At 40.5% G+C, this 459339-nt stretch overlaps 40 protein-coding genes and 3 non-coding genes across 72 annotated transcripts; 24 read left to right on the top strand and 19 right to left on the bottom strand.

Moving 5' to 3' along the window:
• Positions 1-15347: 15347 nt before the first annotated feature.
• On the bottom strand, positions 15348-19441 carry LOC135940298 (pre-mRNA splicing regulator USH1G-like). The gene is made up of 4 exons (XM_065485134.1): positions 19224-19441; positions 17139-17776; positions 15890-16070; positions 15348-15831 (listed from the first exon to the last, which is right to left on the bottom strand). Exons 1-4 carry the CDS (start codon positions 19403-19405, stop codon positions 15477-15479), a joined length of 1356 nt encoding a protein of 451 aa, XP_065341206.1. The 5' UTR covers positions 19406-19441; the 3' UTR covers positions 15348-15476.
• Positions 19442-22151: 2710 nt separating this feature from the next.
• Positions 22152-30161, top strand: Sans (SAM_USH1G_HARP domain-containing protein Sans). The gene is made up of 7 exons (XM_065483348.1): positions 22152-22282; positions 26895-27038; positions 28619-28922; positions 28981-29208; positions 29259-29473; positions 29532-29686; positions 29803-30161. The coding sequence occupies exons 1-7, from the start codon at positions 22260-22262 to the stop codon at positions 30042-30044; spliced, it is 1311 nt and encodes a 436-aa protein (XP_065339420.1). The 5' UTR covers positions 22152-22259; the 3' UTR covers positions 30045-30161.
• A 31-nt stretch (positions 30162-30192) lies between these two features.
• On the bottom strand, positions 30193-34553 carry LOC135939140 (HUWE1-associated protein modifying stress responses). Of its 2 annotated transcripts, XM_065483350.1 has the most exons (5): positions 34257-34553; positions 34129-34200; positions 33191-33460; positions 31457-31651; positions 30193-30953 (listed from the first exon to the last, which is right to left on the bottom strand). In XM_065483350.1, exons 1-4 carry the CDS (start codon positions 34435-34437, stop codon positions 31497-31499), a joined length of 678 nt encoding a protein of 225 aa, XP_065339422.1. In that variant the 5' UTR covers positions 34438-34553; the 3' UTR covers positions 30193-30953; positions 31457-31496. The 2 variants fall into 2 exon arrangements, with proteins under 2 accessions (XP_065339422.1, XP_065339421.1); XM_065483349.1 differs by having other exon boundaries at positions 30193-31651.
• A 425-nt stretch (positions 34554-34978) lies between these two features.
• LOC135941548 (homeobox protein TGIF2LX-like) lies at positions 34979-43691 on the top strand. The gene is made up of 3 exons (XM_065487166.1): positions 34979-35369; positions 41234-41454; positions 41954-43691. The coding sequence occupies exons 1-3, from the start codon at positions 35348-35350 to the stop codon at positions 42428-42430; spliced, it is 720 nt and encodes a 239-aa protein (XP_065343238.1). The 5' UTR covers positions 34979-35347; the 3' UTR covers positions 42431-43691.
• On the bottom strand, positions 43678-48293 carry mei-9 (DNA repair endonuclease XPF mei-9). The gene is made up of 5 exons (XM_065487163.1): positions 48159-48293; positions 46752-47240; positions 45597-46113; positions 44970-45476; positions 43678-44445 (listed from the first exon to the last, which is right to left on the bottom strand). Exons 1-5 carry the CDS (start codon positions 48164-48166, stop codon positions 43834-43836), a joined length of 2133 nt encoding a protein of 710 aa, XP_065343235.1. The 5' UTR covers positions 48167-48293; the 3' UTR covers positions 43678-43833.
• Positions 48174-48739, bottom strand: LOC135938384 (UPF0669 protein v1g209471-like). Its single transcript, XM_065482004.1, has 2 exons — positions 48389-48739; positions 48174-48320 (listed from the first exon to the last, which is right to left on the bottom strand). The coding sequence occupies exons 1-2, from the start codon at positions 48737-48739 to the stop codon at positions 48174-48176; spliced, it is 498 nt and encodes a 165-aa protein (XP_065338076.1).
• A 421-nt stretch (positions 48740-49160) lies between these two features.
• On the top strand, positions 49161-52464 carry Mlh1 (DNA mismatch repair ATPase Mlh1). The gene is made up of 6 exons (XM_065487164.1): positions 49161-49364; positions 49433-49696; positions 49773-50138; positions 50197-50647; positions 51700-52227; positions 52300-52464. The coding sequence occupies exons 1-6, from the start codon at positions 49252-49254 to the stop codon at positions 52462-52464; spliced, it is 1887 nt and encodes a 628-aa protein (XP_065343236.1). The 5' UTR covers positions 49161-49251.
• Positions 52465-53414, bottom strand: LOC135941549 (uncharacterized). The gene is made up of 3 exons (XM_065487167.1): positions 53142-53414; positions 52927-53078; positions 52465-52874 (listed from the first exon to the last, which is right to left on the bottom strand). Exons 1-3 carry the CDS (start codon positions 53319-53321, stop codon positions 52604-52606), a joined length of 603 nt encoding a protein of 200 aa, XP_065343239.1. The 5' UTR covers positions 53322-53414; the 3' UTR covers positions 52465-52603.
• A 189-nt stretch (positions 53415-53603) lies between these two features.
• Positions 53604-55061, top strand: RpL14 (ribosomal protein L14). The gene is made up of 4 exons (XM_065487168.1): positions 53604-53703; positions 54211-54312; positions 54494-54688; positions 54818-55061. Exons 1-4 carry the CDS (start codon positions 53701-53703, stop codon positions 55022-55024), a joined length of 507 nt encoding a protein of 168 aa, XP_065343240.1. The 5' UTR covers positions 53604-53700; the 3' UTR covers positions 55025-55061.
• cn (Kynurenine 3-monooxygenase cn) lies at positions 55052-59899 on the bottom strand. The gene is made up of 9 exons (XM_065487165.1): positions 59715-59899; positions 58354-58423; positions 58040-58230; positions 57931-57979; positions 57609-57696; positions 56627-57140; positions 55636-55776; positions 55422-55583; positions 55052-55362 (listed from the first exon to the last, which is right to left on the bottom strand). Exons 1-9 carry the CDS (start codon positions 59787-59789, stop codon positions 55282-55284), a joined length of 1371 nt encoding a protein of 456 aa, XP_065343237.1. The 5' UTR covers positions 59790-59899; the 3' UTR covers positions 55052-55281.
• A 2353-nt stretch (positions 59900-62252) lies between these two features.
• On the top strand, positions 62253-84134 carry Cad99C (cadherin-99C). Of its 2 annotated transcripts, XM_065485949.1 has the most exons (17): positions 62253-62472; positions 73161-73220; positions 74116-74184; positions 75470-75648; positions 75704-75826; positions 75886-76137; positions 78440-79003; positions 79063-79200; positions 79268-79582; positions 79734-80141; positions 80206-80550; positions 80611-81051; positions 81120-81387; positions 81449-81597; positions 81651-82498; positions 82942-83038; positions 83369-84134. In XM_065485949.1, exons 2-17 carry the CDS (start codon positions 73169-73171, stop codon positions 83657-83659), a joined length of 4539 nt encoding a protein of 1512 aa, XP_065342021.1. In that variant the 5' UTR covers positions 62253-62472; positions 73161-73168; the 3' UTR covers positions 83660-84134. The 2 variants fall into 2 exon arrangements, with proteins under 2 accessions (XP_065342021.1, XP_065342022.1); XM_065485950.1 differs by lacking the exons at positions 62253-62472; positions 73161-73220; positions 74116-74184; ... (1 more) ...; positions 75704-75826; positions 75886-76137 and adding an exon at positions 76343-76476.
• On the bottom strand, positions 84118-95810 carry cno (canoe). 2 transcript variants are annotated; one of them, XM_065485946.1, is made up of 14 exons: positions 95461-95810; positions 95234-95386; positions 93816-94370; positions 93545-93665; positions 92113-92256; positions 88896-89406; positions 88284-88629; positions 87321-88219; positions 86952-87070; positions 86820-86897; positions 86674-86767; positions 85268-86504; positions 85100-85203; positions 84118-84607 (listed from the first exon to the last, which is right to left on the bottom strand). In XM_065485946.1, exons 1-14 carry the CDS (start codon positions 95551-95553, stop codon positions 84415-84417), a joined length of 4647 nt encoding a protein of 1548 aa, XP_065342018.1. In that variant the 5' UTR covers positions 95554-95810; the 3' UTR covers positions 84118-84414. The 2 variants fall into 2 exon arrangements, with proteins under 2 accessions (XP_065342018.1, XP_065342020.1); XM_065485948.1 differs by lacking the exons at positions 93545-93665; positions 93816-94370; positions 95234-95386; positions 95461-95810 and adding an exon at positions 92334-92411.
• Positions 95811-96646: 836 nt separating this feature from the next.
• Prp5 (pre-mRNA processing factor 5) lies at positions 96647-101375 on the top strand. The gene is made up of 16 exons (XM_065483740.1): positions 96647-96733; positions 96832-96898; positions 96975-97121; positions 97185-97350; positions 97407-97521; positions 97646-98043; positions 98098-98283; positions 98337-98613; positions 98672-98872; positions 99246-99721; positions 99891-100157; positions 100217-100328; positions 100381-100500; positions 100552-100742; positions 100804-100980; positions 101042-101375. The coding sequence occupies exons 2-16, from the start codon at positions 96882-96884 to the stop codon at positions 101282-101284; spliced, it is 3093 nt and encodes a 1030-aa protein (XP_065339812.1). The 5' UTR covers positions 96647-96733; positions 96832-96881; the 3' UTR covers positions 101285-101375.
• A 16-nt stretch (positions 101376-101391) lies between these two features.
• LOC135939401 (dynein regulatory complex protein 9) lies at positions 101392-102552 on the bottom strand. Its single transcript, XM_065483741.1, has 5 exons — positions 102417-102552; positions 102121-102361; positions 101854-102060; positions 101662-101793; positions 101392-101612 (listed from the first exon to the last, which is right to left on the bottom strand). The coding sequence occupies exons 1-5, from the start codon at positions 102437-102439 to the stop codon at positions 101418-101420; spliced, it is 798 nt and encodes a 265-aa protein (XP_065339813.1). The 5' UTR covers positions 102440-102552; the 3' UTR covers positions 101392-101417.
• A 1216-nt stretch (positions 102553-103768) lies between these two features.
• On the top strand, positions 103769-139123 carry LOC135939234 (uncharacterized). Its single transcript, XM_065483508.1, has 9 exons — positions 103769-104016; positions 116257-116379; positions 129637-129739; positions 131002-131129; positions 133620-133859; positions 134212-134481; positions 134589-134889; positions 135870-136375; positions 137407-139123. The coding sequence occupies exons 1-9, from the start codon at positions 103894-103896 to the stop codon at positions 137815-137817; spliced, it is 2205 nt and encodes a 734-aa protein (XP_065339580.1). The 5' UTR covers positions 103769-103893; the 3' UTR covers positions 137818-139123.
• A 471-nt stretch (positions 139124-139594) lies between these two features.
• On the top strand, positions 139595-142157 carry RpS4 (ribosomal protein S4). The gene is made up of 6 exons (XM_065484908.1): positions 139595-139701; positions 140598-140856; positions 141043-141140; positions 141378-141549; positions 141789-141918; positions 141977-142157. The coding sequence occupies exons 1-6, from the start codon at positions 139699-139701 to the stop codon at positions 142098-142100; spliced, it is 786 nt and encodes a 261-aa protein (XP_065340980.1). The 5' UTR covers positions 139595-139698; the 3' UTR covers positions 142101-142157.
• A 1482-nt stretch (positions 142158-143639) lies between these two features.
• LOC135938972 (melanization protease 1-like) lies at positions 143640-148083 on the top strand. The gene is made up of 8 exons (XM_065483055.1): positions 143640-143799; positions 144911-145253; positions 145705-146126; positions 146247-146331; positions 146926-147116; positions 147168-147272; positions 147331-147407; positions 147486-148083. The coding sequence occupies exons 1-8, from the start codon at positions 143751-143753 to the stop codon at positions 147747-147749; spliced, it is 1536 nt and encodes a 511-aa protein (XP_065339127.1). The 5' UTR covers positions 143640-143750; the 3' UTR covers positions 147750-148083.
• On the bottom strand, positions 147168-150962 carry LOC135938971 (protein FAM161A-like). Of its 2 annotated transcripts, none has more exons than XM_065483053.1 (9): positions 150493-150962; positions 150231-150435; positions 149940-150178; positions 149305-149862; positions 148935-149052; positions 148728-148879; positions 148402-148663; positions 148264-148347; positions 147168-148213 (listed from the first exon to the last, which is right to left on the bottom strand). In XM_065483053.1, the coding sequence occupies exons 1-9, from the start codon at positions 150960-150962 to the stop codon at positions 148106-148108; spliced, it is 2196 nt and encodes a 731-aa protein (XP_065339125.1). In that variant the 3' UTR covers positions 147168-148105. The 2 variants fall into 2 exon arrangements, with proteins under 2 accessions (XP_065339125.1, XP_065339126.1); XM_065483054.1 differs by having other exon boundaries at positions 148402-148660.
• Positions 150963-151063: 101 nt separating this feature from the next.
• Hyccin (hyccin) lies at positions 151064-154548 on the bottom strand. Of its 2 annotated transcripts, XM_065483057.1 has the most exons (9): positions 154416-154548; positions 154063-154249; positions 153872-154006; positions 153686-153811; positions 153417-153634; positions 153219-153359; positions 153039-153163; positions 152862-152978; positions 151064-151595 (listed from the first exon to the last, which is right to left on the bottom strand). In XM_065483057.1, exons 2-9 carry the CDS (start codon positions 154222-154224, stop codon positions 151294-151296), a joined length of 1326 nt encoding a protein of 441 aa, XP_065339129.1. In that variant the 5' UTR covers positions 154225-154249; positions 154416-154548; the 3' UTR covers positions 151064-151293. The 2 variants fall into 2 exon arrangements, with proteins under 2 accessions (XP_065339129.1, XP_065339128.1); XM_065483056.1 differs by having other exon boundaries at positions 152862-153163.
• Positions 154549-155130: 582 nt separating this feature from the next.
• On the bottom strand, positions 155131-158635 carry LOC135940726 (uncharacterized). Of its 2 annotated transcripts, none has more exons than XM_065485748.1 (9): positions 158456-158635; positions 158182-158382; positions 157546-158112; positions 156513-156726; positions 156269-156457; positions 156094-156213; positions 155944-156036; positions 155751-155876; positions 155131-155693 (listed from the first exon to the last, which is right to left on the bottom strand). In XM_065485748.1, exons 2-9 carry the CDS (start codon positions 158332-158334, stop codon positions 155443-155445), a joined length of 1713 nt encoding a protein of 570 aa, XP_065341820.1. In that variant the 5' UTR covers positions 158335-158382; positions 158456-158635; the 3' UTR covers positions 155131-155442. The 2 variants fall into 2 exon arrangements, with proteins under 2 accessions (XP_065341820.1, XP_065341818.1); XM_065485746.1 differs by having other exon boundaries at positions 158182-158373.
• A 1519-nt stretch (positions 158636-160154) lies between these two features.
• LOC135939862 (intraflagellar transport protein 74 homolog) lies at positions 160155-163702 on the bottom strand. The gene is made up of 10 exons (XM_065484461.1): positions 163306-163702; positions 162945-163044; positions 162665-162853; positions 162421-162617; positions 162177-162353; positions 161898-162125; positions 161511-161710; positions 161014-161137; positions 160736-160960; positions 160155-160525 (listed from the first exon to the last, which is right to left on the bottom strand). The coding sequence occupies exons 1-10, from the start codon at positions 163528-163530 to the stop codon at positions 160316-160318; spliced, it is 1875 nt and encodes a 624-aa protein (XP_065340533.1). The 5' UTR covers positions 163531-163702; the 3' UTR covers positions 160155-160315.
• On the top strand, positions 163651-166097 carry ArfGAP1 (ADP-ribosylation factor GTPase-activating protein 1). 3 transcript variants are annotated; one of them, XM_065484464.1, is made up of 10 exons: positions 163651-163808; positions 163939-164106; positions 164161-164274; positions 164362-164417; positions 164481-164615; positions 164783-164897; positions 164951-165073; positions 165171-165230; positions 165391-165545; positions 165612-166097. In XM_065484464.1, the coding sequence occupies exons 1-10, from the start codon at positions 163749-163751 to the stop codon at positions 165745-165747; spliced, it is 1122 nt and encodes a 373-aa protein (XP_065340536.1). In that variant the 5' UTR covers positions 163651-163748; the 3' UTR covers positions 165748-166097. The 3 variants fall into 3 exon arrangements, with proteins under 3 accessions (XP_065340536.1, XP_065340535.1, XP_065340534.1); XM_065484462.1 differs by having other exon boundaries at positions 163652-163808; positions 164362-164615; XM_065484463.1 differs by lacking the exon at positions 165171-165230 and having other exon boundaries at positions 164362-164615.
• A 1244-nt stretch (positions 166098-167341) lies between these two features.
• LOC135938528 (mucin-2-like) lies at positions 167342-170476 on the top strand. The gene is made up of 11 exons (XM_065482204.1): positions 167342-167490; positions 167552-167694; positions 168009-168080; positions 168144-168278; positions 168365-168520; positions 168578-168670; positions 169119-169430; positions 169661-169870; positions 169960-170064; positions 170120-170215; positions 170271-170476. Exons 1-11 carry the CDS (start codon positions 167476-167478, stop codon positions 170323-170325), a joined length of 1392 nt encoding a protein of 463 aa, XP_065338276.1. The 5' UTR covers positions 167342-167475; the 3' UTR covers positions 170326-170476.
• Positions 170477-170544: 68 nt separating this feature from the next.
• On the bottom strand, positions 170545-198931 carry LOC135938529 (nucleolar protein 58). Its single transcript, XM_065482205.1, has 6 exons — positions 198655-198931; positions 175806-175868; positions 174640-174931; positions 174398-174549; positions 173961-174163; positions 170545-173703 (listed from the first exon to the last, which is right to left on the bottom strand). The coding sequence occupies exons 1-6, from the start codon at positions 198817-198819 to the stop codon at positions 173406-173408; spliced, it is 1173 nt and encodes a 390-aa protein (XP_065338277.1). The 5' UTR covers positions 198820-198931; the 3' UTR covers positions 170545-173405.
• A 3740-nt stretch (positions 198932-202671) lies between these two features.
• LOC135941349 (inhibitor of Bruton tyrosine kinase) lies at positions 202672-209351 on the bottom strand. The gene is made up of 18 exons (XM_065486765.1): positions 209084-209351; positions 208245-208814; positions 207820-208041; positions 207550-207753; positions 207046-207294; positions 206848-206993; positions 206475-206618; positions 206289-206416; positions 206133-206236; positions 205956-206078; positions 205695-205906; positions 205396-205644; positions 205147-205342; positions 204753-205063; positions 204513-204700; positions 204102-204456; positions 203786-204049; positions 202672-203277 (listed from the first exon to the last, which is right to left on the bottom strand). The coding sequence occupies exons 2-18, from the start codon at positions 208575-208577 to the stop codon at positions 203001-203003; spliced, it is 3705 nt and encodes a 1234-aa protein (XP_065342837.1). The 5' UTR covers positions 208578-208814; positions 209084-209351; the 3' UTR covers positions 202672-203000.
• A 247-nt stretch (positions 209352-209598) lies between these two features.
• Gdap2 (ganglioside induced differentiation associated protein 2) lies at positions 209599-231695 on the top strand. 8 transcript variants are annotated; one of them, XM_065486775.1, is made up of 12 exons: positions 209599-209767; positions 222533-222721; positions 222781-222923; positions 223751-223883; positions 225446-225555; positions 226619-226855; positions 227993-228161; positions 228395-228548; positions 228603-228742; positions 229274-229328; positions 229497-229640; positions 230284-231695. In XM_065486775.1, the coding sequence occupies exons 2-12, from the start codon at positions 222537-222539 to the stop codon at positions 230323-230325; spliced, it is 1512 nt and encodes a 503-aa protein (XP_065342847.1). In that variant the 5' UTR covers positions 209599-209767; positions 222533-222536; the 3' UTR covers positions 230326-231695. The 8 variants fall into 8 exon arrangements, with proteins under 8 accessions (XP_065342847.1, XP_065342841.1, XP_065342840.1 ...); XM_065486769.1 differs by lacking the exon at positions 209599-209767 and adding an exon at positions 218684-218805; XM_065486768.1 differs by lacking the exon at positions 209599-209767 and adding an exon at positions 221034-221225.
• Positions 231696-236460: 4765 nt separating this feature from the next.
• Cad89D (cadherin-89D) lies at positions 236461-282212 on the top strand. 2 transcript variants are annotated; one of them, XM_065482202.1, is made up of 22 exons: positions 236461-236617; positions 257478-257550; positions 262994-263124; positions 266447-266599; positions 266656-266767; positions 268214-268419; positions 271599-271730; positions 272376-272759; positions 272901-273200; positions 273475-273910; positions 274147-275278; positions 275457-275844; positions 275908-276319; positions 276642-276929; positions 277644-277792; positions 277884-278105; positions 278221-278309; positions 278564-278650; positions 278903-278971; positions 279152-279358; positions 279599-279910; positions 281554-282212. In XM_065482202.1, exons 2-22 carry the CDS (start codon positions 257490-257492, stop codon positions 281789-281791), a joined length of 5508 nt encoding a protein of 1835 aa, XP_065338274.1. In that variant the 5' UTR covers positions 236461-236617; positions 257478-257489; the 3' UTR covers positions 281792-282212. The 2 variants fall into 2 exon arrangements, with proteins under 2 accessions (XP_065338274.1, XP_065338275.1); XM_065482203.1 differs by lacking the exon at positions 236461-236617 and adding an exon at positions 251987-252193.
• Positions 282213-290291: 8079 nt separating this feature from the next.
• LOC135939932 (neuropeptide SIFamide receptor-like) lies at positions 290292-309281 on the top strand. Its single transcript, XM_065484544.1, has 4 exons — positions 290292-290730; positions 303163-303262; positions 304533-305004; positions 305824-309281. Exons 1-4 carry the CDS (start codon positions 290415-290417, stop codon positions 306280-306282), a joined length of 1347 nt encoding a protein of 448 aa, XP_065340616.1. The 5' UTR covers positions 290292-290414; the 3' UTR covers positions 306283-309281.
• A 6083-nt stretch (positions 309282-315364) lies between these two features.
• LOC135941147 (glutathione S-transferase 1-like) lies at positions 315365-317918 on the top strand. Of its 2 annotated transcripts, none has more exons than XM_065486445.1 (6): positions 315365-315523; positions 316650-316803; positions 317051-317109; positions 317234-317375; positions 317438-317602; positions 317658-317918. In XM_065486445.1, exons 2-6 carry the CDS (start codon positions 316663-316665, stop codon positions 317799-317801), a joined length of 651 nt encoding a protein of 216 aa, XP_065342517.1. In that variant the 5' UTR covers positions 315365-315523; positions 316650-316662; the 3' UTR covers positions 317802-317918. The 2 variants fall into 2 exon arrangements, with proteins under 2 accessions (XP_065342517.1, XP_065342518.1); XM_065486446.1 differs by having other exon boundaries at positions 315369-315523; positions 316655-316803.
• A 68-nt stretch (positions 317919-317986) lies between these two features.
• Positions 317987-323962, bottom strand: LOC135941145 (lysosomal alpha-glucosidase-like). Its single transcript, XM_065486440.1, has 17 exons — positions 323028-323962; positions 322141-322329; positions 321936-322084; positions 321702-321876; positions 321562-321652; positions 321269-321507; positions 321111-321215; positions 320918-321055; positions 320749-320865; positions 320492-320694; positions 320298-320431; positions 320090-320241; positions 319664-319897; positions 319414-319604; positions 319267-319355; positions 319014-319210; positions 317987-318954 (listed from the first exon to the last, which is right to left on the bottom strand). Exons 1-17 carry the CDS (start codon positions 323661-323663, stop codon positions 318892-318894), a joined length of 3102 nt encoding a protein of 1033 aa, XP_065342512.1. The 5' UTR covers positions 323664-323962; the 3' UTR covers positions 317987-318891.
• A 167-nt stretch (positions 323963-324129) lies between these two features.
• On the top strand, positions 324130-325665 carry LOC135941149 (UPF0389 protein GA21628). 3 transcript variants are annotated; one of them, XM_065486447.1, is made up of 4 exons: positions 324130-324277; positions 324777-324934; positions 325141-325234; positions 325314-325665. In XM_065486447.1, exons 1-4 carry the CDS (start codon positions 324270-324272, stop codon positions 325510-325512), a joined length of 459 nt encoding a protein of 152 aa, XP_065342519.1. In that variant the 5' UTR covers positions 324130-324269; the 3' UTR covers positions 325513-325665. The 3 variants fall into 3 exon arrangements, with proteins under 3 accessions (XP_065342519.1, XP_065342521.1, XP_065342520.1); XM_065486449.1 differs by lacking the exon at positions 324130-324277 and adding an exon at positions 324385-324531; XM_065486448.1 differs by lacking the exon at positions 324130-324277 and adding an exon at positions 324546-324687.
• A 2-nt stretch (positions 325666-325667) lies between these two features.
• Positions 325668-331093, bottom strand: LOC135941146 (uncharacterized). 4 transcript variants are annotated; one of them, XM_065486442.1, is made up of 17 exons: positions 330997-331093; positions 330345-330452; positions 330087-330292; positions 329892-330035; positions 329519-329664; positions 329275-329462; positions 328957-329084; positions 328623-328897; positions 328293-328552; positions 328096-328242; positions 327528-327951; positions 327215-327474; positions 326980-327166; positions 326165-326311; positions 326078-326108; positions 325934-326019; positions 325668-325873 (listed from the first exon to the last, which is right to left on the bottom strand). In XM_065486442.1, exons 2-17 carry the CDS (start codon positions 330396-330398, stop codon positions 325713-325715), a joined length of 2844 nt encoding a protein of 947 aa, XP_065342514.1. In that variant the 5' UTR covers positions 330399-330452; positions 330997-331093; the 3' UTR covers positions 325668-325712. The 4 variants fall into 4 exon arrangements, with proteins under 4 accessions (XP_065342514.1, XP_065342513.1, XP_065342515.1 ...); XM_065486441.1 differs by lacking the exon at positions 330997-331093 and adding an exon at positions 330840-330990; XM_065486443.1 differs by lacking the exon at positions 330997-331093 and adding an exon at positions 330840-330990 and having other exon boundaries at positions 328096-328239.
• A 495-nt stretch (positions 331094-331588) lies between these two features.
• Positions 331589-334420, top strand: LOC135939886 (akirin-2-like). Of its 2 annotated transcripts, XM_065484491.1 has the most exons (5): positions 331589-331760; positions 331814-331992; positions 332399-332592; positions 332937-333099; positions 333155-334420. In XM_065484491.1, the coding sequence occupies exons 2-5, from the start codon at positions 331818-331820 to the stop codon at positions 333163-333165; spliced, it is 543 nt and encodes a 180-aa protein (XP_065340563.1). In that variant the 5' UTR covers positions 331589-331760; positions 331814-331817; the 3' UTR covers positions 333166-334420. The 2 variants fall into 2 exon arrangements, with proteins under 2 accessions (XP_065340563.1, XP_065340562.1); XM_065484490.1 differs by having other exon boundaries at positions 331590-331992.
• Positions 334421-336193: 1773 nt separating this feature from the next.
• Positions 336194-366655, top strand: LOC135940853 (protein FAM13A). 3 transcript variants are annotated; one of them, XM_065485940.1, is made up of 14 exons: positions 336194-336348; positions 344589-345111; positions 345267-345444; positions 345539-345748; positions 345809-346091; positions 361027-361161; positions 361743-361857; positions 362065-362361; positions 362427-362567; positions 362626-362932; positions 362996-363102; positions 363164-363379; positions 363536-363714; positions 363851-366655. In XM_065485940.1, the coding sequence occupies exons 2-14, from the start codon at positions 345076-345078 to the stop codon at positions 364083-364085; spliced, it is 2439 nt and encodes an 812-aa protein (XP_065342012.1). In that variant the 5' UTR covers positions 336194-336348; positions 344589-345075; the 3' UTR covers positions 364086-366655. The 3 variants fall into 3 exon arrangements, with proteins under 3 accessions (XP_065342012.1, XP_065342013.1, XP_065342014.1); XM_065485941.1 differs by lacking the exon at positions 336194-336348 and adding an exon at positions 341132-341221; XM_065485942.1 differs by lacking the exon at positions 336194-336348 and adding an exon at positions 343983-344090.
• A 481-nt stretch (positions 366656-367136) lies between these two features.
• On the top strand, positions 367137-370967 carry Nup75 (nuclear pore complex protein Nup75). Its single transcript, XM_065485944.1, has 9 exons — positions 367137-367259; positions 367508-367853; positions 367906-368048; positions 368104-368708; positions 369809-369918; positions 369973-370190; positions 370251-370469; positions 370520-370619; positions 370676-370967. Exons 2-9 carry the CDS (start codon positions 367513-367515, stop codon positions 370917-370919), a joined length of 1980 nt encoding a protein of 659 aa, XP_065342016.1. The 5' UTR covers positions 367137-367259; positions 367508-367512; the 3' UTR covers positions 370920-370967.
• A 738-nt stretch (positions 370968-371705) lies between these two features.
• On the top strand, positions 371706-373447 carry LOC135938383 (uncharacterized). The gene is made up of 6 exons (XM_065482003.1): positions 371706-371991; positions 372469-372661; positions 372715-372814; positions 372873-372986; positions 373056-373226; positions 373287-373447. The coding sequence occupies exons 1-6, from the start codon at positions 371706-371708 to the stop codon at positions 373338-373340; spliced, it is 918 nt and encodes a 305-aa protein (XP_065338075.1). The 3' UTR covers positions 373341-373447.
• Positions 373448-385176: 11729 nt separating this feature from the next.
• Ets65A (DNA-binding protein D-ETS-3) lies at positions 385177-435117 on the top strand. Of its 5 annotated transcripts, XM_065483313.1 has the most exons (10): positions 385178-385644; positions 388408-388851; positions 394028-394102; positions 395301-395387; positions 416468-416518; positions 426394-426468; positions 427705-427752; positions 428228-428417; positions 431436-431647; positions 433960-435117. In XM_065483313.1, the coding sequence occupies exons 2-10, from the start codon at positions 388413-388415 to the stop codon at positions 434091-434093; spliced, it is 1311 nt and encodes a 436-aa protein (XP_065339385.1). In that variant the 5' UTR covers positions 385178-385644; positions 388408-388412; the 3' UTR covers positions 434094-435117. The 5 variants fall into 5 exon arrangements, with proteins under 5 accessions (XP_065339386.1, XP_065339387.1, XP_065339385.1 ...); XM_065483314.1 differs by lacking the exon at positions 394028-394102 and having other exon boundaries at positions 385177-385644; XM_065483315.1 differs by lacking the exon at positions 426394-426468 and having other exon boundaries at positions 385177-385644.
• Positions 421421-421491, top strand: TRNAG-GCC (transfer RNA glycine (anticodon GCC)). Its single transcript has one exon. It is a non-coding gene; the product is annotated as a tRNA-Gly (tRNA).
• On the bottom strand, positions 421848-421918 carry TRNAG-GCC (transfer RNA glycine (anticodon GCC)). The gene has a single exon. It is a non-coding gene; the product is annotated as a tRNA-Gly (tRNA).
• TRNAG-GCC (transfer RNA glycine (anticodon GCC)) lies at positions 425845-425915 on the top strand. The gene has a single exon. It is a non-coding gene; the product is annotated as a tRNA-Gly (tRNA).
• Positions 435113-438263, bottom strand: Bem46 (abhydrolase domain containing 13-like protein Bem46). Its single transcript, XM_065483318.1, has 5 exons — positions 437823-438263; positions 437538-437769; positions 437285-437478; positions 437064-437224; positions 435113-436123 (listed from the first exon to the last, which is right to left on the bottom strand). The coding sequence occupies exons 1-5, from the start codon at positions 437986-437988 to the stop codon at positions 435827-435829; spliced, it is 1050 nt and encodes a 349-aa protein (XP_065339390.1). The 5' UTR covers positions 437989-438263; the 3' UTR covers positions 435113-435826.
• A 632-nt stretch (positions 438264-438895) lies between these two features.
• Positions 438896-440168, bottom strand: LOC135939118 (proteasome subunit beta type-2-like). The gene is made up of 4 exons (XM_065483319.1): positions 439994-440168; positions 439613-439806; positions 439344-439506; positions 438896-439162 (listed from the first exon to the last, which is right to left on the bottom strand). Exons 1-4 carry the CDS (start codon positions 440082-440084, stop codon positions 438984-438986), a joined length of 627 nt encoding a protein of 208 aa, XP_065339391.1. The 5' UTR covers positions 440085-440168; the 3' UTR covers positions 438896-438983.
• Positions 440169-440385: 217 nt separating this feature from the next.
• RpL13 (ribosomal protein L13) lies at positions 440386-442879 on the top strand. The gene is made up of 4 exons (XM_065484932.1): positions 440386-440482; positions 440854-441126; positions 441768-442079; positions 442738-442879. Exons 2-4 carry the CDS (start codon positions 440881-440883, stop codon positions 442828-442830), a joined length of 651 nt encoding a protein of 216 aa, XP_065341004.1. The 5' UTR covers positions 440386-440482; positions 440854-440880; the 3' UTR covers positions 442831-442879.
• The last annotated feature ends 16460 nt before the right edge of the window (positions 442880-459339 follow it).

The raw sequence follows: 459339 nt of genomic DNA, 5'->3' as shown, positions 1-459339 counted from the left end.
AGATTGCACTAAAAATACTAAACTTCGCAAAAAAATATATATTTTAAACTTATTCACCCAGTCAAAAGACTTTTGACCACCTGAAAGACTGAAAAACTGATTTTTAATAGAAACCATAGAAATAAGCATATTTCAGGAAATCTGATTGCTGGCTTTTTTCGGATCATAAAATTAGGGAAAGTTATTTGAAAATTAAATTACATCGTTACCCTTTTTATTCCCAAAAACACCTTTATTGCCAGAAAAACCTAACAAAAATCGATTGAATTAATGGTGTAAGGTTTGACTATAAATAACCTCTTATTGGTTCAACAAAAACGATACATTAGATATTTTGGTAGAAAAATCCTTTTAGAGATTGCTGTAAAATGCGAGGAAGAATTCATCTACCATAATAGGTAGTACATAATTTTTTATTTAATAGAAATGAATGAAGCCCCTTTACCTTTTCTATTTTGTTTATTACCCCATTTGACGCAAAGTAATGGCGTCTGAGCGAGATACGGTCGTGTTTATCTAATTGAGAAATCAAGCTCCAACCTCACCGAAACATAACAATTATCTAGGGAAATGGCAACTGAAGGAGCTGCTCGGGTTGGCGCAGTCACGATTTTTGAGGACGTTCTCGGTTCTCGGCGGAATGATTCAGCGAAAGAGAGCTGAACGCACGCGACGGCCGCCGCCGGACGTGCGAGGTGCACCCATGGCGCGAGCCAGCGAGCGAAACACATTCGGCGCAAAATGAGATGCAAATCGGTGATATTGGCGGATAATAATGTGTCAGGCAAACGCGGCCGCGGCGACTAACTAACCAGTTCTGGATTTCCGCCGCCGCCACCGCGTGCTCTATTAGCAATTATATATCAGCAGGCGGAATATCAGGTTTTGAGCCTGCCTGCAGGTACACACACACACACACACACTCGTCAGGTACACCCACATCACCCTGACCTTTGCCAACCAACCAGTCAAACTCGAAGTGAGCTCTCTTTCTCGCACTAATCACGGCACAATACACCCGCCAGTTCAACGCACGGACCCTTTCTCACACTCGCCGCTTGTTTATTAAATGCATTCTCGGACGCTCGCTCGCTCGCGCATTTGAATACGCACGCTTCGTGGGCATTTGTTTGTGCTTTGTTGTGCACATGCACTCGGCGACAGGTTGGTGCACACGCAATCGCGACGACGCGCACAAATAAAAATAGCAGCTTCGCTAATCGAATGCAACGTCCGAGATTATGATTATCTCACGCAAGTCGGCAAATGACGTGACGCTATTTCGGCTTTGCAGGAAAAAGGAATGATAGAAAAAACGATGTCACACGTCACTCAGCATTGGCATGCCGAATTTTGACTGCAAATTTATTGTTTGCTGAATTCGCTGTATTTAATGATTCCAATTTTTTCCTATGTTAATTTCCAGCCATGCGCGTGTTCGTGAAGATAATGCGGAAACCACATCTAGCGTAGCAACTGAAAAACTGCTTTGGACGGCTAATCTTAAACAGGTAAAAATAGAAAATTAATGGTTTTAAAGATAAATCCAGATTAAGATTAGTTTTTATTTTGCTAGGCCAAGGGATTATAATTACAAGAGACATTTACGTCAAAATTTCCTCTAAGGATAGCACAAAAATCGCAGACACAAAATTCGTCTAAGTCATAATATTAGTGATGCATATTTTTGCTGCTTATTTTTTTGGGTAAATTTTTAATCGCAAAATTATCAATCCTCTTGCAAATTTTTTAAAATTCCGCTGAAAGTGTAACTGACCTGAAATTTAAGTTAGTATAAGTTTTTCAAACTATATATAGGAAAATGCTGGCCTGCATGCATATGCATAACCTCACCCTAGACTTTATCTAATCATTATCTTTGTTTCGAAATCATTGCAATTAAGATAGTTGCTAAAATCCTACTTCAACTGTTCTGCAAGCTTAGCATCATTAATATTTTTCTAATCCTTGGCCAAAGTGGCGAGCTCTCTATTAGTGATGCTGAATGGTAGCGTTTTTCCATTCCCGATAAACAATGAGGACACACAAAAGCCCACCTTATCTCCAAATGAGGTGCTCTTCGCGATCATGTTCGGCTTTTTGGCTGATGATACTACTAATAATAAATAAGATCGTTAAAAAAGGTAGCGCATTGTGACAAGACCCCCTTTTAGTCCCTTCTTCCTCGTGTTATATTTCTTGCTGCGAGGCGCTGCGAGGGTAATTCAAAAGAATTGTATCCCAGACATATTATACTTCCTATAATTAATCAAAGAAACCAACTAGATAACTGAAGTGAAACTTAAAACCAACATTATATGGACAAAATTTCGTTTGTATTACAAATTGACAAATTTGGTGGATTGAATTAGAAAAAAGTGGTTTTCTTTGCGAGCGTTCTGGGGAAATTTCCTGAAAAACTAATGTTCGCAAAGTACGTTGAAAGAATAACTCATTTAATGCTAGATTTTACCACTGTGAACTCAAATATATCATCGCATTGTAGCGTTGTAAAGGTTAATTGGCATGAGACTAGGTTTAACACGTAATTATTCAAAGAGAAAATAATTTATTTATATGTTTTGTATTATTATTGTTTTATGAATCGGATGGCAGAAGCGAACCCTTGAAAATTTCATCGGATTTATTTAACAATTTTCCACGGAAAATCAATATAATTATCTAGTGAAGTTTTCAAGGGTTCACTGCGGTCATCCGATTCAGTTCCACGATTTAACGGTTTCGAACATTTTGAACAATAATAATACAAAAAATAAAAATAAATTATTATCTCTCTGAATAATTACGAGTTCAACCTAGTCTCAAGCCAATTAACCTTTACAACGTTACAGCATAACCCGTTTTAGAGAGAGCATTACACATGGATTTTCATTACACAGAGAATTCCGAAAAGTGTCCCTGGTGCATGCCATTCTTCGCTACTTTTGCTTAATGGACTCTGATCTTTGTAAAAATGTTTAATTTTATTCATATAAGGATAATAATTATTATAAAAAAATGAAGGAAGCAAATTAAATCTTATATTGGGGCAAATACAAAATAATTTCATATTCATTGATTTCATCAGGTACTAAGAATTAAAAAACTTCCTGATGTTTCGAACGTAATTTTAATACAAAGTTCAATTTTCCTATCTCAGAGTCGTCAGATCGTTGGTGACTCATTCTGATTATCTTTTCCCGAAAGCCAGGATTTAGCAGTATTGAATATCAATTACAAGGGGACTGGGGCCAGCGATGACGTCGGGTGGCGCATTCTCCAACCTTTTTTCAACAGATTACTGTTTAGATTCACCGCACAGAGGCTGAAAAGGAATTGGGGGTGTTGGTGTCTGTTGAATCGAATTCAAAGCCGGCGGCACGTACCCACATTGAGCACATCGCATAATAATGTATTGAATTATGGGTGCATGCACTCTTCGCGGTATTTATTTTCTCAGGCCCTCATTTTCTGAGGCTGCACCACAAAAACCACGGTCGAGATGATGTGAGCGATATCGAGTGTCGCTGGCGTGCACACACAAAAAACAAGCGAGGAGAAAGAGGAACACGGCTCGGAGACACTTTGATAAATAACCAACCGCACCGATAGCCAGCCAGCTCATATACGTACTAAATTTATTTTACTCTCGCCGCGCCGCGCGGCTTTTGTCCACGAAATGGACCATTAAATTGAGTCCGTTTCCAGCAGCGGCATCAATCACGCAAATTAACTGAATTCCTTGAATCGATGATTGAATGATAAGAAAATTTCTGGAGGGATCGCCCGATAAGATCTGGCGACGCATATTTTGCATGTCTGCTTTTAGCAGGAAACGAACTTCACATTTTTGCCGTCGCTGATTGAACGATTTTATTGTCATGTTCGTTTTTTGTGTGTGATAAGCGTGATTAAGTGCGGGCAACTGGTAGGCGAGTCTCATCGTTCCATCTAACTTTAAATTTGGGCTTAATGTTGGAAGTTTGATTTGAATACAGTGCTATTTTAGTTATGCCAAACTGTACGCGCTAAAAATTTCAGATCAGCAGAGCAGCAATGCCTCAACAGACCCCTCCCCCATCCAAGAGGATGATGACAACAGAAAATAGATTGGAGTTTTCAATAAAATTAAATTTCAAATAAAATATTAGCTCACAGAAATATTCAAAAGGGGTAATATCATGAAATACTAAATAATATTTTGTTTATTTAAAATTTCCGACTTTATTATCAACGAAAGCAGAACCTATTTTTAAACCAAGACCTTATCATTAGTAAATTAAAAAACGCCGAACTGCAAACAATAATTTACATAATTATATAGCCTCGTTTTGCATTGTAAAACTGCACAAAGGAAACAAAGTGTGGAGGTCATTTTAGCCTTCCTTCTTTGGGCGAATTTCAGACATTCAGCGTGAAATACGATCGCTTGAATAGAGGAGTCACCGCGGTAAGATATTCATCACGTTACCTTCGGAGGAGGCGGCAGGGGGGCGGCGCTGTCGTGCATGGAGGGGCCTCCATCCTATCGGTGACAATCTGGAGGGAACTCTTCCACTAGCTTATTTGCAAACAAATTAAAGCGCCTCTGCTGGTTCTGCGCCTGCTGAAACATTTTATGCTGGATCAGTTTCGTAAATTTTACCAAATTTTTGTACGCAAATAAATATTAAATAAACGGGAAAAACCTCGTTTTCATTTTTGTTACAAGTTTGTAGGATCACACAGGTGGTGCTAATTCGATCCCAGTAATCGAAAGCACGTGCAGTTTCCTTGAAATAATTGTTGCCATGCACGGTGAGTGCGGAGATGGAAGTTGGCGACGTGCCTGGACACATTTCAACACTTCAATCCTCGTTATCGGAGAATTCCTTTTGTCTGGATGGATGGCTCGAGATCGACGTTGAATTAAAGTGGACAAAGCTGCAATTTGTTGGATGTGAACTGCGAATCTCTCTCACAGGCTCTCGCTGTCATTTTGAGCGACTGATTGTCAGAAACACTTCTGCGCGTCCGATTCCGCATTATGAATTCAGCCGGTGTCGCGCAGAATGGCCGCGGCGGCCTTTTTTGCGCCAATTGTCACAACCAATGAGTGACCAAAAATGGCCAGCCCGAGTCAAACCACGCACAACGCACGCAATTATTCATTGGCGCGCGCAAAAACGCCGTCCGCGCCGCGCTCAAAATGCCGACTCGTTCGAAAATGCACCAAAGCCGCGCCTGCGACGATAGCAAATAATTGGCCCCTTGTGCGATTGTCTCTCTCTCGCTCGCGCGCCCGAGCGGCTTTTTGCGCTCAAATCGTGAAAACACTCTGCCCTCGACAAGCAGGCGAAAAGCGCGTGTTGTATATTGAAAGTTATGGGGTGACGCAATATTTAGATGATAATACGCAGATAAGCGGCCAGATTTATTGGGCCTGGCCGCGGCCGGCGCGCTCAGCATTGTGCATTGTTCTTATTGTTGTGCTATTCAAGTCACCGCCAGATATTTATCAAACTCGCATCTCCGCCGCTAATACACGAGTGAGCTCCCGCATTCAAATTTCACTCCTCTGAATCCGTTGCTTCGTGCGAGCGCGTCGTCCCATTATTCTCAACTATAGGCCTTCGTACTTACTCGGCGCGGGCACAATAAAAGCGGCGATTCGACGCGTCCGTCCGCATTTAAATTTGAATTGTGCGAGCTTGTGCTACACTGCTTTCACGTCATTATTGGACAAATGTGCCTTTTACGCTCGGGAAATTGACGCGACCGTTCTTTTCGCCACCAGATCCAAATTTGGCCCGAAAGTGCTGCATGGTCTTACTTAACGTTGAAGCTTTCATTGCTTATGAAGAAAATAGAATAAACTCCTAATAAATGTCAAATTTAATTGAAATGTTTTTATTATACGACACAATAAGTTGAAACTATTGAATTACAGTCATTATTATGGCCTGTAGGGAGTTTGTAAATTGTTATGGCAATAAAGGAATCGGATATTCCTAATGGAATTTGAAAAATACTCATTCGTTCTTGCGGAATCCAGTAAATAAATAATCCTGAATAAATAGAATACGTATACATGACAAAATATGACGGTTCAGAGGAAGAAATTGGCATAAGGTCAAGTAAACTCAACGAAATTTAGATTCAAAATAATTTAACTGCAGATCTCAGCAGAGCGACTATGTCCCATACCATACATCCCCACATCCAAAACGATAACAAAATTGCAAAAAATTATTTCGAAACAGGGAAAACTCAGTCTATTAGTTCAGAATTCTGCAACAAAAACAGCTGACTTAACGTTTTGTTTGATTGCACTTGAATTCTCGTTCATTCACAGATTCGGTGACTAAATTTACATCGGGATTCAATCTTTACCGGCAAATTTCGTCAGAAAAAATTACCAAAATGTATGTTTTTTACGGGGCAATTTTCGAAAAACTCAGTAACTCATCTCCCCGTGGTGTAATTAAAATAATAAGGTGAGATTTGAATTCCTTATCTCGCCAAGCCCGGTAGAACTAACACCAAATTTGATGTCCAGTCAAGGTCAAAGGTTACTACTGTTATTTTAGTTCCCATGGCATGTGTGTGAAATTAACAGTAGCAACTTGAAATTAACAACGGTGAATTGGTGTTAATTCAATCGGTCTTGGCGATAACAGGAATTCAAAGTTCACCTTACTTTTTAAATTGCATCACTGGGAGGTTTTAAAGTTTTCAAAAACTGTACCGCAAAACCAGATTAAATTAATATTTATGACACAATCTATTGGCTAAGACTGTAGTAAATTTCGTTAAGTTAGCTTGACCTCATGCCAATTTGTCCTTCCACCCGTGGCATTTCGTCACGAATACAAGAGAAACAGCGAATTTCAGAAATGCTAATTTTAAACAGTGATCGGTGTCAACTCAGCAAAAGTGCTTCTTGCACAGGGAGGGAAATTCGGTCACGTATAGCAGTCCTTGAGATCGGATGGCAGATTGTTCTAGCCTCTATTTGCTCGGCCAGTAATAAAAGAATTAAGCATTATAGCGATCAAGAACAGAATTGATTCTCATTATTGTTTTTTGTTTTAATTTTAATCAACCCCAACTGTTTTGAAATCTTACAAAAATGGGTGGTTTAAACCAAAAAAAGCTCTAAGGAAATTGTACCCTTTCTTTTTTGCCTTCAGTTTTAGGGAGGAAACAATTTAGAATTGGAACTGAAGTTGAAAAATATGCAAACTTCTTAATTAAAAAAAGTTTGGCAAGAAAATATCGCCGCAGTTAGTTTAACGGACTTAACGAGTACCTGTGCTCTGTGCTGCGTAGTCATGTTGGATTAGTTTCAGACGCTAACGAATACAACTTGGAGCGCTCAAATTATCCTACGAAGACTGGCCAGGTACAGCAGAGCTTCATTTTTTACCCGCGTAATTAACATCCCACACCAAAGGCTTATTAGCGTGGCTCTGCAGCTAAAGAGTTCCCCATAATGTGTAATGGTCAGCAGATTAAAACAATGTTGCTGCAAAAGTTTTTATGGTGACCTTTGTACAGTATATACACGCATCAATCTCTAGTTCTTTAAACCTTTCACGAATTTTTTATTTACATATTTTTCCGAGGCTCTTAACAGATACACTCTGGTCCAGTGGTGAAGTGACAGGCGTGGCATAAACAATATTACTGTTAATGATGTCAAGATTTTAACCATCAGGATTTCAAGTTGAAATTCCAGCGTTGATCCGTTTGCACTTAACGTCCATCAAATATTTTATGCTACCCACTACCAGATAGATAGCTTACTTATAAATCCTTTAATTCCTGTGATTTTTCAGTCACGTAGGTGACCATTTCTGCGATGAAATGGCATAATTGTCACAGATTTCCACGCGTCCAACACTCCACCTTAATAGCGATCGCATCCCGCACCTTCGGGCTGCACGGAGGTGTGAAATCGATGTGTGTGGGGGAAGAATTGGCCGCGCCGTGACAAGCCCACTTCAAATTGAGTCGGATCAATAAAAAATGCTTCTTAATGGAGTTTCGGCATTTGCATATTGAGCCGTCTCTCATCTTTATTAACCGCGTGCTCTTTGCAGCAACTCGCGCGCGCACCGCTCTCTACGACGCGCTGATTAGCCCGAGCAAAAGTTAACGAGTCGGTCCGCCTCCTTAAAAACTTTTAATACACTTTAATCATCGTCGCGTCCGTTGGATTTTAATTTGCTGCCGCCGCCGCCGCACTGTGAATACGTATTAAAGCAAAAGGTTGTTCAACCTCCAACCCGAGGCGCAGGAGAGCAGCGTGTGTGTACGTATGTGTAATGAAAAGAAAAAGCTGCTGCTGCTTAGATTAAAGGAGGAGAAGTGTAACACATACACACGCGGGGCATTTTATATTTATGGCCTCGTGATCCCACAAAAGTGATGGCACCTCGCAATTTATTTTATTTTATCGCTGCTTTTGCGCCAAAACGCTCGCTCGCCGTGCAAAAAGAGTTGGATATATAGACTACAACTGCGTACAAGTGAATAAAGGAGACGCCTCCATACATCCCAAAAGAATAAAAAGTGTATCTTATGGTTCAGATATTGGTTTTTACGAACGGTAGATTAGATTGATTTGCCTCTCTTTGAGTACACCAGTTGAATGTCCCGATGTGAGGGCTCATCAATTTCAAACGAACTTATAAATAATAAATATTAAATATGGAATTTTAATAATCCTTAAAAAATTAACATGAAGCTTAAAATTCCACATTTATCATTTATGAATGTGGAAGTTCAAACTCCGTGTTATTTTTTTAAGGATTATGAAAAATGGCAGAGCACAAGCAAATATATATGTAATATTTATTTTAAATACAAAATAATTGAAATTATAAAATTATAAATTTCCAGGAAAATTAATTTTTATTTTAATTAAAAAAAGTTGTAAAAATGTTAGATATGTAATTTTACTTGATGTATTATAAAATTATTTAAATGACAAATTAAAAAAATAATAATTTTGATACTTTTTTATTAATACACTACGTATAAAGCAACTACTTAATCTAAACTACAATAAAAAATTCCAATATTTTAAATAACCAAAAGTTTGTTATGTTACCATCTAGCGCAAAAAGTATCTGAGAAAATTATTGGTTTAATAATGTTCCTTAAACATTTAATCAAAACTATTCTGAAATATTGTTGTTTCACGGACAGGTTTGTGTTGCTGGAGAATGCCTTCCGCAGAAAGAACGGGAAATTCAAATTTATTTTTTTATTAGATTCAAAATGAGACTGCAGATCAACAGGGCTACTATTTCCCAGCACAAATCCTTCATTTACTAGAAATGGCAGGAAAGTGATTAAAATTTTCTAATTAATTTTTTTAATGCAATTGATTTTACAATGACTACCGCCAAAAGCAAACATCATGCATGGGAAGCTGACAGATTGAAAAAATAAAATTAATATCATTCGCTCTTATACCGTAGAGCAGCTGTTTCGGCACCATAGACCTCATCAGCAGTACTTTACCTTCAAAATGAAATTAATATTCACAGTATAAGCTGCAGAGAATTGTAAAAGAACAGTACCTCAAGAAATATTGAATTGACTCTCTTTTAAACAATTATGTTCAAACTGATATTATTTTGTCTGGATATGGCAATGTATGGGGCAAAATAGCCCTGCAGAACCATAATAAAGATTACTTTGAAACTAAATCAGCGATCGTTGAAAAAGTACGCCCATATACACACACACTCATTTCAGAGTGCAAACGAAGAGAGAAACGAAGCAATGAAATTGATAATTTTCCCACCTGCTTTTCTTTCTATTTGATTATTAATTCCGTTTTTTTACTTTTTTCATCAAAAATATAACTTTTAACAATGGTAATTTATCAACATGATACAATTTCAAAATACCACTGAATGTTGATAATAATCATAGGAATTTTGACATATAGATTTTTCTAGCATTGGTTACACGAATCATCCTTTTAAACACATTTCAAGTGCAAAATATGTTAAATTTTGAACTTTTTTAGGGCCTTGTGACCTGGTATAATGCGGAACTAATGCAAAAAGGACTGATGGCTTTTAATCATCTCCAGTTGGGGCCGAATAAGGCGCCCCGAATCCTCAAATGCACGCCTCCAGCCCTGCGCGCGGCGGCGGCAATCACTCCTAAATATGGAGTATAGCTTTGCTCTGGTCTGCGCGCCGTCGGTGTACAGTTACAAATAAAAAGGCAGCCAGCCCGCGGATTTTATTTCTACTCGTTGCTCTGACCCCCTCGTAAATTCTTCAAATGGCCAAGTTTGCATCTCTGCGAGTGAGAACGTGTGAGAAACGAGCTCGCGTTTCTAAATAACATCTATCTTTTTATATATCTGTGTGTGTGTATATTTCTTTCCTACTTCTGCGCGCGCGGCGAGTGATTTCGTTTCGCCGATATGGTGCAATGCAATCGAATATCACCGTACGTGTTTATGACGCGCGCATGTGTGCCTTTTATTATTCCACACTGGCAGTCCGCTGTCTGTCACACCGTCATGTGAAACCGAGATGAATTTATGCCTGATCATTGTGGAAATTATTCTTGATCGTCCGATCATCTCCTTATTCCCAGGTTGAGTAATATTTATTTCATCTGTTCTGTGCAATTATGAAACTGCTCTACACGCAGGAATTTGCCCGCTACGATCATTATTAATGAGTATTATTTATTCGAGTTGCCAAAGAGGGTGATGCTGCATAGTTACATAGCTTCTTGGGCTGTGCAAAGTGAGTCATTAGGATTTCCTGAAAGGAAACAAGCGTGGAATGAATGATTCCAATTACCACTATTTCTCTCTGCGACACCGAGCAATTTCAGCTAAGTGCGTGCGTAACTAGCACTAGTTCATTATTTACGGAAGGGGACTGTTTTATAACATGCCATTTAAATCTACGTTTGTTTTCCTGGGGTAATTATGGATCAAATCACAGTCTTAACAAGGTTATGTATTTAAACCTTAAGGGATTCACAATTTAGAACTAGAAATTTGATATTTTTTGTAATTGGTCTAAACTAAAGGGTGCAACAATTAAAATAAAAAATTGTAAATTGATATTCAATTAAAAAAGCTATACAGGAAAATTGTGAAAATCATGTTTACCTTTTCATGAAATAATCCCTGAAATTTGGAACGAGCTAAAATTTTCCCAGTTTGCCATTTTAATTTGCAAGAAAATCTGCTCAAAAGTTTGCATGAAATATATTGAAAATCTATGTTGAAAATCAGGAATTTTTTTTCGCAAGAAGAAATTTACTTCAAATTTCTTACACCGTTGGATTAATCGTAATAAGGGGAATCGAAATCAAGTCAAAAATTCACAGACAAATTTGGCAAAAATCTGAAATTGAACTGATTCTAATATTACGCATTGCAGAGATGAACTGTTTCTAAATACCGCAAAAAAAATTAATGTACCATTTTTCAACAGCGAACAAAGCAAAATGTTCTTGACTGTTTTTCTGAATAGCTCCACTTTTTAAAAAGGCGTAAATCATGCACTTCAAGAGCCTTTCATGTATTTTCAAAAGCTGCCATTCTTCATTATTTAATCTATTCCACCTAAACAAGTTCGGATATAAGGCTTAGATTCTTAATGGGTTGTTGTTGTTTTCCATTTATCTGAAGAACGTGCGAAACATTAATTATGTTTCTATTGTCCCGTGTCTATAGACTGATAACGATTCTTGGATGATATCTTATGCTTTTACAAGGCACACATTTATTTCAAAGATTTTATTTTCTAACCACATTTCAATCGTAAACTGTAATTGTTTTCTTTGTCAGTTACTTAATGTTCTCCTCTACGCAATAATTGCTTTGGAATTGTTCAAACGCGTTTGAAATAATGCTTTCTAATGCACAACGCACTAATTAAGGTCGAGCATAATTTTCGCATAACGCGGAAAATCAAGGTTTTCAGCACAATGCTGATATTTCCCAAGCAGCTGGCAATAAATAAAGCCGCGAGAATTCGCGCACAAATGCAACGGGTGTGAAGTGTGAAGGTTTCCGAGACTACCATCGCTTTGGCGAATCTGGCCACGACACAGACTATTTTGCATATACGCACGGCGGGCTGGGTGTATTCAGAAAACACCTTTTAATCGCCCCACACGGCGCTAGGCTGAAATCAACAACATAATTATCATCATAAAAGACAAGGCCACCTCACTGACTGCGGCTGCTGTGACTAACTGCACAGAATAATATGTATAATAATATGCAAGCAAACGCATAGTGGAAAGACACTCGCGTTTCGCGTTTTGCAACGCTACTCACTTCCATGATCGGCTTCTAGCCATCTATTAAAAAGAACTCACGTATGCATACGCGCTCGGTTCGGAATGGGCTAGTCGCGCATACTCGCCTCCATAAATTACAGTAGAGGCCGTTATTGGAGCTCAATTTGTCTGCGTATTAATGCACCATTCGTACGTACATATTATCGTGTACACTTCTGCACTGCACTAATGGCCGCTGCAACTTCTTTCGTTTTCTCGCTTATTTATTTATTCCGCGTCCATCCGTCCATAGAGTGGCGCAATCTCGGCAGCCGCGGCTTATCCTCGGAGTGCATGCATTCGCAGATCCATCATTATTGCCGAGCTGCTCTCTCGCGCGAGATGCAGCCTGGCATTTGCCCACTTTTATTTATGGCTCCGCTCGCAATGCGCTCTCGTGACTGAGCGAAATGACCCCTACAGCAGCTGCAGAAATCTCGACTTTAAAATATTATGACATTCACAACGCATACGTCAATCGCAGATGCGATTGAAAAGTCGGACGATTTATGATTGTGATGAATAGGTTAACTCGTATGGGTATACTATTACGTTTAAATCTGCAATTCATTGTAATTTCTCTCCGTGTCGTTAAGCAGGGAAGTTTGCTCAAAGTAATACAATTTTGCAGATTTAATATGTAGGCTGACACCCATCGTAGCAGATGAGAAATGAATCCAGTCGCAACTCTGTGGATAACGAGTTTCATAGTTGCACGGGGATAGGCTACCCGCACAACCTCCGTATCCACGAGGTTGCATAACCAGGTATCCACACCAAGTTTGGATGAGTAGGTGTTAGATGAAGACAACCGACTTTTTAAACCGCCGTCCATCGTGGGAGCATCAAATAATCACGATTCATAAAGTTTAATTGGTATATAACAAAAAATAGAGATGCTTGTAATTATTTTATTTTTGTAAAGACAAGTTTCCACTGCACATGATCAAATTTTCAACTGACGCCTGGAAGTCAGAGAGAGTCAGATTCACTGCTGTTTCCAGACTTAATATTAGCTATTATAGCATTGGCATGGATCGCAAGATGTGCTCATTTTGCTGTTTTTATATTTTATTTTATCTGAACCTGATAAAATTTGACTGAATATTTATTAAATCGTTTACAATGGAAATCAAAGTTGCAGAAAGTTAAATTATACCATATTAGCAAAACGTTACAATCCTTTTCCGTTTTACCAATTATTTCTCATTTTTTTAACCTCTGCCCAGTACTTCCCGTGGGCTATGAGCTCACCGGGTCCCAATAACACCACCGAACGGATAACATGTGGCCCGAGTGGCCGCAGAGAGGAGCTTAGACCCAACCGTGGCCACCTTTTCGCCTCCCCGCATCGAAGTCTTTTGATTGAGAATTTCGAGTCACTAAATTAACCCCCAACTTCATCTCTGACATTGGGCAGACAGTTTTAGAGCTGTTTTGGTGATTCAATTAAATTTTTGTTGCTCAACATTTTCCACAAAGCTCAGGAAGAAAACAATCACAAATTGCTCTAATCTGCGCTGGTTGATTATAATATGGGTGGGTGGCTGAGAGAGAAATATTGAAGAGAATATTATCATGCCACTCAGACAGGCCTAATTAGTAGTCCTTGACCTGCAAAAAAAATCACGCCACAGATGTAACTGCTAGATATATTAATCATTGCAGGTCACTAAAAAGATCGACTGTAAACATTGTTGAGCACAATCAAAAAGAGAATGAGGGGACCTGAAATCTCGTTTTGAGCTCTACGTGCGCAAAACTCCCTGTTGCAAACATTAACAAGCCCAAAATTAAATTCTATCCTTCATTTGAAGTTATTTTATTGAGTGAAATTCTAGCTCTTATTTCTAATTACTCTGCAACGAAGGATATTGTATTTTCCCATTTGAGAATGAATGTTAATAGGCGAAAATTAGAAAAATACACAAGCAGGAAATAAAATGAAAGTGAGAAAAAATTAAATACAAATCAAATCAAAAAATGACATCAGGAAAACATGTTGCGGTCACTTTAAACTCCTCGTTTATCAGTGGGCGTGATAAGGCCAAAAAAATATTAATTTAATCTTGAAAACATTTAAGTTTTGACCGTGCTTCGAACTCAAAAATCCGTAGTTCAATAAGCTGCAGAAAAACAGAATTTAAATGACTAAAAATCCACTGCCTTCTAAACAATCCAAACTAAAAGCTGTTTAGATGCAACAACCGTGTGTTTGAACGGACTGCGAGACTCCCATGTGTGTTTTACTGAATTATTGTGCCGTGGGTGTGACTTAATCGACATGAGTGGCCCTTGATGCGTGCATTAAATGTCTATTGTGCTTTCGTGTGTCGCCCACTGGCGAATATCTTATTGGCGTAAAAGCAGCGGCCGCTTCAAAGGCATCACTTGGCTTATGTATGTGTGTTTTAAGGTGCTCCATTGCGAGCGGAGCGTGTGTGTGTGTGTGTGTGTGTGTGTGTGTGTGTGTGTGTGTGTGTGTGTGTGTGTGTGTGTGTGAGCGGGCGCGCGATAAGAATGTTACTTTTATCGTCCAGAGCTAATAAACGTCAATCAGAGCTGACCACTCAGAATGGCAATTACAGGTGTCAACTGAAAATTTAATGGATGAGCTATATAGTTCGTTGAATACGGATTTCATCTGCAGATATTGTCATCGAATCCATGCAGTTGGCTTTTTGTTATATTTAATCTGCGGAGAAATTGGAATTTCAAAACGGATGCGTCTTATCTGATTGGCTTACAGTGTGCGAACAGTGTGCATTACAAGCGAGCACTTGTAATGCATTAACGTTTATTAAAGATGTGAATTCGTCTTCTTAAAAGCTTTAGATAATATTAAATTTGTAATCACGAAGCTGGCACCAGAGATGCAGAATTATCAGCGCCGCTAATGAAAGAGGTGATCGAATTACTGCGCAACGCCGCGTTATCTGCTGTTTTTGTTAATTGTGCAGAGTGCTGGAAATCGCCGAGTTCGAAAGTCCACCACAGGGTATAGCGTAATGAAACTTATCAATAAATCACTTTGTTATAGTTGAATGATATTCTTTATTTATCAGAATGTGCTGCCGCGTAATACAAAACTTAACAACAACTAAAGAGTAAAGGTAAAGGTACTGAACTAAAACTAAACTAAACACAAGCACAGGTCATAAACGGGTGTCTACAGGAACCGACCGTTCTTCGATTTCCTCGTTGCGAAGGGCGATCGCCCTGAGCAGCTTCTTGCGCGGCCCCGTCACCAGGCCGGCGATCTGCAGGTCGTCTTCGTTGGCCAGGAGGAGGGCTTCCAGGTCGTCCTTGAACGTGGGTGCGAGCAGGGGAGCCAAGTGGCCCAGGCCCCAAGCCACCAGGAAGGACACCAGGGGCGATTTCTCCTCGTCGTAGTCGAACTGGCTATCAGTGGTGGATGACTCGTCTTTACCCGCAGAGTCGGTTACGTCACCAACGGGGATCTTGAAAGCCCAGTTGGAGTCTGCACTCTCCATGCCGGTTAAGGAGTGTCTGCGAAAATTCGAGATAAGCATTTCGCTCTGACGTAACGTTTTTCGGCGAGACTCACCGGAATGCGACGGTGCCGAAGCCCGGCCTGTTGAACAGGCTGGACCGTCTGCGTTCAGGGTGGATGACTTCCTCGTCGGTTTCGGTGTCTGAATCCGAGGCAATCACGCTGACCATTCCAATTTGGTTTCTCTGAGCAAGTTCGAAGGCGTCTGTCACTGAGTCTGTTGTCATGGATGAACCTGCAATATCAAATTCAGGTTTCGGGATTCAGCGAAAGATTTATTTTTGAAAGACAATCGTAATTTGTCTCTGCAATTGAGCTCTTTAGATTTGGGGGTTTAAGATGATCAGAAAAATCTGTTCATCTGATATTTTATTGGGCATTGAATGACCACAAATAACAATCTTTTGAGCCAAAAACCGTGTAAAATCATCTAAATTGCATGCGAATGCTCCTAATCAAGTATAAGATGCTCAAAATGATCCTCATTTTCAGTGTTCTCAAAGAATTGCTACCAAAACAAATTATGATGGTGTTTGATATAGTTATGTAAGTTCTAAAAAGATGAAGTGACTCATTGGAAAGAACGTTATTTGGCGTATTGATTGTGAGTAAAACCCCATCTAAATTGGATTGGAAACCGTCTGAAAATATACAATAACAACTCAAGAGGCTGCTAGTTCTGTATTTTACAATTCATTAATTTCTCTGTGAGATAATATGATTTAAGCTTTAGAACATTGTTCTAATAGGAATAAGCGTTAGTTGAATATCGTTTTTAAAAAGATTTTAATGTTTTGGTGGCGTATATTATTTGTTTTGCTTTTAAATCATTGAATTTTTACATAAAATAGTTCTGTGCAAATCCGTATAATCCAGACTTTTTGGGCCAATAAATCTACTATGTTACATCACTAAAAATCGACTTAATAAAAAACTGCGGACCTAAAAGCTATGAACCCCTGTCAAATATATGTAACTTTCTCAAGCAATCGCAATTTTCACCTTGCACTGTGGCTCGTACTGAGAATCATTGTCTGCATTATCTGATCTGCCTGATACCGGGTAAAATTAAGAAGCATTTGGGATTCTCTAAATCTAAAAACAAATTAACATTCTTATGTTTTGGCAGAATATATTTTTGGACCAGTAAATTTTATTTTTAAAAATCGTCTTTTTTCCCAGAGAAGCCCAAATTTAATATTGGCCATTTAAATTTAATTTATATTTTTCTTATGATTAGGCTCATAAAAATAAAGTAATATCTAAATTCTAGAGATGAGATCTCTGTAAAGGCATTTCACACCTGTGCTCTGCGCAGAGGCACGTCTCGAACCGAGGAGTCCAGAGAAGAGCACCTCCGTGCTGGGGGCGAGGCCAGAAATGGGTCTGATGGTCCTGCTGCCGTCGGTGCCGACGGAGCCGACGCCGAAGTTGAAGCTCCTGGCCACGGAGGACACGTTGGACTCGGCCGACGCCCGCCGCTTGTTGGAGTTGCCCGCGTTGCGCACGGCCGCCCACAGGGACGAGTTGCTGGTGGAGACGCTGGACGAGTGCAGCGACGTCGCGTCGTCGAAGGCCGAGTGGGCGCTGCGCTCGAGCAGACTGCGCCGCTCCTCGAGCTGCTGTCGCTTCACCTCGTCCGTGATGCGCTGGAAGGCGAGAAGCTTCTTCTCGGAGCGCTCCTTGGCCCGCTGCCGCTTGTGCTCGCAGCGCTTCGGGTCCAGCGCCAGCTCGCGGGCCATCGTCGCGTCCAGCAGCCGCAGGGACGACTCGCCCTTGGGGTGCGCGGCCGCCATGTCCCGGGGTGTGCGTCGGTCGATGTTCAACGACCACACGTCGGCGCCCATCGCGCAGATGAACGCCACGCACTTGGTGTTGGCGTTCGCGGCCGCCAAGTGCAGCGGCGTGTTCCCCAGCATGTCGTATTTGTTCAAAGCTCCGCTGCAAAAGCATCAATCAAATCTTAGATTAAATTAAAAATTCATTTGCAAAGTTGTGGTTAACGGAAGAATATTATTTGCTTTTAAAGATTTCAAAATTGGGTAAATTTGAAATATTCAGCATATGGTTTTTTGTTTCATTGAATTTAAAATCTGCACTATTTTGGAAGTTATAATTAATTTGGCTGATTTCACTGATCAAAAGTCAAATTCTAAGAATTTTATTTTTATCTCTTCTTGCTCTGTAATACGTGCACATACGATAAAATAATTTTAAAGGACTGTCATTAATTAGATTTTTTCATCGTTGTTGATAAAATATTAAGTGCTTAATTTTTTATCACCTTATTGTGATAGAGTGACAAGTATTAATTGGAACAAAGAGTTAATTAGAATGTAAACTTTTTTAAGTATGGTAGTAATTAATTTCTTTGTGAACGTAAGACCATTTCATTGCTACCATTTTTCACAGAGATGACGGACTATTCACAAAACTTAAGCTGAGATTGAATGAACAAATGATTTAATTTAAAAAAAATGACTAAAAGCTTGGGCTGATTTAATTTCCTCAGTCTCCAAGCTTTAAAAGTGAATTTCAGTGCTACCGTCTATGGGGATTTGGGGGATTTGAAAAATTCTTGAATTCTAAGCAGTTTCATTATCTTTTTACAAGCTTTTTTCTAACTTAAATGTGTAAGTTTTTTATGTTCGCTACTTGGGAAATGAGTGCTTTAGTATAAATTAAAATTTGGGCGGAAAATCGAAAAAACCTCATGTTAAAGAAATGCATGTAGCAGGGCTGTGAATATTACACAGGTTTTAGGCAAACTTTTTGAACATTTCCAAACTTTCTTAGAGCAAAATATTATACTTATTCGGTTTTCATCACGTTATTGGCAGAATTCACAAGATTTTACGCTTTTAAATGCATTTTAACATAAAAAATATCATCTTCATCGACGTTTTAAGGAATTTATAGAGCTCGAGGTAAAAATAACTTAGATCTATTATTTTTTCAGACAAATATCTGCCCAAAATTTCGAAAACGCAAATTCGACAAATGTAAATCAATCACTAAATAAGATCTAAGAACGAGCAGCTCGATTTGTTGTGTATATGTTCTAATTATTATTTTTTAACCCTTGAATTAAAATTTACACTTCTGACCCTAAAAAATCAGAATTTTACCATTGAAACACGATTAATTATTTTTCAGGTAAGAAAGAGCTGATTTAATTTAAGTTAATTGAAAAAATTGTATGATTCGAGTTCAATTGACGTACCCATTAATGATTGTAATGATTGGAAAGGTAAAAAATAGTCGATCGTCTAAATTTCATAGTTGCACGAGTTTTTCTACGAATAAAAAAAACATAGCTAAGTTTAAGTAACTTGGAAATTTAATTCTTAAAAGTCTGTTTTAGGCGTTTTAAGTTAAATTTGTTTACCCTTTGCTGACGAGCAGCCTGAGGACTTGGCTGTGTCCAGAAAAAGCTGCCCACATGGTTGGCGTCATGCCGAGGTCGTCCTTCTGGTTGGCGTCTTTGGAGGACGCCTGCTTGACCATGTCGAAGAGGCCGTCGCGGGCCGCACGGTGGTACCGCGTGCTGACTACCGTGGTCGCTGGCATGATTGTGCTTGCACGTTTGTCAATCCACCCACAATAAGTAGCTCCGGATGCGATCGTGATAAGAGCATCAGCTCGGTTACTTATCTATCTCCCCTGAGCGCCCCCTCGTCTGCGCATGATAATTATCGCGGTGAATTTCGCCAAGTACCTCACACACTCGCCGCGCGTAATGCTTCTGTGCGCATTCATTACCTCAATTATTGTAGATTATTTTAATCGCACAATGCATTATAGCTATCGAGCACTCGTCGGCAGGTTAATAAAAAAACAAACTACCCGATATAGACTGCATGGCATTCATCTTTGGTTTTCTGAAAGTTTCCGACCTTGCTTCCGAGTGGAAGATAATTAAAAATACACATGAAGAGCTTTTTGAGCGTCATCAATTTTTCTTCGCAGTTTTTCAGGAATGATAAGAAAATGTTTTTTGCTACTGCACTTTCTGATTATTTTCAGAGAGTAAAAATCTAAAAATAAACAAGAATAAAAAATGAATCAATTTGTGCTTTGCTGTCGTTGTTTAATTTCATCCAAGTTAATGCACCACGTGGTCAAAAAAAATCATGTTGAGATGAGAACAGGCTAGCGGCATACATATAAATCAGACCGAAATCATTGCAATGCGCCCGATTGAACATAAATTATTTCCTTTGCGAAGAAAACAAACTGTGTGTCTTGATAATAAAGCCCCTATTTAAAATTTAGATTAAATAAATTCATGGCTAACCAGCTCTGTAAGGCCTCTGAAATTGGCCCAGAAGGTCATGGTGGTTAAAATTAGTAGGGAGCCAGCATGTTTTGTTGATAGACAAATGTGTTCACGAGACACGCTTGTCACAATTTTCACTAAGTTATTTGTTAGCAACGTGACTAATTACTCCTGCGCGAGTGAGGACTGTGAATGCAACTCTGTGATAAATCAAGTAATTTCTAAAATTTCCTAGACATTGATAAGAATTTTACCCTGTCTCAAGCCGCAAAGACAAAAACGAGCAGGGAACTTTGATAACATGTGAGAGGAGGCAACTGGAATTCCTGTATAAATATCTTAAATCACAAGTATTTATCATTTTGAGAGTCACTAGTTACGATACATGTCGGGCATTGAAATTACCGGACGTGTGCTATCACTCATAATCTTCCACACAACGTACAATTTAAGAATCAAGTTTTATCAACGGCATGCGTGCTGCCCTGAAGCACTTTTTCTATAAAAAAAATTAATGAAGTTACAGTAAGGACTTGAAGCTCTGTAAAAAATCCCACGTGCCTTTTAATTCTAAAACGAAATCAAATCACCTTCCAGTAAAAATTTTGTAGTTTAGTGTATCGTGTGTTAGTTAATAAATCCATCTTAATGTTCAAATTACAACTTCTTTTGAAATAGCCCCCTGCAAGTCCACACAACATTTTAAATAATCGACTTCATATTTGCTCGTAAATTTCAATTAAATTTATTGATGTAGCTGTTGACAGAGAAAAGTCTTTTTAATCTCCTTGATAAGCCTATCTCTGGAGATGCGATTAATATAAGGTAAGTTGTGATGAATACAAGAAAAAAAAATTCTCGTAATAATTTGTCATCTTAAATAGACCTGTAAAATAAAAAACGGTTAAAAAAGGTAATTTTTACTTTTAAAAAACACCATAATGAAAGCTAAACAAATTAAACAGTTGACAAAAGAACAGATCGCCACTTCCAAGTTCCGGTAAAAGTTTTATCACAGTATATATCGATTCAAGCAATTTAGCATTACATCTTTTTTTAAATCGGTGGAGAATTCAAAGCTGAACAAATTTAACTTATAAATTTTCAAAAAACGAAAGTACAACAGAGATCTTGTCCAAGTGAAATTGATATTTACAGGTAGAAAAAGCAATGATCTTTTAAAAAACTTTCATTTTGGCAATTTTCCATTTTTAAATTTAACTAAACACTAAAATACTAGCTGCCTATTTAACTCAAAATCAGTATAACAATAAGAAAATGATATCAGACCCCAGCCTGCACCTAAGAAAAACACGTTTGACTTTCGTGTGTTGAATGAGTGGAACGATATATTATGCCACCCGCACGGAAACACTGCTCGGCGGCACAGTTTTCATCCCTCTGCAAGGCGTTCGGTATAGCAAAAAGAGCAAAAAATAGCAAAATATTGAAAACATTATCTTACTCATCAGGGCTCACTATTGCTGTGCCTTCGTGCTCTTAGTTAACTTGTTTAACATAAAGCTCTCAGCTACGTTACAAATTGACTACCGATTTTGAAAATAAAGATGCATTGAATAATATCATTGATAATTATTTAAAAATTTCGCTTTGAAATAATAATATAAGCCTGAAACCTTTTCAGCGGATATAAAACATACATTATTGCTTGTCTGGATGTACTAATTTACTCTGGAGTTGCCCTGTCCCTTCATAACCACAATTAAGTTAATTTGAAACTAATTAGCCACTGCTCCCAAGCAACAACATTTTAATAAGAATTAAAACAACGGGAGAAATATTTCGAAACATTATTCAAGACATCTATTGAGTAGATAAGTTTTGCATATTGTCCCTCATTATCTTTGACACTTAATCTCGCTGCTTCAACTAATAAAACTGTCGTTTCTCCATCTGACAGCGCCGCATAATTATCGCACCGACTCAATTCGCAACTAGAGCACTGGATGGTGCGAGTGGAGATGGCGCTTGACTGTCGGCGGCCGCCGCGGTCGCTCTCGTTCCGGCTGAGCGGACACCCTCGCGGGGGCGCCACCTGCGTGGGAGTTACCCAGGTGTGACTGAGCCATCCGCCGCGCAGCAATTGAGCAGTGAGCGCGGCGAGACCGACTAAACACCACAGCCATGGCGACGGACCGCTTTCACAGGTCAGTATACCATCAGCTTTAAATGTAGAGCATTTTTAGTGTGTTAACTTTTTTCTCTAGCTCTCTTTTTACACTTGTTTTATAGCCCTAAATAGTTTTTATAGACCTTACTAGTTATTTTTATTTTTTATTTTAAATTTGGTGGTGCTTGGTTGCGATGGCAACAAAAATTTCTATCGGTGCACGGTGTTCGGAGTGAGGCAATAGAGTTGCTGTCGTTGCACTTTTTATCAATGATCATCTAGTTGCGTTACAAAACCCGTTTTTTACAATATTTGCTAGAAATAATGATTTAATTTAGCAAAAGTAGTTTTACAACTTGAAAATTTTGACTATACTATAGCTATTTTAACTTTGATTATGAATTAATTTGAATGTGGAACAGTTGTTATATATTATTAATTATATTACAACTCATCCATAATGTGAATGGTTATAATAATTATCGTATTAGATTTTCCGTGTTTGTACAGAAAGTTTTGCTCAACCAGATATCAGATTTACGCAACAAATTTTCATTATATATATTATAGATTTATTGATAACAATAGAGTACAAGAAAATTAACTGCTTGGACCCATCAATTGATTGTCATTGGCTCACAGACTTGCGACAAGCTGTAATTGGTTTCATTTTATCATATCGCTGTGGCAGCGGCGATCGCTACTAATTTCCGACAAAGGGTTGAATTTTTTACTGTAGAGATTTTGCAACACTCGAATTTGTGTCATTGTAAACAGTTGCTGGCAATCGCCGCTGCTACAGATATCTTTGGAAAAGAGTAAAATAATTCTTTATGCCAAATTGAAATTTTAAATCATAGAAATGAGAGAAGAAAATTTACGGTAACTACACACACACAATCTCAAATCCAATTGTGAATCATATTGAGATAACACAGATGCGTTTTATTATAGATTTGCACACTCTAATTACGCATCCGCGGCTACAAAATAATTTTTAACACCTCTTATACATTATTGCTATACCTCTAGAATCAGTTCAATGCACAGCTTTCTGATTAATTGCTTTGCGCGTGCATCAACAAATCAATTACGCGTGAATGGAAATTGAATCGTTATACTTTCTATCAATTCTCTTGGTTAATGCGCGAACCAGAAAAATTTGTATGCGTCCATTAGCTCATTACCGGACTTAAGTGCTATATTTTCCCATGACATTCTTTCTGCAATATCTAAGGTGATAACAGTGAACTGATACATGAGATAAAAATGCGCTATTTCTTAAAGTTAATAATCGTTTATACAACCTACATTAAGCCTTAGTGCACACGAACCAGTTAAATATAATTAATCATACGTCCTCTTAGCTAGGTAAATGAAATGGGCAGCCAGGTGAATCTAATGCGCTGTGTTTGCCGAGTAAAAGCGCAATTATGCTCAAACGAGTGTGCAACTGTTCATTTTAGTGCACCGCTATGGCCTCGGTTTGACTAAATCTGTTGTCTTTTTTGGCATCAGACTCGATCACGGAACAAAAAGTCAACGGAGCGAGTCGCACGAGTGCGAGAGGAGGAAGTGATTTTTCATTATTTGCCTCTCGACCAGTCCCACACATCTGTTCGTGTTTCGTGATTTTGGTCATTATTTGTGCACTTTTACCGTTTTGACACAGACTGATGGTTCTCGACCAGTATGATTTAGGTTTAGATACACTTTCCTGACGTTGCATGATCTGAATTTTTTATACGCAGTATTTTATGAGGCTTATCTCGAAGGAGAGTTTCGCAAAATGTTGTGAAAAATGAAGCGTTTCTCGCAGTTTCGGATTAAAAGGCGATTGATCAATTTTCACATATTATTGACGTACTACAGAAATGAAGGAGCGTTGTTGAGAGATAGCGCGGTTTTATTAGCAGCATAATCCATCTTTATTGATTCCATTAAAAATAAACGAGGCGAATGGGCGTCGACGGTTGTGTACAAATAAAAGTGTTTGCTAATTATCCCACACGTACCGTCTGGTTAATCAATATCGCAGCAAAGCAATTCGTCATTATGACTTTAATATGAACATTTCTCTTATCTTGCGTGCGTCATCGAGACGAGCCGCGCATAGTGCGATTGGCATCTCGGATAAGTTTAAAAAATTGTACTTTTATCATGCGCTAAACACAATTTCAAAGGTTTCTCGTTGAGGAGCTGACTCAATCACTCAATCGTGCCCCTCACTTAGAGCAATTTGATACCAAGGGAGAACAAAAGAAAAGAGTGCGCCAATGGCACGTCACCATGCGATTTTTGTTAAATTGACGCTGACGAAACAGAATAGAAGCAGACGCAATTTGCTGCATTGCAACAAGGATGGGAATATTATTGCTGAGTTTCCTTTTCGATATTTTCAGCAGAGTGTGAGTTAAAAATGAGAGGATAAAGCTTGATAATATAATAAATTGCGCAATTTGCATATAGGTGAGCATATACTTGCCAGGAAACAATGACTCCTAATTGATAAAAACGCAAATTTGATTTGAAAACAAATCTCAATGACACTAATTTTGTTTTTGTGCTTGATAATTTTTGATTAAACGTCTGTGAGACAAAACGCATCAGAGTTAGGTCTCAAAAGTACAGTCCCTTGCTAGAACGTTGAAAAGAATTTTGGCAAATAGATTTTTCTAATACTAAAACTGATAATATATCTCTGGATTGTTTACATTTCTATCAAAGTCGATCTGTCAAGTAGCACACACTAGAAATCACCCTTCAGTTTTTGCTGCAGTAAAGTGGAATCAAAAGTCAACTATTGATTGATTGACTAACCTGCTCTTCTAAAATGCGTGATTCAGTCGCCTCCTCTATCATTTTGCTCCATTTAATTCAGTCAAATCCTGTATCTGTGTGATTTAACGAGAGTAATTTTAGTCATTCGAGTAGGCATAAACAATTTTTGTTGACGATTCCGTTAGAGACAATAACAGTTTTCATTCGAGTCAAGTTGCTTGTGTGAGAAAATGATATTGATATATCATTGGCCTAGGTGAAAAAGCTGTACGATTTGCGGTGAGTCTGGCGGATAATTGAACAGACCGTAGTGGCGGGCGCGAGACTGGGCTGCATGTGGGTCATCTTCGCGCTGGGATTCAATCAGGTGCATCAATCGCGTTTGACGCTCCAGATTTCTCTTATGCAACCCGAATTGATGCGTTCGGACAGTTTGTTACTGCACACAGCGCCACGATTTCTCTTCCTCTACAAAAATTACAAAAGCAAGATTTGGACTCTCGTGTGACTGAGTGAGCAGACAATCGACCCTGTCTAATTGCTTCATTTGAACTTCTGACGCGGAGATGCACTTGAAACTAACTCTCCGCGGCCAATTGCCGTCTAAGATAACGACCACCTCCTGGCAGTTGCATGCAGCTCCCGAGAGTTCCGTCACGCTTTTCGGTCATGTAGGCGGCTGCAGAATATAAAAATAATCAAAGTCAAAAGTTTGGCGGCCACGTCAAGGCAAATTGCAACACGTCCTCCCGAACATGTGGGACTGAAAAGTGCAATATTTGTGTGTGCACTGAGTAAGAGAAAAATTACAGAGCGCCTCTCTCTATATAATAAAATGTGAACTTGAGCAGCGACCATAATTAGCCCTGCTATGACTCTCACAGCTCACATTTCCGGTTTACGAAAACATTTCAGTGGTTTTTGTTAAAGAAAAATAGTTATTATCTCTTAAAAACCCGTCTTTTTATAAATTTAAAAGAAATAGAGATAAACTTATTAAAAAAGGTTTAAAGATCTTTTCTGTTTAGCTCTCTCGTCATGCTCATTGGTTTGATTATAGATTGCATCAAACCCTTTGGGCAATTTTTCTTTTAGCTTACAATGCAAATTTTTTTAATCTACGCGAACAGGAAGCAGTTGAATTTGCATTTGGCCGTGCATGCAGCGACGAATAATCGTGAACGCACTAATGGGTCCACGTCCACGGTCCACGTGCATGCATGAGCAGCACGCAGGGTACAATATCGGCGTAAATTCAGCAACTACGGGAGAGAGGCAATGAACTTGGTTTGAAAATTACAAACAGACCGTGAATAAAATGATACATCGACCTGGTCGATTGCGTTCAACGTGCTGACGGCGATCGGCGAGCAAAAGTAACTTTTGCTTTCGCGCTGAGAGAAATTACGAAAATATTAATGCAACGATTAGCAATGATATCTAAAAAGGACGAATCACCTCCCAATCAGCGATATGTGAGAGAAATTAATATTTTTTCATACACAGTTCCCGGAATTCGTCATTACTTTCATTTATACTACTGATAGCTTCGCGAAAATGGTGCACTAAGTGTACGCAGAAAGTTTTCAATGCCACTCTAGTGCGATAGTTGATTGCTTTCCAACCGAACCAAAATTAGGTTAACTGATAAAACTCAATTATTCAATTGACGCTATTGACACATATGTCACTGATACACGTTAGAGGCTGAAATCATTTAATTTTTTTTAAAAAAATACGTAATGGTATTAATTGTTATTGCAATGTTAACCAAAACGGACTGGACTTTAAAATGTTTGCTAAAGATCAAATTTCTTCGTATTTTAATTCTTTTCACATCCTAATTTTCTCGATTTTCTGCATTTTAGAGCGGCGAGAGACTCGTTGTTGGACGTGTTAAAAGAAGCGACCCGCAGGGACTGCAATCTGAAGGACGAGGACGGCATGACGCCGACCCTATGGGCTGCTTTCGAAGGCAATTTGGACGCCCTGCGGCTTCTGGTCGGAAGAGGGTGAGTTTATCGCTGTGGCTAGCCAGCCGAAAACAAAATCGATTAGAAAAAAAGTCGCCTTTTCCTGTCTGGACCGGAAGCAGATAAAGCCATCCCCAGGGGGGAACACACGAAAAAATACCTGCGCGCCGAACAGACTCGGTCCAAATGACCGGAAGGAACAGCACAGCGTCATGCCGGCTCTGATTTTTATGCTGCACACTATATCTGCTTTTTAAAATCAAACGAAAATTTTCAAATTGATGCTCCATTTTAGATATTATTAAATCAAACCAAGTAATGTTATTTTAGCTCTCAAAGTCCTTTAAAATCATATAACATTGCAACTAATCGGTCTTTATTTAAAGAGAGTCCACCATGGGTAGCTAGTTTAACTTTGATTTAAAAAACAAAAGCCTCGTTTCGCATAGCAATATTTTTTTCATTTTGGGACTTATAGAAGTTACAAAAAAGGATCTTCCTTGCTACAGACATTTTTATGGTCGGTTTTTAGTTTATCAATTTCATTAAACAGGAATACGGCACGAAATCAGCGAATTTGCACATGAATTGATACGTTTATGATGTTGGATCTCTTGAGAACGTATCAGTCAGTTGAATTACATACAAAAAGCATCAAGACAGGCTGATTTTTTATACGAGCGAGTAATATTGGTTTCTTGGGTAATTGCAGCAATTAAAACAGACCATCAAACTCAATTTTAAAGTGATCCACAGGGAGCGAGATAAATTGCAACATAAATGTATATTTTTCTAGGGAATCATTCGTCATTATTCATACTTCATGCTGTTTTTAATTGCATTTGCTAATTATCTCGATGAACTCATCTCTCTTCAATTTTTTACAAACAAAATAACAAGCTTGAAAATGCTTGCTGTGAATAATAATGTAGTGCGGTGAACGTAGCAAAATTGCATTCGAGTGAGGCAATCCTCGGCAAGGATGAAATCAAGAGTTTGCTGCTCCTTCCCTTTTGTTATTGCTGTCTCGCAAAAGAGCATGTTCACGTCGGAGCTGCTTTTGTGGGTGCTGCTCGCCCGATTTTCTCACCGGCGCTCTGATTCAGCGACAGGATAATAATTGCTATCAGTGTGGAAATGAGATCAACACATTTTGCGTCTGCACCTCGCCGATTTAATTTCACTCGAGCGCGGCGGTGAAAATGAGTCGCAGATTCAAGGCGAGAGTACTATGCGCGTGAATTAAAAGTGAATTTACTTATCACTTTCCTCAATTTCGAAATTACTATATTAGACTTGATGTTTACTTTTCTCATTGACGCTTAATTGAAAATAAACGAGGATTCAAATTCACTTTTACTGCACGGTTTTTAAACATCGTTTCCAAAAACAATGAAATTGTAGGTTGTGAAGATGAGCTTCCAGTCCCTTATGTCGGCGAAACCGCGACTTTTGCCTGCTTTTATATCTTATCACGCCGCTCCAAGAATTTATTGACTCGATAGATAACTCTGCGAGCGTTAATCTCAAAGCTTGAACGTGACAATGGCCTAATTTATTTATCCCCGTGTCGCATATATTCCAAGGTTTTCTAAATAATTGTATACTTTTGCTTAAAGGGGCGATCCTGATAAAGCTGACCACTTTGGAAACACAGCACTGCACCTATCGTCAGCCAGGGGACACCTCAACTGCGTCACCTTCTTGGCCAACTTCGGCGTCAACCTCTGGGCCCTGGACATCGACTTCCACTCGGCCAAAGAACTGGCCGCCATGAACAACAGAGACGAAGTTTTGCGCTTTCTTGACTCTGCAGTGACCGCTGAAGAGGTGGCCAAGCCAAAAGTGGCTAAAGCTAAAAGAGATAAGGCCCTGAAAGAGGCGGAAAAGAGACTAAAAGACCTTGAAAAACAACACAAAAAGGTGGAATCAACTTTATTTATTTTTAAAAATAAAAAACTGAACAATCGCACTTATTTAGGCTGATCGTCTGGCTGAAAAAGAGCAGCGCCGGCTGAAAAAAGAGAGGCAAAAAATGGACGTGCCAGACACGACCATGCCACATCGTCCGTCACATGTCTTGGCTGCGCTCAAAAAGGCCAAAGGGGTGGATTCCGCCAAGTTTTCTGATATCGTCCAGGGTGCTGGACAGAAGAAAAACGTCGTTGGCGCGCAGAAGAAGATCCAAAGCAAAACAGCTGACTTTAAAGTATTTTTCTGTATCCCAAAATGATTCCCATAACCAAAATTATCTTTCAGATAACGGACGAGGGCGATGGGCGCCAAAGAACCGTGCGAAGTTTGAGTGGTCTGCGTAGAGATTCCGAGGTCATGTATGTCGGTGCCTATGACAAAAAGGGAGGGATCAACTCTTCCAACAGAACCTTATCTGAACCAGAGTTTCTGCACAATGACGCTCTTTCCGAGCCATCGTCAATTTTTGACAGACCTGGCTTTGGATCAGTGGCGTTCAGGTAATTTTCGACACATAACGTGTTTGTCCTTAAGTTAAAATATTGAATTCTGCCCCAGAAATTCAATCACCGCGACCCTAAACGCTATGCCCTCAGTCCGAGAGGGATCAAACGGTGATGTGAGGAACCGCCGGAATTCATTAGGCAGCGCAGGAAGCTCAGGATCAAGGGGAAGACGACAGGTTCCGTGGGATGATGAAGACGTAGAGAGTGGTAAATTAATTCCCACATTTAGCGTCCGAGCGACTACCAAAATTATCACACATCTTTTCTTTTCTTAGCGTTAGGGTAGTTAAAAAAAATCAAACTTTAATGAACCATTTCCACAGATGACGAAGACGATGCTGAATGGTCTCCCCTGCAACTATTTCTTCTTGCTCACGGACTAGGTGAACATGTGCAAACGTTCATAAATGAGCAGATCGATTTGGAAGCTCTCATGCTGCTGACTGACCACGATTTGGTTGCTCTGGGCCTACCCCTGGGTCCCCGGAGAAAACTTTTGAAGGCTTTGGAAGACAGAAGGCAAGCCTTGGATGAGCCAGGAGAAGTTGAGGACAGTCAGTTATAAAAATTTCTAGGTCTAGGCCCATCTTGTGTATAATTAAGTGTATATTACATAAATTATGGATGAATTCCATAATATTGTACAAAATAAACGAGCGCTGTTGATATTTTTAAATTATTATAGGATGGTGTTTTCTTTTAATTGAAAATCATTTGTATAGCATTTCATAATATTTAATAAATTCAATCGCACTTTCTAGGGTAAAGGATAATTTCTCAAGCTTTACATCCCAGGCTTCCCAATAAGCTAATGATAAGCTCATGTTGCACTTGAACTCTGTTCGTTGAGCTCAAATTTTTCTTCAAACAGTCTGCATTGCAATTTAACATGCAGTAATACACAGCACGATCTAAATTCTTTTATACTGCCAAATTGTTCCAGACAGTGAAAATAAAATAAAATAAAAATTAACATTAATGACTAATTTTTATCAAAAACCCCACAAATCACATGAAATACCAAGAAATCCCAGGACAAGTTAAACTTGTCAGCATTGTTGACGAGCTTTGCAAAATCGGAGGATAAGCAACTGAACAATATCACAGCCTACTGGAAATTCTGTGAACAGTTTGGAACAAATTATAACACAACAATTTTGCAATTAACTAACCAATTAAATATGTTTGTCCTAAGCGACCATGATATTTACATAACAATGATTAAAAATCATATATATGTTGGGACTTTCCATCTGTATTAGCAGTTTGTTAATGAATTGAAATGGAGAAACAGTTTCTGTAAACGCATAAAGAAGGAAAAGCTTCAGTATACCATGTTAGAGTGCAAAAGCCAAAAACATGTTTATACAAACCTCTCCTCTTTTTTATTTACAAATATTTTAGCGCGTTTATCACTTGTATTTGAACAAAAATTCCTGCTAATTTCCAATACTTTGATGAAAATTTGTCCTATCTGAAAAAATATTAATAATAGAAAAGTGAAGACAAACTCAAAACAGGATTCACAAATCGCTTTCAGGCGGCTTTTACGCGAAAACCATATTGCATGAGTTGAATTTTGGTGTCCTATATTGAATCAATAAGCAGCAGCTTAAATTATAAAACACACTTGGCCATTACAAAACTAGTGTTATTTACAGTGTTTGCTGATTTGAAACATCAAAATTTTGATTGCAAATCAAATATGATGCAGTGTCCACTAAAACGTACATCACTAATTTAATGCTCACCTTATGCCTTAGAGAAAAATATCGATCAAATTTTTAGATGCTTTAAATGCTTAAATTACAATGAAAAAACGGTGGTTTCCCCGTATATGTGACCAAGCAATTCGCGGGTTTTGATTCCAAATAAAGAGGCGGTAGCTTATGAGAACAAAATCAATGAAAACAAGACGCCTGTGCCACGGCACCGTCTCGAAAAAAAGTCATTTTGATACTTTTAACTTAGACTTACCAGCCATTCATTCAATCAGACAAGCAACCTAGCAAATAGTTCACATGTAGCGGCACCGCTTGTGCGTCGGCGAGTCCATGTTGACGTCGTGCGAGGGACTTGTGGCTGCTGGTCGCTTGCAGTGGCGGGCGAACTCGCTGCTGATGAATGAGTTGAGCTCATGAAGGCCCTGTGTGGGAGATGGGCGGCGGCGAGCTGCAAAATCAAAACACCGTTGAAAACCAGAAAAATGAAAACTTGGAAAGCGAATGCATCTTGAGCACCAACACACTTTAGATAAATTATTAAGATCTGAGGTGGCAGTAAATTTGCCTTTTTTTAAATCGCTTTCAGAAATTATCAGGTAGCAAATAGGATATCTCCTCTGAGTTTATTGCTGTGCCAATAATTTTGAACCAGTTCATGTCTAGAATGAAAAATTCTTCAATTTTTTTACTCATGGACAAAAATAGCCCTTTTCTTTGATCCTCAACTCAAAAGACAAAATAAATTATTATATTATATTGTTAAGAAATTTGAATTGAACGGAAAGCTAAGATCACACGCAATGTTAATCTTGTGCACAATGGTCTAGCAGCTGAATTGTACTTAACCTTACTGCAGAATCAAGACAAAGCAATGATTCATAACTTTTGGTACATTTATAAATATTTTAGCTTAACGATGTGTTTTAAATTCACCCCTTTCCGTAATAAATAAGTTATAAATTATATACTATTTTCTTCTAATATTCTAGGGACTAAAATACCCAGGCTGCAGGCTTTAGTTTCAATGTTCTGAACTACGAACAGGAATTTTTTTTCCTGACTGAAATAGCCAAAATTGGTTTATTTATAAAGATAAAAATTATCAACCATTAATGCGAATTTTTTCAAGGTCTGAGGGGTTTAAGGCCTTGATATTTTGTCGCTGAGGCATGAAAATTCTTGGCAGATTGACGAAACGTGTTGCTCGTGGGATTTAAAATCGCAGTTTCATATAATAGCTCTGAAGTTGCTAATTTGTAATAGAAAAATGTAATAGGTAGATGTTATGAATTAACAGCCCTATAACTGGCATCAAGACAATAAAAATTGAGTGAAACTTGATGTGCTCAGTTATAAATCTGAATGAATCAATAACCATTCCAATTTTAGCTTGGTAAAAAATATTTGAAAACAAAAATGCGTGGTGTTAAATAACAAAAATTTAATTAAATAAAAAAAGGATAATAGGGCCTTCAACTCTTTAGGTCATGGATATAGAATTATTAGATATTAGAATGGATATAACCATTCTAGATTAAAATTTGGATCATAAAAATTTGATCAATTAATTCAAGGTAGCCATTAGCGACATTTTTTAATTTTATTTAAGTAATGACTGATCTACTGTAAAAATCGTAAAAATCATGAAAAGGCTGGAAAACAATGTGCAGCCTGGAATTTAGTTTACTGCCTTCAACTTAATTCTCAACAACAGTTCAAAATTAAAAAATGAAAGACGCGTTTGCAACAAAATTTTAATGAAATTGTGGCGATTCCTTAATTCCTATCAAAAATTCGATTTATAGAACTTTAAAACCTTTACAATATTTACAATTCATTAGGATAGTAGAGATTTGGATCCGAAAATGCTGTTACCCGACTGTAACCACCATTGATATTTTTATGGAGGAGTACGGTAACATAACAGGATTTCAGACCTATTGTCGATTTCCGATCTTTCCTTCAAGAGAAATTCTTGAGTTGCTACCTGACAGAGCTTCAATGAAGGTGTTAAGGTTGTCCTCGTGAGTGCTGGGCATAACAGGCTGGCCTTCATGCAGTATCTTGGGCCTTGGGGAGGATCTAGGGGAGGATCTGTGGGGGCGAGGCAGGGGGCGGCCAGCCAGGTAGGCGATCAGTTCTTCCCTGCGGATGTTGTGGCGACGGCGACTGGCCCAGCTCAGGACTTCCTTGTTGCGCTTCTGGAGGCCAGCTTGCAAGCCAATATCACTCATTCGACGGATGCACTCGTTAGAATCTGCAATATTGATTTTAAATTAGCTCTTGTGCTACAAAAAGTGAGTAATAGCTAAAGGCTTCATAAATAACTATAATATATCCAGTTTTTGGCGCTATAATCAAGCTTCCGCAGTGAACTTTAGGTGCTGGGCAAATCAGAATTATTATTGTATTGGATTCAGAGAAATGTTTTTAAATAATTAGGTTCATTAAATACTTAGAGACAAAAACGTTTTTTAACGAGACTGAATAGATCTGGCATGGCCATGTGTGCGCGAAGATGAATAGCTTAGTTAAGGAGTGCTTACAAACAGTGATGTCATCAAAAGACAAAACCTAATATGAAAACAGTTCAACTGACCATGAAATACTACTAAAATTTACAATTGTATTTCAATTTGTGAGCCTTATACTTCTCCAATGTCAAATTCTTCTAGCTAACTTTCAAAATTCAACGATAAAATAGCAATGCCCAATTGTAAACAATTAATTTTCTACGTCAGGAAGAAAATTTATCGCAAAACACGGACTAGATGCAAAAACGTGTTCTGAAAACCGAAGTTTTGGTATGTAAGCGGGTTTAAGGGTCAAGCCCATGCCCAGTGACACACAGTTTGCAACGATTAATACGACGATTCATACAATCATACATGCAAACATCCACTGCTTGCTTGAATGTACGTATACCTTTGAAGAGAGTCGTGACGGTTCCAGCGGCCGTCTGAAAAGGTAGCCAAAGCTCCGATCCATGGCATCGCTCTGCAAGAAAACAGTCATCAGTTAAGGATTCCTGTGATTGAGTCACAGGCTCAAACCTCGGTAAAGGTGGGCAATCGCTGCAGCAGAGTTGTGGAATCCGAGCCATAAGCGCTGGGTGACAGCATCACGTTCGAGACTCAGTTGGTGCTCAAGGTCCGGCTGCGCTTCGATCTGAGCAGAGCATTGACGTTCCAAGTACTTCAAGCCTTCTTGGTCTTCATCTTTGTCGTCGCTCATTCTTGCTAGAGGGGGCAATAATTCGAATAAGTCCTCGATTGAGACGCAGATCGTAAACTCAGGCTGCGGCCATGACACAAGTCGATCTTTCACAGTCCCCACCAAACCAAAACAAGTGACTGAAAATTGTTCACCTTATGCCAACTAGATGACGCTAGACCCGCTATCTTTGAACTACCCGAACTTCCTTGCAAGCATTTGAGTTGGAATTGGGATTTGACCGCGAAATGCCAATCGGTAAAAATTTGGCTGTTCAATGTTTCGTAATCGGAAAACGCTTTTAAATCTTAAATAATTGTTGCTAGTTCACCAATAATATTTTGAATGGCTCGCTTCTTAATTTTTGTAGATATGTACGTAATAGTAATACATATTATTGTACACAGAGAAGTTTAGTATAATTATTGAGATTCCAGGTTTATTTTTATTGTCAGTTGGTTTTGGTTATGTTGGTAGTCTTACAGGCAGCCTCTAAACCGAAGAGCAATGCGGTCCCCATGCTTGCTCCTAACAACTGTCAAAGGCAGTGGAAAGCAGATCTGCCATTCACTAGAACGCAAGCCGCGAGCACGCACCTACCCTCTGCCTTAGCCAGCCACTCGCTCACTCTTCTGCTTGTGCCACAGCCTGCACCAGTGTGACTGTCACGTTCACAAGTTGTCATCGGCTTGCAAGACAGATTTTTTCGGCATTAACGGCGTCGGCTGTCGGCTCCTCTCGCACTCGTCGCGCTGCTAAGCTACTGCCATTACTTATTTTAAAATTCCTAAAGTTTTCGATTTTTTAATTCCACGAAAAAAGAAAATTATTTGAAAATCTAAGTACGTACACGTGGTACCTCCGCGAACGAGAGAGAGTGAGTTGGTCGCCGTTTCTTTCCCGTTTACTCTTCACGTCTTAATCGGAAAATATGGGGAAGACAAGGAATAAGCGTGAGTACATATACATACATAATTTTCTTATTTTTCAGTCAACATAAAACGCTAAAAACTATCATTATGGAAAAGTGCCAGTTTTCGCCTTACAATGTTTTAGGTACATATATTATGTATTATAGGGACAACAGATTTGATGCGCGTAAAAGTGTAATCGGTAAAGTCGGCGAGAACTGTAGCTTTTCGAGCTTTTCCATACTTGATTCGATTATGTATGGAAAAGTCACAGTTTTCGCCACCCTACTTTAACACGGGATTCTCATAAGAACTGGCGAGATGTGTAATTATTGGTTACAAGAGTATGAAGATATCTCGTTTTTCTTTATCCAAATCTGAGGATTAAACAGTTTATTAATATAAAATTTTTATATTAAAAAATAAAAATGAAAATTATTATGTTGGGATAAATAATTCATGCTTCTTTGTTCTTTTCATTTTTGGAAAGTTTGATCCGAAATAACTGCCTGACACAGTCATATTTGTAATAACGTTACAACATTAATAACGCAACAAAAATTTCACTGCTTGCAGCATAATAGGATTTATTTAGATCTTTTATTGGACTTATTTGTTCCACTCTCCACATGTGTATGTGGTCCACCTGTCAAATATCTTGCGGCCTCTGCTGCAGCTACAGCGATTCCTCTGGTATGAAACATGCGCTCGCTAGTGTCTCTTGCTCTCCTTTACCTCTCCGTGTCACTTCAATTTCAATCCAATCAGCAAAGATATACCCCGCTGAGGCAAAACGCATTCATTCTCCGCTTATACGATTTATTTCCACGGCCAAAAGAAGGGGGCAGCACATTCGCGCGTTTATAATCCCTTATGTTGGAAAATTCCGAAAATTCCACCGCCGATCTGCGGGTACGCCATCTTTGAAGCTAAATGAAAGACCCAACGTGGTGTACCTCCCGCCTATTGAAAGAAGGCAGATTGTGGCCTCTGCGCTACACAGCCAACTTGCTTTGGCATTTCATATTTTAGGCAGCGCTGTTGTCGGTCACGTGGAGAGCGGCGTGTTTTTTTTTCGTCTGCCGGGAGTACCGCAGCAGCTCTTTGTGTACACAAGCGCTCGCACACGTCAAAATTAGAGCCTGCAGCGCGACCATAGTGTCAAACTCAAAACGCAACTTCTTATTAGCCCAGTGGCGGCCGCAAAATAAAAGAAAAGCCGCATCACGTTCTCGGTCTGACCTTTCGGATGACCCCCTGAACTTAAGCAATCGCTAAGGGTTTGCAGACACTGCAATTTAATTTCGGATGAGCTGAAAAGAGTGACGCACGCGAGGAGCCAAATGCCAAATTATCAAAGAAATCGAATCGAGACCATAATTAGCCTAGACTTTATCGGTCATTTCTAGTATGGTTATAAATATTTCATAATATTAGATTGTTGGAATTTTTGATTACATTTTTCCGGTTTGAAATTGATCAGAAAATTCGTGCAGCGTCCATTATTTAATATTAATTAGTCTGGAAACTAAAAGCAGGGATGTATCCTTGAAAGAGCTGAATTATTGTCCTTTGAAATTTCCACATTTAAGATTTTTCCATTTCACATGTGTACTACTAAACTTGTGTTTGTCATTGCCGCGGGCTCTGACTGAGTAAAGTTTAGCCTGATAATAATAAAATTGGAAGCACTTCTACTTCTCCTTTGCTTCTCTGGAGCCATGTGATAAGGTCTACTTTTCGTTCTTTTCGCTCTTCGGCCGATAGCGATAGCATACTTACTCTGAGATTATGCAAACATTGCGAGGACAAACAACCGTCTCTCACACCACTATATTTTTTTATTTTTTTCGATACAAGGATTGTACTCAATCCAGCTCAAATTTATTGCAACGATCGATGTTTTTTCCTTCAATCTCTATTTTACAATTTTCTAAACAGCACGCTCATTCTGTGATGAGCAATTAATTTGTTTTAATATATCAATATCTGACGCTTTTAAAATTACGCTTTCCAATTTGAAACTCAATTAAGCATGGCCTTGCCAGCATGCTTGCATCGTCGACAATAATTTATTCGCATGACTTCTCGCTCATCTTGAAAAAAAAACTGCCCTCTCATTCTGATGCAAGAAGCTTTCGTAGTTTGAAGTTTTCGATCCACGAGTTGAATCTTATGCTAGAAATTCTCTGGGCTCTATTAAGCAATACACTCCCTTGAAACCTAATTTCAAAATTTCATCAGAGGATAGTCTCAGAAAGAGCACAAAAGGGATTAAGTAATAAGGCGGGGTGTTTTTCTTTCGAAATATAAATGACAGTTCCTTCTTTGCAAATAGTCACATGCGTTACGCAAGGAAGGGGAGAGTATTTCTAAGGGGAGATTATTTCGACAGGTCGGTAAACATAAACAACACTGCATTCTGTTGGACAGGAAAAAATTCATCTTTTGTCAAAAAAAAATAATAAATAAAAATAACAAAGAAAAAACAGTCCTGACAATACCAGCAAAGAAGGTTCTTTGCAGCAATCTTTGGAAATCCTTACAATGGAAATTCGTCGCTTGATGACAGGTTGAAAAAGATCTATTGAAAAGGTTCAAAAGTTTCACTGTCCACTGAACAAAAGAGTAACACGGCCATTTTTCATTTCTTATTGAAGGTCTGTGTAAGAAGAAAATGATAAATATGGTAACCCCCCAACAGCTACTTTAGGAATTTTGTTTTGGAGTATCTGCGTATCGGGGGATTTGTACTGCGTTCATTACGGGAGCGTTTCCTTTAATTTTCCTGCTAGTATTTCACTAAAATGGTAATCTATCCCGAGCACATCAGCGCGGAGCTGATCCATTTATTAATTAAATTAAAAAAATTACCTGCGTTTTTTTGCCGGTTTATTTATGGTAAGTTGAAATGCTGGAAATTTACTTCGAATGTAACGTCTTAATTACGCTCAACTAGTTTCGCTTTACTCCTTCAGTTGTTGTGTTTAAATTTTCTATTTACCCCTGGTCACACAGGGATGATTTATCATTGCACAAGTATTGAGTTCATTTACTATTGATTTTCCTTCGATTTAATTACCTATTTTATTGCACTATTTATAGCGAAATTTATTTTATACTTGCTAAAATAGCATAGGTATGTTACAAACTCTCCCACAACAAACCAATAAAGAATAAGTAGCAAACAACATTACAAGAAACAACTTGTTAAAATAAGAAACTAGTGAACGAGTCAGCTGCGAAAATAATAAACGGGCTGGCGCACGTGACTCCTGACAAAATCGGCGGCGTTCGTCTGCTCACCTCCGCGCCTTGTGCATTAACAAAAATAAAATACACATCTTTATACTCCGTTGGGAGAGGGGCTGGTTTCGACTCCATTGGAAGACCTCTTGTTGGCCGCTTCATTTTGACACTATTTATAGTGCAGGGCCGATTTTAGCCCTCGCCAGCCTTCTCGCGTTTGGTGTTTGGCTTGCGTTACACGGCTCACCTCCTCCATTAGGACCCCTCGCTAGGTGCATGACATTTTATTCTTTGTATTAAACAACCACACTGCAATTAGAGGGAAGACCCTCGCTGTTCACGGTCGTACGTCTCTTTGCCGACACCGGGAGCGCAACCCGCATTTTCAATTCGCCAAGCAGAAATAGACCTCTAAGCGCTTTGTTCGATTGGACGCATATAATAATTGAAGTCCACTGTGATTTTACAAAATATCGAATGATACTCATCTATGAGATAACAATGACCAGCCCGTTTGCACGAATTACTAAGGCATTCTCAGGAGTGTCCATCCTATGGGTGATGTTTGAACATTTCTGGGAAATGAAACTGGCTGCCCAATGCCCGAGATGGCAAAAGGTGGTTAGTTAGGTGACTTGAAATGCTCAAAAAGCTCAACGGACTGGGAGGCGCACCGGCGCCGACTCGCCAGCCGCCACTTGCTGGGTTTTGCGCCTTTACAGCGGATTTAGGGACAAATTGCTGGCGTTTCAATAAAAAACCTCGATGCGAGGGGGCAAAGAGATGGTCATAGGGCCCAAGCTCCTCTGCAGACCATCGGGCTCCATGCTATCCGCTCGGTGGTATTATTGGGACATGGTGAGCTCTCAGCCTACGTGATTATGCTGAGAAGCGGTTAAAAAGTCGTAAAAATACCTATCAGGTACCTTAAGCATGGGCAAATAAATCATGTTGGATAATCAGCATTTGCAATAGCGGTGTTTTTGCTCTCTTGTTTTTAGCGGCCAAGAGAGTCGAGATTAATCTTGCAATCTAAAATTTTACAAAACAGTAACATTTTGTGTAGGATGAGTTCTGCCATAATTGACATTATACATTTTAATTTAATTCATCGCCCACCTGTTTTGTGCTTTAGTCTCTTCTTGACGCTCTTGGTTTGGTTAAGTGAAATGTAGCTCTATAAATGAATCAGTCGCATTTTAATGCTTTTATTTGCAACCCACACTAGATTGAACTGTTGTACTTTAGCAAGACTTAATTTTCATGGCCTGTTGAAGAGAATTGAGAGTTGTGACAGTTGACTTAGTCTTTAATTTAATTTTCGCACATCTTGGTAAATTTCCGTGTTTATATTCACACAATCATGAAAAGGCCCCTCAGTTTGTACTCTTTATCTCATTTCCCTTCTTGGCACTGGCTGCAGGCCTTTAGCCACCACTTTATCAATGAGTCTCGTCGCTACTGCTTAAATGGCTTCGGTACACAACAGCACGTTGACCAGTAAATCTGCAATCTGCATCAATATAACTAAAGCAGCAAGAGGCGCTCGCTGCTGCGATTATTGTTATGAATATAACGAACTTCTATCAAAGGTCACTCGGCAGTAAACAAGCCTCCAGCAGAGAATATAGTAAAAGTGAGTGGCGTCAAGTAGCCAACTTCCACCGCATCACTATTTGTTTGACGCAACAAACGAGCCCCTTTTTAAATTATCTAATTGTAAACATTCTATTTATTGTTATAATGTTTTAACATACATGTCACTGCGCTCTGCGCTAAGCAACACAATATCGGCTTATGTTTGTTTATGAATGAAACTACTTTAGTTTAATACATCATAATATATCAAATTGATATAAACAAAATACACCTAAAAATTGTATCACTAGAATTATTTTCAAACCTTCTGACTCTATTAATATCGTTGACCGTGTTTCACGCTTGAACAGTGCATAATCTAGCAGGCACGATAGTTACCTTGAAAATGACACCCAAAGTCACTTCCTGCTTCCAAAAGGCGCTCCATTCTCTGATCATCGCTTACTGCTTCATGCTCCCGATATTGTTTTAAACGTTGATATAGATTATCAACTGCACGCGACAGCTATTTTTCCGCGCGTTCATTTATACGCGCCACAATGATCATCCGGCGGGAATAAATCACTTCCTTCCTGTCCGTGGCGTTTATCCGAAAATTCTTCAAAAAATTAAAAACAAAATACTGTAACATCTTATGTAACTGCGCTGATTTTTGTCATTGTAGAAACGCTGGTGAATTATGTATGCAGGTTAAAATTCACGGCGCTGAGGTGACAACGCCGGAAATAGAAATGCTGAATGCAGCGTCAGGGTTCACACGTGGGAATGTCAAAAAGGCGCACACCTGATTCAAACTCCGGAAATTTTATCTATATAGAGCTCTGTTTTCACTCTATGACCGTGTGAGCAATCGTAAAAAATACAAAATTTTGTCATACAGAGTTTGCGAATAGAATTAAAAAAACAATTAAGTATTTGCCTTTTGAATTATTGACTGCCAATTTCATTAGAATAAGCTAAAATATTTAAGCTTAATTTTTTTTGTACATATGTATTAATAGGTATTACCTAACTATTTGATAAATTAACTTATCAAATTTTTTTATCAATTGTTTCAGAAACGACACGTGCTGGCGCTTCTAAGAAGGAGTCGGTGAGCCCAAGCTCTGTGCAGGTGCCCATTGAGGACGCTGTCCGGACAGTCAAACGCCGCAGCAACCTTCCCAAGGACGCCATCATCGTGATGAACAACTGGCTAAGGCAAAACCTTAAGCACGCCTACCCAACGGACGCCATGAAGGAGCATATGGCCAAGTCGACCGGACTGACTCTCGTTCAGGTATGTTTGCCATACAATTCTTTTTTTATGCATTTTAACTTGGTCAATATTCCACTTTCAATGATAAATGTCATGTAAAATAATTTTAAGATGCCTATAATACAAGCTTTATGCTCCTGAGTAGTATTATGCTACAGTCCTCCAAGCTCCTATAATTAACTGTTACCAGGAAATGTCAGCACTAAAAAAATTTGCATAATGAAAAATATTTCAGTTGAATTCAAACAATGCAGCTTCCTCAGTGATACCAAGATGTTTATTTTTTGTATTTCTTCGGAAATTTCAAGCTAGAAATTCTGAAAAACCGCTTATGTGCTAAATACAGGAAGCTTAATTTAATTTCAACTGAAAAATTTGTGTGCTTCGACTTTAGTAGCATTTCTGTCAACCATTGATTGTAAATCTTTGGGCTTTTTACTCTTGAATGAAACAACAATCTCCAAATTTAAAAAAAATGATAATCAATTTGATGAAAACCTAAAAAATTTTGTTTATCAAGGTTTCGAATTGGTTTATTAACGCCCGGAGGCGCTACCTGGCTCAGCTAATTGCGGAAGCTGGCTTAGATGAGTCTGAGACCCACAAAATCCGGCGGCGAGGCAAGAACCAGCTCAGGGAGCCGGCGAAGCCAGTGACTGACCGGAAGCTACCGGCCAAGTTCAGGACGACTTCTACATCGTCAACCGGATCTGACAGTGGGTGCATGGAGAACACCCACCCCATTGTCATGTGGCACAGTTCTGCGGAAAGTGTGCCCAGCTCAAAGCCCCTGATTCCTACCAAGAACAATGGCTCCAAAGGGTTTGGTATGGGATGCCCCGAGTTGAGCCACCCGTTTATGATGCGGCCCACTGACAAGTTAATTCTGCACGCTCATGAGTTGCTCAAAGAGGAGGACAAGAAAAGCATGTTCTATGACATGCAGTTGCTGTCTACAGTGGCTATGGTCGTGAGAGCTCACAGCAATAATGCTTAAAATTGAGCCTTGTCTAGTGCAGAGACAAAATCGTAGTGTATTTAATATAGTTTTACCTTGTACAGTCTTATAAAATTTCAAGCCTTTTGGTTTAGCACAACTCGCAGCTCAGCGTAGCTAAACTTAAACGTTCAAAGCGTTTATATTAACTAAACTTAAAAGTGCCATTATCAGAAACCGAAGACTTCCAAGCTTGAAGACAAGCGACAATAAATATCGCAAAGAGCGACATTGTATATATTTTACCATAATTTACTCCTTAACAAGTAAAGTGAGGTGTCTCAATACGCTTAAATGGTTGATATATATATAAGTCGCAAATTTAGCTCTAAACACGGCGACAACGTTGTACATTTTTATGTAAGTAATCGTGCTGGAACAATAAGCTCGCAATAAGATCAAAAGCTAAAACGCTTCAAACAACAAAATCATTTTTTACGCATTTAAGGGGTTCATAAGTGGTGAATTTTTAATCTTTGACATAAGTGCCTATATTTATGTTCAGACTGGAAAAGCCCGTTATACCACCGCTGCACCCAATCATGTGCTCCTTAGGTGCATTTGTCGCGTGGTTGATTTTAAATAAACCTAATATACATCTCATGGCCATTTTGTGCACGCTTGTAATCAATAAAACTAACAATTGTAGTATTTTATTGTCAAATGTAAATTTCATCATTATTGAACCCCTTTGTCATTTTGATTAAGAGCTTTTTGTACCTTAATAAGAATGATCTTTTATCCCAGCAAGAAAAGTGGTGTCCGTGCATTTTTGTTAAAGTCGTGACTGTGACGACTCCTAAATTTCTTAAATATGGTTACACCATACTATTGCAAAGAAATATAGTCTGACGATGCACTTTTCTGCATCTAGTTTGTTGTAGACAGCAATAATATAGTACATTGTATAGCATTTTATTTGCTCAACTCGAAATATGGTTGTGCAGTCCACATGTTAATTTTAAGTGTTGCCTGCTCTTTAACCTTTTGCATCCGGATATTTTATATATGTGTACCACCATAGTCGTTTTTACCAGGTTTATCGGCTAACTGCAAAATCAAAACCCAAACACTTAAATTTGAGAAAGATGCCAAATATACTTTTTGTAGACATATCAATTGAGCTACCTGATGAATTCTGTACTGGTTTTCCAAAATGTGAAGATACAGCACACATACCTACAAATTGTTGAAACTGATCAGAATTGACGTCAGAGAGATGTGTTATAAAAATGACGATTAAACTGTTTTAGTGTATAAATTCACTTTTATTACTTGATCACCCCACGAACATAAAAGTTCATTAAGCAAATAATTGAGTTAGAACTTTTGCATTTATATCTTATAATAAGTAGAAGACAATAACAGTCCAAGTGAGTAATGGGAACGTTTAAGTTTCCCCTTCAGGTCTTTTTGGAAGGCCATTTTCTTTTCAAAGGTTGCTTCTTGGGTTTGACGTAGCTTGCTTGCAAATTTGGGCTCAAGGCTTTGTGCAGCGCTGAGTGCAAACTTTGTCCTGCGGCAGCTGTGCCGGTCAATTCAGCCAGTTTGGCTGCATCCATGGTAAACAACTGGACCAAAGAACCTCCCCGACTCAACACGGAACGCAGATTCTTCGAGTGCACCCCTGGTAGGCATGAGACGAATTCCCGCATGGTTGTGTCAAATTGTTCGTGCAGCAGAGGTGTGTCGTAGCGGTGCGAGGCTGCAGCGTGCTCGAGGCTGGGCTCATCATGACCGGCTTTCAGTTCGACTAGCATTTCAGCTGACGCGTGAGGGCTTGGTGACCAGATGATGCGGAGCCGAGGAAAGAGCAGGGTTAGCAGCTGAAGGCGCTGCATGGGTAGCCGAGTCACGTCTTTCCCCTCAAATTCGATCAGCAGCACAGGCCTTTTGTAGTTTCGCTGCATCGCTGTGGCTTGCTTGTGCAACCGGCCGCTGTTCAGCGAGCCAATGAGATCAGAAACACTTTTTCGCTCCACACACAGGTCTCTTGTGACTATGTAATCTCCAACCTGAAATCAGATAAAATAGGAGTAATCAAAATAAGCAGATGCTTCAATTTAAATAAAATGGTAGCCACAGCATGTTCCCAGAAAAATAGAAACCTAATTTCAATAATATTTTGGTACACATCGTGTTAAACAAGTTTAAATTGGAGGTCTCAGCCAGCCGCTGGGGATAAAGGGTCTAAAATTAAATAGTGGAGGGAAAAATGTCTTGCAGCCCCTCAAGCAGTTAAGCACTATCAAACTTCAAGTTTAAAATATATTGTCAGCCGCCCTAGCCGACGGTGAAAATGGCCAGCCACCGCCAGGAAAAAAATAAGCTAGGCCGGTCCTGCCATCCGTAGCCTTTAATCTCGCGGCTGAGACCTCTAGTTTAAATACATCATGCATATAAAATAAATACTCTCTCTCTCTCTCTCTCTCTCTCTTCCCTCCCCATTTGAATTGCAATTTGATTATTTACTAAATTTACTTTGAATATTAAAAATAAGTTTCCAAATATTATGCTATCGGACTAAATATTCACCCACCTTCAGAGTAATCGGCTCAACTCTGACTTCCTTTTGATGCAGCAAATTGGGAAGCTCCGATCTGAATTCTCTGACATCAACTAACACAATGCCGTGTTTAGCTGACTCAACTCCGACGTCAACACTGACTTCTCCAGCCCCTAATGAGGCTTTTTCTCGGACTAGAGCCTCAAAGGCATCCTTTTCTCGACGCAAGGCTGTCAGGTAGAGTTGCTCCTCAACCGACCCTCCAAACACGACAAAGTATACTCTCAAGCGGGGCTCAGGGTTTCGGGCTTGGAACACCTCCAGCTGACGAACGGCGACCACGTTGGCATCATATAGGATTATTATTCTAGGGCTGAAGGCAGCCAGAAGCGGCTCCAACGGAGACACCAGCGGCTCCAGGAACACAAGACAGTTGTTCTTCTTAAAGAAGGTTTGATCATCTTCAGAACTTGCCTCATCTTTGGTCAGGTAACGCATCAATTGACGGCACGTTCTTCGCTCCTCGGCAAGTATCAGGATCTGAAAAGGGAAATGCAAATAATAAAAACAATTTTAAATTGGATGATTGATTATTTATTGAACTAGTGCAATTTATCAATGGCAAAGCAGATTTAAAGTCAAATTTTGAAACTTGCTAACCTTATTTTCACCATCATCTTTGGCCTCCTCCTCAAGCACATCAGCAAGTGCACTCCACTTGGGACAGATTTCTTTTTCATTTCCGTCCCTTCCCTTGGCCAAAACAAACAGCGACTCGGCGGCTGGGAGCAGTAGCCACCCGCTACTCCGTTGGGCGTATTCTGCGGTACGCAAAGGCGCCAGTTGCGCGAGGAAAGAGGCGCTGTCCGACTGACACAAACTCCTGAGCAGGGTGCGTAGGGTTTTGGCGTCGGCAATTAGCTGTCTACTTTTGGGGCCCAGCTGGTGCCACACAGGGTCGAGCAGGCGCTGCAGGGTGCGAGGGGAAGCCAGCGCTTCCTCCACGTTGAGTTCATCCAGCAGACCGGGATTCAGGCGGCGCAGCTCGCGGACGCAGTAAGAGAGCAGCTCGAGAAGAGCCGTTTGGATTTTCAGCATGCTTTGGGTCATCGTGACGTGCAGTTCCACCACCTCAGGAGTGACGCCACTCAGGGCACTTACAACGACAGAATGAAACCTGAAATTCACAAGGAATAAATCAAATTAATTTATCCAAACGGGAGTACTAGTTTTGATTGAAATTGGAAGTGTTGGAAAAAATTATTTTGATTAATTCTCGCAAAAACAACATTATTTAGGTTTTTTAGGTTTTTAATCCATGCACAAATTTTCAAACGGTTATTTTTATATGATCGATGGAGTTGATAACTTGATTCTAGGTGAATGTTTGTGGGGATGAAAAATTAATAAGAGCAGTTTAAAAACATTAAATCAAAGGAAAAAAAGAGCATAACTGTATTTTCACTTTCTTTAAATTGGGAAAATTCCAAAGAAAATAATATAAAATTAAAAAATGTAAGGTACTAGTTACAAAAATGAAACTTTATCAGCTTAGAAAATTTTAAGACATTATCTTAAACTGTTAATGAACTACTGGCTGATTTCCTGCAAGTAAAAATTAGGTATTTTTCCGGAGTAAAAATGGCCCTTCGATCGATTTGTCTTGTCAAGAAGGGTGTACTTAAAAATATCACGATTTAATGAAACCTGGCTTTAAAATTCGATTTTAAATAACTCTAGTTTGAAAGAGACTGCTCAAAACCAAGCGGAATTGAGATGAAGGAGCATAAGACAAGCTAACAGCCTAATTATTACCTAGGCCACAGAAGCAGATTATCACAGAAGATTGTGCGCATGACTTTACGCACATTGTGCGACGAGAAGCGGCTTGGGGCATCACTGACCGCGCAAATAAAGCCAGTGGGGTTGCGTTGGCGGAAGAGGCGCAAGGCAAATGCCTCTTGCGCAAGGATGGCGTGCGCGCGGAGCATCACCACGCCGGTCACGCTGGCCAGGGGCACGCGGTCCCGCAGTGCGTCGACGACGAGCACCCTGGCGGTGACGAAGACGACGCCACCCTCATCGTAGCTGCACTTCTGGGTTGAGGGGGGCACGCCGAGCGCGTTGGCAAGGCGAAGCTCCTGCTCGCTGCCAGTGCCCACCACCAGCACTAAGTTGCGCGGATCCAGGTAGGCGCGCAGCAGCGACTCCATCACGCGCTCTATGTCCAGTCCGGCGGCGCTGATGAGCAGGCAGTTGACGCCCACCATATCAAGCAACAACTGCCGCTCATATTCCAGCATCCTAGAGGGTAAAATAAATATCATGTTAGTCTTTCTCATTTAATGCATTATTTGCTCTGATAATACAACTAATTTAATTAACTTTAATTAGTTTTCAGCCTAATCATAGATGATTTAGAATAAAACTTTCACTAATTAAACGCACTACTCTATTCCACCAAAGAAATAACTATATTTGCACTGTAAAACGTTAATGATGCTTTTACACCAGTAGTTTTCGTTTTTTTAGTATGTTGAAATTTACAAATACAAATAGATTTAACTATGGCTACACCCATAGGCAAATGAATATAGAATTGGCGGCTCTTGAATTCATCGCAAAGGAAATAATGTCATACGCTTTCTTACTTTAAAGCTCGCTGTTTGAGAGTGTAGCTGTTATAAAATCTATTTATAAAAGAAATCAACATAGTTGTTTATTTTCCTTTTTCGTGCATGGTAATGTTGAAAATGGATATAGAATGGAAGCTAATTAAAACAGTGAACGTTCAAACATGCAATTAAAAGTCTAAATATATATGACTCTAAAAAACATATTACTCAGTTTATAGCCAATCATTTTCAATTATTTCTGCCCTATAATATTATTGTGGAGTGTCAAACAGAGACAAAAGAAGAGACTAGAGAAAATTAAGCAATTCCCATTTTAGATCTACGCGCTCCTTTAGAATCTTGGCAATCATAGTGAAAACACCCTTGCTTGCAGTCAACTTTGCCAAAAATGTGTCGCAAATTAATAGACAGTCGATAACATTGGTGCGCAATTAGCAAAACATGATTTTAATTTTGTACACATCTTATTGTTAGACAAGTTCAATAAATAAACAAAGTCATAACTAAACATAATTATTAGGCTCAAGTATTCGCCATGTCCTATTTTAATTTTACCACGGTCAACATTTTAGAGGTAGTATAATACCTTGTCATTTTTATGCTAGAGCAGTAAGCCTTCAAGCAAGAGTTCAGCGACCGAGACAATGATCCCCCAAAGCAAGCTCTGCTCCTCCTGATGTCCGTTTGTTTCCTGCGGTTCGTAGGACACTCGTGGATCGTCTCCCAGTTCACTCCTCTCCAGCAACACCTTCAATGAAAATAATTTGTAACAATAAAACCATTTATTAACTCTGAATAATTAATAAGGGGCCGAACCTCCAACAAATACTCGCAGGACCTGTGCGAAGGGTGTCCGTACACTCCAACACCGACTGGCCGCTTGAAAGCCTCTGGAATGTCCACTCGGTCTAGTCCGCAGGTGTTGCTGTGTAGACAGTACGTGTGCGGTTCGTAGGTAGGCTTCGAGTTGTGTTGAGAAACGTAAAGGTCGCAGTCACCGCGGTTGGAATGCAGAATCAGCGAGATAGGGCCTTCGTACATCAAACTGTAGTAGGTGAAGTTACCGCGGCCGACCTCGCCGGACACGGAGTGCAGGCGAATCTCGCCTTTAGCGTTGTCGAATAATAAAACAACTGCAACCAAGAAGACCAGCCAGACCTGCTGCATCTCGACCTAATCACTCCAAATTGAACTTGCCACCAAGCGAAGTCGGAGTCCAATGTCCAATGACGAATCCAAACAAAAACAAAGAGCGCGCAGAGAAAATAGCAAGAGAGCCCAGCACTCGCAGCTCGCAGCTGTAGCTGTGCAGAACCGCAGGGCGCAGTGCCGCACTTAAAAGCGAAGAGCGGGCCGATCGCAGCTGCAAGAGCAAGCAACAAACCACAAGTTCACCCGGAAAGTAGGCGGGGCTTCGAATTTGAACTCTTAACTGGTACAAGACAGCTGGTTAAGCCATCTTTATACACGGCTCCACCAATCACACCTCTCGATTTGAATTTCGCGGAGTAGTAAAATGTTGATTTTGCGTATGTACATCAAAACAAATCCAAACCCATGTGACTGAGACTACTTGTGACACTGCTAAAGCGCGGGACTTGAGAGACAAAAATTTGAGATCAAGAAATTCGCAAACATCCTCAAAATATCCAAAATATCATTGACTTCCAATCTTCATTATGAGTGAATTGGGAGTTATTAGAAAATTGGATGAAGTTGTCATCAACAGGATTGCCGCTGGAGAGGTAATCCAGCGTCCCTCAAACGCCCTGAAAGAAATGATGGAAAATAGGTGGCTATTCATCTGATTTATCTTTTTTTCCTTGAAATACAACTGCAAATCCTTTGCATTTTAAACAGCTTAGATGCCAAGGCTACCAGCGTTCAGGTTGTCGTTAAAGACGGTGGAATCAAGAGTCTGCAAATTTTGGACAATGGCACCGGCATTAGGCTCAAAGACATGGACATTATCTGCGAGAGATTCACCACTAGCAAACTAAAGAAATTTGAAGATCTGGCCACAGTAGGAACGTATGGCTTTCGTGGAGAGGCTCTTGCCAGCATCAGCCATGTAGCTCACGTCACAATCACCACAAAAACAGCAGATGCCAAGTGTGCTTACAGGTATACAATCGTGATAGTTTAGTTTTATGAATTACTAAAATTATGTTAAATGAAAAATTGTATCGATTTCTATCAGGGCTACGTATGTTGATGGAAAAATCCAAGGACAGCCCAAACCATGTGCTGCAAACCAGGGTACAAAAATCCTAGTCGAAGATCTCTTTTACAACTGTAAAACTAGAAGAGAGGCATTGAAGCCAAATGAGGAGTTCAGCAGAATCTGCGATCTTGTTGGAAAATACTCAATCCAAAATTCCCTGACAGCTTTCAATTTAAAAAAGTTGGGTGACAGCACAGCAGAAATTAACACCCCAGTCAAATCTAGCGCTAAAAATAATATTCAACTCATTTATGGGTCTGAAATTGCTAAAGAGCTGTTTGACTTGGGATTTGAAGATAAGGACCTCAACTTACAAGTAACAGGTCACGCAACCAACGGAAGGTATACTACATAACTGTCACTAAAGCAAAACCGTCTTGAAATGTGCAATTTCTTCCAGGTACAAAGGCCCTCGTCTTGAAATGATCATTTTCATCAATGGTCGGCTTGTCGAGTGCCCCAGCATTAAGAAGCAGGTGGAGCTCGTGTACTCTGAATACCTGCCTGCAAAATCTTACCCTTTTGTCTACCTGAGCGTTGAGATGCCCCAGCGTTTTGTTGATGTCAACGTCCACCCCACCAAGGAGTCTGTCGAGTTCTTCAACGAAAGAGCCATCATTGAAAGGATCGGGTCGGAGCTCAAGGAAAAGTTGAGCGCCAACCATAAATCCAAAAGCCATGGAGTGGCCGTTGAATCAAGCAAATCTGTGCAGCCCATGGTGATTGAGCAGAAGCCTAACAAAGCGGCAAATCCCAAAACTACCACAGGCCCAAAGAGAAACAGTGTCTCGCTTGACAGCGTGAAAGAACTGAGGAAACAAATTGACGAGCAGCTGGATCAAAATGTTCAGGTAATTGTATACCATTTTTGTTATCCTCCTTAAGCATCGCAAGTAATGCTCTTTACTGAACCAGAAAATTTTGTAATCAAGATACAATATAGAATTAAAATTTAATAATATAATTATACTTCTTACTTCCTGATAAAAGTAATTATATAGCAGAACAATACCAAAAATTCCTTACCAGATGAATATTATTACTTTTTTCTTGTTTTGACTTTTATTTTTTCAACTCTTACAAATAAGTATTTAGTATCTTTGATATTTTTTTTATTAAAATTTTGAAAATATTTTAACTTGTATCAAATGAAAGTGATTTTTTTTAAATATCTACTTCTATTTTGTACTCTGTCAGGGTTACGATTAAGTTTTTAAAAATGACTGATATTTGTCAATGAATTATCTCAGTCGGCCATTATTTTAGCAAAGTATTCATCCAATAATCCAAAAAGTACTCATATTATGTAGCTAAATTAAATTTATTTTTGGACTGCTTTGTTTCTAGAATTTTTCATAAATGCATTTAGAATTATTTATTTAAAAATAATAGACAATTTCAATTAAAAATATGACGAGAAGTTGGGGGAAAGTGAAAATATCTTGAAATTTTCTAAAATTAAGTTTGATCCATTAAAAACTGTAGGAATGGCTGACTTGAAGGTCTTGAAGTTTGAAAAACATTAAAAAAACACGTTAGCTCAAATAATTTTTAAAGTATATAATTTTCAACAAAAGGTATTTGTTTTGGAGCAATACCTAAAAATGTTAATTTACACAGACGTTTTCAATCAGTCGAGGTCCGGAGGCTATCTTGGAACAAAACAAAAATTTCAGGGAAAATATCATACGGTATATAAACTAGTCAGGAAATACACCCTAATAATTGCAAGTTATACTCAAAGATTTAAAATTTTTCTGGTCACAACTACAAAATTTGCTTTCCTTTGACCGCCATTTATATATTTTTGTATTCACCTTAATCTTCAATATTCATCATGATTTTAGTTGATTCGATTCAGTTTTTCAGCACCTTAAAAATTTTACTGAATTTTTTGTTTCAGGAGATTTTCAGCACTCACTCTTACGTTGGAGGTGACTGGCAAAAAGGAGTGATTTTTATCCAGCACTCAACTAAACTGTGCATGGTCCAGACGCAAGAAGTGTGTTCCGAGTTTTTCTACCAGCTGCTTATCAATCGCTTTGGGGACTTCGGCCAATTAAGTTTCAAAGAACCTTTGGACTTGGCTTCGGCAGCTTTGGAAGCTCTTCAATTGGAAGAGTGCGGTTGGGAAGAGAGTCACGGCCCAAAGGAAGAACTCGCCACCGCAATATCAGCATTTCTCACGCAAAAACGAGCAATGCTTGAGGATTATTTCAACATTGTGATCAACGAGGAAGGCAAAATGCTGGCGTTTCCCTTGCTGCTGGAAAATTATGTCCCAGATTTTGGAGAACTTCCCATGCTGATTGTGAGGCTTGCTACCGATGTGGAATGGGACGCAGAAAAGGAGTGCTTCAGTGGAGTGTGCCGAGAAGTTGCTTCATTTTATGCACACCCAGAACTCCGTTTGGACTCGACAAACGAAAAGGTGAAAGCTTGCATTAGATACCATTAAAACCAATTTGTACTGAAAATAAGACAACAATGTTCTGAATTATAGGACCGTGATGATCATGCAACAAATGAATTCAACACTGTAATGGAAAACAGCGTTTTACGAGCAATGAGAACCGAATTTCTGCCACCCAAGTCCATTTTGGAGAGACGCCTCTTGTTGCAGGTTGCGAGAGTGGAAGACTTGTATCCAATTTTTGAAAGATGCTGAATATAATATATATTTTTGTTTAATAATTTAATTTGTAAATAAAATATACACAAAGAAATAATGCTATTATGATAACATATTAATTTAACACAACAATGGGCACAAATTTTCCACCACCACCCTGTATTGTCAATGTCACTCAAACAGGCAGTGTTCGACCTATGGAGCTAGTGCAGAGTTGGAACAGGAATTTAATTCCATTGTGGCCGCTTGGTACGTACGACAGGAGGAACCAGACCAGGGCCACCACTTGCAGGACGGCACACAAGCATGTTATCGGGGTGCTTTGGACTACCATTGAAAAATAGATTGTTGCCAGGAGAGATGCCACATAGCAGGCGGAAAAAGGCAGCCGTTCCTTTGCAGTCATGTGTTGCCAGTGAGCAGTCACGCCCCACAGAAAGGAAAAGCTGAAAAGCAAATTATAATTTAATTTCACTGTGTCAAAACAAAATATCCTACCTAATCATAGAGAATAAACTGCCCATGGTGAACAGCAGAGCAAATTTTCTCGCTTTGAGAACCAGCACCGGCAAGTAGAGCAGAGACAGTCCAAAGCACAGCATCCCCATTCCCAGGCAACAGGCGAACCCAATTATCCTTTGGAGGCGAGACTGCAAAATTATTATTTATGTAAATTATATTGTTTAACAAAATACACGAGATATTTAAATTACCATAGAAGGAAAACAGTAAGATGCCGTGCTCTGGTCAGGTGCTGATGATGAATCCTTCGAAAACCAGGAAGAGGGCTTCGAAAGAACGTCTGGGAGACTGGGCATCTCAATTTTTAGCGACGATGAGGATGACTCCTTTGAAAGGAGATACTCCTGGAGGTCTTGTTTCAGCTCCGCCATTTCCACAAATTTTTCAAGCAAACTCCTCAACTTAAAGTAGCATACTGTCACGACTAACAATAAGACTTCCTACAAACAGCTCACTCAAACCATGTCGCGTAATAGTAGTAGTCAATGTCAACACAAAATTTAAATTTTCGCGCCAATAATTTAAAAACAGGTCACAATAATGTTTCCCACAAATAAAGTATTTTAAAGTTACCTTATTCTTGCAAAATTAATTTTTTACAAACTCAAATTAATATAATTTTTTTGCACACATTCACTTAGCTATTGAATAAGTTACTTTCAAAGTCATGGTGTGCATCAAGAAAACTAGAGCAGTGTTTGTCGTCAGCCTGGTACGTTTGGTCGGCCATTATTCTTGACGTCTAGCGACATGGTGAGTACGCGCCGGGCGCTGTAATTTTGAGAAATTATTCTAATATTGAGCGTATTTTCTGGAAAAAACATCCGTAAACAACTACTTAATAGTCTTTGCTTATAATTCGGCTTAAAAATGCTGCCCTCCTAAATATTTTATCTGCCTGTAAACATTACACCGCGTTGCCACGTGGTTTACTGTAGAAAGCATGCCGATCTGGATTAATAACGCTCACAATTTAGAGTAATTTTTACCTAAATTGTTATAAAAAATGCGAGTGAATTCATTCGGATTTGTACTGTGGAAACTAAATTCAACCTTTGCGTCTAACCTGGTTCCTAAGTCCATGGTGCGGTCTTTTAAACATTGGTGTCTTTTAGCATCTTGAATTCCGAGCTAAAGGTGAAATTGAATTGCATGACTGAAATTTAGCGATATATTTTAATTAAAAGTTAGCTATATTTCATTGTAAATCACGTTTTATATGTTAATAGCTCAATGAAATATATATTATGTTTGTTACAGCCATTCCAAAGGTTCGTTGAGCCAGGCCGAGTGGCGTACATCGCCGAAGGCATTCACAGTGGCAAATTATGCACCATTGTGGATGTTATTGACCAAACCAGGGTAAGTATCTATGTGTAATTATTATTTTAACATACTTCGTGGTCCATTATGATGATACTAAAAAATAGGAATTGCCGTCTGATCGTACATGATTATATATTTGCGTCACTGAATTATGTTCTTTCAACCACATTGTATGAAGTTATGCAAGCATAAATTGACAATGAATGTTTCATTGCAGGCTCTGGTTGATGGACCCGAGTCCGGCGTGCCCCGGACAGCTGTGCGCTTCAAGCAGATGCATCTGACGAAGTTCAAGTTTCCCCTGACCTACACCTCGCCCACCAGAATTGTCCGCAAGTCCTGGAAGGAAGCCCAGATCAGTGAAAAGTGGGCTGAGAGCAGTTGGGCCCATAAAATTGACGCCAGGAAGAGGGTGCGAATTGATTGTTTCTCTTTCTCTATTGTTTTGATCGAAATTTAATTGGCAGCAGCCAGAGCTAACTTGGAAATATGTTAAAACTGCGTTGAAAAGAATTTTGGCTGATAATTTCCTTATTTGCAGAGATCGGAGCTTACTGATTTCGACCGCTTCAAGCTTGGCCGTGCGCGCCAGACTCGCAATCGCATTATCACTAGAGTGTACCAGAAGCTGAAGACAAAGGCTGCGCGCTCAGGCCGTACTTTCCCTGCCAGGAAACGCAGCAAGAAGACCGCCAACCCTAAGAATGCTGCGGCCAAGGCTGCCGCCAAGGGCAAGGGAAAGAAGTAAGCTTGTATGTTAAATAAAAAACGCCTATCTCTTAAAACTGTCAAATTTCATTTCAAATAATTCAATACTGCTCAGGAAAAAACAGAATGAATAGTATCAATAGACAAAACTTAATTTCTAGTGAATGGTCAGGATAGTTATATTTTATTTGGTCCCGCTAAAGGAAAAGGCAGTGAAATTTACAAATATGTAGAAATAATGGTCGGTCTGAGAGGTTCCAGTTTCTCATGTATTTTGGGTATTTCAAGGCACTGATCTCAATGAGTTGCGTTATAATAGAAAAAGGCTGCGAACGCCACCAGTGAAGCTGCCATCAAGGTTAAGGCTCGGTCTAGGATCTGTAAAATCGTCGTTTGTTAATAGGATAATTATGCTGGGTTTGCTTTGTATGTCGGACCTTGTCCTGCCATTCTTTGTTCTTGATGCATTGCGCGTATGGCATGTGAGAGAAGGTGACTGATGTGTAGAGTGGAATCCAAAGGTTGGGCATCAGTGAGTGCAGTAGGCTGTCCACCTTCTTTCTGATCAGGAAAGATTTCCTGTTCACCAAGTCGCGCATCTAGTTTGAGAGTGCCGTTAAACCTGTCTTTGTCTTAAATTTTGCGTCTCACTTCAACGTAGTTGTACATTGCCAAGCCACAGATTGCCTCTGCGTCAGGTCTTCGCGTTGTAGAAAACTCTTTTAGTGCAGGGCCCACGTCAAATTTGTGTTTCAGGAGCACTGCATCAAGCAGTCGGCAGTCCTCAAAGCCCTACAGTAGTAAATTTTAGAGTCAATAGCTGGAATTCGCAGGGTGATGGGGGGTTTTAAATTCTGGGTTTCCATTAGTTAATTGGGTTGTGTTTGCAAATGTGGGTCAACCTATTTAACAAGGGAACTTTTGACGTTTTGGTAATCATATGGTAACACTGAAAATATTATAACATTTGACTATTATTTGTTACATCCAGACTAAAACCTCCTAGCTTCAGTTTTAACACAAAAAATAGGCAACTAAAAAAGTTAATAAAGTAAACCGAAAAAATCTGAATTTTTTTCTAAACAATAATAATGAAGCTATGCGACCCAGTAGTTTGCTCAGATATTTTAAAACGTCATCTCGGATCGTAAGTGAGCCCATTTAGCAAATTGAGCAATAGTTTAAAATTTATGAAGTTTACTGGAGAGTCAAAAAACGATCTATGGATCAATTTGCCTTGTTGAGAAGAGTCAGTAGTTAAAATATAGTAATTTCGCCAAAAACTAAAACGTCAAATCCTTAAGGGTTACCTTGTTAGCAGTGAGGCACTGTCGTTGTCATAATCAAATCTCTAATTATAATATCATGAAAATCATAATTCGAATAAAATAATAGAACAGTAATGTGAGAAATGAAAATTGTAGAAGAGTTCAAATCTAAATATACTGTATTTCCCTGCGCCTCGTGAGAGTAGGCAAAGATAGTATTTAAATTTTCACTTATCTCTATCAAGAATTTTCTTAATCCAGTTATTAAATTATTTTAATTTTGCAATGATCAATTTTTTTCCTACAAATTTAAAAAAAAAGATAAAGATAGTTTTACTATTAATTTATCTCCCATCTAATAAATAATTACGTACCGCGTTCATGCCCTGGCCGTAGAAGGGCACCATAGCGTGGGCAGCGTCCCCGATGATGAGGGCAGTGTCACCGATGTTGTACGGTCCACACTTGACCGACACGAGAGGCGATGGCTTGCACGCGAAGAAGTCAGACACGAGTTTTTCCTCCCCGATGAGAGGCACAGCGTCCGGGAAGTGCTCTTTGAAGAACGCGAGCAGGCGTTGCGGCGTGTCCAGCTTGCCAAACTCGTCGAAGGGCATGAACAGGGTCACGGTCCAGGAGGCGTCCTGATTCGGCAGGGCAATCATCATGAAACGGCCGCGCGGCCAGATGTGCAGGTAGTTCTTGGGCATGGCGTGCGTGCCGTCTGACAGGGCTGGAATGCAGAGCTCCAGGTAGCCGTGGGGGATGTAGGTTTGGCTGAAGTCGAACAGAGGCTGCTTCATCATTTGCTTGCGCACTGAGGAAAAGGCGCCGTCTGCGCCAACCACCAGTTGCGCCTCCACTTGCTCAATCTCTTTGCTTGGCTGCCTGCAAAGGTGGATTTTTTTAATCTCGCTGCAAAACTGGAATTATCTTTAGTTAAAAATCTGCTACAAAACGTATCAGTAAAAATAGATCTTTGAAATAATTATTATTTTCATCAGTTTTTCTCCCATAGTAAGTAAATGAAGAAAATTTAGTGTATCATAGACTTCTTTTGTTAAATTTCCTGTTTAATTTTTAATTTCCTTTATTTGTATTACACAGCGGTACAAAAATCTCAATAAAGCCAAATTGCGTTTTGTGGTTTGAGTCCAAAACTGAAACCCGTGTTGTTTTATTCATTTCAACGTTGCATAATTTGTGAATATGCAATTCGTTCTAAGGAAATTACTGTTTGCTCCGCGGTTAAGATGCAAACACTCAGTTCTATAAAATAATCAAATTTGGCGCTGTTCGCTAGTAATAAATATTTAAATGCGTCAGACAGAGTGAAAAATATGAAAACGAACAAACCTTTCGAACGTCATCTGCCCTTGTTTCAAATCCGCCGAAACAAGTTTTTGGTTGAAGTGGCAATGCACATTGGGGTATTTCTCCGCCGCTGAAATTAATTTGTATTAAAGATCATTGAATGAATATAAACAGTATTATTGCGAGCAGGTGTTAATTCCGTAAAAAGATTAAAATTAATTAGCCTTATTCGTTTAATTTTTAATGGGGATTAAGAGTGACGTGACTCTGGACACGCAAAGGAGAGACATCCTTGAAATCGATGCCTCGCGTGGTCACGTGAAAACCATTGCATTGCGGCCTGGAACTCGCGGTGTCGGATTACCTGTTAACAAAGACTCGTTCAGGAATCTCCTGCCCACGGAGTAGATGCACTGTCAACCAGGAAAATTGTGGTCAAAAAGTGTCGGCGCGGGCGCCAATGGAAAACGCACCTGGTCCTTCTTTCCGTACGGGATGGACCTGGTGGAGCCGTCCAGCTCATGAATCATACGCGCGTACATGGGAATGCCGTGCCGCTGCACCAACTGCTCCTCCAGACCCACCTCCTTCAGGGCCGCCCTGCCACGCACAGAAAGGGCCAGGTTGATGGAGCGGCCAGGGACGTGCTCCAAGTCACGGATGTCTGACAATTTTTGTGTTATTTTGTTCAAAACAAGGGGAGGCAAACTACATTTTTACGTGCATTTTATATAAATCATCTCTCTATACCAAGTACATAAATGATTTTTAATAAAAGTATAATAACCTGGACGTAGCTCGTACAAGTGCACCTCGTGACCTCTCTTCGCAAAGTAACACGCGCTTAGAGTTCCCACCTGCAATTGATATTCGAGATTCAGATTATTCATGCATTATTTAAATACATGAAATGCGTGTTTAATAAGAGATCATTAATTGAAATTTGAACTTTTCATTTTCGCACGAAAGTCTTTAGCGCGTTTTTAGGTGGTGGTGGTGGTGCTACGTGATGTTGTGCACACGATTTTTTTTCATTTGCATGCACGTATTCTTATTGCTGTGTGTAATTTTGAATGCGTGTTCGTAGCACAACTAATCGGTGGTAAAAAATCGCCTTGTTGAGAAGGGAGAAATCCGAGACGCAGACGAGTTTTAGAGGTTTCGCATTATGTTCCCCAGCGTCGTCGGTTGGCGGACGTGTGATGGGTGAGACGGTATAAAAACTCCATTGCTTGCCATGCAAAATGAAAGTGGCTTGGTGACACGTTGACCAGCACGCAAAATCGCTTTGTTTTAATTTCGTTCTAAAACAGTGAAAATACAATTTTCCAGTTTAAAAAAAAATAAATATGTCACAAAAAATTGCAGAGCACAAGGTTGAAAACTTTTAAATAAAAAAATTTGCTAATTCATCTGAAAATACGTGGAATTCTAAAATTTCCAGTTATTACCTGGACGCTGGGAAACAACTTAAGGCCGCTGAAGGCTATTTTTGAATCTCGTTGGACAACCGATTTCTCTTTGATTCTTGCCGTGGATTAACAACCTTCACTTTTATTATTGGAATCATTATTTTGAAGGGAGCCTCTGGTTTAAAATTGTAAACGAATAATATTTTACTGTATATTGCTAAAATATTATGAGTTCCGTTAGGGAACAAAACTGATGGCGTAGTTTGTATAATTTTAATATCTTCTGAGCGATCCAATGTTATCTTTAATTGTTATAAATGTAAATGTTATGATGACCTCCGATCAATGCCATTGAGTCAGATCACATCTACTTAAAAATAAATTGACGTCTGATTCGCTGACTGCAAATAATATTTCAATCTAATATATCTAGTGTTATCTGCTACATAAGCGCTCAAATATGTATTATTAGCTTTTTTTCTTATTTTATAATTTCATAAATCAACCACAAAAGGCCTGAGCATTATCTATTTCTGGAAAAAAATGGTGAGGATTTGATAATAATTCACTTTATCATGGCATTTTTTTCTATGCTCCAGTTATTTTTTTCGCAGAAAGAGTTAACATGCAGTTATTGCATGCCGACATTTGTTATGTAACATTTATGGTGGTTGGGATCTGAATTTCTTTTATAAACATGACGAAAATTAAAATAAATTTATCGTTTGGATCTTACCAGGCCTCCTCCGACGATGGCAACTTTGATTTTTGGGAAGCCGTCGCAACCATTGGCACCTGTGATCGTTTCCATGTTTTCAGAGAGACGTGAGACACTCGACTGGTGTATATTTCAGAGCTGGGTAAGCTCTTAAGACACGGAGGACGCATGCGTGCTTGTCCTCAGGGTGGATGCACGGCCAACGCTCTCCCTCTCTCGTCCAAGACAAGATAAAATATATATGTATTAATTCCACGACGCACATCATCAACGGTGGTCACGTGCTTCGTTTTATTTATTCCTTCTCCGTTACACAACACCTCTCGTTAGCCCAGCAACACGAGCTATTTTTAGCAAACCTGAACCTACGACCATGGTATATTTGGCACAATACTATTAAGTTTATTTTTGAACATGCACCTTTCTACTGTGGCGAAAAAGGACAAGTGACTTTTTTTAAAAAGGGACAAATACAGGCCAAGTTCATCTCATGAACGATTTTGTGCTGATTAAATCGGTGTTATATACAGAAAAATGATTGTATTTTTAGATCCAACCCGCCGTTTCCACTTGCCCTTATGTTTTTATAAAAAAATGCTGCGCCTTTGCAGGTTGAAAAGGGTTAAAGTTAATTTATTATATTTTTAAAATTTGAATCTAAAACACTCGAAAAATGCTCCAAGGTTTATTAAAAATGTCTAGTCTCCCCCAGTGCGAATAAAATTTATTTGTGTACCACGCTAAGAAACTTGCGTGGCGCATCTGCGGTCAGTGCGAACGCAGGTTTTAATCATTATTATTATTATAAAACACGTCTGCTTTGCATGCAGCAGGGAGCTCCCCCACCATTCTACTAACTTTATTAATTTCGATGCACTCGCTGAATCCACAGCCGTCTTGCTTCTTTCAATACAGTATTCACAGTACACACGTCCGGTCACTGGCTCAATTTTTCGAATCTTCTTTGTTGGCCCTCAATTATTCTAGAAAAAGCGCTTCGTGCGATTTTTAATAGCTCTAAAGCGTATTGTCAAGTTTTCAGTTTAATACTAAAATGAAACCGTCCACATGAATCAATTTAAAGAAGTTTGAGTATATACTATTAAATAGCTTGGATTCTGTGAATTACTTTATGTCTCTCAGCGTATAAGCTCCTCTGTCGAAATCCATCTGTCCAGTGGCTCCAGAGCAATGCTAACGACGCGGGGACTAAGATTATGTCAGTTAAAATGCCGCTGGTATCTCTCCTATTTAAAGCTGGTCCTGAGCTGAATATATATATGGCTATAGAAAATTCCGATGCTTTTTCGGTGCCATAACGTACTCTGTCGGCAGACGGTTCTGTGATCACATAACACGGAGGAAAAGAGTAATATTTAGTAGCTGTATAGTAAATAATCATATTCAAATAATTGTACGTTTAAGTTGTTAGTTCGCATTTCAAGCAGTAAGCATCATACATTTGCGATTCGAAATATTTTGGCAATGATCAGACTGGTACGCTTTGCCAGAGTAATTTGGGATATATCTGCGGTGTAAGTACGAAAGCGAAATCTAGCTAGAGGTCTCACTGACAGCCAGCCGCGCTGCGCCGCACCAGCCGCCGGTCACAAAATCGAAGATACAAAAAGTGCCAGAGTAAAATTTGGCCACCAGCCTTTATTTCTGTTAAAATTTACTTTAAAAAATTGTTGGCCTCACCAGTCAGTCTTTAAATTCGGCTGAGAATTTTTATTATGGCTGTTATGCAAAAAGGGTTAATCGTCAATATAAAAAAAGACTTTCTCGGTACGGACTAAAAGTAGGAATCTTATTTCTCTATGTGAATCGTGTCTACTCATTGAGATTTTTATTTGTCCTCCTATGTATTGTCATATAAATGAATTGATTTAAGGAGAGAAATATCTTTAAAATCTACTAATTGTTATTTTTATTTTTATATTCTTTATTAAATAATTTGAATATTAATTTATAATTTATATCCGTAGTTTTAACGCAACAGTCAATAGTATGGTAAATTGAATATATTTGTGCATGAATTTTAAAATGTAATCCACTTTCAAAAAGTTAGATTGATATCTACTTAGAAAATAAAAGGATCATATTCACGTGCAAAAAATATTATCATATTGACGATGAAGAAATACACGGACTTGTCCTCGTCGGTTGAGATTTTTTTAACATCAGAAATACCTCCTTTGAACGAAATTTTCAATAATTCAAATTAATTTCTGATTTATACCTCACGTAATTTACAAATTCATCGATCAACATTCTTAGTTTTTTTATATTAAGCTTGCTTGTAGATTTATTTGTTAGACCAATTTTACTGCAGAGTCTGTGTGCGGGCGAGCGTGCAGAAGATGATCATAAAAGTGCACTATAATTATCAAAATTATCCTGCTGTTATTTGCGGTGAGTGCGTCCATGCCCGCGCCTCTGAGCCCGAGCACCGAAAACGAGTTCGTTCAGCTCGAGCAGTTTGCGTCCTGACCGAGGGGCAGCGCCACAGTGCGCCCAACGCGCAACCTGCCGTGTCTCTCTCTCCCCCTCGCCCTGGCCGCAGGTTGCTCACAGTCGAGCGATCGAGCCGAGCCGTCGGTACGCCAGTTGAGTTAAGGTTGCGATTCGCTTTGAGTGTGTCAGGCAACGTGCTTTCGGATCGGCCAGGGCTCGAGCAGCAGCGGCGGCCGAATCCTCGAGAGGCCGAAGACTATTCAGGGCCGACGCACGGACCCTCGGACGATGGAAACCTGAGAAGTGAGACCAAAATCAGGTGAGCAAGAAAACAACCGGGGTCGGCGGGGGCGGGTCAAGTGAAAGGAAAGCGAATGTATTTATATATACACGTATGAGTTTATGATCTTTTCTGGCCAAGAACAACACGTACAAAATTTATCAATCAAGAAGAGAATGCGAGAACATTCCTTTGAATAGGAATTTTCCTATTCTAAATCATTTATGAGTCGCATATTGTATGATGCAAAGCGCCATTTAAAACGACACCGGCATTTCCTTGTTTAGCCTGTGAGATTATTCATCTCTATTCGTCTGATGGAGCATCTCCGCCGGTCAGTTTTATTTCTTAATTGTTGCGCCCGCGTGCGTCTCGCTCGGCGAGCAATTCTGCACGCTTAGCTGGGCAGCCAGACAAACAGACGCACGCATTATTAATTTTCGGAGGTGGTTGTTGATGTGGATGCTGGTGTTAAGAGTGAAAATCCACCTCGCAGGTGAGGTCAGTCAGGGGGCCAAAGTGGCAACGCCGCGCGTCAGGTGCACTTCTTCTCTGCCTTACTCACACACACGCTCAGCGCTCGGCTCCGATCCTCCGATGCTAATAACGGTAACACACGGGCATAAATGATAAAATCCCTCGCTGCCGCCGCCGCCGCCGCCACCGAAGGTGTCCTGCTCTCTCGTTCTCAACTCATTCATACTCACACGCCTCCGCGCTTTTTGCGCTCCGCAGCCGTTTTTGCTCGTTTTTCGCGCTTGGACTGCTGCTCCGTCAGGCTCTTTTGAACCTTCAAGATTCACTCTCGCGATTTTACAAGTGGAAACACGCCGTCGATAAGCAATTAAGCTTCATTTTACGCACAATCGGCTTTGCAAATCTCCAGACTGCATGGCTGATTCAGTCTGCGTGTGCACTCATTGTTGCACCCATTGATAATGCTCGTGGGAATTCGCGGAGAGTTGTAACTGTGATTTCGTTAAATTGTCGCACTCGTCTGGTGGGGCTGACAATAGGAAAAAGGATGTCGTGAGTGTAATGGCTTGTACAAAGTGGTCTTGGAATAAAACATGCGATTACGTATCAAGGAAGTTAAGCGTAATGAGAAAAATGAATTCATTCGCTTTTTAAATTGCAGTTGAGATCAGCTTTGAAAGTTGATTTATTTTAAACTTATTTTTCAACCTTGGCTCAAATTATTTTTATTAATTGTTTGAATCGCCGCTTTTTATTTATTCAGTTCAGTAAAATAACTTTATTTTAGTGGGTTATTCATGTTGAAAGTTGAAGTATTTTGTTTAGTTTAGTTTACTTTATTTGTATATACACACAGCACTACAGAACGTGGAGCTTCTCAATTCCTATTCGCTCATTTACAAATTAGTCGAAATTAACAATATAAAAGTAATATAGTGTTTACATTTCAAAATGTTTGTGTAGCATGCATAATGTTCATGTTTCACTACACAACCCTGCAATAAACATACATCATTGTGAAAATTTTGTGAAATTTTAAAACTGAAAGTCTGATAGTAATTGATTGTGAGTTCCTGACCGCAGTCATGAAGTTTCAGAGCCATATTTCGGCACTTGCCCTCTTATGCAATATGCAATATTGGTCAAGCTTGGAGATAAGGCGCATGTGTGGTTTTCTTTAAAACACTGTATAAATATGCTCGCCGCTCTCCTCGTCCAGGGCCATCGTCCACTCATCAATCGTACCTGTGAGTAGGGTTCTCTTTCCCGTAAATCCATGCAAGCAATTTGGAATTATTTTCTTTTCGTCTAAAAATTTGACCATTTCATCTCGGACAAATCTCTCGAGCGTTTTTCCCATCGACGATGCAGGGAATATTAACGCGTAAATGTTGTACACCAAATTAATTTCATTGACGCAGTGAGGAAAGGTGCAATTATTGCTTCCGGGTCGCTTTAATTCTTAGATTTTGCAAATACAATGAAGATTTTTTACATGTTTCCTCCATCTATATCATATCAACACCATTTAAAGCAAATTGCTAGGGTTGTTTTTAATCTAGGAGCATTATTTATTCTTTTAGATCGGATTTCTCTCTAATTTTCATATCAATCGAAATTTATCTTTGCCTGCCGTGTAATCGCACGCACTGCATTTCACTTTCAACAAAATTTATCACTAGATTTCTCCTATTACCATTGATTACCGAGCAGGGTATCAGTTGATTTACATTCCCGCACCGTTGTGTCACCAAGCGAGTCGCTCGCTGGACAAGCGAACCCGACTCACGAAATTCGTCATCCAGCTGCTGGTCCGTCGGGTGTGTAATTTAAAACCAGATTCGATTTCACGTGCGATCCTAAACGAGAAAATATACCCTGTTTGTCCCATTGAGGGCCGCCTCAATGGAAATTAATGCATTGGAGCATGCTGGAAATCAAATCGACGCCCATTGTGCGGCTCCACTCATCGAATCCGCGCGTAAAAAACGAATTTGTTTTCCAACAAAGTCCAGTCTGTTGATAAATGCATGTTTGCCTGGTGTCCGCCGTGCATTTCACGGTCTAATCACACTTCCTAGTCACCCAGTTTGTCGGAATTCCTGTTAGTTGCTCGCTTTTACCAATTTCACTCTCTATCTGCCCTTATCGTCAAAAAGCGCGGCCTGGCGCTCTCGTTTTCGCGGCACCGCTGATCCCAATTCTCGCTTCGGCTTTTGTTTTGTCGCACGCCCCAATTAACCACCTTCCGCTTCGATTGTCTGTGTATTCGTTTTAATTTTACCGATTCACTTTCGGCGGCACTCATCACCATTGTTAATTAGGGTCGGCACGGAAGAATTATTTTGATAAACGCATATGGGACCCCAAACTTTTATAATCTGATTGTTGTGTGCCAAGTGCGTAGAAACTCTCAAATCATAGACGCGTAAATTTAATTTAGTTTTTGATTTTCACTGCAGCAATCCTGCTAATTGAAGTGCAGGATTAATTGATACAGGAGAGCAATTGGAAAATATTTGAATTTTTGGATGTAATAAGATCGATAATAAACAATTTGCTCTCCAATTTCCAACAGTCGAAATGGAGCTTGCTACAGTAAAAATTCAAATAAAATTTAAATTTCATAAAACATTTTTTACTGCACGTGACCACATTTTCTTGGGAGATTTCAATTCCTTTCGTCAAAATCTATTAAACACTGTATGAAACATTTTTTGGATACTCTTTTTGTTTCGAAATAAAATCAGATTTCAAGTAGGGAGACAATCCTTGAAAAGCATGCTAACTTTGCAGCCACTTTTCCAAAAAGTTTACAGTTCTATACTTAGTTCAATTTTGGCTTCAACTGAAATCTAAAGGGATGAGTTCATGCATTGGCAACAAGTATTTTCCAGGCTTTTGCAGTTTCAATCCTCTTTAATTTTATCAAAATTGTGTCTTGTTGGTCACAAATCTAAAAGCTTACTTTTCGCTCCATAAAATCATACTTTTTAAAAATAAACGCATGCGATCGTTGCTTAGTTTACCTAAGCGATTAGAGGCTTGACCAATACTTCTTGGGTGAGTTTTGAAATTTCCTAAGGCTGTCGTAAGGAAAAATGTAATCCCCCAAAGAAAATCAATGTGACATTGAGGTCACAGATGTACGCATCTCTTCTGTTACGGTGTATGTAGAGACAAATAAACTTAAAGACCTATCAAAACAAGGCACAAAAATTTCTTCCCCATTTATATCTGACAGGTTTTCCCCCATCTTAACAAATATTTACAACATATGTGCTATGCGTATTCTTGCCTAAATATCAAGCAACATTTGAGCAAAAAAAATAAAACGAAAAATACAAAAGTTATCAGCGCACTGATTGAGCTGGGGTTAAATTAAAAAATCAATCACTCCTGCATGCAGGTCGGCTTCAACGAAATTAGCCGTCAAAAGAAATTATCAGGTCGGCAGACAGACAGACAGAAACAATTTTTCGCACCTCGTCTGTCCAAACTTATGCATAATCAGGTTTCCTCGCTCTTGAGCAGACGTCAGTCACGCCTTGTAGGTTTCATTGACTTTTGACTTGCAAAACAACAAGTGTCCTTTTTGATTTCTCTCTCTCTCTCTCTCTCTCTCTCTCTCTCTCTCTCTCTCTCTCTCTCTCTCTCTCTCTCTCTCTCTCTCTCTCTCTCGGCCAAGGACTGGTTTAGAAAGCATCTCTCTTTCCCGCAGCCGCGCCTGGGTAAAAAGCCAGCTCCTCGTACGCTGTGTACTCTCAAGAGAGAGAGAGAGAGAGAGAGAACACGTATCGAACAAATGCGCGTTTCCACTTCTTTCATGTACAGAGGCGGAGGTAGGAGTCATCGCCGGTCGGGCAACAGGTGCAGCATCCAGCCTCGCAGGCCACGCTGTGCTCATCGCGCTGCGCATTTTAATTGCGAATAAAGCAGCAGTCAAATGGGCACTGTTTATTACACACAAACGCCGCGTTTGCTACGCCCAAATCTGCATCTCTTTGAAATTAATTAGTGCGAGTATTTTACTGCCGATCGCTATCTGTCGTCCTCGTCTCTCTTTTTATGTCTCACTCGCACCATCGTGTGAGAGATAGCTTCTCTGATCTGCGCGGATCACGTAATGTTTTCTTCTCTCAGAATAGGCATCATTTGAGGATTAAGAGCATTAAGAGAGTCGTTTGCAAAGCGCGGCGAAATATGTGCTCATTAGGTACATAATACGTCTTTAAACAACAGCTATGCCAAACTTTAGTGGAGAAAACGCGACAAAAAAGCCCATTCATGTGACAAAAAGTGTACAAAAACGTTACCACTTTTTACCTAGGAAAACATTTAATAGAAGTGTGAACAGCGCAACATCAGTAGGCGATTGTTCACCTTTGTTAACATTTCTACCACCTATCACGCTCCCCTGACAATATAATGAGCACAGCAAGCGTCCTCTGCTGCTAACTAGGGAAATAAACGGTACAATAATGTTAGTGGCACACATTTTTTTAAATGTAGCTTTTTGGTGAAATGGTATTTTAAAATATCCAAGAAAAAAATTCTCTTTTACCTTACAGTTTCTAAAAACACAGTTTAACACTGAAACTACAGACAGGGAATAAAAATCAGCGGTCACTTCATGTTTGCTTTGCTGCTTGGGACAAAATTTTAGCTCTCTTATTCGGTCAGGGATATGGTAGAAGTTGAAACGTTTATATCCATTTATCAAAATTTTGCACCCACAGTCATGATTTGCGCAGGAGTGATGATGAGGTCTCGTTTCGATTCTGCAGCAATATATATTTTTGTTTGAATATAGCACACATTAATTAATTTGAATTAATAATTATTTAATTATAATTAATACCATTTCATTTAAGGGAACAGCGCTTCGGTATAATTCATGTCATAGTAGGTATATAGAATATCTAATTTTACAGTAAATTGAATGATTTATACAGTATAGAAGCAAACGTGTCTTAAAGCTTTCTTTTGGTAGAATATTTTGCGGCTTTTCTGCAATATCGTAGTATATGGCTTCGCTTGCCGTTTCCTTAATTCCACAGCCGCATTTGGACTTTCCATCACGCACTGTGGACGTTTTTGCGCTCGATTAGCGCCACTAGGCTGACGCCGAAACAAATCTCGCAATCGTGCCTGACAATGCACTCGTCGAAATTCACAAAGAAGCTGCAATTAGATCCCCGTATTTTTTCTTCCTAAACAATGCACCAAATGAGTGCGCTTCATGATGTGTCGCGGCTTTTTGTGCCAGCAGCTTTCTGGGAGTGACCTCGTTTTCGTGTCGGGGTCAGAGTTCCCACATTGTCTCTCTCTCGCTCTCTGGAAGGCGAGACCCTGATCCTGCATGTGTCACGATATAATACAGGCGCACCAGCGAGGCCCTTTTCCCCTCGAATTCCTTTCGACTTAAGATTTCCCTCAAGGATGGTCTCACAAAAAGTTCATTTGCTGGAAGGATCGTTGTTTGAAAACCGTACTTAATTATCATTTTGAATTAGCGTCTCGGATTAAAATGCATCTTTTGTGCTCGTTTGACGCTCACGAGGTCGTGCATCGGTGTATAGTTTCAGTGTCTTTTCTCCTCTCCCGTTTCAGGATTTAACATCTATACATAAATTAAGAATCATAAATCCAAATTCTCATAGCTCAATTCTTTATGAAGAGTCGATAAGATATTTTATAATTTACAACTTAACTCCAATCGAAGAAACGGATGAAATTAAAAAAAAATAGACTAATTGACTCGACAATATGGAGAAAAGTTCGTTGGGTCTTTAAACCGTGCAATATAAGACCTAGTTTTTCTTATATATTGCTTTCAATGGGCGGATGTTTTGGATAATTGCTTTTTGCATTTTAACAGAAGCAGGTTTCATATAATATTCCATGCTTTTTATCCATTTTATTGAACTAGTTTTCCGGTACAATGGTTCCACTCATCAACTAGCTGCGGTTTTGCACAATGGAGAGTTTATAACGTTCACGAAGCACATTTTGCAACCTCGCATTCGCGTACTAACGCACCGTTTTATAATTTACCTTCGCAAGTGCCACTCTCAGTCTCAGCAAGTTTCTCGATCTATAGCTCAAATGGCGGAAAATACAAAGGTACCTTATACATCCCGGATTTATTACCCCTAACCGGACAAATCAACGGTTATTAGAACGGACTATTTAAATTTACAAATGCGTGCAAAAGGGTGGTGCTATAAGTTGCTGAAATAAATTGATCAACCCTCTGTGTGTATTCCACACGATGTCACCTCATTCATTCACCTCTCACCCTAAATGAAAGGGTCAGATGACGTGCTATATCGATAAGCTTTTATGATCTACTTTCCATTTCCCCAAACTTGTCAGCACTGACAACTTCACAAAAAGATAACACATTTTTGTCGTCATGTTAGGAACTGGGCCTCCAATTGTGGTTTGAACATTTCTTGCAAGTCATGACGTTTTTTGAAACACGTGGTTTTTACTATTATAGAAAATAGCAGTTCCATTTAAGAGAGATATTCCCGGGTAAAAAATAATATCCAGAAAAATTTATTAAACACGCTTCAGAAATGCGTGGCTCCAGAAGGGATAAAAGCAGGGAGAGGGATGAAATCACACTACACTATAAATAGAGTTTGTGTTGCAAGCGACGAGCATTTCTGATTTTAGGAGCGTTATTGCATGTCCACTAGATAAGAGAAGTTTCGCTTCTTATCAAAAACGTTTTTGCCTCCTATTGCTATCGTTGCAAAAACTCACATTTTTTTTAAAAAAAAGTTAATTATTAAGCACGTAACATATTGGCATCTAATTTAACTCTTTCCAACGTTCTTTGATTTTGTTACATTATTGATAGGCGTGGGTTACCAATCGTGTGAACTATTTTTTAATTCAAAACCAAGGAGACGCACCGCAAAACTTTGACAGTTATGAGTATGAGAGCTTCAATGGTGAAGCTAATCCCACGGAAAACAGTATCGTTTTCCGCTTTCCCGGGTCTCGGCAAGTCAACAGATGAATTCGAGCCGTAAGCGCAGAAGTTGGTTTGCGGTCTGTCGTCGATTCGGGGCGAGCAGAGCAAAGGTCTCGGGTTGCCTGTCGGACGTGACGACTGCGGCATTAGCGCCGAATAAACCGCGCGTCGCAGTCTCCGAATTTCCCCTGGTGCTCGGCTAGCAAAGAGCAGAGTAAAGCGCAGAGAGCAGCTCGAGGACATGGGAACGAGCCGCGCGCGGAGAGCGAGTTCGTGCGAAAACACCGCCGAGAGTGATTACGGCGGCCCGATAAAAAAAGCTAATGCGCTGCATTTACATGGTCGCGCGAGTGCGTTCGTATCTCTCTCCGGCGAACCCTTTCACTTTCTCGCCGCGCGCGCGGCACATTGATATGGAGCAATCGACACAAGAGTAGCCAGCTCAATCGATTTCGGCGCTTGCATCAGGAAGTCAGGCACTTGCTCTCGCGCGGCACGGGACAATTGCTCCTGTGCGAAAAACGACTCGGGCGAGATGCAAACGTGCCAATGGGTTTATTACTGCCGCGCAGCACGCGAGATATGCTACACTGAAAGTGGACTGATTGTGCCACTCTATCGAGCGTACAATTCAATTACTTATTTTTACAGCGGCTAATGAGCCTTTCAGAATAGCATAGTATACTCTCTGATTGCTAAATTTAAAAAGCAGTATTTTCATACACCGCTGAGCAGGTTTTTTTCTAATTTAAACGCCCAGGTTCACAACGTTGTTTTGCAAATAAATTACATCGCGTATAGTGCTAATTTCACACAGTTTGTTTTGATAACTTGAATGAAAAGAATGTTTCGTAAAAAGTAACAAAAGACAGCAACTCGATGTATTTTATATAGGGCACCTGATGTAACGAAAAAATGCTGAGGTTACACTTAATCGCATAGCTTTCGTCGAAAACCTCGCCTCAGGGTAAATAAGTAAAGTATGATTAACATGCCGGGGTTAAACAGAGAAACGCGTATTTCAAGAGTAAAAATTTAGCTGGAAGATCCCACGCAAACATAGTATGGTTATGCTGTGGCCATATAATCGTTAATTAAGCACAGACAGTACAACAAAATAATTATCCCAGCAGAATTTGTTTTTCCAAGGTCTTCCAAGATCCACCGTGGAGCTGCACGAATTGAGCTCCGGCTGTAACAATCGCAAAACGTTAGATTTGTGCAACCCAAGACAGAGATTAGTTTAAACACCGATAAAAGCTTATTTTATGGTGCTAAAATTGCCGACTAATTGTCGGTTGAAAATTGAGCTCTGCGCTTTGGCGGGAAGATGTCGGTTTTAGCACGCGCGTTGGCTAATTGAGCGAAAATGAGCTTAGCCGCGGCGTCATTAACATGTTGAGGAGGATGAAATGCACAAAAAGATGCTCAACGTGCTGATTGGGGCAGAATCTCCCGAGCTTTCCATTTCGCGGAATTGTGCCACGGTCTCTGCGTTGGGCTCAAACCCCGCGGGAGTCAGCACCTCTCGCAGAATACGCTTTTATTCTTGTCCTCCGGCTCTTGTGCATAAAATTTCATGGAAGTTAGAGTGTTTCCATGACTCTTTCGATTTGCCCTCGACAAACAGCTACGATTTGTTATTGCTATTTTCGCCAACAGAGAGAAATTGTTTCTATAGAAGGGAATTTCCGACCATTATATTTTGTAAAATTCTAGACTCAGCATAATCGTGTTTCTTTATTGCTGCGTCAAGTGCAGATCGAGCATATTCGGAATTTGCCGTTTAACTTGGCAGTCCCTGCCGGCCACTACATATCAAAGCCGAAATCTGCTCACACCTGGCTCATGCTCATATACAAACGTGATAAAAATCACAGTCATTTATTAAAAATTTCAAAATGTGACGTGCATCGAACGCTGCATCTTAAACATAAAATTCTTACTGAGACGCTGATTATTTCACTCCTAAGACGGATTGAAATAAATTGATATAAAGTGTTTCAAGAGCAGCAGACACGTTGGGCGCAGTTCTTGAAACGCGCTCATCAGATGAGTCTGACGCTCTCTCACGGAACCAGTTTCCACGGTGTAAATTTCATTTTTATTTTTAAGATCACTGAAAGAGAAACACGACCGGCCAACGTACGCGCAGGCAGACGCACAGGTGACACACCACGGCCGGGATTGTTAATGAGCGAAAAGCGCTTGCTTCAGTCGGAAAAAGGGTGTGTTAGCAAGTAGTTCAAAATTTATTATGCCCTGTCAGCTCGGTGTCTAGCGAGGGTCGGTCGTTTTTCATATTAACGTACTTCTGTGCAGAATTGATGACTTCATATTATTTTTTATAGCTACATTAGACCATTTAAATTGCTGAAATAATAAAGAATCGTTAAAAATTATTGCTCTGTGGTTAAATTTTATTGGGTATTAAAGAAACATCCATCACACTTTCGGCGAACAACAAAATTTCTCTGGAAATAAGAAAAACACGAGCTCTATTTAGCATGCAAAGCGCGATGAACCGCTCATTTGTACTCAGTCACTGAAGTCTAGTAGAAATTCGACAGTCACAATTACCATATTAAAAAGTGAACAATGCGCATCAGTAAATCATCAAACAAACAATCGCTTGGCACGTCAGAGACACCGAATCGAACCGCTCTCATTAATTTAAAATCGGACTGCACACCTTGAGGCCGCGTCGTCGACGGTGGCGTGCACGAAAAGTTGCCCATTCCGAGTACAATTCCGCAGAAGAGGCCTGCAAGACGTGCCAAGTGGACCTCGGGCGGTATTAGCATGATTTTGCTTATAAAAATTCGCTTCTCCCGCGATTGGAGCGGAGTCAAATGGCCGCGAGGCGAACGGCATTTCAATTTATTTCGGAATTTGTGCCATTCGGCGCGCGAGCAATTCGGAGGAGGCCTTTTGTGTGGCTGTGTACTACTTGGGTGCTGGCCGCCTAAACTCTTCCTGGGTCACACCTCGATACCTGGCTAACATTAGAATGAGATATTACGAATTTCACGCCCAGCACGCGCGCCTGAAATTTCGTCTGCGCGCCGATGCGATTTGCGCTGCTAATGAGTCCCCCGCGGCCAAACGAAATCTTAGCCCGTAATTTTCCTGTGACAGACTCTCTCGAATTACTCAGCAACTCAATTTTCCACTCCGCAGGGCGCAAATCGGCTAATACCCTCGTCCCGCGACGATTGCCTATCGCTCTGATTGATTTTCAAAATCGAAATCTTTGTTTCAGAGAGCAGCATGTGGTGGAGGACTTGGACGCTGATGCTCTTGGCCCTCGCGGCCCACACAAGTAAGTTATATATATATGCTTTCGACTCCGCTAGTCCACGCTCTTGAGAACATTGGACACACTCCAAGCTGCGGCGTATTGGCTAATTGAATGGCATTTCCAATCAGTCGCCATTTGTTCCAGTTTGCGTGATCGACTGGTTTTACAATTAGCTTTCCACCTTTCACTCAATAAGATCAACTTATTTGAAAGGGATGATGGTCACAAATAACAGTTTTATTTATTTTTAAAAATGTGTTGAATAGGAAAATTAAATCTCAAGGTGGAGTTTAATATCTTCCACGATTTAACTGCCAGGAAATTGAAACGTAATCGAAAAATTAATTGAAAACTAGAGAGACTAACAATAGAATTGGAAAATGTTGAAAATATTAAATTTTTCCTTTTCAACATCTAAAAAATTACATTTCTAACCTAATACAAAAATCCCTTGCGGTTAAATTGGAATTTTAATATCAATTCAACAGTTTTATTTTTTTTTTCAAATTTTCATAGAAAGGTAATTACATTGGATGAAAAGTAATGAATTTAAAATTATCATCATTAGCATATATATGTATAACAATGAGTATTTTAAACAGAGAAAGCTAATTAGGCATGATTCGTTAATTGCCATAGAAGGACCCCTTTGGTTATCACTTGTCAATCAATTTTCACTCCCATTCAGACCCTGAGATAAAAAAATTCTCCAATCATTTTTACCTTTGTCTCCAGTCTTAAGAAAGTATCTCGCCCCTTATTTCTTTAATTTAATGAATCACACCTGGTGCGTGGACACCAAAGTGACAAATTAATTGTCACACGTAAGTCGAGGTCTACCACGACCACCACAATGCAAATTACTGAAACAAGAACAGAGTTGTTAAGTTTGCGTGGCAACTACTTTTGTCAACAGGCGGACTGTGCGAGGTCGAAAGTGGCCACACGAGCATTATCTTGGACGTTGAAGAAAGCCGAGGAGATGGTAAGTAAAATATATTAAATTAATTCATCTCGGTTGTAAAGATAATGAAATTGTCGGTTTAAATTAGTTCATTACTCTCTTGAGTTGAAATTACTCTAATTCAACCACAGCCTTAATTGAGTTTTTTTCTTACGTGCCCTGGATAACCCTGAAAGTACGTAAGAGATGAGATTATATAGTCCCCTTATTCCCATCTTTTAATGCTTCCTGCGTGTCGAGAAATGGTCAATTTTACAGCAGTTCCTCTCATTTCTGTTGCCGTCGCGGGGGAGATTAATTTAATTCTGTGAGAAAGACGCCGTTTAATTTCGCTCCGATTTTCCCACCGCGATACCGGCGTGAACTTTAATAATAATTGCACTGGAGGCCCAGTGATGAGAGTGTTCGGCTTCGAACACAATTCGTATTATTGTTGATTGCTCGGCGCGGGCTCAATGGAGACACAACACACACGCGGCGCTTTTTATTCATTGCGCGCGCCTCGGTGCAGTGACCCGCTTTTTGCCTTTCTAATGAGAACACACGTTACGCAGATACGGCCGGTCGGGGCATGTTTATTAATTGCTCAAAGTATGCTGCAGGTGGGCCACCGATGAAAGCGCTGCCGGCGCACAATTTTGTCGTTTGTAAGCAATTAAAGCGAGCGAGCTGTTTTGTTATTATTGTGACGCGCCAACCAGACAGACGCGCAGCACGAGGAAATGGCAAATTATGTGAATTGTGAATAGTGTGCTCAAAACAAACCATTTCACGAGCCGCCGCTTCGCCACTTCTATAATTGCCAAAGTCAATTAATCAGCAGTTTCGTTTAGTTCCCATTTGCTTTCACGTTGTTTGACCTTTGGAGCAGAGGAAATTGTGTTATGTCGAAAACAATTTGATCTTGTAAACAATGAATGAATAGTAAACTTTTTTGATCTCATTTCAAATGGAAGATAATTAAAAAGGAAATTAAATGGCCTATGCATTTTTGCTTTTAATAATGCGAGTGGTTAGAGGAGAGGTTATTTTGCTGCTACATTTTAATCAGGTGGTGCAGCGAGTTGTTTGCTATAATAATTATTGCTTCGAAAGCCCATGAATAGACTTTTTAGTAATGAAAAGTCTATATTTAAATGAAGAGCAAAAAATTGAATAATTTAGTGAATGAACGGATTTTTTATTTTCTCTTCAAAATATTTCATGATGCAAAGAGCAGAATTCCTTCAAAAGATATGGGATGAAATTTTGAGCACGTGTTTTTAAAACTCTTATTTAATACGGCCGGTCCACTTAATTTTTGCAGGAATCGATCAATCTCTATCGCCCGCTGAACTTCCGGTCGTCGGGGACCTCGGAACTCAAATTGCGCTTGATGCCATTCACCCACCCAACTTGCGATACTTCGATCTAGATGGCAAAAGGGTCAAACTGACGAGACCCATTGACCGCGAGTCGATAAACGCCACTCACTTGATTTTTCAGGTAAGCACCCTAGAATTATTCTCCTGTTGTAATTAACATGAGGCTTTTTCGACAGCTGGTTTGTATCGATTTGCAAACCCAAAAGAAGAAAAACATCCCAATCATCATCCGGGTGTCCGACATCAACGACAATGCACCCCAGTTTCTCTACACGCCCTACCAGGTCACAGTCAGTGAGGTGAGTTTCGTCATACCAAGTGTCGCGGCTGACATTGATTTTCTGTTTTTCGTTCGCAGCTGGTGCCTCTTGAAAAGGAGATTTTCACAGTTAAAGCCACAGACGGCGATTCCGGGGTGAACGGCATGATCGAGTACTCGGTGGTGCCAGGTGGACCAGAGGTGACCACCATCGCCCGGGAGACCAGCGGCCGGGTCGCCGACGGGTTCGGCTACTTCAAAATTCCGGTGCCGCGCATGGGCAACGTCGTGGTCAACCAGAGCCTCAACTACGAACGCACCACGAAATACTTGGTCACGATAAAGGCTACTGTGAGTACAGCCGCAATTTTGTTACACACTTGAAAGAATTGCATTTGGAGCACGAAGAGTCAATTTTCCGCATTCGTTTAAATGGTCCAAGCGACGCTCTTTTCCGCATAGAGTGAAAAACAATTAGTAGATAAGTCAGACAAGGCCGTTATGCTAACACGCTGAGGTGATGGAAGGGCACGCGGACCCTTGGAATGGTCGTTAGTGGTCGCTGGCAGTTGGCCAAAAGGCGTGGGCGTACGCATGATTTTCTCGGCGGCAGTGCTTGCGGCCTTCCTGGCGGCCGCCGCGGCCAACCACATCGTAATCCAACGAATTCCACCCAGGACCACCACCACTGTGAGACACTTTTAGTCGTCCATGTTTTATCCATCCCGTTTTAAAAGTTTTCAATAATATTTTTATAAAGAAATTGAAATATATTTTATCACCAATCGTCAGAAAAAAACGGAGAGCTGTTGCGGAAACTTTTTGGACGGGCAGGCCAGTAAGATTATTTCATAGTGAGTTGTTTGATTCCACTGTCAGCTTTATTATTTGTATTTTAGCGAATAATTTTAAAAAAGGTTCATAATGAAAAAGATTTTAAAATTGGAAAAATTCCCTAGATTGAAGTGGAAATTTCCCATTTGTTTGTATGTATAGTCAGGACGTGAAATTTAAAAATTGTGCAAGTAGATACAAACCAGTGTTCCAAATTCCAATTGATTCTGTGATTGTTATGCTTGCACAATTTTTTAAATTCTAGTCCTGACCGTACAAGCAAATAAATTGGAAATTTCCACTTCCATCTTGTGATTTTATTTTTTAATTTTAAATCTTTTTTATTCCTAATCGGTGAAAGCAAAATCCCATAACCTTCCGCACGAACGAGTAAAATCGGAATATTTAGTTTCAAAATTTAAGTTTATTATGGGCTGACAGGGCAACTCTGCCCCAAATCAGCACACATCCATAAAGTTAACATCAATTAACAGGTTCATATATTTAAAAAAAAATTGAGCTACTCATCCAGATTATGTTCGTAAGGGTGTTGCCATAAAATATATTTTTAAATGTAATGAAATATTTGAATATATATGGTAAAATCCGAGTGTAAAACAGAATAAATAATGAACTAGTGGAGAAGATAGTAAACGCAGAAGCTTAAAATTTATGTCACGAGCTGCACATCAAAAGGGAGAGTCTTTTTAGGGCCGGGCCAGGGTTGAACAACCTACTATTGCTGCGTCCGAGTATTTTCCCAAATCAACTCGCAGAAAATATACGTTGTGTTTGCTGCGAATTTGATAAGATTCGGCTAACCTTGCAATTTCATAACTAGCCTTGAGCCTGACTGGAAGAATGCGGTGCGCGAAACAATCGAATACTGTGCTTTTCGTGTTTTTACGCTTGGGAGATTTCTGTGGTTAGCTTTTCTAGATGAGTTTATAGTGTAGAAATCATCAGATTGATCAAATCACAACTGACCAGGCTGCAATAGACAAAAGCGCTTAAGTGAGGAATATTCTCGTATCGTCAGCGTTTGCATCAAGACAGCCGTTTAGCTGGTATTTAGCGGAAAATTAGAGCTGGCGGGATGTACACATTGCTGTGTGAGTGAAGATAGTGAGTAGCATGCGTGAAAAACAAACCGTGACTGATAACATGGTGTGAATTATTCACGCCAAATTAATGAACATTGCAAACTATCTTTTCACTTAGTCGACACCGCAGACACCTCTGCTAATTGCTGTCACTACACTTCTGGAATAGAAAATCCGAGGCGCGTGCTTGGCATTGGTTCAAATTACAACTACGTTTTAATATGCAGTCAAGTTCAAATCCAGAACAAACTTTAAAACTTGATATTTTTCTGGGATCACTATGTTGACTGAATACACGATAGCGCGATAAGAATTATTGCGTTTTTCACTTTCTCAGAATTGCAGGCCACAATCAAACAGTCGTAAATTGCCACAGCTAATTTCAGGAAAAAACAGAATGTGTTTACTTTAAGTTTAAGTTAACTTGAACAACGGCGGTTAAAAATTTTCAACATTTTCTTTTGCAGGCAGAATTAAATTGAAATAACGGTTTTATCCTCATTTAGCTTAAAATTTGTCTGCTACATTTCCTTATTTCGACAAGTCTTGGCAACATTGTAGCACCTTATTTCATGTCAAACAATGTTAAACATTAATAAACAATCTAAAATCAACCTGTTTCACGGAGAGCTAAAGCTAAGACTGCGGCTTCTTATTATTTTAACAATAGAATAAAAGTAAATAAATTCATTCACGGGTCAAATTCTTTTTCGCAGGACCGAGCCCGAAATGCTTCCGAACGACTTTCTACGACAACGATAATGACTGTGCAGATTCAGGACGAAGATGACCAAGACCCGAGCTTCGTGTACCGCGGCTGCACCCTGATGGACGGCGCGTGCGTCCACCCTGAGTACTTCGCCAGCGTGTCAAGCGGCGTGCTGTCGGGCGTGCTATCCGTTCGCCCTGAGCGAATCCACGCGGTCGACATGGATTCGCTCGGGCGCGCCGTGCAGTATTCCTTCGTGAAGGGCACGCCGCCCAACTTCCGGCAGTACTTTGACATCGATCCACGCACCGGCGCCGTCAAGCAAACTAGACCCGTGGACACGTCGGTGGCTAAGAAGTTCGACCTGATGATCAAGGCCGAGGAGGACTCGGAAATCAAACGCAGCGCCACGGCCAAGCTGATCATCACGGTCAACCCCATCGACAGCAACCCTCCTGTGATCAAGGCATCCGCCCTAGAAGGGGTTGTAGCTGAAAACGCACCCGTTGGCACGCCGGTGCTGGACCTCACCAGCAAGATGATCGTTCTCACTGTCCACGATCCTGATTTGGTAAATTTTGCTATACTTTTTTTTAATTAATTGGTATATAATATAATTTTACTTTTTAGGGACCTGGTGATCCGAAGCCCTCCTACACCTACGAGCTGACCACAACGTTTTTCAGGGTGGAGCCAGACGGGCGGCTGGTCGTTAACGAAGAGGGCCTCGACAGGGACCCACCTAGTCCAGGGCGTTTCCGTTTCCAGGTAAGTGCCGCCGTGCAATTTATCATATCTCGCTGTTTTCTGACGCGTGAATGGCCTGCTGATAAAGGTTGTCGCGAGGGAAAAAGGCGGAACTGCTGCGTCTGCCCCACTTTCCCTGATGGTGACCCTGAAGGACGTCAACGACAACTCGCCTCGTCTGCCGAATCTGCCGCCAGTGACGGTTGAGGCCGGAGACGCGTCGAGGCGTATCATCAAAGTCAACGCCACTGACAAGGACGAGGGCGAAAACGCCGAAATCACTTACTCGATCTATCACGTGTCCAACAACGGTGGACGCAAGTTTAGAATCGACCCTGCCCTTGGAGTCATCGAGTCCTTTGGCAGACTCACTGCAGGAGAGCAGTACAGCATCACAGTTCAGGTAAATTAAATTTAAAATTCAATTCAGAGAAAGCAGTTTTTATGCCAGATAAATTATTTCATTTTATTTTGCAATATTTATACTCATCCATTATTTGGACAGATTTGTACTCTTTAGGGAAAATCCAGTAATGCAAATTAAAAAATTCTAGGCTACAGACAAGGGCGGTCGCTCGAGCCAGGGCATAGTCGAAGTGACTGTGATCCCCGGCCCCAACACACACGCACCCCGTTTCTCTCAAGCCGTGTACAAGGCTGAGGTGAGCGAAGGCGCTGCCCTGAACGCCACCGTCCTCACCGTCACAGCCAACGACCCTGAAGATGACCCTGTCAGCTATAGCATTGTTTCGGGCAACGAGCTGCGTCAGTTCACCATCAATTCTCAAACCGGCGTCATCTCAGTGATCAGGCGACTGGACAGGGAAGACCTGACCAGGTACCTGCTGACGGTCAAGGCGGAGGACTCAGGAGGGTTGATGTCCACAGCCAACGTGGACATCACGGTTTCCGACTTGAACGATAAAAATCCAGAGTTTGTGGACTTGCCTTATGAGTTTAAGGTAAAAACGGGTGTTTATGTTATTTTTATCACAAATTAGTAAAAAAATGATTATTTTAATATAGGTCAAAGAAGGCGAGGCGGGGATCACTGTCGGCAAAGTCAAAGCGGTGGATGCTGACGAAGGTCCAAATGCTGTCGTTTACTATTCGGTGCCACCAGACGTATCCTTCAGCATTGACGCAATGAGCGGCGAAATCCGAACCAAAACCTCTCTGGACTACGAGAAACAACGCACGCACATTTTTGTAGTCACTGCGACAGATGGTGGCCAAGAGCCAAGGCTGGCTACAGCATCTGTAACCGTGCAAGTTGAGGACACGAATGACGAACTGCCCATTTTTGAGCAGACCATGTACGAAGCCATCGTCCCAGAAAATATGCCTGAGTTCATGGTCATCCAAGTAAAGGTAAAAATACTCGTGATCGGCGCCTATTTTGAGCACCAACTTTATATCTCTTTTTTGTAGGCCGAGGACTTGGATTCTAATCAGCAGATAACTTACACCATCCGCCAGGGACCAAGCGACCTGTTCATGATCGACCCACAGACCGGAGTCATCAGGACGACGCGAGGCCTCGACTACGAGTCTGCAGCCGAGCACCAGCTCGTGGTCGGCACTTTGGAGAACCCCAACACCGGGCCAGGAGCTGAAACCAGAGTCAACATCAAAGTGGAAGACCGAAACGACAACGCTCCAGTCTTCACGGTGCTGCCTCCCAGCCCTGTGTCCGTCGAAGCTGAGGTGTCGATCGGTTATTCGGTCGCCAAAGTGACGGCCATCGACAGCGACGGAACAGCGCCCAATAACGAAGTGCGATACACCTTGATCGGACGCGGCAAGGCTACCAAATACTTCTCCGTGGACGCAACCAGCGGACAGATTACCGTCAGGGATGACCTGACAAAAGTAAGAAAATATAAACACTATAAATATCATAGGCGCATTTTAAAACTAATTATCGATTTAATTTTCAGGAGACTGACACAGAATACGAGCTAGATTTAGAGGCCAGAGATGGTGGACAGCCTTCGTTGTCCTCGAGTATCGCCCTGTTTGTCCGTGTCCATCACGAAAAATCAGCCACAGCTGATGGCAGCCTTGGCTTTCCTGACGACACCTACACGGTGGAGGTTGCGGAAAATGCTCCGCTGGGAGATATGATCAAGGAGCTAACAATCATCAACTCCATGACGCATCCTAATGCACCATTGCGGTGCCGAGTGGAAACGACACAATTACCAAGTGATTATTAATGAAGAAAATGTTTGTCCAAATTTTAATTTTTTATTTATTAACTTTGCAGATATGTTCGTTGCCCAAATCACGCCTAATAAAACGTGCTTGGTCACACTGAACTCAAGCCTGGACTACGAGGAGAGTAAAGAGTTAAAGTTCAAAGTTGTCCTGGAGACAGCTAGCGGACTGCTCAATCCTCAGAAGTCATCGACCACCGTAATATATTTAATTAGTCCCCCATGATCAGATCGTGATGCCTTCTTTCGCAGATCAAAGTCAAGGTCCAGGATGTGAACGACAACGTGCCGACCTTCATCTACCCAACTCAGCCAGCGCCGCGCTCCCTCTACATGGGAGCTGTGTCCCGCGAGGCCGAGGTCTTCACGCCGATCCTGCAGGTGTCGGCCAAAGACAAGGACAGTGGCCCATTCGGGGAGCTGCGCTACAGCATCCCTAAAGGTCAGTCAGCCGGCGCCTCGTTCTTCCTCGACCCCAGCTCGGGCCTGTTGCGCACCAACGGTTCCATGGCCAACCTGCGGGGGCCGCTCAGGTTCGATGTGGAGGTCCGCGACAACCCTGAGTCCAAGAACGAGTCCAACACGGCCAGGGCCACCGTGGTCGTGGACATCCTGGAGCCGCCGCACCGCATGGTGCTGGTGCTGGCCGACGCGCGGCCCGAACGCGTCAAGACGGCCGAGTCGAGCCTCGTGAACGCCATCGAGACGCACACCGGGCTGGCCGTGGGCGTCGAACGCGTCACGGCACACTCGTACCTGCAGGCCAACGGCAGCCTGAGCGTCGACGACGCGGCTACAGACGTGTGGTTCTACGTGCAGGACCCTGAAACCGGAGCCCTGCTGCCGCGCAACTCGTCGCGCGTGCAGCGCCACGTGCTTGGACGCAACGCCACCGCGTCGCTCAAGCTGGCCGTCTCGTCCGCCTTGCAGGCCACGGCCTCCGAGGTGCGCGAGCCGCTCGAGCAGCCCAGGCCCAAGGTGGTGGCCGCTGTTGCACCGGCCTCCTGGGACATCTTCCCCTACGCCATGGTTGCCATCGCGTGCATCGTCCTCGTGCTCAGCGTGGTCGGCATCGCCTACTTGTGCGTCTCCTGGCACAGGTGAGAATTTTTTGCCAGTTTTGATTTTTTGGTTGGGATTAAAAATGGCAGTTTTAAAAAGTTATGTAACTTTTATAATTAAAAATGTCTGATTTCATTCAAAAATTAATTTATCAAGCAAAGTTCCCCCTAATATTAAAGTTAAACAAAATTTAAATATGGAAAACAAAAAATATAGTGTAAACATTTTAGCAAACATTGAAATTTGTTAATAAATGTTCTAAATATGCTTTTTAGAAAAAAAGAAAGTTCACCACTTTCTTTTTTCTTAAATTTACCTTTCTATCCCACAAAAAAAACTCAACTGTGTTTTATCAGTGCTTTTCTAACGTTTTGTTACTTTTTGAAAGTCTTAAACGAAACTCGCCAAGTTGATCAGATAGTGTCATCAAATTTAGTAAGGAGACACACTTGATATTTACGACGATCGTTCCTGATTGCAGGTATAAAACGTACAAAGAAAGGATGCAGCGTATGTACGTTGTTCCCAGATTTGATCCAGTCTATGTCGAGCCAAGTCTAAAAGAGTACGAAACTCAGGTAAGAGTTCTCAAGGATTTTATATGTTGTGAAAAATATCAAGTTTACAGGGGTAGTTTTCACCCTATAACGCACCAATGGCCTTCTCCTTCTTCTTTAAGTAGTCGAGGACATCTTAATTATTCTATTTTTATTAGATGTCATCATTTAATTCATGATGTATTTATTTAGGTCTAGTCACATCTTGCAATTATCCAAGTTGAGAAAAAGAGTCTAGATCTAGTAATTTAAATATTTGGCTCCTATTCAATTACAATAACATCTACCATCATGGGAATATTTTTTAGTTTAAAATTTAATTCCTCTAAATGAACTGATTTTTTTTCACAGGTTTTACAAATGAGCGTGCCAATCGACGACTCTGACAGCTTTAACGACCTGCAGTTGGACTTTGACGCTCAAAAGAACCACGCGTTTTCGCTGGACAACGTGAGCTACATAACCAAGAGCACGGGACAGCACAGCCCAACCAGCTCGGAGGCGGCAACCACGGCCAGGGCGTCCGAGCTTGGTGCCAATATGGTGTACGCAACCAACAACGATAACGTCACGTTTCGCGACAACAAAAACTACCAGAGTTCGTTCTCGCGCCACCTGGCGGAGACCACCACTGAACTGTGAAAGACTGACGCTCAATTATTACGTTTTACCTAACAAGAGTAGATGTGGACGACTGCTGCAGTTTTAGTTTGATACCGCAAGCTGAATGCGTGTGTGACGTTGTTATCTCAGACGACAGGCACTTGGGGACGTTAGAAAACTGCTTTTAAAAATATCCTTAGGGTTTAAACTGATCAAAATTGATTTTGTTCTATCGCACAACTAAATTATTTTGATCTCTAAAATGCAACGCAAACTTATGCTTTCCGAGCACCTTCTTTTTAGAATTGTTTTAAAATTGTGAAAAGTGCCTGTTGTTGTCCATCTGCCAGTGCCAATCGTGAGCATCAAAATGTGTTTATATTTTACTTAAGGAACATTATCGAGAAATGAACTGAATGTATGCATTGAATCGTGAAATGCAATTATGTAACAACTGTGTAAAAAATGTATTAATCATCGAATAAAAGGCCATCGAGTATTATTGCTAAATAAACTGCAGATTGTTTATTTATTTGTTAAGTATATGTAGATATATATCTCAACCGAGTGATTGGTGTTGCCTGGTTCCAAATTCTCGACATAAGTTGCTCCCAATACCTGCCCAATACTATACGTACTTTACAAAATATCTCCATTCTCTCTCTCTCTCTCTCTCTTAAAAGTCTCAAACTTTTGATATGCTCGATCACCATGGAATACTTCATCGTTGGTTACATAATGTATAATAGTTTTATCAAAATAGATTCAAACTGTCTATCAAACTAATTGGAATGTCACGGCACCTGGGGGCCTTCGATGTCTCGCTGAGCCCGGGAGTTGCTAACCCTGTTTTTGAACGGCGCGTACTCGCCACTCTCCATGGCGAACATCTTCATTTTCTCCTTAAACGACAACTTTTCCGGGACGGGCCGACTAGCCATCTGCTTCTGCTGTTGCTGCGCTGCCAGACGCTGGATGCGCGGATCACTGCAAAAAGAGAAAGTTGTAAATGAATGAACCTGAAGATTTAGGACAATAAAGCATTAATGCTATAGGGTTGGAAATTTTATCTGATTGAGTTGGCGCTAATCAACTAAAACGATATAGATGACATCAATGCATTAAAAACCAACAGTTGAAATTGTTTGTGCTTCATTCAAATAGTCTTGTTTCAGATGGTGCTAGAAACAACTCAAAGTCAGTTTGGAAATCTGTTCTTTTAAAGAATGAGCAGAGAGCGAGATTCATAAACATTTGGCATAGTTATAAAGATTTTCTTCATAGTAATGTTAAAATCCACGTAGGAATATGAAAACCAGTAAAACTGGCTACAGATTATTGAGCCCAAAACCATCAATAAACATAACATCCATAATTTAACTTTAATCCAGTGAACATTTTCATTACAAATTCATTTTTCTAACAACATTTAAAGACAGAACTGTCAAAAGTGGTGGAAAGTATAAAGAATAGACATACTTGTAAACTTCCTGTGCACCAATGACGCCTGGCGTGTTGCCTGCTGCAGAAATGTCGGCGCTAGATGGATGCATCAAAAGCATTTCAGCCTCATTGATGAAACTCTAAATAAAATATTCACAAATAAATCCAGGGGAGTTTAATTTTAATCAAAGAATGTCTCCTTACACTTGGATCTTCGTTCTGGTACAAATCACTTGAGTCCGTGTCGTAGTAGGAGGACCTGTGAGGAGACTCCTCTTTGTAGTCAGCTGGCAAGTGGCCTTGCTGTGCCATCACAGCGTAGGATGAGTTCCTCTCCGGGGGCGGAGGAATTGCCACCTCCCTCGGGGGCGACGAGGACGGAAGAGGCGGCGGCAATGTGGGCGTAGAGGGCGATTCCTTCCTTGGCGGCTCTGGCTGGTCCATGGAAAAGGACACGGCGCGTCGCGGCACTTCATCGTGTCTGCGGCTCTTTGGCTCATCAACAAACGTGACAGACCTGGGCATGGACTCGGCAGGAGGCGGACCGGTAGGATGGTCAGGGCCTCTGATTATCTCAGACTGAGCTCGCATGATGTCGCCTGGACGCATCATCTCAGGCATCCGCGGCACGTCCTGGGGCCTCTCCACCGGTCTGGAATTCTCGTATGACCTGTCCATCGACCTGTTCATCTCGTGGGACCTGTCCATCAGCCTGTTCATCTCATGGGACCTGTCCATCGGCCTGTTCATTTCTTGGGGCCGTTCCATCGGCCTGTTCATCTCTTGGGGCCGTTCCATCGGCCTGTTCATCTCTTGTGGCCGTTCCATCGGCCTGTTCATCTCTTGTGGCCGTTCCATCGACCTGTTAATCTCATGGGACCTTTCCATTGACCTATTCATCTCCTGGGATCGCTCCAAGGGTGGCCTCTGCGGTTCTTGCGGTCTGTCAAGCGACCGAGACATCTCATGCGACCGCTCCATGGCTCTAGACATTTCCTGTGAGCGGCTCAGTTCAGCGAGGCGCATGTTCTCCTGAGACCTGATCAGGTCCATCGGACGCGGCATCTCCTGCGACCTTGACATGTCTGTCAGACGGGACACTTCAGCTGAGCGGGCCATTTCGTGAGCCCTCATCAGGTCGGCAGACCGGTACATCTCTTGCGCTCTGATCATGTCAGACGATTTTGACATGTCCTGGGATCTCATCAGGTCAGACGGCCGTCCCATGTCGTGATGCCGCATCATCTCCTGCGACCTCGACATTTCGTGTTGCCGCATCATTTCTTGAGATCTTGACATTTCATGCGGCGGCCGCGACATTTCTGGTCGCTGCTGCATCTCTGGCCGGTAGGGTGGTTCTGATCGATACGGCATCTCTGGCGCGCGAGGATCCTCCCGCTGCCAATTTTGTCTCAGACTATCCAAAATACTGTTGCTAGAACTATTTAAGATTGAATTAGCACGTAATCAGGAAATAAGATTATCAATTGAATGCAGATTTAAATACTATAATAGATGTTCTTAATAATTATGGGATATGCCTCATTCAATATTGATGTGAAAAAATACTGAATGGAAATAATCCTGGACAAAAGAATTAATTATCTTACTTAGATCGATGGTTTGTCGCTATAGCATCATGGGAGAAACTCACTGATGTCGGTATTGCTTTTTGAGTGGCCACTGGCGGTCCAGGCTTATCACCTGCGCAAATCAAGATATGTATTTTATGCTAAGATTTAAAATACTCTCTTACTGTTTAAAGATGGAACTGACTTCGAGCTCTGCATTGGTGGACGCCTCGGTTCATTGGACTCGGATTGCTGACTTGGGCCTAGCGCACATTTTATTTATAAAGAAATATCGCAATGGACATGCTACTACTTACTTCTGCCCAAGTCCGGTGAAGGTTGACTTAAGAGTGTGGCCAATCCATGGCAAATAGCACCTTGCTTGGCAATTTCTAAGGTAACAACTGGACCAGTTTTAACCAAAAACTCAGCCGCCCTGAATTGAAAAAACCTCATTAGCATAAAATTATGCATCCTGATGAGAGCTAACAGCTATATTGGTATTTGTCACGAAAAAGATCTACAGATCTTAGATTAAAAAAATATGTTTCCTATGGAATAATGAATCCCTATTCAGTGAATTTTTTTTATGGAAAAACAAGCTGGGCTTATCACTGGTGTTGGCTCACCAAGGCACCAGATCATAATATCGCAGTTATTTTATCAGGTTTGTTTACAACACATACCTCTCCTGGGTTATGCCGACCAGGGAGTGTCCGTCAACTTTCAGCAGTTGGTCTCCAGCCTTGAGGCGGCCATCAGCGTCAGCTGCCCCTCCTGGGACCACCGTTTTCACATATATGCCCAGCCTGTCCAGACCTGCTCCTTTAGCAGCAACTATGCTCAGTCCAAGTCCGCTGGCTGCCTTGTTGAGCTGAACTACAGCTCTTTCTGGTTGTGGGCAGTGCCTGCCAGGTTGCTTCTCCATGTAAACGGTCCAGACTCCCTGCGATGGGGGCTGAATCGTGAAACGACACAGGTTGGCCTGTTGCAGGGCGCTCAGGAGATCAATCAAGCCGACTGGCATGCCCTTCACGATGTCGCAGCTGTAGCCGTCCTCTGGCAGAAGGAACGGCAGCTGCAGTTCTGGCTGCTCCTCCAGGCGCACCTCTCGCCCATCAGCCCTAATAAGCTCATCGGCGACGCTCTCAGCAACTCGCACGACGTTTTCAACCAACTCTTGGGGCACCTCTGGTTCATTCTGGGCGCGCCAGTAGCGCTTCAGCAGAGCCGCCAGTTGCAGCGAGTTGAGTTTAAAGCAGGTGGAGCTAAGGGTGGCGAGCTGATCGGCTGTGTATTTGGGCGCCTGCAGCAGGTAGGCGGCTTGCAGCACCCTCGAAAGGTGGCAGTCGGCGGCCAACTCCAGGCCCTGCTTCTCGGCCCACAGCTCAACATGGCGCAGGCGGTGCTGGATTCGATTGCCCCACCTGCGGCAGCAGAAGCGGTTGTCTGGGCCGCAAACCAAAGTGTTGAAAATCCACATGTTCAGCACGTGGAAGAGCTGAGAGAACAGCTGAATGGTAAGAGCGGCGTTTACCCTGCAGCGGCGCATCAGAGCCATCGCACTCATAAGTGTGACAATAATCTGGATAAATCCATTATTAATTTAAATAATCGATTATTTTTAGCAGAGATTTGGCAATACTTACAGCTGCGGCGGCATTTTCGTTGTCATCGCTGTCAAGCCAGAAAGAAGGCATGCTCGCTCCTAGTTCGGTCTCAACAATGGCCACCATGTTGCTAAATGCGCCGTGAACTGTCTCTGCCAAAATGTCTTGGGCGTCAAGTGTGAAAGCGGAAATGTGTCGGTCAGCTTTTAAAAAGTGCAGCAGCTCGCTGGCATTGGCCATCCAGAAGGTGAGAGATTCAGCCTCACTTGGTCTATCTGTCACGACTTGTTGAATTAACATAGCAACTTGCTCCAAAAGTATGCTTAGTCTCTGAGCTCTCTCAGTAGGTGTTAAATCTGGACGGTAGTGCGTAGAGGCCCGATATCTGAATTGAAACAGATCATTATTTGTGATTTAAGATAGTGAATACTGGTTTCCTGTAAAACTTTAAGTGAACGCATGAATTTTTAATGCGAGAGGCACAAAAATAATCACTATCCAATGCAAAATATCATTATATTTAACGCATCATATTATTAGCCAAAATCCAAAAGCAAAAATTTTTATTTAAACCGTGATAAATTGGAGGATTTTAAAGGCAGTTTAATTTACTAACACCGCTATGTTTCAATTTTCTTCTTTCTTACATACCTGGTGACCAAGTAAAGGGCATAAGTTGGTGCCAACTTGAAGTGCACTGATGATGTGTCAAGTGAGCCAATGAGCGCCTCCAAAAGCGTGTCTTTAACTTCCTCCCTGAACTCCAGGACTGCCGGGAGGATGGCGTCACCTTTAGTAGTTGCCGCCTCTGTGGTCTCCACATGCCCAGCCACGTCAAAAGTTGTCTCAAACGTTTTGTCTGGAGAATCGCGGCGCAATGGAGCGGCCGTTGGGTCGACATAGCGGAATAAGTGGTGCCGTCCGATGCGGACGGTGCAGCCGTGCTGGAGAATCGTTGTTTCCCAAATTCGTTGCTCGTTTACATATGTTTCTGCCTCTCGGCTGCACGGGGTAACTGTGACCAGGCCACCGCTGGAGGCGAACACGCAGTGCCGGGGTTGCACGTCCGCCCCAAACACTTGCAAACCCAAACCCTGCTCCGAACCGGCCTCAGTCACTTCGTACATCAGAGTGTGACGCTGGTTAAATGCGCTATCTGAAACTGAAATACAAAGTAAAGCGTTAGCTTGGTTGAAATATTGACTCAAGAAAAATATTATTTTTACTCAATCACGAGCCATTTTGGAATTTTATCGAATTAATTTTTTTGAAAGGCTATAGTGTAACATGCTTTTATATAAAGTTATTTGGGCGGAAGAGAAAAAAACAAGCTTACGTCTCGCTTACAGGCATGTCTGGATGTTGCTTTTAGGATTTTATGGGATAAATTTTAAATTAAAAGTAGTACCAGGCTTTTGATATTATAAACGAGCTTGCCATTTAGCTGCATTTTTAATGACTTTGCGGGTTGTGCAAAACACGCTTTGCCCATTTATAATGTCTGCATGTCTGATAGGTGTTTGGCTGCTAACAGTCGTTTGATCCCCAAGAGAGTATGTCACTTTTGAATTTTTAACAAGCATGCAGCAAATTCGCAGAGTTCTGTTCGCACCGACTGTGTATATGTTATAGGCCAGAAGTGGGTAGTAGATGTTTGCACGAAGGCCACAAAAAGAGCTGCTCTCGCTTATTTTCTCTGCGCTCGAAGTTTCACCAAGACAAAGAAGCCGGGGCACAATTAACTTTTAACAACTTCTCGACTACGCACTTCTTGCGGCAGCGCAGGCAAATTCAATAACCGCATAAAGTTTCGCGAGCTGCTTGAAGGCACCGACCGCGTCTTTCATAAAGCGCGCCGCGAAAGCCTTGACGGTTTTTTTCGCCGTGTGTGCAATGCTTTTCTTCGGCGACGTTATTTGAGGCTGGCTGGCTGGGTGGAAAGACAAACAGAGCAGAGATAAGGGCGCAAAAAGGAAGTTCGGGCGGCGTGAGAATCATCGTCGTCAACCCCCGGGGAGTCGACTCGTTGGCTGCCAGTGTTTGCTCGCGCGCGTCGCACAAAGTGAAAAGTCAGTCAGGCAGGCAGTCAGTCAGGTGCTTTTTACGAGTTAAATTCGCCCGTAAAAGCAGACATAAAGCGCAGGAAAGCTGATAGGGGCGGCGCATATCAGGTATTCGGTACAAGGCTCCATTTCAGCGGCATGAACTGAGTGTTGCGATAATGAATCTATGAAATCAAGACGGAATGAACCCATTTCTTCCTGCGATCGATTTGCCTGAGTGCTCGGCTCGTTGAAAGAGCCAAAAGCAATTGGCAGCGAGCGCTCGTAAAAAGCAGACTGCGACGGAAAATAACACTTTTCCCTGCTTGATGGAGTGTTTTCCATCTACCTGAACGGCAAGAGGCTTGATTGAAGTGTACAGGGCAGATAAAAATTGGGTCGCTCTATAACGAGACCAGACGTTCCCCAGTAAGCCTCTTAATTATACTTTTATCGAAGCTGTTTTTGTCGCAGACAATAGAAAACTCGTTCCTACGGTTGGCATTGCTGGCAAATTTCTCAGCGGAAAAGAAGTTAAAAATCATTCCTCTATTAAATGTTAGCTAAGAACAAAAACCTACAAATCAATTGTTTTTCAAGGTGATAAGTTTTTAAAGGATTTCATTCAATATAAGCTAACTGACATGATCACCTAAAAAAGTTACTTTTTTTCTTTCCCTTGGTCCGAGAATCGCATGATACAGATAAAGTGTGGAAGAAGGGGAATGGTAAGCAAGTGTCGCAAGTCTCAGGAGAGCCTTTCAAACACATCAATATAAGCGAGGGCTGGATAACATCAGACTTTTTATTATCATATATGACGAAATGCGCCGTTCCAATGAGCGTGAAGCAAGGGGAACACAATAGGAGGTAAACATGCAGAAATCTTGTAAATAGGTTATTTAAGTTACTTCTCAAAAATAAAAATTTCTTTAGTAACGTGTTGAGAGATATTTTGGTTGAATTCATTGACCTTGATCTTCATTGATATATTATGTTACGCTAAGAGAATATTATCACGCATATAAGACAAAACGACTGAAGTCAAATCTTTAACTTGGCAGTCTGTAGATATCATCTTAATGGCACGAATATGCTAATCGATCTGAATTTTCTGATACCATCTTGCCAGATGATTTATGGCCATCCTTCCTCAGCGCGAGTAGATTGATATAATATCAAGAAAACACGCTAGTTAGGAATTTTGCGAGCTAAAAGAAGATAAAACCCAAACAAAACGAACGCTTCTCGCGTGTTTGCTGCTATGTTGCAATTTGCAAGTGGGAAACGAGAAAATCTTCCTCGAGTAGAGAGCATTCATCAACTAACCAGGAGTGTTGTGGCAAGTGCGAGCTGAAAGGAACAAAACAAATGCCAAAAGGCCGTTTATCTGCACGGCACACTTCAGCAGCATGTACTTGACATTTCAAAAGAAAACCTTTGTCCAATTTGCACTCTGCGGCCAGCATAGAACTACAAAATGCACGCCTAGCAGCCGCAAGCCACATCAAACCGGGGGAGAACAATGAAAAATGGAAAAGCCAATTAAAGCGAAACACTCGAGGGTCGTTCGCGTAACGAGGCTCGAAAAAAGCAAGATAACAACCCACTTCAGCGGCTCGGGGAAATGCCATAAAAAATTCAGGGACTCTTCATGAAAATTTGAGGCAAAATCGATATTTTTCCGAGTGACGTGCAACATGTCACTCCTCCACTTGACCTGGAAATGTTGGTTTGTGTCACGTCTGAAGACGCTCTCCAAAATAACAACCGTCGCACTGCGTCCCAGTTCGCTTTAAGGGATCAAAATGTCAAAAAACACCCACCGTGTCTGAGCTCCAGCAGGAAGGGCGCCGATTCGTCCGGCTGCTGTTCTTTTGCGTGGCTGCTGGCCGTCTGCTGCAGTTTCTTCTTGCGCTTCCGCGTCTGCATGTCGGCCGGCCGTCGTCGGATGTGGAACATGATCGAACCTGCAACACACACATCCAACGGGCAAAATTAGTTAGGTACGTCTTGAGCGGGCCCAGTGGCGGGCCGGGATGCCTACGCCTGATCCCCCAGTCAAGCATGTTGATATTGAACTGGCTGCCTGGCCGGCTGAGCCAACGCCAGGTCATTGGCGGGCATGCGCCCCGCTGCCGCGATGCGCGCACCGCCGAGCTTGTCTTCTTGCATTATTCGCCGTCCCATTACGACTCCATTATCTCTGATTAATTCATGCGTTGGGTGTTGGGTGGCTGGGAGGGTGGCGAGTGGGCGGCCGGCCAGAGGGTGCATCCCGCCTGATCAATCGGCGCCCCCCCGAGGGCGTCGTAAACCATTAGGCGGATTATTCTGAGCCGCTCGCACACGACGCGAGCTGAATGCGAATTGCGCATTTTCACCGGCACCGATTTTTACAAGCCTTCGAGTTTGGGATGGATTAGAACAAATGGCCGTAAGAGAAAGAGGGAAGCGAAGGCACGCCATGCTCACTTTTTTATCTAGCTGATAGCAATTATTTACAGCCTACTGATTCGGCATATTGGCATTACTAGTTCATTATTCTGGAAATAGTTCGCCCTTTCTGAAAAGCGCATCGCATGAATTGTTAATGCTAATGGTTTCCTGTCGTTAAGAAAGGGATGGGCTCAGAAACTTTACCTTGGTTGATAGTTGCTGCGGCTTTCATGAACTAGAATAGCAGCAAACCAAAGATATTTGATGCTTGCTGGCATTAAGGACCAGTCAAGTTCGTGGAAGGTAACAGCCACTGACGGTTTTGAAAAATAATGAGTTTCGAGATTTTCAATAGGCGCGCGTTGAAATAACTTTTAAGTTTACCGCTAGCTTTGCAGCCTTTTGCTCGTCTTAATTTAAATGTATGACAATTTGCGATTTGGATGAGAATAAACAACAATTTGGTTTTTGGCTTCAGGAGTTTGCATAAACTGGTAGTTACCAAACTCTAAAAAGAGATATATTCATATTGCGATGCCATACTGGTTGCTACTTCCCGCACACTCTCTATGAACTAATAATTTAGTAAACTATAGATACTGTTCAATTACTGGATTCTAATGTCTGGGGTGGTCATGTTATTCCCAGTGTTCTGTATCTAGCTGCTGAATTTGTATTTTCGAGATAAATTTAATAAGGTCTAAATCAATGCAATGATTTAACAACTTGTCAACTAAAGAGTAATAATAGAGAACAATTTTTATGTTGTAAATCGTTGACGTAAGGAACTTTAGTTTAAAATGATTGAATAAACCTCACCTTTACTTGGAGGGCAGTTCATTAAAATCGCCAGAGGGCAGTCATCATCTTCCAAAATATATTCCATATTGTTCGGAGGGTGGTTGTTGTTTTCTTTTACATCTTCATTCTTCTTAAACACCTGAAGCAAAATACAAATAATTTTTAGAACAGATTAAAAAAATCTGGACAGGTTTCTATCTTCGCCTGCTTTTTTCAAACTACAAAATTTTAGTACTTAACACAACGGATTGGTTAAATTGATTGCATAACAGGAAAGAGTATCACTCACCTGAGTTAGGCAATAGTTATTAGGATCCTCGTGAATTAGGCCATATTTTTCAAGCATCTGCTTCACAACAATCTGAGCATTGTCATTGACAGACAAAAGCAAAGTCTTATAAGGCACGTCCTTGCAAAGGGACTCTCCATAAATTTTCAGTGTGCCTCCAGTGTCAGGTCCACCATCTTTGCTACGGAATTGCTGCAGTTTTCGCTCCAGTTTCTGCTGCCGCCGTCTCCGCATTACCGCTTCTGGATTTGATATTGACCGGGTGAAGCTCGTTTCAGGCAATTCGGTGTACAATTTTTCAGCAACGTTGGCATTCTGGTCCTTGTTTTGTTGGACCTGGTCACGCTTCTTGCTTTTCTTCCCAGACGGTTTTCTCTTGAAGGAACTTTCCTCAAAACTTGGCTGAACAGAAACTTCGTTGCGTCTGCGAAGGAGAAAGCGACCTTCGAGGTCATCTTTATGCCAATTTAGCTGCACCATGAGTGGCCGTTGTTCAGCATCCAGGCGCTTTTCAACACCGTTTTCATGGATTTCGTAGAGGGCAAATTCAGGTACCTGTAACGACCACGCAAATAGTCAAGTTAAGATTTTCCAGTGTAGTATTAGTGCAGTTGCCTCTTTTCTGTGTTTTACCAGTACCTTTTGTGGGTTAGGAGATTAAAGTGTTTGTTTTAAGCGATTCCGTGCGTCAAGAGATTAATCGTGTTATTTATTGATTCTGCAATTTTTTTCTAGCTTCACTATTTGCCTATTTATGCTATTATGTTGTTTTATCTTTTAATATTTATTTTTTTTGTGTTACTGGTTTAAATTACACACGAATGTTCTCTTTATAAAAAAGCGAATTTTTCACTTTTGATGCCCACCATTAGATAGTTCTAGTTATTTTTCCTCATTGTTAGCCCATAAAACACTCATGCAATTATTTCACATTTTAAGCTCTTAAAATTATTTTACCATGACATTATGGAACCATGTGACCAACAATTTTATTATTTAAGTCAAGGATTATGTCAAAGCACATTTTCAGTCACACACATAACTATCTCAATTGAGTTGCAATTTAGAGAATGAGCTCACGTCTAGAGAAGCGGGATTTATGAATCACCCAGCCAATCATAGTATGACTAGCAGATTTTGTAAGTCTTCACCAGATAGAATTACACTTGCCAAAGCTCGAAACCCTTTGAAACGAAAGTTACCCTTACTGTGCGTTAAAGAAATAATATTTAACAGCCAAACATTGAAAAAATTGGTGATAAAATGGGAATTTGAAATATTTTGAGCAATTTAATGAACAAGGAAAACGAATGCGAAAATAGCAGCGTTTCAGTTATTACTGATTTCTATGGGAATAAGTACCTAAAATTTGTTAAAACTAGGGTGCAAGTCGATTTTGAGCTTAATTTGCAACCAACCTCAAGCATTCTCATGTCAGGACGGAATTTTTCGATGAGCGTTTCTATGACGGCCTGTGTGGTGGCCGTGGAGGACACGCGTATGCACTTGGTGGCCACCTTCTGGCCGGCATCCTGGAAGTAGAACCGCATCACGCCGTGGAACTCTAAATTCTGCAAACAGAGTGAGCGGCAAGTTGATACAAGAAGTCGAGGAATGTGGTGGAGAAACAGGGCGTGTTACGTACCTCATTAGGTTGAGAAAGGGCGAACAGGTCGAGGCGGTTGCTGTTCCATTGCTGGATCACCTGAGCCAAAGACTCTTGCTCCGGGGACGTCATTTTCCTGTCCCGTGGCGAGTCCTTAAGTCTCTAGATCACAGGAAAAAACTAGAGATGCGCGTACACGGCATTTAATGTCAATTTTAGCTGCTAAACAGTGCCATAACAACAACACCGCGTCGAATCAACTGTCGCCCATGAAACTACGGCTACGGCGTCAAGTTGACCAACTTAATAGAAGAAAGACAGGAGAAAACACTTGTTCGCATGAGACAGGAAATCACGGAGGTAACGAGAACGAGGTAGCCAGAGGTAGCGTCATCTACATCCAACACATTCCATTCTACACACACAAAATCCCACTGGGAGGCGCTTCATAGAGCCGCAGGTGTGTGTGCAACGGAGCTACATAATTGGTCGTGATACTCAAGATAATTGAATACATAAAAACCAATAAAAACCCTCGATAATTTTTAAACTGCTTTTTTTATGATATCAAAGAAAATTTTAAACGGTATATTAAGATTGTATACATTTTACTTATAGATATCAGGCATTAAATGATTCGCAAAATTTTCATAAATGAAGAAAGGGGTGCTGCGATTTTAATCCTAGGTCTTCTGGCTTCTACTTAGTACAAACATACCAACTAAACCTTAAATAATGATTTTTTGACGTTTCACGTTTCTACACTGATGTACAAATAAAATCATTTCCTTGTGTGTATTAAACAATTTTATTAAAAAAAATATTGCCCAAGATAGGTTACGTACACAGGCGTACACGGATTACACAAAAATGTATTATAAAAATATATTTTGCAATATTTTCTCGCTGTCACAAATTTAAATCCTCTTGGTTGGTTTTTCTGTGCTTCTTACATTATTTGAATCTCAAATGAAGAAATGGAAAGCGAAACGCAATAATTTACAAATAATGATGTAACAAGTATTTTAGCATTTTGAAATTTAAGCCCACGGAAACAAACATTTTTACAGCTCTAATTGTAAACCACAATTGACTCTACAATAAAGCTACATCACCGGCATCTTTTTCAATTTTGAATTTTTGGTGTCTCAATCGAGTTTCCAAAACTCCTAACAGATGGCGCTATCGTTCGGAACCCGTTCTGACCCGTTCCTCGTTCAACAAAAACACAAACACGGCAACCTCTATGTCTATGTTGAGATCCGGCGTTTGTTGATATAAATTCAACAACTTTTAATCAACTTTCCTCAAGGTATTCCAAATACAAAATCAAATATTAACAGTAACATACTTTATCTGCACATTATGAACTCTTTGTTTATTTACGTGACTGACAGATTGATTTTGTAGTTTTGTGCAACGATTCGCTTCAATTTCCAGAGCAGCGAGTGGAAAGAAAAATGACTCGTGGATCGCGGTGAGCATAGTTTGAATGGAAAATCCCATTATTTTGTTATATCATAATTAATTTCACTTAAAACACATAATTGCAGACGCTCCAGGAGCAGAAGTGCAACAACCCCTGAAAAGAAAAGATCAAAGCGCTCAAGGAGCCGCAGTAAAGATCGTGATAAAATTTCTCGCAGCAGTCGTCACCGTAGAAGTCGTTCTAGGGAGGAAAGACACCGCAATGATAGAAAGTAAGATTCAATTTATTGGCTCACCTTGTTATCAATCAAAATAAATAAATATATTTAATACAGAGAGAGCAAGAGAGAAAGGTCCTCCAGATCAAAAAGGTCCAGGTCTAGAGATAGGAATCGGTCTAGGTCACGAGGAAGAGACCACAAAAGGTCCAGATCCAGGGACAGAGCTAGAGACTCTAAAACCGAAAGTAAAGAACCTGTTGTGGACCCACAAGTTTCGAAGGTTGGTTTGTAAAGTTATCAATAATTCAGTCCATGAAAGAATTTGTAATATTGCAGGAAGAGGAGCAGAAACAACTGGAAATCGAAATGTTGAAAAGGAGGGAACGCATTGAGAAGTGGAGAGCTGAGCGCAAAAAGAAAGAACTCGAGGACAGGCCTGACTTTTCTAAATGTAGATATTTCATATTTGTTATTGACACTAAGTTTTATTGGAAACCTTTTAGGTAGCCCCTATTAATCACAAATTCTCCTTAGAGAAGACCTTAAGTAATCACCATATTTTTTTATATTTTCAGCAAACATGGTATTGCCTTCTAAAAAGTGGACCCTTGAAGATGACAGCGATGAGGAAGAAGATAGAAACAAAGTGAAACATGAAGATGAAGAAGAGGAAACTGAGAAGAAGAATGGTGAAGCTATTATGGACACGGAGGTCGAAGAGAAGAAAGATGAAGAGGAAGCGCCAGTTGTTAAACAGGAAGAGGAGGAAGATGACGTTGATCCTCTTGACGCATATATGATGACCGTCCAGGAGGAGGTGTGTAAAATTAACAAAATTGACAAAGTGCAGGACTCAAAGGAGAAACAAAACTCAGCGCAATCGGGTGTGGTCATCATGTCGGGAACGGCAAAGAAAAAAGACAGCAGTAAGAGCAAAGGCGAGCTCATAGAGCAAAACCAAGACGGCTTGGAGGTCAGCTAAGATTTCATCTAATTTTGTTCTAGTTTAACCTTATTTTTTCACCAGTATTCCTCGGAGGAGGAGACAGAAAATCTTCAAGAAACTGCTGCTGGTTTGGCAGTGAAGCAAAAGAAGGAGTTGGCAAAGGTTGATCATTCCAAGGAGTCCTACAAACCGTTTAGGAAGAATTTTTACGTTGAAGTTCCTGAAATTACAAAAATGTCGCAAGAAGAAGTTGACGCGTACAAAGAGGCCAGTCCAATTATCTTATTAAGTTGCGTGCATTGCTAATTTTTTTAATATAGGTGTTGGAAGGTATTCGTGTCAAAGGCAAAGGCTGCCCTAGACCCATTAAAACGTGGGCTCAATGTGGAGTAAGCAAAAAGGTGCTTGACGTTCTGAAGAAGCAAAATTTCGAAAAGCCCACCCCCATCCAGGCGCAGGCAATACCAGCCGTCATGTCAGGAAGGGATTTGATCGGCATTGCCAAAACTGGCAGTGGAAAAACTGTTGCTTTCCTGCTGCCCATGTTTCGGCACATCCTTGATCAACCACCACTTGAAGATAATGATGGTCCAATAGGCAAGTCCTTCATAACCAATGTAACCTGTGCATTAACCTTAATTCTCATAATATATAGCGATAATAATGACGCCGACGCGAGAGCTGTGCATGCAAATTGGAAAAGACATCAAGAAATTCAGCAAATATTTGGGTTTGAGGGCAGTTTGCGTGTATGGCGGCACTGGTATTTCTGAGCAGATAGCAGAACTGAAAAGAGGCGCCGAGGTCATTGTCTGCACACCTGGCAGAATGATTGACATGCTCGCAGCTAATAATGGTAAGCTTTTTTCAATCTCAAAAGAAGGATTTCACTTAATAGTATATTCTTACTCATTTATATCACGTTAATTATCAGAAAAATGATAATGTTTTAACCAAAATAGCTCTCAACTTTCCTGCTAGGTTATTAAAACACGCTTGTGGTGCTTCATGGTTGTGAATTTCTTAGGGATGAGATTTGTTTTTAATATTTTCTTAAAAATAATCCCCTTAATATTTACAAAATGTTTTAGTTAGTTTTTTACAATATTAAGATTGTCTCTTAAATGAAAATTCAGAACTCTATCTTGAAAGCTTTTTTCTTAGAAATTAACTTTAGTCATCAATGTTTATAAGAAGAGCAATAACAGTTTTGAACATTTTTTAATTAGGTCGAGTAACTAACTTACGCCGCGTTACCTACATCGTCTTGGATGAAGCTGACCGGATGTTTGACATGGGCTTTGAACCTCAAGTGATGCGCATCATGGACAACGTGCGGCCAGACAGGCAGACGGTGATGTTCAGTGCCACATTCCCAAGGCAAATGGAGGCTCTGGCAAGGCGCATCCTGACCAAGCCCATTGAGGTGCAGGTCGGCGGCCGCAGCGTTGTCTGCAAGGAAGTGGAGCAACACGTGGTGGTGCTCGATGAGGATCAGAAATTCCTTAAGCTGCTCGAGCTGCTGGGACTGTTCCAGAACCGTGGCAGCACGATTGTGTTTGTGGACAAGCAGGAAAACGCGGACATCCTGCTCAAGGACCTCATGAAGGCTGGATACAATTGCATGTCGCTACACGGAGGAATTGACCAGTTTGACAGAGACAGCACCATTGTGGATTTCAAAAATGGAAAAGTCAAGTTGTTGGTGAGTAACCCTTTTTTAAGACTGAAATATATTTTACTGGTTCTTAAACTGGTTAATTTAGTAAAATTTGAAAAAAAAGATTCTATCCTGACGTAAAAGATTTTTGTTTCCTTTTTAAAATTAACTTTTATGATTTGAATGCTGAATTTTCAATTTATTTGCTTCCCAGATTGCGACTTCTGTTGCTGCTCGCGGCCTTGATGTTAAGCAATTGATCCTTGTTGTAAACTATGATTGTCCAAACCACTATGAAGACTATGTGCACAGATGTGGACGCACAGGCAGGGCTGGTAAAAAGGGCTTTGCCTACACTTTCCTCACGCCGGACCAGGAGAGGTACTCTGGTGAAATTGTCCGCGCATTTGAGCTCTCTGGCGTCGCAGTTCCTGAGGCCTTGCAGAAAATATTTGACCTGTACAAAGCCAAAGCCGCAGCGGTGCGTATTTTCAATTATATTCTGAATAACTTCATTATAGCAACTAACTTAATTTGCAGGAAGGAAAGAAGGTGCACACTGGGGGTGGTTTTAGCGGCAAAGGCTTCAAGTTTGATGATAATGAAGCACAAGCCATCAATGAGAAGAAAAAACTGCAAAAGGCTGCACTTGGTGAGTATCACTTTCTTCGATCAAAATCTTAAACTTTTTAATCTCTCTGTAGGTCTACAAGATTCTGACGATGAAGATGTTCTCAATGATATTGATCAACAAATTGAAACAATGTTAGCACCAAAGAGGACCATCAAAGAAATCAAGGCACCTGCTCTAGGAGCAATTGGCAGTATGATTAAAATTTAAATTTTTTTTTAATCTTTATCCATTCTCGCTTTAGTTAATTTGGCCGCAACTCAAGCTGCAGCGGCTGTCAGTGCTGCGGCAACTGCTGACAAACTGGAATTGGCAAAAAGACTTGCTTCCCGAATCAACATGGCCAAAAATCTTGGCGCTGAGCATAAGGTGGCCTCTCAAATGACCGCAGAGGCAATTATGAAGGGAAGCAGTGGTTTACATCCTCTTATAACTGTGAGTTCTCATAAATTATGTCTCAAGATCGAGACCAATGGAATATATTTTTTTGTTGCAGGCAAAAACTGTGGCAGAGCAACTTGCAGCAAAGCTCAACACCAAACTTAATTACCAGCCCAAAGAGGATGAAGAGAAAATTGACGAGTTTGGGGATCAAGAAATCTTCCGCAAGTATGAGGAAGAGTTGGAGATCAATGACTTTCCCCAACAGGCTAGATGGAGAGTCACTTCAAAGGTACAATACAACAAGCACTAGGAAACATATTATTCTGACGTGGGAACTTGTCCAATTTCAGGAGGCTCTGGCTCAGATCAGTGAGTACTCGGAAGCTGGCATCACAGTTCGAGGAACGTTCACACCAGTGGGTAAGCCACCTCCTGACGGCGAGAGAAAGCTCTACCTGGCCATTGAGAGCACAAGTGAACTTGCTGTTTCCAAGGCCAAAGCTGAGATCACGCGGTTAATCAAAGAGGAGCTCATTAAACTCCAAAGCACTTCTCACCAACTCGTCAACAAGTCTCGCTACAAAGTTTTATAAGTTTTTCGCAACCACAATTCTGCAAGCAAGACTTCTGTGTGACTTTGCATTTGAATTATACAAGTAATTAAAAAAGTTATTTTGAAATTGATTATTTTCATTTTTTTCACAAAATAAAACTAAAAAAAGGGAGTTATTTCTTCTTTGCTCCCTTGGGCGGGCTCTTTTTCTTTTTGTAAGCGCCGAGGCCCCGCCGCACCATGGTTCCTCTCCACCATGCTTGCACGATGGTTGCCATCGCGTTCTCATAGCGCAGTTTCTCCAAAGCCACCTGCCTCTCGTGGCAAAACTGTTGCCACTCTCTCAACTCTTTTTTGTGCTCCACATACTATTAAAAATAATTCATTTTTAGTCCAAACAAAATGAAAAAAACTTACCACTTCAGCCAAGTGCTTGAGCTCGCTTAAATTTTGCTCCCTTTTTTCTCTCTCCCTCCTCAACTGCTCATTTTTGTCCTCGACGTCCTTCAAGTACTTTGCGTCCCAATCTGATTTCATATTTTCGATTTTCTGACGGGCCAAAAAGAAATATATTTTAATTTCTTGATCCCTTTGGGTTAGTTTTATTACCTTTATTACTTTCTCCAGCGCTATTTGCAGTTCGGTATGCACTCTCAGTTCATTAGACGTTTCTTCATTGACAATGTCGAGTTGTTCTTCAAGAATTTTCTCCTCTCTTTGCAGAGCTAGGCAAACTTGGTCAGATCGAGCTTCTTCCCAGTTAGCCAGAAATGCCAACTGCACTTTAGTATCGTTCTTTACTTTAGCAACTTTGTCCTGCACAAAGGCATAAACTTTAACTGGCTGCTATAAAATTTGCATATATAATATACTAACTTGCAACACTGCCAATTTTTGCAAGTTTTGACTCAATTCTTCTTGAGTTCGCAACTTGGAACTAGCCAACTCTCGTTTGAGCCCCGGCGCGGTTAGTCCATACTCGGCTAATTCCGTTAACAATTTCCTTTCTTCTTTGTGCTCCTGGGTATATTGAATCACTTTGTCGTTCAAGAAGTTGAACGTCCGAGTTTCTTTCAGTTCCAACAAGCTACCCTTCAAGATGTGTTCTAAAAGGGCTCTGTCCAACATTTCAATTACATAATATTTATTTTCCTATTTAAGGGTTTATTTACCTTTCTCTCTGCAGTTTGACCATGTTTGGATTTTTCACCTTGATTCGAGCAGCTGCCGATTTGTGAGGCGTTTCTTTCCCAAATCTAAATAAAAAAAATAATTTAAATTATTATTTTTTAAATAATAAAATATTAAATGTGTACAAAACGATTAGCTTGCCTCTCTTCTAAGGACTGATATCCCCTGTCTTCAGCTGGTACTACAGGCGTTGGTAATGTGTTACCGATGATTTCCAGTTTAATTATGCACTCAGTCAATACTGATATTGCCAGTCGAGTCTCGGTTTCATTTAGAATTGGATTTTCTTCTGGTTCTGAATCCTCCATTTTTACTTCCATCAATCGTCTGAACTTCTTAGCAACCAAAATAAAATACAAGTTTCGTAACCATGGTGAATTGACCGATAGCACGAAGAATTTAAATTCGTCACTAACAGTAAGAAGCGTCTGACTACGTCTAAGCCAGTAAGGAGGTGCATCACTCCCGTTAATTGCGTTGAGTGATAAGATTTATTTTTTTATAACAAAAGGCGTTTTATTGTTTTTAAAGATGCGAGCTTCAAAATAGCCATAATAATAGTTATTACAAATTAAAAAAAACATCAGGAGATGATTCAAATTCAGAAGTTAATGTAATTCGGTTATATTTCAATTGGCTTCAATGCTTTTACAAGGTGACCCTAGGTTACATTAAGAAATGATAAAAAAAGCTAGATAATTCTAAAAGTCTAATAATATTTTCCTGAATCCAAGTAAATTCCTGCATTCTAAAGCAAAATCGTGCCAGTTTCCCCGCTTGCTTCAAACTTACAAATAATCATAATTAAATTTTCGAAAAAAAAATCAAATTTGGGATTCTTTCATTTGTTTAGTTTGGCAAACATAGGTGAAATAAAATTTAAAAAAAGAAGTCCTTTCTTCTATACCTGCAATACCAATTTGTTTGTTTTTAATTTCCCTGATTCAATTATTTAGGCCCAGCCTTTCATTTCTATAGATATATATTTCTGATCAGAAGGCGAATGTGATTGGTCGAAGCTTTTTAGTTTTGATCTCTTAACTTGTTTGCCATTTACCTATTAATTTTAAAAAGATTTAAAATGACAAAAACATTCTTTTCTTAACTCTAACATTCTGCCAACCTCCCCCTGTGCCTTAATTGATTTAGTAGACCAAAGTTTAAGAGTGAAATAATTTTTGGAAAAGGGGCTTGCAAAATATTTGCAACCTTTTTCGCTCGGACTACGCTAGATGTCGGCGGCACGAGGTGCGAATGAGAAGTCGGCTGCTGCTCGCGGTGTGTGTGGGAGGTGCGCGAGCTGCGCGCCGCGGCCGGCACGGCTCTGGGCATGGGTGAGAGCGCACTCGGCGGTCGGTGCTCAGTGTGCTGCCCGGGAGCGAGCGAGGTCGGAGGTCAGGCACAGCGGCGGCGACACGCGAGACGATGCCAGCTGCTCGCAGCCACTGACCAAAAGACATGAACTCGCCCAAGATCACCGACAAGATCTGCCGCAGCCTGAGCAGGAAGCACCACCAGAGCAGCACCACGTCCATCAGCAGGAAGGGCGCCGGCAGCGATGGCGACATCTCCTCGTCGCAGGTCAGTTTTTTCATTTCCATATTAATATATCCAGTAGGGAATTTGTTGTGAAAGGGGGAATCTTTGTAGCTTCACTCTACTCCTCCGTGAAATTATTTGAATTTTAATGACTGGATTTTTACCTCCATTCGAGTCGATTGGAAAAGTATTTGTTTTAATTTACGGCTCATTCTCACAGTCAGTGCGGTGACCGGCGAGAGATAAAATTTTGTTTTCTGCATTTTTTGTTTGCTGTTGATTTCTGGTCAATTTAGCCTTGCTTGCGGCGTATTATTTTCGACAAGATATTTTTGCAATTTAAAAGCCAAGCGAAATATCGACACCCTTGTCACCTTCTAAATTTATAAATAGTTTCAAACGATATGAATTAAATATTAAAATAAATTAACTTTATTTTCGATTTTAGAATCATTTTAAAGGATGAGTAAAGTTATAATTGATTAAAAGCTATGGCGTTGCGCAATAAAAGCTCACGCATCCGAACTCTAAATTGCTCTGACTGAGCAATAAATCGCCCTCCAACTTGGTGACAAGAACAGCAAGCGCGAACACAACGACAGAAAACAGGCTAAGTAAAAAATTGCAAAAAATGAGCCGGAATAAGAGCCATTTAACTTAGTGAGGCACACGTACATTAATCTCTCCCAGGCACACAACAGATTATAAGTCAAAGCAATCTCCAAAGTTTCCCACAGTTGACAAGAGCGGCAAGACTCAACGAGATCCCATTGCCTGCGCGTGAAAGCTGCTGCTGCAACGACTGCAGCGAGCGACTGGCCTGGTGCCGTTTAATCCTTTGATACATAATACAGCCGGCCTCTCTAACTCCACATTATTACACCATATTCAGTAGACGACAATGTATATAGGAGTGCGGCACACACACATACACACTCACTCGCGCGCACCTATGTAAAATTTTGCTGCATAGTCATGAGCTTAGTGAGCCAAACTAGCTCACATGCATTATTATTGTTCCATTATTAATAATTAGCAACACAATATGCCGCTGTGAGAAAAGTTTCGCTTGCGCTTCCTCGCGAAAGGTAATTATAAGCGGGCCACGCACCGCAGCATTTTCGCCTTGCATCCAGCTGACTGCTCGCTGCTTCTATCTCGTCTTGCTCCTCGTTTGGGATGTGAAAAACAGTAGGACAATCCAAAAGCTCTGACCTTCTTATCTAGATTGCCTTAATTGAGTTTCTATATGGCAGTTTGTCTTGGTAGTAAATTTATTTCGATTTCAGCCGGCTTCCAATGAATCTAGCAAACTTTTTATCTCCAGAAAAGGCACAGATTTGATCAATATTTTTGCCATCTTGGTTACAAGCGTTTTGCTTAGCTCTGCCTTTCCAGGAATGTGCGATACCCAAAGCTAGAAATCGTATTTTTTCGTTTTAAAAAACTCCGAGCATCTTTATGGGATAGACTGATTTAAATATTATTTGATAAAAATTTGTCTGATAAGTCAAACTCTATTTTTCACTTCCCTGCGCCTAGCATTGCTCTTTCACCTTGCCATTCTGTTTGGGTAAATTCCTCGAGGTTGCCACCCCAAAAGAAGCCAGGCTGCCACTTTACCTTGTTAAATTTGCAAAGGCCGCCTAGCTGCCGCAAATTTGGCGCGGTGAGCGAGGGAAGGAGGAAAAAGCGGCGTGTGCTGCAGAATTTCCATTCCAAACAAGCCAGTTGATAATGCAAGTAGAATAACAAAAGGTGTACGAACGGCAGGAAAATTGGAGCGGCTTTTAAGGCCTTCCCGGGTTGAGAAATATGATCTGTGTCTTACGATCTTAATCCGCTTTTCCTTGAGAACAAAACAACCAAAATAAACCAGAGATAACATTCAGCTCCTTATAAAAACTATGGCATGATGTTTTTATAGATAAGAAAAGTGACTGTTTTATTACTTAGGTGCTTTATTTATTTCCGGATTTGAGAAGTTATGATGCGAAGTAAATTGCTCTTCCTCAAAAGGAAGTTTCGTTAACTGTGGGGAGCGAACTCGTGGCTTTATAACAGTCTTTTTTCTTCAAGTTACTTCTGCAGTTTTACCTCAAATCTGTAAGAAAAAATTGATTCTACAATGGCAAACAAGTAGAAATTCAAGGCTTCTAAAATAAAAAATAATAACACGCATTTTCGTACTGTACAACAGTTGTTTTGGCCTTGCAGGCCTCATCAGCAAAACTTTGCCTCCAAAATAAAATTCATGCCACAGTGTGAGATGCAGAGAATTTGAATCAGTGATCGTTGAAAATATCCGCCTGCACTCATCACTGACTCCAAACGAAATAACGAAATTGAGATCTCCGCAACTCAAATCTCCCTGCGATAGAAAAATTTCCTCTTACAAAAATTAAAAATAATTCCAAAAATATTTTCCTTGAAATTTTGGCACAGAATATTTTTTTCTTACAATTGTCTTACTGTTTTTATTTGAACCCAGAAATTTGAGATAAAAATGAACCGCTTCCTTCGCAAAATAGAAGTACGCTGTAATTTTCCACCCTGACGTCAACCCCTCGCCCACTCAGTTTCGAGTTTAGGGCTTTGCGAACCTAACACGCCACCAAGTTATTTATTGCTTTTCGCGTGTGTGGTGCAGCACGATTCCACCCTATCCGTCGAGAATCGGAGTTAGATGAACCCTGCACAATAATTCGAGCAGAGAGAACGACATCCCTCTCGTAGCCGTAGCCGAAGAGGTGCTCGGTCTGCGCGCAGGAAAAATATATACCTATCGGCGTATTACTTTTCCTGAGCCGGCATCAAAGCAATATAAACTGCAACGAATACACGGAGCGCCAGTCAGCAGGGCATATTTATTTTACGCCAGGCGTAAACACCAGCGGGGTCAATGGCAAAGGCCGTGCTCGCTCGCTCGACAGGGGTGCCGCCGGTGCCGGGCCCGATCAGGCCTATAGGTAAATATTGCACTTGGGAAGCGGCCGCTTTTTTTCCCGCAGCCCCCTCCACCCCTGGGGAGCAAATTTACACTCGGAAAGCGGCAAGACAGTGAACGGACCGGACAGCCGACGGTATTTTCCAACGATGTGGGGGCTTTGGACGGCTTCAAAGCTGCTTATGTTGCTTCGGTTTCCAGGATATCGTGTATGCGTCTGACTGGGTGTGGTTGAGTGGGCGATTCCGAACTCATACTTGCTGGGCCGGGAAATTGAGAAATAAGTTGGAAAGCACTCGCGGCGCTATAGAGGAGCGGTGAAAGTTTCGGGAAATATTTATGACTCTGCGTCAGATGGGATAAGTTTGGGGACAAAATATTTAGACCGTATTTTCCTGCGATATTTAGGAAATCGTTTAATGAACAAAAATCCTCAATTCTATGCTGATTAAAAATGTATTGTGGTTTATTTTATTCATTATTGATCTCTTGCTCTAAAAATGGAATTAGAGAAAAAATTATTAAGCTGCCAAAAATGGTTACAGCAAAATTTAAAATGGTCAGCTGTTGGCTTTCTGAAACTGTGATTGATTCAGTGAGTAAAATTTTCCTCGCACGCTGAAATTTAATGGGTCGAAATCAGCCACGAAAGAATGGCATAAATATACATCAAACCGTTCATGGCTCATTTCGGCTTTGATCTCCAGATTAAATGCTGCCACCTTTCCAAAATGTGACAGCTATTCAAATTTCTTGTCTCGTTTTCAAACCATTAGACTTTGTCCTGTAAAAAACATTCTGGTTGGCTTGAGAATTGATCACATTTTCACGTTTAGAATTTTATAGAGATTATTAATCATGATTCAGATCATCTCTGAAGTTTTGTTAAAAGCTCAGTTGAAATTCTGATCCTCATTTCATATTTAAGGAAAGAAATAAATGCTGCCAAGCAGGTAAGGCGAAATTGAAATCTCCAAGTTTGAACAATGGAGTAGACTGAGAACCATTTGTTACTGCTAGAAGGCAACTAATGCGCGCTAATTAAGCTGTACGTGTGTCTGGCTGCATGAATTATGGGCCTTCGGAGGGAGCACCTGCGTGGCGGCCGCGCGAGCTCGCCTCGTCATTAATGCTGCAAACACGAAAAACAATCGCGAGAGCTCTTTTCCAGGGCACCAGCTGAGGCTCGCGCGTTGTCCAAATATTATACACACGGCGGTAATGAGGTCTCGCGAGCGACCTGCATTGTATGTTTGTTTACACGGTCTTATTTTTTGCTGTTCATATAGCAACGCCTCTCTTCAACACGCACCTGTCCATCGCGGTGACAATTAAGCGCTGCGAATTCTATTTCAGCACATGCAATACAAAAATTATGGTCTTTGTCGCCTTTGTATAAGCTTTCTTGTTGATGTGAGTCTTACAAATGTTTATTTTTACTCTTAAAAAATATGCTCGACATATATCTTCATTGATGAATTATAAATCAAGGTTGAAAACAATGAGAAAAAGCAAATTCTAGTGAACAAAAATGTTCCAAATCCTATTGGACGGGATTTGCCACTTCGATAGACTGTCTTTTTTCAGTTGAAGCTCTTAAATTCTAAACCAGGGAAATTTTCCCAGTAATGTGTACCAAGAGAACCATTGTTATCTAAATATTTCATCTTGTAGAGATTAATTATTTAGGAAAGGAAATGGAATCGGATTTTCAGATTGTTTTTGAAATTCTGGAAGGACAAAATACCAGACAAGACAGGATTTTATTGTGCGCTATAATGGCTTTCCAAAAAATGGATTGCAAGATGAAAAACTGAATTAACTATAAAATTAACATTTATTTTTAACCTCTCTAAGAAAGAATAAGTGCAAAAGAAATACATATAAATTGAAAAACATTCGCCCAATACCCTACTTAAAAGGTTAAACGTTTAATAATAATAGATATATAGGATTTAGAAAAACTGGAAAATTTTGGAAATAAGAATATATATGTTTTTCTGGAACAAAAGACAAGAATTAAAAAACCTTCCTGGGTGCTCTATCGAAAAATAACAAAGCCACTCCTTATGTCAGTCAAGGTTTTTTATTGTTATTATTTTTAGTAGTTTTTCGTTGTTGTGTTCAAGTAGAACACTCCAACCAAACAAATAATGCATATGAATGAAATTGTGTTAGTTTATTCAAAGCACACCTTGGCCTTGAATCAGCAATTCCTCGCGTGCCACGTTGGTTGTGAATGTGTAGGAGAGCATTATAGCAATTTTGGCATTCCTCCCGAGCTCGTCTAACTGTAAGCTATAGGCTGGCGATACGTTTATCTCGAGACTCTGCCATTGAGCGAAAACAGCAATTACAGGCCCACCGCGCATAATATTGCACTTGAGCTGATGAAAAGCGTCGGAGCGAGAGGTGCATGCATTCGCCGTTTGTCACGACGAGTGGTGCAGTCGAAGCGGCAGCCCTCGCGACGAGAGCGAAAAGCTGCATTCAAGTGCCTGGCGACGACGGCAGCCAGAAAACTAGTTCAAGTGAGACACATACAGTGTGCGAGATAATGACAGTTCAAAGCTGCAACCATTACAGCTCGACGGGGCTCTTTCCTTTGACGTATACAGCCCGCGACGCAAACGGAGAACGCGGCGGTGCAGTGGGGTGTGCGCAATGCCGCGTTCAACAGAAAATTGCATTTTAGTTGCCGTCCCTTGGGTGCACGTGCCCTATATATAAGGACAAAAGTGGTGCAGTATAAAAGGTGTATTACTCGCACCACAGTTGACATCGCGTTGCGAGTGACGGAAAATTGTGATAAATTGTTCTTCCAGCTGTGATTACTTCTTGATGACTTTTTTTATCGGTTCATCTCTTTCGAGATAGGCGACCCCTGATAGCGAACAACTCGGGGAAATTCCTTGTCCCAATAACATGGACGCACACGGGCCTCATTTTAGGACGCCCAGTCTAACAAAGGACCAGTTCGAGTTGCTGTCCCCGCACCGGGGTCTTTTATCGAAACACTATAGACATGCGTCCCGTGAAATTAATTCACCCATATTCTGCGAATTAGGCAAATCAGGATCAAACCAGCAAGTAGTGAGTCGGAGAGCTTCCGCAATTATCCCAAATCCAAATGGACTCGTCACTGGAATGCAGGAGAGAATAATGTAGCCGCAAATCAGCCCGCACTCGATCCCAAACATCGCTCTAATCCTCACATTGCAACTTCCACGCAAAGCATGCGTTTAACAGAGCGAGTCAATGGCTTGGTTGTGACGATTAGATTAAACACGATTGACTGTTTTTTTTCGGAGTCCTTCATCAACTTTAGGGCAAAAATTTAACACGAATTTTAAAATGAAAAAAAAAACTTAGTCAGTGCCTTCTGCAATGTAAGGGGCATGACCCAATTCCGACCAAAAATCTAAAATTTAGGGTTCTTGAGTCCCACTAGAAACCGTCAAAATCTCTCCAAACTTAATTAGTAATTAGCTCCATGTAAATTTTTTTCCTTTTTAATTGGTTTCCACTCTGAAGACCAAAAAAGTAGTTCTAAAAATTCAAACAATTTTGTGGCAAGTTCAAACATTATTTTTGAGCTGATGATTATTGAGAGGGAAAGTCAAAATTACAGGGAGGGCAAGTGACGAGATCCCGTCACTCGTATCCTCTTTTCGATTTTATTCAGAAATGTGTAAAACCGGACGTTTCTGACGGTCGCTGATTCAGCAGAATTCTCTGAAGTTAATACTGCGTTTTGTTTTGGACGTAAAGCACTGCTGATGAGGCCTGCGTTATCGAAACAGCCACGTACAGTACCAGAACGTGTCATTTGATTTTCCCCCTTAAAATTTTCGCTAATGGCTTAACATCCAGATTGAAATATCCACACAAATTAAATCCATTAAGTTTATCAAATTTAAAGATTGTTAACCTGTGTGTGTATTTTTTCTTTGTTTTAATTATTTTAAGTTTTCGGCTCAAAGTACAGAATATGGCAAAACAAAACATACATTTTTCAGGTTTATTTAATTTTGTTTTAGTTTGGTGTTTTTTAGTCGAATAAAGTTTATAATTGGAATTATTGTTTATCAATTAAAACGGTTTGCCGAGTCTACAAAAATTTTAATTGGTCAATGCAAATCGGTCCAAAAAATAATATATGTTATGAAGTAAAAACTTTTGGAGATATGATTTTGTAATTTTAATATTGCTTGGGGACGGGAAAACTCTTTAAAATCATCAAATTTGACTTTGAAAACATTATCCCATGCAATGGTGGTTAGTTTAGGGACTCGAAACTCTCAAATATAGGTCAATGGGCTGGGAGGCGCACCGGCGCTGACTCGCCACCAGCTGGTTTTTGCACTTTTCCAGCGGCTTTAGAGACAAATGTCTGGCGTTTTCGTTCCGAGGAGGGCCCAAGCTCCTCTAAGGCCACGCGAGCCTCACGGGTATGGGACTCGGTGAGCTAATAGCCAACGGATGTGCTGATAAACGGAGGAAATAAAATAAATAATAAATAAAATGTGACCAAGAGCAATAATTCTAATTAGTTACGATGACTAGCGTCCTTCCAATACGGTTCTCTTTTAAACAGTACAGGAAGAAACGTTTCTTGAAATAGAACTATTGATTTAACGTCCAATCTGTGTAGCAAATTCCTGCTGTAATGATTTTCAGAACAAATGCCGTTTCAAGCAAATAAATCCATGATTACATTGACATTCAAATCCTCCGTTTAAATCAAGCATGGACTCTTTTCCATAAACTGAATGGAGACAAATGGGTCCGATTTGCAAAAATAATCAGCTCGCCAATGTTTACAAAAAGGACAAAGAAGCAAATCCTGCGGTCGTAAAAAACGTGGGGGAAGCCGTTTTATGTCGTCTGCCGGCAGCATTCAATAAAATTCGTGCGGCAACCTCAAAAAGGCAAATTTTCCCCTATTCCGGCGAAATTTACGATTCATCCCCCTGATTGAATGCCGTCGTCGCTCGAGCGACATCGACGCGAAGGAGCATTTTCCGGCGGGCAGCACGCGAAATCCACTCAAAATTCGTCCTTCCCTCTGTCTGCGGGAGCTTATGCCTTTGCAAACAGGCAAATTTATATGCGGCCCTTCACTTGGGCAATCGATAAGGGGGGCAGCTTTTTGCGTCGGCTGCGAACCGGCGTAAATATTTTATGCGGTGCGCCCGCAGAGAATCATCGCGCGTATTATTCATCCACGTAATCCAGTTTGAGCGAACGAGCCGACGGCGTTCCACTCGCACGCACCCGCCGTTTGTCTGCGTGCGGAATGGATTCGCGTGGCGGGCCATGCTCCAGCCAGCCTGCCAGTCAGCCAGTCGGGAAAAGTCCCATTATTTGATGTAACGCGAACGGAAAGCGAACGCCGCCTGCGTTTAACCGAGCAAAAGCCTCCCAGATTGCCTATGCACATTGCAAATCAAGCGTTCATTGAATATAATAAATGGACATCGGACTTCTCTGCAAACTCATTTCCGTTCAATGGTTGCAATCGTGTACCCGCACACTGATAACTTATTTGATTGGTGCAATTATGAAGCGTAGGATTTATTGATATGTCATTCAATCGGAGTTACGAAATCATTGTTAAGTAAATGTGATTAACGTAGAATTGTAAAAAAACTGTCGATTGCCAAGTTTTCTAATCACCCTGATTAAAACGGAATAATAATGCGAAAACCAAAAAATCTTGGTTTTATTTGGATTAAAAATTTCCCTTATAACTTATTTAATTGGAAATTTCTTTGAGCATTTAACTTCATCCTCTTCTCTTAAGTTAAGTTATTTTCGGGTCCATTTTATTTTCCTACGAATGGAAGGCTCATAAAATTTAGAACATTTTGAGTGCCAGGAATTTATTTCCTCTAGAAATTTCAACATAAATAAATTTTCTATGAGGTAAACTAAAAGATTTGAGACCCTGTAACTTTTCTCTCTTTGTGACTTTTTTATAAATACAAATGGCTTTACTAAAGTTGTTTTTTCTGTCAGGATGAGCAGCTAAGTATAAAAATTAAAGAAAAACGTTCTTGTGCTGCACAGAAACCGTGTCGGCCCCTCAGGCCGTTTTAAACGCGAACAGTATAATTTCCTTTTATCCATTTTGCTCTCCAGCTTGTCTGCTCATCCTGGTTAACTATTTTAGAGTAATAAATGCAAAAGAAAAGTTTCTAATGTAATGTCATGGGTCGGAGGACAAATTTGGCACGAGGTCAAGCAAACTCAACGAAATTTACACCAGAAATCAGTCATTACTAGAAGATTATTGCGTCATAACAATTTTGGAAAACTTTGAGAGCTCAGTATCTCATTTTCCCTTGGTGCAATTTAAAAAATAAGGTGTGCTTTGGATTCTTCTCGCCGAGCCTGATCGAACTAACACAAAATTTTATGGCCTAGGTCAAAGGTAATTACTGAAGATTTTGAAATCTTTTTTAAATTTTGGAAATGAGCTCAGGATTTTTGAATTTTGAAAATGTGCATAAAAGATGTCCCAAAACATGTGTGTAAACATTTGTGAATATCAGGGTCGTGTTCTTTTTAGATTTAGAGAATTTACACTTCAAAACTTGAAAAAACACGTATTTTTAACTTTTTGCAAATGTTGATAGCTCCAAATCTTGGGTTCAGATAATCAGAATTGCAAAAACCTGCACACCGTTAGACTCGTATTGACCTCTCCCAGCTAGCTGAAGGGTTTAGAGGGTGTTTTTTAAGGGGTTTGAAATATAGCGATTTGGGGAGTGGAGGGTAAGCATTTGTTGAAATTGCTCCATGAACATTTCGTTTTCTGTTAAAAATTTCAAAAACGAAAATTCTTTAAGCAATCGCACAATTTGACTAAAGGACTCTCATTGGAAAATAAATAAATAATTAATTAAAAGGCGATAAAAAAGGCAATATTGCCATAAATGCCGTTTCAACCATGTCTTTTTTCATTTTGTATAGAATAATTCAGGATTCAATTATTGTTCAAATGGACTTATCGATCCAACTAAACTTGTTTGTTAGCAGCGTAGCACTGTGGTAAAAAATATAAACCATCCGAAACAAAAACAAACCATTTGCGTTTTTTACTGTTGCGAAGCATGAAACAGCAGACAAGTTTTTTGTATGCGACAGAAAAGTGCAAAATTACACGGGGAACTGTTCTCGGCGGTAACATCAGTTCGAAATGATAACACAATATCTGCCAGCAACAGCACTCGCTCTCCACACACGGTCCTAAATTGCCTCACACACGTTTAGGAGCAGACATAAAAAAGACGAAATACAAGCCTGCTGTATCTTTGCTGCGTCTCTGTTCGCCCGCTTCGCAAGAGTCTATTTACGCAGGCCGCGGCGTTTTGCGAGCGAGCGAGCGGGCAAAAGGCGCTGAAATTTATTCGCACGTTCCGCCACCAAACGAACGACAAAAAGCGACGCAGTCTCTTCGCTCGGTGCAAGTGGCGGGCCGGCGAAAAAACTGCTCCATCACTGTGCACGCGTCTGTTAGCAGGCAAGAGTAAATTTTGTCGTGTTGACTCGCCGCCGGAGAAGCATCTTTTGTGGGAAAATATTTAATGGAACGTGACGGGGCTGCGAAACTCAAATATCTCTTTCATTCCTCAAGGGCCGTGAGGTCGTGGGTCGGTTGGAGTAATTTTAACGGCTTGAAACAAGATAAAAATTTGCCTGGCCATGTTCACACTGCGAAATTGAAATAAATGATCGATCTGACCCTTGACGATCGCAGAATTTCTGGTGCGGAGCCAAAATGCCAGTCGCGAGCTCGTCAGCGAAAAATTTGGCCACTCAATAGCAGTCATCTCTCTTTTTCCCCTTTATTATTTATCCGCACGTGCATTTCAATTTGCGTTCGAGTGTTGCTGATGCTGCTTTTCATCCCGGCTCTTTATCTCATCGACGTTTCGATATTGGTTCCAATGAGAGGATTTTTTCTCTCTTAAAAGCCAATTTGTTCGAAGACGAGAGAGATCGAATCCGCTTTTCAACCAGACGAGCACATCTCCCGCAAATTGGTGCCACTGGCAGTTTCCATCTGCCGATTGAAAAATGATGACTTAATGTACTGAAATGAAATATCACAGTAGCTTTTGCGCCAGCTTCCATACCAACTCATTTAGTTTGCGCCACTCACTTTTTCAATATTACGACCGGAATCGATGTAATCATTCATAATTACGCATATGAATATTTTATTCCGAAGAAATAACGTTGGTTAACCAGGTCTAATAATATTGCAATGAAATAGAAAACCTTTTTTTAAGTAAAAAGAGCAGACTGACGAAAATTTAGTCTTTTTAAGTCATGAAAAATTATTATTATTATTTTTTGTAATTAGCGGTTGTAAATTGATTTTCTTAATACTTTCGTTTATTATACTGCTGGAAGCAAATTTAATTTGTGCATTTGTGAGTTTCAATGGGAAATGGAACCACTCTGTGTGTTTTTAGTTTTTTAGCAAAGAATTTTGACGAATATTGAGACAAAAGATTGAGTAAATGAATCACACTTTAATCGGAGCCCACCCGTGGCTGTAACACAACTGTAAATACAGCCAGGGTCACTATTTCAAATGGATAGGTCACACAACTGCACTATAAATAATTCCTACTGTACATATTTTGTAGCCATTATAGAATCAATTTTCATTAAACTAAATAATTCTTTAACTTAAATTTTTGTATATCATTAGAAGTTTTAAATATTGATCACAAACTCTTAATAATTTTAAGTATTTTTGATATTAGAAAAGCATTCGAATAAATAGATGATCTTTATTGGTTCAATCAAACGAAAGTTCCTTCTTTGCCTCCTTTTGCTTCTACCAATAAAGTGCAAATCAAAGAGAAAAAGATTTCCCTCACAAGGGAAAGGAAATTCTGTGCAATTCCCCAGCATGCTCTTGTGAATGCTGCCTGTCATTACGGAGAAAGAGTGTGAAAAGCAGCCTGCAGAGCTGCTTCCTCAGATTTAATGATGCAGATCTCCATTCAGAGCGTGTTGTGATGCTTGCGAAAGAAAAAGGGTCGAATCCGCGCCAACGAGCAGACTGCATAAAGAGTGTGTAACGCACATCAATACAAACGCCGGCAGTTTTTGCTGCGAGTGCGGCTCCGTATCTTGCCCTCGGTGTAGGCACAAAAGCAGTAAAATCAATTTCGCCTGCCATATATTGGATGCGGCATTGCGAATTGTTTTCGCTGCTCGCCGGCCCATTGTGAGCGGCAGACGGAGCAGAGCGTTCCCCAGCCAGCCCCACATTCCGCGCACTTAATGAGCCAATTAATATCTGTTCGCAGGGCTCCATTCTGGAGAGGGTGAAAAATGACAGGGTCAACCCGTCGAGGTCGGAGGAGGAGCGCCACCACCGCAGGACCATCATTGTCGAGAGGAAGAATGGCACTTTCGGCTTCACGCTGCAGGTAGGCCCGCGCTCCATTTATTCAATTTACCTCCTCTTTCTCGCTTTTGTTTCTTTAGAACGGTTTCAGTTGAATATCAACTGGTAATTGTGTATCCACCAGTGAATGTCAAGTAAAGCCAACTTTTCCAGTAGACTCTATAAAAATATATATTTTTATTTCACTTGGCGGCTGAATTTTTAAGTGCTTTTGATGAGCCAAAAGGCCTGAGGCCCATTTTCCAGCATTTTCCATTTTTAGAATTTACGAGTGGTTGGCGCAATAAAGCCAAAGTATGGGCAGCTGCACATGTGATCCAATATTGATGTGGGCTTAGCGCGGAAAAGCGTGGAAAGGCCAATATTTTCGTTTGTGCTTGAAATTTGTTACATGAAGTCTCATCAATGGAATGGTGGCAACAAAAAACCGTCTCTATATATATATCACATATTTTCATATCCAACTTTAAAAAACGATCAAAAATTAAATAAGCCTAATTTCATTAAGGAATAAAAATATGGAAATTTGTAATAATTTTTGAAATATATTCCTCATTTGCAGAAGTATTAAAATTTGAAAAAAAAAAACAGATCGAGTTGGAACTTCAGTAAATCTGATAATTATTCAAGAATGATCCCCCGATCTTTCATCATGCGCAGCTTAGCCAGCTCGACACTTCATCTGTCAATTTCGCACATGTTTCCCTTTCTTACAGTCATCCTTGTGGCAAATCTTTTCCCCTTAGCCCTCTTTTCACTAATTTCTGATTAATTATAAGACAATAAACAATCTCTAAAATACCATACAGATGAAATAAATAAATAAAGTAATTTTACACTATTTAAGTAAAATTCCTGCAGATAAAAATAAAAAAATATTCCTGATTTGCCCATCATTAAAATTTTTACTTGACCTTGGTTATATAAAATGCGCCAGTTTGAATCCTGCAATTTTATAACTTAAAAACCCATTTTGTTTTATCTTTTATACCATATTATATGAACCAAATCCTATTGCCTCAAATCGGCCTAGAATTAATACGTCAAAAAAGGTTGATCATAAAACAAAGTGACAAGTTCCTTTCTCAAACACTTGGAAAGGAGCCACAATTCCGACTGATCCTTTTTCTCTCTCAATGATAAAATCGCCGCATAATATTATAAGTCAACCCGCAGGGTAAAATTGCGCATCCCCTGCATATCTCTGCCTTGGCTGAAGGCTGGATGCGGCTGGCAGTTAGTTAAGTGCACCTGCTTGTGCCAATTTGCATAAATCCAGCCACCCACGCGGATGGATGCAGCAGCTGACCCAAATCGGAGCAAAAAGCACCACCTCCGCGTTCCCCCGTGATTCCTGTCACACGCAACTTTGGCCTCGCTGCGAACTGGGTCGCAGGTGCATCTTGGGGCAGCGGAGCAGGGTGTGTGTTGCAAGCACCCTCGTCAGCAGCCGTGCAGCATCCTGGGCTGCTGCTGCTACTGCGGCACAGGACTGACCCCGATACACAACCTACATTTAATCATAGCAACACTTCGTACAAAGCTCATTCGCGCGCTGCGGGCTGCGTTTGTTTGCCGGGCTAATGGAATTATGGCGCCGCTGTACCCCGCATGTTACATTCGCGGTAAATGGCTTATGCTATGTATTTATAGCGCGCGGACATTCGCGATGGATTCTCTTCATTTGCATTTTCCGCACGCCGCGTCACATTAGCTTTATTGATCTCATTGGCGTTTCAGTTTTTACGCCCGCCCGCTCGCTCATCAGACCCTTTTTTGCGATGATGCCCGGCGCCGTGCGTTTTATGAAGGGTGCAGTCGTAAAAATTAATTAGATGCGCCGGAAGACGAGGCCATTTCCCAATCCTTTTGTCCGTGAGCTTTTTTGCGTCTGCACACAGGATTAATGCGTCTGTACTGTGCTTTTCAAAAGAATTATTAGCATTTTTTCTGACTCTTAAATAAATTTAAATTATAACCATGCGTTGTGGAATTTTAGAAGATAAAAAATACGGCTTTTAAAAACATTCATTCCCGTACTTCTCTAAAATATTTTTCAAAAGAAAATCTTAACTGTAAAATCCCAAATGAGATGAAAGGCTAAATCCAAAGGATATAAAAAAGCTGAGAGTCAAGTCAAGCCTCGCCCAACACTATATACAGCAACGTTCAAACATCAAGGCGTAATGTTGACAAGCAGGGTGTAAATATAAATTGCTGAAAAGATTCCGCTTGCCATCAGTTAATCAATGCTGCGAAAATCGAGCATCAAAGGCCCAGCAATTTCCCATGGTTCGCACGCACTAAAATAAATCACTCCTGCCAATGTGAACCGTGCGAGCTTTGGAGAAAAACTCACCAAAGGTGATCCATTATGCCAACCCAATTTAGAAATTAATCAATCTCCTCGCTGAAAAAAAATGGAGTCGCCTTCAACGATATTGGATTGAATTGGCTCGATTAATTGTAACTGGATAAAATCATTTCCACAGCAATGTTGTGTCTATTTCGCCGGCGAACTTGGTATTGATCTGTTTTTCCCCATAGCTTTTAGGCAGAAAACAATACCGTATTTTCCTTGAAAAACAAATAATAAAAACGTTGAACCACAGTTTTTGTTATCTGAATTTTATTTTAAAAAAACCTATGTCTGTGTTAGCCCGCCTACCATTTTGTCATCAAAGCGCTTTCCGAACGTGAAACCCAAAGTCTAATTGACCGGTGTAGTCGGTCTGACTGAGTCGTTTCATGTGTCGCTTTAATTCGGGCAATCAGCAAATCACCAGGGGTCGCTTAGACCTGTCCTACGCCCAACAAAAGTGGTATAATTCGGCTAAATGAGCCGACCGCGCGCCGATCCACCCCTGGACACGAACAACAAACGACAATTAGCGGTAGCCTGCCTGCCTTTCCGCCTTGTGGTCAATTTCGCAGTCGTAAACCCAGATATTGCGGTTGGAAATCAGGGTCCAGTCCGCCCACGCAAGGTAAAATGCCCCGTGCTTTCGAGACCGACGGCAAACACGCACGTGTGGGGCAAGAGCTACTGGGTAGGGATTTCTAGCAGATTTGCTCCGAAATTCCACTATCGAATGTTAATTATATAATACTTAAACATATGCTTAACATTTGAGGGCTAATTTAGACACACACGTTTTATGAAATCCAATTTTAGAGTTGACATGGGACATGATAATAATTTTTGCGAATGAAATAATATTTGTAATTTTTCTAAATCACGAATTTCCTAATTACACAAGATGTTATGATTCCTAAATAACTTTGGGTTATATTTAATCAATTTTCCAATGTTGGAAATAACTTAAAAATCATGCAGGATATATTTTTACAGTAAGAAAGAAGTTTCTGATTCAGACACAGACAAAAAAGACCGAAATCGCTTCCCATGCTCAATTCAAACAATATAAGTTGGCGGAGTTCCCAAGCCAGATTATGTTGGTGGTTTCGCGTGTAAAAATGCAAATATTAATCGCACTCGGTTGCGGCCTCCACCGCAGGGCGCTCTAATTAACGAGTGGGCCGTTCGTCTGCGTGGCCAGACAATCGATCGCATAGCGGAGAGCCAGCTAATGCTAATTAAAGACCCGCGTGCCGATGGGCAAATTAATGAAGAGGCTCCGTGTTTAATTGGAGCTCCAAGTGACACACAGATTCCGCCTCTCAGCACTCGGATTGTGCGGAGTGGATAATTCGCGACAGTTCCGACCGATTGCAGCGCATCCATCGAACGCATGAATATGGAAATGCAATTGGACGTAATTTGAATATTGGGTTGTCGGAGCGCATTCGCTATTGAGGGCTCTGAAGCCAATCAGCGCTTAATCGATCAAATTTGCATGGTCGTTGTTTTTATAATCAAAGAAGATGGAATCCAATTCCATTAATTTCGCATAAGTTACAAAGAATCTTAGAATTTATATGATTAAATTTTGAGTTAATTGAAAAGGAATGTAAGTAATCACGATGCCAACAACTCACTTCGAATGAAGATTTCTGATTTAATGAATGAATATTCAGATAAAGTTTTTAGCTTGGATTAAAACTTTACCACTACTGTAAAAGTTCATGAATAAAATTATCCCTGAGTAGAGAGTGATACAATAGGAGTGGTCAGTTAGTTATTGACTTGCCCTAGTTTCCATGCAAAACTAATGAAGGGAGCTGCATGAATTGGAGAAAATTAAATATTGATTTCCATAAGAGCCAAATAGTGGCAGTTTTAGCGGGAATTTGAATTATTTCCCTTCATATCTGCGTGAATTAAGTGTCAGCTGAAAAATTCACCAGAAATTATTTATTGATTTTCGTTAATTCATCATCAAAATCACATTCACAATATGTTTTAAATCATGGAGGTATTCGAAATTCTTCCTGGCCATATTATACCTGGGATAATCTGTTTATCTTACAATTTTTACCGAGTTATTATAGTCGTCAAAAATGGGAAAATGCGAAAATCTGAATTACTGTGCCACAGAGCAATTTCACTGTCGGCTAATTAAAAAAGAATTCAACAGAAGCACTCGAATGGAACTGCAAAACCGAGAGAGCAAGCACATTTATGTTCCTTTTGTCTGGTACAGCAGCGGTCTCTCTCTTCTCTCTCTCTCCATTCTATTACTGTGTGTAAAACCGAGAGCAAAATGCTGCGAATTCCTTCTGGCCAGCAGCGTCATTCTTCAAAAAGAACGAGCAGCCGGGGAACACGGCACGTCAGCAGAGAATCCGCCCTTGGACACCATGAGGTACACCAGCTCGGTGTGCGAAAACATTTTGTGGGCAGATAAAACAAATTTGGCACCGGTCCACGACACACAGCAGCCCGTCGTTTTCACTTAACACACTCGACGCGCACTGCAGCCCGCCGCAGATACGAATAAATTTCCGTTCTCCGTTTTCGGGGCGCAATAATGCTGTTTTGCTGTTTAATTTGCGTTTTCAGCCGAGTTTATTGCCGCTGCTGCCGCGTTTTCATTTCCCCGGTCGCCAGTCTCGCAGCTCCGAGTCGTAATTCTGCCCGCGTGCTGCTTACAAACTTGATTAATTTGTGCGCAAATTTGCCCGTTTGCCGCCGGTGAGAGTGTGTGCCCTTGCTCGTCGTTTTTCGCCGCCGTTCCGCCCGCGAGCTAGGCAACTGCTCTCGATGCAGGAAGAGGGGTCTTTTCCATTTGCGACGGAAATGAGAGTTTGTGCTGTTTGCCTTTTTTTTTATCAACATTCTTGTTTTGGCATCCTCCTCCCTCGGTGGGGCTGCAGCCGAATCGCGATTTGGTGCATGAAGTCTGACATCCGGCCTCCACCACACCGCTCATTTTTAATGCACTTGGACAGGCGGCGAATTACAAATTTTTTATCTAAATTTTCTTGTTGGGTAAAATTAGAACGGGAGATGAAAATGGAAGTTTTGACTTGGGGTGAAATTGACGGAAGACAAAAATAAACCTATTTAGATTATGGAATGCGGGGTTTCTTCTGCTTTTTCCCCAAGAGCAGATAATTCTGCATGATATGTTTTATTTAATGGAATATATATTAACATTGCGTTTTAGCCACATGGTTATGTGCATCCACCACAATGAGCCTTGAAAATAATAAATAATATCTGAATGGAATAGTCCACATGGATGCAACGGAAAGAACAAAAAATGGTTACGAAGAAAATGAAATATTACCTGAACAGAAAATCAAATCAATGACACTTTCTCCATGAGTAGAAACATGGTGCTTTCGAGAGGTACACAATATAAAACAAATTGAGATCACTTTTTAAGTTGCAAATTGTAGGATAAGCTCTTTCGCAGAATATTCTGTTAGGCGAAAAAATGTTGTATTTTACAAACTAAAACGACTTCTGGGAGCTTTGTGCTTTTATTAGCACAAGCCTCTGTTTGGATTTTGTCTTTTTGCACTGCAAACAAGCTAAAATCAGTGGCCGGAGAGCAGTATGTATTGTTACGCCCTTGCTCAGTTTTCCGAGTGCGCACGTTGCCGAAAAAACGAACTTTGCAACCATGTAGCAGTTAGGGCACGAGATGGAAACAAAAGATAAATCACTCGCAACGAAAGTTCTGCACTACACAAAGCGTGCGTGCGTGTGTACACTATTCGTCTCACTCCCACGCCTCATAAAAAGTCGGCCGCATTATATATTTTATGCAAATGCAAACCTCGTTACCACATTCTGTCGGTTCGTCCGGCGGCGACAAGGGAGAGCAAAGGGTGCTTTCTGCTTGATTTATACCTGGCCGACCAGAAAGTGGCCGGGCGGCAGCAGAGCGCGTGGAAAGGTGCATTAAAACGGCCGTAATGAGCCTGCGTGCATGCTTTCTGCTTCTCTCTCCCTGTTTAATCACACCCTGCGAGCATTAATCATGTTTGAAAACTTCCCCGGGACAGTGTGCCAGGGATAATAAAATTTATCCATGACCAACGAGGAGAGCTTAATGTTTGCGAGGAAGGTCGATAAGCGGAGGTGAGGGTCTGCTCCCATGAATCTTGAACAGCGCCAGATTGTTCCATTCACTTTCTTGCGAAAGTCCTTCAAAACTTACAAGGACAGATATATAATTTGGCACCCGTTCATTCAATCAAGGAAACGTCCTTTCAAAGTATGTACATGACTGGAGTGGTCTTGAGTGGAACTGTTTGAAATAATGAATGTAACTTAACGTGTTCGTGTTTATTCTTGCTATAGAAAGTAATTAAATTCAAACACCTTTCAAGAAGAGGCAATTTGATCTAGCAGAAGTGAAGCAAATACGATTTATATCATAAGATACGTCTCCGCAAAGATATCAAACAAAACTTCATGATCAAATAAACAAAAATCTGGGAATTTTTGCACAGGACGGGAAACGTTTGCAACCATAGCCAACTACTATCTGGGAAAAAAATTTATTGCCAAAGATAGTTACAAATCTCGGAGTTTTAAGTTCCACAGGGGTGGATTTTCATGGTTAATCTCATTTTAGTTGGGTAGTAAAATATGATTATGACGATATTGCGGGATTGTTAAATATTCCTAGGAACGAGAATTCAGCTAAAAAAATGGGATATGTATTATTGCGTTTTTTATCTGCTTGAGACTATAAAAATATTCTGATTTTTTTTTTCATTTTAACTTAAGAGCTGAAAGCGAATAAATGACCTCGAATTGTTCAAAATTTTAAATCTAGAAGAGCTTAAAAAATTCGATTGATTTAAATACCCATCAAGTCTAATAGGGATGTGCGATTTTGAACATGGGGACCCCAACTGTCTTTCCCTGCGTGTTGTGCGATGAAAAAATAAAAAATTTGTCCAATCTTCAGGATTGCCCATAAATTTTAGAAATTCCTCTTTATGACGTCCCATATATATGAGCCTCTTCCACATCTTAATAAGCTCCCTTGGTTACCCAATCCCCGTTGTCTGCGGGAATAACCACCCTTTTCACCCTAAAAATGAAAAGTCGTCCCTGATGAGTTCCCAGCAATAAGAAAAGAGTATAAGCGAGTTGATGGGCATTCATTTAATATTAAAGCCTAACTCAAAGAGGAACAGCAGCAACTTTCCTCAAAAAAGAAGCCGGCTCATTGAAACATTTCAAAAAGCGGAACTACAAAGTAACGAACTAATCACAAACTGATTATCTGCTGTGGAGTATCGATTCTGCGGCGGCTCTTTCATGCGAGTAATTGAAATTTTGCGGCTGCAGTGCTAATGTAATCAAAACAGCCCACAGTAAATTTATTTGAAATGCACTGCTGTATTGTTTCACCGCTCAAAGGCATCAAAGGGAAAGCTAGAACTTTCCAACACGAGACCATTTCGCTGATGCACAAAAATAAATACCTGCCAGTCCGGGCCCACTTCCAACCTGCATGCATTTCGTTCGCCCTGCTCTCGCTTGTTGCCTCCGACCCTTTCTCGAGGGGGAAATGCAAAGAATGAAAGCAGTGCCATTACGATATTGCACTCTTTAGCGCACAAGGCGGCCCGAACCCTCCGAGTTCTCAAATTCCCGATAATGAGAAGCATGCAATGCATGCCGGTTGGACGGAGCGCGCGGTGCTAATGTGAATAATGCTCTCCTCCGCCGTGTCGTCTCGAGTGCACCGCAAAAGGACCGCAGAACTTCCTTTCCTTCTCAGGGGCCACTTTTTTGTGTCCATTATTGTCATCCCTTACGGTTGTTATTAATGCACACAGCACCCTGTAGCACACTCGAGGCGCAGACAAGTGCTTGGCTGTGTGTGTGTTTTCTTTTAAAAGTATGCACCGCCAGCTGTGCCCCTCCTGAAGGAGCGTGTTGCGCGCCCCAAAAATCGATCCCGCGATATTATTATGGCACGTTTTTCGCAAGCGGAGTCACGTTTCATGCACTTGAATATATTTGAAAAATGGAGTATAACTCACTCTCAAAATAATTATCTTACAAAAATTTGTAATAACTTATTTTGTGATTTTCATCTGGATATATATGGGGGAAGTTTTTCCTAAGTGAAGAACATTTTTAAAGCTTGAGCTTTCTTCCAAATAAGTGATAAAGGACTCGAGCTTAACATCTCAAGTGAATCCAAAAAGAAATACCCAGGTAGACATAAACAATATAAATATTTAAAAAGAAATCCTGCTGTTTACTGTCAAACAAAAATAAATGTCTTGTGACAATATATTTTCACTAATATGGATAAATAGTTTTTTAAATTGTGGTGAAGATTCAAGTTCGAGTAACAAAATCTGTTCTGTAATCGTTCCCCAAGCACGATTTTTGAAGCATCAGCTGGCATTTGGCTTTACCCCCCCCCCCCCCCTATCGAGCGAAGAGAAGCAATTATGCCTGGCGAAATTAAGACTTTTTCCACACGAATCGATTCAGGGGGCCGCACTAATCGGCCGGCGAATAAATTGGAGCCGGGAGTCGTCGAGACACGCCGCCGCTCGCACCGTGCATGTGAGTGAGTCAGTTTGTTCCGTTCTCCAGCTGGGTCGATACTCGGTGTCTCGGCCCACCCCACACGTAGCTGGCGCGCGCCGTGCAATTTCCACCCCCGTTCGCCACACCACTTGCTTTTATTCAACGCCAGCCAGCCATCATCTTAATCTGCCAGGTGTATGTGTACATGCACGCGGCGTAAACACGGAAGCAGTCTGCGCTGCTTTTAATGACACGGCTTGGGACTTTTCGGTCCTCCCCGTCGCCGGGCTTTTGTGAGTAACGTTTTTGCCGTCGCCGAGCAGGTCAGACGGAAGGTAATTTTTTCCGGGGCTAATTGGCGCAGCTGCAAACTGCACACGCCGGATTAGCGAAATGGCGAGTGGATGAAAAGATCCGAAGGTGGATTTGCAGAGAAAAGTGCCTCGCCCGCCGCGGAGGGAAATTCGTGCGAACGCGAAACTTTGGCGGGCGTGTCTATTCAAGCTAGTCGAGCTAGACGGAAATTTCCTCTTTGTGAGAAAATTGCCGGTTGAATGATATTGGTATTAGTACGTAATTGCAAAAGTTCTCTCTACTTTACGAAAGTTTTGCGGCGGCGGATTTTTATCCATAGATCGTCGTTAATATTGTTTGAAGCATACGCTTATCGGAATTTTCGCTAAAGCGAATATTTTTTGCTCTCTGTGCGCTGAACATGATGTTTCAGCGTTATTTTATTCCGAAACTCTCGGCACCCCAAAGAAAGCGAGTGGTTTAACTGCTCGCAGGCTTTTGCGGAAAGTTGTGTTGAGCACGCAACTCTGTTGTCGTCGACAGACTTTTATGTTTGTAGTTTTCACGTTGCAAAATCGAACAAAGAGGGGAGCGCATAAACAATGCACGGAGCATAATTGAAACCAACAGCGCACGCATTATACGTCACTTTTTGCCGTACAAACTTTGCCCACGCACGACAATACTCGAGTGAGCAACTTTTTGTCTGCGCCAGATTACTGCTGGAGAGCGAACGACATTATCTCGGCACGTGCATGGTCTCTTTTCAGGAAATTTCATTCAAGTCGCGAGCGCTCTATGTAGTTTTGTTTTTGCTGCATGCGAATTCGCCAGCGATCGCTATTGTCAACACGAGGAGAGAAAGAGAGAGAGAGAGAGAGAGAGAGAGAGAGAGAGAGAGAGAACGGCAGTTTGTTTAACAGACTCATCCACACAATACTGTGTGTTTAGATGGAATTCACCGCGCTCGATATTCCACTTGGCGTGCCGCGATCAGAACGGGGGCGGTGCAATTCTTTGAACTCGTTTTAGATCAGCTCATTTATTTTTAGATCATAATATCGAATAACATAATTGCTAATGAGTGCACGCAATTAGATCGACCCCATTCTTGAGGCAATTTGCAATATTCTAGGTTAAACTGTCATTAGCTTGCTATTATTGGACGCTAATTTAGCAGCTGAAAAGTTTCGCAAATAGTCAGGAACTTTCTTCTTCCGAACAATGCTCTCTTTGCTTCTTTGTTTGACTTAAGACGAAGAGTTTCGAAAGTAGGCAATCCGCCGAGCATCGACGCTGCTGGCGTTGCATAACCTTTAACTCGTCCACGTGTGCAGCTGCAGCCAGCGTCTCTGCAATGAGCTCAAGCCACCCGCATTCAATTTCCCGACAGCTCCAGTTTGAAAATGCAAATCAAGCCGGATGGCGAGAGAAGGATGAGATGGGGAGTGATGGCCGGTCGTCAAGAAGACTGCTGGCGTCGGGCTTTCTTGAACGCCGTCGGCCGTTTTCGGATAATCTCTCGCTGGCAGTGTGGCGCACGTCACGTCTCCCGAGCATGTAACTTAGGTTGGCCCTGCTTTCGGCAATCTCGTATACGAACACATTTAATTATTGACGCAGCGGCGGCACCAGCCCAACGTGGCCATTAAACTTGAATCAAATGCGACTGGAGAAAATTCCTGGACGCGGAATAATGGCCGGCTCATAATTTATTTCGCCGGCGACGAGCTCGAGCAGGCGGGCGGGCAGGCAGGCAGCAACCTTGTTCAAATTCATTTTTTAGCCCCGCAGCAGCTCGAGTACACGTCAAGTCGATTTATGGCACGTTTGACGACGGGCCAAGACGACAAAGGCGCGGCGACAAGGGGCTGCTCTGTGGCTGTCTGCGTGTTTTCATTTCTCCCCGTCTGCCCAGCTAGGCAATACTCCTCCCTAAAAAGAAAAGTTGTGTGCCGCTTCACTCACTTCTCATTTCGAGGATAGAGAAAATATCTTCATTCTGCACAAAGAAAACTGCTATTCGTCTTAGGCAAGACTGATATGATGGAGGCTTGCTTCAAGAATAGCCCCCAGTAAATTTATCTGATAACACAAATAAATAAAATCGATCTGTCTCGGTTTTTGGAGATTAAAAGACAGGTGCTGACGGCCAAAAAATAAATATAGTGGTATTGGAAAAATAAAAATATTCTGAAATTTTCTCTTACTGATCATAAAACGTCCAACTATAACAGAGCAATAAAGATGACTTTAATTCGCTTCATGGAAATTTCCGGCATTTAAATGAATAGTAATTTGACAGCTAAAAATCTGAATTGAATATCGGAGTGTCATTTAAGTTGTTGACAATGGCCGCCGCGTTAGCGAACAAGCTCTTCACAAAGAGAGGAACCAGTACATCGTTAATCGTAACGTCGTCAGTGTAAAGCCTTTAAAAGATTAGTACACGTCACTTCTGTCACCCTCCTGTACGTTGGTCCTTGCCGACTGTTTGGTATAAATGACATGGGCAAAAAAAATTAAATTTTGAGAGGTCTCTGCTGCGTAATTTTAGGCTGAACCGGCTGTAGCCTAATTTTGGCTTTTAAAAGGTTTGAGGCTTTACGGCCTGAAGGGCCAGAGGTTGATTTTTTTTCTCCGGCACTATTGGATCCACTAACGGGGTGGTTGATTAAATAAATCCAATTTCTGTCACTCAGATTTTTTTAAACCAGATTTTCATCTTTTAAGAGCTATAGGAGCGTGAAACAATATCATTGGGACTCTCAATGGCTTCCGGTAGTCGAGCTGCTTCTTTCTTCACACACTGCATGAAAAGAAAGACATAACTCCGCAAGACGAATCGGCACACGTGCCAATTAAAAGGCTCCAAGCCGAAGCGGAGGAATGAAAACGTCAGTTAGTTGTGGGGCTGCTCAAAGGAGGAAAGTTTCCTTCATTAGCAAGCGGCTCGAGCACTCACAACTGCAAAAGAGCGTCTGCGTCGCCTTGTTGTGAGCTAACTCGTTTATGCAGGCATGAAAGGAGAAGATGCAGGGCACGAAAAATACAGCAAAACATAATAAATCTCTCAGTCGGCGCAACTTTTGCTCTGGCAACTGAGCGAAGCGCAGAAAGAAATCTCTGGTACGCTTCTTTTTCGCGCTCCAGCTCATTTTTATTGTTTCTGGAGCGTTCCTCTTGAGGAAAATGATTATAGCGGGCTACGGACGGGAAAATGGGATGGAAATGATATGTAAGTGAGGACGAGCAGCTTTCGGAGGCTGGTCCGCCGGTGTGCGCTCGCTGCTGCGTCTCACATGTTCACCCAGTTATTGATTTGCTATCTGCCGTGTCGGTGCAAAGCTTTTGATTCTGCCCTCGCCTACCTTCTCGTCTCCTCGCTGCTCTTTCTCTCATTACACTTGCAGAAAGACGTATTGCGTTGCGCGTACGATTTTTTTTCGCCGTCTTAACCCTTTCACTCGGCACCCTTCGGGAGTACATGGAAACATAAGAACGTGGCCGGGCGCACATGCTTTTTGTCTCGCGCCGCGGGCGCTTTGGGTAAAATCAATGTGACGCAGACCGCTTCCGCCCGACGAATTCGCGCCGAGAGATTTTTCCTTTGTGCTGCTGCGTGGAAACGCCATCGATTGCTGTTAACTGTTTCCGCAGACAGGCAGTTTGGGCCGCATAAATCGCTACTTCGCACCGCTTTTCCCGATAGCGGGAGATATTTTCCCATCATTGTCTTGGCATGAAAGAATGAAAGTTATCCAACTGGCGCATGTCCAGGATGTTTTTTTAAGTCTTGCTGGTGTGATTAGAAAAGTTTCATCTTATCGAAACTCTGCAGATTTAATTCAATTGAGGGATTGTTATCTGCGTATATATGCAGAATTCGAGAAGTGTCTGAAGAACATTCTACTCTCCTGCTCTCCGAGAAAAGCAATAAGACCGAACAATCCAGTCTCAAATGGAAAGAGACGACCCTTTTCCTTTTCGCGTCGGCCACTCTGCCGCTGACACGGTTGCAAATCAATTTATTTCATCTCTTGATTCTTACCTGTGTGTCCCCAGAGCTACGGCATCCACTACAAGAGGGAACAAGAGGTCGAGGTGATAACTTACGTTGACTTCGTCGACTACGATGGACCTGCCTTTCGCGCTGGAATGAGAGAAGGTATGTTCACAAAAATAGCGGAGTTTTGATGCTCGACTGGCTCAACCCTTGAGCTGCAAAGTTTTTCAATTAACGCTGTTATATCCAATCGATTTGCTTCAGCGAGTATGAGCCCCATATTCTCGGCTTTTCATTCAATTAGGGGATCACTCCACTCTCGGGCTACGTTTTGGCCGAGCTTTTTCACGTGTGCCGTTTGTTTGCTTTTCATCCCACTGTTTCGCTCGAGCTGCGATGATTTCCACCATTTCGTATAATTATGTTAGTTCAGCCAACGTTTTACACGCGTGGAAAGCATAACAGATTTTTGCGGAAGATTGTTCAGTAAGTGGTTCAACATTATACCAGTTTTTGTGTTATTTCAAAAATTCACTCCTTGCAAGTGTTCATGACAGTTTTAGCAAAAAATATAAATTATTTTTCGTTCATCTGTGGGGGTCAAGGGAAAGAGGGAAACAATCGAAACTTCCCAGGTATTTTTTTTAGTACAACACAAGTTTAATTATTCCTTCATTGTAGAACTCGTTGCGAAGGAGGTTAAGATAAGATTAAGTTTACAACTGCATCTTTGTTTCATGATTAAAAAATTATTGCAGATTATCAATTTAAAAAAATCTCATTGGTTTAAAATTGCAGACTAAACGGTGATTAATATAACTAGCCCCAAGCTGAAATTAGCAGCCTTTTTTTTGCATCGAGGTAAAATTTCTGATTCTGATTTTTGTAACAGAATAACACTCGTCATATTTAATTATTATTCATTTAATGCCTATATAGAATAACATATATCTTTTTAGAAATAAAGAATATTATAAAAATAATTACGACTTTTCAAAATTTAACACTGAAAAAGTCAGCTTTCCCAAAATCGGAGCATCAGCACTGTTTCTTGAGGAGCAAAAGCCCAAGTTCCAAGCCATCCAAGTTGTTTCAGCGAACTTCCCTCTTCAATAATTTGTCCCTTAACTGTCAAAACTCTGGGGCAGTCCGCTGGGAGCAGCAGAACTTGGTGGAGCGGGCGTAATAATAGACCGCGCGGCGTAAAGAGGAAAGAATTAATGTTATCGCCTGGGCGTCTGTTCTCTCAATTTTCTCTTTGCCGTTGCGCATGCATGCTCGCCGTGCCGAACGCGATTATTGAAACCTGTTGCCCCGCATTCACAAGGGCTGTCTCTGGAGGGAGCAAGCTCTAGTCTGCTTCTACTCTGCCGACGTGGGCCCGCTGCGCACACTTGTCGTATTAATTATTTTCCCTGCTCCAGGGGATGTGATTTTATCCATCAACGGCGTCGATATGGAGAAAGCGGACCACAAAACACTCGTCTCGTTCATCAAAAGCTGTGATTTGCGCATGCGAATGGTTGTGCAATTTGAAGACTGCGTACGAAAGGTAAGTCGAGAGGGTTGTTTCCCCCTGCCTTTGTGTCGGCGCCGGCGTGTGCACACGCAAACTCGCATTTCACATCGCGAGCACACACACACACACACACACACACACACACACACACACGCGACGGCTGCTTTATTGTTTTTTATATACGCAATCAATATCACGCGAGGGCCACCACACGAGCGGGGCTGCTTCCTGGGGAGGATTAGTTATGGCGTGGGCGGCAATATTTGCCCTTGGCAACGAATTTATGGCCGTGCCAGAGAGCACTTTGCAGATTGCCTGCGAATTTCCGAAGCTTATGTTGCAATCTAATTCAAGAGCGGCCAACGCCACTTGATGCTGCCTTAATTGATGTATCCAAATTAAAAATGGGCTCCACCCTAAGTGCCTCCTACTAAATTAATGATGAAGCTTCGATCGTGTTTGAGGTTGCACTTGCTGGCTGGCTGGAAACTTTGAAAATCACGGTCACTCGCATTATTATCATCATATATATTGTAATCTGTAATATGATATTTACATTTTTGGTTCCTAAATCTTGAAACTTCAAAAATAGAATCAAAGTGCAATTTGTCAAGTTAGAGCTCTAGACATTTTTTTAATGAAATATTATTTAATCTTTAAAAAAAAATCGTGACACATTCTAAAAGCTCTTTCACTCGAAACTTTCGTTTTTCCTTTTTATATTCTTCTCATGCTAAAAATGTATATAGCATTACAATAAGGGCTGAATATCAGGTAGTTTTAAACATTATACTATTTTTCCTTAATAGTCTGTTTCACACGGTTTTGGCTGCGAAGCAAAATTCATGCGCTTTATTCCAAAGGATTTTTGCAGATTTAGACAATTGCGGACAATTTTTGTAGTTTGAAATTGTTTTAAGCCTTGTTCAAATGGCAAGCAATCGCATTGGAAACGCAGAAGTCGATAGTCCAATTTCACAGCCTTGCACGTATATACCCATTACTTATAATTAGAAACATTTACCATCGTGTAGAGAAAGAGTTGAATAGCGTTCTGTTAATTTATATAACAAAAGTGAGGAGTGGCTATTCGAGTTCATTATTCTTTCTCTCGCTAGCTCTGTTCGAAAAATATATGTGTGTCACCATATGAATGCAATAGACATCCAATTAGCCGTGGAGGGCAGGATAAAGCCGTGAACAGAGAGTCGTCATGGAAACGCCACTGGGCCGTCATTCTCAGACAAAATAAGTCGCTGTGTAAATGGAACATCAATAATTAAGGCCGCATCACATCACACAGAATGAAAGAGTCGCGCGCGCGGCTCCATAATGCAAATAAGCGCGATCCGGACGTTGCCTCTCGATTAATTTTTTATGCGCAAAAGCCAAAAGTTTGCCGGCCGCCGCGACAAAAACTTTTCATCTCTGTCGCGCTCGCTCATCCCCTGCTTGCCAGAGTGTTAAAAAGTGCGAGCGTGACGCTTTTGCGTCTCGAATGAATTCTAATAAATCCCACTGGGAGGCTCCGCCCGAATAATTGAATTTTGACAAGCCCGTATTGTCTCCGTTTCGACTGAGGTGAAATTCTGCTGACTCTGCTTTTAATCCGCGGCTGTTTGAAATTCAGATTCAGCGGTTCCCTAAATTAATTTGCCACTGCCTTAAAAAGGGCTTTAATTGGACTTGCGGCTTGCCCATTTTGAGGCATAAAAAAGTTGGCATCCCGAAATGGCAAGATTATTAACAATAATTCCACCCGAAATGACTCAGCGTCGGTCGGTCGGCCGGCGTTTGGCATGCAGGACATGGTATGGCACTTTAGAGCGCCTAATTATGCCGTACACGCGAAATGCTGACATGTGACCTTGCGAATTCCTCGTCGCGCAGACCCAACGCCGTCGTCCGCTCTTCCCGTCGACACCGCATGGTGCAACTATCTCCCTTTCCAAAGCATTTACATTTAAAATTCCTGCGTCAGCAGAGTTAAAAATGCTTTTAACACACGGTGTTCACTTGCGAATGTGTGGTCGAAACAAAAGCGCAAGAGGCTTACACGGTGGTCAGACACCAAGTTGACTGACCACGCTTGCTTGGTTTTACAAAGAATACATGATGCGTTTCAAAAGCGTTTGTTAGTTGACGGACTCGTACAACACAAAATGCTTTTTATTCGATTTTTATCTTAACATGTAGCCCCCTTGTAGAATTTGAAAGTTTGGACAAGTAGCGTTCACACTTTAAAAGCCTTGTTTTGCTTGAAGGTCACTAGCCTAAGTTTTTCCTGTAGTGATGCAATCAATAGCTTAGAGAAATATTAAAAAAGCCAAAATATTCTTTAAAAAATCTACTTTGTTCAATAAAAGGAAAATTAGACTAAATTCAATCTTTGTTTATTTTATTCTGAAATAAAATATTTATTTAAGTGATTGTTATAAATGTTCTGAATCTGTATCTCTAAAAAACCTTAGCGCTGACAATGAGTAATATCTGAAACCTTATTAAATGTCTGAAACTCGTCAGGTTGAGCTGCACATGCGGTACATCACCCTGCAGAGGTTGCTGACCGAGCGGACGGCTGAGTTGGAGCGGTTGACTCTGAAGGAGCGCGAGCTGATGGCCGGCAAGTGGAAGAGCCACAGTCTGCCGGCGAGGAAGAAAGCTTCAGCGGCCACGCACGTGGGGGCGGCCACCACCCTGCTGCACGCAGACCCCTGGCCCACGCAAAGCTCCGATGACCTATCTAGAGCAGCTCAGTATCAAGTACGTATATTCAAATCACATTCCACTCGACTTGGCTGATTCACAATCTGCTCGAGCGAGATTGTATTGATTTGTGGTAATGACATTCCGATAAATCAGAAAATAATAAGCGCATAGCGCGCTCTGATGGTCTGATTATTTTTCCATTCCACTGGATCCTACTGGAAAAGTCTGATAGGAGAAAATTCAATAAGGGGCGTTGTTGGATGACAGTTTTTTTTGAATGAATGTGTTCATGACAAGGAGCAGAGCGTTTGTGCAACAGAGCCATTTTTCGTAGCTTGAAATACGTGCTCTGCTTTAGTTATCTGACTTTTGCAAAGAGAAGAAATATTTGTATTGTTCGTTTCAGTATGCAATGGATGGCGGCTGTCGATATCTCTTACCAGCTCGGGCCAAATATGTGCCTCCGGCCAGCTGCAGCGGTAGCGTCGAGTACCTCGACTGGCCCAGCTCGAACTCGATGACCAGCGTCGTGGTGACGGAACCTGCTGGCAGGGTGCAAGCCACCACAGCCTACGAAGTGTATTATCGTCAGCCGGGAGGGTTCTACTTGGTCCCTGCGCCGCACCAGGCTCACCTTCCAGAGCCCATTTACTACCAACTGCAGCCCCCGTCTCAGGTAATGAGAAAATAATTCATCAAATAATCAGAGTGGAAAATCCGTTTGAGGTGTTATTTAATTCGCGGCAGGCGTCGGTCTCTAATTAAAAATTCGCACTTTGACAGCTAAGTGGCTCGGCAAGTAGTTCGCAAGAGGTGTTGGATGGCGCCGAAAGGAGGAACTCGAACAACGAGGCGCAGGATGACGGAGGCTCAAACAGTTCCAAGAACAACTCGTGCAACCCTTGTGTGAAGCACAGTAAAGACTGCTCGACCGACACGTATGACCTAACCAGCCCCTGTTGCGACCCGCGCTGCGTCTCCTACAGTGGCAGCTCAAAGAGGAAGTCCAAGAAGAACAAGAAGGACGAAAATGGCCAACAGCATGGGAAGCCGCCCAAGCCGCCTAAATCCAAAGACTCAAAAGGTATTTAGCAATCAAATTTCCATTAAAATATATTCATTCTATTTTCATCGTTTTCCCAGGGATATTCTGAATTTGAATTCTTTACACTTATATGGTTGAGATTCTATATTAATTGCTACTAAAATAAGGGCATGCCATAAAAATGGTGCAAGCAAGACTTTTTAATTTAAAATTGTGTGAAAAACCAGAAGAACGAAAATTTTGTATGGATTGGCTAGAGTTATTTGGAAGTTGACGAGCATTTTTTGAAACCAAAATAATTGAATAGCATTTTCTAGAGCTATTCTTTAGAAAATCTAATTAATTTTGAATTTATGCAATATGCAAGATGTGTGGAATTGAACTCTCTGGCCACACTTAATGTGGTGCAAAAACTCAATTTTTTCATAATTATTTGGGGTGCGCGAAAAGGTTGATGAGGGGATTGGAGGTATGCCCAAAGCCATAATTATATAAACCCTTTAGTTACCGAGAGAGGTCGAGATGAGAATCAAGGTTTGCGGTTTTTGAAAATCTGACGCTTAGAAGCCAAGATCTGATTTCCAACGTTTTGCATAAACCAGAAACCACAAATTTGTGATTTTATCGGACTCTTTAAAAAAATAATTAATACAAACGTAGGGCAATAACTTTTAATCCTTAATTTTCGAATTTGAGCTTCCTTTAAGAAAAAATATTGGCCTTTTATTTGATTTGCCCTCTTAGGTGTCAACAAAGAAGTTATTTTCGCTTTTCAGAACAAGTTCAACAGTGTTCTTCTATTTCTGCTCCGTTACAAGCTAACCTGGACCAATAAAAATAAAAATAACTAAATATTCAAAATTGAAGTTTAATCCACAAAAATAGGAAATCAAGTCGTTTCTTAGCGGTTTTTACGTTTAATAAAAAATAATATGTAGCACAAATTTCAGGCCCTTTTCAGATATTTTTTCTCTGTAATTTCAATTTTAAAAAATGTCCTGCTTAACTGAATTTTCCAGGCTGGAGAGAAAAACTGTACAAAGTGCCTCTGGTGGGCCACGCTGTGCTGTCGGTGACCCAGTTCAATCCAGTGCCAAAGAAGCCGCTGCCGACCTCGGTGAGCATGCCGTCCCAGCCGGTGCCCGGGCAGCCACTGTCGGAGGCGTGCACCGCGCGCAAGTACAGCGTGGCGCCGGCCAGCCACTGCAGCCTGCACTCGTGCGCGTCCAGCGAGCTGAGCAGCGCCGACGACACTACCATCACCTCATACGCCACCTCGGTCAGCACGGACACGCTCTACTGGGACCAACAGCTGGCCAACGCCTCGCTCAAGAAGCCGCACAAGTCGCCGAACCAGCGCGGCCCGCACCACGAGCATCCCAGCACCCCGCCCGCGGGCGGCCCCTACAAGCCCAAGTCGTGGGACAACCTAACCACCAAGGCCTTCGGTGGCTACGGATTCGGCTATGGCTACTCGGACGTCGCCAGTCAGCAGCAGGCTGCCAGGAACAAGGCAGCTCAGAAGGTGGGTTTCCAACGGTTCAAAAATATAATATGGATAAATTATGTTTGATGGAATATGAATATATTAATAGTTGCATATAGTAGCCTTGCAAAAAGGATAAAAACTCAATGTTGAACGAGCTGAAATTTTTGGCTTATGAATGGATGCAGCCTAAGCATATTAATAGGTTTTAAATATTTTCAATCATATATTTAAGTTAATGTATTTAATGAACACCAATCAAATGCTAGAAAAATGATTTTTTGTAATTTTTTATAGTTGTAAGAAAATCTTTTTTTCGTCCTCATAATTATCGCGCTCACAGATAAAAATACATTTATTTCAATTTGTAAAAGGTATTTCTAACTTGATTAATATTTTCTGCCGAAAAATCCTTTAAATAATTTACCAATTCTCATGGTCATTCCTTTTCCCTTAGAACAAGGTTCTCAACAATTTTTCCTGGTGGAAATTATTGATGTTTCAAAATTTTTAATAGTTTTATTTAATTTATGGTTTTGAAAAATATTAAAACAGACCCATTTAACTTATTTTGAACAATTTTGAAAAAGTTAAATGATTTAAAAAATATTCAACAGTAGTTGAAATATTTACTTAATTATTTATTGCGTAAATGAAAATGAATTACGATGAATGCCTCTTTTCTCTGCAAAAAGTAAATTGAACAATATTTCAGTAGTTCTTATATTGGTGAGAATAAATCCTTTGGTCTAGAAATTCAATTGTAAATATTTTGGAAAAGATATTCAACCATATATTTTAGTTAATTTTAACGGTTTTAAAATTATTTAAGAAATTCCTAATTTCATATTCCAGCTGCCTTGAAAATTTGTTTGTTGTAAACTTTTTTGGCGTTAATTTAATTAAGAGGGTTCTGATTTTTAAACTAATATTATGCCATTATTGCTGTTACGGAAAAATCTTCTAGTTAATGGAAATCACTTAACATAGTTTCCGAAACATTCGACCAAGTATTTTTTGTGCCTCAAATTCTACAAAATGATAATAAATATGATCTGTTTGTTCCGTAGGCTGCGTACAAGAGCGCCCTTCAGCAGCAGTACGAGCAGCAGCAGTACAACATGCTGCAGCGGCTGCAGGGCACGGCCTACATGGTGCAGCAACGGCCATCGACGCCTTCGCAGGCTCCTGGGGCAAAGTCGACGGAGAGCCTGATTTCAGTCACCTCTGGAGGTGGCACTTTCGAGTCGAGCCTGAGCTGCGAGTGTCTGGAGGCGGCGGCCGTCGGCTCGCCGGTGCAGGAGCACTCGCACTTCATCAGCAACGCGGCCCAGAGGAAGTCGATAGACAGCATCTTTTACAACTCGCAGCCGGTGGTGGGCGGCACGCCGCCGGTGCTCAGCCGCAATAGCAGCGTCGAAAGAACCAACGAAGCTAGGACGTCGTTGCTGGTGGAAAAATCAGAAGTCACGCGTTTATGAAGACAAGCCGGCTAGCCAGCAATTTTTAACCAAAGCTTTTTCTTTGATCTCCAAATAGTTAATTTAGGAGTGTTTTATTCCCCAAAAAAGAAAATATTATGCTCCAACGATGAAGTAATTATGATTGTCAGAGCAAGAAAACTAATTACGTGTGAATGATAATGCGAACTGATCAAAATAATGCAAGCCAATTGGGTGTAAATGATGAAACAACTCAAGAACATCTCTTTATTTAAAACAATTTTATTATTTTCATCTACTCAGCGCAGAAATATGTACTCAAGAGTTTTAATGCGTGTCCATACACATCAACAGTTCAATATTTTATTTTAAAAATGGTTGCTGAGATTGATTGCTCATGTCAGGTGGTAGAAAAGTTACCGCAACAGTTTTCATAAGGTAAGATTTTGTAACTTGAGTAATCCTTTTTTAAATTTTTATAATATATTGTAAACTTTTGTATTTCTACACATTACAAGAGAATAAAAAAGCACGCGTAGTTAAAATTTTAATCACATAATTTAAAAAAAAGTTAACTTATTATCTCAATTTTTCCTTTTCCATCTTAACACTCTCTAGATAAAAATTAATTGATAAAATCAGGTAAAAATTTTCAACTTAAAACGCGAAAGAAAGTTGATCAAAATTGTCGATTGGAATGTCGTAATGTGATGTTGACCAAAAAACTGAAAATGTTGATAAAATGATATAAAAAATTTCATATCAAAGGAAGATACCGAAGATAGAAATTATTAAATTTAAATTGAATCGAAACATGATGAATAATATAATGGTAAACTAATTAAAATGATGTCTGTGATGTTTTATAGTTATGTCATGTCAATCCCGTCAAAAAATATAAAGCGCATTTTGTGAATTGTTACTTGAGTGCAGTTTAGTAGAATAGTTTTCATTTCAATGATCATAATTGCCAAATCTTTAAAATGATGAGTAACAAATAAAATATTGAAAAGTTCGCTAACAAAACATTATAAATTAGCAGTAATTATTATTTAAAATTCGCAAGCAACAATCTCGTTCGATGTCAATCATTGTCTGTTATGGTTATTGGCGCGCTTTGTTCTGCTTTGCATATATGATACCAGGATATTTTTAGAATATTGAGTGTGTCAATTTAATTTCATTTTTTTTTTTTATTAAAATGGAGTGGATTATCCTTGTCTTTCCAGTCCTCGTCAAAGCTATGAGTTATAATTGGAATCATCAACAATTTATTGTTTGCGATTGTTCCATAAAAACTGTTGTAGGACTCAGCAGTGGAATTAAAAATTGAACTGAAAATTAAGCGTGTTTTTTATTTATCTTGTTCGTATAATTAACAGCGTAAGAGTATTCTGCAATTTAAAATAAATATGCTCAATTTATCTATTTTTGAACTGAACTAAAACACAATCCACTTCTGCTAATTACATAGTAATAAAATATTGTTTTGCTATATCTGATCCTAATTTAATCAATCGAGAATTTTTAAATATTTAAATGACATAAAATTCAATCGGTTATATGACTTCACACGATTTAAGTAAGCAAAATCGTAACAGATTTTTATTTTCTCGATATAGAAGGAATAAAATGGGCACAGACATAGTAGACACAGCCCTTGAAGAATTTGTCTGTTGATATGAATGAAATATTTAAACTTTAAAATGAATGCGAATCCGGCGAATCCTATAGTGCGATGACCCCCAAGAGCTTTCCTTCATTATTTTCCTAAACTTTACTTCGCGGTACTTAGCTTCCCGCCAGCTGGGTCTTGAAAAATCGCTGCGCCACTGTTTGCGCCGCGCAGCGCGTGCGCTTTGACGAGCAGGCGGTCTCTCTCGTGTTTCGTGTTGAACCTTCTCCGGCGAGTACACGGCAATGGTGAGTGCCACAGCTATTTTCTCCTGAAAATCTTCCATCATCGATGAAACTGATTGAATATTTGCGCATTAGCCTTCTGCAATACATTCTCTTGTGTTCTTTGCTCCAATTTATGCACATATCGGCTCACTTTTTGTTTTAAGTTCAGGCATAAACGATCTTAGAAATGTATGACAAGCACGCCTTGCTTCTCTCTACGTAAACAATTTGGTTGGAATATTTTGCTTACTTCCCTTCTATTTTTGGGACCTCTCTAAATTGCTTGAAATGAGAAATTATATGCAGACAAAGATTTAATAATCCTAATTCTTAAATTAAATCTAAACATTTTGTGAAAAGGGATGTTTTGCATGGAGTCTGTTGGTTTAGCGTTGCTTCACGAAACACATGTGTCTAGTTCTCATTTTAACTGTTGATCAAGAAGCATCAACCTTCCCAAAAGCGCCACCAATTGCTAAATTGCACTTGGAGGTCGTCAACGGGAAGGAAAGAAATAAGTCAGTTTTAAGGTGAGGTTACAGTGCCTAATTATCATTGCATTCCTCAATCCAAGCTGAAACAACGGGATTTATGGCTTTGGCTTTGATGCGCTTTAGAAATATTACTTTTGATTAAATTTTAACTTAAGAAAGTGACAAAGAGGCCTTTATTTACTTATTTTGGGGTTTGGGGTGTCAATGGAGAAAATTGCAGTGGTTGCATCCATTCAATTTTTACCCAACAGCAAAGCGCATCATACGCTTAAAAATTAATGCACACATCTTTCTCTTGCTATTCATTCAGTTTCATTGGTGATTTTTGAACCAATTGAGCCCATAGCTTTCAAAGCATGGATTTGTCTTTACCTCGAACATGTTACACATGACTTTTGTTGATTGAATGTATTAAATTTTCAGGCTCGTGGACCTAAAAAGCACTTGAAGCGTTTAAACGCGCCGAAGGCATGGATGCTGGACAAGCTGGGTGGCGTGTACGCCCCCAGGCCCAGCACCGGCCCCCACAAGTTGCGCGAGTCGCTTCCTCTTGTTATTTTCTTGAGGAATAGGCTCAAATACGCGCTCACCAACTGCGAGGTGACCAAGATCGTCATGCAGAGGCACATCAAGGTCGATGGAAAGGTCCGCACCGACCCCAACTACCCTGCTGGCTTCATGGGTGAGCATCAGCTTAAAGTTTGTCCATCGATAATTGTTTATTAGCGATGTAAATTCTATTAGATTGAGATTGGTTAATGATCAAGTGCGATTTGTTAAATAATTCTTAAACGTCTTAATTGTAAATGTTAGTACGGGTAAAAATCTAAATTTCAACTCCATTCTGACTTCTTTTGTTATTTTACAGATGTGGTCACCATTGAAAAGACTGGCGAATATTTCCGCCTCATCTATGACGTGAAGGGCCGTTTCACGATCCACCGCATCACTTCCGAGGAAGCTAAGGTATTATTAAAATTTGTGATTTAAGATTAGACCCTTCCCAAAAGCGCCACCAATTGCTAAATTGCACTTGGAGGTCGTCAACGGGAAGGAAAGAAATAAGTCAGTTTTAAGGTGAGGTTACAGTGCCTAATTATCATTGCATTCCTCAATCCAAGCTGAAACATTCGTTTCCACACCACCAAATTTTAGTATGAAATATCAAAATGTATCACGCTAATTCAAAAATTTATTTTTCAGTACAAGCTGTGCAAGGTGAAGAGGGTGCAGACCGGCCCCAAAGGCATTCCCTACCTGGTGACTCATGATGGCCGCACCATCAGATACCCGGACCCTATCATTAAGGTCAACGACACCATTCAGCTTGAAATCGCCAACTCTAAGATCATGGACAGCATCAAGTTTGACTCTGGTAATGCTCCAATCTTGAAAATATTTACCATTGATGGGCTTTTATCGAAGCTCGTCGGGATTCCATGCAGTCCCAATGAGTCAAAGTAAAGCCAACAGAAAGCAAGCCTTCCATGGTCGTCATTTTGATGTTGTTTCACTGTGGCATTACCCAGGCGGGATACATTTTTAAACAAAAACATATCTCTTGCTCTCACTAATAGTGTGTACTTGTATTGATTTTCATTATTTCTCTCGCAGGCAACCTTTGCATGATCACTGGAGGCCGTAACTTGGGACGTGTGGGTACCATCATCAACCGTGAAAGGCATCCTGGATCCTTCGACATTGTTCACGTCAAGGATTCTCAGGGACACACTTTTGCCACCCGGTAAGAAATTGAAAGTGGAGCTTATCAGGGCACCCTGCTGACATTTTGTCTTTTTCAGTATGAAGAACGTTTTTGTTATTGGCAAGGGAACGAAGGCGTACGTGTCACTGCCTAAGGGCAAGGGTGTCAAGCTCAGCATTGCTGAGGAGCGTGACAAACGGCTTGCAGCGAAAACATCATAAACAATGCCTTCCCTTTGTTTGTAAGCCTATGTCAATAAAGCTGAGTATCACTCACAATTTCCTTCTATTCATCCTGAGAACCATCTAATCAAGGAGTTAAGATTAAGAAAAACCAGATCGATATGAATCTTATTGGAAAGATTTGGTCAGGCAAAATATTTGACTAAATCGGTGGATTTAACTGCTAGACTTGAATACAAATCGCCCTGGTAGTTGGCCACTTTGAATTTTGACACCGCAGTAGGCTGGTTTTGACATTTTTGGCTTTTCGATCTCCGCCTGGTTTGACCTAACTCACTGCGGCTTAACATGAAAAAAATTTGTCGATGAATGAGGCCGTGATCATATAGGGCATGGTGAGGTGCATTGAATAATTAAATTAAAAAGAAAAGTTAGCCAAGTATTAATACTTGGTTTTGCTCTCGATTGATTTTTATAGGACTATCATTTGAATTTTATGAAAATTAATTGCAAATAGTACAGGGTGTTTTATCACTGAGGAATCCAATGAATATTTCAATGTTAATTATTAACACCAAGATAGGCTGCTGTATGTATATAAAATTGATAAATTATACTTATTGGGAAACATATTTTTCTCTAAAAATTGCCCAAATCCTTTTTAAATCGAGTGTAGAGAACAACAGTCTATTTCTAATTAGCAATTTTTAGACTATGGTACTGTTTTTGTTAGCCCTTGTGAGCTTTCTTGAAATAAATCGTAACTCTTGGTGTAAAAAATGGGACAGCAACAAATTAAATGACAATTTCTTCACTACGCGTGCTTTATTAAATTAATTTGTCAATAATATCTGCTAATGAAATTTGCAGACTAAACTTGCAAGTAAACCTACAACAGATGCATGTTGGCTTTGATGTTTCGATTTCATTATTTAATTTAATTTCTTTATTTGTATTACCATAATAGGCCATAATTATATTGTATGCATTTCCTTTGTGGGAGTATGTAAATGTTGGCCCTAACTAACTTATAATTTTTACAAGAAGCTTAAATTCACTAACATCAACTTAGAGGTTTAAGCTATAAAGATTCTATAATAATATGAATAACAATTCAATCCTCCAGTTAATTTCAATAATCATGCTCGATTATTGGCGCGCCTTTCAACTCACGTAAATTGGGCGGCAATGAAATAATTAAAAAGGTGCACATTTAACAACCCACTTCTTTGTAAGCATTTTTGGGTCAAGCAAGGAGCAGTGTGACCAAAACGTGTTTGCCGCCCCTCATCCTTGACCCTGTTTTACAAATTTGATTAATATTTTTCACTCACTTCGCCCAAAAAATACTCTTGAATCTTAGAAAATGAGTTTGGGTATCTGTCAGGGAAAGATAGGGTGGTCCATTGCGGGCTATTCCATCGACTTTGAACTTGAAATTGGATCAGTTAATTCGGTGGCATGTGTGTGCGTCCGATAAGGCGCCGCAAAATTGAAGTATTAATTAAAAGCAAGAGTGGTTGGCAGCCGGGAACCTGCTCCGCCTGCGGCTGTTGTCGGCTCTCTGTGGCCGTGGCGTTCCTCTCACACAGTCTCAGTCAGAGCAGCCAGCTATAGCGTCGCTCACTCGCAGTTAGAAATTGCCTTCCGTGTTTCTCGGACTGCTACGGGCCCTAACCGAGCCCCAAAATGCTGGGACCCTGCTTGTTTCTTGGATTCGCGGTATTTGCCCACGTCGGTAAGCGTCATGACTCAAAATTGGTGCCCGAATTACGATCTTTTGACGAGCACGTTTTTATTGTTGCGAATTGCAAACTCCGCCTTTCATCGCAATGCGCAGCGCTTGGAAAGCGAGTTTCTAATTCGGGAAATGTCGCTTATTAAATGGGCAAGGCTGTTATTTTTACTTATATTCATTTGAATTACCACCATAGTTTGTTTTGAATTGTTCTAGAAATATGGATATTTTAATCATCTTTTAAATTTATCTGAAATATGCTGCAATAATATCAGTCAATTAGATTTAAACCAGTCATTTCTATTTTTAGCTACTATATTAAATCGAGGCATTATGTTGATCATGCCGTCACAACATAAATGCTTCCGGCAAATCCGTAAAAACTTGCTTTAGCAAAAGAATAAGTCAAACATATAAATTTGATAACAAAACAAATTTTAATTTCAGTATAATTATTATATAATCTTTTTATACGTAATATCTTTAACATTTTAACTCTTATAAGCTTCATACTGTCAGGAGCACAAAATTCATACGCGTATGAAAACTTCCAGTGTAACGAAATTTGCAATTTCATATTAAGTTAAATATCAATATCATGCAATTTTATTTAAAGAGCATATTGAAACACACCTCCGTAAAAAGTTTGGCGTGGCATCCGTTAAAAAAAAATATATGGGTTCAATGTGTCCAATGTTTATTATTTGTATAAATCAATATATTATAATCAAAATTGCAGCTTGCATGAAGATGATATTATGATAAAAATATCTCTCTTCCCTGTCCAGGCTTCGATACATTTTTATAACAATTTATTCCAACAAACTATAAAAGTAAAATTGTCCCCAAAAATCACTATACAATTTTTCCATCTTTGAAATCAGATGATATCTCCATTTTAGATTTTACCGTTTATAGATGGGCTTGTATTTCAAAATAGTTTGTAGCGCGAATTCCTCTCCTCTAAAAGCGAGAGCATCTCATCCTTTTGTGAAAAAATGTAAATTGTTGCCTAAGCTCCGCACGTTGGCAAAAATGTCACGCAACACCGGTTCGAGCAAAGGTCAAGGCTCATGAGGCTCATCTCTCTGTTTTCTTTCCGAAATTGCAGCCGCTCAGGGCAGTTGCCCAGGCGGAAGGCCTTGCGTCCAAGCCAACGTGTGCACGCGTCAGATGAACGCGGCTGGACAGTTCGTCAACCTCACAGCGCTGCCTCAATGCGGCTTCACTGGCAGCAGGCCGCTGGTCTGCTGTCCGGCCGAGACCAACGTGCCGCTCGGCGCTTTGCCTTCCACGACGCAGCGACCCTACGTGACCGCCTCCAACAACCAGCCTCCCTCGTCCGCCACCAGTGCGCGGCCAACCACCGCCTACCCCAGGCCGCAGAGCGCTACCACAACGCGTATGCCGACCACTAGTTCGCAAACCACGACGAGCAGGAGGCCAGCCCCTGTGTGAGTTACCCTTTTTTTGTGGTTCAGACGTAGAGCAATATTTACATTATTGCGACCACGGGATCATGATCCCACCCTCTGCCCTTTGCAATTATTGCGGCTAACGAGAGTTATTTCACTTCTTAATATAAAATATTTTTTTTTTAAGGAGAATTTTATTATTTATAATCTTTTTCGAAGTCTCCTTTGGCTCGCATTTTTGCAATGGGAGATATTTGAGCATTTCTGGGATCTACTAATTGGCTGCCCAATTTCAGAGATGACAAAAGGTAGTTAATATAGTTTCAGTAACTCGAAGTGCTCAAATAGCTTGGGCTTCCTCGAACCGGCGTTCGCAATTTTATTGGGACACGGATTTTTCGCGGGTTGTTCACTCTCATTTCAAAAGAGATAATCCGATAAAAATGCTGGGAAGTAAAATATTTAATATAAAAAAGATGACGCTTCACAGGACAGGGTCGCACGTTGGAGCCCACGCGTTGTTGTCTCCAGCGCCAAACAATAAATCACCGGCGATATACCTTCGAGAAAACGTTACCGACGTGCGCATCTCTGATCGCGAGCAGCCGGTGGTTTCATTCGGCAGCACCAGCAACCTGCCACCGTCGTCCAGTTTGTACCCTGGGTCAAACCTGGTGAACTCTGCACACAGCGGTCCTATCAATTTCCCCCAGAAAAACGTTGTGCAATCCATCACTCAACCCATTATCACGCAGCCCAAAGATTTGATGCGCCACCCCAACATCAAGCTGCTGCCAGTGGACCGATGCGGTCGCAACGCCGACGAAAGCACCGAACGCATCCACGGCACCGTGGAGACAGCTTCCCTTGGCGAGTACCCCTGGGTGGCACAGCTTGGAGAGCTTAGACCAGGTATTTTTTATTATTATTCTGACATTCCTGCGTGGCTAAGCTTTTATTTCCAGAAAATTAGCGGGCCCTTTATTCATTTACTAAGAAATATTTCCAAGTTTGGTTTTTATTTGTCCACAGGAAAAAATTTCAGAATGATGTGTGGTGGCTCAGTGATTAACAAGAGATACATCCTCACCGCAGGCCAGTGTATCAGACAGGAGCTGTAAGTTGCATTTTTTCCAGCACTAACTTATTATTTGAAGTAAGTCAGTTTTATACAATTTTCCTAGAAGTGTAAATGACTGCGTTCGTGTATATATAGTAATAATTGCCAATTGCATCACGCGTGCAAAACGTCTTCGTCGCTACACATTCTTGTTTTGCGAAACAACGCAATAATTATATACTGAAATCGGGTTGCCAGATGATTACTCCTCTCATTCTCGCACTGCATTCGCTATACTATCACCACGTTTTATTTTTATTTCGGAGCTGGTGCCCTTACGTGATATTGTTTTTTCTAAAGTGCTATGAAATAAAATGTAATGCTTGAAAAAGTATTGCGCGCAATCCGCTGGAGATTGTAAAGTGTATTCACTGGATCGATTGAAAAACTCGTGCGACTCATCTCATATATTGTAAAGTAACTGTTCATTGTTTTTTCCATGCGGCTGAGTGAGAGGAAAATAGCTGTTAATGCATATAAAGCTGCAGTGTGCACGGAAGAGCAAAGTGGCTGCTGTATAGCTACTAAACATATCATATATGCTTTTCCGCTTTTTCCAGCTTCTAAATTGGCTCTCTATATTTTTTTAAGGACATATGCGAGACTCGGCGAATACGACATTGACACCGATCCGGACTGCGCTGGACAAGATGACTGCGCAGAACCTACCCAAATTATCAAGATTTCTGAAAAAATCAGGCACGAGCGCTACGACAAGCCTTATTCACAAAACGATATTGGGCTTGTCAGGCTGGAAAGGTCTTTGCCTCATCACTTTTCTTGTAAGTCAACCATATAAATTACTTTCATTAAAAGTAAAGCGTTTCCCTTAGCATATATCCGCCCTATTTGCATCCCCTTGAAACAAGAAGTTGATGTTGTGAATAACTATTCAAGGATAAAGCTGAGAACTATTGGATGGGGTCTCACACACTCAGGTTAGCGCTTAACCATATAATTGATTTGTATCACAATTCGTCACATTTATTTTTGCAGTGAGCAAACCCCATTCGCCCATTTTGCTGGAGGCTGAGCTCAACTTGGTTACAAACAGAGACTGTGGTAGTTTGCAGGTATATAGACATGCAAACCCCTCGAACTTTTGAGCTCTTTGTGCAGACACTAACGTGTATTAACTTTTATTATTCAAGGTGAAACCACTGCACAGTAAAATCGCAGATACACAGATCTGCGCGAATTCAACTTACCAGAGCTCAACCGCGTGCCAAGGTGACACCGGTGGACCGCTGATGCTTCTGACGCTCGGATACGGCGCTCTGACTGAGATACCCGTCTACATGCAGTTGGGAATCGTGTCGCACGGCCCAGACGAGTGTGGTTTGAATGCGCCGCCAGCCATAGCCACAAGGGTCTCCTCATTTGCTGAGTGGATCCTGGATAACATTCGGGATTAACAAGTACCAGCAAGGACTACATTATAATACTGTTGATTAGTGCGCTAGAGAGGTTTGGGTTGTGATTCATCTCACCAATAATTTATTCATAGGCCGATTAATAATTGCTCACGACCGTCGTGTACAAAGTACAACGGAAATTAGACAGTCTTCCCTATTGAGATAAAAATGAATTGCTAGTTTTTAATTCATTTGATTTTATTTTATTATTGTGTGTTGAATTGAGAGGTTCATTGAAAGCATCACAAGACATTTTTGTATTTAACTCCATTTACATCATGCAGCATAATATTGTAGTTTTTAAGTTTACAAATACAAAACAGACAACAAATTACGATTTGGCTAGTTTACATTTTTTAATGTTCCAGCTCTTCTTCTATTTCTTCGCAATCCCTTCTATTTTCTTCGTCTTTGCCCTCAAATTCTGGTTCGTCATCTTTTTTCTCATCCTCAGGGGAAAAGCTCTGTGATAATATTGTATTGGACTAGTATTTATATTTTAGTTATAACTTACTATTCTATGCTTTCGCAGTTCATGTTGTTTCCGGCGCTGACCTTCCTTAGCTTTTGCCTCCAATAATTTGTAACGCAGCCCCTCCTGAATAAAAAAAAACAAAATATTAAATTCCAGAGCTATCAAATTTCAAATTACCTGCTGTTGCCTTTCAAAGAGCGTTGGAATTTCAAGAACCCGGTTCATCATGCTGCCCATGTGTCGAGCGTGCTCGTCCCTTCTGCTTCTCTCCTCCTCTCTGCGCACCTCTGTCCTCAGAGCCAAATCCCTTCTGGCGCTGACGTTGGCCATTCTCCTCCACGCCGGCCGCCGACGCATCACCTTTGCTCTGGTCTTCACTTCTTCCAGCTGTCGAGCTTCTTCCAGGCGGAGGGCCGCCTCGCGCTCTGCACGCCGCCTGCTAGAAGATATAGTGGACACCTCATATTACCACAGTTGTTGGCAGTGATGACAGCATTTTTCACCTGCAAGACTCTATCCTTAGTACAGCAGCCAGGTTGTTCCTGATGGGAGATGCTCGTCGGGCCGAAGACACTCTGCTGGCAGTGCGACTGTTCGAGGTGCTGGCGTAAGGAGACCTGTACTTCCTGGGGTTGTGCTCTTCAACAGCTGAACTCTTTAACCAAATGCACTGCTAGTTTAGTATCTCATTAAGTATCGAGGAACCCAACCGCTCTTGATAATCTCGTCTCAGGGCTCAAGGACCTGCATCTGTTGTACTTCTGCATCGAGCTGGGAAGACAAGATTGCGCTAACAGTTCTTCTGCTCGGACTTGCTTCCTCAGTTGTCTAAATTGACAGAAAAATCGATCATTTTTCCCAAAATCATAAAATTTTTTAAGTAAGGCATTTTGAGCACTACAATTAATTTTAAAAAATACAGAAAAATCTTAAAGTCATCTGCTGGACTGAAAATTTTTTTTGTTCATTTCAACGCGCGCTGGTTATTTTCTTTAAATCAATAGTTGTTTCATTGATTTTCATAAAACTCTTGTGTTGAACTTTAACGCCATTTAAGGATGCAAAACAATTAATTTCAACCTCAAGTATTCCTCCTCTTGTCGCCTGATTTCTGCCTCAATGCCATATATCTGCCAAGGCATTGGCGTCGCCTTAAACACACTTCTGCATGGACGCTCGTGCTCAAGCTCCCTCAATTCAGGCAGTGACTTCCAGTTCTTCCGCAGAGGACTAACGCTCCTTCTCGGCGAAAGGTCAAAGCTGAAGGGTTTCACTTTGGCCAATAACCTGGCCTTACTCTTCCGCTTTTGTCTTTCGCGGCGCTTCTCCTGCTCAAGCAAAATCGCGTGGTACATTGGTAATCGAGAGGTAAGAGGCACTTCATAGCCTTTGACAGGGGACGGAGTTCTCCTGGAGGTTGGAGGGCTTGCTGGGGACAGCAGTAGGTCGCGCCGTAGTTGCTGGTACAGGTGCTCTTCCTCCTCCCTTTTGGTCATTCGAAACGGTTTTGGCACCGTGAACTGAGGCTCGCGCCAAGCCACATTCTTTGTGCGCGCTCTTTCTGCAGCTTGTTTTATTATTTCATCCTCGGATTCCGACAGGAGCTCAAAGGAGTCTTGCCAGGCGCACCTGCTGATGCTGATTAAGATTTTAAGATATCAATTAATGAGGTGAAAGTTTCTTAAAAATATAAACAACTTTTTTTTTAAATTTACCTCTGCCTACTGGAGGGGTTTTTGGCCCTTCGCCTTCCTTTTGGGGGGCGCTTTTTGTTAGTTCTCTGAGGGGAAGAGAGTGGTGACGAAATAGTTGAACTGAAAACCTCATCAGTGGCTTTGCAATTCGCCATCTGGCCCCAAGCGATTTTCGCCCACGGGCTGCCTGTGCGCAAAGATGAACTTGAAGCACTGTACGGAGTTGCCGCTCTGCTTGTGTTGATTGGGCATTTACTTCCCTTTACATTTGCAAAATTAATGACAGAAAAATCACTATTATGTTTTAAATACCTGCAGGCCATCTTTCCAATTTGCTGACACGCTTTTGTTCGAGTTTGGATCCCTCATCGAACTGATATAATTACGTTGCAAGAAGCGCAGTTCTCTGACCCGCGCGTAGAAGTCTTTGTCGTCCAAGTGATTGAGATCATTGTAGTCGGGAATAGATTCATAAAACTTTAATACGGGCGCGAGCCCTGCCAATAAATCAGTGGACCTAGTCAAGCAATTATAATTATAGCCTCTTTTGATTAGCACCAAATAAAAGCGTTACTTATCAGCACTGGGCGGTCTGGTGATCCGAGCGGAAGATGCTCTAGAACGGGGGCAGCTTGCGGAGGACGTTCTGGACATGATTTTAGACGACCTGGAGTGGCCTCTGGCAGGAGAGGGCGAGTCAGACATCAGAGAAGGTCGCTCGTAGCCGGGCGAAGGCATTTTGGTGCCAGGGTGCACTGGCACTTTTAGGCACGAATGGTAAAAGCTGGCCCTGGAGGCAGCCATCCCACAGTGCCAGCCGTTGCCACAGCGACGTTGAAAAACAGTTTTCTTTTGGGATGTTGGGATCCTCTTTTCCGCAGAACGCACACACGTTGCAGCAGTGGGAAATAAGCAGAGTCTCACAATCAATAACGCATTATGTGATAGAACCCAGTTAGCAGGATTCGTTAGGGGGGCTTTGCAAACTATTGATTTTCTCTTTGAGGCTCTGGCATGCAAGGAATTAATAAACTGCTGAAGCATTTCATTTCATTGCATGGCAGACTATAAAAAGTTTGTACAGCACGGGAGACCAGAGGAACTAATTCAAAAGTGGAGCATGATGGAGACATTTAGAGTCAACGTTTGGCTTTAATCGATCAACATGTTTATTTTATTAGATTTGAACAGAGTTAACAATTTTTAAATCTCGCCTACAGTGAAATTAGAACATAGGTTAGGAAACATGAACAACTATTATTGCAGTTGTAAGACGGGAGCAATAACTTGAGATCTTTCAGGTTCACAAGAAGTATTAAATTTAGAATTAGGCCATCTAACTACGTAACATTTAAAACAGCAAGGAATTTTTAAGTTACACCAGACTATCTCTCATATTTTTCATGTCGAACGCCTCTCCTCCATCCTGGGAGTCAGAGTCAGGCGAAAACATCACTTCATCGCTCTGCTCCTCGATCTCGACCTTCTTCTTGTTCGCCTTGGGCGCTTTGGCATCTGAAGACGTCCTTTTCTTTACAAGGCTGGGTAACTTTGGCATCGGGACTTTAATGCCGCTACTCTCTTTCGCTTTTGGCTTCCCTTCGGGATTTTCTTCGGAAATAGATTCTAAATTTTTAGCCTCGCCATCATCCTTTTTGTCTTGAATTGGAATGTCGTCTGCAAAACACACCGTTTATATACTAACTGTCTCGAACGTTGCCAAGTGTTAACACAGCTATTTCACTTTGCCAAGGCAGGCCAGTCAGGGAAAAGTTAGTGTTAGTTAGAAATGAGAAGCTTCGCGACATTATTGACATTAAACCTTTAAACGATGCCCAAACGATATTAGTCGCAAAATGAAAATGCATCTAATCCTTGATAGTAAGCGATTTGTGTAATTCAGATTATGAATGAAAAATATGTAAATAATCTTCATTAATGAACGAAATGGAACAAGGAACTGCCTGGCAAGAGGATTTCCAATGGGGCACTATCTCCTATAGGGGGTTGCAATGTATTTACAGAAAGTGTTTTTCGTGGGGTAAGCCGAACTGTGACTAACAATGTTGGTTCGCAACGTATACGAGATGCAAATTTGTCTAAAAATCCTAAAAATCGCCAAAAGCTTTACACGAGCTAGTCAACTGCATAAGCTGCTTGCCATGCTCACTGCCTTTACTGAAAGAGCTTACGTTTCTGGTGCTAGATCCCATCTACTAGCTTTGATGCGACTACCCTAAGTGTTTGATCAATTTCATTCGAGGACTTAAGAGGTGTATTAAATGAAACAGTGTCGTGAATTTCGTCCTTGCAGATTGGAGAAATCCACAGGCTGAAGTATGGGGGCTAATACATTTATCTCAAAACAACCGGGAATTATGCCATTAATAAGGGTAAATTTTTAATTTAATTGTGCAGAGTGGTTTCTTGGTGTAAAGTTTCTCAACAAAAATGCTATAGACTTAAATTGAAAATATAATTTCAAGTCCTCTGAATGTGAGTGATCTGTGCATATTTTTGGTGTAGAAAAATTCTTACGGCGTACATTTTTCACTGAACTGGCCCTTTTGCAAGCGATTTCCACAACGAGCCAATCATTAGCAGCCCCTCAGACAGTCTCCTCGACCCCCTCCCAATGCCTGCCTCAGGCGACAACTGATTTCGGGGCTCAACTCCGCTGCGGCGCCTCTCGTCAACATTACTTTCGACCGTCCATTCAAACTCGGCCTCGGGCGGCGCCTCAATGTCATCTGGCCAAACAGTCAGTGCCCTGTTAGAAGCCACCCCCTAGCTTGCTACCCCCGCTAATGCCAAAGAATACGTCAAGCAGTGACTAGGTCTAATTTTCAAAACCTGGCTGCTTGCTCCAAATTGTTCAAGTCACTCAAAACAATATGTTGTAGTTCAGTGTGAGCAAGAGTTTAGCAAGCAATCCAAGCTTACCTGGCAACTTTTTCGTGCGGAACGAGGCGTTCGTGATCAAAGACTTGTGTGCCGTAGCCGTGTTGCCGCTCAGTACCGGACTTATATTTGCCGACACAGCAGTTTCCCCCATGGGAACTGAGAATAATGTATAGATTATAATTCTATGATGAGGCAAGTTAGAAATAATAGTCTTACCTGTAGATTGGAGCAGGTTCTTTAATGCAGTGGTGACTAGCAAGACGTCAGTAAGGAGTTCGTGAGACGCTCGAAAGTGCACATCATCTAGACTTTGCGTTGCCAGACTTGAGTATGGAGTGTACCTGATTGATCCATTTTATTAAATCAAGCAACTTTAAAATCAAAAGTTTTCCTTACAGTGCATGGTGAATTGCAGTGAGAAGCTCCAACAAAAATTCAGAGTTCACTGGTATTCTAGGTAAGGTAGGTGGAACCAAAGTTGAGTCGTAAGACGAGCGTTGGTGTGAGGATTGCTTGCTGAAGCCCTGGGTGACCAACCTATGTGATCATTCCAATCATTAGGAAAAAGTCTTAAATTGTGAGATCAATTCTAGCCTGGAAACCGCTTTGCAAAGAAACTCGGAGGCAAAATCAGGAATGATGGACAGTTGACTGTTGTACAGAAACATAAGAGCCGAAATCACAGGCAGCCTGTTTTGGGCAATAAGTTTCTCTTCAGGTTGATAAGGTCCCTTTTGCACCAGGTGGGTATTGCATTCTTCCAACCTTCGCAGTGCACTCTCCGTCAAACTTGCTGGTGCCAAACTCATGGGCTAAACAATTCATGTTAAGTATTTATATTTGCATCTATAAATTTAGTATACTTCATGATAAACTGAGGCCTGGGCAAGTGATGGCATTCGAAAATTAAAAACCCTGGGTTTTCCTGATTTATCAAGAAGCTCTTGATTGTACATGCCGAGTAAGAGTGTTTCGACGGTAGGGCAGCTCTGTAAAAATGAAATTATTTTTAAGCAAATAATAATATAACTGACGGACGATAAGAATACCTGCTTATCACCATGAGCTACGCAATTCAAACAAACAAAAACGAGTGACGGCAGAAACTGCAAAGTGTAACTTTGTAAACTTCGGTTTTGGCTCTGGTAAAAGCTGTACAGCTGCCCAACAACTGGCTCGATGCACTGGAAATCAAATTAATCTAAATTCTATTATGATTGAAATTTTAATATGTACATACCTCAGCATATTTAATCCGGTCTTCGAGAACTCTGAAAATTGCTGTTGCAGTGTCCTCTCTTTCGGAAAGATTTCTCGCAAAGCTAGTGTAATCCTCTTGGCTGATGTGTTGGCATTCATGCAGCCAGCTTTTAATTACCGACTCTGTGTCTGTGCTCTTCATTTTTGTGGCTATGCAGTGTCTTGACCTGAAAAAATTCACGCCATTAGGTATTAGGGGTATTAGCAAAAAAAAAATGCTATCAAATCAATACTGCACGCGTGACCAGCAAGATGCTCTGAGCTCGTCCCGTTGAAATTTAAAATGCTAGCCCCGCGCACTGTCAGGTTAAGTTCTAAAATATCATTACATACCCATTCAGTCGTGTTTACCAGAAATAACAACCAGCACCAGCAGCGAACCGTCACTTCATTACTATTATGTATTATCGCTTTTCTGTCAAATCAGATGTGCGAAGGCGACATCGAAAGTGGGAGGGGTCCGTACTCCATTCATTCTGACATGCGCGTTGCCGGCATTCCTCCAGACCCGCGCGGTACGCAGAGCGTGGGAACGACACGTGTCGTGCTGATAAAAAGGCAGCGTGAACTGGAACGTTCATTTTCACCTTGGGGGTTTGATTTTCTTACTAAATTTAATGCAAAAAAAATACATTATAAGATGTTATCTGAAACACTTCCACTTTAAAAAAGATTGATTCTGCAAAAGCCAGGAAAATCCTTTTTACTAATGCATGAAATCAACCCATTGAATCAGTTGAATCCAACATTGATCACTTTTAAGTAAGCAAGCTGTTAATTTTTGAATGGTTAACATGCTTTTCAAATGGTAAGGACTGTCTCCCCCTTAAAATGGGATTTTATTTCAAAACAAAGAGATTATAAGTGTCATGACACAGTTGAATAGAACTTCTCAACAAGAGGAATCAAAATCTGCCAAGAATATGTCGCCTGCAAGCACTTAAAATGTTAGAAATTTTTATACTGTTGCAAGGCCTTAAATCAACTGCCATAAATTGAAGAACAAATTGTTTCTGCTAATTGCATCCATCAATTAAAATTTTATAAATAATGCTTTTAATAGGTTCCGTTTTATTTCCATGCATACAACAATTTGTTGAGTGAACATAGGTTTGAATTATTATTGCAGTTAGCTTCATTCAATACAAAATGTACAGTTCAATTTCTTTTAATTACTTGACAGCAGTTTAATTCACGCTGTCATTTAGTGCAACAACATCTTTGAGAAAATTTCTCAAACCAGTGTAAACTGGGACTTTAATTTAATTGTGTTGAGATAATAGAGAACTGTAATTGTCAAATATTAAAATTTAAAATTACCATTCATGAAATACAAGAGAAAACCAAGAAAGAAGTGCAGTTACGCATCAACGGAGTTATTTGGATAGGCCAGGTCCTTGTCAAAGTCTGCGTTTGAATTGAAGATCATTTCATCAATCAATGGATTCAGCGATCCATATTGCTGGCTCAAGATACTGTAGCAATTATTGTCATCTTGGTCGGCCAAGTCAAGTGAGTCAAAAGGTTCCTCAATAGCGTTACCACTTGGCCCAGCATCTTCCTTGTCAATTCCACTGAACAGCACCACTTCATTAGCAGGGTAGTCTGTTTCTGAAACCAGAATAGACTTTAGTATCTTAACAAAAAAAGTTTGAACTGAAATCTTACCATCAGAATTAGGCACAGTTTCCAAGCAGTTCAAATCATATGAGATGTGGCGAACGGTGGAATCGATGGAAGTGGTTTCTCCAGTCTCCAAGGAAAAGGTGACTTCCTGAATAATCTGCTCCACTTCTGCAACATAAATGACAAAAATAACAAAATATTCATCCAGATTAGCTAGTGTTTTCATGCTTCATACCACATCTGTTGTGTGCTTGACGCTGGGTGGAGTATTCAGGCGAAGACGCTCCGGCAAACCAATTAGGGTCATTTGTTAAAAGGTTTCTGTCCTCTGTTAAAATGGCAAGGATTTACTAGACCAGTCAAAAGGTGATAGTGAAATGTTTACGTTCAAACGCCAGCACAACTGCTCGTTCGGCTATGGCTTCTTCTTCACGCATCACTACATCCGATTCCTCTACTGGCAAAAGTGCCACATCATAGCGACCCTCAATGGCTGGTGGAGTTTCTGCAAAACGATTTGATTTATGTTCCCTGTAAAAATTTAGTACTGCATTCCATACGTTCAGCTGAGAGGGGAAACAACTCGACATCAGCAATGGCTTTGCGCTCTTCTTTCAGAGCAGACCAACTGTTTTTGTTTTTGACTTGAGCGAAAAACCAGGAGTTGGTGGAGTAAGGTGGTTCAAACATAGTTAAGGCACCCCTGGAGCAGCCTTTCTCTGGGACAAAATGTTCAACCTCAAAGTTGCCTGAAATTTACCTAAATGTAATATTTAGGCCCCAAAAGCAAAAACAGACTGTTACCAGATGAGTTACTGTTGGAAGATCCTGCATATTGCACTAATTCTCTTCCAGTCACAGCTACAGTTGTGCAAGCAGGAGTACTTGATTCTTCCATGACAGCATGCTGGGAAAGAGCTGTGCAAGGCTCTTCTTCTGGCAATGGACTTTCAACGTCTGAGTGCGAGTCGAGTGGCTGCACGTCTGTCATACAGTCCTCATCCTCGCTTTCGCTGATCTGTGTTGAATAAAATTGTAGTAATTTGAGACACCCTGGCATTCATGATTGAGATCTAGTGCAAAAAGGCTGGAGCAAACCAGGTATTAAGCACGCAGTATCATAATATTGTTTATTAAGTACAGGTGTAGACAGTACGCAGAAATATTTCAGTGATTAAATAACGTTTAATTAAATGCAGATTGAGTGTGTTATTATGAACTATGGTTTTTCAGCATAGAAATTCCAAGATCAATTTAACAATAATATGAATTAAAATTTAATATTCTTTGTATTTAAAGACTTAAGCTGTTCTTGGTAAAAAAGGCCTATTCACACTAGAGCATCCATCGGGCTGGGATTTATTCAGGTACCCGGGAATACTTGGATCCAGAGCAGAAGTATTTAAGCGGTTATATGAGTGAAGGGAGCCAGTGAAGGGAGCCAGGGAAGAATAGACAAAACAATTAGATTTTTTAATTTTGCGTGCGTGCTGTTTACTTTGCGCGCCTCACATAGCAAGAGAAATATAGTTGTTTTTAATTTAAAATTTGACACCTTTAACTCCTTTTCCAGGCATTTAAATAAAATGACATCAAGCGAGCAGAGATTCGCGGGAAATTGTTTTCACGAATATAAAAGAAAATTTTCCTGGGACCAGGCCAAACCCAGAAAATATTTTTCGTGAAAAGCTTAACTAGGGACCAAAAATATTCCTGATGGAAGCTACGTACAAAAATGATGAGTGCGGAAAAAGTTGAAAGTTGAATTGAAATGATTCTCAACAAGGATAAATTCTTTATCGTATTAAATCGATTATTCTCTTTCTCCCATACTAACCTCAACATAGGCATCAAAATTCTTCTTTTTTATTGTCCTTTTGGGGCGCTGAAACTTGCGGTTTCGAAGTTTGAGGCAATCAGCAATGCCCTCGGCAGCCACCTGTTTCGGACGTCCGCGTGGTCGTTTTGGAATCTTAATCTTAAGTTTAAGGCTAGGACAGAAGTCCTCACTCTCGTCACAATCGTCTCTATCAGAAGTCGCGGTCAGGCGCCGCTGCTTTGGGGTTGGGTTGCATGGGCTTCTCCTATCAAAAGCCCTGAATTCCATCTTGTCAAATTTTTCGGCCGCTTTTGGATCGTGAGTGGTCCACATCTGGATTTCAGACTCTTTCAAATTTTTGAGGACAGTCATCGATCCAGCATGAGTTTCATGAATCACTCTTTGAAGAAAAGCGAGTTTGATAGCTCGGTTGTTGAAGTATTCTTGTGTTCTTTTATCCATATGATTCCAAATAGGAATTTCAGCTTCTTGACGCTTGTCTTTGGGTAGTGCTGCGAGTTTGATGCCACGAGCATGAAGGAACAACCTATACCCGTTTGGTGGCATTTTGGCGAAATTGAACCTCTGTTTTGATAAACGAATTAATTCCCAGGTATCAATTTATTGAATGATATCATATGAACAAAAATTTACCTGAGCAGTGAACAAGGGGCTGTAGCGTTTGCACAGCTCTGAAATCTCTGAGTGTGCATCAGCTTTTTGCAGCTCAAAAAGCTCTTTGATGATTTCTTCAACCTTAATTGACATCAAATTGTCCCTCTTCACCGCCGGTTTAGGCTTCACCATTTTCGCGGTTTTCCGATTCGCTGCGCAACAAGTGAAAAACTGGAAAAACTATTAAAAGAATTTCATATTATGACATAATAATATGAAAGCTTCATCGCTCGCAGGAAATTCCGATAATTACCTTAGCACTTGTAACCAATTCTGATGGTTTAACTCAATTATGGATGCGAAAAAGATTTTGGAAATGGCGGATCCAAAGCGTCGTTGTCCTTTCAAACTTTCTGGCCCTCTACCGCCCTGCCGCTGTCGCTGTAGCGGTGCACTATTCTGTTTTGAGTTAGTTGCTACTGTTGCTAGTGCGGAGGAATGAGGAATCCCCGCGCTAGATCACAGTCGTTTTTTCCCTCCCTTCCCTTGTTTGCCCACCTATTCCTCCAAACTCCTGTAGAATGCGCGTGCAGATCTTAGCAGGTTCTCACAAGTCTCGCAATGTATGATTCAACATAAAACGCAATTACTTGCTATCTCTCCACCTCTACCAAGTCATGGTGTTTAACCATGAGCTCCAACTCAACTCGCCCCAACCTCCCACTTCCAACGTTCCAACTGGGAAAAAATTGTTCCAGTGCCAATCGCTAAAACGCCTTACAAACGGCTAAAACTATGTATTGTACATAATAATTCATTGTCTTTACAAATTATTGTTGGGGTCGCCTCATCTGTTTACTGTTTTCATGGAACTCTTCCACATTCTTTCTCCCTCCCCAGTCTCCCTGCTCCATTGTTCTTATGAAAATGAAAGCAAAGCCTAACCATTGTATAAAAATACATATATTTATAAGGGAGCAGGCGGGCTTCATAAAATTTTGTTTTTCTCAACTTTATAATTTTGAGACTTAAAGGGTACGCAGCGGTATTTATCGTGGTAAAAACCCACACCTCGTCGCAAAACAAACAAGCGGCATGTGATGGCTGTGAACTGTGATTCATTGATTAATTAACTAACATTAATTAACTCCTGGAATTGACGAATCAATTTGGATTTGTGTTCCTGAAGAAAGAACTACAATTTTTGTGAAGCTGCGAAGCGAAATAAGGGCTGGTAGGGCTGCCCAGGCGATCTGACTGCAAAAAGCAACCGCCAATAACATCAGAATGCCCCAGCTCTAGGTTTATTACATTGTGAGTATATTATTTTATTTTCTTTAATGCCAGTTTTGGCACATTTTATTGCAAATTTTGCATCATCACAAATTGTAGCTCACTTAATTTAATATGATTTCATGCATGGTTTTATGTATAAATTTAGCAAGATTTATCGTCACCATGCGATGAAATGTTTGAATGAACTCGTTTCAAACTATTCACAATCCGCATCACTTATTGGATTTTTAGAGGTTGATGATGTAATTTATTTAACTGTTCAATGACATCTCCAGTCTGGACCGACGGATGAGTGTGCGTATCCGGGCATTATTGGCTTTTGATTATCTTTTTGGGCTGCTAATTGGCAATGTTAACTGGCTGCCGACTGCCAGGGATGGCACAAGGAGGTAAATAAATACAGCGGCTCAAAACGCTCAAGGGGTTTAAAAACGCACCATCGCGCCGAATCATCACTTCTGGCTTCTGCAATAGCTTATATTTCCGTCAACGCCAAGAATGATCCGTCCTCCATGTCTAACAGTTCAGAAATATCATGTTTATCGTTAGAAACTATGTCATCGTCTTTTAAATAGGAAGAATACATCAAAATTCAATCAGCTAGGCCATAAAACATGCTAACAATCTGAACGATAAAAATATTACACTGCGAAAATGAGAATAATGAGAGCAGAGCGCATGGCTGGGGCAGGATAAGAGACTGAAACTCGTCCTCATAGAGGTGTCTCCAACACAATACGCTAATGTATTGTTTATTAATTTATTTTCAGTCTATCAGAGGTAAAAGCACTCTAAATATTTTGGTAAAAGATATATAAGACTTAAATTATTGTAATTTCTAGAAGACACAAATTTAAAAAATATCCACGTAAATATATTAATTATTTGGCCTTATTTGCGCCGTTTTAAGGAACTGATTGTACTGTTCCACCATATTCATTGCCCTGTCTTTGATAGATTTATAATCTGACTGCGTTTGGTGTGCCGTGATGTAGTCGGTCAATGCCTGATTGTTTTGCGCTGCTTGGCTCCACTTGTGCTCTAGATGATTTAACTGGGTCCACACATCGTTCTCTAATAGTGCTTTCTGAAATCAATTTTTGCAAATAATAAATGAATATAAACACACAACGCTATCACTTAACTGGACGAGACCAACACTATTAAATTTACTGTATTAAGTAGGCTCCAAGTTTGATTGGCCTGTTCTAACTAAATCGGTTTAAAACCTTGGCTTTAGACAGTCAGTCTCGAAACTCCCTTATTTTGTTCCAATTTTGTGACAACTGTGATTTACCTCCAAGGAAATATATTTTTCTCTGGCGCTCTTTAAGAGCAGCTGCTTTTCTTGCATCTCTTTTTGGGCCTGATTCTTCTGAATCTCCAACTGCTTCTTACGCTCCTCCTCCTTTCCCCTCAACCCTGGCAGGTCAGACAACCTCAGTTGCTCGGTCTCCATTTCCTTCATCTTGGACCGCAAATTATCTGTTTCTCTCGTCACCTTTTCCTCCAACTCCAACACCTTTTGTGAGGAATCAATGAGTTAAAATTATTGGTTTGTTCAGCACTTCTTACTCTGGTCATTTGTGACTTGAGGTGCGCCTCCTGTTGGTTTAACCCTTGCGTAGTGAATTTAGCCTTTTCAACTTCGCCCTCCTTCAATCCAAGCTGCTCCTTTAACTCACCGTAGGCCTCAAGACTGAAATTCAAATTAAAAAATAAATTTGTTCGTCCTAAAATTCCCTTAAAATTATTTTTTTCTTCCAGCCCGTGGAAAATTGAAATCGGTGCAATTTTTGGAATATATTTAAATTTTCATGAAATAGTACGATTTATTAAATCATACAGACACCCCAAGTTAGGCTAGATAAAATTTGCTTACAAAATCCCGGACTTTTTACCCAGCTACTAGCCAATGGTAAATACCATCAAATTGAAAGTGGTATTTACTTACCACTTTTGGCGTAAATCACCATTTGGCAAAAATCTTCCAACATTTTGTCAATATATATGAGCACAAAGTTACCTACATATTTCTTTTAAGGACGTTGAATTATTTCCTTGAAACGCACCTTGGCAAATTTTGTGTTTTTTCCAACAGGGCTGAATAAGCTTGGAGTGCGGTGACGACCTCTTTCTCCAATTCGTTTCGTCTCGCTTGTTCTTGTTGCATTGCCAGCTCAAACCCAGACAGAAATTCCTCGATGGCTGCCTCTTTCTTCTTCAGTTCTGAGTACTGCGACGTCCGGTCGGAGTTGTTTTGTTCCAGTGCCTTGCAAGGGAGACAATATCTCTTTTTATAAGCGTAAGAAATAGGTAAGAATTTTTGCACGTTAATTTAATTTATGTCTCAAAATAGGTGTCCAATAATTTTATTTCTCAACGCGCCTGCCGTGTTCATGATCACGCTGTGCCGCTACACGTGCATTCAGAGCGGGATGCATTATTGTTACACCTACCTGTGTTGCTTGCGAGATGCTGTTCTGCAGGACGAGGATGGCTTGTTTTTCTCTCTCGCTCTGTGCATCCAAAGCGGCAAGCTCTGCGTTGTGTGACTTAACAGCTGCCAGCAAAGAGTCCCTTTGCTGGCCTGGTGATTGTCGGTTGCGCTCCTCCTCGGCTAAAGCGTCCCTGCGGACAGTTAGATCGTGCAGACGTCGTTGCAGCCGCAGCGACTCCTTGTGGATCTACGATTTTTGAGCATTTTACATCCGGACTCTTTCGATTTTGTTGCAAACCTCGGATTGCGCTATTTTCTCTTCTAATTCTTTCATTTCGGCGTTCATGGCGTCTAATTGTGACTGCAGCTCGTCTGCCTTGGCGTCTAGTTTAGTTGTATTTAGCTGCAGTCTAGCGAATTTTTCTTGACCTGCCATGTCCAGTTGCAAGACCAATTTTTCAGTTATGTGCTGCTCCTGTGCTCCATACAAAAAGGAGTATTGAAATACGGCTACAAAAATTATTTTTCTCGCACCAACCGACCTGTTTTAGTTTTTCCTTCAGTTCGTTGGACTCATCCTCAAGGGTTTGCTTCTTGGCAAACAGGGACTCCACCTCTTTAGAAATTTTTTCGCTTTCGTGCGCTACATCTGCGATTTCCAAATTCACGTCCGACACTTCAGCTCCCGTGTTTAGTCTGTCCACTAGCAAGTTATAGTCCGAGAGTTGCTCTTGCAAACCTATCAAAAACTTAAAACATCAATCAACAATTGAACTTGGTGCGTACCAGTCAACTCCTCTGCTAATTCTCGGACCCTTTTCTCAAACACCTGAGAGGCAGCCTTTTCCGCTTTTATTTCTTCGCTCTGGCCTTTCAGCTTTGAAATCTCGCTTGTTAGCTCTCCCATAGCAGATCTTATAAGACCCATGAAATATGACCGATCCTGAACCTGCCGATGGGAAACTCCAGCAGCGCCTGTTTGTATTTTACAAATTTAAAACTATTCAAGTGTGACACGACGCAAGTCTCAAGATTGGTAATTTTTCAAGTCGCTTCAGTTTAATACCTGTTCCAATGGGCTTAAGCCCTGTTCCCTTAATGACAGTTGTCGAGGGTGGTCTTACAATTCCTGTCATAGGCCGGTCTGTTGGAACGGCAGACATCTGCTATTGGTGTATATTTTGAACATTAGAACTACGAACGATTTTATTTGTAAATTAATCTGAGTGAGAGGAGATTGATTGATAATTGGGATAGTTGTTAAAAAAATAATTATGATACGCGGCTAAATAACGTTCAAACATTTTTGATCGATTCACTATTCAGTTAAGACTAGCTTTGGCTCATTTGCTTTGTCTTACTTATTTCGTGTGATGAAAAATCAATATTCGTGGTTGATCTTACATAAAATAAAACAAATGTCTTACTCTGTCTGACTCTTTTGCTCCTCTTCTAGAAATCGGCCTAGAAAACACGTCCTCACTATTAGTCGCTGACATCGCTGCTGATCCCCTCCGCATGGCGTCAGGAATACTCGGTCTATCCTCGGCCAAACTCCTTGTGAGCGGTCGTTCCTCACGTGTCCAACGCGTTCGAGGCCTCTCGTCGGCGCCCACTCTCGAAACGGGTCTGCTGATATTTCTCTGCGACATAGCATGAGAAGTGTAATTTATTCCTCGATTGGATTTGAATTTTATCAGCCCCAAGTATATATTATTATTATTATGGTGTGTCACCCGTACCCATGGCGACGCCGCATTCCATTATTCCACACCTCCTTCGCGCCAAATCCATTCAAAACGAGGCCAGTTTGACGTCATCAGCGCTGCAGCAGGTTGATGATTACGTCCCAGCTGCTGTGTTGGTTGACATGGCAAGTCCTCGCACTCGGAAGGTGCTTCAAGACCTTAAAATCAGGGATGCAAATGGGGTAGGTCCCTTTGAATCAGCTCATTGGATTCATCAAATTATTTTTTACGATTTAAGCTTTTGCAGTTATTTATTGACTTGCGTTTAAGTGATAAAAATATTGGTGTTATCGTTGGGCTTTTTCTATGCAGAAATGCTTTGAGTGCGGGACGTACAACCCCCAGTGGGTGTCTGTGACCTATGGGATTTGGATATGCCTCGAGTGCTCTGGCAAGCACCGAGGACTTGGCGTCCACCTTTCGTTTGTGCGTTCCATCAGCATGGACAAGTGGAAGGACAGTGAACTGGAGAAGATGAAGGTCTTATCAACATCCGACCTGTGAGCGTTCTTGTGCACTTTTATCATTTCGTAGGTGGGAGGAAATCAGAGGGCGAGAGAGTTTTTCGACACTCAAGATGATTGGGACGAAACCCTGAGCATCCAGCAGAAGTATAATACAAAAGCAGCGGCCCTTTATCGTGACAAGGTGCGTGTGTTGGAACTGGGTCATGCTCGCTATGAGTGCAAAATTTCATTTAAAAACTCGACCTGATAACGACTTTGGCCTTTCCAGATCTCCACCTTGGCGCAGGGGCTTCCATGGGATGAGGCCAGTTCTCCAGCCCAAAAGTACAGTAGCGGCATTGTCAATTCAAGCTCGCAGCGATCTCTAAAGCAAAGCTCTGAGTCTAGTGGTTACAACAGCTACCAGAGTGATTTCTCTGGTGGGTACCAAGGAGCAGAACAGAACTATCAATCGCCGGAATTCCAAGACCAGAAACAAGCATTTTTCAACCGAAGGCAAGAGGAAAACGCCTCAAGGCCAGAGTACGTTTGCTCTCAACTGTAAATAATTACAAATCGCGTGGAAAATCTTTTTCTTAAAACTGAGCAGTGTTGCTGCATTCCATAAACTTTGTGTATGTTTAACTGTAGACGTTTTTAGTTTCGAAGTCGTCTCGATCTTATGCTTTAGAGTTTTATCTATTTTTCAGTCACTTGCCACCATCTCAAGGTGGAAAATACTCAGGGTTTGGTTACACCATGGATCCACCACCAAGAAGCTCATCACAAGAATTTTTTGGCAGTGCCATGGGCTCTCTAGCTTCTGTAAGAACTTAAATCCTTGCTCAGTCTTTTGATTGAATGTTCTGGTGCCTCAGGGGTGGTCCGTATTTTCATCATCTGCTTCCAAAGTGGCCAGTAAAGCTACAGAAAATGCCTTAAAGATAGGGTCAGTGGCGACTCAGAAGGTGTCTGAAATCGGTGCTACGGTTGGTGAAAAGGTAATAACAACAAGGAGTTTAAATTCCCTGCACAATGCTGTTTTTATCACTCCATTTTGTTTCGTCATTTTTTAATTTGTTTTGCTTTCAAATGTAGGTCAAGGAAGGTAAACTGCTTGAAGACGTAGGCTCGCAAGTTACCACCTTAGCTTCCAAGGTTGGATTGCAGTTATTTTATTTTGAACATTTTTTTTATTTCTTTCCATCTGCTTGAGTAAAAATTCATTTTCGCTCACTTTATGGAAATTAAATGCAAATTACAAGTTATATCAAAGCCATGTGTACCAAGCAATTTAAAATTTTTTTATCATTATCAGATGGGCGAGCTAGGTAAAAAAGGTTGGACCGACATTGGCCGAGTTCTTTCCCCCAATTCAGAGCAGCCGCCTAGCAATTTTGACCCTTATCAGAACTCCACATCATCTCCAACGTCGCCACGCAATGAAAAATCTTCCCTCACCGAAGGGGGCAGGTAAGACAGGATTGTTTTTTTTGCAAATAATGTCATCAATAATTCTGAACAACTTCATGTTTGCAGCACTCGAAAATACGAAGAAGAGCAGGGCTGGGATGACTGGGGCGAGTCCCCGGTAAAGTCAAACGGCGTGACAAGTGGGTCCAAGAGTAAACCCGGAGATGACTGGGGCAACAAATGGGATGATGCCGGCTGGTAGTGAGCTGCATCCCTGAATGTTCACGTTTTGCAGCGGCCAACTGATTACAGAGCTACATTATTTAAAATTAATACTTGTGATGAAATTCGCTGGTTGAAGCAAGTTTTTGACATTAAGGAAATAGTTTAATCTGGTTTTGATTTGAATTATTTGTTATGCTGACTCTTTGCTTGAGTCGCATTGCAATCTCTCTACGGTGTTATCAAATCGAAAATAATTATTACATATTCTCCGCTCCATTCCTCTCTTTCTCTTCGTCCGAAGGTCCAAAAGTGACTTATACCTATAGTGAATGTATTGAAAATGTCAAAAATTATAAACAATTAAAAAATTTCTGAGCGCACACTAAATTCAGATTGTGTTTTATTCACATCTTTGCTATTCTTGGCAAGTGACACCATTTACTTGATCTACCGCTCGGCACACGCCTGTCATCATTTGCTAATCAGTAATATTTACTTTGCAGAAAGATTTTGTGACGGCATTGTGTTAATTGTCTCAGGCCGTGGCCGAAGTCAAGTGTTAATTGACTTTGGGATTCACATTCTCAGAACTGAAGCGCAGATAGAGAAATTGCTGGAAAACGCGGCTATATTTCGCAACTGTACAAGATCCATCCAAATAAATTTTAATCTAATTATATAGCGCGTTGAATCTTTAAAAACGTCTCCATCCTAGTGGAAGAAAAGATCGGATATTTCCTTGTCGAAAAAGTCGATTTTTCATTAATGCCATCTAGATTTGCCTGTCAACCGCAGCCCTATTTCATGGAAAAATAAAATCTGATTTTGATCATACTATAAATTAACTAAAGGCAAAATATAATATTTAAAAAAAATGATGAACAGTAAAGTACTAATATCATAGTTCAAAATCGCTTTGCTGGTGGGTGAGTGACGACCTTTAGAACGAGATTTCTGATTGAACGTCTGATTTTTCTTTCATGAACAAATCCCCCAGTTCTACCTTTAATTTGATCTCATCTACATTAATCAATTTAACTGATCATTGATCCACACAGCACAAAATTTTCCTCAAAATCAGCAATTAATTTAATAATTAGAAAAATATTATATTTTAACAAGTGTGGTGCTTGCTGAAATCCGTGATGTGAATGATGGAAGGGTAATTTCTATCAAATTAACCACTATATAGCACACACAGGGTGAATATGTTTTGTGGAAGCCTGAAAATGTTGTGAATAATCGTTATTATTTTTGCAATAGATATAGCATGAAATATTAAATTAAACACAGGCGAACCAATTATTCAAATTTTTATTTCACGTTCTAATCTCAGATATAGTTGTAAATTCATGACATAAAAAAGTTAAATCTTAATTTCAGACTGTAAACCATAGTTTGAATTTGTTTTTAAGTCCTGCTGAGGTAGAAATGCATTAATAACAGAAATTGGTAAATATGGAAATCTTTTTCATGGATAGAAGCTAAATGTGTTAAATGTTGAGCCTCCATTCATTCAGCTCAACATCGAATCGGTTGCTGCTCTGACACGTTGAAGTGCGACCAAAAACGCAGATTTCGCTTAAACAAACAAGAGACCATGTCTGCATGCGGGGTCAGTTGCCTTCGCGTCGCCCTCACCGACTAAGCGTGACTAAGAGGTGCGCGAATTGGCGCTAATTGCTCTAATTGGTGCGCCAGGCAAGGACGGCCTATAAAAGCGGCCGCACCGCCGCTCAGCCAGCATCTTTCTGCGAACTTAGACATGGCTCACACCAAGGTACGCAGCAATAGTCTCTTGAGCTCTTGATGGACCTCACTTGACACTGTTTGCGTTTCAGATTGCGGTAGGTTTGTTGCTGGCCTGTGCCATCTGTGCCCACGCCTTCCCTGCAGATAATGTGCCTACCTCGAGGCCCTCCTTCGGAGCTGGCTCCTCGTCTTTTGAGCCTGTGAAGCCCCTCGGTGGATCGTCAGGACCAGGGTGAGTGTTAACTATACTTTATTCTTTAAATTTTTGGTAAACGTTTAGTAGAATTAAGATAGGAAAAAATATGCTAGCTGATTTTTTGTACACGTTTTGGCGTTTAATTATTAATCGTCTTTAAAAATTGATTTTGCTTCAATCGTGATATAATTTTACTCTGCAATTTATCTGCCATCTGCCCTGATGTTCATTAAAATTTTGACAAAAATCTGGTATCTTAGGAAAATTATTTGAAATTAATACATTTTTCACACGATTTTACTCAATAATTTCTCCGTAACATCTTTCGAATATATTTTTGTTCCTTCCAGCAGCTCTGCTGGAGTGTTCATTCCTCAAGGAAACCCCAACTTCCTTACTGGAACTACCGCTGGACGTTTCATGTAAGGATAACCGTTGCATTTTCCCGCGCGCACCTTTTACCCTTGTGGTGAATTTATTTTCAGTCGCGATGACCAAGAGGCCGCTGCTCGCTCTCCCCTGAGTGGCACCACCGTGCTTCCCTCTTCCACCCGTAATACCCGTGAGGTTACCAACTCGCCTGTGAAGCCTCTTGCGGTTGCCTCCACCCTGCCACCAAGGTACAGGTTTTGGTACAAAATTAATTCTAGTGATAAGTTTTGGACTCGGTTAATAAAAGTACTATTCTATTTGATTGCTGCTTCAGGCGCGATAATCGTGATGTCACCTCTCCGAGGCCTGTTGTCCTGCCTGGCTCTCTGGCTTCTTCCTCTGTCTCCACGTCTGCTCCCAAGAACAAGCGTGAGGAAGCTACCACCGCCAAGCTACCCATTGTCTCCAGCACCGTTGCTCATCGTGAATTGTACTGCCAATGAAGGGGTTGAAGTTCAATTTATTTATAGTTTTTTTTATTTGATAGGCGCGAAGCCACCACCGCCAAGGTCATCGCCACTGGCTCTCCCAGTCTTGGAGCTAAGCCCCTGGTCCCCTCCACCGCTGCCCCTAAGAACAAGTAAGTGGACACAACATTTAAATTTAAAACCTAACTTGAGCATGCGTCAAAATAAGTTTCCTTAAAAATGGGGCGCCTAATGACGCGTATTTATAGGAAATGATTCATGTCCTGCAAAGTAATTGGTTGCTTTTGATGTCAGGCAACATCATTCGAGTGAGGGAGTCGTCGATGTGGATGATTATGTATACTAGAGAGCCTTATTGAATTTAGCAAACATGTATAAAGAATTCCACCGCCACGCAATCATAATACACTTAACCATGCTGAAAATATGTAAAATGAGTACTGTTAAATTGCAATTAATTCAAAATAAATCTCAATCAAATAGAAAACAAATTTTTAAATTAAAATATAATTAAATAAAAATCTAAAGCACCCACCAAAGGTAAACACTGAATATTTAATTGTCGCTTGCAAACCTGACTGTAATATTAAACGCAACTAGGCGTGAGTCCTCCACCACCATCGTCGCCCCAATTCAGCCTCTCTACAACGGACCGTCCACCACCGAGGCTAAGCCTTTCTTGAGCATCTCGCACAAGAACAAGCGCCAGGCCCCACTTTCTCTTGACTCTGGTTCCGGAGAGGAAGCTGATGACGACAACGGCAACCGCCAACTGTTCCAGCAACGGCCCACCCTCATCCCAAGGCCGAGCAACCGCCCCAACCTTTTCCGCAGGACCACCACTACCACCCCCAGCAGCGACTCCACCACCACTAGGGCTACCCGCACCACCACCGAAGCCTCCAAATTCAAGTAATTTTTCTGATATTTTGTTTCTATTTAGTTTAAAACGGATTTATTGCTTCAAAAGCCTTTGCGTATTCCAAAAAGAATTCATAAAAATAAGCAATTAGAATCGAGGCGTTAAGTGCAGTTTGATCAACTAACTTTAAGTTTCATAATTTTCTTCTAATTCCTCTGTAGATATAGCTCATCACATATAAAAATATTTTCATGAAAATTGTCATATTTCTCATTCTCAGGCGTGATACATCTTCCACCACATCCAAGTCTCTCCCAGATGTGTACTCTAGCTCAAGCGTGAGGCCCATTGTAAAGCGCCAGGATGATGATGATGACTCCAACCGCCAGCTGTTAAACCGTCCTACCGTGTTCCAAAGACCCCTCCGCAGAACCACCCCTGCTACCAATAAGGCTACTGAGGGCACCAAAGCCACCACCACCAGATTCAGGTCAGTAATTTCTCATAACTGCCCTGTTCTCCCGCCAAACTGTTTTCTGCGAAGTTTGCAATGTGGTCAATTCTCTTTATTGCTTTCAGGCGTGATGTTTTCGGCACCACTGAGAGTTTCAGGCCCTACACCGTTGAGTCCTTCAGTGGATCAGAGTCGCTTCCCGGTCAAAGCACCTACTTTACTGGCACCAAGTAAACAACAAAATTTACCCGTGGCTTTGGCTTATTGTATTGCTTTTCGTTGCAGTGTGAACGGCCAGCGCCCTGATGGCCAGCAGTTTGCAGGCTCCTCCATCGCCAGCACCTCCTTTGGCACCATCCCCCATCAGGCGCAATACAACAAGTAAGTACGATTTACTTTATTTCATTTTTTTACCAAATGGAACCTTAACTCTCAGGCGCCAAGCTGATGACGATGATTCGTCCAGTGGTGAAAACAGCCAGGAGCAATAAACTACGGTTTTCACCAACACCCACCGCGATTTTTCTGAAGAAACAGAAAATGTATCAACGGAAAACTGTATTTTTATACAATTCCTAACTTGATGAAAGAGAGGAGATAAATAAATTTTTACTTCTTTTGCAAGTTAAGATCCCAATGAAACTCCTGGAATTTTATTTAAAACATACATATATGATAACCAAAGACCCTAAAAAAATGAAAAGCGGTTTTGATATTTTTCTTTTTACTTTATTCTGCAATCATGTCATCTACAACTTCATGTATTTGGCACGTTATGCATTATAGCACCGTCTTTACTATTATGATTCATTAGTGTTACATGAGATACAGTTTTTGTTTCGAAACTATTTTCGCTGGCATGGAGCATTCACTCTAATGCATTCTTTTCCTTGCATGCACTCTCATGATAATTAATTCGTAGGCAACGTAGCATGATGTTACACAATTTGTATATAACAACTCAACGAGTTCATTTAACTAGATGCCGAGCGGTCGAAGCATCCAAGTTTATTATTTATCGATTTTATCAAAAAATATAACCGCAAACTGGCTGTTAATGCATGAGTGGTGCTAAAAAGCAAACTCGGGACCTATAGTGTTTCATTAAAAATGAAAAATCCCAATAGAACAATTTGCTAGTGAGCCATCTGGAGGCAGGGGGGGTCGATATTTCCTTATTCTTTTTAGATCATGAGAGTGTAAAAATAAGGAAGACTTAAACGCCTCTTGTTTTTCTTGAAAATGCGCAACGTGTGGGGTTGCATTGTTAGATTTTTGGAATGGTGGAAGACAAAAAGCACGAAAATGCTGCAAGCGAATCAAAGGAAACTAGGAACATGAAAAGGTTATCAGAGTAAAACTATAAATCCTCCTTTTCTCTCTCACGTCTCGTTATTTCGTGAATTTACGCAGAGATATGTTGAGAGAGGAATTCAGTCACGCTTTCAATTGCTCGATCGCCCACACAACACCACTGCGACAGCAAATAGTCGTGGGAATTTTGAATTAGGACGAGAGGGACGCGTTCACGACAATCAATCAATTACTTTGGGAGGGATAATATTATTATCTCTTTTCCTATAGTCTTGAGTACTTAACAATATAATATATCGCACGAGCTAACTGTAAACTACAAATATATGTTGGTGGTGTATTTATATGTGGAATTTTTCTCTATCTTATTCTAACATGAGTAATTTTATTGCCGAACGACAGTTACTTTCTTTCTTTACACGTTGAATAATTCTTATACATTTTTGCTCGAGCTATTTTTCTGAAAGATTCGTAGAGGAAAAACAGATTTCACTACGCTGTCCTACGGAAATTATCATAGGTTTTTCTCCTACGGGATAGAGAGAAAGAGACGATATTTTAATCGAGAAAAACGGACGTCAGAACTTTTTAACGCTATATACGCATACTTTGAGTGGAATTTTGTTTTTATTGCGTCTTGAGCATTCTAAATTTACGCATGCTGGTAGACTGCATTTTAAATTCATTTCATGATCTCTATAACCCTTCCGGTCTTTCCTAAATTTAAACGATCATAGCGACATCACTGCTCGATTCAAATTTAAAAAAAATGAGAGCAAACTCACGGAAACTCGATTGGATTATAATTTAAGTAAATGAAAAACTTTTTAAAAAGGCGTGTAATTTCAACAGAACATAATCATAAGAATGTTTGCACCTAGTTAGAGACATCAAATATAGCTCTTAAACTGATGACTATAATACACACATTGCGTATTTTACTCTGACATTGACCTCTCTCTAAAACAGTGATTTCCCATGAAAATTCTAATAATCATCATATCGTTTTCTGCATTGAATTGTACGCGTTTTAATCTCCGTTCGCACAACAAAGCCCTAATTTCGTAATTTTCTACCAGGGAGACACCAGAACTGCTCTTCTACTATACAGGGATTTTCTCGGACATAACTACTACAGAGTAAAACAGCCTGTGATGTTTCTGCTTCCTTCGCAAAATTGGAAATCAAAATCGTTCTCGTTTCATCCTATTAACAAACTTTAAACGCACGACGCTCACCTACGGCGTTACAAAGTTTAAGGACTCCAACAATTTACAGTTTATTATTACTCTAATTATTTCATTTTAGAAAATCAAAATATATTGGCAACTTTTATATTCTCATACTTTAAATACTTTCGTTTGAGTTTCAAATGTTTCTTCTCTTAAATTTTAAAATACTCAGCAGCTTTCTGCGATGTATAAAATTAAGCTACTAGGGTAAAAACCACGTAGCCTACCGTAAATTTTCTGATACTTCTTTCATATACGAGTTTCTCTTTTTGATTATTTGTGTACATTTAGGGATATGACGTAGTTTAGCATTTTTAATCCTCGTTCTAGAATCCGGTATGCGCGCTTTATTAAATCTGTTGATCCTGCTTATCTTTTCGCTCGCTGCTTACAGTTAGTGACTTTTTTCACTTTTTCATACACATAATTTAACCGTGTACGTGGGGATCTGCTCAAATCTGCTGACGCTGTGTGCGCATGTTTCTTGCTGAGATTGTGTGTGTAGAAAAATTGACTATAAAATTTGCCGCAAGCACATTATCATTAGTATTCATGTGTGTAATTATAATCTGCCGTCCTCCTTCATTATTCACTACGTGTGTAATTATGGAACCCACCGCTACGCAGAATGGGGCCTTGCTCAGCATTTTATTGCTCTTGTGGCTGCGAAATAATATTAAATTTACGCACTCTGTCTCCCTAGCTTGTTTTTCGCGCGCGCGGGCGCAGAATTAAATGTGTCAAATTCGACCGGCTGGAGTCGTGCGGTATGTGCACCAATCTGAAAACGCAGTTTGAGCAAAGGGGCGACTCTTTCAAGCGTCTCACTATGAAAACCGAAATTCTTCCAGAGGACGCGTTTCTCAAACCAGCGCTGATTATCTGCCGGGCGAGAAAAAAGGGTGAACGCGCGACGCAGGATGACATAAACACGGGTGTGGGAGGGGGAGGGGGTGATACACATCTAAAAACCTACTCGACTTATAGCAAAAGGGTTTCGAGGCAGAGGATTGCATTTTCAAGGCTCAGTCGGTACTAGCAGCAGCCGCTTCTTTGGTGCTTTTGCCTTTGCTCTTGTTGTGCTCCTTCTCTTCCTTTTCTTTCCTCTTGTTCTCCTTCTCCTCTTTCCTTTTATTTTCCTTCTCCTCCTTCCTCTTGTTCTCCTTTTCCTCCTTCTCCTTCCGCTTCAACTCTTTTTCCTCCTTTCTCTTATTTGGGTCCTTCGGTTTTGCCCCTTTCGCCGGCGATCTTGACCTGAAGTACGACGATGATTTCTTCGCAGGCGCGGGGTTTTCCAGTTGGGTGACAATTTTTTGTGCGCACCTGGGAAAAACAGCCAATTTTAACCAAGAACAAAAATTCCGCTATTGGATGCGATAGACAAATTATTATGTTGGGTATGCAACCTGCGCAGCACGAAAGCGCAAATAAATATCTTCGTGGCTGCTGTCATGAATGAAGCCTCTCGCGTGACTAAATTTGGGACCATGTCAATTTGAATGAGCTGACGAGTGAGTGACCCTCCGGGTTCCAATAAAATTGCAAAAAACATCCCGAAGAGTTGTGAGAATTGAACGCACCTGATTCTCGTGGACGTTGAAGGCCTCTCCTTTCCGCTCGACTTTTCTCTGCTGGCTCTGAATTCTCGCTGGAATTCCTGAATGGGTGGCAGGCGTCCTCCCGTTGAGGTCGACCCTGCCGACGAGCTCGCCACACTGTTCAGGGAAGAGGGCCCTGAAGAGGAGTTCGCCGCCGACGGGTCTTTGTACTCTTGCAGTCGCATCTGCAAAACAGCGCAGATATTCATTAGCGGAGAAAGTTAATTGCTCATTCTTACTATCCGAGTCTTGCCATCAGTTTTAATTATGAAGAGGGGAGATTAAGCATTAGGCAGGAAAACGCAATTTCATTCGGCCCGGGAAATAAGTCAATATTTTCCCAGCAGATGAGTGCAGAGAGCCGCGCTCAGCAGAATTGAGATGACGGATGCCAGATACAGAGAGAAAATCAAACTCACTTTCATTTGGTGCGTTTGGGACCGTTTTAGGGAGGCGCCCGCTGGCTGTCGGTAAACATATTGTCGCCCACTGCTGCTCGAAGAAGTGGAGGCTTTGCTGGAGCGAGTCGAGCTGACGCTGCTGTTGGTCGCGGAACTCACGGAAGACATTCCTGGAGGAAAGGAATATTTAAATGATGCAACAAACACACCTAGAGAATCTGACGACATCTTTTAAAAGTGTGTAATAGTGTTTTATTTACCTGAGAGTGAAGAAGTTCCCGAAGACATGGAGTAGAGCGAGGCGGAGGCGGGCACTTCCCACTTACCACCCACCCCCATGCAGTACTGTGAGGCAGACGTGGGCAGCGTGACTCCACCGGTGACCCCCTGCTTGAGCCGCAGGATCTTGGACCTGCAGATGACGCATCGGAGGGGCAGAAGCCGCTGCGACACGGCCATCTGAATCGTCTTGACAAAGCACTTGCGGCAGACCACTCGGTGGCCACACGGGAATGTTTGCATTGTGGCGCGCGCGTTCACGCAGATCACGCACTGAAACAAAAATCATTATTCAAGCTTGGCAATGAGAGACGATCGGAATTATTTGTTTCTCTACGTCCTATTTATTTTTAGACACGAAATGAGCTCACATGAATCACGCAATTTTTATACTGTTGTGCTGCATTTGAAATTATCACCTTTGGAGCCCCTCGAAAAACAACTCAAATTTTTATTTCTGCTGATTTATTGTCTTGTTCGCTCACAAGGCGTACAGCAGTTTTCAAATAAAAATATATTTCTACAGCAAAAAGTGAGTCTGACTAAATAACAAAAATTTTTATTTTTGAAGCATTGGAAATTTCTTTTTTTTCACACATTTTCCTTTTAAAAATATGCATGGAATAATTTTCAGCGCGTCTTTGAAGTATGTCGTTTACACCGAAAGAGTTGCTTTCAAAAGAAATGATGTCTTTTCCTCTCCGTTATAATTTCACGCTCGAAACCATTTTTTAAATTCGTCATCTTGTTTGAATGCTCGTGCCAAAGAGATATGGATCCTCTCAGCCTGACACTCCACAATCGCACAATTTTTACTGGAGGCGCACGCGAAATCTTGTGTGCAGTAAAGGAGCATTGAAAGCAGCGAGTAAACCTAAAAAGAGCATCAAAGTAATATCTCCAAGTGAGCGAAGAGTGGCTGCGAGCGAGGACGTGGCGTGTACGCCGCATTGCACCAGCCCAGCCAGCCTCTCAGCCCGTCGCGCGTTCGTCCTCTCGTCGGCTGTGCACATTTCTCCATTTGTAATTTCACTGTGTGCGACATTTCGTTTCTATACACATTTTTTCGTTCGGCTGCACACGCGCCAAGTTTTCCTTCATCAGAGAGCCGGCGGCGCAAAAAAAAAAAGATTAAAACTGGGCTCACCTCGTCCTCCTGAGAAGTCGCTATTTCGGGTTCGTTCTCCTCCAGCTTGCACAACAGCTTGTCCTGAAACACAATTACCAGCACCACTTTAGATCAGAGTGCTTCGAGATCACATATATGCATGGTGTTCTACATCGGGATGCTATTCTCATTTGAATTGCCGCTTTGATCTTCCTTGGGATTTGTCGCGCGTGAAAAGCGGGTCCGCTTTCGTTTCTGCCTCGCAAGAACCGCCGTCGGCGACAAGTTTTTGCCTTTGATTCACGGCTCTGCGGATATGCAAATCTGATTCGCGGTGGATTTGACCAAGCGTAAAATGCGCTGATGCCGGGCTCGAGTTATCAGCGCCGCTTTAATGCTATGCTAATTTATTCTCGTCATTTCCCTCCTTTTCGCTGCAAAACGCAAAAAAATGCGGTTGCTGGCGGGCGCATTTTTTTCTTAGCAAAATTTTAAGCGTGGGCAGATTTATGGGCGCATGATGGTCGAAAAGCGTTCGTTTGGAAAAATAAATAATAAGCTGTATGGGCCGTTAATAGCGGATGCGTTGGCAAAAACGCCCTGCGCTGCTCGAGAGATTTACGGCTACAGATACTCGCGGTTGGAATCATCGATGCGCGCGTACTCGCCAAATTATTGTTTTTGTGCGCGCTCACTAGACATTTGCGGTTGGTGCAAAGATTATTTGTGAGAGATCTTATTGTTCCAGCACAACAATAGTTAAACGTATTGTATACAATGACAGACAAATCCACACAAGGTTGCTATAATAAATGTGTTTCTCAACAATTTCTATATGCTTAAATTAATAAGGGCTGAATATTTAAGAGGTTTAAAATTTTTTAGCTTCCAATCTTAAATAATCTTAATAATCTAACGAAGGAGTGTCTAAATCGCATCGAATTATTGATGTCGAAAAACATAAATCAACACCGAGAACGCAAAGTTATGAGTAAGTTAAATTAAGCTCAAAAAGCCACCCCCGGGGCAGGAGATGAGTTCCATTCCCCTATCGCAGGGCCTCTGAAAAATCTTAATTAACCATAAAATCTGCTCGAAAACTGGGCCAAAGTAGGCCAATTTTAGGGTATCTTTGGCTTCAGGGTAAAAAATTAAAACCCCTTGAAAAAGAGACGAAAAATAATTTTAGGTTTATTTTGATATGTTATTCTACATTAAATGGGGCACATTTTGGCATTTTAAAAGATACGTGGGGAATATTTTTAACTAAACAGTCCCTTGACCTCCAAGCACAATTATTGAGAACACACCTATTGTCAGTAAGCAAGTGTTTTTGCTTATTTCGCAATTTAGTAGGTTAAAAAGTGACTGAAAATGTGTCAGCTTAGGATTGATGGTTAAAAGGGGAATATTAGCATTTGGAATCCCAAGCTAAATTTAAAATTTGCAATTCGACTTGTAATGAGCGATCAAAACAAATAAATAGTCAGGCCCCCGTCGTTGGCCAGTGCAGAAATCACACGAACATCCAACCCTTCGGGGGTCCTTCGCACGTCCCTCGGGGGCGCGGCCGCAGCCAATGCTTTGGGTCGGTGAGTGCCGCCTCTTGCAAGCACCGTCGACGCGGGAGATCAATACAACCCTTTACGGCCGTCTGCATTAGCTGGAGAGCCGCTCGGCCAGCTGCACCCAAGGGGCCCTTTCTTTCCCCTGTAGTCTTTAGCCGCCCCCTGGTTAGCGTCAAGTGGTCCGCACGACACGTGTTTCTGGCCGATCTCGGCGATAGTTTCGAGAGTGAACGCCGAACTTTCTGTTAATTAAAGGCTTCCGCGACAATGAGCGGGCATTGTTGCAAAGTCCCGGTCAAGAAGGTCCCGTTTCGTCCTGAGCCTAGCAGACATCGCAGGCGAAAAGTCGTAAAAACATGGTGCGCGTTATAAAGTAGCGCAGTTTCGGTTTCAGTGACAGAGTGTTTTTACGACTCGTTGAATAATGAAAATCCTTCTAGTTGCCAGCTCTTTGGCCAACTTTTCGGCTGGACTAATAGCCCAAATGAAAAGCGCGCCGAACGTAAATCAGAAGCCGCGATTCGCAATCAGCCCGAGCGACGGAATCGCAAGAAAGTTTGTGCACGAAATAGATAGAATGCGTTTTTTCACTCGTAAACCCTGGAGATAAGAATATAGCAAGTTTACAGCGGGGGAAATGAATTTCAGAACGACTCCGCCGGCGTGGTGCGTTGCTCATACAAATGAGTGGCTAAAGAAACAAACAGCCGGCAACTTTTTATATCCGCCGGACGGCAACTTTTGCCGCTATGCTGCGAGAACAAATGTGGAGCTGGCAAACGATCACTCCCAGCGGATGCGTAAAAAACTGAAATTTTAATTAGCGAGAGAGGCGTACATGCGTGAATGAAGCGCACGATTTTTTTTACGACGTGAGTTAAATGAAAATAACACTGCATTAATGCATGCTGGCAGTGTGTGTGTGTAACAGCTGGATAACAAAGAGAACGCGGGGTGGCTGTCCTTTTTAGATTTTTCAATTTGGGGCCAATGCTCATGTCAAGTGTTCTCATCTGCACGGACATTTCACTATCTGAAAACAATGCCTCTTTGATGTCTCACGGTTGAGCCACTTCATTCTGCCCATTTTGCTCTCAAAGAGAAGCAATTATGTGGCCCGAAAGCAATTATTCTGGACACAGAATGCAACCGGGCGGAGAGCCGTGCGGGGCGGGTTGCATAAGCCGCTTTCCTTGCAGGCGCTCTTTCTCTCTCCCATGCTGACCGACAGCTCCACTGCGTTGAGTAGGAAATGAGGTGGAAGCTAAAAATTGCTTCATTTTCGTGCGCCTTTGTCTTCACTTCTCGCTCAAGCTGGGCGGGCGTGCCACGATTGGACTCGCAGGTCGTCAATCAAAGCGCCCCACTCGCACGCCAGATCTGATACTATCTGCCGAGGGGAAATTAAAAATTGAATAATCAGGAAGGGCATCACGTCGGCCGCATGGTGGATCAATTTGGACGTTGAGGGAACGTCTCTTATTGCCTTGGGACAGCTGTTTCGACGCGGTTAGAAGGGAAAGCTTCGATATTTAATCAGATATGAATTTTGACGCGCACAATGCCACAAAAAAGTGTCAGCAGTTTTCAAAGTTTTTGTTAGCTTCAGCGTTGCCGTTTTTAGAGCTAAACGAAAAGTTTGTTTACAAATTTATTTTTGTTTTACCCGTAATGTATGTTTATGATGACTAGTGTTAACAACTGTTGTTTTTTCCAAGATAAGTTTTCATCAGAGTGAAATGTCGAGATTTTTTTCGAAAAATGGTTGTTAGATATTTTTCTGTGGCAAAATAGCCGGTTTAAGACGATTTTTTTCAGTTGATTTATTTGACGTAGTTCATTCCTATGTTGATGAATGTTGGATTTTAACTGATTTAATTTATCAGTAGCAGCACAAGAGTTTAATGCTTTAAATATAACATTTTTAAAGTATGAATTATGTAATTGTACTTTATTTATTTAAATAACCTTTTTCATATTTTGTCTAGTAAAATCAAATAGTATGATTTACGCTTATTTGATGATAGTCTAAAGATGATTTGACGCTAAGAGTTTAATTTTATTTGTAAGAATTGAACTGCGAAATTCTATAAATATGATATACAGTAAAGCCTTGATGAAATGAATAGCACGTTTAATGGCAATAAATCAACTGGAGCCAAATTTTGACTCAGACTTAACGAAATTCTTTCTCTTGTGTTCACCAAAGAGCAGAAAAAATGAGTTTGTGTCTGCAAACAATGGGGGCGACGTAACGACAATAAACCCGTCGTCTTCTGCTCTTTCAAAATGATTTATCACCTCCCGAAAAAGCATCTTTCTGAACTCGTAAATTCACTGCTTTCCTTCTCGCGCATTCTTAGCAACACAAAACGTCCCGTGACTCACACAGAACAGCAGCGTGTGCATGTAATTTTCCGAGTCAGGTGGTGAGCACAAAAGACAGACGCCGGCGAATTAAAGAGAGAACGGGCGGGCGGGCGGGCGAGAGCAACCGGCGCTCAATCGCGCTCTCAAATGGCCCTGTACTGCGAAACAAGATTTTTAATTAAACGCCACCAAGCAGCCACTCAAGTATGTATGAGAGTTCTCTCTCTCTCTCTCTCTCTCTCTCTCTCTCTCTCTCTCTCTCTCCGCACCGTTAATTACTCGTGTTTTTTTTTCACCGCGCTCTCCGCATCAATTATTTGAGCGAAAAATAACGAGGTCGGATGCGGCCGTGCGGAAGCGCGGAAAATAATAACGAAAACCTTGCCGGCTCTGCCTGCCATCGATTGTGCTCTCGGCGAAAACACACATACGGTTTAATAATATGCAGTCTGATAAATGGGTTAATGAACGGGAAGCCGGCACAGAGGGCTTTCCTCCCTTTGCTCAGCGCAGCATATATTACATTTGGGCGCTGTTACTGTGCACTTTGTTGCGGACAAATGTGTTTGTGTGTAATTTAAATGTGTGTGTGTACGGTTCCAATCAGCACCGACCGCTTTATAAATTTTATTTCGCATTTAAAAATTAATCCACGTGTTTTAGTGTGATTTATGCCAGATAAATATTTTCTATTAAAGCAACATGGTGGAAAAATTATTAAGCTTCACAAATGTTAATAATACATTTTTTCAAAGATCATATTAGCGCATTAATTCATTGTAAAGTCTGTTTTATCGATTGAATGATCCCGCATCATTTGGGAGCAGCTGTCAACACCCGCACACTGAAGTGCATCAAAGCCAAAGATAATTATGAAGCCGCAAACAAACAAAATATTGATCAACAGCAGCCACTTGTGTGTGATGACGATAAAAAGTAACACGATGCGTGGCGGCAGCAACATGACAAAAATGCTCCACGCAACATCAATAAAATTTGCCTTCCAAATGATGTGAGAAAGACAGCAGAATTAGCATTTCGCTGGCGAATTAGAGCGTGCGAATGCGCCATATTCGACAACGCTCGGGGGCAATTAATCGCGAAATTAATTCACTGTGTCGTATCCCCCTCTCGCCCGCCGCACGAGGCTTTCGGGCAGTCGGTTTTTTGCAATCCCAGCGGGAGGCGAGGAGGCTGCTGCTGCTTTTTATTTGCTCCTCGGTGACGTCATTCAGGGACCGTTCGAGCGGACGGGCGGCCGAGCAGCCGAGATGGAGACTCACTTCACGGCCCAAATTCCCACCGGCTGAGAACTATTTTCGCCTCTCTCACCTGAGTGGACCGACGTCGGCCGCTTTGCAGTTTCATGTAGAAGCAAATAATTACCCTCTTGGGCCGTGAGTGGTCCCTAAAATATGCTATAGCATAAATGCACGCGTGTTTAACAACTAAGTAAGAGCATCTTCCCCACTTGAATGTGCAGAATGTAAGGAATAATAACAACTTTAGTCACTCCACTCAAAGCAAGTTTGTAACTCGTTTAAATTTTTGCCGGGATGACGAGGCTAATGGACATCTTGTATCGAATTTTTTCTCGAAAAATAACAAACTTTAATCTATTAGAGACTGTAAAAAACATTCCAGCATGTAGAAAGAACAATTATTGTTCCTTGAATGTTGCTGAATCCCACTTTTTAGTTGTGAATTTAAATTATTTGATTGATGCCAGTCAAAAATTGAAAATCATTTAACTCATGTGTTTAAAAAGTTGTCAGAAAGACAAATGTTACTAAGATAGTCGTTATATTTTGGCAATTTTCTCGATAATTTTAAGTAATTTACCATTTTTACGGGGCAGATTCAGTTTTCTCTCAACCTTATTACAGGATTATATTCCTATTTACCAAGTTGGGAGACAGTTTTCATGATTGGTTTAGTATAAAACATTTGCAGCTAGTGACTTTGGTTGAAATTAAATCCTAAATGGATTGGTTTATATAATAAAAACAAGGATTTTTTAGTTTCACTGCACATTGCTTTTTAATCAAAAATATCAAGCATGACTATAGACCGGCAGCACTTCGATTTGGTCTGACCCAGAAAAGTAAGACATGTTTTATCCCGGGACATTTATATAGCGGTGGCAAGATGCGTCTGCTTTTTACGGTGCACAGCTTCATATCGGTGACCTTTTCATGCTATTGCATTTTTGGTATGACACATTTAGAGCGGAGCAAACAAAGTACACCGCAATATCGACGTTCGTCGGTTAGCATTTTCGGAGCGCGCACGTATTGAAACAAAGGGCAGACTGGCTTACGCTGAACTAGCATAGTGAAGGCACTTTTTCAGAGCGTGCGTGATCCTTCTTTACGGCGCAATGTATCTTCGGGAATGAAAAACGTCGTTCGTGTACATGGGTAAGCCGTGTGTTTTCGCGTTCGCGCGGCGACGAGAGGATGCAAATCTGGCGTCAACTCCATTCCATCACATCAAGCCAGGTGGAATGTGCGTGGGTGGACCGAGCAGTCAGTCACACGTACGCCAAGAATGATGATGTACGCGCGCGATATGAAAATATTTGCATTTACACAGTGCGAACGCGAACGTAGTTGTGATAGGACCGAGTGCGCCCTCTCTTTCTCCTCTCGCACTGCTGCTGGCAGAGGTTTGCGCGAAAATCGATTCGCGGTGTGTTCGCTGGCGGCACTAACTGGGACCCTTGACACATTCACACACCAACAAGTACCACTCTGCTGGTGCGTCCCAATTATTTGTGTCTCAAAATGCCAGTCTTGTCAAGTCTCTCACTCCAGTCTGGCCACGAATCGACTTTCGCTTACGGGTCTGTTTGTTGAGCTCCCTGTTTTTTGTCCTAACATAGCACAGAATTATAAAAGGACGTGGGTGTTAAAAATACAAAATAAATTCAGAATAATTGGAATACTGCGTAAGCGGACAAGCGCTGAGCAAGGATAATCTTGCCGATACATCGAGACGTCATCAGTGTTCAAGCTGAGAAGGAGTAGGGAGAAGCAATGATTTTTGGACCACGTCGATTGTTCGGTTTGATTAAATAAAACAATAAAAGCTGGACAGCAATCACGGTTTATATACGCATCCTTTTCTTTGAACCCTAAGCAGGAACGTCACAAATTTACTTTGCGCAGCGCATGTCTGCTAACGAGGAGGCCGATTCCAAAGATTCCGACGACGCTCTGATTTTTAAAGTAAGCTGAATTTTTTGACATCTAAATTTTTTACACCAAAACCACAAAAATATATCATTCTTTTTTTCCAGTTGGAAAATCCAACGTCAGCTTAATAATGCAATAAGATGGTCCACATTCAGACATTTCCAAGTAAGAAAACAATTCCTGGCATGTATGATGCTGGCATTTTTCCAATTCGCCAAAAGGGTGAATTCTCCGAAACAACAAATAAAAAAACAACATGATTAGCGTCTAAACCGTCCAAGACGATGTGCAGGAGAATTTCGAAATTCGGCGTGCTCGAGATATTGCAAAAAATATGGCTGTCGTTTTTGTCGCTATGCGCCATTCTGGAAGACGACGTGTGTCTGTCCATCGCACCGCAGAGATGACAAGCCAAAAAGTAGAAAAATTGGATTATTCGCGCGCCATTTGTTTGCTAACACTTTGGTGGAAATTGAGATATTTGCCCAGCTCTCTGGCTTGTCAACTGTGCGAGTTCGAAACACCTCAAAATGCGACAGCGATGCGAATCCTGTCGTTCGAGATAAATTTTGTGCGATATGGAGGCTTGAGTGCTCATCAAATTGAGTGCAAGTATTACGAATGCGAGTGGAGGAGGAAGGCACTAAAAGGATAGTAAAAGCTTTTCATGCTCAAAATTCTCAAGTGTACGAAAGATGGCTTCAAGCCTACTCTTAATTTTTATTTAAATTAATGTGTTTGTGGTAGTTCAATCAGTTCAACAATATTTAACATAATTTAAAGTGACATTTCCTGGCGGCAAATAGAAGTATACCCTAACGGAGAAAATTCCGGGGGGCTCCTCGCCAGTAATCAGCAGTGGTTCCTGAAGTGAAAGAGCGCCAATGAAGGGTGATAATTGAATCCGCACTCTAGCGCAAAATATTCGATCTCCTGGCAAAAGGCACACACACTTGGGATGGGATGAACGGGAGCTCCTTGTCGCACGCGTAATCAAATTGGTCGGGAGAACAGCAGCAGGCGGATTCAATTTGGACGCTGCAGAATTTGCGAGAACGTAGCTTTCATCAGAAATTGTGTGACGCGCGCGGGGGTAATTTTGTTTGCTGCTGACTGGCTAATTAAAAGCCGCCTTGTTGCCGCGTGCAATTCGCACACGCCTGATTAACCAACTTACGCCTAGCTGTTGCTGCACTGTAGCTACCCTGGCTGCTGCCGCGCTGGCTAATGGCTTTCGTTGTGTTTTAATGAATTCGACGAGAGTTAATTATTCACTCTCGATACCGAGATAATGCATGCGTGCTGCAAAATTGTGCCAGCTCAGCGTCCCTTTCAGAATCTTTCCCAGAACGTTGCGTTGACCAGCGATTTTTGCACCCTTGAATAATTCATGCTGGCGGCTTATCGGTCCGAGCAGTTGGTTATATTTATTCTGCACGCGAAATGTGCTCTGAAAGCAGCCTTCATAAATGCATCGTGGTGAAAGACGTACGTGGCCCAATTTGGCTGAATGGGAGGGAAGCTTTGAAAAGTTTTCTTCCTAAAAAATCAAGCTCCCCTCAATTTACGGAGGGTTTGAAAGGCCAATCTTCCTCTGAATCTTTGAAGGACAATCTGTTTAGAAAAAACCTTGGTAGATTTGGCAATTAAATACCTTAAAACTGCGTTCGTTAGGTCCCAGTTATAAATGTTTTAGCCATCAAGAGACGAGAAAAGTTGTGACGCATTACATACATACATGTGTAATTCGCGTTTGGACGGCATGAAAATGAATTAAGTCGGATGGCATGGGCGAGCGCGTACAACCGCTCGTTTTCGCGGGGCAGATATCAGAGCCAACGTCACATGACAGAATGCTGCAGCACGTGAAGGTCGCACACGCGGCCGGGAAATTCCCCTGGAGCTGCGATGACGCGTGTATCATGCGCCGCACTGTTCGCGGAAGCCCTTCACAATTCAAATCTGCGTTTGTTGTTATATGAAATGCAATTCCGCCTTGGTGCTGGAAAAATGATAACAACAACTTCGCAGGAAGCCGGCCAATATTAATTATTGCGAAACGCCTCTTCCCCATGTGTGTTACATGCTTTGATTACAATCCCAGTCGAGTTATTCAACGCGAAATAAAGTCACTTTTGAGCTTTCCCTTTTGTTTTCAAACCCACCCTTCTATCACGCTGCGCAAGTCAATATTATCACTCTCTTTCCAAGCTTCCGCATGACGTCGCGGGTAGATTTATTACCCTTGAATATTGGAATCGATATCACTTAAGGGTAGCAGTTTTATTATTACAAAAGGAACTCCTCCCAATAAACTATCAATTGAGTATGCTGCGCGCTCGCCAACAGTTTCAGCAGCGACGGGCCCGTGAAAAAGAGAGGCTCTGTAATTTTTTACCCAGGCGTGGGTGGCCAATTATTCACTAACACCGCACTACCTTATCATCGACCTGTAAAGGGAGAGTCCCGCTGACCTGCAATAAATCTATCCAGCTATATAGAACGGCGAAAATCGTGGCAGAGCCTGATTGTAGATGAGATTTTTATATTGCTTTGGCCGGGAATAAAAATGTGATGGTCAACGAGCGTGTTGCTCTCAAAAAAGGCAAAGGTTAAAATTTCAACTGCTTAAAAATAATATCATATTTATTCGTTTATCTGTTAAAAGCTTCAGTGTAAAGCCGGATCTATACATTTAGAATAATTTAAGTAGATGAGCTTTACAGGTCAACAATTAAGAACATTTTGCATTGTTGTCTTTAGCAAGTGGTTCATGGAGTCTGTTGTTCGTAGAATTTAGCAGCAGTTAACCTCTAAAATGTGCAATAATGAGATCAGGACCAAATAACAGTAGTTAAATTTTAGATTTTGCTGAATTTCTTGCAAAAAAGACAGTTTTAAATTATTTTGATCCCTTTCATCGCGATCTATTCAACGGTGTGCAAATTTTAAGGTAAGTGTCCCTTCTGTGGAAATATATCCTTTTCCCCAATTTTCAGAGAGTAAACTATGTAAAGGTAAAAAGGATTTTCACTCTTTTGCCGTAAATCTTTACAAGGAAAACTAGCAAATCGTATTTGGATGACAGCAAATATAGACACCTTAAATAACTTTCAAAGAAAGATATTTCAGTTTGAGTCAGGATCTTATATAGATAGAAAAATAAGATTAAGTCTGATCGAGGAATTTCTTCATACAAAGAGAACCTCAAAATCACTGCTAGATTAATTGATGCAATCACATTTATTCCTTTTTTTTATCAAAACCTATTTGTAGATTTCTCAGGTGTGTAGGTAAAAACTCGGTGTAATCGGGCTGAAAGGCTTTAAAACGTGTCTTGTTGTTGTTGTGCTAGTAAAAAACACATCTTGATTGCAGGCGCCAGTCCGCAGTACGGTAGGAAAGCAGAGGTTTATTAGCGCGATTTTACGAACCTCTCCAATTGGCCGGTTTGCCGGTCCGTCTCTATATCTGTGCCGCCTTGGAGGCGTCGTAAAGCGAGGGCCGGAAGCATAAAAATTACCTGCTACTATCGCGGATAGCAGCTCGACGGAAGTGGCAATTTTTCGCCGGCCGCTTGGCTTTGACAGTCTGCTCGCTTAAGTGTCTGGTAAATAGCGATGCGATAGCGAATTGGCGACACGGCGGACAGAGGAATTTCGTGACAGCTTGCCGACATGCGATCTCCCGCGCGACCCCTTTTATTGCCCGCTCGGAGATTAGCGCGGATTTCCGCCTGCGACTTTATTTTTGACGTCCCAACTGTGCCTCCGGCGGCGCGTTCGACCCACGCCGCCAGCCACTTTTCCTTCTTGTAAATGCATATTGTGTTCATCCAGCGAGCGAACGCCTCCATTCCACCCACGCACCGCTCGAAATTGGCCTTCGTATTGGCCGCTTTTGATTTTCATAGAGCCGTCGTCCTACTCAATTGCTCATTTCCATACCGGGCCCGAAGAACGTAATTTCGCTGATGAAGTTATACAATTTTCCCCATCCGTGACGCAAGGCGGAGGAAAGCGTAACACGGAAAATGTATTTGAGAGGCGATGCGATAATATTCGGAGAGCAGGGAGGAAAGCCCCTAATTCAATTCTGGTCTTTGTGCGACGCACGCGACGAAAGGATTTTGCGTTGCGCCGTGAGAATTTTTTAATGGTGGTCGTAGATCACATTCGTCGTGAATGAAAGAAATGCTGATTTTCACGCTTTTTCATGTGACTGCATAAGATAAATGGCCCCATTCAAATGCATTAACCAAAGCAGTGAAAATTGATCAAAAGTTCTAACACTTGAGTTGGTAAGCCAAGTAGAAGAGTTAAAGTAGCGGAAAGTGTGGGGTATTGATTTTCCACTCTATTCGTTTGCCTGCACGAATTTATGTTAATTTTAGTTCAAATATGTCGGTGCTAATAGTTTTGCCTTCTCACCTTATTATAAATTTTTGTTTTCTTTATCATCTATCTGCACTCCCTTGTAACTTTCAAACAAAACAGTTGATGTTAACTATTAGCAAATTGTTTGTTCATCTAATGAGTGACTTCTACAAAAATTAACCCTCCATATTCACTTATATAATTTTTAATCGCGCATAGTTGTCTAAATTCTAATTTATATAATCCAGAGGCCATCGTACAAATCTGCATGCAAAGTAATTAATTCCATTGATATTAATTCTGGAATTCCATACCCGGAAACTGATGCTGTGATTTAGGGATTTTAAAATTAATTTTAGAGTTGCTGCTTGGGTCAACTAAAATGGAATAAGGGTTTCTTTATTGCTTGACACAGGATTTTGAGACACGCACTCATCCTGATTTTCGTAATTTGATTTTTGTAGAAAAGTTGCCTGTCAATCCAACACGAGGGAAGACTGTGTTCGGCAATTATGTGTTTAAAAAATTATTTTCTACGTTTTCTCCCAAGAATACTCTAAGGGTTCTACATTTTGACAAGAAGTGATCAGTCCTGATTGGATTGAAATTTTCCGATTTGACCATTTTCGTAATTAACGAATCTTCAAAGTTGTTCAAAAATAAATAAATTTGTTCACTCGATACGTAGATCCAACATTTAAATCCTGTGTTTTTATACGCATTTGTGTCTGATATTGATATCGCCTCTCGTGACCAGCAAAACGCGCCCACCTATTCAAATATTCAATTAGCAACTGGCTAATTCATCCGGAATTCGGCCCTACCAAGCTTAATCAACGCTTTCTGTTGAATCACCATTGTAGTGCCGCCGTAATCAAGGCTCGCATCACACGTCCCGGGCAACACAAAACAGTCTTGCTATGGCCGCCGACGGGTCGAGTGCGGCCGGGAGCACACGTTGCTCCCTCTCGTCATCAGAGGCGATGCATAAATCATGCAGCTCGATGGTGCCAATTATGCGAGCGTCGAACGCTGATGTATAATAATACAAGTAAATGCAAACGTGCCTGCCTCTCCGGTGCCGTGTGTGTGAGTGTGTGTGTGTACGTGGCCGGCGAGCCGGCAAGAGCGACAATGCGCGTGTCATCGCATGTCGCGTACAAATTCGTACCCCGCATTGCAGCAGCCAACACAATACAATTCACACAGCATCCTGCAGTGAGGCACTTTTCTCTCTCACTCTATGGGCCCGCGGATGAGCACGGTGCGGGTCAAGGGCGCGTGCTTGATGTGCACATCAAAGGCCAGTGACCGCTCGTCGCCCACTCGCGGCCCATTATGCTCTCGCGCGCGATACTATAAGACGAGGAGGCGGCATTCTTCTTCTCGCTCGACAATGACAATGACGGCCACTTCGTTTCCGGACGCCCGAGTGCTCGCAATTATCCTCCGCGCGCTCGCGTCATATCTTTGCTTTTCGTCCCCGCTTTCGCCCGCTGTCTGCTTGTGTTCTCTGTCGCTTTTTGGCCGGCTACTAATTGAGTTTCGATGCGTATTGTCAGCAGAACAAAAAGCCCACACGTTGCTGATTGATTTTAGAAAACGGTGTAGCAGAACAGACTGGCTTTTTGTTCCTGTTAGAGTGCGGGCGTGTGTTACAATGGCGTTTGATTTATTGAAAACATTTGTTGCAGAGAGCGATAAACTTTCCAACTAAAAGATTGATTGGCTGATTGGCGGACGGGACATTTTTGGCTTCCTTCTCTCTTTTTCTGCCATTAAAAACTCTGCAAAAAAAGTAGCAGAATTTATTTTATTTTTACAGGACAGTTTCTTTTATTTAAAACTTATTACGTCATGCAATTTTTAACTCAAAATGAAATATATTTTGAGGAAACATTGAATTATTGCGGTGCTTCGAAAATAAACAGTGGTTCAGATGATTTTGCTCTTTGCAAAAATATTGTTTGTGGCAAGAATAAACAACAACAGCTCATTCTCAGAGCGGCGTGTGATGGGATTTGCTTATAAAGAAAAAATATTTACTTATAAACTTTGGAAGCTTTAAGATCGTGTTTCAAGGCAACTTATCCCTGCGGAATAGGACCAACCATATTTATAAATTAAATCTAACCATATGATATTTTCTCTTTATATATAAAGTTTAAAAACGTTTAGTTTTTGTGATAACCACATTCTAACAATAAAAATACACCTGCACAAGACTTGATTAACTTTTGGAGACCAAATTTTTGAATAAACCAAGCTGCAATAATAGTGAAAAACGCTGCATTTAACAATAGAAGGTACCAATGATTTGGGGTGATTGACAAGGAGAGGTGTGAACCTAGCTTATTACTCCAAATAATAACTTAACTGTTTGTGATTCAGAGCTTTCTGGGTGCTCCTAAGGAGCTGAACGAATGCAAACTATGTTTTGATAAATGGCACGGGACTGCCATTTCAGCTTATGAGTTTAGATCTCTTAGCATGTGATCCTTTCCTTCGGCATTTCCTTTTTATACCCGAAATAATTATTTCACCACTTGAGTTTTGAAGGAAAAAGACTCACGAAGAAAATGGTAGTATGTATGGTCCCTGGTAGTACAATGATGTGTATATAAAATGTACTCAAAAGATGAAATTCATGCAACGAGAGGCTTTATTATACCTTCTTCGAATAAAATATGCTTTTCATCTGAGTTCTATTTCCAACATTCTTTGCAGAAGAAACCGTGAAAATTGAAAGGATATGCAACGTGCTTCGCGTAGCAGATGCGCAGGATGCCTTTTTTCCTTTCCACATAGTCTGCACCCAATACATAGAAGCATTATTGTACAGTGGGCAAAAAATGCGAGTGGGTGGGCATTTTGCACACTATGCAGCATGTATAGCGAGTGGCGTGAAAGGTTAGAGGTAAAATTGGGTCGCGGCGAGCTTGCCAAAATTCCCTACAAGCTGCTCCACGTGGAAAGGTCGAGAAGAGGAGGAATGAAGTCGCGGCTCGTCGTGAAATAATAAAGGCGCTCGCAGTTGCGCAGCCCAATACCGCCCTCGGCACCCTGCGAGTGCAGTGAGTGAGTCTGTGTGCTTTTCCGCTTTTCATTCGCATTTGGTTCGGGGAAAAATCGAGCAGCAGAGGCAGGGCCGGCTAAAAATAGCCGCGGCTGCCATCTCCGTCTCTCTCGCGCGCTCAGGGCCACTTTGCCCGCTAATCAATCAATACGCCGCGCGCGCGGAAAATCACGCCGGCGTCACTCTGCCATGCAGCAGCCGTCACTCAGGTTTCGGTTCGCTGTACTCGCGGCGTAAAATTAGCATGCCCGTCTGAGTCTGCCGGCAGAAATAACTTGTAGCAGCAACAATGATCGCTCGCTGACAGCCCTTCTTTCGGCTGAAAAAGCCGAGCTTGTCTTCACCAGAATCACGGTCTGGCAATCACTTCTCGGAATCTCCTCGAGTAATAAATCCCAAAAATACAACAGAGGGTAGTGTTCGCCTTCCATTCTCTTGCTATAGCTATTAATGGAACTAAAGCCCCCAAAATGCACGAATCCCACTTGGAAAAGATGCTTGCTGAGACCAAATTTTTCCTCGATGTTTGCTGCGTAGTGGAAATTTAATAACACACTTCATCCCCGTTCATTTCAGAGCTATTTAACTAAACTCTAATGATATAAAAGGAATGTACAATTTTACAGCCATAAAAATTATTTATAAAGATTTTGAGAAGAATATTATTCATTAGTGTCATTTTTACGTAATAATTACAAGCCCTTATGGTCATTGAGCTCCAACAAGATCAACTAAAGTGAAACCATTGGAGTGAGACGGCGGGCTGAGAAGATTTATTACGACACAGTGCCAAGTTATGCCAGTTATGCAAACATAACGCTTGAAGAAACCTCCGAACTATCAGCACTTCTACTTCTTAACAGTCTGGGCTTTGTCCTCCTGGGCAGGGTGCAACATTAATTTTACTGGTACAGCTAGCCGCACTTTTTGGAAAAAAATCACAGCTGTTTTAAAAATTGTAACCAAGCTTGATTGCATGCTTCGCGTGATTTTGCAATATGAGAATCAGAGCGATGTTTGGGGATTAAATGAAGGCTTACATGCGCCTACGTTTGACTCCCTTATTTGCATTTGGATTTGGGAGGATTGCGAAAGCGTTCGGACTCGCTACTTGCTGCTTTGCACCTTTCCAGAATGCGAGAATATTTCACGAGACGAATGGCAGGAACACGAGCTGGTCCTTTCCTGGACTAGACTTTCTCCAATGAGGCCCGTCTGCCTGCATGCCATTCGTTCGCGAGTTGTTCGCTATCAGGAGGGTCATCCATCTCGTTAGAGGTGCACCGATAAATGAAAAACCGGTCCAGCTTCACAATCTCGCGGTGGAAGCCTGCTTATAAAAACAATTTTTTGTGTTCTGCATAAGATTTTGTCATAGTTTCTATTACATCTTGCCAATACTTTATCATAAAATTAGGAAAAGAGTTGATAGTGCAGAAAATATCATCTCCCCAGCAGTTTTTTTATTGTAGAGAATATAGTTGCTTATTTATAAAATTGGCAAAGTCTGCTCTCACTTATTACGTACTTGCATTCTGTTCTTTGCCAAATTGTGAGGGTAAACACCAATAAATGTTTTTGCCACAAAAGCGTATATTAAAATCCTTTTCATCCCCTGCAATGTCATCCAAAGCTTGAGCGGCGACGCAAATGCCACTTTTTCAAAAGGCAAACACAGATCAAGTTGCGCGAGCGATTGCAGCTCTCGTTTCGCGGCCGATCGTGAGTGAGTGGGTTCTCTCATCGTGCAGCCGCCAACCCTTATCTCTCGCTACAAGTACCTGCGTCACCTTGTGTCAATATTAAAGCCCTTTTTCGCGCCGGCTGCATTGACACCCGCATATGCACACGGTGTACAGGTGTGTTGGAGCACTACACCCGCCCGCGCCGTGTGTACATACACACTCGACGGATGCTCGGCCCGGCTACTTCCGCAGCACACCAAGGCGCGCGCGGTAAACACACGACAAAAGGCACGGCTTTGTACACATTAAACGCCTGACCTACATTTAAGATGGCCGTGGTGAGGGATGCGCACCGGGGTTGCTTTCAAAATTGAAATTCACGAGCTTTTTATCAGTGCCGGTGTTTATGAAGAACATTTACACTCTGTGCTTTTATATTTTTGTGTGTATTGACTGTTTATGTGACAGCAAAATGTTATATCTTGATTATTTACAAATTAAACACCTAGCTGCATTAAGTATGACTGATTAACGGAATGACGTTAGTTAGTTGGTTAGTTTTTACTCAATGGAGATATTTTAATAGTCCTCATTTTTAGGGAAGTGATCAAAAGTTATTTTACGGTGAGTTGAAATATTATTGAAGGTTAAATTCAAAATATTTAACTTTCGAAGAGGATTGCTACTGCAAAACCACGGCTTCCAATGCATATATTATTTTACTTATTCCTATAGATTCAGTTAAAGCCAAAATTGACTCAGACAGAACTGTACGTATGTGAGGAAAGTTGCTGCAAAGTTTGCATGCTTTTCAAAGGGTAAGCACTGTATTCCTTCTTGAAATCTTAATTTATTTCATATTTATCAAGGAGTTCCCCCAAAAGTCTACGACTCAGATGGATAGATAATGTCGATAGGAGTCAAATCTGCCCAAAAATATGGTCAAATTTAAGAACATTTCATTTTTAATTGTAGCAATGGCCTCCTTTGATTATTGAACATATTTGTTAACTCTTAACTACAAAAAATTGATCTATTTTCTAAGATTATTCAAACAGCTGTTTATTTTAGCAAAAAATTCTAAAAATTGCAATTTTTTCCCTGTGTCAATCCATTTTAAATCGGTGTAAATTAAACTTTTAAAATTGTGTATATATATTGTAATACTTTACACGAAAAAAGCAAAAGAGGAGGCCTAAATCTGTTCGAAAAGAATAAATCCGGTATTCCCATCAACAAACGATAGCAAGTAATTTAATTTCACTTTAAATGTCTTCCTTGAGTCTAAATACTGCTTCTTTACATTAGTGGAATATTTTGTTGAAATACCTGATGCGAAAATTGTTTAGAATTAGTTAGCTACTTATTGGGTCAGTCTGATAAGGCAAATCAATTTTTTTCTCTTTATACATGAAAACTATTTTTAAAGTTTTTTAAGATTTATATCTCTTCACAATAGCGTTCACTTCATTCCACTCTTTTTACTTCATTCATACACGAGTGCAATAAAAGGCAGTTCCTCTGGCAGTAAATCGGCCAGAAATAACGAGTCCGTTGTTAAAGTCAAATCAAAGCAAAAATGCTAATGCAGCTGCCAGCCGACGGGCCGGCAGGCCAGGGGTGTACGACTTGAGCTGAGGCCAATATACGTGAGACACGCGCACGTCTGTGCCGGCCTGAGCGACTTTATTTAAATTCCCGACGTCGAGAGGCGAAAGGGGGGTTCGCTGGGCTGGTCGGTGGCGTGTCAGGCCCGTTGATTATTGCCCGCATCTCACCTGACGCACCCCCCGACATTATGCAAGCCCGCCGCACAACAAAGGCCTTTTATTTGTTGCCGGGCGAGTGCGTAAAATTGAAAGGTAGCAGACCGCTGATGACCGAGTAAATAGAGGAGAAAAATGGGGCCACGCTAGGGGGTAAATCAAATCCCGCCGGTTGGTTTTGTGCGTGGCCACGTGAAAAACGCGAGCATTTATCCAAGTGGAGTGACAGGAAAATCAAAGCTCTGATTGTTTGTTAGTTGCTTTTTACTGAGAATGAATTGGACGCGTATTGCTTTTGCCGGTGAGGAGAAAAACGGTCTAGTTTATTTAGGTTACCACTGGATCTGACAGCAGCAGAGCTGAATTGTAGTTTTTAGATTTAGAATCTAAATCTTTTGTTGTCTGTTTCAATCGCACTTAATTAATGGTGTGTTTAAATCTGCTGCGTGTGATGTGCGGGAAGTCGGCCCTGATGCAGATGTTGTGGAGTTAATTGAACTGCGCACACGCATTGGGACCTAGACCGTATCAATAGCTCTTACGAGTATTCAGCATCTCGTCTCGAAATAATGTGCTGGGTGCCATTGCAAAGTAACGTGACGCAACTGCTGATCAGTCTGCGTCCCTGCTCCGCTGAAAGGGTTATTAGCCTGCGACACGCTGTGAATGACTGAACAACTCTTCCACATTCATCATCAACCTGCAGTGCGTATTCCAATCGAATGTACAGCGTTGAAATTTCCCAAATTAGAAAGCGGTTGAAATAGATGCAGATTATTCCACCCAAACTACGCAAATTCGCTGCTTTCGCGGCCATTAATGAAAACAAATGTCCCTAAAAAGCGTAATGACCCCGGACGCAAAGTTCTCGGCTCCCCGGCTAAACTTTTGCACATTATCCGACGAAAGAGGGCGGCACCCATCTCATTTTCCCAGCAAACAAGCTTTTCGGCCTGGCGAAGATGCCTTTGCATTATTAGATAATAAACAGCTCTTTAAGAATTATGCAAGCGCGGCTACGGTGTGCGTTAAAAGCTTCTCTCGGCCCCTGCCTGCACGCACGCGGCAGGCCGGAAAGTTGGCAGGTTCTTGAGCACGCGGCGATTTCAGTGAGTCGACAACAAATTTCCTTGACAGCCGCCGCCGCCGCCGCCACCGCGGAGGCAGTTTAGCAGGCGTCAAAGCGCTCGCTCGGGTATGCAAGCCGCGCTCCTTTGCCAAATTAGAGGCCGCAGCCAGCACGGCCACCTTGTCGTTTATCTCCTTAGCAGAAATTGCTCCAAGACGCGCGAACCACAATTCGCACACACACACGCGCGCGCGGCAACACTTATAAATCACACGCAAGACGGGCTCGAGATAAAAGTAAAATATTCTTTTGAGCCGAGTCTGGGGAGTTTATCAACAAAAGCCAGCAGCATGGCGCAAGCGACTCGGCCAAATTTTCATACATACCAAAAGTCATTTGTAGTTTTGCTTAAATTTATGGTGTGCTTTTATGACATTATTTTAGCTTTCCTTTTACTCCAAGTATGGTAGTTGTGCTGCTGTAGTGATGTATGGTCCAGATGTTTGGAATTTCTCGAATTCTTGCTGTGTGCTTTTGTCAAATTTATCTTTCACCAGAGGGGTGAAATGGCTGCTGACGCAACGAAGCACACAACATACTATCCGAGCATAGTTTACGCCACGCTAAGTCTTCAACCTGTTTTCCTCGATGTGATATTTAAGCCTCAAATATTACCAACCCATGTTTTAACGTTTGTTTTGATTCCTAGGATTGAGGTGTATTTGAAAATTACGTGTTAATGAAATGACATTTCGCGATTTGTTTAATCCTGCTGCTGTCCAGTACGTGAACGTGTTAGAGCTCTTTTTTATCTTGAATATTGCTGCTGTCAGAGTTTGAAAAATACCCTGTCAAGACAATTACATTTAACATCAATCCAAATAAATCCCCTTCAACCCTAGCAAAGTCTAAAATTACGACGGTTGGAGCTTGGCAGCATGTTGTTTGAAACGTGAAAGGTGGGAGTTTGGGATAGATTTTATTTAATTCTAAAGAGTTTCTAGCAGATAAAATGCTTCTGGAAGTGCAAGCAACACACGATGTTTTGCGTTACATGCAGCAAATGCATGGGGTGGAAACGGGATGAGGGTTTATCAACCTCAAACCCCTTTGGCTATCTAGGGAAGGTTTACACAAGTCGAATTATGTGCACTTTTTGCAATTCTGATAGCTAGAACCTGAAATATTGGCGGCGGCAATATTTGCAAAAATGAAACTTTTGATTTTGGCTAACTTTGTCATCAATTAATTATAATAGCCGGAATTACAAAATCTGCACACCTTTGGACTCGTCTTGACCTCCCCTGAGGAGCTGAAGGGTTCTGGGAGATTATCTACCAACCCGAATTGGTATATTTTCCAGCTCCGTAGTAAAAAGGTGTTGTAGTAGTAATAATACGATGAATGAAACAACGAATGGATAATTATTAGTCTATATAGTAAAGTATAATCCAAACTTGACTTTGTCATCCAGAAAATAAGCCATTAGATTTCCAAATCCCCATTTTCCTAACATATGTCATTCTTTCTGTTTTGATTCCATTTGAATCACTTTACATTCATCGCATAAATTTTAAATGACCAAAATAATGCGTGATCACATATTCGATTTCAAATTTCAATTGCCGAAAATCAAATGAATAAATTATTAACATTCTCGTAAATTCTGCAATAAAGCGAATAAATCCCTTTGACCTTTGATTCCATATAATGGCAAAATGCAATTATTGTACGATCCTAAACCGACATAAGCACTGTTTTAATCGGAGAAATAAACTGCAAAATCAGTTCATTATTCGCAGTATGACTGTAGTTTAGTTTCGATCAGTAAGAGTTGGCGATTCGTGCCATTTGAGCCCCCCATTCGCCTGCTCTTTATCTGCAGCTGCATCGGAATCAATTCGCTCTATGGCGACGTGTGTGTGTGTCCTCCATACTGCGCAAAGAGTGTATAATATACTCGGAGAGTGAGTCACACGACATTTATTACTCTGTACGAAATGCAAAGGAGCACACGGCGGGCCGCCCATATCGTCCGTGCCGCATGGCTGGAAACCCTAGCAATGCGCATGGAGCTGCCGGAGAAGAATAAATAATATCCAGTCTGGCCGCCAAATAGCATCACGTGATGCGGCCAAAGAGAAGACTGCCTTATTGACGTGGAATCAATTCACCACAGCAAGTGCATGTCAACACCAACCCTTGCAGCGTAGTTCTGATTCAAGGAAGGGTTGCCTTTGTGCCCGCCCGCACCGCGCACCGCACACACGCCGCATGGAAAATCCAATCGCGGCTGGCAGACTGCTGTTGTTGTTGTTTAGTCGCCGATGTGACAGAGATATTCCTCCAAAGGACCCGCGATCAAATGGAACGCCGCTCTCGCTGTGACTGTGACGTAAATGCGACAAAGCGAGCAGAGATTTCCGTGTTTTTGACAGCATATGACTTATTGTCGTGCTATGGTTTGCAGCGCGAGAAAATTGGAAAATTTCGATCAGTAGCGAGGTTGGCCCGATATTTATTGGGGTTTCGTGGTCAAAATTGATCAGATTGCTATTTACTCGCGATTTTCGACAAAGCAAATGTTTGTCTCGGTCTTCCTGCAAGATTGATTGCAGGCAACCCCTTCCTATTAGGACACCAGATCCATACGTCAGTGGGTATAATGCGCTTCAAGTAAACACTGTGTATAGGAAAATTGAGTGAACGCGTGCCGATAGGTTGAAGGGGGATTGATAGGCAGCTTTGAAAAATTCCCACTTTATTCGTCGTCATGTTCATCAACTTGAAATAAGTTAATTCATATAGGGGTTAATACTTTATATAATAATTTCTATTTATTCCATACATCTGTAAAAGGGGTTGGAGATAAGTCTTAAATATTATTGTAGGAATGGTTTTGCGAGTGACCCTCTCAAATTTCATACTAAATTAATTGTTTATTATCACTGCTATCAGCTTGCAGTCATCCTAAATTATAATAAAATTTCGACTTTTGCCCGAGGTAAAGTATTATGAGATGACAAAAAAAAAAGGAAACAAAAATGGTCATTGCATATTTTTGCGATTCTTGTTTATGCTTAGATTTAAAAATTTAAATGAAATCAGAGGATTATAATTACAAGTACAAGCAAGTACATTTAATCACAAATATTCATTACACTTTACTTATTTTCTTATGCAATTTGATACACATAAGATGATAAAACTACAAGAACAGTTGATTATTTCTAACATGATATTTAATAGTAACAGATGTAGCAGTTCTGTTATACCAGATTTTTTGTTTAAATAGTTTTCTTATGTTTTGTTTATAGTTTCTTATGCAAAAAAGCTGCAATCAGTTATACAAATTTTTAGGACTTTTAACTTACAAGATGCAGCGCTATTATCTTTTCCTACGATACATTTTTTGAAAATACCTTCGAAAAATTGTACGCACTTATAAACTCTTGCAACTAAAGCAAATTTAAAAGGAGAGCACTTGTAGATGAGTGGGAAAAGAAATTTTAAATTAAAGCCTTATTAGTGCACGGAGTGTTTAAGCTCAAGTAGTTTTAAGACTTCTTGAGTGAAGTTTAGCGCAGACGTGGTAGACGTTCAAGTCATTATCATTTGTTTGAAATATCAAAGTGTCGTAGGAAAACCTCAACGTCAATGACGTGTCTGATTAAACGGAAAAAAATGACTGGAAATCTTATCAATACTGCGACAAACACCAAGGAGTTTCAACCACGGCACCGAACGGACGGAAAAAATGAAAAACCAGTAATAAACTCACGATTTTGTGATTGAGGTGCGCGAGCTCTCGTTCGGTGACCTTTCTGCGGGTCTGCTCCTGCTGCTGGCGTTTGTACTGGTTGTACTTGTAGAAGAGGTACATGCCAGGCAGGGCAAGCACCACGAAGGGCTTGATGAGGGCCGAGGTGGCCAGGTTGCGAGGCATCCTGCTGGTTCGCAGGCACGCCGCAACTGCCGACGAGAGAGGCCCCGGCGCCTTACTGCTGCTGATGCCCGTCTACACCCCACTGGCCAGGCCTGTCGCGTACACCAGTCTACTCTACTGATCGCACTGCCCGCGACATCGCCGCCTCCCGCCCTGTCTGCGCACGCCCCTGCCGCCGGGGTGGTTCCGCGCGAGCTGCGTGCCCGCCCGGTGCCCTCTCGTCAGCTTCCCTCTCGCGTATTTCTCTGCAAAAAGCCGACCTTTTCTAGCTGCTCACACACACTCTCTCACTCACTCTTACATGCACGCCTAGCTCGCAGACTCTCGTCTGACTTCGCGCGTCAAATCTAGTTCTGCACACACGTGCATAAATAACCAATTTGCAGATTGCTTTGAGCTTTGGTGGTCAAATCTCTTGACCACTTGACCACGCACTGATTATATGTGACGCCAATTTGCTGTATAATGCAGGGAACTGAGGAATGGGAAGTAACATCATTGTGCTTCTTTATTACGAGTCAATGCGGATATCTTAAAAATTGTTCTAAAAGTTGTAGGAAAAACAATATAGGAAAATTAATGAAAGGGAGAGAAATCCACGCAGAGAGAAACTATAACTGTTAATTCTTTTTAGTGACGAAGAAAAATTATGCTGATATTGTTTCCAAACGCATTTAATTGATTGTAGTTAAAATCCCAGACCTTCGGAAACTCAAACTTCTCATACTTATTACATCTGCAGCAGCAAAATCTGATGCAACGATTATTTCATTTAATTTAAGAAAACTAAATATCTAAATCATGCGCAGATTTATATAACTCATGACACGTTTTTTTCCTGTTCAATAACAGTGCTACAAAATTTTACATCGGATTTCTCGGTTCTAACACGGCGCGCACGTCTGTAGATAGAGTGCTTATTTAACACAATTGGTTGAAGCATGTTGTCTGCTGCGCTATAGCTATACTGCTGTGTACTCTTTCGCTGCCATTGGCAAGATAAAAGTCACGATCACTTTGCTATATCTAATATTGATCTCGTTTTTGCTCGTGAGCACTGGGGTTTTGCCGGCCGAAATGTGTACATACTCACATGCACAGACCCGTGTACGCACGAGTCACGATAACCTGAGTGTAACACTACATACCTCCAAGGCGATGGATAACAACGTCACAATGTCCGATAAATTTCCCTCCAAATACTTCTAAACTAATCTTCAAGGTTGTCGTCTGTCCGAAGAGAATAAACGCGCATGTTGATAGGTGATAAGATAAAGTTGACCTCTCTGGGATGCGTTATTTCCGAAATTATCCCATGAAAAGGATCAATGAATGAGTCGCGCAGGAATGATATTACCTAAAAGCTGCGGCACGTTTCCATCGATAAACATTTGTAATTCAAAGTAAGGCTGGCCCGATAAAATCTACTTCGTCTCGATTTCTTTGCCGCATGATGCAGGTAGTACTTAGACGAAAGCTTCATCGATAAATCAATTCATGTAGCGTTATTTTTGGTATTCTTGCTGTTCCCATTGAGTAAAAGTTCCACAACCCAATTTTTGACCATTTTTACTAATAAAGTATTTTTTAGTTTCTTATAATTGTCTTTGGTTTGTGGACGTGTGAAATGATCTTTTAACATACTTTATACCGAGAGTAAGTATAATAATGTCGAAACCCCCACTGGCATTGAAATTGAGAGCGAAAAATCTGCAGCAGCTTAAAAGCTTCCGCTCCAGCAAGCTGCAGAGAGCATAAAAAGGAGAGCAGAAGCAGGACAAAACGGTTAATAAGCCAATGGTGTGCAGTCGCTCCCACTCGGTGGCATAGTAGTGGCACCGCGACCAAAACAAGGGATGATAAAATCAGGGGTCGGTGACGTCAGCGGAGCGGCGGAGTGACGTCACCACTGCACGTCACGGCCGGCGCCGAACAGATCAATATTGGAGCGAGAGGAGCTGCTGGGAGCAGCCAGAGGCTGCATCTCGCTCGCATCTCGTTGATTGCATTCTCTTTGGCAAATGAGCCGGCTCGCTCGCTCTTGATTGCCCCGCTCACAATCGCTCCATCCTGCTGGAAATGCGCGAGACTCCGCGATGCTCACTCATGCTTGCTCTGCTCCGCAGGTTGCGTCTCAATTTTCTCTAGCCGCCCCGCGCGCACCCGCCGGCCTGTGTTATTGTCGCGAAATTCGGCAAGAAAATAGTGCACGCCGCCGGCGAACATCGGCTCGCGCAATCAATAGTCTGCACAGATGCTGCCGAGTTACAAATGGAACATTTGTGCTGGAAATTTTTATGAAGCAGAAATTTTATTACAGCGTTAGCCTTAAAAAATTTAAAAGCTTTCTCTCTTTTACTTCTTCATAGAAAAAATTTTTAAACGAAGAATTCCAATTTTACTCTCAGTACTATTTTTTTTATCCTTGTCCGTCCGAGGACCGGGAAGGGCGCGCACTGCACTAGCACGAATGCTGAAACCCGGGTCCCAATAACACCGCGAACGGATAACATGGGCGCACCAGGCCGCACAGGGACCCAGCCCACTCAAGGGCCACTTGCCTCCGCACCGAGGACTGCATTGAAACGCTAGACATTCGTCCCGTGAAGCCAAATCACGCATGCTGGAAAGGTGCAAACCAGCAAGTAGCGAGTCGGCGCCGGTGCGCCTCGTAATATTTAAGATGGAATTAAACTGAAAATACCCAACGAGAAGAAAATTTCATTATAGTTTCATTTTCTTATGAGAAAAAAATTATAATGGGTTTCGGTGGAAATACCTTTGAATAAAATTGCTCATCAGGTCAACGATTGACACGTCTGATAAAATAGCATACATTTATCTTAGGCAGCAATCGATTCAAGGCTGAGACGCTTCCTTTCTCATCAGCATCATCGAACCAGTGCAGAATTTGCATGCATGAATATTAATGGGCTTGATGAATATTCCAACTTCGGCAAATGTCAAGTGTAACGTGAAGCTAAACATTGCATCAGCACAGGGGTATGGAAATATAAACTTGCGCTCTTGAGAGCCGGCCGGTTGCTCTGCCCAAGTTCTCCCTCCACTTCCTTTATTAGTCTTTTGCAAAACTTGCATATATCCAAACGCTCTCGTCGGCCGAAAGTCGTACGATCAATAGGACCATTAAGACCAGCAAGCTCGCACATTTTCGGGAAATTTAAAAATAAAAACGTGCCGAACACGCAGCTAAAACTGCACTTATGCTTTTATGCGTGCTCTTTTTGTTTGTAAAAACTTTTCCACTCGACATAATAGCTTTGCATACGTCTTGGACCGTTTCAATCAGGGAAGAAATTTATGTAACAAAAAGTTTCTCTCCCTCGCTGATAATCTTGAAAGTTTTCACTGCTTAGCCAATAACATTCCCCTCCATTAAATTTGGGAGACGAGCCGTGGCTGTCAGAAAGTTTTATTGTCTGTTTGCGAGATAGGTGCGCAGATATCTCTCGGTGTGTACAAAAATCCCACTTGGGCTATGCTGAACGGCACGTAAGCGAATATCCAAAAATAAAGTATAGCAGGCAGCCATCCTTGGAGCATGACTGTGCGTGTTTGGAAAATTGCAAACTCGCATGTCGTTGTGTGTAAAATCTTGTTAGCGGCGGGCAGGCTTTTAGGGGAGGAAATCCCGCGCAGACGAAGTTCAGAGCGCCTGCAGCTCGCAGCTGCAGGCAACCTGCTTGACACCGGTGCTAAGCGTGATCCATACATTCTTCCATTAATTTCACAGCGGTACCATTTATCTCGATCAAAATTAATAAACAGCATAAATATGCATATTAAGGATTACTTCCTATGTGAATAATTAGCAATAAAATATTCAAGGCATTGTGCTTTGTTTCGCATTTATTAGACACCCATATTATACTACGTACACCACCAATGTACAATTTAACACAGCGTAACAAATGAAAACAAAAATTCAAAAATATTAAAGTTTTAAACATAATAATTTGTGGGTAATAAGACAGTCCTCTTTGAAACAAAGTGGTGAAATTTTGATTATAAAAAATATTTGGATGTGATAATGTATGGGGATAATCATCAGCTCTGCTTGAAGGAAGTCACCATGGACCTTATAATATCAAAGGCGGCCAAAAATCTTGGCTAAATTAAGGACTTACATCAAGGGCTAGCTACAGACAACGGTTCAACGTTTAACGTGTGGATGACACCCAGGTTGGAGTGGCAACAGCGCCAGAATCCACTCTGCGGACTGTGATCCTCTCATATTTATTATCTCCAGCAGAGTAGAAAGCCATTAGCTCCTGAATGGCCTGATCTTCTATTTGGGTGAGGTGCAGAGGTTTAGCCATTGCCTTCCGCAGGTTTTCCTTCTGCTGCTTTTGGTCCTTCACAATGGCTGACAAATTAGCTTCTCCTGGACTGACAGAGAGACACCAGGCTCCTGGAGGACTTTGTGGCGAGGAAATGCTGAAAAATAATATTTTTTGCTTTTAACTTAACTTCATTTTTTTCTGTAAAATTTAAAATGCATAAAAAACATTGAGAGTTAAAAAATTTTAATGGCATTTTGAGCTGCAAAGACAGATAGTACACACTTCAAACTAGAGGATATATTTAACTTTTTCAACCTCTGCTCAACACATCCCGAATAACACTGCTAAACTGATAATGCAGGGCCCGAAAGGCTGCAGAGAAGCTTGGGCCCAATAGTGGCCATCTTTTCGCCTCCCCACAAAGAGGTTTTTTATTGAAACACCAGACATTTGTCCCTAAAACCACTGGAAAGATGCAAAAACCAGCAGGTTGGTGCCAGTGCACCACCCAGCCTACTGAGCTACTTGAACATTATAAGTTTCTAAATTAGCCACCCAGAATGCTCATTTGCATTAAGGATGCCTTAAAAACGCGAGCCAATGGGCTGATAATCATGTCCTAACAATAAGTTTACTGCATTTTAACATAACTCAAAATTCACCTTGGATTTCTCTGGCGACTTGAGGATGGAATGGAAATAGCGCCTTGGACATGCTCCTCTACTGAAGATCTACTAGAAACCGCTAGCTTCTCTTGTTTCATTATATCATCGAGACCAGGACTTGCTGGACTTGCAAACTGCTTGTTCCAAGGAGAAACTGGCGTGGTCACCTCAGCTTTAGGAGACGTCTGTTCCTTGTTTGACTCAGATAAAAGCCTCTTCCGCTGTTTTTGTGACAGCTTTTTAATGTTAGGTTTGAACTCGCTGCAACAAATAAAATTTAGAGGCTTTACAAAGTAATCATGGGTTATCCAACCTGGCCTTGGGTTTGTTTCCATTCAAATCTAAATTGCTCAAGGAAGTCTGTAGAATTGGAAACATGGTGTTCCAAGCTTTTTTCACTCCAGGTTTTTTGACCTCAGGAGTTGGCTGCAGCTCCTCCACTGCCCCTGCTGGCTCCACTAGGTTTAATGTTATAATCTCATCGATCAAAGCCAAGTCATCCTCTAATATCTGCACGTCCTTGTCCAGATCTGCTGAACCATCCGACGCATTGGAACTGACCGAGTCCTTCCGCATCCTCTGCAGCTGACCTTCCCCTGAGCTGATTCTTCGCAGCCGGTGCTTTTTGGGTTTTGGTTTCTGCTTTTTGATTTCAAAACTATCTCCATCTGGAAAATTCGTGTTACATTATTCTTAACAAGGCAAATTCCTAAAAATTAATTACCATCAATTTCATTTATCCTAGAATGGTCATCCAAGAGCGTGGGAAAATGAGACAGGACAAACTGCAGATCATCGCTAGTCGGGCCGTTTGCGTAGGGGGTTATGATTCTCCTGCACATCACTGGATTGGTCTCTCTGTGGTATTTGGAGAGCTCCTCGAGCACCTGCCATTCCACATCATCCAGACCCCTGATTATAATTCTATTAGTCGTTGCTTAAGACAAAATCAGAATTAACTTGCCTTGATTCAATGAGGGCTGGCAAGTTGAATGAAATGTACTGCATGCAGCTGAGTTTTAGCTGGGCGGCGTTGTAGGTAAAAGCGAGTTGGAGTAGCTCAGAGGCATTTTTCAGAGTGAGAGATGCGACCAGAGCACACTCACAAGCTTCTTTGAGCCGCTCAATAAACATTTGATCAGCCACCACAAGCATAGTTCGTGCCAGCTCTGCGTCGGAGAATACCTTGGGAGCCTCATCATAGTACAGAAAATCCAAAAGAACATCCAGAACTGCGGTTGGAAGAGCCATCTTGAGGGTCGAGCTTCTGTTTGACTACGACAAAAATCCAGGTATTTAGAGGTTTATAATACTTAGAAAAATATGATGGAGGTATTAACGAGGAGAAAATTACATACCTCAACCCATCCATGGGAAAACATGCTATGGAAGTATTCCAGACGAGCAGCCAACACGCTTCTGTGCGCCTTAATCTCATCGCCTTCGATGCTCAAAACAGTTGCATCACATGAGAGTTTCATATTTCCTCTGTCAAAGCTCAGAGGCTGCGGTGTGTACAGGTCATGGCCATTTTTCAGAAGCACCATACCATTTCTATAATTTATTTCTTAGACTTCTTGTAATCTAGATTTAATTTGAATTTTTACTTGAATTGGTATCCATCCAGGGCTTTGCTCAGATTTGGCAATCCAAATGCCCTGGCAGTGGCTGCCAAGCTCTTGAGAGGATCGTCCTCTGCCTTTTTATTTGTAGCAGACTTGTTCTTTTTCTTCTTGCTGACCCCAGGTTGAGTCTTGTAAGCCTCAAAAGCAGAAACTTTTCTTGGATCATATCCCAACTCAGGTGATGATTTGACATCAGTCTTTTTCTTTGCACTAGCGTTCTCATAATTGATCCTTGAATTTAACATCGATTATTTATGTCGCAGCAAAGCATAAAGATTTACTTAATATCGCACTGGCCTGGTGTTAGCAGGCTACATTTGTTGGTGTAAATAAACTGAAGAATTTGCTCAAATATCTCAGGGGCTAGGTTCGGGATTGGAATTTCAGGGACTTCATCGCTTTCGGCGAGTGCTCTCTCCTGAATGAGAGCGTAAAGTGGTTCACTCCGTGCACCTATTATGCACTGATGTGCGGGGAATCTTCGGGATCCAACCTGATTCATTCAAATGAAATAATCCCATCAGGGTATTTTGTTGTTTTACCATAAACACGACATCATGGATTGAATCCTCTTCACATGCTTCATCCAGCAAGATTTTCATTTGTTCACCCATTTCACTTGATTCCATCTGTGGCACCTCAAAAAGAGCAGTTTTCGGATGGGCCTGGCAAAAATTAAAATTGTACTCTGATCCTTAATCAGCATGGACATCAATTACTTGAATAACCGTAAAGTTTCGGCCCCTAGGGTCACAGCTCACAGAAATTGCTCTGTGGATGTTAGGCAAGCGTTTGACTTTCACAACTTCACATTCGACATCACCTAAAGAATGATGCATTGAGTACAATCTTCAGTTTGAATAAAAACAAAATACCCTCAAATTTCTTCTTTTGCTTGAAGAACCCTTCAAAAGCCTCTTTGTCAGAGGTGGTGAACAGAAAATGCTGGTTAGTTAATGCAACATCTGTCACAATCAACTGCCGCTTTAGTTGCAAGGAGCACCTGGTAGCGATTATGATAAATGATTGAATAAATAATTAATCGCTTTAATCCGCCATACCTTGACATTTGATGTGTGGATTGCTGCCAAATGAAAACCTTCCCAGTGTTGTTCAAAGCACAGACTCTGAGCTCTTCACTGTTTTGCTCCACATTTGCATCAATATGTCCGCCATACACTGCCACCTTCACAACTCCCAGCATTCTGTGGAGGTGATTAGCACATTATCGTTTTTTTTAATAAATCGATTAATTTAGTATCATAATAATGATGAGTTTTGATTTATAAATTAGCAGAAAGGTTTTCAACAACTATACAAGCCTCATCAAGAAAACTCAAATGATTTAAAGGTCCCATTTAATACAAATCCATTTTAAACAACTCAAAACTCTCTTTGAAATTAAATTTTAATTAGTATTTTCTGTTTCTTTACCTGTAGGCAATTTTCTTGCACTTGTACTCATGGATGAGACAAATTATGCCCTTCTTCAGCGCCACAACAAGTGCGGCGTCACTGGATGCAACATGTAAAATGCAGTTATCCTCATCCTGCTTGAACTGCAAGGCTGGTGCCATAATCTTAACAATGATCGGTGAAACCTCCAGTCACTGAATAAAAGTATAGACTCACCAGCTTGGGAGTCATTACAGTTGGCTCTCTGTCAAGTTTTGGGTGACCCAGCTGCCCAGCATTCAATCCACAAGTGGCGATTCCCTTATTCGACCAGATAACGGAGTGGAACCTGCCAGCACACACTCCAAGAACCTTCTGAATAGGCAAGGTCTTCATGCCCAAGCACCTCGGAGACAGCAGGTGTTTAGGAGGAGGGTTTCCATTTAGGCCCAATTGATGGTACTCATTGGATCCGCAGGTGAAAACCTTTAAAACAGAAATGGACGCATTTCCTGGGATGAGAATTCTGAACAAAAAATTTTAACATTATTCATTTAAGAAGTCATCATATTACTTATGCCTACTAGTTTTTGCCCTCACCCACCAGCAGAGAAAGTTTGTGCCGTGAAATGAGGCGAAACTAGTAAGAATAAATTAAACAACTTTTTCAACGAGAAAAGTCTAAATTGAACTTCCACATATGAACCGTTGAGTGCCACCCTCAATGATATTAAGACTTACGTTGCCATTTTCCATTAGCAGAACCGTGTGGTCAAGACCGACGGCAACCTGGCTGCAAATGTCGCCAGCAGTCAACTTCATCTGCTGAGGAAATAGCGATGGCTTCTCAGAATCCTGGCCTAGGCGGCCGCCCTGACCGTGACCGCAGGAATACACTTTGCCAGCCTCACTTACAAACACTGAGTGATACATATTCATGGACACCTAATCAAAATTGACATTTAAATACCCTTTCTTCAAATTAAATCACACTAAAACGGTTGAAGTTACATGTTTGACATTGATGCTGCTGCGGCGGAAATGCTCCACCAGATCAGGAACGGTTCTGCTCTGCTGATTTCCAATTCCAAGGTTGAAGTTGGCATTGGTGCCCCAAACATAAGCCTCACAAGGACTGGACTTGTTGTACTCCACAATTGGAGGTCTACTTTTCATGGCCAGGTCCAAAGGGGTCATATCTTCCTTGTCAAACATGGCAGGGTTGGCTCCCATCTAATTTAAATTCATTTTTGTTATAAAAACATAGCTAATAACATAGTTGTTCACTGTGATTATGATAATGAGGTAAATATTCAGCCCACTAAAATTATAATTATTTGAAGTATTAAAAAATTACAAATGATTAAACTGGTTAGACTCAAAAAACACTAACTAATGATTCCAAATTTTTAATTTAGCAACGCCCCCTTAAATACCTGTATGAGAGCGACTGCAACATGTATCTGCCCATAAAAGAGACTCCTGTGAAGTGGAGTGTAGCCAGACTCGAGGTCTCTGAGGTTGATGGCAGCCTCTTTCTGCTTCACCAGCCACTCGACCACCCGGCGCCGGCCCTTGGAGGCGGCCACGTGAAGGGCCGTGCGCCCCTCGGCGTCCACCACCTGTCCCGGCCGCCAGCACAGCCACTTCATGTAGGCCACGGCCTCCTCTTCAGTGCCCCTCACCACGGCCGCAATGACGCTGGATGCATGGCCCAGAGATCGGCAGCGCCGAGTACACTCTGGACCCGCCACTTCAGCAGCAGCCATCGCACACGACTTTTATAAAGTTTGCAAATTCTTCAGCTCAAATTCACCAAAGGTGGTAGTTAGCTAATTCATTTTTGAGCCATTTGTGCGAAACATAATATTTAAAAGTTAGCACTTTGCTAATAAATTACGTAATATTTAGAGATAACAGTCTTTGGCACAGCAGGAAGTAAAACCACCCCAGCAAGGGGTGGAAGCGGTGCCTGTTTAGAGAGCCATAACACGGTGACAGTGGGCCTGAAACATACATTTCCATTGCATCATATTAAAGCATGTGATGACATTAACGGGAAGAACAAAATAATATTATTGGTGGGACGGCTAAATTTAAGGTTTCTGATGTTGATGTTCAGACAGAACATGGGTTTAACTGTATTTCTACTGACCAGGGTCACTTTTTTAGCAAATCACTGAGCTAATTTTTAGTTTACAGGAATAAAAATTCACACAGCGATGAAATTAGATACCTTAAATTTCAACAGAAAAAGTGAGAAACCAAAATTAACCTTATCTACGAGCGACAACTGTGGTGACCGAAATCGGCTTCGAAAAGAGCGACAAACACGAAGACACTGGAGTTCACTTCCACATCACCGAACATAGTAATTGATGGTTATTAATTACAAAGCGAAAAACAGTGCTGGCAGGAACTGTATGTTATCCTGTAACCTCGAAGATGGTGGTGAAAGTAAATTTGTCGATGCCAAAAAACAACAAAAAAGTTGAGTGTTGTTTAGAGTGACGGTAAGCAGTGTGCGATACCATAAGCAGACAGTAGACGAGGACGAGACAACATGAGTGAGTTCTCTCACCTGTAATCACCGGTTTTATTCAAAAGTGAGGAAATCTCTATACACATGATCTGCACAAAAATATTAAAAATTAACACTGCAGCACAAAAAATTATCCATTTGAATTTTAATGAAATCAGCTGGAAGAGAAATGGATAAAATAAAAATTATTTCTCCATTGGAACTGATTTGAACATCAGAATACCGGTTAAAAATAGGACAGAGAACAGCTGACATTGATAGTCAGCGCCACGATCGCAGGACGGGCGCAATCGCACACTCGAGTTTCACTCCAGTCAAAAAACCCACGGAGATAGGAGCTGCAGATATTCACCAGCACTCCGACTTGCCGCTGATCTTGAAGTTTTTTAGTCATCAGCAGGCGCTAGCAGATTATGAGTAAGTTTAATATTTGAGTTTTAAATCATTAAGGCCGGTCCTATTGGAATCAGAGTGAATTTTTTGGAAGAATTATGCGAAAGCTGGATAATGTGCTAGGCGAATTGTATTACGGGCTCCGGTGCTCTTCCCTCCCACGCCCCCGCATGCAGAGAGCTCCGGATAAAGTGCGTGTCATTGGGTGTTCAAAGTTGGGCTCTGACACCAACCCTTTGTCATTTTAAACTGTGTGGAGACTAAACCCCTTCTTCTAGCGAAATTTCTTGTCTATACAGAAAGGGAAAACCCAATTATAATTTTTAGTAAATAAATTAATTGAATTTTATAAATTTCATGCCAGGTGAAGTGAGAGGGCCATTGACCCCTGGTGCACATCCGTCAACAATATAATGCTTTACAAAAGTGCATTTTTTTGTGGTGAAAATTCGTTTTAAATTCTATTGAACCGAATTCTCTTGCTGCGAATTTTAACTTTGGCAGTCGCAAAACAAGACACGTTAAGTTTTTATTTTACGTCTCTGACGAAATCTTTCGACTTATATCTACGTGATCCATAAAAAAGTATCCATTTTTTACTTCTTGAAGCAATTTTCCGGTTGAATCGGTTGAGCATTTACCCAGAAAAATGCACTTTCAAAAGGCGTGCACAACCGGTGTATTGTTTAATGAGTCAAGAAAGAAATCTATAATCTAATACACGATTTGTTTTTATTTACCCGAACGCAACAGCATGAATGAGTAATGAAAGTGCAATTGCGTCACTGCCAGAGCGCCTCGCTCTTTCCGCGCCGCGTGCGTCATTTTTGTTGGCATCGTCAGCTTATTTTTATCCAGCCGTTTATTTATTTTGGGATTTGATTGTTTGACCTATCAGCTCATCCCAGGTAATCAGCTGATTAGTAACGCCAATTACGTTGCTTTATCAGCTTAAGGCCGACGTTCCAAAGCGTTGCAGGAAGCCTGACCTGAATTAGAAAAAGCTGGAATGGTGGGGCCATTTCTATTTGACTGCTCATTTTCTTTCATGAGCAAAATTGGAAAAACGTATTTCCAATAATTTTTAGTCAATAATTTTTTTTTTAATGTTGAAATTTGCAGTTTTCCTTTGATATTTCAAAAATAATATCTGAAGTTCATATTTATTTATTTAGTTTTTATAGCTTTTAGAATATAATATTTATTTAACGCCAATGGCGTACAACTATTTCCAGCATTTATATTAGGCAGCTTTGGTTAATGCCAAAGGTTTTAAAGGACAATCAAGAATATGGTGCATACTATACAGATCAGCATTGCAATAACTACATTTACATTTGTCAGTAACATCCAGGTGAAAACAAGAATTTGTACAAATAAGAAAATGATAACCATGAAAAGAAGTTCATATTTATATGTTCTTGTTTATTTGGGAAAATCGGTTACGTAAATATACAAATAATTAAGAATATACTGCTACAAAGGGCATTCAAATCCTAGCAAAATAAAGCTAAGATGAGTCCACGTTTTTTTAAATTTTGGTGTAAAACCCTATTTATGCAAGATAAATATTTCAGGTATTTCTGGTTGATTTATAAATTTGCAGTCCTTCATATTGTCACAATTTTCTCGTTTGCTTTGATTCCTCTTGATTTAACTTACAATTAAATCAAATTCAAGCCAATTACGGCGATTCAACGTTTCTGGTTGCTAGAAAAAGCTAGCTTGGAGCAGAAAATCCAGAAGCCTGCTACTCTCTTAAGTGGTCTATTCCAGTGTAGAATGGCACAACAGAAGGACTCGCAACTAACAACCTCCATTTTGCACAAAACCCTTTCACCCTCAAGCTGTTGCCGTTATCAAAAAGCCTGTTGAAAAGGAGCTCTCTTGGAGAAGTCGCGAGAATTCTCCTCGACCCTGGGTCCATTGAGACACTCGCACACGTGAGCCGCGCTCTCATGTTCCTCGCGCGTTGAGCAAACTGCAAGACAAAAGTTTGAGAATAAGCCGCCGCAAATTTGGGCGAGTGCTCCCAGTGAAGAGGGTCGCAAAAGACCCCAAAGTGGTGGCTAATCCTGGCCCCCGACTCGCCAGCCAGAGCACAGTGTGTCGTGCACTCAAAGGAAGCTGACCCAGTTTTTCCTCGGAAGGGCGGGTGTGGGTGGATCTCCTTGCGCGAGGACGTGCTGTGACGTCGCGCCGGGAATCGATGTCGCTCTCTTTGGGCCAGTTTGTTCCTTTGTGCTGTTATTTACTCCACGGGCCGCTCGCAATTATTCCCCGCGGCCGCCGGGGCATTATGCAGGCAAATATTTGGAGGCAGCCGATCCTTCGGGGGAAGGCCAACAAGTAGAACGCGTGCGTTTGGTCGATCGGTGCCCAGCGTGTTTGCGTTGTGCGCTGAACTCAGGTTAATCGCTGCTCAAAATCCATGCCGACCAAGGAGAATTGTGAATTTCGAAATTCAAAATTTAGATGGGAAAGATATAAAGTCAACTGAATATTTAATCTGTTTGTTCAGGCCATGTCACAACTTTGAAATTTCGTTATATGTAAACAAGGAAACATAACTCTTTAAGTTTTATTTGGCGGTAAATATTTAGAATGCGAGTTTTTATCGGTTTGTGGTATTTTAAACTTCCATTTTTAACGATGCAAACTAAGATAGCCAGGTAAAAATTATTAATTTACAATAATAATTTACAGAGTTATGGCGTTCCAAAGTAGAAAAATCCTTGTAGCGTGTGTTATTTTTTAGTCGTTATATTGATTTAAAACAGATTTTAAAGCCAGTTTCTGTCCGCAGTCATGGGGATTTTTAAGGGCAGAGATCTTTTTCCTTTTTTGAGCTGAGATGAATCGATGGATGTGTCAATGTTGACTTTCTGGAAAGTCCCCTTTTCTATTTTTGCCTTGAAAATAGCGAATAGCTCATTAACGGTTTAAGATTATTTTCTGATCCGACGAATAATGGAAAACCAAGCTCCATTTTTTATTGGGAAGAAAAATTGGTTGAATCAATTTTGAAATATTTTTTTTAATTAAAAAAATTGGGAGAGTTTTTATCACAGCTTAAACAATAACCCTTCGTCAGCTTTCACTGTATGTGCAGTTTTTACACTTCGATTTAGTTTAAAGAAACACAGCTTTGAACAAAATTGATTGTAAAAGACCCCAACTTTGCATTTTTACTAAATCACACAAATGAAAACCATGGTTCGATAATGACATAATATCTCTCGCTGCCAGTGAAAGTATATACAGCACTTTTTTATCTGTATAACGACACGCCAAGTGTTATTAGTAAACAAACTCATCAACTGCATAATATGAAAGTCTTTTGATCCAGCTCGACAGCAATTAAACATTTACTCAACCCTAATTAAAATTCTTGACTCCTTTTCAGACCATTTGACGTTATTTCAGACATCATACGGGAAACAAAGTTGGTTGCAAAAAAGAAATAAATTGCATATCTTGTGCCCCCAGCCGTTTTGCTTGGCGCGACGGCCTCCGAACTAGTCTCGCGCGTTCTGCTCCGCTGAAACGCGAACGTAATTTTACCCTGCATAATTACGCCGCTCTCACACTTGGGCTCGAGGGAGAGAGAGACGATGAGGCGAAGTTACATAACACACACGGTGCTACGAGGAAATCAGATGTTGCGGCGTAATGCTTTCAAGTGGAGTAGTCCGTCAGAGGATCATATAGGCTGGCCCCGACGGCATACGAAATCGAGTACATTTACCCAGGCCGTGACATCCACCAGCAGGCACGAGCCGCATTTCTCCAAACCATCCATCCATCTAAACATAGCTCGCGTTTTACGGCTCGCGTGCTGCACACTAAAGGCCCGAGCTCATGTATGGCATTCATGCAATTGGGAAATGGCTCGGCGTATTATCGCCCCGCCGGCGCTGCCTTTAGTAATTACCCCGTTTTCCGTTTTTCAGCTCTGTTCGGACTAATTCTTGGCCTCTTTCCAAGAATCGGCTCCCTTACAATTAGAATACTGCTGGAGTGGACTTAATAATGTTGATTTCCCAAAATTTAGTGGAAAAATTACACAATCCCGTTAAAAGCTAGTTTTCTTACTCAAAACTGTAGATATGAAGTAATTTCACTCGATAAAGGTTTTAAAATTTTACAGCGATTTCAGGAAAACAAGAAGTTATAAATTAACCGTCGGCGAGTGATTTTCTTTGCTCCATCAGCAAAATCTCTTACGCCCACGCGCTCGCTTGGTGCATATTATGTGTGACGCGATTTAATGCGCTTATTGGCAGAGACGCGCACATGATGCGGTAATTCGATTTAGTGCACGCCGAAGAGTCGCGCGCCGGCAGTTGAGCAACCCTTAACTGGATTCCGAGAAATCGCTTTAAGTGTCTGCAATCGATTTCTGTCCAATGGGCATGATGTCTCTACAATAAATATGAAAAGCATAGCCTCTCGCCCCACGCAACAACTGGCGAGCCGTATACTTATCCATTTTTGCGGTTTCCGCCACTCAAGTTGTAGTAAAAGTGACACTTCCTTTTTCGCCGTGGTGGCCGTTATCTAAAGAATTCAAGATATTATTAAAAATGCTGCTGGGGAACTGATAGAAGTTTTGATTTTACTGAAATATTGAGTTATTTCTGGTCATAGTATAAAAGGTTAAATACTGCTTTCGTTATTTGTATAATGCACTATATTTAAAATATTTATTTCATCAGGGAAACAGATTTCATTAAAATAATTAAAACGCAGTGACACGTAAGCGTGAAAAAATATTTGAATCCATAACTGAGCATCTCCCTCCTACGCAATGGGTTGAAAGAAAGGAGCAAAAGTCTCCGTCCGTTGATCCGCCCTTTAATCCGCAAATGGAAAGAGCAGTGAAACTGTGGCGCCGTGTGTTGTCACAAGGGCAAGTTTTCGCCTGTTTGGCTCCGCTTCCAACATTTGTGAGACGATTTTTTCCGCCGGTTGATGGGGGCGGCTCCGGGGAAGCGGCGAGCCGTTTTTCTCCTCACCGCATGTACGTGTACGTTGGCTGCAGCTATAGCTCTCCTAATATGCAGAGAGTTGGATTGGGTCCAAGCGGTCTGGAAAATAGCGGCGAATCTGTCGCAAATCCTGTCACGCTTGGCTCTGCATGATGGTTATAAATTTCTAGCCTTCTTTCCTATTCCGCAGCAAAAAGCTGCACTCCATGGCCCTCTGCATACGCGCGGGGTGAAAGTTGGGCCAAGGACGAGCCCTGGATCAGCCCCGGCCGCTCGAACTCGTGCGAACTTACTTTTCAGCGACATGCTGCGCTGTTGCATTTTGCTTTTAGTGCGGAAAAGACCGTTTTTGTGTCAGATTAATTATCACCTCGTGGAGCTGCGGAAAGCAAAAAGGATGGCTTCATTAAAGTCTTCTGCTTGGGGAACGTGGTGGCACGCCCCTCATTATTTTTTCACTTCAACTCGGCTGCTCCTTTTATTGTCATAGGGTCTCACCCCGACCAGAAATTTAATGCCGATCGTGTTCGTTTGATCGTGACACGTCTTCATTATTCCTTGAACAGGTATTTTTTTATCTTCTTAAATGGCTTAAGTGCATTGCTTCGGGTGTCTCATAGCTTTTCATTTACAGCACGATGCAATTTAAAGTAATATGCCATGAAGGTTTTATTTTGTTACTGAACAGCCTGATTTATGCATTTTAATATGCGACTCAAAGTTTTACAACTACATAAAGGATCTTTTTTAACTTTTGATTGTTAATTTGCAATACAAATATTGCAAGGATGGATAAAAAATGGGGAGAAAGATGCAAAAACTAAATCTCATAAAATTCACCATCGTCGAGCTTTCTGGTTGGCTTTTTTGGAGCCAAGTCTTGGCTTTTCATGAAATGGGGCGGTGCATGACGCCGAAACTTGTCGCAAAAAGGAAATAAATCAAGATTTCAAAAGCAATGATGAAGTCCGTTTCCATAATATACCATGAGTGAGCTAAAATATAGAATATCAAACAAAATAATTTTTAATTTAACAATTACATTAGAAACTAGTGGGTAATCCAAAACATTGAAATGGACACCTCATTGTCAGAGCTAAACTGCATTTCTCTATTCTGCTGTTTGTACACTCAACATTAGCTTCAGCGTGAATTTCATCATCATTTTTTGCTGTTCTCATTTTCAGCGACGAAATGCGCGCGGTGGCGTTTAAATTTCACTCAGCTGGAATGCGATTTAGTGCGAAATGCCTCGCATTGTTTGCAAAAAAAGTCCCAGGCGTCGACACCGCAGCAACTCTGGCAAAAAAATTTAAATATCACATACAGAGCAGCAAACGCACATTTTGCACGACGAGCGCTAGAATAACAAACGGCGAGCGAGCAGACGGTGCAATTTCGCCCAGAGGCCTCTTTTCGACTCCCTCCAAAGAGCAATTTTTCTCGGAAAATATTTCAATTTGCAAGAACAGCGCACCCGGCCGACTGCTCCTTTTCGTCTAATGGCCTCTCACAAGAGAAAATGGCGCGACGAGAAATTAAAAATTGAATCATTCATTGCAGACTGGCCTGCTGGCTGCTTGGCTCTTGTAAAAGATTCAAGCCGCGACCCAGAAAAGGTGGTTCTTTTAATCTCGCTGGAGGAATACCAATCGCGTAACATCACTCGCGTGGTGATGGCGAACCAGCCACCCCCGGGTTATTACTCGTGCCGCAGCCATCCCCCATTCGGCGGCAATACATCAAAAAGTTTTGCTAGCCTTTTCTTCTCCCAGCTATCCATCCATTTGTACTACTTCTACTACATAACTATCGATTACCGCGCACTAGGAACAACAATAAAAAAGGCCAGCGCCCGCACATCACAAAAGAACGGAATCGATAAACCGTGCGCTCTCTGCTCTCTCTCACTCGCGAATCACAAACGTGCACTATACACCTACTGCCTTCGCATTGAAGGGAGTTTTGCCCGCTGGGAAATGTGCGCAGGAATTTTCGTGAGATGACTTAACTTGTTGAGCAACCGCTAAACGATTTTGACAACCAACTGTGTGCGTCTGTAATGAGTCTTCATTTGCTATAGCTTATTGGATGACCTTGTTATAAAAATATCCCTTTGACCTTAATGAGTAAACTGCTGAAGTGAACTTGTAACTATTAAAATATTTATATTCGGCAGAAATGTAATAAAATCATTGAAATAAACTTTATGTATCATTGTTATAGTACATATACATAATATAAAGAGGAAAAAGAATTGAATAATTTAAATAACCAATTATCCCCTGTGAATGAACATTTCAAAGAGCAGCTCTAAATTATTAATCAATTAATCAAAGTCAATAACACTCAGCCGCTTGCGTTTAAGTGGGCTCTTTCTCGAAAAAGAGTAGGCTCTCCAAAACAAAGCAAAGCACCAATCAGTCACTTTACACTTTAGTCGATAACATATATAGCCGGAAGAGAGTGCTAATTATATAATTTCCTTGTTGATCGGACCCTAATGCGTCGATAGCACATGCAAAAGCGAGCATCGTCTAATTTTTATCGTTCTCAATACGGCGCTAAACAGGCGACGAGGCGATAAGCACAATAAATAAGGGCCTGCGTGGGGCTGCTATTAAGGCCACAGGTGATTTAGAGCCACACAGTCACGACAATCCCTTGGCGGCGCACACCAAGCAACTAACCCCCTTATTCCGCTGGGCCTTTGTTTCATTACGGCAACAAATTACAGCTGTGCGCGCCTTTAATACTTAATATGTGGCCCGCCGTCAACGTGAGGTGCTCCTCCGCTTATAAATTATTGATGACAGCGGCTTATCAATATTATTGATCGCTTTTCAGGCTGTGGTGGGAAATGGCTAAAAGAGAGTAATGCATGACATACTATGCAAATTTCAGGCGAGCAGAAAATTTAGCCCTTCGCCCAGTTGTGTCTGATAGTTTTGGAGCTGGTGGAATTCAGCCGGGAAACGCATTTCTTGTTTATGTTTGTTCAGCAAAAATTATTTTACTTTTGTTTGTATACATTTGTTTAACTCTTTGTTTTGGTAGGATTTTCATGAAAAATTACCATTTTTAAAAGTTCAATTAGGTTTTGATAGCTGAAATAACAAAATGATCTCTCACAATACTACTCATATGTTTGTGTAAGCTCAATAACATCGAGCCAACTGGAAGGCTTAGAGCTGGAAATATTAATTTTCAGCTGCTCGCATGTTCTTTTTTCTCTCATGGCGAGGTATAATTATGCGACACGCGTACCATATATGTCGTGCTGGTTGCATATATCTCGATCATGCAATCTCGAAGTTGATGTTTAATTTAGAATATACAAATAAAACACTAGCTACAACAATTTAATTTCGTATAGTGGAATTCGCAATTTTATTGAAGAGGGCTTATTTTATCAGCATGTGCTATTTTAACTTTCATTTTTTCATTTCATAAATAAAATATCTAGTCAAAAGCCAACTGAAACATATCGTGAATACCAACGCGATAATAGTAAAATCAAAGTTTCATGAATTATTCCGGAATTGCATTTGATGTTCGTGATAGTGCATTGAGTTACCCAGCAACTTTCCCTAAAAGAGGACGGTGGAGCAATCGATAAGGCTCGACGAGAAGCAAATTTTGGCGAGCCTTGCACTGTTCAGGATTCAGGAATTCCGCAAAACTCGCGTCACGCATGCAATTCTCAAGGGGAACGCACGGTGCATAACAAAACAAACGTGCAATGCTCATGTCGCGCCGCCAGACGCCACTCGAACCGAATTCAAATCAGAAACCGGTTTAACTTATATCACAAACTCGTCAGCCGGCATTGGCTGGAGGCTGGATCCTCAAGGCCACGAAGCTCTTCCTCCGGCCGGTCGGCCGACCTGACTGCCGCCTTTGGGTGGGTGCTGGCGGGCGACAAAACGATTTACTCGCTGCCTGCCTCTGCTTCGGTGCACCTGGTGGTTTGAGCGACGTGCAGTGTCTGCTTGCGCTTGTTATGACGGCCATGTCTTTCGTCGACCCACTCACGCTGCGACTCAGCCTGCAAGGCGCGTTGAGCAATGAGTGAGTACACGCTTTGTGTTATCTGGTATTTCGTGAAATGTTTAAGCACTTTGCCTCTTCCGGGAGAAGCCTGCCATGTCACTTGGCTTAGTCAGAGCCAGCATAATAGTTGTGTCTAACTATTACCGTTGGACTGTTTTCCAGAATGTATTTTTGTCCCGATGATATATTAGTTGAGCAATAACTCGTTTTTCCGATTCGTCTGGTGTATGTTGGAAAAACGGACTTGTTTAAGAAACATTGTTGCTCAGAGTTTGACACGGATAATTTCTTTCCGTACCTCTTATCAAAAATACAAGTTGTAACTAAGTATATTATTTATAAAGTTCATTCCCTAAATATACAGTTTCCTCATTTGATATTAAGAACCAACGGTGAAACTTGAATAGGGAGAAGCCCCTTACAGTGAAGAGGTCAGATTCAATTCAAAGGCATTTTTTTCTTTGCCGTGCCATCTTAATGAAATAAACGCATCTCATTATAATTATGCCGGCAAATGCGTAATTCTAGACAATCCGGTGTACAGTTCAGGAATTTATGAAGAGATCTCTCTCCCTACTTGCCCATGAAAACCAGTTTTAGGTCGTTAGACGGTGTGCTTTAAATAGAATTAAGCGTAACCCAGGTCAAAATTCGGTTAACCACAATCCATTCCACGCTCTCCTCTATGAAATTTCAGTGCAACGCGTTCCGCGGTTACCAATAAACCAGCGATCGATTAATATTTATTTTTAATCCAAAGCGTTTTCTGTATTTTGTGGCACTCCGTTTGTTTGCGCAGACAGCAGCCCGACGGCTGTGCCAATTATTAATTGATTCGAACGTTTGTTTGCTGAGTGACCCATTTAGAGAAAAAAAGGCAGATTTTGTTTTCTCTTTGATCTGATTTATTCATGCGAGCGTACATCAATGAATAACCATTCCGTGAAATGTGGACGAGCAGGTAATCGAATCCAAAATTGAAGAGGTTTTTGAGAGGTTGTACCTCAAATGGAAGTGTAATGGAATTGGGCGCGTGTGCCGGCGTGTTTAAGAACGTGCAATTTCCTCAGATCCTCTCTTGACGTCAGAGAGGCAATTATTAATGCAATTTTCTTACTATCACCGCGGTTGATTCTTCTTCACAAGGAGAAGAGTGCGAGCAGAGATGTAATTTGCGCAAGTCTCACGAACTTGGCTGAGCGGGTAGGCAACCGGCGCTACGTCCACGCTGCGAGGAATGCCTCCCGCCCGACGGAGTTTGCCGGGATCGTTACTATTGCAGCAGCTTGTTAGATCCGCTCGAGCCGCGCCGCAGTGGGTGTCCGTCTCCTCCTTTGGGTTTTGCCAACACAAAATGTCAATGCAAATTTTAAGCCGAGGGTAGCAGTATTGTTTATCTCCCAAACCAAAGTGGTTTTTGCAGCTTTTTTGATGCGCCACGTTCAAATCAGTTGTGGAGAGAAAGCCATATATTGCTTTTCAATCTTCTTAAATATGTCTCATGAAGCGATGAATCTTTTGGACTGATTTTTACGCCCTACTTGTCATCTTAAATTTAATTAATCTAAAGTACAAATTTTAACAAAATCGAAAATTGGGATGAATCTAGAGAGCAAATCCAGCACTGCGACCGAGTACACACCCTTCTATATGGTATTTAACTTCAGATAAGTGTCTATCGCAGCAGATATAGCCCGTGCACGTTGTGCTGAAGGCAGCAATTTTTTATAAACTAGGCTGAGTGAGCTCCCATTGTGACCCTCAGTCCCATGCTTTCTGCTATGTTATAGGTAGCAATTTTTCACATTCTTAGAAATCAATGATTATCAAAAATGCAGACAGTCCTTTAAGTTTTTAAATATGAAATTCCTGAGTGCAATAATTAATACCTGGGGAACTGTAAACATTCATTGATATCATTGAAGAGACAGCCACTGTATTCTAATTCAGGATAGGGTTGTAGTTTGAACATGATCTAGGTGTGTCTGGAGTCGATTGCAAGCGATAGGATTCCGTCTTGGGCGGCAATCGGATCTACTCGGGACCAGGCAAGGGAGGCGGCTTGCATTTGGCTAAGTGACTCACACTCCCGCGCTGCTCACTTCCCATAAATTGAGCAAGGCGTTCGTATCTGTTGAGCGCGCGTCACTCGGCCCCGTCAGAAAAGGAGGCTCGCGCGCGCACACATTCACACAAACGCATTAATAATTTCTATGCAGCCGTTTGTTATCGCGTTTTCCTCAGGGAGATAAGACCTACGCAAGCTGACTGCTGGCAAACACGCTTTAGAGCGCGTTATTTGTGACTGAGTGTGCCGGGTGCATTTGTGTTTCACGCTAATTAGCAGACTTAGTTAGTCTTCAGATGGCGAATGCGCTTATTGACCGAGAAGATGAAGCGCCACCAGTGTTACAACGCGAAAGCGGCTCTTCAGCTCGGTAAATATTTAGACGAGCAAGTCGGTCACTTTTGTAAAGTTGCAGTTTTATCAATGTTGGCTCTGCCGCTCTTTTTGTGCTGACGACACAGTGCTTTACACACGCGAAAATGCAATCTGATAAGTAATTACTCACTCTTTTTTCTATACTTGAGATGCTTAGATTTAACTGCGCTTTAATTTTTAACAAATGCAAATTTGGAAGTTTATTTTTTAAAGCTTAAGTTCGACTTATCTAGAAATGGGTTGATAAATCGTTTGATATATATACTCACAAAGCTCTTAAATATACATTCTTCCCAACCAACTAAAGGAATAAATTTCGGAATTTTTTGTATCTGTTTTACATTTCTCTCTCCTTTTTGTAACTGTGTTAAGTAGGATTTAAATTCGATACTTTATTATACACTTAAAAAATTAAATATTAATAAAAACAATCTCAAAGTTTAACAATTTTATTTTATCATAATTCTGATGATAATGATAACAAACAGGGCTGTTAAGTATCGTTTCATTACACCTATAGGTCTAAACCTAATGATTACGCTTTGAACCTGTAGCAATGTGGGCAATTAAAGCTTTTATTCTATTCCAAGGTTGCTTGAGCTGCAACTGCGCCTCGTAAACAATTATTATTGATTGATTCGAAGCAGCAAAAACGTGAGCGATCCGTTTAAAAAAGTTATGAAAGCCGATTGATCGGAGTATATCCATCGCGATATCGCCGCCGACAGGCCATGGGTGAAGCCAGATAAGGGTGGCGTGGCCTCTTGCTTCTGGACTGGAGCGCGGCGGTATTTACTTTAATCAGCTTCGGGGAATCACATGACCCGACGTGGGAGGAAAAACAAGCACGTGGAGTATAAATTTGTTATGGCCATGCATAATAACAGCGAGAGAGATCCGCAGACAGCAGAATCTCTTTTTCTCGGTGCGTAATGAAGGGATCAAAGCAAGGGATGGACGTGACTCGCCCTCGCAAACTGCAGCCGCTGACGGTGGGCGGCGAGCTGCGTAAACTCCGCAATCGGCTCGCTTCCGCCGCTGTCGGCAGGTAAATTGAGCCGCCGCCGCCACCCTCGCGGTCGGCTTCTTTTCCGCTTGCCGTGCCGTTTTGTTTACATCAGACGCCGCCGGCGTTTTATTTCTGCAGCCAAGCGATCGACCGACCGGGAACAAAAAGCGTTGCAAAACGCCATAATTGAAACGGCGGGGGTGTGTTTAATCAAGCGCTGGGGGTTAGCGGGAAACTGCTGCTGCTGTCATTCACTCGACTTAATAGAAAAATGTCACTTTTTGCTGTTGCAGAAAAATGAGGCTAGACGCCGAGCAGATCTTCGACAGCGCGCTTAACCCCGAGGTGGTGGAGGTCACCAGTCTCAAAACCTGGAGCTTAATTCCGCCCCTTCCCCTCGGCCCTGTGATCACTCCCGGGCCCCACAGCCCCAGGAGCCCCTTTCCCTGTGATCCCAAGCTCAATGACAAGATCGTCCTGTGGTAAGTGCAGCTGAAACATGCGACCGTCTCACCTATTAATTGCTTCTGTTGCAAATCAGGGTCGGCGATATTTCCTTGCTGAATGTGGATGCTATTGTCAATTCTACAAATGAATCTATGCTGGAGAGAAATTCTGTCAGCGACCGGATATACAGTCAGGCTGGCCAAGGACTTCTAGAGGAAATAAAAAATGAAATCAAAGGTACAGTAACATTTTTGTTTGACCTTGAACTAAGCCATTTTGAAGTGCAGAAGGCCCTTTTGTTCCTTTAGCAGCATGATGTGAAACTTATGAACTCAATACTAATTTTTGAAATAGGTGACCACTTGAGGTTTTGTTCATAATGGCAGTAAATTAAACCAGGCTTCAAAGACATATTGGTCTTTGGAGCTTGCCTCATGAATAGGCCGTACTGGATGACGTCGAAACTATAGTCGAGAAATTAACTAATAAGAATACTGAATATATTCGTTTGGAAATACTGAAAAACTTTGCCATACGATCTGCCATAATGATGGATTAATATTATTACTTGGAAATAAATCAGAACATTAATGTTGACATGCCAATTTTTGACCTGATTTTAACATAAATAACAATTACGATAAAAGCAACTAGTTTGATGTTATATTTGAGGAAAATATTTTGGTTTATCATTTAAGTTGCGTTTCCCCTGCTCAAATTATTATTATTATGATAAAAGCCTAATAGTATTCCTAATGCCCCCTTCTTTTGACAAATAATATCAAATCACATGGTGCATTGCATCATAAATAACGGTAAACCATTATTATTAATACCGCCGATGGCAATCAATCAACGTCGCAGCTCTAAACGTGGCATCAATTATAGCTGGTGTATAGAAAAAAATCGCCCGGGGTCATAGCTGTGTGGTGGTGGGTCAAACCTGTTTTTACCTGCCAACTGCTGCGCACTTGGCGACACAGTTCTTCATTAGACTTCTGCGCGCATAGTCAAAGAAGTTGTTTGCTGAAATTAACGTTAAAATTGCTCGTTTTGCATTCCAGAGTGTAAGACTGGGGACGTCCAAGTCACCAGTGGACACAACCTGCCCGCCAGGTACATTATTCACACCGTCGGTCCCAAGTACAACATCAAATACCAAACAGCTGCTGAGAACTCGCTTCACTCCTGCTACAGGTGATTGCATAATATCGCATTACACATTTTCTTTTAATTTCTGGTATGAATATTTGAGAGTCCTAGACCCCTTAAAATTTGTTAAGCTGTATGTTTTCATCTGTTATTTTCACATTTTTTAATGCAACAAACGTTTAATGAATATGACAATACATTTATTGGAAGATTTTGTTATCGTAAAGATCTGAAATATAATTTTCTAATCTATTTCTAGCACTTTTTATGCTGTTATATTTTTGGAAAATCGTGAATTTTTCTCAATGCAACAAACACTTGCAGCATCTGCATCAATGGAAATCTTTTGATTTAGAAAACTGGTTTTCTGCTGCGAGTAGTTACTAAGCATTAAATATAATGGAAGTCGTGTGTGCAACAACAGGTTTTCCAGGCTTAAATTTGCATACAGACAGCTGCTTTCCCCACCTCAATGGCAGCTTTAAACATTCACTCCATTTATCTTATTCCATGCACTCTTAAATCGGTAAAGGAATGTGCAAGATGTGAATCTCCATGCTGTTGACCAGACATTATTGTTTTATTTACTCAAACAAAACAGCAGCATAAGCATGACTATTCCTTTTTAGAATTCATGGTGTGTTAAAGCATCGCATAGCTGTTAATGCACTGGGGCGCTCCTTGTCCTCACGCGCGAGTAATGGGGATTTTAGAGTTTTTTTCTTGTAGAGGATGATGTGTGCTTTTTTGGAGCGACAGTCTTTAGGAGAGCCGTTTTTTTAAATAAAATTTCAGTTCAGGGTGAATTATGTTAAAAAAGCAAGTAAAATTCATGGTGGAATTTTGGTAGTTAATTTTAAGGGTTTCATTTCAGTCGCCTGTCAGTTAGAATTGAAACTGTTATTGAACTAAATTGTATTCACACTCATTTTTTCATGCCTCAAGATTAATATATATATATATATATATATATATATATATATATATATATATATATATATATATATATATATATATATATATTTATTTTCAATGATTTACAATACTTTGTATTAAATAAACTACATAACTGTTTTGAAATAATAATTCTATTTCATAAATTTGACAATATTTATCCAAGGAGAGGCTTTTTGCTGAAGTTCTCATTATTAATGAATTTACAGTTGTGGTATTTTATGTATTTACAGATCACAGTTGTAGATTCACCAAGCAATTTGAACGTTTTGCGTGTAATGCTCCAATAAGAATGGTTAAAACATACAGCCAAATCTTCTGCACTACTTCTTATCTTCAAAATTCCATTCTGCTGTCGTCTGGACTAATATCAATAATGTAATTTCCCCCATTTGCGTAAGACACGTCATCAGTATTGAATTCTTCCTCTCTTGATAATTAAGTCAAGATGTAACGCGTAACAGTTTGATTTGCACAATTAGTAGTGTGACTTAAGCTCCACAAAACCACTCCAACGTCACAGCGTCCTCTGCTTATCTGTTATTGTCACGTTGAATCAATCAATGGCTATTGTTTGGAGAAGATAAGCCGCAAGCGAGACGCACTTGCTTAGCCAGATTTTCTTACTCACCTGCCGGCTGTGCTTGTTGCAGGAACGTGCTGCAGAAGGCTTGTGAACTAGGCGTCAACACAATCGCCATTCCTGCAATCAACTCGGTCAAGAGGAACTATCCCCCTGACCAGGGGGCCCACATCGCCCTGAGTAAGATTTTCTTCCTTTTTTTCTTGGTGCATTTTTATTTAGGGATAATCTCTTGCAATGCACCCTTGCCAATTATTATCATAAAACAAACATTCTAGCCCTTGGTCTAACTTCTTGAAAGAAATACACGATCATGAAGAGACTACTACCCTGGCATAGAAACAAAAAACTTCATACATTTTATCTTTTTGTTTTTGTTTTTGTAAACGTCCATTTGTCAAAGTAACGGACTCTGGGAAGACAGTAACCAGCAATCAAGTGTGTTAATCTGTTTCTACTCTCCACAAACTGACAAACATGCATTTTAAAAATTAAATGTTTAACAAAACGTGATGCAGTCAAAGTATTCAGATAGTTATTATGATTGCGCATTTAACTGCAAGCCATTTGTTTGTTGGTACCCTGAGCGTTGTCGGGTCGCTCTATTACTGCTTGACACCACAGAGCAGGCCGAATTGAGCGTTCCAGATACTTAATTTTATTCCGATGGCCCTCGAGAAAAAGAGGAATCAGCATTCTCTCGCGCGCGCTCACTGCCTGATTTGTATCCCCCAGTGCTTACTTGATATTTGCTGATTCCTTCTTTTCTATTTACACCACTTCAAAGAGCGTTCAATGCAGCATTGTGAAATGCATGCTACCGATCATAAAAAGAGCAAACCGCAAAGAGGTCAATTTTTCTAAACATCAAAGCCATTTTTCATTGATTGACGTGAGTAAATTGTAAATTTTCAGCAGAATATGCAAAATAAATGTTTGCCTCCCTGTCTCGTCACTCTCGATCTCTTATCTTTGGATGTCTCGGTGTTGATTCTGTTAATTAACAAGTTTGAGAAAATTTCCTGTGGAGACAAAGCAGAGCTGAGCCAACCGCAAGAAGTACCACATTTTGCTCTCGGCTTGCATTCAAAAGTGACGCGTTTATTTCTGCACGCAGTTCATTTGAAGGTTACACGCACTCTGTTTACACAATTGATTAATTGTCATTAAATTCCTGAATAGGTGCTGACGTCCCCCACCTTGTTGCATTATTCAAGTACTGTAATTTTCCTTGCCTTTACAGGGACAGTCAGACGGTTTCTGGACAAGTACAGCTCCTGTCTAGACAAGGTTGTGTTGACCGTCGAGAATTCAGACGCCGGAATCTACGAGCTACTTCTGCCCCTGTACTTCCCCAGGACCGAGCAAGAGGAGTTTCACGCGGCCCGCCAGTTGCCAAACTGTGTCGGAGGTTTGGACGGTGAGCCTTTGCTGCCAGATCGCCAAATTCGCATCATTGACAACCCGCACCATTTACACGGTATGCTTGCTCTTCGCACCTGCTGCTGCTTCTTTTTAAACCAAAAATTTCTTTTGTTCCTCACATAACTGATCCACCCTTGAATTTTTCTCGACCGCATTATTTGGTCTCGCGCGGTGCGGACAAATTCAATTCCTTGCAAATTTCACTGCGGAATTTCGTGACCGAACAAGCATTATATTTTTACTGCCTCACGGTTTGTCATCCTCCCGCAAATAAAGCAAAATTATCTTAAAGCGGAACAAGGTCAAACTACTGTATAGCAAACGGGGAGCTGAGTTGTGTTGTTATTTGAGTTGGAATAATGCGATTTTTGCACACAAAGAGCGTGCCTTGTGGTAACAAGATCAGGCCTCAGTTGCCTGTGTTTCGATCAGCGGGTGCAGACGAGCTCCGATGAATGGCTCCTGCACCACCGGGCGCAAAGCAGTAGGGTTTGTTACCATGTATCGTCGCCCGTCCACTCGCTTGTCTTAGACGCAAAGCAGAGAGCGGCGCGAGCTCTCACTCGCTCTCTCCCTAGATCAGGTGGCTATTTCCCCTTCATTAATTGGCCTTCCCCCTTTATGACCTCACACACGTTAGCTAATTGCATTATTATGGCTTATGACATATTTTTGTGTGGTAGTCGTTGGCGCTGTTGTCCCCTTTCTATATTATTCTCTTGTCAGTGTGCTTTCGATGTGCTTTTGTATGCAAATCATGCAGTGCGACCGCCTCCGTGCCATTTGCGCAGTGACAGTGTAACAACGAATTTCGTTCGTTGTGCCTGATTTTGTTCCTGACACACACTGTCTCGAAACCGACAAAAATGGATTCGAGCAATTTGCGCAGTAAGATGCAGACGTTCAAGTAGTTAGACACGAAAAACATATAGTTGTGAACGCATTTTGTTATATGAACTGACTCATTAGAATGATTCACAGACAGAGCGTCTAGAACCATAATAATACAGAATGACCATAATATTTTCATCATAATAGCAATCGTTATTATATAGTCTCGCATTCACTGTAAATATCACCAGTTCTGAAATTTTATGAAAGCAGCAGCTGACTTTGATTCCGAGATACTAACAACTGGAGTTTTGTTTTATTATGACCTTCCCTGAGTGTTTCTTGTCTTCCTCTCCTACAGCAGACGAGGAAAGTTTGTCCACTCAGCTCGAGGGCCTGGGTGTGGGAGAGCACGCTTTTAGTCAGATGCAAGGTGACCTCGACCAGCAAAGACTGCTCGGGGACCTTCCTACCTATAACACCGAATACACGTCTGAATCGATGATGCGCGAGATGCAGAACAACATCAGGTGAGCACTCCCCTTTCTCTTTGCTAGAAATACTTTGGTCAAACAAGAAAAAATAAGTCAATGGACAAAAAAACAGTTAAAACTTTACTTAAATAATCAATAAAGATGAAAGCAGAGAATAATTCAAAACATCCGTTTTTCAATAACAAACATTATTAGGATACAGTGAGAAGTTCGTTTGAAAGGTGTTTTATTTTACTTCGTATTTATTTCGTAATTGCCGTGATTTCTAGCTACGACCGCCTTCTCCGCCGCGCTAGGACGGAAGATCTATCTGAAATCTCTGGAATTGGATGCCTGTACCAAAGTGGCGTTGACAGATTTGGCAGACCAGTGATCGTGTTTGTCGGCAAATGGTTCAAGTTCAACGAAATCAACTTGGAAAAGGTAGTAGAGCCTAATTAAAACTTGCAGCACATTCTTATTTCTCTTTGATTGCAGGCACTGCTGTATTTGATCTACTTGCTGGACCCTTTAGTCAAGGGAGATTATGTAATCACGTATTTCCACACAATGACGGGCAACAACAACTATCCATCCTTTAATTGGCTTAAAGAAGTCTACAACATTCTTCCATACAAGTGAGCAAAGGGCGTGATGCAATGAATTGATATAACACAAATGAAGCCGGATACTTCTTTATGTTTGAACTTGAATAGCGACCAGGGTTCGCAAAAACCCGCACTTTCTGGAAAACTCCACTGCATTTTGCAATAAACTTAACTCTCTTTGGCGGGGTTTTCTACAATTTAGTGCATTTTTCCAAAACACATTCATTTTATTGGAGATAAAAAATTCTCTAGATGGAAGACCAAAAATAAGGATTTTTACATAATCAGTACAAAAGCCACTTTCATCAAAACACCAAACATTTTAAAACTCTATCGTAATTTTTCAAATAACTGATAAATGTTATCTTTTTGGGGTTAGATTCGGAAATATGCATAAAACCCAAAGCTGGTGGATTTTCAGTTGTTTTTGCGCAAAAGAGTGGTACATTTTTTCACATTAAAAAATTGGTGATCCGTGATAGAGACAGCTTCATATAATATATATATTATATAACCTGTTGTGCAATTTACTTCATTAAATAATGTTTGTTTGTTTTTTAGGTACAAGAAAAACCTTAAGGCCTTCTACATTGTTCACCCTACTTTTTGGACTAAGGTGAGACATTCCTTAGAAATCAATTCTCACACAATATCGTACATTTCGCATGGCATATGAACAGGCTTTGAATTATTTACGCAATGCAAATTGACCATTCTAGGGGTTCATCCTATTGATTTTTTATGAGGTATAGCAACTAAAATGCATGCTATTCATTGATTTCAGATGATGACTTGGTGGTTCACAACTTTCATGGCTCCTGCAATCAAACAAAAAGTGTTCAGCCTGCCTGGAGTAGAATACTTGTACACGTCAATGACTCCTGATCAGCTTGAGATCCCTGCATTTATCACCGAGTACGACATGACTGTGAGTGTTTGTTTAGTACTTCACAAATGCGTGAATAATTCCTTAGCCATATTTGAACATATTTCTAGAGGGTGTGTAAATAGTCTCTAAGGTTTAGGCTTACCTGAAAAATGGATTTTTAATCCAGTCTGCTGGCCGAAATGGTCTTTATTATCTTTGCTTGTCAAATCTTCCCCATCACATTTTAAATTTGAGCTTGTATGCCGCTCTAGATGTAAATACCTTGATTTATGAAAATATTAGTAGATAATAAATATTTTTAATCACAAATTTTTTTCTGAAATTTGAGGTATACAAGCAAATGTTGACACTGATATCCAATAATATGCATTCTTATTAAATACAAAGAAAATAAATTGAAATTATATGCTACTATCAGTCAGCAGAAACCTAGAGGAAAATTAATTTATTTTTATGCTTAAATTTTATGTAAGTTAAGGTTTTATTCATGATTAACCAGCTTTGGGTACTTTCAGGATCATCTCAATTTATTTTAAATAATCCAGACAATTTATTCTGTTGTTGGCTAATAATTGAACAATCAAGATACTGTTCAAAATTAGCCATGATAATACATATTATTTTAATCAGACATTTTATTTTTCTGTGTGAAACAAAATGTCTAAAATTAATTTATTTTCAGATTAACGGTATTCGGTATGTGAGTGCGAGCGAGAGCGGCTGACCCCTAGCCTTAACCCCGTACCAGCAACTGCTGCTGTCGCCAGCATAGTGCCCTAGTGTTTCCTCAAGTGAACTCATTTGCATAGTGAGAGCTTAATAAAATATTTCGGGACTGCATTGTGCATTCAATTAATATACATTGTGCTGAGATAATTTGTAACTAAAGATAGTCTTTGCTGGACGCAATTAGGTTAACTATACTTCATGTCTGTGTTCTCGATCCAGAAAAACTTCTCTTCACACACATTTTGTATGTGTAAACAGCTGTTTAAGAATCTCGATTGATTTTGAGATGCGGTTGCTGCTCAAACTTTTTGGAACAGCAAGTTTGTTTTGCACTCTTTAGATGTCAGCAACTTTTGACGCATTCATAAGGCAATGATGTAAAAACGCTTACGGAATGAAATAATTGATAAAAAGAGGCCTTAGATAAAAACAAATTGGGTTTGGAAACGGAAGGATATAATTCCTTGCTGGATTACCATGCATATCATAAACAATGCTTTCATTACATAAATTAGTCGATGATAAAAAATATACCTTCAGTGTGTCGGTGTGTGCTTCAGAAAAATACAAAAATAATTAAATTTGGATAACTATACAGTGAAAGATATTTCTATTGGCTGATGGTAATGAGAAAAAAGGATAGAGAACTGATTGGAGCTGTACATAAAATTGAAAAGGATTAAACGGCTTGCCATTTCATAGAGTTTTTTTTATAGGATTTTGCATTTGTTCTGTTTTGTTTTAGAAATTCTTTGAGCACTTAAAACTTTCTGTGATTAACATAATTCACTTTTCTAATTAATTTGCAATATTTTTGCTGCTGAATAGTTATGTATTAAGCAATAATGCAAGAAACATCCCATTGTAAACAACGGTAAATAAACACTAATAGAAATCCCATGTTAAGAAATACCAATAAGACACCAGTGTAAATGTGTACTTTAAACATCTAACCGAGTTTAATGACTGGTTGTGTTCAGCGCTTATGACATCAGTGGTCACACCTCCTTTTCTAGCTGTTACAGGACGCTGCGGAGGGGTTTCAAGTCCGTAGAAAAGAAACATACTATTTGAACACAGAAATGAATATTAAACTGAATTATATAATATATGTAGCAGTATAGTTTTAAGACCAGATTGTTAATTGACAGAGAAATAATGCTGAGGTTTTATTACAAACCCGTACTTGTAGTACACGTTGAAGTATAACCTATTATTTGTTACGATCATAGACTGAATACTCTGCAAAAATTTGAATTGTTGTAAAAGCGCACTTGCGCGCTGCATACACAGAAAAAACTAAAATTATATTGGTGATATGTAAAGCATCTTGATTTTAATAAACTAATTCAATCAAGTCTAGAACACGTGTATCATTTTCATTAATTTGGTCTAAACACAAATTTCGGTTACTAAAAAGTCATCAGCTGTTTGGATTCCAACTAATAGTAAATAGTTGACTTTTCAGATCTTTATAATATTGACTGCAATTTCAAGAGCAGCCCAAGTATTTAGAAATATTTTTCAAACGGTTGAATGTTGGAGCTGCATGTATCAAATTAAAATTAACAGAGTTAAATTCTTTTTATTTGACACTTTTTGCCTTTTATTTTATTAGTTGGTGTATTGAGAGTTTGTTTGTGAAATTAGCTGATAAAAATGTGTTGAGCGCGTTTAGCGCACATATAGTTGCATATATTTTAGTGCCGCGGATGAGCTATTAATTTAAAATGTGATAGTTGTAGAACTTAATGTTTGTTAACGACGGAGGGAGAAATGTCACGGGTCGGAGGACAACATTGGCCTGAGATCCAGCCAACTCAACGAAATTTACACCAGAGATCAGTCTTTTCTTGTAGAATTCCTTAATTAAAGTTATATTCAACAAAATAATAAACATTTTTGGACAACTTTAATTAAAATTTAAAATATTTTAAGTTGTCCGAAACTCGCTTTAAATTGCTACCCCATACCTGATTTCAATTAAATTAAAACAGTGCGTATATTTAAACTTAAAGTTTAAAATAACAAAAGAAATCCAGAGCGCGTTTTAAAGGTTATCATTTTAGTAAAAATGTGGAAAATTTGTTGACTTAATAATGCCAGAGCACGCACAAAATGATTTAAATATTTCATATTTTTCTAAATACGTGCTTTTCTTATTAGTACAATCTAATTAATCTACCTTTTAAATAGAACATTTAACTTGCATAATATTTTCATTGCTTTTACTACACTTTCTCCAATTGCAAAAACTTTGTTTACCGCTACAGAAGCATAAAAGATAGCAGTATTGCGCATGCTAAATCAATTACTCCTTTGACTCTCAATTTCTGCCTCCTTTCCGACTCACTATTCAAATTCAGTTGCAAGAGCCGCGCAGGAAGAAAAGAATACGAGCAAGCCAACGTGCTGGAAACGAAATCAAAAGACTTTTCTGTGCATTCTATTGATTGTTTTCTGCAATGCCTCCCGTCGGCATGCTTAATGAGCGTTGATTTTTGCTGGAGCGAAGAGCCCGCGTTGCTGAAATATAATTGCATGGCGAACGCGAACAGCAGGTGTGCGTGTGTGATGGGCTGAACAGGCTGAACAGGCGGTCGAATCAAAAAATATAATAATAGGCGAGTAATGTGCGCGTCTTCTTGCGCACCGCGCGTCCACTTCCTACAATCTGTGTGTTGCTGCGATGCGGGTTCAGGAACCTTTCCTCAAAATAATACACTCCTCGCCGACGTGGAGATGTGCAATATAATTCCTTTTTTGTGTTTGGCAGAGGGGATTATTTCTCAGAAATCACGTAGAGAAAATGGTCAAGACCACAGAGCAATAAATTAAACATCGAAATGAAGTTGTGATTTTGTATACAAATAAATACATTGTAAATTGTTGAATGAGTTTTTAGAAAGGAGTAAACTGGCGTTTTCGTCATCATTTAAACGGATTTTAAATGCTGGCAATAAAATTCAGCGTTGCTTATCTAGGAAAATCATAATTCAATTTTTAGCTGGTTAGAAAACGAAAAATTTATCAAAATATTATAATTTTGTAAGATGGCCTCAGCCGACTGCGCCAGCCAAGAGTAAAAAATCGGACAAAGTCGGAGATTTGACAGAATTAACCACTTAATTAACTTGCAAAATTGTGTCAGCCTATGCAACCTGCAAAAATGCTAAGCCACCACAGAATTACGTACGTGGCTGAGACATCTAGTTTTTTCTAAAAACAGTTTTACTATGAGTTAAACAACGCGTATCCTTTCAGAGTCTCATTTGTTTCAAATCTCCATCGTGTGAATTGACACTTGGTAAAAGAATAGCCGCGATAATCATCGCTATATTTCGAATGCAGTTAAACCATGCTCGATTGTTTCTCGATCCGCAGAACGCTCACCAGGAATTTCCTGGTCATGCGCTCGCGACATGGACAATGGCGAGCAGATTGTTTGGCGGCTCTAATCTCTGCACTTGTGCATTAATTTACTTTCTTCTTAATCCTTTTGTTCCGTCGGACTAGCCATCGCTGATTTTATAAGGGACTCAGCTGGACGTCGTCTTTCTTGATTTTGTGCAACTCACTTACTGATCGGCGAAATTCTGTGACGAAAGTGAACGCGCCCTGCAAATCTTTTGTTCCTCCCTAAGCAATACTGCTTTTTAGAGCTATTTGTATTTGTAGTTCAATTTAGAATTTGACAATGCATGCCTTTCACTTTATTTGTACGCTAAAACAGGAGTAAAGTTTTAAATTAGACTCCCGTTCCTGTTGGAAATTTTCGTTTCATTCACTCTTTCACGAGAAAATGAGGATTTACACCAGCAAAGTTTCCATTTCCTCTTTTTTTAATCACAAGGATACGTGGCACCGATTCTGCGCTGTTAAAAGTTTTAACCTTTGGACACGAGAGAGACCTAGTCTCCAAATGACCTCATCCAACTAATGCCTATGGTCATATGCACGCAAACGTAATTATCTTCCGCAGGTCAGCGTGACCCAAAGGTCGCGCTCAGATGCAGGTGAGCACCTGAAGGAGGATGCACAATAATGCAATTCTCACGTGTGCACTTGAACCAGAGAGCATTTTTACGCCTACTTGTTCTCGCGATGAAAAGTCAGAAAAATGAGATAGACGGAAGAAAGCAGAAGCATCCGATTTTCTAGCTCGGCATTCTGCGGTTTGCGCGTCGATTTTTATTTTCTGCTAGGTGCACCCGTAAGAAGTGCCTCGAACAAATGCATAAACACAATCGAGGTGATTGAAAAGGAGAAGAAGCAGCGCGCCGATGAGGAGATTGACAATCGGCCTTCATTGTTTGACTCAATGAGGACAATTTCACATTGTATTTGTGCGGTAGCCGCCGGGGGCCCGCCTCTTTGCATCATTTCCACCGCCTCGGGTTTGATATATGTATCAAGAGAAAGTTTAAAATTTTACGTTTTTGATCTAGATCGTGATTTGTAAAACCAAACATTCGTCAACTGCTATAGCATTGCGACAGAATAACATGGAACCGCTACAAGGGGAAAACTCATTTTTTGTCAGTCAGGACCGCCATCGCTCCCGCATTTTATTTGCGAAGCCATCAAAACGTGCCTCAAATTGTAATATGTGTGTAATTTAAGTAAAATAACTTCTGTCTTTTATTATAATTTTTTATTCTTAAGACAAATTTAGTTAATTGCTGTTGTGGTAGCATATTTTTTACAAACCGATCTTTCAAATTAATAGAATTAAAATTTTGACAACACTAATTGATTCTTGGATCTATATACATAGTATTTTTTACTGATCTTGAATTATCATTGTGGAGCTGTTGTAAACCCACATTGTATATTTTACATTATTGTCACCTCTCTGTTTCAGAAGTAATGACAGTTAAACTTAAAGAATTGGAATTGGAATTTGTAAAGTTTAAATAAATTATGTTATAAAATTTATTAACCAATTGGCAACAGTTCAAAATCCATATTTAACATTCCAAATTAATGAATTAAGGATATTTAAATCTGAAAATAAATCAAAATCTTTTTTGATGGGGACCAATTTGTCTTCAAAGCCTCCGTGCTCTTTTGCAGAGCAAGAGGCCCTGGACAATCACAAATAAAGGTTTCATGAAATGAGTTCAAAAATATTCTTGAATTCCTGACATAAAAATAAGAATATAAATAATTCTTGTTTAAATTTAAAAACATATAAATTTCATTTAGTAATATAAAATAAATCGAAAAGCAGTGATTTTCGATCATTTTGAGAGCACATAAATGATATATTATTATGCTTGGTATTGCCCATTTTTATCTTGAAAATCAAGTTATGAACACTCTGACAAATCAGCGAAATCTGCTACCAAATATTTTGCATTCTGTCTTATTCAACTGAAAATTGTTATATCTATAAAATCATTAAAAATATTATTTCTTTATATATTTATTAGAGCTACATAGGTAATTAAAATTGTATCATTAGTGTCAATCAATAATAAATATAACTTGACAGTCAGATTAAGACTGTTATCTCTGTCTAAAGGTATCTTGTATGGTGTATATTTGGTATGTTAGATTTACACCTGTTCTACACCTAATAAGTGAGAATATTTTTATTCTCTGTCATTTTATAAATTAAACATGGTCATAATTTACTGCGACGGTGCTTGTTGGCTTCAGGTCAACGTAATAAAGTTGGAATGTCTCCGATTCTGCGTGAAATCAGAGAAAACACAGAGCGGCGTCATTATGGCATCAGTGGCCACGGCGCACAACCACCTGAGGGCTACTTAACGCTTATCTCATGTTCGTCATTCTGATTGATTGAACTCTGCGAGATCTTGACCGTGGTCATACTGTATAATGCCATTGCTCGCTGGGTCGCGCATCTCTTTTCCTGGGGGAAAAGTGGGTAACCCATAAAGCAAAGCGTCGTCACGATTACGATTTTTCCGCAGCGCCCGTAACAGCGTTAGCTCCGCGGATGCAACCAAGTGCAAGAGCGCAAAAATGCACAAGTCGGCGGTATCGTCGTCATCGTCGGCGGCGAGAACCTAGGGAAAAGAGTAGATTCACTCAGGTGGGGCGGAGATGCTGCGAGAGCGTACCTGGAAGGCGCGCTCAGGTAGCGTGGTTAGTGCTGCGTCAGAAGACGACCTGAGAGCATGTCGGCAGTGCGACTCGACCTGTGTGAAGTGTTTGACTACTTTCTGCACTGAAAACTACCAGTCAGACGCGTGAATCTTTGAAGAACGCCGACGCTGCGCTTGTTCCGGTACAACCTAGATGCCCACATGAATAAGGTATGTTCATCTGCCAAGAGTGTTAAAAATTCCGGTGTTATCTCTGATTGAACCTTTTGTCGATCTACTTGCTCCTGCTTCTCATCAACACAAAAATCGAGGAGAAAATATTTGGCTCGTATACTGATTTATTATTATATCTTGCTAGTTACAAAAGTTTGATTTTTAATTTATTTTCTTCAAAATTTGTCTAGTTTTATCGATAGCTAAATGTTTTTGATGTTTCCTGGTTGAAATTTTTAATTAATGCAGCCAACTCGATTACACGCAAGCTGTTTGATTTTCTGTGTTGCTTTCAAATAGGAACTAATGCTGTTAAATGAAGTAAAATCCTTGTTACCATTTTTTACACTAATAGTCTATATATTAAGGCAAAAAAGAAATTTTTTGAGTGAATAGGCTGCAAATTATATATGTTTTGACGGCTATCGTAGACCTTGACCATGATAATAGTTTTGGTTATATAACCCGAGTTTAATGATTAAATTAGATATTCTACAAACAAATGACCAAATTGACCTTTTGCTGGTGCAAGCAATACTAATCATATTTAACTGTTCTCCTGATCAAAATATTTTATTATTAAAGCTTCAACGTGCTAAATCAAAGTAATTGCCCCTGGCGCGAATTAACTGATAATAAAAGAGTCCTTATTGTGAGCGAATGATATCATTGATTATAATTATTGGTTAGACTGTAATATTAGAATAATTATAATTGTATACCGACACCGACACAACACATTTTACAACTGCAGCTAAACAAGAAAGACGAGCAGAAGCTGTACACAATATGTTTCTTTCAATTCGTAATTACATCGGTTACAAAAGCTGGTTATTAGTGGAGACCAATTATTACGAAGTAATTGAAACAACAAGCAGAAACGGTCAGAAATAAATATAATTCACAAATGTAATTTTTAAGTATACCACCGTTTTGAATTAATTGCAAAAGAAATGGACGCTGACGAGTTTAGCCTTTTTTTAATGTTTCTCTTCGATGATGCAACATAAGCTAACGAGCCGATTTGAAACCAAACCCCCTCACGTGCCTTTCTCCCGGCTGAAGAAAACTTTAGAGCAGATAAGCTGCATGAAATTTCATTTCCCGGCGTGTCTCTTACCGAGTGCATGTATATTAAATCATCAGCAGAGCACACATTACAGAGCTAGAGGAGTAATTTCACCCTCGATGCACCTGCCTGCAGCCGAAGAAGCTTTTAAAATGATCAAATACTTGATGCAGAAGTAATGTTTGCACTTTTGTCCCACTTGGCAGTTTCCGGCTGAAAAATTAATATCAAAGCGCGACGTCCTTGCCCTCGCAATGCGCCCCAGCTATCGCTTTTCCGACCTTGTCTGCTCTCGCTCTCTGTGTGCGACACCGAATTTTCTTTTACTAGAATGCTACCGTGTCGTTTTGTTATAATGACGAAAGACCAGCTAGCACTACTTTGTCTCTATGATCGACCGTGAAAGCAGCAAAGACGAGCAATAAAATCGTCGTGTCTCTCCTCCGAATTGATGCGACGAACTTCCGTTTTATGGAACAGAGCTCTAACAAGTGTATTTTCACTCAAGGTCCGCCCCCGCTCATTCCCTCGCTCCTAGTCGCTATTATGTATCAAGAACGAGATGCATTTCTTTTGTACTTTTCTTCGGCGGCCGCTTGCTTTTCGCAATGTCAAACGGAAAGACTTTTCTCCTCGTTCGCGACACTGTGACTCGGTGTTTGTGTTCTCCGATCTGCTCCTTTGGGCCCGCTCGGTTTTCTTTTTGTCCGAACCCGATCGGGCGTGACTCTCGGGGGAAATGTGTAACAATAAACAATCGCTGCTGTCGCCGGTCCGAATTCGCAATCGTCATTTTGGCACGTCGACGTGCGCCAGCGTATTTATTTGCGCTCGCCCACCGCGTGCTTTGACAACTTTTGCCTCCATCGATCATTTTCCCTGATGAAATTGAACTTTCATTTACTCTGACTTTGTAATTATTTTTGGAAGTATAATTACGCTGCACTTTTCCTTGGAGAATGAAAGCCACTCTCCGTCAAAACTCATCATCGGAAGGCGTAACAGGCTGAGTGAGATTTAGTCCAGGCTCGGATCATCATGTGGGTACTGGTGCTTGGGAAATTTGGTCTATCGGCTTATTTGTCCTAGTTCTTTAGCCAACAGCTGCGGTGACACATCTTCACAAATCTTTTGGCATTCTGAATGCTTATTTTTCAGCACAAAAAGAATTTTTGCTTTCGAAACTCAAGTAATTAATTGACTGCTGACAAAATTATCTAACGCTATTTTTAACTCATTATATTTTACCATCAAAAATTTATAAAACTAAATTTAATTCCCTTTTTGTTCTCCTATAAACATATTTCTGGATTTTGAAAAATAAAATGACTATTTGACTTCTAGAACCGGTTTTTGGCATGAGAACTGGCAGATTTCCTTATTCGAATGCTGACTCGAAACATTCAACCGTATAAGTATTACAGTTTTTATGTAGATGAGATTTGTTAATTATTTTTAGGTACGCGTAATGTTATTTAACGACCCTTTTCCGGCCCTTTCATTTGATAATCGAGCATCAATATTTTACGGGACAGCTTCTATCTACGTCGCAAATTTTAATATTGATCTCCTACATCAATTTCGTCTAGATTAGCCACCTAAGCTGTGTTTGGGCAAGTCAGCAATATATCCGGGAGAGCAAAATTTGTAATTCATTTCGTGAACTTGATCCTTAATAAGGTACAAATGAATGGATGGTCAACGCACCACGGCCCAAAAAGGTCTGAGCTGATATAATATTCATAAATCATTATGACAGTCTGCAAAAGGAGTGGTTAATTAAAGCATATCGGCAGTACCCTTTTCCTTTCATCACATTTTCTTGCGTGGCCTGACTGATTGTGAGCTCACGCACTCTCGAGTGCATCATTTTCTGCTTTTCTACCGTCGCTGCACACACAGATTATTGACTCTTCTCTCGAGCAATCCGGTTTTCTCTTCTGATGCAACTCGCCTCCGCTTCTCTCGGCCTTTGAAAGGCGTGCGACAGGATCGCTTGCATTCAGGAAGGAAGATGCCCACTCGCGGTGTCTGCCTGCTGCCAATGTCTGCTGATTCCAAGCAAAGCAAAAGCCGGCTTTTTCTGCCTCTTGGCTGCCGCGAGAAGCGCGACGCGCGGGCCGGCTCGTCCGCGCGCGGTTCTTGCCCTTTACGCGTCGTCGCCTGCCCGTGAAACAAATTTATTTATCGCGCGCTGCCATTGCCGCTGCTGATTTAATTAGTCATTATTAATATTATTATGCGCCTTGCAAGCAGCCTTTTGAACAGCTCGTGCCTACCGGCCTACCGAAAATTGAGGTGATAATTAATTTAAGCAGCAGATTATCACAGATTGTACGATGATTTATAGTCAGCAAAGGTAACGGTGCGTTGTGAAGTGCAGCTAAAATTAAAATAAATTTATTCAAAAAAATACCTTGGCACGAAATTAAATTTTGTTTCTGATATTGTTATAATTTCTTTGTAGTTCCGGAATTGCTCTTGCTTATTTGTCTGTATATTTTTCATATTAAATAAAAAATGTAGCAGCCAATATTTCAAATCAACGACATTTTGATTTAATTTTAAATCTCATCAAAAGAATCCGATCAAATCACCAAATTGCAGACAAAAGTTTTAAATTATTTTGTGCGAATTTATATTTCCCTAAAATTTAGATTTATTCGCGATCATAATTAAAAATTTTGACCTATGAATCTAAATGAATAGGCTTTTCAGGGTTTTTACCCTGATGATACATAGCGTGAACTGTAAATATTCTCCCACTCTCGCTCTAGCATCCTAAACGCCATATACCATATCGGTTACAATTATTCTATTGTTCGCGACCTATCGTCAGGATAAAAACCCAGACAAGACTCTTGATAATATTTTTTTGTTTTTAAAAGAGTTTTAAAACATCATACAAAAGTAAAAAAAATAAAAACAAACTGTTATGCATGTTTAATTTTTAGTTTCTTGGTAAAAAAATACCATTTTGTCCAAATAAAAATATTTCAAATTCTGGAAAGAATCCCCTTACTGAAATTATTTCCTGAGTCTTTAAATTATTGACTTGTTGGCAAACAAAATGAATGGGATACTGATTTGCTGCTTTGTAAACGTCATATTGCAGTTATTGATTGCAATAAGCGCGGCGGAGAACAGTGCGCGATGGATTAGAGGAAATTTTCCGCCTGGAGACAGGTGAAAGTACATCACCCTAGGAAAGATAGGAAAAAATAAACCTGATTGAGAGAGCGTTGCAAAAGCCGCTGTGCTTGCACTGCAACTGTCAAGAGCCGAGCATGTGTTCCTAGGGCTATCCATATAGTTCTTTCATTATTTGCAGCTTAAAAGACGGGGGGCGAACGGGAGAAAGATGGCAGCGAAAGCAATAATCTTCTGGCTGCAAGTCAAACAAGAGCGAAAAGCAGTGATTTGCTCGTCGCGCGAGTAGCAAAGGGGAAAGAACAAAAGAGCGTGGAGGAAAGAGATTCATTGGTTGCATATATATGTATAGTTGCATGCAAATAATAGGAAAAAATAATCTATTCGCAAACGACCTGATATCTGGCCTTGGAATTTTGTGTCACAAAGTACGGGCTGGCTGATGTGCATGCAGGTTGTACGATATTTTCGCGCAGCTGCAGAGCAGATCAATGATTTGAGCGAGAGAGCCATTATTTAATATATGCTCGCTGCAAGAGAGAGAGAGAGAGAGAGAGAGAGAGAGAGAGAGAGAGAGAGAGAGAGAGAGAGAGAGAGAGAGAGAGAGAGAGAGAGAGAGAGAGAGAGCTTGTAAAACGCCATTGTGCACAAGTCCATCTGTTTAATTTCAATTAGCCGCCGCCGAGCGCAACTAGCTCGGAAAATATGCAGATGGAAAATGTGCAAGGCGTCGCGGCTGCTCACTGAGATATGTGCATAGCATACACGCGGGTGTAGATATAGAGACGCGCCTCATCAGCGCACGTAATACAATTTGTGTCCAGATTGCTTTTTGCCACGCCAGGGAAACGGGATAAACACGAAACATCTATTCTTAGCCGATTTTTTTGTGCAAGATGGGGGTCGTGTTTACGAGTCCATTAAGACGCATCACGAGGGTAAATAGTAAATAAAAAGTTCCCTTTCAAAGTGTGGCGTTTCATGGGGAAAGAGCACTCCTATATATAGCTTCTTCATCTTGTTTCGAAAATATTGTTCTCTTCAGTAAATTATTTTTGATAGAATTTATTTAAGAATTTCAGTGAGTTTGAATTTTGTAGTTTTTAAGAATATTTTTAATATCGTAAGTGAGATAACAAAGACTGACCCATCTCTACTTGTATTTATAGGTAAAAACGTGTGATTTAGCAAACTCAAATATTTTTATAATAATATTTTTAATAACGGAGAAGAAAATTAGGGGTTTCAAGCATGAAGTGTTTAATTTAATATAATGCTATATGACACATATCAAATGCCAAACAAAGCGTAGTCCGTACTGCTGACGAGATGTATTCTAGTTAAAATCTCCACGTCAATAAAAAGATATACGCGAGCTACTCTATTTCCGTGCACTTCTCACACGCTTTACACGCGATACAGAGAAAAATGTGAACCTATTTCTCGCAAAAAGAGGCCTTTTGCCAACAAAAGACGATAACGAGACGCTCTAAACACAACTCATTTTACGGCCGGACCGTGTTCGAATTGAGCAATTTCCACCACGGCCAGCGAGTCGATGCCGAGAAAGAAATTATTAAGAAGGAAACGCTGCGGAGAGTGCATTGTCTCGAGCGCGGATAGCGATCTGCAACACCTGCTCTAGTGCTCGGACCGGCCAAATCACGATATCAGGTGCAGTTAGGACTAACTGTGCGCGATATCGCACACGCGCCGCACATAATCTTGTGCATCATCATTATTTCCGCGCCGGGCGCGCACAAACAAGTGAATAAATCTGCCCAATCGCGACGGGCCGCTGCCCTCGCTCGCAATCATAAGCGGAAAAGAAAATTCATAGCACATTACAGCTCATTTTCACCGGGAGCGGCGAGACAAAGGCGAATGATTTCATGCACGCTCTCCGTCTCGTCTGCTCTCGCGTTGTTGTTGTGCACACAACATGATATTATATACGCGAGCGCGCCATGGCTCTTGGCGTCTGCGGCAATTATTCGCGCGTGCTGTGCATTTGAATAACAATATATACACGTAACATGCACAAAAGAGCCAAGTCGGTGCATCTCTCGCTCATTATTTGTATGCGCATGTGTTACGAGCTGCTTATTGTGTGCTCACTCTCGAGATAATTAATCGTCCCTTTCCTGCACACAAACACACACACACGTGATCTAAATATCAGCCAAGCGGTTCATCTTCATTCGGTGTCCATTGTTAGTCCAATAGTATTGCCATGCAAATTATGGGAAAGTTGAAATTGCGGTCGCAATGTTGTTGTCAAGCGTGAACAAATATGAAATGCCCTTTCCAGCTCTTTGAATTTGATGAGTCTCATCACTAAATTGAAATCTTGTTGCATTTGTTATTTTATTTTTCCAATTTTTCTGTTGGAAAAATATAGGACAATTTTTAAAGATTGGTAGTCCCGATTTTGATTTAGAGGATCTAAAATTGCCTCCTATAAGCCACAAACTAAATTGTTTTCTCTGGCCGTATGGTCTTTGTAATGCAACCGTTTGAAAAAAATATATTAATGTCAATCATTCCGGTGCAATGACACTAAAAACAAATTAAAATAAAATTATTAAATTGTACCAAGCCATGCAAAAAAATAACGCTAGAATTAAAATGTGAGCCGCTTAACGGTCTGTGAAATACCAAATGCTAAAAATATCCTATACCAACAATTAAAATATCAGAGTAGCAAAACTGTTTGGGCTTTAGTGCCGTTTTAGGTCAGCACGTCAATTTTAAAGTTGAAAATATTTTATACTTTTTATAAAAAAAAACGAGTTGACTAAAATGAAAGGAATAGTTGATTTACTGCTGAAAGACAGTAAAGTGATGTTCTTAGAAAAAATTCAAGAGGAAGATTTTAAAAATTATATTGATATTAAAAACTCTTAGAAGGATGTGAAAAAAATAAGGAAAAGATGGTCAGTGGAGGGGAAAATGTCTTAATTTAGTGACGTCGTAGTCGATTCGACTGTCCTGTTACATTTGATGGTAGAGTCCCCATATTTTTTGTATTCTTATTATTATTCTTGCTCTTAGTCATATAGAATAATATGTACAATAAAACACAATAAATTATCAGGTCATACACAGCAAGAAAGGGGAAACAGTACTAGCGAAAAATTGCTAAAACGATCCATCACTGGGGATATCACGCCGCACTGAGCCACAAAACCTTTCAAATTATAATATATTTGTAGATGGACAACTGACTTGATTTTAAAATATGGCATTTATTTCTCATTATCTCCAAATTTGCAGTACCACCAATTCATCAACTACGCATTATCAAATTTTTATCCTTACGCTCCCCTTGTAGCAATTATTGTTTTCCTTCTTTTCACCTTATCATTTTCTAATCTGACAAGGCCTCTTTGATAATTCCTTTTGAAATGAAAAAAGTAATGCCTTAACAAAATAATAGGGCTTGGTGATACGCTGCAGACCTAATTAAACGGGTCGATCTGCAGAGATACAGTTGCAGAAAACGAAGAAGATCTCATTACAAAGCAAAAATCCGCACGTTCAGATGCACCCATACATCCATCTCTCCTATTCAACTTCCGGCGCGCGTTCCATGCTGTGTGGGAGTCGGCATCGACACAATTTCCAACTCGCTATTGTTGCATAATGAATGCTAATTGGCGGGATAATCATAATTAATCAAAATGTCCCGCCGGGTCGCAAGAAGAAACCCGGCGCTTTTGTGAGCAATAAACCATTTTCGCCGAACTAAATATTTCAGGGCACGTGGCCTACTTGCGACGTGCTCCGCCGACCTATATTTCTGCGTCTGAGTGAGTCGATCAAGTAAATTGATGAAAATAATTGAATTATGCTCGCGCTCGCAGCTCGCCGGCGTACAAGTTGCATTTTATTTGTTCAGCTCTTGCAGTGCAATCGGTCGTCGCGATGCGAATTGATTGAAAGCGAGCAAGCGCATTGTACTATATGAAATGCTAATTATCATACTTGGAAGCGTGGACAATCCGCGCAGAACTAATCTGCACTGATTGAAATGCGCCACTTTCCACTGTTGACGTTTGCTGCCTCGCCCTCCGTGCATTTTTATTCACGGAATTAGGAAGAAGCGCATCACATATTTCTGTGCCTCGAGCTGCGACACTAAACCAAAAAAAAATATGGTAGCGGTGACTGTCGCCTTGGTTTTTAAGAGCTGAAACTGATTTATAGAAAATAATTAATAAAACCAGCCAATGCCTTCCTGTTGGAAGAACAGTTCCTGTTTTGGTGCTAATTAGTCTCCGGTGTCGTCTCTCCTAATTTTTTCTCCTATTTTTGCAAACTAAGTGTTGAATGGCTGACTTAACGAGCGCATACCTGTTTGATTGTGAGCAAAATTCCCACGCTCTTGGTTTAAATGCGCGGTGTAGATACCCACGCCGCCGAAATTGGAGCACGAAACTCGGCGAATCGCGTCAGTAGCGTGATCGTCGCTAAAACGCGGGCGTTAAAGACGAATTTTCGCCACGCTGTTTAAATAGGGGCCGTTGTGGTCATCATCTGCATTCCTTGGGGCATCACAACACACTTTCACCCATGGTACCGCGATACAACAGATCCAATTTTAAACTTGTTTGTGAACGTAAACACAATATACGGTTTGATGAACTGCATCAATTATTATTAAACGTGATGTGAATGTTTGGTGCGTGTGAAAGATGCGTCAATTTTGCTATTGTGATTTGAATGTGCTAAAAAGGAATGCATCAGATAGATTTTTATCCGCTTCATTCAACTAGATGAGAATCTTACAAAATTTGATAATTTTTACAATTTTCAAAACCATGCATTATATAACAATATAAAACTATATCATTATATCAAAGGGAGTCCAATTAATTCGAATAAAACCTCTTAATAAATGAACGTTAAAATTATAATTTTACCCAAAAGGAAATGAAAGTAATGTAAATGTAAACCCAGGCTGGTAGTAGCATAATTTTTAAGATATTGTTATATAAATCTCTTTCAATCTTGAGATTTTATCTTCTTCTCAAAATATAGCTCCCTGAAAAATTACCTGTTAAGTAGTGCTTAAATTTAACTGGAAGAATAGTAGATTTATAGCCGTGGTGAAATAGAAAACTGGAAGAACAAGGTATTGAAAAGCACTATCTCCTATAGAATGCATAATGAACTGTAAACACAAAAACTGGTTTCGGACACACACGCGCTCCAACACAATTCGGTCAAGAGATGTCCTGCCTAAAATGTGATTCTAACCACTGCGCGTGTGTTGACCTAAGGTCGCAATCGAGCTTTATCTAAATGACCGGCAATTCGAGCCAGAGAGCCGACCCTCCGATCTCGTAACGCAATTTCAAAGCGATTTAGCTCAATTCCGCCGCAAATCGATCCGCCGTTTTATTTTGCGGCTTCAGAAATAGAGTTTGAATCGAAAGCGAGTGAGAGAGAGAGAATGCGTTTCTGTACTACTTTTTAATAGACAGTTTTGACATGCGGAGTTAGCGTGAGTGCAATTAAAAGTGCAATTTATTAATTCAACTTTTGCTCGGTGGGGAAAGTTGCTGCACTGGATATATGCATCAAACTCGTCAAACGGCAATCACCATGCAAGCAGATATATTTATAAACACACTCAGCCGAGTGCACCCAATAATTGCCCCGTCTGCATAATTGAAGCCTATAAATGGCTTTATCCAGCTGACTGACTACAGCATCTCGCTCCATATTAAAACATGCGCAGCAAAGCTCGTGGGGGGCAGGATGGATCAGAGAATTGAAACAAAGCCTTTAAAACTGCTCAACTGAAAATTATCCGCCAACTTGTGAAAAGATAAAATAAATCATTCTTTTCATTCAAACTGGAGACTAAAAACAACTGATTTAATTTTAGACTCCTACGACATAATTTTTAAGCTACTTGTGTTTCGAGCCATTTGCAAAAGCTCTGAACTAGTTGCAAAAATTTGGTTAAATTTACCGATGATGTTCTTAAAATCAGGGAAATATATCTCCAGCTACATACAGTATTTCTAGTGGACTACATGGTCAAGTGGTTACAATCCGTGCGCCTAATCTCATAACGCTTTATATTTTATCTTTTCCATCCGCCTGCACTCCAGCTTTTCGCCAACATGCTGAATAAAACAGCTGCTGCAAGATAATTTGCGATGATGCGCGCGCGTTGCAGAGTCCGCTTGACTGAAAGTAAAAAGCTCTCTCGTTTTTCCAGCTGGATAGACGCGGGGCATCATCGGAACTGTTCGAGGGAAAAAATTTGCAGCTCGGTCCCGCGAGAACCTGGTGTTTACGTGGTTTGCAATCCCGTGATTAAAATTGCTATTTTGATGATTGTCCAATTTGAATTGGTGATTTTCCACATTTTTCGGGGCTTCTATTGCCAGTGTGAGAAAGCATTCTTGCGGCGGCGAATTCGTAGAATTGCGGTTGCCGAGTCCTCCTAGAAAATTGAAAAATTCCTTACTACCATATATTATTCTAGAAATATGATTATTAGGCAACTATAGGTACCGCAAAAAAATATTTGCAGAGTTGCAAATTAGCAATAAATCTTTTGTTTCGTTTTTACCAGCTTCCGACGTCAGATTGGGAAATTCCGTTTCAGGTCTAAAACCCCTTCTGGCGTTTTCTTTATTTTGCAATTTCTTAACAACGTTCAAGATTTCTCTATATATATCTAAAATAATTTCGTTTTCCCTTTTTAAATTGCAGGAAATGAAATTTAGCTCGTTTTGTAACACGATCGCAATAAAAAAACCCAACCATTTATTACTTTAAGAACGTTTATATAACAAATCGATGCTTCAAAACCCACATATTGAAAAGGATGTTCGAAGTTGCGAGAGAATCGTTAAACTTTTACTGCTGAAAAATATAAAAATTCGCAACAACGGCCAGTCATCATTATCATATTACGTGGGATTAATTGTCCGTAAACAAAATACGGGGATTGTTCAGGAATCGAGGTGAAAGTCCTCGCGAAATTGGATTCATGCAGATTAATCACACACTGCATGTATTCTGGTGCAAACTGCTATTCATATTTCCACGCACTGCTGCCTTGGACAATTCAGTTATATTGCGAGCAGAGAGGGAACTCGTTATATACCCTCGTAAATACGAATATATATATACACACACACACACACGCTAGTAGTCGTGATATAATTCGGTTATATTAGCTGGCAATCTGCAACAATTTCGCTTTCAGCCTGCGCACGCTATAAAATTAAACAGCCTGCAGCGGCAATTTCTTCGCGCGAGATTATAAACACCACACGCTGTCGGCATGTCTGGAGACGCTGTTAATTATGAGGAAAACCACGTGGAAAACATTAAAGTGTTTAACTTCAATTAGTCACGAATCAGCTTCCTTTCCCGATATTAGAACAAAATTAATCATTGCGTGGATCGCTGGCGCTGACTGGCATTTGATTTGGATTTTTACTATGCTATTCCAGTGATCACAAGAAAGGCTTTTTTTGTAATTTTATCAAAGAAGACACTCGAGGTACGTTCAATATTATGGAAATAGAAACCGGACTTTGTTTTCTTGTTTTCAAGATGTCCAGTTTTTTATTTCAACCTTTGGTTTATTGTTTTTAATGAAGGCGACAATCGTAAATTTAAACAACGGATACTATAGCATATATAACTCTGTTTCAAAATGAGAAAAATAAATAAATATACACGCTGGTAATTTGATGTAATTTTAAGTTTCAATTTCATAACTGTTTCAATTTGACGCTCAGATGACATTATCACTAATGGATTTAACGTATGCTCAAATATGGGCCCCACCGCAAAATAATTGTTAGTGTAAGAATAGCATGATATATATATATCTCCTGCATTGATCGCGTTTCGTGAATTTGTTATGGAGATTAGATTAAGTGGAAATATCACGCACGACTCTCCAATTACTTCACGACTCGCATTCTTGGCTGCGGACACTGCAAATTGTATCTGAGAGCGATAAATCGCACGGTGCAATGTTGCACAATTCGAGTCTGCAAGTGGAATAATCTCGGCCGCCTTGCGGGTGGTGTAACGCGACATGAATTCACAATTTGCCACTTTTGCTTTCGCGTGGAGCGTGCGGTGAATGTACTGTTAAATTGTCATTACAAAATTTTTGTAACGTTTAGTTTATATGAGGAGGATTTTATTTACTGGACAACAATGTACTACATTGTGCATTGTAGGCTTTAGCAAGTGGACGATTGAATACAAATTTCCTGTTGCATCTTTGCAATGAGCAAAATCGTTGAGGCAGCGGCGATTGTCAGGAACTGCTCACAATGAAGTACAAATTCGAGTGTTGCAATTAAAAACAACAATTAAAAGTCAACCCTTTGTCGAAAGTTACTGCCAATGTAATACTTACAATTGTGAATTATACATTTCACGGTTTTTTTTATAAAAAATAATTGGCTTTGAGTTTGATTTTCAATTCTTTCTGTCGCGATATATCTAATTCCATGTGGATTGGGAGGGAAATTCTCCACATTAAGAAATAAATCACTTAGAAAACGTGAAAAATATTAGATAATTTAGCACCAACCTGCTTCTTGAAAATATTCTGCTATAAAAAGTTCAAAATCCAAACTAATCATTGGAAAGTGCTGCTTCAGTACCGAGCTGTAGAACTTTATTTATCTAATTGAATCTAATGGATAAATACGAGAGTTTTTCTCAGCATACATAAATAAACAAAGAAACCCTTTCGTCCATTAACAGTCACATCCGATGCACTTTAAAAACAATTGAACAATCACCAGGATTTTCCTCGAAAATCAGCATGAGTCCCCTCCCTTTCTCTAATTGTTAACACAAATAAAAGTGTTAGGAAAATAAGGAGCGAAATCAGGAGGTCGCTATAGAGAGTAAACGCTCATAGATTTGCTTGCGTTTCTCCTCTCCCAAGCCGGCGCTTCAATGGCGAGATAGAAGGTTTAATGATGCTGTCTGGTCAGCGACGTGGTGCCCAGCAGCGGTGCGAGAGGCTTACACGAAAAGCCGTTTAGAAAAAGCGGCTGGGAACCACACCTCTCTTACACTTCGTTCGTGCCGCGGAAATTTGATCGAAACCTCTACGTCGCCGCTGGACACTTTGATTGACAGTCAAAATTTCCAATGGAAAATTTGACTGATCCCTATGGTAGCAAATTTTACAGGGGCAACAAAAAATTGATTTTCATGGACCTCATTGGTGAAAAGGAACAAATTAAACCAAAATATATCACCTTTAGGCATTTCCAACAATTAATAGTGTGTTTCTTCATTTTATAATAACAGCATGTTGTCTTTCGATTGCAGATTCTAGTCAGTTTCAAGTATTTACTTTGCAACTTTGCTCAGAATGGTCCTAAAACAAAAATTAAAAATCCAACTAACTCCTCTCAACAAGGCAAAAAACTTTTATGTTGACCTCAAAGTGGTAGGTCAAAGGTCAAGGTCATAAAAATTGATTTTTGAAATTTAAACTCAAATTTGAAAATGAACATATCAGAATTTTTTATTTTTACTATAGCCATTTTGTAGAGCATAAAAAATAAAGTAAAAAACATTTAAATTTGGAATGGAGTTTTTCCTTATTCTGTAATAAAAAATGAAAACTTCGAAAATCCTTGTTTTTTGAGGTTGGTGAAAAACGACGATCGACTAAATCTCGGCTTCTAATCATCAAATTTTAATAAACCACATGCCGTTAGACTTGTCTCGACGTCCTCAAGTGTACTAGAGGGGTAAGAAACCCACCAACCCCCAAACCCCTTTTAACCCCCTCAAAAACGTGAATTTATAATTTTTTCGTCCGTTTCAACCCATTGGCACGACGTTGACGAGTAATTGTCTTCTTCAAACCAATTCAGTTACTTAGTTCACTCAAAGATGAGTCTATCAGTACTTATTTTTTTGTAAATAGGACCCCCACAACCCAAGATTCGGGTGCACAAAGTTTTTTTATCGAGATAGATGCAGTAAAATAAATTAATTTCCCGTTATTGAGGGGGTTAAAAGGGAGTAGGGGGTTGGTGGCTCTCATACCCCTTTAATGTACTTGAGGATGTCAAGATGAGTCTAACGGTATTCGGTTTTTCAAAATCTGATGATTAGAAGCCGAGATTTAGTCGATCGTCGTTTTTCACCAACCTCGAAGAACAAGTATTTTCGAAGTTTTCATTTTTTATTACAGAATAAGGAAAAACTCCATTCATAATTTAAATGTTTTTCACTTTATTTTTTATGCTCTTCAAAATGGCAATGAAAAAAATAAAAAAATTCCGATGTTCATTTTCAAATTTGAGTTTAAAATTAAAAAATTTTATGACCTTGACCTTTGACCTACCACTTAAGAGGTCAACATTAAAGTTGTTTGCCTTGTTGAGAGGAGTTAGTTAGTTGTTTTTTAATTTTTGTTTAAGGACCACCCTTAGCAAAGTTGCAAAGTACTCAAAATTCCCAGATTTTGAAATCTTAACGCCCGGAAAACCCGCAAATATTGGGGAATCGTAGTTTTCTCTACTGTTTTGTCCGTAAATTAGGGCAAAGTTGACTAAAAAAAACTTTCGTCAAAATCCATCGACCCCTGGACAACAATTTGTTGCTTTCAGAGATTTTTGCTCAAAAACTTAATACCCTGAAAGTAATGTGATTTTAAAATTTATCTGCTGGCACATTTAAAAACCAAAATAGAACTTTACTGTATTCAAAACGGCTTAAAACTATGATTTTAGTAGCTTGCTGTTGGTTTCTCTTCATTCGCATGCGATGTTGCGACGCGATACGCAGTGCGCATGCTCCTTGCCATGGCGGAACAGCATCAAGCAGGAGTCGAGTCTTTAATTTTTGGTGTTTTTAAATATTTCACGGCACTATATGGAACTAACTGTGATGTCAGCTGATCGATAGGCGTGTCTTAAGTAAGTGGCTGAAATAAAAAAAGTTATGTCGGAAATAGGGATCAGTCAAATTTTCCATTGGAAATTTTGACTATCAATCAAAGTGTCCAGCGGCGACGTAGAGGTTTCGATCAAATTTCCGCGGCACGAACGACTTACTACAATCCTGCCGGCGCGAGGAAGTTGAGAGCCTTCTTCATCCTGAAGAGTCGCGTGTGCACCTTGCTCGCCGCGGTAGGCACTTTCTCCGTCAGGGTCCCCGGTTAGGCAGTCAGTCAGTGGTGCAAACGAGCCGAGGAAACAGACTTTTTGTTCAGACAATTGCTGTGTGTTTTTGTCTCGTGATTGAGATGATATCGTGATTCTCAGTGCACCTTTCGGATACAAATTGAATTGTGTGGCGGCTTCTTTGACATGCTCTACGCTCTGGTGAGTCTCAATTTGAATGGGAAAATGAATGAGACAGGGTTACGAACTTTTTGTGTGAATCTGAGACCAACCGCGAAACGAAATGGTATAAAAAGAGTATTATTTTGCGGACTGTTTTTCCTTCTTTTAATTTAATGCCTACACAGCGTACAAGGAAACCCTGCGGTCCAACCGACCCTAACAAACAAAAGTGTGCTCTTTTGTGATGCAAACATGAACTATCAACCACCAGTCAAACTTTTCTATCTAGCATATTGCTATCAAGTTACGAGATGGACATTTTTTTCGGAAAACCTTAAAAATTGATTTAAAATTCCTTTTTTCTGTTTAATCACGATGATTTTTGGTTTGTAGATTCATCTTGGCGAGAAAAATCGGTTGGTGTTTCATTTTTTAAAGGATGAAGACACTAAATTTGTACTTTGAGGTCAATTTGGGACAACGAAACGTTGTACAAATTAATAAATTACATTACAATCAGTCATATATATTCTGAAAGGTGTTAAGATCTGCAATTTTTTACAGAGGAAAATATTAATTAAATTAAATTAAATTTTTAGATTTTGTCACAACGCAAAATATTCCTTGACTCTTAAAAATGACTGGAAATTTTTTTTTAATGATTTCAATTCGTTGGCAAATTATACCAGCTTTTACCGAGCACCCAACATAAAAAATGTCGTCAAATAGTCAAAAGAGCAGAGGCCGATTTGTCTTGTCAAGGAGAGTCTGCATACCAAATTTGGAACAAAATTGCACATTTTATCTACAATTAACATGGAAATCCCCATACTAATGATTAAAAACATTGCCAAAACTTACTTAATCTAAAATGGATATTCAAACCTTTTCGTTTAGCATTATTTTGCAAAAATTTTGTATCTGCACAGTGCAGTTTTCTCTTGGAAGAGTGCAGAGTAAACCCCACTTCAGATTTCCCCGGCCGAGATGTAATTACAAAAACGTCTCGTACTCAGCGGCAGTGCAGCCGAGCGCAAGTGCATTCAATTTGCGCTGCGCGCAATTATTACATGCATGCATGATGGTGCACGCGGCATGCAGGTGAGAAGGAAGGAACGCGAGTTTGCAGAACATCCATCACTGTCGCTGCCGGCGGTGCAGCGTGCATAAAATTAAAACCGCCGTCGCACACAGTGCATTCTCTCACTCTTGCTCGCCGCGGCTACGAAATTGCAATCAATCGCACACGACAGGCTTGCAATTGACGGCCGCTTTCGATGTTTGACACCTGAAAAATGAGCTGCTTAAACCTTATCATCACTCAGTGGCCAAGGACGTTTCGTTCTATTTTCGTCTAGTTCATGCTGGGGGGTTTTGTCATGTAACACTGCAGCAAAATTATTATGTTTACTCTATTTGAATTAAAATCTAGACTTGTATCAAATGATAAAAATTATAATTAATGATACATTTTTAGCACTTATAGACACACCATATTTATAAGAGAAAAACCAGAATTTTTACCAATGTGACAAGTTTTTATAGAGGATAGAATTTAGGGTTTGTGAATTTTTCCAATGGATGTTATTTGCTGGGAGTTGCAGAATTTCACAAAATTTCGTAACTTGTAATGAAAAGTGATGTTAATCGTCACGAGAGATTGATAAATATTTATTTTCGATTATCATAAGATCTGCCACGACATAATATATTATATTTAAAATAAAAGTAGTGGCCGAAATTTTGATATTTTTTTCGTAGTTTAATTACCTGAAAAATAGCTAGTTTGATCTAAACCATATTTATTTATAATGAAATTTTAAAAAAAATGCCTCATTTGATATTCAAGAAGTTTTTTGCGTAACTTTCATCTGTAATCAACAGTTACCAATCACAAGAGTTGGTGCATTTAATTAGTTATTATGCTTAAACCAAAAAATAAAATACTTTTACACATGGATGATTATATTAAAAGAATCTCCATTGTTATTAAACAAAAAATTCTTCTTGCTCAATCTTCCTGAATACTATAGCTTAGGGAATCAATTAGGAAAATTTGTATTCAACAATCTAGCGGCCATTATAGCTATGCAATCATCAAAATAGAGCATTTCAGTTGCTGGACGTCGCTTTCGAAAGTGAAAACGGCAGCGAGTAAGCAGCCCCAGCAGTAAAACTGTGCTAACGCGCTGGTTATGCCATCGACAGCGCACGTTATATCATTCACTAATTACATTGTGGTGCCGTTTTACACACGCGTGCAATTAAAATCATCTCGGGCCATGACTATCGGAATAATATATATCGGGCATTTGAATCTGCAAAGTGCATTTGCACATCACCGCCTGCTGGATGGAAATTTCACAAATGTGCGCGCGCGATGACTGCGCAAAACGATCGCTTTCGTATTATATTCGAACACCCATTTTTATCGGGCAACCCATCAGCTCGCGCATCATAATAATAATTCGGATTGCTTGCTGTATTTGAACGTGAGAGCGGCAGACGGTGGAATAATTGCAAAATGCCTTTTATGTTTATTTTACGATGCGCGTTCGGCATGAAAAGAAAGGAAGAAAGTGAAAATTTAATATATTGAGCAGTGTGTTTTTTGTGAGAAATTTGCAGGAGAAATTACTTTTACCCGTCCCTTTTGAATGATCCATATTTTAATAACCGCTACTCTTTAATTCCAGAATCCACTTTTGTGGCTCACATACAATTCTTTTTTGTTGCTTGGAAGTAGAATATTCGTTTTCTGTGAGAATCCCTCATTCAACCCACTCTCCGTTACAACGCCGTTCCAGCATTTCGCTTTTCCAGCAGTTTTTAAAGTATTGCATCATAAATTTCCCGACAAAAATCGCGCGGCTGCATTTCTTGCTATCTTTGACGTGCGATTGTTATTGTTTTGCGATGTGCTCTGCATAAATAATAAAATACAGAGCTTCCCACATCATGCAGTAGGTTAAATGCTTATATATAGGACGGAAAATCGGCACAACAGTTATTGAAATCGTAACGGAAAAGCGTTAGCATGAAAGCCGTCTTTGTTTCACTCTCAGCAAACAAACGGCGAAGCGGAAATTTGGGCTGAAGTCAAGACAATGCGCGACACTGGATGGAGATTTCATGCGTTTAACTCGTGCGTGTTGGAGTGTTAATGACACGCAATCAACAAAGAATGAGATTCGAGACTCTTCGTCAAAAGTTATATTACACTCCTTTGTTCAGGATATTAATAAAAGTTTAATCGCTTTTCCTCTCAATGGAAGCTATCTCCTGGGGTGTCAGCCAAATAAATACATACAGTTTTCATTCTAAATTTTATTTTGCTCAGCACATTCCTGGGACTATGAGCTCAATGTGAGTCCCAATAACACCCTCGAGCAGATAACATGGGGCCCGAGTTGCCATCTTTTCGCAACCTCGCACTGAGGTCTTTTATTGAAACGCCAAAAATTTGTCCCCAAAGTGGCGATTCCCAGAAATGCTTAAGTATCTCCCATTGCCTCGAAAAAAGCTAGTTCTTAAACGTAAGCTCGATTTGAATTATTTTCATTATCTGAGTAAAAAGGTGCTAGAGCTGTATAATAGACATTTTTTCTAATGAAAATATTAAAAAAAAAAACAGAATGGAACTATTCCAGCACCTTCATGCAGTTCCATAAAATTACTCACAATAACAATTTGCAGCTCAGCAACTGCACTTAAGCAAAATGAAACCATATTCTTCCAGCTTTTCCCGGTCGTGGAAAACGCAATTTGGCTCACATTAACGTGCACCCTCCTGGCCATGCCGTGCAACACCAGGGTCAATTGTTTGAGCGCACGTGAAGAAGTTAAAATTGCGAGCCGCGTGCAAAGCATAAGGGCGGCGATATTTATGAGGCTGCGGCCGTGCGCGGACGGCTAATTTAATGGCGGGTGTAATAACAATCATAACGAGCGACGAGAGCACTCTTGGCTTGGCTTGGCGTGGGCGTTCGGGGCGGATCGGGTGCACTCCAATGATCTGGAACACTAGTTTGTGTTGCACCGTCTGCTGTACTAACCTTCCTCAAAGGGTAGTGCATTTTAGTCTCATTTAAAATTCTTTTATAGACGCAATACAAATTGTTAATTTATAAAATTGTTTCATTTTTTATTTATTACAAATTTATTAATATAAAAACCATCTAGATAATATTTTTATTTTTTTCAAATATTATATTCATTTTGTTGATAGTGACTTTCGAATCAGATTTAAATAATTTATAACCGGATCAGTTCATGGTTTTTTGTATTTTCTATATTATATTTCAAAGCTTGTAAGCGCTATATGTATAGAAGAAGTCAAACTAACTTTAAATTAATTCAAGGAGTATTTGTCTCATTAATGGACTATAGAATTAAAACTCTAATAAATTAATAATTATGTATTAAAATAAATTCAATTCTGAAGCCAAGGAAACACTGATAATATAAACTAAATTTAAATTTTTTGTTAGCCAACAAAACTAACAAATTGTGTGGCTTCGACTAATTTAATCGAACCTGCAACGTCATGGCTCGGTTTTTGCTGTCGGTCGGTTTTTTTGTGTGTAGGTGCCGCACGTGCGGCGCGCACCAAGTGCAATTTGCGATGCAGCAGCGGTACGCGTGGGTGGCTTGGATGGTAGGGCGCGTCATTTGCTCGCTAATCTCTTGAATGCTGTCCGAGCAGCCCGCTCTTTTTCTTGCCGCCGCAGCCGGGTCCCGCTAGCTGATTCAAATGCCCATCTGTTCGTCGCACGCTCTTCATGCAAATCAACTCTCGCGCGACATGCAGTCAGAGTAATCTTTGCAAATATTTCTCGTGATGTGTACGCCATGCCAGAGCTTTTTGTGGCTTTTTGCACAGACGTCATTGAGAGCTGACGATGAATTGAAGTGCAAGAATAAAATAAATCCATGTTATTGTGTATGGACAAAATGTTACAGGCTTCATCATTTGTGCGATTAGAGCCATTTAAATTCAAATTTAAGATGACATCTTCTGTTAGCCCAAATGATTTTGGTGCATCCTCCGACAATTAATTGAATTGTGTTTCTTCAAAATGATGACAATCGTTTACTTCAGGCGGCTTTGAAATAATCAGTAATAGTTGATGATAATGACAGCAAATTAACTTGACAAAACTTAAATAAACATGCATATCAGCCTTACACTTGAAATTGAAGGTTTCTGGAATCAATTTTACTCTTGCGATATGTTAAGTTCCCTTAAAATTGGTCACATTATAAAATTTATCTGTATTTTTTATAAATATAACATTAACCATTTTCTATTTATTTTTTCCAGAATTAGTGAAGCATGGAAAGAATACGGTGGAGTCTTTCTTTGATCCTGATTGGCTGGGTAGCCACAGCTCATGGTAAGTTCAAGCTTAAAATTCCTTTCTTTTTATAATTTTTTTTAATGAAACATAAGAGAAAATAGTAAAAAAAAATTGATTTACAGTCACAGTTAGAATTTGGAATTGTTTTGCTCACCCAAACACAATTAAATCCATTTAGCGGCAAAGATTTTTAAGTTGACTGAGTAAAGGATGTGGGTTTGTTATTTTTATTGTAAAGAAAATGTTTATTTGTGAACTACTAGAAGTGAAATTTAGACCGTTGACTATTTTTTCTGCTTTTTTGGCTTTTAATCGTTGCGGGACCATCAAATGAGCGCGAAGCATGTAATTTTAAGCCATTCGAACAATTTTTAAAACCATCTAAATTGTCTAAATCCCTAGGAGCCACAGTTTGTTACCATACATGCAAAACAATGCGAAAGTAGGTTTTTGTTGCAATTTCGAGACCTGTTGAATAGACCGTATACTGATCTCGTTTTGGTTCTAATTTTTTAGACAGTTATTTAGTTTCTATATTTCGCAGCTAAGAAAATTTCTGACATTTTCAAACTACTCACACATTGTCACAATGTGGAAAAAATCACGTCTTGTTCGTTTTGTTGGTAACGCAAGAAGTATGTTAAAAAAACTTAATTAAATTAATGCTCAGAGAGGTATAATTAAAAAGGGGTTCGACCCAGAAACCGTGCAGGTTGCTCGGGAAAACACTCTATAATAGTCAACTGTAAAAACGATCTAACTATCTAATCTAAAAATCATATTCCTTATTAGTGCATTCAGAAAAATCGAATTTTAATAGCTAATTTACTAATTTAAAGCACATATAATATCAAAATTATTTCAAAGTAACACAAATAAAAATATATTAACTAAAGAACGTTGAAATTTTGACGAAAAATAAATCTTTTTAATCCACTGCTCTAAATAAAATCCTGTGCTGAGCCCTAATGAAACTGGGGCTGCTTGGTTATTCATTAAATAGGCTCTAGACCACTAACTCAAGCGGCAGCATTGAACTTGACAGCAAACTTGACCTTTCTCTCGTGTATACATTGTGTGGGGTATGACTGCATGTCCGCTGCATGCCGCATATATGCATTCAACTTTCGAGGGAAAAAGAGTTGCAGCCGACGAGATGAATGCCGGCGATATAAATACACATGCACTGGTTGCACTGGTTAAATGCAGACGCCTCGGATAGAAGCGTGAGCGTGTTATTGTTTGTATCACGACTGGCGCGCGCCCGACACTGAGTAATTACGCTCTGGCCGGGGTGGCAGTCACACTGCCGCGAGGGTGGCTCCGTGGTTGGCGCGACGTTTGCATGCACGCCCATGGGGTTAGATTAATTTACGACTCTCTATACATCTTCCTCGCTCAAGAGTAAGGGCGACCATTGTTTTGCACAGAGTGCAATGCGGCGCCAATTGCGCAGTCCTGTCATTTTGAAAAATACGCCAATCAATTTTAAGATCAGATTATTTTTTGCTAGTTGACTGATGCGTTGCGCATGGGACGGTTATTCCAACAAATTTAAATGTTTAGTTTGCTTTAGTAAAAACTGCAATAATTCGGACACTATGCTCTCTCATTAAAAAATTAAGTTTTCAAGTCACATTATTGACAGTAATTAAATTATTATCAGCATTTGGGTGCTCATTTCATTTATATTGAATTTTGTAATTAAAACATTTTTGTCTTTTGTATTAAAACTGATTGCAGCCCATCGTTGTCTGTAGCTCAATAAATCCCCTTCAGAAGATTGATTTTGATTTGCCAATGAGGCTCTAGTCTAGGGGCTCAAAATAACTTTCATTCTGTGGGAGATAAAAGATTATTTCACTCTTCGGTTTTTTGTACCTTTACCATTCATCCTGACATTTTTTCATTTTATATTTGTTATTTTTTCCTGCACTAAAATCAAACTCAGATTTTATATAAATAATCATAATCAAATAATGCATTACATTTTAATATTTTTAATTACCCCGCCTGGCTTTTAATTTTATCAGGAGTTTTTGCAACATTTTAGGATTTAAAAGCTAAATTGAGCCTTAAACTTGCACGTGTGTCTTAAGGTTTTAAATTATTCGTTCAATTTTTTTTTCAATTCCCCTTAATGAAGGTAAATTTTGAAAAAATCACAATCATGAACATCGCTTAGAGTCTTGGGGCAGATCTGTGTGGCGGGGGGCCAAATGCAATCGCGAGGAAGTTGGATGGAATATGGAATGGAGTGCATTCTGCGCCGGCTGCACGGCGAGCCTAGCTGCATCCATTAAAGTTAGCAAGAGCTGCTCGCAAACAATATATTATAAAAGCTTTCTGGCCCGTGCACCCTGTGAAATAAATAAATACATGCAGCCTGCAAGGGCTCAAGAGGCTTCATTAGCGAGAGGCGGAATATGTGTGTGTGTGTGTGTGTGTTTATGTTGATGCAGCACAACTCCGGCCGGCCAGCCAGCCAGTCAGCCAGTCAGCCAGCCGAGATGCAAAATCCTGCTCAGCTAGCCTCTGTTGCGCCTTATTAAAAGTTGATTACGCCGCACAAGTATGATGGCTTTATCGCGTTTCAGTGCAAAACTGCTGCGTGCAGTCGAGAATGAAAGAAAGCGACGAACCGCCGATATTGTTTTACAATCTCATGCTCCACTTGTTCAATTACGAAGCATTTTTTGCAATAGTAGATATAATAAATAGCTTTCTGCTTTCGATTTTCTTATTGCACAGGTTGAAGATAATGCATTTTTAATTTGTCAATGTAATTTTAAATTAATTTTCTGTCTGTGCTTTGCAACTTCAAAATTTCTGGACTCAATCCGGCTTTGTCAGTTGACTTAGGGTAAGATGAAAAGTGATGAATTTAAACTCAACTATTTAAAGTGATGTAATTTAAAAACCTTTGAAGTGACCTGATAGTATTTTTCATTTCCTGATTAGAAATTATCTTATAAAAAATAAAAATTAAAGCACTTCGGCGAACGCATGAATGCAACTTGTTATGTTATTTTACATGAAAATGGACATTAACTTTCAAAATATATTATTTAAAATTAAAAAGCAATAATATTTTTAAAGCTGGTCCTAATAATAAATTTTTAGATACAAAATAATGACATATTTTAAAATTAATGCTAAAAATAAATTATGAAAATGAGATTGCGAAAAATTTCCTAGTTTGAGATGGAAATTAAAATTGGTCAGAAATGCAAAAATAATATTGTTTGACATGGAATACAGCTTGATTAAGACAGTAGAACATAATTTAAAATTAATGAATGTATTCTGTGTTCGTGATTTTTTTTTTTTTTTTGCTTTTAAATCTGTGAACATAGCTTTAATATGAGACATTGTACTACCAATCAATTTCAACGAAGGAAAAATAAATAACATCTCAATGAGAGGTAAAATTGTAATTCTCAAGCGAAAATTAAAACTTTTCCAAAGTTATTAAAGAATGCCATGCTTCGTTTTCTGCTATTTTGTCCGTAACTGAGGGCTTTTTGTAATTTTAACTGCAACCAACCCCCTCGATTAGACCAAATTGCGTTCACTCTTCCGCAGCAAATCCTTTGTGCGCTCTCTCTCTCTCTCTCTCTCTCTCTCTCTCTCACACACACACACACACACACACACACACACACACTCACACACAAACGAGTGCCGATTCCACTTTTCCCGTTGTCCGCAGAGCAGTAGTTATCTCCACTTTCTTCATTTTCCCATCTGCCGCCAGCCGGTGGGTGAATGTATCAAAGCCGAAGGAAACGTCGGCCGTAAATTGGCTATATCTCGATGGGTCGGTCTGGCGCGTCGCGTCGCGCGCGTGCATTTACGGCCCACCGGCAGCTGCCGCGCAGCCAGCCAAGAGTCATAAATGCATCTGCACATAATAAAATCGTGAGCAAACTGCAATTGAATTGCAGCCAATGTAGTTCTATCGACCGCCGTAGCCAATCTCGTTGACAATCGCAAGACTTACGATGCAATCTCGGACAAATCCACTTGCACTTGACCTCCGCCCGCGAAATAGAAGCCTCCACCTTTTTTCACCAACTTTGATCTGCAAAGAGGAGAATGTTATTACGTCTTCTCGTGACAAACTTTTGCAATCAGTGAGGCAGAACTACAGAAATTTCCAATCATCGCGGAATTTGTGACGACTCTAAGTTATCATGATTTCTCTTGCAAAGAGTCCTGCTTATGGATATTTTAATTTGCTTTATAGTTTTCTTGAGAATTTTTCAAGATTTTAACCATTTTTTTTCAAACAGATATAAAAAGTATCACAAAAGGAAATGGCTGACAGGAGATGAGTAAAAATCGTAGCTTCCCAGCTCGAAAGGAAACGAAAAAAATTGCTCAGCTTTGCCAGTTCAACGCCCTAAACACGAACTTGAGAAGGTCAATTTAAATATTGAAATCGGTTTTGCTTACCACGTGTGGCATTTTGACAATTTTGGTTAACCTCGGCAGCCAGTAGATAGCATCTCACCAAAACGAGCGAGCGAAACAGGTTGTAGATTCGTGGATTGACAGCTCTGCAACCTAAAACTGTTGGTAGCTGTGATATCCCGCTGCTTAAAATAAATTTGGTGCGACAGTTGAGGCTGCTTTTCTTCTTCTTCTTTATTTTTTGCTCGTTACGCACTAGCAGAAAATTCTGATTGTGATTTAAACCTTCCTGAAAGGAAACTTGCACCTTAATGAGGAGAATAAAGAAGCATCACGAGCGAAACGACTCTTTTCTTTTGACAACTCAACAGGGTGGTGCTGTTTAAATTTTTTTAACAGTGTTGACTCCTCAAAGCCGTGTATTCAGTTAGCTGAAATACTTTTATGTCATGTTTAACACGTAAATGTAAATTTTGTATTAAATTATATTATATGAGCAAGGACTTTTTTTTAATTGACCGGTTTTAGTTTAGAACATGAGAACTTTGGAGCTGGATTTTTGTATTGGTTTGTCTTTTTTCAAGAAAAAAATTTAAGGATGATAATCCCACACTTCCAAAGAAGTGCAACTGTGAATTAATTAATTCTTAATGGAAGTAGGAATAAAAAGACTCCATCCTCGTCGATTTCCGAGTTCTTTGACATCAACGGCAAATTAATGTTTTTAGCTGATAGTATGCGTCAAGTATGTGAGAACTATGATTCCATGCTGTGTTTCTTATCACGTGAAAATTAATATCTAATTTAATAATATGACGACAGAACATGATACATTGCTAAGCTCCACAAATTTTTGTTAGAGCGCAGACTCATTCATTGTTAATTTCCATATTGAAGCCATTTTGGTGAGCTCTATGAGGTAATGATAGAGAGACCTACCGCGAAGGCGAAAGTTATTTCCAATCAAGATTAATGGATTGGCAAAGTTCATGCTATACCAACCAATTTCAATCGATTTGCTTGCAGCGAGAGTGTAAAAAATAATTTGTGCGTGTGTTCACAGGCTGCCAGTTCCTGCCAGCTGGCGACTACCTCCGCTTCGTGCGCGTACCTGAGAACGTGCCCGTGGGAGGAGAGATCCTGCGGGTGCAGGTGCAGCCCCAAGGCCTGCTCAGCATCCAGCCCATGGACAAAGTGAGTATTCAGTCATTCGGCTCCCAAGGATTTTTGCGGCCAAGTTCGCAATTTGCGAACGCTCTCTCTTTCATCAGAGTGCGCTTGCCACTCTTTGAAGTCTCTCACTCGTCGCCGTTGCATTTGCGGTGCCTTTGATCGACTCGCTCGTGAAATCAATTTGCCTTCGCGCGCGCCGCGGCCGGTTGTGCAGCCAGCGCTTGCTTTTGCATTATTTTTCCGCAAATAAGCTGCACGACGCGACGTCCTTGTTAATTAGGAGGCCGTAAAGGCGCTGCGCTGGTCGATTTGAAGCCACATGGATAATTAATCAGTGTGCCGTTAATTAGCTTGTCGCAAGGCTTTTCGTCTTGCCTCGATAGCCAAGCTCATGCGTATACACGCTAGTCAAATACGGGCTCCTTTGGAAAATCCCATTGACGTGTAGGAATTCGATCAGAGCTGTCACCAAAATTTAAAGAGCAAAAAGGGCTTTTGAAATTCATTTTCCTAACGAAATTTTTAAAGACTTTGATGTAACTAAATTTTCCCTAACTTTTTAATTTGATATGTAACGTGACAGTAATTGATTGGCTGACGTTCTAAAAATTTTTGGGCATCTCCGAAACTCCTGCTAACTGTGTGTTTTAATGAGCACCAAAAAATTACGAAATGACTCTACTTTGTGCGAAATTTACTACGGATAACTGGCAAAGAGTGCAGAATCAAAAATATAAAACACTCGTTTCCGAATCAGCCGCTGTAATTGAAATTAAAATTTGAATCTTCACGAGGTAATTAATAGTTTCCTCTCGGATTTTAAATAAAAGCCATCCGTCCTAAGTAACTCCACTTAGAGTTTGAGTATTTATTTCAATAATTTTTAAGGGCTTAAATTTTTGAACAGAAACACTGCAAATTCATGCAATGAAAGCTTTTATTTTCCGCTTCAGATGTCGCGGAGCGGGCTTTCAAAACAATTTTCCACTAATCGGCCACGGCATCATAGGAGGTGACTTAGCCCGGATGCTTTTTAGGTTGTCGCTCTCTGTAGAAAATTAGCGAGCGTCTCTTTTGTCAAGCAAATTGGGCCGCTACCGCTCCGTCGACGAATTCAATTTGGCGTGAAGGAGAGAAGCTTGATGCTTGGGGTCAATTGTTGAAAAGAGGAGCAGCCAGCTGCCTGGCTCTCGTCATTTTCCCGTCCACGCGTCGGAAAATTAAGAGATGGACCCCTTTCGTCGGTCGGCTATCGATCCGCAACACTTTCTCGCGACTCGGGACAGGAAAACGCTCGTTAGTGGCGGAGAAACATAAACAAATAATCGCGACCCCGATGTGCGTTTCGAAATGGGGCCGCCGCCACCGCCGCCGCCGCCGCGATCAATTCGTCAAAAAGCTGTGTGCGCGCAGGAAGGATTAGCAAATACTGCGCGGAATAATTGCAAAAAGAGCCGTGTGTAATGCGACAATTACTAATGCGCGCTCTTAATTACTTTTGAGCCATCGCGTGATATGCTGATGACAGTAAGTGGCGTTAATTCTGTTACGCTGCTGCCGCCTGCCACCACTATGTCCTCCGCCGCACTTTCCCTTTGAACACACACATCAAGTGCAAAGGCGTTTTGTTCGTTGAACGCCGAGAATCCTCCTCGTGAAGTTGCAGCACAGCTTGATTTGTGATGAACTTCTAGGCGTGCAAGCTCTTATCAAAATGGGACAAAGCGTTGAAACTCTCAGTCAAATCAATTAACGAGCAGAACAGAGAGAATATCTGCTACTAAACTTGTAAACGAAGAACGTGTAATAATAACATTTATTAATAGAAGAATCGATATTATTTAGAGTCAAGTTCAGTCATTGCTAACTTTGTGAGGGAGCTGAGGAAGGCAGTACTTAGCATTACATAAAGAGAGGTTTAATACTGACGATCGTTTCCTTGCGTTTTCTTCATTTTATTTTAGTCATGTCTATTTCATTCTTCCTCAGCTTAATCCGTTTTTAATATAAATTCTCAGGGCTGAAAAAGGCAATTTTTCACGTTGTTTTTTAGATTGGGAGCACGAAAAATAATTGGGAGGACATAATTTTTATTGGTACGCAGAATATAATTTCTTAATATATTCTTTACAGGCTGTAGATTTAAAATAACTTAAGAGTTGATTGTGTTGTAAAAGGTGCCTGTCTCTATTTCCAAATAGATGTTAATAGCAAGAAATAGGTATTTGCTAAATTTTTGGAATTGATATGAAATAGCAAATAAATATCAAATATACTGGTTGCGCCTACATTTTGTGGCTTTTCAAGTCTGTACAGTAAATTTAGACAGATAAAAATAATGCTCGATAAATATCCAGTCTGGATCTCGTAAGTTTTTCTGTAAATCCTTACTTAGCGCGGGCAAAAACAATGGCCATTCTCTGGATATACGTATAAATTGATTTTGGCGGCAGTAACTGGAGCGATTAGGGTAAGCTTCTTCTTCTTGGGAGGGATTATAAGTGCGCTGAATCCAGCGTCGCCATTTCTCGGCGCTGATTGATTACCGAGGAGTAAGCAAGGCGAGTTGCATATGCGCCGGGTTGCTGGCAAGCGCCGTTTAGTATGCAGCACAATGAGCATGTAAAATACTCTTATTTATCCTGCGCGCGCTGCAAGAGTGGAGTTGTGCGCCCCATTATAAAGAAATCTGCCGCCGCCACTGAGCACTTGAGCTTGCTTTTGCAGCGGGCAAATTTAATAAACATATTCGCTCGACATGTTTTGTAAGTCGTGCAGGCGCACAAAATTAAAGCTACTCCGCTGCTGGTGAAAAGGACTTGGGAAGAAATAAATGCATAATGGGTCTTTCGACGACTGCCTCCTTTCATCTCCTGGCTCCGCGAGATCCGGGAATCTTATCTTAAAAAGAGGTGCTTCGCAGCTGTGCGAAGAAAGGGAAAGGCCAAAGGTCGGGGGAAAGATTGCGGCAATTAATTCTCGGGTAAAAGTAGAATCCTGTTTACAGCAAAAAAATGTCAGTCGGTTTTTTCATGAGTGAACCGCTACGCTAAATTAGTCAGCTAGCATTAGCGTCGTTTCCAAATTCTTTATATTCAGGTTTCTTCTCTAGCCTTAAAAGTCACCAAACATAATTATCATTATAAATTCCAATAAACAACACTCATTGAGACATGCTGGACTCCACCACTAGTTAAAATTATTGCTACTTTATTTTATTTAGAAGTAGATTCCAACTTGAAGATGTTCACGTGCTTTTAAAATTGTATGAAATGAACTGTTAGTTATTAATGTTTTTTTTTTATCATTTATTGAGAAAATGAACAAACATTATCTTTTCTAGGAGGAAGATGCTCATTACTTTAAAGTATCATCCGTGGATGGAGCATGGGCTCGGGTGTCCCTGGCACGCAGTTTGGAAGAGCTCGTGGACTCCGACATTCCACAGAGCGTGCTCAAATTCCGCCTTGCCTGTCTGGACCCCATAGATGAAACGGTAATACTGCCACTTTTCCTTGCTTGCGCTTTTCTGACGACTGAGCATTATTTCAGGTTTCGTCATCGTACCTCTCCGTGACTGTCTACGTAGAGGACGTGAATGACCACGCGCCTACCTTCCTCGGCACGCCGTATCACGTGACAGTCGATGAACTCACGCCAGCAGGTGAGTCGGATTTCTAGCCTCGGGGTGAATGTATGCAACCTGCGATGCGTGGATGAAAAGCGGCGAGTCTATGGACCAAAATTTAATTGAATATGTAGAGAGTTTCAATTTATGACACTAGCACTTCCTAGCAAGCAACCTTTATTAGAAATCATAAAATAAGGATTAGCGGTAAATTGTAGGAAGATTATTTCCAGCAAGCGTGAAAGAGATAAAGAAAATACATGAAAATCTTTTACGTGGAAAGTAAAGTGTATAAATATTTATACACTTTACTGGAAAGTATGTTTCAGGTTTTGAACCCTCATCAGCTTGCATTTGGTGCAAACTCAAAGCACTTGCATTGAAAGAATGTGTCATAATTTTACCCAAATCTCTTACGTATTTGCTGGAATTAGTCTAAGAATGTACGGTTTATCTTTAATCCAGATTTTATAAGAATTATTCATCATGGCTTGTATTTCTTAAGAATGCCTTAATTATTACCACTGTCTATTCTTCCTGTACAAGTCATACAAGCTTCATATTTAAAAATCATACTTTCGTCAATATATTATATGCATAGAGAAGAATGGGCTGACAGACAACGTTCAATACAAATATATCTCACGCCACGCTGAGCCCTATTATCACTTAATTGACCAGTTGCATAAACCCTTAGTTATCGAAGCCGCCAACAGATGGCGCAACCACAGACTTTCTTAAAAATTTTGTTTTAAGCGGTTTTAAGGCATTTCCGCTGCGATTTTAGACTCAATCTAGCTATTTTGCTTTTTTTAATTAATTTGCTAATTTTTGACGTGCTGAAAACCAAAATCGGTTCAGCCATTCGCCGTAGAAACGTTGGAAAATATTTTTTATTTCAAAAAATAGTTTTTTACGATTCTACGGCGATTAGCTGAACCGATTTTGGTTTTCAGCTCGTCAAAAATTAGCAAATTAATTGAAGAATGCACGGTAGCTAGATTGAGTCTGAAATCACAGCGGAAGTGCCTTAAAATCGAAAGTCTACGGTGGCGCCATCTGTTGGTGGCTTCGAACACTTGGGGTTTATGCAACTGGTGAATTGATATGTTATTGATAAGTGCAATGTTCTTATTTATTTTCCAAATTACAGGGAAGTGACAGTTTTTTAATATTTAATTTAATAGTATTAAAGAGATTGTTTGTAACCACACTCGTCTCTCGATTTTATTTAAGGAAAATATTAGGCTCTCTAATGAGCAGTTACTTATTTTCAAAGCAAGCTAGCAAAATATACATATTGTTTCTCCCGATTTAACTCTAGAACTACGTTAGGAAAAAATATGTTGCATCAGGTAAATATTTTTTGCACTGAACTTGAAATTAAGCTGACACGTTACTATTGCCGGTTAAAATGTTGCTTCAAGAAATTATACCATTTTTGATAGGTTTTAATTTAATTTTAAACTGATGCACACACAGGGCTGACGATATTCAGAGGAATCCACGCCATCGACAATGACAAGCCGAACACCCCGAATTCCGACGTGCAGTATTCCCTTCTGTCGGGCGGCGACGACCACGGTCACTTCATTTTGGAGAGCAACAACAGGGCTGCCCTGATCTTGAAGTCACCTTTAGACTACGACGCTGGCGACACGGAATTCAATTTGACGATTGTGGCCTCGGTGAGTTCATGCATATTTACGCTGCTATCTTTCCGCAAGCAGACAAACTCATTCGGTCGGCAATTAAGTCGATAAGCTGATGAAAATGCATTTCGACGCAATCAAGACCACCTTGACTCGCGCTATCTCTCGCCGGCAGCATTAGCAAATTGAATATTCCGCCGCCGCTTATCCAGCAAACCATTCGCTTAAAAATCAATTTTTGCACCAATTGCCGCGGAAAATATTTAAATGCGCGGCACCGGCGGCGCACGACCTTGGCCTCTGACCTATATTCGGCTCGACGACGGCTGCGGCTGCTGCTCCTCCTCCCTCTCGCTTTTTCTGCAATTTATATCCCCAGTTCGTTCTACCTGCTGCAGGAGTGATAGAAAACCGGATACGTGTGTGTATGTGTTTTTGCGGCGTCGTCCTTTGTATCAAAGGAGATGCCTTTGCTCGAGAGGAAAGCCCCATTTAGCCCAAGCAGCAATGCCATAAATTTGAGTCTATTGCTTGCGAGGATGCGGCAAATTGATTGGCCGTCGAGTTATCAGGTGGAAAAACAGCGAGCGGAGCACTCGAATCACTTGCTCGCATCCACTTTCCGCTCTCGTTTGTCTCCTCAAGCACGACAAGGGATACACATTCGCGCAAGAAGTTCAAGGACGCGAATTGCCATTGACGGCGAATATTCCGGGGATAAGTGCATATTGAAGATTACTCTTGTCGGGCCTGCCTCACCACATGCACACTCAACTGATTGCCTAATTTTCCAAATGAATGCGTCGCCCGTGGCGTACTTTGCAATCTATCTTCTTGGCCTGTCGATTTTAATGCTTGTGCGTTAACCTTGAACTAAATTGCACGAAAAGAATTACGACTCACCCTCAAACCCTTATAAATCAATGAAAATCACACTCGAAATGCACCCTGATAAAACGGAAAGGGCCATCTATTGAATTGAAACACTCACATTATTGAGCAAAGAAACTCATTGTTGATTTCCGATTGAAATTAATATCATTATTTCTAATTTCTAAATACATATTACGATTATGTGAGATAGTAAAGTCGACATATTTAGGTTTATTTAATAAAACAAAATACATCAGGATATCTCAGAAGTCAACCTGAATTAAATAATAGGTGGGATATAAAAAGTTTTGTTTTTATTTTCAAAAACGTTTGGGAAAACAACGTTCAAAGTAAATAAAAAAACCGCAAACCCAGCAGTTCATTTGATGGCTTGAAAATCATTGCAATCTTGAGATAGTTAGAGTTTTGCTTTCAAAAACAGAAAAATCGGATATAAATGTTTTAGTAAAATATGAAACATATCAAAAGTTCCTGCCTATTTTTAGAACCCTGCTCGTTCCTTCGTGATGTCTAGAAAAGCAATTCGTTTTGTGAAGACGTGTTTTTATGTTAATTTTAGTTACGTACAAAACTATTTGAAGTAAAATAAAAAACAAACGTGTTATAAGATTTAGTAAATTAATTAAATCAATCAATCTCAATATTTGCATACAGTCATTCAATGTAATTTGATGGACTAGTTAGTAAAATGGAATAGATTAAGAAGCTAACAATGCAACAAATCAACTTTCAGTCGATTTCATTCACCGCGAAATCAAACAAGCGCTCGCAGTTAACTCTCATTACCGTTCAGCCGCGAATGTCGCGTACTGGTACGTGCATACACAATTTCCTGTCGCACGATAATTTGCTTTTCCCGACGGAGATTGTTGAGGAACTCATCCATCTGAGCGGCTGCTGGTGACGCGGAACTGAACGATTCTCTCGGTTGCACCGGCTCGCTCGCACTCGGCGCGCACACACTCGCCATTTACCGGCAAGAGCACATTGCGACGGATGCAGATTTGATCTCGGTGGGCATTAGGAACATGAGCCAGGGCAACTAGGTCAAATTCAGCGGTTCGCAATGAGCACCGCGTGTCGGCATGACGGCAAAACTTATCTCGCGCGCGCCGCCGACCTTGCTCACGAAAAAAGTGGAAAGAGCGACCAGCGTTACAGCCGCGGCGAGTGTCAAAGAGTTCCGAAGCTGCGGTAATTGCCTCTAGTTTGTTCAACATTCGTCTCGGTCAAGTTTTGCTCATCATGAGCACATATGCCAAGCTTTGGAAGTAAAATTTCACTGTCAAAGTTAAGCAAGAATAATGATGATGCTTTTTGCATTCACAGTCATGTCACATTCACCTCTGTTTTTTATCTTAAAAATAAAGAGTTGCAGCAACATCAGGGTCAGAGACTGAATAGCAGTGTCAGTCCAACATTTTCTTTAAATACCTCACGTAGAAAAGCAAAATAGTAAGGAGATGATATAATATATATACATGGCTATATAAAACGAATTTAGCTCAGTTTAAGGAAATAAAATCCAAGAGTCAGGTTTTTCATTACATTTTTGTTTAGACAGCGTGAATACCATACATCTTTTGCGTAACATTTTTTTCCCTTGGTGAATTGTTATTTATAATTCTTGGCTGCTTTCCTGGATGTTAGCGAAAGTATTTTGCTTTTTGCTATCAAAATACGGCTTTGTTTTTCCTGGTGTTCTTGGGACTGTGGAAAATGAACAAGAGTGCTACGCATGAAAAATGCCAATATTTGTTTTTAGCAGAGTTTGTCTGATGTTTGATCAGAGAGACGGACACATTTTTAATATTCAGTTTTGTGAGGAAAACAAAGCAATTCGTTCTGGGAAATGAAACAGGGCAGCGGTGGGTCAAAGCAAAAAGTTTCTGTCTTCTGTTAGAATAGAACATCCATTCGAAGGAACAGAAAATGACAGTGCTTGCTGCGAGAAGGGTGGAGAGGAAACGGCAAGCGACTTTTCAAGTGTAATAATAGCCGAGGTGCTGTTTGCCGAGGGAGCTAATTTGTATGCGACTGGCCTGGCGAGCTTAAGGCGTCAAACTGGCCGCATGGAACGTGTTCGACCTGCATCTGATAATGATAATAATAGAACGTGATTCATCGATGGAAATGCAAATTGTGCGATTCGCTGAAATGCCCTGCGATAATTATGTTGTTCTGCTCTTCGTCTGGGCCGCCAACGGCCGACGGCACTTTCCACCCCTGACGAGAGAGCGACGGCCGGAAAAAGGCAGCAGCGAATTCCAGCGATCGCCTCGCAAATATCTGCGCATTAATATTGGCAATGCAAATTCCAGGATCGCGGCACCCCGCCGAACAATGCGACCACCGTGGTCAGGGTCACAGTCAGGGACAACGACGATCTCAGCCCACGCTTCACCAAGGACGTGTACAAAGTCAAAATACCTGAGATGCCGGCGTACCCCGCGGTAAGTACATAGACTCGACAAAGGCAGTCGGCAATCACACTACCATTCATTCCGCTTCTTCTATTTAATCCTTTAAAATAGCATGCGTTTTATGTGAAAAATTAAAAATAATTAAAAATTAACAAAGAAAGTTGCAAAAACAAATATTTTGACTAATATTATAATTAATTTGCAGTTCATTATATCTTAAAATTCAATTTATTATTACATTTAATTGATTTTTTCAATTTTTAAGACTATATTATTGAATTATAAATGTTAATAATATATAACAATTTTTTAAGTATCTAAATTATGTTTTTTTCCAAATATGTTAAAACTTAAATGTATATATATATAAAATATATAGATGTTTGTTCATAGCGTTTACAGTAAACTTCATTACAGCATTCTTTCTTTAGGTTGATTTTTGATTCAGTTTAGTTTTATTATTTTGAAAGTTCATTCCTATCACGCAAAACACCACATATAGAAACTGAAGTCTTAAAATATCAACATTAAACATGACTTAAGAAGTTATTGAGTTTAATCTAAAATTTTCATACAATTTTAACTGTTTTGCTTATTTAACAAAGTTTAAGTTCTGCGGATCCTACTCGTTTGTTGCAACCTATTGAAACAATAAAGTTGGACAAAATGTTATAGGGTGCCGTAATGCACCAAGAAGTGATCTTGTCCCCGCCGATATATGCAGAGGACCAGGACGAGGCGATCAATGCGACCATAAGGTACTCCATCGTGGCAGGAAACACTCAGGACATCTTCTGGATCGACCCGATCAATGGCTCGCTTTTTGTCATTCGGGCCATCGACAGGGAAGCCCTGACCAGTGAACGTTTCTCTCTTGCTCTACGGGCCTCGCAGAAGGACAACCCTGCCCGCCAAGGCACCGCAAGACTCGAAGTCACGATTCTCGACGTTAATGACAATGCTCCTAATTTTGAAGTGGAAATATACAATATTTCCATCGTGGAAAATCTACCGAATGGCTTTAGCGTACTGCAGGTGGCTGCAAGAGATCCTGACAAGGTATTTAAAGCATTGTTCTTTCATTTTCAAACACAATTTTAAATTGCGAAAGTAAAAATTTGCCGTTTTTCCATGTCGAGGAATTCAAGCTCGATCACGAAAATTGATTTCTCATGGCAATTTTTTTTACTTAATTTCTAGGGTGAAAACGGAGAGTTTAGTTATGAGTTGGAAGACCCAAACAAGGCGTTTTTGATCGATCCACACACAGGATGGCTCACCGTTAAAAACCAGACGCAATTAGATCGTGAAAAGCAGTCCTCGTTGCGAATGCGAGTACGTGCCAAAGAAAAAAAGCCGAGCCCAGAGCCTGGCTCGCGGTCAGCCGCCGTTTGGGTGACTCTGCTTGATGCCAACGATAACAACCCAGTCTTCCAGCCGTCAAATGTCTACCACTTCCAGGTGTCGTCAGACGCTCCCATCGGAGAGGTCATAGGACAGGTAATAAAAATTGGAAAATTCATTGTCTCTGCTGTAAAAGCACTATTTTTGAACTGCTAAGTTAATATAAAAAATATGTAAAATACGATTGCAAGGGATTACAGGGAAAAGGAAGTATTAAAATTTAAAATAGGGAGATTATGGGCAGTTCGTACATTTTTGTACATTTTGTACTGTTCACTTCTTGCAACCTCAAGAGAATTTTATTGGAAATTATTAATCTTGTCCAATAAACTATGAATGGACAGCAGGATAAATGAAAAACCTGTTACAGGTCAATGCTCTCGACCCTGATCTCGGTAGAAACGGGCAGGTCGCCTACGACGTTCAGCGGGCCAACTCGAGTGATGAGTTAGGCCGGCCTCTCCCGCTGCCCTTCAGCATTGAGGCCCAAAGCGGTCTCCTGCTGGTGGTGGACACGCCACTGCTCGAGGATCGCTACACTCTGCTGATCGAGGCGGTTGATCAGCCGGCGAACCCAAGCGAGCGCCGCACCGCCCTGGCCGTGGCCACCATCGACGTGGCCAGGTCACGCCAGAGCAGTGCCGCCTCGTCCACAGGGGAACGCGTGCCTGGCTTCGTAGGCGCTCCCTACGAGTTTTGGGTGGGCGGCAATGCGCCCGTCGGCACCACCATTGGCCTCGTCCGGCTCAAGAACATTGACAAGAAAACTGCTTTGTTCGACTTGCTGCACAGCTACAGAACCGGAGGTCAGTTTTTAGTACCATCTTTAATTCCCATGCGAAGTTTTTGTTGTTTTTATTCATAAAGAATAATTATTAAATAAAAACAAAACGTGCATAAAATTTGAGAAAAGAGTTTATGAGGTAGAAACTGTACAACATGAGACACTTTAAATTAATTATTAAAAGATTTTACGATAAAAATGGATTGAAAATAAACCTAATCTAGTCAATTAATTAAAATTAAATATTTACATTTTTAGTACCTTTTGCGATTGAAGAGCGCTCTGGAGTAATAACTGTCGTCCGAGAGCTGTCGCATTTCACGCGCACGCATTACGAGTTTGAAACCGTGGTGACCGACGGCCAATTCACCCTCGTAACCAACGTCACTATCCACGTAGTCGACCCTGAAGACCCCTCAATCCTGACTACCACCTTTACTCCACCGAGGAGCCAACTGCTGGAAACCTTAGAGTTCAAGGTGCGCGAAAACCACGCGGGCGTGCTCGTCGGCAAACTGCCTGACGTGAACAGCAAGCGCGACACGCGATTCCTTCTCGTTAATAAAGACCTGGCCGACTTGTTCACCGTTTCAAACGACGGGAGTGTGTACACGAAGAAGGACCTGGACAGGGAGGAAAGAGCCAGCTACCATCTGACGATCATTTCCGAGGGCCGTGGTGGCTCCAAGGGTGACGGAATTTTCCAAGTTTTGGTGACGGTCGAGGATGAAAACGACAACCCACCCCGATTCTCCCACAAAACCTACACAGGCCATGTCAGCGAGGACGCCGCACCGAATACGCTGGTCAAGCTGGACAACCTGGTGCACGCCGCGGACATCGACCTGGGCAACAACGCCAAGTTCCAGATCAGAATCCGCGGGGACGGGGCAAACAAGTTCCGCATCGACCAGGAGAGTGGCAAGATTTTCTTAGCGGCGAAAGAGCCTCTGGACCGGGAGACGAGACCCAAGTTTGACCTACGTTTGGTGGCCGTTGACCGAGGCAACATTTCTTCAGAGGTCGAGCTCACCGTCATCGTGGATGACGTCAACGATAACGCACCGAACTTTGTGCAAATGATGCTGTTGGACGAGGCGGCCGTGGCGGACGGCAACGCGAAGCAGCGAAGGGATACGGTGCTGCCGCTGAAAAACATGTCGAGCAGGAACTACCCTGTCGTCAGCTTGGAGGAAAACATTGCCATGGGATCGCCGGTGATCAAAATCGAAGCCAAGGACATGGACGATGGAGATAATGCAGTCGTCACTTACAAAATTGTCGGGGAGAACCAACGAGAGAAGCAGGACAGGTCTTCTAGCGCCAGGCATAAAAAAGAGCGGTCTTTCAACATAAATCCAAACACAGGAGAAATCACTGTTTCAAAAAGGTAATTGATCGAGTTTTTTAAATTGAAAATATTGTCTAATTCGAAAAATATATTTAAAATACAACACAACGTTCGCAGAAATGATAACATCTAAAATGGTTTTTTTAACTAATGACAATTAAGAGAAACCTATTAATTTAAATTTTATAATTTAAATTTAAACACATCATTTCTTCAGACTTTCTCCCGAAACTGAGTTTCAATTGGACGTCATGGCAGCTGACTGTTGTGGCCTGAGCAACAACATGTCTCTGATGGTTAACGTCGTGGATGTGAACGACCACGCACCAACCTTCAAACGCCCTTGGTACCAGTACGACCTTGCCGAGGGAACTTACATGGGCTGGGTTCTCGGTTGGCTGCATGCGAGCGATGCTGACTTCGCAGACAACGCGCATGTCACTTACTACATCGACCCTGAAGAAGGGGATCTGCCCTTCACCATCTCACCTGAAGGTGGCGCCCTGACGGCGACGGGCACCGTTGACAGAGAATCGGGTGATTCGTTCGAGTTCCGTGTTTGGGCCGAGGACAATGGCAAGCCAAAACTGAAAACCAGTGTCCAGGTATGTTAATTTGTTACTCTCTCATTATATTTTTATTCATTGAAATTTGTGTTTTGTGTTCAGGTGACGATCAACATTCTGGACGTGAATGACAACGCCCCTGAATTTTTCAACTTCAACCGTCGGGACGAGATCACAGGCACGCCGATTTACCACACAGCCATCGACGAAAATGGCCCACCAGGACAGTTTGTCCTTCAAGTTTTTGCCAACGACTCGGACTACACTGGGAACGGAAACGGTTTGCTTCTGTATAGTATTGCTGGCCCTCCCAGGAGAGAATTCCATATCGACTCCAAGGACGGAACTATCACCACCCTCACGTCTCTGGACTATGAGAGCGCTAACATCCACAACATCACGGTGGTCGCCTCCGACCTGGGCAGCCCGTCCTTGACTTCATCTGCTATCGTCCTCGTTGCTGTTAAGGACCACAAGGAATCAACAGCCATTGACCTTAATCCCATCTTTTCAGGTAATGTTTTTAAACTATTACAGTTAATTAATCTTTCTAACCCTACTTTATAAATAAATACAAAAAAAATGCTTTGTTATATTTTTTGTTAAGTTCTGGATGTGGATGTATGGGGCACAGTTGCCCTGCTGATCCGTAATAAACAAAATTTGAATCTAAATAAATATTTTATATGAGTGCTTCTCCAAATTTTCGCGAACAAACATTAGACAGTTAACTTAAATAGATATTAAAATACTTGTCACCGTTAAAATTCACGATTCATCCTTTATAACTATTTTAAAACCCATTAAAACACCAAAAGGCATTTTTTACTTTTTAGAGAGACACCTTGAGGTTGAAGTGATGGAGAACTCACACACTCCTTTGGTGCTAACCATGTTGAACGTGACGCCGTCGTACCGAAACCAACACGTCACCTTCACCCTGCTGCCAGGGCCGGACGTCAACAACTTCTACGTGGACTCGAAGAACGGGACCGTCTACCTGATGAACACGCCAGACCGCGAGCGGCAGAGTTACTACGCCATCAAAGTGCGTGCCGAGCGTGCGAAAGCGGCGCGAAGCTCCAAACCAGTGCTCGTGTATCCGATGCTTTCTGACGATCTTGGTAGGTTTCTCGGCCCATTCTTCACTCGTTTTCCGATCTTATGCCGTTGCGCGCGATTTTTTATGCCGAGTACGCCGCATTTCCACCGCATATGTAAAAGCAGCTGCGCGCGCAAAAGTCAAAAAGCGGAAAACGGAGGAAAATAAAGCTCGGCAATTTTACGAGAGGCTCAATGTATTCGTTGGGCAAGTAGGGCACGGCCTTCAAAGCCTGCTGCTCTCGCTCCGATTCCAAACACAACCCACAGTCAACACACCGGCGGTTAATGCATTTTGCGGGTTGGCCAACTCGAAACATCGCCCTTTCTCAAACTAAATCAAAGGAGCGCCTGTTTGTGTGTTATAGATTTTCATGGGGGTTCTGGGTTCTGGCACATCAATCGCATTTGCTTGCGGGCTGGGGTCGAGCGGTGCACGATTGGTTATGCCATACCACGTGCGGGTATCTAGTTACTATTTGGTAAACATTTGCTCAAATGCTGACGGTCGGCCGTTTTTCAAAAACGCACAATGTGATTGATTACCGTTTTAAAACAAACCATGCTGCCTTTGCCAAAATGCTTTTATAACCTCCCTTTGTGTTTTTTAAAGCAAAAGTAAAGCTAAATCTCGGCTTATCACTTTGAATAATTAAAGCTAACTATGCAACCGGTTGCACACCAGTACTACGCACATTGCCTATGCTCAATAAAAACTTACGGGATTCTCGGAAAAGGTGTTGCAGGTGACGAAGTGCGTCTGGTTGTTCACGTCCGTGACGAAAACGATAACACGCCACGGTTTGAAGGTGCTCAAGAAGGCCGCCCCATAGTAGCAGCCATACCTGCGTCTGCAAACTACGGAGACGAAGTTGTCCGACTCTATGTAAGTTTAAAAAAATACTCTTTAGATATGCGTAGAGGAAGAATAAACACAAAGTAAGAGAAATTAATTGTTCCAATTTTCACGTGTCCAGGCGTATGATGCCGATGAAGGGTTGAACGGTGAGGTGCGTTACCACATAGTTCAAAAACCGGATGACGTGGAAACGAAAAGATTCGACGTGCACCCTATTACTGGCCAAGTCCGTGGTATCACGAGTTTCGCGCGAGACGCGGGGAAGATCTTCGGCTTTGATGTGCGCGCCCGTGACAGACGCGGCGCCCCTGATGGGCATTCTGTGATCGCCAATGTTATAGTAAGTGTAAAATTTCATCCACCCTAATTTAATTTATTCATTAATGATCTCGTAACGTAATCCACGGGATTCCAAAACGCGACTATTTTTGCAAACATTGAGTTTTTGCTTGCAGGTGTATGTGCTTGACGAGAACAAACAGGTGGTGCTTGTGATGAACGCGAAACCAATGGCAGTAGAGATGAGCTCGCAAAATATCACAAAGTATGTTGATGCTCCTATCAATTTGAAAAATATATTTTAATCACTCCACAAAAGCAGACTGAATTTTAAAATGAAAAGGAAGATTTTTGTTTTTAATAAAAAAAAATAACGCATGCCGAGCAAAATCTGCTAATCGTACCTCTATTCCAAGCCAAATTATGCAGTAAGTTGTGTGGCCACAACAGCTGCCTCTCAATTTATTCAGCAACACCACTCTTAGCTGGTAGCTTACCACGAGGATTAAATCATTGCAGGGCGCTGAGCAGGCTGACGGGTCTTGATGTGCGCCTCCGCAAACTGGAGCCGCACTTTGAGCTGGATTCTGATGAAGAGGTTGATGCGTAAGTAGGACATTCGTGTCTCTGAATAACGACATTCTCATTAAAAATAACAAGATCTCATCGGCTGCCTTTTTAGCAAACAAAACTCTTCTTGGCAACTTAAATTCCACGGCACAGCTGCGTTTTGATTAAGTGCTCGCGACTTTTTATGCGATGCACGCTGCTGCTCATTAATTATGTTAGTCGAGAGACGCCGAGCGGGGGATGAATTATATCAACGACGAGAGTGTGTAATTGTGATTCTAATTGCAGCACTGACCTTTACCTGTACGCCGTGGATCCTCATTTGAACATGGTTGTTGACATGACCCGGTTGGAGAGGTAAGTAAACAAACACTTCCACGAAAGCAAACACGCGTGGTTTTGATAAGCTGGCTAATCCCGAGTGAGCCCTGCGATTCAATATCCATCACTCTAATCACAGCTTTGGCCTTTGAAATCAAAAGATCGTTTTGTGCAACTGTGAAGTAAATAAATAAAATTCCATTTGATTATTTTCAGGGTTTTGGGTTTACACTCTGCTGAGCTGAAGAGAGACTTGGACATCTTCCAGGCGATGGAAATTCGCGACCTGCCAAACACCCCAAGGGCCCAAAGACCGACTCTGTTAGCCGTGGAGGCCGGAGCAGTGGCCATGGGCTGCTTTGTGTTCCTTGGGGCTTTGGCTGCCGCTATCTGTTTTGGATGTGTGCGACGCAAAAAGAAGCTGTGAGTATATATCACCACTATCAACTGAAAATCTTCACCACAGAAATCTCGGCTATTGTAAAAGAAAACTTTTAAAATGCTTGGAGGAAAGGGTTTAATTCCTTGCACAAATCATTAAATTAAAATGTGAAATTATTATTGAATAAATTCAATTCCACATTTTAAAAGCAATCTAGATATTACTAAATAAAAAATGTTGAACTGGAGTTAATTTTAATGATTTGAAAATTATTTTTCCAGCCGGAAGCACCAAAAACCGTGCTTTCCCTCATCCCACATGGGCTTCTCGATGAATTTGAGACCTCCATACCTGGTGGAGCTGGAAGACGCGACGACCGATTCCTACGTAGACATGCACTCTCAGCACAGCAACGGTGGCCACTTTCCACGCCTCAATCCCGACCTGAAGCTGAGCAGGACGACGTCCAATGTCGGCCGGCTGCAGAGGCCGATCGCCTCGATGACTTCCATGAGCAGGCACGACTCAGGGGTGGCCCTGCACCACCCCCAGAACTGCTCGTGCTCCAGCAGCCACGAAACTTCAAGCTCAAAGTAAGGAAATACTCTTTAATTTATTACAAATGTTTGTGATAACCATCTAGTAATATTAAAATACGCAAAAAGCAAAGTCGGAAATTTCCTCTCATAAAAATGCTGGATTTTAAATTTAACTGCGGGAAGAGTCTGTGATTTGTCAAGCCGTCAACCTCAATGAGGAGTTTGAAACGAAAAAAAACGACTCGTGCATTTCGCTCCCGCGTGTAAAGGCTTGCGCAAAAGTAAATATAGAACACAAGCGTAAAGTCATGCAATCCCCTTGTTAAAACAAAGCAGCTTTTAGTGAGTGAAGCAACTAACTGTGCCTGCCTGCACAAAAGTGCATTTTAGTCCCGGCAACGGTGCGGTTTAATTGCCCCCTTGGCCAGCGCGCGCGGCACTCAAACGTCGCGAAAGCATCACGAGCAGTCTGTCGCTGGACCAGTTATTATTGTAAATGCGCGCATCCGGCCGTCCAGCGCTCGAGAGCAGACAATTTGCGTGCTTTCCAGTCCCCTGCGAGACCTGCACTGACAACATTATTAGCTGGCGCGCGTGGCGTGTGTGCCGAGCTGCGGCAAAGAGCGTCCGCGCAAACCTTGCAATCTGCGTTTAATTTGCTACGGGCGGAGAGGAGATATTAAGTGCTCTTATTCCGGTGGACAGAAACGGCCAAGGATGCGGCAGTATTATCTGATGGAAATTCCATTTAGCCAATGGGCACAGTAATTTGGAGATTATCGTTGTGTCAGTCCTTTGTTCGCTGCTTTAGGGGGATTCTATCTGTGCTTTTTTCAAAAGGAATCCGACTTGAATCCTCAAGACACAGCATCGCTCGCGGCGCGCTCTCTTTACAAATGAGAACTTTCACCCTTTGGCCTACAACTTTTTACGACTTTGCTAGACATAATAATCTGTTGGGGGAATAAAAAGACATGATCACAATAGGATTAAGTGATGCGGCTCTCTGGTCTTCCCACAACTGCAAAAAACATTTGAGCTTAGAGGGGGAATTTCAAAATAAATAATTCATTGTTTTGGACTAATACGAATGCTGATGAAGACGCACAAATAGATTAATCATCATGGTCTGCAACAAAAAAACACAAATAAATTTTTGAAACTTGGATTGACTTCTAAAAATAATAACAATTTTGGAGTAATTAATGCAATTTCAACAATGATGGAAAAATTTCTTCTCTTTCGGTTGATGTTAAAAGTCTGCTTAAGCTGTTAAAAACTTTAACATTCAACCCGTTCATTGCTTCAATATTTTTCATTTTAATTGGTGTTCCTTTCTTGATAGTGCTGTTTAGGTAGAGGGGCAATACAATGCTGAAACTGTTTTAAGGGGTTTCATCCGAAAATTGGCACAACATTCAGTGACACTTGAATTTAATTTTAAAATAAAAATCATTCAATATCAAATTTAAGGCTACTTTGGATATTCTTGTACCATTGGTCATACGTTTAATGCAAAATATATGATTTTTTCTGTGTAATGTGGGATAGTCAGTGGATTTTTCCACCTTGTGTTATGTGATAAAACCTCTGGATCATTTTAGCGCGTAGTAAATCCCTGATTTCCAATTATACTTAATAATCCTCTAATCTGTCATAGAGGAAAAAGTTATTAATTAATTTGTTCCGCGTTGCAGTGGCAGCTATGAAGACTCCCTAAAGGAGCTGAACCCCTCACAAGGCGCGAACGCGGCGGCATACATCGCAGAGCGACATCAGAAAAAGAGGCAGCGGGAGCCGTCGAGCACACCCCCGCCACCCCCGAGCAACGTTCATGCCCATATGGGAGTGCAGCTGGCACGGCGGCACAGCGAGAGGGTGGTCATCTGCCCGCTTGAACACCACCCGAGCAGAAACCAACACGAGTGTAACTGACTGACTTTCGCTGACTGACGATGAGAGAAAGACACACACATGCACGCCCGTCACGACTGCTCGAAGTGGGTTGCTTGTGATTGCAACCGCGCACGGGGCTTGCGGAGGGTGTGTGCGTTTTTGTTTCGCGTGCGACGATACGAGCTCACTTCAGTTTTAGTCATTTGTAGGATATTGTACATAGTCTCTTTCGATCGAGATTTTTTTACTCTTGCCTATTTCAATCAGAATCCGTTTGCGTTTATTCCCCATACTGTCTATTCAACGAAATTATTGTTACATTGGACATGGACTGGTTGAGTGCTCAAACGTTTCTCTTGTAAATAAAGTGCATTTATTTTTACACGCCCACAAAGTGGACCTAACGCGATGTGCCCACACGTCTGTAAATAAATACCAACTCAGAGGCAGAAAATCGAAACTCGTGCAGTTTGTATTTCGTTTTCTCCTTGACACCAAGAGGGATACATATTCACCGATATATTTGGCAGGCTGAGAAAGGGATAGTTTTGTTTACAGCAGACCCTCAGAAATCAATCATGAAAGGGGCGACAAATCTAGATTGGTTTCGGTCGGCTGGCAGAGGGCAATACCCTCTGGAGCCTCTCGCGCCCGCCTCCTCGGGGATGAAGATTTATGGTGAGAACCAGCATGCACGGCGGCGGCAAGCCACAATACAAATGGTGGGCATGATCACCTGGCGCGTGGCCAAGAATCCCTCACAAAACTAACACATAATTTTGAATAATGCACTTCGTCTCGCTTTCTGGCACCAAGCAATAATTGCGGCGCGCCTTCCTGCCCGCTTGGCTGCTGCCAAACAACACACGCCGTCAATTTTTATTGCACTCATTTTGTTTCAATTATTAGCTGCTGAGTGAGGTGCCGGAATGTGCGGCTGGACTGCACAAACACACGCAGGAAATAAATATAAAAAATCTTTGAATGAAACGACCCTGCCGCAGTTGTCAGAATAGACGAGAGATGCTTCTTTACGTCAGCTGTGCCCGTGATAATTCAAATTTAATTCAGCCGGTTACAGAGTTAGTCACACAGCGTAATTAAATATCATACGAGAAAATGTGATTTTTGATTAGGAAATGCATTTCAAAAACCAAGATGTGACAAAATCAGGAAAAGTAAAAGAGAACTGCATCCTATTATACGTGAAAATGAAATTATTTCCGATAAATTTTTAATTCTAAGGAGCAGGTTTAATGGTGAGTTAAAGTCTTTTAAAATCAGAGAAGCATTTTTAAAATATAGCCATTTAAATTCACTCTCAATTTTTAATCGAAGTTATCTAAAAAATTTAAGATAGAACTATTAAAACGTTAAGTTCTTAAGAACAAACCAGGATGCTATAAAAATCATCAAAATTCGTCATAAATTTTACTATTTTTTGTAAAAATCTTGCATAATTTGAGTGAAAACAACTCCAAATTGACCGTTACAGAAGTTCGCATTACAGGCCACAACTGACGACTTGGTCGGCAAAGGTGTGAAATATTTGTGTGCAACGATGCTGATTTGCTGCGAGAAACAGAGCGGAGAAAATTCAGCTGCATGCGTGTAGGCGCAGGGGCTGTTGTGTTGGGCCGGGAGATGCATTCGACGGGGTAACTTCCCTCTCGTGCTGGCTGCTACCCCTTCGGAGGTGGTGCAGTGGTTGCGCCGTGGCGCGGCACATACCAAAATCAATGCGCTCTCTCACGCTGGGTCACCAGGCCGCCTGTTTATTCTCCGGCCGCCTGCACCAGCTTTTCCGCCGCTTTGCCGCTCGCTCGCTCGCTCGCCTTCCCTCTATCTGCAATTAGTCGCGGATGCACCTTTTTACACCCTGCTAATTCTGCATATGTGTGCCAACCCTCTCGTCTTTGACGGCTAGAATCATTCTTGTTCTCCTTTGAAATTTAAAATTTCTCTTCTTCTTTCGCTTTTTCCGCATTTTCCTTTTCATGTTTACGCTCTAGTTATTTTTCCACCTCGATACGTACAAAACGTTTGCTGACAATCTTCATAATTGAAACTTTTTGAGGTTAATAGTGTGCTGTGAGTTTGATCTTAGTTTTTTTATTATTATAATAAAAATACGACAGAAAATTAAAATAGGGAATTTTTCAAGACCATTTTTAATGTACAAAATGGTTCGGATTTTAATCACTGACATGAACCAAGTGAGAGGTTTTTACCAGCTGTCTCTCGGCCTCGAAAAGAGGATATAAATTGAGATAAGGTGAAAAGATAAATAAAATGGAATAATAAAGACGAGGTAGACTCGAATTGATGTTTAATTTGAACCAGAAGCTGGAAAAATAGATGTCCATAGCAACCACCAAAAATGCAGACCTGATTTAGGCTCTAAATCTGAGCACAGTTTTGACTGCTGACTGAGGGCAAAAATAAATTCGTCAAAATATTTATTACATTGGCTAAAATACTCTATACAAGAAATAGGAGCGGAGCTCCCCTAATTTTTAAATTATCTTTTGAAGCTCTGAGTGTTTCCTGATTAATACATTAAACATTTAATAATAAACTCATGTAGCGTTATTATATCTCAATTATTTCTAATCAACAGAAACAAGGAAAATATTAGATAGAAAATTTATTATTTATTAAAATTCTTGTAGCATACTTCTAGAATGAAAATTCCAGTCATAGCCTCATAATCATAAAATCCATTACCCATATATATGGAAGGAAATTAAAAATGAATAAAATGTATAATGATTAATATCAGCAGTGTCCTGAATAAAATCCCCAAAAAGCGAGACGGGAAATAATTTATTGAAAGTTTATATTTATTCAATACCGCACCTGAACATTTATATAGTAAAATAAATGATGATTTGACTGCATTGGTGAACGGGCATTAATCATTTACGTCTCGTGCGATGCTACATCTGGAAAATTTATAGGTCGGTGCTGGAGCTTGGCAAGCCTGCCTCTCTCGCGCAATAATAACTTCTACTAACTGTCGAGTGCGCACCAGGTACAACAAAGGTGGGTGTGTTACTATCCGATGAGGTGACATCTGTTTAAATATAGCATTTCCCTGTGAATGAGTTATGAGACCTTTCTACACCTTTTTATACAATATAGCAGAAAAGCTGTATCAATCTGATATCGTTAGTTCTCCCGTTTAAGTATCTTTTTCTTCGCATTCATTACAATCAATCTTTCTACACTCGCTTTTAATGACTCCAACGTGAGAGGAAATAAAACGCAAAAGCGGTTAAATTTTTATCCCTCTAGAAGCACAGTAAAACGCGACTCAGTGGAGCCGAATACCGTGTTTTACTGCACATCGGGAAAAATGTCATGATGCACAGCTTGCAATAAAACACAGTGAAAAATGCGTGTGTGCAGCTGGCCCATTTTTTTCGCTCGGCCGGTCGTCAACTTTCGTTGATTGCTTCTGCAGGCTGGGCTGCAAGAACATAACTCGAGAAAATGCCACTCGCATTCTTGGCACAACCACCTCTCGTGCTGTTCATTAACTGACTTTTCGAGGTTATTGACTTTTGGTCCAATAAATTAGTGGAATGGTCTTACTCAATAGCGGGCAATATATGTTAAATTTGCCCTGTGCCATGTGTGTGTTGAAGCAAATCTTTATAGTGGGTGGAACAAATTTACGATGCTTGCCTGTGGTAAAACATAAAGAGTAAAATTTCATTTTTGTTTAAATATGCAATGTTTTGCCTTCATTTATGCTTACGTTATTTTCGGTTATTTCATCATAAAAGTTTCTGCAGTGATCAGGATCTAATTACCATATTATATTGAACGCATGCTTTAAAAAGTGTGCTAAAATATGCTCAAACTGAAATTTCACATTGAAAATATTTATTTATATCTTTTATATTTCTGATTGCATAATCTAATAAAAATCTCTAATTCCTGGAATATCCCTTATATTAAAAGATTAAATAAAAGACTGATACCAGGCACAGAATTGCTCTATATTGATGTTAAATCTTTTCCTCCAACAATGTTTTGAGAATGAATATTACAGTTTGAGCTATTCATCATGATCATTAATTTTTGCCTTGGCGAACAGAATATTATAATTCTTGAAATTCCTTCATTTCGCGCCAAAACACATATTTAATTGCTTTAATAATTACTGTGCAGATGTACAACGTCATTTTAATGGCTTGAATGATAAATCTCGCTATTGGAATAGAGTCAAAACGCTTCGTTGCATTCCAAATTGTGAGAGCTGGACAGACATTTTCTGTCGTGGCGTCGTTTAATAAAAATAAAGCAGGAAGACGGGCCTCGTCGCCCACGTCGCATCCTTTCTGATCTCTCTCTTTTTTACGGCATATGTGCACTATAGCCACTGTTCAACAATAAGTGCACACTTGTTTTCTCACCCACATACACGCACCGAATTGCTTTTTATAGTGGAGATCAACAGGTCGGTTGCCAAGGAGACCACGCATTTTGCGGAACATCTTTGCCAAAATGCGCGTCCCGGCGCTTATCTCTAAAAGCATCCTTAAATACGAGCGGAGCTTGAGACATGCAATCCGAACTTCGGAAATTGCTATCGAAAATCTCAACTAGCATATTTATGATATGCCAGGACACGTTTGGATACAATGAGTGTTCTGGATAGAAACATTTGGTTTGTTTTCGTGCTCTCTTCAAATAAATTTATAGACCAGAAACATTTAGGGCCTACGGGCCGCAAGCAAACTAAACAGATTTATACAAGGATTATTTCACTTTAGTTAATCGGAAAATTATTTCATTTACAGCTGCAATACAAACGACTGAAAAACTGGCGTCTCTATTTAATGCATGAACCGAAAATTTAAGAAAAACATTTCAATCTTCCAGATTTGCAGATTCTTGAAAAAGTATCAGGCAGGCTTGCTCATGCACCTCGAGTGCGGTGCAGCCGGAGGAGCGGACGGAGAAAGGGTTTGCATGTGAGCAGCCGTGGAGCGAGCGTTCAAATCAAGCGTTCTGTGTGTCAGGCGCATTCAATCGCAGAACAAACAAAAACCGCACTCACCAGAATGGTAATGGCTTTCGGATTTGATATGACCTACATTGCATATGACAACACACACACACACACACACCAGTGATGAAACGGAAAGCAAAAGCCGGCTCGCTAGACGTGCAGCGCCCTGTATTTGCATATCAACTTCTCCACCTTATTCTCTGCAGGGCGCAGAAAAAGACAATAACAAAAAAGTAGCGCGCATGCACGTTCTCTGCAGAACAGGATTTCGAAAAAAGTGAATAGACTCAACGGCTAATGCGTCGTGTCCGTTGAAACGGGTGTTATCGTCTACTCTTTGTTTTATGGAGTTGAATTAACTGCGAGAAAACCTCCGGCGTATTAGTTTGAATTGACAAAATTTTATTGGCAGATTTACGACTAAAATATATATCAATTGCAGAAAGACGTATTGAAGACGTGTTTTTATAAAACTTATATTCATCATAGATAGAGACTTGGGAAATTTATTCGATCGAATTAATATTCTTTTATAACGTGTAAAAGACTACTTGTCGGACTAAACGAAACCGACAAAACCACTTTTGTTTTGAACTAAAAATCAAACTTCTCCAGACCAAATTTGCCAAAAAATAGTGCTGCAAATATATTTTAAAGAGGGAAACATAGATATACCAAAATTGAATGTTTCCAGCTACTTCCACTTCCATAGCTTTGATAGAGACGCTCATGTCCCTTTGCACCTAGAAGTAAGAAACGACTAAACAGATGCCAAATTGGAATTAAACAGACTCTTTTTCCACCCCTTCAATACGGTTTTTTTAAATATTAAGAAACAACAGTCAACATTTTGTGGGTTTTGGCTGCAAAACTGGTTGATCAGGAAATATTTCTAATAAGATACAGGAAAGTAAATTATGCGCAAAGGCATTTGATTTAACTGGAAACATTATTTTATTTCATCTTAAAGAGTAAGATATGAACCAAAATTTGGTAAATGAATTTTTAGATAAACGCTGCTTCATAGTATTTATATTCCTCGTATATTTTTCCCAGAGCAATACTTGCAGATGATTTCTTAAATGAAGTTGTTGATGAAGTTGACAAAACAGGCCGTGCAATGTCATAATGACACATAGCACTAATTATTGAGCTTGCTTCCAATTACAAGAGCAGAACAACTCTCTCTCTCTCTCTCTCTCTCACTCCAAGCCAGAACATAGGTAGCAGCAAGGAGCAAAAGTGAGATCTACGCGAGATTAGCCATGCAGCGGTGTGCTCGGGTGCTCTACACGGACAATATGAACAGCTGAATCGTCAAAAAGTGTTCACTGGGCGTGCTCGAGTCGTTCAAGGAGATAAATTCTAATTAGCGCGAGCATTTTCTTCTCTTGCGCGGCTTTGCGCGGAAAAATCAGAGCGGATCCGCGGCGGCTGCAGCATGGAAGCAGGAATCCAATTTGCGTGCAGCTGATTTTCTGCGCTGCATTTGTGTGGGCGAGAAGGCCGCTGAAATTTCATTTGCGATTCATCAAATGCACGAGCGCAAGCCTCGTCGCGTGCAAATGAGTGAATTCTGCGGTGATCGATCAGAGCAGAAGCTTTGGCTTTTTCACAGCCTTTTGTGTTCGCCACGAAACGAAAAAAAAACGACGAGCGCGCGGACTGCATTGAAAGAGAACCGCCGCTGATTGTGTATTCCGCTTTTCCGCGAACTTGTGCGGCAAACAGCCACTGCACGCGCTCTGTACCATGCTCTATACACAATCTGCGTTTGCGGGTCACGAGCTGCACGAGGAGCGAACCACTTACTTCACTTAGAGCACAGCAAGTATCGCGAAATAAAAGAACTTTCGCAGTGCGCAGAATTCTCGGGATATACGCGTCAGGACAAAATAAAATTGTTAGAATACCCTACGTGATTGGAATTGATTTCTCTATCCCAGTTGGAAGTAATAATTAAATCGCAGAACTCTCAAAATGAAAGAAGCCTGTGTTTTTTTTATGAGGGTTACTGAAGCAATAATAATAATAAGCAAAAAATACGTTATTTCAAAAATGGGTCAATTTCGTCAGATTATGTCAAAGTAAAAGTTTTACCTGGGAAATTGAAAAAATTATATGCATATCAAATGAAATCAAAATCCCGAATCATGCACATGAAAGCTATGGGTTGTTCACAAGGCCTGGATTTTCTTTGTCGTGAGACCAAGGCTTTATCTTGTCGGCCTGAGCCCTTCTTGGTTGTACAGAAGGAACTACCCAAAAATATATATTTTTTTGTTTTATTCAATACTTTATTAATAAAATTTATTCATCAATTAATCATTATCATCATATTTTCATTCTTGTTCGTCTCGATGATCAAGGCTGATAAATGTGCTTCTAAAAGGCGTTTAAAGAGAAAATTTTGAAGGGGCCTGAAGCAAAGGAAAAAGAGTGAGAAATAGCACGCTGCAATTGCTAAGGAGAACTTGTACAATCATTCTGCAATAATTAAAATTAAATTTGTGGGATTTAATTATTTGCACGTGCTTGGACTAAGCTATGCGAAAAGAAAGTATATAACTAAGAAACTAGTTACTATTCCTAGTGGTTATCCTTGCTTGACGAAAAAATGTTTCACTCAACTGTTGGGTTTGATGATTTCTTCGCAGGAATTGAGACAGTCTCATCATCGTTGATTTCGAGTGTTTAATTTTTGTGGCTCTTTTGGAGAGCTAAACCTAATTTAATTTATTATTATCTTAACCTTTATCCAAAGCAGCCTCATACAAATGCTGAAAATAGTTGCACGCCGTTGGCGTTATATAAATATTCTATTCTATTATCTTAACCTTTCAGCTTCCAAAGAACGCCATGTAATGAGAAAAAGTGACTTGATCCCTTTGTACCTTTGCCTTTTCACTCTTTTTGTATATATGTAAAATGATATTGGTAGAGGAATAAACAATGATTAATTAAATTGAATTAAATTTGGCAATAATTTTTTGAGCGAATAAAAAGACATGCCAAAACATGTTTGGAAATAAAAATAAAAATAATAATCAAATTGAACATGTAATTTATTGGTCTCAATATGATAATAATGTCGGATCAGCAGGGTCTAGTAGTCAATTCTTCTGCTTAAAAAATATCAATATCACAGGATCAAATTTTAAAATATTTATTTAATTGATCTTAATCTTATTTAGTTGAAACTTGCAAAAACATGAAAAAAAATCAATTTCAAAGGTCTCCTTATATTAAAAATTTAAAATTACTTCGTCAAATTTTGTGTGGAAAAATTATGAATTATCAGCTTGTTATAAGGGTGATAAAGATAAATGCGGCTATCAGCATCCAGCTTGATCTGCCAAGCTCAACAGCTGATCGCTAAAAAGAGCCAAAATGCAAAGGTAGCGGCGGGCGAAACGATCTTGCAAGTGTAGAGCACGGGGTCGGATGCGAGTACGCATGCCGAGCGAACGAACGAGCGAGCGAGCTGCTCACAACAATATCGCGGCGGGCGGGCGTGCAGGCACCCACCCCTTTTGGGCACTGGTGCGCCCCTGGTGTGCGCAGACCGGCGAGCGTACGCTGTTGTTGTGCTTGGAGCCGCCGAGTCAGTCAGCTGCCCGCCAGGCCAGGAAGAGGAGGATGGCCGCGGACGCCGCCACCCTGACCCTGCAGCAGCTGCAGCCCCGCAACGCCAGCCCCAACTCGACCAACGAGACGGAGGCATGGAACGAGCTCTTCTACCGGCACTCGCCCGGCATGACGGCCCTCTACTGCGTCGCCTACCTGGCCGTCTTCGCCGTCGGCCTCGTCGGCAACTGTTTTGTCGTTGCCGTCGTCATGCGATCGCCGAGGATGCGGACAGTCACCAACTACTTCATCGTCAACCTGGCCCTCGCCGACATTCTGGTCATCGTCTTCTGCCTGCCGGCCACCCTCATGTCCAACATCTTCGTCCGTGAGTACTCGATCGGCTTTTAAAATTTAAAATTTAGATGAAAAATCAATACTTTCTGTGAAATTGTGTTTATTTTTCATTAACTCTCCCTGTGGAAATTTTGATTCGTCAATTTTAAAATCATGAGTTAATTAGTTTCTTATTTTCCATCTAATTTATCTGAGCGTCGAAGTAAAGGAAACTTTTCCGTGCAATATTGATTTTGGTTTGTATGTTTATTTACCAGAAACGGGGTTTTCTGCTTTTGTACTGAGATAAATAAATCCGGTTAAAATCATTTTCCTAATTTAGTTGCTGCAAATATTATAATATTCGTTTCCTGGGTTTCCTGCAACATTTTTTTTTCTTAAAAAATATAAATTGTATATTCAAGAATCACTTCCAAACGCCAAAAATTGCCCATTGAAGTTCAGGAGATATTTATATTTAGATCCGAACCTACGATTAATGAGGATCAGCAGGGCAACGTTACTCTAAACATCCCCACATCCAATAGAAACTACTAAATAAAAAATATCGATAGGAAACAGGGAGAAAAATAAGTCTGTCAGTTCAGTATGTTGAGAAAACATTTGGCTGACAATCAGATATTTTGTTTGAATGCAGTTCTCGCTCATATACAAACTCGTTGAAAATTGTTTCGTATATAGACTTGGGAGTAATTTATCGACTAAAAGTTTAGGAGTCAGAATATTTCCACATATTTAGAAAAGGACCAAGTCTCACAGCAGCTGCATTTGTTAAATTTTGTCTGAAATTGTGTCCTTTTTAAGTATAAAACAATCGCTTTAGCCCCTTCTTGACCTATTATATGTTTTTTTAAAAATATGTTCATTATCAGTTGCCAATTAAAAGAGCTAAAAAAAAGTGAATTACCCCCCAAGCTTTTATTTAGTCATTTTTTTTAATTCAAAGAGTTATCTGTTATAATGTTGCTATTTAATAAAGATGATTACCCCAGATGTTTTACATATTAATATAACTGATCTTTTTTATTTCAAGTTTGGAAAATAGAACACTAGAGGGGGGTATGTATTGGCAAGACAAGTAGTATTCATTTATACACTTGAATGTATAGTTTGAGAGCATAATATGTCATGAAATTACTACTTCCCTGTCATTCTTAATCTTATATTCATAATTTTTCCAGTTCATTCCAGTACTTGCTGGAGGTGTTCAGACAATTTAATTAAATATTCATTCATTAAACCAGGAGTATAAGCAGTCGTTTTTTGAATTTATATCAATTGCACAATAGCACAAATCCTAAAGATATACAATACAAATATATAATTATTAAAATGCTCATGTTCCACTTACAGCTAAGGCATTATTTATCAAAGTCATAAAATTTATGTTCACTGAACAGCTCCTTCCCTACACGTGTAAATACATTAATATCATCTATGCCCTTCACTTCTTAAGGTTTCATTTTTTTCTTCTTTTTATATCTACATCAAATTAAGTAAGTTTATAATCAAGTATAACAACTCCTTGTCACACCCCAATAATCCCTTAATAAAAGCCGCCTGTCTCTTTAGAATAGAAATAGCAGATAAGCATTTGTAGACATGTGTGGTGGGCTAAAAGAGATGGTATCTCTCTGAGCTCCTGAATAAAAAAATGTTCTCTTAGAGACTCCGCGAAGAAGGAGAAAATGGAGAGAATCTTAATTAAAATCGCAGCGACGCAAGAGTTGCCATTATGGTCAAAATGCATCAACAAAGCATTTCTCACTTGGCTGGAGGCTAGGCAACACACAATACCGCGCTGCTGCAATTACTTTATTAAAAACGCACGCCTCTGCTGATTAAAATGCGCGCTGCTAAGCTCTCAAAACGCATCGTTTACTTTGCAGCGCGTGTGCCCCACTTTTATTTCCTTTGCAAACTTTGCGTTTTAATGTGACCTATGCCATTTAACTCGACGCATTCAGTCTAGAAATCACTGCGAAAGGAGTAGCAACTCTATGGATTTTTCCATTTTTCAATTCGTTCGTGCTGCGGGAAAACGGTCCATCTCTTGTAAATAATTATTTAATATTAAATAAATAAATAATTATAAATAACGATAAGAGGGGCCGTTTTCTAGCGACACGAACGAATTGGGTCATTTTTATCAATTCGCGTAGCCTGAGATTGGAACTGTTTCTTTTCTTTTCGCTATAGAGCAACTTGAATCACCTGGATTTGTATTCAATTTATAGCAGAGATAGTTTGGCAACGATGTTTTAATTCAGGCAGCCACCTTATCGGCAAGACTCGAAAGTCGCATCCGCAATAGAGCACGCGACCTAGTGAGACTCTGGCTTTATCAGTTGGGCACACCGGCCAAAGTTTGAGCGCTAATAGATTATGCATGGTGGTCGGCAGTGTCAGAATCAATAAGAGGGCTGGTTAAATTGCAAATAATGATATCTCTCGCAAGGTGGTACAGTCGAGCCGGCCAACTGCCATTATGCAGTCGTAAATCAGGCTTATATCTGATTAATAACTCGGCGAAAGAGCAGCAAATCAGCCAGACTAATAAACAGCTGCAGTTAAGGGGCTAGTGTTTATTTCACACGATAGTTACACCGCGCTTGGCAAGTAGATTCCTATGTCTAGACGCATTAGTGCGAGCTAAATGGCGCAGACAAATGCTCGCGACGAGCAGTGCACTTATTTTCATTCTATTTGCAATGCACTCCTCGTCGCGTGTCTCTAACGGCCGGCTGTGCACTCTGCATGAATGCATGTGTAGTGAGAGCCAGCAAGCACCCCCGCGCGCCACCGGCAGCGTTGATATCGCTCCTGCTGCCACTATTTTCTCCGATTACTCTGATCTACTCCCTGTATGGCTTTCCGCCGAGATGGTTCTTGGTTTTTTTGTGTTTACTCGAACGGGTGTGGTCGCCCGAAGGGAAACGGAGTTGCCGCTTCTCATTTTACGCATCATTAGTTGCAATCGAATTTTCACGAAAATGAGTCTCGACGATATAATCAGTTTTGATTTCGACCACAAGTCTAGCTGGTATCTGCCAAATTTTAGAAACAGCGCACTAGGTAAACCAAAAGCGACGAGGCGGTCCTTTACATTTGAAAATTCGGTGCTTCGTGAGAGTGCTTTGTGGCTTCGCGAAATTTATCCAAACGTGCAGCACAGCCGTTTTTAAAATATCCCACAAATATGTCTCATCCTCCCTTAATTTTATCTTTGTTGCAAACGACACTCTTCTCACTACACTCTTTAACAATCTTCTTTTCAAAGTTTGAGCTTTTCCTAAGGGACACATTTGAAATGTCAACATAAAGTGTAAATATGGATGGTATTAGCTGAAATATCCGAATATAAGCCTAATTATAAATTTTACATTAACAATAAACTGTCTTGATGAGTCTCAGGGTGAAATATCGAATTACCCTGGCATCATGCTGATTGAAGTAAGTGCTATAGAGACCTACATTTTTAAACTCTAGTTTTAACTATTCAGCCTTTCTGGGTCGACGCCATTCGATCATTTTGTGATACGCGATCCACGCCGCACTAACTCTGAGGAGAAGCACACTTTGTCGGAGTGTGTTTAGAAACAAAGCTCTGTTACCTCTATGACACGTGGCGGAACGTCAATCACGCAACCCTTTGTGTAAATAATCTTCCCCTTTGGCCAAAGATGATGCTGAGTGTGCTATAAAAGTGACGTGGCCACCGCTCGTAAACAGGCCAAACGGGCAAAAAGCGAAAGCACACACTCACTCTCCATCTCGATGCAGCGGCCTATCTCGTGATGAACGCCGCCGCAGCATTATTCCTCCATTCAGCGCGCCACCACATCCTCTGGCAAAAGAACATATGCAACCGGTCGGACGCGGATGTCGGCCGGGGTGCATAAACTTAGCAATCTTAAGGGGCCAACAACCTCGGATGAATAAAAGATTTGGCGCCGCCGGCCTGTCATTCCGAGAAAAAGGGTGAACGAGAGCAGCTCCGAGCGTTTTTGGGGAACTCGCATTTATTCAGAGTTCAATCACCTTTTCCTCCATCAACCATTGTGTCAAAATGCACCGCTCAGGGCTGTTGGTTAATGCGATGCACTCCGAATCAACCAGCAGCGTAAACACATTTGCAACTGCGACGCCGTTCCTCTTGTTTCGCTATTGTTCAACTGCAAACCTCATTTTGCTTCTGGAGAATCGGCTTAACTAAGCAATTAAATTGCAAATTTCTCAGAACGGTGCAGCGGCCTACTTTCAATTACACGAAACAATGCGTATGAGAACGCTTTTGAAATTATTAACTGGAGAGGTTACAACAAATACAAACATTTAAGAGGATCGTGTTCGGTATTTGATGAAATGATGAGAGTCAGAAACTTAATCAATTCTAAAATTAAAGGGTTCGTGTTAGTTTAAGAATTTTCTTAATAGGGACGATATTTGTACCAAGAATTGGTATAAAAATTTAGATTTAAGAATTACGGCAAGAAATAGTTTTACGCAGATGAGCAGTATATATTTTAACATAGAATAGTTTTATAGCTTAATGAAAATTCAGCCTAACATTTTAGCGTTTTTAGAATTTCCAAATATCTTCTATACTGAATTAAGAACAGCCGATAACTGTTTAAATAACATAAATGATCGTCTGAGAACAATTTTCCGTCACTCCCAAGAAAAAGACTATAATTCAAAACAGTACTGTTCAACTGACTGCTCTTCCAATAAAATAACCCTCTAGAAAATTAAGTCCAATGTTAATAGTGCATCCTGTAATAAAAAAACACACATATAAGACGCCTTCTAATAAAAAGATGGCGTAAAACGTTCTTCAAAGGGATGAAACAAATTGGCTCACACTCTTTTACTCGTCTGAACTTGAAACTTGTTTTCTTCTTATTATTTAACTCGCCTTTTTATTATAACGCGCAGTAGATTCTCTTGTCTGACACAAGGACCAAACCATACAATGAAAACTCTGCTCGCTCATGTGCGTAGGGCGTTCTAGCACATAGGGAAAGTGAATGCAATACGCACTTGGCTGCGCACTTATTATCGAAGGTGAAGTTGACAGAATGGGATGAGGTGTGTGCTCCTGCGTCGGCAAGGGAATCAGTTTCACAAGTTGAAAATTCTGTCCACAACTTGAACTGCTTTTAAGCTCGCAGCTGCCTGCTTTGAAGTCATTGTGTGTGCAGCACTCTCAGGAAAGGAATTTTCCGAGTGGATTGTGCTGCCTGGTGACGAATAAAAAACACCTCCACCAGCCGCCTTTGTCGTTCATTTTGTGTATGACAGCCTGCTTTTCCTGTACCCCGCGTGTTTTCGTGGCGGAAAATTATTCTAGCCTGTCACTTCACTAACGAGAAGAATTCATATCTGCACGGCTTTGTTAATTGGACGTGCTGACAACTCAAAGTGCGATACAGGAATTGTTCATGTAAGCTTCTCCTACGCACAAATGGGAGCGAGATGATTATTCGCACGCAGCGTTGTTTTGCGCTTTGACGCGCGTTTATTGACATTTCACTTCGACTATATTTGCTCTAGAAAAATGAAATTCTGTGCATGTTGGAGGTGCTGCTTGTGGTAATAATTCAATAAAGTCTTGCAGCGGAACGTTTGCAGAAAACAAACAAAGCGAGAATGGCGTTTTAATAAAGTGTCTTGGTCAGAAGTATTGTTTATTATTTATAAATGGAAGCGGGTCAAGCATCAAGCGAGACGTACTTGGTGGAAGTGCACAAAGGGGAAGCGAAAAACTCTGCTGGAGGAAAAATCAGAGTTAAATACAGTTTAGAATTTGTTAGTACCGAGCTAGTAATAAATGGAAGCTGATTGGAGTTTTATTCACACGACGTACATTTTTGAAATTCGGAAGTTTTTCGGGGTTCAGCCCTGTGTTGTATTATTTTATGTTTAGTTAATTTTCATTTTGGAGAACAGTTTTGGCAAAAGGTTATGGTTAAGGGTTTCCCTTATTAATTGCGCTTGAATTATGTGACCAAATGAAACGGTTGTAGTAGGATGCCTAAATAATTTATTTTTATAAACTTATCTCCGTGAAATCTTCAAAATGAAATAAGAAAAAACCCAACGAAAACAATCTAAGACCTCCAACTCAACAAATTATTTCCCAAACCTATATTTTTTGTACAATTTTCCTTTTTTAAAAAAATTTCTAATAGTTTTTTTTAACATTTTTATACATTGTCGTGTATCCCACCGGCTCATCTGTGGCGTACTGCCCTGCATTTCTGAGTATCCTTGCCCCTTGACATGCGGTCGCACTTGCCGATACATAAACAAACGGCTTGAATTCGCGCCGAGCTCTGTCAGCCAGCAGCAGGAAGCCGCCCTATTTCTGCTGAGAATAATTATTGCTGTTGTCACACTTTTTAATTATGTAATCCGCTCGCTCGCTCGCGTCTCTCGCTTTCTCGTTGGTAACTCTCTGCAGCAATAATAATATGCTGGTTTCGCGATAAGAGAAGAAGATGCTGTACGGCGCAGAAATCATTAAAATTCCGCTCCTTACACAGAACACGGCCTTCAGCCGGGAAAAATGGAATTGGTGTACCATGCCAGCCGAGGGACGCGTTTACGGCAGCGTCAAAGCATATTTTTTTTAAAAATTCTAATTATCTTAAAATTATCTGATGAAAATACTCAACCGGTGATGCCAATTAGTGAGAGTGCATGAATTTAAAAACAATGTTTGCTGAATTGCAACGCTGATGATACGAAAAATGTGCTTGGCGAGCGCGCGTGTATGGAGATAAAACAAACACATACGAACTAGCGGTGGCGTGCCTCCACAAGAAAGCGAGTTTTTCCTGGCTCGTTTATTATGCAATTCTCGCGCAAAACCATCTTCCGCAATTTTGCATTCAAATTGAATCTGCGGGAATAATTTAATAAAGCACACCCTCGAGTTTAATGCATTTCTAAAGCCGTTTTGCGCGGTTTCAGTGAATTTTATGGAAATTATTTCTTGATGAGTAGAGCGAGAGGAATATTTTCAACGCTCTATGATGTCAAATAAAAGCGATGGTTTTCACGAAAGTCCGGAAGTTGACTTGATTGGTGCTTTTCTTAATGGGAAAAATTTTCTTTCGAAACCTTGGAATTCATTTCCAGTTCATGGTAACGCTCTAAGTTAAATTTATCTATTTGAGAGATGGAGCTTTCCCGGAAATGTTCCGCCTTCTTTTCAGTAGTTGAAATAGCAATCAAAGTCTTGTTTTAGTTGACATCAATCTACTATTTGTTGGGCTCGCTGAAAGTAATATGGCTCAATTGAGATTGTGGACAAAGCAGCAGGGAATCCTTGAATGAAAAACGGTTCGTTGATTTACTCTTCACCCGATATCTTGGATTGTGTGCGCCGACCACACATCGCAAATTCAATCTGCAATAATATGAAAAGTTTCGGAAGACTGGCTTGGGGTTTGTTCGACAAGGAGCTGCAGATCGCCCCGAGCCGCTCCTCTCCAGGGCAGTAGTTGCTTCTTTTCCAGCAAACAATGGCTGCGTCCTTTGTTAAACTTTCCTAGCTTGTGTAATTACTTAACTCAAGTGCGGGTTTTACAGCGACAATAGTTTACAAGCATCATCGTTGAGTGCTCCAACCCCTTACCATTATGAGCAGAAAATTTTTAAAGTAATATTCAAATACTCTGATGTTATATATAGAGAAAGTTAATTATTAAGTTGTATACTGAGAAATTTTAGGAAGTTTAAACCCGGAGCTTTTTTCTGGAAATAAAACTGATAAGAAAAAGGAACCTCCCGCTCTTATTTTAATATCCTCCACCGTGCAGTTTTCCCAACTCAACGAACCTTGTCTCAGTGTGAGTGGAGGCAGTTATATTATTATTGATCGCTTGCATTTGAAACGACGGTGAATGTAATTTTAAAGGATCCTCTGCTGCTGCGTGTGGCCCACTTTCTTTCTTCCACGGCGATATCATTCGACGCTGCTCCTAAGAAATCTAGAATGAATGAATTTATTCCCTACTTTCAAAGGCCGCGGCAGCTCAATTAGCTTGCAGCCTATCGTGCTTTTTTCGCTGCTGCTGCTGCTGCTGCGCCGCTTCTACCGGCGAGTGGCGCACAATCATGCGAATAGCTCACGCATCCATCGACTGAGAAAGTCAATAATCAGGTCACACGCAGGGGTCACCTGCCATGATATATTGCTTTCGTAAAATCTCGGAACAGAAAAAACGCCACTCTCTGATATCGTAAATGGAAATGATAGCACGCATCGATCTCCTCCCTTTGTGGAAAGTTTTGTAATAAAGTTGATTGATTGATTTTATAGTGACTAACGTGCTGGAGTTATTTTTATGCGTTGTATAAAGAAGAAAATTGCAGTGTAAGCTGTACACTATTAGGTGGAATGTTTTTTTTACTTCAGAAAGCCATAATTTGAACATTATGTTATTACATTATTTCAGAAAAATTTGATCTGCTGCAGGAAGGGAATAATGCAAGTTAGTTTCGCATTCTCCCAAAAAGCTTAAGCATCCGGGCCGAGCAGGTTGCATAGATCGGGCGATTTGAGACGGCGCAGACTAAACGCGAGGGTACTTAGTCAGATGACCACCCATGCACCCCCATGAATGCAGCTCACATGTTATAGCCCGGCCTATTAACTCGGCGAGCAGCTCTATGCACGGTCGCTGACCTTACCTTTCAGCCTTTCGGCCAAGTAGGTCAACGCAAACCATTCCCCGTTTCCGAGTTTCGGCTCAGTTGCACACACAGAAGCCCGAAATTCTGCACTTCATTTGACGCATAAGTCAACCCGTCGAATGGAATAACACACACATTTCTCGAGCTAGTTCCTTAGCTAGTAGACAATTCTGCTCGCGAGTGCGGAATTCCGGAGAGCAATGATATCACTCCGCATTCCTTTTATTTTCTTGACGCGCTAAAGATATTCCCTGGAGGGCATTCCAGCGTCGCTTTCTACTACATTGCTGCCGTCGGGAAAACATTCTGCCCGGCAAAATTGATACTTATTTGCGAAGAATGTATATATGATTCTCATCAGAGAGCAGAACATAAATTATTACAGGAAAAATTTTGTGATCTAGTGTGTAATGAGGTCCTGTGCTATATATTTAACAGATTATATTGGGTGGTTTTATTCAAAAATTTGTCTTCAAATCTTGCTCTAATTGTCAACCTTAAAATGATTTATATTTTATTTGCTCACTTACACCGATCAAAATTTGTATGAGCTCTGTAGATGGCAACTGATGACACTATCTTCACAAAAAATTGCGTTTTAAAACCGAATGTAACGCCCTTTTGGGATAGAAATAATACCGACTAACTACAGGCAATACATAGAAAAATTAAACAAAAAAACATTAATTATCAACTTGAGATTGCTCTAGAAAATATTAATACATTTCTCTATAAAATGTTCTGACCTAACGTGGCATTTTTTTTGTCTTCGAAAGAGTTTGAAAAACTCCTGATTTAATTTTTATCAAGCCTTAAAAATTCAAAATTTTCTAAATTAAATTACTGTTCATCATAGAGTTATCAATTATTTCTAATTGAACATTGGACTAACAAGTCGAATTTTTGTCCGAAATATCCTATTAAATCTATTAATTGGACACCTCTGTTGTCATTTTATTGAATCAGGCTAAGAATGCATTTACTGTAACTACTGTCAAATTTTTTTAAACGAGGAAGACTAATCCAAGTAAAAATCTTTACCAACTAAAAGCAATCCTTTACATTATTATATTTTAAAATCATCTCTGCCTCCTGCCTTCCTGGCGTATGTTTTTCGACTTGCGCAGAGAAAAAACCCCTGCAAACTCAGTTGGTCAAAGTATAATAAGCAGGGGCACTCGGGGGAGCACTTCGCGCAGCAGCCCGCAGTGGCGGGGAGCCGCAAATAGGAGCAGTTTCGGGCTCAAGACACATGGGAATGGGCTGGCAGAGAGAGAGCACTGCCGTTCAAATTGACCGAGGCAGAACCAGCCTTCCGCATTTCAGCAGTCCCTCTCTTTACAGCTGCAAATATTTGAGAGCGAGCTGCGGAATCTGGGTCACTGTGTGAGCAAGGGTGCGACGGACGGCAGCAGGCAGATACATACTCACTTCCGCTTTAATCCACCTGAAGTCGTTTCGTGTGCGCCGTTTTCCGCATGCTTAACTGCTGCAACCTCGTTATGATGAAAAATCCATAGAGGCAGCTGAATTCCGAGCCATGTGTAAAGCCTTTGAAGCCGATTCGGGCCGGGCTGGGGCTTTTTGACGCCGATGGCACTGCGGGCCTGCAACTATAAATTATTCACTGCCGACCGAACACCGGTCTGACCTACCGAAACATTTATGAGCACCCCCGGTTCGGAAAGTTGTGCAGCCTAGTGTACTAATGAAATATGCAATATTCAAAATACGCGTAAAAATCGCGTCGACATGGGCTGTATTTTGGCAAGCATGCTTTGCACTAAAACAGCTGCAGAACCTGAAAATTGTGCTGCAAAGCCAATAAGTGTGATAGACATAACAAAAAATTTAGGATGATTTAAAAATTCAATTGTTTAAAATGAAAATATTTCGCGGCACTTTTCTGAGGCAATAAAATCTTGTTGATTCTCGAGTTTCCGCGTTATATTAGAAGCAGATTTCCTCTCATTGAAAAGGAATCAAATGAAGGATTGACTTTTTGGGCTTGTGAATTTTGTAAGAAGGAGTGTTGTTGCAGGATGTTATTTTTGATTGTGTTCAGGAAAGGCCCCGGTGATTCAGAATCTTCTGTAGTTAATTCTGTGACATGGATTTTGTTTTGTTGGTAGAATTCTACTATGTGGCCAAAATAATTACTTCAACCGTCAAATTTTCACTCCAATTAAAAGCCACCAACTTTTGTCAGCTATTTGCATTCCAGAAAGGGTGTGACACATTTAGAAAGTAATGATATCCGGTGTTATCTTTATCGATCTATTGGGTATTTTATTGGAAAGTTTCTCAGAAATATTCTAGAGAAACTCGAGCAAAGCCTTCGCGAGCAGCAAAACAGGAAAACCAAGCTTTTCTAAACTCGTCGCAAATGCGAGTGAAAAAGTTGCATCCGTACAAAGAATCCCTTTTCCTCCATTGGAATGAAAGTTTGCGCCGCGATGTTACACTCCTTCAGCAATTTCGAAATGGTTTTAAGCAAAGGAAAACGCACGACGACAGCGGCAGTGCGCGCACCTAAATGTGGGTCAGGCCGTAGGCTCGCATACGGCGTGATAAAAAATTCATCGCCTGACCTAGGCCGATTCTTTCCACACGAAGGTGCACTTTATCATCCAACCCCTTCCTGTCCGAGCCGCGGCCACGCGCCCGCCGCGAAGAGCCACGCTCGCCCCAATTCGTTTCTCGTTCTCTCTAATTGGCCCGCAACGCGTTTTATTCTTCGGATTTTATTGTGCGCATTATGGTGAACGGAGCCTGCACTCGGGCCGCTGCTTTCCGACCAATTAAGGAGAGCATAAAAGCAGATATCTCACTGCTGATAGCAGCCACAATCAATAAAGAAAGAACACTTTCTCCCGCCGCGCCGAAAGTCGATATCAAATTTCGCCCGGTGACCGAGTTTTTGCACTGGTGCAATTGTGATTGTTTGGCCAGCTGCTGCTCGACACATTGATGCGCAGGAATTTCTTCCGCTTGACACATATTTCTCGCAGATGAATTCAATTGGGTCACCGGGCTGACCCGCATTCGACGGGTTGATGGTGTTGGTCATATTTTAGCCGGCGTAGATCATCTTTTCCCAGCGCCCCGTGAAATAACCAGCCGCGTACCCACGGCGACGGACCTCAATTTATTAGTTATACAGCCTGCACGCCTCACCAGCTGCGCGGGTTGCATAAAGCGTCGACCGACGCGAAACGGATTATCGATTCTACGCCAGACAGCAAACTGCAGATTGATAACTGCATTCCGTCGACTCTCTGGCTAATTGATTGCGATGTTATCCCGCGCGCGCAGCAGGATATATGTAAATTACGGGTGCGTTATTTGCAATGGCGAAAGTCACGTTTGCACCATCAACAAATTTTCAATGCTTCGCCGAGTTTTAATTGAAACTCCAAGTGCATCTAATACCTGTCATTACATTAAGAGCTAAACATTCTGCGGGATAAAAAGTTTCAAACGACTCTCGCACGTTCGTATAGTACTTTGCTCTGGCAGTAAAAGTTTACCTGTTAGCTGAATGAAGCCGTTAACAACGGGCCGCGGGCAACTGGCTTTGTCAGCTGGATTTCTTTAATATCTTCTCTTATTTCTATGACAAACTTTGAACGTGACCAAAGAAAGAATTGCGTTCCTATCTCTCCATCTGCAAACTTGTGATTTAACTATGTATCTGATCGGAAACTATCGCACGTGCCCAACCATCAAATATTTAAACTTGCTCTGTCTGTTTCAGCCTGGGTGCTCGGTTGGTGGATGTGCAAAACTGTTCCTTACATCCAGGGCGTGTCTGTGGCAGCCTCAGTCTACAGCCTCATCGCAGTCTCCCTGGACAGGTAATTCGCTTGCGCATTTTATCTCTTTTAATTAGTTGCTCCTTTCCGCATACCACTCAACTTCCAAGTTTGTGTTAAATCTCGAGAGTAACGGAATTAGCCCAAGGGAGAGCTCGCTTGCATTTTTCATGGTGGACGTGCAGGAGAATTCTCGTTGCCAGGAATGCAGCAGAGACAGAGACATGCATGAAAAGTTAGGCTCTATTTTATCACTCTGCAAAGCACCTTATTTAAATTCCTCGTGCATCACTCCCTTTGCCACACATCAAAGACGCAAGCAAGCTGGAGTCTTCTGACTGAGTAGAGTAAAGTTAGAAACAGTTTATTTCTCATTTTTGCGTAAATTCACAACTATTCACCGACTTCTTTTATCGTCTCTCCGTCTCCCCAGAGCTTGTTGCTTTCGAGCGAACAAAACTTTCTCCGCGAGCGTCTTCACCGCTGGCACAGAGTCTCTATTAGTTGCTCGGCTCTTTGAAGAGAAATGCATATGTAATTAGCGAATCGCCAAGCAGGCGCAATTAGCATCGGAGGTAATTGTCGCAGTGCAATTTCCAAACGAGAGGAATCACAAGTACGTGCATTACCTTCCCACTTCTCCATCGCAATCAGTGTGCTGGATTGTTCGTCCGATTCATGATTGTTGCAGCTTCCACTGCATAACAACAATAATAATAATTCCAAGCAAATACCGCTAAAATTTGCGAAGTTGAAAATCAGCTGGGCGGTGCGTTTGCTAAATTTATGCGTACACCTAGCCAAGGATGTGCAATGCTCGTAATTAACTCTGCTTCACAGAGGATATGTGCACATGCAGGATTAATATACTCTGGAAGAGAGCGAGTAGTGCAGCGTTGCAAATAACGAATGAATTAATTGCCACGAGAGCACTGGCTAGCGTCAAGTCCGTATAGAAATGCGCTTGTTAATTGAGCAGCAGAAGCCCACTCTAGAGCTTAGATTTCAATAGCAGATGAACACGCATCTCTATTCGTTGAGAACCTGTTACGTGGATTAACAATGAATGTACGAGTACGGAAAAACGCAAAACGGCCTTGGCACACATTTTTAGCAGAGTAGTTGTGCCGCTAATTATTATGTGTCTCCGCAATTACGCGGAGTAAGGGCGGTCGAGCGTTTCACGGGCTTCTACTTTCATGCATGCACAGTGAGTAATTTGAAGAGGGTACGCTCCTCATTACACACATCTTATTTTTATCCTCCTTATTTATGTAGCGACCAGTTCACAATTTTCGTGTTATTTTTCCAGATTCCTCGCAATCTGGTACCCACTCAAATGCCAGATCACAAAGCGTCGGGCACGCCTCATGATCATGGTGATTTGGCTGGTTGCCCTGACCACCACCATTCCGTGGGCGCTCTTCTTCGACCTGGTCACCGTGTTCAAAGAACAGCCCGACGTTCAAATCTGTCTTGAGGTTTGGCCTCCCGGACTGGACGGCGACCTTTACTTCTTGCTGGCCAACCTGCTGCTGTGCTACGTCGTGCCCACCATCCTCATCTCGATCTGCTACATTCTCATCTGGATCCGCGTGTCTCGCCGCAGCATTCCCACCGACACCAAGGACGGACAGGTTGAACGGATGCAGCAGAGGTCAAAGTTCAAGGTGGTCAAGATGCTGGTGGCTGTCGTCGTGCTATTCGTGCTCTCATGGTTGCCGCTCTACGTCATTTTCGCCAGGATCAAGCTGGGAGGAGATATTACTGGCTGGGAGGAAGACGTGAGTTACATTTTAATTAATCTACATATCCCCGAAAATGTTTTGCTTATTCTTGGGATTGATCATTTTTACAGGTTTTTGCTTTTTATGTTTTATTTATGTAGTTGCATAGTCTCTTTTTTTAAAGTCAATTATGTATTTCAAAGCTTTTCATTGGTCGTCAACTGACCACATTCATAGCTCCTCGTGATCATTATATTCGCTATTAAGTTGATAATTTTTTAAACTTTTGCTTTTAAATGTTCTAATCAAACCCGACCAAGGCAGACACTAAAAATTGTAAATAAAAACCAAATTAGGTAAAACTCGGCATTAAAAGTCTATTTAAGTTTTTCAACGACATTTAATTAAATTTTAAACGTTGAAATTGTAAAATTAGAGCACGCATTGACAGTGACTTTGTGAATTAATGTTTAATTGTAATATTTTTAGCGGCGATTTTAATTGTAACTGCCAGATTTTAGTCAGTTGATACAGTTTTAGGCGTTTTTTAAGCGTCATACAAAATTAATAAAATAAAAAGAGTGAATTATGTATTATTTGGTGGCCTTTAATTAAATTTTTAGGACAGAAAAAGCCGTCAATCATTTCCCAACCCTCACTCTCGAAATGTATCGATTTTTGCTGCAACTCATGGGGAAAATTATCAAGTTTTAATTTAATTCCTTTCCTGAAAAGAAATATAAATTTTCATTTGAACGTTGTTGGCAATCGTCATTGCTCAGGAATCGAATTCCAATTTTCTGTGGAAAAACACATCTTTTTTGCAGCAACTGTAATTTTGAAACCACTTCATGTACAAAATTGTGAATTCCGCAGGTGCTGCCCATTGCAACTCCGATCGCGCAATGGTTGGGCGCATCCAACTCGTGCATCAACCCGGTTCTGTACGCCTTCTTCAACAAGAAGTACCGTCGCGGCTTCGTGGCCATCATCCAAAGCCGCTCGTGCTGCGGCAACCTGCGTTACGACTCGACCTTCACCGCCAGCTACAACTCGAACAGCACCCGCAAGACGCTGTGCCAGTCGTCGACCAGGCAAGGCCAGATGCAGGACTCGCTGCGGAAAGACTTCCGCCACAGCTCGATCCAGCGCACCAAGGACCCGTTCTCGTTCAACCAAACGACACTGCGCAAGGACTTCATCTCGCGCAGCCCGCCGAAAAGACAGGACTCGGCCACGTCGAGCCTGATCCCGAGGACGCCCCCCGTGAGGCAGGACTCGGCCTCGTCCACCACCTCCTCGGTGGCCTACATCTGCAACCATAGCGGCGTTTAAGCCGTCGGCAGGACCGGCTCGGTTCTTCAAATTGGTACAATGTTGTAGCGGAGAGGGATGATTTTCTCTCCGGAGTCGTTGCGAAGGGCGCCAGTGCCTCCGTTTGGCCAGGGTGCCAGTTTGGTCACGTTCTTGTTGCGTTCCAGCTGGTGGGATTTTGTGGCTGTGGCCCAGGAAGGGTGGCGGTGATTGGAGGCGCTATTTTATTGCTCCGGAGGCGGTCAATAGAGTGTGTTTGTTGCTCAAGAATATATTCAATATATGCTCACCGTTTCAATAATTTTCTACCTGCATACGGTTTCAAGTATTGATTTTCCATTACGTCCCCCAACAACTTTTAACATAAAATCCACATCAAAGAAGCCTCAAGCAGCGAAACTAATTAAATTCCCTTGCCAATAAATACTGGGAAGGCCTGCCCAGAAAAGTTTGATATATGCTGCTTCCTTTTCCACTTTTTATAACACGATAAAGTTGGTCGTCAATCGGAGCCACTCTTCCACGAAAATCAGCCCATTTTTGAATGCTGGAGAGACGATAAAAAAAATTGGAGAGATCGTGACAACGATCGCACTTTCGAGAAATTTCAAATCATGCCGTCGCGAATATTTACTCCTTGTTATAGAAGCCGAAACAGCGCAATCCAACGAGGCACACTAATTCAGTGCGCAGCTATGCACGATCGAGCGAGATGTAGCGCGCGCGGCGAGAATAATTGTTATTACCCATCAGTGTAATACCACGGTGTAACCTAATTAACAGGGTAACAAATCGATAAACATCACAGTACAGCTGCAATACATCTACACAGAGACGTCTATGATAGCCACTTACACTTTAGACACCATGCAGATATCAACGTGTTTAGTCCCCTGGTGGACCCGAGACCAAAGTAATAATTTACTACACAAACCCAAGTGAATCGAATTTGATGTTTGAGTATGGCGTAAATAATAAGTACCACACCGTCATAATTGCATAATAATTGATAGGGAGATTCTAGGACCACGATGGAAGTCGACTCTCTTAATTTTCAAGCAATTGAATTATTGATCTGAATCGAGGCTTTATGTCAGTATCAACAGCGACTTAAAATCTCGAATTCTGTCCGACATTTGCAGAAATCCACACTGAGCCCATTACACCAAATGCAGATTTGCTGGAATCGTAATTTATCTTCTTAAAAATTTAGAGAGTTATGCTAAGGTAAAGAAAAAATTGATTGGAATTTCTCTCCTGCGCGAAAGAGGTTGAGAAATAATAGATTGGTTGTTAAAATAAAAAGAAAACTTTTGGAAGTCGATAGCGAGGTATTAAATTTGAACGACTACTACTTGAAACGAGGGACCAGACAATATTTGAAGTTTGGAATGGCATACGTAAAGCGTGCAGGAGAATCGAAAAATAAATGGTCCAAGAAGGCAGACCATAGAAATCGCGCTCATGAAATGCCACGAAAATTTGCTAAATAAATTGATCAACTACAAGTCATGTCGATTTTTGTCCTCGTCGGTTTTCAATTCACGCACTCATGAATAACCACATACAACAGTTATGAAGTGTTCACCTTAAGAATAAAAATCGATGTTTTGGAAAAAAAGCCGCAAGAGCAAGCATCTCTGTGTCAAGGTTAGCCAAAAATATAATAGTGATTATCGCAACATAGCCACGCCAGAAAAAAAGTCATTTGGTTGAAATGCATCTTTTTGGAGCGACGGAAATGTCTATAAAACAGCAAGAGCAATTTTCAACTCCAAGAGCTTATACACGAAAGATAATAGTTAGTTGGGTGAACATCATATTTAAATATGACATATCTAATCCAGTTTCATTAATTTATTCTGTGTGGATGCTGTTATCCAAGAATGTGTCGACGTCTCAGAGAATATTCTATTGAAGCTGTTGAAATGGCGATGCCACAAAAGTTTTAAACAACGAGTGCACAAATAAAAAGCGATTTTCGTACAAGAAGTGAGATAAAGCACAAACCTATTTAAAAGAGATGAGTGCGAGTCGCTCACGAAATTGATGATAACGAATGTGATGCTTGACATGAATTATTTTGCTAAAACAGATATCCAGAAATATAAAACCTGCTAATGAATATATATATCATTAAAAATTATCATGGAAAACTTTAATCGGATATGGGAATGAGTAATTAAAGGCAAACATTGTATTTTGAACATGCGAGAGAAAAAAATTATATAATATGCATACACTCATTTGATCTATTCCCCGGTGAAATGATGATAAAAATAATTATTAAACGAATTTTGAGCACTATATGTGCAAAACGTTGTTGATCTTAAAATTATCAGCCAAGAATTTAAACATCTGTTTCATAAAAATGATTTTTAACACTACAGAACATTGTTCTGGAAAAAAATGTATTTGGAAAATAAGTTCAGTACAACACTCCTTATGGCAGGTGGGCATATTTTTACGGGAGCGATCCAAAATATAACAAGGGCATTTTAAAAATTATAAAAATATTTTAACGGTTTTAATCAATTAAATGAAAACAGAAAAACTCGCATATTACCCAACTGAGGGAAGTGCACAATCTTAAATAACGCTTTCGAAATTTTGATGCGTGGTAATGAAAAAAGCTGGTAATTATTATGAATAATTATTAATGTTGTTGTGAATCCCGAAATTGGATGTTAAATAAAAACACAAGAAATAGACTATTTGTTCTGAACGTGATTTGATGTTTAAAATATCTGCGCGTTACGAGACTCTATTATTTATTCATACCTATTTGTGTGCTGATATTTTTAATTTTACATTTCTATACTCCTGCATACGATTTTTGTAACCATCTGGATGCGGAATTGTGCGTTAGAGAAAAAATTCTTCATCCTCTCCTAAATGAGTTTGAAAACTTATTTCAAAGCAGTTGTTATCAATATGTCAAAGAGCAAATTTGTTTGTGTAACAGTTTCACTTTCATCTTTGTGTATGAAAATAAAAGTCATCAGTTTGCTGCAACGATAGCGGTGGCATTTTCATTGCACCATGCAATAACTAGTCTAAAAGTGAAGCGGATGTGAAAGTCAAAGTCAAGCGCATCAGTGGAGAATGAGAGAATGAAAAAAATGAGTTGCAAAGGAGCGCATCAAGGTCAGTGAGCATGAAAGAAAGGTAAAAGGACAAGGTCAACAAATGAAAATTGTCGCCAATCTAGAGTGGTTCCAGCACTCAAACCGTCCAGACACAATAGCAGAGTCAGTCACTGTGGCACTAAAAGCAAATTGCGATTCTCATGTGTGGCAAGGGGCAGAGACGCATCACGCGCCGCAACTGGACTTCGCAGGTTGCATAGCTCCGACTATACTCCAAATCAAGGATCTTTTAAGAGGATGACTACTTTTTATATGGTAAGAACAAAGAAAAAAGTGAACCCCGATTGCTTACAGTTTTGATTAAAAAACCTTGCTGTGTAGCATAATTTAATTAACTTAACTTTTATTTGTTCTCCACTGCGTATGTATAACATTTTCTTTAAGAAGACTCAAGAGTTCAGTCAAGATTTGACTTTTTTATTGGCATTGCCAGCAAGATTTTGTTTGCTGGGACACAAGATGGGTAATCGTCTCAAAGGCTTCCTAAGACGGTAAGTGGCCCTTGAGTTTGCTGAGCTCTTTTAGTAACTATCTGATTGCGATGGTGATATTGGGGCTCAACGTTTCAAGAGTAGTTGGATATAGGATATATTGTTCGTAAATTGTTTATTGTAGTTATTTTGGTTAGTTTGTGAAGGGTTTTTTATATTTCCTTGATTGCATTCCTATTATACATATTATTGTCTTCAATGTTGAATAAATTTATTTTTCAAAATAAAAATTCAGAGTGCTATATTAAAATTATCATTTTTTAATTAGGCAACATTCCAAAAAATCATTATTTGGTATGATGTATGATATTAAAAATTTCACAATTTAAACACTGCTCAGGTAAATTAAACAATGAAAAAGTATCAACGCTTTTTTAATTTCAAGGAATGCATTTTGTTCGAATTGTTTTAACGTTTCACTTCTCACTTTGACGGGGAGCCACTGTTGGTGTCTAGCGGCTGGCGAACAAAGTGGTGCTATAACAAGCCAGAGCCACCTGCAGAGTTCATCTATAACTTGCGAACGAACTACAAGCGCAATTAAACCGCAACCGACGGTCGCCACAAATTTCCTCTCAGCGTAGAGGGGAAAAAAACAGATATTTTTCTCGCGTTGCCAAAGAAAATAATGTTGATAGTCCAGTTTCGTAAACGGAAATATAAATGAGGATTCACGATATTACTATGCTATCTAAAAACCACACCGTCAACATCCTCTTTCTAACTTTATAGTAATAATGCTTTTTATAATAACATTTCAGTAATTCTTGGCGGCGTTATTTGGTAAATCTTCAGAAAAGCTTTAAAAATGTCAATGAAACATATTTTGTTTTCGCTGTAACGCAATGAATAATATTGTTATCACTAAATATTGTAGCACTCCTAAACGCACAATATATCTTGATCAATTGATGCTGTGTTTTCATTATTCCAAGACCGATAAGCTTTCTTGACGCACTGATTCATCGATCAGATTTGGTTTTAAATTTAAACTAAACAGGTTTAGCTATTATTGGACTCTCTCCACAAAACAGCTTTATTTGCAATTTATTTTCCCGCACCTTTATTTTGCCCAAAATGATTATTGAATGCCAAGCACGCCTTTTTCGTACAAGTTTATTTTATTTTACTTTTAAAAAGGCAGACCGAAATGATCTTATTTTCGCTGATTGTACGTGTTGAACTCGCTAAATATTAATTAAATTTAATAATCATAAATCTGTTCGTTCTCATGATATTTTACACAGCCAATGGGTTGAATGAGTTTAAGGAAAGGACAAATTAAACAAGTAGTGTAGATTTTTATTAAATTCATTTTAATGTTGATGAAGTTTTCCAAAATTGATATTTATGCCATCCACTCCCCTGGTGCAGCTTAATGACAAAGCTTTGGTAATAATTTTTTGTAGAGTTTTGCCATTTTGGAATCCTTTAAAGAAATGCTGGTCAATCAACGCGTTTGATTCAATAAGTTTTTTACAAATTTATCATAATTATTAATTTTTAGAATTGATAGATTGTAAAAAGATTAAAGATAAAGATTAATCATAACCAGGAAAGGAAACGTTGATAAGAATTGTGTATGTAATCATTATGCTCTTGAAACTGGCATCACAAAAAGACAAGGAGCCTTTATGCTATAAATTTAGAAAAAATCTCGAGTAGCGCAAATAAACTGCTTCATTTAGTTTGGAATTAAAATATTAATTTATAAATTATTTGAACTAATTAAAATCGCTGTGCAATTGAAGAATTGATCCAGATCTCTGGTCAGCCAGAGAGTAATACCGGCGACTCGGCGAGAGCAAGTCTGTCCAGACGTGACTCACCGCAGCGCCAAGGTCACTGTCGGCATTCGCATTTTCTCCTTGGAAGGCGAGCTTGTTGTCCGACGAAAAGTGATTATCGCTCGCTTGAAATGCTCGCTGGCAGCTGCATTCACGCCGTTGAATTCGCCATAGCCAGTGCCGGCGATCAGCGAAGTCTTCCACACGTTTTGTCTGTCGTGTCGTGACAGAGCAGAAAATAGAGACGCCTACCACCACACTTCCCTCGGCTTCATCAGATCCGCCCTTTCGCTCTTTTTTTGTAAGGGGTTAAATAAATTGTAAATCGTTGCGATTTTATTTGAGTTATAGTTCCGAGAAATATGAAATCGTAAATTTTCAGGGTGTTAACGCGCAAGATAATGGTTGGCTGCAATGAGTGTAGGAACAAACGAGATAGCCGGCAGTTTTATTTTTTAGGTGTGTTTGCTGCTTGCAATTATTATATATTATTGTGAGGCTCTCAATCAGTCATGTGCAATTACTGTATTTTGCTGCGCGGCAAACGTGTGGTTGCATTGCATCATGCCTCCAGGTCTTTTTTACTTTTTGCTTGCAAGCTGCAGAAACGCAATTATTATTATTTGATGCTATAAATAGACCATGGAAGATAATATCTCAAGACGCACGTGATTCACGGTAAACACTTTGTTGCACTCATAGTAAACTCGTCCTAAATCAATTCCGATTTAGAACAAAGCACTGTTTTTGGTATTTTAATTTTGTCCAAATTATAAAAGTTAATAGGGATGACCGAAAAATACTTGCCACTTTATTATAAACGTAAATTTTAAAAAAAAAATAACATAAAGCCACCTGTTCAAACACTATTAGCATATTATACATATATCTGGTCCGAAATAACAATAAATTCCATCCTCATGCCTGGATGTTTAACTTTGCGCGCTTATCTTGGTAGAATGGTCAAATAAAACAAAGTGCACACGAGTAGATCCTTTCCTGCAAAGCTCAATAAATAGAATCGTCTGGAATATCGCGTCAGTTTTTTCAAAAATTAGCAAGGTCGAATGAGTGCCGTCTTATATAGATAGTCGATCCACCGCCGGCGCGTACTGGCAAAAAGCGGAGAAGCCGTATAAAGAGTTTGAAAATGGAGCTTCATCATCGTGTCTTGCGGACGCGTGACTCGGGAATATTTTTACCTGGTGGGATATCAAATTCCAAGCAGCTGCTGTTTCAAACAACGTGTTCACCCACGCACACGATCGTATATATGTTTTTTTACGATTCAACTTTACGTGCTTGATTGATTTTGATTTGGTCTACTTGAGTGTGAAGAGTGTGTCAACCACAAATAATGCGAAAACTGCACACAAATCGACAGCTTCGACCCCAATCAATAGCTCATTTCACCGCACGAACACACACAGTTTCCGATGTTGCATTTTGGCCCTGCCCTCGCTGCTGATAATTCTTTATTTTGGTAGGATCGCCATGGCAACCAGCATTATCAAAAATGCTGCAAAGCTTAAGAACACTATAATCAAAATAATTGATTACGATAGAGAAACAGAAACTGTATGAGCTCACTAAATTTGCCAATCCGAGTCCCAAAATTTATTTACTGAATTACATTTTTTATTTGCAATTTTTAGTCCGACGGAAAAGTGATTTTAATTTGCAACGTATATAACCAAGAAGTTGTAAGGATAATATTAGATGATCTGTTAGTCCCATGGAGATTGTCTTTATTCGGGGACATATTGTCCTTTTGAATGGGTTAAATTGTAATCAGTTAATCTAAAGGAGGTGTTTTTATTAAATTCTGATTATCTGATTCCATTGCTTCTTTTAATGCAATCTGCGGGGAAACGAGATGTGTCAGATAATTTATATTTTCCTCTAGAAAGGAAGGAGAAATAATTCAAGCGTAACATCAGTTGTTTTTTTATCTATTATTGTAGATCAATAAATGATTTTGTTTTTAATTTAGTATCAAGATTTTTTTGCTTTTTTAAAAGCAAAATTTACGTGGGTGTCACCTTAATTTTCTCATGACAGCTATTCCTATCTGATTTAAACAGCCAAATGAACATTCCTAGTCTGATTCGTTAAGAAAAAAAAACAATTAAGAAAAACCTCCGTCTTATTATTGAAGGTGCAGGAAAAGTCAGATGGTCATTATTTATTATTCAGTAAGGTGTGCACATTTCTTGATACCATCAGTGCGCTGATGGAATTTCTAATGAACCGGATCTTCCTGCGTCTCAATCAAATCAAATAATTGATGCTTTATTTGGCGCCGCTTCTGAAAACATATTTCCGCTCACAAGTTTGCCGACGAAGCAAAACATTGTTTTAGGATTATTCATACTATTGGCACAGTTTTTGACAATTCTTTTAAACAATCCAATGGTATGTACTTCACAGAGCTATTTTTACTATAGTCGCAATAAAATAGGCTTAAAATTTAAAATTATATAGCGTAAAGGTGGATTTTTTTCAATTTATTAACAAATATCGCATAAAACAAATAATTCTGGCTCTTCTAACCCTTGATAAATTATTAACGCATTACGTAGCGCAAAGAAAACTCGCGCGACTAGACATAATTTATAGTGAAAAATGGCTCTTTGCAACCCACAAATAATTTGACAGGCAAATTGTGTTGCACAAGCGGCGGCAAACGGGGAACTTGCCGTGTCACTTTTTGCGGCAGGAAACTAGCGCCGCAGGTGAATTTGTGGCTCAATTCACAGAGACCAGGCCTCCTTCTAACTAGTCCAGAAAGTTCGGCGGTAAACGCCGGTTGGAAGGAGTTAAGCAAGCACTTGCTAATGACTCGAGTAGCGCGGTTCCCTTATCTTCTCGCAGGCTTTGAAGACGAAAAGAGGCGGCGACCAAACGCGTTAAATTAAAAGCTGTGTGATCACGTCATTTTGTCCTTCAGGAGTCGTAGACACATTTAATTGGCGAAGCAGGAAAATGACTAAGCTATACGATACATTTTCCGCGAAATTTGCACTTTCAGTATGGTGGAAATCCCAAGAATGTTCTTTTGAGGAAAAATTTGTATTTGAACGTCAATTGTTATAGTTAAATAGCATTACCATTTTTTGCAGGTTCACTTTAGTTTGAACAACAGAATCACATATTTTCTTTTCGTCCCTTAAGACTTGGAAGCTGCATAGGAATATTTATTTAATTTTAAATTAAACCGTGGTTGAAGGAGTTTTGAGTGGAAGATAGCCACTTTAAATGTCCTTAGATTCCGAAAAATCTATCACGATGAAAGCAAACGAAAATTATTATTTCTCAGGCGTTGCCTGATTCTGATGATTCTTACGGTGACGGAAGCGTTTTCCTCGAATAACTGGAATATAGCTATGAATAGGAGGTTTTATGAGTGGAATGCAATTAAATGAATAGAGGCAGCGTGAAGCAATCTGATGTAAAATGAAATAGCGTTTTTTAATCAAGGTGCCACCCCCACTTTTGCGAGCAGTTAATGAACTTGAACTGGACGAGCCTCCGCTGACAACGCGCGCGGCTTACAGTGTGTGTGTACCAAAGGTTGCTTTTTATTCAATACTTCTTTGTAGACGGCAGCGATATACAGCCGGCGCGAGCTAGTTCTTTGTGACTTTCCCTTTTTTATTCACATGCACCGCGTTGGCGCACCGCCATTGGCTGTGTCGGCGTTCTCCAGAGGAGGCTTCGGCGGCGTCGGTGCTCACAGCTACTTTAGGAGAGGAAAGGGCCCCCTCTCGGCCCAGTACGTTGCAGCCATCCTAAGTGAGAGCATCTCTTCTATACCGGCTTCGTCAGATTAATTGTAAGCATTTATTTTTGATTTTTTGACTTTGAATGAGTTGCAAATTTGACTTATTGTGTCGTTATACTGAAAAGTGCTATTATCCTTTAAAATTTCTAATTTTTGAGCGAGATATTCGTAAATTATCAAAAACGTAATAAGCCGGGTAATATTTAAATTTATTAAAATGTTTAAATTTATTTTTTTCACATCTAATCAGCTCACTAATATTTTTTTTCAGCAGGATCCTTTTGTTGTTTAAATTCTTAGTGTATAGCTGTTTTCATTTGGGTTTTCATTTTATAGACGCGAATAAAAGATAATTAAATTATTTATTGACCTCGCTCGAGAGGAAAGCAGCAGATCATTGAGTAACTGGAAGTGAAGCAACCGGCAAGAGTTGAAGGAACCTAAATCCTGATCACCGATTTCACATTTTTTTAGCGTAGCGCAGTTTTGCAATCGGCTTTGATCACACATAACAAAGCTCATTATGTTTCGTAATACTTTGTTTCTTTACTGCACGCTAACAATTAACTAGAACGATTCTCCTGAAAATTAGTTGAGTTGAATTTCGCTTGATTATTTTAACAGGGTTAATTGTCTCTAAAACCATTTTAAACTTTTGAGACAACTAAATCGCTACTAAAATTGGCAGCTAAACCATTTCGGGAGATTATGATTTAAGGAAAATTGCTGATTTTAGACATTAATTTTGTGGTCATTAACCATCAACGCGTCTGAAACAGAACTGAAAAAAAACTAATCAATCTTTTGTTTCGTCGGGCAACAACGACTTATTTAAATATTTAAACATTTTATATTCGCTCTTCGCTCACGCATTCCAAGTTTAGTACGGCGCTAGCAATTTCGTGGGAAGGGAACGGTTTATGCGCCAGTGGACACTCTGGTCGGAAAACGAAATTCCGCCCACTAAGCAGACTGCAGACAGTCACGCTAGTGTGCACACAATAATGATTTTCCGCGCCCCGCTTTAATACTCGCACACATTATAATCTGGAAAGGGGGACTCATCATCATTATAAGAGTTTCTCCCCATTGAAAAATTATTTGACATTGTGCGAATTTCATTGGTCGCTGACTGAATGGCCAGTATTTTGTTCTCACCGGACTGGATTTGTTGCAGCGCAGAACCAAATATGCCCATCGACTTGTACTACATTCCCGGCAGCGCCCCTTGCCGCGCCGTCCTCCTCGCCGCCAAGGCCGTCGGAGTCGAGCTCAACCTCAAGTTGACTGACCTGATGGCCGGCGAACACCTCAAGCCGGAGTTCATCAAGGTGAGAATTTTCGTGCAAATTTCAGACCATTTTAATGATTTTTACGACGAATAGAGCAACAGTAAAAGGTTCTAAAGGGTGGGACTTTGGGCAGATGCAAGATAACGATAATAATGTTTTTTTAGTATTGATCGCATTGCAGTGCACCAAATTTAGAATTCTATAAAAAAATCTATTTCGTTGTTACACGAAGCAATATAAAACCCATTAAATGCAAATTTCAACGCTCGTATTATTTTGTTTTCAGCTGAACCCACAGCACTGTGTGCCCACCATCGACGACAATGGCTTTGCTCTGTGGGAGAGGTAAAAACCGTCTATTTTTATTTAAAGAACCCACGTGGTACAAGATGTTTGACCCTTTGACTCCCTGTTCCTTTGATATCTTATGATGGATGACGATGAACATTTTTTTGTGATCTTTGTTTAGCCGTGCTATCTGCACCTACCTGGCAAACCAGTATGGAGGCAACGAGTCGCTCTACCCCAAAGACCCCAAGAAACGTGCCGTTGTGGACTCGAGACTGTATTTCGACCAGGGCACTCTCTACCAGAGATTCGCTGAATACTATGTACGTGTGGCATGCCTAATTTGTTGTAAACCGAAAAATTAATTTTCATTTTGTACTCACAGTATCCAGTTATGTTTGGCGGTGCTCCCTTCGATGAGGCAAAGCTGAAGAAGCTGGAAGAGGCCTATGAATATCTGGACAAGTTCCTCGATGGTCAGGATTGGGCCGCCGGAAGCGAGATGACCTTGGCTGATATTTCCTTGGCTTCGTCTGTTTCTACTGCTGAGGTAAATATTAATCGATTGGAATCTAGGACTTGATTTTCAAACAAATTTATTGCAGGTTGTTGGTTTCGATCTGTCCAAATACGCAAATGTCACCAGCTGGCTGAAAAAGTGCAAGAGCACTCTGCCTGGCTACGGTGATGTGAACCAGCCTGGTGTGGAAATGTTCAAGGAGATGTTTGACAAGTTGACCAAGAAATAAGCATTTTGTGTGAAATTAATACACCGACCATCCCAGTATACTGATTGATTGTATGTTAAGGAAGACCTATTTTATATTTTTGGCACAATAAATTATTTGGAGCAATAAAATGTCAAATCCATGTGTTTGTATTTCACCATGTCGATTAACCTAGGATTGATTTTTGAAGTAATAACTCTTTTGACTCACGTAAAATAATCGCAGCCAATTTATTCAATCAAGTATACAGCACGCAAAACTTATAAACTATGAGGCCTATTTTAATCAATCATTATATGCATAAAAATCTCAAAACCCTTCTTTGAATAAAATCAAGTTTTTAAATTGGCCTAATGCTCAGCAGAGCCAGCTCATGGTGCACAAACAAAATTTTCTTTCAAAAAGCACAAACTGTGATTCTTGTTGAAAAGCTTCTTAAAAATTGAACATGTATTAGTTACCATAATTCAATATCCCTGCAACATTGTATTTTATTTTCCACAGAGTATACAATCTTCAGAGCCATCAGAACGCTCACTCATTTATTTCCAATAGTGTTAAGACAACCATATTAACAGATAACATCTCATAAATTTGTTAAATGTGAAGTTATTACTCAAGTAGGTCAACAGTGAGCTTCATTCAGGAACAGTTCTTTGGGGCTGTCATAAAGTGCAATCTTAAAATTTATCAGTCTTGTCTAACTGTCGTGCATGAGAAGTTGTGCAATTCCAAGAGATACTCTCGATTTTACAAGAAAGTTGGCCGCAAATTTTGCTTAGCAATCCTTCCAAAATATCTGAAGCGATCCAAATACACTTTATGCCAGCCAGGATTCCCTGCCTCATGCAAATCTACATACTTCCCACTTTTGGGATCTTTCGTGATTCCTTACTTGCCTAAGAATGCTTACAAATCCAAACATCAAAAACAGAAGAGCAGATATTTGTTTTGATCAAAATGAAAATTAAAAAAAAAGAATATGGCACAGAGATAATTGCTAATAAATGACAATGTTTTGAAATAACGTCAAGACGACTGGCAGCTCTCTATCTCGCGAGGAAATACTTACTCCCACAACATTCGCACTGTGCATTTGAATGCAGATTCTCTACTTCCAATGGATTGAAATGGGATAACTCAAAGCAATATTTATGTCGTGAACAATCAGCAGCTGGAAAATGCCCAATTTTAATGACCTCAACATCAAGAGAAGAAATTAAAAAAACCTACCTTGCTTTCCAAGACGCATGTGAACGCTGCAGCCTTTCCGTTTAGTGTGACCGAAGTTACGTTTGAAGCGACGTCTAGGAAAGTCACTTTTCCCAAAGTCAACTTCTCTTGGTAACCCCACCATTGAGGGGTACTTTGGAACCAACCCCAGCCAGAAGTGAAGTTGGCCAGGCTGTAGTGTCCTTCGACAAAAGTGTCTGGAACAACAAATAAAGCTAGTTATACACTATTTACACAAGGAAATGTAACGCACTCAAGGAATCGCCGTCGTCCCAGTAAAATATTCCAGATGCAGATCCTTCAACGTCAGGAACAACCAGGAGCTCCACTGGATTTTTCCGACTGTCAACAAATAGTTTGAATTAGCAATAAATAAGAATAATTGGTTTTTCAAAAGTACCTGTCTGTTGTTGTAAGATTTGCAGCTTGCATGGGGATTACATTTCCTCCTCGAAGCAAAATAGGAATTATGCCAAGGGGAGCTTGCAGTTGTCTCCATTCGCCGGTACCAACGTCAGCCTGAAGCAGCTGCAAGTTGTAGAAATCATACCAGCTACCTTTTGGCAAGTAGGCCGAAACTGTAGTCTTTCCCTAGTTTATAAAATGTTGATTACATTAGGAAGATAAATATTGTGACTGAATATTTTTACCTCATCCAGAACAGGTACAAACATGATGGCAGAACCCCACAAAAATTGCTCATCTATGTCGTGCGTCTGGGTGTCGTGAGGGTATTCAAAGAAAAGAGGTCTGGCGACAGTTGTACCACTGATAGTTGCTTGCCAGAAGAGTCCATAAAGGTACGGCAAAAGAGAATAGCGGATCTTCAAGGCTACACGAGCAGATTCAGCTACTTCTGGACCCAGAGAAACTGGATCTTGGTCCTAAAATGAATAAAGAGTGTATATTTTAGGATAAGATTGCAAGTCGTGATAAATCTAAATAATTAAATAATGCTTCAAGTACAGGAACTTTTGATTATATCAGATGCACTTTAATTAAAAACCGAGCATGTATTAAATATGAACATATAACACTAATTAAATTTGGGAAACTATTGGCTATATAGTACTCACGATTCCATCATCAGTGTTGTGATTTCTGGAGAATGGGTAGAAAGCGCCAAGTTGCACCCAACGCTGGCACAAGGCGGCTGTGGTGTTTCCATTGAATCCGCAAATATCTGCACCCATGAGTGGAACGCCAAACATGCTGAAACTCAGCAACTCTGAAAACGTGAGAGATTAAAGGGTAAAAATTTACACACAATTCTAGTTAACTTACGGGGAAGAGTTTTCCGCATGTCATACCAGGTGGAAGCAACGTCTCCACTCCAGTGCCCAGCAAAGTGACCTTGGCCTGCAAATGTTGACCTTGAAATAACAAATGGTCTCCGCTCTCTGATTTCGGCCATTGCACTGTGAAATGGTTCAGCGTTTTACAATCCATTTTGAGGAACATCAAGACACGTGACTTACAAACTGGTGACAATTGATTCAGTGTAGCCAAACAGGTTGTGGACATCATAGTGCATCCCGGCAAACTGAATTGCAGACATGCACATTGTCTTATAGCTCAGTTTTCCACCTTGAACTGCAGGAAGATATGGCGGGTTTTCCCACTGGTTGTCAGGACAGCCGTCTTTTTGGCCATCATAAAAATTTGATGGCTCATTCATGTCCTGAAGAGCACAATATATGAAATATTGCAGTGCAACGATCACTAATTAGCTTACAATCCAAGCTCCATCAAACTTTAGTAGGCTGTGAAGACGTCCCAACTCATTAAGCCAATAATCAACAGTGTTTGGATTTGTGAAGTCTGGCCAAACAGTGGCATATTTGTTCCAAACCTTGAATGTTACATTTGTAAAATCCAAGCTTGCATGTTAAATCAAAACTGACTTTGCCAACAAATGGCAGGCCTGACTGATTCTTGACAAAAATATCAAGTTCCATTCCTCTGTCGTAGGGCGCGTAACTTCCTTTTGGCTCTCCAGATGCAATGCCAGCATCAATTAAGGGAACATAATGGCGACCAGCCTAATAAAAGAGCAAAGTTTATAATACGACTATTGTAGCCTAAAAGTAAAATTACCTTGTGCAAATCGTCCACAAACTCTGGCAACTTTGCAAACAGCTCTGAGTCCCAAGTAAAGTCATTTCCTCGTTGCATGTAATCCAAGTCATTCCATTGGGTGTCCTAAATTGAATATTTATTATTTTTATGATGGCAACAAGGCCAATAAAACTCACTATAGGAATGCCAGCATCAATAGTGCGCTGAAGAACCTCTTTTGTCTTAGCCAGTGTCTTGTACCCAAACCTGCACTGATGGTATCCCAAGCCCCAGTAAGGAGGCATGTAAGGCCTGCCAATCACTTCAGTGTATTGAGAAATGACGTCAGCAGGGTTGGGCCCAAGGAAGAAGAAAAAATCAAGGATTCCTCCAATGGTTCTAAATGTGATCGCTGGCGCCGGTTGCAGAATGACATCTGAACAATACATCAGATATTAAATTTCCTATAATACCAAATCCATATCTTTACCCATAGCATTGCTGTTGAGCAGAAAGACTCCATGACTTTTACCAGATTCCTCCAACATCAGGTAAAAGGGGTGACTTCCATACAAATTTGTCTGAAATTTGGTCATTAAGTTTCCACAAGAAAAAAGAAAGTTGGTTTACCCTCTCTTGGGGCACAGAATCGTGGGTGAAGAGTGTGAAGCGTTCCCAGTGAGTAGACAGTCTCAGAGTTGATCGATGCTCACCAAGCCCATAGATCAAATGTGTTGGCAGAAGGGAGGAAATTTGTATAAACTGGTTTGCAAAAGTGAAACCTTCAGTTGATGCTGTGTCAAAGCTAAGTAAAGGGAAAATTTTCAATTTGTTATGGATACAACCATAACACAAAAACTTTACATTGTGCAGTTAGTCTTCTTCCTCACAATTTTGAAACCGAATTTAGCAGGGTCAATCACAACGTCATAATCTCTCTTTGATGCTTTACCCTTGACCTTTGGCACCTCAGGGTATGGAGGTTCAAAGCGCTGGTGATATGGATCATAGATCTAACAAATTACGAAATTAATTAAGTCTAAACAATATTAAATGTTAAAACGCGTACTTTAATGCGCAAACGCTCCTTAGATTCCATTTTGATGTCCATCCTAAGCAAGGGTACGTCGTCAGGGTATGGCGAGAAAAACTCGCGCTGCATGTAAGCTGTGAGACCCCATTGAGCTTCCGTTACATTGACATACTTGTAGCCTCCAAAATTCTGAGGGTAGAAGCAGTATGGAACCTCAAGGCTCTTCTGCAAATTTCCAATAAAAAATTATAACATTAATCATCAGAGGATGTAAAAAAACTTTTGAAAAATAATTGCAATCATAATTTTACTTTTTATGTTAGTAGAAAGTAGAAACAAGTCAGCTCTAGTTTTTCATTGCCACCCACGTTTAGAGTTTGCACAAGGGTAACTGCTCTAGTAATTGTTTTCCAGCAATCAATGCCAATTGCTCTCAGTGTGAATTAATGAGATAATCTAATCAGGATAATACGGATTAAATTATTGCATAGTCCCAATCAATAAAATTTTTTCCAACAGTTATATTATACAGAGCTGACAAATTTTGGGTCACGTGTGGGCAGCCACCGGGGAAAGAGAGTAAAAAATTAAAAAAGAGCAGGAGAAAGAAAAGTCATCCGACCCTTTGGGCCATTAAGCACTATCAAACTTCACGTTCAAATTATAAAATATAGTCAGCCTCGCCAGCCGCCGGGCTAAAAATTCGGCTAAGCCGGTCCCGCTAGCCGCTGCCTTAAATCTCTCTTGCGGCTGAAACTTCTAATTATTTACAATCACTTGCTCTACGAGAGCCAAAAAAGGAAGATAAGAGCATTTCTGTGGTGTTTATAGTGCGTTGAAAATTGATGAGGAGTTAATAAAGATACTCATTTAATTGGAAGGTTTAGTTTGCAGTCCCGTTTTTTTTAAGACCATATCCTTACATGAAGTCCTTGGTTTCCCTTGCTGGCCGGTCTTCTGGGCATCCAGCAACAGCCCCTAGCCTCACACTTGTCCTTGGTCGCTCCACTCTCAGGATAGCAATCAAACATTCTGGCAGGTGGGATGCCTGTACAGAAGCTGGCTGCAGTGGGAGCCTTCAGAACTTTCGTCTCTTTTTCAACAGGGAGTGCCAAGGGTTCTTCTATTTCGTCATAGTTGGTTGGAGCCAGTTTTTTCCGAAGGTATTTGTTCTGCAGCCTGAGGTCTCCGAAGAACTTGCAGTCGGCATAGGAGTGACTGAGATTCTTGCTGGACAGCATGTGATGGGCAATGATGGCAGTTGGCAAAGCCAGGCAACACACGATGAAAAGTGAGCCGACAATGATTAGGCACCTTTTCGAGTTGCCAGTCAAAATTTCCTCTTCATCGGGGAATGGGTCAAAGTCTGGGTCGTTTGACAGGTCGACCCTGTTGAGATCAGAGGCTGTCGAGATGGGTTCTCGGTCAGAGATTCTGCTTTCCTCGTGACTGGAGAAGTCTTGAGATATGTCGGCAGCATTACTTCCATTGCTTTTAAAACTGCCTCCTCCTCGCAGGTCCTTAATCTGGCGCAATAGGTTTTTAACGCTGTCCCGCATGATGCTACGGGTGGACACGGGCTTTGGCTGATCCTCACCCAGTAAACATTGGACAGCGTCGACAGACTTCTTGGCGAGCTGTGCGTTCTCCGTGCCGGACTTACCCAGTTTAAGGTCACCTTTAAATGCGGATTGCAAAATTTTACAACCACCGAAGCTTTTTCAGCCGTGTGCAGCGTCTTTCTTGCTCCTTTTGCGCTGCTGCTCTTTTGATCGATAACGGCCGGGGGAATCGGAGTCCAGCTGTTTCTAAAGCTGCCAACCAAACTAAACCTGTTCCTGCCATTGAAGATAATCAAACTTTTTATTTTAAATGAAAAATGAAGAAAAATAGTTTAATTCAAAACCGGACAATCTAATTTAATGCGGTCTTACAACCCAAACAAAATAGCCCCTTAATATAATATTCAAAGTAATAAACGCCCGCTTTGATTGGCAACGCAAGTCAGGGTCCTAAAAACAGCTCTCAAAAAGTGTAAACATTTCGATTGGCACTTTAATTACGCAGTTCTCATTGTCAGCTGTGTGTGTGTGTGTGTGTGTGTAAGTCGCACATCAACAGTAAAAAAGAACCAATACTACCAATAAAGGCAAAGAAAGGGCAAGATGAATCAGTGAGTTTAGTGATTTGCGCACACGATATCAAGATAGGTTAAAATCAAAGCTCCAGTCCAATAAGTCAATTTTAAATTTAAAAAAAGGTTATTTTTAGACACAAGCTGATCATGTCATCCTTGAGTAATAATTTCTATTGCACGCACAGTGAAGCACAATTTAATATGTCACAACGTTTTAAATCGCTTTTGCGTTCATAGTGTTCTGTTTGAGTACACAAAACCTGTTTGAACAGTCGCTAACCTCACATCAGGTATATGTATGTATAAGTAAACAAATGAGCTAGTTGTACGTGATCGATGCACGACGCGCACTTGCTGGTTTACGTGCTCTGCTAACCGTATGCAAAAAAACTCCTTCTGGTCGTTTCGCTGCCCTTTCCACGAAACACTTCCATTAAACCAAAATGGTATCCCGTTTATATATAAAAGGCTTAAAAGATTTCCTCGTCTGCTTAGTTGTGCGTTGTTAATCGTGCGTGTTCCTTCGTTAAAACAGGATGATTGCGCTCCGCACTGCAAAAAGTAACCTGAGCCGGATAGTAACCAGGAACTTCTGCAGAACCACGACCCTGAGAAAAGAGGGAGATGTTGCAAAATCTGAACCAACTAAGGCTAAGGAAGCTCCCCTTAGTGGAGTGGAGTCAATTAGATTAGGTTTGTTCAAATATTTAAATTTGAAGCCTGTTGTAATCATTAATTGGGTCATCACTTTTAAATGCGGTCTCCAGGTCGACTGAATGTTAAATTTTTCTCTTTGGTGTAAAAGGTGATTTCATAGGCGTCCCAATAATTAATAATATTAATAAACGAATTATTATTGTTAATGATTTAATTAAAAGCTAACAAAATATTATTATTAGGTTCAAGAAGTCATGCGCCAAATAACCTTGAAAAACGATTCTTAGTCTGGTCAGGCAGATACAAGAGTGTTGGCGATATTCCTCCAACTGTTCCGTAAGTAAATTTATAGAACGTCTCTAACAATGACCCAAATCTTATGAAAATTTAACCCAATGATCTATTGCAATTACAGAGAAGAAGCGATTGAGAAGGCAAGGAACAAGGCCCGTATCAGAATTGCAAATTTCATGATGGTCGCAACAATTATTGGATGCATTGTTTGCATCATCAGTGGCAAACATGCCGCATCTCGGGGCGAGAGTGTTCATAAGATGAACCTAGACTGGCATCGCCAGTACAATGAATCACACCCTGCCGAAGCATCAAAATGAAAAATAAATTAAATTAAAATTAAGGCTGTGTGGTGTCAGAGAGACAACATGGAAAAATAAAATAATACTATTTGTTAATTTAAGATTAGCGCGCACTTTCACTTACTATTGTACAGTTTATTTTAGCAAACAATAAACAAAAATGCTCATAGATATACTGTTCACAAAGTTTCATTTTAATCGACTATATAGTAGAAAAGTTAAGGTTTCTTTTTAATGTTCAAGTCTTTCATATTGAAATGCACCTTTTCTTTTCGTTCTGGAGGCACCGAATTAAAACAAAATCTCTTGAACGCTTCCAATTCCCGCTCTTCATCATCAACAGCATCCAAGTCTATATCTTTTGGAGCAAACACACTCTCTGCAACGTACCATGATTCAATGAATGGGGGCGTCGAGTTTCAAGAGCTATTCAACTAACCCACAAGGTTCCACTCTTCTCCTTTCTTTCCCTTCTTTTTGTTTCTCTTTTTCTTCCCCCCACCAGACACTGGAGGCGCTTGTCCACTGAAATGCAGAGACGTTAATCTATTGTACCCAAAATAACATTCATGTGACAACTTACTTTGTCATTCCATTCCCATTGAGCATTATGCCTGTAGGCAAGACAATTTTGAAATTAAATATCAAAAAGTGGACAAAGCTAACGTACCTCCACTGACAAGATGTGGATGATTCAGAGTTCCATTGGCTTGTTGCCACATTCCATTGTGTGTATTAGCATAACTGTGGTTTGGCACTTCCTCGTCCATGAGTTTGCCAGTATCAACCACTATCACATTTGGATTTTGCATGCCCACTAAATTGATGATATCTTATTAGTATGAGTTGCGATTTGCTACAAGAGCTTGGCAAAATTATGTTTAACTGATATGACACTGTTTTTTACATAACCCCTCTTTTACAAACTCAATTACCAACAGATCAAATATTTAAGCGAAACTTTTAAATATGTGTGGTCTAATACCATCCATGGACAAATAAGTTCCGCCGAAAAAGCAGGTCTAAAAGGGGTTGTTATGTGCAGGCATTCGGAAACTAGCAATGTGATTTTAACAGGATTCGTCTTTGGAAACCAATCTGAGCTTGCAATTAAAATGCCACAGGGCAACATACTTGTTGATAGAATTTTAATGATTTTTTCCTGATGTTACGAATATAAAATTCGCACACACCAGTTCTTTCATAATTTGTTTCGGATGATGTTGTTCTTGATTCGCGAAACGTGAGCCTAATTATCTTTAGTTACAAGCCAAAATTTTTAACTTGGAAAAAATAATTTACTGCCTAAATTACTTAAGGTCATAGTTAAGTCTCCTTCCATGGAGCAAGTACAAAATTATTGCCCCATATATGTTAAAAGTCTCTAAAATTTAGGGACCAAAGAATTTGCAGAATCGGTCACAGTCAGCCAAGAGCGGAATCACATGTCCAATGTCTTCATCGAGTGCATAGGCCATCACTTACTATTCCGCATAGAGCTCATTTGGGCAGAGTTCAAGTTGTGTGGTTGATAGGAGCTCTGAGGCAACGGTTGAGGCATATTGACAATCATAGTTCCCATTTGTGGATAGCCATACTCAGTTGGTGGCTCCTCCCTCTTTACAGGAGGCGGCGGCGGCGGTTCTGGGCGCACTATCCTGGGACCTTCAACCTATTGCAGACTTCAGTAAACTGTTTAAATGTATCAAGAATCTATCACCTTGGTGATGGTGATTCCAGGAGGAAGCTTTATGTTTTGCAAAGAAAACACTCCGTCATGACATTCTCTACTGAATTCATCTTGATATCCTTTGGCCGGAGTTACAGGCGCTCTGTTAGGAGCCAACTTTGGTTGTTGCGCGCAGAAATCACTGACAGACATCTCTTGTGTTGACCTAGTTGAGTATGGAGGACCCATTATTGGTGTCACAGTCACGTGAGGCTTTGGATCAAGTTGGTACGGGTTCGGACTCACCATGACTACAAGAATAAAATTTAGAGCGTCATCATATGAAATGACATCAAGTGCTTACATCTTTCCTGCTGCATAGGCATATGATTCATGGGAACTGGTTGAGGGACAGGTGGCGCAGCTGGAGGATTTGACTGGCTAACTCCTTTGTTCTTTTTCTTCTTGCTCTTCTTGCTCTCAGTAGGTTGGTTTTGCTGCGGTTGATTTTGTTTTTTACCATTTTTAGAGTCTTCTTTGACCTGGCCATTCACCAAAGTGAACAAAACTTTGTCCCTGGCAGGCGTGTCCCCTTTCAGTGTGATAGTAACTGTAGGTTCTGAGCTACTTGGCTCCATAACTCTTCTAATTGTAACCATCTGAGGCTCTTTCTTCTCAGTCTTAGGAAACGTGGGGACACTAACAAAAGGTTTAGGAACTTTGATTACAGCAGCAGGGGGCTCGTAAACTCCACTGGCGATTTTCTGCTGAATTACTTTATCATTAGTCTGAAATCCAAACACAATTTTTCCCTTTAAATATATGTGATTGCAAATTTGAGGAAGATTGAGAGCAATTGCTAAATTGTCGTTGGAATGGGAAATATCTCATGTAAAAAAATGGCAATAATCTTTTTTTTAAATAATAATTACCTTCTTAATCTTTTGCCTCGCTTTTTTGGCAGCTTTTTTCTCATCTTTGTTAGGATTGTCAGTGCCCTCTATGAAATCTAGTAGCTCGTTCAGTGGTCTGTTATCTCCAGGGTTTTTCTCCTTCACCACAGTATCTTTCTTCACCTGCTAAGCTCAGTTTCAATATTAAATTGTCACCGCATAAACATTCAACCTACAGATTTAACTTCAGAAGTGTTGCATTTTTCTTTAGTGGCCAGCACGTTTTTCTGTTTGTTCTTTTTGGAAGTTTCAGGTGGAATAGGAGCTGGAATAGCTGTCTGTTGCTGTTTGCTCTTAGATTTTGTGGCAGTCTCTTTGTATTTTGCTGTTTGGGGTTCCACTTTTTGGGCTTTTTGGTTTCCTTTGCTTCCTTTCTGCGGTTGCTTACAATTGTTATTTGGACCTTGTTTTGCCGTATTACCTTTATCTGGAGAAACTATTCATTAAAAAATGCCAGGTAAAAGGAAGGTTACCTCCATTAGTTACTAAGTGTGTTAATTTAATACCTTGCGTGAGGTTTTTCTGGGCTGCTTGTTGCTGCTTGGAATTGAGATTGTCGGACTTTTTAGAGTCTTGTGCTCCACTTTTTGTAGATTTCTGTTCCAGGGACGACTTGTCTTTTGCAACCTTGTTGTTTTGTTGGCTAATCCCAAGTTGAGAGAGTTCTCGCAGAAGTGACGAGGCACATGGGCCACAACTGCAATGCTTCTTTGTTCCTTTGTTGGCACAGAGATCAATCCTTAGCTGGGAAGCCATCTTGCACAAATGGTTTACTTTATTCCTTTTGAATTAAAGTGATGGTTTTACTTGACTTCTAAGCTTCACAAGGCATTGACTTACTCATGCGTGAAGCTCTCAACTCTTTTCCACTTTTCAGAAATGTTGGTCATGTGCTCCTCCAAGATTAAGAGCTTTTTAAATACTAAATAAAACCCACTTTTGTCCTTTTGGTTCAGAGAACCTTGTAGCTAGAATGGAAACATAGAATATAAAATTTTTTAAATGTGAAGACTGACATTAAAAATTTTTGTTAAAAATGTTGAGTTGGAAGGCAAAAAATCATCCCATAATAAAGGTTAGCACGTGAAATTTGCCATAACCTAACATACAACGTCAACTAGATAAGTCACAATTTGCCAGTTTATGAGAAATACTTACCAAACTAACAAATTGAGGAATTTTTAATTGAATGACAGGATCAGAATGAACACAGCGTTCAAACAACAGTCTATTCAAGTCTTCCCAGCCCATGCCAAACATGGCAAGTAGCCCTTCATCCAGGTCTTTCAATGGACCAGCTAGGCAGGTGGCACCACTGCTAAAAATTGCGTACTGCTCTACCAATTCTGCAAAAACGAGTGAACCAGTTAAAACTGAAAACAAAAATTAACTGCAGTCTTACTTGCGAAGAAATTTCTTGCCAATTGGCCTGGCTGTCCTGACGACTTTTTTAAAAGCTGTAGTAGTTTAACTTTGATTTCAATCGCAAACTCTTGAACCTGGGACTCCAGAAACCACAACAGTTTTTGAGAATCCTTGGCACACAATCTAAATAGGGGATAAAAACTCATTAGCGAAATTGCATTTCAGTTGACGTTTAAATCAGCCTCACTGCATTCCTTATGCTTAAGTAAATGGTCTGTTAACAAAATAGTTCAACTTGAGAATCACATAGAGAAGTGGGGAAGGAAGGAGCTATATCAAAGATCAAGTTTAAGCTTGAGGAGTTACAAGCTTATGGTTGTTCATGGCTTAATTTTAAAAGTTTCTCTTGCCTTTTTATCACTTTCACAATTTTCCCACTATTTCTCATGACAAACTGCTTGCTGTCCTCATTGTTTGTATGGTATGCGTGATTGAAATACTGCCGAATCTCCATCCAGTCTGCCTCAGAAAAATCAGCTGTTTGATCATTGGATCTTGAAACACATAATTAAAATGGAAAATTAGAGTGGTAAAAAAATTAATACTTGTGGTTTTTGCTGCCCAAGTTGTTGAAGCAAAGACCAGTGGCTAAAAGTTTGGCCCAAAATTGTTCCTTGGTCATGTCCTTTTGTTCATTCTGGTCACTGGCTTTCTTTTCATTTTTCTTCTGGTTTTGGTTACTAGGTTGGCTGCTTGAATGTGTTGGATGTGAAGGAGGTAGTGGTTTAGTTCTGATGAACTTTGCTTCCATCTGATAGCATGATTTGTTAGCATTTTTTAAGATTTCACTGAACAAATTGTACCATATTTTTCTGCTTTTTCTTCTTTTTCCCTGCTTCGCTTGCTTTACTCGACATGATGATGCCTTTAGCCTTTTATAACAATATTCCACGCTATTAAACACCTCAAACCTAAAACATAATATTAACAAACAATTTACATGCATGGAAATTATTAATCAAAATTGCAGAAAATATTAGTGTTCGGCCAAGCTAATGAACAAAATGCGGTGAGGTGTGTACATACGTGTTGATATAAATACATCTTGGCAAGTTAGCATTCTATATTATGAACTATCATATTTTAGCGTAGATGACAAAGAGGAAAAAACCAATTTTTTGGGGGGAATTTATACTTAATTTGCAAACTGTGCTTATGCGCAAGGCGATAAAAATTGCAACAAAAGCTTCAAACGTTTAAAAAAATCTAGAGATTCCAGAGATTCCGGCTTAGATCATACAGCTGCACCTAATGCACAATTTTATGAATGAAGCACAGCACGTGTCAGTCTCACTTACCGACAACTTCAGAATAAATTAAAGCACAATTGAGCAGTGAAAAAAGTTGATTCTGTTCAACCCACTGCGTTCAGCAAACAACGAATGCTCACACCAGCGATGCCAGGAAGAAAGAGCATGAGCATGGTAAGCGAGACAGACAAAAATTTTGCTTTACTTTTGGTGCTTGATGGGTTATTAGCAGTATGTGCAGCGGCGGCAATAACATTAGTCTGGCAACAGCGCAAAAACCCTTACCAGACGACAGCTTGTGCAACTTAAAAGCGTTTGCACTGAAGTAAGAAACTACATTAATCCTTTCGTGATTCTTTAATGCGATGTAGGAACTGTAAACTTTGCTCTCCAAAATGTTCAGTAAAAAATAAATATATACTTGTTAATTTTGCATCCACTGTCAAATAAAAATTTTGATAGCGCGGTAAAACTTTATAACGTTTGCGAAACAATTTTGACTTGTAAATCTAGATAACTGTGCTCTCTATCATGAAAGAGCAGAAGCAGTGTAGTAATTAATGTTCTTTCTTTACGGTAGAGGACAGTAGAAGGCGCCTGTTGTAATTTAGCTAAAACTGTACGTTATTTTGTCTCATACTGCAACTACTGTGGAGTGCAAGTAGATTGTGTAGTGGACGAATCAGACATCCTGCAAGTGGATTCTGGCCTCTGATTGGTTAGTTTAGCGTTTGTGCTGCTCTCTATCACTTTGGTTTGAAGTTCTTTGCAACGCAACGGTCGTTACGTTAAGAACTTTAAGGAAACCGAACTGATGGTTCATGGTGTCTCCATTTGTGTTTGTGTAGACTGCTGAGCGACGGAAATTTAAACCGAAATCTGTGATCATCGGGCTCAGTTCTCAAGATATTCTTCTCTTAATACGTTACTCCGACTCTCCTACATTTAATATTTTGATTCCCTGGCATTGTAACCTCTGAATTACTTGTTCTCTGCCTAATTTTGACTTGAAAACTGCTAAGAATAATGGCTTGCGCTACGCTGAAGAGATCTCTGGATTTTGATCCAGTTCACAACGGAAGACAAACCAAAAGAAGAAGGTGCTCGCCTCTTCAATGTGTGTCTCCAAAGCCATCAACTTCAACGACCAACGTCGAAGAGAAACCATCCATTTTCGAGCAGAACGCTTCCATCAGAACTGGTAAATTAGGATCAAATTTCCTCATAATTCAATCTAAGAACGAAGGTATCGAAAATGACGCACCTCATAGCTCCTGTTGTACAGATAGCAATTTATGGAATCGCTTTTTTTCTTTACAATATACATTAATCACGTTTTTTTAAATTTGGAATTGAAAATTGTATCTATTTCATACATGCATGTATGATACTACATATTATTTTGTTCGCCTCATTTAATTTTTTGCTATTGCGCGTCGTGTTTTGAAATGTATTAAGTATGTACCCATTGCAAATCACGTATTTAAACATTATTCAGTCACAATCTCATTCTGTTGATTCCTTGAGATCACCGTTTATAAATGAGCATACATATTAGAGATGATGATAAACTATTACAGACATGCTGTCCAAATTTTATATTCTAGATCGCATCGCTGCTGACTTGAGCAATGAAATTAGACGTTTGCAAAGGCTCAACAAACTAAAGTTAGAAGAAGACTCTTCCAAAGACTCCTCCTCCTCTCAAGACAGTGGTCCAGAGTCACCTGACAACACCAGTAGAGTCTCCAGACTTCTCACAACCCAAGAATGGGATCGCCCCCTGTATACCCTCAAACAGGTACGGAATATCAAATTTGTTTGCGCCCCTCTTTTTATATCTTTACTGATGGATTTTAAATATTATTCCCTTAGCTCATTTGGGGGGGGGGGGGGGGAATGGTTTTGTTAGCTGTGGAAAATCTTTCAACAAGCTTTGTTAAGTTAACGATTATATAGACATCATTATTCACTTTTTACTTGTGGATTTAGATTCAATTGTTGGATTTATTGCATTGCAATTTTTTGGTTAACCATTGTCTCTAGACGATTTTACCTTAAAACCAGAGAAAAAATACTCTTGTATTATGGTGATTTTTGTTTCTGCATGTTGTGTTAAGGTCTGATTTCTGCGTTTTCTTACAGGTTGAGATGATTTGTGAGCAGATCCTGAAAGAGCGAGAAGTTGAGCTGAGAGAGGAGTATGAGCGTATTCTGCACTCAAAACTGGCTGACCAGTATGAGCAGTTTGTGAAATTCACGACTGATCAGCTGCATCGCTACAAACCCCAAACTGAACCTCCAAGCTGTAAGTCGCTACTATTACAACTGTGCATTATTTCAAGTTGCTTGTTTCCTTCCAGACCTATCGTAATTCAGCATAACGACAACAGACAAACTACTCTCCAGTGCTATGGATGCATTTGTACACTAGAAAAGTCAAATCTAACTGCTTACTGGCAGTCGAGAAACCAGCCTTAGCAAGTAAAATGACAAGGTCTAGAGCGTCTGTATACTACTAAAAGAAGGGATTTTGTTTGTTGCTGAAAGTCTGATTTTTATACTTTTATTTATTTCACCCATGCTGATTGGCTTTTTGCGCGCATTCAACAATTTTGAATCCATTGCAGTGTATTGCTGCTAAAAAATAACTTGACAGTGTTTCCATTCCACATTTTTTGTTTTTGTGTAGTGAGAGTAGATTCGATATAAAGCATTGTTTGCAATATCTGTATATAATATAACAAGATTCTCACAAATAGTGCCAAGTGATCAAATTCTAAATTAAATCTAATCATGCTGTATAAATGTATCTTAAAACCGGGTTAACTTATCCTTTTTTCTGTTTTCTTCAAAGTGGGTTTGAGTTGTTAATCACACTTAAAAGGAGATTGCTAAACCATCATTTGTTAACGATTGAAGGGGTAAACTATTTAATTTAGTAGGGTTTCCTTGTAGCACCTTTAATTTTGTGTGTAGTCTCAAAAGCATGAATTTTGTCAGATGATATGTGCACCTAATTTGACTGCCTTAATTCTATGTATGTGGAGTTCGCGTGTGCGATACCTTACAGAAATCAAAATAGTAAGGTTGAGGATAACAAGAGCTTCAGACTGTGAAGTGAACGAGTGTGACCCTTAGTGATGAGTTGAGATCAGGAAATGACATAGCTGCTATCCTGATCTTGGAGCCAAATATTTTTGCTTGCTCCATTGGTCAGAAGTCAGAACCAAGATGCTGTTACCTTGTCGCATCCTGATCTCCACTATTCTTCTAAGACCCAAAGTGAGAGATGCGAGTGGCTGAAGATTTATTTTTGAGGAAGGTGCATTGTGATTTAGTGCCATCTGTTGTCACGAAATTTGTTTATTAAAAAATTGGCGATACAGCGTCAAATTAAATAAATGAGTCTGCCTTCCTTGTCCTTTCTTTGTATCTAATTCATTCTTGTGCAAAAAGCAAGAGTGTTGATCAATAATTTTGTTTAAATTAAAGATACCTCTTGTGGCACACTATAGGATTAGCTTAATGTAAGGTTGCGATAACTTTTGTAAATTTTTGCTTAAAAAAAGAATTTGTATGGAAATGTGTTTTCATTTGCAAATAAACAATATGCACTTACGCCTCAACCGTATTTGCTTTAATTTAGGAAACTCAACACAAAATAGCATAAAAATAACTTTTAAACGACCAAACATCAAGATATAATCGATATAATCAACACTGCAAGGAAGAAAAGATCAGAGGATTGCTTCATAAGTTGAAATACATAAAGGATTTTTTGCGATTTCAAATAATGGTTCCTCATTACTAATGAAGTTGTGGGCATGTTGAAATTCGCGGCGCTCGTCGAATTCATCACAACATAATATGTTCTCCGTTTACGATTTTGTTTGATATAACTATGCAATTAACTATGAGACGTTTGAAAACGTTACCAGTCCAGTGCAATGAACGAGTTGAACAATATAATTAAATATTTTCTTTTTCTCACTTTGAATCTATAATTAACATTAACAACCAATAGTGTAAAAGTTAAGAAACATTATGTCTAAAGATGCTAATATTTTTTATACAGTATTTTACAAATTTGTCATACATATATAGAATGTCATTTTCCTGTTATTTGAGATTGTTTCATAAAGGCCGATATTTAAATTATGTTTATTTATTTTACGATTTATCAATTCAATTGTTAGCATTTTATTTCGTTATGAATTTTGTTTATTTAGCTTAAAAGCATGTATGTGTTGAAAGTGCACAGCAGCAGCAACAAACCAAAGATATTACATAATGGTTAAATCATTTATTGAGAAGACATTTGAGAATTCTATTGTTATATCAAGTGAAAAAATTATAACAATTGGGAATCGATCAGATTTGATCTGTAAATATTTTGAATAAATATTAAAGATCTATACATCCATTTATTTCGCTCCCAAACCTCTTAAGTTGTTTGTAAAGCATGAAGAAGCTAGAATTATGTTGATGGGATGATTTATATTTCGTGGAAAAAATACACTTTTCGCAGTCGACTTACAGATTTTGCCACCCATACATTTTTATTGGATTCTCTTAAGAACTGGCGAGATGTGTTACCCGGCGGTAACTGTAATTTTCTATAAGAATACAAAAATAGGAAGTATATATGTAATATAAATAAAAAAATAACATTCAAAATTAAAAACCTTCAAAACTACAGTGGAGATGAAAAAGAAAAAAATGTTAACGTAAAAAATGCCGAAACATCCTGACTGCATGGGCACATAGACTGGACTGGACAGTATAATATCGTCCTGAGAATAATTATCATAATTATAGTATATTATGCGCCTATTTTCTTTTCCCTTTTTTTCCTAAAACGAGGCGCATGACACACATGGCACGCGTGGATTTTAGAAAATTATAGGACGATCGATAGTATTTTTTGTTGCCAATTTACCTATAAGAGTTTGCGAAAAAGGTTTCAATTTTATTACTCTTTTATATTTTGTTAATTTGAAAAGGAGTTGAAGCTCGCCACAAAGCATCGTCAGAACACATCTGCATTATATAAATTGTGTTATTAGTAATTAATTTCTTATGGAGAATAATTTGAGCCGTGCGAGTAGCGCGGAAAGAAGCAGTGTAGAAATAGTGCATCCCTTAGATAGTACATTACATATAATCGCATATAATGGTTTTATTAAAAATAAAACCAATTTCTTGACGGAAACAAACGTGTATATTTTTATACTGCTTTTTACATTTGCAACGAAGATGAAGAGACATGAAAATATAAAATAACAATTATTATATTTATTCACTTCAGATTCTGGACATGTTTCGTTTTCTGACTGCTCAACAGATTGCGCTGGCTCCCTGCTGCTTGAGATCGAGCTCCGTCAACTCGTAGCATTTCGTTTACAGTGATTTTTGTTGTGAATTTCATTGCAAAAAAGGAGGCTGGTCAGCACCGCTGAGAACCACACTGATTCGAGGTCGTAAGGAAGAAAGCCTGTCATGTCGCTTTGATGTCATTTGCCACTTTTCTCCGCCCGCCGTCAACCTTTAGCAGGTGAGACTCTCACGTCTTGTTCGATTGCGTTTAATTGTGTGCATAATCCTTGCGTCTATTTCCGCGCCTCGGCAGGAACTTTTACCTTTAGCAAACGCCTGTGTGCGGTTTTGGTCTCGCATGCAGAACCAACTTTCTATGGCGGAATTTTGCCGATGCCGAGTCTCACCATTATTATTCGCTGTCTGCTGACATTGCTCTTTTACCCTCTTTTACTCAACCGCTGATTCATAATGGATTAAGACCGGCTAAAGTTACCAGACTTTTCTTCTAGAACATTCATCCAAAATTGGTATCCGTTTCTCGTCCGGGACTAAAATAACTGGAGACGACGTGGTTAAATTTTGCTGATTTGCATATTATCTGGCGCAACCTCAAGTGTATTTCTTTACGAATTATAGATGCGACGAGGTCAAAATACTAAAGGAAATATTTGCAGCAGTTGCAGGAGGAATTTAAAGGACGCTGGATGATAAAATACCGCATACTCTCCTTTCATTCATTTTCCTTAACTGCATGTTTAGCGAATGACCTTCTAGGTTCTAGTATAATTTATTCAGGGCCGTTTAAATTAATTATTACTTAGAATCCATAATAAAGGGAGTGTACACTGCTGACGTGAAATTTACTTCTCGTCTTGCGAGTTTTTGGTCGTCAGTAGTGTTATTGCGCAACATTTTTTTAATTAGTTGTTCACACGTCACTAAAGAGGGATTTCATGAAAATTTTGGCCGAATTTCAACATCTCTACATTTATTACCCGATGAAAATATTCTGTCATGGGGTCTTTGCATGGCCCATCTCGCTCTCCTTAGCAGAAAAATGACACTCTATTGTGTGCACATCTCTTTAAATTGGAATGTATAGCTCGCGTCCCGTTTGATCTAAACGGCCGACCCTTTCTTATTTCATTATAGACACACACTAGTGCGTTCAGCACTTTGACACCTCTAGTATCATTTTAGTTGTATACTAAATATTTAACTTGTTTTGATAAATTTATCATTTTAGTGCCATAAATTTGAGGGGTAAAAATTAAGTTTTGATTTTGACGTGTTGATCAGACCGAGGCTTAAGCAATAAATTAATGTATGTTTTGAATTGAGACTGCGGATGTGTGACTGATAGAAGCAAACAAAAATGTCAATGAGAAATGTCTTAATCTCTATCTTCTATTAATAGTCAATATTTTGATGGTTGCCTTAATTTATTTTGTATCCATAATAATTCACACACCATGTATAAAATTACTTAACCATCGAATCGCCTCTTTCATTTCTGACCCCTTGACACACGTATCCTCTTTTAATCAATTCAACAAGACCACAAACCTTCCTGCAAAATCGTGGTTAAAAAGTTCGTAATATTGGTTGAATAACTTGATTGACTATTCTGACAAGGTCCATTCCTTAACAAGCAGATATATATACAATTGATTACGTAATCTCAATAGTGAAGTTATTAATAAAAACGGGATTTTGGGTAAATCTTAAACAAAACCTTAATACACTTGTCGAGTTGGTATAAAATCTGAAATCTACGCTTGTAGTTAGTTTCTTTTTAAGAGCTATTAATAATGGCCTGTTCGTAATTAAAATTTCCACATTTTTACTCTTTGCTGACACTTAACAAAAAGTAATTCATCTGAATCATCTGTAATTCTTCAAACCAAATTGTCATTTTGAAGGGTTGATTAAAGGGGTTAAATATTTTCTGTAAATCTATTTCGGTCTTTAACTAGCACGACAAATCCTAGGGCAGCATAATTATTCATTAATTCACTCACAATATTAGATTCAGAAATTATTTTTATTGCAGATCAGCAGGGCAACTTAAATATTAACTTACAAATTATATAACTTATATTAACAAATATGTAAAGCTGGTTGAATCAATTTTTCTACGCGGTTTCTTCCCAACCATGATGTGGAGGATAGTGCATAAAGGTGCATTATTGTTCAACCAGCGGCTTCAACGCGGGAAGTAGGCGTCACCTTGTCCGCAAACATTGCATCTTTCTTGCTGGGAGCCTGCTCCTAAGTGCAGGGAGTCAAAGAAGCATAGTAGTTTCTTGCGATAGATCTGATAGTTTGTTGATGCAGGACTAAAAACGGCCGTGTCCCGATTGGAGAGAAATTGAGCGGCGCCGCGACCGCGGGTTCGTTGACCTCAGCGCGGCTGCACTCGAAACGCCAAAGTTAGCTTAGGTAACTTGACTGCTATGCACCTCTTCATTCATGAATGCCAATTTACGATCGGGCGGCTAGCAAGCCGTGGTCCTTGGCGATGTGGGTCGAATGCGTATGTTATTAAGACACATTCCTACTTTCACTGCGCGCCAGGTTGTTGAACCGCGCGATTTGCCGTCTCGAAAGGATTGAATGACGAATCAAGCGTCTTGCAGGGTGGCGACCTGAAAGCTTTTGGCCTTGCCTGCCACCTTTTGCTTTGGTTTTGTTTCCATAGCACGAAAAGCTTCCAACATCGTCAGAAATTAGGGCAATCATTTAATCAAAATGGGTATGTTGCTTTTTGATTTATTGAATTTTATGTCGGATTATTTCTTAAACTCTAGTGAGCAATGTTGCAGTTGCTTACTACCCGGCTTTTTCACCACTGATTTTTAACGGTTTTTACACTCATTTTTACTAATTTCTTGCGCAAGTAAAGCAAGAAATGAACTTATTCCATATTTCTCCTGTGAAAATCTAAAATTTGCGGTCAAAGTGGTCAAAATTTCCTTCACCGTGCAGACTTTTTCTTTTAAATTGACATTTCCTGCCTCAATATCTCCAAAAATTTGTCTCTGACAATTTTTCAAGTCGAGATCATGAGCTTATAATTAGAAAATTATTGGAAACTGAGGTGCCAAAAATTACTTGCATGAAACTGGTAAAAATTGAAAAAAACGCATTTTAGCATTGCGCATTGCATTTTTTAATGTGGTTTTTTTGCAACCCTGCTAGCGTTGTTTTCAATGCACACTAAAATCCTATTTAAGAAGGCAGCAACAGAGTTTAAAATGTATCAATTGGCAGGGCACTTCTGCGTCACTAAATTATAATATGGGCTTTATCATATCAGCAGATGCATATCATGACAAATCTTCATTTTTTTCCAATTTCAGTTTTTTCCATTCAGCTTCCATGTTCGATTGCAGGAGTTTTAACACTTCTGTTCCATAGATAATACATCAAAATGCGAACTTATAACAAATAATAACCTCTTTTCCTGTTAGTGTTTTATTTCCAATTTGTGAATATCAAAGCGATCTAATCATTTTGAACGTCGCAGTTGATGATCTCGGAGTGACACGAGACGAGAAAATTGATTGTCAATTGAAGTGTATCCTCATCATCGCACGTTCTTTTTATCATCTGATGACGCAAGTCAAATGCAATTACGGTGAGTGATTTCGCACAAGTGCAGCTCGAGTAGCCCGGGAAATCGGTGGGGATTCAGAAGCATGCAGCTCTGGGTCAGTGACTCGATCTGAACAAACATCATTTTGGGTCAGCCAGCTCTCTCGAGAGAGAACGGAGCGCTGGAAAGAGAGACAACACATCGATTTTGCAGCTCTTTGTGTATCGGCCTCTTACTGGCTCGCCTCGTGCATCATTTACTCACTTCACGGTCGATGCCTAAAATTGCATTCATATACGTTAGCGAAAGAAAATTGCTCGCGTCATACGCATAAACAGGGAAACGTTAAATTTGAAGGCTCCGTCTTCCTCTTGACGTGTTTTCTTGGAATCGATCGCACACTCGCTCTTTGTTGGCGTCTACAAGTAGCAATGTCATAACAATGACAGGTTTAGCAAATTGACGAAATACGGAACGTAATGAAATACGCAAAGCCACCGCTCTGGGAACACGCAACTTTCCATTCACGTTCCAAAGATGATGACATTATCGTAGTCTGCTGCGTATTTCCACCGAGTCGCATATTAATAGTCGGCGAGGATTTCCCTTGTGGTGCCCATCGCGGAAGGGTGCGTGAGCGGAAGCCGTGTCTAGTGAAGATAAAATTATCTCTGTCGAGAACTAATGTTGCCTGCCCAGCGTATGAATATGCACGAGAGCCGATCTAAAAATACTCCAGAAAGCAAACAAGATGGCAATACGGCATGCCAATCGGTTGTTGGTTGTTGCGAAATGTTACAGATGGACTGACAGAGATTTCTGATATTGGTTTTTTCTGACTTGTCAAATCGTCAATCAGAAAATAAATTCTTTCTGTGTGATATGCGAAAAACTATTAAAAAATATGGCTGGTTGGACTCAATGAAAAAACATTTTAGTAATCGAATCAATTTTAGAAACCACCTAAATTCTGATAGTTTTTAAGTTTGTATCTATAAACCGTTAAAGCTAGCCACAAAGAAAGGATCCAATTAACTTTTAAACAGTTCCTAAATCCCATCTAAATGTTAAAGCCTCCGTGATGTTTATTCCTGGCTCACAGAAAATTTGAAAGGGGAAAAATGTGGGTACAGGACGTCGGTCACGGTCACGTTCTACTACTTGGTAATTAAAATGAGCGCAAAGTGCATGCAAGGGGTGCCGGCTGGACACGCATGTTGGTCGAGATTAGGGTGTGTCTATGGCCCATATTTTCGGCGAGCGAGCGAGGCGAACGGAGTAAACAGAAGCATGCGACCGACTGAGGGCTCGACGGGGGCGAGGTGCGCACGCCCAACACCCCGTCGCCTCTATTGATCCTCCGGCAGCGAATCCTCAACCCCGTCTAGGTCGAAGCCATTGCCACAGTCGCGCGAGCAGGGTTGAAGGTAAGGCGCAGTTTTATTCTCTGCCCACTCCGGTTCGTTGGTAGGAATGTCGCTGTAAAGCGCTGCCTCCGTCCGTGGGATAGGTAAGGAGCGAGATTTTGGCGGCCGGCCGCTCCTGCCCGTTGTATTCTCAAATTTCAATCAATTTCTTGCCACTCGTCAATTTCAATAGGGTTCAATTGTCGTACGACACATTGGGATCGCGGAGGTTGGGCGTTTCGAATGCAGTGCGGGGGTGCGTTTATTTTCGCACGTACACCACCGACGCGCTGCGCTTGGACCCTCCTCCCTCGGGAGTGATAAATGTTAGATATACGACGCAAAACTGTGTCAAATGCTCTGTTCCGAGGTTTTATCTTCTCTCAAGCTCCAACGGAATGAATTTTTATCTTCCTGCCGCGGACGAACATTTTGCGGCTAGCCCCACGAAAATTTCGCAATATCTGGGACATTCTTGCTTGAATATTTGCGGCTAAATATTTCATGTAATGGTTCATTGAAGAATCCAAATATTTAATTACTTCATGAACATTACTGTATGTAAAGATGGATATCAAAATATTAAATTTGCGTTTGAAATACAATTAGAATGACTGTTGAAATCTTACATTGCTGCCAGAGAAAATATAATTATGACAACGCGATATGTGCCATCTATAATAGCTAGAAACTAAATAAATATTATCTGCCATAAATAGACACGTCGCACCAATTCTTAATCAATCATGATCACAATAACTTTTAAGATTATCAATTTGTTTACTTGCTGCATACTCAGAGCTCAGAGCGAGATTAACGTTCATTGAATTAGCTGACAATGAGTGGATTTATTATCTGCTGCTCTCTTGGTTATCTTATTCGTTTAGGATTGCATGAGCGTGTAGGGTTTCTTTCTATTTCCATTTAGACTATAAAAGGTTTCTTAGAGTTTTTCACAGTTTGCGTTTCTACTAAAAATGCAACAATAGATGATATTGACACACACGTCCCTTAAACGTGATACTCTCAGCACGCACAATAGCGAAACCCTATTATATGAAACCCTTTGAAATCTGATAGGCAGACCGACGCTGCGTGCCGCCGGAGACATCATACTTTGGCGAAAATTCGTATTAGAGGCCAAAGGTAATCAGGCAGATGAATTCGGCGTCATGAAAAACGGAGAGACGCTGTAGGCCTCCGGGGATCTTACCACTTGGGATAGGGCAAGCTTGCCAAAGTCACGGCGTAGTTTGCGATTTGCTGAGCACGCACACCTGCGATTTACTCCGTCGATGCATGGACAGCATTTAAATCCATACAATAGTAAAGCCAAGTACTAAAGTGGAAACCTTTTAATACCATTTGAGTTAAACGAAGAATGAAATCGGATGTCAAGAAACATAAGATGCCACCTTTAGCTGTCCTCAGTTATGATTGTAATTAATCCCGTGAATAGTCAGGTTAGCAACAGTTTTGGTTACAAGCACGCATGCGAGAAAAGTGAGATCTAAGAACTAGTGCGATTCAATCTGCGCGAACCCTGACCCAATTTTTATTCAATTAATTCATCAGCGTCTTGCCCGTTCGTTTTTCGTTGTGTTTGATTAACTAAGCAAATTTGTAAAAGTCTTTAAAAACTCAATAACTCTATACATTCCATATTATCTACCTTTAAGTTTGCACTAGATTTTTCCAGCCTTTCAAATAAATGCAAGACTTCTTCTTAATTTTAACATTTTAACAATAAAGCCCTTGCAAATTAAATTAATTAGTTCATTGGACTTTAAACTTAATTTGGTTAAGGAATAGGAACAGTACACGGTTCAGCGGTAATTAGCGAGCAAGGCTTGAAACGAAAAAAACGAACCCAACGGAGTCAAGGCTAACAGGTTGATGTTAGAGTGAGCTTCATTAAGTCAACATTATTAATTGTTTGAACTGAATTATACTGTTTTGTATTTGTTGTGGGGCTTCTTAAAAGGCTTTTCTTTTGCGTTAGAGCATAATGTGAGGTAAACAAGTGAGCATAAAAAATTTGTTATCTATCGTCCTTTGTCTGAATGTCACACATTAGCGAGTAACTTTATTTGCAGTGCAAACTCAGCGCTTTGACAAAGTCGCGGCTTCTTAATATCAAAACAACTTCATATGTTATGTGTATTGTAAATGAATTGTTTCATTGCTAAAACAGATCATTGCTCTCAAAGAGGTATTTTCACAAGTTTCCTCCCAGTAATGAATTTTACTTTCGTTTTTTTCTCCGTTGATTTTTGCGAAACACGTTCATTTTTTTGGCTAGGCTTATTCCATTGCTTCCGATAGCGTAATTCACAATACACGCCTGTCGCATGTCGTGATTAACAAAAACGTGTTGGCCAAAATCGCTTTCGAATTGTATTTCCAAAACGCGTCTTTCGCCCAAGCATAAATTACGACGTCGAAAGCTCGTGTTTTCCATGCGAATGCCTAGTTTTTGCAAGGAGCCATAAAATTCTCTCAGCATTTGAGTCGCAACAATTTTATCACAGGTTTATTTGCTCAGGTGTTATTCAAATGCTTCGTGCTATGATGAGCGAGTGTGCAGAAAAATGTTTGCGCGCTCTCACATTTTGCATTAGCCCTTGTTAACACACAGCAGCAGCACGCAGGCAAACAAACAGTTTGGCGTACCTAGTAAAGGGGGAAAACGGCGAATTCGCAGTGCAAGGTTTCTGCGCCTGCACTTACTATCTGCGAGATCACGTTGCTTTCCTGTTAGTCTCTCTTGCGCGCATAATTACGTGTAGGGTTGAATTTCGGAAAGGGAGAGGGAACGGTTGCTTGGTTATTGCGCAGTATTTTTTCAATTCAGCACATTACGCGGGCTTGAAGGCAGAAGTGCCAGTACATCACGTGCGGGGAAATGCAGAGTAGACTGCACGCCGCTCTTTGTTTGCCAGAGCCAAGGACGCGCGTATCAATGGGTTTTAGGTAAATAATAATGATTCAGCTTGTATATAAGAGAGGTAATCCCGCATAATAATTATTGTTTTGCGGAATATTGGGCGAATTATTGGTGCCTGCTAGCCAAGGCCAAGGGATGTCTGCTACCGCCTTGTGTTGCGGTTTGTGGGAAATTAGTTCTAGCAATTTCGATCAACTCTGCACGCGATTGGCCAGAAATCGTATTTGCAAGAGGTACAATTTACAAATTTCGTAGCTACACGCTACACATTATTGAATTGAAAGCAAAAATGGAACATTATCAATAATTACAATATAAACTAAGCTCAAATCAAGAGCTACTTGATGAATAGGATAATGGGTATTTAAAACTTCAAATGTTTTTTTATTGCCAAGTTGTACAAATTTGAAACAATTTCAACTATGTAGATGAAATTGAAAGCAGAATTTCCCATTTTAAAGTGTTTTTTCTAACCACTGCTCTTTGATCAAATTTTAACAATACTCTGCTTCCCGTGTTCGCAGTTGCTGATATTGTGAACTGCAGAATCTGATGGTGTCCAGCACAGACAGTGCCTGACCACCGGTTGAATCAGCCGTATACAAGGAGCGGAGCCACACCAGCCCCTCCCACACCCTCGCCCGTCCCGGTCTTCATGCTAACATTACGTCTTGTCTCAACGCACTTCCTGAAGCAGCCGTAGTTGGCGCCTTCGCCAGGGACGACACGTAGCATTGCTGTTGCCTCCAGTTCTCCCTTTGCTTCCCCCTTTGCTTCCTTCTGAGTCATCATGTGCAGGGACCGCGATATGAACTTCGGCCCCTGATTGCCAGCCTGACCTTACAAACTAATCAGAACTGTACGCAGAACTGGGAACGTTCCGCCCGTGAGTAAGAGAAGCGAGCAGGAGTCCGCATTATTATCTGCAAGTTTGCGCTCGCTGTCATCATTAAGAGAAGACTGGGTTGTTGTATTTCGCCACGGGGTGGTGGTATCGACGAAGATCAACGCATGAGACGTCCGGTGTCATGCGGTGGCTCAGATGTGGTAATTATTTAACTTCCATTTTATCCACTACATTTTAATATACTGAATTTGTAAATCTAGCTTCCCTTTAAATTTACATCATATAGTGATATGAAATAGTTACGTGATTACTTATGCGGTTCCGCTCATGAAACTTGTTTTGAAATATCCCGCAGAGCCCTGCAGAGAGTGCCCTCAGCAGGGTGAGACGCATGCTGAGCAGTTCATTGCCTGGGCGCAGAACGGCCAGCAAAACGATGGGAGTCTCCTTAGAGGAGCTGACAGCGAGGCCTGATGCTCAAGATGGCGTGCCCTTTATTGTTCTTCGACTGTGTTCATACATCGATTCTACAGGTATGTACTATTTGTCTTCTTTCGCTGTCGCGTGACCCGCAGCCTCGCTCTCTCACAAAAAATAAATAATGAAAACGCCGCACGTGTTTTGCAGGAATCAGTTCTGCTGAGTTGTGCCAACCTCCCACACATGATAAGCAGTTCGAAAGCTTGAAATGCACTTTTGACCGCACTGGAGATGCAGACTTGGAAAACAGTGCCACCCCAAACGCAGCCACAGCTCTTCTTAAGTTTTTCTTGCAACAGCTGCCTGAGCCTCCTGTCACCGATTCGGTTGCCAATGATTTGCTTAATTTGATTGAAGGTTAGGGAATATAATTGTTACTAGTAAACTGTCACACTTAATTGCCGTGATTAATTACAGAAAACTCGACCGACTGCTCCAAAGAGATTAAGAAAATCTTGAGTACCATGCCAGAGGCTAACCGTCGCTTGATCAGACACATCTCGTACTTTTTGCGTCGAGTGGCTCGCAGAGATGCCAAGAAAAAGGCTGACATCGAGGTCATAGGCAGCTCTTTTGGGCCTTTTCTCTTCAAGTACGACGGCAATCCTGGTCGGCAGAAGATCTTCAATGCCGTCACCACGCAAATGGTGCTTGATTTCCATCTGATCTTCCCCGAGTGCAGTGACGACGGTCTTGCAGGGTGAGTACAGCGCATTTTTTAAGCCATACAAAATCATTTTAGCGGCTTCTTGGAAATGTTATGCGCGCTGATGGTTTTATAAGTCATGCCAACTCAATTACCACTGCGTATTATTATAAGTTTTCCAAGAGGGCATTTGAATGATGAGGATTGTTATTAATTGCACAAACAAATTTATATTGGCACATTTCACGAGACTGGCGCCTGAGAGATGCGCTAATTGGACAATTCTGAGTCAAAGCAGCCACAGGTTTTAAATTATCATGTCTCTTTAAAAGCATGTGGCGCACTGCTGATAATGAGACCGGTTATCATTGGTGTTTATCAAACCACTTATTACATATCTGTGTATTGAAGAAAGCAGACAGCCATGTCTGCACTCTCAATTTTCGGCACAGCCCGTTTTACATACTTACTCTTCCGGTTTGAGCGTGTTTAGCAACTCAAATAGTTTTAATTATCAAAAAAGCTGGATGCCCTTGAAAGGTGCAAATAACAAATCGCTACTTGCAAATTTGTCTGTTTGGACACGTCAACATTTTAAAGATACTTTAGCTGCTTTTATTAATGGCTGAATATTGTTTATAAAACGAATTAAAGATATTAAATTGTGCCAAAGCAAACGTTCTGAGGTCGACTTGCAACTTTGGCTTAAAACAGCATCAACATTTCTGCTTAGGAAATCGTCTAAAATGTAGATGCCCATGCAGTCATCGGCCTCTCTAATGCAATTCATCTAAATGACTAATCCAACGTGCGGTGCATCTTTTCTCTCAATTTTGACGACACACATCAAAGAGTTAAGAGAGAGAGAGAGAAGGCCGTCAATCATGGCCTCGTTGAGAAACAAACGCGCCGCAGTCGCACTAAGAACCAACCCCTGCGAGTGCAATACTCCTCGTTTACATTATATTTTCGTTCCGCTCCAAGGTTGCATAACTTGACGGCGCCAAAGTCTCACTGATTTTCTCACATCTATTTGCGAATAATTGCTGTGGCAACAACAAAGCGAGAGTGCACACGGCCAACACCAGAAAGCAGGAAGGGATGATAGAGAGAAAGAACAATATTCTTCGCGCCAGTGCTAATTCTGTCACTGTCGTGCGCGTGGAGAAAAGGAATTTCTCTCCCCTACACGCCCAAGAAGAAGTAATCAGCCAGTGTTTTTGCCAAAAGCGTGACATTCGCGTCACCTTGCCTTGCGGGAGTGCGTCCGTCCTCCACTGCCCGCAGGGAGAGCGATCGCATTATAAATAAACCAAACTCCTTTTCGCGAGAGGAAGAGTCGGCCAGATTATTGCAGCGAGAGCTTGAAGGTCTTGCGAAGTACTCCACCACAGATGCAAAAGTGCAATCAGAATTTTCCGCCCCAGAAAATCGATGGGGTGACACAGACGTGCATTTGTGCATTCTTTAAGAGTGCTATTCATGACTCGGCGGATGCTCCGTCGGTTTTGTCGGAGACTTGTGTGTAGTGTTTATCATGGCGCGCGCGGCCTTTGAAGGCTGCGGAACTGAAAACGCCTAAGTACCATGCACGGCGTCACGTACACACCCAAACACCGTGCTTATAATCGAATTACTCGGCGTCACTCTAAGTATTACAGCCTGCACTCCACTCTCACCGCATAACAACAGATATCGATTTTATATCTGGAATTTAGGACAATGCAAGAACCATGAATGAATATCCCAAGTAGCCGGCCAACGAGTATCTTGAAATAATTGCAAGAAGTTAAGAGCTGTCGATTAGAGCTGCTCTAGTGCGAGTTAATTGTGCAGAAAATAATGACGGGGAAGAGCTTTCATCTCTGTGGGAAATTCCGGAAATTTGAATTCAAAAGGCCAATTGTCTCGCAGTACTACTTGTTCTTGGTAATAATGGTTAAAACTCTTAAAGAAATTATATATGACCTCGGAAAATTTCTCATACCTGGAATTATATTCTTTTCTATTAAATTGTTTTCAGTCCGTCTCACACTTACATTTTTGCTGATATGATATTATGAAATTTTCCAGTGCTATTTCTATGATAAAATGAATGATCACACTAACCTCCTTTATGGCTATCCAATACACATTCCTTTAGCATTATTGCTTGTCACTTAATTTTTTCAAAGAGCGTGAACTGATAATCATTTTTACAAATTGTGCGTAATCTACAAGTAGTACTACCCAAGGTTATAATGGTACATGATAATTTACAGATTGATGGAGTCATTTATTCGCAATGGAACGCATCAAATCAAATCAATTATGTGGTTCACTCCTACTTTGCAATTTTTCCCCGCAAAATACAAATGCCAACTTGAGTATGATATTCAACGAAACGCCGATATGATTTTCAATTACACTTAACGTGCGCGCACGACTTTCTAATTCGCTTTTGAACGCCAGCGTCTTTTTTTTGTAGAACGTTCAGTTCGTCGAACCCACATTTTATCTTACAAAACTTGCTTGAACGCTGCGTCCTGTCAACGGCCGCGGTGAATGCAAATATATACATGCAAGCTGTGGTGCAAGCGATGCAGTTTTATTTGTTGATGCTTTTTGGCAGCTCATTTGCCAACGCACCGATAATTAGTCAGCTCTCAGCCAGCGGGCTACGTGCCGCCGGCGCCGCTTCTCTTATTAGAAAAATAACGCGCCGCTCTGCTTGCGAAAGTTGTTAAAATATGCAAATGGCGTAGATGTGAACACAAACATTGACGCATGCGAGAGCTGCACGTATGCTCACTCGCTTTTTGAGATGCAATTGCAGCATCAAGCCAGTGGCACCAACGCACACATGCACGTATGAAAATCGTGGCATAATATGGTAGGAGCGATTTGCTCTCTTTGCTTGACGTGCGGATGTGGCCAAAGCCCATTCCTCGAGAAATAAAATCTTTTGCAGCCACGGACTGGCCAATATATTCTTGAAAAGTTAAAAGTCTTTCTCTATTTGCAGGGTTTCACTGTCGCAGAATTAAATTTATTTCGAAAATTTAGCTGTTGCTGGTTTGCACGCACGGCACACGAAAAATTAACAAAGAGTTAATTTTGACTTCAACGTAAGATTAAACTGTGCATCCACACACTTCCTGTTTCCATCAGATCAATCCGGGCCTGTTGCCGTCTCAAAAGTCAAGTGCCAAGAGGCGGACGAGATTGTTGTTTATGCTTTCGGAACGGCTGCCAATTATTTCCACACCAGCAAGCAGAATCATGTGACAGAGATTCTCTTGAGCCCACTAATTAAACGGCATGCCGCTCGATTCACTTGACATAAATTTATTATGGGGATTATGGTGCATTGAGCCTCTCCTTACTTTTGGACTTTTCACTACAATCAGTTTGCAACAATTGTTTTCTGCGCTAATTTGGTTCTTGACAGAGAAACATCACTTTTGTTCAATGAACAGTTGAGACTAATTTTTCAGAAAGCCAATAAATATACTGCTATTTTGTTCGACTTCAATCGACGTTGAGGAAACCAATATCCTGTGACTGCAATCCCTACCGCCATAATGAATTATTAAATGAATTGCGGTCCTGCAACCTGAGCAACTCTTCATTATAATTTATATTAATCTCGAGATAAGTTTCCCTTTTCTTTGGTCTCCTAGGTCAGTTCCATCAAGTATTATTTAATATCGTCTGTAACTAACTAAGTTAACTTATCAAATGTCACAGATTTAAACGGAACCATATCATGATAAGATATAAATGCAGACTGCTTGCAGATTAGATAATTAAAGAATTAGACGAGCAATAAATGCTTTGCTCGCGATAGCTTATAAATTCGTTATCTCTCTTGTCCAGATCGTAGACGTTATACCAGTCGCAGGCCTTTGGCTGCCGGTTGGCGGTGGCTGATAATGTGAGTCACGTTGTTTTCAACGCGGCCTCGCAACAGTCGCTCAAAGCCGGCCAATTTTCTTGGAATCAGATTGTTGTCGTTTGAAACTTATTGCCATTTTCATCGCATTCGAAAGCGGCAAACTGGTCATCTCTAATTAGGTCAATATTGTTGAACTCTTGTGACGAAAATGTCCGTTTGGTCCCACAACTTATTTTAACGGATTGCGTTAGTGTGTGCGTGCGAAATGGCAAGCACACGGTTTGCATGTTTCCCGAGAGCAATCAGCAGAAAGCTCAACTAGATGCACGATTTAAGTGATGTAAGGCTTTAATAGCGATTGTACGTCCAGTCTTTTTTTCTGATCGTCGAGCTCGCTGATAAACTTTGACTGTTTCGTTTTTTTAACTAGTTCAGTCCAGTTCAAGCTGACATTTATGATCAGCATCTGACAGCCGTCAACAGCGTGTTGGATAAAATTATCAGTGCTATTTTTAAGAATATTATGTTAGCTATAATTTGCTCATTTTTGCTTCGAATCTGTTGCCAGAAATCTAGTTAAAAGGACTGCACGTAGAAAACATGTCATAAATTGACTAAAGCAATGCGCAAAATGTTATTCCGGATAACGCAACTTCGTTGTGTCCTTTATGTTCTTGATTTCTTCTTCGAAAATTATTGTTTATATTCCTGTCAGTAAACACAAGCTTCAAACTCTTCATAAAGTACAGCTCAGTTTGAAGGTCAGTCAGCCAACAAGTAAAAACTGATTGCGAGTACTTCCGATTCGAATGCTGTGAGGTATACAGCAGGACTTGGAGATTAACCCATGCTTGAACGAAATCAGAAGCAGCCGGATGGTAAATTAGCCAATTAAAACCGCGAAAAATAGCTTTTCATTGAAACCTGCTTGAAGGTCTTTCTCTGATTCGCCGAACACTCAAACACGTCGAGTGCATCGACGGTGGATTAATTGGAGCCGACTCGAAATTGATCAAATTCGATCGGTGAGCAGCCCTTGGCGGGTCGCCAAGTGCAATTTTTGTGTGCGGCGCATATTGCACCGGCACCGGTCGATCGGCACCGGCTGCACCGCGATCAGGTGGAACTGGTGGCAAGAAGAAATGTGCTTCTTGGTGCGCCACCAAGGTCGTTCAAGGTGCCTTCTGGAGCAGTAGCCGTTGCTATCCGCTGGCTCAGCAAGAGTGGATACTCGCGCTCGCACAATGACTCGCCTTATTGAATCCACACCCTCACCACTTCACCTGTTAACTATAGGCCTGTCGGGAACACGCTTGACGCCAATTGCGCAACATTTTCCACTGTGGATTATATGTTGATGAGGACAATCGGAGCTCTTGCAGAGGTCAAAGCGTGCGATTATTCCACTCACGAGTGCACTTCACGTGCGTCTAGTTGCGGACAAAACGGCATGAGCGTCGAATCAACAACAATAGCATTATTGCAATGGGCACGCGTTCACAAATATCAAATTATATAACATTTTTTCACACAGGCATATTCATTTAAACATGGCATTTTTCCTGTAACCTAACTAAAGCAGTTTCCAATTGCAACCGTTGGTTTAGTCTGAAAATCTTTTTAATAATCCATCAATCGCGTTAGCATTTTTCAATTTAATTTCCGCGAGTACAGTGTTGCAAGAGTTTCTGGTGTTACTGCGTCTTTGGTACAATGATTTAAAGCACTACGCAACTTGCAGATCCCTTTGCCTTTCTTTTTTCTTTAATCGCTTGTACTTTAAAGTCTAATGAGCATCTAATAAGCTTACGCATTGAAATTCTCTTGTAATGAACTCGCATGTGTGCGCGCCTGCCTTTACTACGCTCGACTAAACACATTTTTAGTGATCGTTACAGTGAACTAACTTCAAAGAGGTCCGATAATAGAAATCTGTCCGTACTGAATGCAGACTGCCCTTGCAGGTGTGTGTTTTAAACGCGGAATTACTTAGTATGCTCGGCCGAAAGAGAAGAATGCACAGCTCTGGAGTATTCTTCGCGGAGCAAAAAGCGAGCGAGAATGCCGAGTAGAAAACCTGTTCAGGCAGACCTTGATAGCATAAATAATCGGGACTTGTGCCGAATTCAACAGTTAGCCAATTTTACGTATCTCCAGTTGTACTTTTACACTTCTATAACTATTAAAACTGATATTTGTATTTTAAATAGTTAAACTTGACCAAAAACTTTTGACCATGGTTTAAGCATCAAAAGAGGAAACTGTCTGAAATGAATGAAACAGTTCCAACCAGTGTTTTAATTTGGGTTTTAAGTAATTTTAAATTATAATCCAGAACACGAGCTCAGCCTGAAAAGTACCGCAGTGGTCATTGAACTAGGTTTAGCAAACAAAATTTCACGGGGACAAAAATTTTTTCTTCTGCAGTACAATGCGGAAGTCCTATTGTCAACAAGTTGTTTGGAGCTCATTTGTCATTTGCGTCAACAAACAAACTACAACCTTTTTTTGCTGAACGAGCATCAACTAAATTGCAATGCTTAATTCACGTAACTTGTAATCGAAAGCCATTAGCCTCTTTGCCAACTGAGCAACGTGTCAGTTTAGTTGAATAGGAGCCGCGCATTACGCCACTTTGTGTTTGTTTACCTTCTTGCGTATTTACTTGCTAATCAGTTTGATATTGATTATCCAATCGATTCCACTGACCGAAATACCATACTCGCCTAGAATCAATCATCGTCCATTAATTCCGTTAGTGAATATTTTAATAATTTTCGTCTATCTGTAATATGCGCAAAAAATCAAATATAGACTATGAGCATAACAAACTTGAGACGCACTCTGTGAATTTTAATTAATTAGGTCTATTTGACGTCACTTGCTTGTTAGCAGCGATGGAAAAGTGCAATTTTATTGGCAAAGGTCGGAGGGGTCAGGCGAGCGACAACCCGCAACGCTCATGGCGATCAGGCGAACCTCCCACGCTATAAAAGGCGACACGCTCGAGTGAGAATGTTTCCATCGCTTGGAGAAAGTATCGCTTGGACCAAGTTCAAAGAATTCGCTAACGATGCACGGAAGGCGCACTCAAAATCAACCACGGATGCATTTTTAGTCGACGGCTAGCCATTATTATTGAAACGAGACTAACTCTGCCAGACACAACAAACATATAAGCTTCCGCATTTGTTCGTGCGTCGAAAACGCATGCCAGCAATAAATTAAATATGTGGAAAGAACAAGTTTAAATGTGAATGAAATGCAAAGCTTTGGGTGAAAAAAGGATCAAGCAAATTTTTTACCCTTATCAAGGTCAGTACGAAAGACTTTGCTGTTTATTCATTTTCCATGAGTAATGTCCGCACTGACAAGACCATCTTTTCCACATATGTATCGTGTCTTCTGTCACGTACACCGAATCAACGTGAAGGCGCATTATTTTATCTATATACATATTACTCATCAACTGTGGTCAAGTTTGTTGTTACAGAATTTGCAGTTTAAACTTATCATTTTGTAGGTAATTTTGGCAAGTTACTGATGAAAAGGTCAGACCAGTGTGCTGAATTCGTTATTTCATGTTTAGCGTACAGAGCAAAATCTTCTAAAGAAATTAGCTGGGTGTTAAAATTATCATCCTAAGTATTAGCTTCTGCTGAAGTCGTGATGACAGTGAAGAATCATTTCAGCAGAATTATTTAAAAAGAATCGAGTAAAAAATTAAATAATTTTATTATTATCTCGCTAATCTCACTGTTATTTTCCTTCACATATAATTTTCATTTAACAAATACCTTTAATAATGACTAATTTGAGTTTGTTATCAATAATTACTTGACTGCAAGCTGTAATGAAGGTTCACAATAACCTTTAATCACGACTTCATAGCAGGCAACACTTGATTTGCATATAGATGCAGTTTTCAATGTTTTCAAGCCAAGTATTAATTATTAGATGCGCTCTAATCTTCTGATTGATCTTGAAAATTTTATCCTGCTCAGTCCTCTACTGTTCTTATCATACTTCAAATGCAAATTCCTAATATGTTGATGAGTCTTCGTTTCGAAAAATAAGTTAACAGGCTTTTAGAATTTTGAACGTGTGAGAGGTCAAATTAAATCAATTGGTTAATATGGCACCGTTAATGTTTAGTAGAATTGAAAATGCCTGTGCACATTTGCTGATGCAAACTGACTATAAACGCTATAAAAAGCAAGCCACAAACTGGCGGTCGCTTTTTATCTTTTGACTTCCTTGAATAGTTTCTTTATGTTGTACAAACACTTTCATAGATGGAATGTTGTATCTAGAAATGTTTACAAACACAGCAATTTGTATCGCGAAATAGCAATTCGTTTTTATTCTATCAGATGGTGATGTGCATGAATAAGTAAGAAATTAAAACACAATATATTTAAATTCTCTACAAAAGTGTCCTTCAATAGGGCTTTAATAACTGTTTTGTTTTCTGCCCTCTACGCCTTACTCAACTCCTCGTAGTCCAAGGTCAACTTATTAAAGAACTTAAAGAAGCTATCTCTATTGCAAAAAATAGGCGTGCGCTGTATACAACATTAAATCCCTTAAGGAAAACAGCCTGAATCAGCAGAACGGCGCAATTTTGACCAGGTCAAGAAAACCGCGATGCTTCGCTCCTCTTTAAAAGGTCTAGGCTGTCGCATATCGTTCGTCACTTCAGGAGAAAGATAGAGAAAAGAGAGAACCCAGCCCCTCTCTCTTATAATTAAAAGCATCACGCTTGAAGAATTCGCCAGTTTACTGCGCAGTTTGTTGTGCTTGGAAGGCGGGCGTGGGGAGAATTGGGCCCGGCATGTATTCCGATAATACAGAAGAGCGTTTGGACAATTGGCAGGAGTAGCTAAAAGTCGCGCGCGGTGTGCAGAAATCGGCGGCGGACGTGCCTCGAGTGGGGCGGAGGCGCGGCGTGTTGTTTACTACAGAGCACACACTCTCTTCACTCCAAGTGCCGGTGATCGGCTTCAGTGGAGGCCTGACCGGCAACATAGAAGCACGGCACCGTACTAAAGCATGTGTGTGGCTCCGCAACAGGCTGTGATCAACCACGCGCTCATCGGCGCCCTCGACTACCCGATGGCACCGCAGATCACCACTTTGGACAACCCTCGGTGAGGAAAATTACAGTAATTTACGGGTTGTCACTGCTGCTCTGGCGGTCGCGTGTTTCAATTCAAGGGCATCCTTTTGCTCAACGCAGGAAAGATGAGTGCAACCTCTTTTTCCATTCAGCAATTTTCCTCTTGAAACAAACCAAATGGGAGAACTGGCACTCATGTTTCAAGATATGAAAAGAGAGACGTTTGCTGCTGGGTCTTAATCAGGACTCACTGCGCCTCTTCAGATGCAGGTTCTTTAGAATCGTGTTTTAATGGGAATGAAATCTGACTTGCAATTAAAGTCGTTTCATTCAATTTCCTTGCATGTCCTATACAAGATGAACACTTATGAGCTCACGTTTAAAAATTATGATGAGATGGATTTGCAATTGTAACTTGTTTTTTATTCAAGTCAATTAATTCGTTTCCCAAACTGTTAATAACATCCTGCGGAGTTTTTTTTAATTTCGAACAAAGCTTTGCTCAAAAATATTTGTTCAATCAAATCCAAAAAACTTTTCAGGCTTAGACAAACACATGTATGCTTGTTTTTTTTGCTAAAATAATTTTAATAATAAAAAATAACCAGTTGGCGATAATATAAACTATTGCCAAATTAATATTTACTTCTATACAAAAAACATAAAAAATAGTTTACACTGCCATTGTAACGATTTAAATTAAAATGGTTATTTGCATTCAATAGCCGTTTTGCTCACCATTATTGTTTTCGCTCGCCCGCTGAGCATACCAATGCACTACACCTGCGTTCGACAGGCATGACAGTGTCTGCCAAAAAGAACCTTCAGGGTCGTTTCCAAGCTGACGGCTCCATTGTCCTTTTTATAAATTTGCTCGGTATGGGAACAAAAAGCAGCCGCAGCCAAGCATCCTATTGGGCTGGTCAGTTTCCCCATTACCGAGACATTGAATAACTTACCGAGTTATCATAATCAAGACCTGCAACTGACGTCATTCCCTCACTGGCAGGTGCACAGGCTTTGTGTGTTGAATCACAATGGTATGTGCATTGCTATTATTCGCGCGACACGGATGCATCGCATGGCGTGATCGCCCGCGTTTGGATCGAAATCAAACGCTCAAATTCAGACACGTAAACGCGACAATTCGTATCTGAAACCATAGAATGGACGTAACTGTCTTCAGCTTAAGTCGGCGTGGCTGCCAGAGAGGTACCTTATAAATAGGAACGCGCAATAACAAGCGTAATTGGCGAATCAAATGTGTGCAGTCCTTGAATTGATTACATATATATATATATATATATATATATATATATATATATATATATATATATATATATATATATATATATATATATTATGCTCGTACTTGATGAGCTTGAGTTCCACCAGGCGTGCTAATGGCTTCAGTTTCAATTAAAGCTAAAGTGGGAGAGAAATTGAAGCTTGACTGCTGATGCGACACGGAAATAGCTCCTTGAAATGCAGAGTTTATTGATAAACAAATTTATCTTATTGATAAACAAATGAATCGACTCACTCGGAAAGACAAAATTAGTAACTCTGGTGAATGATATAAAAAGCAAATTAAAAGAAGTTCATCTGTTCAAGTTTGGATTTTATCAAAACGCCGAGCGTGTTTTGTTGACCTGAAAACGGACGCCCATATCTCGCAAGCCAGCAGCATCGCCTCGAACCATATATGAACAGAGGTTCAAATTGGCCGATAATGAAAGTTTTAATGCACGTGCAGGTCATTTCGAGAAAACAGCAGACTGATGGTGATAGTGCGATGGCCGTTTAGCCTGGCAATCATTTAATCAGAGTCCTCGCCACCCCAGAGCGACTCCCGTCGGCTCGCCAACTATAATTGCGGCTTCAACAGAGGAAAAAAGCAATTGAAAGCAGTTCAGCGAAAACATCTCTGCCTACTATCAGCGAGTTGACAATTAAGCAAATGCATCAAACATGTCCGAGCGCGCATGATGCGTGAGCAGGGGATAATCGCTCGGGTTTTTGCCCTTGCTGCGCCCACTCGCAGTTGCCCAACAAAATTGCACTTCGCGCGGGCAAATAACCAACGGGTGTGATGTCACATCCAGTCGCGAGAAACCTGTTGTCCGGACTAGAGAGTGAGTACATACCTTACGCCGATATGTACTCTCAGTACACATTAGCTAGCAGGGCAGATCCGCGTGCCTGCAGCCTTCCCACATGACGTGTATTTTTAGAGCCGATTCATCGCGCCGCACCTACCAAACTAAGTGCATCGCAAAGACAAAAATTGTGCTTCTTGTTTCAGCACCATTGTCCTTTTGTGTTTCGAGGCCAGATTGGGGGAACAATTGGATTGTTTCTGCAATAACTATAACTGTGAATCGCACTTGTCCAAAAACTCCGTTACCCACCCCATTTAAATAACTATCAAATAAAGTTTAACTACGTCCTTTGCTTTTAGAACAGCGAGAAAATGCTAACAGAAAAAGCAGGATCTGCTAGCAGATTTGATTTGTATGTTAGTCAAAAGTAGAGGTCTGAGCCAGTCGCGCTGTGCCACGTCAGCCAGAAAATTTTGGGTGACGTGGGCAGCAGCTAGCCGCCGTAAATCTGGCTAAGCTGCGCCAGCCGCCGGTGAAAAAGGGCAAAAAACTAAAGGGAGAAAAAATTTCTTCCGTTGAGCACTATCAAACTTCACATTTAAAATATTATCACGCCAGCCGTCACCCGCCGGTGAAAATGGCCAGCCGCATTAAATCTCGCGGCTGAGACCTCTAGGCAAAAGGCATGAAAATTAATATTTAACTCCAGGTACTAATAATTTTAGAGTTACTTCATTTCACTTGCCATTAATTTAGCAAATCTCATTTCTAGTATGATCAATCATGAAAGTTGTCTTTTGAAATTGTCATTGTGCTCTCGTCCCCAGCCAAATCGACCTGGTTTCCGAGCCTTTCGGCTTTGCCAAAAATTCCGCGAACCCAGATAATTAAGCGCGATTACAGTAGAGTGACCGCGCACGGCTGTGATGTACCCGAACACGCTGTGTGTTACACTCTAGCTCAACGCTATTCGTGAGGAATAATCTATTTTGGGCGCAAAGCTCATCCGATTTGCATGTTGTGTGCGTTGAAAAGCATATCACCAGTCGGCCAAAATAGCCCGCGCGCCAACAAGATGATGAGGAAGACGAGAAGATGAGGCCGACGAATTATCCAAGAAGTGCAAATGCGTGGAAATTCCTACAACCGTCGGAATTTTGTAATCTTCACATTCTTTTACGCCTCGTGCGAAAATAGCTCCTGCGTTATTGCTTAGCTGCATTACTGAGGTCCTAAAACTCAATTCTGTCGTTAACTACCGCGAGTGTCTAATTTTTATTTCACCCGCGCCTTTTGTTTTGCGCTTCTTTTTTCGCCATCAACCTATGCTTGGGGCCATTTCGAACTGGTTTTCTCCGCCTTTGTTTACGCTGAGACTTAAATTTGTATGTGAAGTACAGAACCGGGTGCCTCGCTCTCTCTGCCAGCTTGCCTTTCGCTATAAGTGAACCGCTGAACGTGCGTCACTTGAACGATGTTGTGTGTTGACTTTGCCAGGTGCCGTTGCCATTAGTTGTTGGTTCATTGTGTCGCTTAAAAGCTCGCATTTAAGCACTAATTGGAACCGCAATGGTGCTAATTCAATTTGGCCTGCGACAGTACATTTTTTGCGTTATTATTATTTCCGTCTCGTTCACATATGTGCACGGTGTTATGAATACTCGTACAATATTTCACGCAAATAATGTTGGAGCAAATCCATTTTAACTGAATTTTTTGTTCTTAAAAAAGTTTTTCTGAGTAAAATTAAAAGTAGAGAAAAAGGGTGTTGTGAATTCACTGGTCTGTACTAACAAGAAGTAATTAATTAAGCAAAGACTAGACGCATTTTGATCTACTGGAAATGAAAATTTGGTTTTAACAAAAAATATTTGGGCAGCAGCACGTTATTGCACAACAATTATAGTTTCTATTTAAGTTTATACATACATAATTGAGTTAAATTTCTGCATGGACAAAAAATAATCGAATAAATGAGGCGCTAAAGTCTGACACATCAAACAGTTGGAAATTTCCAGAAACACATTAGCATGCCAAATTAATTTGCCACTAGCAAGCCGAAAAAATCGGAGTTTTTGGCAAACCCCACTTTTGGCACCTGTCGAGAATCTCAAAATAATCTCGCATGCCTGTTTCCATTTGACCGTTTCATTAAAACGTTCTTCATTCATAACCGAGTGCATAATTTCGCTAAACAAGCCGTGCAGTGCTGATAGACTTCAGTGCGCGCGCCGAGGCGAAAGGTCGTTCGCCACGTGCAAGACGAGTGGTCGACCAAACACAAACACAACAACGTATTAGCGTGTCTATCTCTTTCTCTGATCGCTTTGTTTTGACCGCCGGAAACTAAGCGTCTTTAGAGAGGGACCATTTTAGACCAACCATAGCTCTACCCAGGCTTAAAAACAATTGAAAACAGCTTTCCTTGGAAATGCCGTCATCATTCGCAAATAAAATTAAAATAGGCCATCAGTGCAGTGCCAATTCGTGATCCGCGAGTTTCCCATATTGTAGTAGAAAACGGTACATGACTATATAAAGACCTCAGGAAATTTGTGACAGAACATTTACAAAGCAGTGTCACAAAATCGCTTTAGCGTGTTTTAATGGAAAGGTTGAATGGAACAATTGTTTTTGCAGTACTCTAAAATATCCAATATTTATTTTTGTTATAGCAAAATTTTGCAAATTTAGTGGAACAGTCGATATGCATGTCCGTCGTAACTTATTTAGTGAGTATATTTTTAACGAGTTGAAAGACCTATAACGTGCTGAAAATGCGCTGCGGGTTGAAAGCTGAGCCGCACTAAAAAAAATCCAGCTTGACACATGTGCGTGACCCCGTTGGGGTTTCATATAAGTGGCGATACAATGTACGAGTGTTTATTCCCGCGTATTCTGGTCTTGGTTCGTGCATTTTTTTCCACCCGCCGGATGGCCTTGCCCCACATTTCGCCGACTTCTGTGAAAACTTTTGGCAATTGTTACGGGATGAAACTCACAACATCTCCCCGCTGCATTCTATCTTGTGCCTATTCGAGCGGCGGATTCGTCCGGCGGCGCTTTGGATTTATTAATATTGGCCAAGGTCGCGTGTGTCACACTCACTGGCGATAAATGCGTGCGTTCGTTCGCCGCTTCCCTGCAATAATTGTCTTTTTAAAGTGCACTCCTCGCGTGCGTGCCCTTGATATGCAGATGCACTCTGCAGTTTTTTTGCTGTTTCGCTACCAGGAAGTTTCCGCCCAGATCAGCTGGCAAGGTTGTCACCCTTAGGTTGAGCGAGACCTTCTTCCTTTTGCGATCATTCGCTTGTCATCGCTCTGGAATCCGAACTCGTTAGTGCGCTGGAGCATCAAACGCATTAATTAAGATTGATTGCGTGTGCCTCTCCTATTGTTCCATTCGACGGGTATTGATTTTTGCACTAATGGGCAACACGACCTAACGCATTGTTCTGGCACTTTGAGAATGTTTATTTTTCAACGTATCTCCATATTATCGATTGTGGTGAGAGTGATAACTACAAAAAAATGCTTTTATTAATTTATTTATTTATTGTATTATTTTACAGCACCTTAAATTCTTATCTCAAATATTGGGCGTTTGCTAAATCGAACGAATAAATTAATCAAAAGCGCGTTGTCATCGTGCGACAACACCAGACAGTTCCATATTGCTGAGACACGCATTATCAGATATGCGACACAACAAACAAATTACTCGACAAGTGATACCAGGAAATGCACACACGCACCTGTCTGCAAGTCAAAGTGCACTTTCCGCGTTTTTCGCACACAGACTCTTATCCGCTGATAACAGCATCAGACGAGAAACGCATTCTGCTTGTTGGCGACCGCGTGTTGACTGCTTTCTCGTGTTTGATTGCAGCATGCATGGCGAACCGCCGCTGGAAGTGTCCCTCGAGATGCCGGCCGAGCTCAGCGTCGCTCACCACAGGAAACGCAAGGAGCGGCACGAGAGCACTGGCTCCTCACAGATTCCGCAGGAGCGAAAAGTCATCAGGTCAGTTACCAACAACCTATGCCATTTATTTATAAATAAATTGTTGCTCCATCCTACGCAGACATCAAAGTTTGTCGGGTTGCATTGCAGCTATTTATTCTTTCGACACCCACGTCTCGAGGCAATTGAATTATCTGCGTTCACACTTGTTCGTAATTATCTGGTGTATTAAGTTGAGAAATAAAATATCGCGTGCGACAGGCTGCGTTGTTATAAATGCACTCGGGTTGCGAAACGCGTACAGTTTGAGCTAATTGAACACAGGAAGAGGCAGTTAAGTGGTTTTATTGTGCTCGAACATTGCTGGGAAAACTAATTATAATTATGAAAAATTTCCACTTGTTAAGTGACTATCGGAAGAATGAAATGTCTTACTCTTTTTATCAACATAGAAAATACCTCAAATTTTATCATGTTGACTTGAACTTGTAATGGAGATCGATGAAAATAGAAACAGTTATTGGAAAAGGTCTGAAAAATGGTTTTTATCTCTTGATGATGACAACGGCCAAGTCTTGTGGCTAAAGGATACAGCATTTATTCTGTCACTAACTTCGATTGGTTTTGCCTGCATGTTTCAGATCTAATTCACAAGAACGCCCTACTGAAGATGTAAATGAAAAGGACAAGATAGCTTCACAAAAATCGTCAGTAATGATCGAAGATATGGAAGAGATTGGAAATACTAACAAAAATGTAAGTATTTTAATCATTATGGCGTGTAGCTGAATGTTGCGGTTTTATTATTTTTCAAGGTTTTTTTTTATCGCTGCTACAAAGTAACTATCATTTCCTTGTCATTGCATAAGTCAATGTAACATATCGTACCATCTCTCCCTTTGCTTCTCGCCTCCCTCTTTAGCAAAGTCTTCATTTCTAATTGCGCCGCAACTTTGATTTCAGTTGATGCCACTGCACGAACACAATTCGCCAAGCACGGCTCCAATGGAAGAAGAAGACAATGAACACGAGAGGCGCCGCAGCTCAGAGAGATTCGCCAGTTATCCCAGATCGTCGACTCCTCGTGGAGGAAACCGAAGGCACCACCAGCCGCGGAAGACCCGGCGGGGCAATTCTTATGACAGCAAGGAAAATGAAAGGGTGCATCACCACCACCATCATCACCACCACCATTTGCAGCCACGGGAGGATGAATCGGTTCCAAACACAAGCCACTCTTTCTTGCAACTACACCCACAGGTGAGAAACACCTAAATTGGAGGCGTCTTCAATTTGTATTAATGTGTGCTATGATTTTGATTCAGGATGAATGTGAAAGCCGGGAGAGATCTCCTTCCCCAGCAACGCCGAAAGCAGCTCCCCCTGCACTTGATTTGAGCACCTTGCACCAACAGATTGGATACACTGAGCCAGTACCGTCGCAGCCACCGCATCACAGAGTTCCTGTTAGTTACACTTGCAACCATCGCGAGACCCTTTCTCAATCTCATTATATATTTGCAGGAGGATACTCAGGTGCTGTTGTCTCCCAGGAACTCGGTAATATTGACCAGGCGAATGGATCCGAATGTGGCGCCCAGTCCTCCTGTGGAACACTCTGAACCTCTGAGGAGGAGGGATGAGGAGAGCTATGAGACAAAGACTAAGCAGATCAACAAACAGATTGCAAATCTGAAGAAGAAAATCAAGATCTACGAGGAGCAATTTGAGACCGAAAATGGCTACCGGCCCTCACACGCTGACAAGCTGAACAATAAAGATCTGAAAAAGATGTTCTCAGAACTGACCAAGCTCAGGAAAGAGCTAAAACGTAAGACATAGCTAGGGTTATGATTTAGAACATTGTCTCATTAAAATATTTTCATTTGAGTAGAAGTCAAAGAGGATGCTGCAAACAAGACTGTCCAGCAGAGCAACGACAAGAAGCTACCCACCATTGTCATCCCTACCCTTGGTGATACCCTGAAAGAAGTTCAAAACGTGAGTAACTGATAATGCGAGGGAAACGTTGAATTGATTGTTGGCTCTCTGATATTTGCAGAGATTGGAAGAAAAGCGCACAGAATCTGGTAGACCGGTAGATCTGGAATCACTTTCAAGGGAGCAGCTTCTGTCTGAGAAAGTTGCACTCCAGAAGGCCCTTCTCCACCTCGAAAGTCTGCATGGCCGGCCTTCCACCAAGGGAGATCGTGATCTTGTTCGCCCCCTCTATGACAGATACCGCAGCCTGAAGAGACTGGTCATTCGCAGTGGAGGCGTAAGTTTATTTACAAAATAATAATAAAATTTGCAAAAGCCAAAAATGAAAAAATATTAAGTTAAGAACAATTAAAAATAATTAAGCTTATTTCTCATATTTGGCCACGGAAACAATGCAGTTCCCTACTAAACGTTCATTTTTGCTCTTTTGCAGTCTAAACTTCGCGACAGCATGTCGGAGCTTGCGACCATTCTTGAGCATGAGACCATGGACTTCACCTCTCCGCCAGAAACTGGCCAGAACATGCTGCCTTCGTCTGACTTTGATGCAGTTGAAAACGAAGGTCAAGATGAAGAGGAGGAACAGTGTGAAAATCTGCACTCACTGTCATTGTAAGTTTTTTTTTTCAAACTCTAGAAACAATTTCACAGTAAACGTAAATGCAAATTTTCAAATTCAATTTTCCTACCTTTTGGTTTGGTCTGTAATTAAAAAATAATACAACGTTTCTCGTGGTGTCATATGTAGGACTGAGCTAATCGCCCGTCAAGCTGAGGCGAAGGAGCTGAAGCACAAGCTGCGCCGCGAACTGCGCGACTTTGAGGACGAGTTCCAGAGGGCCACTGGCAGGCGGCTGCAGAAAGAAGACCGAGAGCCGAAGCAGAAGGAGTACGCCGTGTACAAGCAGGCAAAGGCGAGACTGCGCCTGCTGGAAGCGCTTCTCAACAAGCGGGGAGGTAGCCAGTTCACCAGGAGCTGCTGAAGGGCGCGCGAGCACTTTCTACTCAAGACAGAAGACTGCTGTGAGTCTCATTTAGCGCCTCTTTTGGGGCAAGCTGTTACTCAGTATTCGTTTTGTACTTGACAAGCAACATTCTCGGGAGCTGCTCGGGAATTGCCGCTTTTTGTCAAAGGATAAGACGCGCCACTCGCTTTAAAAATAACATGTCAGCGAACAGCTTTTTGGGGAGAGTTGAGTGCAGAGGGAGGCGTTGGGAACAAAAATGTTTTTATTGCACACGAGTGTTCTCTCGCACTGGTTTGGCAAGAGAGCGAAATCTCTTGACGATTATATACATAAGACCTAAGGCAATGGTTCAAACGATAATCAGCTGTTGATGTACTACATTGTTACACGTAAGACTTCAGGCACTGAGTGGAAATTGACCGAGTAAAATTACAGACTTAATTAGTGTATAGTTCTCAGAGTATGACTCCATTTTAGTTGCTATTTATTCTCCTTGAATAAAAAGGAATTTTCATTTACACCGCATATATAGGATAAAATGGTGAGATTTGTGCCCCTCGTATAATTTAACTACACACAATATTTACTGTTTTAATTAAACTATAAGTTTTGGTGTTATAGAAATAACGAGTCACGTGAACCAAATTCTGCCAAGACACATATATATTATGTTAAAATCATAATCCAACGCCTCTATTGGTGAAAATGGTCAGCTATAATTTATTCCGGACAAAGCGCTGATAGAACAGAAAATATACTTCCTTACGGGGTTTGCTAAATCATCTGAACATGACTTCAAGCACGCCTCAGTCTTTGTTAGAGGAAATAGTCCCCTAAGAGCTTCTAAACTAACTCACTGTGTCGGGTGAGGATATTTTTTAACCCTGTTTGTTCAGCCAAGTGTATCAGCGCTTTGCCGTGTGAAGGAAGTGGCCTGGACTCTCAAAGTAGAATTTTTATTCTGGTCGTTTGCAAATGAATTAACAAATTCATTATGTGAGTCGTGTAATGCTTATTCGCTTGAGTTTACCTCAACGTGGCTGGAGTCCGTGCGACTTTCTTCAGATGTACTGTGTACACATAATCAGATAATGTGGTCATTCCAAGTGATCATTTGCGCCTACATAGCTTTAAAAAGAATTGCTACAACTGGCCATTTATTATCCTATTTTTGTACTTGCTTCTGTCGTACGCGCGAATTTTGCAAGGATCCACTCTTTCATACATACGTATTATAGCTTTTATTCAGTCAATTCATGCACTCTTTGAGTTCATTGCGAAAACTGCGCTGAAAAGAAGCGCACTCGGTATGTCGCATATTTAATTACAGCTGCTGTAATTTTGAATAGCTTGCATCGCTATTTAAGTAAGGTATAAAGCACTCTGTAGTTCACTGGGCAAAACCTCATCGTAGGTTTTGTATCCCCTCATCATGTGTGTTAGGTGGTAAATCACAGTAAAAGAAACATTGATTAGATGAGTATCTAATAGAGACTAAATAAGAGCCTATAATAGGTTGAAAAGTGTAGATTGCAATATTATGATTATCAAATAATTCTATATGGTATATCCTTGTGTTTTTCTGACGAATACTATATATGAAACGTATTAAGCTATCGATCAGTAGCAGAAAGATAAGATTTTGTACGGAGGAAAGGAGAAGAGTGGCTTCAGACAAGACGACAAGAGGTTAAAATCTATTTAAGAATGGTTGCCAAATTTTCAAGCTTTCCTCCCTAATTCTGATTGATTCTCCTCCGACTTTTGTAACGCAAATATAAGGTTTATTTAGAGTTTAGAGGAGAGGTTTGTAATTTAGACTCTGGTATACCTTAAGGTGGAAACCCATAAGTGAGAGAACACTTTGATTGCTCATTTCTTTTTCACGAGATTGGAATCTTGTACATTGGACACATGTTGTAAAATAAATTTAAGCAAAGAGCCAAAACTCGCAGGCGTGAGGCTAAAGAATGTATTTTGTGCCGGAAATATTATTGGACCGAGCGTTCCACAACTGATGTTGAGCGTCTCCAGATTTTATGTTTCTTTGGGAAGCTGCTGGGTTTCGAAGTGAATGTTTAATTGCATAATGATGTACCTGATGACGGGAAATTCAAACCAAGGGATTTGAGTATTTTTATTAGGGTTATTCTATGATTGTTATTATTGGTGTAATATTTCAGAGAATTTTATCAGAGAAATGAAACCTGAGAATTGGTCGTAACCCTTCATTAAATATGAAAGTATATAATATTTTAGTACGCTACGTACCACGTCGAGACGCTTTTAAGCTCGGATCTGAAGTTTCCATTTTGATTTGTGAAAATTTGTTACGATTTGGCCTGATTTTGCATAGTGGCATTTTGTAAATTAAACAAATACACACCTTTATCATGCAAGTGAATTATATATATATATATGGACTTGAATATTGCTGAAAAAGTATCACAGTGAAATGTAACATCATCAATAAAAACACCTATCCGTGTTTCCTGTGTATTCCTTAAACGTGTAAATCACTCACATATATATGTGTGAAATATTTTCGAAAAAATAAAAAAAATCACGATTGCCATTAGACAAAATATTTTGTTTCATTTCTAGTGATCTAATCAATGTAAGTTAACATGAGTAAAAAGGGACGCATTTAATCTAGCACTACTTGTAACCCAAATTTTATTGGTTATACGAAAATAAATGGTGGCTAGAGATCAGTTTTAATAAGTCACGCACAAGCAATTATTTTTGGTATGGGAATCAAGTTGAATTCAAAGTATAAGCGTTCAATCTGCGTTTTGGATGCCTGTATTTTATTCTAATTTTAAAACAACCTCTAGATTTATAGAAATATACTTCTTTATTTTTTGTTAAATGGAATGCCCTGCAAAAAGGAAGAATATTCATAATTATTTGAAATTTAAACAAATTCATAAGGTTAATTTCCGATTCCCGAGCTACATAGTGTCAAATAAAAAAATTTATTCCCGCCAAATTATTATCTCTTACTCTACACCCGTTCGTTTATCGTTTTAAGTATAGATGGCGCGGAATACTTCCTAAAGCTTGAGAGCAGTTGCGTCAGTGCTGTCAACATGACAGAACTCTACCTCGCCCGCTAAAGAAAGTACAGAAACACACATGATCCGCATAACGAACTTGAGCCGCTTGTTGTGATCACTTATAACGCAGGTAATTTGCCACCCTAATTTTTCATTTAAAATAATTTTTCGTGAGAAGAAACAATTTCAACTTGTAATAATTAAAATTCAACTAAATTATCTTCCACAAAATACATATCATACACGTAAAATACATATTTATGCATAGATGTTATAACGCCCTAAAAACTTCCCGGCAAAAGTAATTGTAAGAAGAGTAGCAAAATTTAATATTCAAAATAAATTTATTGTACATATATTTACAATTAAATTTTTCAGATTGTATGATGCCGTCTGTAATGCGAGAGCGGACAGTGGCCAGGTTTTGCGGCCTTGGCCGGTTAACCAGTCATAAAACTAGAGTGCCCAGACCTGACGATGACACTCGCTCTTCTTCAGCTTTGCCTGGTTCTGATAGGGTAACCTACATCAGGGAAGACTCGATTTTCTTCAATCACCAGGCTGCCAGGACGCTGCTCAACAATTCTTACGTCGTGTTTAGTATTCTGCAAAAGCACAAGCTGGCGAAAAATCGAAATGCAGACACGAATTTTGACCCTGGCTACGAAATATTTGACGTAGACCCTGCGGACCTGTCTTTGGTTCACGTTAGCAGGGCTTACAGGTTTGTTTCAGTTGTGTTTTGTCTCTAAAATATAAAATGTTGTACTTTTCAGGCGGTTTCTAAGAGACTGCACAGCAGAGCTGCTGAAAAACAAGGACACAAACAAAATGGAAACATTATACTTGAGCTCAATTTTCTTCAGTTTGGAGTTGATTTTCCACTTGGCTGAAATCCTCAACTTAGACCACAGTCAAAGTATTTATTAACATCCATGTAATAGATAAAGGTCTAAGACATGTTCCTTCTGCAGACTCTCACATGGTGCCAAAGTTGCAAGAATGGATCCAGTACTACTTCAACGAAAGCAGCGACTTGGCCGACTCCGTGATCAAAAGCAGGGACGACAAAAGTCCAGTCGAGTGCAATCCGGACTTCTGGCCAGCTGTGACCGGCCTGATCATGACTGCGCAGTGCAAGGAGGCGAGGCGGCTGCTGGGTCTGCACTCGAAGAAAGAAACGCCGGCCATCCGCACGCTGCGCCAACTGCTTCACTCGAAACCTGAGCTGCAGTCGTCGGGAGGCGCGTCAGTGGCGATAAATTTTTCTGTCCAGTGGGAAGCGTGGCTCAAAGAAGTGAGGAACCAGCTGATCAGCGGCGTCTTCAGCACCAACCAGCACTGTCTTGAGCTCGCAGAGCTGCTCGCGGGCGATAACAAAGCCGAGAAGCTGGTTTACGAGAACAGCGAGACGTGGTACAAGTTTCTTGTCACCTACGTCAGCTACTGGAAGCCAACAGTGGAATCCTTTCGCCTTGGGGAAATTGCCCGCAAGAGCATGGAGCGCTTCGGGATGGACTCGCAAATGAAGGCCGTGGATAAAATTCTGCTGGCTCTCTTCGAATCGGACTTGTACCAGGTTTGTGATTTTTTTTAACTTCTGCTCAGCACTTCCCGTGGGCTATGAGCTCACCAGGTCCCTGTAACACTGCAGAGTGGATAGCTTAGCATGGGGCCCGAGTGGTCGCAGAAGAGCTTGGGCCCTTGTGGTCATCTTTATGCCTTCTCGCATCGAGGTCTTAGATTGAAACGCCAGACATTTGTCCATAAAGCCGCTGGAAAGGTGCGAAAACCAGCAAGTGGCGAGTAGGCGCCGGGTGCCTCCCAGCCCGTAGAGCTATTTTATTGACAATTTTTGCATGTGAATTGGAAAACGCCAAATCCTAAAATTATTTTACATTGGGCTGAATTTCTGTTTGATATTATAGCAGAAAATATTAAAATTATGGAACATTATTGTGAAAAAAGTTATAAAATTTCTTTTGTAACGTCATTATTAATCGGTCTAGGCATTTTCCATGAATTCCTGCGCGAACAGGTAAAATTGAAAAATTAACTAGCTTAAACTTAACTAGATGGAACCCCAGAGGATCTTTAGATTTTAATTAAATTTGGTGGTGTTGCCCACGTAGACTTTTATCAAACCTGAAAATTTCAGTTTGAAATTAGAGAAATTGCCAATTTTACAGGAGTTTCAAGTTGAAACTCTATGGAAATATCATTTTAGTCGGGCGACAGTATCTTAATTTGTTTCTGTAGTGGTAAATCAATGAATGTATTTGTTTTTGACATAATTGCAAATGTCGGACAGCAATAGATGATATAACAACGTTGTATCGAAGATGAATGCAAATAAATACAATTCCAATTCCAGAAAATGATGCCCAATATATTCTACTAATTATGCTTAACAACTTTCCCATGGTGACCCTTTTCGAAGGTCTCCAAATTTTGAGTGAAATATTTAAACATATTGGAGGGAACTAATTTTTTTAAATTTGAGATATCCTAAATGTGCCTCACTTAATGTAAATTGATATGTTTATAAACAATTGTGACAGTAGTCTTTTGGAGATATTTGCTAGTTATCGCCTGTTCTCGCTATTTGTTATATTTAATTATTTTTATTTAAATCATAGAACTTAGAAATGAAGTATTATAAAATCAAGTCAATTTCAGGTAATTGAAAGCCTCCAGGAATTTGCCGAGTCTGGCTGGGCCTCCTTGCACATGACCGACCTGCTCTACCATGCTGGTCTCCTCTCAAATGTTGTGGGCCAAGATAACAAGTAATTCGCAATTATGTGCCCATACATCAGGTGTTCTAATCCATTTACATCTAGAATTGCAGAAAATTTGCGAACTGACCTGATCATCCAGTTTGGCACTCTTCTAGCTGCAAATGATTGCGTTTGGAGAACTGGCCTCTCCTACCTGGACTTTGCTGGAAGCCAGGGTGTCGGACACATCGACCTTATCCTCCAATCCAGAGGGCAAAAATCGGCAAAGGACGCAGAAATCTTGCTCTATGAAGCAGGCAAGAGAAATTTGGTGAAAGCAGGTGAATTGCCACTACTTATCTTTTTTATGCCCTGGAAACTGACTTTGTAATATCTTTCAGAGCGGACGATTTGTTCAGTGGTTAGCAGGCAGTACTTGATGGAGAAGAGGTTGGGCAGTGCCCTCATGTGGGCAATCAAAGGCGACAACCACAGTTTGGCCTCCAGCGTGGCTGAACTTGTTCTTCGAGAGATGGCGGTGAATGATGAATACTCTATATCAGACGTGCTCCCCGATTTGGGCACCAGCATCATCTCTAGCGGACACCTTGTCTTCCTAGGTGAGCCGTTCATTCAATTACTTTTAGCCGAGCTGATTTTGAACTTGTAGTGAAATACAACGAGTATTTGACAAAGTATCATGACGGTAATAAAAAAGAAGCAGTCACCATTCTCATTGATCTGATTACATCTGGATTGGCCCCGCCATAGTGAGTGATTTTCCCTTTCCCTGGCTTCATGTGTAAATCATTATTCAATTTATTAGCTTCATCCCGGTTCTTCTGAAGAAGTCTGCTCAAGCCGCAAAAGAGGCTGTCAAGGTGTTCAATTCTACAGATTTGTCCAATATACTCGGAGTCCTTGAGGAATTAGTCGTAACCGCTCATATAAATGGAACCAAGGATGCAAAAAGCGCTGTTGCAAGTCTCGAGAGCTCCGAAAGGGAAATTCGTGAGGTGCTGGCCCAAAGCATCTGTCAGGCCGAAATTGCCGAGTTGGCAAAGGTGTAAACTTATCTATGCATTTTTTTCATTAAGAATAAAGACATTTATTTTGAATGATTTTGTTTTTTATTCCTCAATCAATAGAATTACCTGGATAGTTTCATAACACTTCTCCAATTTGACGAACAACCATCAATTGGTAGCACCTTTGTCTTTTACAAAATTACAAATTTACCTTTGTTGTTAATCATAACCTAAGTCAAATAATTATATTGATGGTAGGTTTTCAGGTTTAAATTTAATTTAAGGTGAAAGAAAGTAACGTAAATATCGGAAAACTGATAAAAAAAGACCGGTTTTGTAAAAGCAACATCTAAATTGAGGCAAGTGGCCCTTCAGTGGGCTGGGTCCCTGTGCGGCCTGGTGCGCCCATGTTATCCGTTCGCGGTGTTATTGGGACCCGGGTTTCAGCATTCGTGCTAGTGCAGTGCGCGCCCTTCCCGGTCCTCGGACAGGGATAAAAAGAGCAAAAAAAAATGCTGAAGGAAACCATATAATTCAGTTCAGGGGTTTTTTTAAAAAAAAACTCCCCTCTATGAAATGTGCTGTGTGACCAAACATTGCGTCATAGAAAGCCCAACATTATGGCGTAATTATGTAGGCAACGTGCACGGCATGTTTGCACAGCAGGTTGCGTAAGGAAACTTCACAGGCACCTTTCTCGTCGCGTTTCCCTTAAATAAGGAGTTAAGCGTGTTGCCATCACAAAGCAAACACGGACAGGTGCGATTGTCCCCTAAGGAAAATTAGGGCGTGAAGGGCACGTCAGTCTTAAGTCTCAACTGGCTCGTGATGGAGTTCGAAAGGGCGATATCTGTGCTGCGATTCTGCGGCATCGAGGCGCCTAGCGCCAAGAATCCGAGCTTTTTGCGCTTTCTCGGTGACACCTTTATAACGCAGCAGGCGGTCATGCTCACCATCTTGCTCGTCATCGCAGGATTTTCCGTCCAGAAACTGACGCTTCTTTCGATTCTGCACATACTGCGGTTCATCTCGTTTGGGATACAGATATTTAACGTGCGCACATTTTTCAGCTCCAACAGGACCGAGTTGTTCAAGTTCATCGAAAAATTTGACTGTAATACCTCAATGACGATTTATACCTTTTTTTGCCTAAATAATTTAATTTTTAGTGCACTCAGGCTTTAGTTTGCCTTCGATATTGAGAGAGGAGCGAAAAATGAGACAAAACTCAATGATATTCAGCTCGGCTTTTCGCAAATTCATCATCATCTCCAATATGATTGTACTTTTTCTCTCTCTGTCTATGCCTCTGGCTCAAATGTATGAACCAATCGTATTATTTAATAAGCTAGCAGTTCTCATTTTGCAACATCTCAGATTTTTGGACCATTATCCGAATTTGGACTATGATAGCCCCGAGCACGATCCTATAATTATTAATAAGCACCGCGGAATGCACTTGTGGTACGAAATTTGGTGGCCCACGGACCCAAGGGAAATGCCAACATACATATTCATTATGCTTTGGAACGGTGACAACTTGAAACTTACTAATTAATTATATATAATAAAACAAAACTTGTGTCAACAGTTCTGTGCTTGCTCCTGAATATCGGCACATTCGCCGCCTCAAACGTCTTTATCGCGACCATGATGGTTGGAATCTCGAAACGTGCTCAGTTTCTGACAGACATCGCACACGTAGCGCTGTCCAATGGCAGATCCTTTAAACGGGTGCCCCAGCTCATGAAGCGCTGGATCAAATACCATCAGTTTTACGTCAGGTCTCACAATAATTATTAAATAATTGCTATGGAAGTTTTAAAATATTATACAGCTTAGTTATTGAGGTAAACTCATTGTGCGGCTACACCCTGATGCTGGACCACCTTTGCTACACCTATCGCATCACTTACTATTGCTACCTATTGGTCAAAGTAAGTAAAACTTCTTAATTTTGCGAAAAAATTTAAAATATTTTATATAAATCAACAGTACTCTGGCACTGGCAAACAATGTGACATGTGCTACTATTCCTTTATGCCAGTATTTTACGCTGTTGTCCAGCTGCTGACTCAAACTTTGGCTGGCCAACTTATCGTCAGCAAGGTGGATTTTTATATTTCTTGAAAATCGTATTAATTTAAATGTTTTTATTTCTTAAATCAAAATTGTTAGAGCAAAGAGCTGAATGAGAGAGTCGTGAAAGTGGCCAACCACGGCCTCATCACCGCTGAGGGCCCGCTAAGGTCGACCCTGCAGACCCTGAAGGCCAGGTGCTCGTGCGGAGTTGAAGAGCAAATCACAGGCTCCAACCTTTTTATCGTTTCCTTGTGGTCCCTGCTAAAGGTATTATCAAATGTGGCGTGTTAATTGAAAGATAAAAATCTGGTTACTTTCTGCTAAAAGGAGTTCAGCCTTGTCGCTAGCGTGCTGCTGGTACTCTCTCAGATCGGAGTGTGAATTTCAAACTTGCAGCATTATAAATCGGATATCTTGAGGAATTTTAATCAACTGAATGTCTGTCTTAGGTGGTGAGTATTTTTTTACGACATTAATTTTTGTATCGATTAATTGAGAAACTGATGGGTGGTTTAATTGTTACAAGTATATATTTTAATTTTTAAGTTTATGTAGTAGTAATCTTGAGGGATTAATAGATTTTCATATTCGCTATAAAGAACTTGTCTGGATCAGTTCTGCTTGCGTTCGGTCTACTGCCAAAATAAAATTAAATTGCACTACATAATCAATTGTTAAAGCAGTTTTAATAATTCTTACGGTTTGTACGCATACAGATTCCAAAAGATCAAACTCTTTCTCATTAAATATCATGCCACGTGAGTATTGAGTAATAAAAACGTCTTCACCACACGCAATGCTAAAATTTTGACAAAATTGAATAGGGCAAGAAGAAAAATAATTGCAAAAACTTACGAACAATTTCATGAAGTCTCAATCTAGACACCGACTGAATTATGCAACGCGCGCAACATGCACACCAAGCGGGTTGCGTGGCGTTCTTCAGGCGCAGACAATTAATACACTCTCTGCTTGAGAAATTTTGAGAACACCAAATTGCGAATTAAAATTTAAATATCAAAGACTACTTTGCCACCAGTAATAATATACCAATATTTATAGAGCTAATTTTAAATCCTTATAGCAGTGAGTTATTCTTTCTGTGGTTTTTTAGCATCCACGTTTATGTGGAGATCAATCGCGTAAAAAAAATTCAGAGGTAAAAAGCCCTGAAAAATGTGTTGAAATAAAGCAATTCAAGATTTCAAGGGATTTTTCTGGATTTTATTTTTAATTTTTGCATTCCCTTGACATATAATTATTAATTTATTATTGATGGTGAGCAGGCAGTCTTAAATAAATCAAAGATAATTGCATTGTAATACCAAGAAGAATAATGAGCCGCAGTGGCAGCAACAAAAAGCGAGGGTGGCCGATTTCGCTCGCCCGCTCAGAATACATTTGCAAAGAGAATTTATATCTGGTACTCGCTACATACACACACAGCTAGTCCACAGAGCAGCAGCGGCAGCAGCGTTCATGCAACGTGTGGTTGATACATATTTTGAGTGTGTTGCGCGCTGCGTGTTTTTCATGTCGTTATCGCCCCATGTTAAACATACGAGACTTCCCTTATTGTAGTCGTTATCTCGTCTTTTGACTTCATTATACCGCCATCAACTGCTATGAATACCAAATAGGTGTAGCCGCTGCAACCCTTTTCGCGAAGGCAGCTCACCCCCGTACAACCCGGCCGGCAAGCAGATCCCTTTCGCCCATACTTGGCTACACAGATATCATTAAGCTCCATGCGAGCTGCATTAATGTTCGCACACGTGAAGTTATAAATCTACTCAGATGAGGAGTCATTTCTTTGAAATTATTTATGAAAATGATTTATTCGTATTTACTGATGGCACAAATACCTCCCTTTTAATTTAAATATTGCTAATCAGTAATGGATATCTAAAAATCTTGATTTTCTTGTTATGATTAATTTTAATTTGGTTAAATGCAAAATTTGTGTCGTCTGGTGAGCGATTATTTAATACAGCTATATACAAGTATATAAAAATAAATTTATTCATTTCACACAATTACGTGTTAGCCAATTTTGCCATTGAACCAAATCACAATTAATTATAACAAGAAAATTTAGATTTTTAGATATCTTAATTAGGTATTTTTTATATTTTATTCGCTTTAAAAATGAGCGTTGGGTCTTCAGCTAATTTGGAGATTTTGATGCGCGGAAATATCACATCTCTTATTTTTATTTCAAATGTACACATCAATCGTCTCGTGGATAAATTAAATTGGATTTATAATGTCACCATTTTTAAACCAGAATTTTCATGATTTATGTTGCAATTATGGAATAAATAAATAAACGATTTACCCCATCATCATCATCTTTGATTTAATCTGTTAAAAATTGAAACAAAAAAATCGATCATTAAAACAGATCAAAGCTCACTATTATCATTATTTTGGTTTATTTGTTAGCTGTGAAAAGTGAATGCTGCGCCCACTATTCATTTTTTGATCAGCGAACAACAAAGGCTGAGGGCCGATCGAGAAAAGGGAGTGAGTCTAGCGTGGCGCAGCAGAGAGATCAGCTGCGTCAGATTCAAAAGATACACTCACTCACACCAGCAGCAGTTAGTTCAAACCGTGGACTGTCCCGGAAGTTGCTTTGTACTGTGGTCCGGAAACGGTGCCGAGCAAAAGAGAAAAGGCAAGGAGGGTGCCTGAATGCGCTTGTGAGAGAGAGAGCCCTTGCACACAGACTCACACACACACACCACACACACACACACACACACACACACACACGACGCTCGGGCCAGCTCTCTAGCCGCGAGTGCAGAAAGACTCGCTTCTTTATTTGGCGACGCACCCAAATTCAAATAGCACTACTTCCTCTTAATTCTATTTGCAGCGAGTGCGGCGCGGAATTATTCCTCCTTTTCGTCATTTTACGGTTTCTCCCTAGTCGTTTAGCCAGCCAGCCCTTTGAGTGTAATAAACGCAAATACACGCACGCAGCCACGCACAGCGCACGTCCTAGCTTCCGCCCAGACTCTCGCCAGGTTTTCGGCCGATTCTTCTTCCGCACATCTAGTTTCCTCAGTATCCTACCAGGAGTAAAATGTGCATTGAGGAGGTCGTAAAATTGTGAAAGATATAAAAGCAAATAAAACTAGACGATAAAATATTTATTCATGATTTAAATTGAATTCATGACACGGTAATCATAGTTTTTTAGTGATCAGACTTAATATTTTTGGCAATTAAAATCTCTTCTTTTAAGTCGAGGTTCTGACAAAAAATAGATTTTGGAGAAAATATACAGTTTATAACGTTCAAACGTAAACGCTATTTTTAAAAGGAGAAAATATCCTACCAAAACGAATAGAACATTAATTTAATTAATTAATTTTAAACTTTTCTGTCGAAATTCACAATTTAGGCCCTTCAAATAATTGAAATTTAACTGTAAATATTCAAAAACGAGTGAAAATATGGTCTACTTTTTAAGAAAATCAATGTTTCAAAGCAACTTCCATCTTAATATTTTGTTTTAATGATTCGTTAAGGTGTCGTGCCATTTCAGGGCTTATACAGAGACAGATGAAATAGTTTGTATTTCCGAGAGCATCAATTTAATTTTATTCTTAGCTCCTCTAAAATTATAATGGCGTATTTGCCGAAGCAATTACGTATCAAAGAGTATGTAAAACGCTTTTACGATACCAGTGTTTGGATATTTTCAAATTTTCCCGTTTCAAAGCCTAGTCCCAAATCGGTGCTTAACAGGAAAACACATCTATCCGACAAAGCAAAATTTATTTTCAAATATTCGAAGCCTTTCGCTTTTGAAAGCGCGACCATAAATTCGCTTTCCCATCTGCAGGCGCATAAATTCGGTCTACCTGGCGCGGCTTTCCATTAAAAAGCTGCTCCGCTCGGCTGCCGTACCATAAATAATAATGAGCGCGATCAATGCCATTTTCGCCCGCGGCAGAACAGAATTGATTCGTTCTCTGCCCTTTTCAGCGCAAAACTTTCGAGTTTCGCCACGTGGCCGCTGAATTAAAATTAATGCAATTCTCTCGAGCCATTAATTCTGATATTATTTTGTTTGGCGGCGGCACGCGCTGCCTATTAATCCGCTGCCGCCCTCGCTGCCGCTGCACACGCGGTGTTCGCTCGCGTTCATACCAATAAATAACGCACTCGTAATAGCAGCAATGATCAGCGTGAATGCGACCGGCCGACCGGCCGGTCGACCAACCCCGCCCTTGCCCTGCAGCAGCCTTTGTTGCGCGCATCATTTCTCTGCCTTTGCCAGCAGCCAAGCAATCGCGCACCGACAGCGAGGGAGCTGCCATCATTATTTATCGTCGCCCGTGATGGCGTGAGAATATAAAAATAAACACATCATCCTCTTGTGTTGATTGCTGTTATTATTGTCACTGATGCGCCGCACTCCACTTCTGAAAAATTCGGCATGGCAAATGACGCGACATGTTTCTAGCTCAACAAACAAACAATCTTTCTTTTGGGAGTTGAAATTGCTTTATGTCGACAGATCGAAATTTAAAATACAGTTTGCAGCGTTGTAACAATGAATTGCAAATTTTAATTATTACAAAATTGGGAAGGTACATAAAAGTGTCAAAATTTATTAAAATATAGCTTTACAGTAAATTAGAAAAAATCATTAATACCTTAACTTGAAATTTTATCTAAAAATAATTGGAAAAGCCGAAACAATTCCCTGGTTGCCCTGGTACGCCCTACTTTAAGTAATTTCAATGTTCAAAGCTGGGCTTCAAACTTAATTTAATATTTATACTGTTAAGAAAAAAATCTGCTGCACTAAAATATTTCAGTTGATGAGCTGGAAACCAAAATCTGCTCAGCTAATCGCTTTATAAACGACCACAAAGATGTTCAATTTTTAAAAAGTTTGTGTCGTAGTGTTGATAAAACAATAAAAAGCGTATACATTATACTTTAAACTGACAGCGAGAAATAGAAACCGTGTTTTGGATTTTAGTTTAATTAGATGATGCTATATTTATACTTTGGATCATATAAAAAAATCCTTATTGATGTGAATCTTTAATTTCTTCTTATTTTAGTATATCTTCACAAGGAGGAACTTGTAAATTTATTAAATCATCCTGTGTGAGCAATAAAAAGGAATCTTTGACCATCGCGTTGTATAAATTACGCTATAAATAATAGTGTAGTATGCATGAGGATGTTTCGTCTCGGCATATTCTCTTTAAAATAAGCTGCAAGTCGCGCGAGGTCAAACTCGCACAGGCAATATTGGGTCTCGGCACACAACAAGGAGTCAAACGGAACTTTGCTCGGAAGCTTTGGGTTTCCTGGAGCGGCGAGAGTGGCTGCTGATGCGGCTGTATCGGGCCCGCACGTCACCAGACTGCTCTGGCCGGTCGTCAAGCCGGCCAATCGAGGAATAAAGGGAAAATGCTTTTCATAACACCGTTTTTATGAATGAGAGTCGTGATTATCGAGATTAAAAGCCGTTAATACGGCCAAAGAATAGGAAATTTTATCAAACACATGAATCTATTTTAGTGAAAAACATAAAATTTACTTAGAAAATGTGGTTCGTGAGTTATAAATAAAGTCGGTATTTTGCAATTTATTTTAATTCTGCTTTTGATCACTTAAATACGATTTGGTATTAAGTAAACAGGGAAAAGTTTGAATAATTTTAGCCTCTTGAAAATTAGGCTCTCTGAAACTTCCCTTAACTTAACCAGATCTAAATAAAAACCTTGTGCGGATTTTCAGTTTGGAATTGTCGCTTGATGAGACTTTTTTAGAGAAAATAAAAAAAGGATTGTACAAATTTTAACGAACCACCTAGTTAAATTTTTATTGATTTATATTTAAAAATTATCACAGCGCATGATTGATGATCAGGATGAAATTAAGTTTAATCAGACATTTATTACCACCCTAAATAATGTGTTCTCTTCTCGCAAAATGATGAGTCAAGCTGCTGCCGGCTGAACGGTATGGATTTTCACGCATTTAACACCTTTCGCAGCGCACCTTCAATCTGAGCGCATATATTAGTGCGATGATAAATTAAACGGCTGCTATTGTTTTGTCAGTAGAAGCAGCTGCCGAGAGCGATCGAAAGTTGCAGAGCATGGCAGGTGAAAAATTTCTCTTTAAGGGTGGTTCAAAAATGCTCGCGGAGAGGAGGCATGTGTTCCGCACCACGCATTGAATGGAAAATACATTTTTTGATGGAGAGAGCGAGATTGCGAGCCGCCTGCTGCATGTAATTACGCGTGGCAAAGGAGGCAAGAAGAGTTATTATGAATCGTTTTTGAATGAGAAATCAAAGTCGGCCGGGAAAAGAGTGTTTTCGCGAAACAAAGAGAGTGGCGAGGCCGCAGGAAGGATGTGTATAGGCCAACAAACAGCCCCTCGACGCCGATTGCGCACGTCAAGTGGCCAATTATTGTAAACACGAGCGACTCGACTGGAATAAAATCGTACTGAATGCATTCTGCGGTTGCAAACACGAGTGTCCTTTCAACTTTAAGCGCGACATGTGGCCACTGACTGTGTGACTAATCCGCCATCTCTTGACTTTAAGGAGCAGGTGGTAATAATTATGATTTATATTCACATTATATTTGAGAACAAAATTAATTACAAATATACTCATGCCAGAAATTTATGGAAGTTTTGAAAATTGATTAAAAACATTTTTCTCTTCGTGATTGTTTCAAATCCGCGCAGAGAAAGCCTTTTAATGTGTTTTAATGTTGTTAAAGTGTGCAAAAATATTTTAGAATTCATTGATTATGAAATAAAACCTTTCATATCACAAGATTTTACTGAGTTTTAGGTATCAGACAAGAATACTTGGTTTCCATCGAATAAGCACACCAAAAATTTGGAAATTTGTGCTTAAGGTAATCTTTTTTTAAAAAAATAATCTCAACTGACTTTCTTATAAAGAGTGAATATTTCCCGAGCCAGAGGCCATCTTTCTTTTCCTTCTCTGCTTCGATCTTTCCGCAAGCCAGCAATTCTTTTAGCAACTCTTTGACGCGGAATAAGTTATCATTTTCGCTCAATTTAACAGGGAACGTGTGTGCCGCCGAAAAGAGGAGCGAGATACGTGTGTGTGTGTGTATGCGCTGGCTGGCAAAGAAAGGGAGGCACGAGAGAGAAATTTATATTTATGTAGTCGTGAGCCAGAGATAGATAGCAGCCTGCTGTAGTTATCCACATAAAGGGAGCGAAGAAAAGGGGAGGCGCCCACCCGCCCCGATGCTCACCCTCGCGCCGAAGCTGCTGGATGGATCAGTTACAAAGCTAATTTACTGGAATCACTACTGAAAACATGTTTTATGTGGCGTGCGAAGCAACATTAGCCTGCCGACAAGCGGGTGCCAATTAAATTTCACTCAAATGCGCCTCTCCGCTTTTACACTGACCACCGTGCTTCTCAAAAAATTGTTTTAAACTGATTGAATCATTAAAATTTATAAATCTGAGTATTTTCGTTTCCTTGGAGGTTTGCCAAATCGTAATATTGATGTTGAATATCAATTTTAATCATTTTTTAGAAACACGGAAATTAATTTTATTTAAAGTGCTGATTAAACAGGTTAAGATATTTTCCTAAATTTAGCAGTTAGGGCCAAATTTTGCCATTTGACATTGAATAAAACACAACAGGTTTCCTCAGAATGAAGCTGCGCCCACCCGGATTCACATAACACATGCTCGCACTGGCTTTCCTAAGTCAAAAACAGAAAAACCTTTGACCCTGTATCGATCTCTTTTCATCGAGTTTCCAAAGATCATTCGTTGAATTTGTGGCACGTATATACGTATAAACAATTAATTGAATAATATGGATGTGTTTTAAATTCTAAAAAAAATCCCTTCAGATTTCAGGGCAGTAAGAATCAAGAAAAAACTTCAATGCGCTGAGGAACACATCAACAATTAACTGCTCACAATTTATCCTGCAAACGCAGCTTGGAATGTTATCAAATTTCACAATCGCATTAAACTCCGCGGAGGAAGAAGATAAGTGAGCATGCATGGGACAAACATGGCTGGAACCTTTCCAGCAACCTCAATTCTACCAGCCAACCATTGAGAGAGAGAGAGAGAGAGAGAGAGAGAGAGAGAGAGAGAGAGAGAGCCGGCGAGCAACGAGATGTAATTTTTTATTAACTCCCTCGTCGTCGGCACACGAGAGGAGAGCAGTAGCGGCGGCAATATTTACGTTTTCCGAGTACTGTTTGCGCAAATAAGGAAAATAAAGCGCACAGCAGCTCTCGTCCTCGGTAAACACACATAAAACGAGCGAAAATAAAAAAAGAAGAGAGAAAAGGGCGGAGGGAGGAAAGAAAAAGGCTGCTCGTAGCGAGCGAATATTATAACACACACACAGAGCAAAGGAAGGAGCCTTTTATAGGGAAATTATGCCAATATCAACTGCTCAGGATATCCTAGATTAAGTTGCGTTCCTTCCTAGCGAGGTTGCCGCTTTTATGCATGTGCTGTGCTGTACACACACGCGTATTCACTCGTTCCTTTTGTAAGAGAGCGATGGCGGCGCGGCCCTGACTGAGAGAGAGAGAGAGAGAGAGAGAGAGAGAGAGAGAGAGACTGCATGGGCGCGGTGCCACAAACCTCCACCGCTAACGAACTAACTAACCAGCAGCCGCGTCTGCAAATAACAATATAACGAGCCGAGAATCGGATCGGGGGCCGCGAGGGCGGCTTTTTAAGCGCGGAAATCACGCGAGACCGATTTGCTTGATTAAAGGAGCCCGTTGGAGCTCGTGCTCTCTGCACTCGCTCGTATTTTGAATAAACGAAAACTCTTAAGAGGGTAAAATGATTGGCGCGATATGGTAGAATTGATGATTGGAGAGGAAAGGGAGGAATCGCAAGCAGTGAAATCGTAATGGAATGAGCACAGTAACTGTCTGAAGTACTTAACTGCCAAAATGCAATTGAAACTATTTTTGCAATAATTGTTTAAACGCTACTTTAGGCAGAACTATTTTAGCAATTCATGTAAGTTCAATATCGTTTTTCCCCAATCATGAAATAGAGAAAACAAAATACTATTGAAAATTTGTTGTTTGTATTTAGAATTAAGATTTTAATCACAAAATCCATGAACTACAGGATGGTAGAATATTTTTTAAGCTATTGAATAAAAAATTACAAAGAATATAATAAGAAAAATCATTTTAATTGTAAGATCAATATAACAATGCTAAGAGATCACAAGAACAGAATTTAATTCTAGCACAGATTTATATTGCAATTTCAGCTGAAACCAATCCTTTTATACAATTATCCCTTATGCCATCTCGCAAACTATTAATTCTTCACTCGCACAAGGAATAGAAACCATGCAGTCGGATCAAAATTTAAGTGGATAGGAGGCATTAGGTTATAATTTTAATTTTCGTAAAATCTAAGCTCGTGCGACTTGGATGACTTTAGCGAGGGTGTGCTTATGCTGCAACGTCGCTGATGATGCGTGCCAAATTTCCCTTTTTTATAATAAGATAAAATTGAACCTTTTTCTTTACAAGCAGCGCCGTCTTTTTGTGCCTGGGGCTACTAGTTTTGCGAAGAACTCGGCTCATTTGCTGTTATGGCTGCAAACTTTTTTATAGAGTCGCAAGTCTGCCAAGACTGGAGCACATTACTATGCTAATGTAGCAAGTCAGTCAGGAGCATTGCGCGAAATAAATTCTCTCTACGATGTTGTTCTTTTTTGCTTCAGTCCCCTCCCCGCCCCCCAACTCTGTGAGCGCGGAGCAGCTAGAGAGACGGAGTGCGCTTTGCATTATTATTACTTCTATTTTTTATCCGGTCATGTACTCTTGAGGTTGTGATATTGCATGAGTTGTGAACATCACTAAATTATTCATAATAACAACATACACAGTCGGCCGGCGGTCTGCTCTCTTACATTCGCGCATTTTTATGTGATATAGAATCCTTGTGCTACATATTACCAGATAATAATCTCCTCCTCGGCTGTTAATAACGCTGATTTGCATATTCATACATATTTATGACACTCTCTCTCGCGCGCAACTCCTCCTCTCTCGGTACGTTTTCGTTCTGCCAGCGCTTGTGTGTGTGTGTGCATTCTGTGTGTGTGTTATAATACAGTGCGCGCGGCTCGTAAATCGAAAAGTCGCTGCGCTGCTCTCTTTTCGTTCGTGTGCGATTGAAATTTTATATCGGCGCCCTTAATTATTAGCCCCTTCGCCTCTCTCTCTCACGCTCTGCCAGCTTTGACGACTGCTTAATGCATATATGCCAGTTGTTAAGAGAGAAGCAGATCTTATCGCCGCTATTACTGTTGTTATGCAATTTTACATAAACGCAGTGCAAAAAAGCTGATTCATTCAAACGAATTTCCGGTTCAATTAACTGCATTTTTGTTTTACAAAAAATAAGCAAACAATTGAGTTCTAACTCGTATTGGTGTTCATTTTAGACGCTGAGCTTTCGTTTGTGCACTGGTTGTGCGGGGGGTATGTGTTTGTTGTATTTTTGTTACAAATTTTACGATAGGATTTCAAATTAATAAAAAAATTATCTTTATACAGATTCATTACTGGGATACAGTTGAATTAAAAATCTCAATCAAGCATTTTTTTCGAGATACTACACATATCTGCTTTAAATTATAATTTTATATTAATATATTTATGTTCATTTCATTTCGTAATGTGAATGAAAATTGTACAAATGTATTGCAAACGTGGAAGTTCATAGAAAACAGAAGAAGCCTCGCTGCTCCTTCTATGATTTTTCAGTGTTGCAGTTTTTATTTTATCAGCAAAGAAAAAATTATGAGAAGGTTCACAATTCAAAACAGGCTGTGCAAGGCCAAGAATGAGGAGGTATGTTATTATAATTTGATCGTGCGAGAAATGATTCCAATTAGAATTTATTTTTTATCCAGTGGAAATGAATTGAACGTGTGTCAGTTTATTTAAAATAATTTGATGTTTTTTTAGTTAAATCTAAGAGAAATGATAATCAAAATGATTAAATTTTTACTTAATACAATATGCATGCAACACTAGATCTAAAATTTTTAAATTTTAACATAAGAAGATAAGTGATAAATCATTACTATTTTCCTCAAATATTCGCTTGAGAAAATATTTTGGAAGTACGCTAAAAATTTCATGTATTATTAAAACAACCTCGAGTGGTCGCATTTTTCAAAAATTAAAAGCTACAAATTGTTTAAAAAGAACAATTTTACAAACCCACAAGTAAGAAAATGTTTGCAGTGTTGGCTATAGCAAGTGGTTCGTTCATAGAGTCATTTGTTTGTGGAATTTAGCGAGAGGTCATCACAAAAATATGCAATAATGGAAGAAGAACCTAGAAACAGTTAAATTTCAGATTTTGCCGTATTTCTTGAAAAATTATAAAGGTTATTCAATGAATCTTTGAACGATTTTGAATACTCTCGACGCGATCTACACAACTTTGTGCAAATTATAAGATAAATCATGATTTTCAATAGGGAGACAGTGCTCCCTGATTGATTACCATGCAAACTTAAGAGTCGATTTTCCCACAAATTTAAAAGGCAACCTGAGAAAATTTTAGCTCTTTCACAATTTTTAGAAAGTATTTTAAGTACAGGTAAAAAGGATTTATCACATTTTTCCTTTGCAGCTTTACTCTAAAGATAAAATTTTTAGTTTGATTTATCAGTGGAGATTAGATGCAAGATTCAAAGAGCAGTGTGGAGCCTGCGACGCAAAAAGCGGTGAGGTGGACGCGGACGCAACAATAGGCCCAACAGAGGGCGAAGGGAAAATTAAGAGCAGAACTCTCGGAAAGACAGAGGAAAAAGCGGGCGATAATCAGCGAGGCAGCAGCTGCGAGCTGGCGAGCGAGGCAGTGGAAAGGCAAGGCAAGGCAAGGCAGCACGAGCGAGCGAGCGAGCGAGCGTTTTCCGTCCGTTTTCCGGGGCCTGGGCATGCGCCGGCACTTTGGGGCCACCCCACGTGTGCCCAATGGCAGGCGAGCTGGGTCGCCGCTGCGAGGGAGGATATGGCGGTGCGCGGGCCACGCGAAAAGCGCCCCTGCGGCGGCGCGGCCGAGCGACCGGATTGGCCCGGCCCGGCGGCGCGGAATATTCTATTAATTCATCATTACTGCTTATTGGTGGAGGATGCATTGTTATCTGCCGCGCCGGGGTACGTTTTTTGCGCCCCCGATTCGGATGGATCGGCGGCAGCGGCGGCGGCCGCGGGCGTAATTTCCATCCATCCCTCTCTCTGCGTTTCTCCGTCGTAATATTCGCGGCACGATTTCCGTGCGGACGGACGCTTGTGTCGCTCGCTCTCCTGCCCGCTGCGCCCTTAATTGAGTGATTGACGTCGCGTTCTCGTTGTTGTTGTCTTACACACACCAGGCGGCGTCGATTTGATTAGGGGGTGCGTTTGAGCAGACGCCGGAGGAACCGCCCACTCGCGCTCGCTGTCGAGGAGAAGATTCCTTTCTTTCCGTTGTGTGGTCGGCGGATGATCAGGAAGGAAGGCGAGGAAATCCGCACCTCTACTCTTTTTCACTCGCACCGGCAGCAGCAACAGGACCCTCCGACCCACACGCCGAACACCAACCATAAGGCAGCGCTGAATTTATTCCTCGCAAGGTGAGACGGCCACATCTTCCGCTAATCAGCTGCCCGCGATTCGTTGGCACCTGCATGCGCCACTCGCCGCGGGCCAATTTCTCCCCTGGATTGTTTTCTCCACTGACTCGTATTTCCCGCGAGATACTTTACTACGCATTAGATTTACTTTCCACCAAAGAGAGATTTTATTTTAAAGCGCGATATTTCATAATTCGGGTTCAGTTAATGAATTTACCTCCTTTATTCAGAAAAACTCTGCCTTTGTGCAGTGTGAAAATTTAAACTCAATTAATTTCGAACTAGGAAGCACATAAATAGTTTATTTACAATAGTGACTGCACATTCACAATAACCGAGGCTGTGGAGCTCATCAAAAGTCACAAAATGAATTAACTGTTGCTGCAATAAAACAATAAATTACTAACGGAATGATCACTGCTTTTGAAAACCATTTTTCTCCGCCTTAGAAACACGCACATAAAAGGTATGAAAGCCCGGTGTACGAGAGTGTCAAGCAGGTTGCCTAAAAGCAAACACGGCAGGCGCGCGTGGAATGCAAACAAGTTTATTTTTTTGTCAGCAGGAGAGCAGGAGAAAGATTGATTTTTGCTCCGCGGGTTTTCGGGGTCATTGTTTTGGTTGTTTTGTCCTACAACGTGATGATTAGCATTCAAGCACGCGTGAGATGTTTCGCATTTTATTGCATCTATTAGCATGCGTAATTGAGTGCGGGGCTCAAGTCAACAAACTTTATGACTCTAGAAAATATCTTTCCACCAAGCCGGATACCTTTTTCAGATGACACGCATTTTATATCCAGCTATAAACTACAACGATATAAAAATTTTGTTCAAATTATGGAGGGTACAAGATTTATTCGATTAAAATTAGATTTTTTTATCAATCCTTTCAACTTAGTTTAAAGCTAAATACAACTTTCGCATGAAATTTCCCAAATTTTGAGACTGGCTTTTATTATTTAATTCAATTGATGATTTATCAATATAATTATTTTTTTCAAAAATAAATGCAAATATACTGCATACACGCGTGAAAATAATGATAAAAAACATAAAAACTTTGCATATTCCCCTTTTGATTAAAAAAAACAGAAGAGGTTCTTTCAAAATAATTGTATTTAACAAACCTTGCATTGATTGAAAGTTTAAAAATACCTCTTTTAACTTTTTAACTGTTCAAAACGGAGGTATTTGGAGTCAAAACCAATTTTTGCGTCTTTCACAATAATACACATATTATTAGCAATTTGAATGAAACGAAAGACTTAATAACTCGAAATTTCCATGCGATGGGAAGCGAACGACAGTTAAATTCACTCCAGAACCATTCAATCGCGCTAAACGAAAAAAAACAAATTCGACTGAAGATTTCCTGGGTGGAAATAAATAGCAAGAAACGCGCAGGAGATTGCAATCGTCGCGCGCCCCAGGCAGTTTGAACGATCAACATAAATTTTTTCGCATCCGCAGCAACCGCACACGTCCCGGTGCATATGGCACCTCGGAGTTGACCCGTGCAGAAAACGTTGGCCGGCCGGGGGGCGATCGCCGCGCAATATTTCACGCTTTATCGCAAGGTCAGCGCGGAAGCGAGCGAAAAAGCGCGCGGCGGAGGGCGTCCCGACGAGAGATAGCGTAGCAGAAAACGCGCGCGGTGCATTATTTTATCGGCTGACAGTTACGGCGCCCGCGTCAGATTTATTAAATCAATTAAACACTCCGCGAGATGGAGTTTATATTGCTTGTCGCCATTGCAATCAAAACGCATTTTGTGTCGCAATAAAAGAGCTCAGCTCTAATTGAAGCAGATTGTTACTGGTTTTCAATGGTGTGCCGGCACAATCAACGTGATTTTCTTAGAAAGAAATTTAAGGAAAAATGGCCACGAGTTGGATAAAAAGCTGTGCATTTTTTAATTTAATACACAAGAACATTTGATTCAGCTGGAGGAAAATTGTTATTCTAAAAATATTTCTGGGGGTTTTGAAGCATCTGTTTTGATACGCTAATTTTTTTCTTTGTACACTAGGTGCGTGTTTATTTCCTCATTTTTAGAATTTTTCTTTTTCTTTTCTTTGGATTCTATGAAAGTAAAAAAGGTACCGCTGCTAAAAAAATTAGTTCACCACAATGCTGTGGTTGTGGGGAAGGCTTTATGCTAAAGTTTAATTTTTTAATCAGTATAGATATAGTAAACTACGTAGGTGAAGCTGTAGAACGTTGATTTAAAGCAGTTAAACTATATTAATTATTACCAAATAACATTTTCGGAAGCAAAAAAAGCTCTTGATGATAGATATCAGGTTTTCGTGCTAAATGATTACAATAAAAAGATAATTTATGTGGCTCTAATGGGACCAGTATGTATAAACTTACAGAACAAGTGAATACAAATAAATTCCCGACAATATCTACTGATAGATTTGAGATTTCTTATGATCGACGGAGATTGCCAAAGCATTTTTGTTTCTAATAAGCAAAAACTCTGAATGAAATTTTAACCATTTTAACGGCCTTCAGGTCTGTAAAGCTGAAGGATATTTTTAATCATACCACTTTTTATTATAACTGCGCAGTTAAATTCAGTTAGAAATTTTTTGCAATTCAATACAATAGAAAGTGGCATCTTTTTTATCGCCTCGCTTGGAATATTTTTTATTCAACAGATTAGTGCAATACCCCTAAAAACCAAGTTAATCATAAGTAAGAGTTTTTAACAATCTCATCCACTAACCGTGAAAATGTGCTATTTCAATTTCAGGAGAGATGCTCAGCATGTACGAAAGCTCGTGTTCGTACCAAAGCGCGCTGGACCTGAAGCGCGTGGCCGCGTCTGCCGCGGCCGCCCAGCTCAACATCAAGACCGAGGTCGGCGTGGACAGCGGGCCGATGGGCAGCGGCGGCGTGGCTGCGACGCACGGTGGCGACTGGGCTTCCGGATGCGCCGCGTACCGCTTCGCAGGCCTGCCGGGCAGCACGTCCACCTTTGAGCAGCTCAAGCAGTCGGTGGAAAAGGCCAAGGCGGCCCTGCAGAGTCCCAGTGCGGCCAGCGCGGTGCCGCAGGTCAACGGCGCTGCCGGCTACCTCTCGGCGGCCAGCGTCTTCGGAGACCTCACCTCGCCACTCTCCGGCTTCGCCAGGGACGAGTCGGTGCGCGGACACACCAGAATCCAGGACGATGACCACAGCAAAAGAAATCAAACAGGTATGTCCGAAAATTTAGTTCAGAAATATTAATTTAAATTTAGATCAAAACTATTTTAAAGTTGTATCCAACTGAGCTGAAAATCCACAAAACGGCTTCATATATATTTTTTATGAGAGCTATCCAAATTCAAAACACCCATTGTGCATTAGCAACAGTAAAAGTCGATTTATTTTCAACCAATATCTAGCTCAATCGTGATTTATGCCTTTACTTGATGAAAACCCTTTTTATTCTTGTAGATATTAGTTTGTAGACATATGTAAAATTTTGGCTAATAATTTGACGATTTCAACATTTCATCTATAAATTTTAATATAAATGAGAACTTCAAGAAATTGCTGAATAAATAACCTACCTTATGTCCATTTTCTATTTTACACCGCAGAAATTTATTTTTGCCACCGTAAAACAAATAATTATTTTAAGAATGGGGGAATTTTCAAATTAACAACTATTGATTAAATCAGTTTTATCGCTTTGAAGCATAAATTTCATCATTTTCTAAACATACATATATACTTCTCATGTTCTCTCTGTATTCATTTCTCATAATACTGCAAAAAAACATAATTGCTTCACATTTTGAAGTAGAAAAAATGTTATCTCGCTTTGGTTTAATTAGAAGAACAATCATTCTTTTTAATACCGCGCACGCCCTTAAGTGCTGGCACAAGAGAGCGAAAAAATACAGCCACCCTCGCTCTCACCACGCGGCCCTCATTCCCATAAAAAAGAACAATGAAATGTATAAAATGTTCTACTCCCTAATGAGAATTTTTAAAAAGTGCTAAAGCTGAACGCGTGTAATTTTTTCTCCGCGTATCTGCGTGTTAATTAAGTCAGCTTTAATGATTTGTAGCCGCTCGCTCCCGCACAATTTTCATTTTTACTCTCAAGAGTGTCGGCGTAAAAAACGAACGGCGCGGCCTCCGGTGCTTCCTGTTTTTCAGGGAAAATCATTAAAAATGCGCTTTGAGCGACCCTCGCTGCGGATTTGTTCCTGAAACTATTTCAAATTAATGATCTATCGTTTATGTTCAGTGTTCAATCAGTTTCCTTTTGCGTTTCAATAATAATTTTAAAAAAAAAACTGGAGTTTTTACGCTTTTTCACGAGACAGTTTCGTCATTAATCCATTGAAATGATTAAAGACTTTAAAGTGTATTCACAAAAACACGTGTTGTCAACTATTTATACTAATCATAACTATTTTATGTGCATCTTTCAAGGATTTCTTGCCATTTCTAGAATTTTTGCTTTAATTTTTTTGTTATTTAAACATAAAGCATTATTTTTAAAAAATTATTATGTGTATTTAGATACTTTGGTTTTTTTAGAATACAAAAAACTATTCTTTAATATTTAATAGCCGTTATAAATTTAAATATAATATTTAATTATAATTTTTAATTTGATTAACGTTTTTGTGTATTTTGCACAGTATTTGCCGTTTAAAAACAATTTAACATGATATATAACCATAAATATATATACTAACCAAACCCGTTAAAATTGAAATTAATATTGCTTTTAAATTTAATATATTGCTTATTGTTTATTGTTCAGTGAAAATATAGTCAATGCAGACTCTTAAATGATGGATCCCAACGTTTCTCTCATTATCCTTATGCACAAATCCCTAATTATAATTCGTGTAAAGTTAAATTTCTCTTCTGCCCAAGTAAGTATGTATTCATTCGGGAAGATAACGTTTCACAGAGAGAAAGCAGCGTAGAGAGCAATGATTTTCAATTAAACCGCAATCACGTCGAGGTCGCCTTTCGCACCGCATCGTAAATCAAGCGCAAGTCAATTTCAGCCTTTTCTTCTGCTCGCGCAGCACAAAGCCAGCGAAAGTGGGCACACATACATATATATAATAATAATTCCGCGCGTCTTGGGGGTTGCTGCCGGTGGAGGGCGGCTCGAGGGTGGGTGGCGGCGGCGGCGGCGGGGCCCGTTTTTCGTCTTTGGCTCCTTTTTCTGCGCGCCGACTTCCTGGTTGCCATGGCGACTGCGGTCTCATTGTGTTGCCAGCGAAGATATACCCCCCGTCATTGTTAGCCCTTTTTGAGGCGCGAGCAGTGCGATACAGCCAGGGCTCTCTCTCTCTCTCTCTCTCTCTCTCTCGTGCAAGAGAGAGCCATGGGGAGATATAACGTTACTCGCAGCGACTTCTTCTCTCTTATCCAGGCGGGGGGTATCTTTACACGTCGTCCATCTTTTTGCTGCTGCAAAACACACTTTGCTCTTAATGTGCGTGGCTGCACGCACGCCAAAAACCAGCGGCAGCCCCAGCTCCGTCGTAAAATATTCCCCGATAATAACGCGAGGGCGCCGCCACGCAACAAAAAAATTGCCACTGTCGATGGCTTGCTTAATCATTTCTCCACGCTCCACGCTCGGTTCGCCTCCTTCGCGCCCGGGAAATTGATGGGCTCGGTGATTTTTTGAGAGATGACACCAAAGACCACATGAGCACTCAGTGCTGTGTGGGCAATCTCGGGAAACTTCAACTCGCGTGATGTTTGCTATACTTTCTGATGAAAATCAATTCTTTGATAGCAAAGTCTTTTGTGCTGACACAATAATAAATTAATCTGTGTTGCAAGCATTGATTTTAAAAATTAATTTCTTTGCTAATGATAATGTTTCAAAAAAATTAAAATTATGACGAGAAAATCTTTTTCGATCATATTTTGTGGTTGTGGATTTCATTTGGCAGTTAATAAATACTTATTTTGACACCTGAAGGGCTGAAACGTAAACGAGATCATTTTAAGCTTCGATTTTCCCCCTCAGCTGCCCAAATTGATAAACAATCCTTTTAGAGTTTACAGTTTCATTTTTCTATTCAATTTTTTAAATTCAAATACAAGAAGCTATATTTATATGTCTTTAGGGCTGGGATTCAATTAAAAAAGAATTAATTTTTTCTATAAAGTTTGTCCTTGGAAGCAACAAACTTTTTTCCGTGAAAATTTACATTCCTAAAATAAGAATTGCTTAACTGTTGAAATATAACATAAAGCATTATTGAACTTAACGCATCCAATGATTTTTTTCCAATAATCTTTACATACATATTACATAAAATTCATCTTGAATGATCACAAAATGAGAAAAATCTTGCTCAACAAAAACAATCTCTGAATCTCTTTGTGACAATCAAACAACAATTGACGTAATTCAAATCTCTTTCCCACGTAGCAGTCCCCATTAAATCCGTAACGCAGGCATTTCCCATAGGCCGTGCATACCGTAGCGAATTACCAGTTCATCAAACGCGAGTTGTTACGATCCGCACTGCAGCATCCCTAATCAAATCGGTTTCGGTGCTCTCGAAAGTGCCGTAATTGTTTCGCTCTCGAAAGTTTTGGCAAACAAATAAAAGAGCATCGCCCGGGCTGGCGCGTGTGCCAAATCATACACCGTGTCGAGTGCAATAATTCACCCCTGCCACCCCCGAGGCCACCCCTCCGTTCCCACGGGTGCATTCTGCATCGCCGTTTCGTCGCTGCACCGCGATTCCGACGACAATGGCGCCGTGGACCGTTCGGAATAATGTGCGATAACTTGTCGTGTGCACCCCCAGCCGCCCCAGCGAGAGTGAATGGGGATGATACACAGTCGCCCTCTCACGTGCACGCTCCTGTTACATGTGTATCGCAGTGTCTTTTGTCCCTGTCCACGCGGAGCCGAGTGAGGGATGACATCATTATTATGGACCGAGTTAATTAAAATCTTCCATGCCGCTGCGGACAATTTTCCTTGTCGATTCTCATCAGCGGAGACAACGCTAATTTGCCGAGATCTTTGCAGGGTGATAAGATTACTGTACTTGCAGCCCGAGGGTTGAAAAGAAGGAAGATCTACACCGTTGTGATTATTTTAGATGCCACAGTTACTTTTATTAAAAGCGCAATTTAAAAGTTTAAATAAAATTGGAAAATAAAATAGTACCAATTAAAATCATGCATATTTCCTGAGCAAATGATTCTAGTTTATATATTTTATTTATGTTAATTTACATTAATTATTCAACTTTGGCTCGGAATGTAGAAAGTTTCGAATTTAAGTTCTTGTACGAATAGAATTTTAACTACAACCTCGCTGTGGCCGAAAATATTAATTTTTCACTAATTTTTTGGTTTCAATTTTTATTCTCTCTACACGTTCCGGCAATCAAAGCCACAAAAATTGAAGGGAACAGAAATTCAGGCTATTTTGATGGCAGAAAAGTGCAGAGGAAAATAATAGTGAGGTCCAAACGGTATTTGTTTGATGAAACAAACTTCGAGCTTTGATCTTTTCTCGAGAATATAATTTCTCAATTCAACTTTTCACGAGAAAACAAATGTAAATTAAAAAAAATCAACCAACATTAAAAAACATCGTGGTAAACAACTTTTGTACCGTCTTATTCACGGGGTGGCAAAATAAGGCATTTCTTTCCTCGCGGGTGACATCTTTATTAATTTTTAATTCCTCCCAATTTCCATATCTCCCCGGCGTTGCTTTTGTAACCGGCGCGCTCGCATATTTTTGTTTGCCGTTTAAATTTTTTGTCAATGATCATTTTCCTTTTCCCCTGTTGTGAAAAATTGGCCCCGCCTGGCACGCGTTTCGGTTGCGTCCGTGGCAACTGGAACGGCGGCGGCGGTGGCGGCTGCGAGAGCGAGTGGCGAAATGGTGAGTGGTGCGCAGATAAGGGCCTTCATTTCCCTGTCATCAGCAGCCAACTCTGCCAGCACACAACTTCCGCCTCGGCTGATAGCACCGCTCGCCGTTATTATTGACAATTAAACACTCACTGCGCGCGCGGCGATAACAAAACCAGCGCCGACATTCCGAATGTAATTAGCATCGTTACTTTTTATTCGCAAAGTGAGAGCCCGTGCGAAGCAGAAATGGCAAACTAGTTTACTGGCAATCACGGAAGACCGGTGTTTATGCTTTCGTAATTGGACTGCGAATTATAAGTATTTTTTTTCGCAATTTGGTGATGCTGCGAATCCGAGCAGCCCTGGCAAAAATTAAAGCTGTCACCGGCGACCGCCGTAAATCACGGCCATAAATTTCACTTTTAATCTTGCTCTCTCTGCCCTGGCGCAGGTGTGTGTGTGTGTGTGTGCGAACGTGTAATAAATCGGCCACGCGGGCTTTGTTTCAGGTCTACACGACTCTCCGGGCAGCAGGGACAGTAAATCATCCAGTCACGCGCAAACCGCCAGCTCCTCTTCCTCAGGTAAAACGCCTCTGAAATTTCAGTCCAGCACACAAGGGCCGAAACGAAAAGCTCGTATCAATTTCCATAAATTCAATTTCTTCTCTGCAAATACGCGAATGGAAAAAATGACAGGTGTATGCCAGGCAGCAGGCCCGATTCACTTTGCGGATGCAAATGGTCGCTTTGGAAATGGTCCCCCATTGCGTTTTCCTGGGCACGTTTTATAGTTGGGTAGGTGCGCGCTCCTCCCAGCCGCCGGTCTCTCTCTCTCTCTCTCTCTCTCTCTCTCTCTCTCTCTCTCTCTCTCTCTCTCGCTCTCGTTAGTCCTGCAGCTCCTTCTTCCTATGGGCTCCAATCAGATAGCGCAACACTCTCTCTCACTCTGCCCTATCTTATCGACCCGCGAGCAGCCAGCGAGGGCCGGCGGATTCGCGAGATGCACCGCTTTCCTGCTCTCCGCCACAGCGCCGCATATTCTCGATTTTAACCCTTATCTCAACCAGCAGTGAACTTGTAACTCGGAAGCGACTCAATCACTGTGATTCGAGGAAAACAATGCAGCGAATCCATGTTTTAAATCAATATTTTATTTTTAATTTTCAATAACAGAATATTCATTATATCATTTTAGGAAATTAAATAGGCAATTAAAGCAAAATTTGCGGTCTCTAGGTGGTTTGAAAGGTTAAATAATAAATTGTAGACTAATCCAACGCATTCTTTTAATTTCACAGATAATTTTTTAACGATATGCCCTTTACTAATAACCATAGGGCTCCTGGACTTTCGTTGAAAAGTATCTTTCAATGTTCTCCAAAGGACATCAGATTTCTTTTGCGACCATAACTCGCTGATTTGGAGAGTCCAATAGATTTCTAGATTGGTTAAAATAGCTTTGGAAAGGTTTAAATAGGCATGATGAGGCCCAGAAAAAATCACCCGAATTTTCGCTGATTCAGAGTTCTCTGCAGCTAATACCGTGGCGTGAATTTTGAAGGCAAAGTACTTTTGATGAGGCCTGTGGAGCCGAAACAGCTTTAATTTTTTTCTTAGAATTTCGCTAGCTATCCATCATTATTAAATCAACGCTGTACTCGAAAGCCATTCGACTATTTCATTTTTTTACAATTATTTAAATTCCGCACATTTAAATCCCTCCTTCCTCCGAATTCCGAGACTGAATTTTTAAATAGATGATTTTCAATTTTTGTTGCAGGACTTTCGAACAGCACAAAAGGCACATCGTACCAACACAGCAACACCAACTCCCTGGGCGAGAGCCTCAGGACCTCCAGCAAAACCGGTGAGTGCAGTGTGTCTCTTTTCTTCCATTCTTCCCTGCGCGCTGTTCCTGCTTTTTGAAATATTAAATAAAGTTGAAAAAGAACACGCTCGCGCTCAATTGAATACACGACGACAGTGAGGTAAATGATAAAGCCGCGCGCACGTTGTATATAATTCCATTAAAAACGCGCGGAACAAACCGAGAGCTGCATTGTTGTGTCGTCTGCTCTGCTCGTTTTTCTGGCGCGCGCGCTCGCCTCCATTGTCGCAGCGAAAATATCCGCCGGCATTGCAATGCTAATTACCGCATCGCTGCGCTGCTCGTGCTTGATGGATGGAAACATACAATGCGAAAACAGAACGACGGCCGAACCCTTTGAACACAAATACGCGTCATTATGCCCCAGTTTTTTTCGTTTTCGTCCTTAATAAGCTCAAGTGAGCAACCGGAGGAAAGGGAGACACGAGTGCGGCAATGCTGTTGCGAATTTTACAAGACAATAAGAATAACCCTTTTGCGTAAAAATCGGATTTTAAAAGACTTTTTGTGTTAGTTCTTCAATGAAGCAGGCTGGTGTACTTGAGCTTGTGATGTTTAAGGTTGAATTAAAGCCGGCTATCTTAGTAAATACGAAAGTAATGTAATTTAAAATACTCCTTAGGTCTAGAGATTTTTTAATCTTATTTTTAATGTATATTTGAAACTTATGTTTCTTAACGATTTTTTTATGAAGCAGCTTCAGTGAGAGACACTAGCTTTTTATCACATTCCAGAAGGTGTAGTTATAGTAGAGTCACAATATGCACATATATCTCATACATATTCCTATAAAAATCGTTAATAATTGTCTAGTTTTACACGGCTAGTATTTAACGAAAAAATCTATCCATCTAAAACTGTGTTATAATCAATTAGTTCGTAAATCCATTTGGCCAAAATATTGCTAGTGCTTTTCTCCATACGTAACTGTTGAAAACGAAATTCTCAACAGAGCAACAATATTTTAAACAATCGAACAAAAAATTTAAACTTCCAGTGTCAGGAGACAAGAGTCTCTCATTATCTGCTTGAATTAATTTGGTTTTATTCAAGGTTTTAATGATCAGAGATTTGAATGAATTTATTATTAAACGCATATATGCGTGCGACACTAATCCTATACAATCAATATCTTACAAGTCTTTGCTGCTTCTCTTAAACTAATTATTTTTACTAAACATTTTAAAATACGATATTTTTCACACTGTTCCCCACAAAATCTAGATTTACAAATCTCCTGGGGGTTCATAATGGTACATCTGAGTTGAACAGAACAAATAGTGATATCCATGGAATGCAAATGGAGTGTCTATCCTAAAAATTTGGCACCCTCCAATTCCCATTCAACATCCCACTCATAAGATCAGAGATTTATATACATTTATTTTACTGATATCAACAATACACAAAAATTAAACAAAGCGAACATGTCGCTGAAACGTTGGCAAATCAATAAATACCAAAAAGTGAACATAACATCCACCATGCGTCTTTTTTTCCAAAGCATGTATTAATTTACACAATCTTGATTTTCAGCAGCTAAAATAAATAATTTTGAGTTGGTTTAGTAGCTTATTGTGACCAATTAACCTTAATTCAAAAATATCCTTAGGATGGAATTGAAAGTTTTCTGACTAGATAAGGATTAGAGATAAACTGCAAATAATATGTAGGAGATGAAATAGAATAAACCAGCTACAGTTCTGTTCTATATCTAATTTTATTAATCTATTTATTTTTATTTTTATTTTAATGCTCATTTTCATCCAAAAGTTTCTAAAGAAAATGTTTTTCTCGAATCAAAAGAATTGCCTGGCTGAAAAACAAACTACCCCCCCCCCCTCCCACAAATTAAGCAAAATACGTTTTCAAGCAGTGTCGGTGATCTAAGTCCTTCCATCGCGAATTTAGAAAATCATCCAATTTGGTCCCAGAATCAAAGCATCTTAACGAGTGAGTAGAACTAAACCGCCAGTTGAAATCTTTGGCTCCCCTGCCGCGATCGGAGTCACACTTTCCGCTGGGCAGGCAGGTCACGCGGGTTGCCTATCAGCAACCGGCAATTAGCGCTCTCTTAAACCGTGCACTCGTCCGCGCGTCTGATCTCGTCCGCGTAAGCCGCGGTGCGTGTGTTCGGGGCCTGCCGGCGTAATTGGCTTGATGCGAATTAAAAGATTGGCCGGGCGCGCACCTCCCTGCTCGCCCACCCCCGAGCAGCAACCACCCGCCTCCGTTATCATTAAAAAGAGGGAGGAGTGCCATTGTTAAGGGAATGAGAGAAATTTTCTATGCCCGCGCGCGCGGCGAAAAGGAAACGGTGACGTACATCTCTCATTCCAAAACGGAAATTTCAAGATTAGTCATAGTGCCTCAGACTACATTATACTTTTACCCTCCTCCCGAAAAGTTTCGCCCGCTCGTTCACTCCGCAGCCGCGCGCGCCCAAACTTCTCTCTGCAACTGTGAGTTACGCACTCCAGCCAGGCTTATTATTACGATTATTGCCGACGACTGGTTGGTTTTCGCAGCGCACCGTGCTAATATGCAAAGTTCTGCGTCGTTTGGTTTTGTGCCAGTGTTTGCGTCTTATCGCTCAACCCTTCGCTCTGCTTTCGCCGCTGCCACCATGAACGACCCACCGACGACGAGTGCTCTCTGCGATTGCCGCGCGAACAAGTGCAAATGTTTGTTTCCAACTTTCGAGTTTTCCCTTTCAAGATGCCACCCAGTGATATGGGAAAATGCTTGCGCACTCTCTTTCGCAATGATGCAATGTTACATTTCAATTTTATTAAGCGAATCGGAACGAAGATTGTTTAGGATCAATTATGATTTGCAATGTCGGTTTAGTTTTTATTTGCGTGATTTTGCTTTATAACATTTCAATTGAGGAAATTTTTTTTAAGAAAGGATATTTATTGAAAAGCCTAGCCAATTCTGCATAGTTATCAATTGGTGCTTCTCAGCTGCACAGGTAACTCTTATAATTTACAATACATGCTATTAAAAATAGAACAAGCACTCACAGAAGATTTAAATGTTCCAAATTACACAAATGGAATGATAATGGAAATAAGAAAAAAAAAATACACAAGATTTGTCAAGATCGTCAAATGATTGTTCATATTAAACTCAACTTTTACTTTAGCACTTTTTAAACACAAATTGTGTACAACAGATTTAAGTCTGCAGTTGGATCACCATTTTGGCACTGCAGTCTTAAAAGCTTGCGACATACCAGATTAAATTGGTTCTCATCACTGAAGAGAAAATGGTAAAAGTTTATCTTTCTCCCCTCAAAGGCTGCAGTCCCAGGAATGCTGCAATTTTAAATGAAAACAATTTCTTAAAACATATTTTTATTATTTATATCTACAAAAAATGATTGCTGTTGACTTCAATTTAATTTTCCCTTGAAATTTGTATTGCTTTTTTATTAAGTGTATTTCAATAAAATAATACATATGCAAAAAATCCATCCCATTTGCGATAACCTCCTGCACGATTTCCACACGCTCAATTTGAAGAAAGTTGAAAGGCTGCGTCTGCTACGCTCCTTTTGGTGCAGCGTCGGCGGCAGGAAAAGGAGGATGACTCGGCTTGAAGCCCAGGGTGCGGATAATGAGCTAATGGTCGAGCGAATCGCTCCCCGACGCGCGCTAGCCCGGCCGGCGCTTTTAACAGCCGAGCATAATATTTATTTATTGTCGGCGGGCAGCATCATTAATCACTGGGGCCAGGGTGAAACATAAAATACCACTCTCTGGTGCCTTTTCGGCCCCGGCGACGAGTGATGTATCGTCGGCGGATCAGCAAATATTCACTTTTTTATTTTCCCATTGTGCCGGCACAATGGTGATTGTTATTGCGTGATGGAAATTATGAATTATGGAGCGAACGCCACTTTTCGCCCGGCGCAAAAACACACACACGCGCGCGCGCTAATAAAAAGATAAACACGCGCTCTCTGCGACCAAGCGTCCGTCCGGCCGGCGAGCTGCAATTGATTTTCGGTCGCCGATATACACCTCCCCGCACCGCAAGCAACCCTTGCTTTTTTATTTCACACGCCAAGTTTGTTTTGACAGCCACCCCCGCTGTTGATGCGCCACTTGTTCAAACAGCACCGAGAAAACGCAACACTCTTGCCTAAAACATGCACGTGCTCCTTTTGATCAGGTGACGCTTAAAAATTACACGTGTCGTGCCTTACGAAATCGTGTTTGCACTATTTGTGCGGGGTTGAAGGCCGCGTTAAACGCAATATTTGCTTTCTGACGCCGCCACGCCGCCGCCTGCTTTGTCATGAAGTACAAACGAGCCGATTTATCTTACTATATATTTAAATAAAGGCCTTTTGGTGAAAGTTTATCTGTACAACTAATTTTGTTTTACTGTCTTAAAATTGATTATTTATCACTTATCACTAAAGGATTTGAAATTGAGAAGATGATTTTTATGAGAGGTGTGCTGCAATTAAATTAGCACGATTCATGCAATTAGATCATATTTAAAAACACCAAAACTGTCTACAACCATTTAAAAGAAACCAAACCGTTAAAATTGGTTCAAATTTTGAAGGAAAATGGTTACTTAAAACGGAAATTACCAAGGCTGACTCTTACTTGAAATATACATTTTTCATCGTAATGGATACTTTAGTTAATGGATTTAGGAAGGAGTCAGTTTCATTGAAATTTTTGTTCACATTTTTTTAATATTTATCCCTGGGGTGACAGGTAATGCAACAATAATTGTGTACTTTTTTTAGTTTATTTCTTTCAAAATTAAATGTAAAAATTTAGTGTTTTTGCAAAGAAAAACAATGAAGTATCAATAAATCAACTCCTGCAGGGTTAAAAGTGTTAATTAGTTGGGAACCCACTTTGACAGGCATGCAACTGAAAATAATTCAAATTTAAGGTGGTTAAAAAGTTTCAAAGATAAGGTAACTTACACAAAGTTTAAAAAATATTACCCTCTACCTTCATTATGACATTTTACAAGAAACTGTCGTCTCTCTAAGTAAGGACAGTCACAGAAACCGACCAAATGGTCAAGAAACACAATTAAAAAGTATTTTTCTTTCACAAAACTTCCATCTAAATTTCATAGCTCTAAATTTCTACCATTTGTGGGGGAAAATATCGAATCCCAGCCAAATTCAAAAACATTAAAAATATTACTAGCAAAGAAAATGGTTTTCCGTCTCCCTTCAAACCCAATTTCTTTCTCACAATTGTTACCTAGCTCCAAAATCTGTTTGGCATTCAGTAGTGATTAATCCTCTCCATTTGCAAATGAAACAAATCAACATCATTCACTGCGAACAGTTATTAAACTCTGATGTTGCGCAGCGATAACCCTAATTTACGGCGGCCCAAACTTATGATAGCTCTGACTTTGATGAGGGCCGTAATTATGATCAGCTATGCGTGTGACTTTATCTGCAACATGATCTGCGAATGCATGCATACCGGCTGTTTATGGTACCGTGCATATACATATGATACATATATGCATAGGCGGCGGAGAGGAGTGTATAAGTGATATACACGTGCCGTCGCAGCGTAACGAATCATGACAGCGCATTGTGTGCGATACATGCATGGCAGCAGCCACCCCCTTAATCAAATGCCATTCAGACCATTGTTATCGCCGCTCGGCTGCCCTGCGGCATCGCTTTTGACAACCGAAACCAGACCGTAAATCCAGATAATTTCACCACTTAAAAGACAGCACCGAAAATTGAATTTCACGCGATCATATCTTATCGTAATTTGTATCTATTACTTTACAAATTAACTATTTGTAAAAATAAGCAGTGAATGTATGTAAATCTGAACTGAGAATGACCACAAATTTTAATTATTAATACTCTACATAAATTACCAAATAAATGGATCAGATGTACGAAGTATCAGAAAAGAACAAAACCATAAGGGTGAAAGAATTGTCAGATGAAAGTTGAAATAAACAAAATTCAAATATTGCAGCAGAAATAGTGTCTTAAAGACAAATTATAGAAAATTCCTAGAAAATACGGAGTAAACTAATTAATAATTAAACTTACCCTCCATGGAGATAAAAATATACCATAAAGATAAATTACTGAGAATTATTATTGATCTGAAAAACAACAAACGAACTCTAAAATGCAAAATCAGTTCAGATAGTTGCAAGAAAGCAGTATTGAAAATATGAACAGCAAAATGTATAAGATGGATTTGTGTATAACTTGTTCGATAACTTGAACATTAAATGAGCAGCGTAAAAAAGCGTTTAAAAAAATGAATTAACTTGTGAAAGAACGTAAGTAAAATTTAAAGCAATTATGATGCTATACTGGTAAATGCATGATGTTCCGCTATTACTCGTATTTTATCACGCGAATTATGCAAAGCGTGTTCAGTTCACTCTGTTGCGTTGTTGAGCGCGTGATAGTTGGCGTATTGGCCAGGGGTTGGCGCTCTACCCTTGCTTAGCAACCTCAGCACGAACAGGAGGGTAACCACACCCTGCTCAGAGTGCTTGCTTCTCGCTGCAGATGGCACGGCCTAGCGCAAAATCGAATTGCAATCCACCCTCCCAGATAAAAAGACTTTCACCCTCGCACGGAATGAATCAAATCAGAAATCACATTAACGATTCAAAAAGTGAAATGAAACCTCGAATCTAAAATATAGCTAGGTTTGCCAATTATATTTTGTTAAAAATAATTGATTATATTTTTATGCTCGTTAAGATCACGCGATTATTATTTTTTGAAATAAAATTTTATAATCATTAAATGGTTCATGTTTATTTTATACTAATAAGAAAGAAATGTGTATAAACGAAATACCTTTTCAAGAAAATTTTCATGAATTAACTTCTAATTTGAAGTGTATTTAAATCTAAAAATTAAAATTAATTTTTTATTTAAGCTAAAAATGCTGGTCTTTATCGGAATGGTTTGAAATTTTGCATATAAATTAATTCTTCACCACAGTAAACTCTTTGCATTGATCGATGCATTTATTAAACAAAAAATTACGTAAAACCATCCCTTTGGCTCGCATTATTAAGTCATACTTACGATTATCAAGGCGATATTTAAGCATTTTAGGGGTCTATAATTGATAAAAGATACTTCTACATTTAGTGACTTCGAAATGCTCAAATAGCTCAACGGGCTGGAAGGCGCCACTAGCTGGTTTCTCAGAAACGGTGTGCATAGCTTTTTAGAATGAGTCCATTAGTAAGAGCATGTATTTAATTTTTAGACAATTTTAAGACATTTCAAATGTGAGAATTATTACGTGAAAAACTCGCTGTCAAAGAAATGGTTATAGCAATTCGTCCATATTAATTAAAACATGCAAAAAAATTACAAATATTTCCGTTAACTATAGCCGCAACATTTGTGACTTTAAAATGATTGTAAGAACCAGCAGTTATTTCCCAACTTAAGATATTTTCATTCTTTCCCGAGTTCAGAGACGTTTTCGGACTGCGTGAGCGGGCGCTAATTAAGCGGGGCGCACGCTTCAAGTAGAGAACCGAGTGGCAGGCAGCCGCGTGAATTAAAATCGCGCACTCGCGAGGCGTTGTGCGATGCTCGCGGCAGTCCGGAAGCAGTCCAATAATGAGACTGCGCTCGGCCGGCTGCATAAGCACGGGGGTGTGATTGGGGCCCCTGAGGTGAGGCAAGGGCGGAGCGAGCCGAGTGCCTGCCACCGGATATCGACCTGCGAAACCAGAGATAAAGGTGCGCGATAAACATGCAGCCGACGCCCGCCCGCCGCGCAACGCGTGCATCAATCTGCAGTTTGCTGCCCGGAAAAGAGGAAAACGCGCGCCGAGGCCGATCCGCGGCTCAAACAAGTCGCAATTACCGGCCTCGAGAGGCGCGCAGCACTCCACTCGAGAAACAATGAGCCGCGCACTTGTTATTGTTGTTTTTCCTCTCGAGCACCCGCGTGGTACAATACTCGCTTAATTACAGCTGTGCATTTGTCGTGCACGCGCACTTACGCTCACTCACTTGGCAAAATCAGCGTCTATTCAATATCCGCACCGGCAACCCTTTCCCCGCTTTTTCCTGCGAAAGCGCTCGAAACCAGCTCTCTTTCCGTTACATTCTTACTGGTACAACCTACAATTCTGCGAAATCAGTATTTTTTTATTTGAATGATAATTTGCAAAACAACATTGAAAAAATTTGAATAAATAATCAAAGTTAAAAAGTAAATTTAAAAAAACTCAAGTAAAAACCAGCAGTTTTTTTTTAATATTTTTCAAGTTCTACTGTGAGATCATTTATTTTTCTTTTGAAACAAATTATTGCTATTTTTACCAGAAGAATCTTCAAAATGTAAGCTCCAGCATATTTGATTTAGTCTTGTCTTCTTAATTGAAGAACAAAACGATTAGACAACATCATAGAGCCATCCATCAGGACCATCAGGTGCTGAAACATTGTTCTTAAAATAAAACGGTATAAGACCGAATCAAAAATATTGGAATTTACATTTGATATATTTTAATTTTATTTTGTTTTTTTGCTCGTGATTAAAAAATGTATTAAATAAAATTTTATGCAACATCGACATTTTCACACATTTAAGTAGAGTGTTATATGCCAACAATAATTGCTGGCTCTTGCAAGTGGTTCATCGAATCTATTTATTGTGGAATTTAGCAACATTTAATCTCTACAATGTACAATAGTGAAATAATTAAGGACCGTATACATAGCTGCTGAGTTTCGAGATTTTGCCAAATTTCACGAAAATTTTAACGGTTTTTCAATGATTTTTCCACTAGTTTTCGATTTTAATTGTTGAACGTTTTCCAACGGTGTGCAATTTATGGGGTTAATTATCCCTCTGACAAAATTAATCTTGATTTTTAATAAGAAGGAGACATAGCGCGTCGCTTGAGTAGCATGCAGACGTAACTGCCGATTTTCGCAGAAATTTAAACGGCAGCCTGGGAAAATTAAAGCTCTTTCCAAAATTTTAAAGAATGTACTACAAGTAAATGTGTAAAGGTTTTTTACTTTAATAGAGAAATTTAAAATTAATAGAAATTATATAGGTAAAAATTGCGTAAAATTGGTGTTAGAAATCGATTGGATCACTTTTTTTAAACTGCTGGAGGTTATAAGCATAGATACAATTCTGATTCATTCTTAACTTATTTTATTTTTAATTCACTTCTTTAATGCGATGTTCTCTACCAATTCAATGATCAGTAGAGGAAAAAATCATTCCAAGCGGACAAGAGATTTAATAATATAGCACTGTGTACGAAATCATACGAAGACAGGAAGCAAGGACAACTAACAAAAACAATTTGTACTCGTGCGATATCAAACGCTGCACGGCAATCAAGCGATATCAAAAGTCGTCCGCTGTTTTTCTTGCCTATCACAACATTAATATAAAAGTCGAAATGAAAAAGCTGGCGGCGAAAATATTGGGTTTCGCTTTTTCTGCTGGCGTGCGTGAGCGGCCGTCCACCGGGGCGGGGGTGCGTGCGTTCGGAGGCCACGTGCCGGGCCACGTGGCGCGCCCACTCGAGTGTGACCCGGCCCGGCGGCCCCCTGACCCCCCGATTGGCCTTCGTCACGCTCGATTCGCATTATCCACTGTGCTGCGCTGCGCAATTGGCAGTCCATTAAACCGGCATTCAACTTTTAATTGGCTAATGATTCATGCTGTTGGCGGGGGCGCAGGTAAAAGTCACACGCTTTTTACTACCAGGTGATAAATCAAAATCGTGGCTCTGCGTAACTTGAACTTTCACACGGCGTTAAAGTGGGTGTTGCGTGGCTTCAAATGGGGGTCACCTGCCAAATTTAGTAGTCAAGTGCAAAAGACATTGACAAACAATGGGAAATACTAATTTGATCATTTTGCTGATTCATTTTTGAAACTTCAAATTTTGTTACAAAAATTGGTAGGGTACACGAGTCTAAATTTTAAACGATAGATTAGGAAAGTTTGGGTTGAGCCAGTTGAAATGTTTTTATTCTTATTTTCAATATGGTTTTATTTTGCTTGGCCAGCCCATGCGGGATTTAGTCAGCAAATATGCATATGCTCTCAAATTTTAATGAGCTTTATACTATTTTAAGATATTAAATAAAAACAAGCTAATTTTGCGTTCATTTCAACAGATATTATAATCTGGTCAGCAAAACATGGAGTCTTTAAATTTCCATACTTAAAAAGAAATAAAATGCAAAACATTTCTCTAAACTTCCTGCATTCAGAAAAACAATTATTATTTTTTATTTTTTTAAAGAAATATTAAAAAAATATGTTTCATTTAATCATCTAACAGGAACATTGGTATTTTGGTGTCAAGATAACTCAATACTTAAAAGTGCAGAAAGAGAAAATGAAATATTGTTGAAGTAGAAAAACTCTGATCTCTGGTAGCAGATCTATGATTTACTTTTATTCTTTCCAGTAAGCATCATACTACGCAACGATGGTAACTGAAGCATTCGTCCCTTTTCCGAAACTTCCCTTTACTCCTTTTCTTTGCGAGAGTGGCCTGTTTTTCCAATAATCTTCTAGTCGAGTTAACCCGCACAAAACTGCATTCTAACTACTTTATTGCACTAGCGAGTGATCACAACACAACATTCACATTGTTTAATGGCCTGATACGAGCGAGTGAGAGAGAAAGAAAGAGAGGTTCGGTGCAGAGGGGGTGGCTTTTCACGTGTAATGTGTTTGAGAGAGCGCGTGCCGCAGAAAACCACCCTTGGGGAGAAGCAGCATATTGTTTTCGACCACGCTATCTGAAAGCTTTGTAGCTTTTACTGATTTACCAATTTATCATGAAGAGAAATACGTTTCTTTTTAAACTGAGAGTTGTCATAGAATAAATTTTTTACCAACTTTTTATTGGAATGAACAATTTGTTAAATATGAGAGTTTACAACAATCATGATTCAGCTCAAAATCATTCACCATAATTGTTAGCACTTTTTATTACTATATTCTTGTATGTGTATCAAAGAATTAAGTGTTAATTTATTTGCGTTGAAATTTTTAATATGATAAAATAGTACTATTTCGTACTACAAACCAACCTAAAACCTTTTTCGGCCATATATAAATATCTTTTGAACTCAAACATATAGGATCCGAAATTTCAGTACAGATTACACACTATTTAACCAATTTACATGGTTCTAGGCGGTTTTTATATGGTTTTTTTACATAATTTTAATTGAAATTAAGACTTTTGGCGGTTCCAGATGAATTTATTATGGTTCATAATTCATAAATTGAATAATTCGTGCTCATATGACTGTCCCGTTTCGACTGAAAACTCAAAATTGTCAAAATCCCATTAGAGTAAAAAATATTAAAGTGCAATTATGCATTTTATCGTTAACACATATACAAAGACGTTTGATGTACGCTTGCGTGCATTTTGATTTTTATAAAGAAATTGTTCCGTGCGTTGGCATTCAAGCTGGAATCATTCAACTACATAATTTGTAAGCTACGAAACTTCGTGAGTTTGGGGCTTTTGAGCAGCCCTCAAATTTTCCTTTTCTAAAGGAAGTTGTGGGTGTGCACACGCTGAGGAGACCTGTGACTGTGCCCCAGGTGCCAATAATGGTTGTCAGAGAGCAGCACAAATAATTTGGGCTCAAATTGGCGCCGGCAAGTCGGGTGGAAAGTTGCGACAAAGGGCTTTGAGTGCGAGTGAGTGAGAGCGAGAGAGAAGCAGCAGCGCGGCGCGTTTGAGGTGTACCGCATACCTTGAGGCGAGCGAAGCCAACCACAAAAGCGGCCCAAATTGGATTTGATTCAAATAAGCCCGGTCGCCATGGCAACCCTTTGAGAGAGAGCGAAATTCCAAATCGCTGGCAAACAGGCGGCCGCTCAGGCGATAATGAGGCGCCTCCTGCTCCGCCTCCGCCCTCGCCTCCGTCGCCGCCGCCGCAGCCAGCCGTTCTCAGTAATTAGTTTTTTTAATCGCCCCTTCCTTGTCGCACGCGCCGGCAGCAGGGAAGGAATATTTAAGAACTTGATTCTCCTTTTTCCTCTCGCAAATCTCGGCCGTTCCTTCCGCTTATCTTTGGCACTCTCTTTGTCGGCGGAGCTGCGAGGAGAAGAAATTTTGTGCTATCTCATTTCCGTTCGCTGCTCCTCCACCCGTCTGCACCACGCTCTCTCTCTCTCTCTCTCTCTCTCTCTCTCTCTCTCTCTCTCTCTCTCTCTCTCTCTCTCTCTCTCTCTCTCTCTCTCTCTCTCTCTCTCTCTCTCTCTCTCTCTCTCTCTCTCTCGCGAAAACTTTCCTTCTGCGCCGTCTCTCCCGCTGCTGCCTGTGCGCCTTCCAACTTCTTTGGCGCGCGGTGATATTAATTTTAAATTAAAATGGGAATATAAAAAAGTTAGTGCTCTATACGCGCCGCGTCGTCAGCTGACACCCTTTTTTCATTTCAGCACCCGCAGCTGATGCTTTTGCAGCTTGCAAGCGAAAGAGCGAGCATTCCGCGCCGCTGCCCTTCCAGATTTGTCGCTCTCACACTCCAGGGCATTTCGCGCCGTTTATTAAATAAAACGCTTTCAGCGTCTTTGTTCCTCGAAATGAAGCTTTTGTTTTTGGTCATCTATTTTAATTAACGCGTTGGGAGAACGGCAGAGCTCGGATTAGACTAAAACTAGTTTGTGAAATTATGGTGAAATAATCTGCTTTATCAGGGAGCAGTTGCAAAATGAATGCCTCAAAATTGCTCTGTTTCCAAAACCTCAAAAACGGTAAATAATTATGTGGAAAGTTTTAGAACATTTTTAATTCACTGCAGTCATTTTCCACTCCCGGCCACAGCCCTTAATATAGGTTATAGTTTCTGCTTATAAATCAGCTGCAAGATTGCTTTACTCTTTAAATTTTACTTCCAGCTAAACTAAGCCTATTTTAAATAATAATTAATTACGAGTTTCACTCAAGGTCGTAAAGACCAACATAAAATTTCTTGCGGCTATAAATTTATAACAAAAAGATTTAATTACAAAAATATCATTGATAATTTTTCAGAAATTAGGAATTGTTAGTATTTTTGTTTAAGGTCCTTTTAAGTAATGAAAGGAAATTCTGGACATTTTTCTAAAATGTTTTCCTGATTGCTCTTCTATCGTTTCGGCATATTCTAACCAACATCCTACTTCATGATGAGCTAAAATAATTTTTTATTCGAGTATGTTTTTAATTTATCTTCTCAAAACCACGCTGAAAAATAAATAAAGACTTTAATTTAATTTTAAATTGATCAAATATGTAGACGATTGCTATTCAGAGTTGAAAGTCACTGCATTCCTGATTTCACATGGACAGGACACACCTCCAAAATAAGTAGCCCCATCTGACCGAATTCGATCTTTTTGGGGGAAGTTTTCGCGAAACAAGCAAACACGCGAGCGACGGCTGCTTGCGAGAGGCGGCGATTGCATATGTTCAGACGTGTGTTGTGCGGCGCAGCCTAGTATGAAAATGCAGGTTGTTATATGCAGGATCGCGCGCGCCCGACACCCGGCGTGTTCTACTAGTGTAAGCGGTGACGAGGGATTGTAAATTTCTCGGTTCCGCTTCCACGAATCGATCTCGGTTGCCATGGGAGCACTTCCGGTATAAGTGCAGGCTACACTGCCAGTCAGGCGGACCCGTGTGTTGGCTACATTTTGCTCTCGTTCTCGCCCCGCAGAGCACCGCAATGTTCCATGTTGCAAAGCTGCATCTGTGGCCACGCAAAAGCAACGCTGGCAGCAGAAAAGTAAAAAAATCCTTTCCTGACCTGGAATCGAAATGAAACTTCAAGTGGGAGAAAAAACTATATTATTTTAACCAAATATTAAATTTTGAAATGTTAAATTTGGTTTATTCTTTGGTTAAAAGTTGCCTAAAAATATATTTTAGCAGTTCCGCACACACTTTAAGACAGGAATATGCCTTGGTCAGACCCTAACAATAAAAAAATAAATATTTACAAGAGATTTTAGGTTTTTAAGATTTGGTTCAGATGTTTTTATTAAAAGAAAGCCTTCTCATGAGTCACGGCCAACTTGATTCTGAGCAAACAACTTGTTCTAGGAACAAACACCGAACACACCCTTGTGTGAAAGAGCAAATTAAAGAGTTCCCTGCGGCCTTGCCCCTTGAAGCGAGCGGGCAGGCTTTTTGTTTGTCACTTGAGTCGTGCGTGTTGCTCACCCGGGCCCCTTGACACTCCTCAAGAAACAGGCAACTCGATCGTCAAGGCATCAAGAATTTTAGAATCGTCAATTTTTTACTTGCATCCTCTGAATTTTTTTCTTGGCGATAAATTGGTTGCTTCTTTTCACCCTCGCTCTTCCCTCCTATGCCGAAGAGAACGAGATATTGAAATATATAATCTGCGCCTGGCTCCCCGCCCGCCTTGCACCGTGTAGTGCGTGTAAAAGCGCAAGGAGGGCAAAACGCGTGTATGCCGGTCTCAGGCGAGTGAAGAGCCACCGCCGTCGCACTTAGCTCGAGAAGCTGGTAATGAATAGGAAGGCTGATTGATGCAATTTTGTCGTCCGCCGCATCATAATGGAGGCAATCACAAAGCGCGGCGCGCACTCGCATCGCGTATGTATGGTGGCGCAACGCCTCCGCCACCGCAAATTTCGCACACTTAACTTGCGCGTGGGCGGCAAGCTCGGGTCGCGCCGCTTCATTTCCCGGCACACAGCATTGGATAATTTGTGTACGGAGTGAACCAAAAATAGCTGCGAACGTGAATAAATTCTTCTGTGAACATTTTCCATTCATTTGAGCACTTCCATAATTACAAATGATCTGTCATTTCATGAAACCTTTTTAAGAGCAGGGGAAGTAGGATATTTAAAGGGCAAAAACTTGTTTATGTTTCTAGCTTTCAATTTAAAATTTGTGTAGTAAATTAAAATAGTTCTTACAACCAGTAAAAAATAAAAATTACCATTCCATGGATTAAGCCGAGACTGAGTCATTAACAGCAACGAACAGAATGAATTGAAATTTTTTACTAAATCAGGGTCAAAAAAGTTTTTATTTTGTTAAAGCCATGTTAATTACAAGGCTATGACTCTAAAAATACGCCAAGTTTGCTTCTAAGGCTAGCACACAGAATATAACAGACCAAAATTCATCCAAGTCATAATATTGGTCATGCATGACCATATTTTGCTTAATTTTTTCGATAAACTCTTTAGCCTCATGAAATATTTCCATGAACTATATGAAGCGCGATAAGGATTCTCGGGACCATGCAATTTAAGGTGGATTTTGCACCACACCTGTCATTAATATGTATAAACTCCCATCAATTTTCCAGATTTTTCCGCGGCGATCCTTCACGCCTCTAGATTTCCGTAAATAAAATAAGGCATTTAAAATTTGATGTGGGGAATTCGTTCCTCGTTATTTTTATTATTATGACTATTATTTCGATTGTTGCATATTTGATTAAAAATGTAGTATCACTTTGATTTTTCACAATTTTGCAATTTAATTTCAAATAATATTAATTTGCATGACACAAGTTTTTATCATTCTTACCTTTGTTGAAAATCTTTACAAGAACTAAAACGAGCAGTGTGCTGGTAAATTTGTATTTTCTGTATGTAACATGCAAATTTACTGTCTTGCTTTGAAAAATTGCATATGCCCAGCAAGGAAGTATTGGCAAAGCACCAAATCGAATTTGCAGCAGTAAGAAACTTCTTGAGAGAACAAGCAAAAAGCGACAGTCTTGTTTGCAAAGGCTGCTCTTGGTCCGCTTGATCGAACGGGAAGCGAAGAACAAATCATCCTTTCAATGACCTGCGTCTGCATAGATTCAGGAAATTTTCCCTTCCCGGGGCCGAAAAGACGCTCTTCTTCTCCCAGAAAGGAAGAATCATGCAACCTCTCCGGTTCTACCATTTTTGCGCGACTCCTTTTTTTTCTTTCGTCGGTGGCGAGAAGTAAAGTGAAAAGATGCTCGCTCTTCGTGGCTGCCGACTCTTTTTGTGTGCCTCTGTTGAGCGGCGGCAGCGGCGGCGGCGACGACGCCGGCACTTCGTAAGGGCGGTGGGCGAGAGGGTCGAGTTGAAATAGAGGAAGCGGTCCGGAGACGAGTGGTATCCGCCGCCCCCTGCCGCCAGGGGAAGTTCCAAAGCACCGTTGCCCCGGTTTGAAATAACTCCGCTGCCTCGCGCTGCAAAGAAAGCGGTGACGAGGGATGGAGAGCTCCACTTCTATTTATTAACTCTTTAAGTGACCGTTTCGCAGCTCTGCAATTGCTCTCACAAATAAAAATTTCCTTTTGAGTGCAAAAAAGCGACTGTTAAAAAGTAAAAAGGAAATTTGATATTTATGCTTTAACAATAGAGTAGGAATTTTTCACCGCGAGGAAAACATTAAAGTTACATAAATAGAACAATTGGAAAGCTTTGAACTTTCTTGACAGTTCTTAAACAATTAAGTCTATTGCGAGGCTCAAACAAATCCTGAAGCTGAAAATTTTCAAATCCCGCGATTTTCACAGTTTTTATTGAACTCATTCATTTCAATTTTTGATCTTTTTATTCTTCTCTCAGAATGTATCGTAATCCCTTCTTTACAAGAGTGAGTGAAAATTGTTGTTCTGTATTTGGCATAAAGCTACAGTTGAAATAAAAAATAAAGTGATTCACCGCTGGCAAAAAAGATAGGGATCCCTTTCAGCAGCGGGCCATTTTCATTAGTGCCCTGGCATCGCACGGCGGTTCGCTGGCAGTTATTTTTCCATCAATAATTCGTCCGCAGATTCGCGCTTGTTGCGATGACGCGCGTTCGCCATTCGCGGGCGAGGCTGGCAGGCAACCCGCCTGCCATCAGCCCGCCAGAGAGGTCGATAAGTGCGAGAGGGTGCCCGACCTTTTCCATATTTCACAGCATCGTTTCGTGTTTCCTGCTTCCTGATGTTGTTGCCGCCGGTATCGTCTATTGTTTTTGTCTGCTGACAGATCAGCGGCCGATAGCGGCGAGAGCTCCAATAGCGATCAATTCCTTTTTCGCAGCCGCACTTTTCGAAAAAGGAATTCACTTTGTCTCGCAAAATGGTGCAGCGAGATCCTGACCATTTTTTTAAATCATCAGAATATGTGGAATCTTTGCTTATGAATTTGGATAAAAGAGCAAATACAGTTTTGCCTGTTATAAATTCTTTATTGATAAAAAAATTTGTACTCGTACAGAGAAGGATTTAAAATTAAATCAAACATTCAAATATTATTTTGAGTCCTTGTTTCCGTTGGGAAATTGAATGAAAATAAGAAACTAGCCAAGATGATCTCAGGAAGATTGATTTAGAAAGTATTAATGTGAAAGAAGTTAACACAAGAGGATATTAAATAGCTCGTTTTAATTTAACTGTTACATAACGTATGTTGAAAGTCTCCACGGTCCTCATTGTCAGTGACTCGAAATTAGAAGCCAATTCGTTTGTTGTGTGCGTTTCGGAGGCAGGGTGCATAAACACGATTCAATTAAAAAGCTACTGCTCGGGCGAACGGGCACACGGGGGACAGCAGATATAATTCCTGCGAGAATTGCCGGAGCGAATCGGCCGCAAATATTTATAGGCGTCATAAAGTCAACACGATCACCTCGTTGAAACATGATAAGTGTGGGAAGTGAGTCGGCGGCTCGAGTGGTAGAGAGAAAGAGCAATAATAATTGTCAACTGCGTCATTACGGGCGTCGATGTGCGCGGCCAGAGTGCATTATTATTAATGGCTAGGCATTCATCGCGCGCGCGAGTGAGAGAGAGAGAGAGAGAGAGAGAGAGAGAGAATCAAGGATAGAGAGAATCCCCCTCCCACCGGGTCCCCCCGCTGGCTGCTGCTTATCATGTCATTATTCACACACAATAGCGCCGAAATGAAGAAGAAGCGAAAAAGCATATGCGTCGAGTCGAAAATTATCTGTCGCACAATAAAAATAGCTGAAAACGATTCCGCGTCACTGGTTCGCCAGGATATATCGCACTCGGAGTGTGTGATCTGTCGGGTCACAACAAAGGGGGCACGTGACTGACTTTTCCATCCGTGCGGCACGGAAAAAGCGCATAATATAAAAAGAGAGCGCGCCGCGTGCTTTTCGCCGCTCGGTCGCACGCCACGCGCATAAATAAAAACACCTTTTATGCTGGCCTGCGCGCACTGCTCTCTCCGTCTGTGCATGATAATACAGGAAATGACTTACAAGCGAAATACACCTAGTACTTGTAGCATTACGTATATCTGCTGCCACTGCTACGCCTCGCTTAATCACAAGAGATCAATCATTCCGTGCGCCGAGCACGACACGATTCCACTCTTTACTCTCTTTAATGCGCGGCTTTTGCCTTTCAATCACATCTGCAGACGATTTCATTTTTAGTTTGGAATCCGTAAAATACAAGAATAAAAAAGGATTTTAATTTAAAAAATAAAATATTTTTGAACATTGTTTGTGTGTAGTATTAGACATTGTATCATGTAACATTAAAAATGCTATATATTTCACATATTAAATAAAAATTAAGGTATTTTTAAAATTAGATTTATATTAACTGATCGTATTTATTTTAAATAGTTTAATTTTGAAAATAAAAAATTGGTAATAAAAGTTAAACAAATATTCAAATCATATTTTATCACACACGCATGCATTTTTCCTTAACCCTTGTGGAAATAAATAAAAAATATTGATCTGAATAAAAGCACTCGTAACTGCACACAAAGGATTGTGAATGTAATGGTCAGAATCAAATGGAATATATCGTATAAAAATCGTTGCAAAAATTATGTAAAACACGGCTCTTCAAAGTTTCATGCTGCGCAATAAGAAAGGGCTGCCTGGAAATATAACTGTTGAGTTCTCAACAAAGCTATTGCTATTACACATTTTTAATGTATTTCAAGCACAGCCCCTTTTTATTAAAGCGCGCAGCGGGGCTGAAAAAGGCAAGCGCGAGCTTTCTTTTTTCCATCAACGTGCTCGAGTTTGAACCCTGTGTGAAGCACCACTTAAAAAGGCTCGCTGTTTCTGGCTCTGTGTGTATTACAATCTCTTTTCGCCGTTGTGTACATTTTCCACTTACGCGAATGAAAAACAACACAAAAGCGGTGCAGGCAGCACCAGATCCAGGCAACGAGAGAGAGAGAGAGAGAGAGAGAGAGAGAGCCGAGTGGCGCGCAAAAAACAAAACTCTTTCTCCGCGCTGCCTTCACATAATGCAATAACGTGGCATTCCACTTTACGGTTTCGAGGCAACAATAGAAAATCCACCACCGCGTGCACTCTGATCTGAGGTTACGCCAGGGCGGCTCGAGAAAGGGGGTAGTTCACCCCTTGACCGCGACCCGACCGTAGGCCGTCGGCAAACCACCGCGGCCGCCAAACCATGCCACCAACCGGATCGCCACCTGCGAGCTACCCTGAGCCGGACGCACCCTTCTCGTGCGAGCAGGCGTCGGGGGTGGCAAGGGGGTGGGTGCACCCCTCGTGTCGAGCGGCCGTGGTGCGCCGGGGCTGCAGCGGTTTCTTGTCGGCAGCATGGGGTGGCGCGAGGGCGCGGTGGTAAGGGAGGGTGTCTTCTTATTGGCTCCGAGGGGTGTGCACCCCCGGAGCGGCCCCGCCTTTGTGCTCGGCGGGTTGAGAGCACGCAGGGGCCAAGATGACGACCACTCTCGCAGTTACAACAAATGAAGAACCGGACGCGGACGTGCAAACAGAAGGAAGCAATTTAACGCCGAGAGAGTAATCGCCCCGCCGCTGCCGAAAGACAAAAGTGGTGCGCGCAATCATATCTGTCCGCTGGTCCGTCCGGCACGCCGACCCTCATTGTGCCCTCGATCGCTCGTGCTGTGTGCTCGCCGGCTGTGATGACCATCAACATGTTGGACATCAAAACATCGGCGGACTATTTGAGCCGCAGTGCCGGGACATTCACCAATTTTTCCATGCTCTTCGCTGGTATGTTTTTTTAAATTTCGCTGCATTTTCTTTTCCTAACTGAATCGAGCTGAGTACCTTTATTCGCTTCATTTCATGATTCGTTTTAAATACTTCAAATTATCTGTTGAAAGACTGATCTGATTTTAAGTTATATTTGCTCTAGTTTTATAAACTAAAGATCACTTTTCAAATTAATACAGTGTAGGAAAATACTCCAATCCAATTATACACCAGTCCATATTTAATTTAACAGTTTCTTTCTACATTGTGATTGTTTTGAAAAACAATGTGCTCGTATCGCTCTACACATTTGTAAGATTCCGATCTCACGAGCGAGTTTCATACTGAGCAGATTATAAAATATCCCCATGTTTCTAAATTAATCTTGCAAGCGGAAAGGAGCGGAAATGGGAACGAAATGAAAATGCTGCCTGTGCACGTGTTTTGTTATTTCTCGTCTGTGACAAAAACGCGCAGCAGGCTTCTCTTCGGGACTGTATCACAAATTAATATTCGACAAATTCTTAGGTATATTTACAGAGAAGTGCTACACAAATAGCCCTCAATAAAAGCAGCGGTGGTCGTGAATTAAAATGCAAATAGCCTGCCCGTGAGTCGGCGGGGCCAGAACGGCAGCCATACACATAATACACACTTGGGGGCGAAGGTCGAGATAGCATCTCTGGCATGCAACTCGCAACTTAACGGGCCAGCTGATTTTTCCATTATTCTAGTGGGGTGTGAGCGAGCAGGCGACGGAAACTCCTGGAAACATTAATCAATGAGATAATATCGTGGATATTCATTTTAAACAATATTGCCCCCGGCTAATGTGCCAGCGGCGCAATCCGGCAGCGCCGGGCCGCGCTCTGATCTGCATTGTCACTCGCCAACGCATTAAGCACCCGCTTAAGCAGGACAGTGACGTTTTGTAGTGTTAATTCCCACAGGGGGTGCTAATTAGTCGAATTAGAAGCGCAAACAAACAGATTTAATGATGATTTTTCTATGCACTCCATTCTGATTCATTATTGTTCGTTATTCTGAATTAAAATTTCATTCGATTTGTGTTCTAGATACGACATACAAAGGAACCTGGAGCTCACACACTTCTTCCCAGTCACAAGGTGAGATAAAAATTCCGAGAGAAATCTCGCAGCCCAGAATCGATTTATACCTTGCTCCCCCGAGCGGCCGTCCCAATCGAATTCAGCTAGCGCACGGTTTTTGAGACAAAAAGATCTGTTGCTCTCGGCCATCCTATATAACTGATGGTTCTTTGAGCGCGATAGATCGAGCATCTGTCAGCATCCAAATTGAATCTGCCCGCGTCGCGCGATTTGGTTCGGGGTGCTCTCTCCTTGCTAGCAATTTAATGTTTGCCAAATAATAAAGTTGCGTAAGCAATTACCACCGAATTACCGCCGCTAAATAAGCAAAGGATGGGCGCAGGATGCGAGCAAAAGGAAAGAGCGAGGGGAAGCGGCGAAATCGCATTTACCGGCGGGCGACAGCGACAGCCCCGGCGCCGCCGCTGGTTCCGATTGCCTGCAAACCTCCCCGTCCGCCCCCTTCGCCACTTCCAATGTATCTGGCGCGCACATCTTCGCTGCGCTTTCCATTTAACTTGACCTGCTCGCACCGGCAATTGGGCCACCTGACGTCTCTGAATTAGAGCAACGCTATTTATATTCGTCGGTAAATATGTTGCCTTTGGTCGAGTGTTTCATCAGTGAGAATTTTAAATATGTATTGTTTGATAAATGTTTTGAAAGTATATATATCAAATCGCATTTTTTTCTGATCGGTTCGCCTTTTTCGAGATGGGCGATGTGCGAACCCCTGATAAAGAACAACTCGCGAAAACTCCTCGTCCCGATAACAAACGAATAACATGAGCGCCCAGTCCAGAAAAGGACCACCTCGTCGTGATACTGCCCTCGCTTTTTATTGAAACGCTATAGACATTCGTCCCGTGAAATTAATTCACGCACGCTGAAAGGTGCAAACCAGCAAGTAGCGATTCGGATTCGGACTGCTTCTGCACTCCTACTTCCTAATCCAAATGGACTTGTCATTGCAAATCGCAACACAATAAAATCAAATGAAGATGCATATCAGCCCGTACTCGACCCCCAAACATCGCTCAGATTCTTATATAATGCAGCGCGCACCAATGCAAGCCAACGGTTTCTACTATACCGACAAATTTTTTAAAGACGATTTTGGTACTGCAAAAGTCTGGAAAATCCTTGTTTCTAGTGCATGAGATCATCCCTTTTAGAATTCAATTGCAGCCAAATCTTGCCTAAGCAGCACTGTACATTTTTGAGAAAGGTGTGGCTTCAAAGTTAGCATGCTTTTCAAATGGCAAGGACTGTCTCCCTACTTGAAATCTGATTTTATTTCAAAACATACAGTTTCCCTAAAAGGTTTCATACACCGTTGGACAGATCTTGACAAAAGAAATCTAAATCTGCCAAGAAAATGTGGTCAAGCACAAAAATTTTTTGAGAAAATAGAAAAAATTTTACAAAGGTTATTTTTTATTTTTGTGATCAGTTGTTTATCGATCAACTGCTTATTGCATCCAACAATTCAAATAATATTTGCCCTGCATCAATCCATTTTAAGATCCTACAATCCTCTATATATCATAGTGAAAAGGTTCAGACTAAGTAAGACCCGTTAAAAGATTTTCAAATATAGGAGCAGTGGTGTTGGCATGGTGCCAAAAATGTCACCTAGTGAAATTTTTAGCTTGTGAATGTGGAGCAATTTATCTCGTGCAAAGGAACTCGGATATCAGGGGAGCTAGTCAGCGAGTCAGTCAGTCGTCGTCCTCAGCGGCGGTTGCCATCGTGCGCGTAGCATCGAGATTAAAAGCGCAAATTGCACTCGAAAGCCGCAATGGCTGATGACACAGGAAATTCGACGAGAGCGACAAACGCGAAAAGGTGTGAGAGAGGTTTTCCGACAGCACGCCGTGCGATTAAATCGGCGGTGATTTCGCACATCGGCTGCACCTGCTGCCTTTTCCTGATAAAGAGCGCAAACCAAATTATTTCCTGCTTCTCCGACCGTGCGTTAGGCAAGCGGCACGACCGTCGTGCCGAGCGGGTGGCGTACACTCACTCCACCCGCGCGCGCACGGATTGATTTTTCCTCCCGTCCGTCCGTCCGGCCGCTCGCTCGTCCGCGCCGGCTGCCTAATGCGGCTCAATCACTTTTAATGGCATTACCAGACGAGGTGAGCAAGCCTCATTAGAAATTCAAATGGCGACAAATTGATTCCTACTGCTCGGTCACGGAAGGCTCGATTTTACTCGAATTTTTGTGAATGGGTGCTGTGCAGCAGCGATATTATTTCACTTCTTTACTGTACATTGTCATATTGTGATTGACTCTTTAAAAGTCACTCCGATCACCCCGTAATTGACTCAGACATTTTACAACGAAGAATACATATTATTATTTCTCACCCCCAGGTGAGGGGCATATCTGTTTTGTAACCATTTTTTTAAAAGTATTTTTCATAATAATCTAAGGGATAATTGTACGAAGATAACAACTAAAATTAACTCAAGTTCATTTGTAGGATTCAATGTTATATTAAAATTTTCTTTTTTGGTCTTCTGAATTTGGTAAAGCCCAAATGAGATCCGGAATTTTATAAAATAAAACACTCTCAGCGTCTCAGCTTTATGAATTCAGCTCTCTAGACTTTCCCAAAATATTATCATTAACAAGCAGAAATCGATAAAAAGCGGATGCGCATAACAAAAATTAATTTAATGTGTTAAATTTTGTCATCCGTCAATAACTTTTCGTTTTGAAAGAGAATTTATAAGTCAAGCTGTTAATTTTAGACGATCGAATTTTTCTGAGCTTTCAATCATTGCGGGACGATCATGAATCATGAAATTTTTGCAATTTGAACCATACTTGAAACCGTCATAAGCCATTTATATCTGTCAAAACCATCTAACACCATAAAATTCGTTAATTTCATTGGAATAAGACTTGCAATCGCATAATTTTCTCTTCAAAAATAAATAATGGGCCTCATTTGTGAGAAATTGACTATTTCACCGTGGAAGCCAGATAGCAGAGACTAATCCCCTTATTAAATGAGCAATTAGCGGTATATTCCCTAATTTTTAGCAACAGATAAAAAATCGGATGCTTCGATGATGAACGGCACTTGCTTCTATTTAAACTGCAATTTCCAAATCGAAAAACATTTTACAGATGGTTATTTGTTAATAATATAGTCTTTATTCCATAAATTCGTTTTCATGTACAATTTGAAATTTAAAATAGTTTGAACTTATTTTCAATGAATCAATTTTTTAACCAATATGACACTCTTATTTGACTGATAAAGCTGAAAACTGCAAGGCATTGCAACGAGAAAGCCGAATTTGAGCACCACAAAATAAGGTGCCCGTAAAATTCAAACAGCGGGAACGGAATTCCTGCTTTGCTTTCACACTGGCAAGCACGCGGAAAGGAGCCGACGAGAGCGTGTGAGCGCGAGCAGCTCTCACCGCGCAAACGAGGCTCATCCCCGGCGCCGCGCATCCTTCCCTGATTTGACAAAAGCAAGCCGCACGCAGGGAAATTGCGCCCTTTTCACGCGAAATTGGGTATCGGCGGCGCGAAGGTACGCCCACGCCATTAGAATGCAGCCGCTGCCGGCGGTGGCGGCGGCGGCGGAGGCAACGCGGGGGCAGGGGCGGCGGATATTATAGGCATATCGCGTGTTCTCGGTGTCACGCTCGAGCTCGCCTCAAAGCCACCCTCGTGTGTCTTGAATCAAAACACACTCTTTCACCCAGCCATCCACTCGCTGCAAAGCTTCGGGGGTGCGCGCCGCAGATCAAACGGGCAATCCGCCGCAATCACGTCGACTTATGCATCGCTGCCTGCGCTTCAAAAACAATTTGCACGTCGGCCTGACGCCCCGCCCGGGGCTCCCGACGCCGCCGCATTCGAGGCTCAAATTGGATTCGCCGTGTTGCTGGTTTTAAATCCGACCCGCAAACTTGCAATTGGCATCGGTGGCTGCGATATCAAAAGAGCTTAATTATGTAATGTTTAAATTGAAGAACTGTCAAAGAGGAGGGAAATGAAAAGAATGATTTCAGTTGACTGAGAGTGAGGCTTGATTTGTTAATCATGCTCCTTCTTTTTAATTTTTTTCGAGAAAGCCAGCAAACAATTATGTTTCCCCAAGAGTTCTTATTTTGCGAAACAAAAACTGCAAAGTTGAATCTCATGGTTGGAAATATCCTTAATAATTAGATGGAAGAATTGTAGCAAATTCCAAACTCCAACGGAAAAATGGTTGAATAAAATTTCCAAATTAATATGCGATTGATCGATTACCAGAGTTGAAGTGGCAAACGAATCACACAAATCTGATAATTTTTAAACACTAATTCAATGAAAATCAAGCAGGATTTAAAATATCGATCCCTCTGACCAGAGCAAAATAAAAAAGCAACGCGCAATCAGTGGTTAAAATAAAAATATATTAAGAATCATTAGTAAAAAAACCTCTTTTTGGCGTCTAATATTTGCTAAAATTAAAGTAATAGGGCGATATGTAATTTCCTAAATAATACTATTGTTGGGTTAATAATCTTTCAATTTGATTCCAAATACAAAATTGAATGATTCCTTTTTTTATTCGTTCCGCACAGAGGTTTTTATAAATATAGGACATATCTTCCCTCCTTTTGATCTTCGCCCGCTCTTTCACCCTAATACCGTTTTTTATGCATTCATTCGAACAAATAATCTGTATATGAATATTTTTTTTCGGAAATCAAAACTGGCGTATTAAAAATTGGTAGAATAGATGCTAGCTTAAAATATGCGGTTTAGTGAGAATGATGCGCCTCTGGCAACGTGAACAGGTACAACGATAGAGGCGGAGGCTTACTCATCAAATTAGTAGAGCGTGATTCTGCTTGTAAGTCGATCGTGGGAGTAATTTTGATTGAGATTACTCCAAAAATCAAGCATTGGTGGTTCAGTGGTAGAATGCTCGCCTGCCACGCGGGCGGCCCGGGTTCGATTCCCGGCCAATGCATCTTTTGCTATTTTTACTTCAAATATACGTGTCTTGGCGCATCAGAGTGAAATTTCAAAAGAATTGATATTAAGTATTATTTGGAATTTTTAATACTTTTTCTATATTAACTTAAATCCACACACGTTATTTTAATTCATAAAACTAAAATTAAAAAATAGTGATTTTTCTTGATTGAGACAAACATTTTCAGTCAGTTTTTAGCCAAGAGTTATAAATCTGGAATTAAAATTGTTGTTTATAATTCGACATTTTTTCCATTTCTATAAATGAAAGCTAAAAAATAATTTTTATTCCACTTAGGTAGAGCTTCTAAGTCAAAATGATTAGCGATTGCCAAAAATTATAGCAAAAGATGCATCGGCCGGGAATCGAACCCGGGCCGCCCGCGTGGCAGGCGAGCATTCTACCACTGAACCACCGATGCTTATTATAATGTCACAGTCCCTGAAATACTGATTCACAAATTAATAATATGTTAAAATTGACTAAAAGGAAAAGCTCATTATTGAGCTCGTATATGGATAGTTATGGTTATTCATCTACATATTTCTTTCTGTCTCAAACGTTTCACTACAACTGCAACATTGATTCATTTTTTAATATTTCCCACTGAATTATCACCAAAATATTCGACTTCATCCGCTCATTTTCCATGCAATTCTCTCAATATTAGCATTTGTGAAAATTGATGCTTTAAAAACGCCACAAAAATTTATACTGCTATAAAGACTAGTAAAAAATGGGAGCTACTGCAACTGCACGTCGCATCGCAGCGGGGGTCCGTCCTATAGTGTGGAAATCTCGACAGTGTGCAAACACGCTGGTCCAGTGGAGCGCGAAAAGCAAAAAGCAGCCTTTAGCACGGGACAGCGCGTCAAAAAAGGGGCGATCCGCAGTCTCGAATCGGTCTGCAGCGGCAGCGCGAGTTTAGTAATGTATGCAGCGGCGTAATTGACTTGCAGAGCACGGCGTGCGCGCTTGCATTATTTGCGCGATTATTAGGCCTCTTTTGTACGGCACTTGATGATGATCACAGGGCTAATCTGGTGCGGCCGATCTAATGGACTGCCGCCTCGCTGCCTGCCTGCCCGCCGGGGGTGAATCACGACAAAGCGCAATCATCAAGTCACCCCCACCAACCCCAACCCCCGGCCGAGCGAGGGGCAGAAGACGTGCTGATGATGGAACAACAATTAGGGGACACGTCCATGCATTGCATTCCCCAGCAGCAGCAGCAGCAGCAGCAGCAGCCGTGGCAGCAGACTGCGACTCTCCTCCTCGGGGCATATCGAGTGACTTATTTTCACGCTGCGAGAGGGATGAATGGACCAGGGATGCTCACTCCGCTGTCCCTTTGTCGCCGGCGTAATTAATTAATAGGCCCCGCTGCTCTGATGTTGGCTCGATTGTTTTTTAATTCCCTGATTTGTGGCACTTGAAGTGTAAACGCATTATTTTATCCGGCTCTGATCGCGATCTTTCCGCGATTTCTTTTGTAACTTTAATAAGGGAGAAACTACGAAACGCCTTCATATAGACTATATTCCAATTTTTTCCGAACTGAGAAGGAACAATTTGTAGTTAGCTTTATCTGTCTCAATGTGAATTAAATTGAAGGGGGGACTCTATAATAACAAAAGAACCTTTTTTCAATAAATAAATTATTATGATTTTTAAAGAATTCAAAGCCAAAACAAATTTAAAAATAGATTTAATTTGAATTTTAAATATTTCAAAGAAGAAAGACCCGTACTTTTTGTAATTGCTCCACTCCTTTTAAGAAGAGCCAGTAGCGAAAGGTGAAAAGAATTCCCACACTTTCTCGTACTGGACAACAACTGTTTTAGGTCTCACAGACCTCATCAGAAATTATTGACCTGCAAAATAAAATTAACACATCAGATTAATTTGAATTATCGGCTATTGGACACAATTGGGTGACAACGACAGCACTCATTGTTATAGTAAGCACAAAATATAAAAAATGAGGAAATTTTGTGAAACTCCGCCTCTCCTACCCTTTCGACACAATTCTCTCTTAACAAAATTAGTTCTGCTTCTCATTGCGAGTATTTTTTGTGCACCTTTTTTGGCGCTGGTGCTACAGCCTCATCAAAAAAGGATTTTCCCAGAAAACTTCCATGAAATTTAAAATCAAGGAAGAAAATTCATTAAATGTAAATAATATTTGCAGATGGAAAAGAAACACATTCGCAAGTTACTAGTTATATGAACCTTAAAATTAACTGAAGGTTCCACTGCGTGAAAATTAAATCATGATGTTAGTGTCAGCTAACATTGCTTTGAATAAGAAAGCAAAAACGGCACTTATATCGTTTAGAATGTTTTGAGAATTAAATTAGGAGTAAAATGTTTAGGTGTGTAGAAACAAAGATTGCAAAATTTAGTTAATATACATCTCTCAATACAAATTGCGCCATAGCTTTGAAAATTTTAAGCTCGTTGAAAATATTTCAAAGCACAAGTAGTGAAGAAGCACAATGCCCGATTTTGTGATTGACAGCCACTTTATCACTCTTCCAGTTGGTGTGAGTGTTGTGCACGCTTTCATTGTAAATGTGCGCGTTGTTGAATTGAAAACGCAAACCGATGGCACTCCGCTGTGTTTGTGTGAATGCAAAAGTGAGAGGACGAACAGCGAAATCGACTTGGTTGCCACCTCCCTGTGTTTGCTTATCACTTATTTATCGCGAGACACGCGGACCACTTTAAAACCGAACTTTGCAGGAGAGTTTCTAAAAATCTAAAACGTGCAAATATTTGAAAAGTACAAAAAAAAAATAAAATACTGCTCCCCTCGTGTGACGGGGAAGCGTTCGAAACTAATTAATTCGCCTGTATCAGTCGGCTGCATCTATTGTTTCTTTTTCAGAGAGATGCATCAAAAATGCAGATGAGCAACAAAAGCCCATTCATTTGCCAAGTCATTCATGTGCGATAGATTATTGCCGCGTGCGTGCGATGCTGTGCATTATTTCGCGGCGGCGGTGGCACTGCGGAGAAACGCTTCTGCTCTCTCCCCAACGCTTTTCGCACACGCATATACTCATATTCACACTCACACACACAGTGAATATACGTACGACACGACAACAAAACGAATTTTGGCGAGAACTCTCCTCTCCATGCAAATGCGACGAAAGCAGATACACACATAATAATAAACAGCTCTCGGCGAACAGCGGCAGATATTATTTAATAAAGCGATATTATACGCGCAGAGCAGAGGCACAAACACACTCGGCTCGGCACCCTTCTCTCTGTTTCACCAGCAGCAGCCAGAGAGGATTATTTAACATTCGCAGCAGCGCGTGCACTCGAGCATGCCTTTTTATTGTTGAACCATTTTTTAATTAACTCGTCGCTTTGCTTTCTCTTTAACTCGGCTGCTCTCTGTGTGAGGGTAAATTAGGTGCTCACAACAGAGAGGCAAACCACCCTCGGGCATCTAATTTCACGCTGACACCTTGCGTTTCGCGCCCACTGATGTCTTGTCACGTGCAGATAATCAAATTCCAAAGAATATTGTAGAGCAAATATAACACCTTCAAACGGATTACAAAAAAAATTATTTGCGTCATTTTGATTCATCAAGTTAAGCAATTCGCTCTAATTTTGGAAAAAACAGCTCCTTTCGGAAACTAAGCGAGATCTGCCAGATTTCGAAAGCCTGCGGATAATCAAAATTTCCCTTCCTGTGCGAGCAGTTCTTGTGGTGCAATTTTTAAGTATCTGCGTGAATTATTAACTGTATTATCTCCGGCGCAAATAACAACGACGACTCAATTTGTTTGCGCGCATTTATGCAGTGTCTGCCTGTTATTTTTGCCTTTGTTCGCGGTATTTTATTTTATTGTAAATTTGTAATTCATAGACAACAAACATCAAAAACAAATAAACTTCAATTGAAAAATTAACTAAACGAACTTCTCAAAATCTTTGGTGACAACACGAATCTAAAGAATAATTATTAAAATGGGTCGCGCCAATGGAAGGTCTTGAAATAAAAACGCCAAACCTTCTGCTTTTAACCTGGTTAAATATAAAGTGCTCTTTTGGTTTTTACGGTTGCATGCTGCTCTCCTTAACAGCTTTTAAACGACACAATAGTTAATACTTTTCCTCTCTAATGACACTGCGATTTTAGAGGCAATCGCACTTAATAAAAAGCGCGCTAGCCGAAGCCTTTGTCCTCGCAACGTCGAGCGTCTGCTGTTGAGAGAGATACGCTTGAGGAAGCAGTGATTTCTTTCTTGTCACTCAAGTGACGTCACTTGCCTGATAATTTTAACTACAACTAACAATAGTGCTCGTAAGGAGAATGTGCAAGCATCGGTGGTTCAGTGGTAGAATGCTCGCCTGCCACGCGGGCGGCCCGGGTTCGATTCCCGGCCGATGCATCTTTTGCCTTTTTTATCCTTAAATATCCAATTTGTGGCTTGTGTTTAAGCCTAACCCACCTTGCCATGTTTGGAGGCTCAACTAACTCTTCTTTTTTTTTTAAATTCCCCCTCAAATTTCCAAAAAAGGGTGCAGCAAAGTTCAAAATAAAAAGACGTGAACCTTTTTGGTTTGAGGCATCACTGATTGGGCCACTGCTTTTACCATCTCTCCTGCTCTTCCCCGTTTTTCAATCTGGATTTCGTACTCAGTGAAGTGAGCCGATTTGCCTATTCAAAACAGACTGCATGCGAGACTGAGAGGGTGACAAGTGGCGGACGATCGGGTGGGCGCACCACCCCGCAGGAAAGGAATCCCCTGTTCTTCTTTCGCGTCGCTTCTCTCGGCAAACACACTTGTCAAACTCGTCCTCTCTCGCCCTCTCAGTATGAAAATTAAGTTGGACTCGATATTAACGCGGGCCGTCGTCTGTTGCAGCTGGCTACGGCAGCAACTCGCTCAGCAGCATGACCAAGTCCTCCCTGGACCCCCACACTCACCTCCGACAACCAGGTGAGAGAAATTCCATTTTCAAGCAGGTCCATTAGGCCCCTTGTTTGCAGTTAAATTGGTAAAATGCTGCTGAAGTGCGTTCCCTAGACCCTAGACGAATCTTTGCGTCAGTTGTTGATGTTGAACCAGTAATGCAAAATTATTTTTTTATGAATCAGTGTATAGGTTGCTAGAAATTTTAATTTGAATGAAAAATCCATGAGGGTCAAAGGATTGGTCGCTCATATATTTTTTATTTTTATAACTCACGACAATTTGATTAATTTACAGTATTAGAAAATTTCAATTTCTTTTAATAGTTCGTGGAAAAGGGCTTTTGAGGGAATTACCCGAAATTTCAACTCTTCTTAGGCGTTTTAATTTCATGATTGGAGCTCAAAAGCATTTGTAAACTTTCAAGCAACTATATAATCTTCTCTGAGAAGGGAGCTTTTCGTCGAGAAATCCAATACTTCGCTTGCAATTCGCGTTTCTGTTTGTATGCACGTGTTTGCACCCATGAGCAATATTTGCTCATCAACACGGTCATGCCCGCCCCTCTCAAATAAGCCGTCTTGACCCCGGCTTACGTTTCACTCGGCACATCCATCCATTCCTCTTCATTATTGTTGTTGACCGTTCCAATTCGAAATCGCAGTTCAATCAGCTTTTTACTTTTTTTTCTTGTGCCGCCGCGTGCTGGTCTGCAAAACGACGTCGCGAGCAAATAAAAATAATCCTCGGCTCCGATCGATTGGAGGGGACGCATTTCAGCATGAAATCTCGTTATTAGTCTTATCTTTGATGTCGTTTGGCCAAAGCGGCCGTTTTCGTGCCGTTTTTTCGAAAAAGGCTCGCCTGCGGCGTAATATAATTAAGGATGTCGCTCGGCGCCGCGCGGAGAGTGGGAAGAGATAGGCCAAATGATCATTATGGAAAGCACGAGATATCGTTTTCTGCTGAGAAATGCGTTAAAATCAAGTCGAAATAGATAAGAAGACGAGTGTGCAAGGGTTTATCTGCGGAACGGCGCCCCTGAAACTGAAAGGCGATCCGTGCTGCGCTGTTGTGTGTTGACATGGATTGCTCCATTATTCGGCAATTGACAGGAGTAAAACACTAGACCTGTCTTTCTCTTTCTTTTCTCCCCTCGGTGCAATTGATCCGCTCGCATATGCCCTCTTCCCTCCTAATAAATGACAATCTGACCACTTTCTTTGTCAAACAAACACACTAAAACTCGGCTCCCTTTTCCAGATCCCTATCAAATGTTTGGCCCCACGAGCAGTCGACTCGCCAGCTCTGGTAAGAAATATTTTTATACTGAATAATAGAAACCATTATTTTCCCAATACAATAATCCTAAAGTTTAATTAATCATTGATGAAATGTGGCTAAAACAAGAAGTGGTTCAAAAAGCAGCAAATTGTATTAAGAAGTTTAGATTTGTGATTTAAAAACAACTTACAATCAATTGTCAAAATCACGATTGTGTAAATTATTTGAAGTTATCTCGTAAGATCTTGTGCCTCAGCCCCTCAGGCTTAATCACTGCAAAGGATTTTTCCAACCAGCTGAATTTAAAAACCTTAGCGAAATTGACAATTGTTTCAGAAAAAAAGGCTTAATTGTTTTTGTGGCTTTTTTTCTTTTTAATAATATGTTATTTTTCAGTTACGATTGGCTAGGTTCAGTTAATGTTAGAATTATTTTCAGCTATTTGCTTTGAAGGGTTGTGGAGATTCGCACTATCTGAACTCACATGGGAATTTTAACACAGGTTCCGGCCAAATCCAGTTGTGGCAGTTCCTCCTGGAGCTCCTCTCCGACTCCTCCAACGCGTCGTGCATCACCTGGGAAGGCACCAACGGCGAGTTCAAACTCACAGACCCTGACGAGGTGGCTCGCAGGTGGGGTGAACGCAAGTCCAAACCCAACATGAACTACGACAAACTCAGTAGAGCTCTTCGGTAAGTTCACATTGTATAAATTTATTTCTAGAAATGTGGTCGTTATGCCAACTCATTTTTACAACGAAAACCAGAGTTTACCTTCTCATCGTGATCGTATTTATTGAGCGTAAGAATAGCTGGAATGGCTGTTCTATTTGTTCACGGAAGGGTTGCAAACAAATTCATCTGGTGGCGTGCCACATCCACAAAAGACGAAGCGGCCGGCAATCGATATTTCAGCGGCGGACCTGCCGGGTCATTCTCTGGTTCCGGACGCAGAATGTATTAGGAAATCAAGCCGGAAGACTGTGTCTCCGGTCAGAGTTATGGAGGCACCTCTTTAAAACCAAACGCCGCCTGCCGGCCCGCACGGTCCGCTTTTTACAACTCTTTCGCCGGCCGCAACATGCAATGTTCCCGGTGAAATACGGCCGCCCGCTTATCGCCTCGCGCATATCAAATGTCATTAAGACGCGCAATTAGCTGCACAAAAGCTACATTTTGGTTACATATATAGACTTCGAAATCATCCACAGGTTTCTTCTTTGCATTACAACTCGTTAATGGCAAAATTAACTTAACAAATGTACATGTCATCAGTGTAAGTTCAACTTAGGGGATACAATTCATATATTAGAAATTAATTTTTCTCAAAAACAACTTCGCAGTTCTTATTGCTAGTATATTTTTCACAAATTCATTAATATGCGAATTGGCGCAAATTTAATGCAATTGCCGAGTGTGTCAGTAGGGTGATTAGGTTCAATTTTCGCTTCAGGCCAAATATCCGCAATCTCGCTTGATTGACTGTGAAAGAAAAAGATTCCCCTGTGCGAGTCGGACCCCACGCTGAGTTATTTTAGTCCACGCGCTCTCGATTCATTACGCGCAGTTGGGATTGTCTATTAATGAAAATCAACCCCAGTCATCAGAAGCGGGCGGAGTAATCCAATTGACCGGTCTGTGATGTTGCCCTTAACGAGACTAAAAACTCGATTGCTCCTCCCAACAGAGCAGCATTGGCAGCTGCAAAAGCCGCTCGCAGAATCTGCTTATCTTTCCAATTTCAACCGCGAGTCTACTGCTCTCGTTCGCACAAAAATAATCTTTTTATTTCTTTCATGTTTTTTTTACTTTTTACTGGTTGGATTCAAAATGCAAGATTTCTTAATGGACTATAAGCATACTGAGGAGGATGTTGTTAAGAAAAAATATTTAAATTAAATATAATTTCAATTAAAGGATTGTTGAGCTTCTTTCATATAACTGTCAAATCTAGGTATTTTGCTTTTATTTGTTTTTTGTCTGGTTGGAAGCTAGTAATAAATGTTCTGAGACAATTTAGTGTTGCTTAAAAGTAGTACTTTGCATTAATTGATTTCAAACGAGTAATTCAATTGTATTCAAAAGCAGACCAAAATATAAAACCACACCAGATAAATTTTCACCCTTATTTAACATAATACAAATTTAAGTAGCGTCCTCAATTTTAAATCTCGTCCATTAAAAGGTCAATTCAAAGGTGAATCAGGCACCCTTCAGACAAAAATCTCCAGGGAACTCCATTCCGGTGCATGCACATCTCTTGCTGCAAAAATCCCTACTGCTTTAATAATCAGAGCAAAAACGATGCCGGAGCCGCGCACGGTGGCAAAGGAAAAATATTCCAGCGTATAGCAGCACTCGGTGAAAATAAAGCAGTGTGTGTGATGTGCGCCGGTTTGATGTCGCCATTAGAGGAGCTGCAAAGGAAGGAAAACGGAAGGAAGGAAAGAGGAAAAGTGCTGGCTGGGGCCAGCACGAGAGAGCGAGAGCGAGCGGCTGCTTTTGCGCCCCGGCGCTATTATAGCACACCCCGGCCGGCGCTGTATTTTCTGCTGTGCTCAAGTGTGGAGCGGGCCGTGGCAGTTTTTCAACTGCTCGCCACCGTTTTGCGTGCTCCATCATTCATTCACATCACACGGTGGCGTGCATTGTTTAATTATTATTCTGGCCTGGCTACACGCCGTCCGGCCGGGGTATTGATTCGGGAATCACGGCGGCCGGCTGTTTTTTCGCCCCCGACACGACCCCGGCCGTCACGCTGTTTGTTTCTGACCTGCTGATTACGTTAAGTGGCACCCCTGCACGCGTAATTTTAAATTACAATTGTCCGCCGCCGTGTGTAATAAGACAATTGGCCCTTGCCACCGCGAAGACTGATACATTAAATTTGAGTGAGCACAAACGCGTTCTTGTCTCAAAAGGTGGTGTTTAACTTGCAAACTTGACAGGCTTTCAGTTTTTGTATAGGATTCAAGAATTAAATTTGTTCAATTTTTCGGGTTTGTTTACAAAATTATTGTTACCTCTTATAAGGTTTAGTTGGAAAAGAATAAATATGCATTTAAATCTGAGAATAATTTAAATTATGATCGATTCTTAAGATCATTTATAGATTGCTAGGTACTAATAGTAATCAATAAATATTTTTTTAAATTATGTGTTATCTTTTATAATTAAATAACTGAATTTACAATAAAAATATAACTATATTTTTATATTACACAATTACTGAAAATGAATAAATATTGAAGTAATTAATCGCATCATTAAAAGTTGACACATGTTTATTGTTTTATAATATATACCTTTAAGTAATATTTTAATTCATTTCTCTAAAATAATTTTATCTATAAATTGCAATTTGGGGAATATGAGGAATTTATAGCAAATTAAATTTGTGAAACACCTGGAGCACGTCAAAATCTTAATTTCTGTTAAAAAACAATATCAATTACCATTTTGCTAATTTGGATGTAATGCAAGAAAACCGCACTGCGAGCAAATAGTTATTACCGGTTATTACAGATAAAAATTCTCCAAGCAACACCCAAATTTTATTAAGTAGCAAACCAGCTTCCTTCCTCATTTCGAAAAGCCACTTCCTGCGACCGTAAAGAAAGCAAGCGCGCAGGGTCAGCCGAGGCCGAGACGAGTGCGGTGCGCAGCGCACGAGAGTCCATTGAATAATGATGGCATGCTCTTGTGTTTCAGATACTACTACGATAAGAACATAATGACCAAAGTGCATGGCAAGAGGTACGCCTACAAGTTCGATTTCCAGGGGCTGGCAGCGGCCACGCAGCCGGCGGCCGCAGACCCCGCCGCCTACAAGTACCAGAGTGACCTCTTCATGTCCAGCTACCACCACCACTCGACCAAACTCAACTTCATGAGTCCGCACGCAGCAATACCGTCCTCCTCAGGTGAGCCCGCAATCGCCCGCCAATGCATTTTTTATTCATGAGTCGCTCTCTGATCAACATATTATACGAATTAGTCGCGGGTTTCATATAAAAATTCAATTTGTCCGCGGCAGGCAGGTGGACGAATATTTGATTGAAACATGCCAGATTTCCATCACAATCCGCTTAAATGAGGCGTGATACTGCTTTCGTTAATGTTTATTTCTAACGCTTTATCTTAATAATGAACGGTTATAGGGAGACACTATAATAAAATAGTTTTTTATTTCCAACTCTGCTGACGATTGTGTGTTTGCTCGCAATATGTCGATTTTTTATTTGCTCTCAGCAAGATTGTCACAAAAAATATTGCCTTGAATTTGAGTAGAACGAATAATCGTTTCGTTTCTGAAATTCTCAAGTAAAACGTGTGTTTTTTCCGAGCCTTCTCAGGCGCGAAGCCTTAATAATGCTGGAATTCCGGCAACCGATGGTATACAAATTACCGAAAAGAAAACTGACGCTGACGTGACTTAAACTCCCGCTTTCCTACTCTGTTATTTATATTTTCCGAATTTACAAGCACACACGCCGACGAGAAAAAGCTTCACTCGGCGTGTCCAAACTTTTAACAAGTGGAATAATATTTCCCGCGTGCGTTATTTCGCCTCTGGGAAAAGTTTCGCATTGACAAAGAACTTTGATAATAATGCACGTGGAACTTTCCGACAATGGCCCCCGTAATGACACGGCGGCAGCGTTCGTTCGCTCGTTCGCGTGGATGTACGGCTGACTATATACGTGTAACCCCGTTATATGCGCGCGCGAATAACGCCGCACTAATGCACAAATCGCTCCAGTTTGCATGTACAAATATACAGCACACACACACTGCCTGCGCGTTCCATACGGACAAAGTGTATGTGTATTGTGCAGGGCGGAATATTATTATTGTGTATGTGTGTGCCCTGGCTGCTCTTGTAAAGTATAATGGCCGTGTGCTCACTCGCGAGGCGGCCGCCGTGCGAACGCGAGAGAGCGAAAACGGCCGGGGTTATAAAAGCGGGGGCGCGTGCAGCCGCTTTCAAGTGACGCTGCCGCGACGTTTGAGACAATTTGCACTAAATGTTGTCAACAGCTAGTGGTTAAATAGGGTCAAAATGGAACGTAAAAGCTCCCTGATGGATACATATTTGGCAGAGGGGAGAAAGGGATTTAACCACGAAATCAAGGTGGATGAAAGACATTTCAAGCCTTTCTTTTTATCGACCTGCAAAGCTGATATATTGCTCTTATTTAAGCTTACTATATTTTTCAATTTGAAGACATTTAGAGCCGCAAGCTCATGATTTGGTGCTCACTGACTTCAGGAATCTAATTTTTATTGCGGATAAGATAGCCGATTTTCTTTATTTCGAAATTTCTACTCCCTCAAATCAAAATGCGTTTTATTAAAAAGTCTTTTTGCTTTAGTTTGATTCTTCATAAACCAACCTTTTGAAACGTTGCGTTTTTTCGTTATGTTTTATTTTTCTCCCCTGTAAAATACTTGAATGCAAACCGCAACACGTTTGTGCTGCACAGGTTGCATACCTTATTTAAAAATACACCTTGCAGATAAACGCGTTTAAATAAGAGTAAAGAGAAACCACTGCAATTTGATTTTTCATTCCTTGTTCATTCAGTCTTTATTCATAAGAAATTCCAGGTGTGCATCTGATCTGAATCTGAACATGAATTATTCTTTAAATGAACCAAATGATTGACATTGTTGTGAAAAATACCAAATTTAAAACTTAACAATACAAAAAATCAGCTCTGATAAGAAGCATCAAAACTGTGCAATACTTGTTATAGTTAAAATGTTACACACCTTGTGCGTTTTGTAATTGTTCTCTTCTAATAAACTAAAAGTGTGATAATGATGAGAAAAGAACTAATATATTAGCCTCATTTTTAAAAACAACTTGTGACGATCCATTTAATTTAGATATAGGACCGTGATGTTTTCATGCGTTAGTGCCTATTTTAGTCACCAATTCTTAGCCATTTTCATTATTGAAAGTTCTCGTAACGTTTCGTGCTAGAAAACATTGCTTTCACCTTTAGTCCAGCGATTTTCAACGATGCGTTTTGATGAGTTTCCAGTGTGGCTTTATTTCTTTAATTTATAAAAATAACACAATCAATAATGAACATTTCTGTTTAATTACTGGGCAGACACGCGGCAACTCATTGAAATAAAGTTAGCCTAAAAATAATCCCAAGATTCCACTTTCAAAAAATAATGCACGTCAATTGAGATTTAATTGGCAATTCTTTTGTGATTTCAGCGAGTATTTTCCCCTCTCCATCCTCGTACTGGAGCAGCCCGAGCGCGAACCTGTACTCGAACATCGCAGCAGCCTCGACGCACTCGATGCCGCACCACCCGACGCACTTGGGCTCGTACCCGCACTACGCATGACAAAGCTCATGGGACCCAACCTCGTCTCCGGGCGCGACCTCGTCGTTCCGCAGTGGCCGCCTCTGAAGCAGCCGGACAATTGAATGAGACCATTGATTGCGCGCAGAGTGTGCTCTCTGAACCAAAAGTACCTTTTTCCGAGTCCGGTGCCGAACCGGTGACACATGTGTATACCCGCCGACCGAGTGTAAATAGAACCATCCTGCGCTGCGCTGTCTCTCTGTCGCAGCCATGTTCGTTGTGTACTTGCCCAGAAAACGTGTACCTTGGTGTGTGTGAGAGCAAATCGGACTCACCATTATTAAACATATGTATATTCGCTGTTGACGAATCTGAGAAGAAACGGTTCTAGTCCTCACGAGCAAATAGATTTGAGTTTTCAATTTATAAAACCTTCGTGCAACTTTTTCGATTGTTTTCCAACGATTTTTATATAGAAGATCATTTGTATCTGGAAAATTACTTAGCGGAGTCATCGCATCATCTCTTAAACTGTAAGCTGTATTGATTAACAGTGCATAGACTGGCAATGTGTAGTTGTATTACCTGCAGAAAAGACGACAGAATTTCCAAAAAGCTTGCCTCTCGTGTATTTTGGGATGTTGTCATTGCAATATTATATTGATGAAAATGATTATTAAGATTTTCAGCGAGGTGCCAAAATATGAGAGTGGGCGCGTGTAAATAAACTGACCCTAAGCAAACAAAATACTCAATAAATAACTAGTCCATATCTAAAGAGTAAGAATTTTAAGTATTTATTGTCGTCTCTCTTATGAATGTGATATTGCTTTTGATGATCTCGCTTGTGTTTCAATTTTAATTAATCAGAAGAGGCTTAGGGTTTGAGAACTAGTCATTTAGTAAATACAATGAGAGTTAATGTATTTTCCTTGTTGATTGAATACCTTAAAAAATTGAAAATTCGACAAATTACTGTTGTGACTTCTCATAATTATATGAAATTTCAAAAATTATTGGTTGCTGTAACACTCATTACCAATAAAAAGCGTCTATAATATCATTTCAATGGGTCTTTTTAATTGCACTGACGTACCGTAACAATTGTCTTTTCCTTAAATTATCAATATTAAATTCAATCTCTAAATAATTATCTTTGGCAGGTAACTGTTATCGCCACCTTAAGAGTACATTCTAATCATACATCATGTTTCTCAAAGGTGCATTGTGTAAAAATTCGAAGCAAAATTGTCATTTTCTTTTTTCGCGAAAATTCAAACATAACCAATATAACAAACATCACATTGAATAATCAACACAGATTATCATCACTCCACCAAATTTCCAACAATATTAACAAAACATTTTCTGCTTTAAAAAATAGCCACTTTTAAGTTGACAGTTGAATTTTAATGAAGCCAATTTTGTGAATACTTAACTTTCAAAGTAAGTAATAAAATTTTAAGTGTCACAAAAGCATGCACTAGATTGTTGCTTGTTAAAATGCATCACAAATCAATTACCTTAATAGGAAGAAACTAGCAATACGGTGACTCTGCCAAACATTGGCGACCTACCAGCAACTCAATAAACCTAGCAGTTAAACTACCAGTTGAAAATCTTTAAGTATTCATTGCGGTGTGTACTTCACTTGTGTTATCTATCGGTTATTGACTCACATCTAACACAGTTAGGACAAAATGAATAAATAATCACGCAAACTCACTCCCCATACGCAAACTGACAGAATGACTGGTTTCTCTTCTTTCTTATCACAGGGAAGCCTGGTCAGGCACCGGGGGTCTGGACGCTGGCAACGGTGCCTGCGCCACTGGTCCGTTGTTGCGCTCCCGCAAGTCATTCAGGAAGGTGCTGATGGCGTGGTAGTAGCCGTGGCAGGTCCACGTCTCGTTGTGCGAACCCGTCTCAAAGCACAGCAGCTGCTTGTGGATGCTGCCGCACCGCTGGCTCAGCGTGGTCATCATCCGCGGCGGCACGAGCGTGTCCGCAAGGCCGGATATGAAAAGTGCCGGCCGAGCCATGCACGGTGCTTTATCATAACTTGGGAACTGCAACAGCACAAGGAGAAAATGTCCAAATTTATTGCGATTTCAATAAATACTCTGGAAGAAACAAAAAGAAATAATGCAAGTTGACGGTTTCTTAACAAATGGAACTTAAAACTAATCAATTAAAAGTAACAAGATTTTATGGTAGAATACCTGATTTAAAAATAGACTTAATAATTGATGCTTTGATTTTGTTTGATTAAACAAAATTTTATCTACACACATGACGTTTGCTTTAGGCATATTCATTTCATTTTATTTATAAAATCATAACAATTTTCTTAGACTGACAGTTATATATCAGTAACTAACAACCATACTATTCAACTTTTTAAAAATATAATATTATTGAACCACTTTAAGTGGCACCATTTAATTTTGTCATAATATAATATTATTCCAACTAGAAAATTAGCAACAATTCATTGAGTATAAATTTATTGAGTCAAATCAGAATTTAAACTGAACTGTGATGAACATAAATAATGTAATTTAATACCTAATTCTAGCCATAAAAAATGATGAAGTTAATGTTGTTCAAAACGATTTAGCCTAAAAGAAAATCCATTCATAATAATTTTGTCGAGGCCAGCCCCGTGTTCCCAGTCCCATCTGACCGTGCCCTGCACTTTTTTAGCTTCTGCCATTAACTTGTTTCTCCCAATGTTTTCGCCATTAAGTGAGACCAGTTTGCCACTCGATTGACATTAAGATCTGCCTAGGCAACCAAATGAAGGCGAAATACCTAGCTCCCTGGCCTTTGTTTGCCTGTGTTCATCCTGTGTCCTACTACACCACTAATATTATCATAAAATCACTTTGTGATCCTCTATTTTCATTGAAGCGAACTACTAATTTGGTTTTTTAACAAAATCCTTAAAAATATTAGATTTCTTTTCACAGTAATGTTTTTCTTTGATTAATGGTAAACGATAATCACCTTATTTTTGTAGCAAAACAGTGGAAGAGATTTGATGATTCTTGAGCCCAGCAGAATGTGCGCCATGTCTGGGATGCTGGTGAACGAGTTTTCAACTATGGCGCACCAGATTTTAGGCGCACAATCTACCCTACACACCAAATCGATTGCAACAGCTCCCCCTAGAAGGGAAATAAGATTAAATAAAGGTTTTTCAAAAGAAGAGGAATATTAAAATATACCTAGCGATCTCCCGAAAACAATGATTTCATTATGGTTTATGTCCTTCCTTGATGACAGGTAATATAGAGCAGCTTGTGCGTCAAGATAAAGACCTTCTTCGGAAGGTGAACCTTGCGACATTCCGTAGCCCCTGTAGTCCACCAGCAAAATGTTACAGCCGAGCTGGTGATATAGACCCAGAGCATTGTGCAATCTGTAAATATAAATAAATGCGTTCAAAACGAATCAGCGGATGTTTGCGGCAAGGCAGACCTGTGGCCCATGTTTCCCGCATTGCCATGCAGGAAAAGGATAGTCGGAGCAGTTGTGGCTTTCTGGGGTTGCTGCCTGATGAAGAACATATGGAGAAGGGTTCCATCAAGAGACCTGATGAAGAGGTTCTCGTACGGAAGACCGAACATGGACGGGACAGGCACAAACACTCGGGAATGAGAGGGTTGCTCAGGATGGAAGAGAAGGTGGTCCTCGGCATGATATAAAATTCCTGAAAGGGCAAATTTTGAGGAAATATTCCAAATCAAAGGAGTGAGCTCTTACCCGTTATAGCAATGCAAAGGAGAAGGAATGCAAAAAACCCTCCGTATACCCAGTAAAGAAGGACGCAACCGAGCAGCATTGAGCTGGACCATGCCCAACAGCCCATGGCTACTTTGCCCAATAGTCTGAGCAGAACTGCCGCCTTTAACATCATCAACCGAGCCATTTCGGGGGCTTGGTAACGAATTTAAGAGGCAAACATAGCTTGGAGAAACGTGCTTGACTTTTCGACGGAAATTACCATTTTCGAGCGCACCATTTTCAGCATTCAAAATGGAGAAGAATTTGCCGCTCTGGCTGCTTAATTGTGGTTAATGCAGCACCCCAGTTGCATTGTTTAAAGTTTGAGAGGTTTCACAACTCAAATATTGTACCTAATACATTATCGAATAAATAAACATTGTCCAGCTGATTGTGTGTGACTAAAGAATTTTGACTTGAGCGCCGCCGCATTCCCCACACTCCACAGATTTGTTCCCTACCTGCGCTCAACCAATAGGAGAAACTATTTCACAAAATTCGAACAAAGTGGCGCCAAGAAAGAAGCAATATTTTTTGGTAACGGGAATATTGTGCGGCTTATTAAATAATATTATTTGAATCCTCTATATATTACAGGATTCAAATATTCAAATCCTGTTATGGAATATAAAAATTAATCAATATTTGAATCCATCACTTGTGTTTCTGCTCTTTCAAAATATCATTCAACCTTACAAAAATTTACCAATAAGCAGAAATTTTCGAAATGTTGAAATTAGCATAAAATAATTTTAAATTATTGCCTATTCTTGAGCCCTAGTATTAAGGAAATTTAAATTTTCAATTTAACATTAACATAATGAATTAACTAGCGAGGCAATGTTTTCGAGATAAAATATATTTTGTCAGTGTCCTTGATACTTAGATTCATTTAAGCATTAAAATATTCTTCTGATTTTGAGCAAGAGCTCAATGGTTGATACTATGACAGGTATGTAAAAAATTGCGAAAAAGGTTAATTAATAACTAACATATCTTCTTCTAGTGGGTCAATTCAATGCATAAAATTAAATTGAAACAAAGCCCAAAAATTAAATTTTAATTTGAAAGCAAATTCAGTTTATTTTCGATTACTTAATGAAAAATTACAATTAACAAACCAAAGCCTAAATATAAATTTTAATGGTCTTCAGGAGATGAGTTAATAGCGAGTTGTTTTGCAGAGATGATTGGCAAGTCAGTTATACCATTTGCGTCAATCATCTGGACCTTGAAGTTGGGCAGATTGACAATGAGGCGTCTGTGACATTCTTTCACGCATTCGACCATCACTTTGTATCCCTCTTCTTTGGGCAAATCTGCAATTCAAAATTTAAAGAATCAGCACCTAAATGCATTCAAGGAATTAAATAAATAAAAATAAGGTCATGTTCTTAAGTAAAATAAATCATTATTCTGTTATGGTAAAAATGGTTCTCGAGAAACTTTTCACAATATCACAAAATACTTTTACTGTAAAATTGATCCATAACATCTTACCAGGTCTGTACAGTCTGTCCATGATACTGAGGGAGAAGTATCCTCCGTAGCCGTGGGCAGCAAAGGGAACCTTGACCATGGAGGCGAGGTAGTCCATGAAGTAAAGCTGCGCTCCTTCATCCTTGTCATAGCCTCCAATGAGCAGATTCACCATGTAGGGGCTCTGTCAGTACAAGGTTCAAGTTTAGTAGTATTTTCTTGCTTATTAATTTGTGTTTTTGTGCTGTTGTTTTGGTTTGTGTACACAAACATAGATCATATGTACATACCCTGGATCTAAGGGAGTCTGCAAGGTTTTTTCGCGTATAGGTGGCAATGGACTGGGGGGAGAGTTCATAGCTGTTCCTCATTTTGTACAGCTGCATATTCTTGGCAATATACTCGGCGAACTGAGTAGTGTCTCCACTCTCTCCTGACACAGCCATCACAACTTGGGACGAGAGCTTGAACAGCTTTGACTCGTCTGTAAAAGAAGCAATTGAGATTACATATTCATAAACTTCTAATAAATACAGTTTTGTTTAATATCTAAAAAACTACTTTAAAATATATTGGAATTTGCATTTCTACTTAAACGGAAAGGCTTGTTCCTAAAGTGTGCAGAGAGCCGCAAACATTTCAATACATAAATTGTCACTTGAAATACTCACCATTCTTCATGACCAAAATGCTGTGCGCATTGGTCATGTCAGCGGCGATCAAAACGTAGTCCTTAAACGCAATTCCAATCAAGCACTCCATTTTAACAGATTTATTTTCTGCAAAAAAGATGAAAAGTTGATGCTGGGTGATTTGCCGACTAAAATGTTTTGTCACTCTGGCGTTGTTGCCAGTTGTTGCCTAGCTTCAAGCAGTTCAAGCTGATGATGGTTACACCCACTTTTTCAGAATGATCACAAAATAATATTACTGGACTACTTATATTATTTATTTTGAACTGTCAATAATATCTCAGGGGAACTTAATGAAGAAAGTATTTAAATAATAATTTACCTTTCGATTTTGTACGAATTAAAATAAGAATAAATTTTTTGTCAAGCATTTTTTGAGAGCTTCATTTTCACACTGTTGGCATCACTGTAAAATACGCCGATTGAGGGCGCCCATCGCCCATTTGTTTCCTCACAGCTTTGATACGGGTGAGCTAAACGTGGCCTACGTTTATACAATCTAAATTTATCAATATAATCCATCCAAATATTTCGTTTTAGACTCTCTTATTTTATTCTCAGTAAGATTTCGGTTCATTATTAACCTTTAATTACGGCTCGTCGGTTCTGTGTTCTTTCGATAATCGGACTAAAAAATAACCTGCCGAACGAGAGCATGTAACTAACACTCACATGTTTTGTTATGATTTGAAGCATTCTAAATATTACAATTTTAAAGCATAACTTGAATCGTTAGCGTTACAAAATATCGTCCTATTCACGAATCTGATTGTAATCGAGTAAATTCGTCCTGTCTTGTGTGCTTTTTACGTTTTGTTTACATTAAATTGACGTTTCAGAGCCAGCAAGCCTAAAGCTCCGCCACCATGGCTCCCAAGAGGAATAATATGATTCCCAATGGCCATTTCCACAAGGATTGGCAGCGGTTTGTCAAGACCTGGTTCAACCAGCCAGCCCGCAAATTCCGCAGACATCAAACTCGCGTGAAGAAGGCCCGCGCTATCGCTCCTAGACCCGCAGCCGGCCCCCTTCGCCCCATCGTTAGGTGTCCGTCTCAGAGGTACCACACCAAGGTTCGCGCCGGCAGAGGTTTCACCCTAGATGAGATTAAGGTAAAATTAAAACTAAACATAATATTTGTTAGATAAATCATCGTTCTAGATGTTAATAAGGTCATTAACGTTGACTAGAATTGATTGCAAAGATTGTTTACTGTGTAACATGTGGCACACATTTGGGGTAGAAACATATTTACACATTTTTCAAAAATGCATAAATGAAGAGATGGTACTTATGAACACATTTCTATCTAAGCGTGAAAATGGTTACGGTTCGTACAATTAACGCATGTACCTATTTTTAGGCAAAATGTGGTAAAATAGGTATGAAATTAAACTTTTCAATATAAAAGATTTTAAACTTGAATGCATTTTCTAAAAATGATGTGTTCGTCATTAGTTACATCATACTGCCATTCAGTATAACAGAAAACAGTGAATATATCTGAATGTTAAAACTAAAGGTGTAATGTAAATGATACTGTTGGTTTGGACATCTCTAATGATTTTTATTTTGCTTTTCGCATGTTTTTGGTACATGTGATGTTCTTAAATGACTCAGTAATATTGTAATTTTTGTGTGAATGTTAATGGATGGATTAATGAAAACACACTTCAACACCTTTAAATGCAATTATTATCATTTAAATATAATGTCTTTTTGGAAGAAAGCTGACTTAAGATTTGGTTTTCAGTCTGCTGGTTTGAACAAGGGCTTCGCTAGGAGCATTGGTATTGCTGTTGACCACAGACGTAGAAACAAGTCTGTCGAAAGTCTGCAGACAAACGTGCAGAGGCTCAAGGAGTACCGCAGCAAGTTGATCCTGTTCCCAGTTCATGCCAACAAGAAGCCCAGGAAGGGTGACGCCACTGAGGAGGAACGCAAGGTTGCTGTCCAACTCCAGGATAAACAGGTCATGCCCATCAAGCAGACCACCATCAAATACAAGGCTCGCGCTATCACCGGAGCTGAGAAGAAGTTCTCTGCTTATCACGCTCTCCGCAAGGTAATTTTATTTTCAGACTTTTTCAGGGTTCCGAATTTTCCCCACCCGGATAAAACCCACCTGGGTTTTATCGGGTTTAACCAGGCTAAAAAACCCAATAAAACCCACTATTTTACCCAAGGCTCCAATAATTTTAGTATCAAAAATAAAAAATGCTGGAAAATAGAAAAAAATCGTTTTTTGGCTGTTTTTGTAACGCTAAAAAGTTAGTGCTGCATTTTTGCACATTAAAAAATTGGCAAGTCCCGGGGCATGAGGATTAAATTTCTTCATTTCTTGAAAAAATGCTGTGAATAGCAAATTTGAAAAAACCTAGAAAAACCCAAAAAAACATTACCCCCCAATAAAACCCAGGTGGGTCGGGCAAAATGGAAGAAACCCGGGTTTTTCGGAACCCTGGACTTTTTGTGAATTGCATTCAAAGTTAAGCATTTCTGTAGTAGATAATCCTAAATTTTTATGAAATTTATTGTATTATGAGCTGAATGTGTTATCAATTCATTGCAAAATTTTCCTGTATACTATCTTGCTTAATTGGTTTTGAGCAGTGCCTTCTGCATGGACCAACAAGGCTTAACCTCGGTCCGACCCAATTAAAAAAAAAACATTTTTACTTTTTTGGTAAGCCATTTTCTTACGAGATTCCTTTTATTTCCAGGCCCGTGCTGATGCTAAGTTGGTTGGAAAGCGTGCAAAGAGAGCGAGAGAAGCCGCAGAAAACGCTGAGGACATCACCAAGAAGAAGAAGTAAGGAATGTCGGGACAGGTTAAGGCGAAAAATAAATTTTTTTGAATTCCAATGGAAGTGGCATATCATTTCAAATCACTAATATAGTTTTACTATTATCTCTTCGATTTTTATTTGTGTATTAGTGGCTTAAATTACCCTATAGTGATTTCACGCATTAAGCAGAAGTTAGTGGAGATATGACTAGATGCTTGATATAAAAGATCTCTTCTTAATGTTGGTGTGTTTGATTAACTGCAATCTTGAAGCTCTTAAAATTGGTAATATACAGGCAAATATAAATATGGTGATTTGCCCAGTGCTATTTAAATTATGACTTAGTTTATTTTAGTTTTTGTTTATTAATACAAACTTAAAATTAGCTCAGTATAAGAATAATTTTTAAATAAATGGTTGATTATCTCAATTACTATAACTATATTAACTATGTAGCGGGATTCGCAGCTAATTCTTCTGCTGCAAGCCATGGTAAATATTTCATTACATATTATCAAACGAAATAAGATTTGAAAGATTGAATCATAAAATAATGAAGGGAAGATCAGGTTGATAGAAACCAGGCAGTTGGCAACATTCTTCATTTCTTTTGGCAAAAAGAGATACATTTGAATTGATGAAAAGAAGATTTCATAAAATTTGCTCTTTGAAGTAAAATCAGCCCTAGAAGCCTGGAATTAGTTTTGTCTAAAACAATAATGCTATTAAAATTTAAGTTTCATTGGTTATAGTTGATAACTCAAAGCCTTGCCTTTTATACATTTTTATCAACACGCTGAGGTCAAACCACATTGGTAACATTCATAATATTTTTGCCAATTTAACTGTTCCCTGTTGATTCGATTAATGCAATTTGTATGTTGATTCACATGATTCCCGTTCTCTTCGACCACTATCAAAATGAGGTTAACCATCGTTTTTCCAGATTGGGGAATATATTTTATCAAACTTTATGGAAATTAAAATCTTAAGGAAATATAACACATGTCATATTTCCTGTTACACGAAAATTAATTAATTTGGAATGTGCTGAACTGCTGATCACACGATCATACTCCTGAAGGAATTAACATCAATTTTGGCATGTCGGGCAGAGCAGGTGGTTCAGTCATGATTTCAGTCCAGCCCAGTTAAAATTTTTATGTTTCGTTAACTTGGAGGCCAATCATGAAAAGTCCACTTCGGATGGGTCCTTGAAGCACTCGAATTGAATCCAGATGTATTCCCTGCGGGTATAATTTTGACGATAAATCAGCAGGCTTCCATATTGGAAAGGGGTCTGCGTGAGTCACTTTGACACAGCAGCAATGAGCTTTGTTCAAGGGGCCAAACCCTTGAGCCGAGCGGCGCCGCACGATTGGACTGGACAGACGTGGCCGCACACAAACATTCTCGGTCTGCATGCGTTCAGAGCTACTTCTACCGACCCGGCCAATACGTCCATTCCTATAAATCACACCGCGCCTTGAATTATGCATCTCTCCACTTTTTATTGGCTGCAAATAAAATTTTTATGTCGCCGCGCGCGTCCGCCAACATAGCAAAAGTAATCAGTGCCAATAAACAGGCATAAATTATTTCGACACCGATGGCAAAGTGAATATTCAGTCTTATAAACACGTTGCAAGCGCAGCCGCTGCTGCTCGCTAAATTGCTAAAGGGGCTTGATTCTTTTTAACAGTGCTTCTTAATCGTTTTGATTTTTAATAAGTCGTAACCAAAACGTTATGACGTAAATATTTTAATTAAATTTAAGTCCATTCTGCTTGGAAAATTAAAACGGTAGGGTTTTAAATATTTAATTAACGCCGTATTCTGGTTAGATTACATTGCAACTCCGAAATTTACCTTCTCATCAATCGAGCAACCAGTACATAGCTCTTTTTCCTGATGCAATTAATTCAAATATTTAACACTACTTCCCAGATGATCAAATTAAATTATCTAGCAATCCTAATTTATTCCCATTATGTATAGATATCGTTTAAAAAATGAAGTAAGGAGTTTCGCTTTCCGATCTTTTCTATTTTTTTTCTTTGTATAAAATTGATTTTAGAGTCAAGAAATAAAATATATAATTTTCTTTATCTCGCCTGTCTCGATTAAGTAATTAAAAAGCTAAAAGCTGGGAATCAAGCCTCTCTACTGACACTATGCCCGGGCTGGTTGGCCGGGCTGCATTAATTGCAGTAATTGCTGGCTATCGAGTGGCGGCAATTAAAGAGAGCGAGTTGCATCCAACGTCGTCGCATCTTCCCTTGAGAGAGAATTTACGACGCACGCTCGCTGAGAGACTTTTTGCTTGTCTCTCGCTGGAGAAGCCAATAAATTAAGACTTGCGAAAGATTATTTCCAGTCAATGTGCCGCCAGTCTGCACTTTTGAGATTTTTGCTGCCGCATGAGTCAAAATATAAATAATGGACTGGTTCAGCGAGCGAGCGAGCGACAGTCAAGTGGCTCTGCTGCCGGCCGTAATGCTACTCTGCAAAAAGCGCCGGCGAGCGTGCTCATATTTTAATATTTCACTCGCGCCGCGCGTATCAAAGCCAGCCAGCCAGCGAGAGAGAGAGAGAGAGAGAGAGAGAGAGAGAGAGAGAGAGAGAGAGAGAGAGAGAGAGAGACTTACTTGAAAAAGCACCGACTCTTTTTAAATAGTGGTTGTTGGATGTGAAGTTGGTCTCTGTTGGCATTGAGCACAGTCAAAGAGGAGCCTTGTCTCTCATTCGGCCGCCATTAGCCACTTGCTACCGCCGCCAGGAACCAGCCGAATTTGTTTATCAAACTGGAAACTAACTGCTGTTTACTCAAAACTTTTCCTCCCCGTCCTCTCCGGCGTGCGCGTGTATTTTATGGTTCTTGGAACATTATGTGTCTAACAACTTTGCTCCGAGAAAATCATCCAAGCTCGAGAGCAGGATACAAACGACCCCCGTCCTGCTGAGATTATGAAAATTCAATTGGTGTAAAAGAGCAGCACACTACTCTCACAATCGGTTTTCAATCTAAACCTATTGTTTGGCTCAAATTCACACAAATCCTTTTCTGTACCATTCATAGGTACCGCAAAATATTCAAATGTGATTCCAGCTTAGGCAAAATCTATGCGTAGGTGCTGCACAGGTTGCATACATTTGATAGCTTCAATAACAGTTTCGTTTACTATTATTATTTTATGTTGTTGGGTTTGTGATGATGCATACTATCTTTGTGCCAGTAGCAAATTTTTCATTAAAATGGATACAGAGAAATAGGAAATATTTTTAGTTTCATTTTAAAGTGAAAATCCGGGGAGTATGTCCATTGAAAATTGTAATTTAAAATTTAGATTCTTTCCAATTTTTCCCATTATATGGTTTTAGCCATCTAATCTTATTTGTAATCTTAAACGGTCAGCACATCCTTTTTATGCCTCTATATGAGTTCACTAGAAATTTTTCCAATCACAATCAGATAGTTAAGAGAATAACAATTTTGACTCAGATGATCCGCTTCACTTTCAGTTCTAAAGTGTTTCGTTGGCTTTACAATTTGTAAGTTAATTCCAATTTTTTAGATCCAGGAAAATATTTTTAAACGTAACATAACTCAGCCAAGCTTGACAAAAAGGATACGAGGAAAATAAAGTGGAAAGTACCCATATTGATTGCAGCATGTTGCGCTTTACTCTGACTGAGTTACCTTTACTTTTTATTCTCAATAAGTACATGGAAGAATAAATTGTAGAAAAAATGGCATATATTATGTTCCATAAGCTGGTCGTTCAATAAAACAATTCACATAGATTTTTGTGCCTGGAACGTAATTTTTTGTGAATTAACATTACATTTTTATGGCTACCCACTGGGAAATATTTTATGGAGCTACGAAATTTCTAGCCAGCCTCTTTCATAAATTGGATGAGAGCAAAATGAATTTTAATTTTCATCTTACTTTCACTTCTTTTAGAAATATAATTTGATTTTTGGTCTCATTACGTCCAAATGAATTAAAATTGTGTCATATAAAGTTATATCATTCTTGGTACTTTATTTTGAGCAAGCTTTTGCGTCATATCATTTTTTTTTTAATAGTAACCCTGCTTGTAATAATTGGTTGTTATCGTGTAACTGGAAATCGCACCCACTTTAGCGAGGCGATAGCGAGTTGAATCTGCTATTAAAAATCGTGTTTATCTCAAATAGCGAATGATGATGGAGATTTTTCAAGTGTGTGTGTTGTAGAGATTAATTCCAAATAATTCATTTGGGAATAATCTTAAAGCTGAGGCTGACATCCTGTTAGCTTTTAGCAAATTCTAATCCCGGTTGCGTCCATGAGCACTTTTGTATAATGGAAGCTGCAATAAAATTTGCCGAGACGTACATGAGATTCCCAATTTACGATCAAGTGAACGGCATTAATCTGCGAGCCTGTCTCCCAGAGCGCGAGAGCTATCCGGTTGGGTCATTTACTCGCCTCGGCCGCACAAAGCCGTGTGCGAGAGAATGAAAATTTATATTTAACAAATTTGCCGTAATCACCGGCTATGCGGTTGGTCTCTGAGAGTGAGTTTTTAAGTTTTTATCTGGCATTTGCGCGCGGTGATTACTCACCGCTTTTAAAAGCTCCTCTCCGGCGCTGTGCTGAGAAGGTGGATGAGAATATCCGCGTAAAAAAGGTGAGCGAAAGCAACCACACTGTGCATCATATCTTTACTTACTCCTCGCCGTGTGCGCGAGTACGTATCCACGCGGCCGCAAAAAAAGAAAACGCAAGCAGCTCGCCCATCAGGGAATTAGCATATAATATGGACTCGACGAGAAAGGTATATTGCTGCGCGCGAGCATCGTTTGGCCAGGAATTTTTCTCATCTCCATTCGCGAATAACTCGTCTTGCTCTCGCGAGTGGTAGTTGAGAATGTGCCTTTAATTTATTTTCGCAACCAACCGGCTGCCTCTCGCTGGTCGAATTAAAAAGCTGGCCCGATAGCCAGTGGCGGATCTTGAATGGAAATGAAAAAATGGAATAAAATTCTAGATTGAACCCTGTTTGAGAGGGAAGAGGGCAGTGGAGGGAGAGCGAGCAGGCCAATTAACACTCGTGGCGACAGATGCAAACAGCGTACATTCCCCGCTTTTACTCACGAAATCAAAAAATCTAATGCTCGCGTGGGTTAAGCTTGAATGAAATATTTAGTGAGGGCCAATCTGATTTCTTTTAGTATTTCCATTTTGTAAATGGTTATTTTTAAAGAAATTAACAACCTGTCTTCCATGAAAATAAATTTTTACTTGAGGTTGTAGAAGACCACAGAAGTCAGAAAATGCTGATTGGATATTTTTGAAGACGTTATTTGAGAGTTAAATGCCAATTTTTAAATTGCAGACATTGATACCGCGCTGAAATAAAAAATTGTTGACACTAAGCATGAGTGGAATAGTGTTGTGCATGTTTGGAATTTAGAGAAATAAATTCACAAGATGGAGCACATAGGTGAAGCGAAATCCGCCACTGACGACGGCACCGCCTCTGAAGTTGGAGCTCTTTCTCTTTGATATGCGGCCAGTTTGCGGATGAGATGCGCGGTGCTTGGTGCTGTGGCCACAGCCAGTTATTAAAAATGCAAATCCGTGCCGAGTGAGCGGCGCTCATTGTGGGCCACGGAGCGTTGTACTCAAACAACAAACACGCACCGTGCACACACCACACGTAGCGCCGGCCGGCCGTCCACCGCAGCCGCACTACAGCCTAATTGATTTAATTCGGACGCGAAAAACGCGGAAAGCCTGAAAAAAATAACAGGTGTGCTGACGCGATGGGTGCTTAAAAGAGTGCCAAGCAGAGCCATTTTTTGCCCATTACGCGGCGCGCAGAATTTTTTCTGCCAGCTCACTCTTTGCTTTTATTTAACCGGAGCGCGCGCATCCGCACCGTCCGACAAGAGGAGGAATTTGTCCAACGCTGCCTTTTGATGCGATTCTCTTGTCCTTCTCGACACTGGCTTCTTTTTTTAATTACCTCAGCCGCTTGAGAAATTATTCGCCTGCTTAATGACTTCCTCTTAATGAGACTTTATCGCTCAATCTTTTAGATTCGACCGTGCATTAATTAATGTACATTGCACTCCGGCTCGATTCGACGGCGTCGCCTCGACGGCGTCGCGGCCAGTCCAGCCAAGGTATCCACATATTATATACATATAATATGGTACTCGGCCCCCGACAGCCACTTTCCGACACTCGCGCACTTACGCACTTACAGTATTAATTCTCACACGCCTCATTTTGCGGCTGCCCTTAATTACACATGCAAAGTGCGGCACGGTGTCGCTGATTGTGTTTTTTTGCTCAAAAGCACCTCTGTTGATCGTGTTGGGTAATCAGTGCGTGCTCAGCATACTAATCGTTCCACCAATTTATTTAAATATATCAAATCTTAAATGTTTCAAGAGTATGATTCACCTCAAACCCAACAAACATTTATCAAAAATCGCCGCTTGCTTGAGAAATATTTTTTAGTAAAAGCAACAAAAATATTTCAAATTTATAACCTCATTTTTGGGCTCCAGTTTTGAAGAACTATATAATGATATAGCTCTCCAGAGATTTTCAACTTGCTGCACTCGTTTCACTGAAGGGAAATTATTATATTACAAATATGAGTCGCTCCGCCGCCTCTATCACGCAGTGGAACCAACTATCTCAACATAAGACTAAAATTTCTTTGGCTATTTTCAGCACAAAAATTTTGCTAAAATCCTAATCGTTGGTGAACTGGTTCGATCAATTTATTGATATTAACAGGAGTGGCTTTAACTGAACGCGTCGATGAAAAACTGCATTGTATTTAACAATGTTCCTCCACGACTTTTCAAAAATTTATAGGGACCGAAACATCCGCTGTACAATACGAAAACGTGGCATTTTAAACACATTTTCAGAATTAGCAGCACTTACTTGGTCAAAGCCACGCTTAAAATGAGAGCCACTTTTTAATTTTCACTTAAACTAACAAATTGAAAAGAATAGCAACTGGATTGGGCAATTATCTTGAATGATGTTTGACAATGCATACAATTTAGTGGAGGTTATTTGTCAAATTTAGTCAAATAAAACACACCTTGGTTCTGACAAATCAACGAACTATCGCAGAATTTCCGTCCACAATTATTTCCTCATCCATCACGGCAACAGTGACTAATAGGTCTGCGACTCCAGCGAGGAGATGATTCATGCACGCCTGTCTGCAAATGCTTCCATCAATAAATAAATGCGAAAGGCGCTCGCTCGCTCGCTTCAGCACAAACACACCATGCACACATTCGGCTCTTCAAATAAAGCATCGACCAAAGGCACATTATAAGAAGCAGCAGCCATTTCTACGCCAGACGGAAAATAAAATCGGCCTGCGTGCATGCGAAATCGTGTAAAGTGCGAGGCAAGGATATAAATTTTGTCGGAGTAATCAACGCGCTGGGCAAATGTATTTACAAACATGGCTCGACGCGACAGGATAGTGTCTGTTGTTGCTGACCGAGAACGGCTAAAGTGACATCAGCGGCGAACTTGAGCAGACCCTTGCCTTTTCTGGATCCGGCACCTTTACCTTTATTTTCCTCCTACTTGATAATTTGACTTGAATTAATATAATCGACTCAGTTTGTAATTTCCGTGCATTTTCCTCGCCGCCGGCAATTTTTTATGGTCTTGTGAGTCATCACTAGATCTGGTTTAATGGAGCTGCGCATTTTCTGCCTTTGTTTTTCCGCGGAAACTCCCTAAAAGCTCATTAACATGGATTTTAGATGGCTTTTGCCGGTGAATAGTCAGTCAACCCTCAGCCGACCGCAGTTTGTAGTCTTCGTTATATATACCTATTATGCGTTTTGTGCGTCAAATAGTATTTTTAAAAAAAACCTTTAATTATTTCGTCATTATTTCGAGGATCTTCTTCGGCCTGGAAGAACGCACCAAAGACATATTAAAAAAAATTGGTTTATGATGGAGACAAGAATCCTACCTAAAACAGACTTTTCGACAGTTGATGACTTTTTGAGTTATTATATTTTTTGCACATAGGTGTGTGATTTTCTTCTCGAATGATTCCAATGCTTAAAGGGAAAAATTAACATTTTAATATAGTTTCTTGCACACTGTAAATAGAAGTGAGAGATTTTTGCTCGGATTTAAAAGAGCTGATATATAGTTAATTGATTCTTCTCTGCTGGATTCTTGACACAAAGAAATTAAAGTGTGTAAAAATTTGCAATGATAACAAGATTTTAAAAGTTAACAGTAAAATTTCAACCAGTAAAACTGACAAAAAATAATGTGCTGCAATTTTTTACTAACAACAAAAACCATTTAATATTCACAAATGAATTTTTGGGTCAGACCAAGACTGTCTTGTCGGTCTGTGCATTTATTAGTAGAGCAGAAGGCGCTGCTCAAAATATCTCTTTTTGTGGTAAACGAGTTGAGTCCTTGTTGACTTCAGAGTTATTTTTACCAAAAATCGACCAGTTTCAGCATATCCAGTCCACCCTATTTCATGTGATAGAAAATGTCAAAAAATAACCTATAGCTACGCACCGATTTTTTGTTACTCATTTATCACTAACAAGATAATGCAAAAAACGTCGAGTGAAAATTTGTTTTCAAGTATACCTCACAGGTTTGGTTTTTTATCCAATCTTTATGAGCATGTTTTCACTGAAACTTAGTCGATTCATATGATTTTATAGGGTGGGTTAAAAGTTTGTTACATGGCTTGAAATTCGCAATTTAATGGTTCATCCCCTATGATGGAAATATTTCCTTATCAAAATATCCACAAATAATCCAAGTGAGTCGTGTACCTCCCGGATCCTTGTTTCGTATTTACATGATTTGCACACAGGCGCATTTTTTTCAACCAGACGGCGATCGAAATTAAACAACCCGCATATAGCAATTAAATTTGGAGTAACTCAGAGTTACGTAGTCGTTTCCTAAGGAGTGTACCACTTATTTAAGTCAGATGTAAACACTCTGGGAGTAAGAGTAATGAGTTGACACGTTTTGAATTGCAAATTTTCGCGACTCTTCCTTGACTGTGCAAAGTTATAAAAATACCTAATATTTTGAATACTCAATTTTCGCTCATGGGCGGCCATTGTGCCCATAAAATGCGAAGGTTTGACAAAGTGGCAGAAGGCGACGTGCGTTTTAATCAAAGACACGTACGCAGAGGGAAAGAGAGGCGCGTTGACATTTGTCACAGCAGCTTGGCGGCGAAGTGCACTGTCTGTCTCGCATTATGTGGCGCCGTGCTCGTGGTGCTGCGCGCTATTTTTTGCGGGCCGAAACAAAAAGAGGAGCGCGCGGCCTGGGCGACGTGCAGTGGCATTAAATAAATATTATGTTTGGTGTGGCGCCTACTCTGTTTGCATTAAGTCGGCTGCGAGCTGCACAAGCTCACTACGGCCCTGTTTTCCCTTTTTATATAAAGAGATGGAGCCAGCTAGCATAAACTGCGCAGATTCCGCTGCCAGAGCAAGAGCTGTGTGTGTTAGTGTAGCTTGTGTGTGCGTTTTGTGTGCTGTCTGTATATAAAAGTATGGCCAAATGAATTCTCGCCGCTCATTAATCTCTTAACATGGGAATAAAAATCGGAGCCACGGCGCCCCGTCGCTGCCGCCCGAGACCACGCCATCGCCGCTTATCTAAAAAAGCAAAATAAATGGTTGGCTGAGTGACTGCGAGCTGGCGAGTGACGACCGTCTTTGCCCCGGCCTTGTTCTCCCTGCGAAACTCGCTCGCTCTCTGGTGCCTGCCTGCCCGCCGCGATATTTGTCACCAAGCGATCTGCTTTCACATATTATGCGCTGCTCGAAAACCAGAGCACTCTGCACTCTTGCTTCACATCGTTTCATTAAATTCAAGAACAGAACGGTTTTAACATACGTATAGTGAGCAGCAGTGTATATTTATTTATGTTTGGGCTCATTTTCCAAATTGAACGGCATTTATTCAATACTCTGGGGCTGCTGGAGTTTCAGCCGGTATTTAAAAAAGACTACAGTGTTGACCAACACGGGAGACCTTCAGACATTTAATAATTTTTAATCAAATAAATTGGGATCATCTGTAAGAAACACTGATTCCAAATTTTAATTTTTTCGGGGTGCCATATACTTTCCTAAACGATCCAAATAACGTACTACGTCCTGAAAACATGGTCCTAAAAATTTCTTCCTGAATAGGGTTCCCCAACAATGTTCCAAAAATAAAAAAGGAAAGTCCAATGTAGCTTAATTTCACTGAGACTAGCGCTATGATGATAAAAAATTAACTTTATTGAATTGTTAAATTATTTATTGATTTTTTTTTTAAATTTAACTCAATTATGTATCAGTTTCAAATTATTGTTGTGTTTTTCTCCTGGACTAAAATTTGTACAATCCAGAGACTTCCAGGCAATCGTTACAAATAAATCAGATAAAGATAACTTGATATCTGCTATTTACAATGCTTAAAATGATTAATTATTAATCGCTACTCGTGGCGTAATTTAATAAATTATAATTTACTTATGACAGGCTATCTCCAAAAAACGATTTCGAATGGGAAGACATCGCTTGTTGCTTATAGAAAAATTAAACTCATTTTCTTGGAGATTACAGTTAAAATCAGAGAAGTATATATGCACAATTTTTCACAGTTTGTTGGTGGGTTTAATAATAATAAACATATTTTTTTTTATTTTCCATAATATCCTATTTTTATAAACATTTTTGAAAACCAAAACGTGTTACTTTTACAATTGAAGAGCTCTTCCAAAGAAAATAAATTAAAAACAAAGTACCAGGGGAAATAGGAAATAGAGGTTTACTTTTTAGAACGTATTTATATATGTGGTTAAGAGAAAGTCAATTGAAGATTCGTAAGGGCTTTCCATATTTTTCCAACCCCATATTATAGCTCTTCGTGGGGGCTAATTAGGAGGAATGGCATCCAACAGAGCCGCCCTGAAGCGATTTAGATTAGCATATATGACAAAAAAGCGAGGGTTGAAAAGGCAATGGAATGGAGAGACGTCAGGCGACGACGAAAAGAGAAAAAACAAACTCATAAGTCAAACTGACGACTGCCTTTAGCCGGATCCTGGCGTCGCCACGATTCATGCTGACTGGAAAAATATTAAATAATGCGCAATAATTTTCTGCGACCCTTCCACCCCTGGAAGAGCGAAGGCAAGAAAGGGGGTGACGAAGCGGTGGCGGCGGCGGCGTTGGCGGCGAGAGAGAGATTGGTGCATGGTCGCCAGCCGGACTGGCGCGAAGCTTCTGCTCTGTTTCCGCCTAAAAACCGCGTGGTGTTTACAATCGTCGGAGAAATTGGGGTACTCGGCATGGCGACGACGACGGCGCACGCCACGCCGGCAAGGGCAGGGGGTGCTTTCGCAATCACCCTCCGGCTGGCTGACTGGCTCCAGCGTGCTTCATCCCCCTCCGCACCCCCGTCCGCGCGCCAACTCGTCCGCCCGCGTCTTTGATGAATGAACGCCCGAATTGGCTCCTCTAATCATGCCACTTAGCCTCTCGGCCCAATTAATCCTATTCAGATGCGTGATTTATGCGACGACGCACTTGCGTGAACCCTCATTGTCGAATTTCGCCGTATTGTGAACATAAATAGAAGTGCGTTAATATAGCGTGTTTTCGAAAAGAAAATATTTTTGTTAATTATTCGTTTTGCGTCTTATTGGTTTTAAACTTAAGAATAACAAAAAATATTTGCTCTGTGCACCAACCTTCAACTCGAATAGATTTTGTAAAGTATTTAATGCTAAAATTCAAGTTCTTGAAACTCGAGGAAGGCATTTCCGACATTTTCAGCGAATTTAATCAAATTTGGACCGGCTCCAACTGTCACCTTATTCAAGCCTTCATAGCCAAAACAATAAATACAATTTAATTGTGTTTTACATTGATGTTAAATAATATTTTCAAGAATTGAACGACAGTATATAGTTGTTGGAACGGAAACAATGTCGAGGACAATGAAGATGTTAGCAACGAGGGCATGCCCGAATTTTATTCCAATCATTTAATTTTAAATATTTTGCACTATATCATTCTGAAAAGCATAATAGTCCACGAAATTGCGATTGTTTTGAAATTAATACACGTTTAAAGTTCTAAAAATGTTTCCTGATGTAAATGTACTTGTTAGAAAGTAAAACTCTAACCGCTAATAAGAGAGATAATGCTTGAAAAGTGTTAAGCAAAATTTTATTAAGCGTGAAATTCGGATTTACGCCATTTTTGTTCTGACAGATTTACTTTATGCTGGAGAAAAATTTAATTGCATAGCAACTAACCCAACTAACAAAGAAATTGGAAATGAAAAGAGTGAATTGGTGATAGACAGCGATGAGAGACATTTTGCAGTAAATTTTCATTTGAGCTGGTGACTACTAAAACCACCTGGTAAATATTCTTGTTTAATGAAAACAATATTGTAATTGAACTGCATCAAAAGATGATCTGATATTGGGCTTCTTTTATTTCACTTCAATTTATCCTTTAGAGATTCAGATGATGCAAATTCAAGGCACAAACATAGATTTGTTCTTTTGTAGCTTTCATTTGATGAGTTATTATTTGTCTTAAAATTATTTACAATTTCCTTGGTTAAATTAACTAAAGAGTAACTATCATCAACAATTCAAAAATATGTAAATGAAAGTTACAAACATGAAAATAAAAATGCAATAATTAATCTTATCTAATTAATTTATTCTCCAAGACGAAATATATTATTGCGGTTCAGCTTCATCTTGCTTGCAGGAGGCGTTCTATCGGCCCACCTATCTCCTTAAGCACCCTTTGTTGAGTGCGCGCGTGAATACTTGATATGCCATTTCGTTATTATTCTATATTTATCTGCAGAGGAAGTTTTGCCGGTCCGCCCATCACAACGCGTATCCCATTGTTGATGGGAATGCGCAATAAAAGTGGCCTTTCAGCACTTCATTAATGCCACATTTGAATTCCGATGAGTTATTCTGCCGCCGCGGGGCATTCAGATTCCACTCCGGCATTTTGCAGCTCTCGCCTTCTCAGGTATATATACAGCACGCGGCCAAATTCCTTCGGCCCGTGCCCTGGAATAATTGCATCCGGCGATTGCTTTCATTCAGCACCCATCTGCAGTTGTGCCTGCATGGGTGCATTCTTGCTTTCCTTTTATGGATATGTATATGTATAGTACATATACCCGTTCATCGAATCATCTCGCCGGCCACCCAGCCTCCAATTTAAATCAATATCCAACCCATTGTTGTTCTGACAATGTCGTTTACCGGATGCTATGTATTTTCTGCTGCTCGTTTTATTTCCGTGAGCATAGTGTGCCTCGGTTCGATTCCATCCTGGAATTGCTGTTTTGTATGTTTGCATGTGCACTGCATGCGCTTCAAATTCCAGCCAGTCATCCATCCGCGCCGAGATGTTTGACTTCATCTAGGCGGCTGCTGCCTGTTTTGAATAAACTGATTCTCTCTCGTGTACCAATATTTGACTACGCAGCAGCATCTGTGCCGATGATTGCGTTGTTATTATTTCCTTCAGGCGGCTGCTGACCATAAGTAGCTGTCCTCTGGATGCGTTTAAAGTCTGTTAGGCGTGCCTTTTATTTTGTGGAATGAAAGAAGTGTTGTTAGTTGAGCAAGAGTGCGTGAACAAAGATGTTAATGGCTCTCTGTTCCAATAGACCAATGGGATTTTCATCCGAGTACCCACAGTGCTTATTAGTCTCATTAAAATAAATTTTAAAAGCCAAGGGCATTGCAGCTTAAAACTTGATGATGATATCAATATTGTTGTCTTCGAACAGTCAGAGTCTAAAATGGGTCCATGAAGTCCACAATATAAACGATTAAACATTGTCCTTTTTCTTCTCCTTTCATCTCAATAAGTATTTTTTTATACAACATGTTCCAATTATCTCAATTTTTTAGACACACGCTTTACATTTTTTCCTATAACTATTTTCCAGGACAAACTCCTTTAGGCGTGAAACATAGAAAATCAAGAATTTAAAATCGACTAGATTAGTTACTTCCGCTAAAACGTTTTAATTTTTTGCCTGACTTTTGGCAGTTTAATTTTTGCATTGAAATTTTGATTTTCAAAGATCAAAATTATTCCAGTAATCTCTTTTGACGTATTTTGAATTTTGTTGCTACTCTGAAAATTCATTTTGACTCCTCAAATTGATTTAAAGAATCGACTAAATAATATTTTATTCGTAAAAAAGTTCTCACGGCACTAATCAGGGTAGTGTACCAGCAAATATAAAATGTGCAACGTAATTGTACAACTTGTTTTAATGTTGCAACGCCTGCAACCTTGCGGGGTGCATTACCATCGCTGCGCAGCTTCGTTTTGCACAAAGTGCAGTCTATTTTATTCTCTGCGTCACTGCACAAATTGGATTCAGGTCATAAACTCTAATAAAATGCAATGAGAACAAAGAGCAGGGCAAAAGATGCAATTTGCTGTGTGCACGAAAACAAACTCATTTTTAAAACAAAAATTTGCACTGCTGTGGCACAAGATGTGGTAATTATTCAAAGTCTAAACTGGAAAAACAATTATGAGCGCTGATGGCGGTTGCTGGATGTCATCAGCAATAAACCTCTTGTCAACAAGCAGCAACCTCTCATCTGCGGGCGCAGCGTGGATTCGCGGAACTGATAAATCATTCGCACGGCGCATAATGAGTGCGATTCCGAGAAGAAGCGTCTCCTATCTGACTGACGCGGCCTAATAAAATTAATAAATCCGTGACCCGGTGGCCCGCGTGACCTGCCTCTGCGGGCGGGCTGGCCAGCGGCGGCGGCGGCGCGGGCGAAGAGTCGGCGACGGCGGCGGCTCGTCGGCGACGACCTTTGCGACTGCCGTGATTATCTGGAGTGAGTGTGTGTGTTGACCCGGGGGTGATGATGATGATGGTGTTTTGCACCACCGCCGCCACCAGCCCGGCCTCGGCTCGATCGGGGACGGGGGATGGATCGGCGTCGTCGTCTTGTGTGTCGGTCGGTCGGTCGGGTGGCCGCCTGGCTGGCATCGCCATCAGCAGTAGTCGCCAGAGGAAAGGCGCCACCGCACCCGCCCGCCCTTATGATCACAATATGTGACGTCACCGCTATTAGTCATCCCCCGGCCAGGCGGGCGGCGAGGCGCGCGCGATGCACCAAAAAACCAGCACCCCTTATAAAGCTGGCCGCATTTGCACACGAAAATACACAAATAAATCTGCTCTTTTACGGCTTGTTTTCATCTCTTTCTCTCTTGTCATGCTGTTTGTTTGTTCTTTGTCTGTAGCTTTTTCTTGCGCTGAAGATTTTTCAAAGTGGGCTTCAGTGTGGCGGCGGATCGAGAGGAGCTCTTGATATTTTCCTGTGCTGCTGCAGTGCCAGTTTTTGTTTTATTTTATTCTCGGAGTAAAACATTCAAAATGAATATTGGCAGTGCTTTTTTATTAGTTTTATTCTCTGTCCATTCCTTTACCAGAGTACACAAAAGCATTCCCTTGATTTAATTACAAAATGTATGATGAAATTCTAATGCATCTGAAATCAACCAGTACTATGAAAAAAAATATATAGTAAAGGCATTTACCCTCTTTTTCACAGCTTACCCTGAGAATACATTTAGATTTACCCCAGTAACAAAACAACGGAATTCAAATTCATGCAATTTTACCTTTTAAAATGAGAAGGAAAATGGTCTATTTTGCTGAAATATCCTAACGAGGTACTTTTCTGCATACATGCACTGATTAATATCATGGGAAAGTATTTGTGGAAAACATTAATGCGTTAAAATTGACTTACAAGGTAATCTCGCATACCAATCGAAATTAAAAGTATTTCTTGCACCAAACAAAAATGTACTGTAAATTTTCCAAAAATATTTGTCCAGTCAGTAACTTGAAAGCAATGCTAAAAAATAGAAAATATTTTACTGGTGGTTTCTCTTTTCATCACAAAATATGTTTGATGCATAATAATTATATTTCTGTAATTTTATTTCCATTGTAATTAGTTATTTTAATGACAGGGATGACAGTCCAAATCTCAACTTTCCATCAAATATTTACCGTGTTAGATTGTGTTGCAAAAATCTTCTAAATCATATTATCACAGTAATCACAATTTTTATTTTACTACATTTGTTTTCTGTTAAATTGCATTTTTAAATGTTACTTTGATTGTTCCAAGCATTCATCCCAATGACTCACTGACACCAGCTTCAGCTTTAAAGATGTTGAGTTTTCTTCGCACGTGCTTTAAGCAAAATTCACTGCGTGAAGTGACCCTGAATTAGTCATGAAAAAGTCCAACGACAAAACACGACTGCGGCGAGAAAGCAACAAGACAATTAACAAAGCAGTCGTGTGTGGCGGCACAGCATAAAATCGTGATGATTAAGCGGCACGAGGCGGACGAGATTATTAGCAGACAGGCGCCACCGAACGCACAA

The sequence above is a fragment of the Cloeon dipterum genome, chromosome 3 (assembly GCF_949628265.1).
Source record: "Cloeon dipterum chromosome 3, ieCloDipt1.1, whole genome shotgun sequence".
NCBI classification, from domain to species: Eukaryota; Metazoa; Arthropoda; class Insecta; order Ephemeroptera; family Baetidae; genus Cloeon; species Cloeon dipterum.
The sequence above is the reverse complement of the archived record's forward strand: the minus strand, read 5'-3'. Positions and strand labels throughout refer to the sequence as shown.

What these genes read in the sequence shown, in the direction of transcription:
- LOC135940298 (XM_065485134.1), bottom strand. Translation starts at nt 19,405, where the DNA reads ATGCCAGCGACCACGGTAGTCAGCACGCGGTACCACCGTGCGGCCCGC. An exon ending in TGCCTCTGCGCAGAGCACAG is followed by an intron (nt 16,071 to 17,138) that starts GTGTGAAATGCC and finishes TTGATATTGCAG; the next exon opens with GTTCATCCATGACAACAGAC. An exon ending in TTCGGCACCGTCGCATTCCG is followed by an intron (nt 15,832 to 15,889) that starts GTGAGTCTCGCC and finishes GAATTTTCGCAG; the next exon opens with ACACTCCTTAACCGGCATGG.
- Sans (XM_065483348.1), top strand. Translation starts at nt 22,260, where the DNA reads ATGGCGACGGACCGCTTTCACAG. An exon ending in GCGACGGACCGCTTTCACAG is followed by an intron (nt 22,283 to 26,894) that starts GTCAGTATACCA and finishes TCTGCATTTTAG; the next exon opens with AGCGGCGAGAGACTCGTTGT. An exon ending in GCAAAACAGCTGACTTTAAA is followed by an intron (nt 29,209 to 29,258) that starts GTATTTTTCTGT and finishes ATTATCTTTCAG; the next exon opens with ATAACGGACGAGGGCGATGG.
- LOC135939140 (XM_065483349.1), bottom strand. Translation starts at nt 34,437, where the DNA reads ATGAGCGACGACAAAGATGAAGACCAAGAAGGCTTGAAGTACTTGGAA. An exon ending in GATTGCCCACCTTTACCGAG is followed by an intron (nt 34,201 to 34,256) that starts GTTTGAGCCTGT and finishes GTTTTCTTGCAG; the next exon opens with AGCGATGCCATGGATCGGAG. An exon ending in CGTCACGACTCTCTTCAAAG is followed by an intron (nt 33,461 to 34,128) that starts GTATACGTACAT and finishes TCAATATTGCAG; the next exon opens with ATTCTAACGAGTGCATCCGT.
- LOC135941548 (XM_065487166.1), top strand. Translation starts at nt 35,348, where the DNA reads ATGGGGAAGACAAGGAATAAGC. An exon ending in GGGGAAGACAAGGAATAAGC is followed by an intron (nt 35,370 to 41,233) that starts GTGAGTACATAT and finishes CAATTGTTTCAG; the next exon opens with AAACGACACGTGCTGGCGCT. An exon ending in CCGGACTGACTCTCGTTCAG is followed by an intron (nt 41,455 to 41,953) that starts GTATGTTTGCCA and finishes TTGTTTATCAAG; the next exon opens with GTTTCGAATTGGTTTATTAA.
- mei-9 (XM_065487163.1), bottom strand. An exon ending in AATCTGCTTCTGTGGCCTAG is followed by an intron (nt 46,114 to 46,751) that starts GTAATAATTAGG and finishes TGTGAATTTCAG; the next exon opens with GTTTCATTCTGTCGTTGTAA. An exon ending in TTGAGCCGATTACTCTGAAG is followed by an intron (nt 44,446 to 44,969) that starts GTGGGTGAATAT and finishes ATCTGATTTCAG; the next exon opens with GTTGGAGATTACATAGTCAC.
- LOC135938384 (XM_065482004.1), bottom strand. Translation starts at nt 48,739, where the DNA reads ATGCAGCAGGTCTGGCTGGTCTTCTTGGTTGCAGTTGTTTTATTATTC. An exon ending in CCTGCGAGTATTTGTTGGAG is followed by an intron (nt 48,321 to 48,388) that starts GTTCGGCCCCTT and finishes TTTTCATTGAAG; the next exon opens with GTGTTGCTGGAGAGGAGTGA.
- Mlh1 (XM_065487164.1), top strand. Translation starts at nt 49,252, where the DNA reads ATGAGTGAATTGGGAGTTATTAGAAAATTGGATGAAGTTGTCATCAAC. An exon ending in AGCTGGATCAAAATGTTCAG is followed by an intron (nt 50,648 to 51,699) that starts GTAATTGTATAC and finishes TTTTTGTTTCAG; the next exon opens with GAGATTTTCAGCACTCACTC. An exon ending in TGGACTCGACAAACGAAAAG is followed by an intron (nt 52,228 to 52,299) that starts GTGAAAGCTTGC and finishes TCTGAATTATAG; the next exon opens with GACCGTGATGATCATGCAAC.
- LOC135941549 (XM_065487167.1), bottom strand. Translation starts at nt 53,321, where the DNA reads ATGGCGGAGCTGAAACAAGACCTCCAGGAGTATCTCCTTTCAAAGGAG. An exon ending in CTTACTGTTTTCCTTCTATG is followed by an intron (nt 53,079 to 53,141) that starts GTAATTTAAATA and finishes ATAATTTTGCAG; the next exon opens with TCTCGCCTCCAAAGGATAAT. An exon ending in AGTTTATTCTCTATGATTAG is followed by an intron (nt 52,875 to 52,926) that starts GTAGGATATTTT and finishes TTTGCTTTTCAG; the next exon opens with CTTTTCCTTTCTGTGGGGCG.
- RpL14 (XM_065487168.1), top strand. An exon ending in ATGTTATTGACCAAACCAGG is followed by an intron (nt 54,313 to 54,493) that starts GTAAGTATCTAT and finishes GTTTCATTGCAG; the next exon opens with GCTCTGGTTGATGGACCCGA. An exon ending in AAATTGACGCCAGGAAGAGG is followed by an intron (nt 54,689 to 54,817) that starts GTGCGAATTGAT and finishes CCTTATTTGCAG; the next exon opens with AGATCGGAGCTTACTGATTT.
- cn (XM_065487165.1), bottom strand. Translation starts at nt 59,789, where the DNA reads ATGGAAACGATCACAGGTGCCAATGGTTGCGACGGCTTCCCAAAAATC. An exon ending in ACGGCCAGGGCATGAACGCG is followed by an intron (nt 55,777 to 56,626) that starts GTACGTAATTAT and finishes TTACTACTGTAG; the next exon opens with GGCTTTGAGGACTGCCGACT. An exon ending in ACAAAGAATGGCAGGACAAG is followed by an intron (nt 55,363 to 55,421) that starts GTCCGACATACA and finishes ACGATTTTACAG; the next exon opens with ATCCTAGACCGAGCCTTAAC.
- Cad99C (XM_065485949.1), top strand. Translation starts at nt 73,169, where the DNA reads ATGTGGTGGAGGACTTGGACGCTGATGCTCTTGGCCCTCGCGGCCCAC. An exon ending in GGCCCTCGCGGCCCACACAA is followed by an intron (nt 73,221 to 74,115) that starts GTAAGTTATATA and finishes TTTTGTCAACAG; the next exon opens with GCGGACTGTGCGAGGTCGAA. An exon ending in CAGGGCGTTTCCGTTTCCAG is followed by an intron (nt 79,201 to 79,267) that starts GTAAGTGCCGCC and finishes CTGCTGATAAAG; the next exon opens with GTTGTCGCGAGGGAAAAAGG.
- cno (XM_065485946.1), bottom strand. Translation starts at nt 95,553, where the DNA reads ATGACGTCCCCGGAGCAAGAGTCTTTGGCTCAGGTGATCCAGCAATGG. An exon ending in GCGACAAACCATCGATCTAA is followed by an intron (nt 86,505 to 86,673) that starts GTAAGATAATTA and finishes AATCTTAAATAG; the next exon opens with TTCTAGCAACAGTATTTTGG. An exon ending in GGTGCACAGGAAGTTTACAA is followed by an intron (nt 84,608 to 85,099) that starts GTATGTCTATTC and finishes CTCTTTTTGCAG; the next exon opens with TGATCCGCGCATCCAGCGTC.
- Prp5 (XM_065483740.1), top strand. An exon ending in AAAACCAAGACGGCTTGGAG is followed by an intron (nt 98,044 to 98,097) that starts GTCAGCTAAGAT and finishes TTTTTTCACCAG; the next exon opens with TATTCCTCGGAGGAGGAGAC. An exon ending in GTTTACATCCTCTTATAACT is followed by an intron (nt 100,743 to 100,803) that starts GTGAGTTCTCAT and finishes TTTTTGTTGCAG; the next exon opens with GCAAAAACTGTGGCAGAGCA.
- LOC135939401 (XM_065483741.1), bottom strand. Translation starts at nt 102,439, where the DNA reads ATGGTCAAACTGCAGAGAGAAAG. An exon ending in CGCTGGAGAAAGTAATAAAG is followed by an intron (nt 101,794 to 101,853) that starts GTAATAAAACTA and finishes TTGGCCCGTCAG; the next exon opens with AAAATCGAAAATATGAAATC. An exon ending in TCAAGCACTTGGCTGAAGTG is followed by an intron (nt 101,613 to 101,661) that starts GTAAGTTTTTTT and finishes TATTTTTAATAG; the next exon opens with TATGTGGAGCACAAAAAAGA.
- LOC135939234 (XM_065483508.1), top strand. Translation starts at nt 103,894, where the DNA reads ATGAACTCGCCCAAGATCACCGACAAGATCTGCCGCAGCCTGAGCAGG. An exon ending in TTGAAGACTGCGTACGAAAG is followed by an intron (nt 131,130 to 133,619) that starts GTAAGTCGAGAG and finishes GAAACTCGTCAG; the next exon opens with GTTGAGCTGCACATGCGGTA. An exon ending in CTAGAGCAGCTCAGTATCAA is followed by an intron (nt 133,860 to 134,211) that starts GTACGTATATTC and finishes TGTTCGTTTCAG; the next exon opens with TATGCAATGGATGGCGGCTG.
- RpS4 (XM_065484908.1), top strand. An exon ending in CAGCATCAAGTTTGACTCTG is followed by an intron (nt 141,550 to 141,788) that starts GTAATGCTCCAA and finishes TTTCTCTCGCAG; the next exon opens with GCAACCTTTGCATGATCACT. An exon ending in GGACACACTTTTGCCACCCG is followed by an intron (nt 141,919 to 141,976) that starts GTAAGAAATTGA and finishes TGTCTTTTTCAG; the next exon opens with TATGAAGAACGTTTTTGTTA.
- LOC135938972 (XM_065483055.1), top strand. Translation starts at nt 143,751, where the DNA reads ATGCTGGGACCCTGCTTGTTTCTTGGATTCGCGGTATTTGCCCACGTC. An exon ending in CAGTGTATCAGACAGGAGCT is followed by an intron (nt 146,332 to 146,925) that starts GTAAGTTGCATT and finishes TATTTTTTTAAG; the next exon opens with GACATATGCGAGACTCGGCG. An exon ending in TTTGCCTCATCACTTTTCTT is followed by an intron (nt 147,117 to 147,167) that starts GTAAGTCAACCA and finishes CGTTTCCCTTAG; the next exon opens with CATATATCCGCCCTATTTGC.
- LOC135938971 (XM_065483053.1), bottom strand. Translation starts at nt 150,962, where the DNA reads ATGCTTCAGCAGTTTATTAATTCCTTGCATGCCAGAGCCTCAAAGAGA. An exon ending in CAAGAGGAGGAATACTTGAG is followed by an intron (nt 149,053 to 149,304) that starts GTTGAAATTAAT and finishes CTGTCAATTTAG; the next exon opens with ACAACTGAGGAAGCAAGTCC. An exon ending in AGACGAGATTATCAAGAGCG is followed by an intron (nt 148,880 to 148,934) that starts GTTGGGTTCCTC and finishes ATTTGGTTAAAG; the next exon opens with AGTTCAGCTGTTGAAGAGCA.
- Hyccin (XM_065483056.1), bottom strand. Translation starts at nt 154,224, where the DNA reads ATGAAGAGCACAGACACAGAGTCGGTAATTAAAAGCTGGCTGCATGAA. An exon ending in ACCGGATTAAATATGCTGAG is followed by an intron (nt 154,007 to 154,062) that starts GTATGTACATAT and finishes TTTGATTTCCAG; the next exon opens with TGCATCGAGCCAGTTGTTGG. An exon ending in CCGCACGAAAAAGTTGCCAG is followed by an intron (nt 151,596 to 152,861) that starts GTAAGCTTGGAT and finishes TGTGTTTTGCAG; the next exon opens with ACGACATTCCAATTCAAGAC.
- LOC135940726 (XM_065485748.1), bottom strand. Translation starts at nt 158,334, where the DNA reads ATGGTGAAGCCTAAACCGGCGGTGAAGAGGGACAATTTGATGTCAATT. An exon ending in GCCCCTTGTTCACTGCTCAG is followed by an intron (nt 158,113 to 158,181) that starts GTAAATTTTTGT and finishes TTATCAAAACAG; the next exon opens with AGGTTCAATTTCGCCAAAAT. An exon ending in AACTGTGCCTAATTCTGATG is followed by an intron (nt 155,694 to 155,750) that starts GTAAGATTTCAG and finishes TTCTGGTTTCAG; the next exon opens with AAACAGACTACCCTGCTAAT.
- LOC135939862 (XM_065484461.1), bottom strand. Translation starts at nt 163,530, where the DNA reads ATGTCGCAGAGAAATATCAGCAGACCCGTTTCGAGAGTGGGCGCCGAC. An exon ending in GCATCTCGCAAGCAACACAG is followed by an intron (nt 161,711 to 161,897) that starts GTAGGTGTAACA and finishes CTCCCTTGCAAG; the next exon opens with GCACTGGAACAAAACAACTC. An exon ending in AAAAATATATTTCCTTGGAG is followed by an intron (nt 160,526 to 160,735) that starts GTAAATCACAGT and finishes AATTGATTTCAG; the next exon opens with AAAGCACTATTAGAGAACGA.
- ArfGAP1 (XM_065484462.1), top strand. Translation starts at nt 163,749, where the DNA reads ATGGCAAGTCCTCGCACTCGGAAGGTGCTTCAAGACCTTAAAATCAGG. An exon ending in AAATCAGGGATGCAAATGGG is followed by an intron (nt 163,809 to 163,938) that starts GTAGGTCCCTTT and finishes TTTTCTATGCAG; the next exon opens with AAATGCTTTGAGTGCGGGAC. An exon ending in GTGAACTGGAGAAGATGAAG is followed by an intron (nt 164,107 to 164,160) that starts GTCTTATCAACA and finishes ATCATTTCGTAG; the next exon opens with GTGGGAGGAAATCAGAGGGC.
- LOC135938528 (XM_065482204.1), top strand. An exon ending in ACTACCGCTGGACGTTTCAT is followed by an intron (nt 168,081 to 168,143) that starts GTAAGGATAACC and finishes ATTTATTTTCAG; the next exon opens with TCGCGATGACCAAGAGGCCG. An exon ending in ACCTACTTTACTGGCACCAA is followed by an intron (nt 170,065 to 170,119) that starts GTAAACAACAAA and finishes TTTTCGTTGCAG; the next exon opens with TGTGAACGGCCAGCGCCCTG.
- LOC135938529 (XM_065482205.1), bottom strand. Translation starts at nt 198,819, where the DNA reads ATGCCTCGCAACCTGGCCACCTCGGCCCTCATCAAGCCCTTCGTGGTG. An exon ending in CCCAAACGCACCAAATGAAA is followed by an intron (nt 174,164 to 174,397) that starts GTGAGTTTGATT and finishes GCTGTTTTGCAG; the next exon opens with ATGCGACTGCAAGAGTACAA. An exon ending in TCAACGTCCACGAGAATCAG is followed by an intron (nt 173,704 to 173,960) that starts GTGCGTTCAATT and finishes TGTTTTTCCCAG; the next exon opens with GTGCGCACAAAAAATTGTCA.
- LOC135941349 (XM_065486765.1), bottom strand. Translation starts at nt 208,577, where the DNA reads ATGGCTGCTGCTGAAGTGGCGGGTCCAGAGTGTACTCGGCGCTGCCGA. An exon ending in CTGTAATGACTCCCAAGCTG is followed by an intron (nt 206,994 to 207,045) that starts GTGAGTCTATAC and finishes ATCATTGTTAAG; the next exon opens with ATTATGGCACCAGCCTTGCA. An exon ending in TCCATGATGTCGTGTTTATG is followed by an intron (nt 205,907 to 205,955) that starts GTAAAACAACAA and finishes TGAATGAATCAG; the next exon opens with GTTGGATCCCGAAGATTCCC.
- Gdap2 (XM_065486766.1), top strand. Translation starts at nt 222,163, where the DNA reads ATGAAGGGATCAAAGCAAGGGATGGACGTGACTCGCCCTCGCAAACTG. An exon ending in CAACCCGCACCATTTACACG is followed by an intron (nt 226,856 to 227,992) that starts GTATGCTTGCTC and finishes CCTCTCCTACAG; the next exon opens with CAGACGAGGAAAGTTTGTCC. An exon ending in GAGATGCAGAACAACATCAG is followed by an intron (nt 228,162 to 228,394) that starts GTGAGCACTCCC and finishes CGTGATTTCTAG; the next exon opens with CTACGACCGCCTTCTCCGCC.
- Cad89D (XM_065482202.1), top strand. Translation starts at nt 257,490, where the DNA reads ATGGAAAGAATACGGTGGAGTCTTTCTTTGATCCTGATTGGCTGGGTA. An exon ending in GAAATCACTGTTTCAAAAAG is followed by an intron (nt 275,279 to 275,456) that starts GTAATTGATCGA and finishes TCATTTCTTCAG; the next exon opens with ACTTTCTCCCGAAACTGAGT. An exon ending in CACGAAACTTCAAGCTCAAA is followed by an intron (nt 279,911 to 281,553) that starts GTAAGGAAATAC and finishes TCCGCGTTGCAG; the next exon opens with TGGCAGCTATGAAGACTCCC.
- LOC135939932 (XM_065484544.1), top strand. Translation starts at nt 290,415, where the DNA reads ATGGCCGCGGACGCCGCCACCCTGACCCTGCAGCAGCTGCAGCCCCGC. An exon ending in CATGTCCAACATCTTCGTCC is followed by an intron (nt 290,731 to 303,162) that starts GTGAGTACTCGA and finishes TGTCTGTTTCAG; the next exon opens with CCTGGGTGCTCGGTTGGTGG. An exon ending in ATCGCAGTCTCCCTGGACAG is followed by an intron (nt 303,263 to 304,532) that starts GTAATTCGCTTG and finishes TTATTTTTCCAG; the next exon opens with ATTCCTCGCAATCTGGTACC.
- LOC135941147 (XM_065486445.1), top strand. Translation starts at nt 316,663, where the DNA reads ATGCCCATCGACTTGTACTACATTCCCGGCAGCGCCCCTTGCCGCGCC. An exon ending in GGCTTTGCTCTGTGGGAGAG is followed by an intron (nt 317,110 to 317,233) that starts GTAAAAACCGTC and finishes ATCTTTGTTTAG; the next exon opens with CCGTGCTATCTGCACCTACC. An exon ending in CGTCTGTTTCTACTGCTGAG is followed by an intron (nt 317,603 to 317,657) that starts GTAAATATTAAT and finishes AATTTATTGCAG; the next exon opens with GTTGTTGGTTTCGATCTGTC.
- LOC135941145 (XM_065486440.1), bottom strand. Translation starts at nt 323,663, where the DNA reads ATGCGGGACAGCGTTAAAAACCTATTGCGCCAGATTAAGGACCTGCGA. An exon ending in AGGGAAACCAAGGACTTCAT is followed by an intron (nt 322,330 to 323,027) that starts GTAAGGATATGG and finishes GGAAATTTGCAG; the next exon opens with AAGAGCCTTGAGGTTCCATA. An exon ending in GAATCAATTGTCACCAGTTT is followed by an intron (nt 320,432 to 320,491) that starts GTAAGTCACGTG and finishes ACCATTTCACAG; the next exon opens with TGCAATGGCCGAAATCAGAG.
- LOC135941149 (XM_065486447.1), top strand. An exon ending in AGTGGAGTCAATTAGATTAG is followed by an intron (nt 324,935 to 325,140) that starts GTTTGTTCAAAT and finishes TATTATTATTAG; the next exon opens with GTTCAAGAAGTCATGCGCCA. An exon ending in GATATTCCTCCAACTGTTCC is followed by an intron (nt 325,235 to 325,313) that starts GTAAGTAAATTT and finishes TTGCAATTACAG; the next exon opens with AGAAGAAGCGATTGAGAAGG.
- LOC135941146 (XM_065486442.1), bottom strand. Translation starts at nt 330,398, where the DNA reads ATGTCGAGTAAAGCAAGCGAAGCAGGGAAAAAGAAGAAAAAGCAGAAA. An exon ending in TTCCTCAATTTGTTAGTTTG is followed by an intron (nt 329,085 to 329,274) that starts GTAAGTATTTCT and finishes TTTCCATTCTAG; the next exon opens with CTACAAGGTTCTCTGAACCA. An exon ending in AATGGGAATGGAATGACAAA is followed by an intron (nt 326,020 to 326,077) that starts GTAAGTTGTCAC and finishes TCTGCATTTCAG; the next exon opens with TGGACAAGCGCCTCCAGTGT.
- LOC135939886 (XM_065484491.1), top strand. Translation starts at nt 331,818, where the DNA reads ATGGCTTGCGCTACGCTGAAGAGATCTCTGGATTTTGATCCAGTTCAC. An exon ending in GAACGCTTCCATCAGAACTG is followed by an intron (nt 331,993 to 332,398) that starts GTAAATTAGGAT and finishes TTTATATTCTAG; the next exon opens with ATCGCATCGCTGCTGACTTG. An exon ending in CCCTGTATACCCTCAAACAG is followed by an intron (nt 332,593 to 332,936) that starts GTACGGAATATC and finishes GTTTTCTTACAG; the next exon opens with GTTGAGATGATTTGTGAGCA.
- LOC135940853 (XM_065485940.1), top strand. Translation starts at nt 345,076, where the DNA reads ATGAGACGTCCGGTGTCATGCGGTGGCTCAGATGTG. An exon ending in TTGGAAATACTAACAAAAAT is followed by an intron (nt 361,858 to 362,064) that starts GTAAGTATTTTA and finishes CTTTGATTTCAG; the next exon opens with TTGATGCCACTGCACGAACA. An exon ending in AATCTGCACTCACTGTCATT is followed by an intron (nt 363,715 to 363,850) that starts GTAAGTTTTTTT and finishes TGTCATATGTAG; the next exon opens with GACTGAGCTAATCGCCCGTC.
- Nup75 (XM_065485944.1), top strand. Translation starts at nt 367,513, where the DNA reads ATGATGCCGTCTGTAATGCGAGAGCGGACAGTGGCCAGGTTTTGCGGC. An exon ending in CAACTTAGACCACAGTCAAA is followed by an intron (nt 368,049 to 368,103) that starts GTATTTATTAAC and finishes TTCCTTCTGCAG; the next exon opens with ACTCTCACATGGTGCCAAAG. An exon ending in CGGACACCTTGTCTTCCTAG is followed by an intron (nt 370,470 to 370,519) that starts GTGAGCCGTTCA and finishes TTGAACTTGTAG; the next exon opens with TGAAATACAACGAGTATTTG.
- LOC135938383 (XM_065482003.1), top strand. Translation starts at nt 371,706, where the DNA reads ATGGAGTTCGAAAGGGCGATATCTGTGCTGCGATTCTGCGGCATCGAG. An exon ending in GCCAACTTATCGTCAGCAAG is followed by an intron (nt 372,987 to 373,055) that starts GTGGATTTTTAT and finishes CAAAATTGTTAG; the next exon opens with AGCAAAGAGCTGAATGAGAG. An exon ending in CCTTGTGGTCCCTGCTAAAG is followed by an intron (nt 373,227 to 373,286) that starts GTATTATCAAAT and finishes TTCTGCTAAAAG; the next exon opens with GAGTTCAGCCTTGTCGCTAG.
- Ets65A (XM_065483313.1), top strand. Translation starts at nt 388,413, where the DNA reads ATGCTCAGCATGTACGAAAGCTCGTGTTCGTACCAAAGCGCGCTGGAC. An exon ending in CACTTCTTCCCAGTCACAAG is followed by an intron (nt 416,519 to 426,393) that starts GTGAGATAAAAA and finishes CGTCTGTTGCAG; the next exon opens with CTGGCTACGGCAGCAACTCG. An exon ending in CACTCACCTCCGACAACCAG is followed by an intron (nt 426,469 to 427,704) that starts GTGAGAGAAATT and finishes TCCCTTTTCCAG; the next exon opens with ATCCCTATCAAATGTTTGGC.
- Bem46 (XM_065483318.1), bottom strand. Translation starts at nt 437,988, where the DNA reads ATGGCTCGGTTGATGATGTTAAAGGCGGCAGTTCTGCTCAGACTATTG. An exon ending in TGTTTTCGGGAGATCGCTAG is followed by an intron (nt 437,225 to 437,284) that starts GTATATTTTAAT and finishes TTTCCCTTCTAG; the next exon opens with GGGGAGCTGTTGCAATCGAT. An exon ending in TGTTTTGCTACAAAAATAAG is followed by an intron (nt 436,124 to 437,063) that starts GTGATTATCGTT and finishes GTGCTGTTGCAG; the next exon opens with TTCCCAAGTTATGATAAAGC.
- LOC135939118 (XM_065483319.1), bottom strand. Translation starts at nt 440,084, where the DNA reads ATGGAGTGCTTGATTGGAATTGCGTTTAAGGACTACGTTTTGATCGCC. An exon ending in CATTTTGGTCATGAAGAATG is followed by an intron (nt 439,807 to 439,993) that starts GTGAGTATTTCA and finishes CTTCTTTTACAG; the next exon opens with ACGAGTCAAAGCTGTTCAAG. An exon ending in GGACAGACTGTACAGACCTG is followed by an intron (nt 439,163 to 439,343) that starts GTAAGATGTTAT and finishes TTTGAATTGCAG; the next exon opens with ATTTGCCCAAAGAAGAGGGA.
- RpL13 (XM_065484932.1), top strand. Translation starts at nt 440,881, where the DNA reads ATGGCTCCCAAGAGGAATAATATGATTCCCAATGGCCATTTCCACAAG. An exon ending in TCACCCTAGATGAGATTAAG is followed by an intron (nt 441,127 to 441,767) that starts GTAAAATTAAAA and finishes TTTGGTTTTCAG; the next exon opens with TCTGCTGGTTTGAACAAGGG. An exon ending in CTTATCACGCTCTCCGCAAG is followed by an intron (nt 442,080 to 442,737) that starts GTAATTTTATTT and finishes TTTTATTTCCAG; the next exon opens with GCCCGTGCTGATGCTAAGTT.